Source organism: Equus asinus, chromosome 17 (assembly GCF_041296235.1).
Source record: "Equus asinus isolate D_3611 breed Donkey chromosome 17, EquAss-T2T_v2, whole genome shotgun sequence".
Taxonomy (NCBI): domain Eukaryota; kingdom Metazoa; phylum Chordata; class Mammalia; order Perissodactyla; family Equidae; genus Equus; species Equus asinus.
Genome location: NC_091806.1, coordinates 11,845,926 through 12,411,928, shown reverse-complemented (window position 1 = coordinate 12,411,928; position 566,003 = coordinate 11,845,926). Strand labels below are relative to the sequence as shown.

Below are 566,003 nucleotides of genomic sequence, written 5' to 3'. Positions count from 1 at the left end.
GTTCCCTTCTGTACCTCAAAGGCCACATGCCCAAACGGAATTATTCTGTTATCTTTTCCTTAAACCAGAGCCTCTCTCTGTGGTCTCTCTCTCCCTTTTTTTTTTTTTCCTTTTTCTCCCCAAAGCCCCCCGGTACATAGTTGTATATTCTTAGTTGTGGGTCCTTCTAGTTGTGACATGTGGAACGCCACCTCAGCATGGTTTGATGAGCAGTGCCATGTCCACGCCCAGGATTTGAACCAACGAAACACTGGGCCGGCTGCAGCGGAGCGCGCGAACTGAACCACTCGGCCACAGGGCCAGCCCCTCTGTGGTCTCTGTCTTGATAAACAGTACCACCATCATCACTACCATGCTTATAACCCCAGCGTCACTCGAGTTCCCCAGCCCTGCACCTGCACATCCAGGCAGAGGCCACATCCTATTGACTCTACCTCCTAAGTAAATCCGTAAACTCTCCGCCCCCTTGATTCAGGTTGTCATTGTTCTCCTGAACTGTTAGATCTGGTCTCCCAGCCTTCAGTCTTGAGGATCCTGACCTTCTTTGATAGAGCAGCCAAGAAGAGCCCATTAGGAGGCAAGTCTGATCACGTTGGTCCCCTTGCAGGGTGCCCTTGCCTCTCTTCTGCAGGACAGTCCATCTCTGGTATGGCCCTGCTGCCCCCTCAGCCTCCAACTCCGAATTCCCGCTGTTCCCTGTGAATCCGGAACACAACTGCCTCTCCCCGCTCCCTCCACGCCTCGCCCCCGTTACTCTGCAAACACCTGTCATCATTCAAGACTCAGCTCTGTTAGAAGTCAATTATGTCTCAGTTGAAAAAAAGACAGCTCCAGTGGTAGCCTGCTGTGCGAACTGGTCTTGATGCTGTTTCCAGGCAGAACTCACCCATCCGTCCTTTGCCTCCTACACATTTCTACGTCAGCACCTGAAACACTGTGTGCACCAACTGGTTTCCAAGAGACTCAATCAGAGGGCAGATATTTCTTGACATAAACAAGATGCCCAGATGAAGGGCAGCTCCAGGACTGGCTAATTTGTTCAGCAGTTCATTGGCAGCATCCAAGATCCCGGCCTCAGCGCCTTCCGGCTCTGCACTTTCGGTGCCAACTTGGCCCAACTTTGTTGGCTGCACGGCTGTCGCGGATCCAGGCAAACCACCAGATCTGACGACACCCAGTGAAAGAGAACATCTGTCTTGCATGTCTTTTTTTTTTTTATAACCTTTTTATTCTGGTTTTGAATAGTATATTTTAAATATTCTGAATAATTTTAGATTTACAGAAAAGTTGCAAAGATAGAGTTCCCATATACCCCTCACTCAGTTTCAGTTTCCCCTGTAAGGTTACCATCTTACATGACTGTGGCACATTTGTTAAAACTAAGCAAACCTTGGTACATTGCTATGACTTCACCTCCAGACTTTATTTGGATTTCACCAGTTTTCCTTTAGTGTCCTTTTTCTCTCCCAGGATCCAAGTCAGAACATGAATTTCACTGTCATATCTCCTTAGTCTCATCTGGTCTGTGACCCTTTCTCAGCCTTTGCTTATTTTTCATGACTTCGACAGTTTTAAGGAGTACCGATTAGGGAGTTTGTAGACTGTTCCTCAGATTGGGTTTGTCAGATGTTTTTCTCGTGATTTGACTGGGGTGATGCGTGTTTGGAAAGAATACGACAGGGGTGAAGTGCCCTTCTCCTCACCTTATATCAGGGCCACTTGCAGTCCACATGACATCACCAATGATAAAAAAATTTTTTACCTTTTATTACGGTAAAAACAATATAGGCTTATCATAGAAAATTAGAGAACCAGTTAAGCAAAAATAAGGAAATAAAAACAATATTCCCATCACCCAGAGATGATCATAGCTAACATTTTAATTTTTAATCTTTCCAGATCTTTTTCTCTTTAAAAAAAATGTATTTTGGGCCAGCCCAGTGGCGCAGCAGTTAAGTGCACGCGTTCCACTTCTTGGTGTCCCGGGCTTCACCAGTTACTCAAAAAAAAAACGTTTTTTTTGCCAAAATGAGATCATACTGTAAATGCTATTTTATAACCCGCTTTAATGAACGGTCTTCATCTTTCATGTTTGTTTTCATTTTTGACTTATGTAAATAGACTATCTATTCAAAACATAATATTAAATTTTAAAAAGAAAGTATAATTCAATCAATCTTCCCAATATAAAAAAAAATCTGGGGGCCGGCCCAGTGGCGCAGCGGTTAAGTGCACACGTTCCACTTCAGCGGTCCCAGGGTTCGCCAGTTCAGATCCTGGGTGCAGACATGGCTCCGCTTGGCACGCCATGCTGTGGTAGGCGTCCCACATACAAAGTAGAGGAAGATGGGCACGGATGTTAGCTCAGGGCCAGTCTTCCTCAGCAAAAAGAGCAGAATTGGCAGCAGATGTTAGCTCAGGGCTAATCTTCCTAAAAAAAAAAAAATCTGTATATTCAAAGATCACACATTGTCTCAGAAAAATTAATGACAAAAAAAAACTACACTAAGACATGCCTTAGTAAAGTTATTGAAATTCAAGGTGAAATTAAGGCTTCCAGGCAAAAAGATAAACAATTTTAATATGCATACATTGAAGGAATATATGTTCTGTGATCCTTTTTCGAAAAATATACTAGAAAAACTTTAGTCAACCAAGAGATGAATGGAGACAACCAGACCAAAAGGACTCATAGAGAATATGAAAGCCATTTTATTTTATTTGAGGCCTGGGGCTTTTTAAAATGTGAAAATTTATTATTATAGAATGGAATGAAAATATTATAAACCTAGAAATGCATAAATTTTATTATAATAGTTGAGAAAAAAGGAGGAGTCAAGATGAAAAGTAGAGGGACCATGCCAATTTCATAAAAAGAAATGAAAAGCTGATAAATCAAGTAATAGAAGTATAAGTATATTTAAAGATATAAATGCAAACACTATGGAATACAATGCTGTGGCTACTATGTGTAGATACTATGGAATACAAGAATACAATTACATGGAACCTGGAAGGTGGGAAGACAATGGAGATGGGGGCAGGAAAGAATTGAATATAAATTTACTTCAATATTGCTCAGAGTAGGGAGTCAATAGATACTGTCTAATAAAGACAGAACAAGGTATAGTATATAAAGTTGTGCTTACAAAAATAACTACTATATCTAAAATAGAAGTCTTCCAAATATACCCATACACTCATGAAGAAAATAGTTCATATAGTAAAAGTTTATTTTTAAGCTATCAACAAAAAGCTATTTCAAAAGTTTTAATCACGTTTTAAAAAATGTTGAGGCCAGCCCTGTGGTCAAGTGGTTAAGTTCATGCGCTCCACTTCAGCGGCCCAGGGTTTCACCGGTTTGGATCCTTGGTGTGGACATGGCACCACTCATCAAGCCACGCTGGGGCAGCATCCCACATAGCACAACCAGAAGGACCCACTAGAATATACAACTATGTACTGGAGGGCTTTGGAGAGAAGAAGAAGAAAAAAAGTTATAAAAATGTTTGTAAAGTATAATAGCAGAACTATGACCAAATATATTTGTCATAGCAAGAAAAAGAAATTGGCTAAATTCATCTATTAAAAGAAAATAGATTTTCCGATTGAATCACAAAATAAAACATACCAATTATATGACATAAACAAGAGACACATCTCAAACAGTAACTAAGAAAGGTTGAAAATGAAAGAAAGGGCACAGGAGCACTAGGAAAATGCAAAAGGGAACCACAGTCTAAATATTAGATAAGACAGAATTCAAAGTCAAAACTGTAGGGGAGGAAGACAATTCCTTTACCCACTCTAGGTCCTTCTGGCTGACCTAAGAATTAAAGTGACACGAGCCAGAATAACAAGAGAAAGTCAAACAAAGCTTCATAACACGTATACATGGAAGAAACCCAGGAAACTGGGTAACACGGCCACATGGCCAAAGCTCTTAGTTTACATATCTTCAGCTAAAGACAAGGAGGATGTTGGGGGTAGTGATTTGGGATTTTAGAGAAGAGGAAGACAATTTACATGGAGATGGAAATGCAGATGTTTCTTAAACAAGTTTTTCTGGCTAAAAAATGGGTTTGTTGGTGCCTTTTTATTACACCTATTTTACATTATACTATAGCTATGTTATGGTATTAGCTCCATCCTGGAACAGGCCTCCTTTCTTTCTTTCTTTCTTTTTTTTTTTTTTTGTAAGAAAGATTGGCCCTGTTCTAACATCTGATGTCAATCTTCCTCTATTTTGTATATAGGACACTGCCACAGCATGGCTTGATGAGCAGTGTATAGGTCTGCACCCAGGATCCAAACCCACAAACCCTGGGCTGCCCAAAGTGCACAAAGTTAACCACTATGCCACTGGGCTGGCCCGTGAAACAGGCCTTCTATGTTAAATTCTTTTAGGCAGTTTGAGGGAAGGTCAAATGTTCTTCTGAGTCTTCTGAGACATTATTGTCTTTAGCTTGAAATAATTTGCATACCAGAGTGGTACCCCTTGGGGCAGCCTGACCTGAACCCCATCAGATCCCTCCTCTGAAACTTCTCTGGAAGTTTCACGTATCAAAAGCTGAGCAGGTAGATTGTTCCATCTCACTGAACATATTTCTTAGTTCTGATAATAGGTCAGTCCAGTTAAATTCATTTTAGAAGGTGGTGATGCAGATGTGCTCCCAAAGTTAGGCCTATATTGTGGAAGCAAACAATCAGGTATTTAATAAGAAGCATTTCCATGGAAACAAAAAGAAAAACAAGGTTAATGGTTGGAGCAAATTATAAAGCAGTTTTTGAGCCCAGGGGGCAACCAGTCAAGAAGATTTTTAGACATCAGGGTTGAAGCATCTTTTGCAGCTTGAAATGTTTCTGATGATGTCATTGAGTTTTCAGGTATCCTTTTGAGTGGCTTACATAGCAACACACCTGCTATCATGGTGATCTTTACAAAGTTTATAAGAAGTTATCCAGCTTCAGTTTGCAGGGCTTTAGGAGTAAGGGTGTTTTCAATTCTCAATGATTTCAAATAAAAATGATGGAAAAGGAATTGAAAACGTTAGTTTGGAGATTTGTAGTTAGATATTTCAGGAGACCAGAAGAATTCAGGATCCAGTCCAGTTTACAGGTAGAAAACAAAAACCTCAAAGACAATTAACAGAACTAGGATCTAATATCCACAAATCTGTACTATAGTTTCTACTGAGACATAATTTCTCTCTCTAAAATCACCCTCCTTTTTACCAAAGATAGCCAAATTAAGATTGGTTTGTAAAATAAGTCTAGTTTCAATAAATTTGGCCAAATTATTTACATAGGTGCAGCAAGAACAGCAATCAATCATAATGGCTTCTTTAAACCTGCTTTGCTGGAACTTTTTTATAAGGAATCTCAGATTGAACTTTAAAGGCCTCTCAAAGCCAGGAAAGCCAAGGCAAGGACTTTGTCCTCAGACTTTGCCTGCAATACCTACAGGCTTGAGTGAAGTTCTCTCTTCTTTTGAGGTTTCCCAAAATATTGGGGTTCCTTTGCACCTGCCAGATAAGTGGCCTTCTTTACATACGCAGTAAGGATGCTGGGAACCCTGTAAACAAGGTACCAGGCCAATATTTCTGGGTGGCTTTATTTCATAAAGTCCAACCTTTGTTTTTCAAAAGCTGTCTCGTCATATCTGAGTCTATGTATGTTTCTCTCAAATATGACATTCCAGTCAAAGCTTTGGTAATATAACCAATATTTCCAATTGTGTCCTGTTATAAGAAGAACAGATTTTTAAAAAAAATTTTTTTGAGGAAGATTAGGCCTGAGCTAACATCTGCTGCCAATCCTCCTCTTTATTTTTGCTGAGGAAGACTGGCCTTGGGCTAACACCCATGCCCATCTTTCTCTACTTTATATGTGGGACGCCTAGCACAGCACGGCATACCAAGTGGTGCCATGTCCGCACCCTGGATCTGAACCGGTGAACCCCAGGCTGCCAAACTGGAATGTGCAAACTTAACTGCTGTGCCACCAGCTGGCCCCAGGAGAACAGATTCTAACTGAACTTATGCACATAACTATATTGCCCTGAAAATAACAATACTTACTCACTAAGAGTTTCCAAATTCTGGAGGGATCAGTTAGGGAGAAAAAAGACAAATGTTTCAATTCTGTTTATAAAAGTATAATTTACCAAATTTCTATAAGTCATAGCTTAAGAGAAAAGAGAAAAACATTTCCTTAAATCTGAAAAAAACAAAACATTAAAAAAATCAGCAACATTTCAAATGAAAAGTCATAAGATTTATAATCATCTTCATCAGTTCTTCCAGTCTCATATATACCAACTCTTTTTTTGTTAAAGATTGGCACCTGAGCTAACATCTGTTGCCAATCTTCTTTTCGTTTTTTTTTTCTTCTCCTCAAAACCCCCCAGTACATTGTTGTGTATTCTAGTTATAGGTCCTTCTGGCTCTGCTATGTGGGATGCCACCTCAGCATGGCTTGATGAGCAGTGCCAGGTCCACACCCAGGATCTTAAGTGGTGAAACCCTGGGCCACTGAAGTGGAGCACATGAACCTAACCACTCAGCCATGGGGCCAGCCCCCATATAATCAACTTTTGATCTTGCTCTTTTCTTAGCAGTTTCATGAAGTCATCAGTTTCTCCATTAGAGTTCTGTAGTTTCTTACCCAATTCCGTTTTACAATCTGAAACTTTATCAGAAAGCTGCATTCCAGAGTAAATGTCAAAGTCCTTTCCGTGAATCTCTCTGAAAATGAAATATATTTTCAAAAGCATCAGAATAAAACAATAACTGTCTGTAAATGACAAAAGGCTTAAAAATGACAATTAATAAAGAACCTTGCTTATTTCTGTGACATTCAACCCTTTAAGATAATGACTAGAATTATGACTGACAACCAGGACAGATTAGAATTTTTGGAATGTTGTATAATTTTTATTTATTTATTTATTTTTTAAAGATTGGCCTCTGAGCTAACAACTGTTGCCAATCTTCTTTGTTTTTCCCCTGCTTCCTCTCCCCAAATCCCACCAGCACACAGTTGTACATTCTAGTTGTGGGTCCCTCCAGTTGTGGCATGTGGGATGCCACCTCAGCATGGCCTGGTGAGCAGTGCCATGTCCGTACCTAGCATCTGAACTGGCAAAACTCTGGGCTGCTGAAGTAGAGTGTGTGAACTTAACCACTCGGCCATGGGGCAGGCCCCTGGAATGTTATATAATTTTTAAAACATTTACATCAATAACATTTACCCACACAATATCATAGGTCCCTAAGAAACAACGTTTAGTTATCACCTTAACCATGGTAACAATTAAAGAATTTTAGGTCAATGTAGAGAATAGCTGTAAGAAGAACCTTAATACCTGTGGTTAAAGACCTTATAAATACAATATAAATTTACTTTGATAAAACACAAAATCCCTACCCTTCTGGTAGACTACTCAAAGAAAAAAAATCTTTCATAATCTCTTTACCAAAAGCAGACTAAAAGTTTAAGAAAATTATCCTTTATTTTATTTATTTATTTTTTTTTTGGAGGAAGATTAGCCTTGAGCCACCAGGCTGGTCCTCGAAAATTATCCTTTTAAGAGACAGGGAAAAAAATAAATTCTAATTTTGCATTAGCTTGCTTTTGATATTAAAACTTATTTACTGGGGCTGGCCTGGTGGTGCAGCAGTTAACTTCACATGTTCCACTTCAGTGGCCCAGGGTTCGCCAGTTCAGATCCCGGGTGCGGACATGGCACCACTTGTCAAGCCATGCTGTAGTAGGCATCCCACATATAAAGTAGAGGAAGATGGGTATGGATGTTAGCTCAGTGCTAGTCTTCCTCAGCAAAAAGAGGCAGATTGGTGGCAGATGTTAGCTCAGGGCTAATCTCCCCCCCAAAAAAACTTATTTACTTAATTAAATTCATTTTAATTTTAGCCAACTTGACCATGCACAAAACTTTAAAAATAAATTTTTTTCACAAACTTTCTATAACTTTCTTTTACATTTAGATTTTTGTCCCTTGCTTTCTTTCTTCCCTTCTAATAGTTTAGGACAAATTTATCTTTCTTAACAAAACAAACAAAAATATTTTCATTCTTTATACCTTCTTTATTGAAAAAATACATCTTACTTTCCTTGAATAATAATGTTTTTCTTATTAATTTCCCATAGCTTTAATCACCTATTAGGATTTTTGACCCTTATAAACCCTAATTTTTATGTAAAAAGTAAGAAGTAAGCAATTACAAACTGTCTTTTATGTTAGCATTCTGTGGCTTGACAAATTTACAGATACTTTTTATAATTTTTAGAAATGTGTTATTTATAGTACAATCTTTTAATAAAACACAAGACATTGGGCCAACAGACCCAAACACTTTTTAGTTTCTCTGTAATAAGACAAAAGTAGGTAAATTTATATTTAGTAATTAATGTCTAATTTTATCTTATTTAGAAATAATGTAGATATTCAATGAATTTTCCATCATTTAATCGAGCAAAACTTCAAAGTTTCAAGTTACTAAAGAGAGTTTGGAAGTTATTATATATGTGTCATAAAATATAATTATTGTTAAAAGTTTAAACTCTTATCTTATTTACATCTAAATTATTTGTTCCTGACAATTATCTTTAGATTATCTAAGAAAACTTCATGAGATATTAGAAAAATCAGCTATCATTTTAAGTTGTTATGCTGACAAATTTGTGACAGGGATACCATGAGCTTATTTAACTAGTAAACCCAGACTGCATGTCTGCATCATACCCATTGTTGATAATGTTAAGGACATGTCCATTTTCATCAAATCAACAATCTTAAATAAGCTTTAATTTACCAAAGATTATTTCATATCATGTTAATTTGAAAGACGTTTGGGTTAATTCCTATTACATTTAGAAATAATGTAAGCACTTACTTTATAAGCCAATTAAACAGAGCTCTTAATTTTTGGCCATACTCTCTGGAGGTGAAATATCACACATACGTAACACACATATAGACACACATACACAAAGACTTTATAGCTATTGTTTTAAAACTTTAGGACAATGTGCCACAGCTCTAAAAGTCTGCACAAAGCATTTAAGAAAGGACCTTCTTTTCTAAATGTACAATTTAACTTTAGACCAATTTACCTTGAAGGGTGGGGAGGTTTTATTGTCTTTTTTACTAGCACCCAATATTAGTCTCTAGTTCTTATCTCATACTTGGAGCCAAATTAATACCTAGTTTTTATCTCATACTGTGTGGGCTCAGGCAGCCCTACTGACCTCCCTTTTGTAAGTTTAATTACCATTGTCCAAAGGGCAGATTTATACGCTGTCTTACAATCAGGCAGGGGAAACCTTCCCCAGTGAGTCACAATGTTTATCCCCACAATACAATCTACAATATAATCATGCAAAAACAGAGGCAATCACTACACATAAAGCCCCTAAATATATCAATTTTCTACAAAATTTCATCTGATTTTCATCAACTCATACCTCTAATCACAGCTTTCATTAGGACTTTATCAATAGGTCATGGTCTTATAATTTTGGACAGGGGTAACATTCCCAGTCAGATATTTTAAAACATAGTCAGACAAAGTTGATATAACCTCTTTATATAAAATTAGCTCAAAGATTTCAACCTTTATAATTTTATCAATATTTATACTTTTACATTTTCTCAATTTAATTGTAGCCCGAGTTAGGGTGTTAAGCTAGTCATTATTTTTTTTTATTTCCTTTTTTTTTTGAAGATTGGCCCTAAGCTAACATCTGTTGCCAATCTTCCTCTTTTTTTTTTCTCCCCAAAGCCCCAAGTACACAGTTGTACATCCTAGTTCTAGGTCCTTCCAGTTGTGCTGTGTGGGACATCACCTCAACATGGCTTGATGAGCCATCTAGGTCCATGCCCAGGATCTGAACCGGTGAACCCTGGGCCACCAAAGCAGAGTACACAAACTTAACCACTCAGCCACAGGGCCAGATCTCTATTTCCTTTTTTAATTTGGCCTTTTCATAGGTATCAATAAAACAATTAGGATGAGAGCTCTCATAATATTTGTTTTTCCAATTTAGAAGTTTTTCCAATTTAATTAATTAATTAATTAATTATTTTCCTTTTTATCCCCAAAGCCCCCCAGTACATAGTTGTATATTCTTCGTTGTGGGTCCTTCTAGTTGTGGCATGTGGGATGCTGCCTCAGCGTGATTTGATGAGCAGTGCCATGTCCGCGCCCAGGATTCGAACCAATGAAACACTGGGCCACCTGCAGCAGAGTGCGCGAATTTAACCACTCTGCCATGGGGCCAGCCCCAAGTTTTTCTGATTTAAATGATCTATCATCTGGCCACATCGATGAGTAGGACCTTAACAGTGACTCATACCAATAAGCTTAACCATGGATGCAAGAGGCATCCCCAAAAGAGATCCAGAAAGTTCATTCCCAAAAATAGTCTAAGAAAGCAAAGGCCATCATTGCACAATAAGCGACAAAGGTTGAGATGACAAAGGCCCCTAATGAAAGCAATTGGGGCCCCTTATGATAAACTCCCCTGAGAGCCGACATAGCAGGACAAAGAGAGTGCATCTCAGAACGCCAGTCTACTTGACTGACCACCAAGATGCATGCTGGTACATGCATCCTCTGGATGGTGGAGACTAGAAAGGTCACAAAGCCAAGCTCTCAAGACAGAACAAGACAAAAGAGAAAACCTCATCTGATATGCACATTGTCAGCTTTAGCTAAGCCTTGGATCTCTTGGAGCCAGACTAATACCTAGGAGGGAGGTGCCATGAGGTTGGGGATCATGTGTGCTTTACAGAGTACCTTGTCATTGCACAGACATATTCTTGAAGTTGACAGGGGGATCTGTGTCATCCACCCCATTCCATGACCAACTCATCCTTTCATGGGAGACTTCTTGAGGTGGCGAGCACCCTAATGGCTCTTAACTGCTCCACCCACAACCACCAAATTTGCAGCTTTTTGGCTTCCAAGATGACCCTTGGCAACAGCTTTCACCTCAGCATATTCCCAAACAGGGTTATAGAGATTCCTGTGTCTATGACAAATGACAAAAAAGAAAAGGACAAGGAGAAACAGTGACTATCTCTGGGAGGAAAAGGATCAATAATCAATGAGTACTCAAACCAAATCCTAGAGTCGTTGACTCCAAGAATCTAGCTTCACCAATATTTTCACCTGCTAATCTAAACCAAGAAAATGAAAAAAACTAACCACTCTTGCTTCCACTGGACCTTGCAGGCAGAGATCCAGGAGACTGACGTGGTAAGAACTCTTACCTCCTGCCGGCTCTTGTCAGGGGTCCAGGATCTCTCAGCTGAAGTAGGCCAGGAGCGAGCAGAGTCCAGTCAGTGAAATGTTATCCCATCCAAGTCGCCGAACTGTAGGGGAGGAAGACAATTACTTTACCCACACTAGGTCCTTCTGGCTGACCTAAGAATTAAAGTGACATGAGACAGAATAACAAGAGAAAATCAAACAAAGCTTTCTAACATGTATACATGGGAGAAACCCAGGAAACTGGGTAACACGGCCACATGGCCAAAGAGCTTAGTTTAAATATATTCAGCTAAAGACAAGGAGGATGTTGGGGGTAGTGATTTGGGATTTTAGAGAAGAGGAAGACAATTTACATGGAGATGGGAATGCAAATGTTTGTTAACAAGTTTTACTGCACCAAAAATGGGCTCGTTGGTGCCTTTCTATCACACCTATTTTACATCATACTGTAGCTATCTTATGGTGTTAGCTCCTTTCTGGAACAGACCTTCCACGTTAAATTCTTTTAGGTAGATTAGGGGAAGGTCAAACGTTCTTCGTGAGTCTTCTGAGGCTTTATTGTCTTCAGCTCGAAATAATTCACATACCAGGGTGGTGCATCTTGAGGTGGCCTGCCCTGAATCCAATCAAAAGCATTTAACAAGACAAACTATCTAAAAGGGTATAATATAGAAGGAAGCTCTAACAGTCACAAAGTCTGTATACCAAATAACGTATCAACATTCATAAAGAGAAGACTAGGAAATGCAAGGAGAATTAGACAGATAGACATTAATATTGGAGATTTTATTTCACTTTTCTTTGATCAAGTGAACAAAAACTAAGTTAAGACACACACACACACAACACACACAAAACCCCACTAAAACCTGAAAAATAAAATGCATGTCCTTTACAAACACTCATGGAACATTCACAAAAATCACTCATATATTTAGTCACAAAGCAAATTAATAAATTTATAAGTAAAACTCCAAAAAAGTAGATAGAAAAGACAACATTCTCTGAACAAAAACCAATAAAACTAGTAAGGAATAATATTATCTGGGAAGTAAAAACAGAAACTGCCAGTGAGAAATCAAAAAGCTCTCTCAAACACATCTTTGGTCAAAGAAGAAATCAAAACCAAAATTGCTGACTGCTGAAGAACGTATGAAAATCTATGAGCTAAAGCAGTGCTGAGATGGAAATTCATACTCAAATACAGTAATGAACAAGAAAGGGTAACAATGGATGAAGTAAGCATTCTTTGTAGACAGAATTCTAAAGGGCTCCCCAGGAGTCCCATCTTCTGGTTACTTAATCGAACACTAATCTACATACTACTATGAAAGGATTTTGCAGATAGAATTAAGGTTACTAATCAGCTGACTTTAAAATAGATAGATTATTCTGGATTATCCAGGTACGCCCGGTGTCATCACATAACCTCTTAAAAGCAGAACGAAGGCAGAAGAGTTCATGAGAGAGGTGGGGTAGAAGAAGAAGCAAAAGACATTAGGAGAAGAGGAGGGCAGAGATATCTGACGCATGAGAAAGGCTTGACCCATCATGGCCGGCTTTGAAGACGGAGGAGGGGGCCTTGAGTCAGAGCATATTACCTGCCTCAGGAAGCTGAGAACAAGCCCTGGCCAACAGCCAGCAAGGAAGCGGGAACCTCAGTCCTATAACCACCCAGAACTAAACGTGAATTCTGCCAACAAGGAATTCCGCCTTGTGGAACCCAGAGTTGAGAAATCAGCCAAGCCTACTGGACTTCTGACCTTCAGAACTGTGAGATAATAAATTTGTGTTGTTTTAAGCCACTAAGTTTGTGGCAATTTGTTATGGCAGCAACAGAAAATGAATACAGCATTTAACTTAAGAAGTTAGAAACAACTCAACCAAATAAAGTCAAGGAAAGCAGATACAAGGAATTAATAGAGTTAGGGATGGAAAATGATTAATTAGGAGACAAACAAAAAGTAGTCAATACATCTGAGAGCTAGTTGAACTGTAATGAGTCCTGCATAACCTGGCAGGGAGTCCAAAGTGTTTCCTCAATTTCGTGAGCCTCTACTGGGCCAATGGCCAAGGATGGGCAAGGCAGTAAAGGACAAAACGCATATTCTTAAACAAGAAAATCTTTTATACAACAGGCAAGCTTAGCCACTTTTGTAATTGCTAAAGTATAATAAGCCCAAGTAGGAGATGAGTGCAGAAGCATTTTCTTTCTTTGCTGCAAGAAGAATTCTAAGTGCCATTTACTCTCTGCTGCTACATGGTCTCTGTCTTTCTGAGCTGGGAGTATGGGCTCCAATGCTGTCAGGTTGATCTGCTTAACTGTCTTCTTTCTAGCTTTTCTATCTTCTACATTAAAACTTTTGTTTTTATCTGCCAGCCTCAAGAGCTTTCATTTGTTCTCACTGAAATTGTCCAACAGCATACTGATCATTTTGGGGGAAAAAAGCAATGAAAGAGTCAAAATGTTGGCTAATCTAATTTGACAAGATCTACCACTCATTTGTGATAAAAACTCTAAATAAAATGGGTATAGAAGGAAAGTATCTCAACATGATTAAGGGCATATATGACAAACCCACAGCCAACATCATATTCAGTGGGGAAAAACTGAAAGCCATCCCTCTGAGAACAGGAACAAGACAAGGGTGCCCACTCTCATCACTCCTATTCAACATAGTACTAGAGGTTTTGGCCAGAGCAATTAGGCAAGAAAAAGGAATAAAAGGAATCCAAATTGGAAAGGAAGAAGTGAAACTCTCACTGTTTGCAGATGACATGATTCTATATACAGAAAACCCTAAGGAATCCATCAGAAAACTATTAGAAATAATCAGTAACTACAGCAAAGTTGCAGGGTACAAAATCAACTCACATGACTTGCATTTCAGGGCCAGCCTGGTGGTGTAGCAATTAAGATTGCACACTCCACTTCGGTGGCCCAGGGTTCACCAGTTCAGATCCCAGGCACAGACCTACACACTGCTTATCAAGCCATGCTGTGGCAGACATCCCACATATAAAATAGAGGGAGATAGGGGCCGGTCTTGTGCCCAGGTGGTTAAGTTCACAGGCTCCACTTCACCAGCCCAGGGTTTCACCAGTTCGGATCCTGGGCACAGACCTAGCACTGCTCACCAAGCCATGCTGAGGCAACCTCCCACATAGCATTACCAGAAGGGCCTACAACTAGAATATACAACTATGTACTGGGGGACTTTGGGGAGAAGAAAAAAATTTTTTTTTAAAGATTCTATTTTTTTCCTTTTTCTCCCCAAAGTCCCCAGGTACATAGTTGTACATTCTTAGTTGTGGGTCCTTCTAGTTGTGGCATGTGGGACGCCACCTCAGCGTAGCTCAATGGGTGGTGCCATGTGCACGCCCAGGATTTGAACCGACAAAACACTGGGCCGCCTGCAACAGAGCACACGAAATTAACCACTCGGCCACGGGGCCGGCCCTGAGAAGAAAAAATTTTAAAAATAAAAAATAAAATAGAGGAAGATTGGCACAGATGTTAGCTCAGGGCTAATCTTCCTCAAAAAATAAAAAAAACAATAGAGAAATACAACGGATTATAAGAGAATACTATGAAAAACTATATGCCAATAAAACAGATAATCTAGAGGAAATGGACAAATTCTTAGACTTTTACAACCTCCCAAAGCTGAATCAAGAAAAAACAAGGGCCGGCTCTGTGGCCGAGTGGTTAAGTCCGCGCGCTCCGCTGCGGCAGCCCAGGGTTCGCATCCTGGGCGAGGACATGGCACCGATCGTTAGGCCACGTTGAGGCAGCGTCCCACATCCCACAACTAGAAGGACGTGCAACTAAGATATACAACTGTGTACGGGGGGAGGGGGGCAGTTTGGGGAGATAAAGCAGGAAAAACAAAAAAGAAGAAGAAACAAACAATCTGAATAGACCAATCACAAGGAAAGAAATTGAAACAGGAATCAAAAGCGTCCCAAAGAATAAAACCCCAGGACCAGATGGCTTTCCTGGGGAATTCTACCAAACTTTCACAGAAGATTTAACACCTATCCTTCTCAAGCTATTCCAAAAAATTAGGGAAGATGGAACACTTCCTAACACATTCTACGAGGCCAACATCACGCTGATACCAAAACCTGACAAGGACACCACGAAAAAGCAGAACTACAGGCCAATATCGCTGATGAACATAGGCGCAAAAATCCTCAACAAAATTTTGGCAACCCGAATGCAGCAATACATCAAAAGGACCATACATCATGATCAAGTGGGATTCATACCAGGGACACAGGGATGGTTCAACATCCACAAATCAATCAATGTGATACACCACATCAACAAACTGAGGAATAAAAATCACAGGATCATCTCAATAGATGCAGAGAAAGCATTTGACAAGATCCAATAGCCATTTATGATAAAAACTCTTAACAAACTTGGGATAGAAGGAAATTACCTCAACGTAATAAAGGCCATATATGACAAACCCATAGCCAACATCATATTCAATGGGCAAAAACTGAATGCCATCCCCCTGAGAACAAGAACAAGACAAGGATGTCCACTATTACCACTCTTATTCAACATAGTACTGGAGGTTTTGGCCAGAGCAATTAGGCAAGAGAAAGGAATAGAAGGAATCCAAATAGGGAGTGAAGAAGTGAAACTCTCTGTTTGTAGATGACATAATCTTATACATAGAACACCCCAAAGAATCCATCAGAAAACTAATAGAAATAATTAACAACTACAGTAAAGTTACAGGGTACAAAATCAACTTACAAAAATCAGTTGCTTTTCTATACTCTAATAACAAACTTACAGAAAGAGAACTCAAGAATACAATTCCATTTGCAATCGCAACTTAAAGAATAAAGTACCTAGGAAGAAATTTAACCAAGGAGGTGAAGGACTTATACAAAGAAAACTAGAAGACATTACTGAAAGAAATTGATAAAAACATAAACAGATGTAAAGAGATTCCATACACATGGATTGGAAGAATAAACATAGTTAAAATGTCCATACTACCCAAAGCAATCCACATATTCAGTGCAATTCCAATCAGAATCCCAATGACATTATTCATGGAAATAGAGCAAAGAATCCTAAAATTCATATGGGGCAAGCAAAGACCCCGAATTGCTAAGGCAATCTTGAGATAAAAGAATAAAGCTCAAAGTATCACAATCTCTGACTTCAAAATGTACTACAAAGCCATAGTGATCAAAACAGCATGGTACTGGTACAAAAACAAACACACACATCAATGGAACAGAACTGAAAGCCCAGAAATAAAAGCACATGTACACAGACAGCTAATCTCCAACAAAGGTGCCAAGAACATACAATGGAGAAAAGACAGTCTCTTCAATACTTCAATATATGGTATTGGGAAAACTGGACAACCACATGCAAAAGAATGAAGGTAGACCATTATCTCACACCATACACAAAAATAGACTCAAAATAGATCAAAGACTTGAAAACAAGTCCTGAAACTATAAAACTCCTGGAAATTAATATAGGTAGTACACTCTTTGATATCAAACTAAAAATTATCTTTTTGAATACCATGTCTTCTCAGACAAGGGAAACAAAAGAAAAAATAAACAAGTGGGAGTTCATCAGACTAAAGAGCTTCTGCAAGGCAAAAGAAATTAGAGTCAAAATGAAGAGACCACCCACCAATTGGAAGAAAATATTTGCAAATCATATATCTGACAAGGGGTTAATCTCCATAATATATAAGGACCTCACAAGTGAACAATAAAAAACAACGTGATCAAAAAATGGGCAGAGGATATGAACAGACATTTTTCCAAAGAAGATATACAGCTGGCCAACAGGCTCATGCAAAGATGTTCAACATCACTAATCATCAGGGAAATGGAAATCAAAACTATACTAAGATACCACCTTACACCTGTTAAAATGGCTATAATCACACAGACTAAAAATAGCAAATGTTGGAGAGGTGGTGGAGAAAAGGGAACCCTCATACACTACTGGTGAGAATGCAAACTGGTGCAGTCACTATGGAAAACAGTATGGAGATTCCTCAAAAAGCTAAAAATAGAACTACCATACGACCCAACTGTCCCATTACTGGGTGTCTACCCAAACAATTTGAAACCAACAATCCAAAGTATAACACATGAATCCCTATGTTCACTGCAGCACTATTCATAATAGCCAAGACATGGAAACAATCCAAGTGCCCATCGACAGATGATTTGATAAAGATGTGGTATATGTATATACGATAGAATACTACTCAGCTGTAAAAAAGACATATTCATCCCATTTGCAATAACGTGGAAGGACCTGGAGGGAATTATGCTCAAAGAAATAAGCCAGACTGAGAAAGACAAACACAAGATGATTTCTCTCATGTGTGAAATATGAACATACACATGGACAAAGAAAACAGTTCAGTCGTTACCTGTGGAAGGGAGGTGGAGGGTGGGCACAGGGGGTGCAGGGGAGCACTTGTGTGGTGACAGACAAGAAATAATGTACAGCTGAAATCTCACATCGATGTAAACTTTTATGCACTCAATTAAAAAAAAGAAAGAAAGAAAAAAAATCAGTTGCAGTTCTATACACTAACAACAAACTAGCAGAAAGAGAACTCAAGAATACAATCTCATTTACAACTGCAACAAAAAGAATAAAATGTCTACAAATAAACTTAACCAAAGAGGTGAAAGACCTACACACTGAAAACTATAAAACATTATTGAAAGAAATTGAAGAAGACATGAAGAAATCGAAAGATATTCTGTGCTCATGGGTTAGAAGAATAAACGTAGTTAAAATGTCCATACTTCCTAAAGCAATCCACAGATTCAATGCAATCCCCATCAGAATCCTAATGACATTCTTCACAGAAATAGAACAAAGAATCCTAAAATTCATGTGGAACAACCAAAGACCTTGAAGAGCCAAAGCAACCCTGGGAAAAAAGAACAAAGCTGGAGACATCACAAGTCCTGACTTCAAAATATGCTACAAAGCTATGGTAATCAAAATAGCATGGTACTGGTACAAAACAGGCACACAGATCAATGGGACAGAATTGAAAGCCCAGAAACAAAACCACATATCTACGCACAGCTAATCTTCGACAAAGGAGCCAAGAACATACAATAGAGAAAGGAAAGTCTCTTCACTAAATGGTGTTGGGAAAAGAGGACAGCCACATGCAAAAGAATGAAAGTAGACCATTATCTTTTGCCATGCACAAAACTTAACTCAAAATGGATTAACAACTTGAATGTACGACCTGAAACAATAAAACTCCTAGAAGGAAATATAGGCAATGCACTCTTTGACATTGGGCTTAGCAGTATGTTTTCAAATACCATGCCTACTAGGGCAAGGGAAACAAAAGAAAAAATTAATAACTCAGACTACATCAGACTGAAAAGCATCTGCAAGGCAAAGGAAACCATGAACAAAACGAAAAGATAACTCACCAATTGGGAGAAAATATTTGCAAATCATATATCCAATAAGGGGTTAATTTCTTTTTTTTTTTAAGATTTTTTATTTTTTTCCTTTTTCTCCCCAAAGCCCCCCGGCACATAGTTGTATATTCTTCGTTGTGGTCCTTCTAGTTGTGGCATGTGGGATGCCGCCCCAGCGTGGCCTGACGAGCAGAGCCATGTCCACGCCAAGGATCAAACCAACGAAACACTGGGCTGCCTGCAGCGGAGCGCGCAAACCCAACCACTCGGCCACGGCACCAGCCCCAATTTCTAAGATATATAAAGAACTCATACAACTCAACAACAAAGAAACAACCTGATCAAAAAACCAGAAGAGAATATGAATGGACATTTTTCCAAAGAAGATATACAGCTGGCCAACAGACACATGAAACGATATTCAACATCACTAATTATTAGGGAAATGTGAACCAAAACTACAATGAGATATCACCTTACACCGGTCAGAATGGCTATGATTACCAGGACAAAAAACAATAAATGTTGGAGAGGATGTGGAGGAAAGGGAACCCTCGTACACTGCCGGTGGGAATGCAAACTGGTGCAGCTAGGATGGAAAACAGTGTGGAAATTTCTCAAAATATTAAAAATAGAAATACCATACAATCCAGCTATCTCACTACTGGGTATTTATCCAAAGAACTTGAAATCAATGATCCAAAGAGATTTATGCATGCCTATGGTCATTGCAGCGTTATTCACAATAGCCAAGAGATGGAAGCAACCCAAGTGCCCATCAACTGATGACTGGTAAAGAAGATGTGGTGTATACATACAATGGAATACTGCTCAGCCAGAAAAAAAAGACAAAATTTAAAGGGTGAAGTGGTGCACCTACAACATGACTAACAATAATGTACAACTGAAATTTCACAAGGTTGTAAACTATCATAATCTTAATAAAAAGAAAAAAAAAGAAAAAATTGTCCCATTTCCAACAACATAGATGGACCTCCAGGGAATGATGTTAAGTGAAATAAGCCAGACAGAGAAAGAAAAATACTTCATGATTTCACTCATATGTGGAAGATAAACAAACACATGGATAAAGAGAAGAGATTAGTGGTTACCAGAGGGGAAGGGAGTTAGGGGGTGGGCAAAAGGGGTAAAAGGGCACATATGTATGGTGACAGATGAAAACTAGACTACTGGTGGTGAGCACCATGCAGTCTGTACAGAAACTGACAAATAATAATGTACATACACTTGAAATTACACCATGTTATAAACCATTATGATCTCAATAAAATTACCGAAAAAAAATGTTGGCTAATTTAATCAGGAAAAAAGGGAGAAGATACAAATGCTCAAAATAAGCAATGATTAATGAGAAATACCAGATTCAGCATGTATAAAAAAGAATCCTAAGAGACTACTTTGCGGGGCTGGTCCCGTGGCCGAGTGGTTGGGTTCACGTGCTCTGCTTCGGCGGCCCAGGGTTTTGGATCCTGGGCATGGACATGGCACCGCTCATCGGGCCATGCTGGGGACGGCATCCCACATGCCACAGCTGGAAGGACCCACAACAAAAAAATATACAACTATGTACCAGGGGCTTTGGGGAGAAAAAGGAAAAATAAAATGTTTAAAAAAAAAAAGGAGGCTATTTTGCTTAGTTCTGTGAATTGAATTCGAAAATTTGGATCAAATAAACAATTTCTAGATAAAGTCAATTATCAAAAGACATGGAAAATTGAGACAAATTGCCTTCAAAGAAATAGGGAATGTTGTCAAAAAGCAAACCCTTAAAAAAGCACCAGTTTCACAGGGTTATTCTACCAAAACTTTAAGAGACTGTTGCAATGCTATGTGAATTCTTCTAGAGGATTCAAAAGGAAGAATAGGGGGCTGGCCCAGTGGCATAATGGTTAAGTTTGCATGCTCTACTTCGGCGGCCCAAGGTTTGCAAGTTTGGATCCTGGGCACAGACCTAGCACCGCTTGTCAAGACATGCTGTGGCAGCGTCCCACATAAACTAGAGGAAGATGGGCACAGATGTCAGCTCAGTGACAATCTTCCTCAAGCAAAAAGAGGAAGACTGGCAGCAGATGTTATCTCAGGGCCAATCTTCCTCACAAAAAATTAAGTTAAATTAAAAAATAAAAATAGAAAATTAATTGTATAATACTTTGGAAGGTGATAAAGGCTAAGGAGAAAAATAAAGTGAGGAGGGGGACTAGGCAGTGCCAGGTTGGTCTTGAAATTTATCACAATGAGCCAGTGAGGAGGGTTTATTCACCCCAACTTCAGCACAAAGAGCTTAAATGATTTGCCCAAGGTCATTGTCAACTTGCAAGCAGCAGAAGCAGAATTAAAAACTGGGAAAAAAGTTACTGGACCTTTGATCTCTCTCTTGGGTCAGACTGCCTCCCAGCCCAGGAGTCTTCTAACTGGCAAATCCACTCATCTTCCTCTGGATTTCATTATTATTATTGGCCTCTTGGTAGCTTTTGACATTACTGAACATCCTTCTTTTTCCAACCTTTCTCTTGACTTCAGTGACACTATGCTGTTCTAGTTGCTGCCCTCCCCAATGAGTTCTGCCTTTTTTGATTTTTCTTGTTCCTCTCACCACTTGAATACGGATCACCAAATACAACCCGTCTTATGGTCACCATATTGAACTATATCAGGGATCACCATTCATTCAGACAATAGTCTTTGTGAATGGCCCCCTTTGGAGTTGTGCAGTGTACAGCTTGGGCAGCTGTATATAGCAGCCCTAGACATTTTGCACTTCTCTTAATCTATGCTACTGACTTCAGTTCCCTCTCTGCAGATTCTCCCCAAAACTTCACGAGCAGCTTTTACCCTGCACCATTGGAGAATATGCTGGAGCAACCTGCGTTCATCACCCAACCACCCACCCTTGCAAGAGGCTCTGTACCTCTCAGTGCCCACAGGCATCAGTGGGGCAGAGATAGTGGATATTCTTGGCACCACCAGTGTACAAATCCACGAATAAAGAGTCCCCTTGCTCAAGGTCTCTATGGTTACACACCAGACATTGTCTGGTTAGACACTGTTGTTAGACATCAATTGTATTGATGTCTAAAAAATTTCTGGTTTTATTTAGAATCAACTTGTAAGTTTCCTATAACTCCAAAAGCTATAATTTGGTATTATATTTTTGTGTGCCAAGCTGGGTGGGCATATTATTTCATCCAATCTTCACAACAGCCGTGTGAAGTAGACATTACTCTGCTCATCTGCCTAAGGCTCAAAGCAGATCTGCCCAAGGTCACCCAGTTAATAACCGATAGAGGTGGAATCTGGACCAGGTCCATAGGACTTCAAAACCCGCGCTCCTTCCGGCTCCGTAAACTGCCTCCGGGTATCACCCAACACTGTGCTGAGTACAGGCCAATATTAATTAAAACTAACATTTGTCTTCAATATAGACTTTTTCAAAAAATCTTATTCTGTGCAGTTTCACTTAATGCTCAATAATAACCCTGAGAATTAGGGAGTAGTGTTAGATTTAGATACAAAAAGAAAATAGAACATAAAATGAATCATTTGGATACAAAGGAGAACCAGGATCCCTATACAAGTCTTCTCTTGGTACTTCGCTCTCCATGCCCGCTCTGCCACACCAAGTGTTGTTTGATACAGAACATGTGAGCTGGGGGCTGAAGGGGTAAGGACAAAGCCTTTTTCTTTTTGCCTCTGACAAATAAAAATGGCAAGTAATAGGATATATTGGAGTATATGAGGAAGCCATTTGGTGTAAACCTAATTCGGCCTGACCCTGTCTTCCAAAAGGGCCTGACCGAGGCTGTCGAGCATGCATTGTTTATCTGCTTTAGATATTCCCTATGGTGAGAACAAAAGCCCTTGAGATAAAGGTGCAACTTCCCTCCCCCTCCCAACCTTGGCACTTCCTTAAGGATTGAGCATCTTTCCTTAGGCTAGGAACTGATTGCTGCGCTCACCTGTGACCACCCAGCTCAAGACAACAGAACTGCTTCCTGCTGCGCCCTCTGAGATAGCAGACCCACTACCTGCTGTGTCCATGAAGCGCTGTGCCAACAGGGCAATCTTGTGACTATTGAGGGAGGGACATTTCAATCATATGTGAAACAGCCTGTTTGGGGGTATATAACCACTCTGTATACCTCACTTCCTTGGTGCCCTTTCTTCCTTCAGGAAGAAAGGCCCCGGGCCATGGTCCTCAGATTTTAGCTCAGAATAAACTCTCCCAAATTTTCATTTATAGATTGGTTATGGATTATTTTCATTGACACCTCTAATAGCCTGTAGCCTGGTGGGCACTCCAGTAATAATTCTTTCATGCAATAAATATTTATTGAGCATCTAGTATGTGCCAGGCACTGAATATACAGCAATGAACTAAGGCTGTCCTGGTTCCTGAACTCATGGGGCTTACATTCCACTGGAGGAAACAAAAAGTAAATTTCAGACATCTATAAGTGCTACAGGACGATGTGGTAGGAAATAGGGGGAGGTAAATTTAGATAGAGGTCAGAGAAGGCATTTCTGAGAAGGTAACATTAATTGAATGCATGCATGAATCAGACATCCAGTTTTTGTTAGTCGTTAGATTGTTTACAGTTCTGACAAACATCCTTTAGATCTTGCTGGTGCCCAAAGGGCAAGTGCAGAGGCAAGGCATAACGAAGAAGCTTTTTCAATTCTTTTTATTCCTCTGACCTTGCCTTTGCTGTCACGGTTACACCCCCCATTGTCACGCCCATCCTTCTTCCGGGAGCTTCCAGGCTGCGCAAGCGCAAGAGAAACCGCCGCGCCTAGCGGAGGGCGTGGAGCCTACGACAAGGCGCATGCGCTCCCGGCCCGTAAGCCCCGCCCCGCCGTCTGCGCCCGCTCGCGAGCGCCTGCCGTTTCTCGGGGCGGGGCGGTGGGCGGGGACGGGGCGGGGAGGAGCGCGCCGGTGCGTGCGTGCGCGCGCGCCGCGGGCGGGTCAGTGAAGCCGGCGGCCCTGGCACGTGATCCGGGACCGGCTCGGTCGCTTGGTGGCTCCTTCTGTCTGTCCGTCCGCGGGTGCCATCATGGCGGACGCGGCCAGTCAGGTGCTCCTGGGCTCCGGTCTCACCATCTTGTCCCAGCCGCTCATGTACGTGAAGGTGCTCATCCAGGTATGAGTCGTCGCCGTTCCCCGCCCCGCCTGGCGCCCCGTTCGGTCGCCGCTGCCCACGGCGCCTGGGGATCGGCTCCAGCCTTCCCGGGCCTTCGGTTTCCCGAGATGCCGCTCCTCTGCTGCCCCGTCCTTCCCCGCAGGGCCCGCTTTCCCCGCCCGCGGCCCGTCCACAGCCCGTGGGCCTCCCCGAGCTGTCGCCTCCCCGCCAGGCGCTGCGGCCCGTTCCTGTCCCCGCAGCCAACTGCCGCCCTGCCCTGCGGCTCCTCTCAACTTTGTTTTTTCTTCCCTGAGGTTGATCCTGGCCGGTCTCCACCAGGGGCTTCCCCACCTGCCCCTTCGCCCCGCTGAAATTAGCGTTCACCTCTCCTCCCCCGCCTCAGACGCAAGACATGAAATCTGTTGAAGACAAATTTGAAATTAGAGGGGAGCCAACATTTTAATGGCTATTTTTCTTTTTTTTGCTGATACTGCCGCTCTTCTGTTCCGAGATTTTAGCACCAGATACCCAGATAAACACAAGGAGCTCATTCAGCAGTGGTGATGAAGTGGTCGCTGAGTCCAATTTCGGAAGGATCCGCTGAGCGCTCTCCAGCAGCAGCTCATGACAGTGAAAATCACATCTGTCTGAGCCGGGAGTCAGCTCAGCTGAAAGAGTTTTAGCGAGTTTCAGCACATATATTAGTTTCTCATCTACTGTGAAATAATTCTTAAGTGGTGTTTTATATTCACAGGCAAGTAGGCCAGGTTTTAGGTAATGATAGACTATTAGTATTTTCAGTTGTCTTTCTAAATTTCCCTGTGATGGGCAGGTCATTCATTTTTTAAACCTTTGTTGAGAGTTGACATAATTACCTCATGCGTTGTGCCAAGGACAGGAGCAGTTTTTAGAAGCCCTGTCCTCACCATCTACCTTAACTGTCAAAAATACGTAAGACGCTAGGGGAGGCTGCCTTTCCTTCTTTTTTTTTTTTTTGAGGAAGATTAGCTCTCAGCTAACTACTGCCAATCCTTCTCTTTTTTTTGCTGAGGAAGACTGGCCCTGAGCTAACATCCATGCCCATCTTCCTCTCCTTTATACATGGAATGCCTACCACAGCATGGCTTTTGCCGAGCAGAGCCATGTCTGCACCCGGGATCTGAACTGGCGAACCCCCATGCCACCAGAAGTGGAACGTAGTAACTTGACCGCTGTGCCACTGGGCCGGCCCAAGGCCGTATTTCTTATTCTTGACTTAATGCTAATCCACATTATGTGTTGGTGAGTTGACTGGTGTGGATTCAGATTCTATATGTAAAAGGCTATCGCAAAATGTTATTTGAACCAAGAATAAAGACTTTGATTGAAATGGAGTATTTCAATGGATGTCTAAAACAGAACTGGCATGTTTGTAGCTAGATAGGGTCTGAGTTGACAGCATTTTGCAGTAAATCATGAACCCATTACTCAGTTCTCCAGGAGCCCCAGTTTTCTAGTGACATTCAGAGCTCATGCCTCAAAAACTTGAATATCCTGAATCCTGATTATACAACATCTATGTGTTGCCAAGTGTCTCAGGGGTTTTGGTGAAATTCCCAAATACTCAGATTTAAAAATAGTTGCACGATAACACTTCCGGGGAGCTCAGTCAGGAGTTACTTCATTGAACGAGTTAAGAATCACATCAATAGAGCGTCAAAACCATGTCCTACAGCATTCATTCTCTCAAGAGTATCCCTTTAGCATTGAAAATCCTGAATATATTGTAGAAATAAAATGATAATCATTAACTCTAAAATGGCCTTCACTAGGTTGTGAATGACAGTCTGCCTGTTTGACTTGGACTTCGCTTGTAATTATTTCCCAAGTGAATTATCCAGCTGTATCTGCATTTGCCCTTTGAGTGTTTTGTTTATCTAACCACACATGAAGTTGATGCTGGCTTCGCCATCTCATTTTATCCAAATATAAAAAAATGCACTAGGTTTTCCTTAGAAAATATTTTTGGACCTCCTCAGTAAACTGCAGCTTTCCTAACACAAAACTTCCTTATTTTATTTTCAGTTCTATATTAGTCTGTCTTAGCTACGTGGCTTACTTTGTAGAATTTGAACCAAAAGGAAACTTGGAGTTTGTTGAAACCAGTCTTATCAATTGACAGAATAAAAAACTGATGAGGGTGGTACTTCATAATTGCCTTGGAAAACATACACTACATTTTAACTAGTGTTAAAAATTATAACTCTCATTTTGTTCTTTATTCAAGACCTTGCAGCCAAGGCAATCCTGGGAATATCGCTTAGAACTGATGCATCCTCTTGTTTTTAAAGGTGGGATATGAGCCTCTTCCTCCAACAATAGGACGAAATATTTTTGGGCGGCAAGTATGTCAGCTTCCTGGTCTCTTTTGTTACGGTAAGTGTCTTTGATTTATTTGGAAATAGGTGACATTGAGGACTGTTTATAGGCAGGACTTACTGAAAGAAAATATGTAGAAAGCGTGTTCCCTTGAAATTTCTATGTAACCGTTTCTTTCAAGTAGAATTTAAATCTCTGACTTGTGTTCCCAGCCCAGCACATCGCGAGCATCGACGGGAAGCGTGGGTTGTTCACAGGCTTAACACCAAGACTGTGTTCAGGAGTCCTTGGAACTGTGGTCCATGGGAAAGTTTTACAGGTAAGAAGAGAATCAGGTAATTTTCTCGTAGATTTCGATTACCTCTTATGCGCAGTTAGTTCCACTGATGAAGGGCAATTTCGAAGATATACTTATAACCATGGCCTTTCTTTCTCTTGAAAAACATTAATCTAAATACCCGTTCTTAATGCTTCCTGAGTTTGTAGAAAACGAAGTAATTGGTTTTGACCTGTACAACCTTCTTCCTCTGAACCATTCTGAGCAGAAATTAGACACTCTTACTTGATTTCCTGTAGCTCGTTTTATTTCTTTGAAAGAGGAAGGAAACTGATTAAAACATGCATATTTCTTAAGTTCTTTTCCTCTTATTTCTAGTAAAATCTTTTCTGTTACAAACTTATTTTTTTAAAAAAACTTAAGGAGATAAATATAAAAGTCAGGACTGTGGGGAGAGGGAGCGAAGGAGGGACCATGCATGGGGTTCTGGGTAATGGATGTGATTTTCCTTCACCTGGATCGTGGCTATTTGCTTCTTAATTGTTTATTACATTGTACATTTGTATTTTGTGCAGTGTTTCTGTACGTGTGTTATATTGCATAAATTTGAAAGTTTTTTTTAAAAAAACCTCACCAGAGGGGCTGGCCCGGTGGCCGAGTGGTTAAGTTCGTGCGCTCTGCTGCAGGCGGCCCAGTGTTTCGTTGGTTCGAATCCTGGGTGCGGACATGGCACTGCTCATCAAACCACGCTGAGGCAGCGTCCCACATGCCAGAACTAGAAGGACCCACAACTAAGAATATACAACTATGTACTGGGGGGCTTTGGGGAGAAAAAGGAAAAAAAATAAAATCTTTAAAAAAAAAAAAAATCCTCACCAGAGTGTACATGACCTGCAGGATAATGGTTAGCTTTGGGGAAGAGGAGAAAAGATGAGGGGTGGAACTTTAGCTATATCTGTGGCATTCTATTTTAAGAAAGCAAACGATCTTAAGAAAAGGGCAAAATGTTGACATCTCTTTAACCTCATTGGTAGATATATGATTGAATTATTTTCGTAATTTTTCTCTCTGTCTGAGATGCTTCATAAAATGTTTTTAAAAACATCAAAGTTACAGTTCGTTCTTCCTACTGGTCCCTTTGTTTTGCCAGCTTCTTTTAACTTCATATACTAAAGCTTATAATTTTGATTTTGCTGGTTTCTCTGTTGCGTCAGTTACAACGTAGGTCACACAGAATTGTCTTTTGCTGTATTTATAAAGATGTTATGAATATAAATTCTGTACCATTTAGAACAGTTCACGGGAAGGTTGTTCAGCGTAAGTATGGATGAGAATATGAAACTGACGGGTTTTCTAGTTCATTATTCTGCCTCCTACTGGCAGCAAGGGTATGCCATACTCTCTGCTGTAACTCTCAAAAAATTTAGCGGGTATGCTAACCAAATCTATATAATAATTTCAACCTGTATAATGGATCAGGTGTGCTAAATTCCAAATGTTTGCTAGCTGCTTATTTAAATAGTATTGGGTACAACTCTCCGTGTACTTTTTTAGGCTTCAGCGTTGCCCGTGATTCTAATTATCTGATGAGTAAATCATGATTTTTGTTAAACAATTTCATGATCGAATTGATTTTAAATTCTCCTCAGCCTTTGTTGGTTTGAATTGGAGAGGAAGCTATTTCACCCTTCAGTCGTTTTGTTATCCTTTCCACTTATTCTTGTTGTCATGCCTGTGGACTGAATACAGACGGACCATTTCTGGTGGCCCATGGTCAGTGATGGAGTCTTAATGGGCTGATGTTTTTGTGGCTTGATTACTACTCTTTCTTTTCCAGCCACACCCTACTCTGGGCTCAGAGAAAGTGTTGAGGTTTCCTAAGTGAGATTTACATATAGGAAGGCAGCTGTCATCTAGTCAAAGAGGTTTATGTTTAGACTTTGAGCAAAAGTGAATTACCACTTAAGACCAAGTTCCTTTAGGTAACGGAAAAGTAAGACAAACTTGAGGTAACCAGGTACCCTGAATTGTGTTTCACATGTAGCTAAATGAAATATAACAGAGGATCAGCACTATACTTAGTATCAAAAGCAGCTTATACAGTCAAGAAGAAAGACAAATTCAGGATTGATGAAACTGTTAGCCTTTATAAGAAAGAGTTCTGTATATCTAAGCAAGAATTAAATAGAAATCGTGTTCAGAATAATTTAGAAGAGGCAGGTAGAAAATTTTATTAGTAGAGTAAAAAGCAAAGTCTAGAAATGAGTGAGAATTTTGAAAGATACCTGAAACTATTAGAATTAATTCTAGCCAAAGACTTGGAATTTGACTGAAAAACATTTTGCTTAATCTTGATGTTTGTTCTCTTGCCCCTGATTTTTTTAAAAATATAATTCTTTTTACAAAAGAAAATGTTGTCTATTTTTTTAATCTGGTGTGGCGAGGAGGTCAGTTGTCTGATTCTTTTGTTTCACCTAGTCCATCTTCTGTTTCTGAAATAGACCACAAGTAATATTTCCTCTTCTGAGCTCTGCCGGTATGCATGTTCTCTTCCCTAAAAGAGAAAAAAATCTCTCTTGCTTCTTTTAGAAAAAGATAGAAAGGAAAAATGAGACGATTTCAGCTGTTGAGACTCAGCACCAACTCTGTTCTTTTGTACAGTGAAGAAAAGTCTTGCCCTAATTTGGTTTTGGTCTGGCTTTTTCCATAGCCTTAGTCATGGGCTGTGTTTTTACCAATTTATTTTCTGTTAGATGTGTATGTTCAGCAAATAATGTTCTTGAACTTTTGTTTTCTTTTTTCTTCTTTTAGGTAAGAATTTTATGAGCACTTGCTTGTTCCTCTAGCTGACCAATTTGTTAAACTTAGCAACGTGATCATGTTAGATACACATTTCTAGTTGATTAATGAGAAATAGAAGTTAATTGGAGATTTGCAGCAAAAAAAAAAAAAATCAACTATTTTACTTTCTACCAATACAGTTTTCATTTTATGTCCTCTCTCAATGACACTGTGAGAGCCCTGACCATCCTTTCTTTTCTCTTCCTTTGTAGCATTACCAGGAGTGTGACAAGGTTGAGGTATGTTGGAGCCGATTTGCGTGCATGGGCCCATTTCCCTTGCAAGTCGTTGTTGCTCTCTGGTCCTCTTTAGGAGAAGGGACAAGCGCTCGGTTTCCCTTTCGTCTAAGTGTGTGTTGCATACAGGGTGGCGACCAGTTCGAACAGTTCTGTTTAAAACCATCAAGATATCTGTCTTCTTTCACTTTGACTTCCAGGAGTTAGGACCTGGAAATGTACAGAAAGAAGTGTCGTGTTCCTTTGACCGAGTTATCAAGGAGGTAAGAGATGCTTTCTGTCCTACGGTATTTCCCTAAGTCAGAGTGTGTACACTTGTAGATGCATGATCACCAGGCCCGTATGTTCAGTGTCTGTTCCAAATGAAATTAAACCTTCAGTTTAATTTGGGCTTTATTACATGGATAATACAAAAAAGGGAGGAAGACGGCACTGCTTGCCGTTTGGAATGGGGCATTTCAAGGAAACTAATTTTGCCCACTCATTTCATCTTTAGAATTGAAGTGGTTTCTACGGAAAGTCTTCTAATAGAGTTGAAAACTTCTAGCACAAAAGTGTTAAATAGTGGCCAGGCCCTTTGTGTGTTGGCTCTTAAATATCCAGAAATGCTTTCACAGCGTTATTCTGACTTCAGAATGTTCCTCCACGCCCGTTTCCCAGCCCCATCTTCTGCCACTGGAGTTTGTTTCATGCCGGACTTGATATTTATGGCGTTCAGAACTCCTCTTTTATTTCTTAGCTGTACGTTGTCTGATTGTCTTTGGTGAGGTCGCAGTTTTCCAGTAAATGCTGCCTTCTAACATACAGCTTCCAAAACAAACCTTACTGCGGCTCTAGGTGTCAGATGAATCAACTTTGTTTTCTGTAAATTTTCGTGAAGTGAGTTTATTTAAAAGTAGTAGACATACATGTATTAATACGCATTGTGTATTATCTTGACTTTAGTTAGCCCATCCTGTCCCACAGAATCTTTTCAGAACTATCATTGGCGGAGGGGTGAGGAATGTCTTAACTAAGTGACTGAAGATAATGTTTAAATGCAAAAATGAATGACAGACCTGCTATAGTTACACCCTCCCTCCAAGTATTGTAATTTAATTTTCTTTGCTACCTCTTTACAGAGTCCTGGACAAGAAAGATAGACTAGGATAAATAGAACAGCTCTAGATACTGCACAATTAGAGAGTTGTGGTTGAAAAACCAATCAGAGTTGTTCTCTTCTCCCTGAGATGTAGGTACAGATTAAATAGAGCCTGACATTTGTCTAGCGTAGATATCAGAGTCTCTGAAATCACTCACAATGAGAGAACAACTTAATCATCTAAATACAGGCCTCGAAGTTTTGTTCCAGCTCGGTTACTATCGGCTGGTGACCCTCCCTGTTTCTTTGCTTTTGTTTTTCTTATCTGTAAAATTGAGATGATATCAGAAATCCGCTTTGCAGAGAAATTTTGAGAAATAACTATAACAGAGCAGTGAAATCCATGAGTGAGAGGTATGATCAATGACAGTGTGTTATACTGTATCCCATTCAAGCCAGCCCTCCTGACTCCAGGGCCGGAGGGCAGTGTCGCTCACTTTCTCATTCTACTGTATCCACCCATGGTACTTCCCAGGAATTCGAGTGTCATTTGTTTAGATTTCAAGTGTGTGTTGATTGTTTCTAGACCACTCGAGAGATGATGGCTCGGTCTGCTGCTACCCTCATCACACATCCCTTCCATGGTATGTTTGCAGTTGATAACTGAAGTCTGATTTCTTACCTTTCTTCTATAACATGATCTCTCCTAACGGCTTAGATAGGCTGACATGGGACTTCACTAAAGTGCCTTGCATGCATGTTTTTTGTTTGCTTCCTTGTTCTGGCTTTTATCCTATTAATCCAGATAGCAAAGTGTCTTTAGGTGGAAAAAACTTTTTTTGTTTTTTCAAAGCTATTGAAATTTATCTGAACATAATCTTGAAAATCTTTTCTCTATTCTGCAGTGATCACTCTGAGGTCAATGGTACAATTCATTGGCAGAGAATCCAAGTACTGGTAAGTCTTTTCGTTTTCATATATTCACAGATATCTGTTGAAGCCAAAGTATTAGGGAAATTAGTACTTTACATTTTTATGATGGCTTAGAGTTTACAGAACAGATATATCTTATATCATTTGCATAAAAACCAGTGAAATAGAAGCAAATGGCACAGGCGGGTTTAGGAGCCTACCCAGGATCTCAGAGTAAGTTGCAGGCACACCGAAGCCAAAATTCACGCTGACTCCATGTGACTGCACCCTTTAGTAGCAATATCTCCATTTCTATCTCCAAATTCAGCTGTCTTTGCAGAGTGAGGGGGGTAGAAAAGAGGGAGGGGAGGGGTGTAAATTTGACCTTGTCAAAAGGGATAATTGAACTTTTTTTTAATATGCCTCCAAAATAATGTATTTTACCTTTCCTGCTTCTGCACCTAGTGGACTTTGTGACTCCATAGTAACCATCTATCGGGAAGAGGGCATCCTAGGATTTTTTGCGTGAGTAAATTTTGATTTATGTGATTTTTGTGCGTATAGAAAGCTTTAATGAAAATAAGGCCGTGATTCTTTGTGTAATCCCTGGAGAAAATGTGCTCTCTGGGTTTATTTCATGTTGAGCTCTTTTTGGGTCCCTTTGGCTAAAATCTCTTGTAAAGATCCAACACTTTTGCTTCTGAACATGTAAAACATTTGAAATGCGGGTTTTGTTTGTTTCTTTAACAAATAAATTCATTCCAAGTTTCTATCCTTATAGTAAGTTCCCGGTTATGTGCAGTTGATAAAATGAGGAAAATTAATTTTTGAAAAGTAGAAAAATCATCCTATATATATCTTCCTTATCCTGAGAGAATGTTTTTGCAAGGTTGTATGCATTCCCGTAAATTTACTTCGGAAGAACTTAGACTACTACCCTCATTCTTCTATTAACAGCTAAAACTGCATTAACAACTAAATAGTCCTTTTAAATTTTCAATGTTTCTGCATAATTGATCTTATTTGAGTCTCATCAATACTCCGGGAGATAGGCAGGACAGCTATTATTCTCATTTTAGAGATTTTTTTTTAAAAAACTGATGCCCCAGGAAGTTCGTTTGCTGCCAGTCACAGAGCTGGTAAGTGACGGAAGTGGCATTTGAAGGCTGGTCTTCAGTCGGTGGGATCATGTTGGTCCCCTACTCCGGGCTGCCTCACCTAGGTCACCCAGGCCCTGGAAATGTGTTTTTGATGTCTCTCACCTATATCTATGTTTGGGCAATTCTCATTTTGTGTTTTTTCTCATCTTTTGCCCTGCCAAATTTGAATATCAAGTCGTTTAGCTAAAACCATATTTACGTTTCTTCTCCGAAGTAGGCAAATTTTTGGCCTCCCTGCTTATAGTTATTAATATTTGTAAAGTGAGCCATTGGCCATAGCTTAGAGGGGTGTAGCTGACCTGCATTTCAAAAATGGGAATGAAAGTCGGTAGAGATTAGCCTCAAGTACGATTAACTAGAATGAACTGGTTATGAGGGCTAGAATCAGTATTCGATATCTTTTCAGTTCTCTAGAATGTTTTGAAATCTCTAATTCTTTGAGAAGTGTTTGTACTGAGTGCATTATCTTTCTGTTGATCACGTTTCCTGGTTTTTCTTATTTTTGTTGTTTCTCCACGTAGGGGTCTTATTCCTCGCCTCCTAGGTGACATCATTTCTTTGTGGCTGTGTAACTCGCTGGCCTACCTCGTCAATACCTACGCACTGGACAGCGGGGTAGGTTGGGACCGTGATGGGATGTGCCGGTGCTGACTTTATTCTCTTCACCCGACAGCTGGGTTAGCTTTCAAGCAAGGTGGCAGTTTCTCGGGTGCCAGACTCATCGTTATATAGCTAAACATTACCAGGCACGTTTTCAGAGGCTAATGGGATGCCCTATACTGTGTACCATAGAGAGATGCACCTCAAAAGTCCCGAGGGTGTGGCAGAGCAAGCCCAAGCGATCCAGCCCTGTCTCTGTGCTGCAAGGAGTTCATGTCTCTATTGACACCCAATTTCAGAGGACACCGTGGAGCAGCACAGTTTCGTAGTGTATTCAGGGTGTTTCGTCCCATCTGAAGTGTTCAAGGGACTCTATATTAGGCTTTCTAGAAACCTTAGCCTGGGAGGTCTTGAGAATGAGCCATCCCTAGAGGTGGTGTTTTCCCCGCCTCAGCAGTTGTGGCCCGTTTGCACACGGGCAGCTCTATAGCCTGGTGGAAACAGAACACCCCTGGGGTTGGCACCTGTTGAGTATAGAGACCCATCTTCTCCAAAGCATCTGGTGCATCTAGGTGTGTGCAGAGGTAGTGACTGGTCCCTCGGCTGTACGGTATATGTCATTTCCAGGCATTGTATTTCTAGGACATGGTAAAAGCTTAGCATTCTCATTTTCTTTTGTTTTTGAAGTCTTGAGGCTGTTACCTTTGTTCCTAAGCCATCTTGGTCTAATATGAATTTGTCTGTTACTGTTGAATCAAGTTGATCATTTTGACCACCTTTTTATGTTCATAATCAGTATTTTATGTTTTCATCCTTGAAATTAATTTTCAAGCTGTCAAAGAAAGTAATAATTTAGAGAATATATTGATATGGTTGGGGACGATGAACTGAAAATATCAGCCTAATTTTCTTACTCATTCTTGTTTTAGGTTTCCACCATGAATGAAATGAAGAGTTATTCCCAAGCTGTCACAGGAGTGAGTTTTTTAAATCCTCTTACCCTTCTAGGAAGAGTTGTCTTTTGCTTTGTTTTAAATTTGGCCTGTGCCGTCACTATGTTAAAGCACCCAGATTGGTTCCTTTACCCTTGCAGGAAGGTCTCTCAAATTTGTTACTGTTCGTCAGAGGTCAGGATAACCCAGGGGCTATCCTGTAACAGTCGTAACAAGCCCACATGGTTTGGTGCTGTTCAGCTTTCCGACGGGGTGTGTGGGTATTTCTCCTCCCCGCTCTGCCTCTGATTCTCAGGCCTGCGTCTCGGTGCATCTTGCTGACCCTACGCTGGAGAACTTCACCTCTTTAATCATTGTGGAGTCTTCCAGTAGCTGACTTCTAAAGTAGTTGCCATTGCCTTTGGAAGGAGGCTCATGTTTTCTTCTTTTCTTCAGGAGTGTTCTGAAATGCCTCATTGCATGCAATTGTTTACTTTTAAATAACATAGTTCAGTTTTATTTAATGACTCAGTCACAGAATAAGAGAAGTCTTCTGGCCTTTTGTTAAAATGTCAGATGAAGTGGTATGTTAAGGGGAGGCAGCATCTCCAGGCTCAAAAATATGAAATTTAGGGGCTGACCCTGTGGCACAGAGGTTAAGTGCACACGTTCTGCTTCAGCGGCCCGGGGTTCGCTGGTTCAGATCCCGGGTGCGGACATGGCACCGCTTGGCAAGCCATGCTGTGGTAGGTGTCCCACATATAAAGCAGAGGAAGATGGGCATGGATGTTAGCTCAGGGCCAATCTCCCTCAGCAAAAAGAGGAGGATTGGTAGCAGTTGTTAGCTCAGGGCTGATCTTCCTCAAAAACAAAAAATATATGAAATTTAATCTTTCCTGGGATATTAAGAAAACAAAACCACTGTTAGAATATTTGACCACAGTGTCACTAGGTTTTGTTTTCTTAATAAGAGAATAAAGAAGACTAGAAATTACCTAATAACTTAGCTATGTTTTTACCATTTTACAGTTTTTTGCCAGTATGTTGACCTATCCCTTTGTGCTTGTCTCTAATCTTATGGCTGTCAACAACTGTGGGTAAGTGCCTTACATTTCTTATTCTAGTAGTTGGCTGCCTGTATGCCTGACAGGCAGAGCAGTCGTGGTAGAAATTTGGGGAAGAAAAGTACAGTTGATATTATTGCGAAATTTCCTGATTTTTTTTCTCTATATGCCCCAATGTACCAACAGCATCAATTTATATACCTAATATCCTTTTAGAAATAGAGAAGGGCATAAATAGCATTTCTCAACTACTTGTAGATAACCTGCACTTACCAGTAGTATAGATCCTATGCTCAAAAGAGTGGGATATTTATGAAATTATTCTGTTTGAAATCGTTATCCTTTTTTTATAGAAGTAACAAGAGGTTTGTCAGGTATTGAATGACAACCTCTGCCTGTTTTTGCTGGGGGCTTCTTAGAAAAAATGAGTTTTCAAGAAGGAAAAGGAGGAAATTTGGTCCAAACCTTTCACTGTACTGGTTGGGAAGTGTGGGTGGTGTGGCAGACACCATCGATTTCCAACTTGTACATGCCGAGTGGCTCTGCCAAAGTTGGACAGAAGTTTTGCCTCTTGATTTAATTCAAAACTCTGTTTGAATCCAGTACCTGACACAGGATGCTCTTAGGCATGTGACTGTTTTCCAGCAGGATACTGAATAGATAGCTGTGTGGAATTTGGCGCACAGTTAGCATATTCCGTATCGTGTCACATGCTGTTTCTGTTGTGATCTGTAGAGCAGCTGCCACAGGTTAGTCCAGGGCATGCTTGAAGGATGCGGTACATGTGTTATTATTCCTGACAGTTTTTAGAGAGGAAGTGATTGTGGTTATACCTGCCTAAGAGCGTGTAGTCACTACTGTTGATATCCATTATATTTAGGTTCTTTTGAACACCACTTAGTTTTTAAACCCCCTTTCGCTGCTCTTTAATCATGTAATTGCTGTGTGTTCTAAAATTTTGTTTGTCCACAAATTAAAAACCTAGATGTTTTAGAAAATATGTAACTGATTGAAGTTTCTCTTTATTGGTTCAAAACCTAAATATAAGGGAGGGAAATCCTTTTTGGATGCTTGCTTTTTCCCCTGCTCCATTATAATTTGTTTCATTAGAACTAAAATTGCCTCTAGGGAACCTTCTGGATAAGAGAATATTTTGACAAAGATTTACTGAACTCTTGCGACAATGTTTTGTAAGTAGTAACTTGAATAGGGAATCTTGTTTCCTATTTCAGGCTTGCCGGCGGATCCCCTCCTTACTCCCCAATATACACTTCTTGGCTAGATTGCTGGTGCCTGCTACAGAAAGAGGTACTTTTCTCTCATTCTGTCTCCCTTCCTCACTCCCTCCCTGTCTCTTGCTCCCTTTCTTTCTCTTCCCTCTTCCTCTCTGTCTCTCTCTCTCTCCCCCTGCCCCCATATTTTGTTTTGTTTTGTTTTTGTTTGTTTTCTTAATGTCTCTGGAATCCCCCGTCAGCTCTTGTAGCTTACCCTTTAGCTCCCAGTCAGTGTACCCTTTACAGTGTTCCAGATGTCACTCTGGCATAGGCGTAAATTGTGCTGTTAGACATCATCACGAGGGGTAACAAAGAAGGGGGATTCCCAAGATGTGATCTAGAAGCCATGTGAGTGATCACATTCAGATTACAAATAGGGTCCAGATAGACAGTTATCCTGGTTGTTAAGATGATGGCCTTGATAACTCCTCAGAACCTCCTTATGTGTTCAGGTGTTTTCCTACACTATAGTATAGAGGAAACTGAGAAAGAAGTTGTTTATTGATGACGTTATTTGTCACAATGATGTTGATAGAGCTGGTGTCCTACTGCTAGAGTCTTGTTTAGTGGATGATTTTGTCCAGCCTCCAATTTATTGTTTGTTATTGCTTTGAGGTATGTCATCTGCAACCAAAAATTCTTGATTAATCTAGGCGAAGTTTTATTAGGAACCAAAATAATGGATGGGCTGTGTGCTAAATTTGATGCAGGATCACTTAAAATGGCCATCAGTTTAAAGCTGTTTTGAGTAGGCAGCCCTTTTTAAAGGGTGTAGAAGAATTGTATGGAGCAGCTCTTTGTTGCATTATGTTACTGCACTAGCGATCCATACGGGAAAGGCCTTTGTGCCCAGTGCTCAGGCTTCTGCGGCCTGAACTCCAAATGAAAAGGCCTGAGTGCTGCTGTGGTTGCTTTTGCCCAACAAACCCCTCTGCAAATCCAGGCGAGGACACTGAAATGATTTGGGTACAGACCTAACATTTTGGGTTTCATTCTGAGTCTTGCACTCTCTATTGGACATCTCCCATTGCGGTCCGCATTTAAAAGGAAAGATGGCCCTCCCCCTATTTTCTGACTAAGCCCCTGCTATAGGAAGAAAGTGGATAGGAAATGTATTAGGGTATCAGACACCGTACCGAGCAAACGAGTGGTCCTCTAAGAGCTTAGCCAACAGCAGATGTTGGTTGGGCTTTTACTGTATATCAGGCGGCATGCTGAGAGCTGTCCGTGTGTCGGCTCATGTAACCCCCAAAATAACCGGGTGAGGATGGGTGCCGTTCTGCATCATCCACTTCACCTCTGAAGACGCTGGGACTTGGAACAAACAACGCTGATTACGTAACCCAAGGTCACACAGCCTGTGTCTGGGAGAGCGGGGCTTGTGTGCACGCTGTCTGACTTCAGAGTCTCCTCAGTTAAGCTCCCAACATGATTACTTTAATTGTAAGATTTTGTAAGTATTCCCTAGAGACCTGACCGTTCCATTAAAAAATAAATAAAAATTAGCACTTAGTGAATGTTAGGACTGTTCTCAGCGCTTTGTATATATTGAATCATTTGATAACTCAGCTAGCAAGTGGCAGAGCCAGAATCCAAACTGGGCATTCTGTCTAAATAAGAAATTCTTGAGCCAGCCCAGTGGCGCAGCAGTGAAGTGTGCATGTTCCGCTTCGGCGGCTTGGGGTTCGCCGGTTTGGATCCCGGGTGCGGACATGGCACCTCTTGGCAAGCCATGCTGTGGTAGGTGTCCCACATATCAAGTAGAGGAAGGTGAGCACGGATGTTAGCTCAGGGCCAGTCTTCCTCAGCAAAAAGAGGAGGATTGGCAGCAGATGTTAGCTCAGGGCTAATCTTCCTCAAAAAAAAAAAAAGAAAGAAAGAAATTCTTGCCTTATCCATGAGGCATAATTATAGTCTGTTAGTTCCTCAAGAGCTTAGCCTGAGTCGAGAGTACAAATTGCTACTCTGTAGTGATGGTCCCACTTTCGTCTTGGTCCTTTTAGTCTTGTCTCCTGGAAACATGTCCACTTGGTTCTCTGCTGATTTGGACCGGCTGACCTCGTCTTCACACTAGACTTTACTTGTGTTTATTTTATTTTTTTTCCAGGGAAATATGAGCCGAGGAAATAGCTTGTTTTTCCGGAAGGTCCCCTTTGGGAAGACTTATTGTTGTGACCTGAGAATGTTAATTTGAAGATGTGGGGCAGGGACAGTGACATTTCTATAGTCCCAGATGCACAGAATTATGGGAGAGAATGTTGATTTCTATACAGTGTGGTGCGCTTTTTTAATAATCACTTAATCTTGGGAAAATGGAGGTGTTTGGTGTCTGCCTTTTTTGTTCTTTTTTTCCCAGCACAACATAATTTACCGGTGATATTCTCCCTTTAATTATTCTGAAGTGGGACATTTTTGCTCCAGACTCTTTATTTTACTTAAACAGAAAAAAAAAGTTGCGTTTTCCTAAAGGTACAGGCAGGTTGTCATGTGATTTGAGTCTCACCTTAAGGCTTTGTAAAATGAAAGGTACAATCCCAAGAAGAAAGAGAAATAATTCAGCAAAACTTTAGAAAATTCATAAGACAAACCATATAGGAGGTTATAAATTACCTTTTCTTTAGGAAACGCTAAAAGCAGCAGCATCCAGCAGAATCTGCCTCCCATTGTGTGCTTCTAAGCACATTTGATTCACCCTGTTTCTCATACTTCAAAAAAGAACAAAACACTGCAAAATTACCCTAGAAAATCTCTACATGAGGCATCCACACCTTCAGTCTATTATTTCGAAATAATAAATGGTCACCAGCAACAACAAAAGAGGAGAATTAAGCAAGATTTGGAAAGGAAGTGTAATAAACAGCTTTTTTTCCTTAAGACAGTCTTGTCATAATATGAAAAGCAAATACTGCAGCAGTAGCCCCCTTATCTGAGCTAAGTCTTTCCAGGCCCTAAATGACAGCATTATGCAATTCCAACTGTATATAATCTCTGTTCTTCAGTTTTTTTCTGTTTTTTCCTTTTTATTGTTGTTGCAGAAGGTGAGTAGTTTGTTTTTCATTCCTAATCACACCCTTGGAAAGTATATTTATAATTTCCTATCCGGTGATGCGACTTAAAGTCCACAGGGTTCTTAGGGCATTGGCCACCTCGCATGTCATACCCTCAGGCATGTAAACACCATTTGTAGGAGGGAAAAAAGTCACTTTAGGAGGAAATAACATTCAGCTCAAGCATAATGCTCCTATTTACTCAGGCCTTCTAAAAGCAGGTTAAAATGCTTGAAATGAGAAAGCATATGGTTTCACTTATTTAAATAATCCACTGGGATGTTGCCAAATGAGTAAGCACTTAATTTGCTTCTTCTCAGACTTCTCCATCAAAGCAGCAGCACCCACAATATGAGAGTGAGCATGCAGGGGTCCCCTTCCTCCCCCAGGGTTTACGAATACAGCCTGGAGCTCGGGAGGAGCTCACCTTGAAATGTCTTTGATGTCTCTTTGTCTCAAAAAGTAATGTAAATTTTATATTCTATTCAATATTATCTGCATTTGTTTTAAGATAAAAATGTTTTACATTACTCACTTTTTCCCCAAAAAAAATCTTCAAGTAAAGATGATCTAGGAAAATGTGCCATGTTTATTATCCTGTGGCTTCTGTGCTCAAACCCGCCTGCTTGTTCCTAGTTGAGAAGCTTCTCTCACTGTGAGAACCGCTCTACCAGCAGAGGGCACCAAACCTCCGGTTTTGCCTGTGCAAGTTGGGCTGCTGAAAAGTCTCGCCCAGGGCCTGGGATTGTTCCAAGTACTAGTCCAGTCGGCCAGTCTAACTCCATCCAAGCTGTAGGTCCAGTAATGTCCTATACCCGTGGTCCTCCATAAAATTTTCTAAGCTGTTAACATAATCAAAAGTCTGAAGTTTATCCAGGGGCTAGTCATTGTGAAAGGTACTCTTAAGATACACATGCAGGAAATAGTGAACTGACTCATTATGTGTATAAATAATATATACTTAGTAAGGATTACCCAGTAAGCTGCACCTGTGAAAGTGGGCAGGCAGTTTGCCCTGGCAGTGCTGTGCTACGCTGCCGGGAAATACTCCCCCAAGGGAGTGGGATGGTCACTGAAGCCTTGATTGAAGAAAAGAACTTGGGGTTTCCAGAAACTTTGGGGATGGTTGTAAAAATGCTAGGGTATAAAAGCAACCTTAGGATGAAAGAAACTTTAAGCATAAGCCCTATATCGCAGCTTCTTACTGTTACCCGGACACCCCTCGGCTTTGCTGTAATTTCTAATCTAGAATATCCTTTCCGTCTCCCCACTGAACTTTTTCTATATAGTAAGATTCAGTTCTGACGCCAGCTCTTTGTGAAGTCTCTCATAGTCATTCTACCCGGGTGAGGTCTTTGCCTTGAAACTCCCCCTCCCCGAGGCTCATAACTACAGGACAACTACATCCAACACCAACTTCAAGGTTCACACAGCAGTGGCATTCCTTCTCTCTGATTTGAAAATCTGTGGAAAAAATGATATTTAGCCCTTCAAAACAGACCCGCTAACGCATCAGCCTCACTGGGTTTTAGAGAAAAACTAGCTGGTCAAGTAGCAGTACATGAAGTCGGTCAGTTTAAGGTGCTGTGGCAGGTGAGGGAGGAGGAAGAGCGGACAGGCTGGGAGGACGAGCGTCCAGCCCGTCGTGTTAAGTTTTAATTCTCCTAATCTTTGGTAGAGTTGGTACTCCCACTTTACAAATAAAGAAAATGAGACTTAGATTATGCAGCTCCTTCAAAACTATATTTTAAAGTTTGAGACCTGGATTCAAACCTGAGTCTTTCGAATGCCAAGGCATGTTTACTGCCTCCTGGATGCAGTGAAATGCTAAGAAACAAGTAGCCAGTGAACCAAATGAGAATTCATCCATCTGAGGAAAAAGGCCCTGCATTTTAATCAAAGCAGTGAACCGAAGAACAGGCCTCCCACAGAGGAGAGTCAAATGGTCTTAAATCAGGAAAGACGTAGTCCTTGCCTCTGCAGAATAATAAATCGGTGAAACCACTGAAAATAGAAATGATCGCCGTCACTTTTCTAGACTATTACGATGGGCTATGCAGATGGAAAGCTAAGTTATTGTACAGTAAGGATTTATTCCTGCGAGTACGGTCAGTTGGATTTGGACTCCTGCTACATTTGGAGGACGTTTCTTGAAAGCGATTTACGTGTCAGCTCCTCTGATGGATTCTTCTAGAACATCTTTGCAGATTGGATAGGTTCATTTGGGCTGCCTCCCCAGTGCTATAGTAATTTCTATCTTTGGGTTTTTTCTTTTCTTAAATCTAGGCAAGGATATGTGTTTTATCTCCTTGGCAGAGACTTTTAGGCTTCCTAAGGATGTCATGTGATGTCTCCTTTTATTTTTTTCCCCCTCTGTTGATCTGTCATCTTATTGTCTCTTCAGAATTCAGAAAGTCAGAACCTTGCAGTCATTTTTTTCTTAGGAGGGAGAGTTGCAAATGAAAGGTTCTTTTGCCACCAATCACAGGATAACTTATTTTCAGGAGAATATCTTTGATGGTTACAGGGATTAATTTTCTAAAGCATCTGAGAGTGTTTTCCTTCCAACCAGCTTTGTCCATATGAATCAGCTTCCTCATCTATTTGCTGCCTGAAGAGGTGTCTTGGGGAGGCCCCCTAGCAGTGCATGAGTTAGTCTCCCACACACACTGTACTAGTTTGCCATAATTCTCTGGTCACGAGACGAAATCTCAAAAAACCCATTTTGCATTGGTCTTAGAAATGGATTCCTCTGTAATCCAGGCCCCAAATCTCCTGTCTGGGATCAATTAGGCAGATTTTGTTTTAAAACCACAGTTGTTCTGGAAGCAACTTACTGCAACCCTGAAAAAGAATGTTTTCAAGTAGATTCAGATCAGTACCACACACCAAATATGGTTGGAGAACAGTGCTTTAGAGAGTGACGGGAAAGGGAGAGAAGCAGGAAGATGCTACTCAGGACTCGCCAGCTTCCTGAGAGGGAGCGCAAGGAATGAAGCCCCCTCCCCAAGTCTCCAAGACGCGGTGAGTGAGAGTTTTCTAGCACCAACCTCTGCCTCACCAAGGCAGCCAGAAGAATGGACTTCTCTGGTAATGCCACATTTCCATGGAAAATCTATTAGGTATTGCAGTCTATTTCCACACCGAGTAGCGTGAGGAGCCAGAGGTTAGATCAGGACAAGAGACAGAATTGTGCCTACTTGCTTTCTGTCCCGCCTGGGTCCCTGCCCTCCTGGCATCGAAAAGACTGGTGAGAATGTCCTGGCTGGAAACGAAAAAAGAGGGTGAAAACGGAGACGGTGGAGCTGCATGTCGCTCAGGCTGCTCACTTCCCACTGGAATTCAGTATCATGCCTTTCCTCCCTGTGGGGCCCACGTTTAGAGCTTCAAAATGCAGCCCTCAGTTATTGGGTAGCCTGTGCTGTCCTGGGCCGGGGCAGTGGAGGATGCAGAGGTGTCTGGTCAATCTCTCCATGTCCTTGTGACGTTCACTGTGCTTTGGAGGAGAGGAACCGTATGAGAAGAACATGAAGACGAGGAATGTTGGGAGGATCAGACGGAGCCACGTGTAAAACCGCAAAGCCTGCTTCTCGCAAAGGGTGCTCTCTCAATCTCAGAAACCCTCGCTGGGATGGCCGTTGTACCTGGCAGTAGATGCCCAGAGGAGTTGAAACCAGGCACCATGGGATCCACAGAAGAGAAAAGTCGCATCCAGTTGGGGGAACTCCAGGAAGCATTCATGAAAGTAGCATTTTAGTTGGGTTTTGGTTTTGGGGGTTTTGCTGAGGAAGGTTCGCCCTGAGCTAACATCGGTGCCAGTCTTCCTCTGTTTTGCATGTGGGTTGCCACCACAGCGTAGCCACCCATGAGTGGTGTAGGTCTGCACCTGGAACCGAACTCAGGCCGCCAAAGCAGAGCACACCGAACTTAACCACTTGGCCTCGGGGCCAGCCCCGCAAGTTGGTTTTTTAAGGATAGTGAGATGCTGGGTGGTAGGATGGCAGAATGGGAGCGATTTCCAGCTCTGTCACTTAGCAGCCACACAACCGTGGGCAAGTTACTTGATCGTTCTAAGCTTCAGGCTCTTCCTCTGTAAAATGAGAATACTCCTCCTCTCATCAGAGTATTAAATTTAGTACAGTATCTGACACAGTAAATGTTTGGTATGTGGTAGCTATTGTTATTTAAGAATTAGAAGGGAGTGGGGCCGGCCCGGTGGCACAGCAATTAAGTTCGCATGTTCTGCTTTGGCGGCCCGGGGTTTGCCGGTTCGGATCCCGGGTGCGGCCATGGCACCGCTTGGTAAGCCATGCTGTGGTAGGCGTCCCACATATAAAGTAGAGGAAGATGGGCATGGATGTTAACTCAGGGCCAGTCTTCCTCAGCAAAAAGAGGAGGATTGGCCGCAGATGTTAGCTCAGGGCTAATCTTTCTCAAAAAAAAAAATAATAATAATTAGAAGGGAGGGAATTCTTTGCAACTATAGACATAATGGGCAAGTCATGGAGTTAGTAAAGATTGAAGAGTTGAGGGCAAATGGAGTTGCATCTCTGACAGTCCTAACCTTTCTTCAAAGCTGTATTTCTGCCTTATATAATGAGCACCCAGAACAGTAACTAACACGCACTACTCAAATGTTTTGTGGGATGAGTGGATATCCTTCAGGATCCTCAAATTGAATTACAGCTCAGCCCCTCTCCCCAAGCCGCAGTGGTACCTGCATTCTCAACTTTTTTTTTTTTTTTTTTTTAAAGATTTTATTTTTTCCTTTTTCTCCCCAAAGCCCCCCGGTACATAGTTGTGTATTCTTCGTTGTGGGTTCTTCTAGTTGTGGCATGTGGGACGCTGCCTCAGCGTGGTTTGATGAGCAGTGCCATGTCCGCGCCCAGGATTCGAACCAACGAAACACTGGGCCGCCTGCAGCGGAGCGCGCGAACTTAACCGCTCGGCCACGGGGCCAGCCCCATGCATTCTCAACTTTATTAAACACTTTATTATCTCCCTGTTTCCCAAACTAAAAACCCAGGAGATGACTATGAGGCCTCTCTACCCCCTCCCTCTACTTCCGAGAAGTCACTGCTAGATTCTCAGAAATGCCTCTTGAATTCGTCATCTCCTCTCTGTCCCCCTGTGTTGGTGCATCATCTCTGCTCAGCTGTCACAGCAGCCTTCTATCTTGTCTCCTGCCACCATCTCAGGACAGTAGGCAGTCGATACAGCTGGAGCTGTACGATATGACCAGGTTATGGAGGACGCCTACAACTTTTCTATGCCTACACAGGCTTCCAGCAAGGGATAAAATACTTCTTTCTGACCCAAGTTTCTTAAGATTTCTTGCCCTAGCATCCTTAAATCCTTACACCCTGAGCCCAAGCCATACAGTCCCAATTCTCCTCCTACAGCCTTCTCTGCTCTGCACATTTGTACCTCGCTAGCAGCTGCTCTCTGTGTCTGTTATCTTCCGCTGAAGCCTTGTGCGGGAGGAGCCAAGCTGAAATACAAGGATATTTATAAATAGAAAGTGGGTGTAAAGTTCTGCACTCGCAAATGTTTTAACCAAGGCTAATTCCATCTCTCCTCCATTTGAGCTTTGACATTCCTGCCCACCTCCTCATCCATCTCTTCCCAAAGCCTGTGAGTACAGCCCTCTCCTTGGTCAAGGCCACAGTAAAACTGGAAACCATGGTGGCTAAGAGATGTGACCTGGAAAGAAGTTTGGGAAATAGAAATGGATTCAACATCTATAGACAAAGGTACAGAGTAAAAGCTATTGAGATAACATAAATGTGCTTGCCACTTCTTAATAGGATATTTATTAGTGGCCTACCACATGTCCTGCCCATATTATCCATTAGCTCCAACCTATGAAACAGCCACATAAGCAAAATATTACCCCCATTTTACTGATAGAAAAGTGAAACTCAGAAGGGTTAACTGATTTTCCTAAGACTGGTAAATGACAGAGCCAGGATTCAGACCTGGGTCTGCAAGTCTGGGGCATTTCTGATAATAAGCATGCACATCTATTGAGTTCTATTTTTCTGCATAAAAATAGGGGAACACATTTAAACAAGGAGTTAAACTAAAACTTGATGAGAGGGAACGCATGATCTGGTAACAAAGGGTCAACGTTGTATATTATGGTTGCATACTCAGAAGCCCAACAAACTGTCTTAGTTAAGAAAAGGAATTTATTGGCTCAAGTACCAGCAATGGCCAGTGGTTAATCCGGTGATTCAGACAAAAGCATCAGGACTCCCGTTCTCCTCATCCCTTGGGTCCACCCGCCTCTGCCTGGCTTCCCTCTCAGACAGGCTCACTCCATGTGGCAACAAGATGCCAAATGGCAGCTCCACTCACATAGGCTTCTTAGAGCTTGTAAATTCCAGAGAACGAGCCAATATCTCTTAGGGAAGCTCCAGCAAAAATCCCCTGGACAACACTGGCTTGAAACACACGTCCATCTGTAAACCATCTGGTGTCTGGAGTACTCTACCTCTGCTGGCCAGACGTGAGTCACAGGCCCAGCCTGAAGGGTCGGGATGCAGGGTCAGCTCCACGGGGTCAGCTCCATGGGAACCATATGCATTGGGCTGGAGGGGCGTGGGCTCATCGAAGGAAGGTCCGTTGGGCAAAGACATTTACTGCAACCTGTCCAAAAGAAACAGCTTGAGTAGGAAGAGAAAGAAAGCAACACAGTTCACGAAGAACAAGTTCTGAAAATCCATGAACTGGTGATGAGCACAGGGATTGATGGGTATTAAAACCTGTGCACAGGTATGTACATATGTTATGTACATATATGATGCACCCCATCAAGCAGATAATGTTCCCATTTTTCAAGTGAGAAAAATTGAAGCTCAGAGAGTTCAACAACTTCCCAGTAAGAGGCAGAGCTGGAACTCAGACCTGGATATGTTTCACTCCAAATCCTGCATGCCTTACACTGCAGCGCACTGCCAATCGGGGAGGAGCCAGACACGGGGAGTCTTTGGGTGAGACTGAAAAATGAGCGCTTGGAAGCCATGTCCCTGGGGGAGTACACTTCCTACTGCCCAGCCATGCTCTGAGGGCAGCATGGCACCAAGCTGGGAGCCAGCTCCTGCTCTGGCAGCCACAGTCTTACCCAGCTCCTAGCTGAGCAGCTGAGAAATTCTTCACGTGCATCAGTTCAGTGACAGTTTCCTCTCTCAGTAGAATGAAATAGCGACCAGGAAGCTTCTCCCCCAACCTTAATTCTGACCGTGGGAAAGCATTGCCTGGTGCTATCGGTGTCATAGGAACCACAGGAGAAAGTTGAAGCGAGAAGGAAGGGCTTGTTGGGCATGGAATGGGTGGGTGAATGAATAAATAGTCCTAGAAAATAATTTGAAACAATTAGAGAAGAGTTATGCTCCCACGTTTAGAGAGACTTACATGGGAATGTGGTACAAGAGGGATAGAAAGCTACCAAATAGAAAAGTCGGACAGCCCATCTTCAGAAAATCCCTGAGCACAAAGAAGAGAGACAGCTAAAGAAAGCATTGTGGCTCTAGAGAGAGCTCTCTGACAGGCTCGCAAATTAAAAGGCAGAGGATAAGAGATGGAAGGAAGGGTGAAGGCCTTGATAAATTGAGACTTGGGAAAAGTGCGGACGAGAAAAGACATCAATGGTTCTGTTCCGAGCAAGAGGAATACAGAGAGGGTAGGGTTTCCCCTGGAGATGAAGGTGTCAGGTTACCAGTTGTCAGAAAGCGGAATACTCAACCCCGATTGTCTTCATTCTCTCGGGGGGGGGGGGGGGGGGGGGGGGGGGGGGGCGGGGGAGCGTTTCTAAACTGGGATGAATAAAGCAAAACAGGGCTTAGAGGAAATTGAAACCCCAAACAGAAGAGATGATAGGAGGAGAAAACTTGAGCACCTAGCCATTTAAAATGACTTGCAAATCCCAAGGTGTGGAAAAACCCTTGCAGATTTAAGATCCTGGAACCTTTGCCAGTGTAGCTGAGAAAGCCATGGAGGAAAGGGAAGGCACCACAGTGCCCCGATGGCTGCACATGTCCTGACTGTTCAGAAAAGAGGAGAAGGTAGGTTCTGGAAACTCTAGGTGGGTACATTTCAGGCATTTGCTCCCAAATTTATTCTAGAATATGATAGTAAGCTGTGGGTTTGAGAACACCTAGAAAAAGAATTGGTACCTTCACTAATAACAAGATCCAGTAAACAATAATAACACTAACAATAATTTATTATTTATTTGGAAGGCCGCTAGGAAAATTCCTTGGCGTAGTGTACTTGTTTCCAGTTAGACATCAAATACCTCCTGATCGAGGAGACAATAGGAAAACTGTGCTCCCAGAAATCGCCCAGCTGGGTGGATTTATATCCCGTTTAACCACGGTACCCCTTCCCCCGAGTTGGTTATTCACTTCATGCAAATCTGGGGAGAAGTCTTAAATTCCATGCTTCTAGACTCTGCATTTGGTCGGCTCAGCAGTTATCAGTCTGCCACACTCACCATTTTTGCTGATGGCACCACTATTGGGAGGAAAAGCTCATATTTGGATGTCAGAATCAAGATTCTAAACAATTTTGAAACAGTGGGCTGAAACCAGCACGATGAATTTAAAAGAAGTGGAAAGACCTGCATTTAGATTTTTTTTTTAATCAGCTGCACAAGCGCAGGATGAAAGAAGTTTGGCTTGACAGTGGTGTGCGCCTGAAAGAGGCTGAGGGCTTTCGGCAGGCCGCAGGTTGAATAGAAGCCAGTAGGAATGGAGCAGCTGCTTCACAAGATAGTGGTTCTCCCGCCCCTTTTTATTTTAGGTGCAAAAGGGTGAAACAGTGAAAAGTGTGTCTCTCCCATAACGATTCCTCTTCCCAGGAGGAAAGCGCCTCCTGCTAACGATTTCTGGTAGATCCTCAGAGGTATTCTAGGCACATAAAAGCAAATGCATACTTTCTCTTTGTACATACATGGTAGCTTGCTGTATACCTTGCTTTTTTCACTTACCAGTGAATCTTAGAGATTATTTTAAATCAGCATATGAAATGATTCCCCATTCTTTTGTAAAGGGTGCAGAGTATTCTAGAGATTATTTTAAAGCAGTCTGTGAAATGATTCCTCATTCTTTTACTGTAAAGGGTACACATTCTACTGTGTATATGTATCAGAATTTATTTAATGGTCCTCTGTCGCTGGACATGTAGATTGTTTCCAGTATTCTGCTATTAAAAACAATGCTGCAATGGATAACTTGTCATTTTGCTATGACAAACAATGCTGCAGTGAATAATGTCATTTCATGCATGTGGACATGTATCTGAAGAACAGCTTTTCAAGAAGTGGAACCACTGAGCTAAACGGCTCACACGTTTTTTAGTTTGGTAGCTATTGCCCAATTGCCCAGCTGTGCCAATTTACTTCCCACTATGGAATGTATGGACGGATGGATGGATATATGGATCCAATGTATGGATGTTTGTTTTTCCACCTCCTCACCAATAGAGTGTATTATGAATCTATTGATCTTTGACAACCTGAGAGGTAAAAAAAAAAAAAAAATGGCATCTTACTGTAATTTTCTTATTCTAATAGTTATTTGTATTTTCTTTTTTATTAAGTGTTTATATCCTTTACCCATTTTTCTACTGAGTTGTCTTTTTCTTAGAGCTCTTTATATATTAAAGAAATTTGCTCTTTGTGATATGAGTTACAAATATGTTTTCCAGTTTCTAGTTTGTCTTTTGATTTTGTTCCTGGCAGTTTCGCAATATAAATATGTTTTCCTTTTAACACATTTAAATGTATTTATATTAAATATATTTTACATTCACTTTTACATTAAATTTCACGGCTGGCCCCGTGGCCGAGTGGTTAAGTTCACGTGCTCCGCTGCAGGCGGCCCAGTGTTTCGTTGGTTTGAATCCTGGGCGCAGACATGGCACTGCTCGTCAAGCCACGCTGAGGCAGCGTCCCACATGCCACAACTAGAAGGACCCACAATGAAGAATATACAGCTATGTACCGGGGGGGCTTTGGGGAGAAAAAGGAAAAAAAAAAAATCTTAAAAAGTAAATAAATAAATAAATATGTGATCCATTTGGAATTTGTTTTGGTAGCAGGGATGATATATGGATCCAACTTAATTTTTTTCCAGATGGCTAGTCATTCCCATACAATTTATTAAATCGTATCTTTTCTCCTCTCATTTAAAATCCCACTTCTATAATATTCTAATTCCAGTATGTATTTGAGTCTAAAACTGGATTTTGTATTGTTCCATTGATCTACTACTTTTGACACATTTGAAAAAAATTATAGTTTTCATTGGTATTTTAAATTGTTTTCAAATGAAAGCAATATTTGTTGTAGAAAGTTTGGGAAATAGAAAAAATTATAGAGAGAAAATAAATAGCATCCCTGAACCTACTATAAGTAACTAAATATTTTGGTGTTTATCCATCCAATCTTTTCCTATGTAATTATATTTTTTATTCAATTGAGATGATACTGTGTAAATCTAATTTTCCATTCCGCAAATCTACTGTGAGCCAATTGCCCAAAGTGGAACTCGTCATCGTCTTACCAAGACTACATCCACTCCCCTCTCACCATCCTCCCAGACACCCAGCGCAAGATGGGGTCACCTTCGCCTCCTCCAGCTCCTTCACTCCCTCTCTCATTCTAGTCCCCGGGTCCTCCATATTTTCCCTCCATGGACTCCCAGACCGTGGATTGTGAGATCCTCTCAGTGTACAGATGAAGAAACCAAGACCCAGAGAGGGGGATATAACTTGTAAGAGTTAGTGCTTTCAACTGCAAGAAACAGAGGGCTCAACTCCAAATGGCTCAACCAAGAAGTGGATGTATCGTCTCCCATAACGAGAGGTCCATAGGTAGGCTAAATCCAGGGTGGGTTAACCCAGTGGCTCAGTGATACCATCAAGGACCCTGATCCTTGCCTTCTGTCCTTTCTGCCATCCCCCGTGTATTGGCTTTTGTCCTTGCACTTTTCCCCAACATGGTTGCAAGATGGTGACTGTGGCTCCATGGATCAGCTCACATAATATTACATAAAGGCCCGAAGAAAGCATGCCTCTTCCTAGTTCCATATTGCCCAAAACAGGAAGTGAGGGTAGTTGGGAAATGTAGGAGGGTGTTCTTTCTTTTTTTTTTCCTCTGCTTTATCTCCCCAAACTGGCCCCACCCCCCCCCCCGTACACAGTTGTATATCCTAGTTGCACGTCATTCTAGTTATGGGATGTGGGACGCCGCCTCAACGTGGCCTGACGAGAGGTGCCATGTCCGTGCCCAGGATCCGAACCCTGGGCCGCTGCAGTGTAGTGCGTGAACTGAACCACTTGGCCACGGAGCCAGCCCGAGGAGGGTGTTCTTGATTGTCACAGTGATTGAGGGACACGACTGGCGTCTAGGGCACAGGGCCCAGAGATGCTAGATGCCCTGGAATGTTTAGGATATTTAAGTGAAACATTACCTCGCATTCCTCACAACATTCCTGTAGGTGAAAAAACCAGAACCCAGGTCTATTTTTACACACAAAACAAACTATTTTTTGCATGGTTTTAACGTACACTGAACTTTCCAGGAATGTCACTTCGCTGTAAATTGAGGAAGGACTTTGTTTGTTGTGTTTGGAACTTCACCGAGATTCGTTCATTGAATTTAAACGTCAAGGCTCCTAGCGGTATCGCGGCTCCGGCTGGCACATCCTCGTATCAACCTGTGTTTGTAGCTATTGCACTTGTGGTGTTTCTAGAAATAATAAGCATCCAACTTCTCTATTTGATTATTTCTTCTGGTGTAGCAATGCCCAAGTATTCACATATTGAAAAACAGATTATTTCGTTAAAATCACTTGCCTTTTATTTCTCCTTTATGTCACACTTAGAGCATTATATTGACTTTTTGAAATTACGTGTCAGTAGATCCCATTCTGTATGAATTTCATTTCAGTATAGGAAAGGGGGGCAATACAAAATACTTGTTATGAAAGAAGTTAACTGAGACAGGATCGCGATCCATCGGCTTCCAGAATAAAGTCTAGACAGCTCAACTTGGCACTTGAAATCCTTCATGATTTCTGGACCTGTCTCCTGGCAACATCCCTGGATTTCGTACTTCAGCTGTACCAAAATTATTATTCATTTTCCAAACACACCGAGCCATAGCAGTCAGCAGCACATACTGAGTGCTTACCATACACCAGGCTCTGGGCTACGTGCTTTGCATCACGTATGTCTTTCAGTGCGTGTGACAAGCCAGTGAGACATAGATACTTTTATTATCCCCATTTTACAGGTGGGGAAACTGAGGTCACACAGTTAGTGATGGAGCTGGCATTCAAACCGAAGCAGTCAGATGTCAATCACTGCTCTTCACCTTGACTCTGTATTGCCTCCTGGGGGGGAGGGGTGGGTAGCTCCATGCCCTGCTCCCTGCCCCTTTCTCCCGGTGTGCGTCCCATCTGTTGTTGTCTGTCAGAGTCCACTGCAGCCCTCACAACTTAGTTTAGGTGTCATTTCATTCATTAATCCTTGCTGGATCCCTCCACTTAGAATTCAGTTCTTTTCCTGATCTTCCCTTTGCACTTGACCTATCGTTTTTATTATGGCTCCTCTTTAGAAAACTTTAGAAAACTAAGGTGGCCATGATAAATTGCTAAATGCCGTTCAGGCCCTGTCCCCTTCCCTCATCCTCCAACGGTCACTCAGCTGGGTTGTGGATTACGTTTACAACCCAGCTCTCGCTCCCAATCACTCAAGACTCCTCACCCACTGGCTGGCTGGCACTGCCCCGGGGGAAACACAAGCCAAGTGATTCAACTCCCCGCACACGCACCATTCAGAATCAAAGCGCAGTGCCGGTCATCAAAGGACACTCTTCATTGTCAGAAACAGGGATCAGAATGCCACAGGGGCCACAGGGATTCCCTCCCTTACCCACCTGGGCAGGACATATCCCTCCTTTCTTCTCTGCCTTCCTCTTTTCCAGGGACTGTCACTCCCTGAGGCTCCTGTAGGCCATGGAGACCTAACCATTATCTCCGGTTAGGGCTGCTGCCACCACTGTTTCAGCTCATGGAAGACCCGTCTCTTCCCAGCCTCCTCCAGTTGAAAAGCTGATGTTTGCCCCCAAGGGTGTGCCAATCATGGTCAGGCATACAGGATTGGGGTCTGCTGACAGTCCGGGGTTATTCGTGCCTCCAGTCTCCTCTGCCCACATGGCCAAGGAGAACTTGCACCAACAGCTCAGGGAATGAGCCTGGGTTTGGGGAGAAAATCGGCAACTGGCCTGCATCTGCACCCCAGATTTGACCAGCTCCTGTTCCCCCAGGCTTCCCACAATGCATTGCGGCAGTAACCCAAAAGTTACTAGTTTAGAGCAATGATCATTTCTATCCCTTGCAAGTCTGTAAGTGAACTGGGTTCAGCTGGGTGATTCTCATTCAGGGATCCTCATACAGTCGCAATCGGACAGCGGCTGGCCCCGGAGTCATTGTGAAGGTTTCCTCACTCATACTGCAGGCAGTTGATGCTGGACCCTCAGCTGGGGTCAGGGCCAGCTTCATGGGCATGCAACTTGAGCAGCTGCACAAGGCCTCAAACTTAGAAGGGCCCTATGCTTGGTTTAATGCTCTGTTGTCACCATTTAAATTCTTAATTTTTGAACAAGAGGCCCCACATTTTCATTTTGCACTGGACCTTGCAAATTAGGTAGCTGGTCCTGACTGGGACTGTGGGCCACCACATCTACACATGGCCTTTCCATGTGGCCTGGGCTTTCTCACATCATGATGGCTGGGGTCCACGTGTGAGTTTCAAGAGAGCAGGCAAGGGGCCAGCCCCATGGCCGAGTGGTTAAGTTCACACGCTCTGCTTCAGCGGCCCAGGGTTTCGCCAGTTCGGATCCTGGGCACGGACATGGCACCGCTCATCAAGCCATGCTGAGGCAGCATTCCACACGCCACAACTAGAAGGACCCACAACTAAAAATACACAACTATGTACTAGGGGGATTTGGGGAGAAAAAGGAAAAAATAAAATCTTTAAAGAAAAAAAAAAAGAGCAAGTGAGACATAATCAGTATCACCTTTTATGACCCAACCTAAGCCCTCCTCTTAGAGGGGAGCGGCAAGGTCACAGTGTAGGAAGAGCATGTGGGATGGGCAATCCTGTCACAGCTGACTTTGGAAAATGCAGTTTGCCACATCTGGTCATGAACAAGTCATCTTCCCTTCCCTGGCCTCAACCTCCCCATCTGCAGAAGGGGCATGGGGGTTCAGGTCCCCAAGGGCCAAGGGAGAGTTGAGGTCTGATCCTCACAGACGCTCCCAGCTCCCCACTCCTGGGTCATGTAGCAGGTACTCAGAGGAATTGTAACCTGGGGTGATGGTGCCAGGAGCCCAACCCGGGAGCTCTAAACATCTACTCCCCTGGAGGGGTGAAATCTCCCAGGAAGGCAGGGGTTCCGCCCCAGACATCTGTTTCTCCTGCCGGCATCTCTGCTTGGCTAATGATTTCTCCTCTTTCATTTCTCCCCGGGGCATGTTGTCGTCTTTCTCATTAACTTCCCCTCAAGGTCACTCCCAGCAAGGTCCCCAGACTCTGAGCTCTGCTAATTCCCCTGTTATCCACCAGCAAACCAGGAAGCTAATTAAATTGTGAGTTTGTGCACACACTCTTTTGTCAATCTCTGAATCTCTCTTCTCAGTCTCTCTGTCATCTGTCTCTTCCCTTTCTTCTCCTTTATTACTAGCCCTGCGTAGTTGAGATTCATCGGGACACTATTTTCTCGCACATCTCCCTGCCTCTCCACTCTTCTTCTGGGTCCCATCTTTCACTGTGCAGCCAGAGTAATCTTCTTAAAATACAGTTCTGAGCACTCTCCCCTCTGCTGCAGGATAAACCAAGCTCCTTAGCTCAGCATGTGAGCTTCACACACTTTACCTGCCATAACTTCCCTTCACAAACCCTTCTGTGTCGTCCAGGCCACCTCCACGCCTTTGTTCATGCTTTTACCTGTGACTGGATCCCATCCCCTCACTCCTCCGTCTATGTCAAATCCTCAGCATTATTTACAAGTAGCCTGCTCTAACACCTTCCCTGATCCCCCCAGGTGGAATTTCTCTGTCTCTAGCTCTCATAGACTTTTGCAGCTCTCTCCTGGCACTGATCTCTTTCCATTTATTGTGGTGCTTTGTATCCACATCCAGCCACTCCCACTAAATGATTAGCTCCATTAGGGCAGGGTCTCTAGGTCTTATTCATCTCAGCTTCCTCCTGAGCACCTACTTAACACTGTGTCTTAGAACACTTCATTGTCTCCTGGACCAAGATGGCAACTGGGGCTCCAGCCTTCAGGTATACATTCCAGGAAGAGGAAAAAGAAGAGAGAGGGCAAAAAGAGTGGGCCCCTCTGATGAGTCAGTCCCTTTAAAGCACATTCTCTCCCAATAATTTCCGCTTACATCTTGTTGACTGTGCCTAACTGCAGGATCAACTGGGTACACTGCCTCCCTTCAAACTCAAGAGCTCATGCCTCCTTTTACAGATGAAAAAATGGCCTAGAAAGGATCCGAGAATTAGGGGAGCTGCAGAGCATAGTGGCAAAGGACCAGGTTTGAATCCAGCCCCTGCATTAACCTCTTTCTTCCTCATTTATAAAACTGAGTTAATGATGCCTACTTCAGGGGATGTTAAGAAAGTTAAATAAGGTAATGGATGTGAGAAAGCACTTAGCACAGTTTGAGACACAGTTATCGTTCATTGTCTTAGTTTGGGTTCCCCCCAAAAGCAGACCTTGAGACAAAGATTTGAGTGCAAGTCGTTTATTTAGGAGGTGATCCCAAGAAGCAGTGGGAGGGAGTGGGGAAATGAGAAAGGAGGGGAGGAAAGCAGGTAAAGCATCCAGATCTGAGCAGGTTTAAAATTACTGTTGTGTCGTGGTAGCTGCACAAAATGGGAGCAGGCAGGAATGCCGACGTCGCCGACGGCTCTTTTCTCTGAACCCTGGGCCACCTCCTCCTAACTCGCCGCCCCAGCCTGCCCTAGACACCCGCCAACTCATGGCATCCTCTTTCTCCATATCCCTTTCCCAGTGGCCTCCACCCTGTCCCAGTCCCCTGAAGCAAACCCTACTGTCATCTGCCTCCGCCACTGTTTCCACGCCCCACTCTGACTTCTCTGGTGGAACGTTTTGTGGACCCAGGGAAAGTGTCAAATGGCTTTCAGCCAGAGCCAGGCCCCCACTGGGCTTTAACTGTCCTGCCTGGAGTCTTGCTTTCTTCCCTCCCCTCCCACCTTCAGAAGGCACCTTCAAGATGGCAGCCCTGCCCTCTGGTTCAGAATAGGACAAAGCCCTAAGAAGGGCTGTGGCTGCCACAGGTCAGCTTCCTGCTTCCCCAGCCCTCCTGCTACATCCCTGTGTGGTGCGTCCCACCCTCACCCCGCCTCATGCACTCCCCATAGGCCTTTTCAGGCTGGTGAAGGAGACAGTCGTGGTCGGATAGGGCTAGACAGGTGCTCCATCCTATGCCCCCAAACACCCCATGCCCAGCCTGAAATGCCTCCATTCATTCCTTCCCATTAAGGCACATATTCATTCATTCATGTCAGCATTCACCTAGCACCCTGAAGAAAACTTAATGGGCCAGTCATCATTGTGCAGACCTGTAGGAGGACTAACCTGTATTAGGTTAACCAGGGTCACGTAAATTTTGAAAGTTCCAGAAGGAGCGCTCCAGAGGGATTTCACAGGGCACTGGGCTTCTCAGGGGCCGCACAGAGGGTGTGTGGCAGAGTCCAGACTAGAGACCAGGCCTCCTGAGTCAACCAGGGGCAGACGGAGGGTACCAGTGCTGGCAGCTGAGTGTGGGGTTCTTCAAAAGCCATCCACTCTGTTATCTGCTTAGTGCCAGGCAGGCTGACACCTCCAGCTGTCATGAGAACAGCAGCCCTGAGGAAGGGAGTCCCAGAGCCCCGCTCAGTGGGGTCCAAGCCCAGAGCGGAGGCCATGGGAAGGGCCTATGGTGAGTGCTGAGGTGGGAAGATGGCTGCACCCAGCCCTGATGTCCTGCTGGCTCCTGCTACCCCAGCCCCAGCTAGGCAGGGCATCAGTGTCCCTCCGCAAACAGGCCCTTGGCGCTCTCCCGTTGCCCTCTCAACCTCTCCCTTCTTACAGGCACTGCAGAAGCAGTATGACCAGCCAAAACTCAACTCTGCCCCAAGGACTCCCCTCCTTTCTTACCCCCTCCCCAGGGGGCCCAGGCTGACCCTCTGATGTCTGGGGGCTTTGCCTTCCTCCTTCCTTGCTAACCAACTATAGGCGTTTTCAGATCTGGAGGTGAGGAAGAAAAATTAGGCCGCTTTAAGCCCTTCCTTTACTGGTGACATTGACCCATTTATCCTTCTCTTCCCTCAGCCCCCTCCCCCAATGCCACTCAGCCTGGACATCTGTCCCAGCCAAAATCTCACCTTCCATTGTCCTTGCGGCCCAGAGGCTAGTCCAGCCTTTGCTCCAGTCTCGTCTCCTCAAACCAGGGAGGAGGCTGCTCTGCAGGGTGCCCTGGGCCATCCCCAGTTTGGCCTCTGCCTCAGGCCTCAGTTTCCCCGTCTGCTAACTTGGATTAATGAATCCTGCTCTCTAGACCAAGAGGACGAAGCTCTGGGGGGGGGGTGGTCACGGACGAGGAAGGGCCCCGTGCTGGGCGCAGCCTGCGCAGGGGCCTCCCGCGTTTGGTGCCCCTAGGCCCTGCGGCTCAGCTCCCCCTCCTCTCCTCGGCGCGCCCTCCCTCTCCCCCTCCCCGCCTCTCCCCTGCCTCTCCTCCCGCCGGTCAGCTCGCTGCTCTCAAGTCGTCCTTTTTGCCTCGCGCCTCCTGCCCCGCGCCCACCCCGGGGTGCCCGCCTTGGCTCCGGAGGACCGGCCGAGCCCCCGCCGCCCCCGCCAGGCCGGGCCGCCGCAGCGCGGGCGGACAGTGCGCAGCCCCGGCGCCCGAGCGCGGAGCTGGATCGCGGGATCGGAGCGAACCGGGCGGACCCCCGCCCGCAGCCAGGTGAGGGCAGCTCGGCGGCTGGGGGAGCCGAGGGTTCTGGTTTATCGGGAGCGGGGGCGGGGGATGGCGCGGGGGCTTCGGGTCCTTTTTCCCTGAAAGGAGGACCTGGGAGCTTTTTTTCATGAAAGAGGCTCCAGGGCTTTTACTCCGGAGGGATGGATGAAGGAAGGTCTGGGGAGAGAGGGTTTGGGGTAGCCCTTTCTGAGGGATTCTTTTTTCCATGAGAAAGGATTAATTGGCTTCTTCTGTCAAAGGGGGATTTATCTTCTTGGGAGCGTGAGGGGCTTTCAAGGTAGGTGGGGACGGGGGTTCTGGCGGGGCTTGAGGGAGGGGGGAATCGGGGAGGGGTCTTGGCGGGGAGGGGGCATCTGAGATGCCCTTAGCCTGACATCGCTTCACCTCCCCCGTCGGTTCCGGGGCTCTGGGTCAGCCCAGCTCTCTCTGTCCCAGTTTTTTCTCTTTGAGGATGACTATTTTGAGCCCCACTTGGACAGAGCCAGGAACAGCCATTTCCTTCCCTGGAACTCTGATGCCCACCTGACACCCTCCCACCTCTGCCCTGCTCAGGGAGGGGTTTGGGGAGGGATGGGGACCTAGGGATCTAGAAAATGGGTAGTGGTTGGTGAAACGGAGGCTGGGTACAGACACAGAGGAGGACCCTCTGAGACTAGCAGGGTGCACAGGGGGCAGGGGGATTGCTGGGGTAGGGTGCTCCTGGGGCAGGACCTGCTAGGAAGGCAGTGGGTGAGGAAGAGATGAGACATCCCCATACTCTCAGAAGGCAAAATGCTCGAGTTTTTATTTGGTTTTGCTTGCTTTCTCCTTCACCCTGGATCCTAAGAGTCATTCCACTTGTCTCCTCTATTTTTGCAAAAAGGGAAACTGAGGCAGAGAACATGTTGGCTGGAAATATCTATGTCTAGGAGGAAAAAGTGGTGGAGAGGAAGGCACGCTGAATTTGGAGCCCAAAGACCTTGGTTGAAGGCTTGCCTCAGTGCTCCATGGGTGACCTTGGGCCCAAAGGCTCCCCTTGTTGGGCCTTGGCTTTCTCATCTATGCAATGGGAGAGGGCCCATCAGTCTCTCAGGTTTGCTATGAGAACAGATGTGTCCAGGGTTCTGTAAAAGGAATGCACTCAGTACTCCTGAGGTACACTTTCTCCACGGCAGACGGGCCCCCTTCCTCCCTACACCCTCACCAAGGGTATCGGCTAGTCCATGGGGCGCCTTTCTAAGAACTAGAAAAGGTACCGCCTCTGGAGGGAGAGAGTGTTCAGCTGGGCTAGGCACTTGGGTCTTTAGTATGAGAATTAGAAAAAGCCACACTTTTCCCCAGGTGTGGCAGCTCCACACAGCTGGGCAAGCAGAACATGGGCTAGATTCCAGGACCCACCTCCCCCAGGTGAACATCCTTGTTGTGTAGGTCACGTCTGCACAGCTGCACCTGGCAACACTTCCCAGCAGGCCCCAGTGTCTCTAAGAGACACAAAGCTACACACACTCCCTGTAGAAGCCCCCATCCTAGGCTGTTGCCAACTCATTTTCTTTTCCGCTTTGTCTGCACTTCAGGGCCTTTGGGTATTCAAGCCTTAAAGCCTATGCCCTACCAGGAAGCAGGAGTTCCCTAATGCCTTATGTCAAGAACTTGATCAGATCGTTCTTCTCAAGGCCAAGGGCAGAAGCATCTGCACACCTGGGCAGCACTGCCATTCATAAACCCTGTTCACACCTGTTAACTCAGAGCATCCTCGCAGTAAACTGGAGAGGCAGGTCTCCTCTCCATGTACACAGAGGAAGCCATGCCCAGAGTAGCTAAGGAAATTGCCTAAGGTTTCACAGCATGTAAGTGGTAAAGCCAAAACCCAAACTCAGGTCTGTTCTCTCCCCTTCCCCGCTACTGAGGAACAAAGCTGCTGACCTCATGGTCTAGCCAAAACCCTGCTGGGGCTGTTGCCCTCCCTCTCTATCTCCAGCAGCCCCTGACTCCCTGCTTCCCCTCAGAGAGCAGCCCCCAAGCCCAGAGGAGGGAGTCACTTTCTCTTACTCTGATTTAAGGGGCAGGGGAGAGAGCTACCTTCAAGCCCAACTGTTCTGGCCTCTTTAGTGCAAGAAGGACCCCTGGGGAGTCCAGAGGTTCAGTGTGGGAGCTGACCCTTGAAGGGGTCAGAGGCCAGGAAAGGGGTCAGGGAGCAGCTATTTCCTTTCCTGCCCAGATGGAGGCTGAAACAGTGGCCATGATGGAGGGCATCAGAAAGAGCCAGCGCCTGAGTGAGAGGCAGGCCAAGGACCACAGAATAGCCACAGGAAAATGCAGCAACCCGGTGGCTGAAGGAAACTCAGAGACCCCCTGACCACTCCCTGTGTTCCCGGGGCCCCTGGGTGCCAAGGGAAAAGGGATGGGGTAAACCCAGCCCCTTCAATCAAAGCATTTCTGCTTGTGTCTGTGGTATAGGTGCGCGCGCTTTCACTTAACGGGTTCGATGCTTACCAAAAAAAAAAAAAAAAAAAGTCATGGGCCTAATGTAATGGTTCCCAAAGTGTGATCCCTGGACTAGCAGCATCTGCGTTAAGGGGGAACTTGTTAGAAATGCAAATTCTCAGGCCTCATCCTAGTCCTACTCAATGGGGACTCTGGGGAGGAGGCCCAACGACATGTATTTTAACAAGCCCTCCCGGTGACGCTGGCCCGCTGAAGGTTGAGACCCACTGACCTAGTTCAAGTGTGTAGGAAACAGTGTCGGAATTGTGGCTCAAGGGCAGGGCTGTGAAGAGAACCCATCTCCCAGTCCGGGGCTCGGGGCATTTGGAGGTGACCCTGCCCAACTCTCCTCTCCCCCACTGCCGCCCCCCTCCCAGGCGCCATGCTGCCGCTCCTGCTGGCCCTGCTGGGCCCGGCCGCCTGCTGGGCCCTGGGCCCGGCCCCGGGCTCAGCGGAGCTGCGCTCAGCCTTCTCGGCCGCACGCACCACCCCGCTGGAGGGCACGGCGGAGATGGCGGTGACCTTCGACAAGGTGTACGTGAACATCGGGGGCGACTTCGACGCGGCCACCGGCCAGTTCCGCTGCCGCGTGCCCGGCGCCTACTTCTTCTCCTTCACGGCGGGCAAGGCGCCGCACAAGAGCCTGTCGGTGATGCTCGTGCGCAACCGCGACGAGGTGCAGGCGCTGGCCTTCGACGAGCAGCGGCGGCCCGGCGCGCGGCGCGCCGCCAGCCAGAGCGCCATGCTGCAGCTCGACTACGGCGACACGGTGTGGCTCCGCCTGCACGGCGCCCAGCAGTACGCGCTCGGCGCGCCCGGCGCCACCTTCAGCGGCTACCTGGTGTACGCCGACGCCGACGCGCCTGCGCGCGGCACGCCCGCGCCCCCCGAGCCGCGCTCGGCCTTCTCGGCGGCGCGCACGCGCAGCCTGGTGGGCTCGGACGCGGGCCCCGGGCCGCGCCACCGGCCGCTCGCCTTCGACACGGAGCTCGTCAACATCGGCGGCGACTTCGACGCGGCGGCCGGCGTGTTCCGCTGCCGCCTGCCGGGCGCCTACTTCTTCTCCTTCACGCTGGGCAAGCTGCCGCGCAAGACGCTGTCGGTGAAGCTGATGAAGAACCGGGACGAGGTGCAGGCCATGATTTACGACGACGGCGCGTCGCGGCGCCGCGAGATGCAGAGCCAGAGCGTGATGCTGGCGCTGCAGCGCGGCGACGCCGTCTGGCTGCTGAGCCACGACCACGACGGCTACGGCGCCTACAGCAACCACGGCAAGTACATCACCTTCTCCGGCTTCCTGGTGTACCCCGAGCTCGCCCCCGCCGGCGCGCCGGGCCTCGGGCCCCCCGAGCTCTGAGCCCCGGCCCGGGAGGAGCCGGGGCGTGCATGCCCAGCCAGGGCCGCGGCCTGAGCGCCCGCCGGCGCAGCTGCACCCTGCTAATAAAGTGGGCCTGCGGGGCGCCTCTGTGCCCGGGGGTCCTGCCCTGTGTCTTGACTGCGACGCTTTTGTCTGGGGGCGGCGCGGGAAGGCGCTGACTACTGCAGGCGCGGGGTGGGGGTCAGGGGTCAGAGGGCAGGATTCCATCAGGCCCTGGGAGGACCAGGAGGTGGGGATTTGTACCCTACTCTCCTAACCCATTGTGGGCCTCCCCTTCATGTCCCGTTCTAATCAGTCCCCTCTGTCTAACTCCTCATTGAGCTGCGACGTCACTCTTACGGTCTGGCTCATTCCTTTTTGTGACAACGAGCAGCAACCTGCTACCTCTCTGGGGGCTTGGGGTTCAAGGAAACAGCACGTTCCTCTTCCACAGGGCGTGCGAGTGGGATGAGCAGTTGACACCTGGTTGCCCGACTCCCGCCCTCCCAGGATAGGGAGGGTGATTTGCTCAGGGCAAGGGTTAAACAGCTTCCTCTGACACAGAAAGACACAGGCTCCAGGAGGCCAGAACAGAACATTTTATGGGACAGCTACACAGGAGCAGGGCTACGCCAGCCAGCCTCAGCTTGTCTCTCTCAATCTCCTCCCAGGCTCACTCTCTCCTCTGAAGTGTTCATCTGAGCCTGTTGAGATGGACCAAAAAAACATTTCCTCCACCTTCTTCCCTCCACTCCTCCAACAGATTGAACTAAAATCCATTTTGTTATTCTAGCCCAAATGGGGAACTTGGAGGCTCAGGGACCCCAGAGCATTGGTTGGGCTTAAAAAGAGTATCTAAATTAGTACTGGGTGCTGAGCACTTAAAAGGTCCTGTAGAGTCCACGGGACCACTCATGGACTGCCACGTGGGGGAGTTGGAGGGTCTGACCTGGCCTTACTTGGGGGCAGCTTCCCTTTCAGCATCTCTTAAACACGCTTCTCAACTCTGACCCCAACACACACACACACACACACACACATACTGCCTGCAAGTCCTGCCTTTAGCTCTGTGCCTGCTGCCTGGGACCCAGAGTCTGGGTTCTTAGCCTGTCAGGGCCCAGGGAAGAAGATGGGAGAGAGGTAAGCTGGGATCCAGGGTACAAGCCACGCCCAGAGGCCTGAGCACAGTGGGATGAAGCAGGTGCCAGATGGAAGTCTCTGCCCAGGATGGGTCTAGCTGGGGGAGGGTCAGGGGAAGGGGTCAAGGATCAAGGCCCAGGGCCCCAGAGAAGGGGGCTGGCCCTGGGGGCAGAAGCCCTTGCACAGGTCCCAGAGTGTTTCCTGTGCCAGGAGGGCGAAGACCTGGGCCCAGCGAGCCCTCTCCTCAGCCTCTCTAGCCTTGTGGAGCCGGTAGACACAGGACAGGCCTGTGAGGAGCAGATGTTCAAAGTCCCAAGGGCTAAGAGGAGGCCCCTTCCGCAGGTTCTGGAACTGCTGCAGCTGCTGCTGGGCACCTTCCACGTCACTGGGCACGTGGCGCTGCAGGAGGAACGTGAGTCGGCGGCCTGGACGTGTAGATGCCAGTTCCTCGTCCTGGATGTACAGCTGCCCCATGACATCCAGCTCCAGCCCAGCCCAGAGCAGCTGCAAGGGGAGCCATGTAAGGGGTGGGCTGGGGCCTACGGGCAGGGCAGGGAGCTAGAGTGGGCCAGCGGGGCATAAGCAGGCAGTAGGACCCATGCTGGGTTGCCCCTCCTCCCCCAGCAGAGCCAGCTTGAGACATCCCCCTTCCCAACCCTGAGCTTAGGGACCTCTGAACACTCCCACCCCCATGTCCCAGGCTGGAGGAAAGACCTCAAACATCACTTCCGGGGCCTCTGGCTCCTGCAGGCCACCTCCCACGCTGGCGCTGTTCATGGGCTGCCCTGGGGCAGCAGAGAGGAGTCAGGCCGCTGCCAAGCTCCACCTTGAACACCTCGGCCTCCTAGAAGTGTCCCTCAGCTGCCTGGGAGGGGCGCCTAGAGATTGTTCTATCTACAAAAGAGCAGGAATGCCATCCCGTTCCCCCTCCCCCTACACACACGTGCACATTGACATTCACCCTCCCAAGCACAGGTCTTGTGATCCCAAAATCATCATCCCACACCCAGATACCACCTCGGCAAATGTCCAGCACTCCTCCTCGAACTTCTGCAGTTCCCTTGGCCAAGAGCTCCAGGCCAGTGGGTCACAAGACACTTCACTTCCCATTTCCCCTCCCTACAACCATCTGGGGACAGTGTGACCTAAAACAGTGCCAATGACCCTTCCCAAAAGGTCGAGGACCCCTTTGGGAAGAACCTACCCTTTGCTTGCTCCTCAGTAGTGATCATGTGCAAGGCAGAGGCCAGGCAAGGCAGGATGTCTGTTGCAGCTCCTTCATCCCCCACCCTGGGGTGCTGCCTAGCCCTTGGAATGCTTGTCCCAAACCCAGGGCGAGTCAAGGGGTCCTGCTTTGCACATCATCCAGAATAAGCCCAGGGCCCAACTCTGTCCAGGGCCAGCAGTGAGGGCACCTAGGGCTGTCTCCCTTTGCTTCACCTGGACCTTTCTGGTTCTGGGGGTGGGGCCCACACCATTACCCGCCTCTAGCACTGGTACCCACCATGCCCACAGTTCCTAGGCCCTGCTAGGCTCAGATAGAAGCAACTGTGACTGCTGTCAGCTGGGAGGCTTTCTTGGCTCCCATCCACCCCACCCTGAAGCCCCGGTACCTGCATAGTGCTGGGTTGTGGTCACCCCTGGGAGGAGGTAGATGGCTACCATTAGCCAAGCCAGGAATTGCATTGTCCCAGCCATGCCCCAACACGTCCTCTGAGTCTTACTCTCCCTACGGCTCTCTGCTGCCGTGTCCGCCTGCCACACACAGCTCCGACTTTCCACTGCAGGCTGCTCTCTGGCGTTCCCTGCTTTTGGTGTCAGTGTTCACTGCTGAACAGGGAGGGGCTGGCTTTGGCTTCCAGGGGCTCTTTCCATCCCATGGAAATGTGGAATCTTTGATTGTTGGCAGTAGGAGCCTCGCTCCCTGCTTGTCAGGCCCTCAGCCTGTTCCTGCCCAGATGGGTGGGATGTTTAGTTAATAAAAAAAAGGTGTTCGGTAGCAAATAGCTCTAGCCTGGCCCTCCCAAGAGGTAGGAAAGAGCCCAGGCAGTAATGCTACTTTACTATCTGTCCTCACCCACAAAACATCCTTTAGCTGAGCCCAGCCCCTGACACCCAGTCCAGCCTAGTCCAGCCCAGCCCAGCCCAGCCTCCAGGGACCCCCTCAGCAGCCAAGAGCATCAGCTGCAAAGCCTAGCCCTCCAAATGCAGGGCGGGCTGGCTGGGCGGCCCCACAGATAGGCAGAGGCCAGCGCTTCCACCTCCAGCACTCAGCCACCAGCTGAACAGACCCCCAACCAGCTTGGGTAAGGAGTCCTGTCCCCTGGAAGACAGATCTGCAGCTCCTGAGTGTCTCTTACCCTTGCCCTGGGACCTTTGCTTGCTTACAACATTCTCAGCTCAGGTCAGAGTCCAGGAAGATTCCCTTAGCTCAAGTGCAATGGGCTGTCAGGTTGCGGGAGCAGGATACAGGGTTCAAGACTCAAAAATGAGCTGTGTTGGGGCCAGCCCGGTGGTGTGGTAGTTAAGTTTGGCACGCTCTGCCTTGCTGGCCCAAGGTTTGCGGGTTCAGATCCTGGGTGCAGACCTATACCACTCATCAGCTATGCTGTGGTGGCGACCCACAGGTAAAATAGAGCAAGATTGGTACAGATCTTAACTCGGCAAGTCTTCCTCACCACACACACACACACACACACACACACACAAAAGAGCTGTGGCTCTTTCTGTTGGCTCATGGAACCCTGTGCATGTTTGGAGGGATGAGGGTGGGTGGGTGTTTCCCTGGTTCCACCCAGGCCCCTGGATCTGTCAGCTGCCACGAGACAGTCTGCTGTGATGAAGGGCTTTCTCTAGCAGTTGAGGCACCTCCAGATCTCAGGAGAGACCATGCCACACCCATCCTGAGCACTATGGACCATAAGAACTTTCAATTTCAGCTCCAGAATCCTTCTTAGAAGTACATCCAGGTCTGCAGGTCACCAAGTCTGCAACTGCACTGTTTAGTCCCATGAAAAGAGACTCCTGGTTGGTAGTCTGTCTAAGGGAGCAGGGAAAACCCCTACTTGCATCTCTCTCCTGAGTCAGCTTCACGTCTGCCCATGATACGCACACAGGAAGTGGTGAGTCTAAGTAGGATTTTATTTACATGGACACTCAATTATGGATAAGGCGCTACATTTCTAGGATCCACATGCCTTCCCTGGAGCTACTTGGTTTCAGGTTTCTTGTCCCCGGCTTCAAGTTTGAGACTCTCGGGGGGCTGGCGATAGGCAGGGAAAGCCTCCCACGGGCTGTTCAGGTCAAACTTGCGGAACTCTTGGGCCAGCTCCACCGGCTCAGCCACCACCCGCTTCACCTCATCGTCGTAGCGTAGCTGCAGAAGAAAAGGCACACTTCAGCACTGAGGAAGGCCCTATTAGGGCCACTAAGGAGTCCACTTTCCCACAGCCCTGGGTAACTTCTTGACTCCTGTCCCAGCCTGTCAATAAGTCTCCATCCACATCTGTGTGACCCATCAAGTCACTCCCAACCACAGTCCAAACTGGCCTCCACCTCATGCCCTGCTACCACCAGTCAAGCTGCCCTGCCCACCATCCCCACATCATGAGCTTTGAGCCCCTTTTCTAGCAGAACTGACTTTGCTCACTCATCCCCATGCTCTTATAAGGTCGTGGTAAGCATCTGCCCAGGACTTGGTAAGCAAGTCAGTGGCTGAAAAGAGTAAATCTAAACTGGCAAGCACTCAAGTTCAGGCCCTGTGGCCTTGGCATTATCACTGTCAAGATGCAAGGCAGTGAATTTGGCATGGCTTTTCTTGTTATTGGAGGGTCAGCTGGATAAGGTAAGGACAAACAGGTGGTAGCAACAGGACCATGCTCAACACTAAGAAAACAGGAGCACTTGGGCACTGAAGAGAAGGGCTGGATGGCCACTATCTCAACATTCCCGAAAAGTTACTTTGCTACAAAGTCACGTGTGTATGTATACAACAGACCATCTTCCTGCTAACAACCAACTTGCAGCACGTGGGCAGTAAAGGAAAGCCCTGAGATTCTTTACAAGGCCCTTCTAGTCATGTCACTGGTTCTGCCTCGCGCCTTTCTCAAGGGCTCAACATTTAGTGTCTTCCCTGTCAGCTGCCTTCTCAGAGAGCCAGGGCAGGATAAAATGATACTCCACTTTCAGATCTTGGGGAGATGCTAAGTGTGTCCTAAAATGACCACTACAATAATGCTTAACGTCAACTGGGCATTTACAGTACACCAGCCTTTACACATCCATCATTTAGCTCAGCACAAATCTATTAGTTAAGTACTATTGTTGTTCTCATTTTGCAGATGAGAAAACTGTGTCCTGGAGAAATTAAGTAACTTGCCCTAGATTACAAAACTGGAGCTGAGATTTGAATCCAGAGTCAATGCTCCTAAACCACCACAATCCACAGACCATATTTCCTGCCATGCCCAGGGTCCCCTAAGTTCCCTCCCAGTCCCGCCCCCCCCCCCCCCCCCCCCCCCCGCCGAGGCTGCCACCCCAGTTCCAAGGCTCCTACCTCAACGTAGCCAGACAGGGGGAAGTCTTTCCGGAATGGGTGTCCCTCGAAGCCATAGTCTGTCAGGATCCTTCTTAGGTCAGGGTGGTTAGCAAAGAAAACTCCAAACATGTCCCAGATCTGGAAAAAGGAGGTCCTCAGGCGACCAGTCCATGATGGCCGACACTGGGTTGAGGGGCTGCACTGCATCCAGGGGTTTTAGTCACCTCCACGACTCTGGCCCAGAGGCACGGTCCACACATCCCGTAACTCACCTCCCTCTCATACCAGTTGGCGGCCTTGTGCACAGAGACAGCGGACTCGATGGGCGTCAGCTCATCTGTGTAGGTCTTCACACGGATCCGGCAGTTGAAGCGCAGAGAGAGCAGGTTGTAAACAATCTAGGGAGAAGCGAGGGAGCTGGAGGACCAAGATGGCCACAGGCTGAGGGGTCTGGGGTGGGAGTCCCTGAGGGGGAGCATCAATGATGAGGATACAGGGTGAGTTAGGGTTCCACCCTGTGAACCTGCCTTCTGTCCCAAAGCTCAAAACTGCAAGATCCTCCTATACTTAACAACTACTTACAAAGGCCTAAGCCACGCTGCAGCTCAGCATGTCACATGCTTGTCTTTGTTCAGCCTACTCCCTTTGTCTGGGATGTCTCCTGACCCTCACCTCCCCCAGCCCCAATCCTCACGGGGCTAATTCCTGGTCTCCTGGTCTTCCATTAAGATTCAGCACAAACATTCTCTCTTCCTTCAAAGCCTCCCAGCCTGGGCTAAGCGCCCCTCCTGTGCTCTGTCAGCATCTCTCTAACATCCCCAGCATTACATTCCCCAGTAAGCTGTTCATGTGTCCTTCTCCCTTACTAGTGTGGGAGGCTTCTGAAGGGCAGATATTGGATGTTACTTCTCTCTCAGTCCCAGGACCTGGCAAACAGTGTGCGATGAGTAAATATCAGCACCTAAATGTACTGTGTGCTAGCACTCTACCTGTACTATCTCGTCTGCTCACAACCACCCTATGAGGCAGGGACAATTACACACTTACTTTGCAGGTAAGAAGGCTAAAACTCAGAAAAATTAAATAAAATGTTTGAAGTCACACAGCCTGTTAGTGGCAGGGCCAGGATTCTAACGCGAGGTCTGCCTGATTCTAAGGCCCTGGTTTAACTGCCGTGTTGTATTATTTGACCCGAATTGAAACGAAGGAAGCTATGGTTCTCATTGGGAGCTGTCACTCCAAGACTGTTCCGTCCCCTGTCCTTTACTCCCCAAACCTTCTCAAATCTCCTGACTGACCTCAAAACGGTTCTGCCGGGTGGGGATGTCCACTGCCGTCAAGTCAGCCAGGGATTTGAACTGTGCGTTGCTGTGATCCCTGAGGAAAGTCAGCACTGGGATGACCCCGTCGGGATGGATACAGATCTCTAGCTCACTGAAGCAGGACACCTGCAGAGGTGGAATGGGAGGGGAGAGAGAATAAAGAGCCACCGAGGGAGCAGCTAACTTCAGCTGGATTCTCCTGGTTTAAGGCAGAGAAAGAAGCCCAAGTGGGGATGGAGGGGTCTGTGGTTTCTTTGACGCCAGGCTGCCCACTCCCACAAGCCCTGAGAACACGGTTCTTTCTGGACCCAGACCAGACAGCAGCAGTGAATCTTACCTGAACTTGTTGGACATACTTGGGCAGGATTTCAGCCACATACTCTCCAAAAGCCGAGAGCTGCTTGTGGGCCACGTCATTCCGCGGTCTGACAGTGGCTGGAAGGAGAAGGCATATTTAACGAAGGAGTGGAGAAGACAGCATCCAGCCCAGCATCTAGTCTCTCGAGCTTATAAAGGGTGTTGTCTCCCAGCACGGATCCCTGCAGAACCTTGAGAAAGGTGGGGGTGGAGGATTCCTCTTCCAGGGAATAGGAAGTGAGGCAAACGTAGGGAAAATACCACCCACACAATCCAAAAGACTCTTCTCATTACTGCAGCTGAGCCATTTGCCTCTTCTCAAAACTAGTCCATGGTTCTTGCTTCACGATGCCTGTATTTCTGCTAAAGCCACATGTCTCAGCTCTCTACCAGACTAGGAGCTCTTGAAGGGTCTGAGCTCTTGAACTAGGAGCTCTTGAACGTCTGCTTCTCTGTATCTCCTTAGCACCTGGCTCATAGCAGCTTCTCAAGCTATGAGAGCCCCCACAGATTATGTGGTTGAAACCGGTTTTTTGGGGTTTTTTTTTTTTTTTGCATAGTTGAGGGAACTAAGGCCCAGAAAGGGGGGAAATGCCAGGTCTCCTGACTCCCAGTCAGCTCATGTTGACTGTAACATATCTCCATACACTCATTCATGCGACCCTAAATCACTAGGCACCCACACCTCATAGACTGCAGACCAACAGTTAAGTGTTCCCTGCCTCTGACAGCAGGCAGGCCTGCTCTGTCACTCACTGGTGCTGTGACCCTGGGCAAGCTACTTCTCTGGACTGTTTCCTGATTTTTAGTATGAAGATGTGAAAATTAATAAAGGAAACAACTTAAAATGGACTCAGCAAGCCCTGTAGGGAACGTTTATGAACCACCGCTCCTTGCTGTCTGCAGATCCCAAACAGGAAGAGGGGCACCTGGCATCTCTGACAAGAAGCTTACTTTGCTACTCTCGCAGAAGGCAGACTTTCTCCTGGCCCAGCAACAAGCTCGGTGAATGAGAAACCGTCACCACCCTGCACTCTCAGCTTTCCTCCAATGGACTTTCCTTCAAAGCAGCCCCTCCCCATTTCCTTCTTTTTCTCTATACAGCTCCTCTCCTTTGGTTTGCCCAACTTGACTTGCCTATGGTTCAGCCAGAGTCTGGCTATTCCGAATTGCAATTCCTCTGCCATTCCCAAATAAACCTTGCTGGCAGAAGAACTGGCTGTTTTATTTTAAGATCGACAAAGAGCATAACGCTATCTACCTCATAAGATTGTTGGGAGGACTACATAAGATCCTTCACTAAAACGCTTAGCAAGTTGCCTGGCACACAATAATCACTCAATTAACGTGAGCTACTATTCTAACAGCGCTCTGACGCCCAAAGGTTATGTTTACTGCTTTCAAAGAGCGGACCGTTTAATCAAAGAAAAAGGGAACTTGGAAATGGACATGGGTCAAGCAGGGACGTAACAGAAAGACTTAGGGCATAGGGAAGGCCCGATCCGGCCTGCAGAGTGAGGATCACCGCAGTCAGGTCTCCAAGGGCAGGCAGAGATTTGCCAGGAGGACGCAGGGAAGGGCATCCCAGAGCAAGAACAAACATTGGAGGAAGGGAGCAAAGCATCCCCCGCCTGGAATCCCGACAAGGGCCCGGCCCGCACATACTCACGGCGCGTGTCAGCTGCAGCGCTTTCCGTCCTCACTGGCAGCAACAGCACCGAGGGTCGCCTGGCCGCTGCACGGGGAGACAAAAGGCACAGGAGCACAGGGTGAGGCCTGAGGGGCTCCCTGCGCTGGGCGCACCGCTGCTGCTGCCCCAGGCCTCAGCCGGCTGCCCCCTGCTCACCCCTGGCCAGCGCCACGGTCCCCACGAGCCCCCGCCACCAGCCCCTAGCCGCCGCCGCCGCCATGTTCTCCGGACGCAGACCAGGCAGCCGAAGCAAGACCCACAGGACACGGAGCCCCAAGGGCACGGACCGGAAGCGGAAGGGTGCATCCGATCTTCTTCCGGGCAGACGCGGGGCCGGAAGCAGAGGTTCCGGGTTCCGGGCTTCGGAATGAAAGGAGGGAACGCAGGTGAGAAAGCGAAGCAGACAGGTGGGGAAACCGTGAGGTGAGCGTGGCCCTAGCTTGGTGTGGCAAAGGCTGGAGAGAAGGCGAGGATCCTGAACGGGTGAGAGGAGGGGAAGGGGCGAGGGTTCTGGGTTACACATTCCACACCCCTCCCCCGCTACCTGAGCTGAGCTTTTGACGAGGGCCGGCGGGCAGGGGGGTGGGGGGGCGAGAAGAACGGTTTCCCTGGCGACCGTTTCCCAGGCGACTCTTGGTGGGGCGGAGACACTGCACAGGGCAATGGCCCTCCTCGTCCCCCGGGCTGGAGGCGGCTGGTTTGTGTCGAGTTCTGGGACGGAGCCTTGGGGAGTGATTAGGGCGAGCGGGGGAGAAGCTCAGAAAAGAGCAAATGTGGTCTGACCCGTGTCCCAAGCCAAGCCTCATACTGGAAAGTCTGGACTCCGTGGGGCAGGGAGGGGGGACGGGGGGCTGGATACAGGACATGGGGAGCATTTTTGTCTGATTCTGCTGCCCCGAGCCTCACTAGTTTTATGCCCAGTAGTTGTTTGGTTAGTAAGGCTTATTTGGCAGGCTTTTAAGGTCACAGGCTTCCTCCAGCGCCTTGCTTTCATGTGTTGACCTAAATACCAACCTTTTGTTACATCATGGAAAGGAATATTCCATGTTTTCTCGGGGAAACGTCCACAGTAGGAAATTTTATTGATTTTATTAGGGCTGGGGTGCCACTGCAGGAGAATGAACCCAGCTTTGGTCAAAGAGGAGTATCAGAGATGTTCTTGGCAGAGCCAGGACTAGGGCCAATCTGGACCCACTTTGCTCTCACCTTTCCCTTCTCCCTCCCTGAATTGGACAGTTGGATTCATAGACTGTGGCTGTGGATTCCCCAAGTTACGCAGGGTGGTGTTGCTTTGCAGACAGCTGGCAGAGACAGAAGCTGGCCACCATGGAATCACCAGAGGAGCCTGGAGCATCTATGGATGAGAACTACTTTGTGAACTACACTTTCAAAGATCGGTCACACTCAGGGCGTGTGGCTCAGGGGATCATGAAACTGTGCCTGGAGGAAGAGCTCTTTGCTGATGTCACCATCTCAGTGGAGGGCCGGGAGTTTCAACTCCACCGGCTGGTCCTCTCAGCTCAGAGCTGCTTCTTCCGGTCCATGTTCACTTCCAACCTGAAGGAGGCCCACAATCGGGTGATTGTGCTGCAGGATGTTAGCGAGTCTGTTTTCCAGCTTCTGGTTGATTATATCTACCATGGGACTGTGAAACTTCGAGCTGATGAGCTGCAGGAAATCTATGAGGTGTCAGACATGTATCAGCTGACATCTCTCTTTGAGGAATGTTCTCGGTTTTTGGCCCGCACAGTGCAGGTGGGGAACTGCCTTCAGGTGATGTGGCTGGCAGATCGGCACAGTGATCCTGAGCTCTACACTGCTGCCAAGCACTGTGCCAAGGCCCACCTGGCACAGCTGCAGAGCACAGAAGAATTTCTCCACTTGCCCCACCGTCTACTCACTGATATCATCTCGGGTAAGTTGAGGGAGGGACACCTCACACTCAGCTACTTGGGTATGATGTTCAGTGAATGTTCTCGTTCAGGAGAAAGGTACCCTCAGGCTTCCCGGTGTTAGTTTCCATTATTCCTGGTAGGAATTTAGATACCTTCTGAGAGAGATTGAGTGGAGATTTAGTGTAGCTGCTCTCAGAGACAGAGGAAGAAGCCAGGAAAACAAAAGCAGCAGCACTTGACACAAAAGGTAGTGAGGAGCTATTAGTATTTATACTCTAATCTCCTGTGCATAAGTATTCTCGGTCCTGCACTTTACATGTACCCATGGGACTAGTAACCTAAGTCAGTTGACGATGAGTCAGGATAGCTAAAACACTTTTATTTAAGTGATGCGCCAACTTGAGGCAACAATCCTGACCCTGCAAATGAGGTATAACCATATTTCAGGTGTGAGGTCTGCAGCCTAGTAGATTGCTTCCATAGCAGATGGGAGCATATCAAGGCATCCATTTGGATTAAAAGAAAGAAGGCCATTTTAGGTTAATTTCTCATACACATACATACATGGTGGTAGTCTAACAAAGCGGTTCACGTCTTTAAAGCCCCTGGCTCTAAATTTCCCTTTCAAAGTGTCGGATTGCCATTGACCATGCCTTTCCTCTGGCTCTTACAGATGGAGTTCCATGTTCCCAAAACCCAACAGAGGCAATAGAAGCCTGGATCAATTTTAATAAAGAGGAAAGAGAGACTTTCTCAGAGTCCCTCAGGACTAGCTTGAAGGTAAGGCAGGTTTCTCTAGGGTTGGGACGCTATGATATCCATGCATTCCAGCCGTCAGTTGGCCTGGCCTGTTTGATGGCTGGTGAATAAGTCGTCTCTGGCTTGAAGTTGCTAAGAGCTGGGGAGGAGGATGTGTGCGTGAGCCCAGAAGCCACCAGCCTCGGAGCTCCAAAGCTCCTTGGGAGAACTGCTTTTGTCCTGCAGTAACAATCCTAAGCACTGTTTGTCTGAAGCACCAGCTCATGATAGTTCTAAAAAAGCTGGAAGGATGAGTCCAGCAGATTTTCTGCCCCAGCATAAAATGCCTGAACAAAAGTGACTGGAGGAGAGTCAGGATGACACACAGTAACTAAGGGGAGTAAGTTAGAGCAAGATACAAGTGTGTGGTCTAGGACTTCAAGGATATGTGTCTCAGCTGAGCCTTAGCCTAGAACTGATAGATATCATTTATAATTTTAATTTTGCCAATAGGAAATTGGGGAGAATGTGCACATTTACCTGATCGGGAAAGAGTCATCTCGTACCCACTCGTTGGCTGTGTCCTTGCACTGTGCGGAAGATGACTCCATCAGTGTAAGTGGCCAAAACAGCTTGTGCCACCAGATCACTGCAGCCTGCAAGCATGGTGGAGACTTGTATGTGGTGGGAGGGTCCATCCCACGGCGTATGTGGAAGTGCAACAATGCCACCGTGGACTGGGAGTGGTGTGCACCTTTGCCCCGGGACCGGCTCCAGCACACCCTCGTGTCTGTGCCCGGGAAAGATGCCATATATTCACTGGGTGGCAAGACACTGCAGGATACCCTCTCCAATGCAGTTATCTATTACCGGGTAGGTGATAACGTTTGGACAGAGACAACCCAGCTAGAGGTGGCTGTGTCAGGGGCCGCTGGTGCCAACCTCAACGGGATCATCTATTTACTAGGGGGGGAGGAGAATGACCTGGACTTCTTTACCAAACCTTCCCGACTCATCCAGTGCTTTGACACAGAGACAGACAAGTGCCACGTGAAGCCCTACGTGCTGCCCTTCGCAGGCCGCATGCACGCAGCTGTGCACAAGGATCTGGTGTTCATCGTGGCTGAAGGGGACTCCCTGGTGTGCTACAATCCCCTGCTAGACAGCTTTACCCGGCTTTGCCTTCCTGAGGCTTGGAGCTCTGCCCCATCCCTCTGGAAGATCGCCAGCTGTAACGGGAGCATCTATGTTTTCCGGGACCGATATAAAAAGGGGGATGCCAACACCTACAAGCTTGACCCTGCCACTTCAGCTGTAACTGTCACCAGAGGCATTAAGGTGCTGCTTACCAATTTGCAGTTTGTGTTGGCCTAAGACTGTGAGAGGGGTGAGCAGCTGACTTTTGTCCTCCCCTTTTCCAGCACCTACCCATCCAAACTTGAAGTCCCCAAGGTCCCAACTCAGAATACTATGTTATTTCTTGGCACATGTTAGCAAGGCAGCACCTCAACTTCCCCTGAACCCACAGGGTGTTCCGTTTGGGGCTTTTTAGACTCAGCTGGCTGCTTGAATGGAGAGTAGGCCAGCCTGTTCCCTGCTCTCCCCTGGTAATCCTGTGCCCCACTACAGATTGCTTAGAGCAAGCCTCTTCTCAGATCTTAGGCACAGTCTCCCCTCCTTACCTGATCACTGTTAAGTAGAAGCACCCCTGATCCCAGGACAGAAGAAAAGATGCCCAGTCTTCCTTTTTTTCTATAGCCTGCAAAGTGGCTAGTTGGTAATTTTTCCACAAAGAATTAGGTGTTAGTTTTCCTTCAGGATTTAGTTGGGAGAATCGACTAAGCTGAAGGTGTCCTTCACCAGCAAGAGTCAGCTCTAGAATTCAGGACGTTCCGTCTATTGTTTTCTCATCTATCTGTCAGGAAATGTATACTTTGGTTTTATTTTTGGCTTACTCCAAGGGGTAAGCCAGAAAGAAGCAGAAAGGATTATTTCTGATTAATAGCAGAAACTTTTTTCAAACTCAAATATATAAGCTCCCTACTCTTTTAACAGCTCTAAGCTAAGTCAAGAGCTAGGAACTGTTCATACAAATAAAAGTTTTTGAAGGGATATGTGTGTCTGTTTTGAATTCTAAAGGGGTGACTTCCTAAGGGAAACTAATTACATAGCCACCTGTTTCTGAGTCAGTCACAATACTGAGTGAATCTCATACTTCCTTTTCTACACACAGGATCACTGCTCCAAAAGTGAGGAGAGCCTCATGGGGCCAGTGAATTGGGCTTCTGCTAATGGCAAAAAACAAGAGCTGAGTATTTCTCCCCTCTTTTCGTAGTGTTAAATGTCTCTGAGTTATGGTGCTAAATATCATCAGGCATGATGTTAAGTGCACGGTAGTTTCTTTGACCCTATTCACAAAAATACCCTCATCCCTGTCCCATATCCCCATACTCCATGAACAGAAGTCACACTAAATCTTTCTAGCCGTACAACAGTGTTATTTCAGGAAAATGAAACAAGACAAAGGGAGCAAATGATCCATTACTTAGCACATTTCTGTTATGTCAAGTCGGGGCTTAAGTCCCCTTGATCCTGTGAAACCTGTTCATTCTGTAGCAAGCAGGGTTGTCCTGAGTTCCTTCGAATCCACATCTCCACGTACTTCATGTCTGTGAGGTGTGATGAGCCTCATCCTTTGCTGCCCCTTCAGTGATCTCCTTGTGGAACTCTTTGAGAACTTCAAACTGGCCAGGTCTGATGTAGATGTGTGACCGGATCTTGGTGATGGCTCTTACAGCCTCCTCTGGACTCCACTTGTGCACCTGAAGTCCAGGGTTGGGAGATGAGCAGAGAAAGAAAGGAGCAGGTATGGAGGGGTCCTTGACCTAACAACAGGTGCTAAAGGGCTCCCAGAATTACATTTCTTAAAAAACTCCATCTGGGGGGATTTAGAAGCCATGCCCCATATATGATAAATGGGGGAGCACTTTAACCCCTCAGCCAGCCAGTTCCACAGTATCAGGCAACAGGCCCGGGGACAAGTCAGTCTGTATCTAATTCTTGCTTTGTCAAACCCTGGGAAAAGAAGGCTGAACACATGAAGCTGAGGTCCTAAATTCAAGCCTGCCTGGGCCTACTAGATGCCCTGAGAGGAAGTGTTGGTTACAAGAGTTTCCTGAAAGAGTATACAGTGGATGTTTTTATACAACTTGTCACCATGGCTAGAAAAACAGGAGGGTTATCTTTGTGTCCTAAGGATAGTTATTGGTTTCATACTCAAAAGAACCAAGAAAATGGAGATTTCTAGCCTGCTGGTTCAATTCTCACTCAGCCGAAAATATCTTCCTGAGACCCTGTTTCCAGCAGAGCCCTAATAACCAAAGCTTTAGTATTGTTAAATCATATATCCACCAGTCCGGGTAACACAAACAAGGCCAGGCTGGTTATGTCCATTTCCTTTTTCCTTAAACTATCCACATGACTTAGGAAATGCTCTGAAGGGGCCAGACAGGTACCAAAAATTAGTCCAGCTGGAGCGTGTAACAGGGAATGACGGACTAGAGAGTATTTGCTTCTAAAGATGTTTAAAAGCATCCCATCTGCCCATCATGACAAATTGATAGGAAAATTCCATTGCAACCTCTGTTTCTAGAAGCCAGTGTCCAGAACTTGACCCTGAAATACGTGAAGAAACCTGAGTAGTATAGAGCTGTAAGTGATCAGCACTATTTACTAGATTTCCTGACACGCAATTTATAACAAGTATTTCTAGCCTTTTGCTGGTGTTTACATCCTTTGCAACTCCATTTTTTTGAGTGCCTCCTGTAGGTCAGTGCCTGACATACTTTCTTATTCAAGCTTCATAACACATTTAGTTTGAGGAAACTGAACGGCAGAGAGAGGAAACCACTTTTGCCCAAGGCCACACAACCGGCAAGCGGCAAAGCCAGAAGTCAGCTTATCTGCAAAGCTCAAGCGCTTTCCACCTCCCGGCAGCCTGAAACTGGGGACATGGCTCCTCCCAGCAAGGCCCGCCAGCAGACCAAGCTGCCGAAGATTCTGGAGATGTGCTGTGAATGGGACCCGAAGACCTTTCCTACCTGAATCAGATATGCTGCCACCATAGTGGCACTTCTGGAGCGCCCAGCCTTACAATGCACGTAGACGGACTGGCCCAGCGACTGGTATTTGAGAGCAAACCGGACTCCTTTCCGGAGGTTAACCAAGGTTGGGATTCCAGTCATGTCTACTGTGCTGAGCCGCAGCTGCTCAACTCCTACTTTCTTCCACTCCTGGAACCAGGTCCACCAACATAAAAAAGAGAATGAGAAAAGCCTGATGTGAGTGGTATGCAGATGGGCTCCCAAGACGGAGCGAAGCAACAGGACGCTTCAGGCTTTACTACAACTTGAATAAACTGTTTACCGTTTTCTGAACAAGAAACTTCTTACAGAAAAGAAATGTCTTTAAGATGGCTCAGCTACATGGTTGGTCTTCCACCAAACAGCTGTGCTGCCGAGGTAGAATTATGTCCGAGATTTAAAGTGTTCTTAGGGGCGGGCCCACTGGCGCAGCAGTTAAGTTCGCACTCTCCGCTTCAGTGGCCCAGGGTTCGCCGCTTGGGATCCCGGTCCCGACCTACACACTGCTCATCAAGCCACGCTGTGGCAGGCGTCACACATATGAAGTAGAGGAAGATGGGCATGGATGTTAGCTCAGTGCCAGTCTTCCTCAGCAAAAAGAGGAGGATTGGCAGCAGATGTTAGCTCAGGGCTAATCTTCCTCAAAAAAATAAAAAATAAAATACAAAACGTAAGTGTTCTTTTTCTTTTTTAAAGATTTTATTTTTCTCCTTTTTCTCCCCAAAGCCCCCCGGTACATAGTTGTATATTTCGTTGTGGGTCCTTCTAGTTGTGGCATGTGGGACGCTGCCTCAGCGTGGTCTGATGAGCAGTGCCATGTCCGCGCCCAGGATTCGAACCAATGAAACACTGGGCCGCCTGCAGCGGAGCGCGCGAACTTAACCACTCGGCCACGGGGCCAGCCCCAATAAGTAAGTGTTCTTAAAGTACACTTTGGTATTTGAATCTTTAGCTGCAAAATATTAGTTGTATAAAATTCATCTGGGGCCAGCCCCGTGGCCGAGTGGTTAAGTTCATGCGCTCTGCTTCGGCGGCCCAGGGTTTTGTGGGTTCGAATCCTGGGTGCGGACAGGGCACCGCTCATCAAGCCATGCTAAGGTGGCGTCCCACATGCCACAACTAGAAGGACCCACAACTAAAAATATACAACTGTGTACCAGGGGGCTTTGGAGAGAAAAACGAAAAATAAAAAATAAAATCTTTAAAATTCATCTACAAAAGTTGTGTAATTGTTTTTGCATAATCTTGGGACCTATGCAGTGATGCAGCTGCAAGCTTGGGCTACCATATTTTGCAAGAGCTTTCTTTTCCTCTATCCAAGGTCTCCTCTTTTTTATCACTTTTTTTTTTTGAGAGGTAGAAAATAAAGTTATCCTTTTTTTTTAAAGATTTTATTTTTTCTTTTTCTCCCCAAAGCCCCCCAGTACATAGTTGCATATTTTTAGTTGTGGGTCCTAGTTGTGGCATGTGGGATGCCACCTCAGCATGGCTTGATGAGCGGTGCCATGTCCACACCCAGGATCCGAACCAGCGAAACCCTGGGCCGCCGAAGGGAAGCGTGCGAACTTAACCACTCAGCCACGGGGCTGGCCCCAAAGTTATTCTTTTATTTTTTTTGTTTCTGTTTTTTTTTTTCCTTTTTCTCCCCAAAGCCCCCAGGTACATAGTTATATATTCTTAGTTGTGGGTCCTTCTAGTTGTGGTATGTGGGACACTGCCTCAGCGTGGCTCAATGAGCGGTGCCATGTCCGTGCCCAGGATTCAAACCAACGAAACCCTGGGCCGCCTGCATCGGAGCGCACGAGCTAAACCACTCAGCCATGGGGCTGGCCCCCTGTTTTTATTTTTTTAATTATTATTTTTGTCTTTTTCGTTCTCCCCAAAGCCCGAGTACATAGTTGAATATCCTAGTTACAAGTCCTTCTAGTTGTGGCATGTGGGACGCTGCCCCAGCATGGCTTAATGAGCAGTGCTAGGTCTGCACTCAGGATCCAAACTGGGGAAACCCTGGGCCTCCAAAGCGTAGTGCGCGAACTTAACCACTCAGCCACGGCCCCTAAAGTTATCATTTTTAAAATTAAAACAACGCACCTACCTTTGTTAGTGCAATACTATCACTTAAGAAGGAGAAGAAAAGAATAAGAAGAGAAAGGCCTCTGGTAAATGGGTAACATTTTGCTGTAAGACTTCAGATGGGTTCCAGCTACTCTTAGTATTAATCTCTTTAGCTGGAACCAGAGATTTTATGACTCTCAAGGTCAATATTTTATACTGCTCATGAAATTAACAAAAAGCAGCAGTTTTGCAGCACCTGGCTTATGCATCAATTACACCAGAAACACCAGGGGAGCTTGCTAAATATACTCAGATTCCTAGGCTCCACCCTAAAGTTCCCGAGTCAGAATCTGTGGGGCTTGTACCTAGGAATCTGCTATTTTTAACAAGACTGCCAGATCATTCTTAGGCATATTAAAATGTGGAACCACTGCCTTGGAGATTTCTTGTCTCTAGGCTAGTGGGATAACATAGCCCCATGGGACCAATGTCAGTGCCTCACACCCAGAGACCAAGCGCTTTGTGAGTCCTCTTACTCCACAGGGCTGACCACACTAAGGAATACTTACCATTTTGCCTAGTAACTTCCTGAGGCCTTGTGGCAAAGTGCTTTGGGACATCCAAAGAACTGTTATCCACTCCTTAAAAATGTGTGCCATCACGAATCAATGTATTTTAAATTTTTAAATGTGTCGCAAATATTTTTAAGATTCCCAAAAATCTACTGATTGAAATAACAGCATCTTCATCAGGCTATATCAGTAAACAAGAAAGATAACTGTGTAGTGTTAATAGATAGACAATATAAAGACAGGGCAATGTCTAATAACCATTGTGGAGAGCTCCACAAGCAAGCATTCACATTTCATGAAAATTATGTTTTAGGCCTGAACTTTATATGACAGTGCTTATAAGTTCCACTATATCCCTAACATATGAATAAAAATTCCCTCATATCAGAGCCAAATGAACCCCATGCAGTTTTTCAACGGGTCGTTTTATGATAAATTTACTGGGGAGGGGGAGTGGGGGAGGGGAGCTTTTCTTACAGTTTATAGGGCCTTCATCTTGAACGCCCCAAGCAGTGCCTGATCCATACTTAGTGCTCAGTAAGTGTTGAATGAATGAAATCAGCAAGCCTTTCAATTTTGGTTACCGATTTAAGTTACCGAAACTAAGAATACCTTTGTGCACAAAGGAGTCATCAAGACTTTGTCAACTCTACTTTTAAACGCCTCTCACATCAGTTTCTACCTCCAGCCGCAGCCATTTAAGCTTGGAGGACCAGATCCCCCTCCTGAGGAAGCACACAAGCCCGGACACCTGTCTCTAGGGCACGGTCACCTGCTGCGCCCCCTCCCGCCCAACCTCCTCCGGTTCAGCCGAGCCCTGGGCGGCGGGGGCGAGCCCCGGCCCCTCACCTTGGCGGAGTTGCACAGGAACCTCGTCTCATACTCCTCGTTCATGGTGATCACCCCGCGCACGTTCTCGTCCTGGACCAGCTGCCGAGGCAAAGAGGGGGCTCAGAAAGGGCCGCCGGGCCGGGCCGGCGCTCTCCCGGCTCCCAGGCCCGGCCCGCTCACCCGGCGCGTCATGCTCCGCAGCGGCAGCGCGCCCAGCAGCACGGTGGCGTCGATGCGGTGGTACCAGTCGCGGTGCGCGCGGCCCGGCATCTTCTCGAGAAACACGGTGTACAGCAGCGTCGGGTAGAAGAGCACCCGGGCCAGGCCAGCCTCCAGGAACGCGCCGGCCGCCATCCTGCGCCCCCGGAGCTGGCGGAGCGGCGACCTGTCCGCCCCGGAGTTCGCGGCCCGCGGCCACGAGGAGAACCCGGACGGCGGCGAGCGCTGCGAGGTGGCGGCGGCGTCCGGCGCGGACGCCGAGACCTGGGGCCCTGCCCCCCCGCACGCCGCGGGACGGTCTGGGGCCCCCCCCCGGCGGGGACCATGGCTCAGGAGGAGGGGCCGCCGGCCTCGGGGGAGGGACCAGGGATTCCTAGGCGCGAAACTGAGTCCCCGCCGAGGGAGGGCGCGTCTTAGGTCAGAGGCCTGTGACTTAAGGCGTGTCCAACTGTGGCCCCTGCCTGTGGCCGGCGACCCCCCCCCCGAGGGAGGGGGCTGCGACCCCAAATGAGGGGGGCTCTGACCCCTGCGTGTGGAAATGACCTAGGCCGAGGGAGGCGGGGCCCTGTCCCTGGCCGGTGGGCCTGTGACACTCTTCAACCCCCGACCAAAGGGAGGGGCCTGTGATCCCAGGTGAGGATGTGACCCCATCAAAGAGACAAGACCAGGAAGAGACTCTGGTAGGGGTAGCCCTGAGCGGAGAGTGGAAGGGGCTTTGCTCTTTTAAGTAGAGGGGCTACCTTGGTCGAGAGGGGCTGGTCCTGGGCAAACAGGGGACCTGGGTCTATATGGCCCTTGCCACAGCCCCATCCGCCTGAATTCATGGCTCGCTCCTGACCAAGCCACAGTGTATATACTTATTGTGACAAATAAATAAATATAATATCTATAATATATTGTGAAAATATATCATTAAGAAAAATATTATAAGTTTAAATATAAAACCCACAACCTACAGGAAGTAAGAGGAATGGTTGTAATACTGGTTATTTGCATTTAAGCCTCTGAAACATGCATCTGGTGCTCTTAAGAAAGGTTTCTTTTCTCCTTATAAAAGTAATACATACTCAGAACAACTGGAAAATCCAGGAAAGTAGAATATACTTTACTCACCCATAACCTTACTACCTCAAATACATTGATTTATTTCCTCCAATTTTTTTCGTTTCTGCTTTATCTCCCCAAACCCTGCCCCCCGCCCCCCACATAGTTGTATATCTTAGTTGCAGGTCCTTCTAGTTGTGGGATCCTCCAATTTTCTATGTGTACCATTTTAAAAAATGTTTATAACAGCTTTATTGATATAATTCACATACCATAGAATTCACCCATTTCCAGCATACAGTTCAATGGTTTTTAGTATTCACAGAGTTGTGCAACCATCACCACGATTGATTTTAGAACATTTTCATCATCCACCCCTCCAAAAAAACCCCATACTCATTAGTAGTCACTCCCTATTTCCTCCCAGCCCCCCAGCCCTAGACAACCACTAATTTACTTTCTGTTTCTGTGGATTTGCCTGTTCTGGATATTTCAAAGAAATGTAATCATACAATATTGTCTTTGTGTCTGACTTCTTTTACTTAGCATGTTTTCAAGGTTCATCCATGTAGCATGTATCAGTATTGTATTTCTTTTTTTGCCAAATAATATTCCACTGTGCGGATATACCACGTTTTATTTCTCCACTTATCAATTGATGGAAATTTGGGTTGTTTCCACTTTTTGGCTCTTTTGAATAATGCTGATGTGGACATTCATATACACGTTTTTGTGTGGACATATCTTTTCATTCCTCTTGGATATCTGCCAAAGAGTGGAATTATGGGGTCATAGGGTGACACTATGTGGTCTGTGTGTACCATTTTAAAAAATCATTGTAATCATGTCAATCAAATTTTGTATCGCAATTTGTGATACAAAAAATGTTGTGCTATAAGCACTTTTGATATTTTTATATTGCCTTTATCATTTATAATGAACCTAATTACTACACCATGATGTGACCATTTTCCTGTTATTAGACATTCAGGATATTTCCAAATTTTCGTTATTATAAAATATTTCCAGCATGAAAATTTTTTGGTATATTTACTTATTTTCAGTGTTTAGAATTACTACATTAGGATGGGTTCCTAAAAGTGAAATTACTGTGTCAAAGGCTCATTTACAATTTTTGCTTTATGGAAAGTATATAACCTGAAAATTTCCATCCTTACCCCCAAACCCACTCTTCAGAAATACAGATTTTTACACACATATTGTTCCAACATTTTGTGATGAACATTTTCATAATAAAATAAATGAAAACTGAATAAATTGAACAGGAAAAACCCATATAGCCACCATCTAAATTCTACAATTAACATTTTATTGTATGTTTTATCACATTCACCCATTAATCCATCCTATTTTTGATACATTTAAAATATACATATTTTATAAAAATGCACTCATCCTGTATTCACTGTTCTGTAATCTGCTTTTTTCTCTCAACAATATAAGTATTATGCCATGTCAGTATAGACAGGTGTACATTTATTTTTTTAAGAGTTACATAGTATTCCAATGTATGGATTTCAATTCAATTCAAAAATATTTATTGAGTGGCCTGTGTAGTCCAGACGATATTCCAGCACTTGGAACATGTCAGTGAACAGTATCGACGAAGACCTCTGCCCTCTCTTGCCTTTTCTGTATGAACTGTATTTCAGGATAACCAATATCCGAGGTTGGTGAGGAAAAGTTCTTCTTTACAGCAGATTTCCTATTAATAAATCTGGAAGGAATAATAAAATTAGAAACTCAGTATTTTGCATTCCAGCTAATAAATGTGGAAGGAATGATAGAATTAGAAACTCTGCATTTTGCAATCCTTAGTGAAATAATTGATCCAGTCAATGGTCGGTCATTAATGGATAAAAGCATTCGATGAAACACTGATAGGAAACCTTACCATAGAAAGATCAGGCTGAGGCCACCGGAAACAATGATTAATTTCCAAATTGCTAAAAACAGGACAACCTGACATGATAGGCCTCCAGATGTGATGCAGTGTGATGCACCAAACTCAGAAAAGTCAAATCTGAATTTAACCAGGCCTCAAGAGCTCACGTTCATTCACAGGAAATATAGGAGACAGAGGGATAAGTTACATGTCATCATGGGGGAGCAACAGACAAATCCAGACTGTGGGACATTCTACAGAAACAACTGACTCAGTTTATGCAACAAGTCAAAAGCAGGGAAAAAAAAAAGAATGGGAGAGCAGCTGCCTCAGACCAGGAGTCCTAGAGGCGTGACAATCCGAAGTAACATGCAAACCATTTGGATCCTGATTCAAATGAATCAGCTATTCAAAGTCATTTTTTGAAACAATTGGAGACATTTGATTATGGATTGAAATAATTCTAAAGAATTATTGTTAATTTTGTTAGTGTGGTCATGGCATTGTTGCTATGTAAGGAAATGTAATATAAATTTACTTGTGCTTACTATAAAGTATGCAGACATAAATGACATGTGGAATTTGCCTCAAAATACTGTACCAAGAAAAAAAGACAGATTAGACAAATACGGCAAAATATTAATCATTGTTGAATCTGACTAATGTTCTACGGGGATTCATTATGCCCATCTGCCTTCTTTTTAAAAGATATTTTCGTAATAAAAATTAAAAATAATATGGTTTCTCCCACATGAATATATGATTAATAAAAATGGTAAATACAGCAGTCTTTTATGACTTTTTCATTAAAGATTCAACTACATTGTTTTGTGTAGATATTGTTCAGTAATTTTTGCTGCTCTCTAATAATCTATTACATGTTATATCATCATTTATTTACCCAGTCTTCTGTGGTGGAAATTTAGATTCGTTCCTGTTTTTATCAATTAAGATTTTATGCAGTCAAATCTTTTATTGTTATTCCCCTCACCTCTGGTTTTACTTTGTAGTTTCTGATTATAATAGTAACAGATGCGGGGCCTGCCTGGTGGCTCAGCGGTTAAGTGCACACGTTCTGCTTCGGTGGCCCAGGGTTCGCCAATTCGGATGCCGGGTGTGGACATGGCACTGCTTGGCAAAAGCCATGCTATGGTAGGTGTCCCACATATAAAATAGAGGAAGATGGGCACGGATGTTAGCTCAGGGCCAGTCTTCCTCAGCAAAAAGAGGAGGATTGGTAGCAGTTAGTTCAGGGCTAATCTCCGCCCCCCCCAAAAAAAGTTACAGAAGCTTGTTGTAAAAAATGCAAGTACTTCAAAATTATATAGTGTAAAAAGTGAAGGTCTCTTATAATCTTACCTCCAGAGATAATCGCTATCAGAATTAGGGGCATATTCCCCTAGGGGTTTTTTTCTTTTAGAGACTGTTAATTATCCATCAAAATTCTTTATCTACTTCTTCTATAGTATCTGAGCAGCCATATGCTCAATGTTCCTTATAGTTAGAGGTGACATAGGACTCAGTTATCTCCAATGGAATGTAAGTGGAAGTGATGTGTGAAGACATCAGAGGACCAGAGGACCTGGTTCATAATCCTCCATGAATCTCCTCCATACTCTTTTTCTCTTCTGTGGGCTGGAATGGTGATGAGGATAGCTGGATTCATCCGAGCAGAAACGAGTTACAGATGGCAGAGTCCCCATTAATCAGGGTCACTAAATAATCACTTAGAGTACAGGCTACCTCTCTTCGTCCTCCCACTAACTAGGAACATCTACCCTATTCTGTTAAGGGAGAGAGAACTAAACTTCCATTTTATTTCAGCTAATTATTTTTTTTAAAATTTTTTCTCCTTCTTTCCCCCAAAGCCCCCCAGTACATAGTTGCATATTTTAGTTGTGGGTCCTTCTAGTTGTGGCATGTGGGATGCCGCCTCAGCATGGCTTGATGAGTGGTGCTGGGCCGCACCCAGGATCCGAACCCACAAAACCCTGGGCCGCCGAAGTGGAGCGCGCGAACTTAACCACTCAGCCACAAGTCAGCCCCTCAGCTAATTATTTTAGGTCTGATTGTTATATTAGTTTTAACCTATCCTAACTCATATATGTGCATTAGTCAGTTGCGATGTGAGGCCCAACTTTTTTGTGTGTGTAAAACATACATACTATAAAATATGCCATCCTAGCCGTTTTAAGTGTACCGTTAGTTCATTGGCATGAAGTACATTCACATAGTTGTTAAACCATCACCGTCAAGCATCTCCAGAACTTTTTTCACCTTTGTAAACTGAAATTCTGTACCCATTAAACAAACAACTTCCCAGCCTCCCCTCCCTGAAGCCGTTCTCCTTTCCACCTCGATGACCTTGACCACTCTAGGTACCTCGTATAAGTGGAATCATACAGTATTTGTCCTTTTGTGACTTACTTTATTTAGCATTAAGTTCTCAAGTTTCATTCATGTTGCAGCAGGGGTCAGAACTTCCTTCCTTTTTAATGCTGAATAATATTCCATTGTATGTATATACCACGTTGTGTTTACCCATTCATCGACTGATGAACACTTGAGCTGTGAAACTCAACTCTTTGTTAGCCTAGGCAAAAGGATGATCTACTGACTTATATAACATGCCTCGGGAAGGGCAAGCGGGCAGATGACGACAGACGCCAGGGGAGCCGGGGATTCAAATGCTGCCAGAACGTTTTTGTCTCTCACCATTCCTTCCTACGCCCAAGTCTCGCCACATTTCCCTCCTACAAGGGACTACATCTCTTCTCTTAGTTGTTAACAAGGAAGAATTGACATGTATACACATATATATGTATCTGTCTTTTTCTTAAAAGCAACAGTGAGAATTTTTTAACTTGCTTTTTGACACTTAACCATGTATTTTGAGCATCTTTCCATGTATATATATATATTTTTTTTAAATTATATATATATTTTCCTAATAGCTTTCGATATGCTAACAAGTAATTGTACCATCATTTCTTCAACTATTTCCCTATTGATGGATAGAGAACCCAACTAGGTAACTTCTATTTTTTGCTTGTTTTTTTTTTACCAATAACAAATATAGTCAGTTCCATAAGGGCAGAGACCTTGTCTGTCTTATTCATGCCTATAGCCGCATTGTCTAGCCCAGTGCCTGACATAGTTGGCATTCAGTAAGTACTAGTTGCTGAATCAAAGAATGGTGTGGAAAATGCCCTTGTACATGCTTCGCCCACTTGTGCTTCTGAAGGAAACATTTCTAGAAATACAATTGCTATATTAAAGGATATGAGCATCTTTTTAAGAGGGTCATGGAAAATTTTTTATAGCTTTGTTGAGTATAATTGACATACACTAAACTATCCATATTTAAAGTATACACTTTAATACATTTTGACATATGTGTATACTTGTGAAACGATCACCACAATGAAGATAATGGAACATATCCATCACCCCCAAAAGTTTTCTCATGCCCCTTTGTAACCCCTTCCTGCCCCACCTCTTTCCTCCCACACCCCACCACCCCTAGCAACCGCCAATTTACTATAGATTAATTAGCATTTTCTAAAATTTTATTTATTTATTTTTTAAGATTTTTTTCTCCCAAAGCCCCCTGGTACATAGTTGCGTATTTGTAGTCGTGGGTCCTTCTAATTGTGGCATGTGGGATGCCACCTCAGCATGGCTTGATGAGCGGTGCCATGTCCGTGCCCAGGATTAGAAGTGGCAAAACCCTGTGCCCCCGAAGCAGAGTACGTGAACTTAACCACTCGACCATGGGAGCAGCCCCTAAAAAGTTATTTATTTAGTTAGTTAGTTATTTTTGAGGAAGATTAGCCCTGAGCTAACATCTGCTGCCAATCCTCTCCTTTTTTTTTTTTTTCGCTTAGGAAGATTGGCCCTGAGCTAACATCTGTGCTCATCTTCCTCTACTTTATGTGTGGGATGCCTGCCACAGCATGGCTTGATGAGCAATGTGTAGGTCTGTGTCCAGGATCTGAACTGGCAAACCCCAGGCCGCCAAAGCAGAGCACGCAGACTTAACCACTGCACTACCAGGCCAGCCCCTAGAATTTTATATACAAGATGTGAATATTTTTCACTTTAATGACTATTATTAAATTTCCCTCCAATATGGCTATATCTGTATTCATTGAGAGTACCTGTTTCTCACAACTTTATCAACCTTCAATATTTAATTTCCCAATCTGACGGTAAAAAAAAAAAAAAACAAAAAAAAACCCACCTTGTTTTAATTTGAATATCTTTAAGTATTTGTGAGCTGAGATTGACCATCTTAAGTTAATTGGGCATTCATATTCTTCCTATGAATTTCATGTTCATTTCCTTTGCCCATTTGTCTAACGGGTTGTTTGCTGTTATTCTTCCTGGCTACAGACAGTGCACAAACTCTGAGTGTCCAGCTTGATAAATTTTACATATCTAGACACTCCTGCGACTAGCACCCAGACTAAGACAGAAAACATTCCAATACTCCCAAAAGCTCCCTCGTGCTCCCCCTGGTCAAAAGTCAATCCCTTCTCCCTCACAAAAGTAACCTTGATTCTGACTTTTCTTACAATTTTTGCCTGTTCTCAGACTTAATTAAATAGGCTTATGCAATATATGCTGTTTTTCTTCTAGCTTGTTTTGCTCAATATTGTGTCTGTGCAATTCTTCCATGTTGTTACATGTAGTAGCAATTTGTTCCTTTTCATTGCTATCCAAGTAGTCCATTATAAGTATGTTCCATAATTTATCTACCATTTCCAGTTTAGGCTATTATTATTATTTTTTTTTTGAGGAAGATTAGCCCTGAGCTAACATCTGCTGCCAATCCTCCTCTTTTTGCTGAGGAAGACTGGCCCTGAGCTAACATCCATGCCCATCTTGCTCTACTTTATATGTGGGATGCCTACCACAGCATGGTGTGCCAAGCGGTGCCATGTCCGCACCGGGGATCTGAACCAGTGAACCCCAGGCCGCTGAGAAACGGAACGTGTACACTTAACTGCTGCACCATGGGGCCGGCCCCATAGGCTACTATTAATAAAAGTGCTACAAACCATTCTTTCGGTGGAAATAAGTACTCATTTCTATTGGGAACAGAATTGCCACATCATAGGGTATCAGTCCATTTAGTTGTTTGTCGTTAGTGCATATGAAGTCTTCCTAAGTGGGTGTATCAATTTTCATTCCTACCAACAAGTTCAAAAAAAAGGCTCAACTTCAAATCTTGGTATAGAAAAGATGGTCTTTTAAAATGTGATGGATCGCGTGGATATCCACATGAAAGAAAAAGAAAAGAAATTTGACCCCTCTCTCATACCAGACACAAAAATTAGAGATGGATCATAGATCTAAATGTGAAAGATTAAAACAATAAAGGAGAAAATTTTCAAGACCTGGGTAAACAAAGATTTCCTAAATAGAACTCAGAAATGACCAACCATAAAATAAGGACCAATAAATAGGACCTTATTAAAATTAAAAATGTTTGTTCATCAAACTACTAAGAGGGTAAAGGCAAGCCAAAGACTGGGAGAAGATATATACATAATCTGACAAGGAACCTGTATTCAAAAATATATAAAGAACTCCTGCAAAGCAAAAAAAAAGAGAGAGAGAGAGAGAGAAAGAGAAAGGCTTGAGCAGGTAATTCATAAAATATCCAAAGGGTCAATAAGCCTTAAATATGTAAAGTTTCTCAACATCATTAGCCATGAAGGAAACAAAAATTTAAACCAAAATAAAGTACCACTACACTCCTACCGGAATGACTCAAATTAAAAGGACTGATAATACCAAGTGGTGGTGAGGATGCAGAGCACTATTAATATTTTAATAAATATTCTCTCTGGTTTTGTTTCTCTTTCTCTCAAGAAACACACTCTCTAACAAAGGTGGGATCATATTGTACCTGTTAAATTGTTACCTGCTTTATTCACTAAGCATGTATTATGAACATTTGCCCACAATTAAATATTTTTCTGTATCATTATTTGAAAATTATATATAATATTCTAGGTTCTAGGTATACCATACTTTTTTTTTTTAAAGATTGGCACCTGAGCTAACAACTGTCGCCAATCTTTTTTTTTTCTTTCTGGTTTCTCTCCCCAAATTCCCTTGGTACATAGTTGCATATCCTAGTTGCAGGTCCTTCTAGTTGTGGCATTATACCATACTTCTTTTTTAGGGAAAGAGCTAACATCCGTTGCCAATCTTCCTCTTTTTTTTTCCTCTCCAAAGCCCCGGTGCGTGGTTGTATATCCTAGTTATAAGTACTTCTAGTTATTCTCTGTGAGCCACCACCACAGCATGGCAACTGACAGATGCGTGGTCTGGTTCTGTAACCAGGAAGCGAACCCAGGCCACGGAATTGGTGAAATGGCCAGACATTGACCACTACGCCATCAGGGCCGGCTCTACCATACTTTTTTTCATCAACCTCTTTTTGTATCTAATTTTATGCTGTTTCAACACTGGTATGATCCATATACATCAGTACATCTCTGCACTTATCCATGATTATTTCCTTAAGATAAGTTCCTAGAAAGGTATGTAAAATTTCAAATTCTCCAGACAGACTATCTGAATTTTACTCCCACCAGCACTTGGAGAGGCTGTGTTTCCCTGCATTCTTGTTAACATTGGCTCTGTTTAAAAATAAGTCTTCATAATTTGGAAAGCAAAAAATGAAACAGGAAGCTTCTCATACTTGTTTACATCTTACATCAGGCTTTTACTGTTTAGTATTTTATCTATGCTTTGAGGCCCTTCGAAGTCATAAGAGCCCATTCGTGTTCTTCATATAATTGCTCTTCCTTCCAGTTGGGGCTAATGGCTTGCGGCCTTCCTTGGTCACTAGAAGCAAGGGATACTAGTACCCTGCGAGGAGTGGCAGCCCCTCTCTGCCCATGGGAGCCCTAATTCAAGGGGCAGAGAAAATAGGGAAAAGTTTCTGGTTGTCCTTCAAGAAATATCTGTTGAGCCAGACACTGTGCAAAGCACTGGACAGACAAGAGAATAACCAGACAGGGGTGTTCCCTGCTTGCATTTAGCTCAAGGAAGCTTCTGAAGGCTAAGCAATTCATTCTCTTTTCTCATTCTCAGCACCTAACATGCCTATTCATTAATTCAACAATATTTATTGATGGGGGGATGGGATCAAGGGGGTCACAAGGCACAGACTTTCAGTTCTAAGATAAACAAGTACTAGGGATGTAATGTACAGCACGATGACTGCTGTGTGGTGTATTTACAAGTTGTTAAGAGAGAAGATCCTGAGAGTTCTCATCACAAGGAGAAAAACCACTTTTTTCTTTTTCTTTTTTTGTATTTATATGAGACGATGTTAATTAAACTTATTGTGGTAATCATTTCACAATATACGGAAGTCAAATTAAAAAAATTATATTTATTGAGGACCTACTATGGGTTAGGCATTATTCTAGGCCCTGAGGATATAAAACAGACAAAATCTCTATCCTCATAGAGTTTACCTTCTGGTGGGAAAGACTACAAATAAAATAAGTAAAGTATGAAGTACAAAATACATTATGCTAGGTGGTGATAAGTGTTTTGGATAAAAACAAAGCGGGAAAGGGGAATTGGAAGCATGAGTGTATGTATGTGTAATTTTAAATAGAGTGGTCAGGAAAGGCCCAACTGAGAAGGTGACATTTGAGTAAAGACCAGAAGGAGATGAGGAAGCCAGCCACATACGTATCTGGAAGCTTCTATGGCATACAAAAGAATGAGGCAGATTCTCTGTTTAAAAAGTTTCCACAACCTATGGCAGCTGAGAGACAAATATAAAATTAATTGTGGTAATGTAGGTGACAACATTCTATAAGCTATAATGATCTATAAAAATAGGATGTTTTCAGTAAATTACACATGAAACTATTAACAAGAACAGGATCATATATCAACATTATAAATGTATATAAAATGATAAACTATGCAGTACAATTAGGGAAGATGATAGTGTACAATTTAGGGGTTAATTGTTCTGATCTATATGGGACCAGAAAAACTGTGGTTAGTTTTTTTTCCCCCCAAGGGGGAAAGAAGTGCTTCCAACACATGGGAAAACCCTTGAGGCTTCTGCTTGGGAGTCCACTTATTTTTCTGCGGCAAGGGAGGGTATAATCAGTATTTGTGGGTATAAGAATTATTTGCTCTGGGAAGCCAGATGATGTTACAGAGAAATCATTTGCAAACCCATGAGTTATTTGCATGTTGCTGGGGCCAAAAGTTCCCAGAACTAAGTTTTTTTCCTCTGTCTGCATTTCACTGTCCCACAAAGTGTAGAACCTGCCCAATAAACGACGTTGGCCTATTTAAAAAACAAACAAACTACTATACTGTTTGCATTCCACCTGGATGCTGAGATTCCTGAGTCGCTCTGAAGGAGGTCTTTAGGGACCTAACCTGGGTTGTTTAAAATTTTTTTTTTGTGGGAGAAGCAGGGCTGGGCAAGCAGTTCTTAACCCTTATGAGCTCCCTAAGCATTGCAGGGATTTTTGCAAGGTTGTGCGTTCACACAGCGCATCGTCCTACCAGAAAGCACTCCCTTAACTCTGAAAGCTGGCAATGCACCCACATTCGGCGTTTCAGCAAAGAAGGAAGAAGGCCTAGATCCTGTTGCTTGTCTGCTGGGGCAGAAAGGAGGGTGTGTCATGTGCCCAGCGCTAGCCAAGCACCATCGCATTCACTCCTTCATTCATTCCTCAAATATTTTATTATGCGCATATTCCGTGCCAAGCAGAGGTCCTTGAGCACGAGGTCATTCAGAACTCCCGTGGCTGCGCTCCGCAGGGCCCAGAACTTCAGATTTGCAGACTGAGCTCTTCCCACCCTTCCCTCCAGTGGAGCGCCGAGACAAAGAGAGGCGCCCCTGCCGCTCCCTGGGCTGAGGGTTCCGCCCGCCGCCCCGGGGGCTTCGGCGCGGCTGCTTCTCCACTCCCCAGCCCGAGGGGGCGCTGCAGCGCCGCGCGCTCCGCCCGCCCCTGCGCGGCGCTCCGCTCCACTCGGCGCTGCGGGCGGCCCCGCGGTGGTACGTTCCCCCTCGCCGCCTCCCCCTCCTCCTCGGCCCTCCCCGCCGGTGGTAGGTGCCGGAAGTGCCGCCATTTTGGGGTGTTCTGCTCTGGCGGCAGCGGCGGCGGCGGCGGCGGTGGGACGCGAAGGCTCCCCCGGGACTCGGCCTCAGCAGCGAGGCGGCGGCGGCGGCTGCGGAGGCGCAGGCAGCAGCTGAGGCAGCGGCGGGCTCAGGTGCAGCCGCTGGTGAGTGCGGCGGCCGCGGGATAACGGGCCGCGGGCGGACGGGCGGGCGGGAGCGAGGGAGGGAAGGGAGGCAGGAGGGAGGCGCCGCGGGGCGGGTCCGGTCCGGGCGGCCGCGGGTCACAGGGCCCTCCGGGCGCGGCCGCTCCCCATTCCCCGCGCCCCCGGGGCAGCTCCGCGACCTCCTCCCTCGTGTCGGGGTCCCCCGCTCTCCGGGTCCCGCCGCGCTCGCCCGGCGCGTGCCCCCGCGCCCCGGGAGACCCGCCCTCCTCGTGGCCTTGCCCCCTCTGCCCGCGCCCTTTGCCTTCTGTCTCCGGGCCCAGAGGGCTTCGTTTCCTGCCCCGGGGTAGCTCCGTGCCAGACCCAGCCTGCCCTCCCCGGACACCCCTTCCCTGCTCCTGTCGCCCCACGTGTTTCCAGCGCCCACCCCGGGGGGCGCCCAGGACCCCCGCTTCTGGAGGGCAGCGCTTCCCCGCGGGAGCCTCGAGAGCCCCCCGTCCCTCGCCCCAGATCCGCTCTGGCCTTGGCTCGCCCTCCCCCCGCATCAGGTGCTCACCCAGTCGTGGCCTAGTAGCTGGGCTGGAAACTCGCCCCGAGAGCACATTGACGAGCTCTCTTCGCAGGGGACCTGGCTTTGCCTTGAAAGCCGGTGGTTTCTCGGTTGTGGTCCTTGGGACAGGATGTTGTTTTAATTCTCTGAGATGATTGCACAGGCTCCAAGGAGCTTCTCGTTGGTTTAGGCTCATCCCCATAGTTGAGGGGAAGGTGGTGAGATTTAGGTCGGAGCCTGTTTAAGCAAAATGGAATCTTTTTTCTCATCAGCGGAGTTAATCCTGTGCTGTTATTACCCTGGAGTAGAAAGGCTGTCCAACAGTTTTAAGTAGCGAGACTGCTTCGTAGTGTCTGCAGCGTAAAGAGGTTACAGATACCCGATGAATCCTTTATAGGAGCTTCACCTTTTAAAGGTCTTTTCGCCGCCTTTGATTCTCTGGATTGGAGCGGCTTTCATTGCATTCTTTCCCCTTTTCCTCAAGTGTCGGGTGGGCTCTTTTTCCACCAGTGTGGCATCCCTCCGAGTGCTATGCAAGTTTGTTTCTCCTTAAATCTTTTGTGAGGGAGAAGGCGTCTCCACTTAGAATCACCCAGGGTTCTTTCTGTTTTAACATTAATGTGTCCCCCTTGGAAGATCGTGGCGTTACCACGGCGTGCATCAAGTCTTGCTAGAGCTCCCCCCCCCCCCCATGCCGGGTTTTATGTTCTCCTGGCTTTACTTACGGTGTGTGGTTTCTGCTCCTGAGTTAGCCAGGACTGAAGCATTGCTGTTGGTAAAGCAAAGCTGGAGCTTTCAGCTGTTGCTTTAACCAGGGTTTATGGTTCCCCCAGTGGTTCTTTCCTCTCCACTGTCCACCACCTGTTTCCATTAAGAATGGCGCTCGGCCCAGAGCATCGGTCTCAACTTCTCTCCAACCATTCATTCTTGCCCATGGGGCTTTCTGCTCCTACGACAGTATCTAGACTTAAAACCCATTAGCAGGTGGCGCTGTTGGAGATAGACTTATCTTTTCCAGCCCCTTTTCTGGTGAGGAAAACTGAGGGCCCCCAGAGGTTAAGTGACTTACTTGCCCAAGGGTACATACCAAGTGCTCCTAAAGCAGTCTCAAAACAGACTTTTTTTTTTTTTTTTTAACAATTCTATGAATTCTATTGCAAAGTGCCCTTTAAGGGGTGAGGAAATGGAAAGAGCCCTAGGCTTGAAGTTCAAAGGCCTGGATTGTAATCCTTGCTCTGTCGGTTACTAGCTATACTACCGTGGCTGAGTCACTCAACCGTTCTGAGCCTCAGTTCCTTCTCACCTGCGAAATGGAGGGAGTAGTGTCTGTCTTACATGGTGCTAATTCAGCTTCAGTGTAGTAACTTGTGACAATGCTGGTGGTAGAGGAGGCAGACGGTGAAATCTGGAGCCAGAAGGATGTTTATTTTCCTAAAGATTTCCACTTATTTTTCTTGTTACAGAAGTTACAGATTCATTATAAAAAATACAGATAAACCAGAAAGGAGGAAACTCACCCTCAGTCCCACCACTCAGAGGTGATTGTTAATCTTTGATCTTTATCATCCTTTTTATATGCTACAGAAATGTTTATTATTTTATGTTTTTAAGATTTAATGATATATAGTAGGCACAGTTTAAAGACCACGTTTTAAATGGTGCCGTATCTTTTATTTTTTTTTTGAGGAAGATTAGCCCTGAGTTAACTATTGCCAATCTTCCTCTTTTGCTGAGGAAGACTGGCCCTGAGCTGACATCCATCCCCATCTTCCTCTACTTTATATATAGGACACCTACCACAGCATGGCTTTTGCCAAGCAGTGGCATGTCTGCACCTGGGGTCCGAACCGGCAAACCCCGGGCCACCGAGAGGCAGAACACGTGCTGCGCTACCGGCCGGCCCTGGTGCCGTATTTTTAATAGCTCCAGCACATATGAAGTAGGCTAGTGGATATCCAGGCACGGGAGCAGAGAAGTTGCCCTTTTAAATTTATGCTGGGCTGCAAGAAGAGGAGGAAAGGAAGGGCAGAGATCTAATGTTTATTGTGTGTCTACTGTGGTATTTTCTTTAAAAGAGGTTTGGGCTCTGCTACTAAATGTAGAGCGTGAGTCCTGAATTCCATGTTCCTTCCTGTGACTACCACTGCAGCTTCTTTAACTTAATTTTCCTGTGAGGCTGGACGTAATAAGGAAGTGGGAGGTTAGAAGGTGGTGGGGCCTTGGAAAGGGAAAGAGAAGAGCTGTCACCTGAAGGCCAGGGTGAAGAAGTTGGAGGAAGTAGGAGCCTAGACTCCTCTCCTCTCTGCTCAAGGCTTTGGGTACTTCCAGCAAATTGCTCTGTTTTCTTTAAACCTGTGAATGATAGGATTTGTTAAGCTGTTTCCTCTGCCTTTTTTTTTTTTTAACAGCTTCATTGAGATTAATTCACATGCTATACTATTCATTGGTTTTTGGTGTATTACGTTATTAATTTAAAAAATTGTAAAATATATGTTACAAAATTTGCCATTTTAACCAATTTTTTATATTTGCATTTTTTTAACGTGGTGAAAACACAACATAAAGTTTACCATCTTAACTATTTTTGGGGTCTGCAGTTCTGTAGCATTAAGTGCATTCCCATTATTGGGAAACAGATCTCCAGAACTTTTTCATCTTGCAAATCTGAAACTTTATACATTAAACAACTCCCCTTTTCTCCCCATCCTAGCTTCTGGTAACCACCATTCTGCCTTCTGTTTCTGTGAATTTGGCTACTTTCAGATACCTCATATAAGTGGAGTTAGACAGTATTTGGCTTTTTGTGACTGGCTTATTTCACTTACCATAATATCTTTAAGGTTCATCCATGTTGTAGCATGTGATTGGATTTCCTGTTTTTAAAGGCTGAGTTATATTCTGTTGTGTGTGTCTACCACGTTTATCTGTTCATCTGTTGACGGACATGAGTTGTTTCTACCTTTTGGCCGTTGTGATTAGTGCTGCTATGAACATGGGTGTGCAGATATCTCTTTGAGAACCTTCTTTCAGTTCTTTTCCATAATACACAGAAATGGGATTGCTGGATTATATGGTAGTTCTCGTTTTAATTTTTTGAGAAACCTCCATACTGTTTTCCGTAGTGGTTATACCAGTTTACACACCCACCAATAGTGCTCAAGAGTTCCAGTCTCCACATCCTCACCAACATTCGTTATTTTCTTTTTTTTTCCTCCAATTTAAATAGTAGCTATCCTAATGGGTGTGAGGTGATATCTCATTGTGATTTTGATGTGCATTTCTCTGATTAATGATGTTGAACCTCTTTTCATATGCTTGGCCATTTGTATATTATATTTGCAGAAATGTCTATTTGAGTCCTTTGCCCATTTTTTAAATCAGTTTATTAGACTTTTTTGTTGAGTTATATAGTTCTTTATATATTCTCAATGTTAAGCCTTTATCAGATATATGATTTGCAGATACTTTCTCCCTTGCCTTTTCACTCTGTTGATTGTGTCCTTTGATAACACAGAAGTTTTCAAGTTTGATGTAGTCCTGTTTGTCTGTTTTTGCTTTCATTGTTTGTGCTTTTGGTGTCTTATCCAAGAAATCACTGCCAAGTCCAGTGCCATGAAGCTTATGCCCTATGTTTTCTTCTAGGCGTTTTATAGTTTTAGGTTTAGGTCATTTTAACCATTTTTAAGAGTATAATTCATTGACTATTAAGTACATTCACAGTGTTGTGCAATCATCACCACTATTTATTTCCATAATGTTTTCTTCACCTGAAACAGAAACTCGAACCATTAAGCAATAGCTCCCCATTCTCCCTCCTCTCAGCCACTAATGACCTCTAGTCTACTTTCTGTCTCTGTGAATTTGCTTATTCTAGATAGTTGATATAACTGGAACCATGCAATATTTGCCCTTTTGTGTCTGTCTTCTTTCACTTAGCATGATGTTTTCAAGATTCCTCCATGTTGTTGCATATATCAGGATTTCATTCCTTTTTGAGGCGGAATTCCTCTGTTTTTTTGAGGCCAGGGATGTCTTTTTCATCTTGATATCTTGCCCTTTCTTGGAACTCCACAAAGGATGTTGAATTGATTAGAATTCATGCTTTTCATGTGGATTGCCAATCACAGAGGTATGTCCGCTGATATGCTCAAATCTCTTGAAAATTCCAACATATCAGTGTGCATAAAAGTGTATAGCAGTAATCCAAATAACAGTTAATAGCATCGTTTCTAATTTCTAATCTGATTATATTTTCCAATCTTTGAAGGTACAGCATTTTCAAAACATGGTTTGTATATGGAAAAAGTGTCACATGAGGAGAATGAGAATAGGCAAATTTCCGCTTTGCTTTATAACTAACTATAATATATGAGTGGTTTTTGTTAGAGAAGGTAGACTGATCTCCAGGTATTCCATATTGTGTAGAGAGAAGTTTATAAACCTGGTATTTCATGGCCTGGTTAGAATAAATGATACTTTCAGGGTAAGAGCATTTCGAAGGTAATCATAGGCCTCCCAGTTTGTTTCAGTATGAACAAAGCTATTCAGATTATTCTCATGCATGAAAGGCTTTCTTCTTAAGAGGAGCTGCTGCTCCCTTTTTTGGAGGTTCATAACTGGTTTTGATCTGCTTGATTGTCTCGTTTTCCTCTTCTTCCTTTTTGGACATAGTCTCCCACTCCATTTTCCTTCTCTCTAGTAATAAAGGGCATTTGGTATTAATCCTTGGGGCATGGGATGAACTGGAAGTTTTATTCAGCCAACCCTGTTGTCCCAAAGAGGTATTACAGCCCTCACAGTCCTTAACACATGGGACTTTATGTTAGTGTCAGGGAGGAGAGATATATACCTTTTTTTCCAAAAAACATGAACCATTCTTTTGTTCAGAACTATTCCTTGATTTTTGATTATTTTTGGTAATAGAAATAGAATGTATCATGGAAGTTGAAGTATTTCAGAAATATAGTTTGAACCAGAAATTGACTTTCTATGTAGCCTTTTTGAGTGGAATTTCTAACAAATGTCAGAGTTGATTGCTATTAATATAATTGTGTATTTACCTGCGCACTCCTTCCTTAGAGGTACTGTGGCATGATGAAATGGTCAAAGGGCAAGTAAAATACAAACAAGAAATTTTTAGCAAAACCTGGAGAATTAGTCTTCCTACAGTTGACAGTTAATTCCTTGGTTTTTGAGTCCTTAAAATGGAAACTTGTGATTTGAAAGAAGGATCTGACTTGAATGGCGTTTATAAGCATAGCCTGGAAGGAATAGGTGTGACAGCTCTGGCTAATGAGCTTAAAATTTGGGACCATCACTAAGTGACCTAAACATTTCTGGGTCTGTTTTCTGATCTTTAAAATGGAGATACCAACATGGAATGGTAATTTGAGAATTAATTGAGATAACTTATGCTAGGCACTGAACAGTGCTTGGTACAGTGTTGATAATGCTATTTCCTTTTTTCATCTGTAAAAATGGGCAAGCAGTATTACTTAACTCATGGATCAGTAATGCAGTTAAGCCAAATAAAATGACACAGTTAAAATGCCTAGCAGTGCGGTACCTAGACAGGCAGTGACTACTAAGTCAGTGTTCCTTTCATTTCCCCTTTGGGGTGTATTTTGTTTTGCATTTTCCTTTTTCTGTTGTATGCTCATGCTTAAGGTATGAGATGGTGTCCTAAAGTCCAATTTGGGCATCTGTAATGTTTTGCTACGCAGGGCATTCTTCCCCATAGAACTTTTGAGCTCCTTGTTTCCTCTGGAATGCTTGGGTAATATGGTTTCCTAGACTCATCCTCACTGTCTTTGCTTCACGTGAGAGTCTGTTGTTTGGAGTCTTTTACATTCGTAGAAAACTGAAAAATGCAGATTAGTATGTTATTGGATTTGTAATAGGAGTGGAGGAAGGGGAGGGAGGGCGCTAATATTTAGAGTTATAATGTAGCTGAATGAGTTAGATTTAACTATTTGCTTTATAAACTGTTTTGTATCAAGAATCCTTATCTGAGCTTTGTAATTTGTTAAAGACGGTTTTCTTGATGAGATCTTTGTAATTGTAACTTTGCCTTTGTCATGAAATTGACTGTTAGAATCTCCTTAAAGTAGGGGTTTCCTTACAGAATTAATGAGAACTGTTCTGTAGTTATTTTTTAACCTCCGCTATACTATGGAGGCCATGGGCATATAGTTGTTTATTTTAAACTTCTTTGAGTTCTAGACCTGGAAAATTTTTAAGGAATATTTTGTATCCATCATAAACCTCCATATTGACTTACCATATTCTTTCTGCTAAGGAAATCTTTAATTCTCCTAAAAACTTTATCTCATAGGCTAGAAGGATAAATACCAACATTTTCTCTGGGCATTGGGACATGAGTGGTTTTTTGTTCTTCATACTTACCATTGTTTTTAAATTTTTATACAGAGAACATGAATTTCGTGAATATGAAAAGTTACATTAAAGTTAGGCTTTTTTCCTCAAGGGATAAGAAAGGTTAGTTAGAGGAGACTGAGTATAATGTATTTCATCATCTTGAATGATTTAAAGCTTTTTAACTCTTAGAGCTTTGTGCAGTTCTGATGTGACCCTCAATCAGCTCACCTTTCCCCCACTTTACAAGAAACGGACTCACTTTCAGAACAGCTTTTGGATTGTAATACTGTGATGTTTCTCTTCCTCACTTAGAAAGTATGGCAGCAAACATAGAGAGGAATGGTGGTTCTGAGTTTAGAGCTGCGGTGCCATCTGATGGGTCTCACTTAGTTGATTTTAATATGCCTTTTGGGATCTGTTCGTAGGTGCAGAGTGTGGCTTTAGAAAGAACTGTCCGCTAACTTTCTGACCTGCATGGACGGCCAACTCTTCTTTTTACAGCAGTGTTCAGCTTTGACAAGATGAAGCTGAATATCACTTTTTCGCCATGTTGAAACTCCCTTAAAACTTTATTTTCGAGTTAGGAGATGTCTTTAGTTTGGGGATTATGCAAAATGAAGTCTTTTGGTTCCAAAGCTGTTTAATTTTATAGTGTTATACTTTTAATTTTGAAAGGTCAGTAGTTTTCATTTACATAACATTGCTACTCTTCAGCAAAAGAAGCATTAAATTAGAGTCTGTCACCACTTTCTCATTGTTCTTTTACCTTTTTGTTTCCTGTGAGATTGAAGCAAACTCTTGCAGAGTCTGTGGGAATGTGTGATATTTTGGTGATAATGTTGGGTAACTAATAGTCTATTGTGAGTAGACTATCTTTTTTAACGCAATTATTTGGACATCTGTTAAGTTTTTGCTGCTTTCTGTTCTGTACAGATAATTTACTGTAGGCTCTTCTCAGTTTCTTTGTGCTTGTAGCTTTTGTGTGTGGGAAACAGTCGTCTTTTCTGCTCTGATCCCCTCCCCTCACACTACCGTCACATAGCTTGGCTAGTGTTTCTTTCTCTCCTGCATGTATTCTGTCTGCATGATGCTGCTAACTTACCTTGCCAGGTTGGGTGGGATACTACCAGTGAGCAACACTGGTGCCATCCTGTTGGCTGCCTGCTGTCTGAGTGAGAGTCTTAGGGGGTCCAGGGAGTGAAAGGAAGTCAGGGTGGTGGTGACAAGCAACTTGCACATGTATAACTGAGATTCATCAGCTAGCTCGTTATTACTGTACGTTGAAGCAGTACTGCTTTGGGGTCATAGTCATTTTAAACCTTACAGCAGGCTTTCAACAAGGATATCTCGCTGGAAGCTGTTTAGGTGGTAAATGATTATTTATTCCTTCAGTCCGTATTTCTTAGATGGCTAGAGCAGGAGGAGCAGGCTTCACTTTTGTGTTCTTCAGCCCTTCCCAGCTCGTGGTTCAGTTTCTGTTTGTCATATAGTGCACAGCTGACCTTCATCATGAAGCTTTTCTTGTTCATTCCAGTACTTTATCATAGGATATTATTTAGTATTTTATTGATGAGACATATTTTTCATTTCAGCAAGTTTTTTTTTTTTTTGAGGAAGATTAGCTAACTGCTGCCAATCCTCCTCTTTTTGCTGAGGAAGACTGGCCCTGAGCTCACATCTGTGCCCATCTTCCTCTACTTTATATGTGGGATGCCTACCACAGCATGATTTGCCAAGTGGTGCCATGTCCGCACCCGGGATCTGAACTGGCGAATCCCAGGCCACCGAAGTGGAATGTGGGCACTTAACTGCTGTGCCAACGGCCTGCCCCAAGATTTTAAGCTTTTTGAGGATGGAGACTGCCTTTTGCTTAATGTAGTACATATCTTTTGAGGAGTCAGACACAGTCCCTACCCTAATTATACTCTGTGACTTATCCTTCTTGTAACAGTTGATTGATCCGGGATTGGACACTAACCCAAGCTGGGCAAATCAGTTTCTTCTCGGAATTGGAGATTGGAACTGAGAATCGCGTCTTTAGGGAACAAACAGTGTATCTGAATTCAGAGAACTTAAAACATATAAACTCAGATGCTGCGGCGCAGCCAAGTTCAGGCTCCTACATGTGGAAGCAGCAAAGGCCTAGTCTGCAGGGAGGGAGAATTGAGTAGATTCATCCAGAAGGAAGCATAGATGAAAAGTGCAGCTCTGGAGAGAGAGGTGGACATCCACCTGCAGAAGAGCAGCCTGGGTGCATAAAGGCTTTCCAGGTGTGGCCCTGTTGTACTTTTTTTTTTTTTAAAGACTTTATTTTTTTTATTTTCTCCCAAAGCCCCCAGTACATAGTTGTGCATTTTTTAGTTGTGGGTCCTTCCAGCTGTGGCATGTGGGATGCCACCTCAGCGTGGTTTGATGAGCGGTGCCATGTCTGCGCCCAGCATTCGAACTGGTGAAACTCTGGGCCACTGAAGCAGAGCGTGCAAACCTGACCACTCGGCCACCGGGCCGATCCCCCTGTTGTACTTTCTGCCTTTGAGTTTCCTGAGATACTCCAGTATCCTTTCAATTAATTCCGTTTTTTGCTTAAGCTAGTTTGAAGGAGATTTCTCTTAATTACAACCAGGAGGGCTTTGAAAAAGACACAGAGTACAGAGCTCTGCCTAGTATTTCCTAAATTCATTTGAATTTTACAGTAGTCGACTGAGGATCCTGGCTCTTTGGAAGATTGCCCTTTTTCCCTTAACAACCTCCCCACCCCCACCCAGCCTTAGGCTGTGGGGGTCTTGGCTCCTTTGTCCATAGTGTAGACATTCACCTATATTGTTGCTTTTGGTGTGTAGAGTGCTTTTCTCTGGTGCTTTGCCAGATCAAGATTGAGGTTTTATTTTGTTTTTTACAAGTTTTTAATGATTATTTGCTTATAACTAGTTCTTTTAGAGATGTAAGACATAATAAAATAATAGTGCTGTTTCAGATAGGAAACTTAAAGTGAGCTGTCATTTTTAAAGCATTTTTTGTGAGGCATTTGGATTAAGTCCTTTCTTCATTTCTAGTTAAGTAACACGTTTGTTAAGTAACACACTGATTGTTTAAAAAAAAAAGTTAATGGACTTGAGTGGAACACAATAATGTGGGTTGAACAGCAGTTGAGACTTTAAACAAAGGGTAATGGTGAGTGGCTCTGTGCCCAGTTGATGAAGTCTGTCTGGTCCCGGCTCAGTTAGTAACTTCATGAATGATCTGTAATAGGAGCATCACAGTGGTGTTTTTCTCTCTGAGAAATGTTAATGAGGGAGTGAGGGAAGCTTTGAGAAAGACAGTTTAATGCTTCTAATTTGGTTTTTTTCTTCCTGTGATCGTTTGGTTTCTGTTAAGTTGAAAGACTTTATTCCAGAGAAATAAAGAGAAATTTCCTATAATATTAATGAGCAAGAATTAAAAAGAGACGAGAGCCAGCTTTGAAATGTGGATTTGTATGCAACTAGAAAGGAATAGATTTGCAGGATGGGAAAAGCTGGAAGCCGTTATTTGATGTTGGAGGCCAAATTCTTGCAAGTATGTACCTAAGCCGTGTCATGCCTTCCTGTGGTGTGTGCGGAGCACTGAAGCGAGTGCCGTGCAGAGAGGACATCTTGCAGTCCGCAGCACTTCCTTGTGTGGGGCCCTTCCACAAAGTGATGCTCCATAAATCTTTGTTTGATCGAATGGCACTTTAGTTTTATGTTTTGAGACAGTTCAATACTAAGGACTAGTAATAGGAAAAAACTTTTAAAATGGAAGTTCCGTGAATTTCTTGTTTGTTCAAATCATTGTTTTTTGAAGATAATCAGTACTTGAAAACTCCAAAGGGTTTTCGGAAAAAAAACGTAAGCAGCTTTCCATAGAAAGACGTTAAGTTGGCTAAGATTTGTACTATAAAAGCTTTTGTGTAGCTCTGATCTTGAAACCTCATATTGTATATTGCCTGGACAAAATGAGAAGGCTCCTGGACAACCCTGATTCTAGCTCTGTTCTCTGTAGCTCCAGAGAATAAGAAAAGGAAAATTTGATACTGCTGGCAGTCTATGTTCTCCTGCTTTTCTGGGCCAAGACATGCATTTAAAAATGAAATCAAGGAAACTGTAAACCAGCAGTAAAAATGCATAAAGCACCCAGGAGTTTGCCTCCTCTCACGCCCTGTGGCCTTAGTCTCTCCTTTCTGTCTTTAGACTGTCTGATATTAAGCTAATGTGGCAAAACTGTGCTCTGGGCTTCTCCTTCACATTTCCTCCTCAGGTTTATGGGAACTAATCATAGAAAGACACCATGTTTGTTATGTATTTGTTGTTTTTGTATGCTGTTTCTGTCTAATAACCTCTGGATACATTTACAAGTGCAAAAAATATACTCGCAGACTTCTTTACTAAACTAATTTGGGTTATAGATTGTGGTGATGCTATTGGGAAGTTATTTAAAAATAACCCTTTGGACCTGCTCCAGGAAAGCTTAGGTGAGTAAATATATCAGAATCAAATAGGATATTTCTATGGAATACCTTGATGCCTGTTGTTTACTTTTAGCTGACTATATCGTGTCTCCTTCGATCCATTTTGTTTTTTTCTTTAGGCTTATGGAATTTGAGATTGCTGTTTTACTCTTTTCTTTCTTTCTTTCTTTCTTTCTTTTTTTGGTGAGGAAGATTGGCCCTGAGCTAACATCTGTGCCAGTCTTCCTCTATTTTGTCTGTGGTATGCCACCATAGCATGGCTTGATGAGCAGTGTGCAGATCTGAACCTGTGAACCCTGGGCCAACGAAATGGAGCTCGTAAACTTAATCACTACACCACCAGCCGGCCCCCTCTGTTTTTCTTTTATAATATGCTTGTGAATTTGGTTTCAACACATTTTATCTTAGTGGCATTTATCTTTTCAATAATTAAGTATTAGTTTGAAGTCAGTCAAAGACTTATGAGCACAGGGACACTCTTGAGCTTTGTTCCAGGTACCTTCTAGCTCTCAAGTTATTGTGGATCAGGCCTAGGATAGCTGAACTTCTAGATTATTATTATGAAATCAAGTGCTATTTTTATTTATTCATGTTCATTTGACTGGTGTAACTTTGCTCTGGGCTAAGTGAGACCTAGAGAAAGACTCCACTCTGTTCCGGGAAGCCTACAACTTAGAAAAATGTTTTCTTTTGAATTCTGACTGCTCCACTTCTCTGAACAAACCAGATCCATGGATGGGACTTAGAAATGATCTGTTTTCTTAAGATATCTTCTAACAGAATGGGTCTCGGGGGAGCTGAGTGGCAGCACACATTTAGCTGGGAGTTGTAGTCATCTCCCTGAATATATCCCCTTTGTCCACACGCAGCAATTTTGGAGGCAGACTTGGAATTTACACGTACAGTCCTCTGTTCTGGTCCACTTTGATTTATTTTATAGTCAGTTCTATTTATTATATTTTGTGTGTCTGATATATTTCTAACAATCTTATAGGGAAGCTGAAGTTTCTTGAGTAGAAACTTGCTTTGGAGAACTTTGAAGTCTTGATAGGAAAAATACTAAATAATATAATTTATGAAATGTGATGATTTGGAAAGAAATGGCAGCATACATAGGTCACTGAAACTTCATAGACTTTGTATTTATTTGTTTTCATGAATAGGGAGGGGAAAGATTAAGACTTGAATATGTTTAACTCTTCTTTTGCAGGAGAGAGTCACTAAAACAGTTGTTAATATTTCTTCAGAATTCTATATGACGTGGTAATATTTCTTGAAGGCAGTTTGCCGAAGAAGAATTCGATTAGGCTTTCTGAGTTGCCAGATCCAGCCCATCAAAAAAATGCTGTGACCAAAAAAAAAAAAGCAAGCCTGCTAGATCCACCCCCAGGAATCCCAGTGGGTCCCCATGGTAACAACCTCCTTGCTTACAACTTGTCACTGTGTAACTGTCACTGGGGTTCAAAGAAAAGCCAGTATATCAAGAACTGTGTGGCATTAACTACTCCTTGATAAAATGCTGTTGCACATTTGCAACAAGCCAGAAATAGAAAGTTAAAGGTTTTAATTTCTGTTTCATTAATTAGATACTTAAAACAGCTGCCTAATTATGGTAAGGTGCAGCAGTGGGAAGGTGGTGGGTGGCAGTGGCAGGCCTAGGAGGAAGCCATAGGCTCAGAGTGTTAGAATCTGAGATTTTTCTTCTGTAATCCTTTCATTTTGCAGATGAGGAAAGTGAAATGCCTTACTTAAGTTCACATAGAAGCAGAAGCAGGATTCTAGCCCAGGCTTGTCATTTTCTAGCACACTTTTCTGCTGTCTCCACCCACATGTTGGATTTACCACGCCTCTACTTTTCATAAATGAAGTCTCAGTTTCTGAGGTCAGGAAAGGACCTTAGAGGTCACGCAGGGGAACTTTGTACCCAGTGAAGGAGTCCTTCTACAGCAGCCTGGGCAGGCGGCTTCGCCGCTTCCCTCTGCCTTCAGGTGGGGATTACTTATCTAGTTAGCAAAAGCCCCACTGCCTGAGTTCAGAGAGAAGAGAGTTTTACATGGATTTCCCATTTTAAAGCTATATGCTTTGTTTTTCTCCCCTTACAAAATAGCAATTGAAAATCAGACCCCAATGTTTTTCATTAGCCTGTTTATCTCCATTTAAGTCATCCTTGTCAGTCATGACAAGACAGTAATTTGTTAAAAGAATTATGTCATACCTAAACCCTAGAGCTTTGAAAAGATAATGCCCTATTTAGAACAAGCTAGTCCTCTAAGAGGTGGGAGGGAAGAGATGATAAATGCTGTATTCAGCTTAAAGTACTTTAAAGAGTGTTTAATGGATGAGATGACTGTGAGGTAAAGAGTATCAAAAGAGGCCTCAAAATAGTTTAAAAGCCAAACAGGCAAGTGGTTTTGTATTTTTTGTAGTGTGCGTGCGAATGCTTTTGTCGTTGTTTAGAGTAGGTTCATTTACACAAAAGTGCGCTTTCAGTTCAAAGCCAAGATTATTTTGGTGAGTATTAATTACATATACCAAAAAAGGGATTTTTAGATCCATTGTTGGGATGGCCCTGTCGCTCAGTATGCCAGTCCTTTCATGCCCTTGTCAGTAAGTGCTTCACTCTCCTTGCCCTTCTCCCCTTTCCACACTGCTTGAAAGGTAGTAATAGTAGACATGTAAGATTATTAGCTTGAGATTTTTTTATGCCTCTTGAGCAAAGCACAAATGCATATTTTCTAATAAGATATACAGAAATGTTTTCAGCTTCTTATAATAGAGATTTTTTTTCCTCGAAGAACTTACCATACCTAAAAATGGAGAATTTGGCTCCAATATTAATTTTTCTTTTTGTCTTACCAGAAAATTAAAGTGAAAATGCTGTTGGCAGGCTTTTGCTGTCTTGACTTCAACACAGTAGAGAATGCTATAATGAAAATGTGGCTGAGTTTTTAATATTCTGGAATTTCATGACCACCAGCACTTCTTGTTGTGCAGCCAAGGTAATTAAGGTAATCAAATATTGTAGTCATTAGCAGGTGTGGCCTGGCTCTGAAAGAAATCTCTAATCCTAGCTTCATCCACAGTGCTATTTATTTTTTATATTTATTTATAAAACGTTTATTTTTTAGTTGTTATTCTGCCTCTTAATTTGACTAGTGAACTTTTGCATAAAAGTTCATTGTACAGAGTTTTCCTTGATAAGAAAGTCTGCCAGATTACATCGTAATGAAAGAAACTAGAAATTAGACTTCGCATTGACAGTGGGGGAAGAGAGAGACAGACAGACAGAGGTGGGGAAGGAGGGAGAGAGAGACGGTTGCTTCCTTACCATTTTGTAGACAAGGAACCTTGAGGTCAGGAACCTCAGTGAGGATAGTAACTTATTTGTGGCATCCAGCTTTCAAGTGGTAGGACAGGGCTGAGCTACCAGTCCATGGTCCAAATGCTGTGCTGTTTTCCTGTACTTTTCTTGCTTATTGAGGCCCAGTCTTGTAACAATAATGAAATAATTTATTTTTGTGACTGTTCCCTTTCATATGGTAGTACAATTTTTAGCTATTAATCAGTAATGTAAATTCAGTGATTCATTCTAGAAGTTCTGATCTTTGAGAGAATTAGGAAAATAGGCATATCTGTTTAACTGCCCTGATTAAGATATTGTTTGTGCACCTTACCTAAACTGTTTACGTGTTTTTTTATTGAAAAGTAGGAGTAATTTAACCCTAAAAGACGTGGCATGGAAATGTGGTTTTAAGGTACGTAGCATTCATAGCATCTTCAAGGCTTTCAGAAGAAATGCATGAATTATAATGGAGTTCCTGTGGGCGGACAGGTGGAGGTATCCTTCCCATGGGTCATTTAGTAGATGATAAAACTGAATGTTACATCTTTGTTTGGTCCCCTGGTGAGACATGACATAAATGACTGCTGTCTCCGTCTCCATGTCCCCCTGCCCCCCTTCTTAAAGTCTGGTCCCCCTCTCTCAACTCCCATGCCCCACAGTCATCCTTTCGGCTTTGATACTGCTTCTTAATTCTAAACAGCCATGTTCTATGAACTCCTAGAAAAGAGAGAAAGAACGCCAACCTCTCCAGGCTGCCTTGCAGTCAGTGTCACATTTACCAAATGGTCTGCTCTGTGACCATGCCCTCTTTCGACTGGGCCTGCATTAAAGTGTGTCCCAAATGCTATCTTGATATATGTCCTCACTAGCAATCTTGTTTTTTAAGCCTCCATTTACAGGTTGATTCACAGTGGGGGAGAGCCATGTTCAGAAACTTCTTCTGATAGCCTGAATTTTCTTGTCTTTCATCTCTTTGCTTCTATTTATGTTCTTTGTACCTCTTCCTTGAGCTTGCACCTTCTGCAAAGTTGACTCTATTATATCATCTTTGGGGCTGCAAAAAAAAAGTTGGAAGATTTTAAAGTTAAAGCTCCCAGAATAATGTTGTCGCCCACATTGCACATATGTCACATTTTCAGTTTACTAGTTAAGCCTCTAAATATGCGCTTTATATCCAGTATGTGCCGTGTGATGACTTAGGTTGCCATGAGAACCTAAAAATTTTAAGCTTAAGTGGTTCGGTAACAGACACATTTTTTTCTTTTATTGTCTTAGAGGAAGGTGAGTTTTTTGTTTTATTTAATATACTTCTTATAAATTGAGATAATAGGGAGTGGCCATTCTCATGTGTCACCTCTTGCTAACAGGATGGCTAACTTCTTTGTTTGCCTCTTATCAGTCCCCTTCATTCCAGTCTTCCATGCTCTAGTTTTTTCCCTCTGTACCTGTCTCCTGTTACTTTCTTTGCCACAGGATAGAGTTAGAAGTAGGAAACTGGAAGCTTTACCTTGTTTAAAAAGTGCACTTGGTAAGAGAGGAACTATCTAGTGGGGTATCCCCAAGCACACCTAAGGAATTCTGGTCTCATGGTAGCCCTCTGAGATGAGCTGTAGTGGTAAAATTTGCTTGAAAACCTTGTTTAGAAAAGCTTCTTGATGTTAGTCTGTCATCTAAAAACAATTCCGGTTCAGTTTGAATTGGAATTCATTATTTTGAGTATTTTCCTGAACAGGGTGACTTGTTTGTTCTTGACTGCGTTTAGTTATGAAGATTCCCTTTTTGAACCAGGAAGTACAAGAGGAGATGACAGGATGTTAGAGATGGAACAAACTATTTATTGTTTAGTCTTGGCTTCTTAAACCTATTTTGGATCATGGACTCCCCTTTGAAAATCTGCTAAAAACCTGTGGACCCATTTCCCTATAAATATAAATAAATAAGTACATAAATACATTTTACATGTATATGTAAAATTTTGCACACAACCTAAGGGAGTTTGCCAGAATCCATGAATTCTCTAGGTCTGTGGACCCTAGATATGGATTCCTGATCTGGTCCAGTACCATTTTTCCCTTGAGGAAATGGGAAATGGGAAAGACATGAGTTGCCAAAGGCCATACTTTAGGTATTTATAAGCATTTTGCTTTTGAGGTTATACTTTAATCCTTCATGTATACAATTGTGGTCTTTTGTGTTGTGTTCTTTATTTTTACTTAGTTGCCCTCACATAAGTAATCTTACTAAAGTACGTATTAGGTAATTAAAGCTGTGATCTCACCCAAAAAGTACATATTAATACATGATAAACTGCTGTTTGGGAAATCAAAATTGCTATAACAAGGCTGCTCAGAAAAATATATAAGCCACTATACAAAGGTAAGAGGTTTTTAATAAAATGTCGAACAGTTGCATGTCTGTCTTTTGTGGAACATGAAAATGCCTCTTCTGCTGGAATCCTGTTGTGTCTGGTACAGTCGTGTGCCACATCATGATGTGTTTCACTCAGTGACAGATCACGTATACCTGAGTGGTCCAGTAAGATTAGTACCATATAGCCTAGGTGTAGGCTATACCACCTAGGTTTGTGTAGGTACACTCTGATGTTCCTACAGAGAAAATCACCTGACGACACATCCCCGTTGTGAAGCGACACATGACTGTATATCCTACGGTGTGGACAAGGCTCTGCCTTGCACTGGGAGATTTAGGTAGTGGGATTGAGAGCTTGTTTGCCATCATTTAGTATCCTTTGCTCATCATTATTGCATTACCTATACGGGGCAAAGAGAAAATTTCAAAATGTCAGGTAGTTAATTTGCTGATAAAATATATTAAAGTAAGTAAGTATGCTGGACTGGTTATATCTTAGGAATTAGAAGGATTTTCTTCTAAGTTTTAGGGAAAGTGTGTTGCTAGGAGGTTACCTAGTATATCGGTGTATTTATGCTGTATAAGTTTAGAGTTGTGTAAAGATATACACCAGGCAGTTCCCTGATGGAATGGAGCTGGGCAGTGCTCTTTTCTCTGGAGCTCTCCTTCATGAGCAGATGACTTAGCAGTGTTTGTAATCAAGGATCTCAGAGTATATCAGCATCAGCATTTCTAGTCCTACCATTTTGTTTCCCTACAGCAGGTGTTTTTTTCCTTTCTTTTCATGGTGGTGTAAAATTTCCTCAAAAGGCTAGGCAGAGATTTCTGAGATGGAAGAACGTTTTGCCAAAAGTGTTATGTGAGAGCTGTTAGAGTGGATGCTGAGTTATGGTCTGAATTCATTTTTATCTTTCTTTAGAATATATTTTCTCTAAAGTGGGCAAAAACTATAATTTTGCTTCCGTAAGCAGTGTGGTATTAATCTCATACTAGTGTGAAACATTTTAGGTTTAAATTACTTTATATTTTTAAATTGTAGACTCAAAGAATTTCAGAAGTGGAGAGTGACCTCAGAAATCTTGTGTCCTCACATTTAAGATAATTGCAGGAGCCCTTAGTGAGAGTGCTGGTAGGTGGGACCCATGGAAGACCTAATTCTGTCTGTCCTCAGCCTCTCGTAATTTGCATGGCATTTGTAGTTTGTACCTCATCCTTTAGCAGTAGTCATATACTATCAGCCTTTATTATCTCATGTGTTAATCTTTTCCAAGAACTAGATTGTAAGTATTGGAGGTCAGTGATAGTATGGCTTATGTTTATGCTGCAGTCCCTACAATTCTGAGTAAGTACGTAGACAGTGCGCAGTGAGTACTCATTGGATTCATTAAGAGCTGAAGTACAGAATCATTTGAGCCAATCAACCTTGCATTCCTTATCTTTGGAGAGTTCACTCTAGCCAGAAATTAAACTTTTCATGTTCTTCACATTGAGGTGAATTTGAATGAATTGTTCTAAACAAAGTAATTTTTGGAACTTAAATACTTGGCCTCTGATTATGTAAGCCAGCATCCTGGGAAATACATTTTAAAAATTATACCAGTTTATTTTAACTTGTGCCAACTAGAAAAAAGAGAGAGATCTCAAAACATAGTCTGAGAGTTGGAATGAGACCTTCATTCTGAAAACAGCAAAGGGCCAGTGAAGGTTAGGATTGTTCACACAAATGGGGAATAATGTTTTTTGAGTGTTAAATTCCATAATTTAAATGATGTTAGCCTCATGGCTACTGGTGATCTGGTATTATCTGACCTAGTGAAGTTCTCACCCTGTCTTTTCTGTTCCCCGTAGATGAGGGATTCTTGGTGTGAGTGACTGAAATTATTGGGAAGTTCCTTGACTGAAATAGAATCTCTGAAACTTTTCTTCAAGTACCAACCTTTGTGTTTCTGTTTTTTTGCTGCAGAATGCATGTGTGTGAGATAATTGGGCTTTCACTAATGGTCCCGTTTCAGCAGCCATGTATGGGTAAAGCTGTTTAGGCGCCTGCTCCTCCCTCTCTGAGCACGGAGCAGGATCTGTTCTGCAGAAGCTGCTGTTCCACGTTTCCACTTTCTCTATTTGTACAGCAGCAGCAGGAGCAGCCCACTAGCAAGGCCGTGTGGCTGCCCTGTGCCCCCAGACTGGCTCAGGCCTGCTCGGGGTGCAGCCAGGGCCCACTCTGTGTTCTTACGTGGGTCCATCTGTCTGTCTGTGTGCATTTCTGTGGAGGTCTGAGGTTTTCAAGTTAAAGAGGTCACCTGTTTGTCTTTTTTGTTTTGTTTTGTCAATTATAAATTGTAGAGAAAGTTTCAGAATCTCAGGGATGGGGTGAGGAGGCAAGATTTATATTATTTTAACAAAATATGTTTTAAGAATAGGATCCCAGACTGGCAAATGTGTCACAAATGGTTTTTAGGTTCTTTTAGAAATGTATCTTATTAAAGTAGTAGTCTTTTTTCTCCTGTGTTTTTTCTGGTCACGAAGATCAGTCCTAGGGTTGGAAATGAGTTGTTTTCCTGGCACACGTTTCCCGATGTAAGATTTTATTAAGAAGACTGAGACACTTCTACCCCTTTAATGATTTCCTACACTTCTTTTTGGGAGAGGGTGCAGTAGGGGTTAGCCACTTGACTTGGCGTTGGCTGGGAACAGAACTGTGGGAAATGCCCTGTTGCTTTGGGCTTTGCAACCCATGCTGTTTGCGCTGATTCAGAGTGCTTTGTAGAGTTTGGCCTTACAGAAGGCTTGTAATGCTTCTTGGTGTCATGTCTATTTAAGGAATAGTAGGGGACATGACATGTAGACTGATTTCAGGCTATTTCCAAAGAGTATTGGGTTTGTTACTATATTTTTAAAGGACACTTTGTTGGTTTGTTAGGAGATATTCTAATTAGAAATGAATTCCTCACTCTTGATGAACTTAAGTCTAAGTTCAAGTTTGTTTCTTTGTATTACACTCCCCTATACTCCCCTCCCCCATCCTCCTGAGTCACAAGCATGCAGAGTTGGGAATAGAACTTGTCAGCTGAGTAGGGATGAGACAGTTCTCTGCACATATTTGTAACTGGCTGGTGAGGAGAGAAAAGGGCTTGAAGTGCTGGAGAAACACCTTCACTGAGGCGGCTTCTTACTATGGCTGTGTTGTATGGTTGGAGACTCCTATGCGACCATTTGCTGATGTGTTCTGGCTCTGAGTCACTTAGAAATCTGTTCTGTGACTTGTCCATTGTTGGCTTTGGTGTATGTGTTTGTTTAGGGCCTAGGACCTGGTGCTGAGTCCTAGGATGGGTCCTGCATACTTAATGACTTTGTAAAATTCTGTGAGTGTGGCATTAAATTGGCTTCACCTTCTCCTTCTTGGCAACTCTTAGTGCCCATCTCGTTTCACCATCCTTCTAATGTTTTCCCATTTTTACTGCAAATCACTATACGCCCTCTGTAGGGGCTGTCATGGGAGACTAAAATCGGTGGCAGCTCTTTGATTTTATAGCTCAGCCTTAGTAAAGGACACTGGCTAGCACATCTCTGTTCCAGCTTCCCTTTTGTTCTTGATCTTTTTAAAAAAATTATAATTTCCTTGGTCTCACTTTATTAGTTTATATTTTTTCCTTGTATGCATTGTGAAAGCTTCCACAAATCCTTTTTGGTATGGTGAGGGTAATAAATCAATGTTTGTAAGTAAGTAAGTGCTCTTAGAACGAGTGGTTCAGTATGTCATAGTGAAGGTTACACTTAACGCTGACGGGCCCAGTTGGAGGTTGAAGATCTGTCAGCCAGTTAGTGCTTTCTTATCTACTCCTCTTCCCCTCCTTCTAATAGGAGGTATTTCTGAATAATCTTAGGAACTCCATTTGGAAGAGATATAATCATCTTGTCAAAGAATAAAACTTTTTGGGACTCATCCTCTCCCACCATAGGCACCAACCATAGTGCCTGGAATAATAATGATAGCGAATGTTTATTGAGCACTTTCTGTGTGCCAGGCACTGTTCTAAAGGCTTTAGGTATATAAATCCTTTAGTTCTCAGAAACATCATGAAAGGTAGATTACTGTAACCATTTTCCAGATGAGGGAACAGGTATAAAGAAGTTAAACAATTTGGCCAAAGTTACCTGGCTAGTAAGCAGCAAAACTGGGATTAGGAAGGGGTGTGACTCCATAGTCGGAGTGCAGGGTATATTGTAGGCTTACAGTAAGTATTTGTCTCTTAATTTTATTAACTCATGCAGAATATTATTTGGGATTATTGAATCATGAATCATCTGAGTTTCATTATAGAATTTTCTTATAAAAATGACTGTGACTGGCTTTGCAGGTCACTGTCAACTAATTCATTTATTGATGATCAAGAGCTGCAGAGCAAATAGCAAGTCCATGGAGCATCCCCCACATTACCAGTTTATCTCTGCTGGTGTCAGACTGTTTACTGAAGATACTGAAAGCAGAGTTAGTTTTAGTTTCTTTAACCCTTGTTCCCTGCACTACACGTCAGGAGATGCCTTCACAGGGAGAGCAGGGGAAGGAAGGATCAGCAAGTTTTGCCTATTCCGTTAACTCTGATCTTTGTGAGTGTAACAGGATAACAGGGAGATCTGCTCAAAAGAAATGATGATGGGAGAATTGTTGGTAGGCTGAGTGATTTCAGTGGAAGGTAGCAAAAATGTTATTCTGTCTTAGACAATGTAATTGAATAGTGCAAAAGTTTGATTTAGACAGGAAAATAAGAATCAGCTCTCCTGAGATGTTTTAGTCTCTCTCAAATTGATGGCACGTTTTCCCTGGCATATGTTTTCCTTTGGATGTATGCTGTCCTGTGTATTTTCATTCTAGTGTAAGTTATGTCTTCTGAACGAGACTGTAAACTCATTGAGGACAGGCATCGGGCCTTCTTTGTGCCCTCTCTAGTTCTGGGTGTATAGTGGGTGTTCTCGACATGCATTTTTGATTGATAGAGCTCCCATTTTATAAAAAGCTTGTTTTTGTAAAAATGAAATCAAAGCACTGACAAGTTTAATTTTGTGGAACAGTGGGATTTTTTTTTTAAGGAGTGATTTGAAGGAGGTGACAGAGATCATATAAATGGGTATTTAAATGTGAGAAGCGCTTTTAGGAGCACAATTCGAGAGTGATGAAGGCATGATAATTGAAGTCACTTTTTTAAAAAAGTGACAATATTAAAGTGATATTTAGAATGTGCATCCTTTGGGATGAATCAGGCTATGCCAAACGTACTCCCTGATTGACTGAGCAAAGGTGTAATATTTGTCCTTTCTGGCATATAACCTATCTCAGGAAGCATCTCCACAGAAAGAAGATTTTTCTGGTTTTGTAGGATGACGACATTAAGAACAGAGAGAGATTGAATAAAGTTTCCTGCTTTTCAACAGAACAGGATAAACCTCCTGAGACAAGACCATATGGAAGCATCCTGCTTGAGTGCCCATGTGTTTGGGGTGAGGTTGGGGCAGATGGTACAGGCAGGGTTCTTGGCTGCTTGGTCAAGGGTTTTGGAGATAGAAGTTAGATGCTAGGTGCTGTGTAAGGGCTGCTGTATGTTGTGTGTGCTGGGCATGCCTGCCTAAGAGGTGGAGTGAGCTCAGTGAAAGGATATTGATATGTTCACTAGCGTGGGGGTAAGATAAGGGAAGAGGTGGGGAGATGCTGACTTGGAATGATACCTGCAATTCAATCTTAACCTCCCTCTGAGATTAGGGAGAGGGAGACAGGATAGGGTGTGAGAATCGAGAGTCCAGACCCCTGGCCTCTTCTGTTCCCTAGAGCCTTCAAGTAAGATGTTGCAGGACGGTAGAATTTTTCTATTTAAGCTTGAAGCTGTTTTGATTCCTTTTTGAGATACTAGGCCAAAAGCTGTATTTATAGAACTTGTTTTGACATATTATCTCACCCTGTCCCTTGCCTTCCTTACTGGGATCCAGCTAATGTTGCACTCTGCCTGGCAAGAAAGGTTGATTGAAGAAAATGTACACATAGACATACAGCTGAGCGATTGAAAATAGCTCCAGACTTTGTAAATAGGCCAGCCATAAGGTTTGCAGGCCAAGCTGCATGAACATCAGTTGAGTTGCTCAGATAATTTCCAGTGGTGTAATATAATTACCCAGCTCACATGTGGTTCACCTGGACAATGGCTGTTTCCATAGAAAACTTTCTGGCAAAGCAGGAAAAAAAATACAAAAACAAAGTGCTTGTTTTGGAATAGAGCATGAGTTGGGATTTTTCTTTACTTTGTTCCTCATAGTTTCAAGAATTTTCTTTAAAAATATTTCTGTAGGGGCTGGCCCAGTGGCGCAGTGGTTAAGTTCGCATGTTCTGCTTTGGCAGCTCAGGGTTCACCGGTTTGGATCCTGGGTGTAGACCTCCTAGGTGCACTGCTCCTCATGCCATGCTGTGGCAGCATCCCACATATAAAAAAGTAGAGGAAGATAGGCATGGATGTTAGCCCAGGGCCAGTCTTCCTCAGCAAAAAAGAGGAAGATTGGCAGCAGATCTTAGCTAAGGGCTAATCTTCCTCAAAAAAAAAAGAAAGAAAAATTTCTGTATTTGGGGTGTGCCCAGTGGCATAGTGGTTAAGTTTGTGTGCTCTGCTTCAGCATCCTGGGGTTCACAGGTTTGGATCCTGGGCGCACACCTATGCACCACTCATCAATCATGCTGTAGTGGCATCTCACATACAAAATAGAGGAAAATTGGCAACAGATGTTAGCTAAAGACCAATCTTCCTCACCAAAAAAACAGTAATAAAATAAAATCCTGTAAAATAGGTAACATATCCATATGTAAACAATTTAGCCAGCATTCTACCTCTGAAAGCTTGTTAGCAGTTTTTTCTTTATCCTACCAGAGATATTCTGTTTATATACAAGCCATGCATAATTCCTTATTATATAAAGATATCCTCCTGATCAAGTCCTTAATAGTGCATTGGAACTGCCTTCTTCTCTTTAGTAGCTGCTGAGTGTTCTGTTGTATTGCTATACTTTATTTCACCAGCACCCAACTGATTGGCATATATGTTTCCAGTTTTTGCTATTATAAACAGTGTTCTTGGAATGCCCCTTTGCATACTTTGTCTGAAGGCTGTATTTCTAGAACTGGGATTGCTAGATTCAAAGGGTTTGTGTAGTTTTTCATATTGATGAGATACTTAAGATTTTTTTTATATTTTGCAAGTCATATTATCCATTGAAGAATACTATTAGTGGACAGAAAGATCTTAATGAAGTGGCAGTCAGACTACCACCCCAAACAGTTACTGGAATGAACATTTGACCTGAAATGGAAGCTTTAAGAAACTTTCTTGAGATAAGCTTAATTATCAAACCTAGCAACCATTATTGCTGGAGAAGAGGTGGGTTGCCTGGAGTAGGCAGGAGCAGCCCCTCCTTTTTTTTATTTTTAGGGATTTTAGTGATGGTAGCTTAATCTGCAGGTCAGATTTATCTCTTTTACTCTCAAAATTTAGTTTCAGCCATTTATGATCTTTACCAATTAGAAAAACATCTGTGGTCCATGCCTCATTCAGTCCTTGTCTCTTAAAACTACTCACATGGATATCGTGAGACCATTTAGTCGTCAGCATTAGCCTGTAAATTCCAGGTAATTGTTACATCTAAAGTTTAATAATCACCTCAGAAAATAACAGCAAAGTAATATTTTGAGTCCCCCCCCCCCAAAAAAAAAAGCGTTTTACAACTGACTTATTTTACCAATAGAGTGCTGTGACTCCAGAAAGTACAAGTCTCCCTGGCTGGTTGTGGAACCTGGGCCACTTAATTCATTCTCTTCACTTTAGTTCCCTCATCTGAAAAATGGGAGTGAAAATGCTGAAGAATCTCCTTTGAGCACTCAGAAAAATAATTATAAAGTCATTTCCAGGTAGTTATGTATTATAGAAATGACGACTCTTCAGAGACATCAAGATTATAAGGTAATTTTAAAAGTAACTCTGACAGTGTTTTAGAAAAAAATTAGTCACATTCTGCCTACATGGTCCTAACATATGGTGCAGCCCTGATGAGCTGCACAAGTGGGCTGAAATCAAAATGCAGTTGGAGAGAGGAGCAGGAGTGACTCACTGCACGCGCCAGATTTGGCCTTATGGCAGGGCAGTGAGACTACGGCGGAACTGGTGGTCTTAGAACTTGCCAACTTTGAGCAAGTGATATGTGCATATTATGGGAAAGTAGAACGACTGAGCCCTCGAGTTTGGATTTAGGTGTTTTGTCCGGTGTCTCAGTCCCTGTAATAACTAAGCCCCTTCTGTGTCTTTAGAGACCCCACTTCTTTCACACAGTGATGAACCTTTGCTGCCTCTGACTTCTGTGCGTAGTTCCCTGTGTCTCTGAAGGTGGAAGCCACTAGGCAGATATTTAACATTGATATGCCTGGAACATTGGGTTCAAACTAGAAAGATACATAGAAGAGTTAGCAATTCTGCCCAGAGAAAGCTGCATATTAGCTTAGCTACCATATGTAAATTGCTACTGCTGTATCCAGCAATTTGTTGCCCGGTACTGACAGTGCTGCCAAGGAAACAGGAGGAGCTAAAGACAGAGTGAGATTCCTACCCCCCAAAAATACAGAGCTGTATGGGGAGGAGAGAGGGAAGACTTAATGGGGATTTGAGAATTACTTTGAGAATGTCGGCATTTTGGGAGGAAGTAGGAAAAGAGATTTTTAAAAAGGTATTTTGCATTCCCTGCCTGCCTTACCTGAGTACCTCCAAAATGGGATGCCTCTCATATGTGCGATGACCTCTTATTTAGGTGCATGTGTAGTCATACAGAAAGATCATATAACTAAACAGGAGAACAAAGAGCCCAGCTCACTCACTCCCAGTCACTTTACCACTTCTTTGTAGCAGTTTCAGAGGATCTAGTAATTACATTGACCTTGTGAAGTAGGTGTTATATTTATTGGTTGTGACATATAGGTAAGGATGCTATTGGCAAAATCAGGCTTTAGGCCAATTCTGACTCTGGTTCTTAAATATGGGGTGCTCACAAGAAAATGTTTATAATTGTTAAGTGAAAAAAGTAGGTTATGTGATAGTATATACAGTACAATATTTAATTGATGATAAATGTGTGTATTTGAGTGTATGTGCATCTTAATGCATGCATAGAAAAGGGCCTTGTAGGAAATAAACCAAAATTGGTTTTATCTAAAAATGAATAAATAGATAAAATTTTTAATTGAGGTAGAAAAATTAAAGTGAGGGCATTGCGAGCAGTCTAAAAGGTAACAGACATTTTTAAAAAGAGCACAACCTTCCCAGGTCATTTCTGTTATAATATTTATAATTATTGCTGCTCTGTAAATGTCTGGACATTTCCCCCTACCTTCAGATGATAAGGTTTACGAATTTTAAATCCTGTATTCCATCAATTCAAGGATGCACACATTCGTTACCATTGATACAATCTTTTATAATTCCTTTATTTGTGGTAACCTATTAGATTTTAAAGATAGAAAAATTATTTAAAAACTATTCATCTCAAGGCTGGATGTAAAATCAGTGATTTATCTATTGTTTTGAATTATCCAGGCCTGTTTTCCTATTTTCCAGGAGACACCTGGGGTTACCCTGCGGGCCGCAAGAGAGGAACAGGTGGGGCCTGCCCTGCCCTCCTCTGTCTTCAACCTGAACAGCTTCACCTTTATGTTGAGGGAGAAAACACCTTCTGCTTTTAAGAACATTTGAAAACCTCTAATATGGATAGTTGTGCAGTTCTTCATTAGCTCTCTGCTTTATATCTAAAAAAATTTTCAGGGTATTGGGGGCGCTTAAGTAACAATTGTTACTAAGAGCGAGTCTTGCCAGTGAGGCCAAGGTCATGGGTTCAGGCCTTATATAAGTCGTTGAGCATTACCGTGCCTGCTAGGAGCTCCTCTATCTGGAGTTTGTGATTCAATGCATACTATGTTAGAGCTGCTGATGGTGAGTGAGTCAGGGGCCATCTTTCTGGGAAGGAGGATATTTTGTCATTTATTCAACATACAGGCTCCAATGGCCAGCAGAAGACCCTGAGAAATAAAAAAGGTTCATTACCTTGCCTTGCACTAAGGAGGGCGAGTGGGAGATCTGAGAGTTTTTGTTTTTTAAGTTTTATTTTTCCTTTTTCTCCCCAAAGCCCCCCGGTACATAGTTGTATATTTTTAGTTGTGGGTCCTTCTAGTTGTGGCATGTGGGATGCCGCCTCAGCATGGTTTGATGAGCGGTGCCATGTCTGCACCCAGGGTCAGAACCAGTGAAACCCTGGGCCGCCGAAGCAGAGTGCGAACTTAACCCTTGGCCACGGGGCCAGCTCCAAGATCTGAGAGCTTTTATGTCAGTCCTGAGAGGTGATGCTGTTCATTTGCTCTTGTATTCTTGAAACATGTCAAGATCATATATAAGTTCCAAGATATCCTCCAGAACCTAATATAAAAATCATCCCTGATTATCTTCCCTCAGAGAAATTGTGGGATAGGCAGTTTGCCTTTTAGAGTCCCCTGTACCATTGACTTGTTAAGTACAACTTTAAAATTTTACAAGAGGTCATATTTTGCACATTTTAACATATCACAAACAGATAATACTGCTTGTTTCTTCAAAGGCAGCTTACCCTTCATCCTTTTCTCTTCTTGCCCTCCACCCCACCCTACTCACCTTTTTGGTGCTCCTTTTCCCCCTTGACTCTTCTCACCCCTCTTTGGAACTACCTTTTTGCAACCCCCCCCCCCCCACACACACACACACGGTGGTTGAGAAAGATGAAGATAATGTTAATAGAAGCAGCCTTCTCTGGAACTTCAGGGAAGTACAGGGCAGACGTAGCTCAGGCTTCCCCACAGCTTACGCGTTTTGTTTGGTTCCCCGCAGAAATGAAAGGTGTAAAATACTCAGACCTGAAGCTTTTAGTTTCCATTCACCTTTCCTCTCTCCCCAGAGCATTTCTGTTTTCTTACAGACTAGGCAATAGAATGTCGAAAAAGCAAAACTGGGAAGATAAAGCTTTTAAAGAAAATACATTTTTTTTTTTTTTTGAGGAAGATTAGCCCTGAGCTAACTACTGCCAATCCTCCTCTTTTGCTGAGGAAGACTGGCCCTGAGCTAACATCCGTGCCCATCTTCCTCTTCTTTATACGTGGGTCGCCTACCACAGCATGGCTTTGCCAAGCGGTGCCATGTCCGCACCCAGGATCTGAACCGGCAAACCCTGGGCCACCAAGAAGTGGAACGTGGGCACTTAACCGCTGCGCCACCGGGCAGGCCCCAGAAAATACCTTCTTGTATTAGGCTTCCCACTGTCCTCCTTCAAGTGACAAGGGCCTATGTGGAGGAAGACAGTGTTGATCCTTTTTTTCTGTGTTTGAGTTTTCCTTTAAAAAGTCTTTGAGTGACTTAGGAGTAGGGTGATTAATATCCTGATTATGTGGGTTTTGTTTGTTGGTTTGTTTTAAGACTTCATTTTTCTCTTTCTCTTGGCTGGGCAGTTAGGGTGTTCCTCAGCTCCCGTAGGGCTGCGGTGTTCTCTGGAACCTAGATATGTGTCCCTCACCCCTTCGTACACTGGCCCTTCTTAACAACCCCAGGCCTTCCTTTGCTCTCTGTATCCTGGAGATTCCTCAACTAGCGTGCAGTCTGAGTCTGGTCTCACAGGGTCACACGACAGCAGTGTTTCTCAACTGTTCCATGCAACATTGTGGGAAGGAGACATGACTCCCTGGTCTTTTCTTTGCCCTTTACGTCTTCCAGAATAAAACTAACAAGTAGAGATTTAACTTGTCTCTATCTTCCAAGGTAGTAACTACTCCAGAGCCCTCTGAAGACACACTGTCTTAATAAAAGTTTGTATCTCCTAGATGATGGTCACGTTTCTCGAGAGGCACACACCATGGGTTCTGGGGTTAGAATCCCTCCCGCAGATTATTTTAGCACATAAATCCTTAGAGTAGTCCCCACCTTAAGTGGTGATGATAATACAAGATTGAATGAGATAGTGTGAACGAAATAAATGTAACTACCTTTCCTCTTAATAACTTTTTTTTCTTTTTTTGCTGGGGAAGATTCTCTCTGAGCTGACATCTATGCCCATCTTCCTCTATTTTATATGTGGGATGCCTGCCACAGCATAGCTTGATAAGTGGTGCACACGTCCACACCTGGGATCCGAACCGGTGAACCCCAGGCTGCTGAAGTGGAACACATGAACATAACCACTATGCCACCAGGCCAGCCCCCCAATTTTCCTCTTTTTGCTTGAGGAAGATTCGCCCTGAGCTAATGTCTGTGCCAATCTTCCTCCATTTTGTATGTGAGCTGCTGCCACAGCATGGTCACCGCCGAGTGATGTAGGTTTGTGCTGAGACTGGGTCACCAAAGTGGAGTGCACCGAGCTCAATCTCTAGGCCACAGGCCAGCCTGCTCCTCTTAATAATTTTTGATGTTGTAGGCAGGTCCAGGTAGATGCTTTTAGAAGTTTTTTGTTGTTAGAATAGACTTTGCCTTTGGAAGCATCACTGCTTCATTAGCAAAATTGGAAACCAGTTAGGTCCATATGAAAAGTCAAATTAACTACTTAAGCACATATTTTATGCCAGTCAAGAAACATCTTTGTCTTCAGGTTGGGTAGGTAGAGTGTAGAGTCTCATAGTTAGTTCTGGATCTGGCTTTGTCTTTCAGAATTCTTCTTATACTTTCCAACGTAGACGTCGTCCTTGGTGACTTTCAGCAGTTCTCTGTCTGTGATCAGGACCAGACGGAAGTACAGCTGGCAGGAGTTGTACATGAAGTTTGGAGGAATTTGGGCAGCTTTGTAGAATCCATCGTTACTTGCAGGATTGTTCGATAATGTTTAAAAATAAAACAAATTGGTTTTGTGGTTCCTCTGTCTGCTTTTACCTTCAATTAACTCCCCCGTCTTTTGATTTTTTTTGGTTTCAGTGGTTCACCACTACCCTAGGGCTGCTGAGATGCATTTACACAGGCAGGAACTGGGTTGCATTTGAAGAGGTTTATGCCTGGCACCTACCTATTCAGGAAGGTTGCTTTGAGGAAAGTGTGGCCTTTCCATATTAATAACACCGTCCTTAATTGCTGAAAGAATTTCATAGCCTTTAACTTTATTGTAGTTTCCCATCCAAAAGCAGATGGTAAGAATGATTGTTTTGGTGACCTAGGTGAACTAAATTCAACCTCATAAATCCTATCATTGTTTTGCTATTTGTTGTACATTTTGGGGCAAACCTCTTCTAAGCCTTTAGTACTTTAGTTCCCCATCTTTTAAGTTGATGGTGTTTTAAAATTAGCTTTGAAATATTAAATGTAATTTATCTTTAATATACTGTGTAGTGGGGCCGGCTCCGTGGCCGAGTGGTTAAGTTTGCGCGCTCCGCTGCAGCGGCCGAGGGTTCGGATCCTGGGCGCGGACATGGCACTGCTCATGGGGCTACGTTGAGGCAGCGTCCCACATCCCACAACTGGAAGGACCTGCAACTAGGATACACAAGTGTGTACAGGTGGGGTTTAGGGAGATAAAGCAGAAAAAAAAAAAGATTGGCATCAGTTGTTAGCCCAGGTACCAATCCTTAAACAAAAAACAACAACAAAAGATATTGTGTAGTTTAAAAATGGGAGACGAGGCCAGCCCCATTGCCAAGTGGTTAAGTTCACGCACTCCACTTTGGTGGCCCAGGGTTTCACTGCTTCGGATCCTGGGTGCAGTCCTAGCACCGCTCATCAAGCCATGCTGAGGCGGCGTCCCACATAACACAATCGGAGGGACCTACAGCTAGAATATACCACTGTGAACTCGGAGGCTTTGGGGAGAAGAAGAAGAAGAAAAAACAATGGGAGAGGGAGGTTTGGTTTGGTTTTGTTTTTGATATCTTCAGCCATGGTGACAAAGGGGGCTTTTCTTTGGAAAGAGCTGCATATCTGGAATTATGAGAAGTGTAGGCATGGCCCACTTATTTTTCTTTCCTTGGTTTTTTAGAGTGAAGACGTAGTCCAGAGAGGGAGGTGTAAAGCTACAGGTATGGGCTCACTGCTGGATGGGTGTGCTCCCTGGCCATCTTAACCTTCTTGCATGAGGCCTGACGTGCAGATAGGAAAAAATTGCCTTCAGAAAGGTGATGGGTTTTTTCCTACATTGTGGGATATAATTTCCCATTCCTAGGAAGCTGGAAATACTTTCTTGCTGTTAACCAACTCTCCTTAGCTATTTCCCAAGGCAGGCTTATCTCCCACTTGAGCTAGCTGCTGCCCGGTTCTAATGGGTGGGGGTGGGGATGGGGGAGGAGAGAAAGTGAGAGAAAGTTGGGAGCACTAGTCTACACACAGCAGCTACCCAGCTCAGTTTCCTTCCCCATTCCACTTCGTAGCTGGAAGATCCCAAGTAAACTAGCCCAAGGATGAGGACAGAACTTAGTGGATTCCACACAGATAATATTACTCTCCTGGAACCAGAATTTTCTCGACATACTGATTTTTTTAATCAGCACTGGAGTGTAAATAAAGAATTACACTTAACTTCCACAACTAGTTTGAGATCTGAAAAAAAGACTTGATTTGAAGGGTGGTCACGGTTTGACAGGACAGTCTGTTAGCTCAGGTTTCATCCCAGAAACTCCAAGGGGGGCTCTGAGCTTACACTTTTGCTGACAGCAGTAAGCACAGAAGAGAGTCTTTCTGCTGGTCTGATCTTTGACACTGATTGGGAGAGGAGATAGTAGTGATTAAGGATAGGAGGAGGGAATGGGAAACTTTCTAGATTTCAGGAAAGGTTTTGCTTCCTTTCACCTGTGTCACATCCTCTCAGTAACCTTATATGATAATCTTACAGGCAGACCAGTTTGCATACAACAATCACTAAACTTAGTGCTTTTTATCGTATAGTGATTTTTTGTGTGTGTGAGGAAGATTGGCCTTGAGCTAACATCTGTTGCCAATCTTCCTCCTATTGCTTGAGGAAAATTGTCACTGAGCTAACATCTGTGCCCATCTTCCTCTCTTTTATGTGGGATGTCATGAGAGCATAGCTTGATGAGTGGTGCTAGGTCCGCGCCCAGGATCCGAACCTGTGAACCCCGGGCCACTGAAGCCGAGTTCGCGAACTTAACTGCTATGCCACTGGGCCAGCCCCAGAAGTACTCAATTTTTGAAGTAAAATTCAAGTCCATAACGTTTTAAGCTAAAATTTTGTGTTATTCTCTGATTGGTTGTTTTCAAGTGGTATCAAGTGATATTCTTTTCTACATCCCTTATATCATCTAACTGCTAGAAGCTCTGGGGGAAAAAATACCCAGTTCGCTTAACTGTCTGAGGTTATGACCTTTCGCTAGATTTTTGCGCTTTTCCTTATATAGACGTATGGTGTTTTTTGTTTTGTTTTTCTTTTAAAGATTGGCGCCTGAGCTAACATCTGTTGCCAATCTTTTTTTTCTTCCTTCTTCTCCCAAAAGCCCCTTGGTACATAGTTGTATTTTTTAGTTGTGGGTCCTTCTAGTTGTGGCATGTGGGATGCCGCCTCAGCATGGCTTGATGAGCGGTGCCATGTCCATGCCCAGGATCCGAACTGGTAAAACCCCAGGCCACTGAAGCGGAGTGCATGAACTTAACCACTCGGCCATGGGGCCAGCCCCTCATGGTGATTTTTAATGACATAAGTTCTCTTATATAAATTAGTAGCAGGCTCTAACTTCCTCTATGCTCATATAGCCAGACTTCACACTTTTGCCCTCTGCAGCACATTTAGATTATTGAGGTGGAAGGGTAAGGTCCCTTCACCTGTCATTGAGCTCCCTCATTACAGCAGTCAGGGTAAGGCAACCTGAAGTTTGCACTAGCCCCCTGGGCTTTCCTGCTCCACTATGCTTTTCTTGGCTCTTCCACTCTTTAGACAAAACAAATGCTGTGATTTCTAGCATTTCTCTCTTCTAATCCAGTTTTTAAACAGTTTATTCCATTCTGACACTCTAAATGCGGGGTGTGCTATTTTGAGGGTTTCCCTTATTTACTGATCATTTTTAGTGATTTGGGTTCTTAATGTTACAACAGGCTGATTGCCCCTACCCTCACATAATCACTCTTTGAATTGTTGCCCTTAGAAAAGAAGTAAAGAATATTCAAGGCAAAGAAAACTGAGACAGACAGACAACCAGGAAAAGACAGGAAACCATGAATATAAATTCATAGTTAGAGGACAGGTGGTGAAAAGGGACTGAGGGAAAGTTAAGGCCTTCTTTTGCAGCGGTCCCATAGTTAGAACCCTGTCTGCCGTTTCTTTATTGCTAATGCATCCTTGGTGGGAAAAGCCTTGAATGTTTTTCTGATTAAGAAATTTAAAAACAAGTCATGGGCAGGGGCTGGCCCCGTGGCCGAGTGGTTAAGTTTGTGCGCTCCGCTGCAGGCGGCCCAGTGTTTCGTCGGTTCGAATCCTGGGCGCGGACATGGCACTGCTCGTCAGACCATGCTGAGGCAGCGTCCCACATGCCACAACTAGAGGAACCCACAACGAAGAATACACAACTATGTACCGGGGGGCTTTGGGGAGAAAAAGGAAAAAAATAAAATCTTAAAAAAAAAAAACAAGTCATGGGCAGTTTTCTGTGAATAACTTTTAATTCTACTTTTTCGTTTCTCCTTAATATCTGCATTTTTGTATTCCCATAATTGTTTTTATCGTCACTTAGCTTGGTAACCTTTTTCTAAAATTGAGTGACTTGTGATTAATTTCTGTGTTTTCTTTTCCCACAAGCATGTTGAATTTAATTATACTGAGATAACTCTTGTGACCTGCCTAAAGAGAAGTGCCCTCCTTCATGTCATAACCTTTCCATCTTATCGATTTTTAAAGCCATGTTGCCTTACAAGTTGTAAAATGAATTTTACTTATTTTTTTCTTTTTTTGAGGAAGATTAGTTCTGAGCTACCATCTGCTGCCAATCCTCCTCTTTATGCTGGCCCTGAGGTAACATCTGTGCCCATCTTCCTCTCCTTTATATGTGGGATGCCTGCCACAGCATGGCTTGCCAAGCAGTGTATAGGTCCACACCCGGGACCCGAACCAGAGAACCCTGGGCTGCTGAAGCGGAATGTCTGAACTTAACCGCTGCACAACCAGGCCAGCCCCGTAAAATGGATTTTAAAATGTTACTCTAAATCAGTGCTTCCCAACCTTTAGCTTGATAAACTTTACTGTGAGGAGTACACATCTTTTCATACGCTGAGCAGTGCCTGGCTGCTTAGTAAAGACTCCCACATTTAAACTCTCGTTAACAGATGTGGTTCTGATTAGAGGTGTAGTGTATTTTTAGTGACTTAGTAGAAACATAATAACCAGTGGAGTTCCTTTGAACTTGTTGATTCTTTTATAAAGGAATCTTTGAACTAAAAATCTAATTTGGTTGTTAATTGACCTCACAAATTTACTCCCTGGTCCAGGTAACTTTCTGTAGGAAGAGGCATGTGATCAACTCGAGTGGACATAGGAGAAACTAGGACAAACCTACCCAGTAACTTAACCAACCCCAGCTTAGGTTACCGTCTTCTGCCTGTCTAGTAGTCAGGGCTCGGTGAGCTGTGCCCTGTGTGCCAGTTGCACAGCCTCCTCTCGCTTGCAGCCTGCTTTTGCTTCCTCCTTTCGTAGTGTGGAAGAGAACTCCTGCCACTTCTGTCTCTCAAGTAGTAGATGAAATGAGCCAGAGTCTCTGACAAAATAGAAGAACAGTTAGCTGCTATTATACTTCTAAATTTTGGATGGTTGTGTCTGGATTTTGGACAGAAGACATGGTTTCTACCTTCCTCAGTCAAATGCAGACAGGTGCCAGCCATCGTTACACAGACTACAACATCTAGGCCTATTCTGTGACATGGTGCCTTTCATTATTTTCTTAAAAGTAACTATATGCATTTAGGAGTTCATTCGTTTACCTCTTTACAGGCTGGACATAACTTGTTTTTTTCAAAGTTCCCTGTGTTGTGAACTGAGCTTGAGTGCAGCAAAATCTTTGAGGTAAGGCAACCCTCATGGTAAAAATGGAAAGAGGGCCTGTGAAATTTGGGCGCCTGCAGAGATACAGTTTTAGCGTCACTGCCTAAATATTGAAATGCCACCATTTGTTGTTTGGAGGGATGTGGAGCTAAATGGAGCACAGGAGCGCACATCTGCCTTGACTGCTAAGTATATCCATCTCTACTGCTCACCCACAGTAGACTTTTCGTGTGTGCGCTCAGTCTCGATTTTAGCAACAGTTTAAAGGAGGGCAGAGGATGCAGAGACTTCGTCTGCGTTCCTGTGTCCTTCCTGACACGTTGGAGTGTTTGTCCCTGGTGGGCCCTGGTCCTGTCTCATTATTACTCACTTTGGTGGCTTTTGTTTTTTTCTTTGTCTTTCATTTCTTTAGAAAGATCAAATGCTGAAAAGACTATTTCTTGCTACCCTATAAAGAGGCAGAATATTACTATTCCATCTTTTTTTTTCTGGCAAAAAAAGATTGTTAGTAAAGAAGTTTGTGCCTTGTGTCACCTAATGAATGTGTCACCAAAGCAGCACTTTTTAAAGTCCTTCATTAGATCTCACACGTTGCTCTCAACACCATCAAGTGAGCAAGGTGGGTCCAGTGCTAGTGGTAGTATGTGAGCAGGATGTTTCTGGTGGCCAGTTCTTCCGCTCCTGACCCCTGGCCTGCTTCTGATGCCTGAACTGCTCCTCCTTAGGCATCTATTCTGAGGTTAGTTTGGACCCAAGCACTGTGCTCACTGCTGCCTTTGGCACATGGAAACTAAGTTCAGACCAAGGCCAGCAACCCAGTTCTTTCCAAAAACATTGTCAGACCCTGTGAAGTGAGCTTTTTTGCTTCAGGTGGTTTCAGGCTTTGGGGGCCCTCACAAACTGATTTGCAGGGAGGAGTTTGGAAGATGTGAAACAAGTTTGTGTCTCTTCTGCTCTGTTAGCCACTGCTATCTTCATGGATCTGACACTATTTATCTGACAGTGCACTTAGTACTGCTTCGCCAGGGAAAATCACACAAAACAAGCCTGGCGCATCAGCACTTTCATTGTGTGCCGGGCTGAGCCTCCCTTCACATGGTTACATCCCCCTTTTAATCCAGTACTCCCTTTCCCTTCCCCAGTCCTGCCTGTTTCTGTGGCACTTATTGCTGGTTTCCCTGAGCTCCTGTTTCCACTTTGTGTTTTTTGTGGAGCCCAGGAAGCTAAAGCTGTGTGTATTTGTGGATCAGACAAGTGCAGCAAGTTAATATCATTGGCTTCTGAAGGGGAGAGTGAGGTGATGGCTGCGTTTAAGTTGGATTTCCTTCCAGAAATGATGGTGGATCATTGCTCTTTGAATTCCAGTCCCGTGTAAGTATTTTCATCTAATTTTTATCATAAGCAGAAGAATTGGGTTGTTTTCTTTGCTATTTGATGAAACTGATCCCTTTCCTTAAAAGAGGGAAGAAAAAATTGGGTGAGGAAGTCCGAGTCCACACTGCTGTTATATTCTATTGTAGTCTGATTTTATCCCATTACTGCTGATTTCCTCAGAGCTATCACTAAGTTCTGTACATAAGGGTGCATTTGATATATGATCAGCAACATCAGCTCAAGAGTGCTGGCTCCAGTCCCTTCAAGCTGTAGTGTTTTCCCATATGATAGAGTCCAGAGTATTTTGTTTTAACCGTAGCTTTATTGCTTTGGGTTGGGTATGCAATTTCAGGTCATCTTTGGGTAAGTTATTTATTTATTTACATTCAGTGATCGAATTTTTAGATCCTGTCACAGAGGCGCCTGGTAGCTAGGGTGTATTCAGTAGTGTGTGCAGAATGCTGTATTGACATGTAAACTATAATTCTGGACCTTGATTTTCTTCCCCAGTCTAATTGAAAATGCAACAGTATGTGATTTCGGGGACATCAGATACCTGCCTCCCCCCAAAAATGCAAAACTGGATCAGTCTTGCTTGGTAGTTTGCCCAGATAAATTTTGAACATGAGAATGAGAAACTCCATCAGTTTGTACCACTGTTCAATAAGTGACAACACCATTGTACACAGCTAAAATGCTAACCTGGTTCCGAGCTGTAGCCAGAGAACACATATCTTAACTCCTGATTTCAGTTTCTTTAACCAGGCTTCAAAGTATCTTGGAACGTCAAGTAAATGAGCCTTAGGTTATTCAAAGCCAAGAATATTAGATGATAGAATACTCCCCTAGATAGCATGTGGTAGTGCAGATCTTTGAGTTTAGGCCTCCGTGTGCAAATCAGTCTACCCTGGGATTAGGTGTAATAGGTGTGGATAATAGCAGATTCTGAGCAGTTCTTTGTGGAATAGTGTGGGGGGGGCCTCAAAGTTAGCTGGCTTGCTCATTTCAAATGAATCCCATGCCTTCTCTGTAGTCTCCAAAATGATGGTAGTTTAGATGTGTCTTTTTATGAGAGTAGATGACAGATGAAATCACAATGAATGCCATCTTGAAGACTTAGTACATAATGAAAATCTTCCCAAGTACCAGATATGTAACTCCTAGAAATAGGATTTTGTGGCTCGGATTATCTTTCATTGTAGCACTTTCTCTCTCTGCTGTGCCACTGCCTAGTATTCAGCCCTTGGACACAGAAGTTTTCCTCAGCCTGTTTTCTCGTCTTTTAAGAGTGGAGTCTGGACCATGGACCACTGCAAGAAAGTCACCTGGAACATATAAATGCAGATTCCCTGGGCCCATGCCCAGATATTCTTATGCTAGAATAGGGCCTAAGAATCTGTATTTTAACAACATTCCATGTGGGTTTTTTCATGCACACTAAAGTTGAGAACGAATGGACTGAATACAGGTCATTCTGAGTAGAGCTAATCAGAGAGTAGACTATTACATAATATTTTCCCAAGTACATTGAGTTTGTTTTAGTCATCCATCTTGACAAAAGCTTTGCGAAGTTAATTGGGCATGGGCTATTGGCCCTATTTTACAGATGAGAAATTCAGTTTAGAGAAGCTATAACTGACTTGTCTGAGGACACTTGGTGTCAACTTTGGGCCTAAAATGTAAGTTTAATGACATTCTCTTCTTGTTTTTGCCCACTAGACCAGGCTGGCTCAGGTGTCATTGAGCAGTTACCCATCAACTCTCTCATTATTGCAAGTCCTTGGATCCACTCCCCAAGGGCACCATACTGCAAAACACCACAGAGTTGGGAAGAAGAAAGTTCTTGAGAATGGTGTGTGCTTGTGATCTCTTTCTTGGATTCTCAGCCTTTTTCACTGATAGGATTTTAGCAGGAGGCTTCACATCAGTGGTTTCCTCTCTGAAGTGATACTGCCTGGGAATGTGGTCTAGCAATGTACCTTATGTCCAGATTTCTTTACTGGAGAGAATTGGTGGAGGAGCTGTGGAAGGGCCAGGGGGCCTGAGCCCTGGTTCCTCTTCTTACTTGTGACCGTTGTCCCTGATTCCAGTCTGACACCCTTCAGCTTCCACTGGTTCCTCTTAGTGTGTTTGCAGCCTAGTACATGAGTGTTCTCCAAAAGTCATATCTCAGGCGTTTTTCTCTCAGCTTTCCCATTGCTTAAGGAGGCTGTGATGTGCTTCTCTGATTCTCAGATCTCTATATCTATCCCCTATTGTCCTCCGAGCTCTATAACTTTGTTCTAAGTACTTCCCGTTGGATACCTCCATCTGGAGGCTTCCTCGCGTAAAAACAGTTCCCGAGATTGTCTGTTCTAGAACCCGGGAGTGATCAGGAACTTCTTCCTTTTCCTTGTCTCCTTTATCACGTGATCCCCAAGGCCTAGTGACCCTGCTCCCCCCAGTTTCTCAGCATTGCCTGAGACTGGGCCCTGACCTGAGGAGCTAGTTGTGCAAGAGCCTCCTGGTCTCTACGTTTCCTCACTGTATCTCATCCGCGAGTTTATTGCCAGATGTCTTCTAAAGACAAATCTGATCACTCCCTTGTTTAAAAATCTTGGAATACAGTCCAAGCCTGCCAGTATAACATCGAAGCCCTTCGCTGGGTCCCTCTAGCTTCTCTCTCTATTCCCATTGATTTCCTACTATTATCCCTTTTTTCCCTAATCTTTTAAAATGTTTTTATACTCTCCCCTAACCCTCTCAAGTCTTTTTTCTGCGTCTCTCATGTTACCTCACTCTTCTCTCCCTTCTGAGTCCTTGCATTTCCTTCTTGGCCCTTAGGCTTTCCTTTCTCCATGCTGTGTAGCGCTTCTCCCAGCTGCTTAGTCCACTTGGCGTAAATTTCTGCCCTCTCTCCCCTCCTCCCACTTTGTCACAGAACCTGCATACCTCTGTGAAAGCATGTGTAGGGGATTATAGTGTGTCCTTCCACTTGTTCAGTGCTGGTGCCTCCAGGGCAGGTGTTGCTGAGTCCACTTGTATAGCCCCTATAGTGTGTAGTATCTGTCACATAGTAGGTGCTTGGGCAATACGGTTGAGTGAGTGACAAGTCCTGTGAGGTTTTTTTTTATATATATAATTAGATTCAATTACTGAGATTTAAGATCTCTCCATACACTATCTTCGTTCCTCAGGGAAGACGGCTGAAAACCTTCACATGCAGGTTGCTAGCTGTTTTCTTGTTGAATGGTGACTTAAAAACCTTTATTGTGGGGCCAGCCTGGTGGCGCAGCGGTTAAGTTCGCACGTTCTGCTTCAGCGGCCCGGGGTTCGCTGGTTCGGATCCTGGGTGCAGACATGGAACCGCTTGGCAAGCCATGCTGTGGTAGGTGTCCCACATACAAAGTACAGGAAGATGGGCAGGGATGTTAGCTCAGGGCCAGTCTTCCTCAGCAAAAAGAGCAGGATTGGCAGCGGATGTTAGCTCAGGGCTAATCTTCCTCAAAAAAACAAAAACAAAAACCTTTATTGATAGCTTTTTCTGAGTACCTAACACCCCACCTAAAGGAAGATTTCCCTTAATCCAAATGAAAATTACTTCCTTCTAGCATAGACTCACCCTGTCTTGTTCTCACTAAAGAACAGCTGTTAAATAACTCAGGCCAGTGTTTCTTGGTCCTTTTTATTTTGATGTCCTTCTGTGCCCGTTTTTCCACAGCACAGTATGTGAGCCAGAGGAAGCTGGTCGGGGTGGGTGGTAGCTGGAGATTGGGATGCAACAAATATTTATGCCTGCTGCGGGGGTGGAGGGATGGGTAAGTATCTGAGATTTTCCTGTTTGTATAATGAACAAATGGAGGTCAATAGATAATGAGAAGGGGAGAGGGAAAAAAAATGAGTAAGGAAAGGTTTCAGAAATGACGTTTTTTTGGTGAGGAAGACTAGCCCTGAGCTAACATCTCTTGCCAATCTTCCTCGTTTTTTTTTTCCCTCCCGAAAGCCCCAGTACACAGTTGTATATCCTAGTTGCAGATCCTTCTAGTTCCTCCAAATGGGATGCCTCCACCGCATGGCTTGATGAGTGGTGCATAGGTCTGCGCCCAGAATCCTAACCGGCACACCCTGGGTCGCCAAAGCAGAGAGTGCAAGCTTGACTATTCAGCAATGGGGCTGGCCCCTGGAAATGATCTCTTTTTTTTGAGGAAGATTAGCCCTGACCTAACTGCTGCTGCCAATCCTCCTCTTCTTGCCGAGGAAGACTAGCCCTGAGCTAACATCTGTGCCCATCTTCCTCTGCTTTATATGTGGGACACCTACAACAGCATGGCTTGCCAAGCGGTGCCATGTCCGCACCTGGGATCCAAACCGGCAAACCCCGGGCCGCCGAAGCAGAACGTGCGCACTTCACCACTGCACCACTGGACTGGCCCTGGAAATGATCTTTAAACAGATGTGAAGGTAGTATTTGCCAGCCTATTTGGCTGCAAGGAACAGATACCTACTCAAGCTAACATATATGAAAGAGTTTTCCTGTAAGATCACATGCGGCCTGGACTGTCATGTAGTGAGGGACTCCAAGCTGGGAGAGCTGGAAAGTCCATCTCTCTGATGTAGGACACATGTTCTACTCGCCCTGCATGTGCTGCTGTCGCTTCTGCTCTTCATCTGCCTTACAACTTTGGTTGCAGCATGGCTTTGCCTTGCCACTGCCCTTCCAGCCTGTCTTCTCACTCTTCTTTCTCCAATTGAACTGTAATTCACTTAACACAAAGTTTACCCTTTTAAAGTACATAATTCAGTGATTTTTACTATATCCACAAAGTTGTGCAACTATCAACACTGTCTAATTCCAGAATGTTTCATCACCCCAAAAAAAAACCCTGTACCCATTAGCAATCATTCCCTCCCCTCCCCCAATCCCTATTTCTAGGCAACCACTAAGCTACTTCCTGTCTCTACATATTTGCTTATTCCATACATTCATATAAATGGAATCACACAATATGTAGCCTTTTGTGATTGGCTCCTTTCACTTAGCATAATATTTTCAAGTTTCATCTATGTTGTAGCATGACTGCTGTTATCTCTTGCCACTGCCCTTTCATCTTGTCAGCTTATACTAACTCTACTTTCACCTTTCCACTTCTGACTTCACCCCTAACTGCCTGTTTCTGTTAAGTAGTTCCAGATTCTGTAGAGCAGTGCTATGCAACAGAACTTTCTGTGATGATAAAATATTCTACATCTCTTCTGTTGCATGCGGTAGCCACTAGTCACATATGGCTAGTACAACCGGAGAGCTCGATTTTTAAAATTAAATTTAAATAGCCACATATGGTTAGTGGCTATTGGTTTTGCTCAGTGCAGCTCTAGGGGAATTTGTTTGGCCAGGCCTGTTTTTCTGTTTTGAGCATAGGTCATGGTCTTAGGTTTCTAAGAGGTCAGCCAGTGGATCAGCTTGTAGGGTTAAGATCCACAGATCCACCCCCTGGTCTAGTCAGCTGGGCCTTGGGGATGGGAAAGAAGGGAGACAGAACATCTACTCTGTCTTTTCAGCTGGGCCTGGGGCTGTAAAGTTTTGAGGGAGAGAAAGCTAGGGGGAAGAGAAGAGAGGGTTTAAGACTTTTGAACAAATGTATGCTTTGAAAGTAAGCTCTTTGATTTCCTTCCCCGTCTCTCTTCCAAATCGGTTCTCTGTTTTGTTTTCTTTATGGTGCGTCCCATCGAGAATCAAGATAGACAAGGTAGCCTCTCATCTTGATTTTCCATAGTTTCTCATTCTTAATGATTTGCCAGTTGCTGCCAGAAGCAGAAATATAAAAAAGAGGTGGGTCGGTGCCATGCCTGTCTTCTAAAACACTTGGGGCCTTCTCATGTCCCTTCCCTCACCACTGTAGGCCCTGCTTTCCTCTCTCCATCCTACTCCCAGGTCAGTACTTCTGCAGAAGATGAGGATTTCCACAGACTTGCCTCTTAGGCTTGAGAGGGACAGGATAACTTCTCTAGGGGACTGCTGACTTCCTTGGTTCTTGAGTGGATGTAATAAATATACATAACTCCTCTGTCATATCATTGACTCTGAGCAGCTCTCTGTCAATGGGAAGGTCAGGCACACATTTGAGAATGTATTTAGTGATCTTTACAGTAAATGCCATACTTGGATGATGTGGACTCCTTGCCATTTTACAGTGGGAGTCTTGTCCCCAGGTGATTTCTATGCAGTGGTTACTTGTAACTAATGACAGTATGCATACTGGAAGTATGTGTGGAAGGCTGAGGATGGAAGAGCATTGTTGCTCATCTCTTCAGACACAGTAACAGTTGATGAGAAAGTTTGTAATTGCATATTACGTATATGTGGGTGTATATATGATTGCTTCTCTCTTCTTTGTCTCTAGCTGATAGTGCCATTTTTATTTCTGTGTCTTCATGTGCTCCGAAGAAATACCCCATGTTTTCCTTCTTCACCGGTGTATACCACACCTGACACAGTACCTAGCCTGTATAAGTCAGTGCCCAATATTTATTGGAGGAAAGAATAAGTCAGTGCATAACTTCAATTGCATGATGTCCACAGCATCTTGAGCCTGGCCTGATAAGTTCTTATGCTCTGGAAGTGCTTCTCAAACTGGTGAAGGACCACGTCCCACCCCCCATCACCCAACTTGTAAAGTATGATAAAAACAATTTGGTAGAAAAAAAATAATAAGATGTAAGCTTGCATTTTGTGTATATTTTTATTATTATTAGATTGAGCATATATAAAATTAGTCGGTCCAGTTGCTGTAAGAGTTCCTGAAGGGTTAAGTTTGAAGATTGCCTCTGGTCATTGGGCGCTTTGAATAGCACTGCTCTGGGTGATTCTTCTGGCTACTGAATTGGTATACACAGGGATAAAGGGTAGTTCATGAAGTAGGTGGACATGAAGAAATGGAGGGTTTGGAGAGTAAATAGAGGAAGGAAGGGCATTTGTCTGGAATGCTGAGTCTCCGCTGAACTTTTGGATAAACCATAATCCACGTATATTGACTGTGTTTATGGTTTTGCACTCAGCAGTGATGTAGAAAACTTAGAAACTGTACACAGATACAGAAGGAAGCGACAAATGGAGAACAGTTGCCTCTAGTGTAATACAAATCAATAAACCCCTGCCTCATTTCAGAAGTAGCTGTCAGCTTCCTTATCATTAAAACATATTCTGAGCACCATTTGAGTTCTACGTTAACCCTCCTTAGAATAGAAATATGATTAAAGATTAACAACGTTTCAGTAAGATGATATTAAAACTAGTAGTTAAAGTTGTTGGGAGTGATACCCATTGTTTCACTAGTCACAGGGCTTTTTTTAATATCATGATAGCATGATTTCTGTTGGAACATTGGGATTAGGCTTCTAAAAGCAACTGCATTATATTTTTGCAACCATTTGTCACACATGGCTTTTCCTTTGTTGGTTGGTTTGTTTTTTTTTTTTTTTTTGGAAGATTAGCCCTGCCAGTCCTCCTCTTTTTTCTGAGGAAGACTGGCCCTGAGCTAACATCCATGCCCATCTTCCTCTGCTTTATATGTAGGACGCCTATCACAGCATGGCATGCCAAGTGGTGCCATGTCTGCACCCGGGATCCGAACCGGCGAACCTTGGGCTGCCGAAGCAGAACGTGCGCCCTGTCACACATGGTTTTAAATTACTAAAGGAAGACCAATAAAATAATGCATTCCAAAACACTTAAAAGGAAGAAAAAAAGGCAGGTTGATCCTGTGACAGTCATTCATTGGAGATAATAGCTGCTCTTTAATTTGTGAGCCCTCATTTATATATATATTTGGGGGGATGGGGAAGATTGGCCTTGAGCCAACATCTGTACCAGTCTTCCTCTTATTTTGTATGTGGGACGCCACCCATGGCATGGCTTGATGAGCATTGTGTAGGTCCGTGCCCAGGGTCCGGACCCATGAACCCCTGGCTGCTGAAGCAGAGCACACCAGCTTAACCACTATGCCACCAAGCCGACCCTGTGAGCCCTCTTTGTGCACAGCATTCGTTTGTTATCAGGGTTAGTTGCTTAAATAGGGGGAATTGCTGAGAATAAGAAATTCCTCCCATCCCACATCTGAGTACTTACTTTGAACCAGGCACTAAACCAGGTGTGGCTATAAGAATGAATAGGAAAGAAAACAGTTTCTGCCTTTAAAGAACTCTCAGTCTAGTCAAGAGGTAGATACAACCATATTGTGCTGAAAGGTGGTAAATACTATAATGAAGGGGGAAATTTAGCATAGAGTCCTGATGAAACTGACTAGTTAACCTGGAGGAGCGTGGAGAACCATCACAGACATAGCAACAAGAGTTGGTCTGTATGCCATTTTTTTATAGCTTTTGATATTTAGTTAGTGCTACATTCAGCAGAGGTGATGTGAGAATAGCCCCTGTGGGTGTTTCGTTGCAAGAGATTTAGGAATTAAAAAACAAAAGTTGAACTACTTTCATAGATTCAGCATTCTTAAAGATTTTCAAGTACTATTCAGAAGATAGAATGGTGGAAAACCTTGTTTTTCCTTTAAACAAAACTAGCATTCTATTTAGGATTGAATATTAGAACTTGGCAAATTTGAATATGATGATGTGATTTCTGGATTAAGCAAACGCTGAGTGAAAATAATCAGGCTAGCTATTTGGAATTTAAGTTGTTCCTGGTTTAGATAAATGCTAAGAGGAAGAACTTGGAACAGTGATAGAGACGAAGGACTTTGATTCATTCTGGGTAGAAGCATTTGTGCCTGTAGTGCAGGACTTCCCCTAGGTTCTTGGCGATGGCGGGGGTATGGAGGAAAGTGTTAAAGTAAGATGGTTACACGTTTGGTGTGATGGCATTGGAGGAATTCATGGGCGGTATGATTGCAGTTGGTAAGGGAATCAGCTGATAAGAGTCTTGGAGAAATAGCAGTAAACTGGATGACTTAGAAACAAAAACCCCTAGAATGATGGCATTATTCTCTACGTTTATATAACAGTCGTTTGTGGAAGTTTGAGAGACAAAGCTTTATTTTGGTCTGGGGACCTTACTCAAGAGCAACAGTATTACACATGAGAAAGCAACATTCAAAGGCCAACATTCTAGTGAGTTCTTAGCTTAGGCCTTGGAAATCAGGTGCTTCTGTTCTAACATCTGCTGAAAGAAAACTTTCCACTCATCATTCTGTACATTGAGAGTCCTGAATCTTAATCCGTAATCAGTAGTCCTTTGTGATTTTATGGACATTAAAACAGTGACTGTGCTTAAAAATTATTGAAACTTAACTTTAGGAACTTTACCTCTAAAGTTCTTCTGATGATTCTTGTACTAGACAAGGAATGAGTGACACTCTGTTCCTTAGTTAAAACCCAGGATATCCTGAATGGTGTTTTTAGTTTGGGATATAATGGGAGGGGTGGCTATGGTGAGCGAGGACCAGGCAACTCTGGTAAATTGAATGGAAGTAGTGAAAGGAAGTAGAATTTTTTTCTGACTTTTTCAGAAAGTAGTTGAGATCTTTAATGGAAAAAACTCACTCTGGAAAGCAATATGAATACATAATATAAGTTTTACTTTATTTTGTGTAGCTCAAAGAAAATGAACGGCACCCTGGACCACCCAGACCAACCAGATCTTGATGCTATCAAGATGTTTGTGGGCCAGGTTCCGAGGACCTGGTCTGAGAAGGACTTGAGGGAACTCTTTGAACAGTATGGTGCTGTCTATGAAATCAATGTCCTAAGGGATAGGAGCCAAAACCCTCCTCAGAGCAAAGGTAAGGGCTTTGAGTTTTATATGTAATTTCTGTCACGTGCATGCTGTCTGTCATTGCCAGAATTCTCCTATGGTCATACAGCGGGGGGAAAAAATCTGTTCTTTTTCAGTAGCCGTGTCTTCCAGCCCAAACAGATTTAATGGCTTAAAAATAAAAAGTTAAGGTGACATCATGAGGATAATTTGTAAATTGGATCTTGGGCATTCCTTTATGAGAACTCTAAATTCAAGAGAGAGACTCACGTGAGTGTCTCATTTGATCTTTGTAATAGAATGACAAAAATAAAGTCGAAGTAAACCAACCACATAGGGTTTTCTTTAGTGTTTTGGCTAAGGTGAGCTGAAGGAGAACGACTGTCTGCGTACCCATGGATTTCTGTCAGCGTTACAGAGGCCTTGCAGGATGGCTTAGCAACAAGGGGGGACTTGTTTCTAGGTGACCTGTTTGTTGTATCTACAAAATGAATGGGAGCAGAAAGGCTGAGCTGCTTCCAGAAATACCCAGCAGAGTGCAAGTTTTATTGGACTGATGGTGGATAAGGCATTCACTTTGCCCCTACACACACAGACATAGACATACTCTTATTTTTCCAAATGCCGAATTTCAGAGTAATTTTCTGTGAAAGCTGTTCTACACTGCAAATGTGAGCAAGCCTTATGGTCATGTTTGAAACCACCTTAATCTAGAAGCAGAGGAATTATTTTTCTCTTTGTGGCATAGTTAGCCAAAAATATGAAGTATTGTAGTTTCTGAAGATGACTGGCGATGTAACATGCAGTAATTTAAGATCTTAATTGCAGAGTGATTTTGAAAGAGATCTGTATTGCATCTCCCGGGACTATGGGCGCAAGATTTACAAGACTCACGTCCCACCTCCTGTGCCCAGTAAAGATACAAGCACAGAATCTGCAGATCTCCTCAGTCACTGTCGTGGGCTGTTAGAAGCTTAATTAGGGGGCCGGCGCCATGGCCGAGTGGTTAAGTTCTCGTGCTCTGCTTCGGCGGCCCAGGGTTTCACCGGTTCGGATCCTGGGCGTGGATATGGCGCCACTGATCAGTCCATGCTGAGGCGGCATCCCACATGCCACAACTAGAAGGACCCACCACTAAAAATACACAGCTATGTACTGGGGGGATTTGGGAGAAAAAGGAAAAAATCTTTTTTGTTTTTTTTTAAGATTTTATCTTTTTTTTTCTCCCCAAAGCCCCCTAGTACATAGTTGTATATTCTTCGTTGTGGGTCCTCCTAGTTGTGGCATGTGAGACACTGCCTCAGCGTGGCTAGATGAGCAGTGCCATGTCTGCGCCCAGGATTCGAACCAACGAAACACTGGGCCGCCTGTAGCTGAGCGCATGAACTTAACCACTCGGCCACAGGGCCAGCCCTGGAAAAGGAAAAAATCTTTAAAAAAAAAAAAGCAGCAGCAGCAGCTTAATTATATTTGATGAGAACCTGGAGTCCAAAAAAAGATATTAAGAGGTTTTGCTTGTAAGTCATTCTGTAATTTAATAAATGATAATTATGTTTGAGGCATATGGCATAAATTGGCTACAGTGTAAGGTGTGGTTTATCCTGAGGAAGAAAGTTCCGGTAGACTGGAAGCTGCAAGAGTGCAAGCCCCTGTCTGTCTTGTCTGTAGCTGAGACTTCTTCCCCAGCACGCTACCTGGTGCTCCAAGTAGGGTGGGTTGAGTGGCATGGTACTGTGACCTTTGCAAGGGAAATCATCTTTCCCAGAGAAGTTATAGGACCAGCTACGAAAAGAATTTTAATAGAACTGGGAGACTATAACAAAGAAAATGCATAGAAAATAATGTGGGATTTTCTGCTAGATTCTCTCTCTCTTTTTTGGGGGGGGGGGGTGGGACTAACTTTAATAAGCCCAGCCCTCTCTTTTAAGTATATATGTGGAGGAGGGAGTGCACCGTAGGAATTATCTGCTTTCAAAAGACTGGTTTGATGTCATGAAATCTTGTTTATTGCAGGGTGCTGTTTTGTTACATTTTACACCCGCAAAGCTGCATTAGAAGCCCAGAATGCTCTTCACAACATGAAGGTCCTCCCAGGGGTAAGAAAGCTCCTACTAGTAAGTGGAACTGTGGTGGTTTTGACACCTGGGACATACTTAGGCATTTCAGGCACACACTGAAAACCATTTTGGGGACAGATGACTGCCACGGGAATTGACGTAAAGGAAGACGTAAAGGAAACATTTCAAAGAAGATAGGCTGAAAATAGCTGTCTCTCAGCCAAGAGGATTTTGCCTTCTTGACTCACATTCTGTCTATTTTGACATTTTGGCGGGGAAGGATGATGAGGCAGACGCGAATTCAGAGAGAGCTCTTGAGGCGCTAGTTTTGGTATTTCCTTTATAGCCCTCATTTATATTTCTGAATGCTTTCAATGTGTATGATGATAATATTCGTGTGTTTTCCTTTTTAGATGCATCATCCTATACAAATGAAACCTGCTGACAGTGAGAAGAACAATGGTAAGCAAGCATGTGAAACTCTCCCCTCATAAAGTTTCTTTCTAGTTTGCTGTTCTCGTGGCATCTGGATTGTGTTGTGCTCTAAGTAATCTTTTTTCTTTTATTAAGATGTAATTGACATATTAGTTCCAGATGTACAACATAATGATTCAGTGTTTGTATATATTGCAAAATGCTCACCACGGTAAGTCTAAACACCCATCACCATACGTAGTTAAAAAGAATTTTTTTTTCTTGAGATGAGAACTTTTAAGATCTACTTTCTTAGCCACTTTCAAAGATGCAAAACAGTGTTCTTAACTGTAGTTAATAACACCACGCTGTACCTTAAATTCCCATGACTTATTTATTTTGTAACTGGACGTTTGTACCTTTTGACCCGCTTCACCTGTTTTGCCTACTCCCTACTCCTGCCTCTGGCTACCACCAGTCTGTTTTCTTTATGGATGAGCTCGTATTTTTTTTTTTTTTTTTTAAGATTCTACATATAGGTGAGATCATATAGTATTTGTCTTTCTCTGGCTGACTTATTTCACTTAGCATAATGCCCTCAAGGTCCATCCATGTTGTCACAGCTGGCAAGATTTCATTCTTTTTATGGCTGAATAATATACTCTATTTTATGTAAACCACATTTTTTCTTTTTTTTTTTTTTTTTAAGATTTTATATTTTTCCTTTTTGTCCCCAAAGTCCCCCAGTACACAGTTGTATATTTTTAGTTGTAGGTCCTTCTGGTTGTGGCATGTGGGATGCCACCTCAGCATGGCCTGATGAGCGGTGCTATGTCCGTGCCCAGGATCCAAACCCATGAAACCCTGGGCCGCCGAAGTGGAGCGCGCAAACTTAACTGCTCGGCCACGGGGTTAACCCCCAAATCACATTTTCTGTATCCATTCACCCATCAGTGGACACTTAGGTTGTTTCTGTGTCTTGGCTGTTGTAAATAGTGCTGCAGTGAACATAGGGGTACATATATCTTTTCAAGTTAGTGTTTTCATCTTCTTCAGATAGATACCCAGGAGTGGAATTGCTAGATCATACGGTAGTTCAGTTTTTAATTTTTTGAAGACAGTGGCTGCATCATATATTTCCACCAGCAGTACACAAGGGTTCTTCCTTCTCCTCATCCTCACCAACATATGTTATTTCTTGTCTTTTTGGTAATAGCCATCCTAACAGGTGTGAGGTGATAGCTTACTGTGGTTTTGATTTGCATTTCCCTGATGATTGGTGATGTTGAGCATCTTTTCATGTACCTGTTGCCCATCTGTATGTGTTCTTTGGAAAAGTGTCTATTCAGATCCCTCTGCCCATTTTTTTTTTATTAAGATTATGATAGATTACAGCCTTGTGAGATTTCAGTTGTACATTATTGTTAGTCTTGTTGTGGGTACACCACTTCCCCCTTTGTGCCCTCCCCCCACCCCCCCTTTTCCCTGGTAACCACCGATCAGTTCTCCTTGTCTGTATGTTATCTTCCACCTATGAATGGAGTCATATAGAGTTCATCTTTCTCTGTCTGGCTCATTTAGCTTAACCTAATACCCTCGAGGTCCATCCATGTTGCTGCGAATGGACCAATTTTGTCCTTTTTTATGCCTGAGTAGTATTCCATTGTGTATGTATACCATATCTTCTTTATCCAGTTATCAGTTTCTGGGCATGTAGGTTGGTTCCACGTCTTGGCTATTGTAAATAATGCTGCGATGAACATAGTCTCTGCCCATTTTTTAATCGAATTGCTTTTTTTTCCTATTGAGTTGTATGAGTTCTTTATATATTTTGGATATTAACTCCTTATCAAGTATATGATTTACACATATTTTCTTCCATTCAGTAAGTTGCCTTCTCATGTTGTTGGTGGTTTTCTTTGCTGTGCAGAAGCTTTTTAGTTGGATGTAGTCCCACTTGTTTATTTTTGCTTTTGTTGCCTTTGCTTTCGGTGTCAAATCCAAAAAAATGATTGCCAAGACCCACAACAAGGAGCTTACTGCCTATGTTTTCTTCTAGTTTTATGGTTTCAGGTTTTACGTTCAAATCTTTAATCCATTTTGAGTTAATTTTTGTGTATTGTATAAGATAGTGGTCCAGTGCTCTAAGTAATCTGTCATCTAAATTGTTTGTTTTTTTCTTTAAGATAAGTATGGTAAATGAGTTAAATAGAGTTTCTAGGGAAACATTATAAGGACATTTTAGAGTGAACTGAAATGTCTTTTATCAGTATAATTTCTTTCTTTCTTTCTTCTTTGTTTTTTGTTTTTTGTTTTTTTGTTTTTGCCGAGGAAGATTTACCCCGAGCTAACATCTGTTACCAGTCTTCCTCTGTTTTGTATGTGAGCCAGCATCACAGCATGGCCACTGATAGACAAGTGGTGTAGGTCTGCCCCCAGGATCCAAACCCAGGCCGCTGAAGCAGAGTACACTGAACTTAACCACCAGGCCACCGGGGCTGGCTCTATCAGTATATATTTCTTAGGGACAGGAGTAAGGGGAGAAAATGAACAAATTAGAAAGGTGAACTTAGTCCTAAGAGAATAATCAGAAAAGGAAAGTGAACAGTTATGCTCACTGAAAGGTGTCTTCTGTTTGTCTTGTCATATTGAGTGTGAAAACTCGTTCTCCTTAGTATTGGTAGTGAAAACACACATTACTGAGTGCTAGGCAAGTTGCTCAGTACTTTGCATTTAATACCTACAGCTGCCTTTGAGATAAACCTGATTATCCCTATTAATCAGATGAGTAGATAGGCATAGAATGGTTAAGTAACTTTCACAAGATCACAAAGCCACTATATTTCATCTAAATACTTCCAATTATAATTTTAAGATACCACTGATTATGAGGAGGTGGTGAATTATGAAAAAAATGAATATCTTAGAATCCCTGAAATATGATATAAAGGCATAGAGCCAGTATTCAAACCCAGAGTCTGTGCTACACTACCTCTCATAGTAATCATGTTCAAACCTTCTGTGTTTTACTCTCTTAGCAGTGGAAGACAGGAAGCTGTTTATTGGTATGATTTCCAAGAAGTGCACTGAAAATGACATCCGAGTCATGTTCTCTTCATTTGGACAGATTGAAGAATGCCGGATATTACGGGGACCTGATGGCCTGAGCCGAGGTGGGTACATCTTTAGCCTTTAAAGATACTTGTCTTAATTTGGGAGACTCTTTTAATTGGACCAGTGGAAACCAGTGATCCCTACCCTAACGTGGTCCTGTCATGATGGAGAGGGTGGCCTTGGTGTTGTATATCTAGGTCCCGTTTCAGTTCTTACCAGTTGATCCCTTTAATATTCTCCCAACCCCCCAAGGGGTCTACATTCTACACTTCTGTGTCATGTATTAAAATTCTCTCCTTTTGTGCTTGGAGAGGTTCTTGCTACCAAAATGGAAACACTTCCTTCTCAAGAGGAACTAGAGATATGATTCCCCTTTCTCCCTCAAGCACCTTCTTTCCTGTCGTTGCTTCCCTGGTTTTCCATTAATGCCCGGATCACCCTGTTGTAACATACCTGTCTCCTCTACTAGATCGTGAACCCCTAAAGCAGGAAGAATGTCTCTATCACTAGCATGGTCTTTGGCACATAGTGGGTGCGCAGCAAATGTCTGTCAGATAAATAAGTAAGCAAATGAGTGAATGAGTTATTGGCCCTTCTCCCACCAGGTTGTGCATTTGTGACTTTTACTACAAGAGCCATGGCACAGACAGCTATCAAGGCAATGCACCAAGCACAGACCATGGAGGTATGGAGCAGATGAGTGAGAAGGGGACTTCCTTAACCTCAGAGCGCAAAGACAGTTGGCCATCAAAAGCCAACAACATAGACAGCATCTGATTGCCCTGAAAGTTAAGCAGGCCCAAGATCTTAAAGTTGAAAATGGATGTTTTCTTTAAAATTAACATATTGGGAAGTAGTTACCCTTTTTTTTTTTTTTTTTTTTTTTGAGGAAGATTAGCCCTGAGCTAACTGCTGCCAATCCTCCTCTTTTTATTGAGGAAGACTGGCCCTGAGCTAATATCCGTGCCCATCTTCCTCTACTTTATATGTGGGATGCCTACCACAGCATGGCTTTTTGCCAATTGGTGCCATGTCTGCACCTGGGATCCGGACTGGCGAACCCCGGGCCACCGAAGCGGAACATGCCCACTTAACCGCTGCGCCACCAGGCTGGCCCCAGTAGTTACCCTTTTAAATTGTCTTTTGCCGCTTGTCTGTCAGGAAGAGAATCATTTGGCAGTGAATGAAGTTAGAATGAGTTCTGCCTGTTAACTCTGAAGGATTTTTCCTTCACCCAAAAGGAGGAATTTGATCCTTTGGTTTTGGTGTTTTCCTAGGGTTGCTCATCCCCTATGGTGGTGAAATTTGCTGATACACAGAAGGACAAAGAACAGAAGAGAATGGCCCAGCAGCTCCAGCAGCAGATGCAGCAAATCAGCGCAGCATCTGTGTGGGGAAACCTTGCTGGTCTAAATACTCTTGGACCCCAGTATTTAGCAGTGAGTCTTTGTGGTTGGCTTTCTGCAGACTGTGCAAGCTCCCAGCTGTTTCTTCTTCGCTGTCCCTAGCTAGCAGACACAATGACATTTACATTTTAACATATCAAAATTTTACATAAAAATTCAAGCAATGCGATATTCTTCAAATCATGTTAGTCTCTCTCTGTCTCTTTCTCTGTTTCCCTGGTCACACATCTTTGGTTATATCTTGAGGTTTCTGCTACAATCAAAGTGAAATCCTGATTTAGAAATTTAGAAACATCTCGCGTGTCCCTGACTCCAAGAATATTCTTGAGGGAATCTGAACTACCAAATATCTTTCTCTATATCTTTCTAATAGATGTAGAGGGTATCGTTAAAATCCTCATTGAGTCTTCCCCGAAGAGTACGATAAACATTTCTTGTCACTGACTGAGAGATCAAGAGATTAACATGGACATTATTAAATGAGTATTACAGGTGTCTATTTGAGCTCACATCGTGAATAGATTTCCTTTAATTTGATCTCTCTTGTTGAGTTTAAGTCATATAGTCCAAAAGAGGGGCAGGTTCCAATTTGTTATTTAGATTTACTAGGTCTGTAATATATGTTACAGGGGATTATCACTGCTTTACCCCTTAAAAGAATTGCAGACAGCACAAGACACTTCGAACTGACTCATCTGTGAATCGGAAAGAACAGGTCATCTTTGAAGCTACCAGTGAAGGAAAAGAAATGGTGAAACCACTAGATTTGAATGGATAGTCCAAAATTATACACATAGGAATAATTATAATCTTTCACTCGTCATCCTTTAAAATGTTACTCCATATAGAAACAGAAGAAAGGCAATGATTTCTGTCCCTCAGTACTGAGGTTTGGCTACTTTGATGCCTGCTGGTATCCATATTTCTAAAATCTTAGAAAAATCCCAGTTTCCTAGCAAGTATTTCTCTAAAGTCAGAAAATCTAGGTGGTTGGTGTATTTCAACAGATTAAATTGTTTCTTAGTGCTAGAACATTGCTTATAAGTACAGAAAATTCAGAGAGATTTTAGTCTGCTACCAAAATGATAATACTTTGAAAATAATCTCCATGATATTCATTTGCCTTTCTTAGAGGGTTTTGAAGCCCTTTGTAGAGAATGCTCCCCGTTTTGTTGTCACTGTCACATCCAGCAAGCACATGATGGTGTATGTGGGGAGTTAGGGTCTCTCTGTTTCAGTTAGACGTCATTCCCGCCCTAAGAGCTGTTCTCATTTAGGGAGGAAATGAAAGTGCCAGGTACAGTGTGCACAGCCTACCAGTTGGGACTGAACACATTGCCCAGAGATTTAAGAGGACAAAAATGAAGACATGTGGGTGCTAATGGCCTGTGTAAGTGATAGTATATCATCGTTAATTATGAAGTTCTTTCTGAAATGTGTGGACTTGAACCTGATCTCTTGTGCTAGAGTAGTGGTTCTTAATCTTTGTGGGGTTGTGGACCCCTTTGAGAAGCTGGTAAAAATTGTGGGTATGTGCGTTTTTCATTCTACTTCTGGAGGTTTGCGGACCTCCTGAAATCCATATGGACTAAGGGGATTCATCAGGACAGAGGAACCAGGCCGGATGTTTATGGGAATGGGCAGCAGGCTGAATAGAGGATCCAGAAACAAGAAAACTACTTAGCCCTAAAGAACAGTGCTTGGGTTTGAATGGAGCAAGGGTTTTCAGCAGGTTGGTTTAGATGAAGGCTGCGGTTTGCTAAGATACAGAGTAAGGTCATGGAGATCCATAAGCTTGTGGACAGGTCGTCTTGTTTTATTCTGTGGGACAGCTATTGAAGAAGAATGTACACTAAACTGATATGGACTGATCCATCAATCATTTGGTCATCTGCTACAGTGAAGACCACTGTGGAGGGGATGAGATAAATGGGGCTGGCTGGATGTGTAGCATCAGACACTGATCTAGTCATCGGTCCGTTGTGGCCAATAAAGGATGACTCCAAGAAATACCCTGAAATGGTCAGATTTGATAGTTAAAATAGTTGTGTGGAGTAGAAATTGGGTATCCAGGTGGAAACAATCTGCAGAATAAGATGTGTGGACCTGCCTAAGGAGAACTTGAGAGAGAGGAACCAGAAAGGCAGTCATGCACATGCAGACACTCATCACAGTGGCCTGCATAGCTGCTTGGGTTGAGCTTAGTTCCCTGCTCTCCTTTTGTCTTGTGCTGTGCTGTATTCTGTTGCCCAGACTTGAGCTTGGCTCAGTACTGAACAAACATAGCTAGGGCTAGGGCCTTAGCTGTGTTGTATTGTCCTGTGCTGTCATAAGCTTCCTGTTTCTCTTGTGTTGGCTTGGGTTCTTGTCTTCAACTTTCTTCTCTCTGGGGGCCTCTGCACTCTCGCTTTGCTGTGCTGTAGAGTTATCCCAGATGCAGAACCAGCCCTCACTCTCACTCTTGTTCTGTTTTTTGGTGTAATGTCTAGCTTTATTTGCAGCTCCTTCAGCAGACTGCCTCCTCTGGGAACCTCAACACCCTGAGCAGCCTCCACCCAATGGGAGGTAAGTGTCTCACTGCTGCGGAGGAGCAGCAGCAACTGAGCCAACAGACCCAGCTGATAACAGGCTGAGAGTTTTGCACCATTTGTGCAGAAAAAAAATTTTTTTCCATTCATTACATAAGCGTGACATAAGGTGAACATCCCAGGCTCAACTGCCTTGCCTCTAGAAAGTAGCCCTATTAGTTGTTGATGCCAGATTGCTCTGGGGTTGTCTGCTGCTTCCCACCCCTGTGTGTCTCTGTTGAGGAAGAGGATGGAAAAGAGCTTTTAGCATCTGCGGACTTTCTTAGGCCATTTTGATAAGGAGACAATTTCATGAACTCTTTACTTCCACAATAAGGTGACTTTTCCAGTGACTCTGTGAAGAAAATCCTAAGATGGCTTCTGTGCAAATGACTTACCCTGAAGCCACTAGAACCCAGGCAGTTAGTTTACCTCTGTCTATTATATGTGTTATTTCTTGGGTGAATTACCTTTTATTATTGTTAATATACCTGGGAAACTTAATTGACAGATACCTGAGATTATAACAAAATGGGGCTCCGCAGGCAAACGTGAAGCAGTGACCATGAGAAAAGTTATGAGGTAGGGAGGTGGGCACTCGCAGGGCTGTCTGCCCCGCCCTTCCGCAGCGCAGTGAGGCTAGGCAAGTGCATTTGAGAGACGGGTAGTCATAGGGGAACTACGTTTTGCTGTTTGAAAACGTTTGATAGTGGTTCCATTTGTCCCAGGGACTTAGAGTTTGCTATGGTTTTGGAAAGTTGCTAGATTGTTTGTCTGTGTTGTAGTTTTTTATTCTCGTTAACACCCCCCCCGCCCCCAGTCTGCCTTTCCATCATCTGGTGAATGGTTTGCAACACGTCAGTGCTGTCTAAATTTCTTGCTCTCCTTTTAGCTGTGTTGCCTAGGTTCTGTTCTGCTTAGAAGTCTTTTCCTGTTTTTTCTCTTGTGATGATTATTTGCTTGCTATTCAAGTGGTGGTTTTTTCTTTATTCTTTCTTGTATTGCTGTTCTCACGTGTGTTCTCCCCTGTTGTTCCTCCCTTGGCCTTCTGGACCTCTGCTACATTTTCTTCTTGTTCATGTCATTGCAAGGAGAAAATCCCCTGGAAAGTATGAGTGGGGGCTTGGTTGCAGTCCCCATTCTGTGCCACAGGTTTTGGCCTTGTCATTCTTTTGGACACCTGGCCCCATGGTAGACCACAGACCTACCCCTTTTTCCTCGTTTCCTAATTGCCCATCCCTTTATTAATGCTCACTTGGGGTGGCGTGCTGTTGGATTAGATATCTCTTCTCTGAGGAAGTGGTATCAAGTTTCTTGATGAGCTGAGTGATATCTGAATCTCTTTGGAGCCTTGTAGTGATACTTGTAAGGCTTATCTAGAACAGTTCCTCTTTAGGACCTGCCTTCTGCCGTGTGTGCTGTCATTGCTGGAGTGGATGCGAGGCACCCTTATCTCCTGGCTGATCTCTCGCTTTGGATGTTACAGGGTTAAATGCAATGCAGTTACAGAATTTGGCTGCACTAGCTGCTGCAGCTAGCGCAGCTCAGAACACACCAAGTGGTACCAATGCTCTCACTACATCCAGCAGTCCCCTCAGCGTACTCACCAGTTCAGGTAAGCCTGTAACAGGGCCAGTGTGCCCTTGTGCCTTGGTCAGAATCCCAAGAGAGGGGTATGTCATTCTGGAGAGTAGTTAACATCTATTTCCAAAGGGATCAGATTATGAACAATACCTCTTCAAATGCCATCTTCTGATTTAAGAGAAATCTCATAGTTTTTAGTTTGTTGCAACCATCATTTGACTCCATGTCCTGGAGGGACAGTTATCAGAATCACTAACTGAAAATCTTTACAAGGAGAGTACTTGAGTAGTGTCACTCTTGTGCTTTGGCTCCTGTTGACGTGAGAAGGCAAGTGTTGGCTTGAGTTTAACTCGTGGATTTCTGATAGCAGGGTCCTCACCAAGCTCCAGCAGCAGCAGCTCTGTGAACCCCATCGCCTCTCTTGGAGCCCTGCAGACATTAGCTGGAGCAACAGCAGGTCTCAATGTCAGCTCTTTGGCAGGTGAGGGGCAGCCCTGGATGTCATCAGGCCATTCTTTGTGCAGGAAGCACATTTTAAGCAACCCTGGTAGGGGCACTGTTAGAGTGATTGGGGTAGCCCAGTGAAGTGAGAAATAACCGTGGGATTTTGAGTCAGACCTGAGTTAAATGCCATCTCTGCCCATTAACTAGCTGTAACTTTGACCCACCTTTCTAAGGTCATTTCCTCATCTGTGAAGTGGGAATAGAGTACTTTGAGGGTTCTTAAGGAGTTACATGAGAACATAGGTAAAGTGCTGAGCACCTTGCTTAGTACAGTATAAAAAGTTAGCTGCTATTTTGATGATAGGATTTACCCACGTCTTGTCATAGACCACGTGCACCTCTTTTAGTCCCCAATCCCAGGACTCTTCTTTTACCACATTCTAGCTTTGTGTGAGAAAGTGGCAGAAAAGCCAAAGAGGAAATGAGGCAAGCCATGTGTAAGTGGTATCAGTGCTTGCGCAAGTTGGAAGAAGGTGATGGGGAGAGCCACACCTGGGGGTGGCGGTTTTTTAATGTTCCTGTTAGCAGCAAGGCCTGGTGATTTTCCTGGGCTCAGGGAGAAGCTGAGAGGGAGATGAAAGGGAGAACTTCGGAGTTTGTCTTTGGAATCGATTGACTCTTTCCAATCTGTTAATCCTGCTCTTTGCCCCAACCAAGGGATGGCTGCTTTAAATGGTGGCCTGGGCAGCAGTGGCCTTTCCAACGGCACTGGGAGCACCATGGAGGCCCTCACGCAGGCCTACTCTGGGATCCAGCAATATGCTGCGGCGGCACTCCCCACTCTGTACAACCAGAATCTGTTGACACAGCAGAGTATTGGTGCTGCTGGAAGCCAGAAGGAAGGTGAGTGCAAAGGGAGAGCGGAGTGAGGATGGGGTGCTACTCTCTTTGCCCCATAGCTGAAAGGCAGGGCAAGGGCCAGGAGAACCATTTAGGTGGGTCAGACCAACACTTTTCTTTGGCGCTGTCAAGGGTAGACTGAGAAACCCTGTAAAGTGATCTGCTTTTGCCATGTTTTCTGGATGTGGCCCCGATCAGAACCTCTGTACACCCTCCTGGGATGGGGCTGCAGTTTTTAGACGAAGCACACTGACCTTATTGTGTCTGACACCATTTGGCCTCTGCTTTTGTGAGGCGGTCTTCTCCATGGGTTATGCATCTGTCAGAGGATATCTTCCGTCTCGGTGTCCCTTTTAGCCACATCATTTGGCATTTTTCTCACTTTCCGATCTGCTTTTCCTAATCAAGGACAAACTGAAGGCTGATGGGATAGAAAGAGTTATGGCCCCTGGGTTGATGGAGTGGGAAGTATGTGCTTTGACATAAATGGTATTCAATTCAGGAGAGGCTTTCTGGGCAGAAGGAGGCCTGAAGGTGGTTTGTACGAATAGAAAGTCCGGCTGACACCTCTGTGCTCATGTTTGACTGGGTTTTTGTAACCAGGAGCTGGCAAGCTTTAAGCACTAGTGTAGGGAAGAGATGAATGTCTCCTCTTGCCGTGGCAGCAAGGAGTCCCCGTCTCTTGCATCCTCACCTGGTCTGAATCAGACGCTTATGTCCCCCAGGATGTAGTAGTGGGGGAACTGATGGAACTATGGAGACAGACAAGAAACCAGTCAAAGCATGAGGTGTTCTAAATAATGCTCTGAAGAATGATCCCAGAAAGAGGGACAGGGAATGCCAGAGGGACAGCGTTTTATATGGAATGGTCAGAGAAGGTCTAAGTTGACGTTTCAGCAGAGACCTGAAGGAAGTAAGGAAGCAATCCATGCATTTATCTAGAGGAAGAAGAGTAATGGGGCAGAGGACCAGCAAGTGCAAAGACCCTGAGGCAGCAGTGTTCTGTAAGGTGTTTGACAACAGCAGGGAGGCCAGGGTGGCTGGAGAATGGCTAGACTGCAATTGTAATAAAACTATTCTTTGGTTAGAAAATTGAGTGTAAGTGGTTGGAAGAGGAAAGCATGTTCCTTTTTTGAGCTCAGTGTTAATCGTAAGCACACTTTTTAATATAATTTCTTTTTACTGAGGCACAGTTTACATATGGTGAAATTCACCCTTTTGGAATATAGCTCTTCAGTCATGTAACCACCGTCAGAGATGTGGAGCATTTCCATCACTTTCAGAAATTCCCTCATGTCCCTTTCTAGTCATTCCCTGCCCGCACTTCCTGCCTCTGGCAACTGCCAATCTCTTTGCTGTCCCTATAGTTTTCCAGGCACAATTTTCATTTTATTTTACTTTTTTTCTGAGGAAGGTTCGCCCTGAACTAACATCCACTGCCAGTCTTCCTGTTTTTTATGTGAGCTGCCGCCACAGCGTAGCCACTGAGAGACGGGTGATATAGGTCTGTGCCTGGGAACTGAAGCTGGGCCGCCAAAGTGGAGCACGTGAACTTCCCACAGTGCCACCAGGCCAGCCCCCAGGTCTTCCCCAGAATTTATTGTCCCATCACACCCTTCTCCCACAAGGTCAAATTCTAACATCCCTCCGTGAGATGGAGCATGGCTAAATAGGAGGGAAGGAATCGCTTTCAGTGATTGCCCTTCACATCCCTGCTTTATATTTGTGTTTGGCGAATCTCTTTGTTGGGATGCTGACAGTTTTAACACAGGTGGAAATGAGAGACCATTGGTGGGGTGGGGCGTGGGGCAGGTTAGTGTGCTTGACACTGATACTATTTCAATCGATGGATATTTTGAAGGTCCAGAGGGAGCCAACCTGTTCATCTACCACCTGCCCCAGGAGTTTGGAGATCAGGACCTGCTGCAGATGTTTATGCCCTTTGGGAATGTCGTGTCTGCCAAGGTTTTTATAGACAAGCAGACAAACCTGAGCAAGTGTTTTGGTATGTTGGCTTCTCTTCTGGTGTCGGGGATTGAAGTATTTTTACCACTAAGAAAGGAGGAGAAGGGGCTGATAGAAAGAACTGGGTTTGAGTTTGGGTAATTTTTTAAGTCAGCCTTGGGCAGATTACGTGACCTCTTTGGGAGCCTCAGCGTTTTCATTTCTGTAGTAGGAATGACAATGTCTACCCACGGTGTCGTTCCAGAGGTAAAAATAACGTATGGAAAATGGCTTGGCCAGAAAACTTTAAAGTACCATGCAGATGTCAAGTGATACTGTTAGGAACTTAATTTATTTCATGTGATAGAATTTCCAGAATTCTTGTCCTGCTGAGAAAAACTGGGATTTGAGGCTAAGCCCATAAGGTAGCTCTTGCATAAGGAGGACTGAGACTCTCTTTGCCTTGTCACGTGGCTCACCTCGGTGTCTGCTTGGACACACAGGTTTTGTAAGTTACGACAATCCTGTTTCGGCTCAAGCTGCCATCCAGTCCATGAACGGCTTTCAGATTGGCATGAAGCGGCTTAAAGTGCAGCTCAAACGTTCGAAGAATGACAGCAAGCCCTACTGAGCGTGCTCCCCTCTGAGACTGGAGTGAGAGGGTCTTCTGGTAAGTGAGGGAGGAGCACCCTTAATGTTTCGAAGCCCTAAGGCTGTGTGTTGACAGCCCTGGACCCTGATCCCTGCCACTCTCGCAGGCACAGCTTGCCCTGAAGACCCGGCTACTGCCTTCTGTGGGAGTTGCGCTTCGTACAGAGGACGAGTTTGTGCTTTGGTTTCCAGTGTTTTACTTTGGAGTTTAGGTGCCATATCCTGAGTTTTTTTCTTTATTTAAAGTTTGCTGTGTTTGTAACCAGTGTGTGTTGAGAAGGACCAACATCAAACCACCCTGGGGGAGGAGGGGAATGCAGAAACATTTAAAAAAATCAGAACTTGCCCCGAACTACCCCAACAGAGAGGACTGAGTGAAACCAAAAACGGACCCCCAGAATCTCTCGCATGTTAGAGTGGGTGAGATGAGAACTGACGTCCAGGAGCTGTGGGGGCGGCACGGGTGGAGGTGGCTTTGGAGAAGAGTGAGAGTGGCTTGACCCCAGCAGCCCTGGGACCTGAAGGCTGAAGCTCCTCTGCGGCTCCAGTCTCTGGAAATACTGAGTTCTTGCCACCTATTTTCCAGATTCTTGTCCAAGATTTCTGCCCCTCTTTCCCAAGAAGGGGCTAATAATTCTCTGGAAATAAAGCACCTGTTAAATAAGCCTGATATTTGCAAAAAGCAAGGGGGAGACATCACCCTTTCCCAGCTTTCCCAGCCAGCCATTGGTGTTGGATTGGCACTGCCTGGCTGGTGGCTTTTAGGAAGCAGCAGCTGGTCAAAGAGGTCATTTTTATTTTATTTCAACACCGAATGATTAGACCATGGCCCCTTTCTAACAGGTCCCTTTAAAGAAGGCCTCTAGGGAAGGCACTGCTCGGTTTCCTTCCTTGTAGTTGACCACAGCAGGGAATGTCCCTTCCATCCCAGGCCACAGTTTTCTCATGAGGGTAGATCTAAGAAGGGCTTATAGTGTGTAGCTGAAGGGGGCACCTCCTGAGCAAAGTGATCAAAAGCCATCGAGTTGGAGGAGCAGGAGCCTGCTTCGTGGTGTACCTGAACCAGAAGTTCCCTTCAAGCCAGAGTGCTGCATTTGCCAGTGCCTGGCACTTGGTACTTAGAAGGATTGAGAAATCCATGCTTGCCTCCTTGGTTGAGGGGTCCCAGACATGGTATTCCCACCGAGGCAGGCCCCTCTTCTAGCCACTCCAGCCCATCTGCTCTTGGGAACAGAGGAGACAGCAGGACGTTTACAGCCTCCACATGGATTTAGTGTTCATTTACCTCAGTATTACCGTGTTCATTTTTGTCCTCGTGCTTACAGTGAGCTGCCTGCTGCCTTGCACAGGTCCCACTCCAGCTCTTGCCTGTGACCCACACAGTCTGGGCTCTGCCTCTGCTCCAAGAAACACTGTGGGGGTGGAGAGCCAGAAGGGACATGCTGTTGAGAATGTGCACCTGGGCAGAGGAAGCCCTGTTAGGATGTGACTCTCAGCCAAGGCCAGGGACTGGGTCCTTGGGATCTTAAACCTCACAAACATCAGTCCTGACCCCTCGCAGCAGAGAGGAGATTTGAAGGGGTTGGTTTGCTATTAAGTCGGATGGGGGCTCTCTCCTTGTCATGCTGTCCATTTGGGTGACAGACAGGGATTGACCGTCTTGCTGTTGTACAGGTAGTTGGTGGTGTTGGATTATCCCATTGAAGCTGGGACAGCTGTTCCCTTCTCATAGTGATAATTTGGGTCTGTTGTCCTCTAAGAAACGTGAAACATACTTCTTAAGCTGAACCACGTAAACTTGAATTCCGCGCACTGGGAGAAATGTGTCCTGTGTTTCAAGGATAAAACTGTTCCAAAGGCTTCCAGGGTCATGATGGGATTTTTTAAATAAACGCAAAAAATAAAAATAAAAAAGAAAAAAGAAAACAAAAAAAGAAAAAAATGCTAGGTTGGGGAGGCGCTGTTCTGAATCCCAACCGGCTGGAACCAAGAATGTCGTTTCTATTTTTATAGAAGTTTTATACAGCTCCGGGGTGGAGAATATTTATTACCTAAATTATATCTCTGGAAAAGGCCAGGATTTTGTAGAATCCAGAATGTGATTGTTGTACACACAGGGTGCTGTGTATGATTGAAACTACTGACTTTCTGTGGCCCGTTTGCAGCCCAGCTAATCTGCCGGAGGGGAAGGAGTTAATGCTGTGAATTGGCAGAGGAGAGAGCTGTGCTCCCCAGGTGCTGCCGGTGCTGGGATCGCTAGCCTTCTGTTCTGTCTTCCTCCTTGGCCATCATGGGGTTTTCCAAAGCTCAGAACTCCTTTCTGCCCTTTCTCTCCCTCCTCCCCCATTTCACTATTATTTGTCCACAGATTTGTCCTGGGCTCTGGGACCTTATGAAACCCCTTTCCGAATGACATGAAAGGCAGAGGTGCAGTCAACCCGCCTTTGATACAAGACCCCGAGGTTTCGTACCTGCTTGTGCGTTCTCTTTTCTAAAAAGAGCATATGCCGCAGCAGGGCCCTGGGCTGCCACAGCGGCCAGCTGGTGAGACCAGGCATTTCTCTCTGTTCTCTTCTCCCCTGCCCGGTGAGTGAGCACAGCAGCACTGCCCTTGAGCACAGTTCTCTCCCCAGGCCAAAGATGGTGTTGTGAAGAAGCTGCTCCCCCACGAGTCTCACGGTGTGAAAGGGTTCAGCTTGGAGCGTGGAGACTCGCAGTCAAGTCTTAAGCAATCCTTTTCTGTTGTGTGGGGGTTTCACTTACGTAAATGTGTTTTCTGCTGTAGTTTTGTTTCTTACTTGGGTTTCATCATGAAATCGATTTGCCTTGAATGCAGCCAGACACTGTCTCCTGGGTCCCACATGAGTGGCCAGGGCCTGCGTGGAAGCTAAGAGCTTGGATTTCTGGGAACAAAGGACTGTCCCCGTAGGATGGAGGAGAAATCCTGGCCCTCTCCCCTAAAGTAACAGCCCCCGCCCCCAGCACCCTTTCTGTTCTCCCTGGGTCTTGACCAGGGAGTGGGGGAGAGGCTGAGGCTCTGCTCCACCAGAGACCTTCTCAGAGGTGTCTGGCGCTTCAGGGGAAATCCAAGCCTTAGGTTCCCTCTGTCTCTGGCAGTTGGATGTTTTCTTGGTGTCCTCCATGTCCTTTTTGACTTTTCCCTGTGTCCATTGTTAGCATGTGCAAAAGTTCCCTGTCATTCCCCAGCCCCTGCCCTGCCGCCTCCTCGTCTCAGGGCTGCACACAGTGAGTGTTCCTGTTCTCTCTCTTCGTTTGGATGTATTGCTCTGTGTAACTCAGTGGGTCTCCCTCTTTCTGGTTTGTTTTTTTTTCTAGATTCCTGCCGTTTGTTCATCGTTGTGCCTAAAGCATGTCGATGTGGCGTCAAGTACATCGTCCAAATCCCTGTCTCTTCAGCTTCTCTGATGCTTGAACTCTCACCTTTGACCTTGTGTTGACCTTTGATGCTGACGTGTATTTTTATTATGTTTGTTTCTTTCTTTGTTTTTTCTTTTTTCTTTCCTTTTTTTTTCTTTTGTGCTGCCAAATTGGTTTTGCTAGAACGACTGCTGAAGGGGAAATATTTAAACTTGCATTTGAATATAAAAAAATCTATTTTTCTAGAACTTCATAAGATAACCACTTGATTTTGTGATTCCAATTCTTTGTAATTGTCTTCAGAGCAGCCCTACTAGCACATACCGCGTGGTGTTTGTATTTCTGTGAACACACAGCCAGTCCGTTTCTAGGCTTTGTTTCTCTGTGTGCTTAGTTTTAAAGACAACTTTGAAGTAAACAATGAAATAAAAGATGTCACTAAAACCTTTGAGGCTCCTGAGCACATTTTGCTGATACAGTTTGTGGGGCTTGAGGAAGCCGCATGTGTTCTTGTTTTTGTTTTTCTGAGTTCTCGACTGCAGAAAACACCTGAACCCCTTTTCTTTTTTGACCGCAGGCTGCAGCTTGGGCCCCAGCCAGCCCTTTTCCTTTGTCTTTTGTGGTTCCTCCCTGTAGCGACCCTGCGGGGAGACGTCACCTCCCTCTGGCCGCTTACCCTCGCCCATCTCCATGCTTGTTCCTACAGTCTCCACAGCAAAATGTGATGCTTTGATTTTTTTGTTTTTGTTTTTGTATTGTTTTTGTGTTTTTGTTTTGAATTTTTTCCTTTCTTACTAAGATTATGCCCAGAAAAAACAAGTTTTGCATGTTTCCTGCTGTTTCTTCACACCTCCGTATATATCACCTTCACCTCTCTGTTTTCTATAGTTTGTGCAAAAACTGACCGATTTAAAAGGGTTTCAAAGAAGCTGTTTTAAATTGTTGTGGGGTTGATTATTTTTTTCAAGATTGTATTGTTTTATTTTGAAGTGGCAACTTTCTCCTCTATTGCCCTTAGAGCGTTTGCCTGTGCACTTAGACTGTCGCCTCATGTGGCCTCCAGGCCTCAGTGGGGCCTCCAGGAGGCTGGCTGCTCTGCTCAGAGATGGGTGGGAAGCGGGCCCGGATAGGCACGAGGAGCAGAGATAGACCCCAGAAGGTGGCTGCGGGTAGGCAGGAGGCTTAGCGCGGTAGGGCTAGGGAGCATCCCTCGGCCAGAAGGGGGTGCTCGGAACCCTCGGAGGAGGCCATCTGTGCACTAAGTGGCAACAGACCTGCCAGCGCTTTTCCTAGGTGACAAGCACAATACTACAGTCTGCACACTGTTTACAGCCCTGGGCACCACCCACCCCACACTGGCTCTTCACCGCAGCTCTGCTCTTGCTTAGCTAGTGGGGTGGAGGTGAGGGCGGGATTTGTTTTTTTAAATTGGGTGAAGAGCCGAATAGCTACTGTCCCTGGGTGCCAGGCAAGCCAGTTCCTTGGTTCCCTGAGGGGAACTTGCTCTCCTCTCTTGTGGCACCATCAGCCTCAGGGTCTTAGGAACTTGAGTAAGAATGTGAATGGTGGAGGGAGAGGCCAGAGGAGGTGAGAGGTCACGGGATGGATCTGTGGAGGTAAGAGGTTGCAGAGGAGGACTTTGTGATAGTCCCCACCCAGACCTGAGCTGCCGGTGGGTGGGAGAGCTGGGAAGTAGGATTGTCCAGGGAAGGGTGGAGAGGGGTAGCTGCGGGACTTGGGGGAGGGGGGCGGGGAAGGTAGAAGCACTGTTAGCATCATCCATGCTGGGGTGATGAAGGAAGGGCTCCTGGCAGAGTTTCTGCTCTGAGACCCGGCAGCTTGCCTAGTATTATACCCAAGGCCACTCTTCCTAGGAGGAAAGGGCGGCCACGTGGAGGCCCAGTGTGTGGGAGGCTGCTTAGTTTCCTGGAAGGGGTGATGGGATGGGAAGAGGCCAGGAACCCCAGCCTGAGCGGACTGCCGTGCACCCCACAGTCTGACTGCACAGAGCCGCCTCTGTGGGCAGAAGGCGCTGAGGCTCCCCTTCCTGTGTATTCAGAATCCGTGTTTGCCAATACATTTTGCTTTCAATTCCAAGAGGAGCTCTGGGAAAACCTGTGGATAAAACCAAATGCCAAACGTTGGACGTTGTTTCCTTTTCTCTCTCTGATTGTTTTAATTGTTCTGTGGTGGTTTTAATGGATTTGAGACCCTGGAGCGGCAGCTGCCTTTCTGATTTCCAGCTGCTTTTTGTGAATAATTTAAAAAGAAAAAAAAAAAAGAAACTTTACATTTTGGAGACAAACCTGTGTGAGTTTTTTATTGGTACAAACGTTGTATTTAACACTAGGGGTTTTGTACAGTTTTTTGCCTTTTCTACTAGAAAACAATGTAAAGTGATTTCACAATGTGAAGAGAAAAAAAATTGCCACTATGACCAAACGCACAGTCTGTTCTGCAGCAACAACGGGATTCAATCAACTCAAAAGTCGTGATTCAGCCGTAGAAATGCTTTTCCTTTACCTTGTTTGAGCTTTTCTTTCTTTCCTGTTTTGATTTGCAAAAGAAAATGTCTTTTTTGTGTGAACTTGTGTTGTACTATGTAGAAAATTATGGATTTTACTTTAATGGTTTAAAAAAAAAAAAAGGCAAGAAGAGCCTTTGTCGCTTTTCTGACCTGATCACAGAGTTTGTGTAGTGGATTAAAAAAGAAAACAATTGTTACAAGTTTGGAGCAAGGGAGTATGTGTTTAAAAGGAATCTCCTTCCTTTTTTTGTGTGTTTTTCCTTTTGTCCCAATGGGGAACCTAAATCTGTTTTAATTGCACAGACACACGGACAAAAAGTCATTTTGTATCTGCCAAGTGTGGTACCTTCCTTTGTTTATTTGCTATTAAACTGTTTGAGAAGAACTGATGTTGTCTTCAGAGTTATTGATTGTTGGGGTGGGCGGTGGGACCTTGGGGCTGGTGGGGTTGGCGGCATTTCTGAAGAAGGGGTGGGTGCCCTGGTCAGGTGTCATTTGATGTGCCTGTTGGTGTGCACCTGGACCCAGCAGAGGCTCCTTCAGAACACAGTTTCCCCCGGGAAACTGCCCTCCCCATCGTCCTCTGACCCTCTGCAGCATCTCTGCCCATATGGAAGCACCTTAAGACTTTCTGGGCAGCTTTAAAGATTTTTATTGTATTTTTTTCCTTTTTCTCCCCAATGCCCCCCGGTACATAGTTGTATATTCTTAGTTGTGGGTCCTTCTAGCCGTGGCATGTGGGACGCTGTCTCAGCATCGCTTGATGAGTGGTGCCATGTCCGCGCCCAGGATCTGACCCAGCGAAACCCTGGGCCGCCGAAGCAGAGTGAGCGAACTTGCCCGCTCGGCCACACGCCGGCCCCTGGGCAGCTGTAATTGTGCTGCTTCTGTTTCCAGTGGTGGCTGCCACACGGCAGGATGGGCTCAGACCTGTGAGTGCAAGTCCCTGCCCTGGGCTGCAGAGGTCCTGTGCCCGGGGAGGCAGCCGACCGGCCCGGAGCCCCAGAGCGTGGGCCTCTTCCTCTCCAGGCCTGCAACGCGCCGGCGTAAAGTGATTCAGCTCCTTTCCTCCTCATTCTGGCCTCAGAACTGGGTCACAGCAGGGCGTTTCTAAGATGCCCTGGGTTTGCTAGTCGGTAATTCCAGATCACTCCCCAGGTGAGTGGGGTCGTACACCTGGGCCTCCTCAGACCTCTGCAAGCTGCAGGCTCGGCCGCTGGGCCGGGAGGCTTAGGCCCCCTGGCCAAAGCGTGAGCTTGTCTGCTCCTTACCTGCTCCTTGGCTGCTGCTGCCGTCCCCTCTGCTCCGGGAGGCCAGCCCTTGGGAAGCAGGTGCCTGTGTGGAGGGTGCAGCCAGCACAGGCCTGTGGGTGGGCCTGGCCTCAACCTTCTCATCACAGCCCCTCTATGTGGGATGTGTCTGGAGTAGCATTTCTCAGTGGGGGGTGCACTGAGTACCAGCCCAGGAAACGTTCTGTGAAGTAAGGGTTCGCAGCACAAATAAATTTGGGGATGTTCCTTCCTCATTTGTATGCATTAAAAATGTTTAATTAAAAATCAGAAATTTGTATTAATATGTAGTAATTATCCTAGCTAATGTTCATTGACTGTTTATCAAAATCCGAGTGCTGTGGGAAACATCTGATACACGTTCTGTGTTCCAGTCTTTATACCATCCCTGGGAGGGAGCTACTGTCCCCGTCCCCATTTTGCAAATGAGCAGACTGAGTTGCCTGCTAGAGAGAGGTGCACACTGAGAATCAGCCCAGCTCTGCCTGACTCCTGAGCCCTTGCTCTCAACCACCTGAGGAGAAACACCTCGGTAAAAGCAGATCGGCTTGCCTCGGCTGCCCTGTGCAGCCTCATGGGACACGACTGCACGCTGTCCTCTAGGCTCTGGGGCAGGGAAGCTGGGGCCCCTACAGCTCTCGTGGCACCTGCGGGTCGTCAGCCATTGCAGCTTTGCCCCGCTGAGAGCGCCTGTCTGTCGGAGGGCTGCACTCGTAACTCAGGGCTCCGAAGAGCTGGTCAGCTTGCCCTCTGAGGGGCCACTTCCAGGGAGGACTGGAGGGCCTCCTAAGCGTCACTCCTGCCACACAGTTGTTCCTGCATCTGGGGCCACCTCGACTAGCCTTTCCCTGATGTTGGTTTCAGTTCTTGTCATTGTGGTAAAACACATTTAACATAAAATTTTCTGTTTTAATCGTTTTCAGATGGACAGTTCAGTGGCAGTATTACGTTCACGGTGTTGCACAGTCATCAACCCCGAATGTTGTAAATCAGCTTGAAATGCACCTTCTTCAACTTCATCTCCTTCTCACCATTAATATTTGTGAAATCACAAATGTGATATCCTAATGATGTGTTTTAAAATACACATTACGCTACGTACCCATCAATATACATGTAAACTGTCCGCTGGGTGCCTTCTCAGAGAGGTGTGCGCTTCACACTGGGAAATGGGGCCAGGATGGAGATCCAGCTTCCTCCTCCATGTTCCAGATAGAACTTGATGTAAAAATAGAATGTTAAGTACAACTCGGGCATCTTCCAATTTAATATCATACTTAAAGGCTATTGTTTCTCTTTAAAATTTATAAAAGCAGGAATATCCCAAAAGTACTATTTTTTAAAAGATGTATGTTTGTGCATCTTTATAATCATATAGCTGTCTTAATTCAACAGTATTCTTTGTAAAAACCCACATGCAATCACCTTTTGTTTTTGAATAGATTCCTCAGCACCTCATTTTTGCCACACTCCTGGTTTCTGGCTTACCGCAGAGGCAGCCTCTGCACCGACTTTCTGGGTCAGCACACAGCTTCCCTGACTCCCTGGGACCTTACATCCTGTGCTCACCTGAGCATCACAGTTTCTGATGAAGAAAAGCTGTTGGGAAGGAAATGAAAGACGAGGTTTGTCCCTTCACCTCTGAGAATGTCAGACTAACGTCTGATGACATTGCCCTTCCGGGAGGGATCCTTGATGGCTTTGGCCTCCACCTTCTGCCTTTCTCCAGCATTTTCCTTCTCTCTCAGGAGTCCTGTCCAGCCCTCACCATCTGGCATTTAATTTCTTTTGCATACATTGACTTTCTCTTTACTGGTAAAGGCTCCAGCTGTAGGGAGGGCTTCTGTTTTTTTAAATCTGAGAGTCTTGGAGTGGGAAATCGAACACATTTCAACTGGGAAGGGCCATTCAGACACCCCGGTAGCCAAGTCTACGAGACATCATCCCTGCCTCCATCCCTACCCTCCCTGCGGGGGTCCCACTGACCTGAGGCCTCCTGAGGTTTTGGTGTTTAACTACTGGATTGAGGTATAGTTCCCATTCTATGCAATCCACCCACTTAAAGCAGGGAAGCCATTGGGTTTTAGCACTGTGCAACCATCACCCCAACCTGATTTTAGAACATTCTCATCACCCCGAAAGAAAGCCCGTAACCCTTAGCAGTCACTCTCCTTCCCCAGTCTCCCCCATTCCCAGCCTCTGGCAACCGCTACTGTTTCTGCTGTCTAGATTTGCCTGTTGCAGACGTGTCATATAAATGCAATCATGCAATATATATGCCTTTTGTGTCTGCCTTTCATTTAGCCTCCCTCTGGGTATGTTCGCTCTCCTTTCCTCCCCCTGTTTGAAAACCACGCACAGCTCTAGCCTTGTACCACCTGCTCCTGCCACTCCCGGTCCTGCTGAGTTTGTCTCCTCGCAGTCCAGCCATGCTTCTGCAGCGCCCTGGCTCCCTCACTTGCCCCAGCTCCTCCTGTCTACCTGCTGCGTCATCAGCCTCACCTGAATCTGGCAATGTAGCCCTGCCTGCATTGCCCAGTATGCTTGCCCTCTAAGCACTGTGGCTATTTAATTACAAAGTGTCATTCAGCAGTTTCACCATGAAGCCACGTATTGCTAGTGGCGACGCTATTGGACAGTGCAGGACATAGAACATTTCCGTCATCGTGGTCAATCATGGGGGTCAGGACTGTTCTAGACAGTTACTTTACTTTTAAGAAAACAAAATAACTACCGTTTATGAATTGTAGCTACTGTACTAGTCCAGCCTGCAACCGGCAGCTGAGGGAGTTAGAAACTGAGGCACAGAGCAGGTGTAATTCCTCTCTGTCGCGTGGCTGTAAGCAGGAGAGCTGGGTTTTAACCCAGGTCACCCTGACTCCAAAGTCTCCAGAGCATGTTCCTTTGGGAGCGTCTGTGGTGGACCCTGGATGCCCTGGTGGAAATTCCGCTGCTAGAATGGAGCTTCGTGAAGGCAGGGGACACGTGTGACTTCTTCCTCACTGGAGCCCCAGGGGCCATCAGATGATGAGTATTCAGGAAACGTTTAGTGAGTGAGTAAATGAACAAATAAATTGACAATTGCTTTTGTCCAAGAGCTTCCTGGTGTACCCTCCCCCCCGCCCCCCGCCAGCTACATTAGAGTTTTATTTAGATATTTCCATGTACTCCAGAAGAAAGGGAATAACATCTTCGCACCTAGTTTCTAGATTGCTAGCTACCAGCCACAGCCAGCCCTGGTGATCTAGTGGTAAAGATCCAGCGCTCTCAGCACTGCAGCCCAGGTTTGCTTCCCCGTTAGGGAACCATACACCTGTCCGTCAGTTGTCAGACTGTCAGGCTGCGTGTTGCTGTGATGCTGAAGGCTCTGCCACCAGGATTTCAAATACCAGCAGGGTCACCCGTGGTGGACAGACTTCAGTGGAGCTTCTAGACTAAGACAGACTAGGAAAAAGGACCTGGCCACCCACATCTGAAAAAATTGGCCACAAAAACCCTGTGAACAGCCTCGAGGCCTTGTCTCATACAGCACTGGAAGGTGAGAGGATGGCACAAAAAGAGCGGCAGGGTTCCACGCTGCTGTACCTGGCGTCACTAGGAGTTGGAATCCACTCAGCGGCAGTGACGACAAAGCTACCGGCCAGTACCCAAATTCTCAGCCGTCTCTCGGTGGCCTTGAAATAGAAATGAAAGGCAAGTCCCTTAGAGCCACTTCACAGAAAGCTGCTAACACAATTGATTTCCTAGGCAGCTCACTAGGGGTCCTGCCCCTCGAGGAAGCTGGTGCCAGCACCTGCTTGGCAGGGCCCTGTGCTGCGGGAGAGTCCCTTTGGCTGTCAGGAAGGCCCCTGAGGGAGGGGAACCTACCTGTGGCCTTCCAGCCCTGAGAATGCCACTGACCCCATCATCCCTAGAGTGGAGTGTGCCCAGAGCCTGACGCCTGTATGACACAATGACCTTTTTCAAGGGTTTGAGTTCTTTGGGGTTTTTTTTTTAACGCAAAACATTCATAGTTAGAGAAGAGGCTTAGAGTGTGGTAGGAAAAACCTGTGTTTAAGAGTCTCCTAATGGTTATAATACCAACCATGTGATCTTGGGCAAGTGGCTTGGTTCTCTCAGCCTCAGATTCCTCATCTGCCGAAGGGAAATGAAAGCTCCCACCCCGCAGAGCTGGGAGATCTTGCCTCAAACGCTTGGCCCGGTGCCGCCCCTGGCAAGTGCTCCTTCACGTTGCTAACAACCCTAAGTACCTCAAAGTTAAAAGGGAGCGTTTCCTCATCCCACGGCCCATTGATAACTGTTAAACAGATGGGGTGAGGATGCTTCCAGAATTTTCCTCTCTATATACAAAAATATGTACATATGTAATTTTTGTTAATAAAAATGAGAGCATGGCATAATGCACAGGACGTTCTGTAGCTTGCAGTTTTTCAGTTACGATGTCGCGGCACCCTTCCATCTGCGTGTGTACACCGGTATCTACAACTTTCGGTTTTAGAGGCTATGTAGCATTTCATGGTTTCTCAACCACTCTCCTATTGGACACAGCTTATTTCTAGTTTTTTCACTGTTATAAACAGTAAGTGCCAATTCAAGGCAGATTCAGGAGGTCCTGTAGAGGGGCGTTAGGTCAATGTCTTGTTTTCAAAGCAAGTTATTTTATCGTCTCATTTGGTTTTCACAAGAAACCTTACCCGAGAGGTGTTACCCCCTTTGCAAATGAGGAAAATGAATTTGTCGAGAGGGACAGACTTCCTAATTATCCTGCTAATGGTGGCAGAGGGGGCCTGGGACTATCCCCTTGGTTATATTTTTCATGCTTCTGGAGCAGGGGCTGCCAATTCAGGGGCCTGCAGGGGCCAGGCATGTGAGGAGATCAATCTAAATGACAAGAGACACTTGGCTTCAGTGTCAAGGCGAGAATAGGGAGCAGTAGGGGCTGTTTGCAAAGGAGACATTCTCGGTCTCTCAGGGCCAGACACCAACCACTTGAATGGTTGACATGCAGAATCTCCAGCCCTGGGTTGCCTGAGCTCCCATTCACCAAGAGAAGCAGGAAATGCAGATTTTTGTATAAATCTCCCAGATAACAAATAGAGCCAGCCAACTCAGAAATCTGCCGCCCTCGCCTGCCAGATTGTGACCCCTGCTTCAGACCCAAACTTCGTTTTCTGCTTGTGATTATAAAACAAGGATCTAAGATGTAAGGCTCGTAGCTGGTGCCTGACATGGCAGGCCCTTGGTGAAGGCCCCCGGGCCCCCACTGTCCTACCACCCTGTGAGGTTAAGTGGCCCATAAAAGACCATTTCACTTTGTGGCTTGTCCTCCCCACTTCAGGGGCCGTTTGTCCGCCGTCATTGCTGGGCTCGGGTGAGCACGCTCGACCCTGTCTACCCTCTCCTTAGCCTGCCTTGTCCACGTGTTTCCTGCCCACCCAGGCCAGAGCCTTGGGTAACGTGCCCGGTGAGCTTGTTGGGTGTCAGGTAAAGGTCACTGTGATTCCTGAAAACTGTGTCCGGTTCTGCTCCGCTATCTCGCCTCTGCTCCTCTAGGAGTGGGACCCCTGGTCACACTGCCTGGGGTCCCCTCCTGCTCTGTCTCTGGGTGGCAGTGTGGTCTTGGGCAGGTCCCTTTACCTCTCGGTGCCTCCGTGTCCTTCCCTGTAAACTAGAAGAAATGCTGTTAGGTGACCTCCTTCGGTCGGGCGCCTCTTACTTGCCAGCAGCTGTGCAGGTGCTCGTGGTACAAAGAGACCGTAGCCCCGGCCCTAAAGTGACATGAGCTTGCCCTGACTGTGTGCCGTCACCGGCAAAGAGCTGGCTCTGGGGCAGAGGAAGGCTTTCTCCTGTCAATGTCTTCAAGTTTTGAGATCTTGTGAGTTCCCGGGACCCAGAAGGCTGTGGTCCCGACTCACTTGGGACGCAGACGCGGGCTGCCCGTCTCCTTTCCCTCCTGCTGAAGACTCAGGCAGACTGGTGTCTGGACCCCTGAGCGGGAGAGAGCGTGCCGGCTCTTCAGCACTTCCCTGCGGGCCCAGCTTCCTCACCGTCTGGACTTTCACTTCAGCCCAGGACCCACCTTCCCAGGGGAGAGGAAGATCCAGCCGACTCTCCTGGGCCAGTGACTCCCCCACCCTCCCCACTCTCCCAGCTTCCTGTGGTCCTGGTTCAAGAACACTTCCCCTGGCGAGTCCAGTGGCCTTGTCTCGTCCCACGAGCCTACTTCCACACCCCTTCCACCTCTGCTGAGCCGTGACGCTGGGGCCTGGACCCCCTCGCTGGCTATGCACCCCCCAGATGGCCCCTCTCTGGACCTGTTTAACTCACACTGAACAGGAGTCATCTCTGCCTGGGCTCAGTTTCCCCAGGAAGGGGCAGGACATGGCAGATGGGCTGCCTCCAGCAGTGGCTTTAAATTTCACAATAAGACTTTCATTGCTCCCCTTTTTTCCCATTCATTCAACATATTTATTGAGTGGCCGCTGTGCCAGGCCTTGCTCTGGGGATGCCTCAGTGATGAATGGGACAAAGTCTCGGCCCACACATTTGAGTGGAGGAAGCAGATATGAAGCAAATAATCTCTCTAATGAATATAAAATTATAGAGATAAATCTTGTATCAGAATGGAATATAATTCTCGATGAGAGTATAATAAGCTGATTCACCCCATCTAGGACTCAACTAAGAATGTCAAGGGAGGGAGGAGGAAAGGGATGGTGCAAAGGCCCTGGGGCAAACAGGTGGGCAGTTCCTCAAAAGCCGAATGTGGAGTTACCATACGACCCAGCAATTCCACTCCTAGGTATGTTCCCAAGAAAAATAAAAACATGTCCACATGAAAACTTGTACATTAATATTTATAGTATCATCATTCATAATAGCCACAAAGTGAAACAACCCAAATGTCCACCAACTAGTGAATGAATAAGCGAAACGGTATTTCCGTGCAATGAAAATAGCCATAAAAAGGAATGGAGTATGGAATCATGCTATAATGTGGGTGAATCATGAAAACGTTATGGTAAGTGGAAGAAGCCAGGGACAAAATGCCACATATTTTATGATTTCATTTGTATGAAATGTCCAGAATAGACAAATCCACAGAAAGTCGATTGTGGTTGCTGGCTGTATGCGTCAGCTCGGGCTGCCATAACAGAGTACCACAGACTGGGTGGCTTAAGCAATAGAAATTTATTTTTTCACAGTTCTGGAGGCCAGAAGTCAGAGGTCAAGGTGTTGGAAGGCGTGGTTTCTTGTGAGGCCTCTCCCCTTGGCTTGTAGACGGCGTCTCCTTCCTGCGTCTTCACATGGTCTTCCCTCTGTGTGTCTGTCCTAATCTCCTAAAACTGGATTCAGGCCCACTCCAGGGACCTCATTTTTCTTCTTTAAAGATGGTATCTCCAAATGAGTCACATTCTGAGGTTCTGGGGGCTAAGACTTCAAGAGATGAATCGGGGGGGCCCTCAATTCAGCCCGTAACCCAGGAGGAATGGGGAGTGACTGCTAATCAGTACAGGGCTTCTTTCGAGGTGATGAAAATGTTCTGGAATTAGTGGTCATCAATGCTCAAATATGTGAAGGCACTAGAAATCGCTGTCCACTCTGAAAGGATGATCTTTGCCCCGGGACAAGGAGGAGCCTGGTTTGCAGAGAGGGAGAAGTACGGGGTGAGACCAGCTGGTGGGGTTGGCAGGGGCCCTGTTACGAGGGCCTCTCTCTCAACCCCAGGATCCCAGAACTTCAAATATCTGCTTCCTGCATAAGACTTTGCCCCTCTCCACACGTCAGGCCTTGACATTATTCGGGACACTTCCAAACTGGGATTTAGGATTGGAATTGGGACACTTTTTAAACCTTCAAGGGCCAACTTCTGTCCCTGGTGGGCAGTTCGCCGAGGAGCAGACGGACTCAGCGCGGGATAACCTCTGGCTCATCACCACAATGTTTCCTGTGTGCCAGGCGCTGTCCTAAATCCTTGTCCACTCGTAAGTCATTTAGTTCTCCTACCAATCCAGTGAGGTGGGTACCATTACTGTCTTGCCCAGGGTCACACTGCCCATACAGCCAAGCGGTGGAGTCAGAATCTGAACCCGCAGCCTGGCTCCAATGTCCACGCCGTTACCCCCTGCACTCTGTTGCCTCATAACAACCCTGTGAGTTAGAGTTTATTAGCCTGTTGTTATCCTAATTTTTACAGATGAGTAAACTGAGGCCCAGGGAGGTGAGTGACTTAGCTTGGGTCATGCTGTGAGTTTGGATGAGATGTTGGGAATGGCGTGGGCACGTGCACTGATAAGTGAGCTCTGCGCCGGGTGAATCACAGGAACAAGACCTGGGGGAAGAGTGGGTCTGGGCGGGGGAAGGTTGTGACGGGAGAGGCACCGCTCAGGCTGGGCTCCTGCCCCAGCCTCCCTGATGCCTGTGTACCCAGCCTCGTCCCTGCTCCTTCCAGCTCTCAGCCCATCCCGGGAGGCGGCTCCTTGGCAAGGCTGCAGAGAGGGCCTGCCCTGCCAGGGGGTCAGGATCGGTGTCAGAGGTGCCAAAGAGACACCGAGGGGGTGCCCAGGGGGCAGGGTGCCTGCACCCCTGGGAAGCCACCTCCCAGCCTGGGGATTTGTATGGCAGAGGCCTGCGTGACCTTGTGGCTGACATTCCTCAGCGGCCACGTGGCCCCAACTGGCAGGGACAGCTGCGGACAGGGGCCGAACCAGCTTTGTTCCCAGGGTGGCGCCCGCTCTCCATCCAGGCCCTGCTCGGCTCCTTCCCAGAGCTGCTATCCTTGGCGGGGCTCAGTGGGCCGCTGGCACCGTGGGTCCCCCCGCTATGAGTACCTAGAGACACGGAGCCACCAGGGTCTCTCTGTGTGAGGTGCAGGGCTCGAAGGATGGGGCAGGACCAGACAAAGCAGCAGATCGAGAAGGGGCTCCAGCTGTACCAGTCTAACCAGACAGAGAAGGCGCTGCAGGTGTGGATAAAGGTGCTGGAGAAGAGCTCGGACCTCGTGGGGCGCTTTCGCGTGCTGGGCTGCCTGGTCACGGCCCACTCGGAGATGGGCCGCTACAAGGAGATGCTGAAGGTGGGGACACCCGGCGGCAGACACGGGAGCGTGGGGCCAGGCTGGAATTCTCTCAGGCTTCCCGGCCCCCCTCCCGCCTCCTGAGGCTCCACTGTGTCTCCCAAGCTGGTGGCCAGGGACTCTGAGTCCACTTCTGAGGCCTTGGGTCCTAGATGCTGGGTCTTGGCTTCGGATTTGGGCCTGTAGCCTTGAGCTTCAGTGCCTGAGGCTCTGAGACTGAGGTCCTCAGCCACAGAGTTCGGAGGGGCTCAAGGCCGGCTCTCGGAGTCTAGGTTCCAGCCTTCCTTTTGGGGGTTCCGAGTCTGAGCCTGGGGTGCGCCAGCTCCAGGTTTAAGGCTGGGGGTAGGTGGATGATGGAGACAGCAGATCTAGGCTCGGGGTGGACAGGTGAGCGATGGGTCCGAGCCTGGGAGATGGATGGAAGCTCCCAGCTGAAGCTTCTAGTCTATGGATGGGGAGGAGAGGATGCATTTGAGGCTGGAGGTGGAAGCTCAGGGTCTGAGGCCCAGATGGAGGGTTGGAGGCTCGGATCCGAGGCTCAGAGTGCAGGCTGACAGCCACCCGCTCCCCACCCCGGTGGGCAGTTTGCTGTAGTGCAGATCGACACGGCCCGGGAGCTGGAGGACGCCAACTTCCTCCTGGAGAGCTATCTGAACCTGGCACGCAGCAACGAGAAGCTGTGCGAGTTCCACAAGACCATCTCCTACTGCAAGACCTGCCTCGGCCTGCCTGGCACCAGGGCGGGCGCCCAGCTCGGAGGCCAGGTCAGCCTGAGCATGGGCAATGCCTTCCTGGGCCTCAGCCTCTTCCAGAAGGCCCTGGAGAGCTTCGAGAAAGCCCTGCGCTATGCCCACAACAACGACGACACCATGCTCGAGTGCCGCGTCTGCTGCAGCCTGGGCAGCTTCTATGCCCAGGTCAAGGTGAGCCCGGGCCCCAGGGGCGGGGGTGGAGGGCTCAGCTCCCCGAGAGCCTCTCTCGAGCCACCCTCCCTGTTGTGTTACTTCGTTCAGTCCTCCATTCAGGCAGGGACGAGGCGGACAAGAGTCTGAGAGGGAAAAGACGAATTAGCCGGGAAGGGCAGAGCCAGAATTCAAACCTTGATCTGTCTGATTTCCTAGGGGAATAGGAGGCTCCTGTGTGAGGACAGGCAGTGAACCTGCCCTGCTGTGGGTTTGCTGTGTGATCTTGGACACGTCACCTGTCCTCTCTGAACCTTGCTAGGTATATCTATAAAATGAGGGAGAATAGGACCCACCTTACAGCATGGTTGAAAGGATTCAGTCATCCTCTATTTATTGAGCATCTACTAGATCCCAGGCACTGTTGGCCTGGGGTGCAATCAGTGAAAACAATAGCAAAGTCCCTGGCCTCAGAAGGCTTGCATTCTACTTGGGGGAGAATGACAAATAAACACAATCAGTAAGTCAATTATAGAGCGTGCTAGAAAGTGCTTAGGAGAAAGGGAAGCAATTAAAGAGGGTAGGAGGTGCTGAGGATAGGGTGTTGCAATTTCAAACAGGGTGGTCGGAAGGCCTCCTACAGGTGATGTCTGAGGACTTGAAGGAGATGGGAAGGTGAGCCATGCAGAAATCTAACAACAGAGCAAAAAAGAGGGAACAGCTAAAACAAAGCTCTGCCCTGGGGGGAGCACAGCTGGCACGTTCCAAGAAGGATGGAGGCCAGCATGGCTGCAGCAGGTGCATGAGAAGAGGTGGGGGGGATCAGAGAGGTAGGGGGAGGGGGGAAGGCAGACTGTGAACGAACGGATGGGGCCAGTGACCGCAGGCCTCTGGTCCTGAGCACCCGTTCTCTTTCCCCCTAGGCATCCAGGCTGCGCTTGGCCCATGGGGGATGTTAATGCCTGGCACATAGTAGATGCTTAATAAATCCTGGGGCCAATGAGTGTGTTGATGCTGATGGATCAGGGCTGGGGTGTGAGGAAGTGAGTCGTCCGGGATGACACTGAGGATTATTTTTCAGCAACTAGATGTATGGAGAAGACGTTAGTGAGATGCGATAGGATTGGAGAGGGGTAGGGGCGTTTTAAAACCTTTTTTATTTTTATAAAGAAAATTAATAACCATCAGGAAAGTAGAGAGAATAATCTAATGAATCCCCATATCCCCCCCACTTAGATTTAACCATTCTTAATATTTTGCTATATTTGACTTAAATATTTTTAACTGGAGTGTTGTGATGTAAAATTATAGACATCAGGATATTTTACCCCAAAGTAAATTAGTATGCAACTCTGGGAGAACAAAAAAAGGGGACATTTTCTTATATAAGGACACTTTCTTACATAATCGCAACATGAGCAATTATCTCTTAAATTTCTCTGCTTATCCTGAAAATATGCCTTTACCCTCTGCTTGTTTGAATTGGAACACAAACAAGAGTCACACATTGCAGTGGTTATTATGTCTCTTAAGTCCCTCTCAATAGAAAATCCCTACCCTGCTCTTTATTTTCCATGATTTATTGAAGAAGCCAGAGTAATTGCCTTCTAGAATGTTCCGTCGCATTGTCTCACTGCTTCCTCGAGCAATCACGTAACTTGTTCCCTTATCTCCTTTACTTCCTATGAGCTGGAACTTAAATAATGACTTGGTAAGACTGAGGTCACACATTTTTGGGAAGAATACTGTATAAGTGATGCTGTATTCTTCATATGACGTCACATCGGATAGTTGAGGGAGGGGCAACCTGGTGCCTCCGTCTTAGGGTTTGCATTTTTCCTTTCACTACCAGCAGGTTAATTTGTGGGGGGACACTTTGGCACCCTGTGAATCTGCAGTTCTGCAACGTTTTCTCTTAGGGTTTCAGCATCCGTGGTGTTTGTGGCCTAAATCAATTCTTTTGTTTCAATTCTAATGAAATGGCGATTTCCACTTTCTAGCATTCCTTCTACAATTATCAACTTGGATTTTTCTATAAGGAAGAACTTTCCCTCATCAGCTGGGGCCGGTTGCTTATTCTGAAACACAGGTCCTAAAAGAAAGGCAGAATAAATATTTTCTCCTTCCCTTAATTACCCCTTTTCAGAAGAAGGCGTTGATGTAATAACTGCCTTCAGTGGCCACACTGGTTTGTTTTGCCTTCTCTTTTTGGAGTATCATTATGAAATCGTGGATTTTTTTATATTTAGTGTTTTTCAGTTAATCGCAATCATTCTTCGTTTTGATGCTTATATTATCTTCACTTTAGCCCGTGAAATTCCCTTTGATATGGTTCCTGTGTCCTTTTCTTTTTGATTTTTTTTTTTTAAAGATTTTATTTTTCCTTTTTCTCCCCAAAGCCCCCCGGTACATAGTTGTATATTCTTCGTTGTGGGTCCTTCTAGTTGTGGCATGTGGGACGCTGCCTCAGCGTGGTTTGATGAGCAGTGCCATGTCCGCGCCCAGGATTCGAACCAATGAAACACTGGGCCGCCTGCAGCGGAGCGCGCGAACTTAACCACTAGGCCACGGGGCCAGCACCGTTTCTTTTTAATTTTTAATTTATTTTTATTTATTTCTTTAGGAAGATCAGCCCTGAGCTAACATCTGCTACCAATCCTCCTCTTTTTGCTGAGGAAGACTGGCCCTGAGCTAACATCCGTGCCCATCTTCCTCTGCTTTATATGTGGGACGCCTACCACAGCATGGCATGCCAAGCAGTGCCATGTCCTCACCCAGGATCTGAACCTGCGAACCCCAGGCCGCCAAAGCGGAATGTGCGCACTTAACTGATGAGCCACCGGGCGGGCTTCCTGTGTCCTTTTGACAAGACTTCATTTAGTCCTTGAAAACTTTCTTGTTTTCTGGCACAATAAACTCTCCCAGGGTCACTTTGTATATTCCCTGCCCCAGACCTAGAATCAGCCATTTCTCCGGGTTCTTTATAGTGGGAAATGGTATTTAAAGACCAAATGCTGTGGGCCGGCCCCTGGTGGCCGAGTGGTTAAGTTCTCACGCTCCACTTCCGGCGGTCCAGGGTTCGGATCCTGGGCGCTGACATGGCACCGCTGGTTAGGCCATGTTGAGGCAGCGTCCCACATCCCACAGCTAGAAGGACCCACAATTAAAATATACAACTATGTACTGGGGGGCTTTGAGGAGAAAAAAAAAAAAGCAGGAAAAAAAGAAGATTGGCAACAGTTGTTAGCTCAGGTGCCAATCTTTAAAAAAAAATAAAAAATAAAAAAATAAAGACCAAATGCCAGCTCTCAGGGTGCTCATGGCCACTGGGTTGTCATTGCTTCTTTTTTTTTTATTTTATTATTTTTAATATTGGCACCTGTGCTAACATCTGTTGCCAATCTTTTTTTTTCTTCTTCTTCTTCTTCTCCTCAAAGCCCCCTGGTACATAGCTGTATATTTTTAGTTGTGGGTCCTTCTACTTGTGGCATGTGGGATGCCGCCTCAGCATGGCTTGACCACTCGGCCATGGGGCCAGCCCCTGTCATTGCTTCCAAATCTTTTCAGTTACCAGGACAACTGAAGTTTCTATTGCTATTTCCAATTCAAATAGAATGTGTCAGGATTTTCCTTAATTTATTTTAAACCTGATTCTCTTTTCTCTTAGACTGAAAATCTTGGTTTCTAACAACATAATTAAATATTTACTTTATCCTACAAAATAAAATACTTTCAAAAGACAACACCAATATTTCTCAAAGAGACTTCTGAAGGAAGTTTAAGATATTTTTGCCATTCTTTGTCTTTATAATATATTCCACTATGGATAAACTGTCCAAGTATATGCTCTAGGGTCATTTGAAATAATTATTTTTTTCTGTGTGATTATATGAACACAATATATTATATTATTGAATAATATTATATTAATTTACATTATATTATAATATTACATATAACAATATATTATAATATAACATAGTTTATTATAATATATAATAAATATATAATAAATAATTGTTATAATTAATTACAATATAATATTAATATAATGATATGCAGTTAGGGTCACTTATTTCCTTTTTTTTTTTTTAAGATTTTATTTTTCCTTTTTCTCCCCAAAGCCCGCTGGTACACAGTTGTATATTTTTGGTTGTGGGTCCTTCTAGTTGTGGCATGTGGGACACCACCTCAGCATGGCTTGATGAGCAGTGCCATGTCCGTGCCCAGGATTTGAACCGGCGAAACCCTGGGCCACAGAAGTGGAGTGTGTGAACTTAACCACTTGGCCATGGGGCCGGCCCCACCATTTTCTATTTTTAAAGTTTTTAAATTTTAATTTAAATTTTTAAACCTGTAAAATGTTTACATGGCTTCAAATTAAAAAATACATAACAAATGGGCCAGCCTGGTGGCACAGTGGTTAAGTTTGCACACTCTGCTTTGGCAGCCTAGGGTTCGAGAGTTCAGATCCTGGGTGTGAATCTACACACTGCTCATCAAGCCATGCTGTGGCAGCGTCTCACATTCAAAAATAGAGGTGTTAGCTCAGAGCCAATCTTCCTCACCAAAAAAAAAAAAAAAATTACATAACAAAGTATGTTACAAACCGTGTTTTCTGGGGTTACTGAGAGTTCTCTTTTGGTCATATTAGCTCAGGGATGCTTGTTAGATATGAAGTGGAAGATCAGATAGGTTTTCTATGAGAAAGAACAGAGAAATGGGACTGTGGCTGAAGGGCGTATGTGATCTAAAGGTTTTTGATTTTTGTTTTTATTTTTTAAACGAGGTGAGAAATGTGGAGGGGACTGATTCAGGAGACAGAGATGGGGAATTGGGAGTGGGGAGATTTGTTCAGAGCCCCCGTGGAGGGCTCACATTTGAGAGGAGCAGGGAGCCCTCCGCCAGAGTATCAGGGGGAGGTGGGGTGGGGACAGATCTGCGGGACCGATGGGTGAGATGGATAAAGAAGCTCCTCTCTGATCTTCTTCTGTCTCCGCAATGGCGTGGAAGACGAGGTCGTCGGCTCATCATGGGCAGGTAGAGAAGGCATTTGGAGGTTTGAGGAGATAGAAAGGCTGAGAGAATGATTTAATTGCCTCAGAGTCTGCCCTGATGTTCTGAGCTGACTGTACCGGCAATCAGTTCCTGAGCCTTCACTAAGCAGCTGCTGCTGGGGGCCAGGGGGCAAACTCTAGTTTGCGGGGTGCACTGACATCCCGCCTCTCTGTGTGTCTCTGAAGCTGAGGGGCCCCACTGGGACTGACTGAGAAGAGACGCCAGCTGTCTTGCTTTCTCATTCATTCATTCAACAGATATTTACTGTGTATCTACTAAGTGCCAGCACTGTACTAGGCTCTTGGGATACTCGGCAAACCAGATGAAAATCCCCGTGTCCACGGAGCCCACACTGTTGCACTGGCTGTTCCCTCTGCCTGGATCACTCTCTCCCTGGATACCCAGAGGGGGACTGTGGGCCCCTGGCTGCTGGAGAAGGCAGGCCCTGGAGCCCTCGACTTAGGGGCAGCTTCTGCCACTCACAGTGCCCTCCCATCCCGCCCCCTCCCTGTGTCCCCTGCAGGACTACGAGAAAGCTCTCTTCTTCCCCTGCAAGGCCGCGGAGCTCGTCAATGACTACGGCAAAGGCTGGAGCCTCAAGTACCGGGCCATGAGCCAGTACCACATGGCCGTGGCCTATCGCCTGCTGGGCCACCTGGGCAGTGCCATGGAGTGTTGCGAGGTGGGGCAGCAGGGAAGGGGGCAGGTGGAAGGTGGCGGTGTGGGCCAGGCTCTGGGACCTGGGGCAGCAGGGGCTCCTCTTCCCAGTCAGCCCACTGAGGGCCCCAAGGCTTGCCCCGGCCCAGCCCCTCTATAGCTGAGCCTCTGACGGCTGCATCTGTTCTGCCCTCCCCACTGCACCAAACCTCACTCCCTTCCAGTCCATTCTCAGGGGAGGGGGCTTCCCTCTGCACCCCCTTGCACCATCTGTGGGGCACTTTAATAGGAAGAGAGCAACTCTCTGGAGTTCCACTGACCAGGGTTCAAATCCCAGCTTTGCCACATACGAGCCAGGCGACCTTGACCAAGTCACTTCTGCTCTCTGAGCTTCAGTTTCCACTTCATTGGGCACTGTGAGGCCTCAGTGCTTCAGTGCCTGGGGCCCAAGCACCATGAGAAGCGTATCGGGCTCTGAGGCTGTTGGTGATCCCAGGCCTGCCCGTCAGAGGGGCCCACTGGGGGAGGGCGCCTCAGTGGTGGGGGCAGACGAGCGGGCCTGCGTGACCGGCCTCCCTCGCAGGAGTCTATGAAGATTGCACTGCAGCACGGGGACCGGCCACTACAGGCCCTCTGCCTGCTCTGCTTTGCTGACATCCACCGGAGCCGTGGGGACCTGGAGGTGAGGTCACTGAGAGGCGGGGTGGGGGTGTGTGCAGGCCGGGCCCAGCCTGACTCCACCCCCGACCTGGCTGTGCAGACGGCCTTCCCCAGGTACGACTCCGCCATGAGCATCATGACCGAGATCGGAAACCGCCTGGGGCAGGTGCAGGTGCTGCTGGGTGTGGCCAAATGCTGGGTGGCCAGGAAGGCACTGGACAAGGTGAGGGGGGCCCTTGCCTACAGCCCCAGCTCTCCCCAGGGCTCCCATGTGGGGCCTGGAGTTCAGCCAACAATCTGTGGGTGAGAACTCTGTCAGACCTTTGTCTAACATCAGCCTCATCCCAATCCCGTGAGACCAGAACATTCCAAGTCATTTTCCAGGCTCAGAGAAGGCCCAGGACTTGCCCAGTCACACAGCTAGTAAAGGACCAGAGCTGGGGTTTGAACTCAGGATGCTCTAACTGCTTCCTGGGATTTCACAACACCCCGCGACACAAGAATAGTCTTCCCAGTCTGTATCTGAGTAAACTGAGGCAGGAGGTAACTTGCCCTCACAGCTCTTGGGACTGTGCCCCAGTCTCCCTGCTACCTTTACTCACAGGGCAGCTGCCCAGCCCCGTCACCCTCCCCAGACCCGCCCCCACTCCCCACCCCTTCCTTTCCTATGAGCCAAGGCCTTTATCAGACAGCTCTGCCCTGTGCTCGCCTTCCAGGCTCTGGATGCCATCGAGAGAGCCCAGGACCTGGCCGAGGAGGTGGGGAACAAGGTCAGACCTGATTCTGTCTTGTGAGTCTGGAGTCAAGATCCAAGGGTGGGGTCTCGGGTTGGGGAGACAGCCCCACTGGGCCCGCTCAGGCCCTGAGCCCTTCGTGATCTCCAGGAGCCGCCCCAGCCATCCCCAGCACACAGCTGTTTCTCTCCCACCCACAGAGCACTTCGGAGGGCAGGGCAAGAGATCCATAGCTCAAAGGATATCAGAGTTCCTCAGGGGCTTCATGAATGCTCCCAACAGTGGCCTCCACTCCCTGAGAGCTGGGCACCACAGGGCTCTCCAGGGACCGCTTCCGGTCCTCAGTATCTCCCTACAAGGCGGGTCCAGGGAGCCCCACTTTGCAGATGACGAAAGCGAGGCTCAAAGAGGCACTCGAGGTCCCACACATGGAAACTGGTCTGTCTTAACTCCAAAGATATACACCTCTCCAAATTTAATAATCATATCCAAACTTTAAGTGTTGAAAATAGATTCAGTGTTTCTCAAAGTCTTCTGGAAGATGTGCGTTTCTCTGGTATCAGGTGCACAGTCCAACTAAAATGCCAAACAGATGTGCCTTTGGCTGGATTCTAGCCACTTGGGTTCACCAAGTATCTTGGGCTGATCAGAAATGCTAAGCGGTTGTGTGCATTTAATTACCAAAAACAGGAAAGCAAATTAATTCTTAGGGAGTCAACACAGCAAGTTTGGTCAATAAAATTCCTCAAAATCGTGGGGTCCCCAGCTGGTTCTAGGGGTAAGGACCACTTGCCTCCCCCACCCCCTCATTCTGCATGGAGGGAAACCAAGGCCCAGAGAGGGCAGGATGTTTTTCCTAGGTCCACCAGCAAGGCAGGAACACGGCCAGCCCTGGACCCCATGTGTGCTGATTGCCCGGTGGCCCTGCGGAGACAGGAGGGAAGTGGGACAGCTGCTCACAGCACTGACTTGGTCTGTCCCCACGGGCCCAGCTGAGCCAGCTCAAGCTGCACTGCCTGAGCGAGAGCATCTACCGCAGCAAGGGGCTGCAGCGGGAGCTGCGTGCGCACGTCGTGCGCTTCCACGAGTGCGTGGAGGAGAGCGAGCTCTACTGCGGCCTGTGCGGCGAGTCCATAGGCGAGAGGAATAGCCGGCTGCAGGCCCTGCCCTGCTCCCACATCTTCCACCTCCGGTGAGGGGGCTCCCCGCTGCGGGCAGGGAGCACACGGGGCCTCTTGGGGGCACCCTAGGGCCCAATCACACTAGTCACGCTAACAGCAGACACTTGGCGCTTTGTGCGTCCCAAGCGCATCCTAAGAGCTTCCCGTGTAGAGGAAGCCAGTCTTCTTCTTCTCCCCAAAGAGAGTTCAGAGAGGCCTCTCAAGGGTCTTGGGGTTCAGACGCCCAGGGCCAGGCCTGCCTCCATCCCCACCTCCTGACTCCCCGCCCAGGCTCTGCCCTGGAAGCCCCCTGGGCAGAGTGCGAGGGGCCAGCAGGGGCCTGACCCCCTCCCTTGACGCCTTCCCAGCCCCCACAGAGGGGAGGGGAGGGGAGGAGAGAGGGCCCGGGGAGCAGGACAGGCTCTGTGAGTGGACAGGGCCCTTTGCCTCCTAAGGTGCCTGCAGAACAACGGGACACGGAGCTGCCCCAACTGCCGCCGCTCGTCCATGAAGCCTGGCTTTGTGTGACGCCCTCAGCAGTCTTGGGCTTCGGCCTCGCCTCCCTGCTCCTTCTCCACCGTCACCCTGGAGACCTCTGCCCTCCCTGCCTCGACGACCGTTTACTCCTGGGGCAGCTGCCAGGGACTCCCCGCTGGCGCCCCCCGAGGCCCAGTTGCCCTCTCTCGCCTCTTCGTACTTTGCTCTTTATAGGAAAATAAACCGTTTGTACCTGGTCCCAATGATTCTGACTTTCCCTCCCAAGGTCTGAGGATGGGGGGAGTGTGGGAGCAAGGCTCCTCGCGTGAGCTTCCTCAGACACACACGTCCCTCTGCACATATGTCTGAGTGTCTCCAGCTGCCCTTCCAGGTTCGTGGGGTGCCACAGTGAGCCAGAGACAAACATCCCCGCCTGTGAGGAGCTGCTGACGTGCAGGAGTGGGGAGAAGGATGCGATAAACAGTAAACGTGATAAACAAGCAACGTGGGAAGTTAGAAAGATGCGATGGACTGAATTGGTCCCCCAAATTCATATGTTGGAGCCCTGGCCCCCCCATGTAACTAAGTTAGGAGATGGGGCCCTTAGGGAGGTAATTAAGACTGAAGGAGGTCATTAGGGTGGGGCCCTCATCCGTTAGGACTGGTGGCCCTATAAGAAGAGGAAGAGACACCAGAGAGCTTTCTCTCTCTCTCCGCGCTGCACAGAGAACGGATTGTGTGAGGACACAGCAAGAGGGCAGCCACCCGCAAGCCGGGAAGAGAGGCCTCACCAGAAACCGAATTTTCTGGCACCTTGATCTTGGACTTCCCAGCCACCAGAACTGAGAGGAAATAAATTTCTGTTGTTTAAGCCCCCCAGACTATGGTATTTTTTATGGCAAAAACCAGCAGACTGACACAAAAGCAATAAGTGCTTTGGAACAATAAAGAATAGAGCAGCGTCCCTCTTCCTCATCTTCATCCCCTTCCCTTCTCTTCAGTCCTGAGACCATCAGGTGGGACAAAGCAGGACAGACATCCATGGGGAGGGTTGGCCTGCTGTGGGGTGTTGGAGCCCAAGCAGGTGGGATCTGTCCACACAGGGGAAGCCCCAGTGCGGGGAGGTAGAGGTTGCGTGGAGAGAGAAAGGCGTCCTCACATATGGGTGTCTCATCCTGGAGTGTCAGGGACCAAGTAGGGTGAGAAAGGAGTTCATATGAGGGTGAGGCTTGGTGCTGCGTGTTGGAGCCAAGCAAGGTGAAGAGGATATCCATGCAGATGAGCGGTCTGGGAGCTGGAACATGAACAGGGCAGCCTGGTGCCGTGTGTCAGGGCCAGAGCAGGGTGCTGAGGACACCCTGGAGGAGAAAGGCCTAGCATGCGGAGGTGGGGCCTGAGCAAAGTGAGGCAGGCATCCACATCGTGGTGGTGGGCGTGGCTCAGCCCAGTGCAGAGTGTCAGAGACCAAATCGAGCAAGGAGGGCAGCCTGGCATGGGTCTTTGGGCCTAAGCAGGATGAGGAGGTATGCAAGTTGGGGAAGGTCAGGTGTGTGGTGTCAGAGCTTGAGTAGAGTGAACAGGACATAGAGGAACAAAGATGGAGTAAAGAAGGATCTGTGGGTGAGAGGGAGTGGCAATGAGAAATTGGTTTTGTAGAGAAGATTGAGCAAATGAGTAAATATGTGAAGGGTAATGGGAGCCAGGTCACTATTGAAGAAGAGAGTTACAAATAAGGACAGGGAGAAAATCAGAAGGGACTCCGGGGCCGGCCCAGTGGTGCAGCAGTTAAGTTCGCATATTCTGCTTCTTGGTGGCTCGGGGTTTGCCAGTTCGGATCCCGGGTGCTGACGTGGCACCACTTGGCAAAAAGCCATGCTGTGGTAGGTGTCCCACGTATAAAGTAGAGGATGATGGGCATGGATGTTAGCTCAGGGCCAGTCTTCCTCAGCAAAAAGAGGAGGATTGGCAGTAGATAGCTCAGGGCTAATCTTCCTCAAAAAAAAAAACAAAAGAAGAAGGGACTTTGTGGTGTTGAATTGGAATTGTAGGGATCAGTGTGGATTCATGGATTTCAAAGTAAAAAGCTAAATAGAGAAATAAATATAGTTACAGATGTGTGTGTGTGTGTGCCTGCGTGTGCAGTGGCCTGGGAGTGACATGCCAGTAGCAATGAGTACCTCTAACACTCAGATTGTGGCTTCTAAATACCATGATCCACTAAAAGGAACCAAGGTTCTTTAGAGAAATGGCTGATTCTAGCCCTGGACCAAGGAAAGTACAAGATGAACCTGGAATATCCTGTGTCAGAAAGCAAAGAAAACTGAAAGAATGATGAGAATAACACAAAAGGACACAGGAGCCGGCTCGAACGGACTCCCATTCACTCATTAATAATGATTAAGAATGACTGTCCTCACCAGCTCAGGCTGCCATAACACCATACGACAGACTGCAGGGCTTAAACAGCTGAGATTTATTTTCTCACAGCTTTGGAGACTGAAAGTGCAAGATCGAGACACCAGCAGGGTTGGTGTCTGGTGAGGCCTCTCTCCTTGGGTTGCAGACGGCTGCCTTCTCACTGTGTCCTCACGTGGCCTTTCCTCTGTTCTTTTATGTGGAGAGAGAGAAAAAGAGAGAGATCTCTTCCTCTTCTTATAAGGCCACTGATCGCATCATGAGGGCCCCACCCTCATGACCTCGTCTAACCCTAATTGCCTCCTAAAGGTCCCATCTCCAAAGACTATCTCATTAGGGCTTCGACATAGGAATTTGGGGCCGGGGGTGGGACACAAACTCAGTCCGCAGCAATGATACTAACAGATTTTGTTGGATAAAACAAGAATCCACAGAGGAAGATGGGCACTGATGTTAGCTCAAGGCCAGTCTTCCTCAGCAAAGAGAGGAGGATTGGCAGATGTTAGATCAAGACTGATCTTCCTCAAAAAAAAAAAAAAAAAAAAACAAGAATCCATACTGATGTAAATGAATTAATTAAAAATTTGATGAAGAATGGAATATGTACATAGTTCCAAAGTACTTCCCCCCAAAATACTTATTGGTTTCAAGAGGAAGAGAGAGTGCCTTCACAGTAGAGAGGATGAGCCAGACATCAGATTGATCATGTGGAAGAAGTTAGAGTAATGGGACCAGTGAAGTCAGTGGCTACCTGAACGAGTACAATGAGACCCTCACCATCTCTTCTGTGCTATTCCTGCCAGATGTGAACCACCGGAATGTAAAATCATGAGGAAACACCGGATAAACACAAATTGACAAATAATGTACAAAGTAACTAATCTTCAAAAGTGTCAAGGTCATGAAGGCAAGGAAAGACTGAGAAAGGATTCCAGATTGGAAGAGACTGTAACTAAATACAATGCTTGATTCTGGTCTTGAGTCTGGGCTGGATCCCTTTGCTGTAAAGGACATTATTGGGACAATAGGTGACACTTGAATGGGGTCTGAGGATTAGACGGTCGAAACACGTCGACGTTAACTTCCTGCCATGAAGGTCGTGTTGTGGTTAAGTAGGAGAATGACTTGGTTGTAGGAAATTCCCACCTGAGTATTTGAGATGATGTGATATCTGGTCAGCAGTTTGCTCTCAAATGGTGCAATGAAAAATGTTATTTGTGTTGTATTTGCAACTTTTCTCCGGGTTTAAGATTGTTTTCAAAATAAAAATGTACAATTAAAAAAAGAGTAGAGTAGGGTAAGGAAGCGAGGGCTGGGGCAGGGAGAGGCAGGCTGCAGCTTTAAAGATCTGGTTTTTCCTTTTCCTTCTTCTCACCAAAGACCCCCAGTACATAGTTGTCTAATCTAGTTGTGGGTCCTTCTGGTTGTGCTATGTGGGACGCCACTTCAGCATGGCTTGATGAGCGGTGCCATGTCCGTGCCCAGGATCCGAACCGGTGGAACCCTGGGCTGCTGAACCAGAGCCCGTGAACTTAACCACTTGGCCACCCCTAGGCTGCAGCTTTAAAAGGCTATAAGGGTAGGCCTGGATGAGAGGAGGCATTTGAGCAAAGACTTGAAGGAGGTGAGGGGGTGAACCAAGCAAGTATCCTGGAAAGAGCATTGTAGGAGAAAGGAACGGAGTCCTAGACTGGCCTGGTCACAGAGCAGCAAGGGGGCCTGTAACTGTGAGCAGGGAGGAAAGGGGTGGGAGCCGAGGTGCTGGAGGAATTCTCAGGGCAGGGAGAACACACAGGGCCCCGCGGGCCGTTGCGAGGACTCGTGCTGTGAGTGAGCTGGGCAGCTGCTGCACGGTTGCAAGCAGAGGAGTGACATGACATGACTAGGTTTTAAAAGAATTCCTTTGGCTGCTGTGTTGAGAAGAGACTACACGAGACAACTGGCCTGGATGCTTCAAAAATGTCAGTGTCGTGAAAGACCAAAAAAAGACTGGGAGATTATTCTAGATTAAGGGATGCTAAAGAGACATGACAACGGATCGTGATGTGTGATCGTTGACTTGATACTGGATTTTTTTTTTAAAGGCTAGAAGGGATGTTTGGGGGATACTGAAAAAATTTTCATACGGACTGCATATTAGATATTACTACATCAATCTTAAGTTCCTTAAGTATGACAATATATCATACCATAATGTACTGTAGTTACATATGAGAATGTCTTTGTTCTTAGGACACACCGCTGAAACTTTGACAGGTGAAGTGTCGTGATGTCTGTAACTTACTTTGAAATGGTTCAGAAAAACACATGCGCACAGAACAAAAGGAAATGTGGCAAAATGTGATCAATTGATGAATCTAAGTGAAAGCTATACAGGTATTCATTGTCTATTCTTTCAACTTTTTTATATATTTAATATTTTTCAACTTATCAACTGTAGGAAGTATATTAGGCAGGGTTCTGCAGAGGAACAGAACCAGTAGGAACCACATATATATGTATATATATGCATATATGTAAAGAGATTTCTTATAAGGAATTGGCTCATGCAGTTATGGAGATGGGCAAGTCCCGAGATCTGTAAGGTGAGTCAGCAGGCTGGAAACCCAGGAATACTGATGGTTTAGTTCTAGTCCGAGTCAGAAGGCCTGAGGACCAGGAGAGCTAATGATGTAACTTCTAGTCCAAAAGCTGGCAGGCTCGAGACCCAAGAAGAGCCCATATTTCAGTTCAAGTCCAAAGTCAGGAAAAGATCGATGTCCCAGCTCAAGGCAGTCAGGCATGAGGAGTTCCCTCTGCCTCAGGGGAGGGTGAGCCTTTTTGTTCTATTCAGGCCTTCAACTGATTGGATGAGGCCCACCCACATTGGGGAGGTGGTCTGCTTTACTCAGTCTACTGACTTAAATGTGAATCTCATCTAAAAATGCCCTCACAGAAAGGCACCCAGAATAATGTTTGATGAAATATCTGGGTACCCCATGGCCCAGTCAAATTGACACAAAAAATGAACCATCACAAGAGGTTTAGGGTAGAAGACACTCCTACAGTGAACTAGGTGAGACGTGATGCTGGTTCGAACCAGGGTGATAGACCCTGGGAATGGTGAGAAGTGTCATATTCTGAGGAGACATATATATATATATATATATATTTTTTTTTTTTTTTTGAGGAAGATTAGCCCTGAGCTAACATCTGCTGCCAGTCCTCCTCTTTTTGCTGAGGAAGACTGGCCCTGAGCTAACATCTGTGTCCATCTTCCTCTACTTTATATGTGGGACGCTTACTACAGCATGGCGTGCCAAGCGGTGCCATGTCCACACCCAGAATCCCAACTGGCGAACCCCGGGCCGCTGAAGCAGTACATGCGAACTTAACCACTGCACCACCGGGCTGGCCCCTGAGGATATATATTTTATGTATCTGTAAATATATATATATATAATGTATACCTTTTATATCTTCAAAAATACATTATTTTGGAAAATTTCAAATATATGCAAAATAGAGAGACTAGTACAATGAATCTCCTTCTCAGCCTTAACAATATTCATATTGAGCACCTGGACAATTTTGTTTCATTTATACCTCCCGACCCCCAGCTCTGCACTTCCTCTGGGTTATTTTGATTCAGATCTTATCATTCAGAATTCCGGATATTTGTTCAAGGTAGAATCAGTGGGATTTTATGGTGGATTGGATGTGGTGCACGGAGAGAGAAGTAAACGATGACTTTGTTGACACAAATAATCAAGAATCAATGTATAGATAAGAAAGGTACCATGATATTTATTGAGCCCAGCTGAGGACTAGCCCAGAAGTACAATCCCCATCAGGAAAGAAAGCGTGGTTTACAGCATGGTTTTATACCACTTCAGAACAAAGAACGAGGGCCGGCCCAGTGGCGCAGTGGTTAAGTTCACACGTTCCACTTCTGCAGCCCAGGGTTTGCTGGTTCAGATCCCAGGCATGAACCTATGCACCACTTATCAAGCCCTGCTGTGACAGGCGTCCCACATATAAAGTAAAGGAAGATGGGCACGGATGCTAGCTCAGGGCCAGTCTTCCTCAGCAAAAAGAGGAGGATTGGCAGCAGATTTTAGCTCAGGGCTAATCTTCCTCAACAACAAAAAAAAGAACAAAGAACATACATCAAGTGACAGGAAGACAATTTTTTTCCCTGAAGTCACAAGACGTTTTGCTGCAGTTTAGCACATACACAGCAGGTCCTAAGCTTATCTCCAAAGAAGTACTGGTACTGGTGTCAGAGAAAGGAGCCATTCATCCCTATCTTTTTTTTTTTTCAGGGAAGGACTTGCCCTGAGCTAACATCTGTGGCCAGTCTTCCTCTTTTTCTACCCCCCCAGTCCCAGTGTGTGGTTGTATATCCTAGTTGTAAGTCCTTCTAGTTCTTCTATGTGAGCCACCACCACAGCATGGCTACTGACGGACGGGTGGTGTGGTTCCACAACCGGAAATCTAACCTGGGGCACCAAGCTGTGAGAGCGCCGAATTTTAACCACTAAACCATCAGGGCTGCCTCTACCCCATCTTTAAAGAGTGCCTTCTTTGCTTTGGGAAAACGTTTGAAGCAGATGTACGATGCGTGTTTGGTGGACCATAAGTCTGGCTGCTCGGGGAAAAACAAGTTTTAGGCCGAATCAGATTTAAACCAGAATGGCTTCCCTGTATACCTCAATATGTGAAAACTTATTATTCTTAATATTTTCATCAACTCCAAGGTTTTGATCGGAGCAACCGGAAGAACCCAGAGTAAAGGCGTTTGGTGATTCGTTTCTCTCCCCTCCAGGACAGAGACCTGCTGGGCCTGGCTGGAGGGACTGCTCAGGGACGAGTGGGTGGAGCTTCAGAGAGGAAATCCTCCAGCTTGTGACTTGGGATTTAAGTAATTTTTCATTTGAAAATATTTTTTATGGGCCAGGCACTTTCCTAGGCCCTTGGGGACTCGTGGTAAACAAATCAAATATGTGTGCTCGTGGAGTTTATCATCCAGGGAAGGGTGAGAGAGACACCATCACAGCAGATGTGTCCAGCTGGTGTCCTGGGGGACAAGCACTGGGAGCCATGGGACAAGCAGCAAGAGGACTTGACCTGGTCTTTTCCGGGCAGGGGGGCTTCAGAACTGAGATTTGAAGGCTGTGAAGGAGCTCGCTAATTTACAGTTAGGGCACGGGGTTCTGGGAAGAGCAGAAGCGAAGGCCCAGAGGCAGGGGGGTATTGGTGGGTTAGAGCAACCCAGCACAGTGAGGGAGCCTGTGTGCAGAGTGTGCTGTAGCCACTGTCAGGGGCCAGGCCACAAGGACTTTCGTCTCCATCCTAAGAGCACTGGGAAACCTTCAAGAGGGCTTTGCTTATTGGTTTGTTTTTCGAGGAAATGGGGTAGCATGACCAGATCTGGTTCTGGAAAGAATTCTCTGGCTACACAGTTGAGAACAGGTGCCAAGACAGAGAAACATCTAGTCTTCTGCAATTCTCAAAGCGCTTTCACATCCATCATCCTGCTTAATCCACACCACAACTCCACGTGGTGGGCATGAGGGCCTCTGCATTTCCCACATGGAGAAACTGAGGTTCAGGGAAGAGACCAGACCCGCCCAAGGTCATGTGGCAGAGCTGGGCTCTGCCATCTCTGCACTCAGCCCCTCCCCCAGGAGCCCAGGCTTCTAAGGGGGTTGCTCAGTCCTTCCTGACTCGCTCCTAGCTCCAGCCTCTCCTCATGAAGCGTCCTGGCTCCCACAACCCGCTGCCTCACCCTGCTATAGGCCTGGTCTATGTCTCACCTCCTCTCTAGGGGCCCAGAGGGACCAGAGGCCCCGAGCTGGGTCAAGCTGATTCTCCCTGAGGACACACTCTGCCTCAGGCTCTCCTTTCCCCCTCTGTGACTGTACTTTCTTGATTTGTTGAGCAGCCTGAACTTTCATTAACTGTTCTCCTTTTTCTGCTATCTCCCCTAAGACATCCCTATTCCTTAAAGGAGTAGGCTCCCAGAATAATCAGTCTGTGTCATTGTGGTCTGTCATTCGTTTTCTAAGCCTAGAAAAGCCCTCAAAATGCCTCCTGGGCTAATCTTTCTTCTCCATCCCTTTCAGGAGTCTCCTCTAACATTTCTCCAGGTGGTGGTCCCACAGCTGCCTTCCCTTTTCCAATGATAGAGAGCTCGCTACCTCCTGGGGCAGCCTCTTCCATTTCACAGAGAATTTGGGCTCAAGAATTGGCCGGAAACAGTCTTCTTGAAATCTCTGCTGCTAGAGTCCTAGTTCTTCTATGTTTTGGATGCGCTGAGGCTGAATCTGGCCCTCTTCCTTAACCCCTTTTGGACGTGAAGGAAGCTTCCATCTGGTCTGCTGAGTCTGAGCACCAGACTACTCTTGTCAGAATCTGCTATTGCAACTGAGGATGAAGGAGTTAAAATTTCCCTGGATTAGGGTGAAACTGTGCCTGTACCCAAAAGGTTAACGTGGGAAACAAAATAGCCAGTTTCTGAGCTTGCCTTGCAGAACAGCAGGTGGACCACTGATAGGAGAGGAACTGGCTGGCAGCCCCCCACCTGACTAAGCATCTCGCAGGAGCATGAGAAGCTGAAAGGACTGATGGTAAATTTCAGACATCACAGACTAAAGATCCACTGCATGCAACACAGAACAGACAGTCGCGCCTGCGCAGAGGACTCAGAATTTCGGTGCCCAAGGCCACATGCTCCCCCTCCCCTATCTAAAACCCCAAATTAAAACCCTTGCTTGTAGATTTTCGCGGAGTTCGGGATTACAGCATTAGCTGCCGGTTCTCCTTGCTCAGCGCCTTGCAATAACATTCCTACTTTCTTCCACCGCACCCAGTGTCAGAGATTGGCTTGCCGCGCGATTGTTGAGCGAATGCACTTCAGGTTTGATAACACGATTAAAAAGAAATAGAGCCCTACACTAGTTCAAGGCAGTAAAAACAGATTTTATTCAGTAGTATTGCAACAGAGGAACGAGAATCCAGGATAGAACTGAATTCTATTCTGAATAGAGCAAAGACAGCTGGAGGTTTATACCCAACGAGCAGAGTGAGGGGGTCAGTAGATGGAAAATTACTAAGAGGAGACATCAGGGGAGGGGGATTCTTGCTAAACTAGCCTAACAGGATTCTTGTGAAAGACAGGCCAAGGATATATATATCAAAGGTTGGGGATGAAGAACGTCATCGGATATCAAGGGTCATCAGATATCAAGCGAAGTGATAAACCGAGCTAACAGGATTCTTGCTAAATCTGGAGTAGGCAGGCAGAGGACAGGGCCCAAGGACAAGAACTAGAGGAAAAGGGGGCTCAGAGGAGCCTGTCTAAGGTTTGGTCAAGGAGAGACCGCCACCACTCATTACAGGCCCAGGCTGGAGGTTTTCTACACATACTACTATTTGTTGGGATCTCCAAATGTAGGTCCCAGAACAGGACCCCCTTGGCCCGGATGTGGTGGGACCAGCACAGATAGGACAGCTCCTTCCTCAGCTGGGCTTCTTTACTCCCGTCCGGCAACCCTGAGAAGTGAATCTGGGGTCAGCAGCCCAAGTACTGACACTGACTCACTGAATAACCTTGGGCAAGTCATTTAACCTCTCTGAGCCTCCGCATCCTTATCCAACATTGAGAATGATAATTGAGTCTGTCCACAGGGCAGACTGTTGAGAGGATGGAATAAATGCTTTACTCACTGGGGTGGTTTGTCAGCCTAAGGGAGCAGCTGCAGATGAAATGCCTTCACCTGCATTCCAAGAAAAACACTGTGTTACTGAACCTGAGGTAGGTTCGCTCACCCGTTCACCCAGTGCGCAGCAGGTCCCTCTCTGACACTGGGTATAGCAGAAGAAAGCAGGAATTTAATTGCAAAGTGCTGAGCAAGGAGAACAGGCAGCTAACACTGTAATTCCGAGCTCCTCCAAAACTACAAGCAAGAGGTTTTATTTTATGCGGTAGGATAAGGGGAGCATGTGGCCTTGGGGGCTGAAGTTGTAAGAGTCCTCTGCACAGGCACAACTGTCTTTCATAGTTTTTCATGGGTGGCATGTGCAAATTCGGGGGGCTTCTATGTGTTGCCTATGGGGGATTTTTAGTCTGTGCTGTCTCAAGTTTACGGTTGGTCATTTTTGCTTCTCAATGCTTTTGCGATGCTTAGGCAGAGGGCTGTCAGCAAGCTCCTCTCATATCAGCCGTAGTGCTGCAAACCAAGCTCCGAAACTGTCCTTACTTTGTTTCCCACATTAACCTTGTGGGTACAAGGCAGGGTTTCACCCTAATCCAGGCAAGTTTTAACTCCTCCATCCTCAATTTCAACTGGACAGATTTTCACCAAGTTTACAGGGTATGTGGGATAGTTTGACTTAAAATATAAGCTGTGTGGCTTACATGAAGTTCATTTTCGGGAGGGCCCTAGGCCTCGCCTCAACAGTGATAAGCAGAGACCCTCCAGAGCAGGGGACACAGGTACAACCAATGAGTCTCATAGGGTCCACAGATCTGCCCTGCTCGGTGAGATGAAAAGAAACGATTACAGACGTGAGACACAATGTTTTCAGTTGTAGAGGCTGACTGTCCATTGAGTTCTTCCCACGTGCGCAGTTCTGGGGCGCCTGCTCTGAAGTTAGCAGCAGCAGCGATTTCTCTCTTTGAAACTGGTTAATGGTTCTCTCCAGTGACCCTGGGTGGCCCAGTTTGTACTTTAATAAATAATAACTATAAAAATACAGCCTGAGGTGTCATGCCCTTTGCACACGACTGGTGTATTTTGTTTACTGTTTACGGGAGGCAGAGCCGTTGCGCAAATCCCCTGATTCCTAACTGGGCCAGATTCTGAGGTTGAATCACTCCGAGAGCGCCCTTTCAGGTTCCCGCCAGACTAAGACTACATTTCCCAAGAGCCCGGGCGGCTCCCGTTGTTTCTCCCTCCCCTTCCGGTTATACGCCCAGGCCCCGCCCCGCTGCGCGCGCCCTCCAATAGCGCACCCACCTCTGGCGCCCGGCGTGCTCAAGACGAGGGCGGGAACGTTTCAGGAGCCATGGGGGCGGGGCCTGTGGCCCGAGCTTCGTCTTTTAACTCGGAGAAGCAGATTCGCTGTGGCAAGGCGGCAGCAGCTAATTCGGTCAGGAGTCAGGATTTGGAGAAAGAGGTCTGCCATTAGTTAAGAGCAGCTATTAAGAAGGACAGCATTAATCTGCCGCCACGGCTCCTGCTCAGTCCGATCTTCCGCCTTTTCCTCCAGGAAATGAATCTGCTGCGGACACTCTAGAGTCCAGTGACTCGGCAGGAGAAGATGGCGACCGTGTGGGATGAAGCTGAGGTCCGCGCTGGGAGAGTAGGGGGTCCTGGAGCCGGGACAGCGGGGAGACGCCCTTGGCGGGAGGGGAGGAGGTGGCTGGAGGTCAAAGTCTGGCCTGGTTCTGGCGTCGGGGCCGCTTGGGATGTGGGCAGGGGTCCCGACTCCTTCATTCTGGCTTAATGGGCGGGGAGACTGAGGCTGTGAGTGGGCTCGGAGAACGCGGGCTGCCTGCCCTGAGTTAATGTTTTTTAATTTTTAACAGCAAGATGGCATCGGGGAGGAGGTGCTCAAGATGTCCACGGAAGAGATCATCCAGCGCACGCGGCTGCTGGACAGTGAGATCAAGGTGGGCGCGCAGCCCCTGTGGCGGGCAGTGAAGCCCCCAAGGGCAGGCCCGGCAAGCCCAGCGGCCCTAGGATAGGCATGGGGACTGCAGTTTCCTCCTGGGACCTGGAAAGGAGGAAAGAAAACTCATTAGACGGCCTTTCCCAATGCAGCCTTTAAGTGTTCCTTCTGAGAGTCCTTTTTTTAGGAAATCCTCATCTTATAGATGGGGAAACTGAGGCCCAGAGAGGATTCTACTGTGGGCAAGGACCCAGTTCTCTATTAAGGACCTAAAACTTACTTTGCTTGACTCAAAGTCCCGCTCTTTTCCCTTTACTACAACTGCTTCACCTGGAGGTCCCCAGACCGGCCTCCTGTTTTGACCTCTGCTCCATGTGGTCACAGTCAGGCCCAGCCTTCAGAGAGCCTTAGAGCTGAGTACACTGATGCAGGAGGGAGGGTCCCCTGGGCAGCCGGCCGCACCAGTCACAGGCCCTGGGAGGAGCTGAGCCCAGACTGAGAAGTTGCTGCCACGCACCCTCCCCCCAGATCATGAAGAGTGAAGTGTTGCGAGTCACCCACGAACTCCAGGCCATGAAGGACAAGATCAAAGAGAACAGTGAGAAAATCAAAGTGAACAAGACCCTGCCGTACCTTGTCTCCAACGTCATCGAGGTGTGTGTGTATGTGGAGGGGAAGAGGGGGTCGGCAGGGCCCGGAGACAGCCTGCGGTGGGGCCACTGGGGAGAGAGCGGGTGGAGGTTTGGAGGCCCAAGTTGCATGTTGGAGCTGCACCTCCGAGGGCCTCCTCTCTAAGTGTGCATTTCCAGGGGAATCTAGAGAGCCTGAAAGGGCCTCCGAGGTCTCACATTTCTCCTTTTCTGCTGGTTATTCTTCCTCGGGGGTGGGTGATTTCTGTGCGGAGAAGCAACACCTAAACAGAGATTTTGTCAGTCCGCTGGCTTGTCACCCGCAGCTTTGCTGGGCAGAGGGCTGGGCTGAGGAGTGAGGTAGGAATGGCCAGCCCTGCAAGGGTTGGGGTCTTGTTGGCCGAGGAAGCACTGGGCTCTGGGGAGGTCAGTGGGCCAAGCAGGGCCTCTTAATCTGAGCTTTTTCCCTTCCCAGCTTCTGGATGTTGATCCCAATGACCAAGAGGAAGATGGTGCCAACATTGACCTGGACTCCCAAAGGAAGGGCAAGTGTGCAGTGATCAAAACCTCCACACGACAGGTGAGGCAGCTCAGACCATGGAAGAGCTGAAGAGGGTGAGGCATGGGTGTGCGACAGGACTCGGGAGCCTTGCTGAGGGCAGTAACTGACGCTGCCCCTGGAATCTTCCCTGCAGACCTACTTCCTGCCTGTGATTGGGTTGGTGGATGCTGAAAAGCTGAAGCCGGGAGACTTGGTGGTGAGTGGTGGCCCTGAGCCCAGGCCGGGCTTTGCCACTGAGGTTTCTCCCACTGACTTGCTCAGCCGCTGCCCCCGGCCCAGGTCCTCTTGTCCCTTAATCTCGGCAGAGCAGCCGTGTCTGATCCTGCCGACCTGCTCTTGAAGCTTGTGTTGCCCAGTCCCAGTATTTGCCCTTTCACTCTGCAGCCGCTCATCACCCAGCCAGTTAGGTAGGTCTTGAGCTGGGACAGATCTGAAGGCTTCATGCTCTGTCCCCAGGGTGTGAATAAAGACTCTTATCTGATCCTGGAGACCCTGCCCACAGAATACGACTCGCGGGTGAAGGCCATGGAGGTGGACGAGAGGCCCACAGAGCAATACAGTGACATCGGGGGCCTGGACAAGCAGATTCAGGAGGTGAGGGAGGCATGGGAGCCACCAGCAGCCTCGCCAGCCCTTTGTGCCCCTCTGCTTCATTGACCAGCGCACTTCTCCCCAGTGTACCTCTCATCCTCACAGCATTCTAGGGAGGCAGTGGGGGTGCCGTGAAACAGTTTAGGGAACTGAGATCCCAAAAGATTGAATGACTTGCCCAGAGTCACAGAAGTTTAGGGTCAGAGCCAGGACTGGAACTCAGGCTCCTGGTTCTGGGCCCAGTGTCTTTTCACCATATCCTGCTGTTTCTGGAGAGACCATATAGCCAGTCTTGGTGGGAGTGCGTGTTCTGTCTTCTTGACGTGGGAAAGGGAGAGGTCGCTGTCCCTGAATTGGAGGAGGAAGGTTGCAGGTAGGGGTTGGAGCCATTAAAGGTTGGGCTGTAGGAGCCTGCAGGGCTTCACTCTCCTCACCCAGGATTTCTTCCTGGCAGCTGGTGGAGGCCATTGTCTTGCCAATGAACCACAAGGAGAAGTTTGAGAATTTGGGGATCCAGCCTCCAAAGGGGGTGCTGATGTACGGGCCCCCGGGGACAGGGAAGACGCTGCTGGCTCGGGCCTGTGCTGCACAGACCAAGGTGAGTGCTTTGGGAGGGATGAGGCAGAAATGCGTGGGAGCCGAGCTTCACGAGCTCAGAGGGGCCTCTGGAGGCTTCTGGTGGTGCCTTTGGCCTGACTGTTTCCCGTCCTCCCGACCCCAGGCCACCTTCCTGAAGCTGGCTGGCCCCCAGCTGGTGCAGATGTTCATCGGCGATGGTGCCAAGCTGGTCCGGGACGCCTTTGCCCTGGCCAAGGAGAAAGCTCCGTCCATCATCTTCATCGATGAGCTGGATGCCATTGGCACCAAGCGGTGAGGGGAGCTGGGTGCCGAGGGGATTGTTCTCAATTCCAGCTCGCCCACCCTGTGCCCTCCTTCCCCAGGACGGTGGCAGCTCTAGTCTTGTGGTTCTTCGTAAATTCTCTTCTAACTAGCCTCCCTGCTGCTTCTCTTTTCCTCTGACCATCCGTTCTCCTCACGCCTGCCAGCATGCTTCTTTGAAAACAGAAACCTGGTCGCTTCGCTCACATGCACCCACAGTCCCTTACACAATCCTGGGCCTTCCCATTGCTCCTTGGGATAAATGCTAGGCATGCCATGGCCTGCAAGGCCCTCTCTGTCCCTGTCCCTGCTCCCCTGCAGTCTCATCCCATCCTGCCCCTGCTTCCCCCCCACTCTGGACTCCCTCCTCCACCGTGTCCCCTCGGCTTGCAGGCCCACTCTGGTTCTGTGGTGGGAGAGATTTTGTACCTGCTCTTCCCTCTGGAGTGTGGTTTTTCTTCTCTCTTTTTCTCCATTGGTTGGTTGTCCAGCCAGTGTGTTTTCAGCCTGCAGATCTCAGCCTAAGGGACACTTCCTCAGGGAGGCCTGCCCGGGCTCCCCCTTATGCACCGAGGCTAGGCCAGATCCCTGTGGTTTTAAGCTTTAGCTCAGTTTTTAATGGCACCTTCATCAGGGGCATAGCCCAGGCAGTGGCTGGTTTTGCTGTTTTAGCCTCAGCCCGGCACCTGATCCCAGGAGCCTCTCCAGTCTCTGACACCTTCTCTGTGCCGGTATCTGGGCCGGGGGCCCCAAGTTGAGCAAGACTTTTCCCGCCCTGCTCGGGTTGCGTTGGGCTTCTGGTGGTGGAGGAGGGGAGGGCTCTGCCTGAGTGGTGGCCTTATCAGTGTCCTGGGCCTCCTGTGTGCGCCAGCTTTGACAGTGAGAAGGCTGGGGACCGGGAGGTGCAGAGGACGATGCTGGAGCTTCTGAACCAGCTGGATGGGTTCCAGCCCAACACCCAAGTAAAGGTCAGTATTGTCGCTTCACAGATGAGGAACCCCTGGGCTTAGAGGTCAGGGGACCTTCTCTGTCACCTAGCTAGTGCAGTTACACTTAGAATCGGGGTCTGTCTAGAATATCCCCTGCCGTTTCACCTGGACCCTGGCTGCCTCTCTGCCTGTCTTGGCTGTGACTGTGGCTCATCTGTGAGCCGCATCCTCCGCAGTTCAAGGTGCTGCCTCTCCCCTTGCTTAGGTAATTGCAGCCACTAACAGAGTGGATATCCTGGACCCCGCCCTGCTCCGCTCAGGCCGCCTGGACCGCAAGATTGAGTTCCCGATGCCCAACGAGGAGGCCCGGGCCAGAATCATGCAGATCCACTCGCGGAAGATGAACGTCAGGTGAGCAAGGCCACGAGCAAGGCGCTGAGCCCCAAAGGGGCAGCAGCAGAGCCGTCTCTGGCTCTCCTCTTGGTGCTGCGCTTCCCCAGGCCTCCCTTCCACGTGCCGGTCACACATGCCGTTCCAAGCGCCAGCCTCCGTTTCTCTCCAGGGGCCTGAGCTAGAATCTTGCTGGGGCCCAGGCTCTGATTCTGGGGCTCTGCTCCTTGGAATCCACCCCCCACCCGCGCCTCCCCATGATTGGAAGGCACACAGGCTGGAGGCCCTCAGTTTCCTGGCCTCCCCCACCTCAGCAGATCAGTGCAGTCCAACATGGCCCGGGGAGATCCAGCAGGGGCCAGCTGGACCTGGGTTCAGATCTGTGATCTTCAGCAGGTGGCGTAATCTCGCTAAGCCTAATTTTCTTGTCTGGGACGTGGGGATGACGGCACCAACCTCACGGGGTTGTGGCAGTGTCAGCACAGTGCTTGCACGTGACACCAGCGTGGCAGTAGCTGTGCTGTGCTGACACGTGGCCCGTGCCATTCAGGAGATGGCGAGACAGCCATCTTTTGTGTCCACAACCTCCAGCTCCCCTGCTTCAGGCTGACTCAGTCCCTGGAGTCCCAGGTGCGGATTTCTCGAAGGCTGGAGCTCAAGAGACCCTAGAACTAACCTGGCCTAGCCAGCTTTGACCTCCCTCCTTTCCTCTCCCCACCTGGTACAAGAAGAGAACAAGGCACCGTGGGGAAGGGACTTGCCTGTGGGCACAGGGCGAGTTGCGCTCGGGCTTGATGGGGAGTGCGGGAGGACACCTGCGCCTCCCGAGCCCCCGCCACCCCCACGAGTGGCTGAGCCCCGTGGTGTGTGTCCCCCCCAGTCCTGATGTGAACTATGAGGAGCTGGCCCGCTGCACGGATGACTTCAACGGGGCCCAGTGCAAGGCCGTGTGTGTGGAGGCGGTGAGTGGTGGGGTGAGGTGGGGGGCTGCTTCGTGCCTTCCTGCCCCCTTCCCTGGACAGGACAGGAGTGTCTGTCTGGTGGAGAGTGCTCAGGGGAACAGCGGAGAAGCCGAGGCCTGTGGGAGCCGGGCCAGGGGTGCGGGAGGCGCCCTCGAGCCTGTCTGTCCCGGGTGCAGGGCATGATCGCGCTGCGCAGGGGCGCCACGGAGCTCACCCACGAGGACTACATGGAGGGCATCCTGGAGGTGCAGGCCAAGAAGAAGGCCAACCTGCAGTACTACGCCTAGGGGCTCACCGGCCCAGCCTGCCCCCGGACTCTGGCTGGTGAAAACTCGTAATAAAGATGGTTTCAGGTCCCTGGTATCTGTCTGTCTCGCCTTGCCTGGGCTCTGGGGGGATGAGTTGGGGTGTGTGCGGGCGGCCCCTCCCCAGGTGCTGCTGCCTGGAAACCCAGAACGGGAACCAGTTGTCAGGGTGAGGCCCTCTGGGAGCGATGGGCGCGTGCTGCAGCTGTTGCCTGGGTCTTCTGGCCTCCCCGACACGTCCCTCCAGACCCCTCTCCCCATCCCCCTGCCCCACCTCTGAGTGTTAGAGGTTGTGGCGCTGTGGCTCGAGAATGAAGGGCCTGAACAGAAGCCAGCCTTTCCCTTCTCTGCATTTTGGTGCTCTGGTCCTCGGCCTGCTCCCTGGTGAAGCCAGGCTCCGGGGCTTTGCTCCCTGAAACTCCTCCCCGTTTCCTCACCCCCTAATCTCCTGCTTCTCCACATGTCCCTGTTAGCTCTTTTGGCCCATTTCCTTTAGCTGAAAAATGAGCCTGGAGCAAGATCCCCTCTGAGAGCCCTTCTGGGCCTAACCCTTGGCCGTGCTGTATTCTCTCCCACTCCCGTATTCTGCCATCAGCCCCCTCCCTGGCGGGCCGATAATCCTGTCACGGTTTCTGTCAGGATCTCATCTCACTGGCCCTCCTGTCTACCAGCCTTCCTAGTTGCAGCCCACTGAGTGTGGTTCACCACTTATTGAGGGCCTTCTCTGGGCCATGTGCTGTGTGGGTCTTGTGCACGATGTTATCTGGTTAGCTCAGTAACCGCCAGTGGGGCAGCCTCACTTTGTAGATGCGTTTAAGCACCTGGGCCATGATTGCACCACCTTTGGTTTGTAGCTGGGATTCAAACCCAAGGCTGAGAGGAAAGCCTGTCTGCCCTCCGCGTGCTGCTGCCCCTGAATGGCCTTTCCAGGAACCAGCCCGGGGACTCCTTCAGCTCTCACTTGCCTTCTGGCAAAAGGCCCTACACTACCTCTTTGTCCCCAAGGTGGCCTGTCTGGAGGGCTCAGCTCTGTCTCCTCTGATTCCCTCCGCTAGTCCCACCACTTCCAGGCTGGCCGTCCAAGGTGTGCCCCCATCGTGCTCTCCTTGGTGATCCCGTTGACTCCCCAGTCTCTGCCGAAGGAACCCCCAGCACAGCCTCTGAAGGGCCCTGGTTCTGTCCCCTGCCCCGGGCTCAGCCAGCTTGCCTCCTGCATTCCGGTTCCCTCTTCTAACCAGTCCGGGCATTCCCCTGGTCAGGGCACCTGAGTGAACCTGCAGGCACCACCTTCACTTCCCACCCTGGCTTCCTCCTAAGTGGGCCCCAGCCCCTCCCTCAGAGGGCTGAGTACCACGACCACGTGTGCTACCCAGCAGGGGCTCAGCCAGGAGCTGGCGAGACAGCCCAGGGTCCCTTCCGTGTTCTTAGAGGCCTGGACCCCCAGGTCCTGCGTATGTCACGACGAGGGAAGCAGATCCCTTTTTGCTGGTAAGATACTGAGAGCCAGGCAGCCCCAGCTGAGGATGCCACTGATTTGGGCCTCACAGCCAGGGCACCAGACTCCGTGAGGGGGGCAGGCGTGCTGCTCTCTGCCAACAGGCCACTGAGAGTTGTCCTTGCTGGCTTGGAGAGCAGTGCGACTCCACAGCCCCTTCCGCTTTTTCCTAATAGCACTGCAGGATGGCAGCGCCCCTGGTGCCTGAGGCTGTCTTTACACAGCGCCTTCAGAGGGGAGGGGAGGGGGTGTGGTGCAGAATAAGGATCTCGTATTTTTTCTTTTTAATGAAAAATAATTTCATTGAGGCCAAACCTGGAGATGACTTTAGGGATGGCGCTCCCTTCCTTGGTTAAATTACTCGGGGGGCGGGGCAGGCCAGGAAAAATCCCTTGGCTCACAGGTCTATAAAATCGGGACCCCACCCTTGGGGTGACGTGGGCTGTGATGGCATGGTGCCAGGCTTGTTTTACGGGGAGAGAAAGCTAACGACAGAACAGGCGGGAGAAACAAAATGCCATAGTTCCGAGAAGCACCGCCAGGTAACTTCAGAGAGGAGTGTGAATCAGAAGGGCTGGAAGGAGGGGATGCCCGTGCAGATGCACAGGGTGGCCAGCAGGAGCTGGCCCACACAGCAGCCGGCCTGGCTGGGGCGTGGGGTGCCGAGGAAAGCCCCACTTAGACCGTGGCCTCTGGTGTGCAGTACAGAGCCAGCCAGTTTGCATATAATATTTATTTGCATCTCATCTACAGAACAGGTATTTACAGATACAAATGGAACCACAGCAAAACTGCTGTAAAACCATTCAGACCCCGTTGATGGCCACTTCTCAACGCCCACGGCCAAGCAGCAGGGCTGGAGTCTGGCCGTGGAGTGGGCCAGCTGAGTACCTGGGCGTCAGCCAAGGGAAATAGCTGGGGATTATGGCTTCAGCATTCTCCCAGAGCACATTCCTGAGTGCTGACAACGTGGAGCCCTCACCACCCCCACCTTACCCCCACCGCAGTGGGACAGGAAAAGGGGCCCGAGCAGGGGGAGGCAGCCAGGGCTTGCTCTCCCTACCCCCAGAGCAGCTGCCTGGGCCCTGTGCTGGTACGCGCATCCCTGAGCTGGACTGGGAGGCCTCTCTGGCCCCGGGGCTGCTTGCTGCCCTGCAGGCTGCTGTTTGGCAGCTGGAGGTGGCAAGAGTTGCTGGCGCTGCCAGGGAGCATTCACTGGGGGAACAGGAGCTGGCCCCGGGCAGGCAGCCCTGAAGAAAAGGTCTTTGGAAGCATCTCCCGGCTCCAGGCTGGAGGGGTAGGGCTGTCAGTGCTGAGCGGGGCAGGGGGCTCCACAAGCACCTGCCTGTCCTTTCTTTGGCCTTAGAGCTGGTGAAGGAAGGGCAGAGAAGGCACCCCAGCCTCGGTCCCTGGCTGCCCAGGGCTGGGAGCATGCGCAGAGGGGGTTGCTCCCTCAGGCCAGGGAGCATGAGGCCCCAGCAGGCTCCCCGCAGCCCTGGGCTCCCTGGGCTGCTCTCACTCCTCTTGGGGTCCCGGTGGGAAGAGACCTCTGCTCGGGACCAATGCTGTTCCTCACTGCTCACTCGGGGAGGTGCAAGATGACAGGGTGGGAGGAGAGAAGACCACCGCATGGCTGGGGGTAGGCGCGGGCCTGGGGTCCTGGGCCCAACGCCCAAGGGATCACAGTGTCGGTCTCGCACACACCTCTGGTCACATGGGCACACCGCACACACAAACACACACACGCACATCATCCTCTGGTCGGAGGCTGGCTCACTCACGGGCACGCGCCCTCTCTGCCTCACACACCATCACAGAGTGAATCCAAGTCTCTTATTGCTGCGGGGGGTGGGGCGTCAGGAATGGTTACTCAATGAAGATGGAGAACAGCACCATCACCACGATGCCCGTGCAGAGCAGAAGCACCTGCTGCAGGGAGCGCCTGTGGGAGGGGTGGGGGCTCAGCGGGTGGCACTGCCTGAGGGGGAGAGGGCAGAGGCCAAAAGCTCCTCCCCCATGAGCCCCTAAGGGCTCTGCGAGTGACAGTCCCAGTGGGCCTCTCACCACGGGTCGTCTTCCTCCAAGAGGTCAGGTAGCACGTTCACCAGGGCGATGTAGAGAAAGCCACCAGAGGTGAAGGGCAGGATCCAGGCCACGGTCTCCTCTGCGGTGGGGGGAGGAGGTCCGACTGGCTGGGAGCCCAGGGAAGCCATGTGAACTGCACCCCCTCCCACAGGGTAGACAGGGCAGAACCCGGCCTGGATACCAGGGCAGGGCGGCTGTGCCCTCTGGTGCTGGGCCCTTCTGCTGACCGCCACCTGCCTCCACCACCCACCACGCCCGTACCTACTCCCTTGGGGGACTGCGTACAGATGGCGAAGCAGGCACCCAGCAGGCCCCCCAGTGCCGTCGAGAGCTGCAGCTTGGCTGCGCTCCATCGGTCAAAGCCGGCCCGGAGCAGGATGGCAAAGTCGCCCACCTGAGGGGAGGTCCAGACAATCACTCTGGGTCCCAGTGGGGCCAGACCCCTGAGTGTCTCAGGTATGGACACCAAGCCCCGGCACCAGCCCTGCCGCTGGGACCCCCAGCCCGCATCCCCTTGGCTGGGACCCCAGTCCCGAGGAAGCTGGAGCACAGCTGAGAGGCTGGCTACAGCCTGGTGGGCTGAGCAGCTCCAGGCCCCCAAAGTCCAGCCCCTGAGCCTGCCACTGGTGGGCAGTCCCACCCCAAAGCCCTCCCCCCGGCTCCGTGCCCACCTTACCGATCATGGAAACCTCTGGCACTAACCTCATGGGGGATCTCATGCAGGAGGATGGCCATGGTGGTCAGGAGCCCGATCTGCAGGGAGGGGAGTCGGTGGGGTCTGTGCCGAGGGCCAGGGCACCCACTTGTCCGCTCATTCTACAAAAATTTACTCTGCTCTGAGTGCTCTGGCTGGACACCGTTTGGCGACTAGAAATACAACAGCGAATAAAACAGACAAGGAACCTGCCTTCATGAAGCTAACAGTCTGGAGGGGAGAGGCAAGGATGGAATAAACACACAGAGAACTGTGTGAGCACACAGTGACAGGTGCTGGGCGAAAGGATGAACTGGGTGCCGCAGGACCTGAGTAATGGGGCCCTAATTTAGAGGAGGGGTCAGCAAGCAAAGGCCTCTCTGAGGAATTGCAGGGAGCCGAGGCCTGCAGGACGAGGAGCCAGTGGTTCAGAATGGGAGGAAGAAATTCCAGGCAGATGGAATGGTGTGCGGTGGAGGCCGGGAGGGGAAAGAGCTGGGCCAGACCACTGAGGCCAGAGCGCAGAGGGGAGGAGGGGGAGAAGCATCTAGAAGCAGACAGCGGCTAAGCCTAGAAGCCTGGCAGAGGCATGTGATCCCAACAAGGAGTGTTTGCAGCAAGGAGATCAGACCACGGGCTCAGGACAAAAGAAGGCTGCATCCAGGAGAGCAGCAGGGAGTCCTGGGGGCTTGGAGGAGAGTGTTGGTGGTGGAGGGAGCGAGAAGGAGATAGACTGGAGACCTATTTTGGAGGTAGAGCCAACTGGTCAACACAGGCACCATCATTCCCATCAGCAGTGCCTGGGGCCCACCTGCCCCACCCCTACTCACCTTCTTGCTCACTAGGAAGCTGGCAGCCACAGCCAGCCCGTGAGTGAAGTTATCTATGGTGTTGGCCAGCAAATTGAGATAGCCACTGACCTGGGAGGGGGGCGAGAAAGGCGGGCTGAGCCAGGCTGCAGGGCTGAGCCAGGCTGGCCGCTCGGGCTGGGGTGGCTACAGGAGGGGACGCTGAGCGGGCCACTCACTTTGATGCTTCGGACCATGGCGCTCAGGCCAGGCTCTGCAGCCGGCTGGGCCAGGTAGCGGCCTCCATTGAGAGCAGCAGCAGCAGCGGGGTCTTTGCTGGGGGCCTAGGGCCAGGAGGAGGGAGAGGTGACATTAGACACTCCCGACTCAGCCAGGGTGACACCGAAGGGGACCGGGAGATGGAGAAACAAGAGACAGGGAACACCCCTTTCATCTGGCTTGACTTCTCTGCCGCTCAATCAGCCAGGTGCCCCCAGACTCAACAAACCCTCCTCCTCCCCCGACACTGCTGTCCCCCTCAGTCTATGAGAACAAGCCGCGGCAGGAGCTGATGCTGTCACTCTCCAGATCCTTCCAAATAAGTTGGCCCAGCCTCCCAGAGCTCCCAGGAAAGGGCCAAGAGACCCTCTTTTCAGAGCTCAAGTCAGAACCTGGGTCTCCAAGCCCTGGTGTTACCACAAAACAGAGGCTGATGGGTCCAGGCCCTGGGGTTTGGGGCTCACCTGGCTGGTCCCCTCCTTCTCCTTGCTGTCCAAGAACATCTTCTCCAATACCAGGAAGGTCAGGAAGCCAGCAATGACCCACAGCCCCAGTTGCTGTTGCTGCTGCAGGCTCTGCCCCTCACCACCTGCAGGGGGCAGCACTGACAGGCCAGGCCAAGCCAGGACCATGGAAGGGGGAACCTAATCCAGGCCAGTGACACGGCAGGGGTCCAGAACTGGCTGGGGAAACAGCTGGGCCCCAGAGACTCCCAGAAGGGCTACGGTGCTGGGACCAGGACAAGTTCCCGGCCAGATGCCCAGAACCCCTCTCCAGTCACTGTGGCAGGGCCTAGGCCAACACGGGGCATGGGGGCCCACCCCCTCCCTCCTGCCCTCAGCCTGCGGCCTCACTCACCAGGGCTGGCGCTGCACGTGTAGGCCCACGCCTCAGGCAGCAGGTGGAGAAACACATTGCCCAAGAGGCCTCCCAAGGCAAAGCTGAGCAGCTGCTTCAGGCGCCGGGCCCCCGCTGCAAGGCAGAGAAGCGGGGCCTGGGGGCGGACCCACCAAAGGCCCCGGCCTGACCTCCGCCCCACCCAGCTGACTGGGCTCTTCGTATTGTCCCAACCAGACTCCCAGCCTCCAGAAGGCGGGACCTCGGCTGCTGCCCTTCCTGGGTCCCCCACTCCCAGGCCCAGCAAGGGCCGGGTGCTTGGCAGGGACGCCCCATGACCTGCTGGACAACTGGGGAGGCCACGATGGCTTCATGGTTAAGAGACTGGGCTTGGGAGCTGGACAGGCCCCAGCTTCCCAACCCACCAGCTGGAGACCGTGGGCATATGGCTTCTGGGACTGTTCCCCAGCTGTGAACCGGGGATAACTGGATCTATCTGACAGGGATCTTGAGGGGATTGAGCCACAATACGCACAGCAAGTGCTCATTAAATGGGAATTTTTCTCTTCTCAGCCACTGTTACTCTCACAAAAGTGGCAGAGATCGGGGGACTTTTGAAGACTCGCAGCATCCAGAGTTGGAAGTGCCCTCAGGGGGCTATGCCCAGACCCTTGGCTTCATAGAGAAACTGAGGCCCAGGGGACAGTGGCAGCCTAGTGGTGGGATGGGATTCCAGGAGAAGCTACTGTTTCCAGACTATGTGACTTTGGGCTGGTCAAAGAACCTCTCTGTGCTTGTGCTTCCTCATTTTTAAAATGGGGCTAATACAGGCATACCTCGGAGATATTGCGGGTTCGGTTCCAGACCACCGCAACAAAGCAAACGTCTCAATAAAGTGACTCACATGAATTTCTTAGTTTCCCAGTGCATATAAAAGATATCTACGCTATGCTATTAGGTGTGCAATAACATTATATCTAAAAAGCAATGTACATACTTTAATTAAAATATACACTATGGCTAAAAAATGCTAACCATCCTCTAAGCCTTCAGCGAGTCATCATCTTTCTGCTGGTGGAGCGTATTGTGAAAAATGCAGTACCTGGGAAGCGCAATAAAGCGAGGGATGCCTGGAATCCAAGTCCTCCCTATGTTGACCTTGAAGGGACGCTATTCGAGGGGCTGAGCCGATGCACAGGCATGACAGCGGGGCCCCACGAGGGCTGTGTTCACAGCTGCGGTGCCAGCCCTCAGCCCAGGGCCTGGCACGGCTGTGTGCATAACCATCTGCTGAATGAACAGTTCCTGAGCCTGGAGGGCAGGACAAGCCCCTGCCGCACTCATTGCAAAGATTCCTGGGGCCCCGGTCCAGACCCACTATGTCATCCTCTCGGGCGGGCGGGGGACAGGCACCTGCGTTTTTAGCAGCTCCCCATCTGATCTTGTATTTTTCATTACAACATGTCATTTGTGGATAGACAGCACATGCGCCTGATCCAAAGAGGAGCCAAGGAAAAGCTGTGCCCACGCCAGCGCCCCCTCCCTGAGCCCCTCCCCGGAGGCAGGCCTGCCCCAGCCTCTCGTGTATCCCAGATAAGGCTGACCCAGAGCTCTTGGTTTGAGAGCTCTTTTGCACTCTGAGCAAAGACTGAAGGGAGATGCACTGCTTTGCTCGCTGCTGCATCCCGGTACGCAGCCCGGCACCCAGCCCACGGGCCGCGAGCAGGCTGCCTTTCTCCTGCACCAGGCTGTCTTCCAAATGCTCTACTGATATCAGTTCATTTAATCTTCACAATTATAGCTGTGAGGCAGATCCTATTATTACCCCATTTTTAAGATGGGGAGCCTGAGGCAGCGGGAAGCAACTTGCCCAATGCCACTAGCTGGTAAGTGGCAGAACCCAGGTGGCCTGGCCTCCCTATTTCCAACCAGTATTTCCTATTTCCCTATTTCCAATATCCCTATTTCCAAGCAGTATCTATACTGCTTCTCGGGGAACACTGGCTGACTTTTATTCTTTCAGGATAAATGAACGAACGCATGAATGAATGAACAAACAAATAATCGTGGCGCATCCTGGTCTCACAGGCCCCAGGGGAGAAATTGTATTTCATGCCCGCCTGCCACCTCAGACACTCTGGAATCCGGGACGTGAGAGCCAGCTCTCCTGGGAAGAGCAGGACCACATCTCCAGCCCTGCTGGCTGCCCCTGGGCGCCAGTGGAGGGTCACCCACCTTCTGAGCGCAGCGTGGTCCCCATTTCCAGGGGAATGACGAGCAGTGGGAAGACCCCACTGAGCCCCACCATGAGTGAGCCCAGAAGGGAGCAGATCCAAGTGTCCAGCCTCTCCCCGCTCAGCAGGGCCCCCCAGGACTCGCTTTCCTTGTTATCCAGGCGACAGGCTGCTGCAGCCCCCCGATTCCGGAGGGCCTGCTGGGAACCCCCAGCACCCCCCAGGAGCTCCAGGGCAAGGGCAGTGAGGAAGAGGAGCCTTTGGCCCGCCATGCCACAACCAGGACAGGGACATCCAGACATACCACGTGCTGAAAAACAAAGGCCACTTACGTGAGCTGCCACCCTTGGCCGCACACCTGCTTAGGAAACGTGGCATTTAGCTCTCCCCCGACAACTGGCCACGGCATCTGCCCCCCTGCTTGCCTTGCCCAGGGCCTCTGAGAATCTGAACGGCGGGTACACAGACCAAAGGGGCTCTCTTCCTCCACATCCTACTCCCAAGGACCACACATTTTTTCCTTCTGAGACGGCTCCAGACTGTGTGTCAGCATGTCCGCCTGAGGCTAAACTTTCCTTAATGACAGGATGAGGCGCTGGCTGGGTTCCCCTAAGCCACCGGCAGGCCCAGCCCAGCCGGGTGTCTCTGGCTGCCAGGGGAGGCTTTGCTGCCAAGATGTGCCCCTGTGAGGACACCCCAGGGACTCAGGCCGGCCCTGTCTAGCTTGATGGGGTGACATTAGGAGGTGCAGGTGTGGAAATCAAGTCGCTGAGCTAGGATGGGGTCATCAGGGCTTCTTCCTAGGAAATGAACCCAATGTCCCTGGGGCATGGACAGGCCATGGTACTGAAGAGAAAGGACCCCTCCTTAGGAGCTGCCTCATAACAGATGCGCAGCACACAGGCTTGGAGCTCTGCCATTAACTTGGTGCCCTGCACTGACAGCTGTTTGACTGAGGGCCAGTCCCTGAAGCCCCCTCTCTGAGCCTCGGTTTCCTCCTCTGGAGGATGAAGACAACTCTTGCCTCCCTCACACGGCTAGGAAGATGAGGAGCTTGCTAGAGCTGGTGAACCAGCCTGGCAGGGAAGAGGCGCAGAGGACCCTCCTTCTGCTGGGGGAGGCCTGGAGCTCCAGGCAGCAGGGATGAACGCAGATGGCAGAGCACAGGACCAGGATGTGAATCAACCCAGAGAGAAGTTCAATCTGGAAACTCTGGCATGAGGTTGAAATGTGGTCTGCCCTGCCTCACGCTGGCTGTGACCTTGAGCAGGGACGTCCCTGCCTCAGTTTCCTCATCTGTGCATGGAGGTGGGCGGGACTGGAAAGGATGCTCACGTCTCGGCTCTCCAGGCCTTCACGGGAGACCCCGATGAACCAGCTAGGCTTACTGGGGACCAACAGCAGGAGTGGGCCGGGCCGGACTTGGGGGCCGAGGGGGGTCACGCAGAGGGGAGGGGACCACAGGTCTGGGATAGGGGAAAAGGGGACCGAGGGAGTCAGAGGGGAGAGGGAAAGGAGAAAGCAAGAAGGAAAGCCAGAGCGAGCCGGCCGCGGAGGGTGAGCGCGAGGGGGAGATGGGGACGGACGGGGGGCGACAGGAGGGAAGGACCGCCCGGGGAAGTTGAACTCGGGGCTGGGGCGAGAGGCCCAGGTCCTATTGGGACAAGCCGGGCCGGGGCTGGGGGATCGGCCCCGAGGGTCGGCGGTCACTCACCGTGCGGCGGCAGCGGCGACGCTCCGGGCGGCCCCGGCCATCCAGCTGCTGCGCCGCCCCGCCCCGGCTCGGCCCCGCCCGGCTCGGCCGCCGGCCCCCGGCCCGGAGCCGCCCCCGGCGCGCGGCCACGTCACACGGGGACCTGCCCGGAACCCTCGACGCCGCGCGTCGCGGGGCCTGGCGGAGCGGCGGTCGGGGCGCGCTTCCGCCTCCCGGCCATGGGGGACCCGGGCGGCGGGCGCACTTCCGCTCGGGCCGGCCTCGGGGCGGCGCGGAGGGCCGGGCGGAAGTGGGAGCCCGGCGGGCACCGCGCTCAGCCGGGCTGGGCAGGGCGGAGGCGGCGGCCGCGCAGGGACCGCTAGCGGCCGGGTGGCTGGGCCTGCGGGTCCGGCCGCCGCTTCCCGTCTCGGGCTGCAGTGCCGCCCGCGGCCGCGCGGGGGCGCGCTCGGCTGCCGGACAGCGCCGCCCTGGGCCGAGCCGGGTCGGGGTTCGGGTGGAGCATGGCTGCGGCGCTCCTGCTCTGAGTCAGCCGTGCCTGGCTCCTCCATGAACAAGGGAAAGGGGAAGTGCCTGCCGCAGGGAGGGGCCTAGCCCCGGGAACCTCAGAAGAGGGAATTTTATTCTTACTCATCGAATTATTTTTATGCTTTGGTTTTTCACTGGGAACCTCAGGCCTTTGTCTCCAGGACTTGTAACCCTTTGGGGTCCAATGCATGGGTGACAGTGCTGCTCAGAACTCCAGACCTGGAGGAGGAAGGGCTCTGTGCTTCCCTCACCTCAGACCAGGGCAGCAAACAACAGCATTATTATTATCACGGCAATTTACTGAACGCCTATCACGTGCCATTCACTCTGCTGGCATTATCGCACTGAGTCCTCAGTCTGTCCCATTGAGGTGGGTACTGTTAGCCCGCAATCACACAGTGGCACCGATGGCAGAGCCGGGATTCAAACCTGGATGTCCCTGAACCCAGAGCATGTGATAGCCCCTCACTAATAGGGCAGTGGGAGTCTGGCTCTCGTGTCCACTTTGCATCCTTCTCTAGGAATCAGCCAGAACAGTACGATATTCAGGAAGGGGCACATGGGTATTCACATGGGCAGAGATTGTGAAGGAGTGGGGGTCTCCAAGCCCCTGACCCGCACCTGCCTCCCTGGTAGCTCCCTTCATCTGTCCTGTCTTGCCCTCCAGCACTGGGGCCTCTGAGGGCACGCTCGGTTCTCATGCTGCACCCGGTGCCCTGTTCCACTTCACGCTCCAGTGTCTGCCCTTGCTAGAGCCCCAGCTCCTTCCAGGTGGGATCAGCTTTCCTCTGAAAGGCCCTTGTCTGCCTCGCTCCACCAGAGCCATAGGTCTGCCAGGACGCCTTCCAGTGCCCCATCCTGAGTTCTGAAGTGGAAGACCTGGGGTTGGTTTCTTTGCAAAGGGAGGAAGACACTCAGCACTCAGGGATGCTGCTCTGGGATCTCTAAGATGTCCCTCCCCCTGCTATATGCAAATCACTCATCATATGCAAAGCACTTCACAATATACAAATGATTTCACAATAACACAGTCAGCATTCCTGCCTCTGGGGACTGAGGGCTGCTGGCCACCAGCAAGGGGGTAGGCAAGACTCAGTCAAAAATGCCACTCGCTGCCTTCTCACTGCCCTTTCCTCTCACGTGGCCTAGAATTTTCACGGTCAGACTCCCCAAGGGTTTAAAGCAACAAGCGCATTGCGGGTGTGATGGGACTTGAGAAGATGACCATCAGCAGGGAGGGCCAGGTGGAAAGACGCGGTGGGTGTGTTCCACGCAAGGTACCACATACGGCTGTTAAAAACAGTGAATTAGATCTGCCAGGGGCTTCCAGGTATAGACGAATGAGAAAACAGAGATAGGATAATATTTAAGATGATTCACTATTTTAAAATAATGACAAAAAGGAACCTTGTATATGTACATGTGATTATAGATGCCCATATATATAAGTCCATGTGTAATTGTGAGCAAATAAAAAATACAGAAGATTACACATTAGGGTGAGGACGTGGACTCCATGGTGGGGGGAGGACAAATATAAAAGAAAAATTTAAAAAGACGTTTCAACATATATATGATCACATTTGTGCAATTATGTAAAAATTTATATATATAGGATGGCCTCCTAGCTTGATGGTTAAGACCGCCAGATTCTGGTACCAGACTTCCTGGGGCAAATTAGTTAACTCTCTATGCCTCAGTTTCCTCACCTATAAAATGGATGACTATACTGGATTGTTCTGAGGATTAAAGGAACGAATACACACAAAGCACGTAGAACTATGCCTGGCACATGGGAAGTTCTGCTTAAGGGTTAGATATTATTATTTTTATTATGTGAATGCATGGGTATAAAGAAAGTGTCGCAGGTCGGCCCAGTGGCGCAGCGGTTAAGTTCACAGTTCCACTTCGGCAGCCTGGGGTTCGCTGGTTCGGATCCCGGGTGTGGACACGGCATCACTTGGCAAGCCATGCTGTGGTAGGTGTCCCACATATAAAATAGAGGAAGATGGGCACGGATGTTAGCTCAGGGCCAGTCTTCCTCAGCAAAAAGAGGAGGATTGGCAGCAGATGTTAGCTCAGGGCTAATCTTCCTCAAAAAAATAAAGAAAGAAAATGTTACAACCGTGAAAAGACTAGATAAATTCAAGACACAGGGTGGGGGCCGTCCTTTCTCCTCTCCTTGCTGAGCACAGAGGAGTGTTTTCCATCACATTTATCAGTCGGTTTGGAGGCCTCAGGGACCTCCTGGCTGTCCATGCTGGGCAGACAGGCTTCAGCAGGGCAGGCTGGGCCTGGACACTGCTTGGCTCTGAGTGGCTGGGAGGGGTCTGGGACCAGAGGGCAGACCCATTTCTCTGACTTCACTGGGTTACCCAGGGTCTGACTTTGACACTTTGTTCCCGGCTCTGGTACTTTTACTGGGGGCCTCAGCAACCAGGCCTCAGCCTTTTATTTCCAGAAGGTGGGACTGCCCCTGGGCCTGCTGACTGGGCGGTGGCGGCAAGCCTGGCGTGGCCAGTGCTCTGATGTTCCCCTTCTCCGGCAGGGCAGGGCTAGAGACGGGGGCTGGGGGTGGATATGCGCTGCTTCTGCTTCCAGAGCGTGGCCTTCGAGAGAGTGGGCCTCCTTATTCTCGGGGCTTGCTGTGGGGGTCTGCAGGCAGGCAGCAACCGTAGAAAGGCATCTGAGGCCCAGGGCGGGGAGCAACTTGCCCAAGGTCACAGCTGCAGAGAGGCCTCAGGGGCCCCTCCAAACCAGCCCTGCCCTCCGGACCTCTGCCCCTAACCCTCTCTCCAGTTGTTCCTCCCAGAGCAGCCTTAGCTCCCTCCAGAGATTCTGGGGTGCTTTCTCCCAAGCCTCAGTACTTTCTGTCTGGCCTCTCTGCCTTTCCAACCCTGTTTGTAACCCTCACCCCAGCCCTGGCAGGCCCGGCATGGCCTTCCCCTTCCACCATCTCTGTCAATTGAAATCCAGCCCGTTTACAAGGCCCCCTCTTCCCTGAAGCCTTCTGGGTTTGTCCAGCCTGAAGGCCCTCGGTATTGTGTGTCTTTGGGACCCTTAGCTCTGTCTGCCGTGTACACAGGCCTCTCTCCACCCAATGTGGGCTTCCAGCTCTTGGCTGTACCCTGAAGAAAAGTTTGTCCAAATGAGTTTAGTGTCTCTCTTTCCCCCCTCCTACCTCAGAAGCGCAAATTAGGGTGAAATCCTTGTGTATTAGGCACTGTCATCTGAGCCTCTGCAGGACCCTTTTTTATTTAATTTATGTGTTTAATGATATATGTGCTTACTTGTCACCCCTCCCCCATCCCATTTCCCTGCCTCCTTCTTGGGGAAACCTGAATTTTGCGATGATCAGTCCTTTTCATTTTTTTTTTTTTTTTCAAATAAAGAGTTTTCTGGGGCTGGCCCGGTGGTGCAGAGGTTAAGTTCACACGTTCCACTTTGGAGGCCCAGGGTTCGCTGGTTCGGATCCCGGGTGCGGACATGGCACCACTTGGCAAGCCATGTTGTGGTAGGCGTCCCACATATAAAGTAGAGGAAGATGGGCATGGATGTGAGCTCAGGGCCAGTTTTCCTCAGCATAAAGGGGAGGATTGGCAGCAGATGTTAGCTCAGGGCTAATTTTCCTCAAAAAAGAAAGAGTTTTCTCATATATATAAGTATGCCTGGACAATAGTCTGTTTGATTTGGCTTTTTTTTTAAATAAGGGGAAAAAAGCTGTTTACAGGCTTTTTTACATTATTCAGTGATTTTTACAATTGTTTTCATATAGGCCCTGCATAACAGTTAATAAGTTTACTTCTAGGTATTTCATATTTTTGTGAATATTTTGAACAGGATATTTCCCATTACATTTTGAATGACCTATTGATAGTGTGCAGGAAGGCAAATAATTTTTATTTTATTTTATTTTTGTGAGGAAGATTGGCCCTGAGCTAACATCTGTGCCAATCCTTCTCCACTTTGTATGTGGGACTCTGCCACAGCATGGCTTGGTGACTGGTGTGTATGTCCCCACCCAGGATCCGAACCCGTGAACCCTGGGTCACTGAGGTAGAGCACGCAAACTTAACCACTATGCCACTGGGCTGGCCTCCAGCAAATAGTTTTTATGTATTCCTTTGATACCTGGTAATCCAACTACCTTTTTTCACTGGTTCTCATAATTTCTCAGGATTACTCTTTTTGTTTTTAAAGATTGGCACCTGAGCTAACATCTGTTGCCAATCTTTTTTTTTCTTCTTCTTCTCCCCAAAGCCCCCCAGTACATAGTTGTATATTCTAGTTGTAGGTTCTTCTGGCTCTGCTATGTGGCACACCGTCTCGGCATGGCCTGATGAACGGTGCCATGTCCATGCCCAGGATCCGAACGGCAAAACCCTGGTCTGCCGAAGCGGAGCGCGCTAACTCAACCCCTCGGCCACGAGGCCAGCCCCCTCAGTATTACTCTTGAGTCTTGAGTATACTTTTAAAGTCTCTGGGGTGGGAAATCATGTCATCTCTTAATAACAAAAGTATTAGAAGGAAGGACCCAACATTGTTATTTGTAGAGATTTGGTTTGACTTCGTTTTGAACTTCACAGGAAGGGTAAGTATTCATCTTCTGGGCCTGGATTTTTCACTCAGCAATATGGTACTAAGGTTCATTCAGGATATTGTGTGAAACAGGTTCACCTGCGTGCACTGCTGAATGATGGGCCACTGTTGTGAGCGCATCCACTGTAATTCATTTACCCATTCTCTTCTCACTGGGCATTTGGGTTACTTCTAGATCTTTGCTATGAAGAACGGTGCAGCTTTGAACGTTCTTGTCCGTGTCTCTTGGAGCGCATGCCAAAGTTCCTCTTGATTTTAAGCCTGGAGGGGATTGGCTGTGCCTCAGCTTTATAAGATAAGGCCAGATTGTTTTGCCCGTGGGTGGTTATATCGAGTTGCACTCTGACTAGCAATGCACTGGATGAGTTGCACTCTGACTAGCAATGCACTGGAGATTCCGTGGCTCCACCTCCTTTCCAACACTACGTGCTGTCAAGCTTGTTAATTTGTGCCCTTCAAACGGTGTAAAATAGCCTCGCATTGTGGTCTTCATTTGCATTTCCCTCATCACCAATGACCTCGAGCATCCCTTAGGTGGTCATTGGACAAATGCATTTCCTCTTCTGTAGAAACGCCCGTTCACGTCTTTGATCTATTTCTCTGTTGGATTACTTGTTTCCTGTTTTTTTTTTCCCTATGGATTTGCAAGTCCTTTGTGTATTTTTCACGCTTATCCTTTGCCGGTCGTACGAGGCAGACTCTCCTCCAGTTTGTGGCTTGCTTTTCACTTTCTCTAAGGTGTCTGCACTTCTCTCTTCTCTTCCACACCTGTGCGAGGGACGCCCATCGGCGTTGTTAGTGTGCGTGTGCGTACGTGTGTGGGGTCTCGTGTCTCTCAGAGCCCCGTGTAGACCGACCGCACTGCTCCTCCTGCCCCCTGGGGCTTTAAGGGACCCGGCCCCTCTGCCCTCCCAGCCTGACCCCCAGATTTGGCTGCGGCCGCCCAGTTTGGGGAGCCCCTGTCTGTTTGGGATGGGCACGCTGGGGCAGGGAAGGCCTCACTGCGACGGTGCCCGCCGCCCCAGGAGTTATTTATCACTTCCGGCTCCTCACCTGGGGGGCCGGGCCCCTCTCTGCTCCGCTGGGCAGCAGCTCGCGCGCTCCCTGGGGGCGGCGGGGGAGGGGCGCGCGGGCCTGCCCCTCCGGAGGCGGAGGCGGGGGCCAGGCCTGCGGCGGGGGTTGGGCTGGGGGCGGAAGCTGCCGGAGCAGATAAGGGCCGAGGTCGGGTCTGCGGTGAGACAGTGCGGGACGGCCTCCTCCTCCGCAGGCCTCCGCAGAGCTGCCCCCGCACCCCTTGTCCTGGCGACCCCCTCCCCCCAACCCGGGGCTCGGCATCGTGGGCAGAGACCCCAGGGAGCAGTGGGGGATGGGGCTCCAGCCTGCTCCTTCCGGTCCAAATCTCACTTATCTGGGCTGGAAGATGGGGGCGGGAGTCTCCAGGACCCCCCAGGACTGTTGGGGATGGAACAAGTGCAGGCTGGTGGAAGCCCTCTGAGTCTGCGCGTCTTGGAAAGGATGGGGTTACCATGAGCTCCTCTCATTGCCGCTGCTGTACCCGCCTAACTCTCCAGACTCCATTCCCATTGCCTAGATGGAAGAGTGGGGGTCTTGCCTAAAGCCACAGAGCCAGCAAGCACGAAGCAAGTGGGAAGAGGGATGGAACTCTTTCCACTGCCCCCAAACTGGGGACAGGGGACAGAGCTAGGTTTATGTGGAGCCTGATGCTTATATAATTTGGGGGCCCTCTTTAAGAAAAAGATGACAAAGTCACAAATACAAATCTGCTGAGGCCTCTCCCAGAGCCTTGGAAGGGCCCCAAGCAAGTGAGAAAGTCAAGTCCAGCTTCTCTGTTTCCTGACCCCACGCGACAGGCCCCCTGGAAGGGCTTACATCCCTCTTACAAGAGACAGTCATGCACTAAAGTGGCTCCAGGGTAAGGCGGCCCAAGACACTATGGCAGGGGAACTGTGTAGACGAGGCCCCAGGGCTGCGGGTCCAAACCCTTTGCATGTCCAACCCAACAATAAGGACAATCAGGCATTTGGGGACCGCGCCACAGCTGAGCTGGGCCAATCCTTGCAGTCCCAGCCAGTCATGGTTCAGCTTGCCACTCAGGGCCTCCCCGCTGGCCCTGGGGGGTAGGGAACAATCCCTGGGAGAAAAGGAAGAAGGACCTCCCTGGGGCAGAGTAAGTGCCTGTGACTTAGAGTCCCGTGGGACTGGATTCAAGCCCCTGCAAGGCTGTAGGACCTTGGAAAGACTCCGTCACCTCAGTTTCTTCATCTATAAAATGGGAGCAGTCATCGTACCTACTCATCAGAGCTGTTAGGGTCAAATGAGACCATGCATGAGGAAGAAGCCTGAGCCTTTGGCTTTTAGAAACAAATTTCCCTTCTGTGAATCCTCCAGGCCAGGAAAGGCATTTTCCTCTCCATATTAGGCTCGAGTCACTTCCCCGGGGGGTGGTCGCTCAGTTGCAGAGCTGAAATTTAAAGCCGTCAATGTCTGGCACCAACACCCTGGTTCTAACCGCCAGAGAACGCTGCCCCCTTGGCCTGTGTCCCCAGGGAGTTAAGTGCCGCTGCTAGGTGTGCATGGCCGGGGCACGGAGCCAAAGGGAGCTTTTGATTCATGAGATGGCTCGCCTTCTGGACTTTGTAATCTTTCTGCTCTCATGGGCACCTGGGGCTGGAAGTTTCCACCTCTGACATCCTACAGCCTGGACCAGGAGACTGTGGTGACAGGGACAGAGCAGGGGAGCTGGGAACAGGCCAGGACCACGGGGCTGGGCAGCAGTGACTCCCCAAAAGGCTCAAAGTCTTTTTCTAGATGAAGAGGTGCTGCTTCGCCTCGTGGTTTGCATACGATTTCCACTGGGTTGGCGGCCAGGAGAACTGAGTTCTCATCTCAGAGCTGCCCTTTTGAGGCAGCTGACCTTGCACCAGTCACTCCTCGCCTCCGGGCCTCACTTTCCTCCTCCGTGAAATGGGGATACGAATACTTGCAGCCACGAGGATTACAAGCTGTTGTGTGTGTAGAGGGCCCGGTTTATGAATGCCAGCAGTTGTTAAAGCAGTGTGGCTGTCGGAGGATGGGAGGGGGTGTCTTGTGAGGGTGGGAGGCGTGTGAGCAGCAGTGGGGAGTCCTACCAGTGTAGGAGTTAGGGCCTCCAGGGTCTCTGTCTCAGAGAGGGAGTGCCTCTGAGTAGAGCTGGGAACCCCAGCTCCAGCACTCGCGCAGATCAGGACAGGTTAGAGCAAGGCCAGGGAGTGAACATTCTCAGGCAGGTGAAAGGGAAAGAAAGGAGGAAGTGGGGGCTTCTGGGAGGAGATGGGATTTGTGGCCCCCGTGGGATGCTGGCCACATCGTCACTCTGAGGCCTTATTCCATGACCTCCTTTGTCCCTCATTGGAAACTTTCAAGGTAGGCATTTTCCAGACAGGGAAACTGAGGCTCAGAGAGGTGAGATCTCTTGTCCAGGGTCACACACTACACGTTGTCGGCTCTGTCTGGCTCTGCAGCCTGGACTCCAACAGTCACTGCCGCTTTCTTATCTGCCCGCCAAGGTTGTGAGTGAAGCAGCATGATCTCGGAGGCTCAGAGGGATCCTGGGCCCTGTCACTCTCTCCCGAGAGCCCCGAGCTCCAGGCTGGCAGCCGTCCAGGAAACATCACCGGGACACCCAGGGCCGGGCTGAGGAGAATTTGCTCACACTGAGCAAATTACTAACCTGGAGTAAGGGAGTGAGCGCCCCGTTTCAGGAGAGTTCAAGTAGAGGCATCTTGTGTCTCTTCCAATGCCCCAGGATGGCTGAGGGGTTGTAGGGAGATCTGCTGGGCGTCTGGGGGCATGGCTCATAGTGGCCCCCAAAAGAGCCAAAGTATTTCTGAAATTCCTTATTTTATCTTAAAAATGCATACAGATTTGTAACCTTTGTAATAGGTGGGCTTTTCTCCCCCTTATTAAAAACAAAGTTTCCGTTCTCAGTTTCCACCTGAGTGGACTTTCCGGGAAGATGCTCATGGTGCATCCCGTGGCTGCATACTTCCGGTGCCCGTGCCCTGGACCCCAGGCCCTGAGCCCCTTGGTCTAGCTCGAGCGAGCGCAGGCACAGAGCTGAGGTCCAGGCCCCGCCTGTTCTCAGAGTCTCGGCCTCTCCCCACCTCCGCTCTGTGTTCCTGCCTCTTGTCTCGCCCTCCCATCTCCTCTCACAGACGTTTGTCCATCTCTGCCCCACTGTCCCACTAGGAATTCTCAGGATGTCTCAGCCCTCTCTTCATCCCCTGAGGGTTCTTGTCCAGAGGGGCCCCACACCTTCAGCCCTCTCTGCTGGGCAGCCTGACCGTCCACCTCCACAGACCAGCACACGACTTGGGGAGTTCTGTGCCCATTAGGAGGAAACTGAGGCCCAGAGACGAGAGGTGCCTAGCCCCAGGGTGCACAGTGAGAAGGGGGTCTCTGGGCAGGTGGGGTGCCTAGGCCTGAGGAGAGGGCACCCGATCTGGGCCCCAGCCAGGGAGGCAGGAGGAAGGAGGGAAGGCTGCGGGGCACTGGGGGCTGCTGCCTGGCAGGTCCCTGTGCCCAGGGTAGGGAAGTTTCTTATTTCTCCTGCTTCGACTTCCCCCTTTGATTTATTATAGCCATGAAATGCTCTGCTCTCTTCTCTTTTCCTTGCTGTCCGCGGGGCTGGAGGAGCACAGGCCTCCCCAGGCACCGGGCCTCGGCCTCAGTGGACTGCCAGCTCCTTCGGAGAGTGGAGCCCAGGGGGGCCAGAAATGGGAGGTGAGTCGGGGCAGGCCGGGTGGGATGAGGAGGGGCCCAGGCTCCCAAAGGCTAGCGTGGGCAGGACCCCAGGGGCTGAGAAAGTCTCGGTTAGGAAGGGCTGAGGCTGGGCAGAGGGTGTGGCAGGTGTGGACTTGAGAGCAGCTGGCTCCTTGGGGTAGTGGGGGTGGCAGGCTCTGAGCCAACGGCCTCGGTAAGGCTTGGGGATTGGGCCCTGTCAGAGTCTGAAGGCCAGGCGCAGATGCCAATGACCAGCTCAGAGAGTTGGCTTCTCTGTGACCCCTGACCCCATATTGTGATTTAACCATGGCCAAGGCAGGCCTGGCCCAGGCTCATCTGGGGATGGGGCTGAGAACCCAGAAGAAGGCATGAGGCCCAGACTTCAAGACCCCGGGGCTCCTCAAGGCCATGAGTGGACATCACCCTGCGGCCTAGCCCGGCAGGCGAGGGCTGGCGTCTGTCTGTCTGTCCGGCTCCCCGGCAGCCGGGCGGCCGGAGCGTTCCTGCTGCCGCTGTGCGGTGCCTGTGGTGATGGGGCTGTTGGCGTTTTGCAATGGGCTGGGGGTGGGGAGGCTGCGCACACAGGCTTCCTGTGGTGACTGGGCGCTTCCTGTTTTCTCAGGCGCCGGACTTGCTGCTGCCGATGTGGAAACAGGGGCAGCTGCAGCCCGGGCGGCTCCGGGCTGGGCGCCCCGACCCTGCCCAGAGGGGCCCAAGCGGGCCCGCCACCCCGCGTCCCTACTAGGGCAGAGGATGGCCTGAGTTACCCCCACACCATCCTTCCCATCCCCAACAGCTTCTCCAAGAGGAAGGGACCAGGCGGGGCCTGGCACTCAAGGCCCAGCAGGTGGTCCAGGAGGTCAGAGGTTAGGGGTGAGAGCTGTAGGCCAGGAGTCCGGCCATGCGGCCTCGGGTCCATCCTTCACTCACCGAGTGCCTTTGGCCATCCCTGACCCACTCCAAGCCTTGGTTTCCCCTTTTGTTTAGTGATCTTGGCACCCATGATCTAAAATCTCTCACCTCTTCCTGCCCCAATTCTGACATCCCTTGACTTGTACATCCCAAGAGACTCAGCTTTGGGGACACACTGAGCCTGGAGGTTGGGACCCTCAGAGTGGGTCTGACAGAGAGGGGACCTGGTGAGACTGGGGGGAAGGAAAGAGCATACCAGGCGGGGAATAGACTGGAACAAGGCTTGGAGGCAGGAAGACCAGGACCAAGTCTGGGAGACAGGGTGTCAACGGGACAGTCAGAGAGTGGGAGGTGGCAAGGTTGATCCAGAAGGATTCAAAAGAGGGAGAAAGATTTTTAGGAAACTGTTTATTCCTGCAAACCTTAAGAAAGGGTCTGACAGCCCTCATTTGGAGGGTGGGGGCAGGGCCAGCCCTTCCTGTCCGCCAAGGAGATGGGTGCCCATGTGGTGAGCTGGGGGGGCCTCGCAGGGCCCCGCTCCTTCCCCCGTCTGTCGGGTGTCTGGATTCCACCATGAGGGCCAGGCCTTAGGAATCTGCTCACCCTCTTCGTGAACGTGTTTGTTTTGCTTTTAAGCTGCTATTGCAAGAAGGGGAGGGGAGATGATTTCGCTTCTTGTTGAGTTTGCTGACTGTATCTGACTTCTGGAGAAAGAGTTTCTTTGCGGGAAGGCCAAGCCCCCTGGGAAGTGACCAGTCCTATGACTGAGTTCAGCCACCCCCTTGATCCAGAAGGTTCTCAGATGCCCTCCCCACACGTAGCTCCCCCTGCATCTCAAGGCCTGCCCATCACAGCACGAGGACTGGTTCCAGCCATGGAGGCATGGGGATCCCAAGACCAGAGGCCCAGCCTGAGGGGCCATCTAGCCGGCCTGGCCCCCGCCATCCTGTCCTCTGCCTTGGTGCCCTGGGCCGGCCCAAGTGCTGAGTTGGCGGCCCAGCAGCTGCTTCTGCCCACGGAGGCCCAGTTATAAATAAGCCCAGTGTGGCCAAGTCATCAAGTTCTGTCTCAGCTGCATTACCTCAGTGACCACAGGTTGGGGCTGCCCAGAGCTGGGCCCACCAGAACCTGCCCGCCCAGACCAAAGGCCAGGCCAACTTGATACCTCCTGGGGTCCTCAAATCCAGGGCTTGAGCATCTGCAGCTGCTCAGACCTGGGCCTCCCTGGACACAGGCCTCAGAAGGGGCAGGGCCCATCCCGCCTGCACGGAGCCAGCAGCTATTTACAAACCGAAACCGGGAGAAGTGAAGTAGCTGCGGCCGAAGTGGCTCCAGGCCCCCAGCCCCACAGCCCCCACTCCCACTCCATCCCCGGCAGCCCCATCCCCCTCTCCCCATGGCTTCCTCTTTCCTTCCCCACACAGCTCCCCAGCCTCCCACTGCCCGGCCAGCTCTCTCTGGACAACCGGATGGCACCTCGCAGTGACCCCCAACTCCACAGCCGCCGGCTTGCGGGTCCCCTTCTCCTTTTTGCCCCCAGGACCCCATCAGTCTGGGTTCCCTGGAGCAGCCCCCTCCCACCCAGGCCCAGCCCACCCCAGCCTGCCCAAGGCACATTCCCACAGTTCTCAGTTCCCCTTGGTGTTTGGAAAAGCTCCAACACCAATGGCCGCCCCGGGGCTACCCGGCCCTGCCTTAGGACAGCTTGTCTGGGCGCCCTCAACCTTCACAGGGCCCAGAAGTCGGAGGGCTGCGGTGGGACTTGGGGCACCTGGGGCCTTTGGGGAGCGTGTTTCTGGCAGGAGGCCCCAGCCATCATGCTCTCTGAGTGGGTTTCAGCCCGCTCATCAGGCTGGGGTGGCTCACAGGCCCTCGTGTGGTACAGAACTGAGCTGGGACAGACAGACACTGGGCCCAGACCACAGCACATGCTGCTTTGGAGCTGGCAGATGGGACAGTGCTGCAGCGGGAGACCGCTTCGAGGAGCGACAACAGACGACATCATTAATACTCGTTACTACTGATAGACAAAGTCGGTCACATCGGTGCAGAGGCTCCCAGTTACATGAGTCAGTTCTTTCTGTCCCCAGAGCACGCCTATCCCATTATCTCCATCATAAAGTGGAAACTGAGGCTCAGAGGGGAAGCCACATGTCTGAGGTCACACAGCTAGAGAGTGTCTGGACTGAGATTGGAGATCTCCTGACACTCAAGCCCCTTCTTTCTCCATCTGACTCGGCTCCTTGCTCCATCTTATACCTCAGTCTCCCTCCTGGGACGATAGAAGTTTCCCAGGGCTGTGACAAAGGCAGAAGCAGGGCTGGCCTGAAGCTTGAGGCCTTGGACAGCAGAGTTCTCAGTTGCCATCCCTGGCCAGGCCATCAGTGCCCAGTGCCCCTGTCTTGCCCCGAGGGAAGGGTCTCCCTGCCCCTCCTCCCAAGTCGCAGCTGAGGTAAGAGCTCTGGCCTGAGCCCCGCTCAGCCACAGCCAGCTGGCTGATTTGAAATTAACCTCTCTGAGCCTTAGAATCCTCTTCTGAGAAATTGTCATTTCACAAACACCGAGCAGGTACTCAGTGCCAGCTCTATGCTGGGTGCAAGCTGTCTCTAAAGCTAGGACACGGCCCCTGCCCACAGTCCTGTGGAGAAGGCAGATGAGTTATAAAATCTTGAGACCTCCGAGAGGGAAACTGAGGCTGTGGGACATGCAGAAGAAGTGAGTGCTCCCTGGGGTGGGGAGGGGTGGCACTTGGCATGGACCTTGAAGGACAGGAAAGAGTTCCGCAGCAAAAGCAAGGGGACTGGCTTTCCATGCTGAGTCACACTCCTATGCCTTAGCTCCAGTAGTTCCCACGCCCGAGTATCCTTCCTTCCTCTGGGCCTGGTGAACTCCTACCCATCCGTCAGGGCCCAAGGACACACCATAGCATGACCAGGCTTGGCCTGGCCTGGTGGCTCCTTAGCTCCCTTTTCCCACCCAGCGCCAGAGCAGATCGGGAGGCCAGGCCTCTTTGGTCACAACGCCCTCACCAGCCCCACCCGGGCAGGCGTCTGCTCCCGGGCTCCAGCCCCCGCCGTCCCCTGCTCCGAAAAGCACCGTTTCCCTTTTCTGGGTGACCACACGCCATGCACAGGGAATTTCCATCGCAGCCTGCGGGGCCTCTGATTCACCCAGGCCCCTCATGCAGTTAACTCCTTCTGGGCCCGTGCCTCCTGCTCCTGCACCCCGCACTGCCCCCCAACAAGCCGGGGCCCCCTGGGCAGCCTCGAACTGGCCTTGGGCCCCACATCCTGGAAGCCGAAGGCAGCCTCTCCCTCACTGGCCCCCTCAGGGCCCTCTCGCTCCCCTCCTAGGCAGAGACCCCTGTCCAAGGAGACATGGCACACACCCCGAGCCCGCTCTGGGCTGGGAGCACCAGCGTTGGAGTAAGATCAGCCTGGGTCCCATCCTGATTCCGGCCCCTTCTGCTCTGTGACCTGGAGCAGTGCTCTGCGCCCCACTTCTCATCTGTAAAATGGAGATCCTTCCATCCCACGGCCTTGTTGTGAAGGTTCAACTGCGGGGCCCCTGCTGGCAGCTCAGTAACAAATACTTTTCCCTTCTGCTTCTCAAAGCGCCCCTCTCATCCTATCCTGGGGTCCCCACTCCACACCCGGGCCCCTTTTCTCCCTCTGGCTTCCCTGTCTCAAGAGCTGGTGGCTCAGACGGGGAGGGTGAGAGAGAAGTGTGGGAAGGGTAGAGGAGGGGGAGGTCGCTGTCTCACGGCTCCTCCAGCTTCCCAGCTCCTTGCATTTCTCAGTTTTTCCAAGGAGGCTGTGGAGAGGCCAGGGGTCGGGAACTCTGAGGGGCTGAAGGCTGCAGAGATCCTGAGCTCCCGGGGACAGGGTGAGCCGTCCTCCCTCCCGAGGGATGCTGGGCACACACATCACCCTCAAGCATCATGCCTGCTACCTCATCTAATTCTCACGACCTGCCAGCTGCATCTTATTAGTGCTCCCTTTTGTAGATGAGGACACTGAGGCCCCGAGGAGTGACTTGTCCTCAGCCAGACAGCCAACCAAGGGAAGGGACGGGATTCAAGTCGAGGTCTCCAGAGCCACACTCCTAACCCCCAGAAGGCTCAGTAAGCATGTGTGGAGGCCAATGAGGGAAACATGCACTAATTGAACCCCTGCTGTATACCAGGAAAAGGCTTACAAATCTCTGTCAGTCCTTTGAACAATGCTGGGAGATGGGTCTTGACCCCCCCCCCCACACACACACACACAAAATGGAAGCCTCTGAGCTTTGGCTGGGGGAAGGAATTCGTCCAAAGGCCATCAGGCGAATCACGGGGAAGGGTCCAGGGGTGTTGGGGGCTCTGCAGAGAAGGGGGCCTGGGGGAAGCGGCTCCTGTCCTCAGTGAGCAAGCAGAGGTGGGGGGGTGCTGCCCGTGGTGAGCAGAAGGAAGTCACTGTGGGTGGCGGTGGGTTTGAGGTGCCGGAGGCTGAGTGATGTGGCGGGAGGTGAGCTCCCCGCTGCAGGCCTGGTCAGCAGGAGACGGGCGTGCGGTGGGGTGGCCAGGATTTGGGGCACGGCGGATCTCTGTCCCCTGGCCGCTGGGGCTGGGGAGCAGGGGGCAGGAGCTGGCGCAGAGTGAGAAGAGGGACTCGGGGGGCTGGAGGGCTATCTGGGGAGGCAGCCTGGAGGAGGTGAGCCCTTGAAAGACGGAGCCCTTAGGGTGTGGAAGGGGGTGGCCTGTGAGCAAAGGCCGTGGGAGATTGAGAAAGAGGTTCTGGGAATGTTGAGCAGTATCTTCTGGCTGGAGGTGGGGGTGGGGCGGGTCCGCGTGGGTGGGGGAGCGGGGAGAGGCTGCTCAATTGGGGATGTTGGGGGCTCCTGCACAGGCCTCAGAGATTTAGACTCCAGCCAAGCTTCTTGGGTAGGGAAATACCCACGGGACAAACTCCACATGGGGACAGCGGAAGCACAGGCCCCGGAGCCACTCAGAGCAGCAGTCACCTCTCACCCCACTCCCAGCTGTGTGTCCTCGGGCACGCCCCTCACCACTCTGAGCCTCATCTCCCTCCTCTGTAAAATGGCACTGATCCTCAAACGCCTGCCTCACAGGATTGTGGGAGGGGGGTGAGTTAACACAGGTAGACAGGGGGCTCAACTAATGCCTGCTCCTCTTCCCCTGCTGTTCTCAAGGCCCACAGCACCTGCTGTGGGTACAGCTGGGGTCTCAGGCAAACCCAGGCTCGAGCCTCACCTGTACCAGATTGGCTGAGCCCTGCTGTGCAAGGCATGGACCACTTCTGAGCCTCAGTTTCTCCATCTGTCCCCCGGGGATGATAATGGCACCAACTTCAGATTTGACGAAGAGAGAATGAGCCCTGCCACGGTACCCTGTTTCACCCCAAATCAGAACCAAATCCCACACAGTGCCCCCAAGGCCCTCCCTGCCCCAGCCCTCACCTCTCTTGCCTCACCTCCTGCCCCTGGCTCTGCTCACAGCGCCCCCCTCGCTGCTCCTGGTTTGTGCGTTTGTAGGGGAGGTCCCCTGCCTGGAGCTCCGCTCCCACAGACCTGCTTGGCTCGCTCCCTCACTTGCTGCCACAGTTTGTTCAAGTGTCCCCTTCTCGGTGAGGCCTGTCCTGCCCATCCTCTTTAATAGTGCACGCTGTCCCCGCTGTCCTACTCTGCTCCTGCCTGGGGTCCCCGCCACCCAGCGATATGCTCTCTTTCTTATAGTGATGTTACTCTAACGTGCAGTGAAATGCCCTCAGCTACTAAGCTACCCCCTGTCTTCCCTGCTTGAGGACAAGCCCCATGAGGACAGGCATCTTTGCCCGTTCAGGTCGCCTGGCCCCAAGAGGCCCTGAGTCAACATTTGCTGGATGTCCCAGAGCACGAAGGAGCCAGCCCAGTGCACTGACCCGACTCGAGGAGCTCTGAGGGGCCCAGGCGACCCAGACTGGGGCTCAAGGAGCCTCTCGCAGTGTCTCAACCGTGAGAGGAAGTTGCAAGACAGCCATTTCTGTACACGGGTTCAGCTCTTTTTGGTCAACTTTCCCAGCTCTTGGCCTGAGGCCCGACTTTCCCCACATGCCCCGTCACTCCCCGTGGGGACCGATGGCTGGGAAAGTGGGAGGGGGCGTTCCCTCATTTGAGAGCTCTTCCGGGCTGAGGTTGAGGGTGCGCGAGTGTGGGGGTCGTGTCCCCCTCTGTGCACTCAGGTTCAAGGGTACAGCACCCACATTTCCTGTTGTCTGCGTACCCTGTGATTGCAATAGCACCCAGGCTCCCTCTTCAGCGGCCCAGCCCAGTGCGGGCAAAGGGCTGCCCAGCCCTCCACCAACTACCCCAGGCCTGCCTGGCCTCGCCGTTGCTCTGCAGGGCCCAGCCCTACAGGGTCACCTACTTGTCCAGTGGGCTGGGGAGGCAGCACTGTCATGTGCTGCTGGGAGGAGGGTAAGTGGGTACAACTTTTGTCAAGGGCAGTGTGACTGTCTGTCATCCGTCTCTGTCTATCACTTATCATCTATCTCAAAATTTAAAATGCAGTACACCTAAAACTAATACACTATTGCATGTCAGTGATATCTTAATTAAAAAAATATATGTCTGACATTAAAAGAGGTGAGTCAAAAATTCCTGTGCACTTATGTTATAAAATCTAGATAAATGAGCTGGTCTCTTCTCCAAAGAGTTATGATAGAGATGTCTCATTTTCACTATTACTCATAATTTAAGGACTTTTAATTTCTATTTAAGGTAATTTCAGATACTACTTGTTGGTGTCTAAAGGGAGGTGCACAAGGTTGTATTTGGTTGTGGTAATTTCCTTTTCAGTATCAATCTCTTATTTGTCAAGATGAGCCTTGAAAAATTAAATACAGAAAAAAGAGTTTATCGTATTTTAGTTTCCCTTCAAACATTTACAGTTGTCTTTTGGCATCTGCCGAGGATTTGTTGCAGGACCCCTTTAGATACCAAAATCCACGGATGCTCAAGTCCTTTAGTCGCCCTCCGTATCCGCGGGTTCCGCATCCACGGATCCGACCAACCGCGGATCGTGAGCGTGGTACGTGTAAACACGGTCCGGACCGATCCGCAGTTAGTTGAATCCGCGGGTGCAGAACCTGCGGATACAGCGGACCGGCTGTGCTTCCACAGGACTAGGCTTTTCTCCTACATTGTTTTAATCTAAGGCAAAAGAATACGTTTTGTTCTTCACTGTTGAAGGATGCTTTTTTAGAGACAAACAAATGTAAAAGCATGAGAACCGCTACCTTGAGCCGGCGCTGTAGTCCGTGTAGCCCAGGGAACGTTTAACTCAAGTCTCCTCCCAACTATTCCAGCTACTCCCCTCCAGCTTCCTGCAAAGAAAAAAAAAAAAGCACTGCCCTTTGACCCAGCATTTCAAGTTTGGGGAATTTATCCTAGACATACACTTGCTTATGTGCAAATTACCAAATTTTATCAATTGTAGTATTATTTGTAATAGCAAAAGAGTGGAAACAACCCAAATGTCCGTCAAGAAGAGACTGGTTAAATATTTTGTAATAATGGAATACTATACAGCAACAAAAATGGACCACAGCTGGACACAACAACATGGTGGGAAAAAGAAGCAGGACCCAGAAGAGTAGTTACACTATGATTCTCTTTATGGAAATATTAAAATCTGTTAAGATAAAAAACGAAACTATATTGTTAGGGATGTTTACATAAGTTGTGAAACTATAAAGAAAAACAAAGAAAGAATGACTGAAAAAATTAAGATCGTGTTACTTCTAGAGAGAGGGAGGTGGCTGTTGGGACCTTTGGGAGATGCTTCTGGAGTGCTGGCAATGTTTTATTTTTTGACCTGGATGGTGGTTACGTGTCAGCCTTGTAATTCTTCTTTAAACTCTACATAAATGGTCTGTGCTCTCCTTTGTATGAATGAGACCTCTCATGATTTAAAAATATCATGGTCCATCCAAACAGTGGAATGTTATACCATCTTTAAAAAGCACAAGACAGCTCTATACGCACAGACATGGAATGGATTTAGGGGAGAAAAACCAACCATAGGGAAGTACAATGTGTTTAGTATGCTGCCGTCTGTGTGGAATTAAGAAAAGAATTTATCTGCCTCTATGCTTGTGTCTGCTTAGACTTTTTCTAGAAAAATATGCAAGAATTGGGAACAGGGGAGTAACCTGTGGAAGAGGCACTGGGCAGTTTCCCTTTCTGTACCTTTCGGATTTTGTACCTTGTGCATGTGTTCCCTATTCAAAAAATAAAATAATTAAAAAAATTTTTTGGCCTCTCCTTTCCTGGAGCCCCCAAGATTTTTGGTTTCAAACAAATTTCTTGCTGACAATAATGAGAGCCACAGCCCAGGCGTGAGACACCTGGTGACCTCCAGCAGGTCAGGCACCCTCTCTGGTCCCCGTTTCCTCTGCTGCAGAGAAAGGAGGCCGGGCAGCCCATCTAAGGTCCTGTCACCTCTCAGCCACCTGCTGTCCCGTCTCCTCTCTCTCCTCTGCTTTGTTCTCCTCTTCCACCACCCTCGCCTTGGCTTCTCTTTCTTGGCTCACTTCTCGCTAGTGTCTTCTTTGACTCTTCTAATTTGTTTCTCTTTCCCTTCCTCTCCAATCCTTGCTGCCTTTTGCCCCTCTCTCCCTGCCCTCTCCATGCTTCACTTCTCAGTCTTTCTTCTTGCTTCCTTCCCCCTCACTACGATCCAGCCCTTCCGAGGCTCTTCACGTCCCAACTCTCTACTCTCCAGCTGCATGACCCTGGGCGAGTCCCTGACCTCTGGGGCCTTGGTGTAATAGCTGGTTGTCTTGGTTACATGAGATCACAAGGGTGGAAGCACCCAGCACAGTGCTGGGCACTCAGAAAATAATCCCCCACCCCCTTTGAAAGGAGATGTTAGCCCTGGGGCTGTGGATCCAAGCCTGCTGCTCTGCTCAGCATCACTCAGAATCTGGGTCCCACTATTCCAAAGGCTTTGAAGAACAGCAGGGCCCTGGGGATGTGAGGCCTCGGGAAGAGGAGGAGGGGAAGTGGGAGGAAAGATGGAGAGGATTCGGTGTGTGAATGGACACAGATGCTGGCGCTGCACAGAAAGCGAGAGTCATTCTGCCCGTTTCCAGAGATTTGGGGCCCTGGGTCTTTTCTGGGTTTCCTTACCCAGGCCCCTTGGGCTTGGCCAGACTTGGGACAATGGAATCTCTTTCTTCTCCTGGGGCCCCTTGAGATTTAGACCTCAGGAACACCTAGCCAACTGGGTCTGCTGCTGCATCCACGGAGAAGAGCGCCACATTCCCTGCTCACAGCCAGCAAAGGCTCCACTCACCCCTGGATTTGACCCAGGCTCCTTGGCTTGACACTCAAGACTCTTCGCCTTCGTGTCCTATCTTGCTTCCAGCCTCAAGGATGGTGGCTCACTATCCCCTTGTTCTTTTCCACCTCCTTGCCTTTGCTCAGGCTGGTTCCTCAGTCACACATGCCTTTTTCCTTGCCTGCGTTCCCTCCTGTGACCATACCAAATTAACTCTTCCCCAGTGCACCTAGCACCTCCCTCTCTTGTGCCCCCGCCTCCCCCCAAAACCATACTGTCTGTTTCCATGTCTGTTCTCTCTGTAGCCCTGTGAACTGCTGGAGGCCCAGGCATACCTCGTTCACCTTTCTGCCCCCTTACCAGGCCCAGCACGTGGAAGACCCTCGATAAAAAGTTAGTGAGGGGCCAGCCCTGTGGCCAAGTGGTTAAGTTCATGCGCTCTGCTTCAGCGGCCCAGGTTTACGCCAGTTTGAATCCTGAGCGCATACATGGCACCACTCATCAGGCCATGCTGAGGCAGCATCCCATGTGCCACAACCAGAGGGACCCACAACCAAAAATACATAGCTATGTGCTGGGGGGCTTTGGGGAGAAAAAGGAAAAAAAATAAAATCTTTAAAAACAAAAAAATTAGTGAGGCCAGCCCGGTGGTATAGTGGTTAGGTTCGCTCTCCACTTTGGTGGCCTGGGGTTCGCAGGTTCAGATCCTGGGCGTGGAGCTGCACACTGCTCATCAAGCCATGCTGTGGTGGCATCCCACATACAAAGTAGAGGAAGATTGGCAAGGATGTTAGCTCAGGGACAATCTTCCTCAAGCAAAAAGAGGAGGATTGGCAGCAGACATTAGTTCAGGGCCAATTTTCCTCACACATACACACAAAAAGTTAGTGATTAAATGAATGAATGAGTAGATAAATAAGCATATAAACAAACCAAGCCAAGGCAATAATGAACGCATGAAGGAATGAATGAATATATCAAGCAGGACCTGGTTTTCACAGACTAGACCCACTCCCACACACATCCAGTCAGTGAACTCAGCCTTCTTGATCAGGAAGTGGAGAGCAAGGATGGAACTGATGGCAAGTCAGCCTGCCTCTCCTCCCCTCTTGGGGAGGGGCCTTGGTCAGGTTCCTAGGGAATCCTGAGATTGGTCCCTTTGGAGAGTCCCAAGTGAGCTGCACAAACTCAGTGAAGATGGAAGTGAAGTAGATCTAATGGTGAACCCAGACCTGTGAATGCCTGTGAAGAAGCACTTGGGGCTGGGGTTCCACTGACAGGAAAGAGGCAGGTCTTAGTGGGAAGGGTTAGACTACATAGGGGAGGAAGTGGGATGCTCAAGAGCTGCTTCTCGTGCAGAGCAAACTCACTAGAGATCATTGGATCAAAAAATGTCTCCGTTCAGCCCTCTGCCCTCCAGACTAGATTAGGGGTTCTCCAAAGGCAGGGATCTTGTCCAGTACTTTTCTATTTTCCCAGCAGTCAGCATAGAGCCTGGAACTCAATTAATATTGACAGGATGCATGGATGGGAGGATGGGGGGATGGGTGGGTAGATGGATGGATGGATGGATGGATGGGTGGATGGATGGATAGATGTGTGGGTGAGTGGATTGGGGGGTGGATGAATGGATGGATGAATAGGTGGATGGATGGATGAGTGAATGAATGAATCAATGGATGAATAGATTGATAGCTGGATATAGAGTGGATGAACAGATGGAAATATAGACTGATGGATTAATAACGGATGGATGGATAGATGGACAAGTAGACAAACAGATGGGTGGATAGGTGAATGGACTAACATATAAATGGATGAATGAACGGACAGTTGGACAAATAGACAGAGAAATGAATGTATGACTGGCTTGATGGGTGGATAGATAGATGAACAAATAGATAAACAAATGGATGGGGAAATAGATGAATGATGGACAGATAAGAAATATTTGTAAACCAGGAAGACTAGATTGATATTCAGGCATCGGCAGGGTGTGGGGAAACTGAGAAATGTGGGCTGGGAATAGAGCCCCTAGGGATTTGGAAGAAGCAGTGGTCACTCGGGAAGCTGGAATGGGAGGGTAGAAGAACCCAGGACCCTCCTCTGGTGGAAGGGAAGCTGGACTCAGAGGGAAGGAGAAAGTGGCACTGTGCTGAGGACCCCGCTGCTGAGCCCAGCCCCAGGCCGGGTAGACCCTAGGCACTGGGGGCCCAGGGCCCAGGAAGAGCCAGGCCTGGCAGTCAGCTGGATCAGACCCCTCAGCCAGCCAGGCTGACCCCAGAAAGTGGAGGCCCCAAGAAGCCACCCCTACCAGCTTTTACCCCAAGGAAGTGACTGTTGGCCACGTGGGGGTCTCAAGAGAAGCAGGCATGTGTGGGACTGGGGTTGGAGAGCCTCATCAGGGCCCGGGAGCAGCAAAGGCCCCCAGGTGGTAGAGCTAGCCTTCCTCACTCCCACTCTTCCTCCTTACCCTCACCCCCAAGGCCGCCCCTCACAGTCCCAGCTTCCTCTGGGCAGGGGGCCTGGCCCCCATGGCCTCCCAGGCCAGCGCCTGGAGCACCACCTGCCCCAGCAGGCCAGAGACTTCCTGTAGCGCAAGAGATTTATGCAAACGGGCTGAGGCAGTGATGTCACCCCAAGGGGACTATCTCCCAGTGGCAGGCCCTTCGATAAAATCAGGAACTTGCGCTGGCCCTGCAATGTCAAGGGAGGGGGCTCACCCAGGGCTCCTGTAGCTCAGGGGCAGGCCTGAGCCCTGCGCCCGCCCTGAGACCATCCAGCCCCAGACGGGGCGCCCCATCCCAAGGGGCTCCGCACTGGCCCCCACCAAGGCAGGGGACCTGACCGGCTCGGAGCTCGGCTGGATGTTACAGGCGTGCAAAATGGAAGGGTTTCCCCTCATCCCCCCTGTGAGTACTGGGACTCCTCCACTAGCCCAACCCGCGCCCTTCAGGCACCCGCTAGCCTGCCCACCAGCCCGCCAGCCCACCGGCTGCCCTCCCGGCTCGCTATCAGTGGGAAGTTGGTGTTTCCTCCCTGGAGCTCCTGGCCTGAGACCCAGAGAGGGAGCCATTGGCTTCCTCGGAGCATGCCCCGGCGGGTGGAGGGCTGGGCCCGTGGTGGGGCTGTGATCGGTGGGGCCTGAACGGTTATTTATAGATGGGGCTTGGGTGGCAGGCCGAGCTCCAGGGCAGGGTGCTGGGCGAGGAGAGTGAGGGCGGCAGCAGAGAGGTGGCGGGGAGGAGATGCGGAGACTGGCTGGGGGGAAGGCGGTCCCCAGGACGGTCAAGGCTTGAGGGCAGGAGGCGACAGGCCAGAGTCGTGGCCCCTGGCCTGGGTGCTCTTGGAGACTGAGGTTTCTTTAAGGCTAGGTCCCCAGCGCCCAGGCTGGGGCCTGCCACAGAGGACATGGTTGTTGACCGGAGGGTCTGGGCCTGGAGGCTGCAGGTCCAAGAGCCCGGGGCAGGGGCAGGGCCGGAGTAGGGAGTGGAGCTGAGACGAGGACAGTAGTTAGGGTTGCGGCTAGGAGGGACCAGGCTTGGGACATCCTGGGGCTGAGATTGGGGCTGGGGTAGGACCTGGCTGAGTGTGGGACTGGAGTTAGGGCGACGGCTGAGGCTGAGACAGGGACTGAGGCCAGAGGTGAAGAAGCAGGGGTCTCAGGACTCCAGGGACGGAAGGGCAGCAGGCCAGGCAGACACCCCTCTCCTGCTCTCGGTGACAGTGGCAGCGTTAGGCAAGTGTCAGATCTGGACCCCTGTGAAAGGACTTCTCTCCTTCTCGCCACCCCATCCCCACTCGGCAGGGGTGGCGCGCTCTGAGGGGAGCCGGGAAGGGCTTGGCAGGGCCTGCCCACCTGACTCAGCTTTCCCGGCCTAGAGGCAGCTAGCTCCCTTCCCCCAGTGGCCTTGGAGGCCTAGGATGGCACCCTAGGCCTGGCATCCTGCTGCTGGGCTCATTGCCTGCAAACCCAGGGCTGGGCTCCTGGCCTCCTCACTCGGCCAGACACAGACAGGACTAGCCAGCCTGCCCCTACCTGGCCCTGGGCCACCCTTCCCCAACCTGGGACCAAGAAGGTGAGGGGCAGGCAAGCGGCAATGGAGGTGGTCCCAGGAAGTGCCCCGGGGGCTTGGCCACACTGTCTCTGATCCTTGACCTCTCAATCCCTGAACTCTAGAGAACAAGGCAGGAGGCACGTCTTCTCCGGCCCCCACACCAAACCCCTCAGCCCCTCTCCCCAGCCCAGGGGCTCCTCTGAGTGACTCCTGGACGGTGGGCTCCAAGGCAGCCCTGGCCCCCAACCCAAGCCCTGAGAGCCGGGGTGACTGTTGTGCAATCCTTGGGTACACACGCGGGGGTGGGGAGAGGCCCGATGACTGTTGGGAAGCCTCCGGGTGTGCATGTCCTTGTGCCTGTGCCATTGGGTGGGGAAGGAGGAGGAGGGGAGAAGGAGGATGAGGAGTGGGGGGAGGGGAGGGAAGGAGGGGGAGGGGTGTGAGGAAGGGGAGGAGGGCAGGAAGGAGGCGAAGGGAGAACCCCAGGGAGGGTGCCTGGAGGAGGCTGGAGACTGGAGTGTGAGAGGGTTGGGGCTCCCGCCGTCCCATGGCCCCCAAAGCCTGCCTGGATGGACACTGTCAAATCCATCATTGCGAAGGGCCACTGGTCATTGTGGTGGCCCTGAGCCTGCCTGGGGCCTGGGCACAGGCTGTGAGGAGAGTGGGGGCTGGGGTCAGGGCTGTGGGACACTGTGGCAGGAGGACAAGCATGTGTGCTGAGGATGAGTGTGCGAGCGGAGCATGAGTGACTGTGGAAGGGTCTGAATGTGAGTGTTAATGGCTTGAAGGCGAGTGTTGAATCCTAGTGACTGTGTGTGCCTAGAGGGTGCGTGTGAATGTGAGTGATCCTCAGAGTAAGTGTGAGTGGACGTGTGGGTGTGAGTTCACACATGGGAGTGTGGGCACAAGTGTGTCATAGGGAGTACGGGTACGTTTAGGGACTGTAGGCCTATCAGTGTGGGCGTGGGAGGGTGAGTAGGTGGGGTTGGGACCCAGATACGCAGCATGAGTGTGAGTGTGATTGTGAGGTGGCTGTGGGGAAGGGAAGGGAGGGAGGCCGTGCTCTCCCTCAGCCCTGGTCCTCTTTTGACCTCTGACCTTTAGGGTCCCTGTCACCCCTTTTCTGCAGGAGCCAAGGACCCTGCTCTCCTGGGTCCCCTGCTCCCATCCTGTGCTCTCCCTCCACCCACTCGAGAGACGGCTGCAGGCCTGAGGTAGCCGCTCAGTCTGGGAGGGTGGTAGGGACCCAGCATACCCGGGGCTGCGACGCTGGCTGGGGTGTCCCGGCCACACTCTGAGTGCTGACAGCCTCCTCTCTCAGCAGCCATCAGAAGACCTGGTTCCCTACGACACGGATCTGTACCAACGCCAAACGCATGAGTATTACCCGTATCTCAGCAGTGATGGAGAAAGCCACAGTGGTGAGCCAAGGGCCCCGCCCGCCCCCACTCCCAGCCTGGCCTGGGCCCCGGCCCCTCGTGGGTCTGCAGACACAAAAAGAAGACACACTCCCAGGGCTTCCTGGGAATTCTGCGAATCGGATGAGTTAGTTCTCAGGGAACAGGAATTCACTACCCCAAACTCCCACACTCCCATCCTGCATTTATGGAGCATCTTTGGTGTGCCAAAGTGCGGGATTCACTTCTTCCAAATTTATCTTCTTGTCCAGTCCTTGTGGCCTTTGTACAAAGCAGGTAACTGAGGCTTAGGAGCTGTGTGACTCGCACACGGTCGCACAGCTGGTCAGCGGAGGCGGGGTCTGTCCGCTCCGCTCCGAGTCCGGTGCTCACCTCCCTGCTCCCGTTCCCCTCATCTTTCTCTGTTCTTGTCTCCTCCTTTACCCTAACTCCTCGTTGATGCAGCCGCGCTCCCTGCTGTGTGTGGCTAGCAGAGTTTCTAACGACATTTGGGGCCAGATAGTTCCATGTTAGGGGGGCCTCTTCTGTACAATGTGGGATATTTGGCAGCATCCCTGGCTTCTCACCCCAACATCCCATTACAGGCCAGTAGCGCCACCAATCATGACAACCAAAAATGTTTCCGCGCATTGCCGAATGTCCCCTGGAGGGCAGAACCACCCTATTTGAGGACTGCTAGGCTAAGGGAGAGGCTCTGAGGACCCCCCAGTCAGCAGAGGCTGACGTCCCCAGTTTGCTGCGGGTGGGGGTGAAGATGGGGCCTGGGCCGGGGCATCTTTCTGTCTGGGTCTAACTGCTCCCTCTAAGGCCCAAGCCTTGATCCTGGAGCAGATGCAGGGGAGGGGAGAGAGGCATGCGGTACCTGGGACCTGGGCAAGAGGCTGTGACAGGTCACCCGACGTGGGTCTTGGCATATTGATGTGGACACCCCTCGACCCAAGGCGAGGTGGCCTAGTTAACGGGCCCTCATTGAGGGATTGTCCATGTGGTCTGAGACCTGGGCAGGCCAGACACTGGGGTGTCTGGAGCCCCAGAGGGAGAAGCACGCCAGGTGCCACAGCTGAGGAAGGTTTCACACCTGAAGGCCACAGCTGGGGGGCCAGTCATGCCTGTAGCTCCATTCTGCAGGCACATCCATGGCCGTCTCAACCTGAGAGCCGTGCCCAGGGATGCCACACGCCATGAGTCCTTACTTAGGGCGCTCACGTCTGGTGCCAAACCTCGCGAACAGCTTCACCCAGAACTCACTATTGTAAAGACTGCCTGGAAGCCATGTTTTGGGAGCAGGTGGTGGCTGCGCCTCAAGCCCCCATCTGGGAACACAGAGGCTTCTCTCAGAACCCCAGGGCTAGAAAGGTTTTTGAATATCCTCTTTTTCGTCATTTTAAGCTTATTTGTAAGTCTACAAGAAACGCATCGTCTCTGTGGAAAATCCAGACAATTTCGAGAGACCGTCTCCCTCATCCTCTCTACCCCCAGCTTCTGGCCAGGATGAAGGGCGGGTCCCCAGAGACCCAACTGCGCACCCTTCCACCTATCTGTCCAGGACCCGAGAAGGTCCCTCTGGGCTTAAGGACTGGCGCCCCCTGGTGGTTAATGGCAGCAGGACGGCTCAGCTCCCAGCGAGGCAGGCGCAGCGTGCGGCCCCTCCTCCCCGAGGGATCCTTTCTCCTCTGGGCTGAGCCCCCTCTCGGTTTCACTGGGTTTGGGGGCATTGCTTTTGGGTCTCTTGGAGCCTCAGTTTTCCCTTTTGTATTATGAGGGTGCTGTCCGCGCATCTAGAAGCCAGCTAGGCCTGGGGCTGGCCGATGGAGTGAGCAATCACTTTAGAAAAACTCTGTTTTGCTGGCTCAGTGCCCAGGCAGGTCCCTTATGTCTGGGGTGGGGCTCTAGGAGTGACTCCCGATCGGATGCCTGAGCACCCCGTTTTGGTGACAAAGCCCCAATTCCTTCAGAGACTCCTTCGGGTCCCCATGTGTCCCAGCCCCTCCCCGCCGTCGCTGCAGATCTGGGCGTCCGTGCTGTCCCTTACTAATGCCTGTTGGAAGGTATTGCCTGAAGCGTCAGTGTGGAGACACCCCCACGTTCTCCCATCAGTTCCTGCGTGTCCTCTGGATCTACATTTTTAGATGGCGAAGCTTAGTGAAAAGGCCGTGGGGCCTGACCTGGTCTAGTCCTGGCTCCATCACTCACCGCTGTGCAACTTGGAGCAAGTGAGATCATACTTACCTCAAAGAGTTGTGATTGGAGCCGGCCCGTGGCGCAGAGGTTAAGTGCACACGTTCCGCTTCGAAGGCCCGGGTTCACCAGTTCGGATCCCGGGTGCGGACATGGTGCCGCTTGGCAAGTCATGCTGTGGCAGGCGTCCCACATAGAAAGTGGAGGAAGATGGGCACGGATGTTGGCTCAGGGTCAGTCTTCCTCAGCAAAAAGAGGAGAATTGGCGGCAGATGTTAGCTCAGGGCTAATCTTCCTCAAAAAAAAAAAAGAAAATAAAAAGAGTTGTGATGATTAAGTGAGGCAATGCATGTAATGGATAAGGTATGCACTGAGTACAAGGCCCAGTAAGCTTCCAGGACGCTGTGCATTAGCCTTACTGCAGCCCCTCAGGCAGGGCAGATGAAGCAGCTGGGTGAGTGGGAGAAGCACAGAGGGCTCTGTGACAGAGCAACTGGGTCATTTTCCACTGACTTAGCTGGCAGCCACCCAGGCACCCACCACCTACCCTCCCGTCCACCTACTTACTCTCCCATCCATCCTCTCACCCTCCCATCCACTCACCCTCCCAACCACCCAGCCACCCATCCGTCTACTCACCTTCCCATCCATCCACCCTCCCATCTATTCACTGACTCTCCCATCCATCCACCCTCCCATCTATTCACTGACTCTCCCATCCATCCACCCTCCCATCTATTCACTGACTCTCCCATCCATCCACCCTCCCATCTATTCACTGACTCTCCCATCCATCCATCCTCCCATCCACCCACCCACCCTCCCATTCACCCACCCTCCCAAACACCCACCCTCCCATCCATCTTCTCACCCTCCCATCCACCCAGCCATCCACCTATCCTTCCAACACTTATGGTCCAATCCACTTATCCGCTCATCCCCTCATTTGTCCATCCACCAAATAGCCTCTGATTATATACCATGTACCAGACCCTGCTCTAGACCCTGGAGGGTCCATGATGTGCAAGCCAGACAGGGCCACTGCTCTCATAGAGCTTACATTCCGGTGAGGGAGAGAGACGGCAAACACTCACGAAAGCAGACGTATACTAACGAGTCCTACCGCCGAGTGTCTGTGTGGGGGCTGCTTGAACTGAGTGATCAGGAAGGCCTCTGAGGAGGCGGCAGCTGAGCTGAAATCTGAGTGAAGGGATGAGCCAGGTCCAAATGCAGGCAGCGGCAGGTGTTCTAGGCAGAGAGAGCAGCCAGTGCGAAAGCAGGCCTGGCCTCAGCAGAGGACCAGAGCGGCCAGCAAGCACGGGTGCAGCAGAAGGCGAAGCCACAGAGGTCTGCAGGGGGCAGGTCACAGGGCACCTGAAGGCCAAGACAGGAGTGTGGATTTTGTCCTACAAACAGTGGGAAGTCATTGGAGGGTCTGCGCAGGGAAATGACAGGACCTGAATAACCGTGTGTGTGTGTGTGTGTGTGTGTGTGTGTGTGTGTCTGTTTGGTGAAAATCCAAAGAAAATTTAAATCTTTACGTTTTAATTATTAAAATGACAAATACTGATTGCAGAAAATTTAAAAGTACATCAGCATGTCAGGTAAAGTATTTCCCGGTTCCCAATCTTACTCCCCACCGAGAGCATCTTAGTCTATCCTTGCAGACGTTTTATTCCACGTATATAATCCTGAGTGTTTGTTAATGTATACATACACACGTGCATTGCCCCTTCACCCAGAAGTGGAGCTGCAGTATCGTGCTGGTCTTCAATTTGCTACTTTTGACTTAAACTTATCAGACATCTCTTCACAGCATGATTGCATATCAGAGATATGATAAAGCTATTTTCCAGTCTTTCTATCACAATGCCATCTAAATATACACAGGAAAACGAAATAGAGACTTAGAACATTTTTCGTTCATTCATTCGCAAACACTTTTTTTTTCTTTTCTGGGGGGAAGATTAGCCCTGAGCTAACTGCTGCCAATCCTCCTCTTTTTGCTGAGGAAGACTGGCCCTGAGCTCACATCCGTGCCCATCTTCCTCCACTTTATATGTGGTACGCCTACCACGGCATGGCTTGCCACGTAATGCCTTGTCTGCACCCAGGATCCCAACCGTGCGAACTTAACCACTGTGCCACCAAGCCAGGCCTCACAAACACTTATGGAGCGCCTTCTTTATGCTAGGCAGACATGAATCTTGCTTGATTTTTCAGTTTGAGATATAATCTCTTCACTTGTACGACGAAAGAGGAGACTGACTCTCCAGTCATTCACAACACACACACACACACACTCATACTTCTTATACATACTAAAATAATTATATAGTAACTTTTTCCTGGTTTTATTGATAAAAATGGCATACAACACTGTGTAAGTTCAAGGTGTACATCATAATGACCTGAGACATATGTAGATATGGTGAAAGGAGTTTAGTTAACATCCATCACTTCATATTGTTACACAACATTTTTTTTCCTCGTGATGAGAACTTTTAGGATCTACTCTCTTAGCAACTTTGAAATATACCACACAGCATTGTTAACTGTAGTCACCGTGTTGTACTTTACATGCTCAGGACTTTTATCTTGTAACTGGAAGTTTGTGCCTTTCCACCTTCACCCAGTTCCCCCTGTCCCCACCCTCTGCCTCTGGTCACCACAAATCTGATCTGTTTGTCTATGAGTTTGGGTGTTTTTACGATTCCATATATAAGTGAAATCATACAGTATCTGTCATTCTCTGTGTAATAACTTTTGTTAAATCCGTATCTGAATTTTCCCTTATTATGACGGTGAGACTATTACTCACTGGTGAGCCCCACGGGGTCCCCCCTCATCCCTGTGTGTCTAAGGGGCCGTGTAGCAAGGAGATAGAGTCCTCACTCCAAAAGCAGGCCGCCGGGATTCATTTCCCATCTCCCCATTACTAGCTGGGTTGACTGTGGGCAAGATATTTCACCTCTCTGTGCCTCAGCCTCTTCGTAACGATTCCTACCTCACAGGATTGCTGTAAGGATGGAGTCAGTGACTGTATGTAATGGTTAGGACCAGGCCTGGCGCATAGTGAAGGTTATCTAAAGATTCGTTATTTTTATCACTGTAGTCTCCTAAGAAAGGGTTTGTGGGAGGTAAGCTTTTATTGTGTCTTCGTTTGCCACGTGTCTTTTTTTTCTCCCCAAAGCCCCAGTGTACGGTTGTATATCCTAGTTGAAGATCCTTCTAGTTCTTCTATGTGAGCCACTGCCACAGCATGGCTGCTGACAGACGGGTGGTGTGGTTCTGAGACCGGGAAACCAACCTGGACCTCCAAAGCAGAGAGCACTGAACTTTAACTGCTAGGCCATCAGGGCTGGCTCGTTTACCTCGTGTCTTGATGCTCTGCGCTCACTTCATTAATAGTTATTTGGTCGTGTATAGAAATCCAAGTTGAAAATCATTTTTTCCCCTAGAAATTTGAAAGCACTTTGCGGCTGTCTCCTGGTCACTGGAGTTTTCTCATGAAATCTGATGTCATTCTCTGTCCTCTTTTTTGAGTGCAAGCTGTTTTTGTTTTTGTTTGTTTGTTTTTTTCTGTTTACTGTGTTCGATCTCTCTGAAAGTTTTTAGTATCTTCCCCCAATACTAGTGGTTCCACTGAATAAGCTTTTTAAAAGATTGCTCTGGCTGCTGTGAGGAGAATAGACAGGGAGAAGGCAAGACTAGGAGCAAGGAGGAAGCACAGGTAGGAAACTGTCGAATGGTCCAGGCAGGAGATGACGGTGGCTTGGACAAGCATGGCGGCCATAGAGACAGAAAGGAGGGGATAAATTCGGGATAGATTCTGAAGGTAGGGCTCATCGAATTTGCTGTTTATTATTATTGCTTTTGATTGCGGTAAAATGCACATAATATAAAATGTGCCATCTTAACCCTTTTTAAGCGTATGGTTCAGAGGCATTAAGTACCTTTGCGTTATTGTGCAACCATCACACCATCCTTCTCCAGAGCTCTTTTCATCTTACAAGACTGAAACTCTGTACGCATTAAACACTAACGCCCATTCCCACCCCCCACCCTCGGCCCCTGGCACCCACCATTCTGCCTTCTGTTTCTATGAATTTGACTACACTAGGTACCTCATGTGAAGTGGAATCCTACAGTATTTTTCTTTTTTTGACTAGCTAATTTCACTTAGCATGATGTCCTCAAGGTTCATCCATCTTGCAGCATATGTCAGAATTTCCTTCCTTTTTAAGACTGAATAATATCACCTTGTATGTATATACCATATTTTGTTTATCCATTCATCTGTTGATGGACATGTGGCTTGCTTCTACCTTTTGGCCGTTGTGAATGATGCTGCTGTGAATGTGGGTATGCAAGTATCTCTTTGAGTTCCTGCTTTCAGTTCTTTTGGATATATACCCAGAAGTGGAATTGCTGGGTCATGTGGTAGTTCTATTTTTAATTTTTTGAGGAACCACTATACTGTTTTCCATAGTGGCTGCACCATTTTACATTCCCACCAACAACGCACAAGGCTTCCAATTTTTCCACATCCTCACCAACACTTGTTATTTTGTTTTTTGATAATCGTCACCCTAACGGGTGTGATAGCATTTGCTGTGGTGACGGGATTTGTGAAGGAAATAGAGTTCTAGTGTGTGACTCCTCTCCATCCGTTCATTTTCCCACATGCTTTTCATACCACGGACCCTCCACTAATCTATTCATGCAGCCATCTAATCATCCACTCACTCACCTTTCCAGCTGTCCTTCCTTCCCTCCACCCACCAAACCCTCCATTCATCTCCCACTGACCCATCCATCTAATAAGCACATACTAAGCATCTTTTATATGCCAGGCACATTCCTAGGTGAATAAGACACAAGTCCTGCCAGATTTATCTTTGTAACAAGGGAAATAACTAAAACCTTAACAATTAGGATCCAAAGTACAGTAACAAGTACCATAAGGCCAGGAGCTCTCTATTCTCTGGGCCTTGGTCTCCATATATGAGCAATTTTCAGGAGAGTTGGGCTGCAGGAACTCTCATCCAATGGTCTGCGATTTCCTGAGAAGGTTTTTTTCTCAGCCTTTGCTTTCTTAATTCCTCATCTGCCTTCTCTGTCTTGATCTTACTTCTGCTCCCCTGGGGAGAGCCCTGGCTTCAGGCTGGGGTTTCTGCTCTGAGGAGATAAGGTCAACTGAATGACACCTAAGGCTTGAATTTTTTGTGTGTGGGGTTGTTTTGAATATCATTTTATTTTTGTCCTGGTGACATACAGGTATTAGTGACATCAAAAAACTGAGTAAGAATAGGGATGTGTGGGTAGGACTTTGGTCTCGATTGGGAGCTGGTTTAGAGGGAGGAAATGAGAGATCAAGATGAATGAGTCATTGCTGGCTGGCTGGATGATGGATGGATGGATGAAGGATCAATGACAGATGGATGGATGATGGTTCAGTGATGGATGGATGGATGGAATGACTGATGATGAATAGGTGGACGATAGATGATTGATGGTTGTATGGATGGGTAGATGAATATGGAAGAATGGGTGGATGGATAAATATGCATGGATGGATGAAGAATGGATAATGGTTGGCTGAAGGATGGGTGATGAATGATGGATGAGGGGTGGATGATGGTAGACAGACAAATGGATATGAGCAGTCAGCAAAGTCTTGTTCAATAACGGTCTTGTTCCTCAGAGGTGGTACGGTATAGTGGTAAGAGTTCAGTGCCTGGAGTCAGACACAGGTGGGTTTGGATCCTGACTCTACCAATGACTGCCCTTGGAAAAGAGACTTAATCTCTTTGAGTCATAGTTTCCTCATGGGCAAAAGGGAGATCATACTATAGTGGCCACCTTGTCAGAGCTAAGGTGAGGATTAGATGGGACAATGTGGGTTAAGTACTTAGCACTGTGCCTGGTACATAAAAAACACATTAAAAGTTAATTTTTATTGATTATTTAATCAAATAGCGATTGAGGCCTACTATGTTTTGGGTGCCTAACAGGCTATAGAAAGGAGGGTCCAGCACTATCTCCAGAAATGCAAATGACATCATATTCTTTCGAGGAGCAGAGAGTCAGGCTAAGGGGCATAGATTGCAGGATGGCGTGGATGGCCCATTGAAGGGACCAAAAGAGATAATGCCTTCATGAACAGTCATCCAGAATGAGGTCGAAGAGCCCAGGAACACTGCCCTTTGCTCTGTGAAAGACTCCTTGTATTGTGTTCCTTCAGAGGGCCCCATACTCGGACCGTTTCTGCCTGCCAAACACACAGCACCCAAATCAAGGGTGAAGGCGAGGTTTCCGTTGGGCCTTTTGAAACCTTAATTGTAGCTCAAGACTCTCTGGGGCAGCTCTCAGGGGACCCTGGGGCAGAGTTCCAGAGCTTGAGTGAGCAAAGGAACCTCCTTGGGGTCCTGTTCAATTCCGGATTCTCAGCTTCCCTCTCAGCACTTCTGACTCAGTGGGTCTCTGGTGGGCCCTGAACCTGCAGGCTTTCCCAGCCCCCCAAGCGACTCTGACGAAGGGGTACAGAGATCCATTTTAGGAAATGCTGGCCTCAGGCTGGGACCACCAGTTCATGGGTCTCCTGTGAAGCTAGAACAGAGGAGCGGGAGAGAGAGAACTGTCAGGGGCCCCTCACCCCACCCTGGAGAGCTCTATGACCTCAGGATCCCCCAACCCCAGAAATGGAGTAGGAGTGAGGCTGGGGAGTGATGGGCAGGGCCTATGAGGTGTTCCACAGAGCTCTGGGCGCAGCCGCCTGGGCAGGGGAAGGCAAAAGGGGGAAGGACCAGGAGTGGTCCCGGAGGGTGAATCTGCAGCTTAAGAGGAACCCAGATCCACCTGCCAAATCCGGGAGCCGCAAAGAGCCCCGTCATTAAAGGGCATAACCAACTCTCCCACAGCAAGTAGAGAATTTCTGGATCTTGTGAACTCACTGCAGGTTGAAAGTAAAAGTTAAGCGTTGGGTTTGGTTTTGTTTTCCCTTCGGGTTTAGATAATTTTGTGGAGGAGCGTCAGAGAGAGTTGAGAGGCTAGAATTCCTTCATTTATTTATTCATTCATTCAGGACATGTTTGTTGAGTGACTACTATGTTTAGGTACTTGGAATACGAAGTGAACAAAACCAGTCATTTCCCTCATGGTGCCATGCTGTGGCTCCAACTCCAGCCTCTGGGAGGAAGTGACAGCCAGGGCCCCTAAAACTTTTTCTCTGGGCCACTGACAGAGGCGGCAGGGGAAAGGGGCAGGAGAGGAAATGAACCTATGTTAAAGCATTTGCATTTGCTCAAGTGCTAATCTAGGCTCTTTAGAATAAAATATAATGATGATGACGACGATAGCTAATGTTTATTGAGTCTTACTTTGTGCCAGCTTCTCCTCTAAACCCTCTGCGGGCATTAGCTCATTGAATCCTCCCAACAAAACTATGAGATGGGTGTAATCATTAGCCCCATCCTACAGATGAGGAAACTGAGGCTTCGAGAAGTGGAAGGACGTGGTCAGTGTCACCCGGTGGTAAATGGCAGAGGCAGGATTTGAACCCAGCTCTGCCTGACTCCCAAATCACGTACTTTCCCTTCTCTATGCCATGCAGCCTCTTAGAGGCGAGAGTCTGGATTGTGGGTTCCAGTGATTTCACATGTGGATGGGACCTCAGTAACTACTTAATTGGGTCAGTGACTTTTTAAAAAAAATGATTGTATTGGGATCATATTGGCTTACGACATTGTGTAAATTGTGTACATCACTATATTCCAGTCTCTGTATGGACTGCACCGTGTTCATCACCAACAGTCCAGTTTCCATTTGGCACCATACAGATGTGTCCCTTCACCTCTTTCACCCCGCCCCCACCCCTTCCCCGTTGGTAACGAGTAATCTGTCCTCTTTATCCACGTGTTTGTTTGTTTCTCTTCCACGTGTGAGTGAAATCATATGGTATTAGTCTTTCTCTGTCTGACTTGTTTCGCTCAGCATAATACCCTGGGTCTCTGACTTTTAGACGGGAGTATCAGAGGCTCCGGGAGATAAAATACCTTGTCCAGGGTCACATGGCAAAGCCAGAAAAGAGCAGGATTAAAAAGAGAGTCTTCTGATAACCAGCCCAGAGCCAAAACAACACATGTCACTTCTTAGGTATGTGTGAGTGAGTGGGTGTGTGCTTGTGTGAGACAGAAAAAGAAAGAGGGAGACAGAGAAACACACACACACACACGCACACCCGAAGAGCTGGTGGTGGACCCCTTACAGGCTGGTACAGTTGTCCCAGAGACACTGTGCTGGCTGGGCATCTTGCACACTCCCTCTTTGGGTCACATGAGAAAATCCCCCTTGTCATTTTGTCACCACGTCTTCTTTTGGATCCCAAATTGTACCCAAGAAGTCCTCAGAAATGTGGCAGTTTTTGTTCCTAGAAAAGATGCCCAAAAAAACCATGTCCCAAGACAGGGCTCTCCAGGACATGTGGCTGTTCCCTAAACTCGAATCCACCCCACCACAGACTCTGAAAGCCCCCATGAGGGGCTTTCTGGGAAGGCCCTGGGTCCGGCCACCACACTGGAACGCAGGGGCAGCTGCCCGAGGGCCTGGCCTGGAGGGGCCGCACAAGGTCTGCTGTGTGAGGAATGTCAGCCCTGTGACTTTGCAGTCACACCTTGGCCATGTGACAAGGCCATGTCTGTGTGACTGTCAGCTCAGGAACCACAGGGAGGTTTCAAGGGGAGGGGAAACGAGTCGACATTCCCCAGGGGCCTGCTCCGGGGCTAGGAGCTTTTCCAAATGTGAACTCATTTGTCACCACCGCCAACTAAGATCCCCATTTTACAGGTGAGTCAACTGAGGCCAGGGAGGTCCATGCATGTGCCTGAGGTCACACAGAAAGTAGATGGCAGAGCTGGGATTCAGATTCTGGCTCAGAAGTTGACATCTTTGTGACCCCGTGGGAGGCAGGATTGATGGCTGTGGGGAAGGCAGCCTTTGCTTCAGACCTGGGTGCTGAATCTGCCACCGACGAGGCCTTTGACCATGGCCTTGTCTGTAGCCTCTCCAACCTCCGTGTCATCATCTACAAAATGGGGTCATAAAATAACAAGGTGGCTGGGGAGATGACTAACGGCAACCCGTAGCCCAGCCCGGCTCCTGTGCTGGGAATAGCCCCCTAGGGCCTGGCATGATGGTTTTGAAAATGATGATAACATTTCCCTGCCCTGCCTGGCTGTCCTCCGCAGACCATTACTGGGACTTCCACGCGCCCCACATGCACAGCGAATTCGAGACCTTCGCCGAGAACCACTTCACCGAGCTGCAGAGCGTGCAGCCCCCCCAGCTGCAGCAGCTCTACCGCCACATGGAGCTGGAACAGATGCACGTGCTCGACGCCTCCGGGCAGCCCAGCCACGCCGGCCTTGGCACCCAGGTGCGTGTGGCCGCCCGCCTGTCCTGCAGGAGCCGCGGCCTGCGGTGGGGCCCGCGCTTCACAGGAAGCTGATGCAGGCTCTTACTCAACCCGGCTTCCTGCCCCACAGCGCCAACGGCGGCCGGAGCCCCAACGGCTGCCTCCTGACCCTCCGACTGACCTTGTGACCCCACAGCCCTTATCTCCTCTCACCCCATGATGGACAGAGCCCAGACAATTCCCACCCCCCACTGAGCCGCCCAACCCCAAAGGGGCTTGTCATGGGCCCCCCTGACCCTCACTGGCTGCAGCCCCCATTCACTGGCCCCTCGTGGATCTGCATCCAAGTCACTGAGCACTGACCTCTACTGGCCCCGACTCTCCCCATTGACCTCTTTACTGACCCTCCTCAGCCCCACGAACCCTAATCTCATCCAGTGACTTCTGTTGACCTCTCCCACCCCTCACTGACCTCCACTGCTCATCCTCTCACTGTACCCACTTATTAAAGCCTCTTCATTCCCGACTCCTTGGCCCCCTTCACTCCCACTTCTGACCCCAGGGCCATTGCATGTCCCCACGGCACCTTTGAGAAAAAGGCACCTCTTCCCCTGAACCTGGGGCCCAGCCTAGCAGGACTTCAGCAGCCGCTCATCCCCGTAGCCTGCAGCCTGTGTGTGGTGACCCTGCCTGACCCCTGTAACACGACCGACCTCCAGTTTCCCCAGCCTTCTCCCAGATCTTTCTACCCCTGGCTGACCTCCTCGCCCTCAGCACGTCCTCTTCTCTCCCTCAGCTGACCCCTACCCAGCAGCCCCGAGCTTTGACATCCCTCGCTGACCTCGACCCTCTTTCCCTGCCTTCCCAGGTCCCCTGCCTATCCCGGGTGTACCTCCCGTACCCCTCCCTGTCCCCAGCCCAGCCCAGCTCTGATGAGGAGGAGGCTGAGCGGCAGAGCCCCCCACTGGAGGTGTCTGATGGGGAGACCGATGGCCTGGAGCCGGGGCCTGGCCTCCTGCATGGCGAAACAGGTAGGGGGGCCCAGACCTGGCCCTGGTCATATTTGCACCCCGGGGCCACCCCAGCCGAGGCCAACTGACATAGCAGTCAGGCCACAGAGCTGAGTGTGTGCCTGCATTTGTGGGTGTGTGAACGTTGGCTAAAGTGTCTGTCACACCGGTGGCCGTCTACACCTGCATGTGTGTCTATGAGCACGTGTGTTATGAGAGCACACAGGCCTCTCTGTGACTGAGCGTGGGAGGCTGTGTGTGCCTCTGCCCCTCTCTGTGCTGGGTGTGAGTGGGTGTGGGTGCGTGCGCCAGGCATGCCAGCCCTTCCCCGTGACTCCCTTCCCCCAGGGGGGTCCCACATCCAAGGGAGGTGGGCGTGGGTCCCGGTGTCGGGGCGCTGACCCCCTGGCGCCCACAGGCAGCAAGAAGAAGATCCGCCTGTACCAGTTCCTGCTCGACCTGCTGCGCAGCGGCGACATGAAGGACAGCATCTGGTGGGTGGACAAGGACAAGGGCACCTTCCAGTTCTCGTCCAAGCACAAGGAGGCGCTGGCCCACCGCTGGGGCATCCAGAAGGGCAACCGCAAGAAGATGACCTACCAGAAGATGGCCCGCGCGCTGCGCAACTATGGCAAGACGGGCGAGGTCAAGAAGGTCAAGAAGAAGCTCACCTACCAGTTCAGCGGGGAGGTGCTGGGCCGCGGGGGCCTGGCGGAGCGGCGCCACCCGCCCCACTGAGCCCGGGCTGGCAGCGCCCACCGGGCCCACCAGGCCTCCCCGCTGGCCATAGCATTAACCCCTCGCCCGGCCCGGACACAAGGTGGAAGCTCCTAGGGGCCAGGGGCAGGACTGTGGCGGGCCAGGCCTCCCCTCACCCGCCCACTCCCTCCTCCTTCTGCCCCCTCCCACATGCCCGCCTTGCCTCCCACCAGGACTCCAGCCCCAGAGTGGCTCCAGAAGGTCCGCCGGGCGTCTGACCCCAGCGAAGGGCCAGCCTTGCTTGGTTCAGCTGGGGGTGCTTGCTTGGGAGTTCGAAGTCACCCTAATAGTGTAAATGGAACTCTCCTTTTCGAGCATCTCTCCCTTCCCACACCTTCCTCCGTTAGCTTCCCCAAAGAATCATCTTATTAAACTTATTCTCAATGAGTCCTCCTGCAGCTCCGAGAGTCTGTCTTAAAATTCTTTGTGCACCTCGTCTCGGCTCCTCGTGGGACCTCTCTTTTTCCCACTTGTCCATAGGGCGTTTACTGAGGACCCTCCCCAATGCTAGACGCTGGGGACATGAGGACAGATGGCACAGAGCGTGACCAGGACTTAGAGCTGGCGGAAAAAACGAGTCCTCAGTTATTAGGGGGATAAATCATTAAAAAGCCCTCCATGCCTAATAAATGGGTTTTTTTTAAAGCATCCATGAGGCTTGAACTCATAATCTTTGGATTATGACCTCAGTGCTAATGATAATAATAATGGCAACAGCAGTAGATTTTCTGGCCATTTATTTCATGTCAATCTCGAGAAAAGGTGTCTAGTGTCATCCCATTTTATAGACTGGGAAATTGAGGCTTGTGGAGGTCAAATAATTTGTCCAAGGCCACAGAGCTGGTGGGGGCAGGCGGGATCCAAGTGGACTGCCACGGCAGGGAGCAGCAAACTTCCCGTGTCTGGGAGGGGGTGTGGCTCAGCGTGGGGAGGAGCAGGATGAAGCCCAGAGCTGCAGTGAGCCACAAGGCGTCCCCACAGAGTCCAAGCCAGCAGGAGCTAGACACAGGCGAGCCCCTCGCACGTAGCCCGGTGTCTCATGTTCTCTGGCTTCTAGAAAAGAGGATTTAGGAAGCCTGGAAGCATCTTGCTTCTGACGGTAGCAGAGGCAAGCAGAAGGGGCTCGGCCAGCCTGGGAGCATGGAAACTTCCCAGAGCAGCCCCCTGACCTCCGAGAAGCCAGGTTCTGGGGCCATCAGCATCAGGGCAGGCACCTTGCACACCTCCTTGGTCTGGGGCCTCCGGCTCATGGAAGCCCAACTGTGGCATTCCCTACACAGGCCTTGGAGGCCCGAGAGGGTAAACGGTGCTCAGTCCTCTTTTAAAGAAGGCTCAGGAGCACACGATGCAGTTGAAAAATCGTTAAAACGGCAGAAAAGAATGGATTCTGGTGTTTAAAGGGATGGAAGTTTCAACCACGGGGACAATGCTTACCTATAGAATCCCCCCTCCTCACCATGGGGGACAAATGACCTTTCCTGCTACTGGGTCCTGCTGGGAAGGGGTCAGTGTAGCAATGATGCCCTGATGTGACGAGGGGGGGGGGGGGGGGGGGGTGAAGGGCCGTGAGAGGGGGCAGGGGTCACAGAGGAACAGTGAAGGGGGGTTGAAGAGATTCAGAATGTTCTGGCAGTAATTTTTTTGTGAATCCTGTGACTTTGGGCAGAGCCAGCTCTGTTTCTGGCTTCCACTTTGGGGTGTATTTAGAGATTTACCCCCATGCCGTCACCCATGGGCCCATCCAGTCCTTCCCCTCAGGAGACATCAGCCCCAAGGATTCCCCCTTCTCCACTGGCCCTGGACTAAGCCCACCCAGGACTCCAGAGCGTGAGGCCAGCCCAGGGCCCTGTGAGCTTCAATACTAGGGCCCGGAAAACAACAGATGTTCGTTCAGCCTTCTCTATGCCTGCCAGTATTCTAGCATTTTCGTTAAGAAGCCCACTTTGTACGTGGGACAGTCCTATGCAGTGAGTGCTGACATCTGTCGAGCAGGTACAGGCCCATTTTACAGATGAGGAAAGTAAGGCCCTGAGAGGCTAAGGGGGTGGCAGTGCCAGGACTTGGGGCAGCCTGGCCTCAGGGTCTGTGCGGGTACCCACCACCCACACCACCAGTGAGGAGGAGTTTGGTCCATCCGCCTCAAGCTTATGCGCCTGGCACTCCCATCGCACAATTTGCCTGTCAGAAGGACACACAGACAGGCCTTAGGGTACCTCAGAGGTTCCCCGAGGGCTGTGGGGACAGAAGCCATCATATTGGGCTAGCGGAGGAAGGGACAAAGGCCAGCCAGGAATCACATGGCCCCACCTTCTCCTGGAGAGCCTGGCTCTGGAATTTGCCTATATTTAGCAAGTGGCGGGGGAGGAGGCAGATAAGCAGAGTGGGGAGGGGGAGGGCCCCTTATATAGTGTCGGGGGACGGGTCCCCGCTCAGATCCTCTCTGAGGGGCCTGTGCCTGCTCGGTTCCTGGTGCAACCTCTCGAGATGCCGGAACCAGGGAAAAAGCCAGGTAGCTCCAGGCCCGGGGTAGGGGCTGAATGTGGGGCAGGGAGGGCAGGGGGCTCCACAACTGGGGGGCAGGCCTCGGGGCGAGTTCCTGACGGGGTTGATGAGGATGGGGCCTCTGAGCCCCAAAACAGGAGGACTGACCTCTGGGAGTTTTTTTGGACTCTCTGTTTCTCCTTCCCGTCCTTCTGATGAGAGCGAGGGTAAACCAGGGGCAGGGGCACAGAGGGGAGAGAGCCAATGCTGGAAGCCCCCAGGGCCGTCACCCCCTCTCGGGACTCAGGGGGCCGCCCTCCCTGCCCCACCCCCACCTCCTTCTGCAGCAAGGTTGGGCCTGGGCTTGCCTTTTGGGAAAAGGCTGCTGCAGGCTGGAGCCAGGGTGAGTCCAGACTCGAGCCAGGCTCACGAACGCTGCTGGACAACTCCCCACCCTCCTGAGTCTCAGTTTCCCCATCTATACAAGGAGAGGTTGGGTTGGTTCCTTCCCGCCGTGAGATTCTCTGCACCCCTGTGGCCCCCACGTTGAGGTCATGCAGCCCCTCTGCTCTGGGAGAGGACGGTCAAGAGGCTGCTGGGCCTGGGCCAAGGGCAGAGAAAGTCACAGCCCAGAATCCTGGTCCTGGCCTGTGCTCTCACGGAGGTTGTTCAGGGCAGGGATCCAGCCCCCAGCCCCCTCCCAGGCCGGCTTTATCTCAGTTGCTGATTCTCAGCCTGAAGCCCTTGGAGGACAAATTTAGCCACACCCAAATAGGCACAGTATCCGTCCCTTGCCAGTGGCCCTAGATTGTGGGGGCGGGGGGCTGGGTTTCCCAGGGCAAGGAGGGTGGATATCCAGGGACACACCTAGCAAAACTCTGGTGTGGAGGTTAAGACCACAGCCCTGGGTCTCCTGCCTACCAGCTGTGTGATCTTGAGCAAGTCACTTAACCTCTCTGAGCCTCGGTGTCCTCGTCTGAGAAATGAGCATAATAACCACACCCCATCATGAGGGGATGCAGTCAAGTGTTTATCACCATATTTAATAAGAGGGGCTGCAGAGGTGGGGGGTGTGGGCAAGCCAGGGGCCCCTGCAGCCTCCATTGGCCCCTCAGTCTCAGCCTTCAGCAAGAAGCCACGGTCAGCGGAGGTGGCCGCTGGCAGCCCTGCCGTGTTCGAGGCCGAGACAGAGCGGGCAGGACTGAAGGTGCGCTGGCAGCGGGCGGGCAGTGACATCAGTGCCAGCGACAAGTACGGCCTGGCAGCTGAGGGCACACGGCACACGCTGACAGTGAGGGATGTGGGCCCTGCCGACCAGGGGTCCTACGCAGTCATCGCCGGCTCTTCCAAGGTCAAGTTTGACCTCAAGGTCATAGAGCCAGGTAAGAGCCGCGTCAGCCTTCCCTGAGGTTTGAGCTTCTGGGAACAGGGGCGGCCCCCACCACTCCAACACCCAGCGGGTAGGAGACATCGTCCCACTTTCTTGCTTTCTCTCTGGCTGTGCCCCTGCCAGGAGTGCCCGCGCCCCGTTCTCAGCAGGACCTCTCTGCGGGCCCCTGTGTGGCTCCTTGGCCTCCAGCCCTTTGGAGGTGGGGAAATTCACGGGTGCACCAGGTAGAACCCAGCCCTCCCGCTGGACCCACACACTCGGTGAACTTGGTGGGCTGAGTGCGCTGGCGGGGAAGCCCCAGGAGCTGTGGGTGTGGAGGGGGCCCTGGCCCGGCCTGTGGGGCTGGGCCTGGACCAGAGCTTGGGGGAGGAGGGGAAGGACGGCCTCAGAGCTCAGACCCACCGGGTCTGGCAGGCAGAGGAGAAGGCGAGATGAAGGCTGGAGGATGCTCTGCACACTGTGCCGTGTTTAATGAGCTGCAAGGACTAGGGAGGGACCAGGGACAAGGGGAGGCTCTCTGGTGCGAAGCTGCTCCTCGATGCCCCCCATCCCACCCCATCCCCTGCAGAGAAGACAGAACCTGTGCCAAGCCCTGCCCCCACCCCTGCCGAGGCTCCCGGAGCCCCCAGAGAAGCCCTGGCCTCAGCCACTGAGGCAGAAGGAGGCTCCCCAAGTCCTGAAGGTGAGTGGGGCTGGGCAGGGAGGGGCGAGGCCAGCGGTGGGGGTGTCCCAGGGCAGGTGTCAAAAGCGCATGTTCACAGGGTCAAGCTCAGCAGCCCCTGATGGCCCTGGGGCCCCCGACGATCCTATCGGCCTCTTTGTGATGCGGCCACAGGATGGCGAGGTGACCGTGGGTGAGTGTGGGGTTTCTGCATCCAGGAGGGCGTGGGGAGGGAGGCAGCAGGGCACCCCCAAGCCCAGCCTGTCACCCCTCTCCTGCAGGCGGCAGCATCACCTTCTCAGCCCGTGTGGCCGGGGCCAGCCTCCTGAAACCACCGATGGTCAAGTGGTTCAAGGGCAAGTGGGTGGACCTGAGCAGTAAGGTGGGCCAGCACCTGCAGCTGCACGACAGCTATGACCGGGCCAGCAAGGTGAGGCCTGCAGGGCGTGGGAGCCCGGGGCCCTGGGGAGGCTCGGAGGACTTGCAGGACTGGGGGTGCTCAGAGGGCATGACAGTCTCAAGGGGTATAGTGAGGCTTGGAGGCCCAGGGAGGAAGGAAGGCTGGGGGATATCGTGGAGCATGGGGGGCACCAGCCTGAGGGCAGAAAGCCCCTGGATAGACGGGTATCAGATGTCAGGGTGCCTTCAATGACCGACCAGAACAATTCTTCATTCTACAGATGAAGAAACCAAAGCTTGAGAGGTTGTTGCAGGTCGAAGGTCACTCAGAGCCAGGCTGGGAATCTGGGCTTTGCCTCCCAGCCTCTGCTTCTTTCACTCTGGCACAGTTCTGGCCCAGGCAAGAGGGCCTCAGGCAGGGCAGGACTGACCTATTCAGTTGTGTGGGCTGTGCACTGCACAATAGTGCCTCATCTTAAGTGAATGCCATTTAACTTGGAGCCATCACAGATTTGTATTTTGTCACCACCCTGTGCCAGCAGATGGCAGTCATGTGTCTTGAGTAGGGGCTCCATTTTCTATTTACATACAACTGTATGGATTAACTAAACCCTGAGGGGTGAGAAGGTTGATGGCCATTAGCCACCATTAGGGGTGGAGGGCTTGTCTTCTGTCCCCGTCTCCCCTGACCCCTGACCCCCACAGGTCTACCTGTTTGAGCTGCACATCACAGACGCCCAGGCCACCTTTGCCGGCGGCTACCGCTGTGAGGTGTCCACCAAGGACAAGTTTGACAGCTGCAATTTCAACCTCACCGTCCACGGTGAGGGGGCCCTGCGGTCTGTCCTGGGCTCGGGCCCCCCACGGGTCCTGTCCCCCACGCCTGCCTCCATTTCCCAACACTGAGGAGGATGCCAGTCCTGGCCAGACAGCTGCTGACCACATGCCCAGTGCTGCTCCTGCAGGGGCGTGAAGAATCCCTGGAGGCTTCCGGGGCTGGGCCGGCGGGGCGGGTCTGATGGTCAAGTCCAGATCTTGTCTGGGGTCTTGGTCATCTGGGTGTCCTGGGCTCCTGGCAAAGGTGACCAGGAAAGGCGAGTTGGGAGATGAACCACCTCTAAGCGATTGGGGATGTAACCTGCCCACCTCCCTGGCACCTCAACCCCGGAAAGGCTCAGAATGTGGGGGCCTGGGGCAGACGCCCACTCTCAAGAGGTCGCGGATGGGCAGGCCTGTGATGCGCGGAGATCCCAGGGCAGGACTTCTGGGACGGCCCCCTCTGAAGCCCCCTTCCCTCTCTCGTCCCCCTCTTTGAACTCAGAGGCCATTGGCCCCGGAGACCTGGACCTCCGATCAGCTTTCCGGCGCACGTGAGTGGCCATCTCTCCTCAGGGCCCGGGGAGGCCAGTGCTGGGGTCTGAGGCCCCTTGGGGTCAGGGCTGGGGGGATGTCGGGGGCTCAGGTCTGGGGGTGATGTGGGGGGTCAGGGCTGGGGGGACATGGGGAGCTCAGAGCTGGGGGTGATGTGCGGGGGTCAAGGCTGGGGAGTCACGGTTGGGGGTAATTTGGGAGTTCAGGGCTGGGGGTTGTGGGGGGCAGAGCAGAGGTTGATGGGGCTGGGGGAGAGAAGCTCCCCGGGCAGGTGAGGAACCGGGTCTAACCCCCGCAGGAGCCTGGCTGGAGGTGGTCGGCGGATCAGGTACCCGGCCACCCCCGGCCCTTACCTCCCCTGTACACAGTCCCTGGGGGTCTGAGATGGGCAGGGAGCCCCCATCTGGCTAGAGTCCTTTCCTCTCACTCCACCCACCCACCCCCTCCCTGCTCCCAAGTCCCTTCTAGTCGGCTCCACTAGGAGGTCCCTGACTGGGGGTCCCTCTCCGTAGTGACAGCCACGAGGACGCTGGGACCCTGGACTTCAGCTCGCTGCTGAAGAAGAGGTGAGCCCCTGGGTAGCAGCTCTGGGGGCAGGTGGTGAGGCTGTTTCAAATCCCAGCACTGTGGTTTTTCAGCTGTGTGGCCCTGAGCAAGTCACTGCATCTCTCTGAGCCAGTTTCCTTGTCTGTCAAATGGGGCAATCCCGGTGTTGGAAAGAGTCAGAAGCTCTGCAGACATTGTGTCCTGTAGACCAATATCCTCACAGCGTCCCCCAAGACCAGCCCACACTTGGGTCTGTGATAGCTCACTCAGTAGGCTCCGGGGACCCAGAAGAAGCTGGGAGAGGGCCTCAGAGCCCCAGGCATTGCCCACCCAGCCCAGCCCGACTGACTTGTGTCCTCTCTGTCCTCTCCCTCCCTCTCCTGGATCCTGCCAATGGTCGATGCTGCCGCGGCCCAGAGAGTAAGCATTGGGGTCGGGGGCTAGGGGCTCGGGGGCAGCAGGGCGCCGGCGGGGCCGTGCCCATCCCTGTCACGGGGCGTTGGTGAGAGACGGCGCTGGGATCAGACAGACCTCAGGGAGGACCCCCACTGACGGGGACAAGTCTCCGAGCCTCAGGCTCTCCTGACACCCGCCTGCCAGGCTCTGGAGCCATAAACGAGGCGACGTGCAGGGGCCCATTGGTGCCGTGTCCTGGAGGGGTGGGACAGGGAGGAGGAGGCGAGGGTCTTTGCGGGGAGGTGGCCCACGCTTCTAACGTGTCCACTGCCTTTCTGCCCCACCTCCTCCCCGGAGCAGCAGTTTACGGACCCGGCGGTGAGTGCCCCATGAGGCTCAGCACCCTGTCACTTCTGCCAGGAACACCCCCGGCCCTGACCCCCGTACTGACCTTGAGGCCCCTTGATCCCAGTACGGGCTCCGATCAATGAGTGCTCAAGCCACCCTGCCAGAAGGAAGGGGCAGAGGGCAGGGGTGGCGACCCCTCCTTGGTCCTGGGCCCCTCAAAGCCCCACCCCAGGGGCAGGGATGGGGCTGCAGTCCTGCCCTGGACCCCCTGGATCCCCTGAGGCCTCTTGGCACGGGCTGTGGGATACAGGGACTCGCGGCTGGAGGCCCCAGCCGAGGAGGACGTGTGGGAGATCCTGCGGCAGGCGCCCCCGTCGGAGTACGAGCGCATCGCCTTCCAGCACGGCATCACCGACCTGCGTGGCATGCTCAAGAGGCTCAAGGGCATGAGGCGTGACGAGAAGAAGAGCACAGGTTAGCCCTCCGCTTTGAGCCAGAGGAGAAGCACAGGTTAGACCCTGCCCCTCACATGCACAGAAAAAGAGCAGAGGCCAGTTTAGCCGGGAGACACCCAGGAAAGGAGAAGAGCCCAGGTTAGCCCCCCTCTCATGTGGGGAAACACAGGAGTGCCCAGGTTAGCCCCTTTCCACACTGAAAAAGAGAAAGGCTCAGGCTAGCCCTTTCCCATCAAGGGGTTGACAGAGCGGATGTGAGCCCCTGGAATGTACACCAGGAAAGCGAGGTCCTCATCTGCCCACTTCGTGGGGGGCAGCCAGCAGGAGCAGGAAAACAGGGCTTGCTGTCAAAACAGAGTCCAGAGGTAGAGAAAGTCCATTCTTCCTATTACTGTTCTGCCAAGCTTCTGTCTTCCTGGAATCTCGTAACTGTATCCCTGAGCTGAGCAGGTGGACAGGACCCAAAGGAAGACAGGAGGACAAAGAGAGAGACAAGGAGGTGACAAGCACATAGGACAGACAGAGATAAACAAGCAGTCACAGCAGAGACATGGGGTGGAGGGGGCCAGGGAGGGGCTGGAGGGAGGCCCTGGGCCCTCATGCGGTCGTGGGGTTGGGGTGAGCCTCCTGCGCCTGGGCTGGCCCCGGAGCAGGTGGCGGGTGGCAGGGGCTGAGGGGTGGCCTTCAGCCTTTCAGAAGAAGCTGGAGCCAGCCTACCAGGTGAGCAAGGGCCACAAGATCCGGCTGACCGTGGAGCTGGCCAACCCCGATGCCGAAGTCAAGTGGCTGAAGAACGGACAGGAGATCCAGATGAGCGGCAGGTGCGAGTGGGGCGGCGAGTGGGTGCTGGGAGTGCTGGGGATGTGGAGGGACCTCAGGGACCCTCCACCCCTGTCTCTCTGTCTCTCCCCATTCCTCTCGCCCTCTGGGTCTAATTTCCCATCTTTCTGGTTCTGCCCATCTCTGTTCCTCCCTCTTTTTCTCTCGGTCTCGCTTCCTCCCATCGGGGACGCTCCACTGTCCCCTCCTGTTCACAGCAAGTAAGTCCCAGCTCCTGGAAGGCTTGGGGTGGGGGGTGTTGGGGTCCTGACAGGGGTTTGAGGGGCACCTGGGGCCCAGGAGGTGAGTCCACGGCTCTCCCGCCACTCCCCCACGGCCCCCGTCCAGGTACATCTTTGAGTCCATCGGCGCCAAGCGCACACTGACCATCAGCCAGTGCTCGCTGGCAGACGACGCGGCCTACCAGTGTGTGGTGGGCGGCGAGAAGTGCAGCACCGAGCTCTTTGTCAAAGGTGGGCCTGGGACCCCTGGAGCTTGGGAGCCTGGGACTGGAGTGCCCTAGAAGCGTGCGGCCGTCACACTCTTTCTGCCTTGACAGAGCCCCCCGTGCTGATCACGCGGCCCCTGGAGGACCAGCTGGTGATGGTGGGACAGCGGGTGGAGTTTGAGTGTGAGGTGTCTGAGGAGGGCGCCCAGGTCAAGTGGTGAGTGCCAGGGGCAGGGGGCAAGGGACAGGGCTGGGGGCCTGGGGGCACCCCCAGAGGAGCCCACGGCACTTGCTGCCCGCCCCCTGGCCAGGCTGAAGGACGGGGTGGAGCTGACCCGGGAGGAGACCTTCAAATATCGGTTCAAGAAGGACGGGCAGAGACACCACCTGATCATCAACGAAGCGACACTGGAGGACGCTGGGCACTACGCGCTGCACACCAGCGGCGGCCAGGCGCTGGCCGAGCTCATCGTGCAGGGTGAGGCCCACAGGGAAGGTTGGGGGAGCACACGATGTTTCAGGAACTTGGATCCCCTCAGCCCCAGCCCCCCAGCCACACACGGGAATCAGGCAAACCCAGGATGGAGGCCTGAGTGACCTTGGGCAAGTCACGTTGACACCCTGAGCCTCACCTTTCTCGTCTGTAAAACGGGGATGCCGAGGTGGCCACTGCAGAGGGTGTGGGAGGATCAGATGGGCCTGGTTAGCAACACCCCCCCACACACACTTGAGGTTCCTGGTGTACACTCCACCATCCCATGCACACACGCATCACATCATGCACGCATGCATGCATTGTTTTCGCATGCCCATGTGATCTCCACAGGGATTCATGCCCACACCCACACACACCCTCCCGAGCTCACTGGCTCTGCCCTGCCCCCCAGAGAAAAAGCTGGAGGTGTACCAGAGCATCGCGGACTTGACGGTGGGTGCAAAGGACCAGGCTGTGTTCAAGTGTGAGGTGTCGGACGAGAACGTGCGGGGCGTGTGGCTGAAGAACGGGAAAGAGCTAGTGCCCGACAGCCGCATAAAGGTGTCCCACATCGGGCGGTGAGTGTGCGGGGCTTGGCCCCCACGCAGATGGGGACAGGAGGATGGGACAGGCAGAGACAGATGGAGAGACAGACATCACACAGAGAGACAGAGACACAGACACACAGAGAGACAGAGGGAGAACAGAGATAGACACACAGAGAGACAGACACAGAGGGAGAGAGAGCCACAGACTGAGAGACACACACAGAGAGACAGAGAGAGAAACAGAGAGAGACATACAGAAGGACAGACACGGAGAGGGACACAGACTGAGACAGACATACAGAGAGACAGAATGAGAAACAGAGAGATAGAGACTGAGATAGAGCACACAGAGACACAGAGACAGAGAGCCACAGACTGAGGCAGACACACAGAGAGACAGAGACAGAGATGGACAGACAGAAATGGACAGACAGAGATGGACAGGAAGAAACAGACATGCACACAGAACAGGACAGAGACCGAAATAGAGAGAAAGAAAAAGAGATACATAGAGAGAGACAGAGACAGAGAGATACGGAGAGACAGAAGCATACAGAGAAGGAGAGTTCATCAGAGACAGAGAAGGATGGGGAGAGAGAGACGAAGGAGAAGCAATGAGAGGGACAGGCAGGCGGGGAGCCCCCCGGCCCCCCAGCCCCGACACTCGTGCCCACGGCGGGGCAGGAGGCCATGGGGAGGCCGGCTCCCGCCAGGGGCCCTCACGCTCCCCTACTCTCTTACTCACGCCCTGGGCATCTGGGTTGCCCCGTGCTGGGCCCAAGGTCACAGAGATTAATGAGACCAGCTCCTGCCAGTCTCCAAGGGCCCCGCCAAGGGGACACCTCTACACTGCCGACCTCTGCAAACATGTGAGGGAGCTGGCAATTCAAAAACAGAGAAAGAAAGCATTTAAAACACCACAACACCAGTGAGCCAGGATGGGGCGAGGGGCCCTGGAGCCCTGATTAGGGTGAGGCTAGGGATGTGGGGTCCAAGGGGGTCCCCTGAGCCACCGCTGCCCTGCAGGGTCCACAAACTGACCATTGACGACGTCACGCCTGCGGACGAGGCTGACTACAGCTTTGTGCCCGAGGGCTTTGCCAGCAACCTGTCGGCCAAGCTCCATTTCATGGGTGAGCCGGCGCCCAGGGTAGGGGGGAGACCCTGTCCCTGGCCTTTGCCCTGGAGCCACTTGCTCTTCCTTCTCTCGCAGAGGTGAAGATCGACTTCGTGCCCAGGCAGGGTGAGTCTTGGGGTCCCTGTGTGCCGCCTGCCCGCACCCCACCCTCGTGTGTCTCCCCTCTATTCACACACAGAGGAAAGAGCAAGGACCCTGAAGTGGGGCCCCTGAGACTCAGCCCTAGTTCCACCACTTGTGACCAGGGGCCAACCACAGTCTCTCTGAGCCTCAGTTTTCTCATCTCTAAAGTGGGAATCGTGAGTGCCTCCTCCATGGGGTGGTAAGAAAAACGAGATGGGATGCTGTATGAGCTATCAAATGGCGTCACAGACATGAGATTTTATTATATCTTTTCTGCTTTTAGAAGTCTCTCTCCTGCTTTTAGATTAAACTTGAATCAGGCATTTTAGGATCCTAATTTCAGGAGAGTATCCAGGCTGTGGCAGGCTCTAGGTCAGTGCTTTCCAAACTGAGTTCACTTAATAGGCTGCTCCACTTAAAAAGGGTTCCGTAGTGAAATAAGTTTGGGAAACACCACACACTTGCTCCACCTCTGGTTGATTCAGCAGGTGTGTTGGTACATTAAAGGCTCTGAGAAATCCCATGGTAAAGAAACGTGCTTAACTTTGTTTAAGCCAGGGCTTCCTAGTTTATTTGGCTGTGAAACCTTCTCTTCTTTTTTCTGGCAGGATATTGGTGTTCCTCCAAACACAGTTTGAGAAATGCTACACTAGGCAACTTGGTGTTACAAACCTCCCTGGGAACTTCTGGGGTCATAAGAATGTTCTAGATCTTGATTGGGTGGTGGTTACACAGGCGTATACATTGTCAAAAGTCAAAACTCATTTGAGTATACAAAGCTGTATACTCAAATCTTGTCATTTTATCGTGTGTAAGTTATACCTCAAGAAAATTGCTTTAAAAAACAACCACCAACCAGGAGCACATGCTCCTTCCAGGTTCTCCCTCTTTCATGGGCCTTGGGCCCCTTCTCCTTTCTCTGACCTACGCCATCTCCCCCCAGAACCTCCCAAGATCCACCTGGACTGCCCGGGCCGCGTGCCGGACACCATCGTGGTTGTGGCTGGCAACAAGCTACGCCTGGACGTCCCCATCTCCGGGGACCCTGCTCCCACTGTGATCTGGCAGAAGACCATCACACAGGTGCTGTGGTTCCCTCCTCCACTTCCCCATTTTTAAAATGGGCATGTGGGATCAGATGAGTGCTGGGACCTGCCCCCACACCAGCCCAGCCCACATGGGCACGCCCTACAGCGGGCCACCGACTGGGAGCACAGAGGCTCAGCTGGCCGGGAGGCGGGCGTGGTGGGCGGTAGATGGCCACTGGGCAGGGATCCTCTCCAGGCTGAGTCAGCCCGTCTTCCTCTACTTGCCTCCTGCTCTGTTTCCAGGGGAATAAGGTCCCCGCTGGGCCAGCCCCCGATGCCCCAGGGGATGCAGGCGCCAGTGACGAGTGGGTGTTTGACAAGAAGGTGAGTGAGGGAGAAAGTGGGACGTGGTTTGTTTACCCTCATTTTCTGCCCACACGGTATCCACCCTTGGGCGAGGCAGATGTCCATCTTAAGAAGGTGCCCTATCTAGCCAGGTGTGCTCCCGCCCCAGGCAGGGTCTCCACAGAGCCCTCATGTCTCATGATGTCAGGTACCCTCGACATCGCCAGGAAGCCCTTGAGACTGGGCCACTCCCTGGCCCCCGTGTTCCCGAGCCGACCTTGACTTCGTGCTTCCTCCTTTCCAGGGCCGGGGTTTCCCTGGCACTTTTCAGTAAGAGGAGCGCTTCCTTTCCGCTCCTCCTCCTCCGTGCACCATTGACCCTTCTACCCACATGAAGTCTTGCAGGATCCTCGTGATAGCTCCATGAGGTCGTGTTATTCCCATTTGGCAGATAGGGAAACTGAGGTACAGAGAGGATAGGTGATTGCCTAAAGTTCTATCACAAAGCTGGAGCTGGGGCCTGAGGCCCTTGCCCATGGCAGGTGCTAGATGAAGGGTTTGGGACTAGGTGCTCACATGGGCGCAGTTTCCTCTCAGACTGCATCTCCCCCATGGACCCTGCACTGAGCTCTGTTCCTATCTCAGGGCTATTGGCTGTCACAGAAGCTGCAGAAACCTCTGGGGTCTGACCTGGGCTCTTCCCCCCAACTTCCCCTCCCCTCCAGCTGCTGTGTGAGACCGAGGGCCGGGTCCGAGTGGAGACCACCAAGGACCGCAGCGTCTTCACCCTCGAGGGGGCAGAGAAGGAAGATGAGGGTGTCTACATCGTCACGGTGAAGAACCCTGTGGGTGAAGACCAGGTCAACCTCACAGTCAAGGTCATCGGTGAGGCCAGCCAGGGTCCAGGCAGGGAAGACAGGGGCAATGAGGGTGGGCCCATCCATTAACTCATTTAGTCACTCAATAAACCTTGCGGGGCATGCTCTTGGATCCATGGAGAGGATTAGGGCTGGGACATGGGTGAATATGGGCAGTGGGGAGCCATAAAGACTTGATCACAAGCTGCTGACATGATGAGAACCGCATCCTAGAAATGGCTCTGGGGGTGGTGAGGGAATGAGCAACAACCTTGGCCTGGGCCCGGGCAGGGCTGATGTGGGTCTGCCCCCCACAGATGTGCCGGATGCCCCCGCGGCTCCCAAGATCAGCAACGTGGGCGAGGACTCCTGCACGGTGCAGTGGGAGCCGCCTGCCTATGATGGCGGGCAGCCAATCCTGGGTGAGTCGGGGGCACAGGAGACAGAGCCGAGGGCAGCGGGGGAGGTGGGGTGCCGGACCCCAGACCAGAGCTCCTGCCTCCCCGGTGTCAGGCTACATCCTAGAGCGCAAGAAGAAGAAGAGCTACCGGTGGATGCGGCTGAACTTCGACCTGCTGCGGGAGCTGAGCCTGGAGGCGAAGCGAATGATTGAGGGTGTGGTGTACGAGATGCGCGTCTACGCAGTCAACGCCATCGGCATGTCCAGGCCCAGCCCTGCCTCCCAGCCCTTCATGCCTATCGGTGAGCCTGCCCCGCCTGGCACTGCCCCCATGCCATCCCCACCAGTCAAGGGGCCCCAGTAATAGCAGCTGCTCCGTGGGTGGCCACTACACTAGGCATTCACATCCCTGGTCTTCTTTAATCCACATTCAAGGATTAATCCTCTTCATCTCACAGATGAAGAAAGTGAGGCTCCGAGAGGTTACATGACTTGCTCAAGGTCACCCAGCTGGTACAGGGTGGGGCTGAAACTCACACCACTCTGCCCCTTGGTTCACCTCTCCAGCCTGTTTCCACAACTATCCAATGGGGATCCCGAAATATCAACTTCACAGAACTGTTGTTAGGATGAAATGAGATAACGTGGGCAGAGCACCTGGCAGCCAGCAGGTGCTCAATAAATGTTAAGTGTTGCCTGTCTCCACTCTCTGCAACCAGAGTTTGTCATATGTGGAACAGGGTGAGGGCCATGGGTGCCTGAGGGTCTGAGGGGCATCTCTGTGGATAGGGCCCTGGACCAGGAGAGCGGGTTTGCCGAGCCAGCTCCTTTGTCCCCAAGAGGGCCATCTGGAGTCATCATCCCTCCTTCGAGCCTCAGTTTCCTCATCCATATGATGGGGTTGAGAGGGTAGAACAGCTGCCGAGGGGGTAGCAGGCTCGCAAGGAGGCCTGTCTTACAGGAAGTGTGAGTCTGCGGCAGGGGCAGACACAGGGACGGGGTGGGGGGTGGGGTGGCAGGAAGGCGGTGCCTGTGAGGAGGAGGGTTCAGGCCCCTCTCTTTAGGGACCGACTTCCAGATTGCTCACCTAATCATACAGTGAGAGCCAGGAAATGCCTGTGTTTTAGGCTAGTTTCTCCTTAAATTACATTTATAGCATTACCCGCACCATCCGACAGCAGTGGCTCCTTCTAAGCGTGTTTGTGATCTTTTGGGTACCTTTTCCTATCCAGATCCCTCTTTAGTAACTGCTGTTTGTTTTTAAGCCTGTCTAGAGGCGTGTCTTTTGATGGAGCTGAAATACTTCTTAAAGTGCTTGAAAGCCAGTCGGACGGCAGCTCCTCCGTGCGGCACTGGCAGGCGGCTGGGGGTCTGGGTCATGGTCCCGCAGCGTCCCCGGCTGGGGTGGGCTCCCTCAGACCCCTCTCTGACCTCCCCTCCACCCAGGCCCCCCCAGCGAGCCCACCCACCTGGCGGTGGAGGACGTCTCAGACACCACGGTCTCCCTCAAGTGGCGGCCCCCAGAGCGCGTGGGAGCTGGGGGCCTGGACGGCTACAGTGTGGAGTACTGCCGCAAGGGTGGTAAGCACCCCTGTCCAGCCCGCCCCCCACTGGCCCCTGGCCACGTGCCTGCCATCTGCTAGGCCCCTCTCTGCAGTGGAGGCCCCGACAGCTACCAGAGATGGGGTAGCACGAGGGGTGTGATGTTGATGCTGCCCGTGGCCTCACCTCCCCGCCCCCAGGCTCCGAGTGGGTAGCTGCCCTGCAGGGGCTGACGGAGCACACATCACTGCTGGTGAAGGATCTGCCCACAGGAGCCCGGCTGCTCTTCCGCGTGCGGGCACACAATGTGGCGGGGCCTGGGGCCCCTGTAACCACCAAGGAGCCTGTGACGGTGCAGGAGATTCTGCGTGAGTGCCCCTCGCACAGTCACGAGAGCTGCCACTGACGCCCTGGCCCTTGGGGGCCAGTGGAGGTGGGGACAGTCAGGGAGACCCTACTAGGGGGAGGGGCTAAACGCAGGGTGCGACAGGAGGGGCCGGAGCCATTATCCATGTCCCAGACTCAGGGCAAACGTGCCGAGAGAGCCCTCTCGGCTTTTCCACTCAACCCCCAGTTCTGGAAAAGAGAAAAGGTAGGTCATTATAGCATCGTCTTCGAGCTCTGTTCTATGAGTCTCTCAGCCCCAACAGGTAGGTACTGTCCCTGTGCCCAGGACTGAGCAGTGAGGCCACTCAGGGTCAGCTTGGCCCATCTGGATCCCATTCCTTAATTCCCAACAAACATCAATGGTGTAGTTGGTTCTCAAAGTGGAAGGAGGCAGCAAACTGGGGTGGAAACATCAAGAGGAATAGAGTACAACTGCCTAGATTTGCATCTTGGCCTGTGACTGACTAGCTGTGTGACCTCAAACAAGTTGCTCACCCTCTCTAATGCCTGCCTTTTGTGGCAGTGTGGTGAGGCTCAGGTGGAAGCAGGAGCTTTGCAAACCATTTGGGGCTGGGGTTAGGGTGAGCTAAAGGAGGGGAGGGCCCAGGAGGCAGCATGTGTCTTAGCTGCAGCTCTCTGGGCCCTGCCACAAGAGGGACAGGAGCTGGGTGCTCCTCAGGCCTGGGGCGGTGGTGAGGCCTCGCTGAGCTGCCCACTGTACTCACAGAGCGGCCCCGGCTCCAGCTGCCCAGGCACCTGCGCCAGACCATCCACAGGAGGGTTGGGGAGCCCGTGAACCTCCTGATTCCCTTCCAGGTAGGCCCGGCCCCCTTCCCGGCCCCGGCATGTTGTCTATGCCTAGCTGATGGATGTGTCTCAGAGCTGACCAGGCATGAGGCTGGGGTAGTGGCCGGCCCTCAGGGAGACCCAGGCTTGTGGGTGAGCCGTCCTTCCCTACAGGGCAGGCCCCGGCCTCAGGTGACCTGGACCAAGGAGGGGCAGCCCCTGGCAGGCGAGGAGGTGAGCATCCGCAACAGCCCCACAGACACCATCCTGTTCATCCGGGCCGCACGCCGCACCCACTCGGGCACCTACCAGGTGACGCTACGCATTGAGAACATGGAGGATGAGGCCACGCTGGTCCTGCAGATTGTTGGTACGTGGCACTGGGCCTCCCGCTGGGCCCGCTCACTCCTAGTCCCGGAGCTAGGATGCCAGGGCCCTGGGCCAAGCCTGGGGACCAGCCCAGAGCTTCATCCCTTATGGTCCTGGGCCCCTCCTCTGGGTTGCCCAGGGTCCTGCTGAAGACAGCAGGCCAGGTCCAGGCCGGCAGGCTGAGGGGCCCTGCAGCCCAGCGTCCCCTGCTGTCACTCCGTATCAGGAGGCTGGTGTTCCAACTGGTCTACCTCCTGCAGACAAGCCAAGTCCCCCCCAGGACATCCGGGTCGCTGAGGCGTGGGGTTTCAACGTGGCTCTGGAGTGGAAGCCACCCCAAGATGATGGCAACACAGAGATCTGGGGTTACACAGTCCAGAAAGCGGACAAGAAGACCATGGTGAGCCTGGGGCCCCGGCCCTGCCCTGCCACCGACACCCTCCCCAGGGCCAGGCAGACCTGGGCCTCAGCTGCCCCTCCCTGTCCTTAGGTTGGACCTGCCTCTTATCCTCCTTCTCTGGTCTGGGTCCCTCCACAGTTGAGGTGCAGATACCAGGGGAACCCAGGAGAAGCCCCTGGCAGGGAGTAGGGCCTGGCCCCCAGAGACCCCTCCCTCTCCTCCACACCCCCAGGAGTGGTTCACCGTCTTGGAGCATTACCGCCGCACCCACTGCGTGGTGTCAGAACTCATCATCGGCAACGGCTACTACTTCCGGGTCTTCAGCCATAACATGGTGGGCCCCAGTGACAAAGCCGCCACTACCAAGGAGCCTGTCTTTATCCCTAAAGCAGGTGCTGTACCCTCACTTGCACTCCAGGGGTGGAGCTGGGGCATGGAGGCAGTGCGGGCAGGGAGGGTGGCGCTCTAGGTACAAAGCCCTGTCACCCACAGGCATCACATATGAGTCTCCCAGCTACAAGGCCCTGGACTTCTTGGAGGCCCCAAGCTTCACCCGCCCCCTGGTGAACCGCTCGGTCATCGCCGGCTACAACGCTACCCTCTCCTGTGCTGTCCGGGGTAGCCCCAAGGTAGGCAACTTGGGGCCCGGGTCCAGGCTGACCCAGGAGGCGGGGCTCAGAGGCTCCCACCTGGAGCAGTCTCTCTCCTGCCTGTCTCCTGCTTTCTCTCCCCTCTGGGGGTCAGGGCCAGGTTCCTCTCCCTAAACACGGCCTCAGCCCTCTCCCCTGGCCGCCTGTTAATTCCCAGCCTTGCACGTAGTTTGAGACTCCACTGGGAGCCCCCAAAGTAGAAACACAAACATCCATCTCCCTAGGTTCCGGCCGGGTGCCCTCTCAACCTGAGACGGTCTCGCTCCCTCCCATTACCTGTTTTACAGCCCAACATTTCCTGGTTCAAGAACGGCCTGGACCTGCGAGACGACGCCCGCTTCCGCACGTTCAGCAAACAGGGGGTGCTGACCCTGGAGATCAGAAAGCCCTGCCCCTTTGATGGGGGCATCTATGTTTGCAGGGCCACCAACTTACAAGGCGAGGCACAGTGCGAGTGCCGCCTGGAGGTGCGAGGTGAGGAGCCCACTGGGCCAGGGCCTGGGGTGGAGGAGGAGGCAGGGCATCTGCGGGGACTCTGGCTGAATGAGTAACGACCGTAACGTCCAGACGGGTTCTGGCTTCTGGGCTCTGCTGCCAGAGCTGCTCCCCCAAGCCTTCTAGAAGGCTGGCAGGACACACGTGGCATGGCCTCCTTCTCTCCTGCAGTGCCTCAGTGACTGGGCTGGCTCCCTGGGGATGGCCAGGTATGTACTCCAGACCACCCCGACACCCAGGGCCCCAATCAGAAGCTGAGCCTTGCTTCAGGGCAGCCATCAGGAAACGAGGGAGCAGGCAGCTCTTAGCAAGGTGTCAACCCAATCCACTCACAAGGGAACCTGTGTCACAGGTGCACCCGGATGCCAGCCCGTGTGCCAGGAGCCTGGCAAGAAGCTGGACAGGCCGCCTTCCTGCTGTGGGATGTGTGTGTGCTATGGCAGCGTAGCTATGGGGAGGAGGCCTGGGGGATCTGAGCAGACTCAGCTGTCAGAGCTCCCGCTGGAAGCTCTTGGATCTGTGGGGCAAAAAGGGGGTGGGCTCAGGAAATGGCGGTTGGGGACAGGCCTTCCTGGCCTGCCATGTCTTCTCAGCATGGAAGGGCAATAAAGATCCGTGCAGTCACACAGAACTGACTCTTCTTGTCCAACGCGCTCGTTTGCGTAAGAAGCAGAGGGAAATCGACTTGATCCTCTGAGCAAACTGAAGGCAGGGGTTTTGTCTCCTGGATGAGTTAAATGAGGCCCAGAGTGGAATCCTAAATCATAAAACATTAACACTAGGAGGAACCTGTCTTCCCCACTGCAGACACTCTTCAAATGAGCAAACTGGGGAGCTGCGACGAAGGAAAGCGTATTAGCAACAGAGCCAGAAACCCAAGGCTCGCCCCCAGTCCCTGTGCTCAGTACCATCTCTGTCCTGGCGACCACGGTCACAGCAGCCTGGATGTCTGCGGGGCAACGCCAAACCTCAGTGTGGTTCTGTGCCCCTAAGGCTGGAGTGGCTGCAGTGGGCTACTGTGGGGTCCCAGGGGCATTAAGCATTGGGAGAGAGTGAGCCTGTCCAGCACAAGACACTGGGAAGCAAGAAGACATAGGGGCCAGGGCCCTCCTCTGCTCTTTTCCCCCTTGGGGAGCCTCACTCGGATCACCAGTTTCCCTTCGGGAGGAGGAAGCTGGCAGGTCTCAGGGGTGCCCTGAGAGAGTGTTGAGGGTCCTTCCTACCCAGGGAGCACCAGGTTTTTCCAGAGCATAGAAAAAAATTCCATGAAGGCTAGTCCCAGGGTTGCTTCTTAGAGTTCTATCAGCCCAAGGCACTGCTGGTCAAGAGCGCAGAGCCTGGGGCTCCAGGTCCCCCGGGAGGCCTGCCCGAGTCACCACACGCATAAAGGGCAGGGGGAGCCTCGGTTTTTCCCTCATCACTAAATTTCTCTGTGCTCAGGCGTCAAAGCCCAGGTTGGTGCTCCCTCTAGTGGCCAGTTCCCAGAAGAGCAGCCCCCTGGGGGCCCTCAGGTGCCATAGGGGAGGAAGTCCCCCTCCCACAGCCTCCCTGAGAGCCCAGGAAGTGTCGTGACGAGCTCGCATGGGCATGAGCTCGTCTCCCTGCTTCCTTCAGGCCAGAGGCACCTGTGCAGAGGCCAGGGCCAGCTTTCCTCGGGCCCAGGCCGAGAGGCAGCATCATTCAACGCAAGGCAGCCAGGAGCCCAAGGGGAGTTAGGACATTTATTGCACATTCACGCATCTGTACATTTTCTATAAATAACGTGGAGCTGAAATATTTACAACCATCTCTTGCCCACTGCCAGGGCAACTCTCCCTTCTGGCAGCGAGTGCCAGGAGATGCTGCCTGCAGACACAGACGTGTACACTCAACCTGGCCTGTTCCCATCCCACCAGCTTCCCAGGCATGGCAGCAAGTGGTCCCTGGGACTCTCCTAGCCCTGACCAATGTGTTTTCTCATGCCGAAGGCAAGGCAGACCATAGGGAAATGGCTGCTCAGCAAATGCAGCCCCTCAGTGCAGCCCCACCACAGGGGTGGAGGCCTGGGAGGCAACAGCAAGGCCCGCGGCCCGTGGGCAGGAGCTGCCAGCTTGGGAATTCGTAAGGAAATGGGGGGTGGGGTGGCCCTCACTCTGCTGCCCCTGACTCTCCCTTCCTTTCTCTGGCCATCCCCGCCTCGTCTGGGAGGACAGGCCTCGAGTTTCCCTCACTCCCCAGAGTGGAATGCTCCAGGTGCCCAGTCGTGCACTGGAGTCCACACTGGAGGGTCACAACGCCAAGGACAATGAACCACAACACGAATGTCTCCAGGACACGGAACAGTGGGCTCGCACTGGCCTGTACTGAGTACTCAGATGCCACTGGCCCAGCAGACAGACACACACACACACTCTTGAGCCCTGAGGGGGACAGCAGGCTGGTCCTCTGGGAGCGGAGAGGGAGCAGGTGGGAGAGACTAGCTCAGCCTGTGACAGACACACTAAGACACACCGAGAGAAACACGTAACTGGGAACCAACTGAGCCACGGAGAGGGGCTCGCAGAGAACATTCACGCACCACCCACTTCTCAGTCACAGCAGCATCGTGCACTCGCGAGCAGCGAGAGGTAAGGGGCCTCCCCTGGGCTGGCGCAGCCTCAAGCCCTCTCCATCAGCTGGAGACGGGCCGGGGCGGGGTTCTGAGATCTTCCTCGCTGCTGCGAACTGCTGCCACGTACGAGAAGAGACACAACACAGAGTAGCAGATCTCATGGGCCTACAGAGGAGAGAAAACCAGACAGATCAACGTCACTGAGAGTCCTACCTCCTCACACGCGGAGATCTGCCAAGTGGAAAACTCCTGCCCTAAGACGGGGCACAGGCCTCTGGGCTCAAGAGTTGCAGGCAAGGCCGCGGAGCTGGCCAGTGGGAGAGGGGTTAGTATGTCTCTCTCCCGGGCCTGAAGACCTGTTTCCGCTTCAGTTCAATCTTTGGCATCTAGATAAAATTCGCCTCTCAAACCACTCCTAATCACCCCGTGCTCTCAGAGGGCCCACCCCACTCCTGTTCGAAGGTCCCCAGGGAACCCTGAGCAGACTGGCCTGTCAGGGTTGGGCGACATACTCACCATGGGTGTCTTGTACTTGTGGCTCACCACTTCTTTAATTTCAGGAACTAAAACCGGACGGGCAAGAAACAAAACAGAAAGTTCAAAACCAAGAGCGACAGTGCCATGCTCCCCCAGGCGGCTGCGCCCGGCACCAGGGTCCCCTTCCCCTCTGAGCCTCGCCCAGGGGCTGCAGCAGCTTAGGCCATGACAGCTTCTGTGCAGCCCCTGCTGGAGGAGAGGACACTGCCCCACAGTCCTTAGTCAGACCCCTGAGGCCTGCAGTGGCTCCTGCTCGATGGCTGTGACTCTACCCACGCCTCTGAGAGCCCCGGCAGGGAGCGGGCTGGCTTGTGACCAGCCTGGTCACTGCTCCTGTCCGATGCAGCTGAACAGTGTGGTGGGGCAGTCTCAGATTTGGGGCGAGAGAGAGGGCTGTCTCTAGCCTGTGCCTCACCTGGCTGAGATGCCCAAGAACTCATCCCTGTCACCAGCCCGAAACTCTGGTCATGTTAAACACGGCTCCCTGTCTCCCAGCCCCCAGGGAGGGGCCTGTGGCTGGATGAAGAAGTGGCATGACCCTAGACCCGCCAGCCTTGTAAGCTTCCCTCCCTGAGTGGCAGGAGAGGCCCGGGCCTGCCTGTGTGAGGGAGAGCGTCAGAGGGCTGTGGAGCAGACACGCCGAGCAGAAGAGACAGGCGAGGGAGGTGACAGGGAGCGCCAGGCAAAATACACACGTGTCCACAGCCCGGAATGCAAGACTAAGAGTGACCCCTGTCCCAGCCATGCAGGGGATCTGCCTGGCCAGAGCAAGGAGTAAGGCCCCTGGGCTCAGCCATCCTCACGGCCCCTGGAGATGGGGAGCAGAGGGGCGTGGCATCCCCCTGGAGGCCAGAAAAGGTGGGATGAGAGTTGGCCACACCTTCTTCTGACCCTAGGAGGTAGAATCCGGGGCACCCAGGGTTAAGAGGGAATAAACTCCTCAAAGTACAGCAAGAAGCCCAGATCCTTCTGAGTTGGAAGAGTCCCCCAAATATCTCTCTGGGAGAAGAGACAAGGGGGCACACAGGGCAGAAAACTCAGAACCAGTGAGTCAGCACGAGGGTGGAGGAGGCTGGGAAGGAAGAGGGTGGGGAGAGAAAGGAAAAGACAAATTGGCCATGTGAGCAGCTGGTCTGATTGAAGGGAGCCGGCCCCAGCCATTGTGGGGACCTGGGGAGAGGCAGCACGAGCCGAGGTCACTTTACCTGCTGGAGGACGAAGGTTTTCATAGCAGCAATGAGGGGCACAAAAGAATGAAGCACAAACACAGCAGGAACTCAAAGCCCCAGGGTGAGAACCCCTACACTACTTGTCAGCGCATGGCTGGGGGGAGGTGGCTCCCGGTTCCCAGCTCCAACTGCCCATCTGCCTCTGAGGCCCACTAGACTTCTCTGCCCTGAGAGTGAGTGCGCCTGTTCCGCCACACCCCTCCTCTAGCACAGAGGCTAGGCGGAGACGGTGGCACAGGGTGACTGCATGGAGCTCTGGCTGCTACAGGGACCACAGCAGCGACAGGAGCACAGCAGAGCTTGGGACGGCCCGACTGCTCCGCCCCAGAACTTTCTGACCACTGGCTGGCCAAGCAAGGGGAGGTGGCGCTGGTTCACTGACCGTCTCTAGTGCCATCTCTAAACTCTGACCCGCCTAAGGCCACCTGCTCTTCTGTGACCCATTCCCTAGCAGCCATTGTCTCTCCTTCCTTTCTCTCAGCTCAGGGTTCCCTTTTCTTTCCTGTCACTCCTGCTCCTCCTGGCTCTCTGCAGAGATCCTTCTCTCTGCCTCTCGTCCCTCCTCTGGAGCTCAGAGGTGTTGAGTTACTGCCATGTGAGTCCAGACCTAAGAGCAAAATAGTGTAATTACCAAATTCCTCCAGGACAAAGACGCCTCGAACTGTATTGCACTTTTTAATGTGATTCAGCTCTATGAAAACCTGCAAGAGAGGGAGGGAGGGTGGGGTAAGGCCCAGAGGCTCCCCCACTGCCCCACAAAGCCCACTCTCCCAGCTACAGCCCCACCCACACACAGAAAACCTGCTTCCCAAAGGGAGGACAGAAGAATCCACACACACACAACTCAAAAGCGCTAAGAAGCAAAGATAGCAGAAAGGGCATGTACCTTCCGCTCCTGGCCGGAGGAGAAAGCATGGGAGAGAAATGAAGGCGTTAGTTTTAATGGTCAAACCCAACCCAAAGGCCCCTCTGCTGGCCTGGGCTGCCCGCCCGTCCCTGTGCCCAGGGCAGCGTTGGTAGGACACTGTGCCCCAGGGGTCCCCTCACTCGGCTCATTAGCTCGCTCCCCTTCCATGCATCCTCCTCCGGCGCAGAGGGCTGGCACGGGCGCAAAGCTCCCCTCGGACTGTCCTTGGGTTGGGAGGTGTGGGTCTCTTCCTTGAAACAGGATGCAGGCTCTCCCAAAAAGGATGCGCTAGTAACAGTACCAGCTACCGCTTGGGAGCACCTCCTAGCATTTCTCCAAATACTCTCTGTAATCCCTCCACCTGCCTGGTCCCGTGGATGGCACGACCCTCCTTTTATAGATGAGGGCACAGGATCAGAACGTTTATTTGTCCCTGAATAATAAAGCTGCGTTTCAAATGCAAGTAGGTCCTGACTCCACAGCCCACACTCTTCCCACCAGTTACCCCACACTGTGCAACTCCCCCCGTGGGACCGAGGCTCCCTCCCCCACAGCTGACAGTCAGGCGGCAGAAGGAGGCCCCCCCCCCGAGGCTGTGATTGCACTACCAGACTCTAAGTCAGGGTTTGACCCACTCTCTGCAGGATCTCGCTTCTGGGGCAAAGCCTGAAACTACAAACCAGCTTACACATGCTTTGTCCATTAGACCATGTGGTCAGTGCGAAGGGGCGACACCGAGGGTGGGACCCAGAAGAGGCAGGGCACCCGGTGTTGTCTGACGAGACCTCTTCTTCAGAAGAGAAGGCGGCAGCATCAAATGCAGCCAGAAGCCTGCTCACCAAGAAGGGCCGGCTCCTTCATGCTCCAGAAAAGCACTTAAGTAAAGCCCTCTTGGGGCTGACCCTAAGGTCTTAAATACACTATTTAGTACACTAATATTACTAATAGCTAACACACTATTGAAAACATACTGCCAGGACACCTGGGCAGCTGCTGCCCACCGCCCCAAAGCTGCCTAGCTAGATTCCTGAAAGCAGAACTAAAATGGCCAGAGGAGGAAGGCCCGAGTGCGGATGTTCACAACCCTCTGCGTATCTGCCGCCTGGCTGGGGTGTGGTGCTTCGCACGGTGGGATCTGGCTCAGGGCCTCGAGGGGAGGAACCAGCACACCGGGGAAGGGGTAAGGAAGGCACTTGTGTGAAGAGTCAGAACTGGGAACGGACCTGGGATGATGCGCTGGCCTCAGAAAGGAATTAGCTTAAGGAATGTCCACTGAGAGAAAAAGTAACACTGTGTTAAAAGACCAAGAGAAAAAAAAGTCAGCTCTATGATGGAATCACGAGGGGAGGATGTCTCCTGAAGTGCTCCCCAGCCAAAAGAAGGGGAGCAGGGCCTGTGGAGCAGGGGACGGTGGGACACTCAGAGGAAGGAAAAGAATAGGAAGAAGAATCAGCAGGAGAAAAAGGCAAATAAACACACACACTCCACGTACGACGGACGCGAGCTGCTCACACGCACACAAGCTTCACGCACACCGGAAACACACGAGGAGACGGGCCGGTCTAGATCTCAAAGCAAAACCACCAAGCAAAAGCACACCCTGGGGAGGAGGGAAGGCAGACACTGTGCGGCGAAGGGCCAAGGGAGACGCTCCCACTCACACTGAGCTCAGTCTAACGGACGAGGCGGCCCAGCCGCCATGGCTCCCTCACCTGCCTGGCCTCCCGCAGGCTCCCTGGGGCTCCGGCACGGTGCTCCCAACAGCCCTGTGCCCTCCCCTCTGATCTCTCTCTCTGGGCCAGCTGCTCCGATTCTCCCACTGGCCCCAGACCCTGTCTCATGCTCACTGGGAAAGCACTGGGGACCTGGACACCGATCCTTATGGCCAATGGAAGAACAGGGCTAGGAAGCCCGCGGTGCCACCTGCACCTACCTGGTTGTGCATGAACTTGAGATTGATCCCTTCTAGGGTGACCTGCAGCAAGCCACCCTCACCAGTCTTCATGTCCTGCACGGGGAACTCGCCGCCTAGTTCAGGTCCTGTGGTGACGGAGGAGGCCATCAGCTCAGTGGGGACGTGAGGAAGCCCAGGCCCAGCTCCCTTGCCAGGTCTCTGACACTCAGAAGGACCGACGGACACAAACGGAAGGCCCTGGCTCAGGGGACTGTGCTGTCTCACCGGGTTTGATGCTCTGCTGTCGGGCGGCGGCACGCTCCATGCTGTCCTTCACGCAGTAGTACAGCTCCCGACACTGCGGCACAGGGGAGAGCCATCCTGTCACACAGGCCTTCCTGAGGTCCCACCCTCTGCTCTCGAACGGCTGCTGAAGGCCTGGGCCCATGCCAGGACCTCAGAGACAGCGCCACCCACCCGACACAGCAGCCAGAGGCAAAGTGGGGCTCCAGGCATGGATTTTGGAATTTTAACTTCTCTGCGAGAAACTGAACACTTTGCCCTCAACGTGCACCTCCCCGTGGGTACCTTCTTAGTATAGAATTTGTTGAGCTGGGTCTCAGAGCCGTTTCTGCGCCACAAGCACAACACCTTGGTCTTGGGGCAGTAGGTCATGTTGATGAGCTTCTCGTACCACCAGCGCTCGTACACCGTCCCGATGTTACTGCGCAACACCACGCAGTCGTCGCACACCTGCAGACGCGCACAGAGCAGTCCGCGGTTCCGGTCGGCTTGAATCTCGCCCACCCCAGGCCACTCGACGCTGTCCCCACAGGGAAAGGATGGCCCTGGGGGCACCCCTCCCAGACAGGTTTTCTGTTACGCTCACAGGCTTCCTTAGGTGGAGACACAAAGACTGAACTGCTGGACACAGTGTCCACAAGAAGGTTTGCTGAAAGAAAAGGCGTCACCGGAAGGAGGCTGGGAGCGCGAAGGAGGGCAACTTTTCAGTTCAACCAACGTTTATTACCTCCTCTATGTCCCACACTTAAGAGTATTTAAAGGATAGCTCATGCCTCCGTCTCACAACCTCAGGGATCATCTCTGCTGACAAGCACAGAGGCAGGGGATTACGGCAGACTTAACCAAGGAGAAAAATGGAACCAACGCATTTTCTAATCCTGGCTTGGCTCTATTTTTGCAATTTTTTAAAAAATTAACTACACAAGTGACACATGGGCAATGCTTATTACAAAAAAATTACACAATACAGGATGCTATCAATTAACAGGTAAAGTCCCCCTTCACATCCTCCTCTTGGTCAACACTCTCCCTCCGGTGACGGCTCCATTCTTCCGGCTCCAACTGTTACGGGAGATGTTAAAGCACAATGCTTTAGAGCACAGGTCTAAGGTCAGACCACCTGGGCCCAGACCCCTGCTGTCCCATTACTTCGCTGTGTCACCTTGAGCAAATCAATCTGCATCTACATTCCCTCACGTGTGAGACGAGGACAGTAACAGTAATTACTTCATGGAGTTAGTACAAAGTAAGTTAATGTCCATAAAACTCTGAGAACAAAGGCAGGGGCATAAAAAGTATTCTAGAGTTAGCTGCTATAACGACGAATAATTAGAGAAATACAATAATAATTATTATGACCATGGTGACGGTTCTCACATCTTTCTCCACAGGAGACCCATCTTCCTCAGTTCCTGAACCTCCCTCTCTCCGTATGTGTCACAAGCAGCACCTCGAACTCATCACGTCCAAATCTGAACTCAGCATCTCCTCCCGGGCGGACCCTCCTTCTGAGTCCCCTGTTTGAGTACGTGGTGTCGCCACCCACCCCGCTGCCCACGCCAGAAATGAAGGAGGGATGTAAGACCCCTTCCTTTCCTTCTAACGACACCAGCAGGTCCCGTCCATTCTACCTCAAGTATCCTGGAATACTCTTCCCCTCCCCGACTCCAGCCATTAACTCCTACTCTTCCTTCAAGTCTAAGCTCAAAGATCACTTCTGAGGAGTGGTCCATGACTCCTAGGCTCTCTGCTATGTATTCCCATAACACCTGCCCCCGAACATTTCTCAGTGCTCATCATACTTTATGACACTGTTTGTTTAATTATCTGACTTCCCCAGCGGCTTGTCAGCCCCGTGAGGGCAATGGAAACCAGGTCTCCCTTATTCACTGCTCTAACCCGGACTGAGCAGAGTGCCTGGCAGACATGTGCTCCCTACACGTCAGCTGAATGAGTAAGGCACACACAAGACTATCACACTCAGTCTGCTACCTAAGAACTCACTGGGGTTCTCAAAGCCTTATGAACAAATGTGTGAAAAGAGCAGAGCAGGAACTGGAAACGGGAATTCTCATCCCAATCTGACTGCGGTTTTCTCCACGTGGCAAATGGAGAACACCACTCCACGTCCCATGACCCTTTAAGAACATCGTGTAAAGCAGAGGGACAGCTGTTTAGGAGAACACGTGCTTCCAGGCTAGAGAGATGGTGAGAATAACGTGTCACACTTGCCTATGCTGCTGGTGGAGGTGTGAAGTGGAACAGTCTTTGGGATGGCAATTCAGCAGAATCAATCAAAATTTCCAACATATATAAGCCTGATCCAGAAATTTCACACTAGGAATCTGTTCTATAGAAATTCTCATATGAATGTGAAAAGATAGATATTCAAGGATATTCAATGAGGCATTTAAAAAAAACACACAGTGGGAGGGAATAGTTAAATAAATTATGGTACATCCACATAACACCTAATGGCTAAGCATCCACCTAAAAAACAGAGACAGATTTATATAACACATACACATGGAAAGATGTCTGTGATACATTAAGTGAATAAAAACCAAAATATATAACCATATTTGTAGTTTGATGCCACTTTTGTAAACACTAAAACAAAATTCCATATAATTAAGTGGTATTTATACAAATATGCATTTTTTTTTAAAGATGTCAGCAGTCTTTTTTTTTTGCTGGGGAAGATTCACTCTAAGCTAACATCTGTTGCCAATCTTCCTCCTTTTTTCCTTTTTCATCCCTCAAAGCCCCAGTATATAGTTGTGTATAGCTGTTAAGTTTTTCTCGTTCTTCTATGTGAGCCTCTGTCACAGCATGGTTACTGACACACAAGTGGTGTGGTTCAGCACCCAGGAATGGAACCCGGGCCACCGAAGCGGAGTGTGCAGAACTTTTAACTGCTAGGCCATCAAGGCTGGCTCACAAATATGCATTTTTTAAAATCTGAAAGTATTCACACCAAACTCTTTGATGGTGGTTGCCTCTGAGACATGGCATTGGAAGGAAGTGAAGGGAAACTTTCCCTTTTTACTTTCTTTTGCTTCTATATGGTTTGAAACTTTCACAGCATATACCGTTTTACTTTCGTAATTTTAAAAAAGGCAACAGAGGCCGGCCCCATGGCTGAGTGGTTAAGTTCACACGTTCTGCTTCGGTGGCCCAGGGTTTCGCCAGTTCGGATCCTGGGCACAGACATGGCACCATCAAGCCATGCTGAGGCGGCGTCCCACATGCCACAACTAGAAGGGTTCACAACTAAAAATATAAAACTAGGTACCAGGGGACTTTGGGGAGAAAAAGGAAAAATAAAATCTTAAAAAAAAATTTTTTTTTAATTTAAAAAGGCAATAAAGATGATTTTAAAAGTTCAATTTTAAAATTGCTATCCAGCTGACCATGCAGCCAGCAGGCTGTGCTCTAAGAAAAGCTAAATCAGATAACCTGCCAGCAGCCACTTTGTAACAGTGAGCAGGGTACCCTCTTATGTATGGCAATACTTAAGGGAGAGGCATCTACGAGGTGAGGGAGCCATCCCATACTCCAGGGACTTGCTACGAGGCTCCTCTGCACAGTGGCGAGAGTGAGTCCTATACTTCAAGGAATCTCCAGGAGAGATTTATTTTTCAAAAGGAAAGGGCATGAATCCCCTGCCACCCATACGGTGGTGTAGATGTCCTAAGTTAGCCCTCAGCTCCGAGAGGCACCTAGCCAGATTCTAACACTTCTGGGGTGACATGAAAATGACTCCCTTCTCAGCTACTTCGACATGTACGTTTCTGCTTCAGAGCAGAACTCTCACCCCGTGTTTGATAAACCACCATTTCAAAAAGCTGTGAATGTGAAAATCAAATTCAACTAAACCAAAAGGAAACAGAGTACTTTTCAAAATTATTTAATTCCACTACTTTATATAGGAGTTGTATTTGGCCCCTTCAATTACTTAGAAGAGATCCATTTTAGAATTAATAACACAGAACTGAAGAACACAAGGCCAATTTCCTTTACAATCCTGGGGTACAGGAGGGTTTTTCTAACTACAACTCAAAATCCAGAAGCCATAAAAGAAATGATTGATTAATTCAACTACATAAACGTAAAAAAATTCTGTGTGGCAAAAAAATACCATAAGCAAAATCAGAAGACTAATGAGGAACTTCACAGTAGATGCGTCAGGCTGCCCACATCTGAACCACTGATCACTAGGAGAGAGACGACCACATGAGGCCACAGCGCCACCTAGGAAGCATTCCTGCCAAAACACTGAATCGGAGACTGATCAAACCTCTAGAACGAACCACTAGCTTATAAGAAATACAAGTGATAGAAAAACACGCTAAGCATCACCAAGGAGATGCAATCTGCAAAAAATCTAGAATACGAGATGCTCCATAGGGCAAATTTCTTCAACAAAATAAATGGCAAAGTAGGAATGGGACTATTGTATGTTAAGAGATACTTCAGAGTCATATCAACCAAAATTACACATGCATTTTCCCTTTGATCCAGCCATCCCAGTTCTGGAAATTCTTAGATAAACCTGCACACGTGTGAAATGAAGCAGACGTGGCCTCATTCATTGTAGCACTATCAGCAACAGCAAACATTTGGAAGAAAACCAAGGCTACCACTATACTGCTGGGTTAAATAAGCCATGGGACAGTCACACAGTGGAATACTACGCAGCTGTAAAGAGGCTGACAAAGCTCTTTTGTACTGATACAGAAGCTCCCGAGGACAGGCTTAGTGACAAAAGCAAGGTACAGATCAGTGGCTACTATGTGCTACCTTTCTGTAAGAAAGGAGAAAAATAAGAATTCACGTTCATATTTTATTGTGTTTACGCAAAAAGCCCACTGGAAGATACAAAGGAAACCAATAACAGTGGTTACCTACAGGAGAAAGGTGAGGCGGATGGGAAATGGAGTGGAAGAGGTAAGGAGAGCAAGACTTCCCAGCGTACACCATTTTACGTTGCTCTGACTTAAGGACAGTGTGACTATATCATCTAGTCAATATACATCTAGAAAAGAAACGCTGGGAATCATCTATTATATCCATTTATTTATATTTACTTAAGAGCCTGATAATTTGATGATAAACGGACCATGAAGATGAATGAGATAAACAGGAAAACATTCTGGCATCAGCTCTAGTTCCTAGTGACTCTCAAACGTTCCTCCGGCCCCTAGCGTGACCCAGCACCTACCTCCATGAAAAAGATGTCTCCATTCGTGTCTGTCCCTGCGTGTACCACAAATGTCTGCTTCTTCATGTGCCGGCTGCCACTGGACCGGATAGAGAGATCACGTCCATTCTGAGGAAAGAGAGGTCTTTCAAGGACATCCATACATCCCTCTCACAGAGCGCACTGGGCCAAGAAGTCCCCACTCCGCAATTAAATTTGTATCAGCCTCCTTAGCACAGTGCCATCTGCTGGCCACTGGCCACCACAGAGGTGTTCTCAAACTTTGGTCTCAAGACTCCTATAGCTCTTAAAAACCATTCAGGACCCCCAAGAACTTATTTTTATGTGTTTACCTTTATAGATATTTACCATACTAGAAATTAAAACAAAAAATTTTAAATCTTTATTAATTCATTTAAAAGTAATGAATAATTTGGGGCTGGCCCCGTGGCCGAGTGGTTAAGTTCGCGCGCTCCGCTGCAGGCGGCCCAGTGTTTCGTTGGTTCGAATCCTGGGCGCGGACATGGCACTGCTCATCAAACCACGCTGAGGCAGCGTCCCACATGCCACAACTAGAGGGACTCACAACGAAGAATATACAACTATGTACCGGGGGGCTTTGGGGAGAAAAAGGAAAAAAAAAAAAAATCTTAAAAAAAAAAAAAGTAATGAATAATTCATTAATAATAAACTTATTACATGGTATAAATATTTTTTGTAAAATAACTGTATTTCCTGAAACAAAAAAAATGAGAAGAATGGCACTGTTATAAATTTTTGAAAATCTCTTTAATGTTTGGCTTAATAAAAAATGGCTGGATTCTCATCTCTGCTTCTGCATTCAATCTGCTATGATACGTTGCTCTGGTTGGGGTATGAAAAGAAAATACAGCTTCGCAGATATGTATTTGGAAAAGGGAGAAGTATTTTAATACTCTTTCCAGATAAATACGTACATTCTTCTTTGACACTATACAAAAATTTGAGAAGTAGCAGTTTTTTAAAATTAGCTGCAATGTGGACTCTGAAACACACATCAATGCAATGCACATTTTGTACACTTTACATTAAAATCCATTTGTCTGCCTACAATTTGAGTGGGTCTTTTACCCACATTTGAATTTATAACATCACACATCGGTCATTTGGAAAATACTGGTTCACAGAATTATGCAGCTCTTCCAATGCTGACACATTTCATTACCTAATATCAAAAAATCACATTCCTTAATAGCTTCATCAATCTCGTTAGAAAAGTCTTTAAATATGAGAAAGCTTCGAGCTCAAAATTTTTCCAAAATTTTCATTTTCACTTAAAAGCTTGAATCTCATCATTGGCAACAAATACTGTCAGTTGTCCTTGAAACAACAGGCTCACTTTATTAATTTTGAGAAATGTCTGCCAAATACCTAACTCTGAATAAGCAGTTTGTTAGTCATTCTTTCAAGTAAAAACAATGTCCCACGAACAAAGCTTCCAGTTCATCTTGCAACTCAAACTGTCACAAATTGCTTTTCCTGGAAATAATCACCATATTTTGGCTTGCAACAAAAATGTTTTATGTATATTTTAAAAAGATGTATAATTAGAGTGGAGGATCAGCTGGTTCCCCAGAGGGAAAAAAGGTGGGCATGGGCTGGCCCGGTGGCGCAGTGGTTAAGTTCACACGTCCCACTTCGGCGACCCGGGGTTCACCGGTTCAGATCCCGGGTGTGGACATGGCACCGCTTGGCAAGCTATGCTGTGGCAGGCGTCCCACGTGTAAAACAGAGGAAGATGGGCATGGATGTGAGCTCAAGGCCAGTCTTCCTCAGCAAAAAGAGGAGGATTGGCAGCGGATGTAAGCTCAGGGCTAATATTCCTCAAAAAAAAAGGTGCAACAAAAACAGTAGAAAGCTTGGTGTTCTCTAAGAAGCAGGATAACAGAGAGACAGAGCAAGGCCAACCCCAGGTGTGCTGTCACAGGTTGGGACAGGTGAGGGACTCCAAGAAATAACCAGGAAACACTTCGAGGGGGCTCTGTGTCCAGTGATTAACTAGATGGGAGACTTGGGCCATTAGGATTTGAGTATAAAAACGACATGCTGATTTTCCTTCCAAAACAGGGCCTGGGGTGTTTGATTGACTTGGAACCCTAGAGAAGACACTTGTCACCTAAAACAGAGTAGTATGAACACATGTAACAAAATCCCTACAACACTCTAAAAAAAAAAAAGACATATAATCAACGATCGGATTTAATAAAATTAATGGTTTTAACTGCATCATTGAGGACATTCACTTGTTTTAACCAAGAGTGTGGGAGGTGAGGACCACAGTGGCCACAGCTCAGCCTGGTGCACTGTCTTCACTGTGCTAAGGTGCCAGTGGTTGGACCCACCACTGCTTTTGCACGAGTGCAAATGTCAATCCGGTGAAAAAGGCAAATAACATTTTAATGTTATTATGAAAATAGTTTTCACCCTGTAGATCCTGAGGGGTGCAGAGACCACACACTGAAATGGCTGCATAGGATGGTTTTTGAACAGAGAATCCTGCCACAGGACAGAAAGGCCAATGCCTCACCTAGAGTCAAAGACCACTGCCCTATTTTCATCTGGGAGTGAACTAGGCCGCACAGTGAGACAAGCCAAGAAATGACCTACCGGGAAGCCTCTGCATTAAGGCCACAAGGCCCAAGCCTGGAAGGCTGACAAGTGCAGTGGAAAGGGAGCCTAAGGGACGGCCCAGACATGCTTACCAGGTTTGCCAACTGATCGAGTACTTCATTGATTTGCTGGCTGTACACAAGCCCAATGTGGGATTTTCCCATTAGGCGCCTCACTTTCTTCCGGATGTCATTCTTATTTACCTGGAAAGCCAGAAGAGCATCTTAATAAGGGGTCTGCTCTTCTCTTAACTGAGGTGGAGGGAATGTACAAGTAAGTTTCCCACTATCTGAAAGAGGTGGAATTCTGAAAGACCACAGCAGTGAGTGTGAGAGAAAACATTCACCTGTGTATTCAGCCAACAGTCGGGGAAGAAAAGCCCCGAATCTGTCTGTAGGTGGCTTCTGCAGAAAGGTGGCTCTCAGAGCAGTTCTGCTTCAAGTGGACTGGGGTTGAAGGGGATACTTCCTCCCTATCCCCAACCAATACCATAACATTCACCCTTAAGGGGCCCTAGAAACTCTGGGGCTCCTCAGAATATAATTCAGAAACAATGACTTAGAGAAGCGACATTCTGGACTCAGTGGAGCTGAGACACTTTCCTGGGTCAAGGATCATCACCCTTTTCCAGCCAGAGTTAATGGTACCCCTGGAGTTCAACAGGGCGAACCTTACAACAGAAAATGAAACAAACCAAGTGGGCCGGTAGGGCAGTTACTGCATTTGATCAACTAATTCCTCCACATTGAGAGAGGCTGGGGGAACAGGAGGAGGAGGAACCCAGGGGCTCATTCAAACCAACTCTCTGCCACGAAGCCCAAACTCTTCTGTTTGGTAGCACTTCTTCCACAGCTATGAAAACCAAGTACAACCAAGTCAAACTAGAATTTACCATTATTTTTTTAATAGGTAGCTCCTTTTACATCTATGGAAAATTCTATATGATAAAGGGCTAGTGGTGAAAAGTGAATTCTGGGCATCCTTTCTAAGGTTTTAGAACCTACTACTTAAAAGAATCTATTTTTTTAATTCATTGTCTTTTGTGGGGAGCTCTAGTGGTGTCTTCAAACTACTTCGCAAAGGGAGCCCATTTAAAATTCAAAATAAACGAATGGTATGGAATCATCAATCATCTTTACAACATTCCTCAGCACAACAGCCTGGCAGCTTCAGATAAATGGATCCTGTGTGAGCTGCAGAGGGGCCTCAGACTTTCAATCAGAAAAAGCCCTGGGTAAGACGCTCTGACAGCTTCCCAACTGTGCCAGAATATAGGCAATAGGAACAAGCCTTGCCTTCTAGCATCAGCAGTAGCTGGGCATAAGCAAAATCAACATTACCCTCATCAGCAGCATGTAGGAGATGAGGTTGTGCAAAAGCGTGGCAAGCAAACGATCTTCATCATCCTCTAGGCGCTTCCGGTCATGTTCTCCCAGAGACAGGTACCTAAGCAGGGGACCAGGGACAAGTCAGACCCCAGACAGGAGACCACAGAACTGGGAAGAGGATAAATTTGCATTTTCCCAAGGGTTTTTTCTAAGCTCATACCTGTCTATCATTTCCTGGGGACCCTGGTCCATACCCATCCCTTCTCTCTCCAACATCACAGCATCTAAGAAGGCATCTTCCCAGAACTGCATTTGGTCCCATAAAGTAGAACGCTCTTTGCCTGTGTAGAAGAGAGTTTTTTAGGGGCTCGTATACGTATAAAGAATATAGCTGCCAAACCAAAACAGAGTAAACTCCAAATAAAAGGGAGTCGTTACAAATTCCAGGGCAAAGGAAACACGAGCCTCTCCACCCCAGATCTAACACTCCTGCCACCAGCCCCGGCTGCCTCCGAGTGAGGCCCAGTCCCTCCCGAGGAGGAGGGATGAACACAGCACGCAAAGAAAGGTGGTTACTTATAGAAAAGGTCTCCATAGCAGCATCCTCTAACTGGTCCCACATCGATCCTTTGTCCCTTCCTGCCAATTTGTGGGAATGAAGGACCATGGAAGCAAGAAAGCAAAGAAAGACAGACAGAAAGACAGAGGCTATTGATTAATACGAAAATCCAGTCTCTTCTAGTTTTCACCCACTGCTTGATCCAGACCCAGGAAGTTGCCTGCTTCAGAAATGCCCTCTACCATCAGCACTGAGAGCAGCAAGAAGCCGAGCAGCTCCCTGTTCAGCGCCCCCACTTCCCTGGCCGAGTCCCGCTCTCTTCCGGGCAGGGCCTCCCAGGCTGTGCCTCACCTAGCAGTCCCTCGTAGAGATAGACTCGCTGGCTTACGTCTTCAGCAGAGCGAACCGGGCTGCCCACCAGCTTCTCCTTTACGCTTGGCTTCAAGCTGTGGGCTTTACCCTGCAGAGGAGAGGCGACAGGTCAGCTCCTGAGGTACTGAGGAGTAGGAGCAAAGTAAACCAAGCAGCTCATCAGGACGCTCACACACCAGTCACTGTCGTGAGCAACACACACTCCAGCAACCTGCTTGCCTCAAGGGATCTGACCAGAAGTCACTCTCATAATCCTACTTGCTGTTACTGCCTCCTAAAATATGTGATCAAGTTTGCATTTTGACGTATCTTTACCCTTTAATCTCTGTAAGACTTTTGGCTATTAAAAAAAAAAAAGGCAAATTCTCTGTAGCAGCATGATGCAGTAGAAACAACATTGGGTTCGAAGTCGGACTGAGCCAGGTTCAGCTCTCTGCCTCTTACTAGCTGTGCGACCTTAGGCACGCAACTTACCTTCTCTGAGTCCCATTTTCCTCACCTGCAAAAGGAAGATTATAATATCTACCTCATAGGACTATTACAAGAATTAAATTAGAAAATACATATAAAGCACTCAACAGTGCCTGGCAAATGGTATTTGATAAATGTTAATTTCCTCTTTCCTACCTCTTTCCTCTTAGAAACATCTGCCCCTTAGAAATATCACTAACTTTATCTGCCACTTCTGTGATATTAGACTTTCTATTCATTCAAAAAAGATTTTCAGCTGGGTAAGAGGTAGCTTTCATGCTCATTTCACAACACATGCGACAGCGTAAGCAGAGAAGCAACTGATCAAAGGTTATGAGGCAATGCCTAATTAGTGTCTAAATGCCAGGCCCCTGGCTCAGAGCCCAACGCTCTGCTCAATGAACCATTCTGCCTTAACATAATTTATTTCCTGCTAAAACAGCCTTTTCTGAGCCAAGAAATTTAGGGAACTGCTCTCAGCAACTCAACTGTACAAAGAGCCCTTGCTCACTAGGATAGGACGCGTAAGAATCTGTCCCAGGAAGATGCCAGAAAAGGTGGCACACAGCAGAATGGTTGCTGCAAGACTCTTACTCCATAACATGGCTCGGCGCCTCCAGAAGGGAAGCACACTGAAGGACTGAAAATAGCCTTATGAAAATGGTCCTTTTAGCCCCTGGGAGAGCTAAGGTCCATTAACCTGAATGGCTCTGCTGACTCTCAATTTTATTCCCCCACTTTCCCTCCGGGATGTCACTTGCTCTACTAGAAACACATATACAGAAAGCCCTGGGGGCGGGAATGTTCACCACTGTTAAATAATTGATTCCATTTAAACTTCATCTTCCATTCTCCCCATAGACCAAAGATAAGGACCTAAGGGCTCCCGTAAAGAATATTCATTTTCAACTCTGTCTAACAAAGTGGCAAGTGTATCCGAGAGCTTAACGCTGCCTATAGAGGGGTGTAGACACTGAAAAGCAGTGTGTCTAAAGGCAAGGACCAAAAAGAATTTAATTCCAGCTGATCACTGGCTTATCGTGTGTGACCTGGGGCAAATTCTTTTTTCCCTAAGGCTTTGTGCTCCTCCCCTCTCCCAAGAAACTGGTCACAGCGCTAGAATGAATTGCAAACTTCTTGAGAGCAGGCTTCATGCCTTATTCAGCCCTGTTTCCTTAGTACAAAATGTGGCATTTAGTGCATGACTTAAGAGATGTTTATTAATGGATGAAAACTCCCAAATAACTGTTAGGAATATACGAAAATGAAACGCTATTTCAAGGCGCTATATAAATGGGAAGTGACCAGAATAAAACTCGGCTAGTCCACAGAAATGCGCAGACTGGCAGTAAATAAGGGCTGTAATTGTCCCCACATTGCCACAGAGGTGTTACTTTGTCTATTTTAAACACGGGGGTTATTGCGACACACGATTTGAAGCCCTCATCTGACTGGGCAGGGCAGTATCTCAGCAATGATTCGGGACAGGGTTCTAAAAGCCCCAGATCATGAAGTCAAATGAATCTAAAAAAAGCCTTAAGAAACATTTTCTTTAAAGTCAAATATATAAGGATTATCCATTCCCTACTTCCTCTTTTCCTTCTAACTTTTCATTCTTTTCTAAGCCACCCCCCTCCCATTAAAGAAATGGTCTCTTCTTGGGGCTGGCCCCGTGGCCGAGTGGTTAAGTTCGCGCGCTCCGCTGCAGGCGGCCCAGTGTTTCGTTGGTTCGAATCCTGGGCGCGGACATGGCACTGCTCGTCAGACCACACTGAGGCAGCGTCCCACATGCCACAACTAGAAGAACCCACAACGAAGAATACACAACTATGTACCGGGGGGCTTTGGGGAGAAAAAGGAAAAAATAAAATCTTTAAAAAAAAAAAAAAAAAAGAAATGGTCTCTTCTTATTAGTAAACAGAGCTTACAAAGATGGCGCTGGTGGCCGAGTTGGTCTCAATTTCGCTGTCAGACAAAGTGCCCCGCGAGCCTGCCAAGTGGGCGCTGCCCTCGCCACCTGGCCCATCACCCGCATTGCTGCTCAGGTCGCTGTCTGCTCCAAGGGTCTCTCCAGAACTATTACTCACCTGGAAAGGAAAAGAGGTAGTAGGGGATATTCCCCAGGGAAGGGTCCCAGAAATGCCAAGCTGGAAGACCTCTCTGCTGTCATAAACAAGTATCCAGTTTCAGAGGCGTGTCAGACAGCCTCCGGAAGTACCTTCTTTACAAGATGAGGAGAAGCCCCAGGTGAAACCTCGGGGTCTGATCCCACGAACAAAGACCTATGGCAGACAACCATCTCCACTATGAGAACCAAGCTGACACGAGACTAAGAACAGCCTCCAGAGGACAGAGTGGCCCCTCTTCCAAAGAGGAACCCACACCCCACCCACCAAGATGCCAGTGTGGTGTTCCCCTACCACGGTGCTAACTTCAGAGTCCTGGCTTGAGCTTCGGACCATAACAGCTGGACTCACGCCGATGACGGAGTCTGTATCAGTCCTCTGAAACAAGACACAGGCGCTCAGACACATTAGGGGAGGTGTCCTAGCTACTCTCAGTTTTCCTAATAAATACTCTATCATCTTCTTTCTCCCATCCCCACCCTTCTATTATCATCCCTAGACAGGTCTTGAGAAATTCATTTTTCTCCTGAATATAAACTACATATGACTTACATAATAAGAAAAATAAAAAACATTAAAGAAATACATGCTTATTATAAAAAACACATGAAAGAATAAGGAAATAAAAATAAACCATAAACCTACCATGTACATTAATCACTGTTAAATCTTTAGTATATTTCCTTTCGGTCTTTTCTGTACACCTTTTAAAAATAAACTTGGAATCATTCTGTATATAGGTTTGTAACCATTTTCCCATGTCACTCAATTTTGGAAAATATGTTCGTTAATGGATACCAACACTGTATTACATGGATATATCATACTTATTTCATCATTCCCCTATTATTGGGTATTTATATTGTTTCAAGGCTGTCATTTTGTTTTGCTTTGGTTTGAACAAAGCATTCTGAGATAGCAAATTTAATCCTCACAATTCTCAACAAGGTTGCCACAAACCTGGGAACCAGATGTCAGGCTCACACCACTGTCTGCGCTGATCTGGGACTTTTTCTCCTCCGTCTCACCAAGGTCAAAGATGGGTTTGATTACTTCAGGCCCTGAGTAGGGGAAGATTCTGTTACTCAGTACCCAGAGGCTGGGGGCAGGCTGGTGAAGGGAGGGGGCGAGCACACGGCCTGGACCCAGGCCTGTTCAGCACGTCCCAGTCACCTCTCCAGGCCCCAGCGGAAGAAGTCCCCAGATGCCTTAAGAACCAAGTCGGAAAAATGAGACCTGGTCTCAAGGGGTTCTGCAGCCATCTTCTCAACCTGAGAAAATTCTGAGCAAATTATCCTAAAAAAGAAAGGCTCCACAAACAAAAGTCCAGACCACATTCCACTGCACTCAGAGTCAGAGCTTCAGTGGTGCCTGAAACCATTTAAGGGTCCCCAGGTCACTCAGTGCTCCCCAAACAAAGGCATCTAAAGGAGCTAGAAAAGGACGTGCCCAGTGAGATAAAGAACTACCAGCTGTTTCAATGGACACGGCCTACCCCCACCCTACAACTTCTATATTTGACATAAAACCACCCCCATTTTCCCCACCCACCCACAGTGGTATGGCAGAAAGACAGAATGACAGAAAGCAAGAAAGCGTGCCTAGGCAAGCCACCAGAGAGAGTTGGGCAGCTACAGACTCAACACGGAGGGACAGCAACCATCTCTGCCAACTGTGCCCACAGGCCTTCTAAAGGGTGAGGGAGGTATGAGCCAATGAGGTTCTCCCCACCAACTCTGCAGCAATAGAAAACCAAGTTCTAAGGGACCGTGCTCCGTGGATGCCCTGATTATGCCTGATGGCTACGAGGGGAGGGGGGGAGAAGCAGCCTACAAGCCACATACCTCTGAGTCACATACCACCTACCTGCTTTCATTCCAAATACCCCCCAAGAGCAAATTTGGGGTGGGGCCGGCAAAGGGAGCCTGCCCCTACTGGGCCTGGGGAGTTGGCAGGTATGGGAGACTTGGGAACAGGAAGGGGCATTTGTTCCTTACTCTGTTTTTCCAAAGCTTTTTGCTTTTTCACTTCCTGGTGCTTGTTCCACAATTCTACCCCAGATGCAATGTAAGCAGGAGAGAAAGACAGAGAGAGTCAGAGGCTGGTCAGACAGACGAAATGGAAACCCCCCACCCGAGTTGATTCAGTCTCAGGCGCAGGATTACAAAGCAAGAGATAAAAAGAGATCTTCCTTTGGGGGGGGTTAAAAATCAAGAGAGCTAACGCCTTCCCCCCAACTCATGAACTAAAGACTCCAAATTCCTATCCTAACCTCAGTGTGGCAGTAAAAACCCTACAGGACGTTCGAGCTGGAAGAGCCTTTGATCAAGCTTGGTCACGTCGGCACGAGGAAACTGATCCTACAAAGGCTGGGGCACTTGCTCAAGACCCCGGAACTTAGGATCAGTTTAAACTTCCACCATGCCGTGCTCTCTCTGCCAAATGAGCTGGGCAACTGCAATTTTTAAAGATTCCAGATAAGACAGATGATCACCTCAAGCAGCCAAAGGGTTTGAGAAGCACGAGCACAAATCTGCTTGATTCAGTGGACTGGACAGAGGCCACCCATGCAGGCAGCAGACACCCCCCCGTGTTGCTACCAAAAACCCCAATCCACCCTCAGCATCAGTGCCTGCCCTAGGAAGAGACCCTTCCTGAGCCCGTCGTCTTGGAAAATGCTTCCGGCAGAGGTGACAGAGAACACCAAACAGTCAAGAATAGCATCTTAGGAAGGTTAAAGAAGAAAGAATATCGATCATAGCAATTCCTCTCCCGGAGGAACTTCAGAGTCGATTTCGTCCAATCTCCTCGTCTCCCAGATGAGGAGAGAGAGACCCAAGGGGGAAAGTGATTTGCCTAACGTCGCATTCCTAGCTGGGGGCAGAGACAGGACTAAAACTCCAGATGACCAGAACTGTAGGTTAGTCCTTTTTCTAGAACGTCACATTAGGCAGGAGAAAGGCAGGGTCGACTGCCACTAGGATAATATTCTGCTGGCCAGAGAAGTATAGCTCCCCTAAAAAGGAAACTGGCCCCTCATTACCATTTATGGGAGCATAAAGCCACTGCTAATGCTTGTGGCAAAGAGGCATCAGCTAGAAGCACACCACCCAGGGACCTAGAAGCAGAAAGAGAAAGACACAAGCTAGATGACTCAAGGTCAGGTAGAGAGTGAGTCAAACAGAGGTGACACCCAGAGAGCTCACTAAGGCACTGCCCTAGTGGGAATGGAGAAACACCCAATGTAAGCAAGCTCTTAATCAAGTACAGGAAGGACAGGTTTAAAGAAAAGCTGACTCAGAATTCTACACCTTGGGGTCTAGAACCCAGGGAAATGGGGTTTCTGGACATGCCCCAGAGGAGCAAATTCAAGGGCAGTGTAATGGCTGGTCGGGGAAACTTGGCTTGAGAGACCCAGACGATCATAATTTTATAGCCCAAAGATGCATCCATAAACTTCCTTATAGCTTCCAGAAGCGCATGTGGCCTCTCCACTATGTGAAGAAATCCAGATGCAAATAAAAAGGGACCAGGAGTACAGCTCAGACTCCCTGCACTAAACCTCACTGGGGCCCTCTAATCAAAACTTCCATCCTTCCTCTAAGATGTAGGTGGGGGCAGCTGGCAATGAAGCATAAGGGATAGAGAAGTATAAAGAAATACCATTAGAAATGGACACAAATCTATCTCCCTCTTCAGAAAGCAAAGCATGGGGAAGAGAAAGGATTCTGGATGAATTGAAAGGAGGGAGGGATATTTAAGAAGCCAGGACCCCTCCATCACACCAAACAAGCAATACATACCAATAGAGGCTACAAAATTCTCCTCCTTTAAACTTCTGGTGTCTAGCTCCTTGAGACCCTTTCCTGCAGCACTTGGTGCTCGAGGTCCCAGCTGGGGAACTCTTAGCTGTGCCATAGCCTTGGGGTCCCCCCGCCCAGCCAGGCCAGGATCCTTGCCAACTGGTGTATTTACACTCTCTGTTGGACTTCTCTTCCGCTTGTCTGGTTCTGAGGAAAAGATCAAATATAGGAAAAGGTCAGGGGCCGGCCCCGTGGCAGAGTGGTTAAGTTTGCATGCTCTATTTCAGTGGCCCAGGGTTCACCAGTTTGGATCCTGGGCACGGAGCTATACATAGGTCATCAAGCCATGCTGTGGCAGCGTCCCACATGGAGGAACCAGAACGACTTACAACCAGGACACACAATTATGTACTGGGGCTTTGGGGAGGAAGAAAAAAAAGAGAGGAAAACTGGCAACAGATGTTAGCTCAGGGCCAATCTTAAAAAAAAAAGAGGAAAAGGTCAAAAGAAATAGCGAGCGAGAATCAACGTATGAAAATGAGGCGGGAGAAGTGGAAATACAGGAGGATGTGGAATGGAACAAGTGCAAGGAAAGAAAAGCTGACATCTTCTTTTTCATGACAGAAAAATCCCCAGTCCATATCAACATGCATTAAACAGTGAAATCTCGAGGCCCGAGGGGAAGCGGGTTGGCACTGGAAACTTGTCAAGGGGACAAGCTTACTTTCTTTGGAGACAAGTGAGAGAGTTGTGGACGGCACGCTGCCCAGCTGGTATGATCCCTACCTTTACTATAGTAGTGGGTCTGGGCGATCTCCAGAAGCCCAAACATGCTGGCCATGCCACCCAGACCTGCGTGCGCATAGGACTGCTCCAGGCTGAGTACCGTGCACTTGAGCAGGTCTAACATCCCCTTGTACACCTTTCGACTGATCTCCTGCAACAATGACCCAGGGGTGAGAGTTGGCAAAGTTGCCCTTCGTGTCCAGGTCCCTATTCCCAGTTGATTCCAACTCCCAACCCCAAACACTGACCACATCTGGGATGATGTCCTGCCGGGCATCGTCCTCTGACTGCACCGTGCGGTTCAGCTTGCTCAGCACAAAGACTCGCAGCTGCTCGCTCTCCAGCAGCCGTCGCACCTTTTTCATGTTGAGCCAGCCAACGCCCTGGCCATCCAGCACGCTGTGCACCACCTCCTTCAGGAACTGCTGGTTCTCACTACGGGGTCCACACACCACTTCTGTGGTCATCAGCTTCTTTGCAGAGCATCCCCCCTTTCACCAGACTAGATGCTTGCCTCCAGGGGCAAAACACAAAGCCAAGTCTCCAACTGTCCAAGTGCACTGCAGCCCCCCCGGCACCAGGCAGCCTGGTTTGCCTAAGCGCCCACTGCTGCTGCTGCACTCTCCCTGATGCCGTGAGCTTTACCGCTGCACGGGGACTGACTGAGCCAGAAGGAGAAGTGATAGCAAGAACTGATTTCATCTACTTCTCTCCCACTCTTGAGCATCCCTAAAGTTTGGTACAGGAATTGCTACTTCTATCAGATAACTGTCAAAACAGCTCTGCCATTTATTACCTAGAATTGCTGGATCGACCTTGAGGTGAGGGAGGCTCTCTTTTCACCGTCGGGCTGTGTTTAATGACAGAAGACTTCTGGTCCACTAAGGCCCTCCTATTTCCTATAGCCAGGAAGGTAGGAATGAGAGACGTCACTATCGTAGTCCAACAGCCAGTGTCAGCACAGCCCTGAGTAGCCATGTCCCACACCTGTTCCCCAGAAGGGCTAGGTGAGGGTGGCACCAGGCCATCACATATAGGCAGAAACCAGCCATGGCAACGTGGAGGAAGTGGGGCTGGAGACTCAGGCCACTCTACATGCACCAGCAGCACGCCCCATGGGCAAGCATGGGCGTCACAGGGGACGGGCAAGGCAGGTCACTCGTGTGATGCCGCTTGCTCCATGAGGAGGATGGCCCTCAGGCAGGCACAGAAGATGCTAGGGAAAAAAGATCATGCACAGCTCACGGGCAGGACCCACCTTCACCACTCCCGGGGCCGGCTTCAGTAACAATCTCCATTAGAGTATTTAGCCCAAATACTGGGACACAAAATACACAATTAGTAGGTGCACCACGATACCACAACCCCGAGACCCCTCAACGGAGCTGTAAGTCAGACAACGTGAGCATTCTCCCAAAGCTTAGTGCACATAACCTTGGCTCTCAGGCACCTCAGAGCTGGAAGCCAAGTGACCAGGAGACTACCAAGGCTCTAGGAAAGACCATCCCTAAGACTACGGCCTCTCCAAGCCAGGGGCGGGGAAAATGACACAAGGAGCCTTCAGGTACTAAACAGGCGCATGCACGAAAGAGGGACCACTGGTTGTCATGAAACATCTAGCACAGGGGTCCAGAGGGCCTGCGGGTGTGCAGAGGGAAGAGACCCATCTTGCAGATGCTGTCATGGGAAGGGGGGTGGGGTGTGAGGATGGGAGGTGGATGGGAGCGACAAGTGCAGCAGATGAAGTGAAGCGTCAGCATGCAATGACGGCGTCTCAACGGCTCTCCCCTTTACTGATCACGTGAAAGCCTGTGACGCTAACACCTTTCCATGCCCGACCTACCGAGCCGGAGGTGGATTCACTCTGAGTGCTAGCTAGTTCCCCACGCCACCAGGTATGATGTCCTTTTGCCCATCTCTCCCATGTTCCCATCCCCACCAAACATTTCTCAGGTTTCCGACATTTTTAATCATTGGGAAGAGAGGTCAGTTAAAAAATACATGGAGCTGCTTCTCACTGTGCTTTCTACTGTGATTAAATATTCCAGCACACTATCCAGAGAGAACAAACAAAAGTCAGAATAAATTCAGAAGAGCCCTTCAAACCGTCAGAGATCACAAGTGAAAATCAAATAATCTTAACTGCCCCTAGCAGCCAACCAATACGACCTGGCCCGCTCACGGCCCTATGGTTGACATGAAGCCAAGGAAAGGTTTCTTGACTCTACAAACCCTGCCAGGCTTTGCACAACCATCCCCTGGTGGGCCAGACCATCGGGATGGAGTTCGTCCTAGGGTCACACAGTGGGAACCTGGCAGATGACTGGTGGCAGCTGAGGATCCCTGTGTGAATTACGTAACTCTGATGAAGTTCCCCCAGAAGCAGCAGTAATCCCACAGTTGCCATTGTCCCGAATGATACATCAGGGCCTTCTCTTTAGCTACAAAGAGTTTCCATCTAAAACCCAGCAAGAGCCCATGATGTGCAGTGAAAGCCATGAGAAGCAAGATGAGGGACAACAGCCAGACCAAAGAATTCACCACACACGGGGCTCCAGACAAGCACCCAGAGCCCTGAGTACTCCCTGGAGAACCCCAGGCAGCAGCTGTGCTTGGCAAAAGGAGGGCCGGAGTTACCTTTCAGGCTGGGGAAGGGCGTGGCCTTCTCTCGGGCACCTTTGGTGGGCAGCGTGAGGTTTGAAAGACTGAAGCTTGTGCTGTGGTTCCGATACAGGCTGCCTATCAAGGGGAGAGTGAGAACAGTGAGTGAGGGGGAAACAAATCAAAGCATCATTCTCCAATGACTGTCATATCATCTTCACCTGTCTCCTTTCACACACAATCCCGGTGCCTCTGATCTACCTCACACAGGACAAAGTCTAACTCAGAGCAAATAAAGGGGCCACTGCCAGGATTGCTCAAAACCCGATAACCACCTTCTCTGACTACCTCCCATGACAATAGCCAAGTCTCATCTCCTAGGAACTCAGCATGAAAGCCGGCAAAATGTGCCTCTGGTCTGAAGTTGGCACTGTCCCTCCCCGGCTTCTGAAAAACCCATGACCACAATTATCCCTTATGTTGACTTTCTCTGGGCCTTCGTCTGTCTTCAATCTTTAACTGACACTGCCCCTCATTTCTGGAAACACTGTCTATGCACAAAAGTCAGTCTCGTATAGATTTCAAAGCATGTTCACGAAAGCGTCCTTCCCCAGGCAAAGAAGATATCAGACAGATACCCAAATCAAATTTGACCAGAATATCTCCACAAAATGTATGTACAAGTGTATGATTTTTAATATGACAATTTTTCAGTTGACCAGCTCTTACCTGAAACAGACTGAAACCTCCAGGTATAAAGACAATGACTAATCCTGTCCCTGTTCTTCACTGACCTCCTTGGAAAATACCTTACTCAGTGTCACCCAAACGACCTGAACCGGGACTTGATAATGCCAACCCAACCCAATATCGGCAGTTCTAAGCAGCATCGGCCGTGGCCAGGCCCTGCAGGAGAGAAACCGGGACAGAAGCATGAGGGAGCTGAAGGCACTTACTGGCGAAAGACATGATGCCCCCGAAGCCCTCAGTGCTGTTGTTGGAGACGGTGGAGGTGGGAGAGCTCGCTCGAGAGTCCGACTCTGCGTCTGAGTCGCTTGCCAGTTTCAAGCTGTTGGGCCGCAGCAGCTTTTGAGCCCTTGAATGCACAGTGGCACCTATGAGCCCCAGGCAGGGGTACCTAACCTTGGGCGTGTGGGCCTGATGCTACACTGCCATCACCGCTCCCTTCCCACAATTCCTAAATGCCTGGATCAAAGTGCCACCCTCTGGGGATGGCAGGACCACGAGAGCATTCAGATTTGTCAGACTTTCTGATTAACCCTCGCCCGGGGTCCACTGGAGGAGATCCTTCAGTCACCCATCTAGAAGGAATCCCCAGGCTCTCACCGATTGCCATTGACATGTTGGCTGAATCGGGGAGTGTAACTTTCCCCCTGCTCATCATCATCTTCCTCAGGGGGAAAGCCATATTGGGGCTCGAAGTATGGATTGTCATAGGTTCGCCGGCGCACTGACCCCTCTCCAATTTCTGTCTGACGCCTGTCCACACTCGACTTGCCAATGCTGGGAGGCAGGGTAGTGGGGGGCTTGGAGACGCCTACTGCTGTCTTATCATCCATCTTTGTTGAGTCAGCAGGTTCCTAAAGGCCATATCAAATAAAAAGTAGTCACCCGGTGCCCAGTGACGCCTTCCTGTATTCTCAGTTTGGCAGAGCCAAGCCAGGCCTGTCAGATTCCTATACTAAGGAATGTGTGAGAAAGGATCTCCGTGACATGCCTGTTCTCTGGTCCCAAAAACGATGCAAGGGGGATCTTAGCTAAATCCTGAACAAAGGCCAGTGACCTCCTTCTGGGGTCAAAACTCTATCTCATAGGCCCTAAGCTATAGGACTAATGGAGAGGAAGACGGGAGATTGTGAAGAAAGCAGCAAATTAAATGAGCAGCCTCATCCCAGCTTTCCTAATAGAGGTGAGGCCCACAGCCCACGTAACAGTTCCCATTTACCCACCCCTCCAGCTCCTCACGTACAGAACTGGCTCCACGGATGGGGCTGCTGCCGGCGGTGGGGCTGGAGCTGGAGCGCAGCAGGGGGGTTTCCTGAGAGTGCTCGCTGTCTGGGCCAGGTTCCTCTGCTTCCTTCTGGGTCTGCAGCTCATCAATCTCGACCTCACTGGCATCCCCCAGTGCCGCGTGTGTCAGGGGATCCACGTCTGCCAAAACCCAAGGGAGGCAGGTACTGACCACACCATCCCGGAACCCCAAACCCTGCCCAGAGCTGGCCGTTCTCCCCAAGTGCACTTACTAGGAGTGTCACCATTGATGTCACATTTCATCATTTCACTAACAAAGTCACCAAGGGAGGAGTAAGAAGAGCTTGAGTCGTCATAATCCATACTATCACTGCCGCTGCAGAGTGAAGAGCATAAAAACAAAAATAAAACAGAAAGAAGGGGCAGGGTAAAGAATCAGCAATCAGCATTAGGAAAAATAAAAAGAGGAGAATTCTTAACTCAAGGCCAGGGAACAAGATAAAATAAGGAAATTAACATAAAACCATCAACCAAAATGTAACTCAAGCCTTCAAAGACTGATGTCTAAATCCTCTGAGATTTTGTCATTGCACTAAATAAAGGCTAATGAGAGCCTCTTTACCTTAGAAAACTGATTTGCTGCCACAGGGACTGCTCACCTGTCATCAGTAGGGTCAGAGTCAGAGTCACGCTCCGGTGGCACGCTCAGCGCCTCGGCCAGCTGGGAATTGCTATCATAGACTCGATAATGGATGGGCTGCAGCTGGTGAGCATACCACTTTGGCTTGTCACCAATCAGGGCTGGATCAAACATGTCTACCCAAGGAGAAAAAAGAACAGAGTTAGCAACAAGGGAGAAAAAGCAAGCAAAACATAAAAGGTAGGAGAAAGTCTAAAGCAAAATAGGAATGGAAGGGACAGGCCAGTGACTAGAAAGAGAACCAGTGAAGGCAAGAGCCATCAGGAGCACAAAGGCAGAGGTGGGGCGGAGCTGAGGGTGGGTGGACTCACTGTTGTGAATTCGCTGAAAGGCATAGTTGGTGGGGTTAAGGATCCATTCTCCAAAGTACTCCACAGCCTGAGTCCTGGCCAATTTCTCAGCAAAAGGAGTCTGTCGGGGACGTGAGGCTAGAAAGGAGCCAGCTTGAAAAGCTACCACAGGCCGAGGGAAGAGACGCAGGGTACGTGTGTGCATCTGAAAGCCCTGCAGCACGTTGGGGGAGTTGAAGAAACGGACCATGGCCACTCTGGGGAAGAAGGGGATGGTGAGATAAGCTGAGGTCCACCCCCTGCAGAGTACGGATTCCTACCCTCCAAAGTCTGAGACCACCTCCCCAAGTCATCACTGAACAGCTTCCAACCATCAAGGGGAGAGGTGTCTTAAAGAATGATCAACCTCCTTCTTCACTCAACTCAAGGCCTACAAGGCCTAAGAGTATGACGAACTATTTCTTCTCTTTGCTTTCACTAAGGTGACAGATATAACCAAATGGCACAGGGAAGGAGTCTGCTCCATGGTCAAAGAGCGAGCAGAGACCAGTTTAAGGGCTGGTGATCGTCCAGTCTGCTTGGTCATACCTGGTTGCGACATCCACAGAATCCACATCATTGCCGTAGATGAGTGGGTTGAATTCAGTGGAAGGTGTGGACTGCAGGTCGTTAGAAGGCCTCCCCAAGAGGAGGGGGATTTCCTGGCCCTCATGGAATTTCTCCAGATTGAGGATGGGCTGGGTGTTGAGACTCATGCTGGCGAGGGCCTGCGGAACAAGAGACCCTCACAGAAGGCAAATTCCTGGGCGGCTAGCCAACCTCATCTCCTAGGAAAGAGGCTTTAGCTTTGAAATAAGAATCCAAATATTTTAACCTTTAGAAAATAATTGGAATTATGTAGATCTTCAGCTTAAGCCAAGCTGGCTCAAGGCAACTTGATTAGATCTGAAGTCCAAGGCAACAGTTTTCAAATTTTATTTTAGCCATAAAATCTTGTTTTTCAATTGGAATCTATGTGGAAATACAAACAATTGAAACATGTAAAATGAGAGCTTCTCTGAAGGACATAAGGAACCCGGAGCCTCACAGGATCAGCCCCTAAGAGGCTCCGTGGGGCAGTTTGAAAACCCCTGGTCTAAGACGAGCAGTGCAAATGTTAATGGGCACGGGATTCACCTGGGGATGTGGTTAAAATGCAGATTCTGATTCAGTATGTCTGGCGTGATTCCGCACTTTTAACAAGCCCAGGTGATGCTAACACTGCTGGTCAACGGACCACACTTTGAGAAGCAGGGTTAAGAATACAGGATAAATGAGCCCAAGGATTTTAGCTCCTCCAAACGTTTAAAGTACAGTTCCACATATCAACCTCTCCATCTCATTAGTTGTACTAAAGGAACCATGAAGAATGAAAACACAGCAAAGGAGGACAGCTAGAGAACTTTCTGAACTTGGCAATCTTCACCAGCCTCTGCAGTAAGAAGATACCATATTATATCATCATTGATGAAGCAAGTGAGAGGGATGAGAGAAAACGACCCATTTAAACCCAAACAGCTATCATCTAGAGGCACTGCTAAGGAACCCAGACAACACAGAGATTCCTGAAGACCCTTCACGTGAGAGCAGGGATTCCTGAAAAGAAATACAGAGCCATCTACCGGAGTCCTACGGAACACACACAGCAGGGCAAAGGAATGGGGCCTCGTCGGTGTTACCTTCAGGTACTGTGTTCAGCATGCAGAAGAAGAAGAAAATCAATCAATGAAAAGTGCATTTAAAGGATTACTCAAAGAAAGGAATTTTTGAAGAAAGGGTTCTATAGGGACTTAGTGATCAATTCAAGAAGAAAAATAAAAGGAGCCAGATTGTCTAAGCCAGTAGCTCCCTCCCTACAAGACCGAGAGAACATGCCAAGCCATAAAGAATGGCAGACGCGACAAGAAACAGAAAGAGGAGGGCTGTTTGTACAGCATCATAAGCGCGAGAGGGTGCGGGTGGGAGGCCAAAGATGAATGACGATGAAGCTAAAAAGCCCTTTCCGAGATCCACCCCGCCACCCACAAACGGAAGACACATCTTCCTAAGCCCACCCCGGGCTCAGAGAATCTACTCCACTGGGCTCTGAAAGGAAACTGGCCCTCAGAACAGCTGCCCGCCTACAGCCGTCCCCCAGCAGCCGCTGCTTCTCTTCCCTTTCCTCGTTCTTCACTTACCTGCTTTAAATGTTTCTTCAGCTCTAAGGATTCCGGCTCTGGCAGGACAGGCAGCACTTCTGCATTGGTGGGGGCAATCACCTGCAGCAGAGAAGAGATCAAAGGCATGACCTCAGAATTAACGGCTCAGGAGTTTCTCTTACATAAGGCGCAGTAACAAGAACAGGAAGTTGTATACACAATATTATTAATTATGTGAATACACACATTATATAGAGACATAGAAGACGTACATATATATAGGTATACGATATACATACACACCTGAAAGGAAAAATACCTAAATGGTATTGGTGACTATCTCCAGATAATGGGATTATGGTTTTTATTTACTTCTTTATGCTTATCAGTATTTTCTAAAGTTTTACAATGAACACATACAAGGGCTTCCTACCGAAGTTTGAATGTACTCACACTGCAGAAAGTTCATATACATTGTTTTTTTAAGTCTGCAGTAAAAGAGTCTTACTAGAAACTATATTCCAAGAAAACCATCAGATGATCTACACCATACATAATGGTCCCACAACCACAACCACCCTACTGCTCTTGGAACATGCAAGGAAGCACTTAGTTCTGGCAAAACTAAATCCTGTAATTCTTTGAGTCCTAACCAAGGGCCTATTTAGCCACTAAAGTAAAAGAAGCATTTAAAAAAAAGTTGTTTCAATGAGTCTCACAATAGAAATCACCCACAAACTTAGGAGCTTCCTAGGATAATCTACAAAAACAGAACATAATCCTATTCCAGACCCTCCAATGCCTCAGCCAAGAAGCTCACCCTATTGCTGTCCAGATCCACTAGCCACACATCATCAGGCATTTTGAAGTCCAGTTTGTAGAGGAAGAAGCTGGCAGGGACCCCGATAATGTACGGGGTTGGAGCCAACAGCAGCTGTGGAAAGGACAAAGAAGATAAGAAACAAAAACAAAACTGGGGGCTGGCCTGGTGGCGTAGTGGTTAAGTTTTCACGCTCCACTTTGGCGGCCTGGGGTTCACAGGTTCAAATCTTAGTTGTGGACCTAGCACCACTCATCAAGCCACACTGTGGTGGCATCCCGCATAAAATAGAGGAAGATTGGCACAGATGTTAGCTCAGTGACAATCTTCCTCAAGCAAAAAGAGCAAGATTGGCAACAGATGTTAGCTAAGGGCCAATCTTCCTTGCCAAAAAAAGCCCTACTGTGATCACTTATCAAGTCAGGGTTTTTCTAGATAAGGAAACACAGGTCCACAATCCCTTTTCCAAAACTCTTGAGGGTAGACGTGTTTCAAAATTCAGAATTTTGCAGAGTTTAGAAAAGTAACAGTGCATATTCTGTATGTTATGTAACACCTGCAGGTAGTAGCCAGTAGCCTACAATCATTAACATTAACTGTGATAAATAAAAACCATAAATAGCGTAAGTTTTGCCACCAGATCAGTTCAAGTCAGGCCAGACTATACTGACAAATAAGTTTTGATAAGGGATTGAGGACTACTACTGATTTACAACTTCTTTGGGCATTGAGCCTTCTCCCTCAGAGCTGGATGGAGTTGTAAGAGGAAGGTGACAAAGCCGGAAGACACCTTGAGACTCACCTGTTCTGCCGATGCCATGCAGGTGGGCAGCAGTGGGATAACAGGAAACATATACTCCAAGGGGTATATCATTGCCACAAACGCCATCACAGACATGGAGAGTGCGTTGTAGTCTCGGGACTGTAGCACCACCTGCCACAAGCCATACCGTAAGGATCACTCAATAGCATAAATAAAGGTTAAGAGAAAACAGACTTGATGCTACCATTTAATTTCTGTTTCACTGTGGCTACAGCTCTGGGAGTTTAATTTCCACCATTCTCACTGCCCCATGCCTCATCCTATCTGCCACCTCCCAACCCAAGCAGTGTAGTAACACTCCCTCGAATCACTCCCTTACCTTCCCAGTCCTTGTACCCCCAATTCCAGGACCACTCACTGGAACAGAACTATCGAGACTTCCAGAGAATTAGGTCAGCACAGTGAGGGGTAATTCAACTGAGTGGCAAGCTCTCTGAATATATCCCACATGATACCAGTCCCTTAATTCAACCCCCACCTACTGCGTACCTGCTGTACATCTGGTACTGTGTTATCTCCTGGAGATAAAATGATGAAAAGGATGTACTCCCCGTCCTCAAAGAGTTCACGGCCCAGCCTCTGCCACATTTCAAAGTCCTTTCCCCAGAAAAGTCTAGAAAGCTGGCCCTCTCACCTTGTGCTCTAACAGGATGCAGGTTAGCACCTGAAGACACGCATCCACACCCAGAAGTTCCAAGGGAAGGTGCAGCGGGAAATCCACTAGGGTGAATCGAGAGGGGTCTGGAAGAGCAAAGGTCAGAGCTTGCTGGAGCTCCTGGGGCAGGACCTCAATGTCAACTCGCTTCTGCCCAGAGACGGGTACTGGAGAGCGCAGCAATCGATAGATCCAGGCCTCGATCTCTCGAAGGTCATGCAGAAGGGCACTTGACTTCTCCTCCACTAGCAGTGAGCCAGTAAAGATGCGCCACATGGTGTCTCTGAGGAGCAGACAGCAGGAAACAGACACGTAAGTACCAGGAGCTGATATCCACCTGCGACCCCACGTAACCGTAGAGGATATAATGATGGCAATTGAAAAAGCTCACCCTTTGGCCTCAGCTAGGACCAGAGGGGATACACAAGAGGAAGAACAAATATAAAAGGGATACATAGTAGGACTTACTGTCCTGCCTGCCATGAAATGTCAAATTCCCCAGCATCACTGCAAACACAGCTGCGGTAAGAGGTCTAAGCCTGCAGCAGTCTCCGCTTAGTGGGGACTAACACAATACACCTAAATGGGTCCAAAGGTCTCAGGCTTCAGGGGCAATTTCCTGTGCGCCTCGCAGACCAGTGTCACCCCATCTCTAAACGCTTCCCCTCTCTTCTGAGCCTCTGCAGAAACCGTACCTTTGTATGCCTCGGGGGATGCCCAGTTTCTTGCCCAGCAGTCGCTCGCTGCAGCAGTCCACCAGACGTTTGAGGGTATACAGACACTCCCGGAAGGTGGAGAAGAAGGGGTAGTGGCTGAGCACACACAGGGATGTCAGAGTACTGTTGCGGGAACGGCTCCCCGCCTTGGCCCGGCGTTTGCCCCGAGGGGACTGGTTCACATCGGGGGTGGAGTCGGCACTGGGAGGCTGCAGGGAAGAACCACTCTCCGAGCTCTCGGTGCCAACCTCTTCTGAGGCACATGCGGCACGGGGTCCTTCCTTCCCCCGGGACCCTGCCCCACCATCCCCCTTTTCCTTAGGCATTCGCTTTTGGAAGGAGCGGTAGAAGTTAACGCAGATGCCATAACGCGTGACCCCAGTGTCCTTGTCAGTGAGAGTGAAGACAAAAGAGGTGTCGTCCCGCAGGCTCATGCGCCGCTGCCGCACACTCAGACAGCCCTCTGGCTGGCAGAAGAACACCACGTCCGGGGGCAGGGGGAACCCGGGGTGATCCTCCAGTGGGTATCGCCGCAGCAGTTCAGGAGTCTGGGCCACACTGTCGCTGCTTGGGTGCCTGACGAATATAAAGGCAAAGTCAGCAGCCTGAAGGGACAGGAGGCTCTTTCAAATTTTAACCGCAGTCAAGAAATAAATCCCAAAAGGCAATTTTGGATAAAGTCACTGAACTGCAGGACCTCGGAAAACGTAAGTGTTGCTGGCCACACTTAGCTCGTAGGCTAAATGAAGTCTGCACTGTCATGAAGACACCCATCCCAAATGGAAGGGAAAATGGCAACCATAAAATGATCACTGGCACCTTCAGATGATTAGCACCTTTCAAGGCGTATTAGCTCATGAAAGAGTATTACCGAAAGAGTATACGGGGGTAGAGAAAGAGCACAATGTGCTTTTCCTTTTCACAAAATAAGGAAACTGGGGTATATAGAGTATATTTGCTCAAATCACAAAGATGCTAGTTAAGAGCAGAGTTTCGCTCTGCCTCTGTTCCTTCAGGCCAACACTCTCATTCCATCTGACAGTGTTGTTTTCACTACTGGCATCAAGGTTCCGATCAGGGTAAAATAACACTGGAAGAATGAGACACGCAAAGCAACGTGGAGGTGGGGGAGGGGAATGATTACAGATCTTGTGGCTATCCCAGATGACAAGACAAAAATGAGTCTCTTGTTGGTTACCTGGCCCCCACGATCACTAGATAGTCCAGTAACCGAGGACAGAACTTCTTCTTTTGCACCATGGTTCCAGTTCATCAGTTCATCTCAGAGAAACTTCAAGGCACCAAGCAAGGAGTCAACGTTCCCAGGAGGAATTCTGATATTATCTGAAGATCTAAGCCTAAAAGGAAAAAAGCACTGATAAGATCCATTGCCGTGCTGAGGGAACATCTCTCTCAGCTTCATCCTATCCAAGGGCATAAGTCAGAAGGTCTTCCATTTTGGTACTAAAGATAGGAGAACCTGACACTTTTCCCAGCCTGAAGCTGGGTCTGGGCTTATGAGCTCACAGAGTCAAATGTCAAGAAGTAGGACAAATAATGGCTCACCTCCCCATCCCTACAAACCAGCTCGTTTCCAGCCTCATCCCTGGGGCTGTTTCCGAAAAACAGGCCCAATTAGTCTAAGCTGGACTCAGTCATTATGATAACAAAAATTAAGTCACTTTCAGGACTGCTCCAGGGTGGAAGAGGCTCAAACCAGACTCTCTAATCAGCACTAATCTGCACTCCTAGCACTAGACGGAAACCTAATTCTTCTCTGTTCCAACATCCTGCATTCAGCTTGATGTGAAACTACAATATAGACTATATTTAACTGCACTCAGACAATAAAAACAACTGGCTACTCTACCCCGTGCGATCTCCCATGAAGAATATCTATGCCCCAATTGCTTCATCTAAACCATTTTTCTCCCCCCTTCAAGCAAGAAAGGGGCCCACTGGCTACTGCTACTGGCTCTGCCCTTGGTGCTGAATCACAGTCTTTCTCTATTTTGGTCCCAGGTTGGAATCAGTGATACAATATACACAGATGAGGCCTTGTCCCTCTATATCTTACAGACATTAAGAATTAGATGCAGAAATAAGAGGATTTCTGCAAGAACAGAGAGAGGTGCTCAGAAAAACTTCTAAACCATAGTCCAAAAATTAGGAAAAGCTTACGTGGTCTCAATTATACCTTATTTCCTGTTGGGTCTCCATACACTTCTCTAAATAAAATGTTTCACTCTACTACAAGGCTATTTCCAGTGTTTCGAAGATTCCACCTCTGTGCTCCACACATGGCCACGCTAAGACCTTGTTCACTATACACACAGAGAGAATCTCGTTACACTACATACACACTCCACTCCCTTCTTTGCTGCTGCGTGCACTCCCATACACACAGACACACTCCCTGTATGTTTAAGGCCCTATTTGATTTAGATAATGAGCAGAAGTTCTTTTTTCTCCTCTACTTAATAATAAAAAAGACCTATTTACAACACTTCTCAAATCCTCAAAATACTGCCCCGTCCTTTCTTTTGCTCCCAGTAGAGGACCTGCAGGTAATAGGATTCAGTTTTGTCTCCATAGCGACTCTGGCTCCCAGCACTATTTATAGCACAGCCATAACCCCTCCCCGGCTTGGTGACCGCACAGTGCTAGCAGCTGCTACTCCAGAGTAGGCCAGAGCCCACCACAATTCATTCTCCTTGAATCTGGAGACAACTCTTCCACTGACAGCACCTGCTAATTACTTGGTTATCTTCTCCCCCATCTGTCTTTAGTTTGCACTTTGTCCTAATTCTGGATGTTGATCGGGATATCTCCCTTCCACACAACAAAACCAAGTTCCCAAGCAAGCCACATACTCATTTCTAGGCATCAGCCACAAAGTCCTTGGGTTCTGTCCACTGCTGTGGAGTCATGAGCATCCTGAAGAACGTGGGGCACTGTTACAGAGCTGAGCTCAGTGCCTCCCAAGCAGAATGAGAAGGGGAGGGTAAGAGAGAAATGAAATGGGAGATGGGTAAAAGCATAATTCATTCTATAAACAATTCTGTGGAAAATCCCCAAGGTGAGAGCCAAAGTATCTTAAAATAAAAAAGAATTTACAGGACCAGACCTCAAGGCTAAGCCTTGAAATCTGTTTACATTGAAAATCAGGAGCCCTTTCCTGCCAAAATTCCAAAGGTCACACCTGAAGCATCTTTTACTAATCTATTAGGCATCAGGCTCTACTCTTGGTGGGATCCCAGGCCCTCTCCACTGAGAATTATTTGATAAAACTCAAGTCATTATTCGGCTCTACGGTGCTCATCTCCCTCCAGAGCCACAAGGACCCTGAGATCTTGTGACTATTCTAGACACTAGTGATAGGATAGGTTTTTAGCCACAATGCATATCTCACCAACAGCCACTGCCTTCAGTTATTCAGATTGCAGAGATAACCACGGCTTTTCTTTCCGTTCTCTCTCCCTTCCCCTCCTCATGAAGACTAAGTCCTCTAACACCACCTATAACTCACACTCCGTCTTCACATCCACCCAGGCTCAGCCTCTGCCTCAACCATAGTTCCTAACGTGGAGCCCCTGGTTCCTAGCTCCTATATTCCAAAGGCATCAAGCTCAAAACGCATACCTATCTGTTCAAGTCCTACATCCCCATCCACGCCATCCAGACGCCGATTTAGAATCCACAGACCTTGAAGTTATCTATGTCTCTTCAGCCTACAAATGGCCACTTTCACCAGCCTTTGGGATTCGTCCCTCATTTTGGGCAGGATGTCATAGTAAAACCACAGGAACCGGAGAGCGATATGACATCTTTGCTGACGTGAGCATAACAGGAGGCTCTCTCTCCTCTCCCTCCCCAAGCAGTGACCTTGCAAGCGCATCAGCACAGACTGGTCCAGCGTGGGGAAAAGGGAGCAACGAGGCAGGCCATTGGCAGGGTTGGGGAAGAGGGAATGGCAGGCAAAGGAGGAAGAATTGAGAGATGCACGAGGATGAGGAGGGAAGTAGTTGCAGGAAAGATGAAACGGCGTGTCCCTTCTCCAACAAGCCAATTATGAAACACCCAGTAAAGAAATATTTGTTAAAGAACCAAACGTGGTTAGGGTTGTTAACCAAAAATAAGGCGTGCCAGCCGGCGCGCGCACACACACGCACACGCACATCCACGCGCGCGCGCCAGGTGCTCGTCCGGGCTCGGGCCGGGACTGGACAGCTCTGCCCGCCCCCTCACCTGCTGGACAGTTCTCCCCCGCCCGGAACCAGCGCCGCGCGCCACCCCGGCAGGAAAGGAGCCCGGCCGCCGCGAGGTGCGCCCAGGCCTGCAACCCGCAAGCCCTCCGCGGCCCGGAGCGCCCCTCCTCCTAGTCCCGCCCCTTCCCCACGGCCCCCTCCCGCTCTCGAGCCTCCTCAGAGGCCCCTTCCCCCGGAGTCCCTGTTTCCTCTCACAGTCCTCCTAGGAACCTGGTCCCAAATGCCTGGACCTTCCTACCTCCCGAGCGCCGGGGGGCCGGCCAGGCCCGGCCGGACGTCCCCCCACAGCTGAGCGCCAGTCGCTCCCCGGCGCGGGCGCCGCTCCGAGCGCCCGCCAGTTCCGCGTCTGCACCGGGGGGCGGGGGGGCGCGTACCACTCCGATCGGCGAGGGAGGGGGAGGCGGAGGGGGCGGGGGGCCGTACCATCCACCCCGGGGGGACAGGGCTGCACCAAGCCGAGCGCTGAAGGGTGGAGCCGACCTCGGGAGGAAAGCGGCTACGTACACACCTATCCGTGTGGGAATGGGAACGCGATGGGGAGCGCTGGGCCGGCCCAGCGCCGCTGCGTGCCAAGGGGAGGACCCAAAGGAGTGGCTTTTGTTTAGGTTGCGCAAACAGACTTTAATTCGACATGGTCATAGAGCCCATTTCGACGAAATGTGGGTTAATCTGGAAGCGACTTCTCAAGATGAGCTGCTCCTGAGACTTTCCGACCGTCCCTCCCGCACCTCACCTGCCTCCCCCCGCACGCGGTTTGGAAGTGCCCAACCACTAGGGCTGGAAAGCCAGCCGCCCCGGCGGTGGAGCCTACCAGTTCAGGGGCGGAGGGGGGACTTGAGGCCGGAAGGCGCGGCCGCGGTATCACCTACACGGGGAGCGCTCCAAGGGAAGGGGGCGGGAGCCGTGCCGCGGTGCTCCCTGGGAAATGGAGTCCACTCCTTCTGGGAGGTCAAACCTGAGACAGGGCAGCCTCCATCTGGCCTCAGGGGACTTTTGTACCTGTCCCACAGGGAGTGGGAGCTGAGAAAAGGGCCCCTTTTTCAGATGCCAATGGAAACACTAAGACATTATACGTGTGCGCACGCACGAACACAAGTGCATGGCTGAAGTGTGAGTTCTGAAAAGCCGACACCTGCTCCCGCACAGAAAGACAAGATCCCACTTGGATCATTAAAGGGGGAGGGGGCATCTAAGCCTCAGCATTCCTTCCACCCTCACGGAGGTGCCCCGTCACTGCCAAGGCTGTCACGGTACTTGCCTCCCTCCTGTGCGTGTGGAGGCGGATCTGAAAGGCCGCGGGGCTTCCCTCTTCCGTTGCCTGGCCCCCACCCCCCGTCCAGAAATTGTCTCTCAGTCTGTATTCATTTTGGTCTTCCTGCACAAACAGTGCCAGACCTGTCAGTGAGGCGGCCCTGAGGCATGTATGGCCAAGCCGCAGAGTGACAGCGGAGAACTTCTCTTGGGGCCCTGTGGGGAAATCAGGAAGTGGCTGAGGCAGCATGGGCAGGGCGCTGGAGAACCTGGTGCAAAATGGCCCTCAGGTTCATCCATTTGGTGGGGTCAGTACAGTCTTCATGTGGAGCACAGCTTTGGCAGGACCCCCACTGCCCAGCAGCCATGAAACTCCCAACCCTTTGACTCTCCTTTAATGCCACCTAAGGATCTCCTTTGCCCAGCTCCCAGGAATGTTTGCCCTTCTCAGTCGGCTCCACCTCTAGGAGGCAGCCACAGGGCCTCAGCCATCCAGCCCAGGAAACAAGATATGGGGAAAGAACAGTCATTCGTGCACATCCCAGATCTCAGAGAGCAGCGGCGGAAGCTTTTTGTCCTGCAGGCGCAGTGCGAACACTTGCTCTGAGTGGACGCTGCTCAGTGTCCGGAGGCTCACCAGTTTCATCAGCATCCGTGGGAACATCAGTCGGTCCTGGGGGAAGGAGAGGGACAAGTACAGCCTTTGTCTCTCCCCAGAGAAGGGGGACAAGGGGAGGGGAGTTGTGGGAGAGGCAGAGAATTGTCTGTGCACGATGTACTCGGGAGGGATTCTCGAAGGGAAAGTGTGTCAGGGAATCGGCCTGTGGAGAAGAGGAAAAAGGGCACCATGGGGAGACTCACATGGGGGTGGTGGATGGAGACGTAAGCATGCAGGGCCTCCACATATGTGTGTTGCAGCCTCTCTACCTGGAGCTGGTCCTGCACGTTGGGCCGGTCTATAGGTCACCAACAGAGGTGAGGAGCAGGTCTGGCCAGGGTCTCAGTTCCATATCCCAAATCACAACCGAAATGAGGGACATGCCCCACCCAAGTTCTCCCATCCCAACGTAACACAGCAAGGGCCTCCACTCCCACAATTCCTGCCCTGCGGAGCCCACAGCCCTCCTTGGTGCAAGACTCTTGCTCGTTTTCCCTCTTGCCCCTCCTCCGCACCTGCAGAGAAGATGCTGATGGCAATGAGCAGAGCAAACTCAGCATCATTGAGTTGCAGCTCATTCATGGCTCTGGAGAACTCAAAGATGGGGTTGATGAACTCCACCTGCAGCCCTGGGGAGGAAGAAGAGAGGCTGGGACATATGGCATGAGCAGCAGGGACTTCCTTCTCTCCTCCAACTCCTCAAGGAACTCAATAAGAAGTCTCCAGGGTCTGCCTGGTGCGCACATTCCACTTTGGCGGCCCTGGGTTCGCCGGTTTGGATCCCGGGTGTGGACATGGCACCGCTTAGCATGCCATGCTGTGGTATGCGTCCCACATTTAAAGTAGAGGAAGATGGGCATGGATGTTAACTCAGGGCCAGTCTTCCTCAGCAAAAAGAGGAGGGTTGGCAGCAGATGTTAGCTCGGGGCTAATCTTCCTCAAAAAGAAGTCTCCAGGTTCTGCTGTGTAACCTTGGGCAAGTTTCTTAACCTCTCTAAGCCTCATCTGTGAAATGGGAATCATACCCGAACTTATAAGACTGTCGTGATGGTTAAATGATAAAGCATGCAGAGCACTTAGCATTGTGCCCAGCACATAGGAGGTGCTGAATTAAATGAAAATAAGAATTCTGTTATTCTTATTAGAATTCTTGAGGGCTCCACATTACTAGCAGAAGAAGCAACTCTTATTTTTCTTTATAAAGAAGACTTCCACTGGCAATTGGCCTTACATATTTGACTCCTAGAGATATATTTCATGTTTCACATCCCAGGGGGAACACAGCAATGTGGTTAAAGGTGTAGACTCTGGCACCGGACTGCCCGGGTTTGAGTCCTGGCTCTACCATTTACGAGGCGGTGTGACCTTAGATAAGTTATTTAAGTTCTCTGGGCCTTGGTTTTCCCATCTGGAAAATGGAGACAATAACAGTAACTACCTCACAATGGGTCCTTAGAGTAATGTGTGGTACATACGGTAACTGCCATGTAAGTATTTGTTAAACAGATAATAAATTAAAGAAATAGAGCCAGTCTTCTTGCTGAGGAGACTGAAGTTCGAGAAACCATGACCCAAAGTCACGACATCTAAAGAACACTTCTGCCATACCCTCTGTCGAAGTCTCCCCACCCCACATGCTCCCCCAGGCTTCCTCCGGTTTCTCTCAGCAACCCTCTGCTAACTTTTCCACTCGAGGCCTCTCGATTAGTCACTTCCTGTACTTTCACCCTGACATTTATCAAGTATGTGTTGGTCCACTTAATGGACAAGCCCTGTTTGAGAAAGCCTTTCTTGGTGAGGTGTGGAGCCTCGAGTTGTGCCGAACAGCCCCCTTGGAGAGAGAGGGCAAAGGGGTTCTAAAGCTGGGTTATGCCCCCCAGGAGGGTCTGCTACTGCTGGCTGAATAACACCTCCAGTGTGATCAGGACACGCCCTTCGTCATCCAGCGCATGCAGCATAAGGTCACGGATGCAGGGGGCAAGGAGACCTGAGGAAAGAGAGCCCCTGCCCCTTCTCCCCAAGACCTCACTGACAGAATGAGAAATGACAGGCAAACAGGAGGCATCCAAGCTGCTTATATAAACGGATCTATAAATAGGAACAGATGCAGATAGCACAAGTCCACGAGGGCTGAAGGCACACGCAGACACGAGAACTGGGAAAGCTTCGGAAAGGAGGATGTTGGGAAGCAAGAAAAGGCCATGGTTAAGAAGGACTGGGACAGGGGCTGGCCCGGTGGCACAGCAATTAAGTTCGCACGTTCTGCTTCAGCGGCCCTGGGTTCACGGTTCAGATCCAGGGTGTGGACATGGCACCGCTTGGCAAGCCATGCTGTGGTAGGCGTCCCACATATAAAGTGGAGGAAGATGGGCATGGATGTTAGCTCAGGGCCAGTCTTCCTCAGAAAAAAAGCGGAGGATTGGCAGCAGATGTTAGCTCAGGGCTAATCTTCCTCAAAAAAAAAAAAAAAGAAGGACTGGAATAATAGCCATTTGGGGAAAAGGGGTTTGGTAGAGAAAGGGGGCAGGGCTGGGCTTTGAAAGCTGGAAAAGGTCATTAAATCGCCCCTAATAGGTGCCTATACCTTCGGGAAGCACACCAGGCACTGGAGAAGGCAAGAGGTGCCAACACAGCCTTGCCATGCCCTACAGTTAAGGGAGGCCTTCCTAGAAAGTTCACTGGCTGGCCTGTGTTGGGACAGCAAGAGGCACGTGAACTGACCTGAGTCACCAGAAACCAGAGAAGACCTTATGAGCTCGGCCCTGGAAACCAGGACCGACCAGCCCCGAGAACGGAGTCAGCATGAGCCATATTTTACAGACCCGCTCACTCAGCTCTTAGACTACTCGGGTTCCTGATGAGCCTCAGTTTCAGTCCTTCCAAAACACCCTCGGCCTTCCATCCTTTCCCAATCCTGCTCCCATGACACAAACATTTCCAGCAATTGAATATGAGGAAACAAACACAGCTTAGCCTGCAAGCAAGTATCAGAGAGCAGCAATGTGAACTAATTCTTGGAGAAAATACTCCGGGTACAGGATGGGGACAGAAGCATTTGCTCTTATGCTAACGCTGCCCCATCTGGGCCTGTGTACCGTATTTCAGCTCCAGTTCTACGGCTCATTGGAAAGAGCAACTGAAAAAAGAGTAGGAGGAAATCAGGCCACATAAGCCTTGGAGAGCACGTCTGAGGAAGATTTGTTCATTATTGACTACTAAAAGGCTCAACGAGGTGGCTTTCAAGCTTTTTTTCCTAGCTGTACAATCTTTTCTTCAAGCAAAGAGTTATGCAGAAGCATACTCAATAATGTAGATTTAAATGAAGCTTCTTCTTTGGCTAAAGTCAGAATAAAGGACATTCCCGCGCCTGCTTCTCCTCTAAGGTGACACTTCTGACACTTCCAATGCCCACCTCAGGTGCCTTGGAACATAGTTTGAGAACCACTGACCTAATGCACCAGAGAACAGGTGTCTATTTGCAGCAGTTGAGAGAGGCCTATCAACATTCCAACTTTCTGTCTTGGGAAAACAAGTGGAGCCTTCCCTTCACAGCCAGCCACTCAAACCTTGGACCCGTGGCTCCCTTGTCACTATGGGCCCCATGACAAAAAGCATCTGTCCATTCAACCCAATCCTTTCCTGATCTCTGTTCTCACCTGCTTTAGCGAAGTCTTCCCGGTTGTAACTGAAATCCTTGAGGAAGGTGATACTCTCACTCCCAGGGTTGTACCTCCGAGATGTCTCCAGAAGCATGACCTGCACACAGGTAGCAGACCTCAAATAGGGACTCCGAGAGAAGGCCAAGCCCCTCATCCCTACTTCCTGGTGGACTGGGCTCCCCAGCGGGTCTGCAGGCCCCTCCCACAGACAATCCCGCTCCGGTTCTCCTTGACCCCTCGGCCGGGCCCGCCACCTCGATCGCAGAGGTCTTCAGCAGGGCGATCTGGTCCTCCCGGCTGAGCTGCAGGAAGCCGGGCAGCTGCTTGGCGAAATCGACGATCTCCTGCACGGAGACGATGGCCAGCTCGGTGAAGTGGGCAAAGCGCTGCTGCCGGGCCTCCCGGCTCTGGGGATCTGGTGCCATGGGCCAGGGCTACCCAGAAGGGCAGGGAGGGGAAAAAGCAAACCACTCTGATATCAAGTGGTTATCAAGGAGCCAGCTGGTGCCCTGGGCACAGCCACCTCTCCCCAGGTCCCTCAGGTACCGTGACTCGAAGCTGGTCAGAAAAGGAACGTCTGTTACACTGTTGCTGGGCAGCCACCAGCTTCTCAATCATGCCCAGTTGCTCTGGGCTGAGCTGGGGTAGGACTTGGGGATCCGAGGGCACCCTTGGGGGCACAGATGTGGCCTGAGACTGTTCCTCCTCTTGCCGCTTCAGCTTCTTCAGGCGGATCTGTTCTTCTGACAGGACACCTAAGGACAGACCAGACGTGAGGAGGGGAGAAGAGGGGGAGACAAAGGGTAGTTGGAGTTTTCGGGAAAGCAGAGAGCACTGGGTAAAGGCAAGGAAGAGATTTTAATCCACACTTAGGGCCCATGTTGGAAAAGCCCTGTAGGCTCAGCTGCCTGTTTACCCTCCACCCTGGCGCCCACGTGTGCCCTGTCCCACCAGCCTCTCCCCCGACTCCTGGCCCTAGACACTCACACTCCTCCCGCATGCCGGCCTGGCGGCATTTGCGAAGGCGACACTCCTGGCATTTGCGACGCATGTAGGTGTCCATGGGGCAGTGGCCCCCGCTGTGGCAGATGTAGCGTGCCCCTTTGATGACACTGCGGCGGAAGAACCCCTTGCAGCCCTCACAGCTCAGCACGTTGTAGTGGAAGCCGGAGGCCTTGTCCCCACACACACTGCACAGCTCGTTCCCCAGCATTTTGGGGGCCGGCCCCTTTTTCCGCTTTTGTGGACGTGGCTCTGGATACAGAGAAGAGCCTTAATGTTCTTCTCCAAGGAAAAAGCATGCTGCCCAGTTGGCGACTCAGTGACCTTCATTCCCTTCATTATATGCAGTCTAATCTCTCTATTATAAGAAAGTAGCTCTCATATGCCAAGTGCCATTATGAACTAGGTATTGTCTAAGCCCTTTATATACACTGATCCTTACAACAACCATAAGAGATAGGCACTATTATTCTTTCCATTTTGCAAATAAGGAAACAGGCTCAGAAGGGCCTAAGGTAGGGACAAAATTTACACTCATCCCTCAGGCCTGGTTGACACGAAAACCTTTACACTTAACTGTGATCTTATAAAGAGCCCTGAGGTACCCCTCCCAGATCCAGGGAGCTCCCACCTCCTGAAAATCCAGCACTCCTCACCTGTGGACTCTGGAGGGGCCTCCACCCCCGGGAGCAGGGCTGTGGGCTCTGCTGCCTCCAACCCCACCCCCGAAGTGCCCCCAGAAGACTGGGGCGTGCTGGCTTCCTCCCTGAGGATGCAGTTGCTGCCTCCCAGCGCCTGGCCACTTGCATCTTGGGCATCTGGCTCCCACAGCTCCACTGCAGAGTCTGAGCCCCGAAAGAGAGGCACAAGGGGGTCTCAGGTTCCTCCTTGTCCACTTTCCCAGCATCCTCCTGGGAAACCACAAACTTATCTCCACCCGTAGAGGGCAGCAAAATGTCGGCTCAGGCTTTGAGACACTGGGGTCTGTGTGGGCTCCAGGGCAAGGCACTTGCACCTCAATACCTTAAATGAGGATGTCAACCTTTGTCCCCTTGGGGGGCTGACATGTATCTATTTCAGAGATCAGACAGAACTCTTCAAAGCCAGGGCTGGGTAAGCACTGGACATGCCAGCTTTCCCCAGCAGCAAGCCCAGATTGAGAACGCCTGGCTGGTGTCTGCAATGGCCAGGCACCAGAACCTGGGCAGAGGTGGTCTGGGCAGAACAGCTCTGGACTGCTCTCGGGGGGGTGGGGGGGGGGGGTGCAGAAGGCAGGTAGTGAAGGCGGCTGATTCCTGCGGGAGGAGAGAAGCTAAGGCCTGGGCTCAGGGGAGAGGACTGGAGTGACGAAGCTTACCAGGAGAAACATCAGGCACAGGGGCCTCCAGCCACAAGGACATCTCTTCCCGGAGCCCTGGACATTACCAAGGGACTGTCCTGCAGGAAGGACCCAGGTTACACTCGTCCAGAACTGGGCTCCTTTCTGGCCTCAGCAACCCTCTCCTCGTGATCCTGCCTTTTATCAGTACTAACATGCCAGCTAACATTTACTTGCCTTATATATATATCAGCCTGTGCTAAGGCTTTACACGCCCTCCTTACAATATCCCTATGCGGTCACATCTATTCTTAAACCCAATTTACCGATGAGGAAACTGAGGTTCAAAGAGATTACGTAAACTGCCTATGGCCACAGTCAGGGAGAGGTAGAGCCAAGACTCCAACTCTGGTCTCTCTGACTCATGAAGCCTGAGCTCTCAACCACCATGTCACCTTTTCTCCCCAGGGACCCCTCCAGGCCATGGGGCGATGTGTAGACACATCTGCCCCACTTCTGTCACAGCCCCTTCCCCCTCACTCCAACACTGGGGACAGCCAGAGTTGACCAGGACATGGAATCGACGCTCATTCCAGCCACTGAAACACACTACTTGTTAGACAACCTCGTTCCTGCCACTTTCCAGGGTCCCAGCACAAACCTTTTGCCTCCAAGAGTCACCCCAGTTCACACACAGGACCTCCTCCACCAGCCCCCTGTGAAATTATCCTGGAACCTCAGTAGAATCCTGTCGCTGCCCGAGCTTCCATCACCATCATCATCCTTCACTTCTCCCCAGAGACCCCTTTTCTAAGAGCCATAGGACATCCCCCAACCCCAGACACACACACGGAGCCCCAGGCCAGCGCTGGGAGCAGACCCACCGAATGCCTAGGCCGCCAGACTTCCTGGCTGGGGCAGTCTCTGGAGCCCCCTTGCTGGGAAAGGAGGATGGTGCAGTCCCTTGTCCAGAGGCCTCGGCAGCTGAGGAGCCGGAGCTGAGCAGGAGAGGGGGCCGGAGCCCCAGGGAAGTAATGTGGGAGAAGGCTGAGGGGAGGGGCTGCCAAGGGGTTGGGCCACCCCTCCTTCCTGCCAGGCTGACCGGAGCCGGAGCCAACCGACCAAGCGGAGCCCTGGCCTCCTTGCCCCCGCCCACAGGGCAGCTTCCCCACCACGCTGACTCCTCCCCGGCCGGCCGGCCACCCCCTCAGCCAAGCGCCACCCTGCCCCCTTACCCCCAACCAGGACAGTCACATTTCCCTGCAGACCAGCCCAGTTCCACTTCTCTCCCCTTCCTCTCCTCACCCTGGCGGCTCTTAGCTGCTTTTACAGGACTGCCTCCCAGGCACCCCCATCCCAATCCCAGCAGCCTCCAGAGTTGTTCCCTCCCCTCCATAGACACTTCGCGGAGCAAAGGTCCCAGCACGGCCCGAAATTGCGACACTGAGCCCCAGCCTGCTTTCCCAGCCTCTCCCTCCTCCCCTGCCTCTGGGAATGGGCGAAGCAGCTCTCCCCACTAGCCCCAGGCCTCAGCCAAGCTGGTAGAACTCCAGTGGTGGTGAGAGGCAGGTGCTGGGCCTTCCAGTGAGTCTCTGAATGTGGGTGCCCTGTGGGGGCCACACAGAGGGGAGGAGGCCAGGAGAGAGAGGGGCTGCTAAGAAGCTGGCTACGAGCAATGGCTGGCCCCAGATGGGGTTGGGGTGAAGACTGTAGACTCAGGTGCCAGCCCAGGATGGACCTGGGAAGGCATGCAGTTTCCCTCACCCGGGGAATGGTTCCACCTGTGGTGAGGGAGGGCTCTATCCAGCAGCTACTGAGACTAGAGCCGTAGTCTTCCCGCCCCGTTGCTTGGAACATGAGATCCATCCTTTAAGGTAGCAGCACATTTTATTGATTTCATTTCCCCCGTAGCCCCTGGAGCAGGGCCTGGCATGAAGTAGGCAACGGAGTAGGTACCGTGGTCCTGTTTGTTGAATGAAGAAGTAAACAAGAAGAATATGATCCTTTTCTATCCTAGACTTGTTAGCTCCAGTCAATTTCATCTCAGCCCTGTTGGTTTAGTGTTTGGGCTCTGGGCTCCGATTTTGGGTTCAAATACTGGCCTTGCCTCTGCCTCTTATTACCTGTGTGATCTTGATTAAACAAATTATTTAATGTCTCTGAATCTGTTTCCCTATCTTTAAAATAGGGATAGGGGCTGGCCTGGTGGAGCAGCGGTTAAGTTTGCATATTCCACTTCAGCGGTTCAGATCCCAGGTGTGGACATGGCACAGCTTGGCAAGCCATGCTGTGGCAGGTGTCCCACACCTGTAAAGGAAGATGGGCATGGATGTTAGCTCAGGGCCAGTCTTCTTCAGCAAAAAGAGGAGGATTGGCAGCAGATGTTAGCTCAGGGCTAATCTTCCTCAAAGGAAAAACAAAATTTTTAAATAGGGATAAAAATAATGGTTTTTGCCACATAAGGTTGTCATGAGAATTAAACGATACATCATAGCACAATGTGTGACACGTAGTAAGTGTTCCAGAAGTCGTGGCAGTTATTGCCCTCCGCATCTTTTCAGCTATCAATCTTCCTATCACCTTGGATCTGTACGTTGTCAATCTTCCGAGGGCTTGTTTCCATGCACAAATCCCTCACTACCTCTATTATCCTTAGAGCAGCCCCAGGAGGGAGGGAGGGTACATATCATAAGCTCCATCGTACAGAGAACACTAAGCTCCTGGGAGAGCCTTTTCCAAGACCACACACACTGAGTGGCCAAGCTGGGATCAGAATCCAGATGTCCTCCCTCCAGTCCCTGTGCTCTTTGTTTCTCCTGTGTCAGAGTCTAGGATACTCTCATCTTGTTGCCTCTCAGGTCTGCTGGACCAGTGAAGTGCTGAGAGGGAAGAAGCTGGGGCTGGTGGGCCGCAGTGGGAGAGGCAGGGAGCCCTGGGGATGCTTCGGTCCAGATGTAGGGGGTGAGGAGCTGAGGTTACTGCTGGTTGTTCACCCCCTGCCCCACTCCCAGTTTCCTGCTCACAGGCTCTTCCTGTTTTGCTGTGAACTCCAGTTCCCATGGGCCCCACATGAAAGCACAGAAGGACAAGGGCGCCAGGGCAGGCAGCCAGAGAGATGGAAACAGAGATGAACAGGGCACCAGGGAAGAGGAGAAGAGAGGGAACAGGAAAGAGTGCACAGGGGGCATAGGGGAACAGGATGGGAGAAGACAGGGAAAGCAGAAATAGAAAAGAAGCTTGGTGAAAGATGGGAGGAAGCAGAGGGTGGGGCAGGGGGAACAGGCGGGTCCCAGGGAGCAGAGACGAGAAGACAGCAGGCTGGGTGGTGTTGCAAAATCTGCCCATGTATTCATTTTCACATTTCAGAAAAGCCCCTCTGACATCCCCCATCTCTAAGTTCTGCCTCCAGCTTTGCTGTTGTTCCCTCTCATCACAAGGTCATCCCCTCACAAGGCCCCCACCCTGGTCTGGGCATGCCTGAGTCATGAGCACAAGGCTCTCCATTCCTCTTGCATGTGTTCCTCCCCCAATTTTCACGAGGCCCCGGTTGTCTTGGGAAAGTAGAAACCAGGGACTCCAGCCCCTGGGAAACTGGAACTGTTCTGTCCCAGCACTCACATCATCCATCCAGCTCTCTCCTTCCCCTCTCCCCATCCCCAGCAGCTCCAGCACAGAAGCTGGATGGCACTGAAACACCTGGTTACAAGGAACTTGGGATGTGACATTGGTCTGGGGCCTGATGCCCTATCTTCTGGAGTTGGGAAAAGCCTCTCTCATCCACTCCTGATCCTCGACTTCCTCTCCTTACACTCTAGTCTCCCCACAGCCCAAGGACCACAAAGAAGCCCCATCTGGAGCCGTCTGACCCAGGCTAGAGCCGCTTGCTGAACAAGCAGGTCAGGGCACCGTCTCCCCCAAGCCCGGTAGCCAGCCTCAGCCTCATCTCAAGTAGAGGAGAAGGGAGCTTTACCAGTGCTTTACTGCCAGAGCCACCCCTTCAGGTGACAGCCGCTCAGGAGCCTCCGCCCCATGAAGAGGAGAAGGGAGAGGAAAATGGTGGAAGACCAAAACCTGTTGGCAATGTCTCCACAGAGTTTCTGGAGACCAACCACTGGGACTTCTCCCTCGAGCCCTGTCCAGCAGGCAGGTGATCTGCAGCCAGAATCACACGTCTCACCCTGCCACCGCCACCCCCACCAGCCCACAGGAAGTGTCAGATGCAGCCCTGTGGGGCCTCCCCCATGTGTCCTTGGCTCCTAGAGGAGACAACATGTCTGGAAACACCTTTGGGGATCTTCCAAGTCCCATTTCTGACCCCCAGAAACTCTGGAGGCTTCTCCTTGCAGCAAGGGGCACCTTGAGGCAAAAATAGGAGCATTCACCAGCCCAAGGTCGTGTGCACTACTCGATAACCCCCCAAAAGCACTCAGGTTCCCATAAAGCAGGCCACAAGGTACGGTTCAGAGGGAGGAACTGGGGCAACTGCTTCTTGCTCCCTCCTTCACCCTTCTGGAAAGGTGCAAGATGTGGGGGTCATCCTGCAGGTCACTCAAACAACTTATGCCCAACCTCCCAACCACGAGGTAGAGAAGAACCCAGGAATTCTGAGTTCAGAGACAATACAGACGGCAGAAAGGAAAGAAGAAAAGTAAGATTTACTTAGGCCCTACTACATTATCTTTACATGTATTATTCCATTTATGCTCATATATAACCCTGGGAGACGGTTACTAGCAAGGAGGCAAATATCATCTAGCAGACTCAAAAGTTCAAACTCAAACTAACAGACAAAGAAAACATCTTACTGCATTACACAAAATAGCCTCCTCAGATGGGAAAAGTGGTTAACCCGCTTGAATTTGGGTTCACTTCTGCCAACACGCGGCAGACCTATGGTTCCCAAACCTGGTCTCCTTTTCAGAGATGCTGATTTATTTGGTCTGTGGTAGGCCCACATACCTATTTATCCATCTACAGGGATCCAGTCCCTCTCTCTTTTTTTTTTTTTTTTTTTGCATCTGTAGTTAGGAACCAAGGTGTGGGGACCACAGAATCATCTGGTAGGAGTCGGGGGTCAAGAAACCAGGGCTCAGCTCTTGGTTCTACCATGTGCTCATGGTGTAATTCTCACCCTTCTTGGATTTGTTTCTTGTTATATAAATTGAAATAGCATCTGCTCCATCAAACCCTCCTACTTGAGATACTTGCAGGCACAAAGTATATAGACATACTTGAGCAAGTGGGAAGAAAAGCAAAAGATGAATTTGAGGGATTTTTGTTCTACTTGCCAAAATTTAGTGAGCCCAAGATTTATATTCTGAAATCACCATGATCTGGCCAGTTTGCAAGGAGAGTAAGGGGCACATTAAAACAGAACTCTCAAAAACTCCCACTAATATGCAGTATTTTGCCAAGTAGCCATGCCCATTCAACCCCACCAACATGAAAAGGTTTCCTTTGTTAGAAATCTCTTTACTGAAGGTATTTTGGGGCCACGGAATATGGTTTAGCAATGCAGTTTGCGTAGCCTGCAAGAAACAGCCCATTATAAAGACTATTTGGGAATCAGAAAACTTGAGTTTTAATCCATTCTCCTAAATGGTGTGACCTTGGACAAGTCACTTCCTCTTTCTGGGTTTTTCTTATCTCTAAAGTAAAGGGAATAGGTTGGATCAGGGATTCAGAGATGCTGATTTAGGAAGCCTACGGTAGTCTTTGTGAACTGCCTGGCATTATACGCAAAATTCCACTTATGTATTTTTGTGTCTGTGAACATTTTTCTTGAGGAGAGGGGACGAAATTTTCCTCACATTCATAAAGGGCTTGTTGTTAAATAAGAAGGTTAAGAACTATTTGGCTACCCAGCCTTCAGTTCTCATATTCTATTCATTTCTCCATAACAACTCTGGAAGCAAAGTTTAGATCCTGAGGTATACACAAATAATTGAACCTCGAGTCCTATGGCAAGATAATGACCCTGCTTTCTCCCATACAGTTCTGAACGGGTTTTATTTCCCCAGTGATTTGAGGTAATTTGCTTCTAGTGGACAGATCTGAATGAAAGCATCCCAAGGACCTACGATTTGACCTCCTGGAGCTGTGAGTCACCCCAAGAGCAGTCACAAAGCCCTGAGACCAAACTGGCTCCCCCGGAACCTAACGGTCAACGCCAGGAGGGCCTCTGAGGCTGTAGAAACCCCACCTACTCCCACTTCATGATATACTCCTTCCCTTTACCCCTATACATCCTTCCATTGGTCTGAAATTCCCCCCTTAGGGATTCATTGCTTTGGTTTTGCCAAGTCTGAACATCCTGTGCAACCCAACTCTTTCGGGAAGAGGCATGACTTCTAGATTCTAATTAACTCACACTTGGAACTGGACGAGTGGGAGGGCAAGGAAAGGCCTGGAAGGGGAAGTGAGAGGGCTCCTGAAGCTTCGCTCAGGCCATGAGCAGCAGGCTACACAGGGACCAACCTCAAGGACACACGGAGTCCAAAGGGCTGTTTACACGCTGTGCCCCGCACCCCAAACGAGACCCCTTCCGGGGAACAGAGCCAGGGCCGAGGCTGGAACTCCGCCCGAAGGCAGCGGCGGGGAGAGGGCGCCCTATACTACCCCTCGCGCCAATCCTGCGCCGGGTCGGGCCCGGCAGCACCGGTTTCGAGGGGGCGCCCGCTCTCCCGGCCACGATCCTGCCCAGGGCAGGCGCCACCTCGGGACGGGCTCTCCGCGGGCAGCGGCAAAGCCGAGCTAAGCGCTCTTTCCAGAAACCAGGTCTTCCAGCCCTTTCTGCTGCGCGAGGTCGCGCTGCATTCCCACGCCCCTCTGCCGCGGCCAGATTGCGAACTCCTACATGGATTCGCCCCCTAGATTCCTCCTTCTCCCACCACGCCTGCCCCTCCTCTAGCAAGATGGCGGCGGGCCACTTCCGGCGTGTGTCCTTAAGGGGGCGTCCGGGCGGCTGCCTCAGGTCCCAGCTAGCGGGTTCCAGTCTCTTTGCTGCATAGGCTACAGCGGTGATGGCGGGTAGACCGTTTGGCTGGAGCCGGGCGGGTCTCCTCCAGCTCCTTCTCGGCGTGAACCTGATGGTGATGCCACCCACCCAGGCCCGGAGTCTGCGCTTCGTTACCTTGGTAATGAGAGATGGGGTCGCCAACGGGCTCGCCAGAGCTAGAAGGGCACAGGCCTGCGGGTGGAGGGAGGGGTGGGGCTTGTGGCTGGGGTCGGGGGTCTGGAGGAGGAGGAGCTGGTTTAGGAGGAGACACTGGCCTGCGGGGCTGGGGCCCGGGTTGGGAATTTTTGTGGAGCCCTGGGGTATTTTGGGGGGCGGAGTGTAAGGGGTTCTATATCATGAGATAGATCAGATCAGTCTGCCCTGATCAGTCTGTCCAATGGTTAAGAGACTCATCGCTAAACAAGCCTTTGGTGGTCTTTTTTCCAGTTTCGCCCACCGTTTGCATTGCTTTTATTTCTCTTTTCCTTTCCCACCTGTACCTTTGCCTTTGCTTATGGTCTCCAGTGGCATTGCTTAGCCAAGTTAGAATCTCTGGAACCTGAAAGAAGTTACTGACATCTGGGTTGGGGTCTTTTGCAGTGGGTAGAGTTAAGGCTTCCCAGAGGGAAGGAAGCTTCCCTCCCCATCATGGGGCAGAGGTGGGCTCCGTGTCCCCATTAAGGCGACCCTACTGACCTGTAGGCAAACCATTTTCCTTCCTCAGCTGTACCGACATGGAGACCGCTCGCCAGTGAAGACATATCCCAAAGACCCCTATCAGGAAGACAAATGGCCCCAGGGATTTGGTCAGCTAACCAAGGTGGGTCAGAAGCAAACCTTCCCTCAGGATGAGCTGTAGAACGAGTGACCTCTAGAGCAGGCTACAGACCTTGGGGCCCCACCAAACTCTATTTCCCATGTGAGTGCTCAGTTTGACCAGATGAAAATGGGCACACACAATGCCATGCACAGCCGGCCACTTAATAAATGACTTCTGGGGTCAGACTAACCCACTCCTACTTCCAGCCAGGTGTAAACTTGGGAAGCCACAGTGCCTAAGCCCTGTGGGACCTAACAAGCCATCTGTTCCCTCTGCACCCTCCTAACCCTTGGGTTGCCCACAGGACGGGATGCTACAGCACTGGGAGCTGGGCCAGGCTCTACGGCAGCGCTACGATGGCTTTCTCAACACCTCTTACCACCGGCAAGAGGTAAGGCTGGGAGCTCAAGAGGCAAGGGAAATGGGCTCTGCTGTCCTCACCCCGGGAGCCTAAGGGTGAGTCTGGGTGCTCTGACTTCCCTCCGTGCGTTTTGGTTATAACTGCAGGACAAGACATCCAGGAGCTTCTAAAACAGAGCCAAGAGGCTGAGTTGCCCCTGCTTGGCTGAGAAGAGGCAAAACTGGTCAAGCATCCAAGCTCAGACTTTAGGGATGCCTGGCAAAGTCGTTTCTGACGCTTGTGAAATAACTCGGATTTTCCATCCAAGACATTTATTAATACCTGCGAAAGGCCAACCCCTGTGCTAGCACTTTGTAGACAGTGGTGCACCACACAGATGGGATCTCTGTCTTTGTGGAGCTTAAGAATGTAGCGGGGGTGACCCATGACAAACCACACAGGGCCAGGCGATAAAGGTAGCAGGGAAGATATACGTAGAGAGGGCATGTCAGGGAAGACTGGCAAGTGTGCTGGCTCCTTGAGGCTATCTCCCCACCCCAGGGATGGGAATAGCTGTTCCTCTGGTTACTGCTGTCAGCCACGGCTGTCTCAAGAGTCTCTAGATGTTGTTATTGTTCCCTTGAGGGCCACTCTGTCCTGATCGTCCCTTCCCCACAGTGTCCTCCCTTTTCACAAGCAATTCTCTCTGTTCCCTATCTGGCTTCCTATCCCTGGTCTCGAAGCTGGTTTATAAAGGGGGGTGCCGTTGGCGACAGTTTCTGCCCTCAAGGACCCTGGTCTAGATAGGGAGACAGATGTTATAAAACCAGCCTTACTAAGCACTTTGGACTGGGAGGGGCATCTGAACTAGAGCCATCCGCACGGTTCTTCACAGAGTGGTGAGCGTGAGCCCCCAGCGGAGCGTTTGGGCCTTTGCTGGGAAGAAGGACGGAGAGGGGCCAGATGAGTGCTGTTTACAGTTTGCTGGATAACCCTCAAGAACAGGTTCTCCCCCCGGGGCCCCGCCGACGGGCCCAAGCTCCCCTGCCCCACCCCCCAGCGAGACTCGTCTTGTCGTCTCTGCAGGTTTACGTGCGAAGCACAGACTTTGACCGCACTCTCATGAGTGCTGAGGCCAATCTGGCTGGACTCTTCCCTCCCGAAGGGATGCAGCGCTTCAACCCAAACATCTCTTGGCAGCCCATCCCCGTCCACACAGTGCCCGTTGCCGAGGACAGGGTAAGAGTGGCCAGCCCCTCCTTGAAGGCGGTGAGAGGAACAACCCTGGCCATGGGCCTGCTGGGCCGACTCCTCCTCTGCCTCTGCTTCCCCCCTTCCGCCTGCAGCTGCTGAAGTTCCCGTTGGGCCCATGTCCCCGTTATGAGCAGCTGCAGAACGAGACCCGGCAGACGCCAGAGTATCAGAATGAGAGTATTCGGAATGCAGTGAGTGGGGCTGAGGTGGAGGCCATCACACTGTCCTTCCTTTCCCCCAGGGCAGCACTGATGCCCTGACCCGTTTCTCATAGCAATTTCTCGATATGGTGGCCAACGAGACAGGGCTTACAGACATGACCCTGGAGACCGTCTGGAATGTCTATGACACGCTCTTCTGTGAGGTGAGCCCGCTTCGGGTCCCCGGCGTGACTTCTCACACCTCAGCAGGCCCAGGTGACCAGGACCAGTAGAACACAATGCCTGGAGACCATTCCCACCGAGGAGGTCCAGGCAGGCTTCTTGTGAAACAAGGGAACTTCCTTCATGGGTGAAAAAGAACCCCAGAGTGGGAAATAGTTTATTAATGTCAGCAGTTCCTGCTCCTCTCCACCCAGAGCTCTCGTGGTGTCCGACGCCACTCCGCTGAGTCACGCTTTTTTGTGCCTGAGCCTCCTTTCCCGTGCCCTGCAGCCTCGAGTGTCCGCCCCATCTCCTGGTTCCAGTCCCTCTGCTCTACCTCTCCTGTCCTCTCCCTCCCCTCACACACGCAGGCACCTTCCCACTGGGGCAGAGCGCTGTCCCCAGAGAGGTCCCCGGGGAGCTAACCTGCCCACTGTGATGCACAGCAAACACACGGGCTGGTCCTGCCGCCCTGGGCCTCACCCCAAACCATGCAGCGTCTGAGGCGGCTAAAGGACTTCAGCTTCCGCTTCCTCTTCGGGATCCACGAGCAGGCAGAGAAGGCCCGGCTTCAGGGGGGTGAGTGACGAGAGCAGCATGTCACTCCCCTCCCCAGGACTCTAGAGCATTAAAAATCTGCCGTTGGGAGCTTCTCACACACTTACTTCTCTTCCTGTAATGTTTTCTGCTCTTTCAAAACCAGATTGTGCTGCTTTTCTGCCATTCATATTCTTGAGTTTCACCCATGTCAGAAGACCCTCCTTCCCTTTAAATGAATAACTCCCTCCAGAGAACCCCTGGGAGCCACTTTGACAGAAGGCTCAGAGCAATACACCTGCTAGTTTCCTAATCTGAGCACCCAGGGGAGTGCCAGCTGTCAAAGCTTTCTGATGTCTCAGTAGTTTTCAGAGTCTGCACATGGCACAGTTCCCCTGGCCTCGAGCCACCATCTTGTGTGCTCTGAGCAATCTTAAGTTTATGTTTGTTCCAAGCTAGTAACTCTTCACAGGCAGGGTCTAGTGGCTCATTTATAAACGGCCAGGTTTCTACATCTGTGTTGAAATACGGATAGATTTCATGTCTTACCTTGCTCCCCTCTGTGCATGTGAAAGTGCTTAGAGAGCAGGAGGTGCTGTAGAGTTTCCCCATGGTCCCCGTGAACCTAAGGAGTCCCCTGTGCTGGTGACCAGACAGCCCCGGGACTAGCAGAGGGTGAGAGGGCCACAGATGGGTCTGCCAACAGTGATGGCTGGAGCTCCTGACCCTGAGGACTGTTCTCCTTCAGGAGTCCTGCTGGCTCAGATACGGAAGAACCTGACCCTCATGGCAACCGCCTCCCAGCTCCCTAAGCTGCTGGTTTACTCCGCGGTAAGCTCCCATAGTCCCTAGCGTGCTCATGTCAAGCAAGGGGCTCGATTTCTCTATTTAGTGCCTGGGGTGCAGGGGAGCAGTGCTGATGGGCAGCCCCTCTCCCTTACAGCACGACACCACCCTCGTTGCTCTGCAAATGGCACTGGATGTCTACAATGGTGAACAAGCCCCCTACGCCTCCTGCCACATATTTGAACTGTACCAGGAAGACAATGGGTGAGTGGACCTACCAGCTGCCCTCGGGAGGGGCACTCGCATGGTGGCTGTGGGCAGCCCGAGGACTCTGTTACAGGCTTGCTGAGCGGCCCCCATCTTGTTTCCTGTCAACCCGCAGTAATTTCTCAGTGGAGATGTACTTTCGGAATGAGAGTAACAAGGCCCCCTGGCCGCTGAGCCTGCCTGGCTGCCCTCAGCGCTGCCCGCTGCAGGACTTTCTTCACCTCACAGAGCCTGTCGTGCCCAAGGACTGGCAGCAGGAGTGCAAGCTGGCAAGCGGGCCTGCAGACACAGGTGAGCTGCTGCCTGCCTCTGTGCTAGTCATGTCTGAGCACAACTGTAGCGTCCTCTGCACAGGTCTTGAGAGCTGGCACACACTTCCAGCCATCTCCACATGCCCCTGGACAGTTCACCTTCCCACCCTGAGCGCATCTTACACCTCCCTACCCTTCACCCTCAGGTGATGCCCTCACTTCCTATCACTGAGAAAGTAAAAGCAACCAGGAGAGAATTGTCTCCTTCTCCCACCACCAGATCTTGCGGCTTACTTGCTGGTATAAGCTGCTGGTGAAGGCCAACCTTATACTCTGGGTCCATCTCTTCTCACCTCCACCAGGACCTCCGTGCTTCCTCTCTACTGGATCAGTCCCATTTCAAAAGCCTAACAGAAAGCTCTTAAGCCCACATCTTTCTCCAGCTGCCACTCCGTTTCTGTTCCCATGGAATCCTTCCAAGAGTTGCCTAGACTCTGGTTTTGCTTCCTCACCGCCCATTCTCTGGGCCTCACACTAGATGGTTTTATGTCACCTTTCACTCATTGAAACCACTCTCGTCAAGGACCAATGACCAGTTCTTATCAGCTTCTCACCTCTCAGCAGCATTACATAATTGGGCCCTCCTCCCTTAAACACTTCCTTGGCTTCTCTGATTTCCCTCCTGAATTACAGGCAGCTTCCTTATTGGCTTCTCCTCTGAACAGTGGATGGCCTAGGGCTCATCTCGGCCCTTTCCCCATCGGTGCCCACTCCCACGGCGATCTCATCCAACCTCAGGGCTTCATATATCATCTCCACGCTAAGTTCCATCTGTGTGACTAGCAGATTCCTGACCTCTTCTCTGAGCTAGACTCACACATCCAGCTGCCGACTTGGTCTCCACATGGATGTCAACTAGGGCATCTCAAAGTTGCTATGTCTAAAACCAAACGCTCTTCCTCCCAAATCTGCTCTTCCTCCAGGCTTCCCCATCTTATTAAATGCCACGTTAATCACCCAGTTGCATAGTATAACCCTAGGAGTTACCTGAATACCCGCTTTCTCACACCCCACATCCAACCCACTAGCAGATCCTCTCAGCTCAATCTTTAAAATACATGCTCTTGCTCCCTTGTTCAATCTACCAGTCTCTTGCCTGACCTACTGAAAACCTTCCTAATGTTCCGATTCTCTTCTTGTCCCTGCCAGTCTCTCAGCACAGCAGAGTGTTTTTAAAAACATAAGTCAGTTGCATCATCCCCTTCTCGGGATCTTCCAGGGGCTTCCCATCACATTTGGAAGAGATTCTGAGTTCTTCACTGTGGCCTTCCGGGCCCGTCTTGGTCTGGTCCTCCACCCTCACCTCCTGCTTGCCCCTCACGCACTCTGCTCTAGCGATACTGACTTTCTTCTGATGGAAGAACATGCCAAGCCTATTCCCACATCAGGGCCTTTGGCATGTGCTTCCTGTCTACAGCCCCCAACCCCAGGACACTCTGCTCTCAGATCTTTCTGTCTCTCACTCTGGGACTCCAGGTCTCTGTTCAAATTGTCACTTCCTCAGTGACACCTGCCCTGACTGACCTACCTCTCCATCCTTTCCCCCTTATCTTTGTTTTTCTTTACGGTATTTGCCCTTGCCCATCATTCCTGCCATTTGCTTGTTTACTGACTCTCCTCCTGGAATGTAAAATCCCTGAGGGCAGAGCCTGTGTCTTGGCCACCCAGGTACATCCCCATTGTGAGAAGAGCACCTGGCGTATTGTAGGCACCCAAATGTCTGTTGAATGAACGCTGACATGACCTTTCTCTCCCTCTCTCCGTGTTCAGAGGTGATCGTGGCTTTGGCTGTCTGTGGCTCCATCCTCTTCCTTCTCATAGTGCTCCTCCTCACCGTCCTCTTCCGGATGCAGGCCCAGCCTCCTGGCTACCGCCACGTTGCAGATGGGGAGGATCACGCCTGACAACCACTCAGCCCCCTTCCCTCTGCCTCCTAGGGGAGGTGGGCTGGGCCCTTGCTCCTGACTGCTGCTGCTCCCCAGCCCATGGACAGGAAACCTTGGGTTGGGCCTCCCTGTGATGACCCCAACCTAATGAACAAGTGGAACTCGGCTTGGCCCATGGACCTGTCACTCAGCATTTACACGCCTGATGTTTACCAAGTATTGTGTTGGACACTGGCTTTCTCCAAACAGGATTTGCTTCCTCCATGTTCCCTAAGGACCTGAAATGTAGACAGGTATTCAAGTTTCACTCAGGACCTGGTATAAAAAAATGAAGGAGTGGGTACTTGATCTGCCCTGCGCCTCCAGCCAGCCCTGCTCTCTTTCTTCCAGCCTGGAATCTTTGGCAAATGGCTCAGAGGACACAGTCTTGCCTCTCAGTACTTATTTTAGTGGGAAAAACTGCACAACATTGGGGGTACAAACATTGGCCACCAAGGAACCAGATCACCCAGTAGCCAGCCAACCCAGTTTTCCTTCATCTGGCTGAAGTAACCATTAGAGCCAGAAACAATGCTTCAGGCAGCTTTGTCAGCCCTGCAGCTTGAGCAGGTCGGAAGGCTGTTTGGACTTGGGAGGGGGTGGGAAGAGGTGGGTGGGGAGTGAACTGTGGTACAGAGTCATGAAACTGTCCCTCGCAGCTGGGCTGGGGTCTCCAGGGATCTGAGGTAAACGCAGGTTGTGAGCTGGACAGCTCTTGACTGTGGCCCAGAATAGGACTGACGCAGCTTCCAGAGAATGAAAGTTTTGGATGCTTAGTATGTTTTCTGTGCCTTTTCTTCACTTGGGGGACCCAAGGAGCCCTCTGACCAGGTCGGTGCTGGAAGATCCACTCAGAAGCTCAGTTGGGTATTCTTTTATTGCCATGTCAACAGTGAACACACATCGGAAACCACTACCTGATCGCTCTGCCACTGCACGTCAGAAAGGAAAAAAGTAGCTTGGCTTTAGGTTAGATACAGCAGAGACCTCTGGAGCAGCTGGGTCGCCAACTCTAGAGAAGTTTCTGGAGCTGAGTCCAGAACAGAAACATGCCAGTGTCCCAGTCCCATAGTGTCCCATGCCACAGTGCCCCTGCTCCAACCCTAAGACTTGGATACCTTTGCCCTTTAACACACAGCCGCCTCTTCTTGCAGGACTTGTTCTCGTGTGGCTCCAAGCCCTGCTTGGCCCACACCTTCATTAATGTCTCTCACTTCCGCATCCCAGCTTCCTCCTGGCTCCAAATGAGAATGTGATAACCTAGGAGGAGTGAGACCAGTCTTACTCGAACCTTCTGTTACCAGTCTCTGAGAGCTTGGGGCTGGCCCAGGGAACCTAAGACTGGGTAAGGAAATACCAGGAAACTAGACAGCAGCCAGGCATTGCCATGACCAAGACAAAGCAAAAGGCTCTGGAGGGCTTGGGCCAAAGAGACCACTATCTCGCGGTTATTTTCTTTACTGACTGCTACTCTAGGATGAAGGTGGCAGAGCGGCAGGGCTAGGCTGAGGTTAGCCTGCACTGAACCCTGAGGAGTAGGGTCGGGCTTGGCCAGTCTGAGATATAACCTACTTCACTCACCCATCACAGAGGCCAGCGTGTCCCCAATGGGATTGAACTCATTGAGCTGCAGAGACAAGGGGATAAGATGAGGCGGGGTGAAGCTATCGGCAGAGATAAAGCAGGGTACCCAAGCACTAATTTCCGGTCATTTTTGGTCAGTCAAGTAGGTTGAATCCCTGCTTCCTCCCATTATTTGAGGTCCCAAGCCTCACCGAAATGATACCAGAAGATTCTGGGTCATAGAGCTGATGCATCATCTTCCCTGAGCTTCCATCAAACACATCGATCGTCCTTAATTCATAGGGGGTACAACTTTTGAAATTAGGATCTGGGTATCGGCCCACGACAATGAGGTTGTACCGAGGATGCCAGGTTGCCTAGGAGATGGAGAGGCTGGTCATGAGAGTAAATGCAGAAGGCTACCAAGAGGGACATCAAAAGTATTCTTTGCCACTGACAATTGTGAATACAATTGCCAATAACTTTAATAATGGAAATAAGACGTACATGAAATTACAAGAATGGTTTTCAATTGTGTGTACATCTACCACTGCAAATTTTAAATGCCCAGCTGGCCTTCCTGGCCCTTAGGACACCTATGGGCCTTCTCTCTCTTCTGTATTCTAAGATCATATCAACTGATGAATGTGTTAACATCAGCCTCACCCAGACATTAACCAAAGAGGTAAGCCTACAACAAAGCAAAAAGCCTCTGGTAACCAAAACTGAACAGGACATAGGTTCCAAAGGAAGCCCACTGCTAACCCTCCTCCATCCACATGAATAAGAAGAGTATGACATGACTAGTGGCTAAGAAGGGGGAGGAAACCTCTGTCCCCCAGATTACCCTGCTGAAAACAAATCTGGCAGTTAATGGAATGTCAGAATTGGATGGGATTTTCCTAAGAAAGCTCAAGAAGTTTTGAAGGAGGACGGACATGGTTAGCAGGAAGGAAGAAGTGGTATGTGCAATGGTTTGGAAATAAGTCACCCACATGTCACGCCTGGGAAGCCGTAAGCTGGCCTGGCTGGACACGAAGTGGGGGATGAGGACAGATGGGTCAACGGGAACACCAACTGGTGCAGGACCCTTGATGTTATTAAGAGCCTGGAGGTGATCTATGTGCCGGCCACTCTGACACTCACCATTTACTGAGTACTTACCAGACGCTAGGCGTGGCGCCACGTGCTTTAAGAATACTGATTCATCCTCCCAACAGCCCTGTCAGTTAGATACTATTATTCCCTTTTTATAGATGAGGAAACTGAAATCCAAAATTTAAGTCATTTGCCCAAAGATTCTAACCCAGGGGTTTCTGCCTACCTGAAAACAGCGCTCCCACCAGTATGCTATATGACCAAAGAAATACAGGCGTGAAACCTGGCGATGGCTGTGGTTCTGGGAAAGAATACAAACTAGGAGAGCAGAACTGGGGAAGGAGACAGCACGGGGGGATTGGGCAGGAAGGAATCGCAAGACTTGAAGATTGTAAGGCAAGGGGACTGAGGCGAGAGAAGGCTAAGGTTAGCGTGTGGATCAGCTACACACAGTTCAGGTGAGAGCGGAACAGAGGATTGCGATCTCAGAGAATGCCCGGTGAGGAGATGGGGCTGGGCTGAAATAGCTCAAGATAGAAATAGCTTATCAGAAGGACACAAAGCAAACCCAGCCAGATGGGATTGCCGAAGTGGGACAAAAGGAGCAGAAGAGCCGGGGGATAAGAGAGTGCTTTGTGTCAGGGCAGGAAGAGATCTGGGATTAAAGGCTTCTGTGTCTGCCCTCTCCCCACCGACTGTCCCACGATCACGCTCTTCCTTCCATCACTCACCTTGATGGGCGTCAGGTGCTGGAAGTGGCGGTGAGGGTGTGGGATCAGGTTCAGGGGGCAGTCCCACTGGGAGGCAGAGTAAACCCGGATCTCGCTCTTCTGGTCAGTGGTCAGGAGCTGGGCTCCATCGGGACTGAAACAAGCTGGCAAAGTGAAAAGCCCCTGAGCTGAAGAAACCACAGCCCCCTGGGGTCCCGGCCCCTCGCAGGCCTTCTCTTGCAGGGCACACCCCCTCCCACTCCTCTCCATAGGGGTGGAAGGAAGGCGGTGAATCTGGGCTGTGAACAAAAACATTCTAGATACTCAGCAGCTGATGGAGGCAGCTCGAGTCAGAAAGGTCCCAAAACATCAGCTTGGCTGATGCTATCAGGGGTCAAGGCGTGACCCAGTGGCTTCTACACTTGGAGGGAAAACCCTAGAAGCGGTCAGGTGGGCAGCCTGCAGGAAGGACGAAGTCTGGTATATCACACCTGCGTTGACAGGATGCCTGTGCGGCAGCGAGTAGAGGAAGCTGGATTTCCCTCTAACCTGGCGCAGGTCCCAGATTTTCACTGTTTGATCTACGGAGGCTGTGGCCAGGAACCAGTCACAGCACGGGTTCAGGGCCACATGGGTCACTTTCTTTTTGTGCATTCTCAGATTCCAAAGCTGCAGAGAAGAGCTCGGTTCAAGGTGGGGCACAGAACCGAGGCTGGGGGTATGGGAGGGAAAGGGAGGGTCAGGGATGCAGAGAACGCACCTCCTTGCCGTCCATGTTCAGCAGGATCACATGGCCCACGTTGTCTCCTGTGACCACCATTCGGCTTTTGGCAGACACATCCAGGCTGCAAAACCAGAAGCTGGAGGGAAAGACTGTGCTGTAAGATCTTGGGGACAGAGGCAAGGTCCATTTATGCACTGTTGCAGCTCCAGCGTCTAACACAGAGTAGCCATTCAGTCAGTATTTGTTGAATGAATGAATAACTGTCTTGCCATGGACTCCCAGCGAGGAACACTCAGCATGTCTTCCCACCCAGACAGAGCGGATGGGGGTGATGGGGCTCAGAAATTTGTCCAGTTACTGCTGGGCCCAGGTTCCTCGGCTAGTAAGAGTCCCTGAAGCAGCCACGCCTCGGAGCCACACGGCAAGTCCCCACACTAGCCACAACCCTACCGCCCGGGTTCCGAGAAGGATTCTTTATTGCTCCCTCCCTTCACTCTCCACTCGTGAGCCAAAGAAGATGACACACCAAACAGGGACTGCCCAGTTTTGTTCCTCAGAGCCGGCTAGAAAGGAACTTCTGCCCCCTTCTGAGCATTTAGGGGAAAAAGCACATGCAACCCAGAAAATCTGTCTTGCTCTTTTGGCCCTCAGACGACTGAGGACCAAGGCACTGGGTTGGGGGTGCTTCAGGGGTCCAGATACCCAGCCAGGAGAGCTCGGACTCATTTTTTCTCTCAAACCCTCAAATCCTTGCTACACTGCCTTTTGTATCCCCTACAAATGTCTCTAAGAGGGAGGGTTTCTTGTGGAAGGGTAACTTGGAGCTGAATCTGTCCAGTCACCTGTCCTGACTGCGGGAGGTGTCTTACGCTATGGGCAGCCCAGGATGACATGCGGTGTTAGCCGCCCACACCCTCAGGCCCTTAGGGAGCAGTCAGTTGTGTCTCTGGCTAGAGATCAAAGTGACAAGTATTTTGCAGTTTCTCCAGCCGCTTGGTCCTGGGGAGCCCAAGGTGCTTTGTGATTCTATCCATTCAAGCTTCCATCAAGAAGCTGGTGGGGTCCTTACAGCCCTGCAAATGTAGGGGATGAAATCTGAAGTTCTTGGTTCCTGCTCCAGGCTCTAGGCGGCTTTCTAGGCCAACGCCACGCTGACTTGTCTAGTGAGCATCCAGGTCTAATCTGATATAGGAATGATGTACAGAAGAGCATCAGCCCTACCCTCGCTGAGATGAGCTGAGGCTCCAGAAGCCCTCCCCGAAGCAGTAACCCGCCTGGACCAGAGTAAGAGGAGCTAAAGAAAGAGTGTGAGAAAAGAGAGGGAAGGTGGAAAGTGGCTAACACCTTTCCTTTCCTCCCTGTGCCAAGTCTGAGTAAAAGAAAGGGGACCTGGATGCTCTCACCAGAACTGCACTGAGAGCCTGGAAGCCCTTTCCCCTCCTAGTTAAACTACTCACTTGCAGGTGTCATAGCTGGAAAAAACTCGGAGAGTGTTGCCTTTAAAGTCTTGCAGCCTAGTTGTTCCCTCCATTGAGGAGGTGAAAAACTGGTCGGTATTGAGAGGGTTAAACTTCAGCCCAGTGATGCTCCCTCCAGCTCCAATCTAACACGAGGAAGAGAAAAGCCAGTGAGTGATGAGGCCCAGGAAGAGGATGAGGCCTGGGTACGCATACTCTGCCCCAAGAGAAGAGCCAGGCAGGCAGCACTTGGGCCAGGCCAGCTTAGACACCTAGACATTAGGATGCTCTCCATGGTGCCCTGTATTTCTTAAGTTTTAGTTTTATTTTTTAAATAAATAGACAGTAAATTTGGTTGTTTTTGGTATACAGTTCTATGAATTTTAACATATGCGTAGATTTGAATAAACACCACCATATCAGTATGCAAAACAGTTCTGTTCTCCCACTGTAGTCCCACCCTGCCTCCAACCTTCTCCCCGATCTGGTCTCCATCACCATGGTTTTGCCTTTTAGAGACTGTCATATAAACGAATCATATGGTGTGCAACCTTCTGAAACTGCCTTCCTTCGTTTCCCTAAGCATAAAGCCCCGAGATTCATCCAAGTTGCTGTGTTTGTAGAGCTCGTCCCATTTTATCGCCGAGAAGTAGTCCCTGTGTGGATATCCCATGGTTTACCGCACAGCCCTCTTTTTAGAAGAGCTTCAGCTCACATCAGTGGCTGGGTTAGGAGGGCAGGAGTCAGATCTGAGCTCCTCCCTATTTCTTCCAGACATCCCAGACAATGATGATGAAGACAGTCATGATAACACCGACAGCGTTAACTTTCTTTAGTGCTGCCTATGTAGCCGGCACTGGTTTGAGAACTTGGCGTCCCCGAGAGCTCCCGTTCCACTGCTTCCTTGTCCTGCTGCTAGCGCAGCCTCGCAGACCCCTACAAGGCCTCTTCCACGACATTCACTTAACTCACTCAACAGAATAACTGGCACTCTCCATTCCCTCTCTAATACGTTCTAACTGACACCTTTCGTCGGCCAAATCCTTGCTGCCAGTAAAAGAATCTGCTCCAAGGGTTAGTTGTGTTTGTTCTTAAACCCGTATAAGCCAGTTGTATGTTTCATTATAATTATGTAATCTAATTAGACATATAATTTAATTACATGTAATTTATTAAACAATTAAACACTTAAACTTTAAACATTTAATTAAATGTAATTCAATGAAACCGATGAAATACATGCAAAAAGAAAGACCAGAGTTATTTCTATGAAAGCCAAGTTGAATGCTTTGGAAAAACCAGATAAAAATGAGTTGCTAAAAATAATAGTTGTCAAATTAAGCATGAGTAAGATACTTATAAATGATTAAGGTGAGAAATAATAAAAATTGTAAAAGAATCTACAATAAGATGGCTTCACAAATATCTTTAAAATTATGTCTCCACTTTAAGGAAATGGAAATGAGATCGTATAAAGAATACATTAAGGGTGTGGTTTATGTCAGACCAGGTGAACCCTAATCAGGGGACCCTTACTCCAAGGAAAGGACTGGCCCTTGGTCAAAGCATTAGTGATAAACACGTATATAAGCATTTCAAGTTAAATTGCACGAGTGTTCCTCTAACAAGTGTGGACTAAGTGGTTATGACCAACTCTTACACTGAGAAGGATGAACAAAACCTGGGCAAAATACGAAAAAGAAATATATTGAGATTTCCAGTCTTGGTGGGTTAGCTTGTTAGGCCAACCTACTGTCGAGAACAACTAGAAAAGGAAGATAAAATATATGTCTTTAGAGAAAGGTTTCTGAAGTCACCGGAGCGCTACTGAGGCATCAAGAATTTGAAGACCAAGGTCCTAGAGAGGAGAGAAGCAGAAAGGTAAGCCCGACCGTGGGAAGCTGCTTATCCTCTGGAGGCATATGCAGGATAGACAGCTGTGGCTGAGGAGCAGAGAAGAGAACTGCACAGAAGCGGAGCAGAAAGTGGTGGCGTAAAGGCTGAGAAGACGAGCAGAGGTTTTGTCAGTCTCATAGGTCACGGGGGCAAAGGCTGGAGTTCACACCTACCGAGGAGGAGAGACATTGGGAAAATCCAGCTTTTAGTCAGCATCCCTGACACCCTAGAAATAAGAGCAGACTAGAAACAGACCATCCCTCACAAAGATCGAAGTCCAGATTCCAATAATTTCAATCTCTGACCAGATTAAGATGATCTGCTTTCAGCCTACCTACCTGCCAAGGGAAAAAAATTCATTCTCTCTGAGGGAAAATAATACCGCTCAGAACTTTAAATTATTGCTACAAGTTTTCACATACAATATTTGACATTGAATCTAAAATTATCCAGCAAATTGGTAGGCGAGACCAAATAACCAATAATTCAGAGAAGAAAACAACAGTTGAGGGACACTCACAAGAGATCGAGATATGGGGGCTATTAAACACAGGCTTTAAAATAATTGTAATTAACATACTTTAAAAGTAGACCCAGGGGCTGGCCCTATGGCTGAGTGGTTCAGTTCACGTGCTCCGCTTCGGTGGCCCAGGGTCTCGCCGGTTCAGATCCTGGGCGCAGACATGGCACCACTTACCAGGCCATGCTGAGGTGGCGTCCCACATGCCACAACTAGAAGGACCCACAACTAGAGTATATAGCTATGTACCAGTGGGCTTTGGGGAGAAAAAGGAAAAATAAAATCTTTAAAAAAAAGAAAAAATAGACCTAATTAGGTGGCCAATCTGATGGTAGAGTGGTTAGGTTCGCATGCTCCACTTCAGCAGCCCAGGGTTCATGGGTTCGGTCCCCGCACGTTGATCTACACACCACTCGTCAAGCCATGCTGTGGTGGCATCCCACATGCAGAGTAGAGGAAGACTGGCACAGATGTTAGCTCAGCAACAATCTTTCTCAAGCAAAAAGAGGAAGATTGGCAACAGATGTTAGCGCAGGGCTAGCGATTGGCCCTGCGCTAACATCTGTTGCCAATCTTCCTCACACAAAAAAACAGACATAATTAAAAAATGGACGAAGGATTTACATAGACATTTCTCCAAAAAAAAGATACACAAATGGCCAGTAGGACATGAAAAGATGCTCAACACCATTAGTCATTAAGGAAATGCAAATCAAAACCACAAGAAGTCACTGTTTCACACCCACTAGGATGGCTGTAATCAAGAAGATGGAGGGCCGGCCCCGTGGCCGAGTGGTTAAGTTCGCGCGCTCTGCTGTGGCGGCCCAGGGTTTCACTGGTTCAGATCCTGGGCGTGGATATGGCACTGCTTGTCAGGCCACATTCAGGCAGCATCCCACATGCCACAACCAGAAGGACCTGCAACTAAGATATACAACTATGTACCGGGGGGATTTGGGGAGAAAAAGCAGATTGAAAAAAAAAAGATTGGCCACAGTTGTTAGCTCAGGTGCCAATCTTAAGAGGAAAAAAAAAAAAAAGATGGACAGTATCAAGTGTTGGCAAGACAACCTATAGAATGGAGAAAAATATTTGCAAACTATATATCTGATAACAGGGTAATATCCAGAGTATATAAAGAACTCCTAAAACTCAACAACAACAAAACAAATAACCCAATTAAAAAAATGGGCAGAGGGCCTGAATAGACATTTCTCCAAAGAAGACAGACAGATGGCCAACAGGTATATGAAAGGCTGCTCAACATCAGGGATAATCATCAGGGAAATGCAAATCAAAACCACAATGAGGTATCACTCACACCTGTTAGAATGGCTATTATCAAAATGACAAAAGATAAGTGTTGGCAGGAATGTGAAGAAAGAGGAACCCTTTGTGTTGGTGGGAATGTAAACTGGTACAGCCATTAGGGAAAACAGCATGGAGGTTCCTCCAAAAATTTAAAATAGAACTATCATATGATCCAGTCATCCCACTTCTACGTACATAGCCAAAAGAAATGAAATCAGTATCTCAAAGAGATAGCTGCACTCTCATGTTCATTGCAGACTTATTCACAACAGCCAAGATATGCAAACAAGCCAAGTGTCTGTCAACTGATGAACGAATAAAGAAAACGTGGCATATATATACAATGGAATATTATTTAGCCTTCAAAAACAAGGAAATCCTGTCATTTGCAACAAGATGGATGAACCTGGAGGATATTATGCTAAGTAAAATAAGCCAGACACAGAAAGACAAATAGTGCATGCTCTCACTTATATCTGGAATCTAAAAAAAGTCAAACTCATAAAAGCAGAGAGCAGAATGGTGGTTGCCAAGGGGTGGGGGCTGGGGGTATTGGGAGATGTTGGTCAAAGGATACAAAGTTTCCATTATGGAGAATGAATAAGTTCTGGAGATCTAATGTTGGGCATGGTGACTACAGTTAATAACACTGTGTTGCATATTTGAAATTTGCTAAGAGAGTAGATCTTCCATGTTTTCAGCACCCACACACAAAAGGTGACGAGATGGGTGTTAATTAGCTTGATTATGGTAATCATTTTGCAATATATACGTGTATCAAAACATCATGTTACACACCTTAAATATGTACAATTTTTGTCAATTATACCTCAATAAAGCTGGAAAAAACCCCGTAAGTGTTGGTAAAGATGCAGACAGAGTGAAGCCCTCCTACGTTGCCGGCGGGAATGTAAAAGGTGCAAGCGCTTTGGAAAGCAGTTGGCCAGTTGCTCAATTAAACATAAAGTTACTATACGACCCAGCAATTCCACTTCTCCATATATATCCAAGAGAAATGAATATTTACGTTCATGTAAAAACTTGTATACAAATGCTCATAGCAGCATTATTCATAATCAAAGAAGAAAGGCTAAAATCAGTGACAAACATCCATCTCAAGAAGTTGTAAAACAGGAAACTAAAGCCAAAGAAAGTAGAAGAAAAAATGAAGAACAGAAATTAACGATGGGGCCGGCCGGGTGGCGCAGCGGTTAAGTGTGCTCATTTCGCTTTGGCAGCCTGGGGTCGGCCGGTTCGGATCCCGGGTGTGGACATGGCACCGCTTGTCAAGCCATGCTGTGGTAGGCATCCCACATATAAAGTAGAGGAAGATGGGCACGGATCTTAGCTCAGGGCCAGTCTTCCTCAGGAAAAGGAGGAGGATTGGCAGCAGCAGTTAGCTCAGGGCTAATCTTCCTCCCCCACCCCCCAAAAAAAAAAGAAATTAATGAAAAGAAAACACATAAACTGTGAGAAGAATCAACAAAGCCAAAAGTTGGTTCCATGAAAAGACTCATAAAATCGGTAAATCCCTGGTGGGACAGACTGAACAAATGTGAAGGCACAAATACCCACTAATGGATGGAAAAAAGGGACATCAATATAAATCTTCGACATTTTAAAAGATAATGAGAGGATATCATAAAATCTTATGTCAATAAATTTGAAAATTTAGATGAAACAGGCAAATTCCCAGAAAAATACAAACTTGCCAAACCGATGTAAGATGAAAGAGAAAATCTGAATAGTCTGACTTCTATAAGAGACTGAATTCACAGATGAAAACTTTCCTGCAAAATAAATTCCAGATCCTGAGGGCTTCACTGGTGAATATACTAAATATTTAAGGAAGAAATAATATCAATGTTTTAAAAAAATTGGTTTCCAAACTATCTCAAACTCATAGACAAGTTGCAAGAATAGAACAAAGCACTGTTCTCCTGGAACCATTTGATAATAAACCGCCAACATGATGTTCCGTTACCCTCAAATGCTTTACTGTGTGTTTCCTACAAAGAACATCCCCCTACACAACCACCATAAGACCATCAAAACTTAAAGTAGTTAAGTATCTACAGTAGTTCAAACTTAGAAATGGAAAGTAGAACTGTGGTTGCCAAGGGCTGGGGGAGGGGGAAATGGGGAATTGTTATTCAATGGACACACAGTTTCAGTTTTACAAGATGAAAAAGTTCTAGAGATCTGTTGTACAACAATGTGAATACAGTTAACACCACTGAACAGTACACTTAAAAATGGTTAAGATGGGGCCGGCCCAGCGCCACAGCGGTTAAGTGTGCACGTTCCGCTTCTCGGTGGCCCAGGGTTCGCCGGTTCGGATCCTGGGTGCGGACATGGCACCACTTGACAAAAGCCATGCTGTGGCAGGCATCCCACATATAAAGTAGAGGTAGATGGGCATGGATGTTAGCTCAGGGCCAGTCTTCCTCAGCAAAAAGAGGAAGATTGGCAGTAGTTAGCTCAGGGCTGATCTTCCTCAAAAAAAAAAAAAAGGTTAAGATGGTAAATTTTATGTTATGTGCTTTTACCACAATTTCTTTAAAAACTAGTATCACTTGCCTGAGATATAATTATAAAGATTAAAAAGTGGGAAAAAAAGAAAATTTAAATGAAAAAATGGAATATAACTAATAAACCAAACCAAACAAACAAAAACCCATCAGTGTAGTTTACCACAGAATAAAGGGGAAAAGTCAAATGCCGACCTCAATAGATACAAAAAAGAATTTGATGAAATTCAATTATCATTCATGGTAAGAACTTCTGGCAAACTAGGACTAAATAGGGAAACTTACTTAATCTGATAAAATATATTTAAAAACAAACAAGCTCCTAGGTATATAACCAAAAGAACTGAAAACAGGTATTCAAGCAAAAACTTGTACATCAACATTCACAGCAGCTGAATTCACAATAGCAACAACCCAAATTTCCATCAACAGATGAATGGATAAATAAAATGTGGTGTATCCATACAATGGAATACTATTCAGCTATAAAAAGGAATGAAGTTCTGATACAGGCTACAACATGAAGGGACCTTGAAAACATTATACTAAGTGAAAGAACCCAGACACACAAGGACAAATATTGCATGATTCCATTTATATGAGATACATAGAATAGTCAAATTCAGATCGAAAGCAGATCAGTGGGGCTGGGGGGAGGGGTGACAGGAAGTCCTTGTGTAATGGGTACAGAGTTTTACTTGAGGATGATGAAAAAGTTCTGGAGATGGATGGTGGTGATGGTTGCACGACAACATGAATGTACTTACCACCACTGAACTGTACACTTAAAAATGGTTAAAATGGTAAATTTTAAGTTACGTATATTTCACCACAATAAAAAGTAGCAGAGGGGCTGGCCCAGTGGTGTAGCGGTTAAGTTCATGCGCTCTGCTTCAGTGGCCTGGGGTTCGCTGGTTTGAATCCTGGGCACGGACCTACACACCACTCATCAAGCCACGCTGGGGCGGCATCCCACATAGAAGAACTAGAAGGACCTACAACCAGGATATGCAACTATGTACTGGGGCTTTGGGGAGAAGAAAAAAGCAGAAATCATACTTAATGATATAATATAAAAGCCTTCTATGATCAAGAACAAGACAAGGATGTCTGCTACAGCCAAGATTCAACAATGTACTAGAGGTCTTTGCCAATGAAATAAGGCAAAAAAGAAGTATGGGTAAAGGAAGAAATCAAACTCTCATTATTTGTAGATGAGTAGATTGTGTAAGAGAAAATTTTAAATCCTCAGATAAACTATTAAAATTACTAAGTGTGGATTTCTGCTTCCAACCATGATGGAGTATCAGAAATCAGATACAGCCTTCTGCCTTAAACAACTAAGAAACTGGACAAAACACATGAATTAAGTTTTCAGACACTGGACGACAGGCAGCACAAGACAGGAGGGAAAGAAATGAGGTAGGCTGCAATTGCCCAGCTTACTGCCTGGAAACAGTATCCAGGAAGCAGCACAGGGAGGGGGGACCCAACAGCCTAGCAGTCTCCTGAGTTGAGGAGACCCATGGCAAGAATTTGCAGGGCAAAAGCCTGGGGAGGAGGGAGACACATAGAAAGAGCATTCGGGAGATTTTCAGAGGGTTCCCCTCAAGCCTTTGGGTAAGTATTAATGTGTAAATGTGTACGAGGAAACGCCCCAAGGCTGGGGAGAGAAATACCAGAAATGAGAAGGAGAAGTCCTCAGAACAGTCTGTAATCTCCCCAGCCAGAATGAGAAGATTCTTAACACACAGATCATCGCATAGAGTCCTCAGAAGGGTATTGCCTCAGGGTAAGACCAATTTACAGCTAGACAACAGGCTGCCTTGGACCTACGCTAACTGTGGTAGACTAAACAACGGTCCCCCAAGATAGCCATGCCTTATCCATGGAACCTGTGAACATTCCCCTAGACAACAAGAGGGACTTTGCATATATGGTTCAATTAAGATCTTGAGATGGAGAGACTATCCTGGATTATCTGAGTGGGTCTGATACAAACAAAATGGTCCTTATAAGAGGAATACAGGACGTATCAAGAGTCAGAAGAGAAGGTGATGTGATGAGGGAAGCAGAAATTGGAGAGGCGCACCTTGAAGATGGAAGAAGGAGCCACAGCCAAGGAATTCAGGTGGCCACAAGAAGCTGAAAAAAGCAGGGAAACGGATTCTCCCCTCAGAACCTCCAGAAGGAACCAGCCCTGCCAACCCCATGACCAGAGTCCAATGAAAATGATTTCAGCCTTCGGACCTCCAGAACTGTAAGAGAATAAAATGGCGCTGCTTTAAGACACTAAGTCTCTGGTAATTTGTTGTAGAGGCAACAGGACACTAATACACTAACTCTATGAACAAAGCTTAAAAGCAAGCCTTGGAGTTATCAAACTGATTACAAGTAACTTAACTGCATCCCAGAACAAAGCCAACAATATTTAGAAGAATACAAAATCCAACATCCAACAATGTAAAATTCACAATGTCTGGCATCCAACGAGAAATTACCAGGCATGCAAAGAAGTAGAAAATATGATTGATAATCAGAAAAAACATCAATCAATAGAAACAGACTCAGAAGTGACACATGATAGAATTAGCAAAGACATTAAAATGACTATTATGAACATACTCTCCATGTTTAAGAAAGTGGAGAAGATAATGAACATGAAGAGAGAAATGGAAGATATTAAAAAAAGACCCAAATTAAATTTCTAGAGATGATATACAGTATCTGAAATGAAAAATACATTGGATGGGATTAACAGCAGATTAGACATTACAGGAGTAAAGATCAATATACTTGAGACACAGGAATAGAAGCTATGCAAAATGAAAGAGAGAGAGTGGGGAAAAGATTAAAAAAAAATGAACAGCACAGGGCCGGACCAGTGGCGCAGCAGTCAAGTGCGCACACTCCACTTCTGGCAGCCTGGGGTTCGCTGGTTCGGATCCCGGGTGCGGACATGGCACCACTTGGCACACCATGCTGTGGTAGGCATTCCGCATATAAAGTGGAGGAAGATGGGCACAGATGTTAGCTCTGGGCCAGCCTTCTTCAGCAAAAAGAGGAGGATTGGCAGCAGTTAGCTCAGTGCTAATCTTCCTCAAAAAAAAAAAAGAACAGCACTTCAGTGACCTATAGGCTAATACTCAGTAGCCTAACATATATGTAATTGGAGTCCCAGAAAACAAGGGGATGGGGAGGACTACCTGCAGTCCTGAATAATGGCCAAAACGTTTCCAAATTTGACGACAACTATGAACCGAAAGACCCAAGATGCTCAATGAACCCAAAGCAGAAGAAACACATAGAAAAAACACACCAAGCAAATCATAATCATTTTTAAAAGTAGCCAGATGAAAAAAAGAAAAATCACATAAAGAGGAACATAAGAATGACAGCAGACTTTGCATCAGAAATCATCTTTAAAGTACTAAAAGTGGGGGCCGGCCCAGTGGTGCAGGGGTTAAGTTTGCACGTTCTGCTTTGGCAGCCCGGGGTTCACCAGTTCAGATCCCGGGTGCGGACATGGCACCACTTGGCAAGCCATGCTGTGGCAGGTGTCCCATGAATAAAGTAGAGGAAGATGGGCATGGATGTTAGCTCAGGGCCAGTCTTCCTCAGCAAAAAGAGGAAGATTGGCAGCAGACGTTAGCTCAGGGCTAATCTTCCTCAAAAAAAAGAAAAACTAATAAAAAAAATAAAGTACTAAAAGGAAAAAAAAAACTGTGAACCTAGAATTCTACACCCAGCTAAATCATCTTTCCGAAAAAAGGCAAAATAAAGACTTTTTCAAAATACAAAAGGAAATGCATCACCAACCAACCTATATTATAAGAATGGTCAAAGAAATTTCTTCAGGCAGAAGGAAAATGTTACCAAAAGGAAATCCAGATTATACAAAGGAATGAAAAGCACTGGAAATGGCAAATATGTGGGTAAATACTAAAGTATGTTTTTCTCTTTAAAAAATATCTTTAAAAGACACACACTCTACATCCTAGCCATCCACAACTAGGTGTTTACTCAAGAAAGATGAAAACATACATCCACTCAAAGACTTGTACATCAATGTTCATAGGAGCCTTATTTGCAATAGCCAAAAATAACCGGAAAAAATCCAAATGTCCTTCAGCGGGTGAACAGATAAATAAATTGTGGTATACTGATATACTGGAACACTACGCAAAGAAAAACAAACTATTGATACACACAAAAACGTAGATGAGTCTCAAATAATTACACTGAGTAAAAGCCAGGGGAAAAAAAAGAGTATTTATTGTATCGCCCCATATATACAAAAGCTAGAGAACGCAAATTAATCAGTAGGGACAGAAGGTAGATCAAGAGGTCTCAGGGTACAGGACAGAGGGTAGAAAGGGATGGACTATTAAGGGGCATGAGGAAACTTTGGGGTGATGAATATATTCATTATTTGAATTGTGGTGATGGTTTCACAGTTGTATACATATGTCAAAACTCATCAAATTGTACACTTTAAACGTGCAGTTTGTCATTTATCAATTATATCTCAATAAAGATTTAACAGAAAACAAAGATAATTGACCACATAAAGCAAAAATATTAATGTATTGTGGGGTTTATAATATGTGTAGAAGTAAAACATAGGAAAGGAGAGAGGGAAGAAAATGAAAGGAAATATAGAGTTGGAAGATTCCTACAATACCACTTACAAGGAAGTGGTATATTTGAAGGGACACTCTGATGAGTTAAAGACATATATCGCAAACCCAAGAGAAAACACTAAAAGAGAGAAAAAGGAAGAAAAGTATAACTAATAATCCAATAGTGGAGATAAAATGGAATCAGAATAAGTATGCAACCAAAAAGAAGGCAAGAAAAAAAGGAAAATGGGACAAAGAGATGGGACAAATAGAAATAGCAAGATGATAAAAGATTTAAACTCAATCGTATTTATAATCATATTAAATGTAAATGTCCAAATGCTCCAATTAAAAGGCATACATTAGGGGCCGGCCCTGTGGCCGAGTGGTTAAGTTTGCACGCTCCGCTGCAACAGCCCAGGGTTTCGCCAGTTCGGATCCTGGGTGCGGACACGGCACCGCTCATCAGGCCATGCTGAGGTGGCATCCCACATGCCACGACTAGAAGGACCCACAACTAGAAATACACAACTATGTACGGGGGAGCTTTGAGAGAAAAAGGAAAAATAAAATCTTTTAAAAAAAAAGGCATAAGGCATAGATTATAAGGTTGGATTTTTTTTAAAAATGCTGTCTACAGGAAACCCATTTTATATACAAATACACAAATAGGTTAACATAAAAGGATGGAAAAAGATATACCATACAAACACTAATCATAAGACAGCTAGATATCAAACAAAGACTTCAGAAAAAGAAATATTACCAGGGATAAAGGGAGATACCTCACAATGACAAAGGGGTCAGATCATCAAAAGGACATAATTCTAAATGTGTAAGAACCTACTACAGAGTTTCTGAATGCTTTAAGCAAAAAACTAAAGGAAAATAGGCAGATCCACAATTTTGTAGTTGGAGATTCCAATATTCCTCTCTCAATAAGTGATAAAAGACAGAAAATCAATAAGGACACAGGACATTTGAATAACACTATCAATCAGCTTCACCTAATTGACATTTAGAGAATAATCCATCCCAAAACAGCAGAATACACATTCTTTTCAAACACACGTGGGATGTTCACTAAGACAGTCCATATGCTCGGCCATAAAACAAGCTTAAAATGGAAAAGGACTGGATGTTTCCTGTTCATAACAGAATTGAACTAGAAATCAACAATACAGAGATATCTCAACAATCCCCAAATATTTGGAAATGAAACAATATACTTCAGAATAACCCACTGGTCACAGAAGAAATGATAAGGAATTTGGAAAATAATTTGAACTGAACGAAAACAAAAACACAACAAAATCTATGTGATACAGTTAAAGAAACACTTGGAGAGAAATTTATAGCATTGAATGGTTATATAAGAAAAAAGGTCTCAAATAAACATTCTAAATTTCCATCTTAAGAAACAAGAAAAAGAGCAAATTAAATCCAAAGTAAGCATAGGAAAGAAAACAAAAGAAGAAAAATCAATGAAAAAGAAAACAGAAAAAAAAATAGAGAAAATCAATGAAACTAAAAGCTGGTTCTTTGAAAATATCATTAAATTTGATAAACCTCTAGCAAGACTGATCAGGAACCAAAAAAAAGAGAAGACACACATTGCCACCATCCAACTTGCAAACATGAGCGTCACAGGGCCACTCCACCCCACGGGCGCGGGAGGAAGGCCCCAGGTCCGTCTTTTACGGGGCTGTTGCGCAGGGAAGCCAGATCTTCCCGCGGCTCCGCCTGGGCCTGTCGTGGTCCTGGGGAGTAGCCCTTTGGGGCGGGATCCTCGACATCACTACAGATCCTACAGACATTTAAAGGAGGCTAAGGGAATACTATGAACAGCTTTATGCCACTAAATTCAATAATTTAGGTAAAATGGACAAATTACTTGAAAGACAAACTACCAAGCTCATTAAAGAAGAAATACATAACCTAAACTGCCCTATATCTATTAAAGAAATTGAATATATAGTTAAGAACCTTCCAAAAAAGAAAACTCCAGGCCCAGATGGGGTGAATCCTATGAAAAATTTAAGGCAGAAATAGCCCTAATGCTACACAAATTATCCCAGAAAATACAAGAGGAGGGAACATTTCCAGACACTTTTTATGAGGTCTTCATTACCCTGATACCAAAACCAAAGGCACTACAAAAAAAGGAAATTACAGGATGTTTTTAAGTGGTCATCACTCAGTACGATATGAGTAAACTAGAATATCTGATATAGGGGCTGGCCCCGTGGCCGAGTGGTTAAATTTGAGCGCTCTGCTTCAGCGGCCCAGGGTTTCACCGGTTCGGATCCTAAGCACAGACATGGCACCACTCATCAGGCCATGCTGAGGCGGCGTCCCACATGCCACAACTAGAAGGACCCACAACTAAAATGTACAACTATGTGCTAGGGGGATTTGGGGAGAAAAAGCCAGAAAAAAAAAGTTATGATTGGCAACGGTTGTTAGCGCAGGTGCCAATCTTTAAAAAAAAAAAAAAAGAATATCTGATATGATTAGTAAAACGCAACAGATTCTAGGATAGTCTATTTACATAATAATTCAAGTAGAAGCACAGGTGTATGTAACAGTGTAAACACACACAGAAAGATGCCCCAAATGGGACTTCAGGTAACATCTACTCTGCTCTTTACACTTTTCTCTGTATTGTTTAAGTTTCTTATGATAAGCACAGATCATTTTTATAATGAGAATAAAATAAAGGTATCTTCATTTTGAAAATGTAATACATGTTCCCTCGCCAAGAGCCTGAAAGATGTAAAGATCAGAGCCAAGGTCAGATGACTCAAGAAGTGACAAAACGAGGCACTGCTGCTCCCCTCGTCACCGGTCTCAAATCAACCTTGGCTGTCAGTATCTGGGAGTAAAAAACAGACAGTGCTCCAGACCACCTCACCCTCCTTCTGCTCCAAGCTAGCTTCCTGCCAGTCACAAAGTTCAACTGCCCAGAACGATCTCCACAACGGGGTGAGAAACTTCACTCCAGGGGCTGGCCCAGTGGCGCCAGGTTAAGTTTGCACATTCCGCTTCTCGGCGGCCCAGAGTTCGCCAGTTCGGATCCCGGGTGCGGACATGGCACTGCTTGGCAAGCCATGCTGTGGTAGGCGTCCCACATATAAAGTAGAGGAAGATGGGCATGGATGTTAGCTCAGGGCCAGTCTTCCTCAGCAAAAAAGAAAAAAGAAAGAAACTTTACTCCAATGCATGTTATAATAAAGGGCAATGGAAACCAAAAGCAGCCTCCCCAGGCACAAGTTCAAAGCAGCTGTCCTTTTGGTCAGGGGGCTCTTCCCCTAGGACACCCGTAGGCTACTTCTTAAATCTCTCTATTACTATCTCCTCCTAGATTGCTAGAAAAAACAAATCTCCTGCCTGAGCTCTGGATAGATTTCAATGTAAAGCTGCTCCTCCTGGCGGTCGCCTGTCTCACCAGCTGGGCACGAAGCCCACCGAGCTCTGGCCACAGCACTCCGCTGGCTGCCTTTCTTCTGGTTCCAGGCACTTGTTTTCTTGAACACTCATCTCATATCTTGAGTCCTAATCTCCGAGCCTGTCTGAACTGGCCTTTTCTGATGGGCTGCTCTCCAAATTCTCCACTTAAGAGAACTCATCCTGGGAACACCCTTGGCCTCTTCTACCTCTAAAGCAGAGACGGACAGTGAGCTGAAGCGGAATCCAGCGTACAGATGTTTTGTTTAGCTGCAGAGCATGCTTAATCTTATTTCGTTCCCAACATTACAAATCAAGATATTTTAAATTGACATCCTTGTGCGCTGTTGTAAAATGGTGCAGCCTCCACGGGAAAACAGTATGGTGGTTCCTCAAAATATTAAAAATAGCTACCATATGACCCAGTAATTCCACTTCTGGGTATATACCCAAAAGAACTGAAAGCAGGGACTCAAAGAGATATATACCTGTGTTAATATGAGCATTATTCCCAATAGCCAAAAGGTGGAAGCAACCCAAGTGTCCAACAACAGAGGAATGGATAAGCAAAATGTGGTATACACATACAGTGGAATATTATTCAGCCTTGAAAAGGAAGGAAATTCTGACACATGCTACAACATGGATAAACCTTGAGGACATTATGCTAAGTGAAATAAGCCAGTCACAAAAGAACAAATACTGTACAATTCCACTTAGATACCTAGAGTAGTCAAAATCAGAGAGACAGAAAGTACAATGGCTGCCAGGGCATTATTCACAATAGCCAAGACTTGGAAGCAACCTAGGTGCCCATCAAGGGATGAACGGATAAAGAAGACGTGGTATATATACACGATGGAATACTACTCAGCCATAAGAAACAGTGAAATCTGGCCAACTTGTGACAGCCTGCACAGACCTTAAGGGTATTATGCCAAGCAAAGTAAGGCAGAGGGAGAAAGTCAAATACCATATGATCTCACGCATAAGTAGAAGATAAAAACAACAAATAAACACATAGAGACAGAGACTGGATTGGTGGTTACCAGAGGAGAAAAGGGGAGGGAAGAGGGCAAAAGGGGTGATTAAGCACATGTGTGATGATGGATGGTAATCAGTCTTTGGCTGGTGAACATGATGCAACCTACACAGAAATTGAAATATACAATGATGTGCACCTGAAATTGATACAATGTTATAAACCAATGTTACCGCAATAAAAAATGAAAAAAATAAAAGAATGGCTGCCAGGGGCTGAGTTGGGGAAGAAACTGGGAGTTAGTATTTAATGGGTAAAGAGTTTCACTTTTGCAAGATGAGAAAGTTCTGGAGATTGGTTACACAAGAAAGTGAATGTATGTAATGCCACTGAACTATACACTTAAAAATGGTTAAGATGGTAAATTTTGTTATGTGTATTTCATCACAATTTTAAAAAATCAGAAGATTTCATGTAAAAATTCAGGATTTCAGGCTTCACTTGAAAAGAATCAGATCTCATACCACAGGACCTAGATTCCTGCATATCAATCCTCTCCAGTTTACCACCGACCCCACCCCCTACATGATTCTTTTCTTTTATCTGTTTGGCTTCTTTTGGCAGGCGAGTTTGTGGCTCTAAACCCAGAGCATCACTTTTCACAGTAGAGTCATGCGCCACATAACGACATTTCGGTCAGTGACGGACTACGTATATGACGGTGGTCCCATAAGATTAGCACCACGTATCCTAGGCGTGTAGTAGGCTATACCACCTAGGTTTGTATAAGTACACTCCATGATGTTTGCACAATGACGAAATCGCCTAACGATGCATTTCTCAGAATGCATCCCCGTCATTAAGTGAAGCGTGACTGCACAGCCCTCCAAGATCAGCCCCCGGCTGGGCAAGCTAAGGGTCTTCTCCTTGGTGAAGGAGTCAACACCCTCACCCCTCAGGAACTGATGATAAACACTAGCACAATTAAGACCAGCCCTAAAAAGCTCTATGCCAAACCTTGCCCCAAACACACTCTCCTTTTCCCCTTTTCTTTCCACTTGTCTAAATAGTGTTCTCCCTCACTCCTCACTCATCCATGAAGCCTTCTCTATCAACTCGAATTCGCAAGACGTTCTTCCTTCTCTTGCGTTCTGTAGCATTTCACAACTGTACTGCTAGTTATCTCGTATGTATACATCCCATCTACCCAGTAACACTTCAAGCCCCTCATTCATTCAGCAAATAGAAAGCAGCTACTCCAGGCCATTGTTCTAGGCAGTAGAGGTACAGTGGTGAACCAGAAAGCCAAAGTCCCTACCATCACAGAGCTTACTTTCCAGTGGACAAAGATATACAAATAAGTAAAACATTCTAGATATTGATAAACATTGCAAGGGAAGAGAAGCAGGTAATGAGATAGAGACTGACTGGGTGGGGTGGGGGCTACTGTAGGCAGAGTGATCAGTGAAAATCTTTTGGAAGAAGTCTCTTGAGCTCAGACATGACTGGTAAGAGGGAGCCAGCCATGAGAAAAGACAGAGCAATCCAAAGGGAACAGCAAGTGCAAAGACTCAGTTTCAGGAACAGAAATAGCTAGTATGGCTAAAGCATAGGAAGTGAGGAAAGACAGTGGCACAAGGATCAAGGTCAAGGACGTAAGAAGGGGCTTAGATTCTATTCCACGTGGTGACTTACTGGAGGATGATCAATGTTTTACACTTTCTAATGTATTAAGGGCAGGCATTCAATAAAAATTTGAGTCTCCTAACCATTTACTTGTTTGAAAATACCCACGGTTACTTTCGATCCTAATCCTCTCTTTGTTACTGGATGGCTTTTCATTCCTTCAACAAACCCTTCCGCAGCACGATCGTCTGGCACAGGGAACTGCTCACCCCTTTAAGGAAGGTGGGTTTGTCCTTTACGCCAAAGTTCCAGAGCATGATATCTCCCCCTTTGGAACCCACAGCCAGGGTGCTGGGGTGAGCTGGGTGCCACGCCAAGGATGTGGCCCTCCTGTCAAAGGGGGCAGCCTTTTGGAATATCCGGTAAGAAGCCAGAGAGCGCAAAAAGGACTGCTGGAGACCCTGACACAGAGAGAAGAGAATTAAGATGAATTAGAATCCAAGTCCTGGGTAAACTGCCAATCTCCGCCTCCTGCGTAGAGGAGCCCTCGGGCCAAGTCCTCCCACCAAAGGAAAACTAACTGCCTGGTTCTGTGCATGAAAATATTTACAAAGTACATGCACTAATCTTGGAACGGAAGGAGGAGAGTACATTCCAGCTGGGACCTTTACAGCACAGGACTTCTACCTGGCCAAGTGGCCAGGAGGCCAGTCACCAAGGTGGGGGTGATCTGACCACTCTGACAACCGACCGAACCAACCTAGCATCCAATTCTGGAGCATCCAATAGTAAAAGGCACCAGGCAAACCCTTGCGGACTTCAGCCAGGAAACGCCTCACCTGCTGTAGGGATGACCAGGAAGCTTTGCCCAGCTTCTGCTGGTGCAGGGCCCTGATGATGCTGCTGCACAGTGGCGGGACCTGCAGGCTAGCCAACTCCGCCCAAAGGCAGCCTGAGTCAAGTCTTCTGCTGGAACCTGCCAAGCAGAACAAACACATTTTCCTCTCCAATCTCACTCAAGAAAGGTTTTTCTGCTGAAATCCCAGAAAGCAAGCCTGTTGCTTCATTCAACATAGCCCACCTCTCTCATCACCTCCCTTTCCATGGCCGGCTCAGTCTCACCCAGCACGAGAAAAAAACAGTCAGTGGGGATGCAGCCTCTTCCCAAAAACACTCCCCGAAATACTCATTTTGAAGTGAAATTAAATACGATCTTGCAGGGTTCCTGAGAAATGAGTCAAAGAAACACACAAAGTAGACTACAGAACTCTTCCCAGTTTGGGCTGGAAAACTCATGATCGGGTTGGGTGACAATTTTAAAATCACATAAAATGCACAATAAAAAGATTTTTAGGACAGCACAGTAGAAGTGACTGTTTGGAAAAAGCAGTGTCTTTAAATCCTATATTAAAAAAATGTAGAGGTGACTGGTTGGTGGCCCCAAGTCCAATCTGTTCTCCTGAAAACCAGCAGGAACCACAGGACCTGGCACGCCTCAATTAACCAAGCTACTTTTGGGGGAGGCAGATGCACCTAGAATAGGAATAAAGCAAGTCTGGATTACCAACATGTATTTGAGGGTCTGCTCTATGAATCCAGCCTCTTGACAACCAAGTCTTCCTTCTCATGGACAAAAACCCACTTCATCAACGACCCCCTGCTCCGGTCTTTTGAGTTCCTCACCCTCCTTACAGCCCCAGGTTCAAGCCCGGACAAATCCCAGAGACGGAGTTTTCGAAGGAAGGAAGGAAGGAAATTGAGGGCTCCCACAGCTGAAACCAACGACATACAGCTAACAAGCGTGACTATCGAAATTCAGCGCATACACACCACTAGGCACGGGAGGGTTATTTTAAGTGGTCCTCAGTGTGTAAAAATCCCGGAACAAACAGGGAATTTGCAAAGTCCGTTGTGTCTGTTGTAATGGAGCTCATCTGCCTCTTCCCATCACCTGAGGGGGGGAAGCCCAAGCTCTATGGTGTCAAAGGACCTGCAGACAAAATGCATAGCCTGAGGCGTCCATCACTCGGGACAGCTTGAGGAATTTAGAAGCACCCATCCCCCACTCAGCCTCCTGCGTGAGAACCCCACATGGCAGCATTATGAAAGCAGCAGGCGCAGGCAGTACCGGGGCCCTTCGCACAGAGCTTCTTGGCCTCGGGCTCCAGCTCCCTGGGGCTCCTGCTCCTCTTGCTCTTGGGGCGCACAACCATCTCGGGGGTCTTCTGGGTTTCTGGACGTTTCCTGGGAGCCATCGCGTCCTCCGTGCGAAGGGGTACTATGCTCTATGCCGAGATCATGGAGGGAGGATTGAGACGCCTCTGGGGAGAAACAAGGCGGGGACCAGAGAACCCGCTGAGCCACAGGTAGGCCAACTAAGCCAACTTCCCGCCAAACAGGCTCACCGGGAAGGCGGGGGCGCGCGCGGAGAGACGGGAAGTGTGCGAGGGGAGGGGCTCACCCGCTCCCTGGAGAAATGATCTGCCGCCTACGTGTTGGGCTCGAGCGGGTCCAAGTCAGCTGACCTGCCAGAAAGAAAGATGGCCGCCAGCGCCAGGGCACCCAACCTGAAGCCGCTGCAGCTGAGGCGCTGCCAGGCCTCTGCGGGGCCTCTGGAGACCGGGTGCCAATCAAGGCTTCGGCTCCGCCTTCTCTACCTTCCAATTGGCCGCCACGCCCGCTCGGGCTTTGTGATTGGCTAATCCAATACAGTTCGAGAGAGGCGGCTCTGGAGAAAGCTCGCCGCCTCTCGTCGGCCAGCTTTACCCTCGGTGTCAAGTAGTGTTAATCTCTCTCCAGCTCCGTCGAATCTCAGCTGTTCTGTAGAGAGTGGTTGAAATGCGCACCTTTTTAAGGTTTCACCAAACCTGCTGACTGTCTGCCTAGGGAGCAGCCTGGAGCAGTGATGGGCTGGAGGCGTGTGGCTAGCCGACCGGGCTGAGGTCCTGTGCCCTGACTTCAGTCAAAGGCTAAGGCAGCCAGCCTCCTGAGTGGCCCGACAGGGAACAGTTCGGATGCACCCCACTTTCTGCGACGAGCCAGGCAGGAGCTGGGATTGGTTGGGGACTGCTGGTCCTTTCCACCCGCTAAGCCCAGTACCAGGCGCTTTGGGAGCGTGAGAGGAGACAAAAATGCCTAAATGATAGATCCTGCACTCAAGGACCTTCAGACAGATGGGGTGGAAGACAGTTACAAAGATAACTCTTGGAAAGAAATGAATGCTCCAAAACTAAAATTGGAAAATGCTTCCTTGATGGGAAGATGGGCTCAGAGTGTTAGAAAGGGCAGCCACCAGCGGGAAAGCCCAGTTGGTGGGTTCTCCCCTGCTGGCCTGTAGCTGTGTTTTCAGGGCTGTGTTACAGAAGCAAGCTGGCCTCGTTCCTCAGACCGGCCAATAGTTTCACCTCAGCAGCGTGCTCAGTTCTGGGGGATCTCGAAGGACAAGAAAGGACTTTGCCTCTAAAAGATTTACAATGTACTGAGAAGAGAATAAATGCATGTGAAACAAGTCAAACAATTCGAGAGAGAACACAGTTGAGTACCAAACTGTGGTATACCAACCAAGACTTTTAGATGCATTCAGAAAAGATAATCCAGTGGAGAAAGAAGTGTTTAAGAAAGCCTCACAGGGAGGATGGGATTTCTTGGAGTTGCCCGGGGGAGGGAGAGTATCCTAGGAGGAGAAACAGCTTGATACAAGGAATGGGTGTGGGTTATGAGAAAGAAAAAAGCAGCCCGTGGCATTTGGCAGCTGGGCTGGTACTATTAGCTAGGCCCTGATGTTCCGTCGAAGTAAACAATTTCACAGAATATCAACCCCAGACAAGGGCATTCTGTGACCGTGATAGATCAACAAAAACATGATCAGTCATGTCTGAACACGGGCAAAAGTATGAACATTGTCCAGACCACAAAAAAGACCAAGCATCTCCCTATTATTTTGACTAATATGAATGACTGCAGATTCTTTGCCAATCATAGCTTTGGCTTTAGCTTCATTCCTCCCACCTTATAGATAAGATATATTGATACCCAATTATAGAATTACCTCCTTTTCCTGGCAGCTTCCCATCCAGAACAAAGCCCCACTTCTTATCCAGATCCTCTAACACAAGCCAATCCTGTCAGTTCTTTCTAATACCTTCTTACAGAGATGTCCACTGTTGCCGGTGGCAGGCATCCTCTGTTGCAATGAGCAAGAGACCCAAAGTTCAGCTACAGGAGTGTCCCTGATGGTGTTGGCTTTGGAGCATTGACATTTATGAGTAGGGTAGGAGGCAGCCTGAAGAGGAGAAAATTGCTCACATTGAGGATCTGTGCAAAGTGACAGAGATCAGATAAAGGAGGGTGTTGAACCGCAGGCAGAATTCAAATTTCCTTCACTCTCCTGACATTTACCAAAAACTTACTCGGTTCCTGGCATCATTCCAGTCAAAGGGAATGCTGAAATGAAAAAATGCTCGTTGCATTATGGAGTGTGCCTTTTAATAGACAAGTAAACTACAGCTACAGTTGAGTGTAATAAGCTTAGTGAGAAGGGAAGCACTGAGTTCTGGTGGGCCAGGGGGCATAAGAAAAGGACACTTTCACTCAGCTTGGAATGGGTTAACAAAGGGACAAGTGTTCGGGAAGTCTTCCCCAAGAAGGTGACACTTACGCTGAATCTTGAGAGATTGTGGGAGGGGAGTCGGGGGGGGAGCATTCCAGGCAAAGAGCAGGAAATGGCAAGGCAGGGTGGCAATAATTAGCCATGATGGATTCAAGAGCAAAGGACATGTTCTGCTTCATGCCAGGCTTCTCCAGAATCCGTTTTTAGGATTGGGGAGTTTTCCGTGATGGAGTCACAAAACCAGGTGTGAGCAGTGGAAACCCGCCTTCGTTTCAAGTTGTGCTTTGGGGCATCCTTACCTTCAGTTTTGGTTTGTTTCACCAGCAAATGGCTGCCTAGGGACCTGATGTCATCCATTCCCATCTGATGAGCCATCAGGTGCAGGTGGACAAAAGCATTTAATACATATTTTTTGATGCTGCTAATCTGAAAATGAGGTGAAGGCACAGCATAGCTCCGGCGTCATGCCATGGAGAGGCTGTGCGGTGAAACCCTGTTTAGAGGTGTTTGGGTTCTATCTATGACACTACTTTTGACGTAAGGCATCACAAGGCAGTTCATTCAAAAGCTGCTGATGAAGCAGATCAAGGTCTCGTGTTCACACTGTGCTGGGCAGACCATGAGCATGACCCTAAATAATGCCACTTTCTTTGATCTGCAAAACAATATGTGGCTTAGGTGTTTTCTGGAACAAATAATATAGTACAGTGGAAAGAGCATTGTTCTTAGACTGTGGGTTCATCATGTCCCTTCTCTGTGCCTAAGTTGCCTCGTCATAAAATGAAGGGAAGAGACTAGGTGGTTGCTCAGATCCCTTCCAGGTTTGTTTTTTTTTTTTTGAGGAAGGTTAGCCCTGAGCTAACTACTGCCAATCCTCCTCTTTTTGCTGAGGAAGACTGGCCCTGAGCTAACATCCGTGCCCATTTTCCTCTACTTTATACGTGGGACGCCTACCACGGCATGGCTTTTGCCAAGCGGTGCCGTGTCCGCACCCAGGATCTGAACTGGCGAACCCTGGGCCGCCAAGAAGCAGAACGTGTGAACTTAACCATTGTGCCACCTGGCCGGGCCCCCCCCTTCCGGTTTTAAAATCTGTGATTCTGTGACTTGCTCTTAAAGCCGCAGAAACCAGTGACTGCTTTCAACTCTGGCCTCCTCGTGGGAAGTTTCCATCTAGTAGAAAGCATTTTCCTGGTGCAGGCTCGTACATGATTCCGATTCTGATCAAGTTGTCTATGGATCCAAACGCTCTGCTGAGTCTGCAAAACCACTCATAATCCACTTGGATGGTGTGCGGGCTTCCCACACACACTGACTGCATCCCGTGGTTTGCAAATGACAGCCTCAAGGATTCTGCAGCGCTTGCAAAGAGCTGAAGTTTCAATTTCTCCTAAAGGATTGGAAACAGACTGAATGCAGCATCCAGAGTCCTTGATGCTTGGCGTCTCCAGTACATATTTAAATGCCCAAGTATGAGTAAATTCATAATAATGCTAAACGAATTCATGATTCCTACCCTCTGGGAATAGTATCCATTTTCCAAAATACAATTTGGGGTAGCTTTGGAAGTATCACACAGCTGTGTAAATACAATCCCCCCCCAGTCTTTGCTTTGGGGGATGAGGCACCATCCACAGACTAAATCAATATCCTGTCATGAAATACCATAGGTACAGGATGCCAGGAAGCTTCTCCAGGCAGCCAGATTTGCAGGGCAATTGCCAGAGTCCTGAAATCATATATGCGAAAGTGTTTTGCAAACTGTAAAGCGTTCTACAAATAGAAGTTGTTATGTAATCTCCTGGCAATATGGTATTTACTGATAAGTTCTGATAAAGGTGTTGACAGAGCTCTTTGCTGTTCTCAAGTTCTCTGCAGTCAGACAGCCATCATGGAAAGAGCGGGACCCAAGGATCAGAAACCAGGGGTTTGGTTCCGGCAGTGCCTTCTACTCATCTGACATCAGAGGTCTCTTCCAAGGACTGCAGAAATCCCAAGTGGCGGAAATAAAAATGCTTCTCTCTGTGTTAGCCAAGCTATTTCCCTGTGAGTGGAGGAGTCAGAAGCTAGCTGGGACCTGGACGATTGCATTTACCTCCCTTCACATTCCACTCTTCCCGCTCCCCTCTCCACTGCCCTGCTTCGGCTCCAGTCCCTACTGTGACATTGTAACTCCAGGAGTGTGTGACAAAAAACTCACCCAAGGAACTTCAGCGAAGTTTCTCCCTGTAGAGGACGGCAGTGGGCTGCCTGGGTAACTGTGTGCTTATGGGCGAAGCCAATGGCCTGGGGGCGGGGGGAGGTATCTGTACACATCCACACACGTCCTGCCCAACACTCCCAGCTCTGAATGGGCATCCTCGCAGACGTGTTTACTGTCCATTCCGCTTTGTGCTGGGCTATCCCTGTGTCACAAGGCCCCGGAATCTGAGAGTTTTGTCATAATTATAGGCAGTCTAGAAGACAAAGCCACATTTGTGTTGGCAGCATTTAGGCTGCAGATCCATTCTGCAAGGAGACACATTTGTGAAACTGGATGAAGAAAAACTCTGAAAGACAGCCTGCTGTTTAAGTTCAAGAAATTATTTTACTAGATTTCCAAGGCTAAGAGCCGTGGCTGCCTCTAGCTCGGTGTGGAGGGTTGAATGGTGGTCCCTGAAAAGATATGCCCACATCCCCAGCCCCAGAACCTGAATGTTACTTTATTTAGAAAAAGGATCTTTGTAGATGCAGTTAAGGATTTTCTTTTTAAAGGTTGGCACCTGAGCTAACATCTGTTGCCAATCTTTTTTAATTTCTTCTCCCTGAAGCCCCCCCCAGTATATCGTTGTATATTCTAGCTGTAAGTCCTTCTGGTTGTGCTACGTGGGATGCTGTCTCAGCATGGCTTGATGAGCAGTGCCATGTCTGCACCCAAGATCCGAACCAGGGAAACCCTGGGCCACCAAAGTGGAGCGTATGAACTTAACCACTGGGCCACAGGGCCAGCCCCTAGTTAAGGATTTTAAGATGAGATCATCCTGGATTATCCAAGTAGGTCCTAAATCCAGTGGCAAGTGTCCTTATAAGAGTGAGGCAGGGCCAGCCCCAGTGGCCTAGTGGTTAAGTTCCTAGTGGTTAAGCGCATTCCGTTTTGGTGGCCTGGGTTCAGTTGCCGGGCACGAACCTATACCACTTGTCTGTCAGTGGCCACGCTGTTGTGGTGGCACAGATACAAAAAGAAGAAGATTGGCAACAGATGTTAGCTCAGGGTGACTCTTCCTCAGCAAAAAAAAAAAAAAAAAAAGCAGAAGGAGATAAGACATAGATACAGAGAGACAGACACATAGAGAAGATGATGTGAAGACAGAGGCAGAGACTGGAGCATTACCGCTAGAAGCCAAGGGATGCCAAAGATTCCCAGATTGCCAGGAGCCACCAGAAGCTAGGAGAAGGGCTGGAAAGATTCTCCCCCACAGCCTGAGGGGGGAGTGTGGCCTTGCCAACACTTTGATTTTGGATTTTTGGCCTCCGGAAGTGGAAGAGAAGAAATTTCTGTTGTTTTAACTCCCAGTCTGTGGTAACGCACCCAGTCTCTGCCATGCGGGCCCAGCATTACCAGGCAGGAACATCACTCATGGGGGCTGGGGGCAGGGAGCCCTCACATTCCCACTTCCTGGCTGTGTCCTTGAGTAAATCTTAGTGCCTCTCTAAGTCTGTCTCCTCCTTTGTAAACTGGGAAGAATGTCCTACTGGAGAGGGTTGTTTCAAGGCTCAGGTGACAAGGTGCCGAGCGGAGAGCCTGTGAGAGCACTGACACTCCATACACGTGGTATGCTCCCCTGCTCCCCCTTACCCACCTCAGTCCTGCCTCACCCCAGGCCCAGAGCTCCCATTTGCAGGAGGTGGAGTTCCATGGTTTCTCTCCCTTCCCCTGGGTCTCCTGCTCATGGGCGAAGTCCAGAATAGTGCCCGGCCCCGGCTTTGTGACGTCTCATCAGCATCTCAAACCTAACGTGTCCAAGAGTGAAGTCTTGATCTTCTCTTCTCGTCCTGCCCCTTCCACATTTCCCCCGATCTCAGTAAATGGCACTTCAAGCAAAAAACCAGGGAGTCATTTTCACTTCATTTGTTTTTGTTTTTTAACTTTTCATTTTGAAATAATTTTAGACTTACAGAGTTGCAAGCAGATTACAAAGAATTTCAATATGCTCTTCCCTAACTCCCCAAATGTCACATTTTGAGTAAAGGGCTTGAGAGTAAATATTTTAAGCTTTGCGGGCCATACAATCTCCATTGCAACTAATCAAACCTGCCGTCGCTGTGGGAAAGCAGCCACAGACAATTTGTAAACAAATGAGCATGGCTGTGTTCCCATAAAACTTTATTTATAGACATTGAAATGTGAATTTCCTGTAACTTTCACGTATCTCAAAATATTCTTCTTCTTTTGCTTTTTTGTCAACCATTTAAAAATGTAAAAGCCATTCTTAGCCATCAGCCTTCCAGACCACATTGTTGATCTTCTGCTCTAATCCGTTCCTCACACGACATCCAGAAAGCCCTGCAGGTCTCTCCTCTGCTTAAATTCAGCACTCAGAATAAAATGGAGCCTGCAGGGTCTGGGGGCTGCCCACCTCTCCTACCTCACCCTAGACCTCTCACCCCTCATTCGCCTGCCCCCTCTACCCTCCTTTCCCGGAAGGTCAAGTTCTCATTTCAGGGCCTCTGCACACATCAGACCTTCCACCTGGAATGCTCCCTCCTAGGTTCCCTCATCACTCAGCTAATTTCCTTTGGTCTTTTGGGCCTTTTTTTTTTTTTTTTGGTGAGCAAAATTGGCCCTGAGCAAATATCTATTGCCAATCATCCTCTTTTTTTCTCGAGGAAGATTGTCGCTGAGCCAACATCTGTGCCAGTGTTCCTCTATTTTCTATGTGGGATGCCACCACAGTGTGGCTTGATGAGCGATGTGTAGGTCTGTGCCTGGTATGTGAACCTGTGAACCCTGGGCCGCCAACGCGGAGCGTGCGAGCTTAACTACTACACCCCTAGGCCAGTCCCTTTTGGGCATTTTTGGGTAGGCAAGCTTCAACTTCCTGAGACAGTCTTCTCTGACCCTCCCCCAATTGAAATTATGCTCCTCCAATTATTTCTCTCATAGCCTACATATTTTTTCCTTTAAAACACTTGTCACAATTGGTAATATATTCAAACCTTTATTAGATTTTAGTGGAAAACTCCATGAAGTCAGGAACCCTGTCTGGTTTGTGTGCACAGTGGACCAGGCACCCGCCATGGTGTCTGGCATAGTGGGTGTTCCCTGAAAGTCAGCTACTCTGATGAGTCCTCCAGCAGCACTCCTCTGTCACCAATACAGAGGCCCCCCCCGCCCCCCCCCATGGACTTCGGGAAGCGCCCGCATGAACCAGGGCAGCCTTCCTGAGCAGAACCCTCCCCCGACCTACCGAGCTGAAATGTGGACTATGCAGTGGCAACTCTGGTATCTTCCAAAGAATCTGCCCGGGGCAAATTCCTGACCCTGGAAAAGCTTTCTCTATCCGCCCCACTCTGAAACCTGCTACGCATGTTCTGCATTTTCGCTCTAATGCCATCCATCTGATGCTCTTCCTACATTCTAACCCAGAAACTGCTTCCCCCGCTGAGGTTAACCCCTCTCCCTAACTCAGACCAGTTTTTCCACCTGGGATTTCTTGAGATCTTAAAAACATAGCTGTTGAATCAGAATACTTTACTCAGCGGCCCGTCAGGAATGCTGGGGCAATGTCCAGAGGCCGCGGAGAAAGACACAGCAGCCTGCGGAGGAGACAAACCCTGCCTGCTCTAATCTACCCTCTGCAGGGAGCCAGAGTTATCTTTTAAAAGGATAAATCTAATCTAGTCCCTCGCATTCACTCTTCTCACTGCCTCCAGGAGAGAGTCCAAACTCCTTAGCCCACCTTGCAAACCTTCACCTTTCGGTTCCAGCCCATCTTTCCAGCCTCATCTTCCATCTGCTTCCACCCCATCCTGAACTCAATATTCCAGATACTCTAGACCGGAACTATCCAATACAGTTCCCACTACCCGCATGTGGCTGTTAATTTTTTAATTAATTAAAATAAATTAAAAATTCAGTTCCTCAGTCACACTAGCCGCATTTCAAGTGCTCAAAAGCCACATACACCTAGTGGCTACCGTATGGGACAGTGCAGCTACAGAATACTTCCATCATCGAAGAAAATTCTATCAGACAGCACTGTTTTAGACAATGAGACCCACTCACCATCTTTTAAAAAACTTTAGACAATTTACACATAAGTACGTTCTCTATAATTTTCTACCATTACAAAACTCTACTTTACCAATTCTACACCTCTCCCGAGAGATAATCACCAGAATCAGTTGGGTGTGTATTCACTCTCTCTGAATATTTTGTGTGGCCTGCACTTTGCTTTTTTCATTCAACAGTGTCTTGCAGGTCTTCACATAAGAACACATCTCCGTCTACCTTGTGCTTTTCTTTTTTTTAACATTTTATTTTTCCTTTTTCCTTCCCAAAGCCCCCCCCGGTAAATAGTTGCATATTTTTAGTTGTGGGTCCTTCTAGCTGTGGCATGTGGGATGCCGCCTCAGCATGGCCTGACGAGCAGTGCCATGTCCGTGCCCAGGATCCGAACTGGCGAAAGCCTGGACCACCAAAGTGGAGTGCACGAACTTAACCATCCGGCCACGGGGCTGGCCCCTACCTCGTGCTTTAATGTTGTAGAGTAATCCATAGCATGATGAACTTTAGGTTATTCAACCATGGCCCTCTTGACGGACATTTGTTTCCAGTTTTCCCTTATTGCAAACAATACTATTTGCAACCTTCTTCGTACCTTTTTCTGCACTGGGACGCATGTTTGTCTAGGATGGATACCAAGAAGTGGAATTGCTGGGTCACTAAGTCATATGCTAACATCTCTGGGGCTTGGCACACCCTGGTGCTCCTGCCAAGAATGGCTCTCCACATGACTCATTCCTGCTCATCAAGACCAATCAAGTGTCATCGCCTGGTGAAGGGTGGTCTCTCAGCCTCTGTTTTCCCCTAATACCTCATAGCCACATTGTATCCTGTACGCTTAGGGCTCTGCCTTAGTTATCTTTGTATTCCCAACACCCAGCGTAGGGCTTACCATCGAGCAAAAATCCAAATGTTTTCTTGACTGGATGAATGAATGCATAAGTAAATAAACAAACGAAGGCACAGTGGTTAGGACATTCCAGAAGCTCAAGGTGAGTGAGTCTGTGAGTGTTGTGAGCTTGGGATTTGGATCTGTCTGCCACCTGGTGCCCCGGGCCAAGCCGCCTCTCTAGGTTTCTGTCTATCCAGTTCTTTGACCTCGGGCATCTCATCCTGAACTCTGATCGAGTTGGGTACCGTACCGCACTGACAGAGCCTTGTGAGTGTGTACGGGCTCTGGCTGTAGAGCATAGAAATTGGCTTTCCAAGAGCAGCCCTGTCTCCTTTCACCTTTGAAGCAGCTCAGTATGCTCTGGGTTTTCGTTTATTTTTCCTCCCTCCAGTAACTTAGGGGCAATTAAGATCAGCTGCTATCTGCTTCCGGCTTTGAACCCAAAGGAAGCCAGATGTTTCCACTCGGTATCCCCTTCTCCTTGTGGTCTGATGAGCAGCCCTGTTCTCTGAGTCTCTTCATGGCCTGCTTCCCCAGGTCCCAGAGCCTGGCTCGCAGCCTTTACTTTTAATGGGGTTTTAATAGGTGCCTCCTGTAATTAATTTCATTCTTGTGTTTTCACACTTTCTGTCAAGGTGCCTAAAGGCCCCCAGGCACTAGGTGGGATGTTAACTGATTTTAAATAATGTAAAACACTGTGGCTGTCATTAGACATTACCCCACCACTTCTCATTTGCAGCTGTTTAGCAATCATTCATTAGCTGGGGAACAAGGCTCATTTGGGAGGTCAGCCGGGCCACCTGTCATGTTTCATAGAGGTAGATACAGAGACATAGAGAAAAAGGACTTGTCCAAGCCCCAACAAAGAGTGGGTGTTGAAACTGGTTCCGGAAACCGTCTCCTGCTGGGTACACACCCTGTGAACGCCACCGCAAGGATCCACTACGCAGGGATGATTCGCGCGCGTCTTGGGTGCCCACGGGCAGTTTCACCCTCCCACTAGGACCGCGGAGCATGTCAGCCCGCAGCAGCTAATATTATCACCTGAAATTACCCCCATTCATTCTCTTCAGGCCCCTTTTTCATTTTATGAGCGGATTTAGCTGCCTAAACAACGCGTCCGTGACTTCTCCCGGATTTAGAAACAACCCAATTTTGCTATTTTTAAAGCTGGCGTTTCAAAATCCGCGCACAAGTACTCACACTCCTCAGGGAGTTGGGGGTGGATGTAGGGGGTGGGAACGAAGAGTACGTGCTGGAGAGAAAGCAGCGTGGCCCTTGGCCTCCCAGAGCGCCGCGGCATCCCCCTGGGGGCGCACTCCCCGGAGCGCGAGGGGGGCTCTCCAAACCGGAGCGAATTTGCGCCATCTGGACCCTCGGAGCGCTCTGTGCGTCGGACCCAGCCGACCTGCGCCGCCTCTCGCCTCTCGTGCCAGGCGGAGGGCACGGCCGCTGGGTCACCCGGCCCAGGAGCGAGCGGGAGGGGCGGGGAAGCCGAGCAGGTGGCGATTAGGTCAGCCTAGGAACATTCTTGGACCGCTCCAGTGGATATAAATAACACACTGGCAGGCTCCGAAAAATCCCTGGGGTGGGGGTAAGGGGATGAATGAGAAGGGATTTATGAAGGGTGGGGTGGGATCTTGGCAATCTGGAAAAATCTACTAAAGCTGGTGACTGACAAAGCGGGTGGTGGGGAGAAAAGATTTAAGAATGAATCGTGGGACAAAAGCTGGGAATAACACGGGGGGGTGGAGCTCGTGGCTTTTTGCCCCACCCCCCCACCGCATGTCTGACCCAGTCCTCAGAAAGCGCCCCCAGATTGGAAGGCAGGGCTCGGCAGAGAGAGGGCACGGCTTTGGAGTGCGGGTCCTGCCCGACTACAAATCTTGTGCAAGCTGCTGAAGGTCTCCGAGCCTCAGTTTCCGCATCTGTACAATGGGAATCCTAATGCTTACAAAGGGGTGGTAGTGAGCCTCGCCGGAGCTACCTTCTAAGAAAGCTGTGCTCAGCAAAAACATATAGGGCAGTGTAGCCCCCGAAGCGGCCCCCCAAGGGGTGCCCGTGCAGGCCCGATCCCTTCCAGCTTCCACCGGTCTCCCAGGCTCTGCAAAGGCCGGGGAGGGGCAAAGCCGAAATCTGACTCCTTCTAGCGGCGCGGCGCCACCCTTGGGAGTCGGCCCTGGCGCTTCTCAGGCGAGAGCCGAGACCCCACGGCCTGCGCCCCGGGAGCCGCCGGTGGCCGCGATGCCTGCGGTCCCTGCGCCCTCGCCGCCCGCCGGTGGGGTTGGGGCCGCGGTGGCGAGGAGAGGGCGGGGCGGGGGGCCGGGCTTCCCGGGGGAGGGCCCGGCGCGCTCCGGGAGGCGGTGGCCCCGGCCCGGGAACGGCAGGACTCGGGCCGGAGCGTGGCCGGACCCCCGCCCGCCAAGGCGCGCAGGGAGGACGCGGTGAGTGCTGCCCCGGGGCGGGGGGGACCGCGGGGAAGGGGCGGCAAGACCCGTGGCTGGAGCGCGCCCTCTCCTCCTCCCGCTCCTGAAGTTTGCGACGGGACCGACTCCCGCCCCGGGAGCCCCCGGCCACCCCGCTCTGCGCGAGGTCGGGAAGAGCTGCAGCCGAGCCGAGGGGGCGTCTCCTGTACGGCGCCGCGCACCCCGCAATTTCCCAGGCCGGCCGGGGGCAGGGGGACTTCGGGGCTGGAGAGCCACCCCAGCTCCTGGGGCGCCTCAAAGGCCCCAAGCCGCCTTGGGGCCCCAGAAGAGGCCTCGCTCCCCGGCGATCTCTTGCCCTGTGCAAAGAGCCCCAGTTCCTGGGGCGCTGCCCCGGGCCACCATCGGCAGTCCCCGGCCGGCCTGGCCCAGGCAGGGTGCACCCCCTCCCCTCAGCGGTGATCGGCTGGCCCCACCCCCGCCGAGACCAAGTTCAACAAGTTTGGCCAAGAAGTCCTAGAGCCTCCATGGCTAGGCCTGGCCCGGCCGCTCCGCGTGGGCTCCACGGCCGAGCTGGGCAGCGCCGGGCCGGCAAGCGGGGCCGGTCGAAGGGCGCCGTCCATGAGGGCTGAGGCCCCAGACGGGCAGCCCCTGGCCTCCGAGGTTTGGTGTGCGTCATCGGGGAGCAGGCACCTCAGCCGGCAGGTCGGGTTTCCAAAAGTGCCCCTTTGTTATGACCCTCCCTGGCCCTGCCTCCTCCCCTTCCCCCGCGCCACCCCTTCCCCCAGCCTCGGCCGCCCTGGCTGCTGGTTCCAGCCGCTCTAGCCTAGGTGCCCCTCTCTGGACCAGTCCCCTGCCCCCTCCTGTGCCTTCAAAGCCCAAGCTGCGGGCCGACGGGGAGGGGCTGCTGGGAGAAGAGGCCCCTGGGCGCAGCCTGTGACTCAGGACCGAGGATGGGCAGGGCAGGATGGCAATGCTCCCTCCCAGGGGCATGCCCCCAGCTTCTGGGAAGGATGGGGGCTAGTGTGGGCGTCGATACCTACCAGCTTCAGGTGGGGAGAGTGGTTCTTCCCTGAACCCCGGGACTCCCTACCTTGGCCCAGGCAGCTATGAGGAGACCGTGCCAAACCCCAGTGGACTCCTTAGGGCCCCGTAGGTGCTGGCTCTCTGGGCTGGAGCATTCATTATCTGCTTTCTGAGCTCCTGCTTGTGGCGGAGTGTGTTCTGGGGACCGATCTGGGTCTCTGCTGAAGTCAGGAAGCCCAGGGTGCTGGCCCTCCTCATCAGGGGCCCAGGCACAAGGCCACCCCCACAGCTCGATCAAGCCCGGGCTCTGGGGCCTGGCTGTGCCTGGGGCTTGGGCTTGTGTTTGCTCTGGGAGGCCGGAGGGAGCAGTGCCAGCCCTGCACACACAGCCCGCTCTGTTCTGGGGCCAGAGAGAGGGAAGGGTGGGGGGCAGCTCTCCCGGGAGCCGGAGCATGGAGCTGGAGCAGGCAGGGGGCCCAGGCCCCTGGATGCCTGACTGGGACAGCTCCAAAGGGCCTGTGATTTACAGCTGCAGCTCTGTTTCTCTCCATCTGGTTGGCAGTCCTTTCTGGGCAAATGAGAAGCAAGGTGAAGCACTGAGGGCCCTGGTGGGGCCAGCTGCTCTGCCCTCTCCTGCTTGTGCCCGGCCACCTCCATTGCAGGCCCGAGCTCTCCCTCCTGTTGGCTCAGGGGTGGAAGCTCCCTCAGGCTGAGCTTGCTCACAGCTGCCGTAGCCAGGGGGTTTCCTGGTCTTCAGGTGAATGTCACTTGTTTTTTCATTCAACTACTAACTCCAGTGTCTGGAGAAACGCAAACTGGACCCCCAGGAAGTCTCTGTCAATGCCTGGGGACCGTTCCTGTCCTGTCAGTCACAACCCAGTGGGATATATACCCTGACTGAGGGGTCACAAGGGGCTGTGGGAATGAGGATGGAGGAATGGGGGGTGACCGTGGAGAAGATGCCTCAATTTGAGTTTTGAAGGATGGGTAGAGGTCTGTGATGGAGCTCTGCTTTAGGAGCAGTGGACACAGACTCTGTCCTCCTGGGCCTGACAGTGTCCCTTGGGCTTGCTCAGAGAGGAAGCGATTTCCTTCTAGGGGCTTGAGTCCATGCTAGGGACAGCTGAGACCCTGCCTGGAGGCAGAGGGGAGCGGCCACATGCCTCTGTGTCCTCTAGCCCCTGGGTGGTGGCTCTGCGGTTGGAATCTGCCTTGCTCTTCTCTGCGATTCTGGAGAACACTCTTGTAACTGGCCGATCACCTGTCTGACTCCCCCATGCTGCCCTGGAGTCTGGGCTTTGTGAGGGCGGGGCTGGGTTGCTCATTACCCACAGAGCCCAATGGGACCTCAGTGGATGCCGTGGGACAGGATGAGTGTCTCCTTGTCACTCTTGGGCCCATCACATACTTGGTCAATGCTGGGTTGGGTCTTACCTCAGCCCTAGCACAGAAGCAGACCAGGAGGCGGGATTTCCATCTTTAGAGGGAGCTGAGGCTCCCTTGGGAGAGGACAGTAAAATGCACTTGCTCAAGCTTCTTGGCCAAGGGAAGACTCAGGCCTCCTGGCTTCCAGTCTGCTCTTCCCAGCACAGGGAGCTCTGGGGTGTGGCTGGGTGCAGGCTGACTTGGCCTGGTCTGGTAGAGGGTCGCCTTGTTGTTGAAGGAAAGGCCACAGGGCCCAGGCTTGGGCAGGCATCCTCTTCTCTCATCTGCAGTTGGGGGAGTGGGGCCCTCTGCCCACCACCCACCCCCGCCTGCCATCTAATCCCCAGCTGGATCGTGTGACCCGCCTGGCATTCTCCTGGCTGGAATCTGGCTCTTCTGACAGCAGTTGCTATATCGGGGGAGCTGGGCACCGCCCTGGCCTCACCAGGCCCCCGCCCTCACCCCCTCCTTTGCTCTTGTCAGCTTCAAGCAGACTCACAGTGGCAGCTCTGAGAGGTGGACGGCCAGGTCCCTGAACTGATCTGTAGGCCCCCAGGTATGTGGGGTGAAGTGGAGGGGAAGGGCAGACCCCGGTGAGAGGAGGAGCTTGGAAACTGCCATGCTCGCCCCTCTCCTGGCCCTTCCTGGGGACTTCCAGACCTCTGCCTGCTAAGTCATAGCTCTGACGTTTAGTTCCTTGGGTGGTGGGGACGGTAGTGCGGGCAAAGCCCAGGGGTAGGAGAGGGTCTTTTCCTGTCCCCCAAAGCGTCTGTTGGCTTCCCTGCTTACCCCTCTGCCCTTCCCAGGCCCAATCCGCCACCATTCCGTGCTGCGGGGACACCATGGCACCAGAGGAAGACGCTGGAGGGGAGGCCCTGGAAGGCAGTTTCTGGGAGGTGAGCAGCTGGGTCCCTGCTTTGGGGGTGGCTCTGAAGTGCCCACCCCACTCTGGGAACAGCCACCTGTCCAGAGGAGGAGCCTCGCTGTCAGCCCCAGGCCTCAAGGGAGCTTCTCCCGGGTGACACCATCTTTCTTGTGTATGTCCCAGGCTGGCAACTACAGGCGCACGGTGCAGCGGGTGGAGGATGGGCATCGGCTATGCGGGGACCTGGTCAGCTGCTTCCAGGAGCGTGCCCGCATCGAGAAGGCCTATGCCCAGCAGCTGGCCGACTGGGCCCGCAAGTGGAGGGGTGCCGTGGAGAAGGGTGAGCCCGCGCTTGGGTCTAGCCAGGAGCAGAGAGCCACCGGGGGTGGGAGGACCAGGCACAGCAGTTTCTTTTTGCACATCTGGTCGCCTTCCCTTTAAAGAGAGAAGATCCTCCTGGTTATTCTCATCGCCATCCTGTTAGAGTTTGCAAAGTATGGTCATGAGTTATTTTGGTATTTCTAACAACGCTTTGATGGTGATGGTCCTGTTCTACCCATTCTCTAGAGGAGAATCCGGAAGTTCAGAGAGGCTAAGTGACTGGTCTGAAGTCACACAGCTAGGAAGAGCTGAAGCCCAGTCCTTTTGACTCGGGCACTTGGGATCTTTCCAACCTAACAAGCTGCCTTCCTGGAGGGCAGACACTGGCTCTTCCCCTGGAGGCAACAGAGTGTAGTGGTTTATGCCGTTGACCTGGGTTCGAATCTCAGATCCACTTGTAGCTGTAATGCTTTGGGTAATTCACTTCACTTCTCTGGGTCTCCGTTTCTTCGCTTGTGAAATGTTGATCATGACACTGTCTTCACAGTGGGGGATAAGGAGGATCCAGTGAGATCTCGTATGTTAGGGCACAGAGTCGGTGTTCAATCGGTAGGAGCTGACATCGTCCCCCCTCTGTGCCTGGCACCCAGAGCAGCACCCACTGAGGGGGGGAGCTTGTTTCCAGGGGCATCCCTGGCCTGCCCCCAGCCCCGTGCCTCCCTGCAGGCCCTCAGTATGGCACGCTGGAGAAGGCCTGGCACGCCTTCTTCACTGCGGCCGAGCGGCTGAGCGTGTTGCACCTCGAGGTTCGGGAGAAGCTGCAGGGGCAGGACAGTGAGCGGGTGCGCGCCTGGCAGCGGGGTGCCTTCCACCGGCCTGTGCTGGGTGGCTTCCGAGAGAGCCGGGCTGCCGAGGATGGCTTCCGCAAGGCCCAGAAGCCCTGGCTAAAGAGGCTGAAGGAGGTGAGCCTGGGAGAGATGGGCCTCAGAGGCAGGCCCCTTCCTGGGGCTGCAGGGGGCTGCAGCGGGCCAGGGTGTGGTGTGCAGGGTCCAGAGTTGTCCCCATGTGTGCCAGGTTGAGGCCTCCAAGAAGAGCTACCACGCAGCCCGGAAGGAGGAGAAGACTGCCCAGACTCGGGAGAGTCACGCGAAGGCGGACAGTGCCGTCTCCCAGGAGCAGCTGCGCAAGCTGCAGGAGCGTGTGGAACGCTGCACCAAGGAGGCCGAGAAGGTACAGGCTGCAGGACTGGCCAGCCCAGCTCAGGGCTCCTGAGGGCCTTTTCCAGTCCCCAGCACTCTTTTTTTTTTTTTTGGTGAGGAACATTGGCCCTGAGCTAACATCTGTTGCTGATTTTCCCTTTTGCTTGAGGAAGACTGTCGCTGAGCTCACATCTGTGCCAATCTTCCTCTATTTTATGTGGGAGGCTGCCGCAGCGGTGCTAGGTCCTTGCCTGGGATCCGAACTTGCAAACCCCAGGCCACCGAAGCAGAGCACATGAACTTAACCACTACACTACCGGGCTGCTCCAGCACTCTTATTACTCTAATCCCCACCTGCCACGCTCTCTCCACCTTATCCAGGAACCTGAGCAAACATGATGCTTTACCCGAGGAAAGAAATGGTGCCATTTCAGGCATTGGGATAATTTTAGCAGTTGACACCTTCCCAGCTCCTTTCCTTTCACGGTGTACCACCTGCGACGAGTTCTCTCGTTGCCTGCTTGGCCAGAGCGCCCTTTCCTCCAGCTCTGCGTTTCTAAATCCTCCCGTCCTCTGAGTTGCTGGTCCGTTTCCGCCTCCTCCCTGAAGCCTTTTCTGATTTCTCCCCACAGGTGGACTTCATCTCACTCTCCACTCATCAGACTTTTTTTTTTTTAAAGATTTTATTTTTCCTTTTTCTCCCCAAAGCCCCCCAGTACATAGTTGTATATTTTTAGTTGTGAGTCCTTCATAGTTGTGGCATGTGGGATGCCACCTCAGCGTGGCCTGATGAGCAGTGCCATGTCCACACCCAGGATCTGAACTAGTGAAACCCTGGGCCGCTGAAGCAGAGTGTGCGAACTTAACCACTCGGCCACAGGGCCGGCCCCCTAAACTCATCAGACTCACATTATATTTTTTAATTTTTATTTTATTTTTTACCTTTTTTTTTGAGGAAGATTAGCCCTGAGCTAACATGTGCCACCAATCCTCCTCTTTTTGCTGAGGAAGACTGGCCCTGAGCTCACATCCATGCTCATCTTCCTCTACTTTATATCTGCTTTATATGTGGGACGCCTGCATGGCTTCCAAGCGGTGCCATGTCCGCACCCGGGATCCAAACCGGCGAACCCCGGGCTGCTGAAGTGGAACGTGCATACTTAACTGCTGTGCCACCCGGCTGGCCCCTCATCAGACTCTTAAAGCTGCTGTGTCCGAATGTCACTCCCCTTATTAGGCTGCTGGGGTCCTTGGGGGCAGGAGCCCGGTTTTAGGACGACTTGCCCCTGGTGCCTAGCTCAAGGTCAAGCCCACGGTGGTTCCCAGGAAATACTAGTGGAGTCCTGAGCGGAAGAAGGTCTTGTCCTCACCAGGCCTCCTCCTCGCCCACTCAGGTGAAAACCCAGTATGAGCAGACGTTGGCAGAGCTGCATCGCTACACCCCGCGCTACATGGAGGACATGGAGCAGGCCTTCGAGAGCTGCCAGGCCGCTGAGCGCCAGCGGCTTCTCTTCTTCAAGGATATGCTGCTCACCTTCCATCAGCACCTCGACCTCTCCAGCAGCGAGAAGTATGGCCTGCAGAGTGGGCATGGAGGTGGGGGGTGACGCTGGGGGGTCATCCTCCATCTTTCCTGGGTTCTGGCTGGGCTGAATGAGATTGAGGGGTGCAGGGGCCCAGGGCTTCCCATCCTGAGGGTTGTGCCTTGGGCCACAGGTTCCAAGAACTCCACCGTGACCTGCATCAGAGCATTGAGGCAGCCAGTGACGAAGAGGATCTGCGCTGGTGGCGTAGCACGCATGGGCCGGGGATGGCCATGAACTGGCCGCAGTTTGAGGTACGTGTTCCTAGCTGGCTGGGGCTGGGAGGGGGGTGGGCTCCCACTGGGCTCAGCCTGGACTCAGGAGGGAGGCTAGGCTAGGGCTTGGGATCAGGTGAGTGAAGGCCGTCTGGATGACCCTGGCTGCCACCACTGCCTGCAGCCCAGCCTGACCCTAAGCACTGTTCCCACAGGAGTGGTCCTTGGACACACAGAGGACAATCAGCCGGAAGGAGAAGGGTGGCCGGAGCCCTGATGAAGTTACTCTGACTAGCATCGTGGCCACAAGAGATGGCGCTGTGCCCCCATCCCAGTCCCTGGGGTCCCCAGGGTGAGAGCCAGGAGCCTGGCTGTGGGAAGGAAACAGCTCTGCCCCCTGGCCTCCTTTCTGCTATCTCCTCCCCTTCATTCCTGTCACACCTGAAGTGGGTTGAAAATTTGGGCCAGAGACCTTAGGACCCACTTAGCAGTTGTAATGATACCAGTTTTCATGGTGGTTTAGACTTTCCAGGTGTTTCCCACGTTCCCTCTCATCTACTGCTCGTGTGAGCGCTGTGTGGCAGGAAGTACACCTGAGCCCACAGGCATGCATGGCAGAGTCAGACTAGAATCTTCCAGTTCTTCCCCACCTGCCGTCTCCCGGGGTTCCTCCAGGGGGTCAGCCCTTGGCCCTGAGTCCTAGGCCCAGTCGCTCAAGGTGTTCCTTGTGCCTTGAGCCTGCTGCCTGTCTCCCCCTCCAGTGGTGGGCAGGAGGAGGAGTGGTCAGATGAGGAGAGCTCCCGGAAGGCTGCCACTGGGGTGCGGGTGCGGGCGCTCTACGACTACGCTGGCCAGGAAGCTGATGAGCTGAGCTTCCGAGCAGGTACCGTGGCACCCCTTTCCTGTTCCTTCCCAGACTCCAGCCCGCCCACCCCCTTTATTAGCCTGAACAGGGATGTGAAAGAGGGAAGCCAGATACCGCTTCTCACGGGCCAGTTCTCTGACTCTTAAGGCTGCTCTGGGTCCAGTCCTCGGGCATCAGAGTCAGAGCGTCTGCCTCTCAAAGTCACCGGCTGGGGCCTGAGCGCTGCCTTCAGGGTCTGGGCTGGAGTGGCTTGCTGACTTTGACCTCCCTCTGCTTGAGCCACGCCTCTTCTCCTAGCTCGCCTCCCATACTATCCCCTGTCCCTCAGTCCTTGACCCAATTGCAGGAACAGGGGCCAGGCCAGGGCGATTGGCAGTGACCAATTCCCCTTCCCCCAGGGGAGGAGCTGCTGAAGATGAGCGAGGAAGACGAGCAGGGCTGGTGCCAAGGCCAGTTACAGAGTGGCCGTATTGGCCTGTATCCTGCCAATTACGTGGAGTGTGTGGGGGCCTGACCTGCCCTCACAGCCCTTCAGCCACGTTTTTCCACCCTGAGTCAGAGCCCAGCTTCTTCTGGACAGCCGGACCTGAGGGCCCTGAACCATCGTGCTGCTGCTGCCCCTCTGTCCCCCAGGAGGGAGGAAGTCCTGGGACCCAGGGAGGGGAGGGGCCTGCGTCTAGGAAGGGACTGGTAGGGAAGAGCCAACAGAGTCTAGGCTGAGGGGAGATCAGGAGGTGACAGAAGGGCTCAGGGGTGCCTGAGCCTCCCCAGGAGCCTTTGGGTCTCCCCAGGAGCCATGGACGCAGTTCCTGGTCTCTTGTGTTTTGGGGCTCCTAGGGGGGGCTTGGGGTGAGTGTAGTTCTGGACTAGCAACATCCTCTTGTGGCTTGTTCTAGTGTGTATTAAACTTGGGGGGAAAAAAGCGCCGTCAGGCTTGTGTGCGTCTTTTTTGATACTCCACCCATACCAGCCTCCAGAGGGCATCTGGAGAGAGGCACCGAGCGAGGGGAGGTCCCTGGGCCTAGAGTTATGCGGGCGGGGGTTGGGCAAGGTTTGCCGGCTTGTACCTGCCCTGCAACTTCAGGACCCTAAACTGGGGGGAAGGGACTCGAGATCAGGCTTGGCGTAAACCGGCCAAGGCTGGAGGCTGGGTGCCGAGTTCTGAGCTGGGCGGGAACCCGGGGAGCCTGCCTTCCCGTTCAGGTCGGTGGGACCATGAGTGCTTGGTAGGACTGTTAATCATTACTCATCCACCGGGAACCGGCTCCAGCTCAAGCCCGAGTCCCCGATGTCGCAGCCCGCGCCTCCTGGGAGATGGCTCCCCCTTCTGGGGTTAGCAGGGCGTTCGGGCAGCGCTCCGGCGAGGTTTGGACCAGCCCGCGAGCCGTCGCTCCGCGCCGGCTGCGGGTTGGCTCCGCCCTGGCTGCGGATTGGCCCCGGCCTGGTGCAGCGTTGATTCGGGCGACCAATGCAGAGCCGAGGCTGCTGACGTCACTGTTGCCCCGCTGGCCGCTCATTGGTGCAGATCGGACAGATTCCCCCACCCCTCGGCTGGCAAGGGCACTGCTGAGACCAACCAGGTTACTTCGCCTTCCCGGGCGCGGATTGGCCCGTGACGGGACCTGTTGGTCGCACTGGTGTCTGGGAAGGAGAGAAAATGGCGACGGAGCCGAGCAAGACCGAAATCCAGACTCTTTTTAAAAGGCTTCGCGCAATTCCGACCAACAAGGTGCGGGAACGGGAGGCGCGCGGGGTGTGCGCCGGCCGAGAGGGTCTCTCCGGGGCCTGGCCCTCCCGGGGCCTGAGGGAGGGAGAGCGGCGGACGCGGGCTGCTTTCCTGGGGTGTCAGCACCCGGCCTCGGCTCGGGGCCCCTGACCGTCGCTCCTCTCCTCCTCCGCCTAGGCCTGCTTTGACTGTGGCGCCAAGAATCCGAGCTGGGCCAGCATCACGTACGGCGTTTTCCTGTGCATTGACTGCTCTGGGGTGCACCGCTCCCTGGGCGTCCATCTCAGCTTCATCAGGTGGGGGCCCCGTGCGGCTGCTGGGCTGCCCCCGGCCGGCCGGGGCTGTGTGCTCAGCACGGGAGAGCGGCTGCCTCGGCTGGGACCGCCCTGAATTCGGCATGCGAAACCTCCCGGCCCGGGGTCTGCGGCCGCCCGCGGGAGGGAACCGCCTGTGCGAGCCCCTTGCCACAGGGGCGGTTCGTCTCCGCGCCTGGGTTAAAACTCCCTTTTTTCTTGGCGGTCAAACTCGACACTCCAAGCGTTAGTTTCGGGGAAAACTTAGTTGCATTGACCTTGTTGTTGCTGATACATCCGTCGATACGTCGGAAGCGAGACTGGCTGTCGTTAATGGGGAAGCCAAGTCCAAGCTTGAGCGCCTGAGAATTCGACCTCCTTTCGGATCTGGGAAATAATTAGTACCCTTTTGAGTAGATGAGTGGACAGCAAAGCTTTCATAGACAGGGTCGAGTGGAGGGGTGGTGGCTGATTAATGTTTCCTGGGCGCCTATTGCAGCCCGAGGCCAAATGACAGGTGTGGGTCTGCCAGGGACGCGTCCCCTGGTATCCGCTGGTGGGTGACACGCAGCCCTTGCAGGTCCACAGAGTTGGATTCCAACTGGAGCTGGTTCCAGCTGAGGTGTATGCAGGTCGGCGGGAACGCCAATGCGGTAAGGCTCCTTACCAGCCTCCGGCCCCCATTTTCCGCCTGGGCACTAACTTTACAGTGACTTCCGGGGAGGCCCTCTCAGTTTCTCTGTTCACAGGGTTCTCTGGTCTATATCAACACTGCGCTTCTCTCTAAACTTGGAAATTGGTCGTTGTTCTTCTCAAAGGGGCTTCAGATTAAGGCTAAACGAGACACATGTTCTCGGGGAAAGGCCAAGGGAGTTGGGGCCTCCACAGTCCTCCAGGTCTTCAGGCCTGGATGAAGGATGGGCACAGTGGGGACGGCGTGCTGTGCTCAGGCGGGGTCCAGTGAGGGCTGGGTTCAGCCAGCCAGCTCAGAGGGTGGGAAGCTGCGTTCTTCACAGGAATTTCTGAGGAGCTTTACTTCTGTGAAAAACTGGTATCAGTAGAGCGTATCATCCTGTCTGCATACTGACCGGGCTATTATAAGGGGGTGCTTCTTTTGCTCTGGGGAGATCACCTGGAGCTTGCTCGTCTCTCCTCTTGGCTCTCCAGACAGCTTTCTTCCGCCAACATGGATGCACAGCGAGTGATGCCAACACCAAATATAACAGCCGAGCCGCCCAGATGTACCGGGAAAAGATCCGGCAGCTGGGGAGCGCGGCCCTGGCTAGGCATGGCACTGATGTAGGTGCCTGTTCCCTGGGCTGGGTAGCGGGGTGGGTGGGAATCTTCAGAGCCCTGGGTTTCAAGGCTGTCTTCTCCCTCCCAGCTTTGGATAGACAATATGACTAGTGCTTCCGGTCACTCCCCAGAGAAGAAGGACTCTGATTTCTTCACAGAACACACTCAGGTGAGTGCCCACAGGAATGTTGCCCACTGTCGTTCCTGACAGGTGGGTTACTTACCGAGGCCGAGGCCTTCTGTGGTGTGGATTCCATTCGCCTTGGTGTGATACCTCAGACGGCATGTCTGGGGTCCACAGCTGGGTAGGTGCAGGCGTTTCCTTCTCTCATGAGTGGGGCTGCAATGTGGCCCTCCTTAGGAATGGACCCTATAAACCGGGGTGTTAGGGAGAAGGAGAAGTTTCGTGAAGGCTCAAGAGGTGTCAGGAATGCCAAACAACTTTTCCTGGGTTTTTCTCCTATAAGAAGGGCGCTGTGTTTGGGGACAATGAAAGGATCCCCTCCCCAGCAACCCAGCCCTGCGAGGCTCCCCGCTGCTGGCACTGGGGGCTGTAGGCAGACTCTCTGTCTCACTGCCTGCTCCTCCACTTAGCCACCATCCTGGAAAGGCCAAGTCATTTAACCTGTCAAAACCTCAGCCTCTAAAGTGGAGATGTATCTACCTCGTTGAGTTTGTTGTGATAATTAAACGTGTTTATGTGTGAAAAGCCCTGTGACTTGTGTCTGGCACACGGTATGTGCCCAGTAGCGGTTAGTTGTTAGTAAACTAGGGGAATGGGCTCTGGCTCTAAGTAGATAGTGGAGGTAGCTGCTAGTTTCCTGCTTTTTTCTTCCATGGTGAATAGCAACTATAATTTTACTCACTAATCTCTAGTCTCCTTTCCTCATGGGCTTGGAGTAGGGCTTTGTTTCCACACGGTACTTGTAGGGGCTCGTGCTCCTTGCCACCAGGAGTGACTCACTGAGGCTTCTGTGATCTGGCCTCCTTTTCAGCCCCCTGCCTGGAATGCACCAGCCACTGACCCAGCAGAGACCCAGCAGCCAGCCCCGGCAGAGAGCAGTGGCCTGGCACGTGAGTTCTTCCTGGATTCCAACCAAGTGCCCTGGTCCTCAGGGCTGGGAAGGGGACACCTGGCCATGGGAATAGGAGCGGGACATCTCCTCTATCTCTGGGGGGGCTGGGATTCTTTTCAATCCCTTGGAGGAGGTGGTAGGCATTCCTTTTATCTTTCGGTGGCCTCAGGAAGCTGAGGAAAGCAAGTGCCCCTACTCTTGTTCCATCATTTCTTTTGAGGGGAGGTCAGAGGAGGCTTTGAACTCTACATCTAATTCCCACCATTGTGTCCACAGAGCCGGAGCACGGCCCCAACACGGATCTGCTTGGCACCTCACCCAAAGCCTCTCTGGGTCAGTATGCCTGCTGGCAGGTGAGGGGTGTCTGGGAGAGGGTGGACCTCAAGGACTGTTTTTAGATCTGCTGCTGCCTGGTCAGTGGACTGAGGCCCCAGGAGACCGAGCATCTGACCTTTCTGGAGTGGGGACTGGCGTTGAATTCGTGGCTGCAACGTCAACTGCCAGGACGTTAGAGCCAGGCCCTTTGAATTGGTGAACCTGGGTGCGGTGGTGCAAGGCCTGGGGTCTGCCTCCAGGGGTGGGGCTGGGCCTAGCCAAAGGGTGGTGAGGCCAGCATGAGACTGGACACCTCACCCTGGGGTCTGAGGCAGGATTGGCCTGTGTGGTCCATTTCATGAGATGGAGGGACAGCTCTGAGCTGTTCGTGGCTGGAGGTGACGTTGCCCTTTCTCAGCCAGTCCCTGTCCTGTCTTTCAGGTCTTTTCTACTCTTAGTGTCCTTCAGACTTGCTTCAGGGTGAACAATCCATTTGTTGACTTTCGTTTGTTCTGATAACTCTTGGGGGTTGGGGCAGGAAGCCAGCAGAATGACTGTCGAACTGAGCCCATGAGAAGGCTGGCATGGCTTGGTCTAAAGTGGGGCTCTGTAGAGGCCTCTGAGATAACTTGGGCCTCTGGGCTTAGGAGCTATATGGAGGCTCTGGCCTGGGCCCCTTGTTAGCCACAAGTCTGTTTCTCTCCAGAGTCCATGTATCTGTCACCTAAAGGGGCCCTTCCTGCCAGAGGTAATCAACAGCCGCTTGGGGAGCCCAGGCTCTTGCACGCCAGCTCCCTGCTTTAGGAGCTGAGGCTGGTGTTTGGCATCTGCTCCCTGCCTGGCAGTCTTCCTGTTGGTTCAGGGACTTTGACCGTCTGGCGCGTCAGGTCTAGGTTCTCAGTCTGTTGGGAGTCAGTAGCCTCCCCTGACCTTGTCTGACTTGGACTGTCCCTGATGCCATCGGTTGGAACTGGTGGTGGCAGCTTTGCCTTCCCCTGCTTGAAGCTGTTCTTCTTAGAAGTTCTTGCCAAGAAGCTGCATGGTGTGGATTGAGCTGCTGCCTCTGACCTCCCTTTGTCTTCACTCGTGCCCCGCCCTCTTTCTCACACAGAACTGAAAACCTCCCTCATTGGCAAGAAGAAGCCAGCAGCAGCTAAGAAAGGGGTAGGTGGGAGAGGCAGGATGGTAGAGTGGTTGGGAGCTGAAGTCCCACTGCCGGCACTCACCCCTCGACCCTACCGCTTCCTGGCTCTCTGACTTTGACGGAGGTACTTAACTTCTCCGAGCTTACCTCTGAAGGGCCGTCAAGATACCTGTCTTCAAGGGACTCCTGGGAGCAGTCAGTGAGATCGTGTGCATTGAGTGCTCGGCACGTACTGCGCCTGGTCAGCGTTAGCTGCTGTCCTCAGGCCCTGAGGCCTCTGCTGGGGTTGTGTGGGCCACGTCATGCCCTCCAGCAGGAGCGCTGTCCTCCCTCGACCATGCTCACTGGGTGCCTGTTTTTTACCCTCAACTTTAAGAAGAACCCCTTTCCTTGTGGGTGTGGTTAGAGTACCCATACCTGGGAGGGGATGGAGGACATTGTGGTTGGCAAGGCCTCTGTCATGTGCTTCTCCTCCCAGCTGGGTGCTAAGAAAGGCCTCGGGGCCCAGAAGGTGAGCAGCCAGAGCTTCAGCGAGATTGAACGACAGGCCCAGGTGGCAGAGAAACTCCGTGAGCAGCAGGTGGCTGATGCCAAGAAGCAGGCCGAGGAGTCCATGTGAGTGTTTGCCGGAGGGGCCCCGGCTCATGAGGGGTTGGGTGGGCAGGTAGGACAGGTCAGACTGGGTGCCGGCTCTGACACGTTTGTTCCCTCCAAGGGTTGCCTCCATGCGTCTAGCCTACCAGGAGCTGCAAATTGACCGGAAGAAGGAGGAGAAGAAGCTACAGAATCTGGAAGGGAAGAAGCGAGAGCAGGCAGAGAGGCTGGGCATGGGCTTGGTATCCCGAAGGTGAGGCTCAGCTCCGGGGTGTGGCCGGGCAGTGCCATTGTCTTTTGGGAACCATTGCAGGTTCTGCCCAGCAGTTTGGGGTTGCAGGCTGAGGCTTCCTCTGAGGCTGAATAGATGGCTTTGCTTGTTGTCTTAAAGTGCCCGGTACAGTGCTTGGCACATAGGAGGTCTGTGCTCCCTAAGTATTTGTTGAGTGAGTGAAACATAGGATCAGGTGCCTTTCAGTATATCTAAGAGACCAGGGAGGTGCTTCCTCAGGGGGGTGCTGACGGCGCTTGGAGTCCTGTGACAGGTTGTCATTTCTCCTGACCTCCCTGAGAATTGCAGGGCTTTTAGCATCCCTAATCCCTGTCCGCTAAATGCCATTTGTGCTGCCAGACACGGTAACGCTTGGAAATACCCCCAGGCATTCAAACGTCCTTTGGTTGGGTGGTATCCTTCCTGTTTCAGGACCATTTTCTTAAAAAACCACAAACGGGCTGCAAACCAGTTGTTGTGTACATTTTGTTAGCTCTACCCCAAGTTAACTTCTAGAGATTTTTGATCTCTCTCAAAAATTGGCATATCTGACAGTGCCAGGCCCAGCAGTCCTGGCTACCGTTAGCTTGTGCTGAGTGGCACACTCTTCCATTGGTGTTATGTACTTAAACACGACAGTCCTGTGCAGGAGGTGGTGTTACTCCTTTCCAAAGATGAGAAAATTGAGACTCGGCAATTAAGCAACTTGTCTGAAGCCCGCAAATCTAGTAACTGGCACAACTAGGTCTTGAATGTAGAACTATTTGATTCCAAATTCAGTATGTTTGGCCATTAATCCCTGCTTCTCTGGAAGAAGATGAGGCTGGGTCTTTCTACATGATCTTTCAGACCATGTGCCCGTTGGATTTAGGTTCTTCCCTTTCAGTCTGTGTACTACTTGTAACCCTCAGCTAATTGAACATGAAACATAATATTTCAATCCCAAAAAGGATGTTAGGTCTCCTTTCCGTCCCTGTTTTGGTCCCAGGAATTACTGGGTTAAAGGGTATGAACAATTTTTCAGCTGTTTTTTTCTTTTTTGTAGTGCAGTAGAATCTTTTACTTAAATGCAGCCCACCCTATTTAAAGCTCTGTTGCAAAATACTCACTCCTTGGGGTTCTGGCAGCTAAAAGCTATAGATATTTTTAAATGTATTTATTTAAATAAAATTAGTCCTTAAAATGCCCCTGTGGAGCAAGATACTGGAGGAAAGAGAGGCCTCGAGAGGTGGTCCTGTGGGCCCAACTCAAGGCCTCTTCTCATTGGGAACCAGACAGCAGATACAGGCCTTAGTGCAGAAAACCAGGCTCTGTGCTTTTTTTTTTTTTTTTAAGTGGGGGAATGGGGTAATTAAGAACCTACCCTTTGATGTCGTTAGCCTCCTTTCCCTGGTTGTGGGCATTTTTCGTCTTCCTTTCTGTGTGTATGTAGCCATCTTCGTGAAGGATGTGGCTCATAGGGCAGCAAGGCCGGCAGTTGTTTTCCAGGACAGAGCACCACCACTGGGTGCACGTTACTGTTAAACTTATAGCAGGCAAACGGTCATTTGCCAGGGAAACACTACTTTGAGAAAACAAAGCTGATGTGCAGACACTTGAGGGCGCGCTCTCCAGTTCAGCACAGTTGTCAGCGCTCCCTGCTGGGTCTGGCCCAGCCTTGGGCATGGGTGGGGGTGGAAGGCTCTGGGTGGCGCCCAGAGAAGGAGAAGCCAGGTCTATGTCAATAGCTGGGCATCTTCTCCTGTGTGGTGACACTAACGCTCACCGGCGCTCCTGTGGCCTGGCTGTGCTTTCCTCCATAGCTCTGTCTCCCACTCGGTGCTGTCTGAAATGCAGGTGATCGAGCAGGAAACCCCGGTGACTGCAAAGTCCTCCCGCTCGCAGCTGGATTTGTTTGACGATGTTGGTACTTTTGCCTCTGGACCCCCAAAGTAAGGTCATTGTTGGGGTGCACACTTTGGCTACCACGTTCCTCGTCAAGCTTCTCTGAGCCAGTGTACTGTCTCCCTAGGTACAAGGACAACCCCTTTTCCTTGGGGGAAAGTTTTGGTTCCCGCTGGGATACAGATGCCTCCTGGGGTATGGACAGGATGGAGGAGAAGGAGCCAGAAGTGACCATCTCAAGCATCCGGCCTATCTCAGAAAGGTGGAGTGGTCTAGGGCAGCACTGTCCAGTAGAACTTTCTGTGATGCTGGAAATGTTCTGGATCTGCACTGTCCCATGTGGTAGCCACTAAGTATGTGGCTCCTGAGCCCTTAAACTAGCTAGTGCAACCAAGGAACTGAATTGTTAATGTCATTTTAATAAATTTAAATAGCCACGTGTTGCTAGTGGCTGCCGGATTAGACAGCACAGGGATCGGGCTTTGGCTCAGCTGTGCTTCCTCAGCACAGAAGGCCTAGGAGCTGCTTTTGCTCGAGGTCCATTTCTCTGGCAGGAGGGGCCTGATTTTATGTCAGTTCTGACCTCCTAAGGGATATGGGTCTCTGGCTCCTATTTTATTTATTTTTTAAAAAGCTTGTTTCACGTTAATCTGGGCAATGTGTAATTGATAGGTTATTTGCAGATAATCCATTTGTAAAATGAGGACTTAAGTAATGACTTCACAGGGTTGTTCTAAGGATTAAATTAATGAAACTATAAAACACACCTAGCCCAGTGTCTGTGCATATCAGTGCCAGGTAAGAGTGAACATATGCCTTTTCATCCACACTGGGTTGCTTTTGAGAGTAAAAGGGGGTACTATTAATTACACCAGGAGAGTAGGTATAAACCCACGCAAACCGAGACATGTGGTCACCCTAACGTTAGGCCAGTCATAACTAGGAATAGAGTAGCAGGAGTGATATCATCACGTCCTGGACCTTGGTGAGGCGGTAGTGGTTTGGGGCAGAAGTCTAGGCCCCTCCAAACCGTATTTCCACACTGCCTAGTGGAGGTGACAGAGCTCTCTACCTCGGCTACACTGTGGAGAAGGGAGGGGCCTCATCCAGGGGAGAGGGCCCCTGAGTCCCAGAGCCATAGTCAGATGGGGCCACTGGTGGTTTTTTTTGGCCTCAGATAGTAATGGGAAGGGTCAGAGATGTCCCACGTCTACCCTGCAGAGTCACAAACCGGAGGGAAGCAGAAAGCCGGAGCTCAGGCCTCGAGTCCAGTGAGGCGCGTCAGAAATTTGCAGGAGCCAAAGCCATCTCATCTGACATGTTCTTTGGGCGGGAGGTGGATGCCGAGGTAAGCAGAGTTGTCCACCCTGAGCCTGGAAGCCGCAGGCAGAAGCAGGAGCTTCCTCCCTGCTGCTCCGCTGGGCTGCAGCACCAGGGTGTCCGGGCCTGTGTGAGTTCTTGGGTCATGGGCCACAAGATCCCACCCTTGCCTTTTCTTCATCCCAGTATGAAGCCAGGTCTCGGCTACAGCAGCTCTCAGGCAGCAGCGCCATCAGCTCTTCAGACCTTTTTGGAGACGTGGATGGAGCTCATGGAGCAGGTAGGGCCCCAGTGGTGTGGCTGACACCAGGCAAGGCCTGTGAGCAGAGCTGGAAGGCCCTGTGGAGTGGGAAGGGCTCCCTGCAGGGCTGTGGGTCAGCCCTCCCCTTGCTTTGACAGGTAGCGTATCTCTGGGGAACGTGCTCCCCACGGCTGACATTGCCCAGTTTAAGCAGGGTGTCAAGTCTGTGGCTGGGAAGATGGCTGTGCTGGCCAATGGTGTGATGAATTCTTTACAGGTGAGGCTGGGGCTGCTTGCCCTGGGGTGGGAGGGCCTTAGGAGCAGTGCTTGGAGGTTGGCCTTCTCCACCTCATCCAGACACTGCTGTGGGGAGCCCCTCAGCCTGAGAGCATGTACTTTCCTGGAGGGGCAGCTTTCTTCCTCTGAGCTTGGCACCAGGGCGGGCCTCTCCCTAGGATGATGCCACGTCTGCACTGATTTTCCCCTAGTCTGTCACCTGTACTGCTCTTTCTCCTCCCTCCCCAGTTTCGGTGATTCAGGCGGGGCTTCCCCCTTGGGATCTGGCCACAACCCCTTTCCTAGGTCACAATAAAACAGGAAACAGTCTGCCATGGTGAGACTGGTGCCGGATTCCCCGCCCGAGTACCCCAGTACCGTGGGCTGTGTTGCGGGGAGGGTGCACATGCTGGGAAGCTGCTGCGACTTAGAGACTGACTTTGTGGTTTTCTCCCCCATCCCTAGGATCGCTATGGTTCCTACTGATCCAGGCTTCATGGCTTAGGCCTATGGTGGTGACAGCAGCAAAACCCCATGACTCCCAGCCCAGGGATGCTTGCCCTGTGGAAGCTGGGGAGGCATTATTACTTTGTATGTGTGGTGTGTGAGTGGGGTGGCCTTTGAGGATCTTGGGTGAGGGGAACCGGCGGTACCAGCCCTCGACCTCTGCCTGTAGATGGAGCCCTTTATTCACCGCCCCCCGCCTCACTGTGTGCTAGATTATTGTCCTTTCAGTTCTGCCCCCACAGCTGCTGCTCACTTGTCCTGCCACACTGGGAGTGAGGGGTGGGCATTCCTCAGGATAGCTTATTCTGAGTCCAGCCCTTCCCCAAGTAGGGAAGGTCAAAAGTGCAAGGCTTTTTTGCCAGCTCTAGGATCCTTCCAGATCATCGGGGGGTTTGGGCCCCATTCTCTGGAACCAGTGGGGGCGTCTAGAAAGAGTTCTGCTGTAGACCAGCCCCCAGGGGAGGGAGGCTCTGGACTTGCTGCTGCTGTTGCTGCTCCAGTGGCCTCTTCTGGGCACCAGGAGAGGGCAGGGGAGGGGAAGGGCCTTACTAAGGGTAGAAACTTGATGTGGCACCTAAAGGTTTCATTTGGGACCAGCCTGGAGGCCCAAGTGATCTTCTGTCTCATCACCCCTTTTTACAGTGATCACTTGGAGGATTACTTCTCCTCCTGGGTGTCCGGAGTCCTTCCATACCATCCATTGTGGACCGCAGGACCCTCTGTCCCTTCTTCCCCTGCTTGGTGGGTCTCATCTGCCCTGTGCCCTGCTCTGGATGCTGTGAGCGTAATGCTGGCCAAGGAAGCAGAGGACATGAGGGACAGAAGCAGGCTCCTGGGGCTCAGCTTTCTTCCTCTGCATCATCCTGGGCTTAGAGGGTCCTGGACAGCACCCACCAGTGAGAGTTTGAGGCGCCTACAGAGCTGCAGGCCTGCCCCCGGCCGCTGGGCCATGCACTGTGTCATCCTTGGTGCCATCTTTCCCTGCCGTGCTGGCAGTCTGGGCTCAGCCCACCCCCTGTGGGTTGATGGTTGGGCTCCCAAGCAACACAAACCACTCTTCCCCCAACCCCCTCCCCCAAAGGGACGTGACTTTCTTTCTGGACTGTTTGTATTGAAACAAAGTGGTGTCAAATAAAGCCCCGATGGGGCCCTGGGCCCCTGTTGGTCTGAGTGAAGTAGTGTCCTCTCTGGATCCTGCCTCCCTGCCCAGTGCAGGCCCCTCGCCTCACTCTCTGGGCTCCCACCGATACGGGGAGGGTGTCGGTGCCGAAGCTGAGGGCACTCTCTCCAGGGCCTCCAACTTGTCTCTTCTGTGAAAGCCAAAGGTGCCTGGCTCCTGGGCCCTGTGCTGCCGCGAGGTCCGGTGCAGCCTCGACCTCACCACCCTGTTGCACGCGGAGGAAAGAGCTGGTGTTAGTTGGCCCTTTAACATCCTCTGAGCCACGTGGCTGCGGCAGGTGAGCACCCTCAGCAGCCCTGCACCTCATCCCGGCAGTGGGTGTGACTGGGGGCGTGTTTCTCAGTGGGGTTTAAAAACAACGAAAATGTTCAGACCTTAACGGAACGCTCTTAAATCCATGAAGAAAGGACGTGTCTATGTATAAACCCCTGGCCTGGCAACCCGTTTCTCCTCTAGGGGCTCCTGGAACATCTCTGCCGCCTAGGGTCCGAGGACCCCTGTAGGAGTACAGTTGTAAGCCACTGGTCTGGGGAGTGGATGATTAGAAAGGACAGGTAGAGCCATGGGGCTCTAAGCCAGTGACCTCTGAAGTGCGGTCTGGGACTTGCAGCTGTGGAATGTCTGGAGTGCGCATAGTCCAGATTTCTGTGCCCCATCCCAAACTGGAGCTTCTTGGCATTGTAAACAAGCTCCCCAGGTGATTCTGATGCAAGCCAGGAGTTTGGAACCGCTCTCCATCAGCTGGAGGCTGGAGATGATTGTGGGTCCAGAGAGTTCGCCACATAGCCTGGAGCTTCAGTAGGACTGGAACTTCCAGTCGTGGCCTAACCCTGCAGGGCATTGGGACCCACTTCCTATTACTATCCAGGCGGGCGGGGCCCAGCAGGGAGGAGCCCAGGTGAACGTGTGCGCCTGGTGATGGTGATCTCCTGCTTCCGAGGAGGCAGCCTGCTCTGCTGGGTGGGTTTTACTTCCTGGAGGACCCCTGCCTAATTCAAGGAAGTTGAAGACCACCTGTCCTTACCTTCGTCCAGTCTTGGCTGGAAGCTGGTACTCCTCAGGCCTGTCTTGTTCACACCTGCATCCCCACTGCCCTGATCCCGAGCAGGTGCTTGGCAAATGTTTGGGGAAACTGGCTGGAGGGCTGGCCTTAAAAGTTATGGGAACCTTGATCCCTCTGAGCTTGTCTTCTGAAGGCCCGTTCCAGCTGTGAGCACCATTGCTTTGCAAGGCTGCTATCCTGTACAGCAGGTAAGCCTCTCTTGGCTCATTATCTGAGGCAGGTCTCCAGGCTTGGGTGGGCTTCTGGTCCCCACCTCCCAGTCCTGCCAGAAAAGCTGGGACTCGGCTCCAAAACCCCAAACCTGCCCCTTCCCTTCGCCCATCCTCAGTCTGGTGGCCTTAGACTCACCGCTTCCCAGACACAAGGGACTTTATTCATTTCATGTGTTTAACTGTTAGACACAGAGGAGACTTGAAGCAGATTTTGAAAGTGAAATTGTCTTCGTGCCCACCCTTCATCCTATCATGGCTAGTGGCTTTTCCTCCAGCAGAAGGCCACCGTGGTTATCCCCTCCCAGTACCTGCATCACTGGCAGCACCTTTGATCATGCAAGGCCCTGCATGCTTATTCATGGTCTCCCCCTTCCTGGAGTTGCTGTGGGGACATGACCCTTATGCGGGGACTGTCAGCAAAAGGCAAAGGCCAAGTCACCTTCCCGGTGGCCTCAGCTCAGTCTGCTGTGAGCTTGGGGCCTGAGTAAAGCGCAAAGGCGACAGAGCCAGGGAGAGAGGGCTGTGAACTTTCTAGGTTCACTGCTTGGTTTGGTTGATCGTCAGAACCCCTCTGGCAGGTCTGTGGGCTGGGGCCGTTATTTGGCCTTTCCACCAGCAGAGGGCAGCATGGCACAGGCGTGGGAGAGGAGGCGGGGTGGGAGTCCCAAGGGCTGGGCGGGAGGAGGGTACAGGGCGTTGCAGACAGCACCCGTCAGACTCCTCAAGTCTCGGACTCGTCTGTCTCTTCAGTGGAGCCATCACTCTCTGCATCCACTTTGCGGGCGTGATGGAGAGGTCTCCACGGGGAGCCAACCCGGGGAGGGGTCCGGGAAGGCAGGCAGCTGGCCTCTGAACTGGCAGTGACCGAGTTGACCAGGCCTGGGACTTGGGCCAGCCTGAAGGAGGGAAGAAGCCCAGAGGGCAGCGAGATGCCTCCTGTCCAGAGACCAGGGCCTCCACGCTCACTCTTGCATTTGGATGACACCGTGAGCTGTATTCCCAAAGGACTCAGAGAGAGGCTACCTCAGGCTCTGCTGGCCCCAACCCTTCCCTGATGGATAGGGGGTGTTATGGACAAGTGCTCTGTGACCCATGATGGGCAGTGCCATGTCCACCTGAGGTTTGGCCCCAACAAGGGGGCAGCATCTTCCCACCTGACACTTACAGCCGTTCCAACTCCTCATCCATGGCCGGATCGTGCATCAGGTCCCCTTTGTCAGGCAAAGCTCCTAGGAGATAATTGGGGGCACAAAATTTAATCTGAGGGTCCTTCAGCCAGGTTCCAGTTAGCCCCATTCACAGCAGATGGCTCCATGCGCCTCACCTTCCTGGCTGCCTATTTTGCTGACCCTGGGAAGGCTGATCTAAAAGATCTGGGGAAGAGCTCTTAAGAGAAGTTTAAGAGGACCGCTGTGGGGGCGGGAAGTCTTGGGTACTTCTGGATAAATGTAGTGAACCCCGCTGCCTACCTCCCCGACTTGGGGCAGAGACCACAGTTATGAGATATCTCCAAACGTCAAGGTCTCTGCACAAACAGGGCAATCCCCTTCCAAGACTAGATGGTCGGTTGTGAGCTGGTGCTGGGGGTTTAGTCCTTCCTTGAGAAACCAGGTACTGGGCTGAAAAGGATCCAAAGAGAGAGGATATGGCCCAGGCTAACCCCAAAGACCAGAAATTATTTAGCTTTGTGCCCCCAAATTAGGGTGACCCCACTTTGGAGACAGAATGGTCAAAAAGGCTGCCTCAGCTCCTCTAGGGAGGGTCCCAAGGGCGAGAAGAAAAGGCTGGTCAGGATCAGACCAAACTCTTCTGCGTGGCCAGAAGCTGCCAGGAGGGGGAGCTGTCCCGTCTCTGCTCTGCCACAAATCTCTGAGCTGTTTCCTCAGCGACAAACTAAGGGAAGTGATTCTTTGATCCTGGGAAAAGGTAAGAGGAGAGAGTCTTGCATGCTCCCTGGAGCTGTGAGCAGTGGGAGGGAAGGCGAAGCTGAAGTTTGCAGACAGAAAGATTCTCACTGGCAAACTGTTGAGGGAGAAGAGCTTACTGGTGGTCAGAACCTAGATCTGGCACGTAGTAATGCTGGTCTCCAGAAAGCCTCAATCTTAAAATTACCCATGTGGCTCTAGTTCAATTTAGGACTTTTCCAGAGCTTTTTCAGGTGCCTCCTGGCCCGTTTTGCTCTAAGTTAGTGGTTTTCAAACTATGTTCCATGAAACTCTCTCATTTAGTGTGTGTGGGGGTGCCTTGAGGACTAAGGGAACAGGACAACCCCTCTTCAGAACGGGTGGACAACTGGCTGCACCCAGGTCTGTCCGGATCTTTATTTCATACACTGGAGACGCAGGTGAGGGCAGAGACGATATGCTGCTTTCTGTCTGCCACTCCACCCAGCATTAGCGCTCCGCAAAAGTGGCTGAATGTGTGATTGTTCTCTTTAAAGAATAAGTGACGCAGGAGGTTAGTCCAGGCTGTGATCCAGTTAGTGGTTCCTTTTCCTTCCTAGCAGCCGATTGGTGGAAAGGAAGGGAGGGCGGTCAGTTACCTACGAACGCGACAGAAAACCTAAGCAAATCCTACCTGCTGCTCCCTTACCCTTGACTTCTGACTCCTATTTGCCTCCTTTCTACTCCTTGTGCAGCCTTGGCTACCAACGTCACTTAGTTGAGGGGTCCCCAGACCTGTGCATGTCCCAAGCACTGGTTCAGAATAACCAGGCTGCCAAGTGGCATCCTGCCTGGAAGGGCCCTCAGTCCGTCCTGCTGGGGTTTGCACTCCCATGGACCCCAGAGTACCCCCAGCAGGCTCTACCGTGTGGGATCTGAAGCATCTAGCCCAGTGCCCGGCCTACTGTGGCTGGTATTTAAAGAATGTGGACTGGCCTTCCCTGGACCCCGTTCCCTCAACTGGCAGAAGGCAGGGGAATGCTGTATGTCTCTTCTCCGAGACTCAGGGACCCGGGATCCCAAACACACCTGGGTACTCTTGAGGAGAGAGAGAAATAAGGACCCCTCAAGCTCTGGCGGATGGTGGCCTGGTGGCTCGTCCCCTAGGAGAGCAGCAGGTGTGGGAGGGGGAGGAGCGGGGTGGGTGGAGAAGGCCAACCAGTGAGAATGAAATGAGGGACAGGAACAACGGCCAGGGCAGGCCTCTTCCTCTTTTTTTGCTCCCTTTCAGATTAATCAGGTCTTTTTTCCAGCTGAGGAAAAAGGCCTCTCCAGACACACCTTTGCTCTGTTTACCAATGGATTCAGGTCTCTTTGACACATAATCTCCAGAGCCACTGGGTAAACAGCCCTGTGTCTGCCCAGCCTGCAGGCCCCGCCCCAAAGCGGCACTGGGGATTCTCTGGGGAGGGGCTGGGCACGCCTCCGCCTCCGAGAGGCGGCTGCATGTCCGGGCAGGGCCTCGGCGGGGATGCCGTCCCTTATGTCCCTTATCATGGAGTGTGAGACGCTTAAGAGGGCACAGTCCTGTGCACACTCCAGCTCCCCAGGCCTGAGTCTGGCCTTGAGAAGTCAAGGCAGGGATGGTCCCCATGGCACCATGTCTGCCGACCCAGGCCAGCTCCTGCATGCCTTTGTCTCGTGGGGGCAGGAGAGGCTGGCACAGCTAGTTCTTGCTTACCTAGGGCTTGGTTGATGCCATGATGCTTTGAGAGAGCCACAAGGAATCCATAGAAGGTCAGTCTCTGAACGTTGCTAAGGACCTCTTTTACCAGTGCTGGGGGTGGGCAGCTAGAAGGGAGAACACAGATGCCAGATTCAAAGACTAGCAAGTCTGAGTGCCAACTTCTCATCCATACTTCAGGCTTAGGAGATGCCCAGAGCCAAGACAGAGGGGCCTCCTGCCTTGGGGGCCCTAAGACCCTGGGGCAGCATGGCAGACCTCCAGGAGCAAGGCCCCGACTGTAGACACAAAGGGCTGGCATGTTCACCAACTGGTGCCTTCACTAGGGGGGAGGGGAAGGATGGGGAAATGGCAATAGGTGACAGCCTCTTCTTGGAAGAGACCAAAACTGGCTTCTCTGACCAGAAGGGGACTTTGTGCCACACAGGACAGCTTAACCCTCCCTTTCTGTAAAGTGAGTTCTTTGTACAGTGAATGTTTTTTCCTTCTCTCTAAAAAGTCAAGGCCCGTCAATCTCCTGGCATGAAGAAGGGGCCACGCTGGTCATCTACCACTGGTCTTGCCCAAGTGGAAGTAATCCTCCCCACATGAGCCACCTGGGCAGCTTTTCAGTCCACAGCCTGGTCTGCGGGCACATGGCACTGCCCTAATTTGTACTATGACCGTCACGGGCCCTAGGAGGCCGGGACCAATCACAACATCCCTGGGGCTGAGGTGGGGTCCGCAGGCCCACTTCTCACCTGTACTTGTGTCGGTCACACAGGTTCTCCAGGCACTGGTAGAAGAGCGACGCCTCCACTCCCTCCAGCATGCTGGCCTCGCCCAAGGCCGGCCGCTGGCGGTGCTGCCCGCTGGATGACGTGGGCACAATCACTGTATTGGGGTTCCTGCCTGACAGCAGGTCCTGATAGATGGCAGCCACGCTCTCCAGGAACTCTGGGTACCATGGGTGGAGGGGGCACAGGTCAGGCAGGGGGGACATACTTCGTCCCTTCACTGTGTCCTCCCCTCTCTGTTACCTCAGCTCCACACCAACCCAGGAGCAGGAGCCCTCGACTTTGTGTGACCAACACACTCCTGAGAGGTGACACTAATGTGTGTTTCAGCTCACAGGCCCCCTCCTCTGCAGATGCTCCTAGAGTAGGTGAGATCCCCGTTCCCCACTTTCACAGCACCCTGTACTTCGTGGCACTTATCCGACGACGTGTTTTCCATGTAATTATTTATTTACTCTGTCTTCCTGCTGGGATGGAAGATCCTTGTACAAAGGCAGGGATGAGCCTTGGTCGCCTTCCTGCCCAGCACCTAGCACTGCTACAAGTATTTTTTGAAAGAGTGAACGTGTGCCCACTCCCACAGGAAGCCCCATCTTGTGAGGCCACCTGCATCTCTGACTCAAGAGAGCATGCTGGAATATCAGCATGGAAGAGAAAGCCTGCAAGCTGCTAATTTATTAAAGCTTTGAGGTTGTTTTCCGATTCTAGTCATCGAGCCCTTGTCAGGAAGCCACTGCTGACCAATGCACGCTGCTGTGCGGTAGCGATGCTTGGGGCCCAGCGCTGTGCCCGTCCTGGGAGTGCTGCAAGGAGAGGGCCCGGAGGCAGTGAGGGGAAACGGTTCCCCCAAACCTGGCTGCTCCTTCTCTAGGCCCGGGAGCTTCAGAGAAATGGGAATAGATGCTGGAGCTGCGAAGAGCAGGTGGCCAGACCCTAAGCTCCGGCCCCTGCCTGACCAGGCCCTTGGGCTGCCATCAAGGAAACAGAATGTGGCGCCTGAATGAGGTCAGGGCTGGCTGGAGGGTTGGCAGGAAGGCCATGTCCAGGCTCCAAGGACAGCCTTCTGTTTACTGGAAGAGCCCGTTTTAAACAAGTTTGTTTATGGACATGGTCAGCAATTTCCAAACCCAACATTCCATTTGATGTCGCTGTGTGTGAGCTGATGTGGATTTGTATTTATTCAGCTATTTTTATTCCACCTGATTCCAGAAGGGCTTTCAGGGCACAGCTGGTGTGAATTGGGGAGCAGGGGGAGTGTGAGATAGGACTGGAGTGTGCTTATTAAAAGCCGTGCGCGTGGGAAAATGTGTGCCCACATGAGTCAGGGGTGGGGAGAGACCAGCAGAGCGGCCGAGAGCACTGGCTGTGGAGTGAACCCTCCGCTGCAGTCTGGGCTTCGCTACTGACTAGCTCCTTACCTGCGAAGCTTCTCTCAGCAGACCGTCTCTCAGGCTTGCTGTAAGGATTGGAGTGCTTAGTGCTATGCATGGGACATGGTAAGTTTTCGATACACAGTGAATTCATCGTGTGTTGTTACAGTAGCGTGTAATGCAGTTGTTGTTATTTTCATTGTTATTTAAAATGACTTATTGCGCTGCTGCCTGGAAGCGCTGTGGTTTTCTGTGTCTTGAGGAGGCTGAGGGAGCAGGCTCTGCAGACTGGATCTTGGGACCACCAGCGAGAACTGGACATCCTGTTAGTGACCGCGGTGAAGCACACCACCCAAGGAAGGGGAGAGAGAAATGTGTGTGCCAGGCACACAGATGGAAAGGGCAGCAGGGCAGGAGAGGGGGGCGTGGTCCCAACAGGAGCCACAAGGGGCCCTGGAAGAGTCTTACCTGAGTAGTAAAACTGGATCTGGAAGGCGAAAAGGAAATCTGAAAAAGACATCAGGCAGTCCATGGCATCGTCCATGAGCACAATCCTGAGGGGGAAGCAGAGAAAATGTGAGACAATGTGTGTGTGTGTATGAGAGAGAGGACGAGCACGCAAGGGAGCCGTTCCTGGGGCTCCAGTCTCCCTTGGGGCAGCAAGACATTTGGGAGAGGGCTCCCAAAAGCGAGCTCCTCCCAGTCACCCCACTTCTCCTCCATCAATTGGGCTCTGCCACCAAACTGAACAGACCACACTCCCGGGGCAGGCCCTCAGTTCAGTCTCTGTGGCACCAGCTAGTAGATGGAGCATGGGGAGGGCAGCAACCGGGGGAGAAGAGGCTGCAATTGTAATGCAGCCAAGATTTCTTTTCATATACTTAAGCAGTAAATCCTTTCATCCTGCAGTGAGGACCATTTAGTTCAGAATAAATACAGCTGATCAGAAAAGGCAAAAAGAACAGCCAAGAGGTTTAAAGGGGTCTTGGCAAGTGGTACTGAGATTTAATAAGCTACCAAGGGCCGGAACAGCTACAGCCTGCTCCATCCCGGGACACAGAAGGGAAGCGGGAAGAGGGGACAGAGCTACTGGGGACTCTGCACTTGAGAGGGTCAAAGTGCACACCCCGTCTTGTGACGCCATGGTGGCCACTGCTCCTCCTGGCTGTCCGCTGTCACAAGTTGACCACCTCCTGGTCTTTCCTCTCTCTAGTCCCTCCCACTGCGCACCCACCTCACAGGAAGAAAACCATGTGACCACTAAAGGGATCAGACCCAGCCATATTCCTACTCTGCTCGGGGCCTCATCGGAGAGAGGACAGGAAGGGAAGGAAATTAGCGCTTGCTGGGCTCCATCCATGTGCCAGGCAGGGTGCCAAACTCATCGAATGGAGGGGGGCTGGGCCCCTCATCTGTTTCTGACTGGGTCTTTCGGGCTTTATCTTTCCTTTTATAAAAATTGTTTTATTTTGCTGTCTTGTGTATTTGTCTAAACCTCTCTCCACCTCCTGTGTTGGATGGTCCCCCAAATGGAAGCTGGATTAGCTCCAGACAGAGCCAGCACTGCTCGCCTCTGGGAAGGCTTTAGAGAGGATGTGATATGAGTGGTGCCCTTGGGATAGTGCAAGGCAGCTGGCCCTGGACTCAGATCTCCCGAAGAGAGAAAAGCGTTCCTAGATTTGGTCTTTAGTTGTAGTAATAACAATAGAAACAGGTACCATTTACCGAGTACTTACTTCATGGCAGGCAATGTGCAAGGTATTTCACCTACATTAATTACATTTTATCCCACGACAATCCTACAAGGTCGGTCTTGTTCTTATTCCCATTTTACAGGTGAAGAGACTGAGTCTCGACTCCACAGGCGATGTGCTTTCTGTTAGCTCACACCGCCTCTTTTAAAATAAAGTTACAGAAAGTAAACACTAACATGTTATTTCTTAGTTTCTGTGGCTAATTTATCTCTTTTCTTCTCACCTGTCTTAGGGTCTTAACTGTTTCTCATGTATCTCTTGGGGAAGAGAAAACCTGCCTCAACTGCCAGACTTCAACATTAAAATTCCGACTGGGAAAAAAGTCAAGACCAGAGGGTGGGGAGAACAATGCTGCCGAAGGCCACAGGAGGGCGCCCTGGTTCTTCCATCGATGGCTCGAGGGACCGAGAGCTGAGCCAGAGGCAGAGTGGTTATCCTCCTCATAAGCTGAGAGCCCAGGCAGGCAGAAAGGAAGAGAGAGTGAGCAGAGCCCAGATTCTGCTATCTGGACTGAGAGGGACAGGCGAGAGAGGTGGAGAGAGGGCAGGTAGGGCGGACACCCAACCTTCGGAGGAAGAGCTGGCTCCCTCAGGCGCGCTCAGGAGGAAGAGCCACCAGCACCCAAAGGTGTTCCTTCCCAGGTTCAGCAGAGAAGGAGAAGGCCCCAGAGGAGAGAAGCCAGTGCCCTTTCCTCCCTGCCCTGCTCCCAGGACAGCCAGGACCTCGAAGGGCCTCAAGGTAATGAGTACAGAGGGCGCCGGCTGCAGAACACAAGCAGGACACCAGGGAGGGGAGCCAGAGCCTTTGATGACGTTACTTGGCTCCTGTTTCTCATCAGCCTGGACCAGTGCTCCTGTTTACAGCACTTACCTCCATTTACTATTTCTTTATCTGTTTATTCATTTATATTGCAATATAATACCGTAAAATCCACCCTTTAAGAGGGTACAGTGTTTTTAGCATATTCATGGAGTTGTGCAACCATCACCACTGTCTAATTCCACAAGTTGTAATTCTTGCTAATCAGCGTGCTTCTGAGACAGGCCCCGCCACACCAGGGCTTCGAAGCCAGCTGCCATAACCATCCTCCTCCCTCAGCCACAGATAGGACAGGAGCTGCAAACAGGACCTGCCCTTCCAGCTCAGAGCCAGCCTGCGGCTTTCTGTCAGGGGCCGCGCTTGACTGTGAACCTGAGCACCCTCTCTGGAGATGGGCAGCTGGGGGAGATGAGAGCACAGCCGTCGGAGGGCAGGAGACCCCCCCAGAGCAAGCGGAGCAGTCTCTGTGGGAGCTGAGCCCTGCGTGTGCTCCGGTCCTGACCTCTCTCCTTGGGGAGCTGAAACTCACACAGGTCGGGAGGGACCAGTAGGACACTTGGGAGTGGCAGACAGCACAGGGGCTTTCTTGCTGAGGGACACGTGGCTGGATCCCAGCAGCACGGGTGCAAAAGGCTGAGGGGTTTTCTGGAATGCAGGCAGGGAGACTGGCTGCCATGAAAGCCAACTGGCTCTGGGCTTTCCTGAACAGCGACAGCACCCGCTACTCTGCTCAGCCAGGGACCCGGGAGTCCTCCTGACATCCCGGAGATTCCCTGCCGCCTCAGTCACCGGGCCATCGATCCTATCCCCAACACTTCTCTTGAATCCGTCTACTTCTTTCCGCTCCACAGCCGCCCTCTGACGCCCACCTCCACCTTTTCCTGGGCTCCTGGATGACCTCCCATCCGGTCTCCCAGCCGCCTTGCCTCCTTCGAATTGAGTATCCATACTGCAGTCAGAAAGATGTTCCTTAAAGTGTGAATTTGACCATGTTGCAACTCTGTTTAAAACCCTTCACGGGCTTCCCTGGGCCTCAGCAGGATCCCCCGTCCTAAGCCTGGCTGCGAGCCCACATGACCCACCTCTGCCTCCCCTGACCTCTCTCCACTCGGTGAAGGCCACAGGCAGCACCCTCACTGCGTTCGACAACGCAGATCCTTCAGGAGTCCCCGATGCTCCCTGCTTCCTCGTGCCCTTCAGACAAGCCAGGCCGTCCCTCTACCTAGAGTGCCCCTGCCCTGCATGCCCCCTCCTCACCTTCCTGATGCCTGCTCGCTCTTCAGGTTGCAGCCTACGCAGCACCTCTTTGGGAAGCCCGCCCCGCTGCTGACGAGGGGAGGCCTCCCTGCTACTGGCTTCGTCTGCGACCTCCTCACATGCCTCATGTCTGTCTTTGCCCCAGGACTTTAAGATCCACCAGGTGACACGTGTCTCTCTGCCTGTTGCTTGACTCCAAGGGCCAGCACGGTGCAGGGCACACAGTAGGCACTCAGGAAATATGTGTTGAATGAAGGAAAGCATGAACAAATGAGTAAGAGAGGCCACAGGACCCTTTTCTTTTCCCCTGGCCAGGTGACATCTGAACACTATGTGAACAGATTGGCAGTCCCTTTAAGAGGAATAAGCTAGAGTCATAGAGCGCCGGAGAGTCTGCAGACCACGACAGCAGACAAATGGCTGCACTGAGATCCTGTAGCTTAGAAGGGAAGACCAAGGAGGAAGTGAGGGCTGAACCCCGAGCCCCGAAGGAGAGCCCAGGGATCTAGAGTCTGGCTCTAAAAGACCTTTCCAAGCTGCCCAGCTCTGGGATGATGGCTGCTCTGTGAAGGAGTGAGCTGCTTGTTGCTGGAGATATTCAAGCAGAAGCCGGAAGGCTCGGACTTCCGCTAAGTATGAAAGCCTCTTCTAGTTCTGACAGTGTTTCCCAAGGGCAGACAGAACTAACAGCTCTTCCTGTGAGTGCTGGCTCTGGGGGAAACGTCTGCTGGTCGGAGGCCTGTGGCTGCAGAAAAGGCTGAAGGCCTTACAAAAGGGTGCTTTCGGAAACATCACGTGCTGCGCCGTCCATCCCCAGGCTAACGCTCTCACCCTGAACGCTCTGGGTCTCTGGTGCTGGACTCCTGGCAGACTGTGGGTAAGACAGGCAGGAGGCTGCAGGTCTGTCTTTGCATCTGGCGACAGGGACAACCCCAGGCTGTAGGCCCTACATCCCACAGACAGCTCCTTCACCCTGAACTCAAACTTGTCACCACCCCCAGAGGCTCAAGAAGGACTCTCTTGGAGACGAGGTCATGCACATGTGCTGTTTTCCAGTTCATGGCAGTTGGCTCAACACCCCTTCCTGCCAGAGGCCTTCGGCTAACGTGCCAGCTGCTTCTGACACCTGGAGGAGCTGGGCCGCCCCTGCTCTGAAGTGGAGCCAACAGGGAGCTGTTGCCAGCCGGAGTCTGTGCGGATCTATTGGACCATGGAGGGATCCTTGCAGGCCATGCCTCAGAGCTAGAGAGAGGAACTCTGGGGGGAGTAAAGGCAGCTCAGTTCAGGCTGGCTCCGAGCAGGACCACGTGAAGGGTGGAGACCAGCGCAGGCGACTGGAATGAAGAAAGAGCACTTGGCAGCGTCCGAGCTAGTCCCGAGGGGGCTGGCCCCCTCTCCCTCCCTTGCTGACTTCCAACAGCTGGGATGGGCTGGCTGGCCGAGAGTCAAGTGGGTGCCAAGGAAGCAGCAGCTTCCAGCCTGAACGTACTGACTTGCCAACCTCCTATTCACCCCTAAGGGTCAGTCCCCTCTGTCTGGTGGCGTGAGCTGCACCCGTGTCCCTACAGCTCTGGGTTAGCAGCCCTGGGATCAAGTCCCCGATCTGCCACTCACAGGCCCAGTGAGCTTTTCTGGGGCAAGTCGCCTTTTCTCTGAGCTTCACTTTCCTCATCTGTAAAGAGGGGACAGTCACAGTTCCTACTCCACAGTATTCTCGTGAAGAGTCAGTATGACGATGTACCATGTCTAGGGTATACTAAACGTGCAAAGTAAGTGTTAGTTGCTATCAATAAGTGTATTCTAGCTGGTTGAAGGTGCTGGAAGAACTCAAAATAGCAAATAAAAATATAGCTCAGAGGAAGTAAGGGCTGCCAGCACCCAGCCAGGCAGAAGCTCTCAGGCGGAAGCCAGATATCTTGTTTCGAGTCTACTTTTGGGGGAAGCCAGCCCTCCGCCAGGGCCAGACAGAAGAGCCACTTGCCATGACTGCACTTCTTTGGGGGGTCATGTGACGACGGGCTTTCATGGGTCCAGTTGAGGTGTGTCCCCAAGTCGGCTGGGCTCCCCATGAGCCTCGCAGGCTGTTTTCAGGTCAGCGCCGTGAGAGAGTGGAACTACACTCTGGTGGCCTCCTGCAGGTGGGAGAGGCTGCTGTCAGCGTTCCCTGGGACTCTTCCCCAGGGCTGCCCCTCTTCCGGACTGTGCTGGAGGCATCCTCGTGCTGCGCAAGCTGCCACAAGTCTGGGCGCTCAAAGCAGCATGGGATGCTCAGGTCCTGGCTCTCCCCCGGCTCCACCCTGCACCTCCAGGGTACCCCAAGCCCCACCTGCCCAGTAGTGCTTAAGAAGCTGGATCCACAGAGTGTGGGTAGTAACAACAACAACATGGTTCCCGCTCGTTAGGGCCTTACTCTGTCAGCACCATACATCCATCGTTTCATTTTCTTCTCATAGTAATCCTGCGAGGTAAGCTCAGGGAATCTCTTTACTGAGAGGACAGAGGTCCAGAGAGATTAAGAAACTTGACCACGGTTACAGGCAGAAGCGAAAGAGCTGTAATTCAAACACAGGTCTCTCTGACTCTACTCACAGTGCCTACCGCACCTGCAGCTGCGCCTGGTAAGGAAAGTGGACTCTCCGCTCTCTGGTGCGGTGACACCTCCCTGCTGGTGGCACTGCCCCTTCTCCCACACTTGTTTGTTGTCAGTGTAGGACATCTGCCCCCAGGAGGGCTGGGAGCGTAGGCCCCAAAGCCGCTTCTGCTCTGAAGAGGGCTTGAACGCTCGCCCAGCCATTTGAACCCCATTATCCTGGCCCTCCAAGAAGCTGTACAGCCGGGGGACTGTTCCACCTTCTCAGGATAAATACCCAAATCCAGTGCATGGCCTGTGAGGCTCTCCTTTCCTCTCCCAGCCCCCACACTCCTTAAACTCCAGGCCCACGGGCTTCTCAAAGTTTCTGCAGGTCATCCCTGGTGAAAGCCTGGCTTCTTTTCCAGGCTGCTCACTTTCCCTCCATGGCTCTTCCCTCTCACTGCTCCCTACCTAAATCCTACCCATCCTTTTTGTTTTAAACGCAACATTTAAAACTTCAGAAAATTACACAGGATAACGTAACAAACACCTGTGTGCTCACTAGCGAATTTCATCAAACCTTAATATTTGGCCATCCTCGCTTCAGTTTTTAAAAGCTTTGTAAAATACTACACTTACTGTTCAAGCCGCGTGGGCACCGCTCCCTCATCCCATTCATCTACCTTCTTCCGTAGAGAGCACCGCTGAAACTTGGCGGCTTAGCGTTCACTGACTGACACGTGGGGGTTGGCATCCCGCTGCATGGTTTATACTAAGTAACTAATGCAAATGCCTACATTCTTAAAACATTAGCTTTGCTTTGCTTGTTTTCAAATTCTCTAGGTATCATTCTGTAACTTGGTATTTTGAGATTTATCAGTGTCAATGCATATATCCCCCTCTATTCACTGTCGCTGCTGTGTGGATCGCCACTGTATGAAGACACCACTCTTTCCTTTCTTCTGCAGAAAGACAGGCAGATTGTTCCAGTGGTGACTTAAGAAACGACGCCGCGTGTTCCTTAGAACCAGCATACCTCTGAACTTGGAGATTTGCCCAAATTGCTTCAAAGTGATTGTACCATTTTACACTCCCATCAGCATCAGAGTTTTGCATTTCACACTTAGGTCTGTATCTATGTGAAACTGACTTCTGAATACGGTATGAAGCAGGGATCTCATTTATTTTTCCTATGTGGATAACCAACTGCCCAGCCACTGCTTACGGAACCCTCCCTTTCCCACTGCTCTGCAGCACTGCCCTTTCACATATCACGTTTTCATAAATGTGTGGGTTTGTTCCGCCTGCCTAGCAGGATCCACTTGTCCCTCCTTCCTCTGGTACCATACTGTCGTCATTGTGATGGCCTTATGATAAGGCTAGAGAGCTGAGAGGGAAAGTTCATCTCTTACTAATCCTTTAGGTCCAAACGCAGCATCTCTTCCCCCTAGAAAAGCCCTCCATGCCTCCCCTGGTTAGGCCGGGCCTGCTGTTTACACGTTCCTGCAGCACTTGGCGCTTCATCGATTCCAAGTCTGCTGCTATATCAGTCTGTAAGTTCCTCGAGGGCTAGAACATCTGTTTTGCTCGCTGCCACAGCCCCTGCACAAGCACAATGACTGGCACATAACATGCACTCAATAAATGTTTGGTGAATAAAAGGGCAAAGAAAGGACAGTCTGTTTCGGTGAAAGACCTTTTGGGGCAACAGTGATCCTGTGAGATGGCAAGGCAGATCTGGGGAGGATATCCACACAGAAGGACACTGCAGGGGAGAGGCACTCGGAAAGAAAGACATCACGAAAGCATGACGCCGTCTCCTTCAGTGTGCGGCACGAGGTCTGGCAGATGGTAGACACTCAGCGACCATTTGGAAAATGAATACAGGAAGGAAGCATCACTCCCCATTCACTAACTGTAATTTTTAAAAAGAGGTAATCTTTTTTGAGGGCCATGTGACAGGTATTTTACAAGCATTATCTCATTAAATCCTAACAACAACTCTGTGAGACGGGCATTATTATTTTCATTTTACAGATGAAGAAACTGAGGCTTAGAGAAGTTGCTCAATGTCACAAGCCAGTAAGCGAAGAAACTGGGATTTGAATCCAGGGCTGTCTGGCTCCAGCCCCTGAGTCCTTCACCATTGGGCTCTCCTGCCTTCGTGACACAGGGACCAGCTGAAAAGTGACATTATTAAATGGGGGGAGCTGCTATGTCTAAAACTATATTCCTTAGGAGTTTACATGCTTTCAAAGCACTATATGTATTCAGCACAGACCATGATAGAAGAGCTTTTCCTATTAAACATATATTACTCACTAGGGAATCTGGTCTTTAGTAAGGCAGGAGCGAGTTAAACAGTGTTTCAGATGACAAGAGAGAGAAGGAAATACAATTCCTTTTAATACAATCAACTCTGAAATGCCAGAATGAGACTGGCCTGCAACGCTCTAAACGAGCAGTTCTCAGAGTGGCCCAGACCATCAGCATCACCTGGGAATTTTTTAGGACGGTGAGTTTGTGAGCCCCACCTCAGACCCACTGAACTCTGGGGATGCGCCTGGGCCATGGCGGTTTAACAAGCCCTGCAGGTGATTCTGATGCACGCTCAGGTTTGACAACTGTGGCTTGAAGTCTTCACCCTGGGAACACAGAGCTTCCTGGCCCCAGGCCGTGGGCCTTGAAGGGGTTACAGGTGTGATGGTCCCCTTGGCCCAGCCGGGAGGAGGCCAGAGCCCGCGGGCTAATCACAGGCAGCCTTGTCTTTACCCTACTTAGTGTTACATATTATCTTCTGAGTGTTGTGAAGTGAAAAAACGGCCAGAAAGCACTACCTTAGGGAAGTCAGGAACTTCTCATTTATCTTTTTAAAATTTGGTAATAATAATAACGCCAACATTATTTTAACAGCAAGAAACTATGATTTATTGAATGTCTACAACATGCTAAGCAATTTACAGTTTTCTCTGTTGAAATCTTACAACCACCTCATGAGCCAGTTACTATTATTACCCCCATTTTACAGACAGAGAAACAAGGGCTTAGAGAAGTGAAGAGAGATCCGCAAGGTCATCCAGTTAATAGGGCCCAGGTGGCATGTACACCCGGGTCTTTCTAACCCTATGATACACGTGCTCTTATAGGCCAAGGTCAATGCTACTATTACCAACACTGAAAGTTCACTCTGTGCCAGACATTATTTTAAGTGCATGACATACTTCTTCAATTATTACAACTATTATCATTCCCATTTTATAAATGAGGAAACTGAGGCTCAAAGAAATTAAATAACTTCCCTAAGGGCACAAGCTGACAAATTGTGGAACCAGGATTTGAACTCAAGAAGTCTGGCTCTTGCAGCCACTATGGAAAACAGTATGGAAGTTCCTCAAAAAATTAAAAATAGAACTACCAAGTGATCCGGCAATACTACTTATGGGAATTTATCTGAAGAAAATGAAAACACTAACTCAAAAAGATATGTGCACTCGCACGTTCACTGCAGCATTATTTACAAGAAGCAAGAAATGGAAACAACCTAAGTGTCCATCGGTGGATGAATGGATAAAAAAATGTGGGATGCCGACACACACACAATGAAATACTATTCAGCCACAAAAAGGGAGGAAATCCTGCCGTTTCAAGAACTTGGATGGACCTTGAGGGCATTATGCTAAGTGAAAGTTGCTAAGAGAGTAGATCTTAAATGTCATCATTACAAGGGGCCAGGCTGGTGGCACAGCAGTTAAGTGCGCATGTTCCGCTTGGTGGCCCAGGGTTCGCAGTTTGGATCCCAGGTGCGGACATGGCACCGCTTGTCAGGCCATGCTGTGGCAGGCATCCCACAAATAAAGTAGAGGAAGATGGGCATGGATGTTAGCTCAGGGCCAGTCTTCCTCAGCAAAAAGAAGAGGATTGGCGGCAGCTGTTAGCTCAGGGTTCATCTTCCTCAAAAAATAAAATAAAATAAAATAAAATAAATACAAGTTACCACCACAAGAAAAAATTTTGAAACTATATATGGTGATGGATGTTAACTAGACTTACTGTGGTGACCCTTTGGCAACATACACAAATACACAAATATCGAATCATTGTTTACACTTGAAACTAATAGAAAGCTATACGTCAATTATACCTCAATAAAAAATAATTAATTAAAAAAAGCAGTTTGGCTCCAGTTGCATGCTCTCAACCATCAGGAAAGCCTCCCAGGCCGTGGAGGACGGAGACAGAGACGCTGTGGTGATCGTTTAGGGATGCAATGACGTAAGGCCTCCCACTGCGGCAGGAACGTGTGAGGTGGACAGGATGTCTGGCTGGGCGCTGTCACGGAGTCTGTTTGCTCTTTCCTTTCCTGTGTTTCCAGCTCACACCTGCCGCCCCAGGGCCTGGCCACGGTGCTTGCAGCACATAAGTCAAGCGCGTGTGGAGACGCCATGGCCCTGAACAGGCTCTGGTGTACAGCTGCCTGTGGATTACATTCTTTTGCACACACATCATCACACACTGGCGCCTCCTTCTGCAGCCTGTCCCCAGACCTCGGGGCCCTGAATAAAGAGGGCCCATCAGGAAGACGGGAGAGGGCAGTGCCTCTTCTGGCAGTAGAAACAGCCTTGGAGGCCTGACCACCCCCAGTGGCCATTCTGGTCAGAAGCCTGGGCTTGTGTCGGGGGAGGTTGGGATCCTGACCTCCAGGACAAAATGAGAATAGCTTCAACGATCAGAGTGCACTTTTTGGGACATATGCGATTCTTCTCCACACACGCCAGCTGGAGGGGAGTGGGGAAAGAATGGCATCGGGAGGCAGAGCTGACACCGAAGCTTGATGCTCGTACACAGGGAGAAAACAACTCCCCCTGGTTCTGAATTCATCTCTGATTGCAGCCAGCATCCTGAGGATTACTCCAGGCCTGCTGTTTATACTTGCATTCCCATAATTCCCTCACACTGCTGTTGACAGGGACGGGCTACAACGCTTTTCCTCCTCAGACTGAAGGTCCGAAGTTTCTAGCAAACAGTAGCCCTCTTGGCGAGGAGTGGGTAAGCTTCGGGCCACAGCTAGGGAAATAGCACTCCCGAAGCCCCTCCGTATCAATAAGTGTAAGAATCTGTGGATTTTAGACAATTCTATTACTTCTGCCCTAATTTTGCTGTGCTTATGTCTATCAGATTGTTTGGAAGGGTCTTGGGGATGGGTGGGGCAAATGCAAGCAGGGTTGAAAAGCATACAGAAGGCTCACCCTCATAAAGTGGCCACCTACCTCTCAGCAACGAGAAAGGAGGACAGGAGTCCAGAGAAGGCTGGAGTGATAGAAACCAAGGACACATGTCACAGAGTGGTGGTAGGCAGTGACCAGTACCCAAGTGATCCTCTTCTCAACCAAATGTCAAGCCCCCTGGGGGGCAGGAACCATATCTGTATTCCCAGTGTGCAGACTAGCTCCTGGCACAAAATCGGCGCTCAAGAAATATTCGATGCTACAACTTGGAAAAACCTTGAGAACATCATGCTAAGTGAAAGAAACCAGTCACAAAGGACCACATACTATATGTAGCCCATTTATTTTAAATGTCTAGAACAGGCAAATTTACAGAAGCAGAAAGTAGAGTAGTGGTAGCCCAGGGCTGGGAGGATGGGGATTGGGGAGTGATGGCTAAGGGGTGCAGGATTTCTTTTGGGGATAATTAAAATGCTCTAACATTGATTGTGGTCATGGATGTGAATATACTGCGAATATATCAAAAGCCGTTGAATTTTATGCTTTGGATGAGTTAGATGGTATGTGAATTTTATTCCAAAAACCTCTTTAAAAAGAAATATTTGATGAATATATAAACGAATGGACAAATGAATACAGGATATAGTTGCTGACTTCTGTTCTTCGAGTTACTTAGGACCATGGACTATAAGAACCATGTCAAACAGCAGACAAGGAATATTCATTCATCTATTCACTGACTCGGGGCATCTTCACGGACTGTCCAACACGTACCTTAGGTCCTATGCTAAGCTACAGCGATCCCGCAGCAAACGAGGCTGGGACAGACCCTGCCTGCCCTCACGGAGCACACACCCTCACTCTTATGGTTCCTTTTCTTTAGGAAATCTCTAGGAATTCTCTAGTTAGAGATCACAGCTGAGTTCTGTTATTCAGCTATGTAGAAATTGTAGCTGATTTTTATTATTCAGTGTTATCTTAAATCTTTAAGGATGCTGAGTCGCCCTCCCCCCAATTTTGGGGCTGAATCTTCCTTAAAATGATCTGTCCCCAAAGGGGAATTGTCATTGGAAATCTGAAGATAACTCCACTTGGCTGCTTTTAAATTACAGGCGATAACCTCCCACACTTTTTTTTCAACTAAGGAAAAAAGATCTTCATCTCTTTTAGATAGCAGGTAAGTTAAAATTATAAAACCTGAACGGCAGCTTTTACCAGGGGCCACTGGAAAAGGTAAGTATCCACTGAACAACGAAGGGGAAAAAATCTACAAGATTTTGGGTGTGTGATCACTAAACAGGTTGTGCGCGTGATCGGCAAAATTAGTTCATGAGCTGTGACGTGCAAACAGCCTGCGCCAGTGTGGGGCCGGTGCCGGCTGCGGGCAGCACTGGATTGCCCAGCTCTCCAGGCCGCGGGGAGCTGGTCGGCCCCTTCGAGGAGTCAGGCGGTTCTTGGTGCGGTGTGGCCAACGCAGCTTTGGTAGCAGTGGGCCAAACCACCAAGCAGAAATGAGGTGACGACACAGGGAGGCGGCAATGCAAAGTGCTTACGAGCCACAGCTCTGGAGTCGGGTGGCCCTGGGTTCCAGTCACACCTCTGCTCCTGACGAGCTACCAGTAAGTGTAGGCAAGATACTTAACCTCTTTGAGCCTCAGTTTCCTCTTTTTTTTTTTTCCTTTTTTAAAACGAGATATATCAGTTTCCTCCTCAGTAAGATGGGAAGTAACAGTTTTCATAAGGATGAAGTGAGATGATTAAGGTAAATGAATTATAATGCAACCATGAAGGGAAATGCACTCATTATGATGTAGGGAAGCTGGCCATTTAAAAAATTAGCATTAAGACTATTTTTTTAGATCAGTTTCGGTTTCACAGAGAAACTGAGAGGAAGGTACAGAGATTTCCCACATACCCCCTGCTCCCACACATGCACAGCCTCCCCCACTAGCAACACCCTCCACCAGAGCGGGACATGTGTTACGACCAACGCACCCACATCGACACACCATCGCCAAAGTCCATAGTTTACATTACGGTTCACTCTTGGTGTTGTGCATTCCACGGGTTGGGACAAATGTTTAACACCATGCATCCATCATGTATGGTAGAACACAGAGTATTTTCCTAACAATCCTCTGTTCTGGCATGTTTCAGAAAGCAAGATTTTTGCTATACTTCCATTTGCTTCCTTACCTCAGCTTTTGTGTTAAATAAACAAAAGTTAACTGAGGCATAGTCCAAATATCTCATTTGGTTAAAAAATGTGAATGACAGTGAAACCAAACAGAGAAATTAGGGGGTTCTAAGTATTTCTGCTGAGTCTTCCTGGTTCTGGACTAATCTTGAAAACCTCGTTTCAGCATAAATAATACAAGGTATCCTCCCCTCCACTGGGCTTTCTCACCTTCATGCCTTGCCGCTCTCCCACCTCAACCCCCTTCATCACAAGTTGCTGCCAACTCTTGCCCCTTCTTTTCTCAGAATATCCTCTAGCGCTTTCTCTGTGCGTGTGTGTGCGTGTGCGTGTGTGCATGTGTGTGTGTGTGTTTGCCTTTTCATCTCACCACCCCCCAACTCCATCTGCAGACCCTAAGGCTCCCCACAGAAACCACGAGCCATTGCTTGGCTTCCCTTTGGAAATATAGAAAGTGAGTATTACGTTTTTGGGCAAATCCCAGTTAGACCCCTCTCCAAATGCCAGTTTCCTCCCTAATGGTTTCATCCTTCCCTTATGGTTTGCTGGTTTGCTCGTAGACATTCTGGGTTTCTCTAAGAAGCTCTTTCCCACAGAGGCCGAGCTGGCCTCCAGGGCCCAGGAGACGTACCTGGCTGCTTTCTGTGTGAGCTCCAGCGGGAAATCCGGGCACAGTAATTGCAGCAAACAGTGATATTCCTTCATGGTCAGCAAATCTGAAGTGGAAATGGAGAGGAACACATTAGGTCTGCATGTGACACCCTCGCTCTCTTTTTGGTCATTTCACAGGTTTCAGACCCAGTCTCAGGAGAGCTGCCCTTTTAAAGGTGAGTCAGGGTTAAGGGTGTGCCAGCCACTAACCTCCTGGGGTGCGATTTTTTTTTTTTGGAGGAAGATTAGCCCTGAGCTAACTACTACCAATCTTCCTCTTTTTTGCTGAGGAAGACTGGCCCTGAGCCAACACCCATGCCCATCTTCCTCTACTTTATATGTGGGACGTCTACCACAGCATGGCTTTTGCCAAGCGGTGCCATGTCTGCACCCGGGATCCGAATTGGTGAACCCTGGGCCGCCGAGAAGCGGAATGTGTGAACTTAACCGCTGCGCCACCGGACTGGCCCCCGTGGGGTGCGATTTTAAGATCAATATTTCTACAAAGCTTTTCCTGAGTGGCAGGCACCCAGCCACAACATTTTGGCCAAAGGAGCTTTGCTGGTTTGAAAAATGGTCGGGTGAGAAGAGGGAGCAAGGCGGGTGCCTTTATCAGCCTTCTGAGTTTGGTTTTCCTTGTGTATAAAAATTTGCAAGAATGAGTCCTTTCAAAGCTGGTTAAATCTGCTGAAATTCTCTGGCATGGTAACATTCACCACAACAAGCCCGACAACCATCCGCAGAATATCTGGAATCGGTACTAAGGCTAACTCAGGCTTGCGATGTATGAAGGAGAAGAATACAGCATAGCAACCCACAGACGTTATTACTCTGTCTTCCAGTGTTGTGCAGGCTGGCTTCGTTGGGATGCCTGCACACAAATCTGGTCATCCTATTATAAGAGGCCCTGACAAAGACCCAAGACGTACAATCCAGGCAGCCAGTGACTCCTGGGGCACAGAAGCAGCGCTTGGGAGAGCTGAGCCAGTACGAGGCTCTGCGGCCCAGCATATCAGCCAGAGAGGCAAATCTCGGAGCGCTCCATAGGATCCCAAGGGACAGGACATACACTGATGCTTCAAATTGGTTTGTCACTGCATGTACTAAAGCCAAAAGATTGTAGCTCAGCCAGGCAGCAGCAGTCCGCAAGTATTCCACACCGAAGCATTTCAAATATGGAAGGACAAGCTAACGGTGAAGAAGAGCAAGCTACCCAGGAGCCGCCCTAACTGGGAGAATGCGTGAGAGAAGGGAATCCAGAGGGCATGGCCACATTGGGGGAAGGAGGATGATGATCACAGGCGCTTGGTTTCTTAGGGCCTAAGTTAGCCCAAGCCACAGGAATCCAGCTCTCCTGCCCCTGCTAGTTCGGTTGATGCTTCTCCAAGACAAAAACCCCAAATCCCCAGGGACAGGCCTGGGTTCCTACTACTTTTTCATCAAAGCTCAATTCAAGGTGGGGGCACAGAGTTAGACTAACCACACCGTCAAAGTCAGGGACACTAAAGGAACAGACTGAGCGTCAATGTAGGTCAAAGGATCAAGATGGCTTTTGTGGCCTCCGTCTTGGCCACAATGGGGTGTGCACTTTCCTCTCCTCACTCGCTTGACCTCGGGCACAGCTTGGTAGGAGGTTTTGTTCTTCAAGGGAAGGAGTGACAGCCACTCCTGGCCTCAGATTGGGGGTGAGGGACAGGAAAGGCAAAGGGAAGGGAGGAGAGCCACTGAATCTAACATGTTCCCATTTTATTCCCCCTCCAGAACTCCCTGTAGAGAGAGGAGGGATTTCTGGCAGGAAGTAAATAAAGGAAAGTTCTTTCTTTGGATCGTCAGTGCTTTTCTAGGCTAAATTTTGGTGGATGTACCGGATACCATTCTTACGGGAGTCAAAGGGTTTCACAGGAATTCACATTTATCTCCAAAATTACCTACAAGATATCCTTGGGAAGATAAACAGGGTGAAGGAAAATGAGAGGCTGAGAGAGAGAGATGGCTGTGTAACCCTCACATTTAATCAAGAAAGACAAGGCTGGGAATCAGTCTGCCTCCTGGTTTCCAGACCCTCGGCTCCCTTTAGGTTCTTGACGATAGTCTAACTCATGTACTTTAACACTTGCTTCCCAAAGACAGACAAATGACTTACAAAAATCATTCTGTGCTTCTCTCGTGCAACAAGAGGCTCTCGGAAATACTCAATACACCAGAAAAACAGCAGGCATCCTGTCCACCACTTCTGGAACCTGACTTTCCCAAATGTAAAGTGAGGAAGATAGTCAGATAAGAAATGAATGGAAGTGCAGGCAAATAAACAACTTTTGCCACCTTAATTGTGGAAGACAGCAGTTCCACTTTTATTAAAGTAGTGGCTGGATGACATCGAGGCCAGATGATTTCAGGGGAAAGGCATCTGCCACTTGGACACATTCCTTGCTTGTACAGTGGGTATTTGGGAAAATGGTGAGCGGTAAGACTTGTACCAAAATCAGAACACTGATGCACAAATGGGAGCTGTCCCCTTCCTGTCCCACAGGCTAGAGTTCAAACCTTGGCTCTGTAATTTACCAGGTATGCAACCTTGGGTAAATTGCTCAATTTCTCTAAGTCTCAGTCTCTCATCTGTAAAACGGGAATGATGACTGAAGTTGAAGTCAAGATTTTAAAAGATGATGCCTGTAAAATGCTTGGCAGAATGTCTAGCACAGAGTAACACTAAACAATGGGGGCTATTCTGGTTTTGTTTTTAAATCCTGGGGACAAAGAGAGAAGAGAGGAGAAAGGTGTTCCTTGCCGAGTTTAAATGCTTAAACACCTAGGAGCATTTTGCCTTGGAAATTCTGTCACGTTGCCTGAGCCAAACCTGTTTTTGAATACTCTTCTGCAGTATTCATTCCTTTAATGGTACCATGTGCCTCCTCGGTTCCAGGCGCAGCGTTACAGCGGTGAACAAGCCGGCGGTCTCCCCAGCTCCCAGGGCTCACACTCAGGAATCCGTTAACTCTGAATGCTCCTGTCTACGTGGGGCCCCTTGGCTCTTAGAGCTCTCCGAGACCTCAAAGGCCCTTCCAGGCAGCCCTTTGTACGTCAGGAATAACAGTTAAGGAGACTGAACAGTCACCGAGCTCTGTGCCCAGGGCTTGCATTAGCTCGCTTAGCATTCACAACAACCTGATGAAGTAGACTCCATTACTCCCAGTCCCACTTAGATAAGGACGTGGAGGCTTAGAGGGAGGAAATAATCTGGGGAGTGAGGACAGAAGGGTCCAGAGCCTGAGGGAGAGGAAGGGGACTTGGCTTCCCGGAGCAAGAACCCAGGCTGGGAGGGAAAGAAGGCGGGCAGACGGCTGATGGGTCTAATAACGATCATGCTAACAGCTAACATTCACTGGGCGCTGACTCCGGGCCAGGCACTCTTCTTCCAAGGGGTTGACATGTGTCACCTCATCTAATCTTCACCATGGTTCTCCCCATTTCACAGACCCCCAAACTCAGGTTGTGCACACTGAAGAGGTCGATCTGGAATTCAAACCCCAGTCTGGCTCCAAAGTTTGTCCAGCTACCCTTTCAGCACCTTGATCTTATCAGCCATAATGTGTGAAGGCTTAAGAGCTTGTTTTCCCCTCCAAAGAAACTGCAGGAACTAAATAGCTCCAGGTGAACTGGATCAAGGAGACAACTCAAGTGAATTGGGATTTTTTTCAGGTAAGAAATTGAGTCTGAAAGGTTCTAATTACTGTCAACAGGAAGCACTGGGCTCCAGCACCACAGCCTGTGCTGGGCCGGAGGCCACGGGAGGGTGGGGATGAGGACACCTGTGCTGCGGCTCCACCACCATTTCTCCTCCCTGCGCACCTGCCCGCAGCCCTGCGCCCTGGCAAGCGCAGGGAAGGGAGGCGGTGTACACCAGCAGATGCCTCCTCTAAAGGAACCCCCATAATTAGGAAAGCTCCAGCCAGCAGGTCCTGAAAGTTCAAAGGCAAAGACATGAGAAGGCTTTGGGACAAGATCAAAATCAGAACGCTCTCCACAAAGCGGCGCTTCTCTTTTTGTGGGTGGTCAGAGTTGTTAAACTTTCTTACTCCAAACATTGCAATGGTTGCATCGACTGTGTGCCTGGCTCTGGGCCGGAGGTTTTTACACCCTTGATTCTATCATCTCCAGAGGCAGCACAGTGTAGCACTGGGCTAGTGGCACGGACTGTAGAGTCAGACTGCCTGGGTCCAAATCCGAGCTTGGCCACTGATTTCGAATTACTTGATCTTTAAGCTCTTGACGCCTCAGTTGCTCCATCTATAAAATAGGGATAAGAGGGGCCGGCCCAGTGGCGTAGTGGTTAAGTTCACGTGCTCTGCTTTAGCGGCCCAGGGTTTGCAGGTTCAGATCCTGGGCGTGGACCTAGCGCTGCTCGTCAAGCCATGCTGTGGCAGCATGCCACATAAAATAGAGGAATACTGGCACAGATGTTAGCTCAGCGACAGTCTTCCTCAAGCCAAAAGAGGAAGACTGGCAACAGATGTTAGCCGAGGGCTAATCTACCTCACAAAAATAAAAATAAAAATAAATAAAACAGGGATAATGAGAGTACCAACATCATATAGTTGTTGTGAGTTAAGGTGAAGTACTTAGAAAAACGGCCCATCAATGGCCCTGTTAGTATTGGCTGTTATTATTTTCGAAATAAAGAAACTAGGGTTTCTTTAAGGTTGATTACTTTCTTTAGCAAGCAGAGCTGGGAGGAGGAGGCGGAGGGAGGACTACGATTTAGACCTAAGGCTGCCGAGCTCCAGGCTCTCCTCTAGCAGGTGGGGTCCAGCGGGTTTGCGGAGGAGTGGACTCCCGATGGTGGGACTGCTCACGCCAGGGGACTGACACACTCTGTATCTAAGTTAGACAGACAGATATCCTCGGGCGGCCACATGAAACGGGCAGGGTAGTGGGACAGGCCCACTGTGTTAGTGCAGAGCCCAGACTTTGCAGTCGGATGACCTGGCTTCAAAACCTGGCTCCACCACTTACCACCAGTACGACTCGGACAAGCTGTTCAACTTCTTTGAACCTTGGTTTACTTATCTTAAAAATGTGACTAACCACAGTACCTACCCAGTGGGACTGTTGTAAAAATCAAATGAGGTCATTTATACATAAGGCATTTTTCTGAAAAATTAGCAAAGTGCTCAATAAATGTAGTATTATTTTATAATTAGTAACTGATTAAAACTTGAAGTCCCGAAACTGAGAAATCTTTGGACTTAACTAAAGCCTTCGGCACAATGCCTGACACATAGCAGTAAATATTTGTTGAAGAAACGAATGTGTAAAAACATGCATCGCATAGTGACCCAGATGGAAATCTGGAGGAACAAAGGTCTGGTCACCGTGTGAACACAGAGATGGGGAGCGTCCAGGCACAGGAGGATGTCTACCAAGTTCGAGGGGCATGAGGAGATGCCAGGAGCTGTAAGGTGCTGAAAATGGAAACTGTCCTGTTTGGAAGGTACCATAACTCTCAGCAAACACAAAACATCACGGCAGGTGCACACATTTCATGGGCTGGCTGACTCCTAGCACCTCATCCAGTGTGCAATTTAATCAGCTTGAATATTTATTTTCATAAAACTGTATCACTTATTTTACCTTGAAGGTCAGAAGTAGTCTAGGGTTTACCTCCTAGTAATAATTCACTTTACCACTGTTACAGCTCTTGTAGTTTTCAAGATAAGCAGCCCTGACTCAAAATATTGTTGTGTTAGAGATCTCCACTCTGATCCTAGGGAGTGATAGAAGGGGTTATTTTGGCTGAGAAAATTAATCTAGCCAGAACTTACTGATGCCCACTATACGCAAGGACTAACTCGCTCTCACTTCCTCTTTTCTTGGAAAAAAAGGATGCAGATCTCCTCTCGTCTTTTCCCCATCTGGCCTGCCTTCTTGCTCTGGAAATTCCTGCCTCTGAAGCTCTGTGGGGCAGCTCAGTCATCTCTACAAACTCCTCGCAGACCACCATGTGTGCCCACAACATTTGCTCAGAAGAACTGTGGCAGAATGTGGTTGTAGACTCAGATGCTACAGACGGAGAGCATCCCTCCAGAGGGAGAGAGCAGAGGGAGAGAGAAGAGGGAGAGAGAAGAGCTCTTCCTGGGAAATGGTGCCTTTTCCAGGGTCACTAAAGGAGATCAGAGGAGGAGCACCAGACAGAAGGAATGAGGGTCATATCTTTGTCCTTTACTCAGAGAAAGCCTTCCCCAGAGCCTGAATCAAGGGGTTTTTAGCTCCAAAAGTATGGGGGATGTAATGGGGTTCAGTGTGGATTCATTTGTGTGAGTGCCCACATGCTGATGGCTGGGTGAGCCAGTGCTGGGACAAGAGCTGGAGATAATGAAATGCTACCAAGCCGTGGGGAATCCCAGAGGACTGAACAACCTCTAGTTGGCTGGCTGCATGATCTCAATACGAACCACCACAGAAGCCAGAGAACACCGCAGCCCATGAGTGGACTCTCCAATTTTCAGCTGCAATTATTTTTATGTTCTCTTATGCAGGGCTTGTGAAGGCTCTAAATGATACACACCCTCAGCCGGGCTGCTCTGCCAAGAGATGCTCGGAAGGACGTGGACAGTTCGGGGCACGACCATACCACCCCTTCCAATCCCCGGGGCACTGAGGCTTTGGTACCAGTCCACAGCTGAGTAAATACTCCTCAGCGCTTCTCTGCACGGAAGGAGCGGGCAGGGAGGGACAGTGGGGGCAGGGAGAGGAAGGCGGCAAGACATCCGACAGCTTCACTCCCCATGCAGCCCTTGGTACTGCACGTCACAGGAAGATTCTAACATCCCAGGGCTATGTTCCTGTCAAGCAAAGCCCCAGAAGAAGAGTGGGCTGTGTTCTTACATTTTATCTTCTTTGACAGCACTGTTGTTTCATATTATAAAATGGAAGGAAATGATAGTTTACTGAGAGGGAAATAATTTTACGGAAGGAATGAGAAGCAGTGGCTTCCAATGACACCTGTGGGGTAAAGTCCTTGGGCCATTATTAACACTATCCTTTGCCAACTCACTACTCCCCAGGGCACATTTAGTGTGTTCAAAAAGGGGCAGAAAGCAAGACTCTTTAGTTTTATATTTTATTATGACTAAGCCCAACATCAAGTGACTGTTTCTATTTGACCAGTATGTATGTTCTAGGCAAAGTATTAAATCAGACACAGTAACAATTTCACGGCAATTTTTAGAATGAACAAAAGCAACTCCCCAAGAGCTGTGTATATTATACAAGGATTTAAAGAACTGTGAGCATTTCTAATGAGGGTCTGAAATTCTTCCCCCAGGATCACGAATGGCACATGACAGCAATCTGATTAGGTTTTAGGCTAACCATCCCTGCTCACCACTGTGGGAGTGAACCACAGGCCTGACCTGCTGTGATAAGAAGCCCCTATACCTGGTCAGACCCTTGGGGTGTGGCCCTCTCTGTCCATCATGATGGGGCCCTTGAGAGTTGGAGGACCAAGACAACGCTTGGTTCTGGGGGAGGTCACTGTCTTAGCTTTGATGACATGAAACATAACAGGCTGCACATGCCCAGGGTTGGCAGCCATATGGCCTTGTGGAAGGAGGCACCAGTGCCAGGAGAAAAGAAGCCCCTCTCCAGTAGCCGCAGGGCTAGCTGCTCTGGCACGGGCACAGTCTCCGGAGGGTTTATTGAGGAAACGGGAGGCCACTTTGAACACCAAAACGTGGAGCAGGATCTTGGCACCGTAAACTCCCAAAGGGCCCGGCAGCCCATCTTGGAAGGTATTCCAAGCCCGGCATTTGCACCGCCATTCATTTCCATCCAGAGACCAGCTCGTCCAGCTCCACCCCGTGCTGCTACTTCACTGTTTCGTCAGGAAATAGGAGGACAGCGCGTGCCTTCTGAAACAGACCTCAGAGTCAAGGTGTCAGTGTCACCCGGGAGGAAGCGGGTGCTGTCACAAACTCCTGTGAGCACGCTTGTTTTTAATTGAAGAGAGGTGGCTAACAGGCACAAGAGCTAAGGTGGAGAAGGAACTTCAGGCCCTCCTCACGGTCACTGAGGCAAGGGGGACATTCTGCCCTTCAGTGGTGGTATAGCCGGAGTGCCTCACTCAACCTTTGAAAAAGAGGCAGCATTTTTAATTTCATACATGGGTTTTTACGGCCAGAATGAGGGTTCTCATGTCGTTTTGGAGGGGGGGAAAGTCTGTTCTACCAGAGACACGTCATGATATAGAGAAAAGAACTTGATCTGAGTTCTGCAAAGAACTAACTACACTATTCTGGGCACACCTTTTGTGGGCCTCCAGTTTCTCACCTGTACAATAAGGACTGTGGTATACGAGGGTTGAAAAAAATTTAAGCAGATACACTTTTTCCAATGGAAATCTTATAATGAAACTTAAAGTACAACATAGGTAAAAACAAAGTGTTTCTTACCCAACTTTCTCTCAGTAGCCCTCGCCCAGGCTAGAGGGGCCGGGACGAGGTGGCTGAGAGAGAAGGTCTGAGGTCTGCTTTCAAACTAGGGCCCTATAGAGACAGCGTAAAAACCCTTGGCCCTAAGCCCTATGTGCATCTTACATGGTGCACGGTTAAGACGGCAGGCTCCTGAATCAGCTGACCAGGATCCAAACCCTGGTTCTTCAGCTAACGAGCCATGTGACATTCAGCAAGCCAGTTAGAAATGAAAGTGAAGACTAATACTAATCCTAACGATTATAATAGTATGAATAACGATAATGCTAATCATGAAGAGTTTCTGAGAGAATTAAAAGAGAGGATTAAAAAACAGAGACAGTAAATTTAAAGGGCTAGCATATGGCACAAGGTGAGCACTCAGTAACCAGGAGTTGCCCTGGTTATTACTCTCCTGCATTTGAGGCGCACAGGTGGGATGGCACCTGCGTAACAAAAGGTACACTTCATCCAAGGTCTCCAGCTCCAGCCAGTAGGTGGCTGAAACAATCTTATTCCTTATCTCATGATTATTGCGTCTTGCCTTTGTTCTTATTGATGAGTGAATAACAGACTTCCTGCCTGAGGCCAGGTGCACACTTCTTTCCTTGATAGTCAACGCACTGCCAAGGCTCTATCATCTCATTATTAAAAGTGCTATGAGTCATATTTGTAGAGAGACTGTATAATTATGCAAACCCCATTTTCAGATGCATTGTCACTTTGGATCCCCATAAGAACCTTGTAGGGCAGAGAGAGGATAATGGTATTATTCCCATTTTTATAGACAAGGAAAATGAACCCCAGCAAGAGACAAAAATCGCCAAGTAAATGGTGGAGCCAGGATCAAATCAAGCCCTCTCATTCCAGGGCAGGGTCTCTTTCTACTACAAGGCTGGTTCCCTATGATGTCCTTTTCTTTCTTGCTGTATGGTCCCTGGAAACCTGGGAACTCAGCCTGCTTTTATTTCTTCTATGGTTGAAAAACACCTAGAACAGTGAATTCCATAACAAAAATAATAAATATTTTAAGCCATTGTAAGCCTGTCTCTGCAATTTTAAGAGGACTAGACACAGGTTAGCAAAAGGGTTTTTTTTTTTTTTTTTGGTGAGGAAGATTGACCCCGAGCTAACATCTGTTGCCAATCTTCCTCTTTTTGCTTGAGGAAGATTGTCATGGAGCTAACATCTGTGCCAGTCTTCCTCTATTCTGTATGTGGGATGCTGCCGAAGCATGGCTTGATGAGCGGTGTGTAGGTCCACACCCAAGATCCGAACCCATGAAGCCCAGGGCACCGAAGCAGAGCGTGCAAAATTAACCACTACACCACTGGGCTGGCCCCCAAGAGAAAAGTATATTTAACGTACATAAAAGATACTTCCAACTACATTTTTCCTTTCTAATTTAAAACCAGGTTGATAGCTGGGATGGAATTTTATAAGCTATCCGCAAAACTATCTGATGAGGACTTCCTGAGAAAGCTAGCCACAGAAAACAAAGACCAATAAAAGTTATTTCTCTGGGCTTTCCACTGTCCAAAGTAGCCATAGAGTAAATAAGAAGTGGAACAGATTATGCATGTGATTTGCTTAAAATGCATTTTCCTGCTTTTCTAAATAAATATAAAAAGAAGCAGTGGCTTACAGTGTTACTCACTGAGGGTGAGTTGAACCAAAACAGACTAAAAATAAAAAAACAATCTAAGTTCCCCGGTTCTCGATGATTGTGTGAGTAGGGGAAGCTGTCGCCAGCATGTAGGCGTGTTTACAAAGACCACAGCCTGTTCTCTCGTCAGAATCCACTAACTTCCACCAATGATGATGGATTTATGGCTACCCATCTACTAAAAAAATAGACCTAAGAAACAAAACGGCAGGAACCAGAAAGAGGGTTGGGTATAAACACACACATCTCTTCAGAGGAATCCACCTTTGTCTTTCCTGCTCTTTTCTGTCTTTTGTGGGCATATATAATGTGCTGTATCTATAATTATATGTATATGTGTGGGTAAGAGAAAGAGGCAGCTAGAGACAGAGAGTGTCTGACTTTTTTGGGACTGCTTGGGAAAGGAAATTGATGTTAGCAGTTACTGTTCTTTAAAGCCTCAGCTTTGTTTTTCAAAGTACGGTTTTCCCGGTAAAAGCTTCTTTGCCTGTAATGTGAGTGAATCACTCATCTTATTTTAATAAAAATGTGAATCAAATGACAGTGGCTCTCCATCCTGGGAAATGACACAATGGTGAGGCTTTCTGAGCCCTGATTCTTCTCTTTCCACGAGACTGGCAGGCACACAAAAAGAAAGGAAAAAGTGGCATCAAAGGACAAACCCACCCAATTTCTTTTTTGCACAAGTATTCTACGAGACAAAGTCTGGTCTTACTCATTACGGTTTGAAGAAGGTACCTGGTTTCAACTGGGCACCAACTCTTTATGCCTCAGTTTCTTCCTCTGTCACGCCTCATCTAAATGACCAGGGTCAACTAGACTAAGTTAAATATATTTGAAAGTATGTAAGATTGTGTACCCTTTTGACCTTTTACATTTTGTCACATATAAATTAAGATTTATACATTTAAAAATTAAGAAAACAGAAGTATGAGCCAGGGGAAGACATCAAAGAGTCTTAAAAAGCAAGACTGTTCCGAACTATAAAAAACGTACAAACTGGTTGTCTCAAGAATCCTCAGGGTTCTATTTGGGTCTAACAGGCTAGGATTCCTTACTGTAATTCTCTGTGGTTGAGGCAGTAGCATAAAGAACAGGTAGGGCGTAATTTGAAGCCGGGTGGCACATACCTTGCTAGAAGAGTAGGAATGCTAGGAAAGCCATGTGCTAGCTTTCTAGTGCAGCACAGATAATATAAGAACATGAGACCTGGAGTCAGACAGGCCTGGGTTCATTTCCTAGCTACGTGGCATGGGCAAGACTCTCTGAGCCCTGGTTTTCTCATCTGTAAAATGGGATCCTACCTCCTTCTTCTCAGAGTCTACACAATGGGGGCCCCTGCTATTGCCCTAGCCACATCCTCTTCTACGCACCCCTTGCTCAGACCATTCCAGCCACAGTGGATTTGCTGTTCCTTGAATATGTCAAGCACGCTCTTGTCTCAGGCTATTGTACCTGCCGTTCCCTTGGCCCCTAGACACCTGCATGGCTCTTCCCCCCGTCAGGCCTCTGCTCAAATGCCGCTGAACCAGTAAGGCCCCTCCTGGCCAGAGTATTTGAAACAGCAACTCTCCCCCTCCCCCTTGTCTCATTTTCCTGCTTTATTTTTCTCCATGGTACTTGTCACTGTATGTTTTGTAACTGTTTTACCTGTCTCCCTACTAGAATGTACGCTCCAAGAGGGCAAAGATCTGACTCTTTTATTTGTGGTTGGTTCTGAATAAACACTTGTTAGAGGAGCAGAACAGCTGTAATCACCGAGGGAGACAACGCCTGTGAGAACCTAGCACTCACTGTCTGAGCCAGAAGGTGACTGGCAGACAGGTTTTGTTTGGCTTGAACTGCATTTTAAAGAAATTTTTCAGATATCTTTTTTTAAAAAACAATCAGAAGACCTGGCAATACGGGGCCACTGCTCCTACACGGCCACAATCAGCTGGCGCTGAGGCTGAGGATGCCCTGGATGGTTTGCCGTGGTCCCCGCTGCATTCTACTGAATAACACCTGTGCTTCCTACAGGACCTGTCTGGCCGCTGCAGGCATCTGAATTTTCAAGCCCAGATGCAGAATTTCTCTCTGGAAGCATTTACAAGAGAGATTTAATTCATCTGATGAAATGAGTTTAAGATGAAAAGAAACAAACTAGGTGAGCTCGTGATATTAAGGGGAGAGAGCAAAATAAAAATTGTTGTATGCAGTCTGATTCCATCTTTGCTTCAAAAGGAAAAAAAGGATATAAATTTGCATAGGAAAAAGAATGCACCAAAGTATTAATAAAGGTGGTTAACTCCGGGTTTGGGGATTATGGATGACATGTTTTTTTTGCAATCAGAACAAAATTTATTTCATAAAAAGCCACACAGATTTATGGTATGAAAATTACACCTCAATAAAGCTGTGAAAGCAAGCAAGCGGGTCAGCGAGCCACCCAGAGAAACTGTCAGCTCCACACCTTCTTTCGGAACCCTGTTTCCACGTCCCGCATTCTTGTGGCTCCTCTCCCCCCTCGAAGTCACCCTGTCTTATCCACGATAAAAACAGGGTGCAAAGCTGATCATTATCTTCCATAATCCTTTATACGTTTCTGGGTCTTATTTTAATGCCCCTGGGTCCTTCCTTATACACGCTCACAGTTCAGGCTCACGGGGGGCGCAGTAAGGTTATGTGTCCTTTCACATGAGGGTGGAGTGGGAGGAAAAACAGCTGTCAAGTCAGGGCTAAAACCGATTCGGTACAATACTAATCAGATTTCTTTTTTCTAATCTTTAACTATATTTACTGACAGTTTTCCTTTCTTTCCACAGCCTAAGATAATTTTCTGTTTCCTTCTGGGAACAGTACGACTAAGCAGAAGAGAAGACTCAGAGACTTGGACCCCTGCCTTGGCTCCGCTGGACTACTGCACTGGAGCAAGCTGCTCACTCTTCAGGCCTTAGTTTCTTCATCTGAAAATGGAGCCAACAACCAATTACCCACTTGTGAGCAAAAGTCCAGATCTATGATCCTGGATTCCCAAGGCTCTTCTAAGTCGTGGAGCCACAAAATGGACTAACCGCAACGCTGAGAACAATGAGATGATTTTTTTCAGGTGTCTGTACTCTACACAATAATACCTAACATATTTAAAACTTAATAGGCAATCTCAAATTTCTAAATGCCCATAAGTCTCTAAGTAGGCAAAAGAGACGTCACCAAGTTCACACACGCAAGTTTATGTGGTGAATTTACAGGCTGCTAAGATACGCTCTGATTATACACGGTTTTAATAAGCTTGGTCATCTAGTTTCTAGGCCCACTACAGATTAGACAAAGTAAACTGGGAGAGGAAAAGGCACTATGAAAGGCAGGTGCAAGGACAGCAGCGGGAAAGTAAGTCTTAACAGCATGGTAGAAACAGAGAAGCAGGAAAGAAAAGTATTTAAAACACAATCCAGATGCGTTCAGGGTACACTTCAACAAGCTCTGAAGGCAACAGTGTTTTCCAGAATAATAAAATAATTTATGTTCATAAAGATGATACTTAGTTGCCAAGATAAGTTCCATTATATTTAAGAATGCAAGGAAGGGGATTATACGGATACACTTATTTTGAAAAGATTTCCACGTAAAATTATATTAGAAAAAATTGGTACCCAAACTTTAACGATAAAACAGTAGCCTGTACAGCTCTTCTGAGTTTTTCTCTATTTACTGTCTCTAAGCCATTTATTGGTCACTTTTATACACCGCCGCCCGGTGTTGGTCATCTGTTCGTAAGCGACCTTCCTGAGTGCTGTAGACCCATTACCACACATAATCCCCCATCACAGTCCTACTGGGTAAATATTGTTGTTCTCCTTCTGCTCGCAGACACAGGGAGGTTCAGCCATTTGCCCAGTTACATAACTAGCGGGCAGCACATTCAGGCTTTGAACTATGGGTCAGCCTGAATCCAAAGCATGTGCTTTTAAGTATTCCACGATTAACTGACGGTCTAATCACGGTACATGCGTGTGTTTGGTCCATCCCACCAACGGCCGAGCTTTGAGAGTAAGGACTCCATCTCACTTGCTTTTCCACGCCACAGGGACCAGTTCATAGAAGGCACTCAAACAACGTTCAATGGCCTTTATCTCTATGCCTCCCTGTGTGGATCCCAAATCCTTAAAGGCAACGTAGTACATCTCAATGTATCTCCAAGCATGGTTCACGGATCATCTGTAGCCCAGACCTACAGAATCAAAGCAGGATCCTCAGGGTCAGAGCGTGGGAACCCGCAGTTAAACCAACAGCTCAGGTGACGCTCACGTATACTAAAGTTTGAGAATTATCAATCTAGTGCTCGAAAGCACATTCTTTCGAGTTAGCCAATCCTGGGTTTAGACCCCAGCTCCCCTACCTACTGGCTGAACGATCTGGGGCAAGTCGGTTACCGAAATTCTTTGCGCTTCAATTCCACCATCTTTAAAATGGGGATAACCTATCTCACAGGGTTTCTGAAGGGACAAAGTTGACTCCTTCACCAAGAATTACGGAGCATGTACTATGAGCCAGCTATGGTTCTTCAGGTGCTTAGGGTACATGAGGGAATAGAGAAGCTCCTCGCCCTCGTGGAGCTTACCTGATATTGGAGAAGACAGATAATAAATGATAAACAAAATAAACAAGTAAACTACACAGTAATTTAATGATAAGTATAATGGAAAAAAATAGATTAGAGCAAGTCAGACAGGGAGAGTGAGGAGGTAATGGGGGTTCAGTTTTACAGAGTGGAGTCCAGGTAGGTTTCGTGGAGAAGGTAACAACTAAGCAAAGATTTTAAAGAGGATAAGAAGTAACATAGGCAGAAATCTGAGGGAAGAGCATTCCAGGCAGAGGGAACAGCCACTGCAAAGGCCTTAAGAGGGGAGTGTGCCTATTGGGTAAGAGGAACAGCATAGAAGCCAGTGTAACTGGAGCCAAGAGAAGGAGAAGGAAAGGAATAAGGGATGAAGTTAGAGAACTAACTGGGGCCACTTCATGTACGGCCTTTAGGCCTACAAGCAAGGATTAAATGAGATAGTTATGTTAAGTGCTTAGAACCCAAATGGTACACAACAAACATTTAACGGGTGGGATCTGCATCTGTATTTACATTAGTATCTTCTGATCCCTAAGCAGCGCTAGTCTGGAAGGTCAGGCTACAGGGATGAGAGCACCTTTTATGTACTTTGGTGGGGTTATAAAGTCCTTCGACATTTCCAAAAGTACAGAAATCAAATAGATCAAAGGCCTGGGTGATCTCCAGCAGCAAGAGGAGATGGTTAATTCTCCGCAGGTGCTCAGAAAACTGAACTAACAGAGACACGCAAAGTCAACAGAGCTTCAATAAAAGACAGGGAAAGAGTGGGGTGTGGATGGGGTGGGCTTGGCTAAAGGCTGAAACCAACAGAAGAGCCGTTAGCAACGTCAGAGAAAAAGCAGTGGAGCGTGGAAGCGTCCCCTACAGCAGTTGAAACACATTCTGATATCAATGAGACCACAAAGTCATGAGAATAATGACTACAAACGGCCGGGGAGTAAGCCAGGGAGCCCAGCAACATGAATGCACTTGTATGGGGGAAGAAACAAATTAAGAGATTCAGGCAAAACTATTCCCTTTCCTGGTGGCGTCTCTTTAATCTTTAATCTCCCTCTCTTGACACCAGGCACTGATCTTGCCCCAACAAGACAAAGGATCACTTCTCAGAAGATAATACCGTTCATCTGGGCGAAGGGCTTCCGAGGAGACGAGTGCCGTGTGTCTGCCAGGCTAAAAGGAAGAGTTCTCTCAGTCATCCTGTCTCACAACTGGGCAGGTCAGGGCCACGACACACCCACCCACCCGCCATGGCTCTCACAAGGCAAAGAGCTGCAGGGCCCCTGAACTACGGAGACGAACGTGGTCTCTTTGGGAAGCAGGCAAAAATGTAACCAAGGCAGGATGAAGGTACCCAGGCTGGCCTTTAAACTGCTTTCAGCTGTTGTGCCAGTTCCTTCTGGCACTTGCCGTAGGGAAGGCAAAGCCAGGTCCTGTCCAGTGGACATCTGGAAGTGGGCATCTTTTGTGGCCTCAATTATGCCTGCTTGGCAAGGAAGAGTGTGGTACTTGGTCTCCGTGACCCTGACTTAACCTGCTCCATAGGCAGCAGTTTAGTCTCAGTCAGAAGAAATGACAAGCAACACAGTCTATGCGATCTTCGACTCGATACAGTCAATTTGCAATTAAAACCATTATGAAAAACCTTGCATTTTTATTCCATTCCTCAAACTATCTGTCCTGTCTCTCTTTGCCATCTCCTGACAGTAACATAGAAATATACATATAAATTATATATATATATTTGCTTTGTGAGTTCTTACATTCCTACCTATTTATTCAGTTAAGTGTCAACTGTGTTCCAGGGCCTATGCTAGGTTCTGCGGAAACAGCAACGGATAGGACAGACAAAAATCCCTATTTTCATGGAAGTTACATTCTAGTATGTGCGTGTGGGTGGAGAGATAGTCAATAAACAAGCAGACAAGTAAACAAAATACTTGTAGAAAGTGATAAGGGCAATGACATAAGTAAAACCAGGTGGTGTGACATGGAGTGACCAAGGGTGGGACATTAGATGCGGTGGTCGAGGTAACCTCTTTGAGAAGGTGTCATTTGAGCTGAGACCTAACCAGATGAGAAGGAGCCAGGCGTGCAGTCTGGGGAAAGAGGGAGCAGCAAATCCAAAGACTGGGAGATGGGAACAAGGCAGCAAGAGTTTTGCTTCCCACTTTTCTATTCTGCACACAAATGCTACTTCTCTGTCTTCGGCATGTTACAATCTGTTAAAGAAATTGCTCTATGAGGCCTGGGAAAGGAATGATATTGAACGAAACAGAATTCCAAGGCTTGTCGATTACTGGAGACACATATTGGCATTGGGGGAGAGTGGGAGCATAAGCGGGTACTCTGATCCCAGAGGAAAGCTAAGGCAAGGGCTGTAGAAACTGCTTTTTTTCTCTTTGTTGCCGCATTTCACTACCATGGTTAATTGGCAAAGCAGTCCACGTGAATGAGCGCAGGATGTCCAAATCACAGCACTGTTTCACACATCATCATTTCAAGTCACCAACCGACAGGATTTAGCACTCCGTGTCTGGCAGCAACCAGCAGTGAAGCAGAGAGAATTCCACTGGATTATCCAAAGCATCTGACCCACAAATGAGGAGTGAGGAAAACATTTTTAAAAAACAACTCCTGAATAGTATAGTGAGCCAATTCGACATTGACCAGAAACACAAATATCTGGCCGCCTCTGAGGCAAAAGGTCAATTTCTTGTGCTTGTCCTTGATCTTTAGGATCCAAGTTCTCGATCTGTGCTCAGTCCCTCATTTCCCTCGCCAAAGGGGTGGATGTGAAGCAGAGATGGGCAGGATGGGTAGCTCTAGGGCAACCCAGACTCCAGAGGAGCATTACAGCTGGAGTGGATGAGTGCAGGGCCAGCGGGAGAGGAAGAGGGTACCGTCAGACACACAGGGCGTGTCCTCTAAGATAAAGTTTTGACAGACTGGCTTTCAGCTGAAGAAGCTGATATCTGCAGCCAGATCTTTATCTCTGGCAAGCCCACCACAGACCCCAGGTTTGGGATGAGAGAATAGAATGAAGGAAAGAAGCCAATTTGCATCCAAGAAGAAGTGGATAGTACTGAACAGCCCCTGCCTTGTGGATTTCTGAATTTCTAATTCTCCTAATCAAGTCCTGAGACCCCCCAAGCCTCATCCTCTCCTCCAAGCCCTTCTCACACAGCTGTTAGGTAAGATTTACTAGATGGAATGTGTTTGCAAAATCTGTTTTGTTCATTGGAACATGTTTATCTAGAAAGAAAGAAAAAAAACCTGTCCCTTCGCACTATTTACTTTTTGGTGACTGCCTTCTGGGATTTGGAACTGGATAAACAGATGGACTTCATGGAAGGAAGCAGGCAGAACGCCAGGGTGTGTATATATATCTTGGTCTCAGTGTATATATGGCAAATAGTCCTCATCCACACAGCTGTGCCGGTCTTGGAGAGAAGTGAGGGGACAGGATCTGCTGCATGAGAGGACTCTCATTGCTCCAAGGTGCACCTCCCTGGGGGAACCTTGGGCTACAGGATGCCAGATGGTTTCTAGAGTTATAACCCCAGATACATGACCCCAATTTCATTTTCTGGCCTCTGGCTGTGGTAACTAAGGGTTGTGCCAGATTCAAAACTATTGCTTATTATCTGTACTGGGTTCATCTGATATATATGGGCGCCCGTAACGTGCTGAGTGTCTGTACTGTCTATATTGATTACTGAGCTTCAAGCCCCTTTGCAATATGCTGGATGCCTCTGCATTAAAGGTGCACCCATGAGGGGTGTGGTCGTGGTATGCGTGTGTGTGTGTGCACATACAAGTTGTTGAAGACCTGAAATACAATATTCTACAGGCCACAGGGAAATACAAGACTTCCCTGCCAGAGGGAACAGGGTCCAGTGACCACTCACGTGACAGCGTGCTGCTCCCGAAAGGGAGCTGGGAGGGGAGTGGAGAAGCAGTTCCCCTCCTCAGATTTTGACCTTCTCCAATATAGATCTCTACTGCGGCGGGGGGGGGGGGGGGGGGGGGGGGAGTAACTATTGCATAATTCAATATATTTCAATTCCAAGGTTTGAAGAAACGTCATTACATTTCAGGGGACTCTTCTAATAGCAAAAACAATCTTCATCTGCTTCACGGACTAGGGTTCAGGTGGACGTCTTCTTCCCTCCTGGACAAACTCCTGTAAACAGCCGTGAAAATACAGATGATGACACAGCCCAAAAGAGAACTGGTGCCAATGAGGGCCGACAAAAACAAAGCCAAAAAAATCCCCAAAACCCCAAACAAAAACCCCCCTGAGATAGAGTGGACTGCATTCAATAGGTTCTGGTAGTTCAAAGACAAGAACACAAAATAATTAAGACTCTCAGAGACCAAGGTGTTGTCGGTAACAGGACCTCATAAGGACCAGACAAAAGCTTCCGTTCCTAACAAAGGCTCTGCAGACCTCTCTACCACAGCGAGCCGTGAGCGTGAGGGATGCTGCCCAGGAAATGAAAGGACTCACTCGTTCCTCTTCAGTGAGCAGGGCCCGGGAGGAGGGTTCCAGGGCGCTTTCACAAACACTCTTTAATAATACCATCCAGAGCCTTTGATTCAAGGAACATGCTGAAGAATAAACAGCCTATTAATCTGAGTTTTCTGGTGTGCCTGAGTATACAAAGCGGCAATGAACTAACCCCTCGGCTCTCGCAGACATCCTGACTGCACACCATCCGCTGCGCCACTGCCCAGCTCAGCTCCTCCTCTCCACCACCGCATGCAATTTGTCTCTGGAAAAGCTTCAGAGTTTGGGAGCCCTGATGGTTTCAACTAAGGATGCCCAGGCCAAACCCAGGGTGCAAGGTACTGGGAACAGCGCATCCTTGTCTGGCCATAAGCAGCATAACCATGTGACTTCAGGCTCAGATGAGAACTGTGTGGTAGTGTGACTGGGTGAGGAGACAAAGTCATCAGTCTGCCTCTTTCTGAGCCAGGCTGACAGCCACAGGCCTGGGAAAGGAAGGCCCAGTTTCAATTGCTTCCCGTCTTGGTTACCTTGGTGGCAGGAAGGGCTCCTGCATGAGTGGGCTTTGGGTGTTATTCTGTGGAAACATTCCTGGGCGTTTTGCCTAAATAAAAATTACCAAGTAAGGTCCCTCAGTTCTTAAGGAGGACAGGAGAAGAAAGATAAGTCGCTGTTTCACTCTCAGATCCTTTCACTATTTGTTCTTGAAAAACCATCAGGGGTAGCTTTTGTGATAACAACCATTTGATGAAGTATTGGGTTCTCCTTCCCACCTCCAAGGCAATCATAGATAAAGAAGCTAATAGTATGAACATTAAGTAATAAACCAGGGTTCAATTGTTGAAACGGGGTAATTGAGGCTAGGATCATAGGCTCGCATCAGCCATGGCAGCCAGGCGGCTTCTTTGTGTTCCACAGTCACTGACCTCAAGCAAGGTGTGTGTTTAATCATAAAAGGAACTGGCCTGATGAGATGGATAAATCAGTATCACTCTACCCAACACACCCACACACACACACACACACAAGCTCAAAGCACATATCCCACTGACCAAATTTATATACAAAGGAAAACAGATTTAGTGAAAGAGTCCCTTTCCAGAAATAATTTCAAAGTGGTGCTTTGATTTAAAAAAAATTCATTCTGAAGTCCTGTGATTCTACTTCCAGAGAACGACTTTGTGTTTGGTCACTTAACTAGAGAAGAAAAGGCACGCATCTCACAAAAGAGGGGGAACAGCATAAAAGCTCACATCCTGTAGGTGACTGATCCCGAGGTGCCACAGAGGGCAGTGGCTAGGAGCGTGGCCATGCAGTCGCACAGATCTAGACCTGTCATTGCTTCACGTGTGGTCTTAGACGTGCTACACAAAATGAGCCAGCTCCCATTTCCTCACCTGTCAGACAGGAATTGCCCTCACGGGGTTAGTGTGAGGGTTATATAATATATCAAAAATGTTTAGTACAGGGGCCGGCCCGGTGGTGCAGTGGTTAAGTGAGCACAGTTCTGCTTTGGTGGCCCGGGGTTCGCCGGTTCGGATCCTGGGTGCGGACATGGCACTGCTTGGCAAGCCATGCTGTGGTAGGCGTCCCACATATAAAGTAGAGGAAGATGGGCACGGATGTGAGCTCAGGGCCAGTCTTCCTCAGCAAAAAGAGGACGATTAGTGGCAGATGTTAGCTCAGGGCTAATCTTCCTCAAAAAAAAAAAAAGTTTAGTGCAGTGCCTGGGACACCATAAGTGCTTAATAAATGATAGGTGTACTTACTACTCTTTGAATCTCCTAAATATAGGCACAGGAATCAAACAAGCCTCTGTGGAGGGACCTAATCGGTAGCTGTCACATGAGCTACAGGAAATGGGAGTTTCCTCATCTCTGTGTTAGGCTGAGCCTAGAAGGTCTCCAGATCTTCCCTCAGGACATTGGAAACAAGAGTTTGAGTTCCATGGTGTTACTGATGAAAGGGCAATGAGAGATCAAATCCTAGTACTCTGGGGACCTCGTTTTTCACTTGGGAACTGCGGATTGACCTGGAGTTCTCCCACCCGAGTCTGGCTTAGCAGAGGCAGCCTTCTTCCTCTAGGCTTCCACCTGTTGAGATAAACAGATGTAATCTGAACACAAGAGGGGCCTTGAAAGCACAGATCTGGTATCAGATGGTCTTTCTCTGCAGCATTCCTGGGGTTGTAAAATGACAAACATTCCAACAGGCTGAATCTAACCCTCCCTGCCCTGTAACTGGGGGCCTTATACAACTGCTTCTTGTCATTAGAGCCATCGGTACCTCGCTCCAGGGCGGTGAGGTGGACTTCATTAATATTGATGAGCTGCGGCTCGTTAACCTCATTCGATGTTTATTTACAACCATTCTTCTCATATGCTAATGAGTGACACTGGGCTCTTCAGATAGAAAGGAGAGAACTGGAGCCTCTCTGCCAGCATCTCCTTGGCAAACTCCTGTCCCTTGAAACAGAAGTTTGTGCAGAGGGAATGATGCCAAACGGAGGGAATGCAGCAGAGAGGACAAAATGATGTGAAAAGAATGTCTGCAATGTGACGGGAGAGAGAGAGAAGGCCAGCTGCTGGGGCCACAGTGTGACTGAGGTTTGGTTACACCCACCCAGTGGGTAACAGAGAGTAGCCGAGGGGTGGGATCTGAGGGACTAGGAATGGGACAATATGTTAGATTTTGGAATTGGGGGGTGGAGATGAGTGGGCCCTATGAGTGTCATGAGGCTTGAAGGCCTCTCTCCAATTCATTTCATTTTCTTCTATGATCTTAAGAAATCAATAAAAAGGGATTGTGGTAGATTTCCATAAGGCAGTTAAATGCCCACAGCAACTAATGCTTAGCAAATGCTTGGCTTGGAGAAAGAGTATTCATCATCCAGAGCATCACTGTGAAACGGGTAAGCAGGGAGGAATAATAACTGTTTCTCTTTCCTCCAAGTTATGGTTATGTATATCAAAGAACAGGATGATTAAGCAAGGAAGAGTCAGAGACCGGGGGAAAATATTTTTTAAAAATGTGGCCATTCTATTGTCACAGGGCTTCTTCCAAATTTCATAGTATGTAGCAAGCCAGTTTGGGGTCATGCCATCCATTCAAAATGTCTGAAAGAACTACAGAAGACATATAAGGAGGACGAAAGGAAAATATTTTAGATATACAAATGTTTATTAATAGCAACAGCAACATCAAAATTTAAAATTTCTTCAATACTTAAATGCCAATTCCCACTGTATTTCTTGTCTTAGCTGCTTTGCACTTTACATTATTAGCATGTAGACAATTATTCTCTTCTGCCTGTGGGGTCCACGCCCGCTCCCTCCTCCCAACCTGGGGTTCTCTATGAAGTACTTTGAAGATCATTCCAACCCTTGACGTGTCTTTCTGTAAGGCTAAAGAGGCAGGAGAAAAAACGAACCTCTTACCTTGAAGGTTTAACCACATTTATTTAAGTATAAAGTATTGGTTCTAATGGGTAGATTTTACATTTGAGTTGTCTGTCTGAGATCATCATCCCTTAGGGTATGAATTTCATCTCTTTCAAGTTTTCTATGAACTCAGTTCCTGTTGGACTGAAGGAATCAACACTAACTTGCATTTGAGCTGACAATCTTCAGCTTGCCTATACTTGGGGTCAAACACGTCTGGAAGAGCAATTGACAACGACACGCTTGTTCCAGACTAGAGCAGCGTTTCTCAACTTTTTTTTTTTTCGTTATCGCCACCCCTTAGCCCTAATTTTAGGCATTTTTTCCAAGTGCCCATCCGCCCATGAAATTTTAATACCATAGGGATACTGTATCTTTTTCTTCGTTGTTCTGGAGGGCCACAAATAATTGTAATATCTAATATTTTTTACCTTCTAAAGAACCAATATTTACCCTCTTGGGGCAATATTGCTCCTATTGAGAATGCCTGTTCTCGAGACTTTTTTTATTTATATCATCTGATTTAATGTGTTCCCAGACCGAACCTCGCATTCTCCCAAAGTGAAGCATCAAATACAATTATACCTCTGTTCTGATTAAAAAAAAGAAGAAAGAATTAGAGAAAGGAAAAAGACAGAAAGAAAAAAGAACATCTTTGTGCCTATCTAGTGATGGTTCGTCCCAAGAAGAGATCAAAATCCTTTTTTCACACTGGACCTGATCTATCCACAGAATAAATGATGTACTTTTTGGCAGTGGATTAGCTTTTTACAATAGCTCTATTTGAGTGCTGGAAGAGGTTAACAGATCGTCAGGTCCCTTAGGGACCCCCAAATAGTTCACTCTCCTCAAGTCAAGAATATAATCCCTTGTAAGAGAATTAATTTCTTATCTCATTAAATTTCTCCCAAACTCCAGAGGAAGATAGTGATTAGCATTGCTATTCCCCTTTGACAAGCAGAGAAAGGATGACATTGAGAGCTCAGGTAGTTTAATTTAGGTCACAGGGACTGATGTTTCTTCATATAAATATCTTATCTGTCATACAAGGTCATTCTGAGGATTTCTAGACTTTATGTCTTCTGGTTCCTACTTTAATCTGGGATTATGGTACCCTGCTAGAGAAAAGTTTATAAAGGTGGTTCTGCCTCTGCCAACTCCTTTTCTCTACCTAACAGCAGAAAAGCAAAAGGCGCTAACAGCTAAGGACTGACTGATAAGGAGGATGAGAACTCAGGCTATTGTCCTAAAGGTTACTCTTTTACAAGCAAATAGCTTAGTTAGCATAGAACACCATATAGCGAGGTACACAAGTGTTTTCTTTTCTAAGATGAATACCACCATCTTTGTAGGGTTCAGATGAGAGGTATTAAATTATGATGTGCTCCTCAGAAGATGCAATGACCCAAATCAAGACCTCCCACAAATAGTCTTCAAGTAATGTAAGAAACTCATATTTTATTTAGCAGTCATGGAAACTGACTACATCTTAGAACTATCTATACTTGAGATTCACCATAAGTGACACTGGCTCAACACAAGGGAAGCCATATTGTAGAAAAGAAACCATACTGTAACTTTGAATGACCTCTGATTAACTAATCTGACATGCTCTGTAGATTTTATGGACCCTCCTAGCTGTTATAAGTTGCTAACTTTGTTCGTCTGAGTTCCTTAGGAATGTGATGACCCCCAGGCAGAGAGTCTGTGCTGACGGCCATAATCAGCGACAACTGAAAGATCAGGATATAGGCCGTTGCTCCGCTCTCTGATGCACATCCAGTAAAACAAGACTATTAGGAACTGAGACCAGATGTCTGCCCCCACCTGGAGATCAGATGGAGGCTCCACTGGGATTAGGTCTATTTTTCAGGGACTGTTAAAATTCAGGTTGTCTATACTTATCCTTCTGGTTGGACACTTGATTATAAAATGTGCTTGTTAGATGTTTTAGATGTTGAGCAAGATGCAAAATTCTAATAATACAAAAATGTCAACATGAAGTTGGGAACAAGAGAATATTTCCAAATGAGTGCTAAACAGTTTCATTCCTCTAACTCAGATCTACGCCCCAATTCAGCAGGAAGTAGCTAGATCCATCGTAGTCCCAAATCCCTCAAGAATGAGGAATGACCAAAGAATAGAAGGGATTGAAACTGGCAGAGAGTTAGCCATTGATGATTAATGAGCTAGGAAATGAAGGTTTTTTTCCTTTTTGCAATTACTGACTATAGCTTTTAGCTGTTTAACCCACCCATTGTCAACTGTGCTGTTTAGGCAATATGTCCTCTGACTCCCACTAGGTTCCTACAGATAACATCTCCCTGGAGCCTGGGTAACCATGGTAACGGGTGAGTGAGCTGTTTTTCAGCAATTAGAACTCCTTGTCCACTTCAGGCCTGTTGAGACCACCAAATCATCAACTGGGCCAGCGCAGATGTCCAATAGTTGACCTTTTGATATCAAGAGGCTAAAAACTCCACCCTCAGATCATGCTAATGCCACCATTTTCTGAACATGGGTCCTATGAAAAGGCATGAAATCTGACTATGCTTGCACAGATCATCAATTACCTCACCTCTCCTCACCTCCAATCACCTCTCTCCACATTTCAGACCACCTTGCCCCCTATCCCATAAATATCCCTGAGTCTCTATTTTCAGGGAAGTGGATTTGAGACTCATGCTCTTGCTTCCTCACATGGCTGCCTTGTGAGTAAACCCTCTCTCTGCTGCAATCTCGTCATCTTGGTGTTTGGCTTTCCGGGCAGTGGGCAAAAACGAGCCTGGCACAGTAACATACGTGAGTGGGAATTAGAGGCTGGCAAACCAAATAAAAATACCATTTAAAAGGGCTCTTCTCTGTAAACCAGCCCCGGTTCATTTAATTCTCCCAATTAAATCAGTGTTAAAATTCCCTCAGAACAAAATATAACTCATTTGTTCTAAAGTGACTTCAAGAGATAACTTGTCCATCTCATGTCTTCAAGTAGATCAATCCATTCCTCATAACCAGACTCCGTTCTACTAAAAACAAAACGAAGAACTTTGGAAGGATACTCTGCAATACTGCTTAGAAACCCAGTATGACAGTGAACAAGATCATCTCTAATAAATTTGCCCTCATGTGTGACCTCAGTCTTTCCACTGCAATAGAAGTTTGTTTCCTTTTTGTTTGAAGAGATGGAGCTGAGCTAATGATGGGTTAAAGGCTTTAACTTTAATTCAGAATGCCTAGAGCCAAAAGACACACCCTAAATCAAGCAAACATATTAAGGCGAAGATCAAAGTATAGACCAGCTTCTGATACAGAAATGTTATGCTAGCGGCTTCTTTTGCTGTAAACTGGGAAAAAATTTGAGAGAGGGGAAAAAAACCCTTCACATATTGCCTCAGAGAAAATGAAACCATAACTATTCTGGACTAAAATAGAAACTAGACGATATAAGGTATGGAAATCTAAAAAATAACTTCTGTTACACAAGAGGTATTTAAATGAAAAACCATTTCCTACTGGACGCCATAACATAGGAGCAAATGGGGGGAGCGGTGGCAAAACCTTTAGAGTCTTGGACATCAGAGCAAAGGAACTAAAGTGAAAATACTCCAACCACCACCTTAAGTGAAGAGAGAAAGAGAGCTCCACCAAAACCCCATTCATACTGGTTGCAGCAGCTGTCAATGAATTGGCAAGGGCGGTGAGCAGAAATGAGCATCACTGTGCTCCAATCTCGATTTGTTAATTTCAGCAGAATTTGTCTGTCTTGTCCTACCAATATAACTAGTTAAAGGAACAATCCGACATTCAGGAAAAGGCCAATCTTCTTCGTTGGCAGGTGACCAAAGAAAACACATTCTCCAACAAGCAGTATAATAAGGCAATAAAAACAAGACTGTACTTATCAAACATATTTATCTGAAGTGCTCAAAACATTTGCTAACATTATATCCAGTTCCCACTTCCCCTTCACCAACTTCCCCACAGCTGTGGGAGGAAAAGCAGGCTTTTTGTAGGAGAGATGTCTCCCCTGCACACTGATGTAAGCCTGAAGAACACAACTTTACGAAAAGAACCTCCCTAAGAGGGTGTGAGTGGGGACTCCTAGGATTCTCCAGGGTGCCAGATGCTCCAAGCACGCAGTAAAGGCTTTGCTCCACCACTTCAAAGGCAGTGCAGTAAAGGTCCTCTTGGCAGCCATGGATGCTGCCAAGAAGAGCAATTCTTCATTTGGCCCAGGGACCAAAGGGGAGAGTTCAGAAAGAAGAGTTAGAAGGCATTTTCTCGTCCAGATGTAAGTAAAGAAACAGACGCACTGACTCACTAATCCTTTTTTCTAGAGGTGGTATTACTATCCTGGTTTTATGCTGAGTGAACAGTGGTATGGAAAGTCAACTCTTTAAGATAAATAATTCTTTCAAAGTCAAAAACTAGTTCTGGGACAAAGAGGATTATAGAATTCAGGGGTCAGCTTTAAACAGTGATAGATGTAGATTATCAGAAGAGCCCTTAGAGGTTTGAGAGTTAGAAGCCAGGGGCCGGCCCCGTGGCCGAGTGGTCAAGTTCTCGCTCTCCTCGGCAGGCCAGAGTTTCTCCGGTTCCCATCCTGGGCGCCGACATGGCACTGCTCATCAAGCCATGCTGGGGCAGCATCCCACGTGCCACAACTAGAAGGACCCACAACTAAAAATATACAACTATGTACTGGGGGGGCTTTGGGGAGAAAAAGGAAAAAATAAAATCTTAAAAAAATAAAAGAATTAGAAGCCAGAACTTTTTTTAAATGTAGAACAGGAGTGGGTGGGGAGACCTGTTAGTCCAATGGTTTACCGCGATACAGTGGTCCAACCTCAGGGGCACAGCTATCGAAAACAACTGTACAATGTGAGGTGGAAGTAAGTAACAGGTAGTACGATTCCATAGTTTTGCACAAAATGTATAATTAGGTGCTGTCACACTGTATTACTGATGGGTCTGACTTATACTGTGAGGCAGTGAGGGTGGTGAGTATGTCACGATAGTCGGCCTTAAAAGTTTGAGGAACATGGTTTAAAACAAAATAATCACTTCCTTTGTTCTACATTCCAAGTGGTGGGCCTTTCCTGGGCCTCTGGCACAGATGTCTGAAGTCCTGCTCTAGACAAGATGAAGAGACTTTCTCCCCAGAGTAGCACACTGGGCACTGAAGAAGTTCCCTGCTCCTCTGGGACATCTAGAAGAAGCCAAGAGGGCTACAGTCAAGTATTAAATCTTGTGGACAGGATGATTTGAAGTTTCAAATTTGTGATGATTTGAGGTATATGCCTTTTATAAAAAGAGACTAAAAAGTCCTAATTCCTCTGCTTTTAAACTTCGGAACCATTTTATTTTATTTTTTCTTAAAGTATGCTTTTTGGTCAGGAAGACTGGCCCTGAGCTAACACCTGTTGCCAATCTTCCCCCTTTTTCCCTCCCCAAAGCCCCAGTGCACAGCTGCATATCCCAGTTGTAGGTCATTCTCGTTCCTCTACGTGGGACGCCGCCACAGCACGGCTTGATGAGTGCTGCGTAGGTCTGTGCCCAGGATCCGAACGGGCAAACCCCGGGCTGCCAAAATGGAGCGCACAAACTTAACCATTTGGCTACAGGGCCGGCCTCCTGGAAACATTTTAATAGTAATCTTCTCCTTATTTTTTTCTCCTGGGCCTTGATTTTGAAGAAAAAGCTTAGAATGATATAATTGAGAAGAGATTTTTTAAAAAGATGCTAATTGATATTTATGAGAAAATCAGATTGAATATTACCAACTAGTCAGTAACCATTTTGAATGAACAGATTTTATAATGAACATATAGGTCGTGATAAAAATAATTAGCATAAAAGGAATGCCTATGATTCCATGAAACCAAAGTTTATGCAGTCATACTCCACATAAGGACGTTTTGGTCAACAACGGACCGCCAGACGATGGTGGTCCCATAAGTTTGGAGCCATACACCTAGGTGTGTAGCAGACTATACTCTCTAGGTTTGTGTAAGTGCACTCTGATGTTCACCCAATGAACGACGCACTTCTCAGAATGTATCCCCGTCGTTCAGTGACGCATAGCTGTAAATACAATTTTCTATTGCTTGAGGTAAATCCAGTAAATCCAAATGTGACCCTGGCTTGTCACGTCAAGGCACCCAATCAATATTTGCTCTCCTTCACCCAGACTCATGCCTCCAGGCGAGAAAGCAATTAAACTTTCCTTAAAAATCAATTGTCCACTTTTATGAGGTACCTTGAATAGGGAAATCCATAGAGACAAAAAGTAGAATACAGGTTACCAGGGACTGGTGGTGGGGTTGGGAGAAATGGGGAGTTATTTAAAGGGTACAGAGTTTCAGTTTGGGAGGACGAAAACGTTCTGGAAATGGAGGGTGGTGATAGTTGTACAACATTGTGAAGGTCTTAATGCCACTGAATTGAACACTGACAAATGGTTCATTTGAGAAATTTATTATGTATACTTTACCATAATAAAAAAAATGATCTGCCTTGTTTTAAAAAATATCCAGAGAAAGAGTTCTTCAATCATTCCTTTACAATAATGTGGCCTAGGCGGTTCCCTGAATTTGTCTGTTCATCAGAATCATTTGGGGCTCTTATTAAAGTTACGGATCCCCTGGCCAAACCCTAGACTGACTATTTGGGAAGTAGTAGGCCCGAAGGAACGATCGTGAAGAGATGGCTGGCTCCCGTCTGTACTGGGGCACAGTGGTGCTAATTCCGGAAGCTTACTAACCCTTAGACTTCTTCTCCTGTCCTGTGTTTTCTTTTGTTTTTCAATTTTTTTTATTGTGGTATAAAACATATAGCAAAAAATTTACCATCTTAACTATCTTTAAGAGTATGGTTCAGTGGTGTTAAGGAGATTCACATTGTTGTGCAACCATCACACCATCTACCTCCAGAGCTCTTTTCATCTTGCAAAACTGAAACGCTACACCCATTAAACCATAACAACCACCATTCTCCTTTCTGTCTCTATGACTCTGACAACTCTAAGTACCTCATATAAGTGGACTCATCCAGTATTTGTCTTTTTTGTGATTGGCTTATTTCACTCAGCATGATGTCTTCAAGGTTCATCCATGTTGTAGCATGTGTCAGAATTTCTTTCCTTTTTAAGGTTGAATAATATTCCATTGTGTATATATATACCACAGTTTGCTTACCCATTGATCTGACGACTGACAGACATTTGGGTTGCTTCCACATTTTAGCTATTGTGATAATGCTGCTATGAACATGGGTGTACAAATATCTCTTTGAGACCCTGTTTTTGAGGATGTATACTCAGAAGTGGAATTGCTGGATTACATGATAATTTTATTTCTCTGAGGGGCCACCGTACCGTATTCCACATTGGCTGTACCATTTTACATTCCCACCAACAGTGCACAAGGGTTCTAGTTTCTCTACATCCTTGCCAACACTTTTTTTGTTTCTTTTTTTATAGTAGCCATCCTAATGGGTGTGAAGTATATCTCATCGTAGTTTTGATTTGCATTTCCCTAATGATTAGTGACGTTACACATTTTTTCATTTCATTCATGGCTTATTGGTCATTTGTATATCTTCTTTGGAGAAATGTCTATTCAAGTCCTTTGCCCATTTTGAATCAGGTGTTTTTTTGGTGGTGGATGTCCTGGTGTTTTAATAGTTGTCAGACTTAATTTACATAAAGAAGGATCTGGTTTGAGCCTCTGACACAGACATCGTTCTTGAGGGATAGCATGCTGTTGTTCAATTAAGTTTAAACAGTTATTTAGAGCCCTCTGTGTCCCAGGCACTGGGCTAGGAGCTAGGATTATAAAACTGAATAAGGCGTGGTCTCTGAGCCCAAAGAGCTTAAAGTCTAATGGGGAAGGCAGACAACGGATTTCAAGACATGTTGAAAGCGTAATGACAGGAGCTTAGGAACTCACAGGGCAGGGTTTGGCCCACTTGGTGGGTTGAGGTAAAGGACTGCCGAGGGAAGGTGTTCTCAAGAAGCTGCTACCTGAGCTGAGCACTGAAGTGGGGGTTACACGCAGAGCCTCAACAAGGGCACCGTGATGGGAACTAACACGTGAGAGGAGGGAACGACCAGCACTGGAGTTCAGTCTAACTGAAGGGTACATTTTTTTTTTAAAGATTTTTTAATTTTTTTCCTTTTTCTCCCCAAAGCCCCCCAGTACATAGTTGTATATTCTTCGTTGTGGGTCCTTCTAGTTGTGGCATGTGGGACGCTGCCTCAGTGTGGCTTGATGAGCAGTGCCATGTCCGCGCCCAGGATTCGAACCAACGAAACATTGGGCCACCTGCAGCGGAGCGCGCGGACCTAACCACTAGGCCACGGGGCCAGCCCCTGAAGAGTCGATTTTAAGGCAAGGAGTTGCTGGAAGTGAGGCTGAAGAGGGCGGTCAGACAAAGCCTTGTGTGCTTCATTTTACAGATGACAGGGGCACTTTGAGTAAAAGTAAAAAAGGGGGGGGGTTTAAGTAAAAGAAGAAAAGCAGCACAGTCAGATTTTCTTCGAACATAGATCACTGGATTCTACAGGGAGCAAAATGGATGGGAGAGACCGCAAAGTTCGAGTAAGAATTGGGGTAATGCTAAGAGTAATCAAGAGGAAAGGTCATGCATTCAAGAACTATTTTGAAGGTAAGATTAGTGGGACTGTTTAGCTGACCGTATGTGCAGGGTGAGGGGAAGGAGAAGTCTAGAACGGTACAGTATAACTCTGGGAACTGACAGGGGGAACCCCAGAGGAGAGGCAGATTCAAGGGTGAGGGTGAGCAGTTCTGCTTCCGACATGTTGAAAATGAGGGGGCTGCCAGACACACCTGTGGAGATGTATGAGGCTCACAGGCCACTGGATGTATGAGTCCGGTGCTCAGGGGGCTTCCAGGACAGAAATACAGAGTTAGAAGTCATTTGCCTAAGGTAATAGGGAAAGTCAAAAGAGACAAAACTGCTCAGTAACTCTGTGTAGTGAGAAAAGTAATGAGTCAAGTAAGGAACCCTGGGAAATACCACCATTTAAGACGAGAACAGGAGAAAAGTAACTTGTGAAGGACACTGAGGAGGACTGGTCAGAGAGGTAGGGAGAAAGAAGTAGTCAAAAGGGCATAGGTTTGAAGCCAAATAGAATCATTTTAGAATCTCTTTTCCACTACTTATTGAGATTTTATTTTATTTTATTTTAAAAATTTTCTCCTCAAAGCCCCCGGGTACATAGTTGTATATTTTTAGCTGTGGGTCCTTCTTCTAGTTGTGGCATGTGGGATGCCGCCTCAGCATAGCTTGATGAGCGGTGCCATGTCCATGCCCAGGATCCGAACCGGCGAAACCCTGGGGCACCAAAGTGGAGTGCGTGACCTTAACCACTCGGCCACGGGGCCGGCTCCTCCACTACTTACTGCATGGCCTTGAGCAAATTCGGTGTGAGTCTCAGTCTTCTCTATAATACAGAGATAATAATACCTTGCAGATTGTGATGAGGATTAAATGTGACACTGTATGAATTATGCCCACCTCATTGCAGGCACTCACCAAATGTTATTTCTTTTTCTTGCTAGTCTGGCCCTTTATGTTTCTCTCTCCGTTAGTAACAGGAAGTAGGGTATCCTTAGTCGTTATGTAGTTTTTAGCTTAACAAAGGGTCAAATTGGAGATGGCTCGCCTCTGCCAATCTATAGTTACTTTAAACTAAAGCCGTAAAGATGCAAAAAAATTCAGGTTTGCAATGGTCCTCTTGATGTCCATGTAACTACTGCTCTTCTGCTGTGTTATTTCTGTTTCTCCATATCACTAGTCCTTGGGAGCCGCTCTATAATGAATAAAATGGGCAAATAGTAACATATTTGAAAAGGGCTAGGAATTCATAGCTGTTAGAGGTGATACCAGGTTCATTTTTGGCTCAAGGAAGCTATGGGAATTTTGTATATGACAGGTGGTAAAAAGGTGCTAGAATGCCCAAGAACACTAAAATTAGAAAAGAAAAAATCCTGCATGACTCAAAGATCAGTTTGGTAGAGCTTTTCTTTCTATTGGAAGCTAAAACATATATTACATCACCCTGGCAGGGCTGCTTTTAATGATCTGTAAGCTTCAATGAAGCAAGTACCATTTAAGGCTTTGGAGGGACAGAAAAAAGGGTGTTTCAAGTCCCTCAAACAATTTACTGCTCCAGTATTTCTAAGAATCCTGTGAGTATTTTTCCTTTTGACTAGAGAGCAAAGGAAAACAGAAATCTGTGGAAACTGGAGTTGAACAAGAGAACGAGATTCATAGATGAAATCCTGCCTAACACGGGCAACTGAAACAAGACTCATGCCCTAGGTCCTCTAAACAGTGGACTGGGCTCAGTCCCTCTTTTCCCCTCAGTGGCTCTCAAGTGTCACAGGTGGCTCTTCAGGCTGAACTAAACAATTACAGGAAAGTTCTCTCAGGAAAGAGATGCGATGATTACTGCACTTTGCTTGGTCATGCCATTCTAGGCCATTTCCCCTCAGAAATTTATTTCTCTAATTGCAGTGATGAGCTGAAAAGAAGCAATTTTAAGTCAATCAATAAAATAATAATATCTCCAAATGACACAATAGTTTTATTTCTGTGAAAATTACCTTCCCTTATTCCAAAATGAAACTGTGAATATCTCTCTACTGCTATTTCATGGTTAAAAAAGATGATATTCAAGAATCTATAAAACAATGCCTGGTATACAGTAGGCTCAATAAATACTTGTTGAATGAAAGATTGAAGAAAGAGAGCAGAATAATCACCTTCTCCTATGGCCTATGTTCTTTTTGTGTCAACCTAAGCCTGATTCAGCATCTTGACAGTCGCATCACCTTGTTGCCCAATAGTCAATTTAAGTCTTTTCTAGTTTACTGTTATGGTGCATGTTATCATGTCTCTTTTTCTTTTCTCTTCTTTTCGTTTTTTTTTTTTGAGGAAGATTAGCCCTGAGCTAACATCTGCCAGTCCTCCTCTTTTCGCTAAGGAAGCCTGGCCCTGAGCTAACATCCGTGTCCATCTTCCTCTACTTTCTATCTGGGACGCCTACCACAGCATGGTGTGCCAAGCAGTGCCATGTCCACACCCGGGATCCAAACTGGTGAACCCCAGACCGCCAAGAAGCACAACGTGCGAATTTAACCACGGTGCCACCGGGCCGGTCCCATATGTCTCTTTTTCTTGACCAACTTTTTCAGTTGGGTGTTTTTTAAACTCAATTTTTATTTATATTTATTGTATTTATATTTCCCCGTTTGATTTGTAAAACGAGCCTGGAACACACAGGTGAGAGTTACACACAAACAACAGATTAGATTCTCAGCCCCCTGGGCAACCTCTAAATCACCTTTCATGACGCTCATTATACTTGTATTACTTAATTCATTCACTCATCTGTTTATTCAACGAATATTTACTAAGCCTTAATATGTGCCAGGCAGCATTCTCAATGCTGAGGATACAGCAATGAACAAAAAAGATCAACATCCCTGCCTGTGGAGGTTATATTCGAGTGCGGAGAGGGTCAGGCAAAACACAAGAAAAACATGCCATGAAAAACAACCCAGCAGAGGGTCTGTACCAGGTTAAAAGAAGCTAAAGAGACATTATCAAGCACAACGGGTAAACTTTGATTTGATCCTGGGTCAAAAAAGCAAACAGCTGTTAAATATATTTGAGAACAACTGGGGAAATTGCAATTTGCACTGGATGTTAGGTGACGTTATGGAATTATTGTTCATTTTCTTAAATGTGATAATGACATTGGGGTTTTGCTGAATAGGAGAATGTTCTTACTCCTAGGAGATGAAGTTTGTAGGGGTAAGGTGTCACGAGTCCTGTAACTTAGTTTCAAACGATCCATCACCTACCTACCTGTTATGCACAAATGTAACAAACTGGTGGCATTTGATGAATCCAGGGGAAGGGCATACAGGCGCCTTTACATGACTCTCATAACGTTCTTGTAGGTTTGAAATGTTTTTAAAATAAAGAGTGAGGAGAATGGAGGAAATCTACTGCATTTCTAGTCAGAGATGTGGGTCATGATTAATCGGTCTGACTCCTATTATTTGACATTTTCCTATAAATGTGTTGCTCCCTCATCTCGAAAGTTAAACGCTTAGCAACACCGGCCCCATCACTTTCCCTTTTCCACGGCGGCTGTAGGAAAGGCTGGGATATGGGATAGCCACAGGATAGGAGATTCTCTGAAAATAAAACACCTTTGTTAAGACTTTGTGAAACTAACATCGGTTAAGTGGAGGATGGGGTGCCAGATGCTGAGTCTCAGTTCAACAACAGACGGTAAGAGAAATTGAAATAGAGACATTTATTACTGATAGTTCCCGGAGGAGGCACAAACCACACCAGGAGAGGCTACCTGGGGAGATCAAGGCACAGTGTAGACAAAGAGAGTGATAGGACTTGGGGTAACATGCCTTTATTAGGGTCCATGGGTGGAGTGCTTTGGGGTTTCCAGGCTGAGAGCAGAAGTGAACTCAATTCAAACAAAAAGCGTGGGGCTTTGGTGAGCTCCGTGGGGGTTTATCTATGGGGTGCCCAAGGGGAAGAGCCTGGGAGGTAGGGGAGACTGTCGATCACAGGGCTCTTGGGAAAGTCATATCAGGAGCTCATATTTGCTTGTGACCCTGTGGGCTGTTACACAGGGCATGTGCTGCAGGTGGGGGCTAGGGTCAGTTTAAGGTTACTGCAGGCAGTTTGGCCAAACGAAATGGATGGATGACAAGGTAGCAATACTCTGGAGTAGCTTAGCTAAACTCTTGACGCTCTTCCTTAGATTTGATCTGAAACAATGCTTTCACATACATGTTATTTACACACTTTACAGTTGAACTCGGGAAAGTAACAAAATAATTACAAAGTGCAGGAAAAATACAAGGACAAAGTATGAAGCAAATAAGCCACTAATCCAGGGTATGTCTTAGATTCCGATGGCTGCTGTAACAAATTACCACACACCGGGTGGCTTGAAACAACTGAAATTCACTCTCTTTCCGTTTGGAGGCAGTAAGTCCAAGGTGAGTCCTACAGGGCTAACATCAGGGTGTCAGCAGGGCTGGCTCCTTCCGGAGTTTCTAAGGGAGAATCTGTTTCCTTGCCTTTTCCGTCTTCTACAGGCTGTCCTCACTCCTTGGCTTGTGGCCCTGCATCACATCACGGCCCCCCAACCCACCTGTTTCCGGTTTTTACATTGCCTTTTCCTCTTCTGTCATCAAGTCTCCGTCAGTCTGCTCCTTATAAGGACACTTGTGATCACATTTACGCTCCACCTGGAGAATCCAGGATAACCTCCCCTGATAATTTAATCACATTTGCAAAGTTCTTGCTGCCACAGAAGATAACATTCACAGGTTCTGGGGATTAGGACCTGGATATCTTTGGGGAGCCTACCCCAGGGTGAGAGGAAACAAAGGGTCACATGAATAAGTAAGAAATAAAGGAGGGGATCCTCAGCCATTCTTTGAAAATAAGTTAGAAGGTACGATATCGTTCCTCCTCAGAGAGAATATTCCGCATCACCATAAAACACTTAGACTGAGACAGTCAACCTGGATGGAGGTACTTAGACCTCAGTTTGATTCTGGGCTCTGCCACTTACTACAGGAACAATGTCGGGCAAATTATTTAACTTCTCTGCCTCCGTTTCCTCATCTTTAAAATGGAGTTAATAATAATAGCCAAATTGTGGTTAAGAAGATTCAGTACTATGACACATGTAAAGATTAAACACAGTTCCTGACACCTGGTCAGTACTCATTAAATGACAACTATTATAATAATTACTTTATTATTCACAGAACAGGCTGTGCAACCTGCATGAGGATGAGTCAGTAGGTGGTATTCCCTGAGGCCTCTAGTGACCCCTTTGTCACCGTGCATTCTATATAAGACAATAAGTAAAGCTCATTTGAGGGTCAAAACGTTTTGTTTTAAGCATATTTGAGAGAACTATCCCTAAACTGTATCACAAACTTCCTTGGCATACTAAAAAGACGATAGTGAACATGAGTTCCTTTTTGCCTGTTAACTCTGGTTCAACATTATGCATATTGCTTGCTTATTGCCCTGAACCATAATAGAGAGATACTCTCAAAGAACAAAAAGATTAAAAAAGCCATTTATTTGTCCCCTACACGATAAATGACTTTAAAATACTGGGGTTTTTTTTATTGAGTTAATGATAGGTTACAATCTTGTGTGATTTCAGTTGTACGCTAACGTTTGTCATTCGTGTTGTAGGTGCACCATTTCACCCTTTGTGCCCACCCCCCACCCCACCTTTCCCCTGGTAGCCACTAATCTGTTCTCTTTGTCCACATTTTTAAATTCCTCATATGAGTGGAGTCATACAGAGATTATCCTTCTCTAACTGGCTTATTTCACTTAACATAATTCCCTCAAGGTCCATCCATGTTATTGCAGATGGAATGATTTTGTTCTGTTTTGCAGCTGAGTAGTATTCCATTGTATATATGTACCACATCTTCTTTATCCATTCGTCTGTTGCTGGGCACTTAGGTTGCTTCCATGTCTTGGCTATTGTAAATAATGCTGCAATGAACATTGGGGTGCATAGGACTTTAGGGATTGCTGACTTCAAGCTCTTTGGATAGATACCCAGTAGTGGAATGGCTGGATCGTATGGTAGTTCTATTTTTAATTTTTTGAAGACTCTCCATACTGTTTTCCATAGTGGCTGCACTAGTTTGCATTCCCACCAGCAGTGTATGAGGGTTCCATTCTCTCCACAACCTCGCCAACATTTGTTACTATTAGATTTAGATATTTTTGTCATTCTAATGGGTGTAAGGTGATATCTTAGTGTAGTTTTGATTTGCATTTCCCTGATGATCAGCGATGATGAGCATCTTTTCATGTGCCTATTGGCCATCTGTATATCTTCTTTGGAGAAATGTCTGTTCATGTCTCCAGCCCATTTTTTTTTTTTTATTAATGTTATGATGGATTACAAGCTTGTGAGATTTCAGTTGTACATTTTTGTTAGTCATGTTGTGGGTACACCACTTCCCCCTCCGTACCCTCCCCCCACCCCCCCTTTTCCCTGGTAACCACCGATCAGATCTCCTTCTCAATATACTAATTTCCACCTATGAGTGGAGTCATATAGAGTTCGTCTTTCTCTGACTGACTTATTTCGCTTAACATAATGCCCTCGAGGTCCATCCACATTGTTGTGAATGGGCCAATTTCGTCTTTTTTTTATGGCTGAGTAGTATTCCATTGTGTATATATACCACATCTTCTTTATCCAATCATCAGTTTCTGGGCATGTAGGCTGGTTCCACGTCTTGGCTATTGTAAATAATGCTGCGATGAACATAGGGGTGCAACGGACTCTTGAGATATCTGATATCAGGTTCTTAGGATAGATACCCAGTAATGGGATGGCTGGGTCATAGGGTATTTCTATTTTTAACTTTTTGAGAAATCTCCATACTGTTTTCCATAGTGGCTGTACCAGTTTGCATTCCCACCAACAGTGTATGAGGGTTCCTCTTTCTCCACAACCTCTCCAACATTTGTCGTTCTTGGTTTTGGATGTTTTTGCCAATCTAACGGGGGTAAGGTGATATCTTAGTGTAGTTTTGATTTGCATTTCCCTGATGATTAGCGATGATGAACATCTTTTCATGTGTCTATTGGCCATATTCATATCTTCTTTTGAGAAATGTCTGTTCATGTCCTCTGCCCATTTTTTGATCGGGTTGTTTGTTTTTTTGTTGTTAAGCAGTGTGAGTTCTTTGTATATTATGGAGATTAACCCTTTGTCAGATAAGTGGCTTGTAAATATTTTTTCCCAATTAGTGAGCTGTTTTTTTGTTTCAATTCTTTTTTCCCTTGCCTTGAAGAAGCTCTTTAGTCTGATGAAGTCCCATTTGTTTATTCTTTCTATTGTTTCCCTCAACTGAGGAGTTACAGTGTCCGAAAAGATTCTTTTGAAACTGATGTCAAAGAGTGTACTGCCTATATTCTCTTCCAAAAGACTTATTGTCTCAGGCCTAATCTTTAGGTCTTTGATCCATTTTGAGTTTATTTTGGTGTGTGGTGAAAAAGAATGGTCAATTTTCAATCTTTTGCATGTGGCTGTCCAGTTTTCCCAGCACCATTTGTTGAAGAGACTTTCTTTTCTCCATTGTAGGCCCTCTGCTCCTTTGTCGAAGATTAGCTGTCCATAGATGTGTGGTTTTATCTCTGGGCTTTCAATTCTGTTCCATTGATCTGTGGACCTGTTTTTGTACCAGTACCATGCTGTTTTGATCACTGTAGCTTTGTAGTATGTTTTAAAATCGGGGATTGTGATTCCGCCGGCTTTGTTTTTCTTGCTCAGGATTGCTTTAGCAATTCGTGGTCTTTTGTTCCCCCATATGAATTTTAGGATTGTTTGTTCAATTTCTGTGAAGAATGTTCTTGGGATTCTGATTGGGATAGCATTGAATCTGTATATTGCTTTAGGTAGTATGGACATTTTAACTATGTTTATTCTTCCAATCCATGTGCAAGGAATGTTTTTCCATCTCTTTATGTCATCGCCTATTTCTTTCAAGAAAGTCTTGTAGTTTTCATTGTATAGATCCTTCACTTCCTTGGTTAAGTTTATCCCAAGGTATTTTATTCTTTTCGTTGCGATTGTGAATGGGATAGAGTTCTTGAGTTCTTTTTCTGTTAGTTTATTGTTAGTGTATAGAAATGCTACTGATTTATGCACGTTAATTTTATACCCTGCTACTTTGCTGTAGTTGTTGATTATTTCTAATAGTTTTTCTGTGGATTCTTTGGGGTTTTCTATGTATAAGATCATGTCGTCTGCAAACAACGCGAGTTTTACTTCTTCGTTACCTATTTGGATTCCTTTTATTTTTTTTTCCTGCCGAATTGCTCTGGCCAGCACCTCCAGTACTATGTTGAATAGGAGTCCAGTCTTCTGTTTCTGGCACTGGCTAGCTGCTGTTGTTGCTGCATCGAAGCTCGAATATTCACTGGCATCGGCTGTTTGTTCTTCAGCATATTAGTAAAGCGCTCATTTAGAGACATCTTGGTGGTGCTTTTTAGCACAACTTTCGGCGCTGACTGTGCAGCCATCTTCAAATCCCGAGAATCTCCCAGCCATCTCAAAGCCCTGTCGACACCGCCAACTCCGCTTGAACCACTTTCCTTTCCGTCCCACCAAACGCCAAGCTCTCGCCCGGCGCCGGACGGGGTCTCCAGCCCATTTTTTGATCAGATTGTTTGATTTTTTGTTGTTGAGTTGTGAAAGTTCTTTATATATTATGGATATTAAGCCTTTGTCAGATATATGACTTGCAAATATTTTTTCCCAGTTATAAAATACTGTTTGTTTTTAATACAGATTTTCTCTTCACTGTTTGGATCTCTAGTGGCTCACTTTTCTGACAACATGTATCACAACTGTCAGTGTGTGGCTAAGGCTAGCAACACTTTAGACATGTCCTCACCACTTTCTGTCTGCCGCTGCTGACCTGATCGGTATTTGAGGGTTATGCACTTATAAGTGAAGAGGCCCCTATGAAACTCTCGGGAGACTTCCTGCCATGCCTACAAAGACACATGTGAACTCTGCAAACACTGGCTCCTCAGGGACCATTTTTATTTACTTTCAAATCGGTGACTATGTTCTGAACATCTTAGAAGTGTGATTGCTCTGTTCGTGAGACACTAGGGAGAGTTCAACCATGTCAGACACTAGCCTGAGGATCTGGCTAATGTTTAATGCAAATCAAAACACCAGTAAATTAACCAGTTTAAGGTGTGACAATATCTTCAATTTAATGATTTTATCTTACCAAAATTGCCTAGTAAATTACTCTGTCCACCTGGGATTTGAGAGTTCTCATGTTTTTGTTTACAATGAACATCCGACGATCCTTGAGGCTAATGATGGACATTATGTAATCATATGTATGCAAATGTATACACAAACAGAGGAAATCTAGATCACCCAGTGATTTGGCCATATTTATTCTTCTCAATTTTTACTGTCAACATTAACTCTCCTGCTTAACTGAGCCCTTTGTTGATAGAACACTTTTTGTTTGTTGGTTTACTTCTCTCCCAAAATTACTCCTTGCCCTCAGGGAAGGTGTGTGAACTAGCAAGTCTTATCTTTGCTGTAGACTGGGGCCTCTCTGTCAGTCTTAGCTGTGGCCCATTTTTAAATGGAAAGGAGAGCAGGACACTCAGACGAGCTGGTATATTACACAGTTAAAATTCGATGAATTCTCAGATGAGCAATACACACATTTAAGTATAGGCATAAAACTCTTAACAAAATCAATGTTTGGATTAATTGTCATTCAAATTATCCATGTCACTGGTATTTGCAGGCTGACTATATGTTTTAGATATACCTATTAAGTGTTACTGAAATTTATTTATTTATTTTGAGGAACATTAGCCCTGAGCTAACATCTGCTGCCAATCCTCCTCTTTTAGCTGAGGAAGACTGGCCCTGAGCTAACGTCCGTGCCCATCTTCCTCTACTTTCTATGTGGGACGCCTGCCACAGCATGGCTTGCCAAGTAGTGCCATGTCCACACCCAGGGTTCGAACCAGTGAACCCCGGGCCGCCGATGCAGAACGTGCAAACTTTATTTTGATTAGTACTGTTCTCAATACAATATCTGCAGTACAAAAATAGTTCATAATTTTAGTTTACAAAATAGATGTAATGAATATAGTGATATAAGGTGCTTCTTTCTTTGTATTTTCCAAGAATCTGAAAAAAACCATGAGTTTTTCTCATCCTACCCACTATGGCTTTATAGCAAGGACAGATGTGTTAGGTGTATATTAACAACTGCCATTTATGGAGCACCTACCGTGTGCCAAGCACTGTATAGAGTACTTTTTGTATTGTGATGGTTTTAAGAAATGTCTACAAAATTCTATGATACCCCCCTCCCTTCAATATGTGGATCCTAATTCCCTTCCCCTTTAGTATGGGCTAAACTTAGTGATTTGCTTCTAATGAACAGAATAAAAAGAAAGTGACAGTACGTGACTTCAGAGACTAGGTCACAAAAGGCACTGTGGCTTCCTGCTTGCGGGCTTTCTCTCTGAGATCACTTGTTCTGCAGAGGCTACTACTACCTTATCACGAGGAACGTGTGGTGAAGAACTGAGGCCTCCTGCCAACAGCGATGTGAGTGAGCTTAGAAGCAGATCTTCCAGTCCCACTCAAGCCTTCGGATGACTGCAGCCCCAACCCAAACCTTGATCTCCACCTTGGGACGGACCGAGAGCCCGACTACCCAAGTAAGCTGCTCTGGACTCCTGACTCTCAGAAACTGTGCAATAATAAATGTTTATTGTTTTAAGCCCCCAAGTTTTGTAGTAATTTATTACATGGCAATAGATAATGAATACACATATATTAATTTTTTTTTCTCATAACCACCATGGAATAAGTGGTATTATCTCCACATGAATTAGGAAACAAAGGCTCTAGTAGTTAAGAAAAGGCCACACAGCTAGTGGTAGACCCATGACACCCAGCCCATATTCTTTGCACTATATTATACTATCTCTTTTCAGGTCTTATTTCTTTTAGCCAGCTTATTAGCTCTCTCTCCCAACTTTGAGTAGCTTGCTATCAAGGCTCTTTTGCAAATAATGGATTAGGAAAAAAAAGATCATCTAAGGACATAATACAGAATTATACTTCTAGAGACTTCCCTTCAGCATGACATGAACCCATTAATTAGCACAATTTTGGTATGATTGTTCAATCAGTTATATATCACCCAGCCTATATTCTTTCTGCTTGTTCACAAGGATATCACGGAGATGCTGTCAAGGTCTTGTTGAAGTCCAATTAAAGTAAACAAATATAATAAATATAGTTAGATTAGATGCAGCATTCTCCCAATTTACCAGTCAAGCAATCCCTTCAAAAGGAAAATAAGGGACTAAGTTTGCATTGACTATTTCACTTCCTCCCCCTTCAGCATTATTGCCATCACCATCATTCATCATTGTCACTCCCTTCACAATTTTCCCTGATTTCAATAAAGGAGCACTTTACACACATTATTTGATTTAAACCTCAGGACTACTCTCTGAAGTAGGTGCTCTTATTATTTCTATTTTACCACTAAGGAAATTTGGCTTCTAGAAATTAAATAACTTGCCCAATGTCATTTTACTAAGGAGTGAAAGAGCTGGGGTTGAAATTAGGCCTCTTTACCCATCAAACCTGGGCCCTTGCCCTTTTCCTTTTTCCTCTCCTTGCCCCTTCCGTCCTCTCCTCTTCCCCCGTCACCACCCGCCCCTTCTTCTTCAATAAATTCCAGTAGGCTTACAGTGATCACAACTTCCTTTTCTGAACATCTACAATTTATCCTTTTTAATAAATAGTTGAAGAATATCACCCACGATGGATATCAAGGTCACCAGCTTTCAGTATGCTGAAATGACCTTCTGACTCCATTCTTTGGGAACTCCTGCTCTCCACTCTCCTACGCCCTGCCTCCAACATGCACACTTTCCAGTTTCTCCAAAACTGCGGGCAGTGGTTCAGCCAGCTTATCTACTAGGCCTCAGTACCCTGGAATGTAAATTAGGCCTAGAAACTTGAGCTCATTTACAGCAGTTACGTGATCTCTTACAAGATCTCAGCTATGTTTGATTTCATTCCCTGGAACCAGTGTTTATTTTCTCCTTTCCCGTCCAAAGAGCAGGCCTTTGCCTCAGAAGACTCAATCCAAAAGGAGGAGAAGGCTCTGCTCCTTTCTTTCATTCACTAATGTTACACCGTCCACCTAGGCCTCACTGTCCTCTTTGCTCTGATAGAATTTTTTTTAAAGGAAGACTTTTTATATTGTCTTCCTTCAGTATTTTGCCACAACTCTCAGTTTTCTTAGTCTCTTATTTCCCCTTTAATTTAATACAAGTCAGAAAATACTCATTTATATACACTGTGAACCCGGTACTTGGCTAGATGCTAGGAATACAGCAGTGAGCAAGAGGGATAATGTTCTCATAGAGCTTACAGTCTAATGAAGAAGACAGAATTTAAGGAAATAATTATATGTATGACAAATGTTAGGGAAAGAGCTTATAAGAAGCATATTAAATCTAATTTAAAAGTTCAGAAAAGTCTTCCTAGAAAAAGAGACATTTAAAAAAGAAATACTACCAGCCTTATATAAACTCTTTCAGAAAACACAGGGATATACTTCCCAACTCATTTTGTGAGGCCAGCATAATCCTGACACTCAAACCAGACAAAGATATTAAAAGAAAAGAAACTGCAGCCTAAAACACCTCATGCAGATAGATGCGAAAATCATTAACAAAATATTATTAAAAAGAATCCAAAGATATGTAAAAATGATAATAAATCATGACTAAGATGGATTTATCCATATTAACAGCATAAAGGGGAAAATTACGTCATCTCAATAGATGCAGAAAAACAATGTTAAAAATTGAATACCACCTCATGACAAAAATTCTCAGCAAACTAAGAATAAACGTAAATTCCTCAACTTAATAAAGGGCATCCATGAGAAAGACTGAAAACTTTCCTGCCATGACTGGGAACAAGGCAAGGATATCAGCTCTCACCACTTCTATTTAACATTGTGATGAGGTCCTACTCTGTGCAATAAAGAAAGAAAAAGAAACCCCACAGAGATTAGAAAGGAAGTAAAACTGCCTCTATTTGCATATGCCATCATTTTGTATGTGGAAAATTCCAAGGAATCTACAAAGAAACTAAGAGAACTAATTAATGAATTAAGCAAAGTCACAGGGTACGAGAGGAATATATGAAAAGCAATTATATTTCTATATTCTTGCAATAAAAAGTTGGTAAAAAAATTTTTTAAATAATACTATTTGCAACAGTAGCACAAAATATAATATATTTAGGGGTAAATTTGATAAATTGTATAAGATCTATATATTAAACACTATAAAGCATTGCTGAGAAAAATTAAAGAAGACCTAAGGAAAAATGTACTATGTTCATGGATTAGAAGATTCAATATTGTAAAGATGACAATTCTCCCTACATTGATCTACAGATTCTTCAATCTCAAATTCTTGTTAGGCTTTTTTGTAGAAACTGACAAGTTTATTCTAAAAGTGAAATAGAAATGCAAAGGAGCTCTAATGATCAAAACAATCTTGAAAAAGCAAAAGCTTCAGGCATACTCTACCTTACTCTAAAGCTAAACTGATCAAGATTAGCAATGGAACAGAGTAGAGAATCCAGAAATTCACCCACACATATATAGTCAATTGATTTTTTTTTTCCACACAGGAACCAAAACAATTAAGTGGGAAAAGTACAATCTTTTCAACAAATGGTGCTGGACCAAACAACTAGCTATCCATATGGAAGAAAAAAAAGAGCCTTGACCTAATCTCAAACAACCCACAAAAACTAATTCAAGATGGGTTATAGACCTAGACATAAAAGCTAAATTTCTAATGCTTTTAGAAGAAAATCCAGGGTAATAGTATCATAAACTTAGGTATGCAAAGATTTTTTTAGACTAGACCCAGAAGGCACTAACTAAAAGAAGAAATTGAAAAAGTGAACTTTAAAAACTTCTGCTCAATAAAAGACACCATTAAAGAAAGAAATAAGCCAAAGAATGGGAGAAATATTTGCAATACACGCATCTGACTTGCAACCAGTATAAAGAACTCCTACTGCTCAATAATTAGAACAAAGAACCCACTAAAAAATGGGCAAATAACCCACTAAAAAAATGGCATCACAAAGGAAATTGCCCAATAAGCAATAAAAAAGTATTCAAGATCATTAATCATCAGGGAAATGTAAATTAAAACCACAATGAGATACCACTTCACAGCCACTAGAAAAGCTAAAATTAAAAAGACAGTGCTCGCTTTGGCAGCACATATATTAAAATTAGTACAATACAGAGGTTAGCATGGCCCCTGCACAAGGATGACATGCAAACTTGTGAAGTGTGCCATATTTTTAAAAATAACCTTATTGTTGTAATCATTTCACAACATATACATATAGCAAATCATCATATGGTACACCTTAAACTTACACAATGTTATATGCTTATTATATCTCAATAAAACTGGGGGAGAAAAGAAGACTGGCAACACCAAATGTTAACAAGGATGTATAACAACTGGAATTTCCAGACATTGCTGGTAGGAATGTAAAACAGCACAACCCTTTGAAAAACAGTTTGTCAGCAACTCCACCATTAGATATTTACCCAAGAGAAATAAAAACACATATCCACAAAATTCAGCATTCTTTCATGATAAAAACTCTGAGAAAATGGGTATATAAGGAACATACCTCAACAAAATAAAGGCCATACATGAGAAGCCCACAGCTAACATCATACTCAATTGTCAAAGGTTGAAAGTTCTCCCCCTAAGATCAGAAACAAGACAGGGTGCCCACTCTCACCACTTGTATTCAACACAGTACTGGAAGCCCCAGCCAGAGCAATTAGGCAAGAAAAAGAAATAGGCGGCACCTGAATCAGAAAGGAAGAAGTAAAATTGTCTCTGTTTGCAGATGATATGATCTTATATACAGAAAATCCTAAAAACTCTACCAAAAAACTGTTAGAACTAACAAATGAATTCACTAGAGTGAAATCAACATAAAAAAATCAGTTGAATTTTTATACACTAATAACAAACTATCTGAAAAAGAAATTTTAAAAAATTCCACTTACAATAGCATTGAAAGCAATAAAATATTTAGGAATAAACTTAACCAAGCAGGTGAAAGATCTATACATTGAAAACTACAAGACTTTGATGAAAGAAACGGAAGAAGACACAAACAAATGGAAAGATATCTATGTTCACAGATTAGAAGAATTAATATTGTTAAAATGTTCATACTACGCAACGCCATCTATAGATTCAATGAAATCCCTATTAAAATTACAATGGCATTTTTCACAGAAATAGAAAAACCAACCCTAAAATCCATATGAAACCACAAAAGACCCTGAATAGCCAAAGCAATTCTGAGAAAGAAGAACAAATCAGGAGGCATCACATTTCCTAATTTCAAACCATATTACAAAGCTATAGTAATCAAAAGAATGTGGTACTGCCATAAAAACAGACACACAGACCAATGAAACAGAATAGAGAGCCCAGAAATAAACACACGCATACACAGTCAATGAATATTTGACAAAGGAGCCAAGAATACACAATGGAGAAAGGATAGTCTCTTCAATAAATAGTGCTGGGAAAACTGGATATTCACAAGCAAAAGAAAGAAATTGGACCTCTGCCTTATACCACTCACAAAAATTAATTTGAAATGGATTAAAGACTTAAATGTAAGACCTGAAACCACAAAACTCGTAGAAGAAAACACAGGGAAAAAAGCTCCTTGGCATTGGTCTTGGCAACAAATCTTTGGATATGACAACAAAAGCTCAAGCAACAAAAGCAAAGATAAATAAGCAGGACTACGTCAAACTAGAAAGCTTCTACAGAGCAAAAGAAACAATCAATAAAATGAAAAGGCAACCTACACACTGGTAGAAAATATCTGCAAACCATATATCTGAGAAGGGGTTAATAGCCAAAATACATAAGGAACTCATAGAACTCAATAGCAACAAAACAAATACTCCAATTAGAAAATGGGCAGAGGATCTAAATAGATATTTTTCCAAAGAAGACATATTAATGGCTAACAGGGACACGAAAAGATGGTCAACATCACTAATTATCAGGGAAATACAAATCAAAACCACAATGAGTTATCACCTCACACCTGTAAAAAATGGGTACCATAAAAAAGACAAGAGGTAAGTGTTGGCAAGGATGTGGGGAGAAGGGAACCCCTGTGTTGGTGGGAATGTAAATTGGTATAGCTATTATTTATAACAGTATTGAGTTCCTTACAAAATTAAAAATAGAATTACTATATGATCCAGCAATCCCACTTCTAAGTATATATCTGTAGAAAATGAAATCACTACCTCTAAGAGATATCTGTACTCCCATGTTCATTACAGCATTATTCACAATAGTCAAGACATGAAAACAGGGGGCCAGCCCCGTAGCCGAGTGGTTAGGTTCACAGGCTCTGCTTCAGCAGCCCAGGGTTTGCAGGTTTGGATCCTGGACATGGACCTATGCACCGCTCATCAAGCCATGATGTGGCGTCATCCCACATAGAAAAAATAGAATGACCTGCAACTAGGATATACAACTATGTACTGGGGCTTTGGGGAGAGGAAAAAAAAAAAAGAGAGGAAGATTGGCGACAGATGTTAGCTCAGGGCCAATCTTCCTCACCAAAAAACATAAAAAAAAGGACATGAAAACAACCTAGGTGTCTGTTGACAGAGGAATGGATAAAGAAAATGTGGTATATGTGTCTAATGGGATATCATGTAGCTGTAAATAGAAGGAAATCCTACTTTTTGCAAGAACATGGATGGACCTTGATAGCATTACACTAAGTGAAATAACTCAGAGAAAGACAAATACTATATGATCTCAATTATATGTGAAATCTAAAAAAGCCAAATTCACAGACAGAGATTAGATTAGGGGGTCGGAATATGGAGATGTTGGTCAGAGGGCACAAACTTCTAGTTAGAAGATGAATAAATTCTGAGGATGGAATGTACAGCATGTTGACTATAGTTAACAATACTGTATTATATACTTGAAAGTTGCTAAGAGAGTAAATCTTATATGTTCTCACCACCATCAAAAATAAAAAAAGGCAATTATGTGAGGTGATGGAAGTGTTAACTAACCTGATTGTGGTAATCATTTAGCAATACATACATGTATCAAATCATCACGTTGTACACCTTATCATGTCGTACACCTTAAATTTACACAATGTTAACATGTCAATCATATCGCAGTAAAGCTGGGAAAAAATATGTACACAACAAGACTTATAGATAAATGTTCTTAGAAGTTTTACTCATAGTAGCCAAAAACTGTACACAACCCACATGTCCATTAACAGATGAACAAAACCCAAATTGTGCTATATTCATACAATGGAATTACTCAGCAATAAAAAGGAACAAAGTGCTGATACACACCACAATGTGGATGAACATTTCTCCAGAGAAAACATACAAATGGCCCATGGACACATGAAAATATGCTCAACATCAGCAGTCATCAGGGAAACATAAATCAAAAGCATAGTGAGACACCACTTCACACCCATTAGGATGCTTGTAATAGAAAGGCAGATAATATCAAGCGTTGGGAAGAATGTGGATAAACTGAAACCCTCATTCCTTGCTGGTGAGAATGTAAAATAGCTCAGCCACTTTGCAAAATAGCCAGGCTGTTCCTCAAAAAGTTACACATAGAATTACCATATGACCCAGCACTCCACTCCTAGGTATATACTCAAGAGAAATGAAAACACATGTTCACATAAAAATGTGAATGCAAATCTTCATAGCAGCATTATTCACAATAGCAAAAAAGTAGAAATAATCCAAATGTCTATGAATGGATGAGTGGATAAACAAAATGTGGTATATCCATACAATGGAATATTATTTGGCCATAAAAAAGGAATAAAGTATGTATATGGTACATGCTACAACATGGATGAACCTTGAAAACATTATTTTAAGTGAAAGAAACCAGACACAGAAGCCCATGTATTACATGATTCCGTCTATATGAAATGTCCAGAATAGGCAAATCCAGAGAGACAGAAAGTAGATTAGTGATTGCCTAGAGCTGCAAGGGGATGGGTGGGGGAAAAAGGGAGCTACAGCTAATGAGTATGGGGCTTTTTTGGGGGGGGGGGTTGATGAAAATATTCTAAAATTGATTGTGGTGATGTTTGCACAACTCTGACTATACTAAAAAGCACTGAACTGGACACTTTATGTGAATTGGATGGCATGTGCATCATACCGCAATCAAGTTATTATTAAAAAGTCTTTAAGCACCATTTATATACTCCTTTGCTGTGAACCATCTATTCATTTTGTTCATTCAATTTTCTACTGAGTTTTTAATATTTTTATTATTACTTTGGGGAACTCTGTATGTAAGGAAATTAGTCCTTCATCTGTGAAATAAGTTGCAAATATTTCTCCATTTGTTGTTAGCCTTTTGTCCTTATTTATACAATTTTTTTTGGTCAAACAGATTTTTCATCCTTTTTATCTAATGAAATACATTAATCTTTTCTTTTATGGCTTCCAGGTTTTTTGTCAGTCATACTTAAAAAGGCTATTCTCTGTGTGAGATTTTAAAAATATTTTCCTGTGGTTTCTTTGAGTAAGTTTATGGTTTCATTTTTTACATTGAAATTTTTGACCCATCTGGAATTTATTCTCATGTAAGGTGTGAGGAAGGAATCTAACTTTTGTTTTTAAAGATGGCTACCAGTTGTGCTCGTTGATTTAAAATGCCCTCCGTTCCCCAATATAGGTTAATTCCATTTTTACATTTGGGTCAATTTCTGGGCTTTTTATTCTGGTCCTTTGATTTTTACGTATCTATTTATGTGCGAATAATGAAAGATTGTAGAGCACGGTGATGAAGAGCACGTACACTGGAGCCAGAGTACCTGAGTTTAAATTCAGCCTCTGCCACTCATTGGCTCTGTGAGTTTGAGCAAGTTAATCTCAACGGGATGTTGTGAAGATTAAACAAGTTGTTATACCTCAAGTGCTTAGAACCGTGCCTGGCACATAGGAAGTGTTTTGCGTTAGCTATTATGATTAGAATTATTATAGCTTTATAACAGATTCTAATACCTGGCAGAGCTAGTACCCCATTATTTCTTTCCTTTCTCAGGATAATCTTGTTTATTCTAGTCTATTGAGTTTTTCTGTATAAGCTTTGCAATCAGCTTGTCTCAACAAAATAAGCAAACAAAATAAAATCCTGTTGGTATTTTTTACTGAGATCATGCTAATTACAGATTAAGTTAGGGAGCACTGGCAGTTTTATGATTTTTAAGTATTACTTTCTAAGAATATAGTATGCATTTCCATATGTCCAAGTTTTCTTTTGGGTTCTTCATTAGAGTTTTAAAGCTTTCTTGAGAGGGTTTTTGCATATTCTTGTTAGGTTTATTCCTAGGTATTTTATCTTCTTTTGCTGTTTATAAAAAGGGACTTTTCTTCTTGTTTGAATATATAAAGGCTATTACTTTTTAAAATAAATGATTGGTTTTAGTATATTGTGTCCAACCACCTTACTGAATTTTCATAATGTTTATAACACATTTCAGTTTGATTATCTTGCTCTTTCCAGGTAAGTAATTACGTTACCTGCAAATAATGTAATTTTTCCTTCTTTAAAATTTTTATGTCTCTTAATTCTTTCTCCTGCCTAATAGTATTGACTGGTATCTTTGGAAAAATGTAAATAATAGTAGCAAAGAGTAAATAGTGAAATTGTTTTTATATCTAGAACTCTTATCTCATATTTCTTCTTTCTGAGAGATGAATGTAACATGAAGGTAAACCAAAGATTTAAAATTTGAAAAGAATTTCAGATATATATATAAAGATATATATGCGAAATATACAGAAAAAAAGCTTGTATGCTTAAAAAACCAGGTTATACAAATGTGTATTCAGCATAATCTCTACTATATAAAAATAACAAGGCATAAACAACATTAGATCAAGGAGAGATGGCTCAGGAGAAACCAAACCTGCTGATTTGGACTTCTAGTCTCCAGACTGAGAAAATAATTTTCTCTTGTTTAAGCCAAAAAAAAAAAAAAACCCTAGAAAGAATTAGCAAGTATATTAATGGCAAGTGCTGTCAGTGGTGGGTTTATAGGTGATTATTTTCCTGCTTCATTATACTGTTCCATACTGCAACATTTCTACAATAAGCAAGTGTTTCTTTAATGATCAGAAAAACATAAACAGGAAAAAAATTAGGCAAGTATACTGCTTTTTGGCTGAATGCGCCTTGGAGCTTATGTCTTGACGTTTGAAATCCCTATCGCCCTGCCCTCCTGACTCAGGCCAGTTTGCGATCTGCATCGAGAATGCTTTATCTGTTTCTTCCATCTGGCTAGGTAGTCCACAGGGTAATCCCACAGTGACGTCACTTCTCTTCTGCCCTTCTTTCATCTGAGTCCAGATGTTCTCCAACACGCTCCCACCCTCAGATTTGGGTCCAGATATGCGCGCAGCTATAGATCTTTTTGATACCAAACTGCTTCGCTTCCCTAAGTCTCTTAAGTATATTTCTTTGTCGTTGCCCATGATTCTCCCCACAAGACTTCTGAATGACCCACAGATGGAAGTATCTTACTAGCAAACCTGCTCTCTGGTACTCCGGAGCATTAACTCTCCTTGAACAAGCATTTTTCTAAAGTTTTTGAATCCTGGGATATCTCCTAAGATGCTCCATGGAAACCTCTCCCTAGCCAAAATGATGACTGATGGAACTTTTGGAGATAGAGCGTTCTTGGAGGAAGTCCAGAAACCATATTGACTAGCTTTATTACAAATCCATACTATCTAACCTCAACTGGACGCTCACGGCTACTGGGTAATCCTTTTAGTCATCTCCCTTTAACTTTGTATTGCATTCCTTGTAGCAGCTGCCCCAGACATTTTCCGTTCTCAACTTTCTAAACTAACCCTCTGCCCCAACCCCCAACTCTAAGCAGATAGCCCATTTTATTGAGAAGATTGAAGCCAACTGAATTTTGTGGTTTTTTGTTTTTTTGTTTTTTTTTTGAGGAAGATTAGCCCTGAGCTACCTACTGCCAGTCTTCCTCTTTTTTGATGAGGAAGCCTGGCCCTGAGCTAACATCCGTGCCCATCTTCCTCTACTTTCTATGTGGGATGCCTACCACAGCATGGCGTGCCAAGCGGTGCCATGTCCGCACCCGGGATCCAAACCGGTGAACGCCGGGCCGCCGAGAAGCGAACGTGTGCACTTAACTACTCCGCCACCGGGCCGGCCCCGCCAACTGAGTTTTTAATCCTTCAGTTTTCTTCCTCTATACCTTAATATTTCTCTGCATCTTCACTTATCCTCACCTCTTCCTTCCCTTTCTCAGAGAAAGAAATCTTTCCCTTCTCTTACTCAGATTAGCCTCTCCATCTGTGCTGGAGTCCATGTTGTCTCAGCTTCTCTGGGACCTTTCTCAGAGAAAGAAATCTTTCCCTTCTCTTACTCAGATTAGCCTCTCCATCTGTGCTGGAGTCCATGTTGTCTCAGCTTCTCTGGGACCTTTCTCAGAGAAAGAAATCTTTCCCTTCTCTTACTCAGATTAGCCTCTCCATCTGTGCTGGAGTCCATGTTGTCTCAGCTTCTCTGGGACCTTTCTCAGAGAAAGAAATCTTTCCCTTCTCTTACTCAGATTAGCCTCTCCATCTGTGCTGGAGTCCATGTTGTCTCAGCTTCTCTGGGACCTTTCTCAGAGAAAGAAATCTTTCCCTTCTCTTACTCAGATTAGCCTCTCCGTCTGTGCTGGAGTCCATGTTGTCTCAGCTTCTCTGGGACCTTGCCCCATCAATCACGCCCTTAGACTTGCATCTTCAGTCTTCCTTCTCCATTAACTCCTTGCCGTCTACCCACACGTTTAAGTGGCCCCTTAAACTAAAAAATCTTTCATAGACTAGTCACTGAAGCTGCTTTCTTCTCCCTTTGTTTTTCAAAGCCGAATTTCTCAGGACAGTGTGCTATATTCATGATCTCCTCTTTCCTACCATCCATTCATTCACTCGCTAGTCCTTCAATGTTGCTTCCATCACTCAACTGAAACGTTCTCTTGAAAGTTATGAATGATGTCCCAATCACCACAGATTCAGAAGACCTGTTCTTAGTTCCCCACCTGTAACAAATGATGCTGTTGCCCATCCTTTCCCTGAAGCTCTCCTTTGGCTTCTGTAATGTCATCTTGTGCTATTTCTCTTCCTACATTCTGATTGTTTCTTCCCTGATTTTTCTTCCTTCTCTCACCTTTAAATATAAGCACTCTCCAAAGTCCTGCCCTTATCCCTCTCTCTTGCTATGCTTTCATTCCTCAATGATCTCATCCATTCACATGATTTAACTACTGACTGTATTTTCACTTCCAATCTCTGTATCAGTCTTGAATCTCTGCTAGACAAGTTCATTTGAGAGATTCACTGGCTTTTCAAATTCAATCGACTCCCAACCAAACTACAGTAACAACTCTTCTAACCGACTCCACTCAATTCACTGTCTTTTGTTTTTCACTTTGCATTTTTAAATAATATGCTTATGCTGCTACTTCTTGATTTTTAAATTTTAGACACTATCTTTGGACTCTTAGTTGAAGATGATAAAGTATCTTTTTTACCACCCACACACACTTCCCACCCCTGCATCTTTCCAATATAGATATAGTACTAATTTTAGCTTAAAATATTCAATATTTACATTTTTATGACAACATAAATATTATTCACAGCCAAGCCACAGGTATATTGTTTCACATTTTCTTCCTTACACAACCTTTTGTTTTTCTTGGAATAATTACCTCTTTCTCAGTCTGCTTAGTGTTTCTAAATATTCATTACTACTTCTTCAACTGACGCCTTAATCTCTAATTCTCCAACTGAATGTAATCTAACACAACAGTTTTATCAGTTCTGTTTTTAAATTTCCTTGCAGACATTTCTCCTGGAGCTGTCTGTCCTGCTGCTCCACTCTGAACTGGTTGCTTTCTAGCTCTCCTGCACAAATGGTTGTCCTGGACTGTCCTTATCATCCTAAGAATTCTCCTCACCTCTCTCCTGTGTTAGATCTCTTGTTCTAGATCCCATAAGTTCATCTTCTTAGATTTATCCCCATTTTTTGTGAAACATGTCCTCCAGTAGTTTCATGAGGAAAGCCGTCTGGGAGTTAAAATTTGTAAGCTCTTACCCATCTGAAAATCTATATTCTATTCTCATAGTTCATTCATAGTTTGGTTTGGTACAGAATTCTAGGTTGGAAATAATTGTCCCTTAGAAGTCTGAAAACTTTGCTGTATTGTTTTTGGGCTTCCAGTATGGCTGTTGAGAAGCCTGATGACATTCTAGCTCCTCTATTCTCTCTTTCTGGAAATCCAATTGTTTAGATGTTATACTCCTGGACTGGGCCTCTAATTTTCTTCTATTTTTTTCTCTTATTTTCTATTTCATTGCCTCTTCTGGGCAATTTCCTCAACTTTACCTTTCAACCCTTCTACTGAATTTTTTATTTCTGCTATTAAATTTTTAATAACAAAGAGCACTCTTTCTTGTTCTTTTTTATAACAGGATAGTCTTATTTACTGGATCCAATATCTCCTCTTGTTTACCTGAGGATGTTAATGACAGCTTTCTTAAAGTTTTCTTCTGCTCCTTGTATTGTCACTGCTTCTTCAAAGTTCCCCACCCCGCCGCCGACCCTGTTTGTTTTGTCTTGGCTTCTGGCTATCATGTCAGATACTTCCCCCAAATGTCTGGTGATCCTTGAATATGTCCATTCATATTTAGAATGAGATACTAAAAAGCTGGTTATCTGAATGGATGGAGCTTGTTGACACTGAGCTTCACTGTAGAATGAATACGTTGAAACCTGGTCACTTCACTGTAGAACTCCTAAATGTCAGATCTCCAGGGACTTTTTCTAGGGCTACTTTAGTTTCTCCAGAAAATATTCCAGATTCATGCTTTGGGGGGTAACCATTTGGCCGTCAGCTCTCTGAGACTAAGGAAGGGAAGGGATAGGAAGGGATGGGAAGAGAAGGGATAGGATGGGAAGGGAAAGGATAGGAAGGGATGGGAAGGGAAGGGAAGGGAAGGGAAGGGAAGGGAAGGGAAGAGGGTGTCAGCATTCAGCATATGGACAGTGGCTTACTCTGTTTTCACCAGGCATCCTACCTCTGCACCAAGCCTGGTAATCTTGAGTCAAGAGTTCCTTCAGTTTATTTCTCCAATCTTCTGCTGGATGGAGAAGGGCAGTGACCTTGATGCTTGATGTTGGGGACAGGATGTGGGGATCTACCTGCTCCTTATAAAGACTTTCAATGAATCCTCTTGTTTTTAGCTCTCTTCTCACTACTGATTTCAGAGTACCTGACACCTCCAATTCTTGAAACCCTTTAGATCTCTGTGACACAAACACCTTTCTCTTTTGTAAGTAGTCTGTCATCAGCTTTCTCTGCAAAACCAGCTCCTAATTATCCATCTCCTGTCCACCTTCTAAAATTTGGTTGACATCTATCATTTACTGTCATCTCTTTTTTTTTTCTTTTGCTGCTTTATCTCCCCAAACCCCCCTGTACACAGTTGTATATCTTAGTGTCATCTCTTCTTTTTTTCTCTTTGTCCTGTTGGCTCTATATCGTTTCCTCTTATAATTTTAGTGCATTCTACAGAGAGAGCAAATAAACTCATACATTTGACCTGACACTTTCTACCAGTGCTCTATAACTATTTATTTGTATGTTCATTTTCTCTCTGACTAGACTACGAGCTTCTTAAAAACAGAACTATATCCTCCTTATCCTTTTAGTCTCAGCACCTAGAATGATACCTGGCACAGAGAACATACTCAACAGAGATCGCTGAATGAGTGAATAGATGAATGAATGCGTTTTCTGCATACCTTTCATCACTAGCACAGAGCTTTGAACACTAAAAGCACTTAATAAATACATGAATTCAAGAAGAAAAGCTTTACGGTTGACATTTTGTATTTAAAATTTCAAATATATGATTCTCAGAAAAACTTGTTTGCGTAAGTATAGTTTACTCAGCTAAAGTATTTAGGGTGTGCACTACGGATTTAATGTAGTCACGTTAACCAAGTAAGTACTGAAAGTGGATCCTGACTCCATTGTTTGAAAAGTCTCAATCTTAATGTCTTTTTTTAATGTACAATTTTTGTTTGGTTTTGGCTCCCATCCTTCACATCCCACTTTTTGATTTTTTAACAGAAGAAAGGTATAGGTACATATTAATCACAAATTAAAAGACCAATACAAAAAGCCACTGGCTGAATTCAGAACAAGTTTATGGACAGAGATGACAGGACTACAGAGCACATGTCCTACAGTCTTCCGTCCTTAATACACTAAAATAATGGAATGTTCACAGCATTCATAGTTTTTTGGCTTTTTTAAAAAGATTTATTCATTTATTCACTAATTTTTTTTTTTTTTATTTTTGGTGAGGAAGATAGTTGCTGAGCTAACATCTGTGCCAATCTCCTTCCATTTTCTTTTTTTTAAAGATTTTATTTTTCCTTTTTCTCCCAAAGCCCCCTGGAACATAGCCGGGTAGTTTTAGTTGTGGGTCCTTCTAGTGTGGGACGCCACCTCAGCGTGGCTTGATGAGCAGTGCCATGTCCACACCTAGGATTCGAATTGGTGAAACCCTGGGCCACCAGAGCAGAGCGCACGAACTTAACCACTCAGACACTGGGCCGGCCCCTCCTTCCATTTTCTATGTGGTATGCCACCACAACATGGTATGATGAGCAGTGTGTAGGTCCATGCCCGGGATCTGAACCTGCAAACTCCAGGCCACCAAAGCAGAGTGTGTGAACTTCACCACAATGGCACTGGGCCAGCCCCATCCATCATAGTTTTATTACACTTTATAGGGTCAATATTCAGAATAATTATATCTATTTTTCTGCTTTTAAAATGCTCACGTAGGGGCCAGCCCAGTGGTACAGCGGTTAAGTGTGCACATTCCGCTTTGGCAGCCTGGGGGTCGCTGGTTCGGATCCTGGGTGTGGACATGGCACTACTTGGCAAGCCATGCTGTGGTAGGCGTCCCACATATAAAGTAGAGAAAAATGGGCACGGATGTGAGCTCAGGGCCAGTCTTCCTCAGCCAAAAGAGGAGGATTGGCAGTAGATGTTAGCTCAGGGCTAATCTTTCCCCCCCCCCCCAAAAAAAAGAATAAAATGCTCAAGTATACTAAAATATAGTTTGCAATATATCAAAATAAAGATACCTTATGAAATAAACCTAGCAATAAAGCAAACTTCTCTACCACAAATCATATTTGCTTATTACTCTAAATAACTGTTTTCCTCCCTGTCTTTTCAAAACCATTGTTACCATCACTTCAGGGCTCAAACTGCCTGAAATGCCCTCTCCCTTCCTCCTAGTCCAATTCTGCCCTTCCTTCAAGGTCCAGCCGGAGCCTCCTCTCGCCAACGGAAGCTTCCGCGTGCCCTCTCCTCTTCCTGGCGGCCCACAGCACTTCTTCGAACCATGTCTATGACACCTGCTTACACTACACTATACTTTCCCATCTCGATTGTAAGCATCCTGGTGGCCAGGCCACAGCCTTCTCTTCTATACCTCAGAACTCCTACTACCACTGCAGACACACAGCAGATGCTCAAACAATATTACCTTTTTTTTTCAAATTAAAATAGCTTTATTTTTACTGTGATTATAGAAATGTTACATGATCATTATAAAAAAACTCAAACAATATAGAAAAATGTGAAGAAAAAAGTAAATTCCCAGCACTGAGAGAAAACCACCAATAACACTTTGGTAAACCTCTTTCCAAACATTTTTGTATGCATATAAACATGTAGACACAAAAATATACAATTTTATATAAATAGTATTATACCATCATGCTGTTCTGCAACTTGAGACAATAAATGCAGATTTTAAGCATCTGCCTAGAATTTTATCACTTCCTTGTCCATCATTGCTTCCTGAATTAATTTTATTTTAAAAGCAGAAATGTGATTCCAAGGAATTATTGGGCAATTAGCACAACAAATAAGGTTTTGAACACTGGACTTATATATTTTTCAGACTCTTTTTATATATTTTTCAGATTCTTTTGTCATCAGACTCACTGTGATTACAACATGATTAAATTCATTTATTTGTTCACATTTTTTTTTACGATTCAGCTAGCTTTTTTTTTTAAAGATTGGCACCCAAGCTAACATCTGCTGCCAATCTTCTTTGTTTTTTCCTTCTTCTTCTTCTCCCCAAAGCCCCCCAGTACATAGTTGTATATTCTAGTTGTAGCTCCCTCTGGTTCTGCTATGTGAGACCCGCCTCAGCATGGCTTGATGAGCAGTGCCATGTCCGTGCCCAGAATCTGAACTGGCGAAACCCTGGGCTGCCAAAGTGAAGTGCGCAAACTTAACCACTCGGCTACGGGGCTGGCCCCTTATTTGTTCAAATATTTTGAAAGATACTGGTCACCTGGTAAACATTTTCGCGGACTACCCATTAATCCTCATATGTTTCAATCAGTTAATACATTACATTCCTCCTGTAAGTGACCAAGGTGGTGATAAACACTCTCCGGTATGAGTTTCATTTCACTGTACAGCCTCTTTGCACTAAAATACTATAAATGATGGTGGTGATGGAAGAGCCTACTTTGTATAGTTTGCGCATGTAAAATCCATCAATATTGAGTTTTTGAGAAATGATAATTTAAAGCTCTAGAGGTCCTTTTTGGTCCTACGTATCTAGAAAAACAGCATGCAACCCACAAAGTTCCTTCCCATCAATCTCCACGCTGATGAGAATTTCCAGAACTGTTTTTTAAATCAGGGCAAGGGGAAAAGAACAGGGCAGGGAATCCTTGGCTCCAACAGCCGGCTTCAAAGAATTCAGTGTGCTGGGAACAGCAGCCAACTGGGTGCGACTGACTGCACCCTTGCACCAAAGCCAGAGAACATAGATGAAGGGCGAGGAAATTAGGGAGATTCTTGAAGTGACTTCCCAGGAGGAATCTCAGACCAGCCACACCCAGTCCCTTCATCTTAGTAAATAATTCAGCAGAACTGCAAAAGGGCTTAGCTGGGTCCCTGCAGGAGCCTCTCCCACGGAGTGGGTGATTTCTTCCTTATTGCTGCTACATGCAACTTCCCAGACTCGCGCTCGCCTGCAGGGGAAGCGTGTGCTCTCCCCAAGTCATGACATGTTTATCAGGGGATGAACAAACAAACAGCAAATAGCTCTTGGAGGATTTTCCCTACTTCCCGGCAGCAGAAGGAGAGCAGCTGTTGTACTGTTAAACTGGGGATTTGGCCATTTTAAGACAGTTTTTAAAGTTTCTAGCAGAAACTCTGCTTTCTGTCTATATCTGATGGTTAAGTTGAAATCTGAATTGCTCCTTGAAAGCTGAACTTATTGGAAGTAGACTATAAATCAGCATGGCCCATCCAGTCATCCAGCAGACGTTCATTAGCTTGTTCAGCCAGCATTTACTGAGCACCTACGGCAAGCAGAGGCACTGAATGGGGAATTCAGAGAGAAAATACGCTCTCTGCCCTCAAGACAGCTAACAATGACACTTATCACAAGGACACAAGCAACTGGCATAAACCGTTATCTCATTTCGCTTTCACAACATTGAAGTAGTATACTCCCCATTTTACAGATGAGAAACTAAGGCCTGGAAAAAGTGACTGGACCGTGGTCACCCAGCTATATCCAATAAAAAGGCCACCTGAACCCAGGGCCACCTAACTCTGAAGTCTTTCTCTTTAGGGCTTCACATGGAGCTTGATATTACAAATTTACCATCTAGATGAGGAGGCAGGAAAGACATAAAAACGGATTTATTCTTCTTAACCCCATGCTATATCTTATGGAACAGATTATGTGTTTGCGAATAACTACCTACAAGGTCTGAGACAGTCAGTGTCATAAGAGGTCACCTTTGGATGGAGGGAGGGAGGGCAAGGAGGGGAGGAAGCGGGAATCGTGAGGACTTTGAGAAGATGTATTACTTGAGCTGGGTCTACTTGAGGGTGGGCAGGAACGTGACAGACACTCGAGAAAGTTCTTCCACGCAGAGAGAAAAATAAAAACAAAGGTGCGTAAGGAGCAAAGCTTAGGGAGTATCTGGGGGAAAGTGAGTGTCTTTGTGTGGTGAGAGTGTAGGCTATGGGCAGGAGAGTAGTGGTTGGAAAGGATGAGGTTAGATCATGAGTGGCCTAAAATGTAAGGGAGAGGAGTTCATATTTCAAACGTAGGCGATACAGAACCATTGATGTTCTAAGCAGGGGTGACGACCCCGGGGCTGTGCTTTAAAGAATTATATTTACAAAAGACCTTTTTTCTTTATAGGAAAGTATTTATTTGGAATGAGAAAAGAAATGACAATACATTATAGGTGTCACAAACATCATGAAATTCAGAATAATATTATTAACTGCCTGATATCCCGCTACAATACTTTTCTCCTACATTTTTGATGGCATATTCTTTGACCACTTCAGCATATGACAATGATTACGTATTTTTTTTTTATAAAAGATCTTGCAGTAATTCTCAAGCTTCAATATGTATCAGAATCACCTACAGAGCTTTTAAAATGCGTGGGCCCCACAAAAAGTTCCAGAGCAACAGGAACGCTCATAAACTGCAGCTCAATGTGGAAAATCGTACCACTGCTTTGGATACCTGGGACTACGCGCTAAGGCTGGACATGCACGTTCCCAGCAATTCCGCTCCTAGCTACACGCCTAACAGAAATCTATATCCCAAGAGACACGTAAAAGCACGTTTATAGCCACATTGTTTGTACTAGCCCCAAACTGCAAACAACCCAAATGCCACCTACTTAGAATGGATAAATAAGCTGTGCTTTATACATAAAGTGAAATTCTGGACAACAATGAAAAAGAACAAACTGTAGCAAAAGCCAACAACAAATTAGAAATAAAATGTTGAGCAAAAGAAGCCAGACATGCAAGAGCGCGTGCTCTGTGATTCTAGCTACGTGAAGTTCAAAATCAGGCACATCTAGTGTATGGTGAGAAAAGTTAGATGAGTGGTTGCCCTAGAGAGGATTACTCACTGGAAGGGGGACTGGGAGAGGCGTCTGGGCTGCTGGTGATGTTCTCTCTCTTTATCTGAATGAGTATCACATGAGTATGTTTACTTTGTAGAAATCCATTGAGCTGTACATTTATTATTTTGCACATGTCTCTACATATGTTATGCTACAATAAGAAAAGATTTTACTTAAAACGTTTCCAAAAAGAAAAAAAAATGCATAGGCCCCAACCCAAAAGCTTCTGATTCAATCGGTGGGATGGGGCCTGGGCATCGGTATTTTTTAAAAGCTCCCTAAATGAAGTTGATATGCAACCAGGGTTGAAAAGTGCTGATGTGGAGCAAGGACTGGAGCGAAGGGAAAAAGTTAAGAAGTTATTCAACGTTTACCAAACTTGAGCGATAATAAGAATCACCTGGAATGCTTGTTAAAAAAGAAATTCCCAGGTCCCTCCCTGCCGACTCTGATTCAGTAGGCTGGAGATGGGATCAAGGAATCTGTCTTTTTGACAACCTCTCCGAGGTGTTTAATTAGGGTTCTAAATTAGGGTCAGGTGGTGGCAGTTGGCGTGCAGAGCAGGTTACATCAAGCAAAATAAAACTGGAAAAGATTAAATTTTCAACACTACTTATACTTGCTTTTATATACTTCCAGCTTAAAATCCACCAAAACAACCAAATTTGAGTATAGTTTATTACATTTACATCTTTAACCTAAGGTGATTTTATTTTGACTCATAGCGTGTAAACCTTAATTCAGTCATTTACTTTTCGTTTCTAACAGAACCACGAAAGCAAGGGATTTCAAAGCCTAAGAGACACCATTCCATTTCCTGGTGGATCTACTTTAGAGAACGGATTTAATAACATCTCATGGTAAAGTCTCACTTCAGCCTGACTTTTAAAAAACTCTTGGTTGTATTTTCAAAGGACTTCCAAATTCTGCTTATGTCCCTCAAAGCACGAAATATGTAGTAAAGCAAGTACTATATCTCCCTCCATAATAAGACTCATGATTTTTAAATTTTAAACAAAAGATGGAATAACTATTTTTTTCTCTCGAGGACAGGTCAAACGGAACTTAAAGGGAAAGAACTTGTAGCTACCTTTCCTCCAGCTGTAAAGCAATGAAAGAAGATATAAAATCACAGACAATTGCAATATGTTCTTATGCTTTAACTACTTAGATTACATTTGGGGCTAGAAAATTATACATTGCTCTCAGAGACTAAGTGACATAAAATATACTTATGTTCATTTAGCATCAGGAGAAGAGCACCTGATGTCAACTGCAAGCGCACGTGACTGAGAGTCAGCAGACGTGACTTCACCGACGGGCTGGGAGACCCCGGGCCTCGACTTTCTATCTGTACCATGGAGGAACGGGTGAAATACCTAAGTAGTTTTCAAACTAGATGCCTAGAATTTTTCAGAGGCATTTGTAAGGTCCTACAGATGTTTAATTTTAATACTTTTCTTCTTAAAAGCATATCTTTATTTAAAATCTATAAGAAAAACAATGCACACGAAATATGTCACAGAGTGAATTTTAATATAGAGACACTCCCAACCTGTGCTCTCAGGTTACCTCGTTGTGGAGCTTCTCCTGCTCCATAAATGTATATATTCGAACATGTAAATGTGTTTTAAATGTGATTAGAAAGACTTTATCTGCTCTGGTCTTTTCCTTTTCTTTTCGATCCAGGCCTATATTGGCATAAAGGCTGAGACTACATGAAATCTTTAAACTCCACTGGGTGCGAGTACAGATGTTAGCAAGCTCTCCTTTTACCTGTTTCTACAGAATGTGGTTATGGAACCAAACAAAGTAGATTTATTACTCTACAAAATGCTTGATGATTATAAAATACAAGTCTTTAACTGTTAGGATACTAACAACTAAAGTGGTGAAAATGTAGTCGTTTTTGTACTGAGAGTGGAAAAGCAAGCAATGGCAGAAAAAAGTTGTGTGGTAGTGGATCATATAAAAGACATGGCCTTAAAATGTCATCAGATGTGGTGCAGGTAAGCACTAGCAGTTAAAATTATGCAATCATTTTTCCAAACACTATTAGATAATATTACAAACTAATAGAAACTATCAATTTTATTAGAATGAGGCTATTTATTTATTTACTTATTTTTATTTTTTTGTGAGGAAGATTGGCCCTGAGCTAACGTCCGTGCCAATCTTCCTCTGTTTTATGTAGGATGCCGCCAGTGTGGCTTGCGCTCAGGATCCGAACCTGTGAACCCTGGGCTGCTGAAGCAGAGCGCATGAACTTAACCACTATGCCATGGGGCCAGCCCCCTAGACTGAGGCTTTTAAACTGCAGACCTTTCAGAGTTATCTGCAGAGATATCAGTAGTGATATCAGAATTTACTCTTTTATACATATATGTATATCTCCTTATAAATTTTTTGACATAAGGCAGTTGTCAGAATAGTAAAATAAAATAAGAAATTATTATTTCTACCTCAAGTAAATCCATTAAATATAGGTTTATCAACTTGGAAATTTTACTGATATTTTAGAAAAACCGAATAGCTCAATTTAGGTTTCTAACACTGACATACTTACGACCTCAGATAAAATGTTAGTGATAAATCAAAACAGGATTTGGACTCAACAGACAAAACAAAATGAATTTTTCTGTGTTGGAACTGCGAGTAAAACGATGGCCTCTTCTTAGTCCTCTTGGGCTGCCACGACAAAATCCCACAGACTGGGGGCATAAACAAGAACATTTATTTTCTCGCAGTTCTGGAGCTGGAAGTCCAAGATCAGGGGCCAGCAGGATCAGTGTTTGCTGAAGAACCTCTCCTTGGTCTCAGAAAGCTGCCTTCTCACCGTGTCCTCACGTGGCAGAGAAAGGGGCAGGCTCTCTGCTGTCTCTTCTCATAAGAAGACTAATCCTATTGGATCAAGGCACCACCCTTATGACCTCATTTAACCTTAATTACATCCGTAGAGGCCCAACCTCCAAATACGGTCACATTGGGGGCTAGAGGCTTCAACATATGCATTTTGGGGGACACAATCAATGCATAGCAACCTCTGAGGCATCTGATCCTTTTAAGAAACAGCTGCAAGGAACAGCTCACAGATGTTGTTAGAAGTGCGTTTATTTTTCTCCAAACAACAAAGTTTTTAAACTAGCTGAGAAAATCATTCATTGATTTCACCAAAGTGCTTACTCACCAGTCAGGAATGTGAACAATTGTCAGGCATGTGAATAACTCAGCTTTGACACAAAAATTTACTATCACTCCTTTTTAAAATATTCAGATCAGTACAACTAAAAAGCAAAATTGACTGGATGTCAAAGTGTTAAAAACAAATCTATTAGTACTTGCAGCTACTTATCTGTGTGAATCACAATTTTTTTGGCAGGCCTTTATCTTAAAATCAAATACTGGAAAGCTTTCCCCTAACATCAGGAACAAGACAAGGGTGCCTGCTTTTGCCACTTCTACTCAACATAGCACGTGAAGTTCTAACCAGAGCAATTAGGCAAGGAAAAGAAATAAAAGACATCCAAATTGGAAAGGAAATGGTAAAACTATCTCAGTTTGAAGATGACATGATCTTCTATGTAGAAAACCCTAAAAATTACACACACACACAAACTGTTACTGCTAATAAACAAATTCTGCAAAGATGCAAGATATAAAATCAACATACAAAAATCAATTACATTTCTATAAACTAGCAATGAATAATGTGAAAGGAAACTAAGAAACACAGTTCCATTTATAATAGCATGAAAAGAACAAAATACTTAGAGATAAATCTAACCAAGGAGGTGAAAGAACTTGCTTACTGAAAACTACAAAATACTGCTGAAGAAATTAAAGACCTAATTAAATGGAAAGATAGCCCGTGTTCATGGACAGGAAGACTTACATTGTTAAGATGTCAATACTACCCAAAGCAATCTGCAGATTCAACACAATCCCTATCAAAGTTCCAACAGCCTTTTTCACAGAAATGGAATAGCTGATCCTCACATTTATAAGGAATTGCAAGGGGGCCTGAATAGCCAGGACAATGTTGAAAAAGAACAATAAAGTTGGAGGACTCAAACTTCTCAACTTTGAAACAATACAAAGCCACAGTAATTAAAACGGTATGGAACTGGCACAAAGACAGACATACAGGGGCCGGCCCGGTGGCATAGTGGTTAAGTTTGTGCGCTCCACTTTGGCGGCCCAAGGTTCACAGGTTTGGATCCCAGATGCAGACCTATACACATCAAGCCATGCTGTGGTGGCACCCCATATACAAAATAGAGGAAGACTGGCAAAGATGTTGGCTCAGGGATAATCTTCCTCACCAAAAAAAAAAAAAAAAAAAAAAACCCAAACAAAAAACCAGACATATAGACTACAGGAATAGAATAGAGAGCCCAGAAATAAACCCTCACATGTATGGTCAATTGATTTTCACCAAGGGTCCCAAGGGTACTATTCATTGGGGAAAGGTCTGGACAACAAGTGGTGCTGGGAAAACAGGATATCCACATGCAAAAGAAGAAAGGTGGACCCTTACCTTACAGCTTATACAAAAATTAACTCAAAATGGATCCAAGACCTAAACTTAAGAGCTAAAACTATAAAACTCTTAGAAGAAAAGAATGTCATGAAGACATTGGATTTGGCAATGATTTCATAGATATGACACTAAAAGCAACAGGGAACAAAAGAAAAAAATAGATAAATTGGACTTCATCAAAATTAAGACCTTTTGTGCATCAAAGGATACTATCAAGGAAGTGAGAAGACAACCTATGGAATGAGAGAAAATATTTGCAAATCATATATCTGATAAGGGATTCCTATCCACAATATACAAAGGACTCACAAAACTCAACAACAGGAAAACAAACAACAAAAAAACAACTCAGTTCAACAAAGGGCAAAGAACTTAGACATTTCTTCAAAGAAGATACAAAAATGGCAATAAGGGTATAAGAAGACGTCCAACATTATTAGTCATTAGGGAAGTGCAAATCAAAACCACAATGAGGGCTCAGCTCCGTGGCCAAGGGGTTAAGTTCGCGCGCTCCGCTTCAGCCACCCAGGGTTTCACTGGTTCGGATCCTGGGCGCGCACATGGCACTGACCATCAGGCCACGCTAAGATGGTGTCCCACATACCACAACTAGAAGGACCCACAACTAAAATACACAACTATGTACTGGGGAGATTTGGGGAGAAAAAGCAGGAAAAAAAAAAAGATTGTTAACAACTGTTGTTAGCTCAGGTGCCAATCTTTAAAAAAAAAAATACCCACAATGAGATACCATTTCACACACATTTGGATGCCTACTAACAAAACCACAGGTAATAGCAAGTATTGGTAAGGATCTGGAGAAATTGAAACCCTGTGAATTGTTGGTGAGAAGGTAAAATGGTATAGCCACTGTGGAAAATAGTATGCAATTCCTTAAAAAGTTAAACATAGAATTATCATATAATCCAGCAATTCAGCGACTCAAACAGATACTTGTACACCCATGTCCATAGCACTGTTATTCACAATAGCCAAATGGTAGAAACAACCCAAGCGTCCATCGACAGATGAATGGATAAACAAAATATGATATATAAACACTGTGGAATATTACTCAGGAATGAATGAAACTCTGATACACGCTACAACATGGATAAACTGTGAAAACATCATGCTTAGTGAAATAAGACACAAAAGGACAAATATTGTATGATTCCATTTACATGAGGTACATAAACTAGTCAAATACATAAAGACATAAAGTAAAACAGTGGTTATTAGGGGCTGGAGGAGGCAGAAATGGGGAGTTATTTTTTATTGGGTAAAATGTTGCAGTGTAGGAAGATGAAAAAGTTAGGGAGATGGATGGTGGTGATGGCTGCAGAAATGTAGTTAATGCCACTGAACTGTGTACTTAAAAATGATTAAAATGGTAAATTTTATGTTATTTATATTTTACCACCAAAAAAAGATTTCTCAATTTAAAAGGTGGTTAGAATGGTAATTTTATGTTACGTATATTTTACCATAATAAAAAGAAATACATATATATTTAAAAAACCCCTAGACCTAGTTTCAAGACAAGATGACTTCTAAGGTCCTTTCTAATTCTAAAATTTTTTGAGACATCATGATGACAAGGAGAAAAGAGAAAGAGAATCTAGTTGAGGAATAAGCTTCTGATTCCTTGTTCTGAATTAAGTGTGTAACCCTACCTTTCAAGTGATTATAAACGGACCAAGAAGTTCCAGCGATGGCAGCAAACTCACATGCCTTCGGAGGCCAGGCAGGAAACGTAAGCAGGTGATGCAAGGCAGCTGGGGCTGGTGGTACATCTGAGGCCACACGACCGCTCTGAAGGGAGCAGCTGCACCTCCGCCCGGCCGGACTGTCTCCCTGTTGGAATGTGGACATGGGACTGGAATGGAATGGATTTTCCATTCTTTAAGTGAGACTGAATCGAGATTTTTATATTAAATGTTGGTATTTAATTAAAAAAAATTTTTTTAACACTGCAGCCAAAGAAAACATATCTGCAGGCCAAGGCACGTGAAGTCATCTGACCTCTGGCTTGGGATCTCTTTCACAGCATGACGGCTGGACCTAGCACACAAAAGAAGGGAAGGAGGTGCTACAAGAGATCCTCACCAACGCTTCAAGTCTGCAGACAGAGCAGGATCTAAATCTCTCCAATTCTTGTTTGGAAGCAGCCGTGGGTACTGGATATTATTTTAATTAGGTGTCATTTCATACAGCATAGTTCTGAATGGGCCAGTTTTTATCGGAGACTCTGACCACGAAGTTTAGTGTCTTGCATACAGTAGATGGTCAATAAGTGGTAGCTATTATTATTTTAAATCAAGACTCCTACACAATATTGAAAATTTAGTGTAAAGCAGATTTTGAAAACCAACCCTACCCTCTATAATAAAAGAGAGCATACTATAATCCATTCAATAATCTATCTTCTGTATAGTGATTGTAAAATGGTGGGTCTTCATATTAAATAACAAAAAAGAAGCTTTTTAGGTTTGTTAGGTGCCAGGAATATAATTATTGGCAAAATAAACAAAGTTCTTGCCCTCATAAAGCTTACAATTTAATAAGGAATACAGGCACTGAGTAAAGTGTCATCCCAAAAATATTTAGTCAGAAACTGTAATAAATGATATGACTAAAAATTATAGGATAATTTGAAAAAGAATAATGAAGGCATCTAATTCAGATGAGGAAGGGAGTCACAGAGAAGGCCCTTTAAGGAGCTGACCTTTAAACTAAGACCTAAAAGGACAGAGAGCGGTTACAACCTAAGGGTATTATGTACAGCGGGTGAGGAGGGTTGCGTGGGAGAGGAGGTGGTGACAAAAGCACTCCAGAAATGCTTGTGTGACGTGTGACAGCCCCAAATAACCGAAATAGAAGAAAGGGGAACGTAAATAGAGGGAAAGATTAAAGTTTCTGGAGGTAGTGAGGTGAAAGATTTGGGGGGACATCAGATAGCAACGTTCTCCCTGAGGAAAAGATTCTGAAGAAGGAAGGAAAAATGAAAAAGGAGGGAAAATTAGGAACTGAGAAGAAATAAGGAAAATGGGAGACAGGAAACAGGAACTAGAGGTTGAAGAAATTGTTTATGGGTCACACGAGGTTTCTGGGGAAAATGAGGAGAGGGGAAGCGCAGCGGGGAGCAGGTGAAGATGGACGGCTGGAGGAAACCACAGGAGGGAAGAGATTACATGGAGGGAGTTTTGTTTGTTTGTTTAAAAAATTACAAAGGCAACAAATGCTCTCTAATATTTCAAACAAGACAGCCACCCCACTCCTGAAGTAAGCACTGTTAACCCTCACAGAGAGGTTTTTAGGGGTGAGGATGAGGGTTAGTGACAAGCAAAATCAAGCGGAAGCTTGAGGCAATTACACAGAGAAGTCAGACCAAAAGCTTAATCTCAGCCTACATTGTCTGCATTTTCCCTGGAGATCACTTCACCCACCGTAACTTTAGCTGTTTTAGAAAAAAGCAAGTTTTTACCATATGATCATACAGATCCAGTGCAATTCTCTGATTCCTGGAATGTTAGCTCCTTTCATAAAAGCAGGGACTTTTTTCCAAATCTCTGATTATCAGACCACAAACTCCATGTGAGCAGGAAGTTCTGTCTGCTCCACTCACTGCTTTATCACTAGCAATCGAATACATAAATGTTTGTTGAGTGAATGAATATACCTACGCTATGAAGACAAAACCACCATGAATTCAGAGTAAAACACAATAGGTGAAGGAAAAAAAGCTAGGGAGGGATGAAATTGGCAATACTTTAGATCCTGGCATTCATTCTCGACTCTCCTCTCCGACACGCCACACCCAATTGATCAGCAAGTCCTGTCAAACCAACTCCTTAAATAGCTCTTCATCTCCATGCCACTTCCTGTTCTACTGTAAACAGCTCTAACACAGGTCTCTGTCTTCGGTCTTACTACCTGCCTTCCATTCTATTTTCCAAGCTTCTGCCAGTGTCATATGTGACAATACCACACAAACTGATAAGGTCCTTCTGATTGACCACTGACATTTCCTGCTTATGTGCTAAGCACCAGCCACAAGGAACTTCTCACCCTTTCCCAAAGGAACCGTGTTGCTTCACGCTATCATACTTTCCAAAATCTTGTTTGTTCTTTTTAAAATGTACTCCTTATTTGTTTAACAGCTTTCTACTACTCCAAGATCCATCCCAACTGTCTTTACTCCTTTATAGCCTTCCTCAACTTCTGCAGGACGAACGATTTCCTCCTCTGTACCATCACTGAATCTTACATACGGCTCTAATAATCATTTATATCCTACGGAAACTATTTCTAGACTACTCTATTTCTTCTCCAGGAATGTGACCTCCTGGGGGCAAGTATTGTCATTTACTTATTTGTATTTTAAGCATCTCATATACTAGCTATGGAGAATGCATTGAAAAAATAATATTGTCTCTCGTTAGCTTTCTGCCTTCTTCGGCATTGGTTTTTTCACTTACTAGGTGTGTGAACCAGAACAAGTTAGTTAACTTTCTCAATTTCAGTTTCATTTTCTGTGCAAAGGAGATATAATAGTATCTACCTAATACATTGGATTGCTGTGAAGAAAAATGAGATAATCTACACAGGAAGCACTTAATAAATGCTAATTGCTATTATTAACATTATTTTCATTTCTGATTTTTTTTTATATCTAGAAATTCCATTGGGATCTTTTTTTTGCTGTTGCTGAGGAAGATTAGCTGAGCTAACATCTATTGCCAATCTTCCTCTTTTTTTGCTTGAGGAAGATTAGCCCTGAGCTAACATTTGTGGCAGTCTTCCTCTATTTTATATGTGGGACGCTGCCACAGCATGGCTGATGAGTGGAGTAGGTCCACGCCTAGAATCCAAACCTGAGATCCTGGGCAGCCAAAGTGTAGTGCACTTAACCACTAGGCCATGAGGGCAGCCCCCCTGGATCTTTTTAACATCTCCCCTTAATCTCCTAATCATATTCACGTTTTTCTTTACATACTTAAGCATATCTATATGATTTAAAATAATTGTTTAAAGGTCCTTGTTAGCTAATTCTGTCATCTCAGTCATTTCTGGGTCTGTGTTTCTATTGATTGATTTTTCTCCTGGTTATGGGTCACATCTTCCTGCTTCTTTTAACGTCCGGTAATTTTTAATTGGATGCCAGACTTTAGAATTTTATGTTGTTGAGTGCTAGATTTTATTGAATTTCTTTAAGGAGTATTGAATTTTGTTCTGTTATACAGTTAAATTACTTGCAGATCAGTTTAATCCTTTCTGCTTCCAAGTTGCTGAGGACTCTATCCCACGCCCATGCCCTGTGTATTCTGGGGCTTCTCCACTCCAGATGGTGGAAGTGGGAACTACCCCCAGCCCTGTGTACACTCCAGGAATTGCTTGGCCTGCTGCTTTCTGGTGGTTCTTTTCCCAGTCCACACATGTGCAGAGTTTGAAGCTACGGCCTCAAATATCCCCTTGTAGCTCTCTGAAGCTCACTGGGCAACGCCCTCCTCGCTGTGCCCAGCCCTGCAAATTCTGGCCACTTGGCCTCCCTAGAGCCCAGTCTCTGCCTCCTCAACTCAGGAAGACTCCTGGGCTCTGTGACAGTCTCCCTTCCTGTACTGCCTCTTGGCAAGTGCCTCTCAGGGACCACAGTCCCACACTGACTGTTGTCCAATGTCTGAAACGGTTGTTTCAGATTCTTTATCTGATTTTCCAGTTGTTTATGGCAGGAGCACAATTCCTTCATGGGCAGAAGAAGAAGTACCTATCATGATTTTATTAAATGAAATATATATATTCACTGATAAAAGCACAAAGCTCAAAATTCTATTCTAATAAACTGGACAAAAAACTCTTTTGAACTAATATCCCTAAACAGAAGTGAAGATTCCTTCAAAGCAATTACAATCTTTGCCAGACTTGGAAAATTCAGATTAACCTTTCTACATTGAAAGAAATACCAAAGTGAGAAGTTGACTTTTAAAGGTTTAATTATATATATATATGTTTTTTTTTTTTTTAAGATTGGCACCTGAGCTAACAACTGTTGCCAATCTTTTTTTTTTCCCTGCTTTTTCCTCCCCAAATTCCCCCAGTGCATAGTTGTATATTTTGAGTTGTGGGTCCCTCTAGTTGTGGCACGTGGGATGCCGCCTCAGCACGGCCTAATGAGTGGTGCCATGTCCGCGCCCAGGATCCAAACCAGTGGAACCCTGGGCCGCGGAAGCAGAGCGCGCGAACTTAACCACTTGGCCACGGGGCCGGCCCGGCTTGTTATATTTGAATAGATCTTTTTTGCTTCTACAAGTCTAAAGTTGCCTAGATAGCAAGAGGTCCACAACAGTCTTTATGAGGTTATTTGAAATTTAGACAAAGGAAAATTAGCATCATTCAATACTCAGTCCTGCAGAAATGACATTGCATCTCTGTACTTGGTAAAAACTGGGATCAAATGTTTCTGGCCAGAAGGGATCAGGTCCTTAGTTTTCTACAGGTGGCTTCAGTTTTAGACGTGCTCTTCTTTTGCTACCTCCCAGAAGAGTCGGTTTCCTCCTGATAATGCTAACTGTGGACATGATGTTCTAAGGACGTCATTTGCAGGAGAACGATACAGTAGCAGCTCCACTGAGTAGGAGTCTGGTACTTGGGATTCTAATTGAAAAAATGGGGCTTAATAAATCCTTTGTTTTGGAAGCCTGCCTCTGAGTGTTTTTGCTCATTCTGGATTAAAATTGGGGACTGACACATTCTGGGACTGAAAGATGTTCTAAAGTTTCCTGGAAGAAACTGAGAATATATAAAAACTATTTAACCAAAGATTTTCGGATCACCTAGACACAAATGTTGTATTCGGTCTTTAAGAAATCAAAGGCTGTCTGATTAAGAAGCATGACAATAAACATCTAGCGTAAAATCCAGGTCTTGTTTATGGCACAGGAGACACAGGGAGAACTTGGAGCTGCCTCCTCTCAGCAGCTGGATGAACCACTGGCAGCTGCTGTAAGAAAGATAAAGAAACCCACATCTGCTTAGTCCAAATGCTATATGGATCCCTCGTGATAGAAAATAAATTCCTGAAGAGGCCCCTCTTCTAAATCAAGAAGGGAATTAAGGATATCTAAAGAATGTTTTCCATAGTTATCTCCACGTGCTAGTTCACAGAAACCAGCTCTAGCTGTATATGCCATTCTTCAATATAGTGAGTATTTAATAAATATTTGCTGACTGATTAAGAGACTGGGAAAGGACTGGGAAAGACAGCTTCTGATGAAATAGTACAAACCACTTATATATCCATAGCTCCCAGTTTTGTTTATGTAGAGACCAAAGGGTTAGTTTTTCTGAGGTAATTCACTTAAAATTGAGTCCACATTGATTTCTGCCCACTAGAACGTATATTCCGTAACGGAGATGATGCTATTCTCAGCACACTAAGTACTTCTTGCATGACAGTATAATTGAGATGGATGACCTCTAGAGTTACATGTCACAGAAGCTGTGATTGGAACAGTAGAAACAGCACATTAGCATATCAGTAAATCTGCGTTCTATTTCCAGTTTGGTTACTAATCCACCGCACAATCCTTCTGCAAGTCACACGATTTCATTATTTACAAACTGGGCGCAATAATACCTACCCTACCTATTTCTGAGGCTAGTGGAAATGATCTAAGATACTAGGTAGAAGGAGTTCTAGAAAAAGTTTCAGGACCTATATACAAAGTAGCAGTGGCATCCTTTAGAGCAGGGTGGGGGATGTCGTAAAGTCAACGAAAGCAGGGGATTTACCTGCTCACTTACTGTGACTCCAGCGCCAGGCACATGGTAAGGCTACAGGAAATATTTGTTGAGTGAATGAGGCTACAGGAAATATTTGTTGAATGAATGAGGCAACAGGTTAGGCCTTCTTCTACTTTAAGTTAGGATCACTAGAGAACACTATTAGTTAGAAATCACTATAGTCTTAAAGGTATTCAATACTTATTCGGAAAAACATAATATGAAGGTAGGAAAGAGAACAGGCCCTTGAAAACAGACGTGAACAAAGATTTTGATGCAGAGGTTCTAAATCTGAAAGTTTCAGAGCAATTTCACCTATTTTAATATTCTGAATGTAACAATCGAGTGCCATTTGTAAAAAGAAGCTCTCAGACGGTATCTTTTGCCCTTTACCTCACCAACATAAAGACTCAATTAAGACATTTTCAATGTTTTTCTTAATATTTTCCTCGGAATATAATCATAAGATGTCAAACCAAATATGCAAATATAAAAGGGACTCGCATTTTCCAGTTCAACAGCTTTTCTCTCAAGGATTTTAGGGTGAAACGCAAATCTTACTTTAGTAATTTTTATTGTGCTTCCCAAAGTCTGTATTTCTAGAACCTGAGTATTTCCTGCTGCTTAATGAAGCTTCTTCACTGTGTCACAAAGACATTTCAACTTTTCAAAAACTTAACATATCACATCATTCACATTAGCCAAAGGATGGACGCCAGCCACCAAGGATCCATTGACAGATGGATAAACAAAATGTATACACATACAATGGAATGTTATTCAGCCTCTAAAAGGAAGGAAATTCTGACACGTCACAATGTGAATGAACTCTGAGGATATGATGTTAAGTGAAATTAGTGATTTACAAAAGGATAAATATTATATGACTCCATTCATGTGAGGCACCTTGGATAGTCTAATTCCTAGAGCCAAAGCACAGTGGCGGTTACCAAGGACTGGGAAGGGGGTTGGAGACAGTGTTTAATGGATACAGAGTTTCAGTTTGGGAAGATGAAAAGGTTCTGGAGATGGATGGTGGCGATGGTTTCAGAGCAGTGTGAGCGTACGTAACACTGCAGAACTGTACACTTACCTGGAAATTGATCACTGGTCTTCTCACTCACCTCAGAGGCGGAACCCAATCAGCACATCCTGTGGCTGCTGTCTCTGAAAGCGCCCCGTCCGCCTCCACGGATCCTGCCTTAGTGCTGACTCTCGCTCTCTCTCCTCAGCTGCTGAGATTCTCCTGACTACGCTCCTAGCTTCCAGTCTCGCCCTCGAAGCCATTTCCACACTGCCTTTAGAATGATCTTTCTAGAACTCAGATATCATCACACCAGTTCTCAGGAGAACCTTCTCTACCCCACTCTCTCCCCTTTCTCTAGAGTAGTACTCCCTTCCCACCCCCCACTCAGGAGCTTCCTTCTTTGTATTCACAGCATTCCTTCAGTTGGGTGGATGGCATTTTAATATTTGCCAAGAGCAAAGGCTCTGGAGCCAGACTGCCTGGGTACGAATCTGGCCTCAGCATTTACCATGGAATCTGTCAAGTTATTGAACTCCTCTGATCCTCAGTTTCATTGGTTATAAAATGGGGACTATAGTATCAACCATAGAGAAATGTTGTGAAGATTGAATGAATTACTACACGTAAAATGCTCACAGCTACACTTGGCTCTTAGTAAGTATCATTAGTGACAGTGATGGTAGTAGCAGTGTTGGTGGTATCTCTGACACATGATGGATAGCACCTTAAAAGTAAGGTGTTCTGGGGCCGGCTGGTGGCAGAGCAGTTAAGTTTGTGCGCTCTGCTTCAGCGGCCCAAGTTCACCAGTTAGGATCCCAGGTGGGGACCTATGCACCAGTTATCAAGCCATGCTGTGGCAGGCGTCCCACATATAGAGTAGAGGAAGATGGACACAGGTGTTAGCTCAGGGCCAATCTTCCTCAAAAAAAAAAGGGTAAGGTGTTCTGAGAGCCTTGAATAGCACGCACTCAAGCAGTATTTATAGGAACAAAAGAAAGACAGAAGTTTGGAAGGAAGAAAGGAAGGCAAGAAAAGAATTTGTGAAGACTTACCACCATTTTTGCCCACAGTTCGGAAGCATCTCCAGAAGGCCCGTAAGAAGGATGCCCTATTGTGAGGGGTGGCTTGGATGAAGCTGAATTCCCGAAAGAGAACGTGAGTTCCCTGACATACACTGTTAAAACTGCAAAGAGAAAAATCAAGAAATCATCATTAGATGGATAGTTCTGGAAAGCTGGAATCAGAATGAAATATCAAGGCCAGATAGAACCGTTGCCAAAAAGGGGGAAAATCTTTTTTCTCCAACAAAACTCTGAACTATAGATTAGACAAAACTCTGAACTGTGAGGAAGTCCCTTCACAGAACCACATCCCTCTGAGTCCAGTTGGAGTCCACTTCCTCTCGGAGCTTCCCACCTCCCACATGTACACTGAGGAAGTTTAAAGCAGCCACTGGAGCATCCATCCAGAGGGAAATCCTCCAGTCTTCAACTGGATGACTCTGGCACTCATATGTTTTTGGAGAATACTTCTCCCCCTATCTCTTTTGGAATTCTGTTTCCTTAAAGACATTCTTTCTATACTCTCTGACCTTTACCAGCTGCCATAGAACAATATCGCTTACAGGGCCGTAAGTGAGTTGTCAGTTCCAGTTTGGGGTGGGGGGAGGGTATTGAATACCTCTTTGACAAGAACCTCAGAGGCAAATCCATGTGCCAAAGGATACACAAGGTTCCAGACAGAACACTAAAGGCAAAGAGAAGGAGGGTAGAAAGTGGCCCCTGAATCAGAGTATGAAGCAAAGCCCCAGGGCCCAAGTGAGTCATTGTTTAAGCTGGGCCGGGGAAGGGGAAAAAAATATACTCCATTGCCTTTGGGTTCTTCTGCCAAAGAAATAAAGGCTGTAGAGCCAGGCGTAATCTAAAAATGGAAATTCCACCAAAGAATAGGCAATTCTCCAGTAATCGTCACTACCAAAGGCAGACTTCAGGTTCGAGAAAATTCCTAAATTCCCTGACAAGTAAATCATGAGTGGAAAATGTGTTAGACAGAGGCAGAAATTAAACTGAAGATGGCAAGCAATAGAGGGACAGTGGTAATTCCAAATGCCACTTTTCATTTGTTGACCGCTTAAAGGGGAAAAAATCTGAATCTCTGAATTAAACAGGAAAAAATTTCAGGAGCCACCTATTCCATTTTCCTTGTCCCTGACCAAGTTCATGGGGAAGTGTCTAAACTGTCGTTGATAGAGTATGTTATCACTTTGGGTAAAATTAGCCTCTTCCTGTTAATATTAACAACACTATATGAAAAAGCAAATTACACATTCTTCCCTCCATGGAAAACTAGTGTGGAAATCTACTTCTAAGACACTGTGAGGGAGTATGAGAACAACATCTGGCAAAGGATTAGGTTAGAAGAGAGATTTTTAACAAGCAATGAAAAGTGTTCGCCTAACCATGCAGTTTGCGGCGATGCTGTTGTTTTGAGCAAAGGAAAATGAAAAATAAAGCAAATGAACTGTTACAGGTAAATGGAGGAGGCCACATTGCTAGCAAATGAAGTCTAAAATGATAATATTCTAGCCTAAATTTATGAAGCCATACAGCAAAGAATTAGTTCCAAAGTGTGCTTCATACTCCCCAAGGGAAAAAAGCTGGTGCCTAGGTCACGGTCTACACTGTAAAAGAACTAATACCAGTGAAATTATATCCTTACTGTAGCTTTTTAAAAATATCTTTTTTTCAATGACAATAATTTACGCATTGAAGGATCTGGGTGGGCCTCACTGTACAGATAGTAAGGATTTACACAAGAATTTACAAAATACAAATTTTATAAAACAAATTAATACAATGTCATATTCATATCCCAGTGAATATAAAGTGATTTATAATTGTATTTAGACCACTGCCTTTAGATAACCCATACCAATAAAATTCACATTCAATTAAAAGTAAAGATAATTAGAAATGTTTGATTAGGGTGGCAGCTGGTCAGTATGGAGAGCATAATCACTGTACTTAAAGAGTTAACAGGTGATCTTAACACAATCAGTGAAAACTCTTTTAGATAAGATGGCCACAACGAAAATCAGAAAACACAATATTGCTCAAAGCTTTACGGTTTCTCTTCAACCTGAAATATCTTTTTCCTATCTCTATCTGTTAAAATTCTATCCAATCCTGGGGCCAGCCCTGTGGCTGAGTGGTTAAGTTCACGTGCTCCACTTCAGCAACCCAGGGTTTCCCTGGTTCAGATCCTGGGTGCAGACCCAGCACCGCTCATCAGGCCACGCTGAGGCGGTGTCCCACACAGCACAACCAGAAGGACCCACAACTAGAACATACAACTATGTACTGGGGCCTTTAGGGAGAGGAAGAAGAAGAAGAAGATTGGCAACAGATGTTAGCTCAGGTGCCAATCTTTAAAAAAAAATCTATCCAATCTTTCAGGACCATCTCAAACACCACGTTTTGCACAGTCTTTTTCTGATTCCACCCTGACGCCCAGGTCCCATCACATCTCACTTACAACTCTCCAATGGCGCTGGTACTCACAATTTGCTGCCTTGTTCTAAAGTTACTGGACTCATTTCCCCCACCAGACTGTAAGTTATATGGAGTAAGCACTTACGTTGTACTCATCTTTGCCTCTATCCCATTACCTAACACACAGGACACACTCCTCCATAAATAGCTGTGGTGGTTGATTCAGAAAGACAAGAAAAAACAGACAAGTAACACCAGGTGGAAAGTACGTATGAGGATTTATACTTGCGCTAGCCACACTGGAAATACTGAAAGTCTACATCCTATAAACTCTTTAAACGTCCAGGACTTTGGTCTGATAGTAGCATTGTAACACTGCAGTACCAGCTTTGTTCTCATTACTATTTGCCTGGTAAATCTTTCTCTACGCTTTTCATTTCAATCTTTCTGGGTCATTTTATTTTAGGTATTTCTCTTATGAGTAGTATATAGCTGGATTTTGTTTTTATCCAATCCTACATTCTCTGTATTTTAATAAGTGAGTTTTTGATATATTTGGTTAAGTCCTGCCATGTTATTTTGTTTTTTTTTATGAACTATTCTTCTTCTTTAATTTTTTCTTCTCTTTTCCTACTTTTTATTGTGTTAGTAAAGTTTTTTTAAAAATTACTTTCTCCACCCTCTGTTAGTTTGGAAGCTATGACAGAATCTGTAATATTTTAGTATTCCTCTTAAAAATTTAACATACATATTTAGTTACAGATTTTTTAAAATGTTAATTACTCATTATCTTTATTACTCTCCAAAACAAGGCAAGGAACAAAGCACACTTTAAGTAACTTATTAGCATTCTTCTTATCTTCTGATATTATTGTCTAGAATTTGATTTCTACCTTTTTTTAATAAAAATTTTTTTATTGTGGTAAAATATATGTAACATAATACTTATCACTTTAACCATTCATGATATTTATCATTTTAACCATAACATATACATCATTTTAACCATTCTAAGTGTACAATTCAGTGGCATTAAATACATTCACAATCTTGTGTAACCATCATCACTATCTAAACCCCAAAATTTCCCATCATCCCCAATAAAAACTCTGTATTCATTAAAAAATAACTCCCCCTTCCACCTTCCTCCCACACTCTGGTAACCTCTATTCCACTTTCTCTCTCTATGAATTTGCTTATTCTAGATACCTCATGTAAGTGGAATCATACAACATTTGTCCTTCTGTGTCTGGCTTATTTCACTAAGCATAACATTTTCAAGGTCCATCCATGTTGTGGCATATATCAAATTTCATTCTTTTTCAAGGCTGAATAGTATTCCATTATATATGTACGCATTTGGTTTATCCATTCATCTGCCTATGAACACTTGGGTTGTTTCCACCTTTTGGCTACTGTGAACAATGTGGCTATGAACAAGGGTGGACAAATATCTGTTCAAATCCTTGCTTTCAATTCTTTTGGATATGTACCTAGCAGTGGAATTGCTGTGCCTTATAGTAGTTCTATGTTTAACCTTTTGAGAAACCACAAAACTGTTTTCCACAGTGGCTGTGCCATTTTACATTCTCAAGGAGAATGCACAAGGGTTCCAATTTCTCCATATTCTCACCAAAGCTTGTAATTTTCTTCTTCTTCTTTTTTTTTAATAGCCCTCCTAGTAGGTGTGAAGTGGTATCTCATTGTGGTTTTGACTTGCATTTCCCTAATGATTAATGATGTTAAGTATCTTTTCATGTGCTACCAGCCATTTGTATATCTTCTTTGCAGAAATGTCTATTTAAGTCCTTTGCTCTTTTTTGAACTGAGTTGTTTTTCTGTTGTGGAGTTGCAGGAGTTCTTTACATACTCTGGATATGAATCCCTTATCAGATATATGATTTGCAAATATTTTCTCCATTCTATAGGTTGTCTTCTCACTTTGTTGATAGTATCCTTTGATGCACAAAAGGTCTGAATTTATCTATTTTTTCTTTTGTTCTCTGTTGCTTTTGGTGTCATATCCATGAAATCACTGCCAAATCCAACGTCATGAAGCAGTGGATTATTTTTTTCTAAGAGTTTTATAGCTTTGGCTCTTAAGTTTAGGTCTTTGATGCATCTTGAGTTAATTTTTATATAAGGTGTAAGGTAAGGATCCAACTTCCTTCTTTTGAATGCGCATATCCAGTTTTCCCAGAACCACTTGCTGAAAAGACTCATTGAACAGTTCTTTCACCCATGAATGGTACCCTTGCCACCTTTGTTGAAAATCAATCGACTAGACACGTGAGAGTTTATTTCTGGGCTCTCGATTGTATTCCAGTAGTCTCCGTGTCTGTCTTTATGCCAGCAGCACACTGTTTTAATTACTGTGGCCTTATATCAAGTTTCAAACTTGGGAAGTTTGAGTCCTCCAACTTCATCCATCCATCTTTTTCAAGATTGACCTCGCTATTCGGGGCCCCTTAAAATTAAATATGCATTTGAAGATCAGCTGTTCCATTTCAGAGAAAAAGGCTGCTGGAATTCTGATAGGAATTGTAATGAATCTGTAGATTGCCTCTGGGTAGTATCGCCATCTTAACAATGTTAAGTCCTCCTATCCATGGACATGGGATGTCTTTCCATTTATTTAGGTCTTCTTTAATTTTATTCAGCAGTTTTGCAGTTTTCAGTGTGCAAGACTTTCACCTCCTTGGCTAGGTTTATTCCCAAGTACTTAATTCTTTTAGATGCTATTGTAAATGGAATTACTTTCCTTATTTCCTTTTTGAGTGTTGATTGCTAGCGTAGAAAAGCACAACTGATTTTTGTGCACTGACTTTGTATGCTACATCTTTGCTGATCTGTCTATTAGCTCTACTAGCTTTTCTGTGGAATCTCTATACATAGGATACGTCATCTGCAAACAGAGATAATTTTACTTCTTCCTTTCCAATTTGGATGTCTTTAATTTCTTTTGACTCTACCTTTAAATGTAAAAAATATTTATTACTTTTTTTTTTCTGCTTTATCTCCCCACATCCCCCCAGTACATAGCTGTATATCCTAGTTGCATGTCCTTCTAGTTGTGGCATGTGGAACGCCACCTGAACGTGGCCGGATGAGCGGTGCCATGTCCGCGCCCAGGATCCGAACTGGTGAAACCCAAGGCAGCCTCAGAGGAGCGTGCGTGTGAGAACTTAACCACTTGGCTTGCCCCATTTATTACTCTTTAAAATGAATAGTTAATTAAGTTTACCAACATTTCATGTCAATTTTCATGCTCACTACTGTTTTTTGCATTTTGTTCCTTCTCTCTTGGTTCAATTACTTTCTTGCTAAAGTACAGCCTTTAAGAAAGGCTGATTTCATGGGGCTGGCTCAGTGCTGTAGTGGTTAAGTTCGTGCACTCCACTTTGGCAGCCTGAGGTTCATGGGTTTGGATCCTGGGCGTGCACTTATGCACTGCTCATCAAGCCATGCTGTGGCAGCGTCCCACATACAAAATAGAGGAAGACTGGCACAGATGTTAACTTAGGGACAATCTTCCTCAAGTAGAAAGACGAAGATTGGCAACAGATCTTAGTTCAGGGACAATCTTCCTCACAAAAAAAAAAGAAAGAAAGAAAGGCTGATTTCACAAAATATTCGTATGTCAAGTCATTAAGCTGTACACCTTAAACTTATACAGAGTTGTTTTGTATGTCAATTGTTTCTCAATAAAACTGGGGGAGAAAAGCTGAAAATTGTTCAAGAAAAAAAGAAAGAAAGAAAGAAAGGTCTACAATTACTTATCTGAAATCCTTGGGACTTCTATATTTTGAAATTGTCAAATTTTTTGATTTTGTACAAGCATTATGTTGCACAAACCAGATGTGATATAACATCTCCAGTGGGGGTGGGGTAGCAGCCCACAGTCAAGCATATTAAAATTTCCACAGTGAAATGTATACTCACACTAAGTAGGATAAAGAAAGACCAAAATTGGCCTCGTAAACTAGTTTAGGTAAAGTTTGCCCCCAGATGAGTTTGCTGAAAACTTACCAAAAAACAACTTCAGTTCTCTAAGCTTTTTTGGTTTCCAAATTGTGAATTTCTGAATACTCTAGACCTGTCCTTTTTACAAAAGCCTGTGAGTGGTAAATGCTCTTGATTTTCATCTGCCTGAAAATATCTTTATTTTGCCCTCTGGAATGATGGTTTAACCAAATGAGGAATTCTGGGTTGTTATTTATCTTCCCTCAGCACTTTAGAGATACTACTCCATTGTCATCTGGCACCTTGCATTGTCAAGATGCCAACTATCAAACTCCCGCCATTCTTTTTTTTTTTTTAGGAAGATTAGCCCTGAGCTAACTGCTGCCAATCCTCCTCTTTTGCTAAGGAAGATTGCCCTGAGCTAACATCCGTGCCTATCTTCCTCTACTTTGTACGTGGGATGCCTACCACAGCATGGCTTATTGCCAAGCGGTGCCATGTCCGCACCCAGGATCCGAACCAGCGAACCCAGGGCCTCCAAGAAGTTGAACGTGTGAACTTAACTGCTGGGCCACTGGGCCGGCACTATGCTTTTCCTTCTGCATCTCCTTTAGATACACATTGTAGCCTCTCACTGTCTCTTACCTGTTATTTCATAGTTTTCATGTTTATCTTCAAACATTTAGTGTTATCTTCCAAATTGTGAATTCTCTATTCTAATATGTCTGGTCTAGAGTTTATTCTCTGGGTTGAGCTTTTTAAATTTCAGTAACTTTTTTATTTCTAGAACTTTTAATTGGTCCTCTAAGATATACACATGGTTTGGTTTCATTCTGCCTGTTTCTGTTTCCAAATTTTTGTTCTCTTTTTTCATAACTACTATTCCTTCTTTTATCTCCCTGAGGATCCTAAACTTGATTTCAAAGTCAATTTAAAATAATTAATTAGTTTTATTTTCTCTTGAGTAAATTTACATTTTGATTGTGGGGTTTCTTGGCTGTCTTCTTAGCATTGGTTCCCCATGTATTTTGGAATTTCAGCATGCGCACTCATCTCAGCAGGAGATATTCGCTCTCTCCATTTGTCTACTCCTCACTCTCTCCTGGGGACAGGTCCTAGTCCAGAGCCCGGTCTTATATTAAATGACCTAAGGCTCCATTCCTGATGATATCGGGGATATCACTGAACCTCTGAGCAGCTTGGACCACTATGTCCTGGTTGCAAGGCTGTCTGCTTCCTCTCATACTCCCGGGTTTTATATGGGCCATTTCCCAGGTGGCAATCACAACTTTGGTGAATCTTCTTTAAAGGGGTCGGGGTAGAAGAGGCTGGCTCCAGTCTCCTGTCCTATGTCTGACACTTTTAGTTTCTACTGTTCCATGAGAAATGAGCTCTCAGTTACCTATGCTTGTTTCTGAGACCTGTAGTTTTAGCCCAATTAGCACTGTGGTTTTCTTAAGTTCCTGGTCCATAGATGAATTTATATTGATTTTACACATGGCTATGTCCTTTGAATTTTCTCTTAGAAAATTTTATGTATCATTACCATATGTTTGGAATAGATAGAGGACCAAATCACAAACACTGCAAGCCATTATGAGCACAAATCCTAAACAAACTTTCTATGTGCATAAAAATGTACACTCTCGTTAATTTTTCACTGTATTTAACTAAACTAAAATGTTCTTTAATAGTCATCAATCTTACCTCTAAAATCAAACAAAAAAATTCCTAGAAATATCTTAAAGCCATATAGAAGTATACTATATGCCTACCCCAAACAGATTTCTGCAAAACCAGTAGGCAAATTTCATTGAGCAAATTCTTTCATTCTTTAAGTTATTGGGGTTTTTCTCTTGAGATTTCACATTTTTTAAATTTTCAAATAATTTTAAATTTACACAAAATTACAAGAATAGCACAAAGAATTCTCAAAGAACCTTTACATAGATGACTCGAATGTGAATATTTTACGACATTCGAACGCTCTCTTTCTCTCTCAATCTCTCTCTATTCCCTCTCTCTGTCATACCCACACATATAGCCATATCTAGATATTTATATATATATACAGATTATATTTCAGAACTATTTAAGAGTAACTCACAGACATGAAAAATAAGGAAGTCTCATATATACCACAGTATAATGATCAAAATCAGGAAATTAAAATTGATACAACACTATTATCTAATCTACAGACCTTATTAAGATTTCACAAATTGTCCCAATAATGCTCCCCTTACAGGAAAAGAGAATTCAAGATGATACATTGCATTCGGTTGTCATGACTCTCTAGTTTCCTTTAATCTGAAACAGTTCCTGAGTCTTTGTATTTCATGACATTGACATTTTTAAAGATTACAGGTTACTTTGCAGAATGTACTTCAATTTGAGTTTGTCTGATGTTTCCTCCTGATTAAATTCAGGTTATGCCCTTTTGGTAAGATTATCGCACGAGCAAGGCTGAGTTCTCAGTGCACTGCATCAGGAGACACTTGCTGTTGACTAATTACTGGTGATGTTAACTTTGATCATTTGGTTAAAGTGGTGTCTGCCAGGTTTACCCACTGTACAGTTATCCTTTGTAATTAATAAGTATCTTGTGCGAAGATACTTTGACGCTGTATTGTGGAAATATACTGTTACTCTTCAAATTTTCATTTACTACTTTCAGCATCTATTGATAATTCTTGCCAGAAGCAATAACAATTATGATGGTTTTGCCAAATGGCCATTTTCCCTCTAATTGCATCATTTTATCCACATTTACAAGTTGACTTTCTACAATAAAGAGCAGATATCTGTATATATTTTTATTTCCCCTTCTTTCTTACATAAAATGTAGCATCATAAAGATATTCTTTTGTCCAATTCATAGGGATCTGATTATTTCTTTTTAAGTTGTCATGAATAAGAAGCTCAAGACATCTCTCTTTGGATCCTCTGGCCACAAGAGAACCAGAGACATCAAAATGAAAATTTCTTTATGAATTATGTATTTTTTACCTTAAAAAGTATAAATAAATTTAATAAAATGAAATGATCTGAGTACAAATGTCTCTTAAATTGATTTTAACAAGAAAATAAAATAAATTCCATAGTTTTCCCATTTTACTAGCTTAATATTTAACTAATTCTAGAGTGACATATCAAGAAAATGCAACAGGAATTGTGTTTAAATTAATGATTTTATAATCAGATATTTTTTAACATGTTAAGTAGTGTGAGGTTTTGACACAATTTCATTTTCTCATTTAACAACAAAGGCTGTTTATAAAGGAAAAGTCATACAAAATTCTATATGTTCTATGTTTTTTCCTGAAAAACTAAAGACATAAGTTCTAAGAATTTGCTTATGATGTCACTTCCACATAAACATCTTAATTTTGGATATTAAAAAGAAAAAAGTCAGAATTGATTTAAATCACTTTGGTGAAGTGGCCAGTAACTCATAGACTACCAAGCAAAGAATTAAATATAAATGTAATCAGAGTAGATCTATATACACAGCCATTCACGTTCCACATATAGAAATAATAAAGAGCAAAGGACCAAATTAAAACATTCCAGCTCGTTTTCAATGTGCCAAGAGGCAAAAGTTCAAAGCTCCTACAATACTCTGTATCTTCCACGTATTCCTTGCTCTTACTCAAAGTGAGAATGGCCAATGAGCCTTGACCTACACAGGTAGATTGGATTCTAGCAGTTCAGAGTCTTCTTAAGCCATTCTCTTATTTCCTTTTTTCTTTCTAAAATCAGGCCAGCTCATTAGAGTATTATATCTTCTATTAGAATTGGGATCGTCTTCTGCTGTGTTGAGATGAGCTTTATTTGCAAAGACTCCTAGACAGATGTACCAAAGGAGCGAAATATGAGAACACATCATACACAATTATGCAGCACAAACTGGCCACACTAAGGGGCTAAAAACCGAAGACAAATCACCCTCCGAAAAAGAAAAAGATTAAAGATCCAAAACATCTTAGAAAGAATCATGATTTAAAGTAAACCTTTTGTTGCTTCTAGGAACAAAAGGAAGGAAAAAAGCTATTCCATCTAAGAGGGATAGAAAAGAAGACTCTGTGGCACATGTCCCACGAACGGATCGGCAAGGTTGGCAGACTGGAGTTTTGTTCTGCAAAAAGTCACCAAAGCCTAAAGATATATTCCTGTGGCGTGATTTGGTTCCCTGAACCAAGAGTCCCTGGATTTGTTCTTTCTTTCCTTGGGAAAGGCAGATGAAACCTAAAGCCCTTAAATGTGTTCTTCCCATTGCCTCCTGCTACAGAATTGGCGATGCTAACTTGCTGAGAGAAATCAGCAGAGCGTGTCAGTTTGGTCTATGTTGCAGAACCCCAAGCAGGTTAGACAACACACTTGAGCAGAAGTGGCCTCACCTCGATTTCTTTCTTATACCGCAGCGCTACAGAGAAGTTTGTGCACAAAGGTTTAATGCAGAATTTCTAAGAACTTCTAACTCTCTGGGCTGTTGTCATCTACTGTTCAAACAAACAACGCGCCTATTACAGGATACAGTATGTGAACAACATGAACCTGTACCCAAGGAGAAATCTGATGAAGTTTGGCTTTAACATATGATACGTCTGGAATAAGGTTCTGCCCAAAGAACGCATCAGGTGACTCAATTGCAGGTTCTCTGTTGGCCAGGAAGAAATAAGTGTAAGCAGTATAGAAAAGAGGAGTTGACCACACTGCAGGTGGCTGCTCACAATCCTCTTCATCTTCTCATCCCCAGTATTGGCTAAATTAGAAGTAGAATATCCAAGATCTTCGGCTTCTAAAGAAATCCCAAATTCAGGAAGAAATCCAACAGGGACTAATCAATCTTCAGTCCCTGTCTAGGGATAGGTGAACCAATCTGTGAGAACTGGGCGGCCATGGTGGTGGACGGGATTTGTAATTTCTGTAACAGGAAAACAACTAAATCAGAAGCTTATCTGTTCACTCTAATGCCTTAAGCATTGGCGTTTCATACCAAGTTTTTTTTCTGCCCGAGTGAGTAATGCCCAGTAGCAGAGCTGGTTTTCAGACTACGACATCAGTAAGATGTCAATGCTGAGTTTTCTTTCCTTGGTTACTTCCCCAAGTGCTCTTCTGTCACCAAACCCCAGAATCTTAAAGCAGTGGAATAGAGCACTTGGGCTGATGCTAAGGGGAAAGGAGAGTGTTTCCAGATAAGGTGACCACCATGCAAATTCTTCTGAGGAAGGCTAAGCAAAGGACTTAGTTCTCACGGGCTCCTTCTCTGAAAGTAAAGTGCTCTTCTTTGGATCTTTGTTTATAATTCAGTTGGGCCCCCTGCCAGAGTTAAAAAATGTTTCAAACTCCCTTTCCAAGCCTTCCAACTTCAAAACTTACTGCTGAAGGCCTGGCATGCTATGGTAAACTCCCAATTGCATATCAGCTCCTTACTCACCGAGCATCAGTCGAGAAACAAGATGATTCACTGATATCTGCTTACCCCTTGCAGTTTTAAGTGTGAAGGAACTCTTAGAAGGTTGTCTATTCCATGCCAATAGAAACAGGCAAATACATGCACCTCAGGACGGGAAATCAATGCACAGAGCACTGGGATAAGGTTACTACCTACAGACTCCTTATGGCACGTTAGAAACTTAGATTATGAAAAGACAATGCCGCAATCTAGAAAATGCTTTTCATTCACTATTAAAAAACAGGACACAAAATTGTGTGTACATTATAATTTTAACTACATTAAGGTAGGTCTGCACAAGGAAAATGATTAAAATTTAAAAGATAATTGTAGTAGGGTTGTTGGCTTATAATTGAGTTCTTCCTCTGTCTTCCAAATATTCTGCAATGTTATTATATGTTAAACTTTTGTAATAAAAATTTCTTTTAAACAACAGTTACTATAAATCTCAAGTTTGTCTCATTCCTACAAGGCCTCTAAACAGAGGTCTTAATGATGGAGCTTCCAAGAGCTGGCCTAATTTCCCTTGAAGTCCAGAGTAATCACGTTTTCACGGCCTCTCCGGGGAGACATCCCTCAGCCTTACAGGAGAAGTTCCTGGACAGAGAATGTTCCTCTTTAGAACGTTGCAGTATTTCTGTTAGATCTCGCCTCCTGCTATGTGTTACACCTCACTTTCTTTCTTTGTGGTCTCCAAACCTGTTATCTATTATGTATTTCTTTCTCTTCAGCTCTTTCAACCGCCGTATCTTTTTTGTCAACTGGCTCCCGTCTGTCCTATTTTCTTCTGCTTGTGAAGCTGAATTTAGTTTTGTGGGTAAGGCTCCCTTCAGTCATCTGCAAACAGATCCTGCCATTCCTTCCCACAATGTGACTCCTCTCTACCTCCAGACCTCAAAACAACTTGCGTCTGTTTTACTGCCAGACCACATATCATATTCTCATCTAATTTCTCGTCAGTTTTCTTCTTTAGCTTTTTCAACTTGGTACTAATTTCCTTCCAGGTTTTTTCCACCCATTGCACATCTGTGCTTTGTACAGCACTAAAAAGCACTTTAAGGTAAATTCTATTTTATTTTCTGCCTTCAGCTATAGCTTTTAGGTCCTTTCATGTCATCCTTTTATTCTCACGAGGATCCCCAAAATGTTCCCATTAGTATCACCTGCAGATGTCGTTGAAAAGCCAACACTGTTTTCACGGGTCCTGTAAATGTTACAGATTCCTTCCTTGTACCACCCCATTGAAGAGCTGGAGGTGTTACATCAACTCTCTTGGTTCAAAGTCCAGCAAGTAATTCTCAAACCACCATCCTTTGTTCTTGTTCAAGATGATATGAATTAGGTTGGGAAAAAAAAAGATTCAAACAAAAGCTTTAGTCATAGACCAAGCCTTCTTGGACTTGATCATAATTCAAAATGATGATAAAATTGAAGGGGGGCTAGGGTGCAGGATCCGTTCTTTTAGAGCCTCACACACCAGCCTTGCAGCTGCTGACTCCATTCTCTTCCTTGTGACTATCATCTTATCACGTCTTGTGTCCTGTTACTGCCATTATTTCCAGAGTCATCTTCTTTTTGTTATTTTTTGTTTTATCTCCAAAGCTGGTTTTACTTTTGTAGAAAACAAATGCAGTTTCTTTCAGTAGCCATGTATACTTGTCTTTTAAAGCTCCAGATAAATCCATGGATATTTTTATAGTACTCATTTTCCTGACTTTAGTTGAAAGCTGTTTTGTGTTGTTTTATCTTTCCAAGTTGAAGTCCATTCTTCCCAATTTTTTTCATTGGTTAGGAACTCCTAAAATAAGAGAGCTCTAGGCACGCATGATTAAAGTAGTCTTAAGGATCCAGTAGCCTATGACAGACAAAGATCAGCTTCGCCCTGATACCTTTTTAAAAATCCCTTCAGATTTTCTTATTAACTCATCAGATTTCAAGATCACTCCGATTTGTTTTCTTATTTCCAACAGACAGTTTTATTTCTAAAGACATATGAGGAAAAAACTCTAGATAGTAGGCAGGATCTTACGCCAACTTCTTGAAATTAGATGAGAATCTAACGTGTTCTTTGGTTAAAGACCTCAGAGAAAGAGGTGCCACGATTCTAAAGATCCTGGGATAGCTGTTCCAGTAAGTCTTAAAAGAAGACCATAAAAACTTAACAAGGGGCTTCCCTGTTCCCTGAACACCTGGTTGTCAGGTGAAGTCTTGAATTCATTCACACAAACTTTCTCTGTGACATAAACCTTCTTAATACTGATTTATTTCAGAACATGAGCATTCTCTAATTCTCTGTGTGGTGCCATTTAACCAACTCCCACTCTCCTAAGGGCCAAAGGACATTTCTCAGTATTCTTTTGTGATTGACTGAAAATCACAAAGTAGCTATAGAGAGAGAATGTAATGAAAATCTGTACTGAAAACTCACTTTCCCTGCCAAACTTTTAAAGATTTACTTTAAGTAAGCAATGATTTAAAAAAAGAAAGAAAAAAGAGGGACACAAACAATAACTTGAACATAAACTTGTATCTTAGAAAGTAAGATATTGGTAGAATTACCATATGATCCAGCAATTCCACTTCTGGGTTTATAGTCAAAAGAAATAAAAGTAGGGACTTAGATATTTGTACACTCATGTTCACGGCAGTACTATTCACAGAAGCCAAAAGGGGGAAGCAACCAAAGTGTTCAACAATGGATGAATGGATAAACAAAATGTGATATACGCATACAATGAAATATTATTCAGTCTCAAAAAAGGAGGGAAATTCTACATACATGCCACAACATGGATGAACCTTGAAGACATTATGTTAAGTGAAATAAGACAGTCACAAAATGACAAAGATTGTATGATTCCACTTATATGAGGTACCTAGTGTAGTCAAGTTCATAGAAAGAGAAAGTAGACATGGTGGTTATCCGGGGTTGGGGGAGGAGGGAATGGGGAGATAATATTTAGTGGGGACAGAGTTTCAGTTTGGGAAGATGAAAAAGTTCTGGAGATGGATGGTGGTGATGGTTTCAGAACAAATATGAATGTACTTAACGCACAGAAGTGTGCACTTGAAAATGGTTAAAACAGGGGCTGGCCCGGTGGCGCAGCAGTTAAATGCACACGTTCTGCTTAGGCGGCCCGGGGTTTGCTGGTTCAGATCCCGGGTGTGGACATGGCACCGCTTGGCAAGCCATGCTGTGGTAGGCGTCCCACATATAAAGTAGAGGAAGATGGGCATGGATGTTAGCTCAGGGCCAGTTTTCCTCAGCAAAAAGAGGAGGATTGTCAGCAGATGTTAGCTCAGGCCTAATCTTCCTCAAGAAAAAAAAAGGGTTAAAACGTTAAACTTTATGTTATGTACATTTTACAACAATAAAAATTAAAGAAAGATATTGGTGTCAAATACCCGTATGTATATTTATAGAATTGCCTGATGGAATGAGAAATTGGAAATTACAACCAAAACATTTCTTAGAGTGGTTCTTGAAGTAAGAATGACTACAGCCTTGCTACCTAAAGCATGGCCCAAGGACAGCAGCATTGGTATCACTTAGAAGCCTGTCAGAGATCAGAATCTCAGACCCCACCCCAGACCTACTAAATCTGATTCTGTGTTTTAACAAGACTCCCAGGTGATTCACATGCACAGAAAACTTTCAGAAGCACTAGTCTGGGGCAATTCTTATCACTTCCTAGCTGTGTGACCTTGGGCCAAGTACTTAACCACTTTGTGCCACAATTATTATCTGTAAAATGATGACAGGAATGCTTACTGCAAAAGGTTGCCAGAGATTAAACGTGATAATACTGCATGTTGTATAATCTCTGGCACATTCAGTGACTACTAGCTGTTGTTATTACTTTGCTGGGGAGAAAATCTATCAAAGTTGATTCCAGGGACTTTTCCAAAAATAGTAGACTTAAGAAGTCAATATTTTTCAGAGGATAAGAATGGTGCCTGGCTTTAAGAGATAATTGTAAAAAAGGATATATGGGAGATAATAGTTTGGGCAAAGTACAGAGAAATGGAAACACTTTCTTCAGAAGACCCAATATGGCATGTAGAGTAGAGGCGTCAAATTCATTCACAATGGGGAAATATTTTTCTTGTTAAAGTATGGGAGGATGAGACTAATACTATTTACAAAATATAAATAAAGTGGAAGTAGCATTTAATAAGACAATGTCACATTTTTAAGCCATTTTCCGGGGCCAAGTGGTATGTTTCTCACATGTCTGAAATCCCCATAAGGGATAGAACCTTTCAGCTGAAATATCAAAAATGTATTTGACTTATGTGATAAAGGACCAACTATTTGGCTGAGGGAGCAAAGTGGAAGAGAGTGAAATATTGACAAGGGGAGGTGACAAAAAGGATAGCTACACAGGCGCCCAGGAACTGCTGGCACCTGGACCACAACTCTCAGAAGATGCTATTGAGTTCCTAACCTAATTTCTCTGGCAGGAGATCTTTCCTTGTCCCAGAAAAGGCTTTTGGAGACAGAGAGGATTAAAAAAATAATATTGCTAAGAAGTGAGGTTGCTGGGCTTGCACTTTACTATCCGGAATCCCTTTATCTCTCTTGAGAGCCCCCCAGATCTCTTTTATTCTAGGTCAGTAATTTAACACTCTCAGCTCTCAATTCAAAGCCTGTAATGACCTTGCTGTGCTGAATTATTAGCCCAGGATATAGAAAGAGAGAGAGAGGGAGGGAAAAAAACCCTAAAAATAACAGAGGCCTTTTGATCAGAGCACCAAACTCCAGTTCGCTGTAACTCAAGCTCCTCATTCTTATATGGCAGGAATTAAGGACTCCCCCTGCCAGGCAGGACCCTATTAAAAGACGATAGCTGTTTGAAAAGGGTAAGCAAGTTGATATGGATATAATAGGCCACATATGGGGGCCCCTTTCTACTCTGAAATAAAGCTCCTTCTTAAGAGTTGTGAGCTGGGAAATCCAGTATTCAGCAAGGCAGGAGGAGGAGGCACCACAGAAGACAGCGGGTGGCCATGCAGAAATGCTTGAAGGTGCTTCAGAAAAAAGGGAGGAGGGCTTCGGGGACCCTTCGGAGACGAGCATCAATCACCGAGGATAGAGGCTTTCAGAATGGCCAAGTGCTCTTCGGTCCCTAAGAGGTTTTCAGGGCCAATGATGACAAAGATTTGGTTGGAACCAATATAGTGGTTAGTTTCTCTAAAGGGTTAACAACAACAAAACAAGCAGCAAAGCAGTGAGCTCTTGCCAGGAATGATGCAGCTGGCAAAAAGTAATCCTTTCTGCCTTGTTTCAAACAACCTAACATATTAACACCCTAAACTCCTGATGAATACCATCTAGTGCCACTGAATGTTCTTAATGTTATCTCTAGGATGGGATGAAAAAAAAGATTCCCGCAAAACAGAGACAGTAGACCCCAAAGAAATCCCCTCTTGCCTACAAAGGACACCCCTCCTTGGATACAGAGAGGTAACCACAGGACACAGGACTTCATACTCTACTTACTAACCCATTTTGCTTGTCTATCACCCAAACACTGCCCATTAGCGCATGATGCTTTTGGAGGATCCTAAATCCAAGAGAATTTCCCAACCACTGTTTTAGCTATCTCTAAGACCTTATTAGTACATTACAAAACAAAGAATGATTTAAGAGTGATTCAAGGTATTTAAAGACATTAATCTAGTTGTTTATGACTAACTTCTGAATTCCTAAATTCCTAAGCAAAAATATCATAAAGAGATTTTTCTTTCCTCCAGGACCCTTTGCTAATAATTGCCAAATGAACAGCTCTCCAGTTCTCGTTCACTGTAATTAATGGGCTAGCTTGTTGGAATTCACAACTAAAGAAAAAACACAAGGGATCTCTCACACTTGCTTATTCCAAAGAATGGTCAACAGGGCACAAAACTGATCTTTAGCAAATTAAAGCGTTTTGCTGATTAAAGAGAAAATCTGGATTCCTAAGAAAAAAAATTTGCATCACCACTAGGCTAAAGACTCCAAAATAAACATATTATTTTTACAAAAAGTTATTAGAGACAATTGTTTCCATAAAACATTGCAATTCTAAACTGCTCTCCAGTTTAGAGACTCTGTCTTGTTTCAGATGGGGTCATCATGTAAGAAGGGAGCAATGGAGAGCACCAAACGTCATGCTCATTCCCCAATTCATGCCTCACCATATGGTGACCATATTTGCAGAAGTCCAAATTGGGACATACAGTCTAAAAAGTTTCTATTTGGTGTGTAGGCCACTTCCAGGTGTGAGAAACAGCCTAAAGATTGGGTAGGTTTAAATGCCATATTAATTGAAATATATTAAATGTCATATTATTTAATAAATCTTAAAAGATATACAGCTTATATAATCTGAAAAATAAAATTCATTATACAGAACAGCATGTGTAGTATGATACCACTTATATAAAACTATATATCCATGGGTATATATGTAAGTAAACAAGATGTTTGAAAGGACAGAGAAAATGGAGGGAGGGAAGAAAATTTCTCGGAACTGAAGGACATGAGCTCTCAGATTGAAAGGATCCTTCAAAGTCTAGCACAATGAATGAATATAGATGTACAGCAAGGCACATCACTGTAAAAAATCAGACTCCGCCTTTTATTGGGGCTGTGGCATGATCACTTTGTAGGAGAGCATTTAGGATAGGAGATATTGGTGCAGCTATCTTTGGACAATACAATCTGCCACATTTGCCCTCTGGCCACAACAATTTACATTCCTCCTGAATGCAAATACACCCTGCCCTTCCAGACCCCCAAAGTCTAACTCCATTTTTCAGCATCAACTTACACTCCAGGATCTTGTCATATAAACCAAGTCCAAGTCCAGATGGAGTTCCTCAAGTGCAATTTCTTGGGTACAGCTCCTCAAGGATGGTTCCTCATTCGGACCACTTGTAAACTAGAGACAAGTTATATGCCCCCACACACCCAGTACGTACGTACAATGGTGATACAAGGACAGGATAACCACAATAGAATTCCATTCAAAAAGAGGGAGAACCGGAAGCAATACAGAATCATTGATCCATTGCAGTTCTGGACTCCACCCAGGCACACGTCTTATTTCCTTGATTGGGTCCCAGTATCTCTCCTGGGTAATGATTTTCCATGGCTTTTGACTATACTCTAGGCTTTGGTTCCATCTTCTGAATCAAACTTTGATTTCCATACAACATAGCCTCTGTTTGCAGCTGAGTAGGTCTCTCAGCTTGCTTCCTGCCATACAAGTCTGGGGGTCCAAAGACCACTTTTTATTTTATATTATCTATATCCTCTTTAGTCCAAGCTGGTGGTGCTTCCAACAACACAATTCTCTTAGAAACATGATAGTTCTTCTATTAACTTTATTGGGGTTTACTCCATTAGACAAAAGCTATACCCAAATCTCTTTGAGACAGGCCCTTCTCTATTTGGGGTCCCTATGAGGTTGCTGACGACCAACATCCTTAAGGTCCTTAGGCCTTTTGTCTATCTGAAAGTCTGCAAGACTCCACCTTGAAATCTTTCTGAGGTCTTAGCAAAGGGTTCATCTTTGCCCTAAGACCACATTTCCCGCACAGCACTCTGGATTTATCTTTGTCCTGAGGCACTGTCTTACTTTGAGTACTTTTTGCTTTTTGGAAAGATTGTCTTGAGCTCTCTCTATTTCCTCTAAATTCTACTCGAAAACAAAATAATTCATTCTTTAGTCCATCTCTCTCACATTTTACTGTAGGCAGCTAGAAAGACAGGCAACCTAGAAATCTCCACAGCTAAATCATCGCTTTCATTAGGTATATTCCTTATTTTTCACATTACCCTTATTTCACATTCCTTATTTTTCACATGACAGTATTGCCAAACTTTGTCATTACATAACAAGGGTCCTCTTATCTGCTGCTTCCAATAACATTTTCCTCACTCTTTTTTTTTTTTTTTGCTTTCTTTAAAAAAATTGAGTTCGTAATAGATTACATTGTGAAGTTTCAGTTGTACATTATTTCTTGTCTGTCACCACATAAGTGCTCCCCTTCACCCCCTGTGCCCACCCACCCCCCATCTCCCTTCCCCTGGTAACCACTGAAATGTTTTCTTTGTCCATGCGTTTGTTTCTATTCCACGTATGAATGAAATCGTATGGTGTTTGTCTTTCTCAGTCCGGCTTATTTTGCTTAGCATAACACCCTCCAGGTCCCATCCATGTTGTTGCAAATGGGACAATTTTGTCTTTTTTCTGGCTGAGTAGTATTCCATTGTATTTATATATATACCACATCTTCTTTATCCAATCATTGGTCGATGGGCACTTGGATTGTTTCCATGTCTTGGCTATTGTGAATAGTGCTGGGATGAACATAGGGGTGCATATGTTACTTTGGATTGTTGATTTCAAGTCGTTTGGGTAGATACCCAGTAGTGGGATAGCTGGGTCATATGGTAGTTCTATTTTTAGTTTTTTGAGGAATCTCCATACTGTTTTCCACAGCGGGTGCACGAGTTTGCACTCCCTCCAGCAGTGTATGAGGGTTCCTTTTTCTCCACACCCTCTCCAACATTTGTTACTTTTAGTCTTAGTGACTATAGCCATTTTAACTGATGTAAGGTGGTATATTAGTGGAGTTTTAATTTGCATTTCCCTGATGATTAGTGATGGTGAACATCTGTTCATGTGTGTATTGGCCATCTGTATATCTTCTTTGGAAAAATGTCTGTTCATCTCCTCTGCCCATTTTTTGATCGGGCTGTTTGTCTCTTGTTGTTCAGTTCTGTGAGTTCCTTATATATTATGGAGATTAACCCTTTTTTGGATATGTGATTTGAAAATACTTTCTCCAAGTTGGTGGGCTGTCTTTTTGTTTTGATCCTGTTTTCCTTTGCCTTGCAGAAGCTCTTTAGTCTGATGAAGTCTCACTAGTTTATTTTTTCTTTTGTTTCCCTTGTCTGAGAAGACATGGTATTCGAAAAGATCCTTTTAAGTTTGATGTCAAAGAGTGTACTACCTATATTATCTTCCAGGAGTTTTATGGTTTCAGGATCTATCTTCAAGTCTTTGATCCATTTTGAGTTTATTTTTATGTGTGGCGTCCTCACTCTCTTTTAAGCCTTAATCGATAGTCCCCTTGAGGCCCATCAGACTTCCACTAACAGTCTTCTCAGGGCCTTTCCAGTTTTTGCCTGCTGCCTGGTCTCAAAGCCAATGACACACGTTTTAGATTTTTGTTCACTGCAGCGCCTCACTCCCAGGAACATATTTTGTTCCAATCATCTACTGCTGCATAACAAACCACACCAAACTTAGCGGCATGAAAACCAACAATTTTATTATGCTCATGGATTCAATAGGTCAGGAATTATAGAGTCCAGCAAAAATGGCTTGTCCCTACTCCATGATGTCTGGGCCCCGAATTGAGAAGACTTGAATACCTGGGGTTGACTCAAATGGTTGGAGATGGAATCATCTGGAGCTTCTTACTCAAGTGTTGGGCACCTAGAGTGGGAGGATCTGAGGCCAGGCTTGCAGCAGGGCTTCTTATGGCGTGGCAGCTGGTTAGCAAGAGAGGCTGTCCTGAGAGAGAATGTCTGAAAAGTGAGTTCCCAGAGACCAACACAGAATCCCAGGCATATAGAGAGTCTATAAGAAATATTTCCTGAATTGAATGATTTCAGTCAATGGCACCAACATCCTACCTAGACACATAAGGTAGGAAAATCCCATGCCCACCTATCTTTCTAACCCCTCACCTACATACCTTCCTGAGCCCCATCACCGCATTGCTATAGACTGAATGCTTATGTCCCCCTCAAAATTCATATGGTGAAACCCAATCCCCAACGTGGTAGTATTTGGAGGTAGCGCCTTTGGGAGGTAATTAGCTTATGAGGGTGGAGATTCATAAGAGATTCCTGTCCTTATAAAAGAGGCCCAGGGGAGGTCCCTTGCCTCTTCCGCCATGTGAGGATACAGCGAAGAGATAGCCATCTAAGAACTAGGAACTGGGGCTTTAACACACAAGGAATCTGCCAGAGCCTTGATCTTAACCTTCTAACCTCTAGAACTGTGAGAAATAAATTCCCCTTGTTTATAAGCCACCTAGTCTATAATAGTTTGGCATAGTAGCTCGAACAGACAAATGTACTGACTATAGACCTCTTGTCAATCTCTGAACCAAACCTCTGTGCCTTTGCTCAGGCTGTTCCCTGGACTAGATGCCCTCCTTGCCCAGTTCCCATTCTCTATTCTTCGTCTCCTGCAGGCAACTTGAAGGACTACCTCTTCACCTCCAAATTCAAGTCAGAATAAATCTCTCGTTCCACTTATCCCAAGACATGTTGCCTGAATTCTCCCTGGCACTTAGTTAACAGCACCATCGTACTTATGCTTACGTCTCATGTTCTCCTTGAGTTCACAAGTACCTTGAGTTCATCTGGCTTATTCATCTTCTATCCTTCACTAGTGTTTATCTTCTATCCTCACTGGTGTCTATTAGGTTATGAGCACAAATTACATCCATGACCATTGTAGAATAATAGTGTGTTTTTGGTAAACTGCCATTATTTCTGCCAGTGAGTTCCTTGAGGACCATGTCTGACACAGTAACCGGCACACAGTAGGTGCTTAATCAACAGTTACTGAATTTTCAAAATTAAAAGAAGACCGGCAGTGAATTTATTTCTTAGCCTTTACAAGGTACTTTCACTTGGCCTTTCTACTTATCTCAACATAATTGCGCCTTTCCTCCACAGACTGGCCCTATCCGAATTACATTCCTTGTTTGTCCTCCACCGGTCAAGTCAGGCTCCGTTATGACCCCTTTGCAGCAGATAATATTTTCTACTTCTGCTAATATAATGATGTTCCACTGGAATGAAAGTTCCAAAATCCTGCCTCATACAATAAAGGTAGACTAGGTAATTTAGACTAAACTTCCTGGCTGAGAAAAACTGGACAATTATTAACAGCATCTGTTTGAAGTCATCAGAGAACCACCAAGGCACTTGAGGAATGACAAGGCCAAGGTATGAGAGGAGAATAAAACCCAAAGAGGTAAGCCCAGCATTTAGTGCCACTTTTCCCCATAGGCAGGAATTCTAAACAGAAGGGTCCATGGATTGAATTCAAGGGATCCACACACTTGGATAAGAAAAAATCACAGGGGCCGGCCCAGTGGCATAGTGGTTAAGTTCGCGCGCTCCACTTCGGCGGCCCAGGGTTCGCAGGTTCAGATCCCGGGTGCAGACCTGGCACTGCTCATCAACACATGCTGTGGTGGCATCCCACACAAAAAGAGGAAGACTGGCACAGATGTCAGCTCAGCAAAAATCTTCCTCAAGCAAAAAGAGGAAGATTGGCAACAGATGTTAGCTCAGGTCCAATCTTCCTCACAAAAACAAGAAAAAATTACACCTTTATTTTTACTAACTTCTAACTGGAATTTAGTATTTCCTTCAATTATGAATGCAAATATAGTAGAGTTAGCAGTACCTGTGGTTTTGTCAACAATAGAAATCTCAGATGTTTTCGTATCACATTAAAGTTGTACCAGATATCTCACATTATCATTTACACTCATCATCATTTAAAAAATAAGGTATAATTGTACCCACTAGTAGTTCCAGGGGCCCCTGCCAGTCCTGAAAGGCAGCTGACAGACTGAGCAGGTAGTAGTTTTGAATTAATGTTAAGTTCCTGAGTTTACAAACGACTCTTGAGGATTGGTGGTCAAAAAAAGTGGAGCTCAGGACCCACGAAGGCTGAGGAGAGAGATTCTGGTAAATCCCTAAGGCTCTGGTGGGCACACTGAAAATCCCTATCTGGAAATAGAGCCGCCCTCCCTGACACTTAAGCCTAGCTTCAAATGAGTTCAACCCCTGATTGGATTGAAGTAATCCAGGATTGCTAGTGTTCAGGCCACCTGCCAGAAGCCAACATAAATCCTCTCTAAAGAAAGACAATGTCATTTTGGCCTCATATTATCTCTATAATTTTTCATATACAATGTACAATACTCAACTAAAGGGAAAAAACCTATACTACAAAATAAGACGATGGAGTAAAAACCCAAGAGTAGAATAGATAATAGACACAGACCCACAGGGAATCTAGATGATGAATTATGGACTTTTTAATAACCAAGCTTTACTATGTTCAAGTAAATGAAAGATAAGATCTAGTAAAGAAACCATAAAAAAAGAACAGAATGATAATTCTTGAACTAAAAAATACAATAACTGGAAAAGGCTACATACTGTATGATTCCAACTATATGACACTGTGGAAAAGGCAAAACTACGGTAAAAAGATTAGTGCCTGCTAGGGGCTGGGGTCAGGGGGAAAGGATAAACAGACAAAGCATGGAAGATTTTTAGAGCAGTGAAAACACTCTGTATGATACTATAGCGATGGATATACGTCACTATACATCTGTCTAAACCCATGGAAGGTACAACACCAAGACTGAACCCCAAGGTAAACCACCCTTTGGGTGATTATCATGTGTCAGTGTAGGCTCATCATTTGTGACAAATGTACCACTCTGATGGGGGATGCTGGTAATGAGACAGGCTATGCATTTTGGGGGGCACTGAGTATATGGGAAATTTCTACCTTCCTCTCAATTTTGCTGTGAACTTAAAACTGCTCTGAAAAAATAAAGTCTTTAAAAAACAAACCAAAAAAGCATATTTAAACTACCTAAGTTTTCATATTTAAACTACCTAAGGTTTTTATTCTATATGAATAAACTATAGAAAGTAAAGCTAATTAAAACTCTCTTTGTGTCTGGGAATAAAAATAAGGAAGAATGAAGATGCACTGTGGGGGCAAGACTAAGAGAAGGACAAGAGACACTGGTAAACAAATCCTAAGGTTTCTTCAAGCTAACTTTCAATCATTCATAGTTTCCCCAGCTGGCAATTTCCTTTTTTTCTTCTTTTGTCTTTGAAAGAGTGATTGGGTCTGGCCCCGTGGCCAAGTGGTTAAGTTTGTGTGCTCCACTTTGGCGGCCCAGTGTTTCGCAGGTTTGGATCCTGGGCACGGACATGGTATCGCTCATCAAGCCAGGCTGAGGTGGCATCCCACATGCCAAAACTAGAAGGACCCACAACTAAAACTAAACAACTATGTACTGGAGGGCTTTGGGGAGAAAAAGGAAAAATAAAATCTTTAAAAAAAAAAAGAGAATGATTAAAAGTTCCATGGATAAGATTTTAAAAAGTAAGAAAATAAAACAATATTTGAAATTAAGAACTCAGTAGATGGTTTAACAGCAAATTAGATATAAATGAAAAAAGAATTAATGAACTGGAAAATAAGTCAGAAAAAATATCCAAAAGAAGCATAAAAGACAAAATAATGAAAAATGCAGAAAAGTGCATGAGATAGAGGATACCATGAAAACGTCTAAAGTTTGTGTAATTGGAATTCTAGAAGGAGTGAAGATAGTGGAACAGAAGCAAATTTGAAAAGCCAAAAATTGAGAACTTTTCAAAACTAATAAAAGACATCAAGTTACATGTTTGAGAAGCACTAAGAACCCCAAATAATTTAAATATACAGAAAAGCAAACCTAAGCACGTTATACTAAAACTACCAAAAACCAAAGATCGAGAAGAAATACCCAAAAGGTAGCCAGCAATAAAAGACAGATGAGGGGCTCGCCCCGTGGATGAGTGGTTAAGTTCGGACACTCTGCTTCAGCGGCCCGCGGTTCCCTGGTTTGGATCCTGGTTGTAGGCTTACGCCCCACTCATCAAGCCACGCTGTGGAGGCATCCCACATGGAAGAACTAGAACGACCTGCAACTAGGACATGAACTACGTACTGGGGCTCTGGGGAGAAGAAGGGAAAGAAGGGGAAGACTGGGAACAGATGTCAGCTCAGCACCAATCTAAAAAAAAAGATGATTTTCAAAGGTATAAGAATAAGACTGATAGCTGACTTCTCAACAGAAACAGTAGAAACCGTAAGATAACGGAGTGGTATCTCCAAAGTGCTAAAAGAAAATGACTGCCAACCTAGAATTTATACCAGAAAAAACTGCCCTTCAAAAGTGAAGCTGAGGGGCTGGCCCTGTGGCTGAGTGGTTAAGTTCGTGCCTCTGCTGCAGGCGTCCCAGTGTTTTGTCGGTTCGAATCCTGGGCACGGACATGGCACTGCTCATCAAACCACGCTGAGGCAGCATCCCACATGCCACAACTAGAAGGACCCACAACGAAGAATATACAACTATGTACCGGGGGACTTTGGGGAGAAAAAGGAAAAATAAAATCTTAAAAAAAAAAAAAGTGAAGCTGAAAATTCAAATAAGGTCTATAGTTAATAGTTTTCAATTAATGTTAAGTTCCTGATTTTCATAATTACACTATGGTAATAGAAGATGTTAACATTAGTGGAAACTGGGGGAAAGGGATATGGGAACTCCGTATTATTTTTGCAACTTTTTTCTAAGTCTAAAGTTATTACAAAAGAAAAAAAAGGTGAAATAAAGATAGTTTCAGAATGAAAACTCATTTCAGAATGGAAGCTCCATGAAGGTTGGGATTTCTTGTCTGTTTTGTTCACTGCTGTATCCCTTAGTGTCCAGAACACTGACTAACCCAAAGGCACCCAGTAAATATTTGTCGAATGAAAGAACAACAGTAGCAGTGGTTATCACTTATCCAACACTTAGCATATCTTAGGTAGAATACCAAGCACTTTACATGCATTATCTTTACATTCATTATCCTTCCAATACCCATATAACATAGAATTTTATATTTCCTATGAGTCTCCCTATTTTATACATGAGGCTAAGCAACCTGCCCAAGGTCACATACTACTAAGCGGCAGGCCCTCAAACACAGCTCTGACTCCACAGTCTGTGTTCTTAACCACTAGGCTACAGTGCCTTCATGTCACACAAAAATACTTTTCCTTTCTTTTTTGCTTATTCAAAATTTCCAGGTTAATATCGGTCAGTGTTCTCCAGAGAAACAGAACAATAGTATATAGAGATACATATAAGAGAAGATTTAGTTTATGTGATTATGGAACTGACTCAGGTGATTATGGAGGCCAAGAAGTCCCACGTTTTGCCTCTGCAATCTGGAGAACCAGGAAACTTGGTGGTGTCATTCAATCCAAGTCTGAAGGCCTGAGAACCGGGGGGCGGGGGGGGCAATGGTGGAAGTTGTGGTCCGAGTTGGAAGGCCTGAGAACCACGAGCTCTGATGTCCAACGTCCAAGAGCAGAGGAAATGGATGTCTCAGCTCAAAGAGAGCAAATTCACCCTTGGTCACCTTTTGTTCTATTCAGGCCTTCAACGGACTGGATGATGCCCAGGTGCATTGGTGAGGGTAATCTTCTTTATTCCGTCTACTGATTCAAATGCTAACCTCTTCCGAAAACACCCTCACTTGTTAATCAACAAGCATTATATCCTCAACTCGAATACCTCCCCGTATAGGCAAGTGGTCACATCTCATATTCCTATCGATACAGGCCACATTTGAAGCTCTATAATGATACTCGATATTTTGGTAAAGGGATAAAGAAAATATTTAGTCAGAAAAACTATGCAAGGAACAGTGTTTTAAGATGCTTTAGAGATCAGGCTTGTATGGTTTAAGATGTTAAACATCAAATATGACTCAGTAAAACACTACCTTAAAAAGGTGGTTTTTACATCAAATTTTCTATGATATCTTCTTTCCTTACGGCAAGTTAGTGGATACTCAGGGCAATTTGGAGAGAGCATACAGTTCTCTTGGTTAAACCCCCTCGAGAGGGCATGTATACTGCAGAGAAGGTGAAGCATGAGAGCGCGCAGAGGAACAGCTATCCCTCCGCATGTCAACTGCAGCTTGTGTGGTGTAAATATACTCTCCCTGCCTGGAACCGCCTGCGTAACATTCTCTCTTCGGGCTCTGTGGTTTCTCAATACATTCCAACTGTTCGGAGGCTGGAGCTTGGCTCAGCAAGCACAGATAAACAGCTTCCTGGAGCAGGCTGCCAGTGTGAGGAGCAATGACCTCAGCAGAGAACGTCTGCTTTTCATTACCCTGAGCACATCACTGCACTGCTAGAGCTAAGAGGAGGAACAGTACAAGTTGGATAGAGTTGACCGGCTCAGGTCTCCGTTACACCTCGAATTTTTTAATCTTGGCAGCTGGAGGAAAGAGGGTATAAACAGGAAGTGAGGAAATGGCTTATAGGTAGACAAAAAAATAGGAAAGCTTTCTTAGGCTATTCTCTGAATGAACTAAATGATGAGTGAAGTAGCTAACACTAAATGGGTAATAGTCACGCAGGAAATCATCAAATGTCTTTAATCTTCAAAAAAGTACACAAAATGCAGGGTAAGCAAAAAGCGTTACAGAAAACACAAGAGAGACTAAAAGAGACTTCAAGATCTTCAACTCTGGGGCTGGCCTGGTGGCGCAGTGGTTAAGTTCCCACGTTCCGCTTCTCGGTGGCCCGGGGTTCGCTGGTTTGGATCCTGGGTGCGGACATGGCACCGTTTGGCAAAAGCCATGCTGTGGTAGGCGTCCCACATATAAAGTAGAGGAAGATGGGCACGGACGTCAGCTCAGGGCCAGTCTTCCTCAGCAAAAAGAGGAGGACCGGCAGTAGTTAGTTCAGGGCTAATCTTCCTAAAAGAAACAGATCTTCAACTCTGACATCATTTAAAGAAAAAGAAGAGAAAGACTATCACTTTCCAAGACATCCACGAAGTAGGAGAGAAGCCAAACTCCCAGAAAACTGGAGCTAAAGGGGAATGGGACATAATGAAAATGAATTACATACAGCCAGACATTTTACACACGTCATTTCCCTGGATTTGCACAGTAACCCTATGAGACAGGTACTATCATCCCTAGCAAGACCCTGACTTGGAAAAGAAAACCCAAGGACATTAACGAAGACATTTGTTGTTGATGTTATTTTAATGACAAAGGGATGAGTTGAAGGCTGCTTCTATGCCCACTCCGGAACAGCATTACCTCCTGCTGCAGGCCCAGAATTCAACAACCCTGGGTCAGCGTGTCCTAAAATAAATTTACACGCTCAGGACATTTTCTGATAAGACAGTTTCCACTGTGCTGGTCAGAGCTGCATCTGATAGTTGAAGAAAGGAATCACAGTTATGACCTCAGACAGGAAATTGGTTGGACATGACCCCACTTGAGGGATCCTGAGAAACAATTTGTTTCGTGGGGAAGTCACTGACTGTAAAGATGCACCTGCCACGGGGCTGGAAGCTAAGAGGCGGACAAACATCTTAGCAAATCATAGTAACAGAGAGAAGCTTCATCGGACTTTCATTCCACTTTTCTCAGGGAAGAGGAACCTTTGTGTGGCTGCCAAAATCCTCACTGTCCCTCCTCCTTCCCTTCTGCCCCTCCACCCCCATCCCAGTTCATCAAAGGCCTTCTGGTCGAAGGTGCCAGCTTGTGTCATTCTTTCTTGCTCTGGTGCCAGGCCTGTGCAGCCAGTACCACAGCTCTTTTCAAGCTCTGGGCAAATTATGGAAGAAATTAAAAGTACCGATGGATTTCAATTGTTCTATTGTTGAGGAAGTCAAGCTTCTTAACTCCTGAGGAGCTATTTAACATCACTAATGGCACTACTGATACATTAATTCAGATTTGTGTGTGCCTACCTGATTGCCAGACGAGTACTCAAGGAATTATCAGGGTGGCACGTATGAGAAGGAAGACCAGGGCTTGGATTGGACCAAATGAAGATACTTCATATTATTATAGATTAAAATAAATCAGGCAGTTTCTCTGGGGGAATATTTTAGTATGGAGAATTATACCTCAATTTTCTATTAGCTAGCTGTAAAAGCAGCTCCCGTGCAAACAGAACTAATATCACAGTCTTGAGAATACTTCAGCCAAGGATGGCATTCCTTCATTTCCTCTTCTTGAACGGTTTCACAACAGCTAAGTTTCTCTTAACTTGTAGAAGGGAGGGGGTGGGGAAGTAAAGTCTTTCCTGACAGGGAGAATCTGGGCCCAATTATTACTTCCATAACCTTTGACTCCGACTTCTAAATGAGTCAGGGGACCAGTGGGCTGTGAAATGGCTTCCTCAGTTACCAGGTCAAGTGCTGCTGGATGGTTTCCTGTAATCAAAACACGGACTGAAGAAGAGAGATGGATTCTAAGCAAATACGCAGCTGCTTCTATCCTCAATGAGCCCGGATTTTTACATTTCAGGATAGATTTTGGTGACTCTAAACTCGCCCATAGTCTCCCTGCAGTCTTCTTGCTGTAGAATACCTCTGGTCCTAGAGAAAAGAACCAGAATCCTCTACAGATTTCACAAATGACAGCTTAACAGAAGTGCCCGGGCCAATAACAGTGAGGAGAGGATTGCTCTAGCTCAAGGCAAAATCTATTCCTGGCAATTATCTGAGTCTGTGAGAATCCAGATGCTGACAATGAGAAATGGGTAATTTTCTGTTACAATGTGTCAACTCCAGCTGAGAACTGAACTATGGAAAAAAGATGGGTGGGGGGAAGCATTACCCCTTTTGAAGAAGCCTATAATAGGATTAGTCACCATTACTTCACCTCACCACATTTTGGCTCAAGTTAACAACAATAAGTAGGGAAAACATGGAACAGAAGTGGCCCAGAGAAATCTCAGTCCATCCCTCATTCAAAGCGATGAGCTTGGAAATCAGTGAAGGCCTGGTTTGTTCTGATGTGTTTCTTGTTGCTCCAAATCTCTGCTCCTCTGTTACCATGGGCACAAGAAGAACCTCAAACAACATTACTTAAATGCTGGATGGTAGATAATCCTAAAAAATCTGCCAACTTTAGAACTGAGAATTTATACCCTGACTGTTCTAGATTATTTAGGAGAGAACTGGGTCATCTTTTCATAGGGCTTAGAGCACCTGTTTAAAAAAAGAAGTAATAATACATATTTTATAATCATGGATTATTTTCATTAGAGTTACATTTTAAGTGATTTAGGAATATGAACTATTGGAATCTTTTTTCTCCAAGAGTGAATTAGTGAAGTTCACATTTCATGGATTTATTCTAATCAAAACAATAAAAAAGGAAATTTGATGCTGGTTCCTTTTACTACAATAGTATATAAAAAAAGTTTGCAAATTCCCAACTAAACTCTGATAATTAATATGTATCAGAATGGAATTATTAATGTTCCTTTTCTAAAACTGACAAAGATTTCCATCTCCATATTTATACTGTATATTAGATACACATAATTTTTTTTTAAAGATTTTATTTTTTCCTTTTTCTCCCCAAAGCCCCCCAGTACATAGTTGTATATTCTTTGTTGTGGGTCCTTCTAGTTGTGGCATGTGGGACGCCGCCTCAACGTAGTTTGATGAGCGGTGCCATGTCCGCGCCCAGGATTCGAACCAACGAAACACTGGGCCGCCTGCAGCGGAGCGCTCGAACTTAACCACTCGGCCATGGGGCCAGCCCCGAGATACACATAATTTTTATGACTAATTATTTTATTACTTTATTTTTTATTTTATTTTATTTTATTTTAAATACTATTTTTTTCCCCTTTTTCTCCTCAAAGCCCCCAGGTACATAGTTGTATATTCTTAGTTGTGGGTCCTTCTAGTCGTGGCACGTGGGACGCTGCCTCAGCATGGCTCGATGAGTGGTGCCATGTCTGCACCCAGGATTCGAACAGATGAAACCCTGGGCTGCCTGCAGCGGAACGCGCAAACTTAACCACTCAGCCATGGGACCGGCCCCTATTACTTTCATTTATTATATGAGCAGTGCGCAAGGGAGGCCAATTACCTGTAAGACGGCTTTCTATGACCACTGTCTAGTAAGGGTATTCCATTCTGAGTAGCAGCAAATAAAATCAACCAGATTTTCTTTTTTGGACACGGAAAGCCTAGGTAATAAAAGTGGACAAAGAGAAGGTGAGAATCTGAGCAGAGAACTCATTGGCTTTCCAATGGGATGAGCCCTCAAGTGCCATCTCCTCAAAGAGGCCTTCCTGACCGTCCTATATATCACATTACCCTAGTTATTTCCTTGTTATTTATCTTGTTACAGTTATCAGCTGTGTAACCTTGGGAATGTTACTTTTCTGTGCCTGAGTTTCCTAATGTGTAAAATGAAGATAATACTAATACCTCACCTTACAGTATTATAAGAATTAAATGAGATAATAACGTCATATGCTTAGAATGGTGCCTAGCAGATAGCAAGTATTTATTAACTATTAGTTATTGCTGTTATCTGAGTTTACTTCTTTATTGACTATGTCTCTCACTAAACCCCAGGTCCATGAGGGTAATTACCTTATTTGTCTTGTTCACCACTATACCTCCACTGCCTACTACACACATAGGCACACAGTAGGTGCTCAAAAATAATTATGGAATGAATAAATTCACAAATGAATGCTGTCTTATATTCTCACATGTCCTTAAAATAAATCTTCATCAATGAAGGTAATCTGTGCACTTGCAACCAAAACAGTCACCATGAAAACTTCCCCAAGAAGCTAAAATCATCATTTAAAAAAACAAAAACAAGACACTTGAGCATAAGAAAGAGCCCTCCTGGGCCCACCGACCAAGACCACAGAGTCCCATTCTTTCCATATTAGTATGTGGAGGTCAAGCTCCCCACTGCCACAGTGTTGTAACTATCAATTTAGCTTGTGAAGAATGGTTCCCAATTCTGATAGGAATTCTCAGATTTCAGCCTATTTTTCTCTCATCATTATTTTCCAATGTCTTAAAAAACCACATCTCTCATTTTATCTTTACCGCAAGAACCTGGTCACACTCTGCTGTGGTTTCGAAGTTACAGCTACTCTGGCCTTCTTTTCTTGGATGTACTTCTTCAGAGGCCCCGACCTGGTGCTGATACTTGGTCTATCCTTGGAGTGGCACCTCTAAATACTAATTCCGTTTACCTTCCACTGGTTGAAAGACAACATTCAGAGGTAGAAGTTGCATACAACATAAAAGAAAATCCGCTGGGATTTAGTATCCTTCTTTCAAGAGTGTCCAGAGGAATATGATCCGAAGAGCTCACAGTCTCGCAGACATCCACACACAGTACAGCTTTAGCCACTCATGGTTTACCACTGATCTAGATTTGCTGGAACAATCACGGATTTGTTGAAAAACACCAACAACCAAGAAGTGACAGCACAGGTGAAAGGGCAAGCAGACCCACAGAAGAAAATCAGCAGAAAAGCCTTCCAAAAACAATTTTGAAGAGTACTTTCATCACCGTTTAAAGGTAAATCATCCAGCATTAAATGTATGAAAATCTCAAGGTATGAATCTGACACTGAGAGATGGAAGTATACAGTTAACATATTTAAAAAAATCACGTTTCCTATTGTTTAGAGACAGCTCCAATTATATACCCACAAAAGGCCAATACTGAACATTTAAATGGCAATGTACTGAGGTCACCAGACAAAGCTATGTGATAAACTTTGTGGAACATTGTTCATAAGAGAAATTTCAAAGAATTTAGAAATTATATCTACAAGAGACTTCAAAATATTATCTGGTTAGGCCTCCAGCAACATTTAGCAGTGTAGTGACTTGGAGGCAGTAGAGAATAGTAACATTATAACATTCCAGAAGAGGCTTGATTCCTAACTCTGTCACTGATTTTAAGCCTGCGAACTTAAAGAAACTATTTTAACCTTTCTGAGCCCTTAGTTTCCTTATCTTTAAAATAGAGATAATAACAGTACCTACGCTTCAAAGAATTATAGTGGCTGACACGTAGTATGATTTTAATAAAATATTGCTTATTAGAATTTATAATTATTACATTATTATTAGCATGTAAGACTTTATTATACCCATTTCATGGATGAGGCAATTAAAACCCAGGAAATTTCAGAAATTTGCTCAAGATTATAGAGCGAGGACTCATCAGAATAAGGAACTCCTCTTCCCAGCGCAGTGCTCTTTTCATTCCATTATGCTTCTACAATTCAACACAAAACTGAGGTCTGAGAAAGAAGGATTTTCACCAGATAAATAAAATTCACAATCAGAGTAAAATCAGGAGCTTCTACCATTCAGATTCCTTGTCTATCAAATACTACTTCCCATTCCATCATACATCCCCATCTTTCTAATCTTTTTTTTTTTTAAGGATTTTGGAGCTTTGATGCTAGTTCACTTCTCAAAATAACTTGCCTCAGGCCAGTATGGCGTCTTAGAGTTAGAGAAGTGTCAGGTATGTGCTACTCACATACATTATGTAATTTTTAGTTTCCTGAGGACAAGAAACAGCTCACTTGGCAACCAGATTTCTATCAGCACTGCAAAAAATCTTAAGATTTTTTTCAACAGTGTATTGGTAGACAAAAGCTACAGTCAACCGCATTCAATAGCATTTTGAAACAGTTACAAGCCTTAATATTGGCTCTCTAGAGTTCAGTATCAGTTACGATAACCAGTGGGGTTCACTTTTGGAGTGTTACATACATGGTACACAGCTTCATAAATGGCAGAATATAGAGCTTTATCAAAACGAATCAACAAAAAAGAGAGAAAAAAACAAGAGATACTCCTTATTAGTAACAAGATCAAGCATAAAAATAGATAGTATGCAATCACTTAAAATATAGATACAGTTAGAGATTCAACAAACATTTACCTAACATCTAGTATATTTTAGGCATCATGCCAGGCACTGGGAATACACAGATGAAGAAGAAATAATGCCTACCTTCAAGGAACCAGTAAAATAAGGCAAAGACTTATAAAGGAGACGGTGGGGTGCGGGGGGTGGAGAATAAAACGAAAAAAGCCAGGAAGAAGCATTGCCCCCAGAAGAATCATATTTCATCTGGCAAGGAGCCTTAAGAGTGCTGGTACAGATTAAATGGCCGAGAAACTTGACCCCTAGGCTTGTCAGTTCTGTAAAAGCAAGCAAAGCTATTTAATCTCAGGCTTTATTCCCTGCCCACCTCATTTGCTTCAGCCCACACCATGAGAACAAGTAAGATCCCTTTCTCTACTTCATCCCCCTTTAGAAGACAGAGAGAAGGGACCAGCTCTGCTCCTGGAAAGCCTGTTTTTCCTAGGAACTTGAAATTCCAATCCATAATAAATCTCGATTTTATTTGCAAGACCTATAGCTCAGCAAAAGAGCTAGGGAGAGTCAAAAATTCCCCTAACAGCAACCCAAGTTTAGGCCATTAGAGTAGCCATCGGATTTTTAAGGAACCTCTAGAGAACAGAAAAGAAAAAATCTATTTTCAAGGAGGATAGAATTGAGTTCATGATTCGCCTTAAATAGAAGCCTGTAAGAGGCTATTCTTCTTTTCCTAGAATACTCCCAATAAACCAGAAAAAAAGAAAACAGAACCTAAATGATTATATAAATATGTGATGGCATTTTGGCAAGAAAAATAATGTTTTGTATTTCTTTAGCATATCCTTTCATGAAGACCAAGATGTTTTAAACTGATCACCTCATTTAGCCCCAAAACAGTTCTGCCATATTAAAAAGGTAGCCATCATTTTGACTTTTACACACCCCAAGCATACTTTCCAAAGAAGCACGACCCTTCAAAGGTCTTTGAAAGATGACCTGTCTCTAGAAATACTCTGAAACCGTTAAATGATTGACACAACATTCTAGAGAAGGAAAACTGCAGAGGAATATCCTCCTAAGCATTTCCATGAGAAAAGCCAGCCATGGAAAACACAGGCTAAAGGAACACTGGCTAAAGGAAATCAGAGTGAATATTCTGAATGATGGAGAAAGTTCAAAATTCTAAGAGGGTGGGACCTAAAGAACTAGTGCTCAGAGATCAAACAAGCAGCTGCTGGGCTTCTGCAGTTCAGGACCATTCACGAGACTGATCACTGGACAAAACTGGCTGCACCGAAGGCATGTTCCAAAACGTGTCCTGGCAACCCTCAACCAACCTACCAAAACTGAGCATTCACTGCCACTACGTCATCGGCACTGTCCTGCTCTATTTCTCTCGTACCTTGCCTGCTTCCAAGTGCCTCCTTTGGGTTCGCCCTACTGGCAAAGCACTCACATACTTACTATTCAGTGAAGAACCTGGCAATGCCGTATTGGCTAATATCTTCCTTGTTCTCTAGCAGCTGGCACACTGCGTCCTCCATGTACGTGAGGACATGTCGCTGGGCTGCAGGAAAAAAAAGCAAGAAAGACAAAGTGAGAGAGACAAAAAAAGTGTCCTCCCAATCCCAGAAGGAGGCCATGCAAGTCAAGCAAGGCGTCGGCTCTGCCCTGTGAAGTGGACTGGACAGGCCAACCAAGCTGCCACCTCGCTGAGCTATGGTCTCCAAGAGGAGAATGGGAGATGACGCAGAACACGACCTGCTGCCAGCTGATTGGCTGTGAGTGTTAACCTCAACGCTTCACCCTTCATTTCAGGGCTGAGGGTGAGGAGCTTTAGCACCACTGAGCAGATGCACCTGGAAATTCTTTTCTTCCCACCTCCTTCCACCCTCTTCCACTTCTGCATTTCTCAGAAACTTATCCCAGGGAGTAGTGAGTCCATGCCTGAAGCGTAGATGATCTGACTGCAAAGAAAACTCAATTCTTTACTAAAACAAGTCACTGAAGGGCCAGCCCGGTGGCGTAGTGGTTAAGTTCGGCTTCAGAAATCAGAGAGACCCGAGTTCCATTTTCAGCCCTGCCAATTCCGAGCTGCGTGACCTTGAGCAAATTACCCTTCAAGCCTATTTCCTCACTGCAAAAGGTGGCTAATAATACTATTACTATTCGTAATAATAATACTATTAATACCTACATCATAGGGTTATGAGAATTAAATAAGATAATGCATGCAAAACACCACAGTGCCTGGTTTGCTTGATATGTTTTCTTAAAAGCCCATCTCAAAGGGCTACTGGGGTTTTACTTCAGTAAACAACATAGGCTACAGCTTCTAATATGGCAGGTGCTCAACAAATGCTTGTTGCCCTTCCCTGAATTTTGTCTTTAGGTATAACAATGGTATCCTGACGTAGAAACTTCCAATTCCGTGTTTCCATTTACCATCCAAAAATTAAAAAACAAAACAAACAAACTTTCTTCTGGAGCAGTGAGAACAAAAAACCCAAAAGTAATGAATATCTTGCCAAAAAAGCAATGCCATGAAGTTGCTACCAAGATGGACATTTGCCTCTCTCCTAGTTTGATCCCTCAGGAAAATAGGCAGGAATTATCTAAACTTTATAAAAATGCATACTTCAAAAAACTATTCCTGAAGTCTTGGTAGTCTAGTGAAACTTATAAAGGAAATATGTTACTCTACCCAAGCTGTACTCGAGACAGTCTTCATTTGACAACGGTGACCTAGGGTTTCACCACATTTGCACCAGCCTAAACTCCAGTTGAATGACATGTTTACATTCCGTGACTTATTCTATCAATATGAGTGCTCCCCAAAGCTAACAACGATCCACCACTGCAAACATTCTCCAGTCCCCCACCGCCCAAAAAGACGTGAAAACAAAATCAGTGCTTCACCAACAGTTCATCCAACTGGAAAACTACTTCTCTAAGAAACAGCCAAAACTGCAAGTGAGGTTGTGAGATAATCCATGCCAATTTCTGGCACTGACTGTTTCATAATCAAGTATATATTAAATTGGGAAGAAAAGCAGCCAAACGAACATTAAAATCAGCTATCTTTTCACCTCTGTATTCTCCTTCCCTTCTTTGAACCACTTATCCTGACCTCACACGAAGATTCCTTCCCTGGGCCACATGGGCTATGGGACTTAGACCTACCTAAGGCTCGGACAGGATTTTTTTTTTGTTTTTTTGTTTTTTGGATGGTAGAAATGAAAGAGCTCTACTTAGAAGCAAATCCTGCTGCTTCACCTCCCTAGCTTCAGGGACTAAGTCAATCTGAAATCCCTTTAAGGGAGAAATGTTTTCAGAGCAGTTAGAATCAAAGTACTTTGGTCCTACTCAAAAAAAAAAGGAGGAATTTTCTGGAAATCAGACTTTGCACCAAAAAAAGGGGAGGGGAGAAAAAGCAAAATAAAAGACTGTACCTGTTTAACATTCATCTACCAATGATGTTTATTGATGTTTAGAGTTTAATATTACATATAATAATGATAATAACAATAACAGCCACCAATTTGGAACACCTGTGCAACTTATTAAACAACAACATGCCAGATACTGTGCGAATGTTTCACATGCATTATTTTATTTAGTCTTCCTAACAATCCTATGATAGGTATTTTGATTACTTCCATTTTACAAATGGGAGAACCGAGATTTATGGAATTAAAGTAACTTGCTCAAGATCACATAGATTGTAAGAAGAGAAGCCGAGACTTAAATTAAGGTTTGTCTCATACCAAGAACCCACGCTCTTAACAATACCACGCTTTACAATCAGTTTTAGAAGTAAACATGATCTTTATTTTACACAGAGTGCAAAAGCAATGGTGTATGCTGATAGTAAAATCATCTGAGAGATGTGGTCCATTTGTACCTATGTGAACTCATATGTGTATGCGTGTGTGTGTGTGTGTGTGTCCTGTCCCCACCTGCATGGGTGTGCATGCCAATCAGCATTTGTGTGAAGTCAGAACTTGTCCCCGTATTTCAAAGTTTCTTACAAAGAACCACCCCACCACAAGGTATTCACCCCACCCCTTCCTAGTTCACAAAGTGGAAACAGAAAGCCCTGGCGTTCTTTTATCTGTGGGTGAAGGGAAGGAGCTAAGCAGAGCCAGCAGAGGTAGGGAGAAGTTCCTCCCTGCAGAGAATTCCACGTGAGCCAAGTGTGAAGAGCTCTCTAATTGCTGCTCCCTGGTGGTTTCCTTCACCTGCAGCTCTTATCAGTCCAATGTTCCCTCTGTGGTTAAGTGCACAACCCAACCCTGGAAAATCCTTGCCGTTTATCAAACTTCAATGAGACAGAAGTTCAAAGCTCTTGCCTGGCAATAAAACGTGGAGAGTGTCGTTTTCTATTATTTTTTTTAACGCAAAGGAATAGGCTTTAATTTATGTGAATGATTAAAGAATAAAAACTGCACACCTGCACCCCCTGAGGGCCAAGATACCTGGGCAACTTAGCTGCCCTCTTGGAAAAGGAGAATCATTTCAGATGGGCTTTTCCTCTTCTGCTTTGCCGTGATTTCCAAACAAGGGCAGGATTAGTTTAGTAACAGGTACCAATAAGATACACGTTGGGCTCTACTGTTCTGAAATCCACACAAGGCCCAAGTGTCCATGTCTTGCTCAGATGGCACTGCTGTCTGAGATAAGTACTTAAAACTTCAACACGCTGCACTGAAAACTCTAAGTGAAATATAAGTAAACACTGCATGATCTATATGAACCTCGAAGGGGAAGGTGGTTGTGGGTCAGAAACTTCTTGCTTCTGTCGACTCACCTCCTGCTGATCACTTAATCTCTTTGTACCACAGTTTCTCCTGCTGTAAAATGAGCATGATACTAAGAAGGCTATGTCTAATAATAAGCTATCTCTTCAGAAAACATGTACCATATAACAAAAGGTAACACATTAATGATTATATTACCGCTACACACTGATTCTACAGATTAAAACGCCATAGCAGTTTATTGCGACAGTTAAGATCACGGGCTCTAGACTCAGGATGACTTGGATTTGATTTCTAGCTCTGGCACTTATTAACTGTGTGACTTTAAGCCAGTTACCTAATCTCTCTACCCTTTTCTGTAAAACTGAGGAATAGTACCTACTCCCTAAAGTTGTAGTGAGGATTAAATAAAATAATGTATGTAATAATTTTAGCACAGTGCTCGGCACATAGTACATGGAGGATAAATATTAGCTATTCTTTTTATTATCATTGTGATTATTTCAGTTGTTACTACGTACCTCCCCGCCCCGCCCCCCCCAACATTGCAAAACTCACAAGACAATAGAGTTTCAGTGCTAATGAGCACTGAGAGACCAACCTACTATAGCTCCTAACTCACTTATTTAAAGTTCCGCTCATCCAATTAAGGATGTTTGCAGATTATCTACAGGGGTTCCTGGGCTATATAAAACTATACATATAATCATAGACTTAATCATATGCCCATTTTAGCTATAGCCTTTAAACTTGTGGGAAGCACTCACTTATTAACTGCTAATTACTCAAGAGGTCTAATTTATATGGGGAAAGTCCAAAACTCTTTCTTTTTACTCTGTTCCCAAGCATAAATACCATCAAAGTATTAGCTGTTTGTTTTGCAATTAAATGATAAGAGGTCCCACTTGGAAATTTTTGCTTGAGGGGCCTACAATTTCCACCTACATTAGTTGGACTACTCATTCTATTATTATTATTATTTAACACAGAGTCACTATACTAGAATAAACAAGTCTCACTAGAAGAATATTCACATGACTTACTATCTATTGCTGTAGGTGATATTAATAGATACACACAGGAACAGCAGCAGTGTAAGTGAGAAGCAGAGTATGTACATATATTCAACTTGACATCTGACTTTTTCCTCCCTTGCAAGAGTCTTTTTGATACACATTTTGGTCTTTGAAGCCGCTTGAGATTCAGATGCTGGCTGGTACAAATAAAGATTGAATTAAATTAAGACTCCTCTCTGAGATATGAAAAGTAACCTTGCTAACCAACAACCTGTCATGTAAACTGTTTAGAAACTTCAAGTTCAATATCACTTATAAATCACTAACATGATATAGTACTTGATCTTGTGAAGTACAAATAGATAGCCTAATGGTTTACAAGTTAATAGACCTCTACGGGGCCGGCCCCGTGGCCGAGTGGTTAAGTTCGCGCGCTCCACTTTGGCAGCCCAGGGTTTCGTTGGTTCGGATCCTGGGCATGGACATGGCACCGCTCATCAAGCCATGCTGAGGCGGCGTCCCACATGCCACAACTAGAAGGACCCACAACTAAAAAGATACAACTATGTACCGGGGGGCCTTGGGGAGAAAAAGGAAAAATAAAATCTTTAAAAGTTAATAGACTTCTAAAATGAATTACTTACATCCTCCATCTTTACTGATATGTCCTGATCCAGAGATATACTATGTCCCGGTGAAATACTTTATCACCTATACCAAACCACCTTTGATCTTAGACCACACTAGACCAATTTCCTTTGACCAAAGGAGATGGGGAAATGAGGAAAACTAGTGCATTCAATTCTTATACAACCTAATGAGGTAGGTAATAGACTTTTTTCAAGCTCAGAGAGATTAAGGACCCTGCTCAAAGTCTTAATAAATGGTTGAGCTAGGATTCAAACTTACATTTGACACGAAAGCCCATTCCCTTCCACAACAACCCACTAGCTCAAAAACAAAAGCAAAACAAAATAAGAAAAACCCAAAAACCTACAATGTGCCCCATTTTATACATTGTATTGTATTATCTAAAAATTGCTGGCTCGCTATTGTTAATACTAGAAAAGAAGCTTAAACTGGTAAACCACAGAGTTGAAGTATTAGCATGATCTTTAAATGTTAAAAAATGTTTATTTCTAATTACATACGTAAATTATTCTTAAAGATTCAAACAATACAGAAAAAGTTAAAAACCAATCCCAACTCCTGTTGATAACAGCTGTTATCAGTTTGGTATACATACTTTAAGAAATACAGAAATACACAGTTTGTGAGCTTAGTTTTGTTTGGTTTTTAGGTAAATGACATACTTTTCTGCACCTTGCTTTTTTCACTCAATTGCGTCTGGAGATCTTTTATAAAACAGTATGGAAACAATTTATCCTTTTGATAGTTCTCAATGGTAAATATTTCTCTACTGAGAAATATTTAGGTTGTTTCCATATTTTCACTATAGCAAACTGTGCTGTGTTGAACATTCTTGTACATGTGTCCCTGTGCATATGTGCAAGAGTTTTTCTAAGGTAGATACCTGAAAATGGAATTGGCATAACACAGGATGCACACATCTTCATGTTTACTAATACACACAATTGCTTTACAAAGAGCTATTCCAATTTACAGTCCTCCCAGCTGTAAGAATATGTTTCCACCATCCGCAGTCTAAGACGTTGTAATTTTGACAATTTAACAGTTATAAAATAGCTTGTTTTAATTTTCGTTTTCTTAATTACAAATAAAGTTAAGCATAGTTTCATGTTTATTTGTATTTCTTCTTTTGTAAATAATCTGCTGGTATCCCTTGCCCATTTTCCTCTCTTTTTTCTTCTTCCTGATTTGTAGTTTTTTCTAATTCTATATATGTTGTAAATATATACATCTACTTTATAGCTTTTCTTTTCATTTGTTTGTGGTATCTTTCATTGCAGAGAAATTTTAAATGTTGATATAGTCAAAAGTATTTATCTGTGGCTTTTGTGCTTTGTGTCTTGTTCAAACAGGCCTTCTCTACTCCAAGTGTATAAACCTATTATGCTACATTTTGTTCTGGTAAGATCTTTAAGCTAATTATATCCCTTACAAAATTAGGAGTTCACAATTAATACAGTAAGTATAATACCAAAAGAAATTTAAAACTTGCTATAGAGAAAAATAAAGTAAAAGTGTTCACCCCAAATCAGCACTCTCTAAACACTAACTAGCTCTGAATATAACACAGCCACGGATCAAGTTTAACTTTGGGGCCCAGAAAAAATTATAAACGAATCACACCTTGCAGATCAATATCCTGAGAAACATCCTTGATAGAAATGCAGGAGGCCTCCCTCCTTTAACAGCTCTTGATCATTACAGGGTTTGCTTAATGGTAGCTAAACTTATAAATACAGTAATAATGACAGCTAACATTTATGAAGTTCTCTGTGCAAGACAGCATTCTAAACATTTTATGGGTATTAATTCATTTAATTCTCACAACAATCCTATGAGACGGGTACTTTTATTTTATCTCTATTTTATAGACAAAAAAAGAAAGACTCAAACATGTAATTTACCTAAATGTTAAAGGGCTGGTAAGTAGCAGAGACAGGATTTGAATCCAGGCACCTGGTCTGCACTGCTCTGTAAGGCAGCCTTTAGAGAGCTAAGCGGCATGACAGGTATCAAGTGGAATCTTCTAAGAACAAATTTACAAATTAAGGAAAGATCTTTTATATTAACAGTTAATCATGAAACAGACAAAAGTCATACATTGTGTTTGGGCATCCAAACCACGAGAGCACTGTACACCACTAGCCAAACCCAAACACTGAAAGACACGCCAGGGGCGAACAAAGCATCACACAGATGTTAACATCACCTGTGACAACCAGAAAACAAAAGGTGACTAACGATCTTCATGCAATGGAGAGGACAGAAACTGAAGTCTACCGCCCCCAACCAACAGAGGTATTTACAAGTTAACAGCTGTGCAAAGCTGAGTGCCTTGACAAACAGCCTCTAGCCAACCACTAATCCTTCCCTCTTCCCTTCTCCTTCCTAAAACTGGTGATTTTTAAATATTTTTGGGATGTCAATTAAGGCTAAGTACTTAAATCCTATTGTTTCAGTATTTCCAGCCTAAATCCAACAACACAGAATTAGCAGGTTGGAGTCTCGTAATTTCAAGTTTCAGAAGCTACAGAAATCTTTTCTTTCTTTCTTTTTTTTCTGAGGAAGATTAGCCCTGAGCTAACATCTGTTGCCAATCCTCCTCTTTTTTGGTGTGGAAGACTGGCCCTGAGCTAACATCTGGGCCCATCTTCCTCTAATTTATGTGGGATGCCTGCCACAGCATGGCTTGCCAAGTGGTGCATAGGTCCACAACCAGGATTCGAACCGGCAAACTCCGGACTACTAAAGTGGAACGTGTGAACTTAACCACTGTGCCACAGGCTGGCCCCTCTTTTCTTTTTTTAAGGAGGCTTTTACAGAAGTCCAAACTTAAAGCACTCAGCTACCTGACTATAACAAAATGTACTCCCTGAATGTCAGAGAAATCTAAGGTAGCCCTTAAGATTCCCACAGTTACAATCTATGGGACACACGATGAACCCAAGTAATAACTGTCCTGACAATAGCTTTGCAAAAAATAGTTACTCACAGAGCAGTATAGTTATCAAATCAACTCCATAACATTCACAAAACTATTTTCCAAAAAGCACCCCAGGTTAAAAAAAAAAAACCTATCCAGTCTGGCACTACATAACGTTTCAGTCAATGACGGATGGCATGTACACCGGTGGTCCCATAAGATTATAATGGAGCCGAAAAACTCTTATTGCCTAGCGACATCATAGCCTTCGTAATGTCACACAGCTGAAGAAGAGGAAGAGAAAAGGGATCTGCAGGAGAAGAAAAAGAACCACCCCCAAGAAAATTCAGTGAAAGGTTTAGCAGAAGCTTTTGCAGACCTGAACAAGCTCCTTAAAAAGTCTGAAAATGGGGCCGGCCCAGTGGCCCAGCGGTTAAGTTCACACGTTCCGCTTCGGTGGCCGGGGTTCGCTGGTTCAGATCCCAGGTGCGGACATGGCACTGCTTGGCACGCCATGCTGTGGTAGGCGTCCCACATATAAAGTAGAGGAAGATGGGCACGGGTGTTAGCTCAGAGCCAGTCTTCCTCAGCAAAAAGAGGAAGATTGGCAGCAGATGTTAGCTCGGGGCTAATCTTCCTCAAAAAAAAAAAAAGTTTGAAAACATGGATCCCAACACAAAAGGTTTTCATTAATAGAGAGGCATGTTCATGACCCATTATCTCTTATGACCAAATCTATGATGAAAAAAAGAAACAAACCAAGCAAACCACCAGGGACGTATTTCTGAAAAGAGTGACCCCTCCTCAAGAAGAGCCTCAGGCAGGTCCTTCAGGAGGTGTTCCCGAAGGAGACACTGTCATCGTAGGAGAGGGCTTCCCCTGCAGACCTTCCAGTGGGACAAGATGTAGAGGTGGAAGACAGTTATATTGATGATCCTGACTCTGTGTAGGCCTAGGCTAATGTGTGCATTGTGTCTTCATTTTTAACAAAAAAAAGTTTAAAAAGTAAAAAGAAACTTAAAGTTTTTAAAAATAAAAAACTTAGTGCAAGCCCTGTAGCGTTCGTAAGTCTCCAGTGTGTGCACACTGTCCCAGGCCTTCACACTCATTTACCTCTCACTCACTGACTCACCGAGGGCACCTTCCCGGCTGGCAAGCTCCATTCCCGGTAAGTGCACTGTATACAGCTGTACTATTTTTTATCTTTTTTTTTTTTTTCAGTTTTTTGTTTTGTTTATTGGGTGAGGGAGATTGGCCTTGAGCTAACACCTATTGCCAATCTTCCTCTTTTTGCTTGAGGAAGATTGTTGCTGAGCTAACATCTGTGCCCATCTTCCTCTATTTTGTATGTGGGTTACCAGCACAGCATGGCTTGATGAGCGGTGTGTAGGTCTGCACCTGGGTTCTGAACCTGCGAACCCTGGGCCAGTGGAGCGTGCAAACTTAACCACTATGCCACCAGGCCAGCCCTCATTTTTTATGTTTTATGCTATATTTTTATTGTACCTTTTCTATGTTTAGATACACAAATACTTACCATTGTGTTACAACTGCCTACAGTATTCAGTAAGTAACATGCTTACAGGTTTGCAGCCTAGGAGAGTCTGGGTTTGTGTTAAGTACACTCAAGGATGTTTGCACAATGACAAAATCACCTAATGACACATTTCTCGAAAGTATCCCCACTGCTGAATTGACTCATGACTGTAAACTGACAAATGTGGAATAAATCATGTCCCACTCGAAATGTCATGTCAGGCAGGGAAGTATTAAAGTTACAGGGTGAAAATTAATTGTGCTATGTAGTCATCAAAGGTTGTAGCCTTTGGGGCAAACCATGCATTTCCCGATTATCAGAAATTATATTTAGTAATATGCAATTTAGCTGTGAATATACAGATTAACGATATTAATGCAACAAGGTATGAATGCAACAACTTATCAATTACTTGGTATTTTACATTCAGACGATTTCATAAAAATTAGTCAGCACTCACAACTCACATAAGAGTAACAGGATGTCATTTAATCTAACAGCAGAAAGATCCAGTAGAGTTCTAATTTGAGGCAGCTGAAAACTCACAGGCTTAGCGTTTCGCATCCTCCCTCTTCTGGTTGACACTGCTTCTGTCTGAAGGTGGAGCCTCTTTCAAATGAAAATCTCTCGTGTCAAATCCCCACTCAGAACTATGTCTCACCCTGCTTATGGGACGTGGCCGTAATCACGCTCAGTAATCCCTCTGAGTTTCTATTTTTGTTGTGAAGGTAAAGGATGCTATTGTAGATATTTATAGGTGCCCCAGAGCCTAGGCCAAAGTGCACAGAAGTCATATGGGGTGGAGGGACTGGAGCACAGGCTAGACAGAGAGGCCCTAGCTTAGTCTACACAGAAAACTCATGCCAACCCTTAACATATCATCTAAATTAATGGTATAAAACACCAAAGTAGCCTATAAAAATATTTTTTGGATCTATGTACCAGAGCAACATAATTTCTGACTCATCACTCATAGGAACGTTGCGGTGTCCAAGTCTACCTTTCCTGCCAGGCTCAACTCAAATGCCACCTTCTTCATGAAGCTTTCCCTGATTCTCCCAGCCAGAAGCAATCTTCCTTTTCCTGAACTCCCTAAACACCTATTTTAAATATTTCCAATGGCACTTTCTACCTCGACATACAGTTATTTCTGTTATACATGTGTTACCTTCTTTGTGAGATTTCCTACTCCTTAAAGACAGATAGGTACCATGACTCGTTTATCTTTTATCCCCTTTAACACTCGGGACCATTCAATGTCTTCCACATACCAGTCATTCAAATATTTACTGAGTGAATACATAAACTGTGTCACTGTTTACACACTGTGGTGCTACTCTTTATTCAACTCGACCATTTCAGGACTATGCCTCCCAGGTGGGAAACATTAAGCACCAAAACACATTCTGTTACAATATTGGGGTCTTACAGGAAAGCACTTTTGTCCTGTTCTCAACCCCTCTTTCTGTTGCCTTTTTACTGTTCCTTCTCTCTAGTGCAGTGAGAAAGCACTTGTTCCTTCTATTGTTACTAAGAGCCTCATTATGTTCAAGGTAAAGTGAAAAAATGCAGTCAATGCAATTACCAGTTCCTCACAAGTTTGGGGGCTACTTGTCATTTCAACATCCCAGACTGGAATAAAAGAAAGTCTAAATTCCTTTCACTCCTAAGAACTATTTTCTTTTTCTCTTTTTAGACAAAATGGAAGCACACAGCACAGGAAGCAGTCCTCAGTAAGCCACCGTTCATAAACAGCTTTGCTGAGAGCGTAACAAAGCTTCTGTTGTGCTCTTGCATGGCAGGGCCAGTAAGCAGCAGGAGCAGATGAACTCTTTAAGAAACAAAGGTTCTGTCTTCATGCTAATGTTTGCATTAATAAAAAATGAAGGAAAAGATATAGAAAACGCAGGCTAGCTGGACATAATAGGTCTCTAAACGGGAGGTTTTTCACATTTTTCAGGCGGAGTCAGCAGGTCTTTTAAAAACTTTGTCATTCTGAACATTTCACAGACATCACAAGAAAGACATGCAAATAACAGACGCAAATCAAAGGACATCCCGCTGTTCTGCTGGCGCCTCCCTCATCCATGCCTGGTTTGTCATTTTCTGTTAACCCTAGTGCTGGCTGCTGTTCTGTTGAGGAATGGAGTCCCTAGCCCATGTGGCAGTACATGTCCAGCCAGCTGGCCCCTGCGCTCACGACATTACAATGCAAGCCATGTACTACCACTCAGGGACACTCAGGGACACGTGCTGCCAGGCAACAAGTCCATTGGGTGATTCTTACACGCCCAGCTTGCAAATCTGCATGGGAAAGGACCTCTAAACTAACCACTTAATAAGATCTGACCTTCTTGAGTGTGAGCATCACGGAGTAGTTCTCTGAAGATGGACTTACTGACGAGCAGTCTCAAAGTGAAATATACAATAAGGGCCTTAAAATAAATACAGAAAACGTAAAACCTCGGAAGAGGAGAGGTCTACCAAATACCTATTATTGTACTGTGTGCTCAATCTGGGTTTTCTCATCTAATCTTCTCAACCACTATTTAAGGTAGATCCTTCTTATCCCTATTTCACAGCTGAGGAAACTGAGGCTTTGGGAGGTTATTAGCTGGCCCAAGTTCACAGAGCTAACACTGGCAAGCTAAGACTCAAAACCGTCTGGTGGCAAATTCCTCTCCATTCCATTTTCTCACCCTTTCTTCTGTGTCTTTTGTGATAAACCTAGTTTACTCTGAGAACATCACAATGACCATATTCACCCACTGCAGGACCACTGAAGTGTCACTCTTTCTCCATTTTAATCGTTTGGAGTCTTTATCATTCACTTTTAAGAGTAAGAGGCTTTTTTTGTTAGATCATGATAAGAATCTAACTGAAGCTGCAAATGCTTTCTCACAGAAGAATGGATATAATTGAATATGTCGTGTATAACTTTAGAGCATTCAAGAACTTCCTAAGGCTCCGCTATAGCTCCCCTGAGAGTTCAAGCCTATATGTCAAAAAAACCCAAAACCAGAACCCACATCTCTCTTCCCAGGAGTACGTGGTTGGTTTTCTTTCACAATGATGACCCATCAAATCCCTGACCCGAAAACTCCTTGTGCTCCTCAATTTCCATTGAACACACGCTATTCCTCCTCACCAGGACTTGGAAACACTTATGTCCTCCCACAGATCGTCCCGTTGGCCTCTCTTGGTTGTGCTTCACTTGGAATCAGTAGCCAGGCACTTTATGACTATTCTCACCACTGCTCCTGAATTACAGAAGCTTAACGAGTAGAAGGACTTTAAGATCATATCGTTCAACTCCCAACATTTTACAAACAAAGAAATTGAGGTCTTTCCTCATTCTTTTCACTCTTGAATCAGTGATGGAAAGTTCTTGGGCTTGCTCAAATGCAGCCCTAAAGTTCCCCACATTTCCATCTATAACCACATTGCCAAATTTTTTCTCTGTACAAAGCAAGAAAAATAAATCATGGCAATAACTGAATTATTTTCAAATATTTTTTCATATTCCCTGAATGGACCTAACTTTTTTTTTTTGCTGAGGAAGATTCACCATGAACTAACATCTGTTGCCAACCTTCCTCTTTTTGCTTGAGGAAGATTTGCCCTGGGCTAACATCTGTGCCAGTCCTCCTCCATTTTGTATGTGAGCCGCCATCACAGCATGGCCAGTGACAAGTGGTGCAGGTCCATGCCCAGGAACCACACTTAGACCACCAAAGTACAGCATGCTGGACTTAACCACTAGGCCACAGGGCTGCTCCTGGACCTCACTTTTGTGTGTGTACGTGACGAAAATTGGCCCTGAGTTAACATCTGTCGCCAATCTTCCTCTGTTTGCTTGAGGAAGACTGTTGCTGAGCTAACATCGGTGCCAAGCTTCCTCTAGTTTATACGCAGGAGGCCACCACAGCATGGCTTGATGAGTGGTGTGTAAGTCCATGCTCAGGATCCAAACCTGCGTTGGGCCGCTAAAGTGGAGCGTGCAAACTCAAACCACTACACCTCTGGGTGGACCTAACTTTTTAAATGGAATAGTCAAATGATATTATCCAGGCTTCTTTTATCCTACTGATAGTCTTTTCACATCTCTGGTGCCAATTATAATCCAGGAAAATTATAATTAAATTCTTTTTTGTCCTATAATAAATTATAATAGGTAAAATAAAGTGTTAACTTTCTTTAATATAACGGTTGGCTGGAAGATAATCTAAGCACTAATAATCAGATTACTGAATTATGCTGAGCCCTTAATTTGGACACAACCAGAGTAGACAAATTATCACATGCCCTTATGATAAAAGGCAGGAAAAGAGAGTATTCTAGAAAAAATAAAGAAGGTTATTTCAGGAAAAAAAATGACAAAGCTCAACAGTTTTGAAAACCTGGAGAACTAAAATATAATCACATCATATGGATTTAAAAGAGCTGGTGAAATAAAATAAAAGCAGTTATCTAAAGGCTCTTTATTATCTACAGGGGGAAAGGAGTCAATTGGGGCAGGGTGGGAACAATTCCTCTCAGTGTATACCATATAGTTTTTGAACCTGTGAATGTGTTACCTAGTCAAAGCACATATGTAATATATATAATGTATCTAAGCATATATTAATACTGTGCATGTACATCCACATTTTAAGAAGATTACAGGTGGAGACAATGTGGATTCTTCTAAGTGATATAGCAGTATTAACAGGGCATCTATACAGTGAGACTTAGATTTCCTCAGAGATGAGAAAAAGCTAAAGGAAAGGGAACTAAAGACATTTATAGATAAGAGGGTTCAAAATTAAACTAATATACTTCTTGTATTTTCTGGGGCTTTTCCTTTCTCACTTTCCTTTCCTTTTTTGTTTACTTAATATTACATTTTTCAAAATTTAATGGAGTACTTTGTTTTGACATTATAAATATTTCTTTATACTACAAACATTGCTGAGTAGAAATATAGGCCCCTAGGATTTTTGTTCTGCCTGCCCAAATCACTTTGCTGTCTCCCTATGGAGACATAGGCACTTTGATGCCTTCCCTAACTCCTCCGCTTTCCAGTGAGCTCCTTTTCTTCCTGAACCCCTATTACTTCCTACACAGCACTGGATTGCATGCTGACTTCACGTGTTCTACTTATTCACCTGTTAGTATCCTCCACTAAATTACCGTACAGCCCTTTAAAGACATCCCTTTATTTGTTTAATAATTATTTAATGCCTAAGCACGGTCCTTGTCCTCGAGGAGCTTACCATCTACTGGAGAAGCAGACATACAAATTAATAATAACAATACAGTATAATTGTTATAAAGGAAGTCTGTAAAAAGTGTACAGAGAAAGAGTACCTATGTCTGCCTGGGAGAAAGAGTTTCAAAGAGGGCAAGCCCCAGTGGCCTAATGGTTAAATTCAGTGCACTCCGTTATGATGGCCCAGCTTTGGTTCCTGGGCACAAACCTATACCACTTGTCCGTCAGTGGTCATGAGGTGGTGGCGGCTCACATACAAAAAAGTGGAAGATTAGCAGTGGATGTTAGCTTAGGGTGAATCTTCCTCAGTGGAAAAAACAAAGAGAGAGAGAGAGTTTCAAAGGAGGAGGAGCATTTAAGCTGAGAAAGGATGTGAAAGAATTTGCCAGGTGAACAAGTGGAGGGAGGATATTCAATACAGACATATCAGCACGTGCAGAAGCATGAAGATATGAAAAGCATGGTCAATCTGGAAAGCTAAAAACAGTTCTGTATTGCTAAGAGATAAGGCTGGACAGTATTATCATCATAAAGGGTGTTATAATAAGCACAGATTTCAGGAAACCACTGAAGGATCGTGAGCAAGAGTGACAATCAGATTACTATTTCTGAAAGAATGCTCTGGAAGCATTGTGGAAGGACTAGAGGGAGAAAGATCAGAGGTACAGATACAAGTAAAGCAATTGTTGAAACAGTCCAGGCCAAAGATAATAAAGGCCTGAATTAGGGAGGTAGCAATGGGAATGACAAAACAAAAGAGGGAGAATCGACGGAAGTTGGTAATTGATTAGATCTGAGAGGTAAACCATGGGAGGGAATTTAGGATGATTTCTGGGTTCCTTTCTTGGGCATTTGGGAATATGATGGCTCCATTCACTAAGACCAAATGCGGGAGGAAGAGTCTGTATTACATCCCTTAAGTATCTTTCACAGTATCAAGCATACGGCTGAGCATACACAGTCACCTCATTCTGTTGGCCAACTGGCTGTCTTGAAAAAAGACCACAGAGCCTTTTGCTTAACGACTTCAACTGGTCACTCTCCTAAAGTTGGCATCAATCACCACGCATTGACACCAGGAAAGAATTCCTGGGCACAGGATTACTGAAGTGGACTAATTTATCCAGGAAACAAAATGAAATAGGCAGTGCACATGTGAATGAGGGGGGCGGTGTGCATGTGCTGGAGAGGGGAAGGAAGGGGGTTTATAACAGAAAAAATCCACGTATTTATATAATGCTGCGGCAAAGACCATTAGCTGCCAACCCCAGCAACCCCTTCCTCCTTAGAAACACACTCCAACTTTTACCTGGGCTCATTGCCACTGACATAAAGAGTATATTTCTCAGCTTCTTTTGCAGCTAGACTTCAGTCATATGATTAAGCTACAAAATACAAGCACAATATTGTGTGGGTCTTCTAAAAAGTACTTAAAGAGAAATGATTCAGCTGAAAGATGTCCCTTATTTTCCCAGAGGATAATAGCTTCTTTAGTCCTCATGGATTCATGGATCATGAAGTAAAGACAGAATCTATGGTTAGGATGTTGGAGCAAAAATATAGACGTCTGGGTCCCTGATTACATCTCGGAGCACACCACACCAGCCGTGGGCTGTCTATCTTCAGACTTCTTTTCCACAAAAGAGACATAATATTCTAACTTGTTTAAACCATGTTATTTTAGGTTTTCGTTGTTACCCAGACAAACCTAATATTAACATAAAGTATCTATATATCTTCCCGAAAGTATAAATGAAAGGATCAAACTAATGTACCAATCAGAATGCTCATTGGCCTATTCATCGACCTAGGTTAGTGCATGCTAGGATAGGACAGTGTTTGCAGACACCATCCGAGCATCTGAAGTGATGTATGCCATCCTCAGTGCCACCACTGTAAACAGGGTAAGGCCTCAATGACTTCATAACTTGAACAATGACACTTGTAGCGCCCCTAAAAGTTCACTAGTTTCCCAAACATTATCTCACTGAACCTTGCAACCCACCTCGGAGTCAGATAAGGCTAGGGTTATTATCTCCATTTTATAAATGAGGAAACTGCCCAAGGTCATACAGCTTCTAAGTGGTAGGGCAAAAATTTGAACTTAATCCCATGAACGTAAATATTTTCCAGTGAATCACAGAATTAGGATAATTCTTAGAGAAATTCAGAAAGTTTAAAATGACCATGATTAGTACTAATTAATTGATAGAAACATAAATATCATGATTGCGAAACAGACCACAAACAAACATCTTGGTATTTCATTGAACTTACATAAAGACTAAAATTAATTTTTCCACTTACTGAGGAAACATTCTGTTCAGTTTGAGAACTGATGACGGCACCATTTCCTTCTCAGAGCCTGCACTTTGCCCTGGAAAGGAAGGTGAGCAACTTGGGGCGGCACATGAACTAAGACGCAGAAGGGAAGAATTCCTCTCTAACGGCCTCTTCTCTTCCGACAAGCTAGGCCAGATTCTGCCCAGTTCTACCTGTTGGGGGTATAACACACCGCTACCATTGCTTCCAGAAATCTCTCTTCACAAAATTACACTGCTCAAAGAATCCGACTCATCAAGGAGAGGTGAACTGACCTTCAGTCCAGCTCTTAAACAGTGAACTGATCCCAGCCCTGCACCGCCATCCGACAGAGAGGCACCCAGGCTCAGCAGCCCAAGCAAGAGGTCTCATATGAGACCTGCTTTCTAATCCTTGTCCTGTAGATGACTCCTTGGGGCATTACGCAAGGTGTTTAAGCCGCAACTTAACTTCCTCATTCGATTATGGGGGAGAAGGATGCTTTATTCTCTAGAACTATTTGAAAGCCTGATTAAGCAAAAGTGAACATTTTGCTTTTATAATGTTTAATGTAAACAGATACAAAGAATGGAATTATTACATTCTCTTCTACTCTGAATTTATACTTTGTCTTTCCAAAACAAAACGACCCAGCAGAAAATGTCATTAATGGACCTAGTTTAAGGAAAATGTTAAACTGAGAAGAATTTGAATGGTGCTAGAGGGAGAAGAAAAAGACCAAAGAAACTTTGGGGCCGGCCCTGTGGCTCAGTGGTTAGGTTCGCGTGCTCTGGTTCGGCAGCCCAGGGTTTCACCAGTTCAGATCCCGGGCGCGGACACCGCACTGTTCATCAAGCCATGCTGAGGCAGCGTCCCACATGCCACAACTAGAAGGTCCTACAGCTAAAAATATACAACTATGTACCAGGGAACTTGGGGGAGAAAAAGGAAAAATAAAATCTTTAAAAAAAAAAAGAACAAAGAAACTTTACTTTCCATTTTATTTCTTAAGATTATAAAAGCATCGAGTTGACAGCACTCTTATTGGGTCATCTAGTTTAATAGTTCTTTAAAATTAGAAGATCAATATTGATATTACATTTTAAAACATTGCTTAAAAACAGGATTCCTTTATCTTAAAATAGCAAGAATTTACATATCTCTATGGTCCCTTCTCATCTTCACTAACATACACATAGGTTTATACTGGAGTTCTACTTTTAAAAAAACTTTTATTCTTGGGGCTGGCCCCGTGGCCGAGTGGTTAAGTTCGCACTCTCCGCTGCAGGCGGCCCAGTGTTTAGTTGGTTCGGATCCTGGGCGCAGACATGGCACAGCTCATCAAACCACGCTGAGGCGGCGTCCCACATGCCACAACTGGAAGGACCCACAACTAAGAATATACAACTATGTACCAGGGGGATTTGGGGAGAAAAAAGGAAAAAAAAAAATCTTAAAAAAAAAAAAAAACTTTTATTCCTACATGCTTTTTCCATATTTATAGAGTCTTCTTAGGAATTATTATTTTTTTTCTCTTTTTTTGAGGAAGGTTAGCCCTGAGCTAACATCTGCTGCCAATCCTCCTCTTTTTGCTGAGGAAGACTGGCCCTGAGCTAACATCCGTGCCCAAATTCCTCTAATTTATATGTGGGATGCCTGCCACAGCATGGCTTGCCAAGTGGTGCCAAGTCCGCACCTGGGATCCAAACTGGTGAACCCGGGGCCACCAAAGCGGAACACGCAAACTTAACCACTGTGCCACCTGGCCGGCCCCTCTTCTTAGGAATTAATATAATGATAGTGATATAATATTCTGCTGTATTCATCTATCTCAGTTTTCTTCTGGATTATTTCCAGTTTTTTATTAAAAATAATGTGGCTATAAACATTTTTACACAAACTATTTTCTCTTTTGAGTTACTTCCTTTAGGATATGTTCCCAGAAGCAGGGCTTTAGGATCAAAGATATGCTCATTTTTATGGCTCTTGTTATGTATTGCCAAACCGCTCTCCAGGAAGACTGTACAAGCTTCAAGAAAAGGAAACCAATTTCTCTGCAGACATCCCAATATAAAGCTTTTTTATTTTAACTAAAGTGTCTTAATTCGCAAAGCTTAAACTATTGGTGAACCTAACTGTTTAGTTATCTTTCTTTAAAATTTAATTGGGAAAGTAACACCTGAATGTAACAGAACAACACAGAAGGGTATAAAGTGAAAAGGGAGGCTTCCTCCCTTGGAAGCTCTCAATTCAATTTCCCAGTGCTCACTGTGAGACTGTCCTACATCCTTCCAGAACTTTTTCGATGTGTGATCAAACATATTTGCCAATGTTCATTAACTTGTGTTTTTTACAAAAATATAGTCACACTGTACATATTCTGTAACTTATTTTTTCACCTAATACTTCACGTCCATCTTTCGGTATTAATGAATCTAACTCATTCTTTTTAACGGCTGCATAGTAACACCTATTCTAGAAATACCATGATTTATTAATCATTCCCCTATGGATGGGCCCGCAGATTGACTGTCATTTCTCACTTTGACAAAGAATATTGCACATGAACACACTCTTGAATCATCTCCTTTGACCCCTTGTCCTGAAGGGGCTTCGTACTGTGATATAAATCTGTACCATTTATTTTCTTTATCTGTCATATGTTAACTTTTATCATATTCATCACAATTTTCCCTATCCTGTCACTTTCATCTTTGTTATTTATCCTACAGAAATTAAAATTTTAAAAATTCTATCCACACAGCCATCTGCCCTCAAATATCTACTCTTGGTTTATGTCATAAAATTATCTCAAGGCAAAGTATACTTTATTATTTTCTCCCAGTTATAAAAATATTTTAACATTTTAATTCAACTAGAATTCACTGCACCATATGGTATGAGGTGTGAATCTAAATTTATTCCTTGTATATTCCTTCCAATTATCTCAACTAATGAATTTTTCACATCATTTTGTTACACTTAGTTTGTCACAGATTAAATGGATATGTACTTTGGCATCTATTTCTGGGATCTCAAGTCTATTTCACTTACTTATTTTTAAGTTAAAAACTAACCAATATACATTTTTAAAAACCTTCTATTTAAGTATAATAATACACAGAGGAGTGTGAATTTGCACTTGTAATCAGCATCCTGGAGAAAGCTCTCAGAGCCTCCCTGGAGCTGTAACCCCCTCGAGGGTAAACACACAGGTTAGCTTTTCTTGTTTTGAGACACAGATGACATCATACAGTACGCAGTCTTGTGTGTCTGGCTTCTGTCATTCAACATTATGTTTGTGAGGTTCATCCACATAGGTCTGAGTAGTTGTTCGTTAGTTCTCATTGCAGCATAATATTCCATTATTGAATATACCACAATTTATTTATCAATTTCCTTGTTGACTGAATTTTGTCAGTTTCCAGTTTGGGTCTATTATGAATGGTATCATTATGAGCATTCTAGTACAAGTCTTTCATTTTTTAAAAAATATTGTCACCTTAGCTAACAACTGTTGTCAATCTTTTTTTCTTCTTCTTCTTCTCAAAGCCCACCACTACAGAGTTGTATATTCTAGTTGTAGGTCCTTCTGGTTGTGGCATGTGTGATGCCGCCTCAGCATGGCTTAATGAACGGTACCATGTCTGCACCCAGGATCCGAACTGGTGAAACTCTGAGCCCCCAAGTAGAGCACACAAACTTAACCACTCACCCACGGGGCCAGCCCCATGAGTCTTCTAGTAAACATATGTCCACATTTCAGGTGGTTCTGTGACTAGAAGCAAATGACTGGGCCATAGGATATAAGTATGTTCAGCTTTAGTACATACTGCCAAAGAGTTTTCAAAATATACCAATTTACACTCCCATAAGCAAGGCAGGAGAAAAAACTTTTACCTTTTACAATTTGTGGTCCTATATTCATCTTTTAAAAAAAATGTTCAGGTCTTACCACAAGACAAGAATATCCAATACTATAAAGAGTAACAGTGGTTCTAGGAGGCATCTTTGTTTTGTTCCTGTTTTTCAAGAAACATAACCCTAATTTTTCTCATAGTTTTAAATAAAATATTTTAACAGAGGTTAGAAGTACTCTATTTTCAGTTTGAGAGTTGATCAAGATTAGATACTTCAGGGGCTGGCCCGGTGGCATAGTGGTTAAGTTCATGCACTCTGCTTCAGTGGCCTTGGGTTCACAGGTTCAGATCCCAGGCATGGACCTAGCACCACTCATCAAGCCAAGCTGTAGTGTCGTCCCACATAAAATAGAGGAAGACTGGCACAGATGTTAGTTCAGTGACAATCTTCCTCAAGCAAAAAGAGGAAGACTGGCAACGGATGTTAGCTCAGGGCCAATCTTCTCTCACACAAAAAAGTGATTAGATACTTCCAAAAAATTAGATACTAATTTCATCAAATGGCTTCTAATATCTATTAATATGCTCCTAAGCATATATCTAGTTATTACTTTTAATAAATAATGTTAGAAATAAAACTAGTCTTGTATTTCTGGGATAGACGTCACACTATTTGTTAGAAATTTATTAAGGGACTTTCACACCTTTGTTTACTGTTTATAAACTGTTTGTATCTTAAAACAGTTTATAGTTTCCTCTGTTAGGATTATTTTTGCCAGATTTGAGGATCAACACAATATTACCTCATTCAATGAACTGAAAAAAATAATAAGATTAGCTAATATTTAAGGAGTTCCTTCAATGTGCCTAGAACAGTTCTAAGAGTTTTATTCATTTAATCCCATGACAGCCTTATTACTACTCTTCATTTTACAAATTGAGAAACTGAGCATGTAGAAGACAAGTAATTTGCTGAAGGTCATGCAGCTATTAAGAAATATCAAATAGCTAAAACAATTTTGAGAAAGACAACAGAGTTGGAGGACTTACTGTACCCGACTCGAGACCTATGACAAAGACAGTAACTAAGACAGTGTGGTGTTAGCACCAAGACAAACAGAGATATTGATGGAGCGGAAGAGAGAAGCTAGAAATATGCACACACATGGATGGTCAATTCATTTTCAACAAAAGTGACAAGGAAATTCATTAAAGATAATCTTTTCAACAAATGGTACAGAACAACTGGATTTTCATAAGCAAAAGAATGGACCTTGGCCCTTGCCTCACACCATTAAAAGAAAATCAACTCAAAAAGGCCACAGACCTCAATGTAAGAGCTAAAACTAACTTCTAGAAGAAAATACAGGAGATGATCTTAGTGAACTTTCATTAGGCAAAAAATTTCCCAAATAGGCCATAAAAAGCATGAACTATTAAAGAAAAAAATTGGTAAATCTGACTTTATCAAAATTAAAAATGTTTGCTCTTCAAAAGACACTATAAAGAAAATGAAAATGCAAGCCACAGACAGGGAGAAAATAACTGGAAATCATATACCCAACAAAGGACTTACATCCAGAATATATAATGAACTCTTCCATTTCAATATCAACAAGACAAGCGTTCCAATTAAAAAATGGGCAAAAGATTTGAACAGATACATCATTGTACACAGATGATAAAAAAAAATACATGAAAAGATGCTCAACATCTAGCCATTAGGGAAATTCTATTCAAAAACATGATGAGAGGGCCAGCCCCAGTGGCGTAGCAGGTAAGTTCACCATGTTCTGCTGCAGCGGCCTGGGTTGAGTTCCTGGGTGTGGACCTACACCACTCTGTTAGCAGCCATGCTGTGCTGGTGGCCCACATACTAAAAAATAGAGGAAGATTGGCACAGATATTAGCTCTGGGTGAATCTTCCTCAGCAAAAATAAATAAATAAATAATTTTAAAACATGATGAGATACCACTATACATCTGCTAGAATGGCTAAGATGCAGAGCAAATGGAACTCTCATCCATTACTAATGGGACACAAAAATGGTTCAGCCACTTTGAAAAACATTTTGGCAGCTTCTTTATTTTTTATTTTTATTTTCTCTAGTTTAAGCTGTAAGGCCATGACTTTTTATTTTATTTTTTGATAATTTTATTGAAATCATAATGGTTTATAACATTGTGTAATTTCAGATGTACATAATTATTTGTCAATTTCTGTACAGACTGCATCATGCTCACCACCAGTAGTCTAGTTTTCATCCGTCACCATAAATATGTGCCTTTTTACCCCTTTTGCCCATCCCTCAGCCCCCTTCCCCTCTGGTAACCACTAATCTGTTCTCTTTATCCATGTATTTGTTTATCTTCCACATATGAGTGAAATCATGCAGTATTTGTCTTTCTCTGTCTGGCTTATTTCACTTAACATCATACCCTCAAGGTCCATCCATGTTGGAGCAAATGGGATGATATGGTCTTTTTATGGCTGAGTAGTATTCCATTGTATACATACACCACGTCTTTACCCATTCATCCATTGATGGTGCTTGGGTTGCTTCCACATCACGGCTATTATGAATAATGCTGCAACGAACATAAGGGTGCATACATCTCTTTGGATGGTTGATTTCAAGTTCTTTGGATAAATATCCAATAGTGGGATAGCTGGATCATATGGTATTTCTATTTTTAATTTTTTGAGAAATATCCATACTGGTTGCACCTGTTTGCACTCCCAACAGCAGGGTATGAGAGTTTCCTTTTCTCCACATCCTCTCCACATTTGTTATTTTTTGTCTTGGTGATTACAGCCATTCTGACAGGTGTAAGGTGATATCTCATTGTAGTTTTGATTTGCATTTCCCTATAATTAGCGATGTTGAACATCTTTTCATGTGCTTGTTGGCCATCAAACAGTCTGGCAGTTTCTTATAAAGTTAAGCATACATTTACTACATGACCCAGCCATTCTATTCCTTCAGGATTTACCCAAGTAAAATGAAAACATAAGTCCATACAAAGACTTGTACACAAACGTTCATATCAAGTTTATTCATAATAACGAAAAATGGAAACACTCCAAATGTTTCTCAACTGGTAAACAAATAAATAAATTGTGACATAGCCATATGTAGTCATGCATCGCATAATGATGTTTCGGTCAGTGACAGGCTGAATATACAATGGTGGTCTCATAAGATTAGTACCATATACCCTAGGTGTGTAGTAGGCTATACCATCTAGGTGTGTGTAAGTACACTCTATGATGTTCACACAATGACAAAATCGCCTAACGACACATTTCTCAGAATGCACGCCTGTTGTTAAGCGACACATGACTGTAATAGAAAATTCAGCAATAAAAGAAACAAATTATTGCATAAACATGCATATGCAACAACATGGATGAATCTCAGAAGCATTATGATAAGTGAAAGAAGCCAGACACACAATTCATAATGTATGATTTCACTTACGACACAAAACTACAGCGACAGAAAGCAGATCAGTAGTCGCCAGGGAGTTGGGGAACAGGTTTGACCACAAAGGAACGTGTATTAGTCACAGTTCTCCAGAGAAACAGAACCAATAAGAAATACATATATATCTTTAAGAAATACATTTTATTTATATCTATATGAGAGAGATTTTGAGAGAAAGAAATTTATTAGGAGGAATTGGCTCCCATGATTATGGAGGCTGAGAAGTCCCGTGATCTGCTGGGGGCGAGCTGAAACCCCACAAAACTGGTAGTTTAGAGACAGTCCCAGTCTGAAAGCCCAAGAACCAGGAGCACTGATGGCGTCAGCGTCAGTCCCAGGGCGGCGGAAGACGGCTCTTCCAGCTGAGCAGTCAGGCTGACAATCTTCCAAATCTTTAAGTTCTGGGTCCTTTTGGCTTAACAATTCTGTCTGCAATTCATTTCTCTCTTCTCGCCTTTTACTATAAGTAGCTAGGAGGAATCAAGCCCCTCCAACATTTTGCTTAGAAATCTCCTCAGCTAAATATCCAGTTTCATTACTTGCATGTTCTACCTTCCACAAAACAGCAGAACATGAACACAATTCAGCCAAGTTTTTCGCCACTTTATAACAAAGACACTTTCCTCCAGTTTCCAATAACGTGTTTCTCATTTCCAGTTAAGACTTCATCAGAATGGCCTTTACTATCCATACTTCCACCAGCATTCTGTTTGTGACTATTTATGCATTCTCTAAGGAGATGGAGGCTTTCTCTCCAGGTCTCCTCTTTTGTTTCCGAGTCCACCAGAATCGCCTTTAATAGTCCCTTCAGAGCAAATCAGCTTTCCCCAAGTATGCACCTCAAAACTCTGCCAGCCTCTGCCCATGACCCAGTTCCAAAGCGGCTTCGCATTTTTAGCTATTTGTTACAGCAGCACCCCACTCCCTGGTAGCAATTTCTGTCTGAGTCAGTTTGAGCTGCTGTAATAAATATCACAGACTGGGTGGCTTAAACAGCAAACATTTGCCTCCCACAGTTCTGGAAGCTGGCAAGTGCAAACTCAAGGTGCTGGCAGCTGTGCTGCCCGCGGAGGGCCTCTTCCCAGTTGCAGATGGCCGCCTTCTTGCTGTGTCCTCACATGGTGAAAAGACATCATCTCTCTTGCATCTCTTCTTATGACGCCATGATGAGGGCTCCACCCTCATCACTTAATTACCTCCCAAAGGCCCCACCTGTAAGCACTATCACACTGAGGACTTCAGCTTCAACATACGAATTCAGGGGCAACGCAAACATTCAGGCAATAGCAGCGCATAAAGAAACTCTTCCAGGGGATGAAAAAGTTCTGTATTATGATCGGGGTGGTGAGGACACGGCTATATACATTCATCCAAGATTATTAAATTTTACCCTTAAAATTAATGATTTTTCTTGTATGTAAATTACATGCCAATAAAGCTGACAGGAAGATCAAAATTTTATGGGGGTTAATAACAAACATTGTAATTTAAGAACCATTTGTTTCTTAAAGTTTAAAAAAATCATGAGTAAATTTGTTTGCTTATCTCTAATTTTATTATTTAATTCTACTTTCTATTTTCTTTAGTTTTCTCCTTTGTTCCTTTTCTACATTATTTAAGTACAGACTTAATGGTATTTTTTTTCAGTTTTTTTTAATTGAGTTGATGATAGGTTACAATCTTGTGAAATTTCAATTGTACATTAATGTTTGTCAGTCGTGTTGTAGGAGCACCGCTTCACCCTTGTGCCCACCCCCCACCCCACCTTTCCCCTGATATCCACTAAACTGTTCTTGGTCCATAGTTTTAAATTCCTCATATGAGTAGAGTCATACACAGATTATCTTTCTCTTGCTGGCTTATTTCACTTAACATAATTCCCTCAAGGTACATCCATGTTATTGCAAATGGAATGATTTTGTTCTGTTTTACAGCTGAGTAGTATTCCATTGTATATATGTACCACATCTTCTTTATCCATTCGTCTGTTGCTGGGCACTTAGGTTGCTTCCACGTCTTGGCTATTGTAAACAGTGCTGCAATGAACATTGGGGTGCACAGGACTTTTGGGATTGCTGACTTCAGGCTCTTTGGATAGATACCCAGTAGTGGGATGGCTGGATCGTATGGTAGTTCTATTTTTAGTTTTTTGAGGAATCTCCATACTGTTTTCCATAGTGGCTGCACCAGTTTGCATTCCCACCAGCAGTGTATGAGGGTTCCTTTTCCTCCGCAACCTCTCCAACATTTGTTGCTATTAGTTTTAGATATTTTTCTCATTCTAACGGGTGTAAGGTGATATCTTAGTGTAGTTTTGATTTGCATTTCCCTGATGATCAGCGATGATGAGCATCTTTTCATGTGCCTATTGGCCATCCGTATATCTTCTTTGGAGAAATGTCTGTTCATGTCTCCAGCCCATTTTTTGATTGGGTTGTTTGATGTTTTGTGATTGAGTTGCGAGAGTTCTTTATATATTATGGATATTAAGCCTTTGTCAGATATATGACTTGCAAATATTTTTTCCCAGTTAGTGGGTTGTTTTTTTGTTTCAATCCTGTTTTCATTTGCCTTGAAGAAGTTCTTTAATCTGATGAAGTCCCATTTGTTTATTCTTTCTATTGTTTCCCTTCTCTGAGAAGGCATGGTGTCGAAAAAGATCCTTTTAATACTGATGTCAAAAAGTGTACTGCCTACGTTTTCTTCTAGAAGCCTTATGGTTTCAGGTCTCACCTTTAGGTCTTTAATCCATTGTGAGTTTATTTTGGTGAATGGTGAAAAAGAATGGTCAATTTTCATTCTTTTACATGTGGCTTTCCAGTTTTCCCAGCACCATTTGTTGAAAAGACTTTCTTTTCTCCATTGTATGCCCTCAGCTCCTTTGTCAAAGATAAGCTGTCCATAGATGTGTGGTTTTATTTCTGGGCTTTCAATTTTGTTCCATTGATCTGTGAACCTGTTTTTGTACCAGTACCATGCTGTTTTGATTACTGTAGCTTTGTAGTTACAGGGATTTGAAGTCAGGGATTTGATGTTTTGAAGTCAGGGATTGTGATGCCTCCCGTTTTGTTCTTTTTTCTCAGGATTGCTTTAGAAATTCGGGGTCTTTTGTTGCCCCATATGAATTTTAGGATTCTTTGTTCTAATTCTGTAAAGAAGGTCATTGGGATTCTGATTGGGATGGCGTTGAATCTGTAGATTGCTTTAGGTAGAACGGACATTTTAACTATGTTTATTCTTCCAATCCATGTACATGGAATGTCTTTCCATCTCCTTATGTCGTCATCCAATTCTCTCAGAAAGGCCTTGTAATTTTCATCATATAGGTTCTTCACTTCCTTAGTTAAATTTACCCCAAGGTATTTTATTCTTTTTGTTGCGATTGTGAATGGTATTGTATTCTTGAGTTCTTTTTCTGTTGGTTCATTACTGGAGTATAGAAATGCTACTGATTTATGCAAATTGATTTTATACCCTGCAACTTTGCTGTAGTTGTTGATTACTTCTAACAGTTTTCCAATGGATTCTTTGGGGTTTTCTATATATAAGATCATGTCATCTGCAAACAGCGAGAGTTTCACTTCTTCCCTCCCTATTTGGATTCCTTTTATTCCTTTTTCTTGCCTGATTGCTCTGGCCAGGACCTTCAGTACTATGTTAAATAAGAGTGGTGATAGAGGGCATCCTTGTCTCGTTCCTGTTTTCAGGGGGATGGGGTTCAGTTTTTGCCCATTGAGTATGATGTTGGCTACGGGTTTGTCATATATGGCCTTTATTATGTTGAGGTAGTTTCCTTCTATGCCCATTTTGTTCAGAGTTTTTATCATAAATGGCTGTTGGATCTTGTCAAATGCCTTCTCTGCATCTATTGAGATGATCATGTGGTTTTTATTCCTCAGTTTGTTGATGTGGTGTATCACGTTGATTGATTTGTGGATGTTGAACCATCCCTGTGTCCCTGGTATGAATCCCACCTCATCCTGATGTATGATTCTTTTGATGAATTGCTGAATTCTGGTTGCCAAAATTTTGTTTAGAATTTTTGCATCTATGTTCATCAGTGATATTGGCCTGTAGTTCTCTTTTTTCGTGGTGTCCTTGTCAGGTTTTGGTATCAGCGTGATGTTGGCCTCATAGAATGTGTTAGGAAGTGTTCCATCTTCCCTAATTTTTTGGAATAGCTTGAAAAGGATAGGTATTAAATCCTCTCTGAAAGTTTGGTAGAATTCCCCAGGAAAGCCATCTGGTCCTGGGGTTTTATTCTTTGGGATGTTTTTGATTGCTGTTTCAATCTCTTTCCTTGTGATTGGTCTGTTCAAATTGTCTGCCTCTTCTTGAGTGAGCTTTGGGAGATTGTAGGAGTCCAGGAATTTATCCATTTCCTCTAGGTTATCCATTCTGTTGGCATATAGTTTTTTGTAGTATTCTCTTATAATCTGTTGTATTTCTGCAGAGTCTGTTGTTATTTCTCCTCGCTCATTTCTGATTTTGTTTATTTGAGCTTTCTCCCTTTTTTTCTTTGTAAGTCTGGCTAGTGGTTTGTCAATTTTATTTATCTTCTCAAAAAACCAGCTCTTTGTCTCATTGATCCTTTCTACTGCCTTTTTCGTTTCAATAGTATTTATTTCTGCTCTGATTTTTATTATTTCTCTCCTTCTGCTGACTTTGGGCTTCATTTGTTCTTTTTTCTCTAGTTCAGTTAGGTGTGCTTTAAGGTTGCTTATTTGGGATTTTTCTTGTTTGTTAAGATGTGCCTGTATTGCGATGAATTTTCCTCTTAATACAGCTTTTGCTGTATCCCATACGAGTTGGTATGGCATGCTATCATTTTCATTTGTTTCCAGGTATTTTTTTACTTCTTCTTTAATTTCTTCAATGATCCATTGCTTGTTCAGTAGTGTGTTGTTTAGTCTCCACATCTTTGTGCCTTTCTCAGCTTTTTTCTTGTAATTAATTTCTAGCCTTATAGCACTATGATCTGAGAAGATGCTTGTTATTATTTCAATTTTTTTAAATTTGTAGAGGCTTGTCTTGTTTCCCAACATATGGTCTATCCTAGAGAATGTTCCATGTGCACTTGAGAAGAATGTGTATTCAGCTCCTTCAGGGTGGAGTGATCTATATATGTCTATTAACAGACTTAATGATATTTTTATTTCTTATTAATTTAGATATTTATAGCAATAAATTTTCCTCTAAGTTTTGCTGTGGTAAACACCTACAGATTTTAACTGTGCTGGAGTTAAAAACTAGTTTATTGTTGGGGCCGGCCTGGGGGTGCAGCGGTTGAGTTTGTGCACTCCACTTTGGTGGCCCGGGGCTCACCGGTTCAGATCCTGCGTGTGGACATAAATACTGCTCATCAAGCCATGCTGTGGTGGTGTCCCACACGCAGAGTGGCAGAAGACTGGCATGGATGTTAGCTCAGGGACAATCTTCCTCAGGCAAAAGGAGGAAGACTGGCAACAGATGTTAGCTCAGTGCCAACCTTCCTCACAAAAAAAAAAGTTTATTTTTATTTCTTGAATTTATTATCTGACACAGTTGTAAAGGAAAGTAAAATAGCCTTGTGATTAGGTACTTTTAAATTATACTTTCATTAACTCTAATTTTATTGCATTGTAGCTTGAAAACAGTATATGTAATTTCTGCCTTTTATTTACCAAAAAACTTTCCTGTACCTTGTATATGATCAATCTTGGCAAAAGATCCATTTTTTTTATTGAGTTAATGATAGGTTACAATCTTGTGAAATTTCAGCTGTACGTTAATGTTTGTCATTCGTGTTGTAGGTGCACCACTTCACCCTTTGTGCCCACCCCCCACCCCACCTTTCCCCTGGTATCCACTAAACTGTTCTTAGCCCACATTTTTAAATTCCTCATATGAGTGGAGTCATACACAGATTATTCTTCTCCAGCTGGCTTATTTCACTTAACATAATTCCCTCAAGGTACATCCATGTTATTGCAAATGGAATGATTTTGTTCTGTTTTGCAGCTGAGTAGTATTCCATTGTATATATGTACCACATCTTCTTTATCCATTCATCTGTTGCTGGGCACTTAGGTTGCTTCCACGTCTTGGCTACTGTAAACAGTGCTGCAATGAACATTGGGGTGCATAGGACTTTTGGGATTGCTGACTTCAAGCTCTTTGGATAAACACCCAGTAGTGGGATGGCTGGATCGTATGGTAGTTCTATTTTTAATTTTTTGAGGAATCTCCATACTGTTTTCCATAGTGGCTGCACCAGTTTGCATTCCCACCAGCAGTGTATGAGGGTTCCTTTTTCTCCACAACCTCTCCAACATTTGTTACTATTAGTTTTAGATATTTTTGTCATTCTAATGGGTGTAAGGTGATATCTTAGTGTAGTTTTGATTTGCATTTCCCTGATGATCAGCAGTGATGAGCATCTTTTCATGTGCCTATTGGCCATCCGTATATCTTCTTTGGAGAAATGTCTGTTCATGTCTCCAGCCCATTTTTTACTCGGGTTGTTTGATTTTCTGTTGTTGAGTTGTGAGAGTTCTTTATATATTATGGATATTAAGCCTTTGTCAGATATATGACTTGCAAATATTTTTTCCTAGTTAGTGGGGTTTTTTTTGTTTCAATCCTGTTTTCATTTGCCTTGAAGAAGCTCTTTAATCTGATGAAGTCCCATTTGTTTATTCTTTCTATTGTTTCCCTTCTCTGAGAAGGCATGGTGTCCAAAAAGATCCTTTTAATACTGATGTCAAAAAGTGTACTGCCTACGTTTTCTTCTAGAAGCCTTATGGTTTCAGGTCTCACCTTTAGGTCTTTGATCCATTTTGAGTTTATTTTGGTGAATGGTGAAAAAGAATGGTCAATTTTCATTCTTTTACATGTGGCTTCTCAGTTTCCCCAGCACCATTTGTTGAAAAGACTTTCTTTTCTCCATTGGAGGCCCTCAGCTCCTTTGTCAAAGATAAGCTGTCCATAGATGTGTGGTTTTATTTCTGGGCTTTCAATTCTGTTCCATTGATCTGTGCACCTGTTTCTGTACCAGTACCATGCTGTTTTGATTACTGTAGCTTTGTAGTATGTTTTGAAGTCAGGGATTGTGATGCCTCCCGTTTTGTTCTTTTTTCTCAGGATTGCTTTAGAAATTCAGGGTCTTTTGTTGCCCCATATGAATTTTAGGATTCTTTGTTCTAATTCTGTAAAGAAGGTCATTGGGATTCTGATTGGGATGGCGTTGAATCTGTAGATTGCTTTAGGCAGAACGGACATTTTAACTATGTTTATTCTTCCAATCCATGTACATGGAATGTCTTTCCATCTCCTTATGTCGTCATCCAATTCTCTCAGAAACGCCTTGTAATTTTCATTATATAGGTCCTTCACTTCCTTAGTTAAATTTACCCCAAGGTATTTTATTCTTTTTGTTGCGATTGTGAATAAGATCCATATTTTTTTAACTCCCAAATTTTCCCATTTAATCCTTTTCCTAAATGTTTTGATTTTTATCTTATTGTTTGTAATGCTCAGATTTATCAAAAGGGATACTAATGGAGGCTGGCCCCATGGCTGAGTGGTTAGAGTTCCACACGCTCTGCTTAGGTGGCCCAGGTTCACGAGTTCAGATCCTGGGCGCAGACCTACTCCACTTATCAGCCACGCTGTGGAGGGATCCCACATACAAAATAGGGGAAGACTGGCACAGATGTTAGCTCAGGGCTAATCTTCCTCAAGCAAAAAAAAAAAACAGGAAGATTGTCAATGAGTGTTAGCTTAGGGCATATCTTCCTCACCAAAAAAAAAGGGGGGGAATACTAATCACACTTTCTTCTTCACAGGTTAGTGAAGACAAATAAACAAAAATTAACTCAAAATGGATTAAAGACTTAATGTAAGACCATGAAACTCCTAGAAGAAAACATACAAATAAAGCTCTTTGACAAGGGCCTTGGTAATGATATTTTGGATATGACACCTAAAGAACAAGGACAAAATCAAAAATAAATAAGTGGGACTACATCAAACTAAAAAGCTTCTGCACAGCAAAAGAAACCATCAACAAAGTGAAAAGACAATCCAGGGAATGGGAAAAAATATTAGCAAACCATATATCTGATAAGGAGTTAATATCCAAAATATATGAAGAACTCATTCAACTCAATAGCAAAAAAGAAATAACCCAATTAAAAAATGGGTAAAGGATCTAAACATTTTTCCAAAGAAGATATACAAAAGGCCAACAGGTACATGAAAAGATCTTCAACATCACTAATCATCAGGGAAATGCAAATTAAAACCACAATGAGATATCACCCCACACCTGTTAGAATAGCCATTATCAAAAAGACAAGAGAGAGCAAACACTGATGTGGATATGGAGAAAAGGAAACCTTCACGCACTGTTGGTAGGACTACAAATTGGTACAGCAACTATGGAAAACAGTGTGGAGGGTGCTCAAAAAATTAAAAACAGGGGCTGGCCCGTGGCCAAGTAGTTAAGCTTGCTCACTCTGCTTCGGTGGTTCAGGATTTGGCCAGTTCAGATTCTGGGCGCGGACCTAGCACCGCTCATCAAGGCATGCTGAGGTGGCGGCCCACATAGCAGACCCAGAAGGAGCTACAACTAGAATATACAACTATGTACTGATGGGTCTTTGGGGAGAAGAAGAAGAAGAAAAAAAAGAAGATTGGCAACTGATGTTGGCTCAGGTGCCAATCTTTATTTAAAAAAAATTAAAAATAGAACCAGCATATGATCCAGCAATTCCACTTCTTGGAATAGATTCAAAAGAAATGAAAACATTAAACTTGAAAAGATATCTGCACCCCTCTGTTTGAAGGAGCATTATTTACAACAGTCATAACATGGAAACAACCTAAGTGCCCATCAATGGATGAGTGGATAAGGAAGTTGTGGTGTATATAGATAATGGAATGTTATTCAGCCATAAAAAATGAGGCAAATTTTTACTATGTAAAAATATTTGCAAATCATATATCTGATAAGAGTCTAGTATCCAGAATATGTAAAGAGCTGTTACAATTCAACGATAAAATGACAAGGGGAAATGTAATCATAGTACACTACATAACTAATATATACATACCATTTCCATAGTAATAATAAACACTGAATATTGACTTAACCAAAAATCACAATTTTATTGGGAGGCTAGGAGGAACGAATGTTAGGGGTTATAAATGGGATAAATACATCAGAAGAAGTCATTAGATAACATCTAAACCTGAAAAACGAAGAAGAGCAGTTTAAGTACACTATTTAAAAATATGCAGCAATACATCAAAGAAATGGTGAAAAAAATTGAAAATGGTCTCCTCTGATGGGTGGGACTTAGAGGTGAGAAGTTTGTGGGGTATGGTACTGCTGGGCTTTGTTAAAACTCTTATAGATCTATTTGACCAATAAAATTCTGTAGCAAATAAAAATAAACAGTAAGTTTAAAAAAAGTTTCTGCTATTTGGATCTTCCCTCTCTTTACCCACTATTTGTGACACTGTGCTTTCCTAAAACAGTTTTTCAACTGTTTCACCTAATTATTACTTTGTAATACATTTGTGGTTTTTTCTTTTACCAATTTACATAATCAACATTGCTCCTGTTAATGTTCTTTGCTGCCTCTTTTCACAGTGGATGTATTTACGTATCCTTACTTCAAATGTCTTAATGCTGCTCCAAATTTTTGTACTTGGATACAAATTTTGTATCCCCAGTCAAGCTTTCTTCTTTCCCACAGCAACTAATATAAACTTTCTTTGCTCTCCTAAGTCTTTTCCTTCTGTTTCCCTAATTCTAAGGAGATAACCTCGATTCTTACTTCAAAGACAAAGAAGAGGTATCCAGGTAAAGAATATCAACTTTCAGCTCCATTTCTAAGCTTAACTCTATCCTTCACCATGCTTACTTTGTGTCTCTGTTGCTCAAACACAATTATTCCTTGCAGAGTTAGGGTTTTTTCTTTTTTTATTGAGATATAATTGACACATAACATTATATTAGTTTCAGGTGTACAACATAATGATGGTATATACAGTCACGCATTGCTTTACAATGAGGATATGTTCTGAGAAACGCGTCGTTAGGCGACTTCGCTGTTCGAACATCAGAGTGTACTCACACAAGCCTACATGGTATAACCTATTACACATCTAGGCTATATGGTACTAATCTTAGGGACCACCATCGTATATCATCGTTGACCAAAATGTCATTATGCAGTGCATGACTATATTTCAAAATGATCATCACAATAAGGCTAGTTAACATCTATCATCACACATAGTTAAAAAAATTTTTTCTTGTGATAAGAACTTTTAAGATTTACCTCTTAGCAACTTTCAAATATCCAATACAGCATTATTAACTATAGTCACCATGCCATAAATTACATTCCAAGGACTTATTTATTGTATAACTGGAAGTTTGTACCTTTTTCCCACCTTCACCCATTGTGACCCCCGCCTCCCGCTCTGGCAACCACCAATCTGTTCTCTGTATCTATGAGTCTGACTTCTTTTTTAGATTCCACATATTATTGAGATCATATGGTATTTGTCTTTCTCTGTCTTATTTCACTTAGCATAACGCCCTCTAGATCCATCCATGTTGTTGAAAATGGCAGCACTTCCTTCTATTTTTTTTTTATTGCTGAATAATATCCTTGGGAGTTGTTTTAAGACCATCTTAGCATCTGATTTCTCGCTTGGGAATTCCTGTTAACGGAGAAAAATCTTCCCCATAAATTCCTTTCAAATATAATAAAATGTATGTCCACGCTAAATGTAACAATGAAAGTGACATCATATTATATCTTATAAATATATAATTAAACACTTATCCATATTTTAGGGTCAATAAGGTTTTTTTTTTAGGTCTCAAATATTTCCAAAGATCCCAAAACAGTTTAAAGATTAGGCACAATGCCAATAGTGCCTAACGGATAAATACGGCCCTAATTTCCACCTCCAAACAACCTCGCACCTCTGCCCCAGATCCCAGAATTCCCTCTCACATCTTCTGAAAACGTATTCCATCAGTTAACCATTCTCTCCTTTCTCTGGATCTTCCCTCTCTCCCTCTACAACGGCTCCCGTTCCTTCAGTGTGGAAACATATTCGAGTCTCTCTCATCTAAAAAATTAAAAACAAGCACAGACTCTCCCTACTCTTGCTATTACCCCCCTCCTTCTCCTGCCCCAACTTCCCCAAACTTCTAGAAACAAATCTAGCCGAGCTATTGTCTCAAGTCCTCCACCCATCCCATTTACTCTTCAATCCAGGAAAATCCGGCATGCTGCCACACTGCTCGACTTGAAACTGCTCACCTGATGCCACCAACAACCTCCTTTGCAGCACTTATCTACTGACCTCTCTGAGGCGACTGGTATCACTGAGCACTCCCTCCAACTTGAAACTCACTCCTCCCCCCAATTCTGCGGCCCACATTTTCCTTGTTCTCCTAAATCTCTTACCAATCACTCCCTAGGAAGACAAATGTCTTTATTTATTGTAAAACTATCTCTCTAGAGACAAGATTTAGGTTCCTACAATGGATCTCTAACTCCCAATCAAAAGAAACTTATTTGGCAGCCAAGTAAATCCCAACACCCAGCAACCAACACAATTATAAAGAACTAAAGCCCTAACATGACATGTGCTCGCTAAGGTGTAGAAAGGGACCACTCTGAGCAGTTGGAAATGTTTACAAAGGACAGAGAAGTGAGACAAGAGAAATGACAGGAGACATAGAGTTAAGAAAAAAAAAAATAATAAAAAGGGAGCAACTGAGCTCCCTGGTAGCAAGAGGGAGAAGAGTGGAGAACAGGGACAAGGGATGAAGCACCCCTGTACTGTGAGAGCAGAAGCAGGAGAGGAACAAACACCCATCCTGCATTGGTGCTCCGCCTATGAACACGGGCAAGCTGTGAGCAATACACCACACCGTGAGCGGGAGAGACAGCTCCACTGTACATACCAGGTATGGCAGATTATTTTCTGCTCCCCCAAAACCTGTGCTCCCATTCTTCTTGCACACACGATTGTTGGGCTGGACTTCAATTCCCAGGCTCCTCTGCAATTAGCAGGGGCCTTATATTAAATTCTCACCTATGGAACGTGAGCACAAGTGATGTTTGCAACCTCTGCCTTACTTGCTTAAAAGGTGTTTACCCTGGACTTACTCCTCCTCCCTTTCCTTTCTACTGGCTGGAAATGGCTCCAACTGAGGCATCCTTGGAAACTATGTGTTTCAAACAGCATGGCTGCCCTGCTAGCCTGAAATCCTGTGCTGGCTTCCTAGAGCAGATCCTGCCTTCCACCTCCTGGACTTAGGTTAAGTTAGAGAGAAATAAAGTTCTCCCTTGGATAAGCCATTGCATTGGTGGGGGGATCTTTTTATAACAGTAGCTCAGACATCACCCTAATTAATACCCTGAGAGATCAGGGGCACAAAATCAGCTAAAGAACAAAACCTCAGTATACCTCAACAGCTTCCTGACCCAGGAGGAAATATCAGTCTGGAGAGAGGGGAACTGTAAGTATAGGGGGAATTTCTTACCAGTGATCAATAGCTATAACATCAAATTTAACTAACATTGGATTGAGTGGCACCTAAACCACTAAATTTGGAATCAGAATAACCAGAGTCAAATCTTAGCTCCACCAACTGCTATCTACACAAACACTGGAAAACTTACTTCAGTTCTCTGAGCCCGTTTCCTAACATCCAGCCTCATGAGTAAATGTCATTAAATATCTACAGCACAATATAATAAATGTCTAAAATAATGATACTATATCCAGAAAATGTTAAATTATGTTCTATACATCATACCAAAGAATCTAGGGGATATGTCATATATTCTGAAGAAATTTCTGTTAAAATATTAAGTTCTGACACTTAAATGCTTACCAAATTGAATAGGAAGGAAGGTCTTTAGAGATAACAGGACCTAAAAGAAAGCAAAGTAGCTAACAATACAGGTTTTAGAGTCAGATAAACCTTATTTAAGTTTCACCACCACCTTTACTAGCTCAGTGACCTTGGGCAAGTTACAGGACCCAAATCTCAGTTTCCTCATGGAAAAGTGGGCATCAGCCTGGTGCTCACCTCACAAAGCTCTTGCGAGGACTGAATGAGACGGCGGTTCATCTCCAGTCCTCCTGGATACAAGAACGACTCTAGCGGGCATACCAACAACATCTATTCGAATACATTTTCCACTTAAGACAGTACGTGGGGGGCTGTACTACTTAGAAGGTGGAATATTATCTCTCTTTAAAAAAAAAGTAAGAAAACTAATCTCTGCCTAATGGTTTAGAATTTAAATGAAACAGTGGTTCCCATTCTGTGTTATCTAACAGAAAATGAAATCCAAATGCTACAACACTTGGAAACAAAACATGAAATTCTGAACTTGTAAAAATACCTAAGGGATCTTTTCTTAGATATTGTTGCCTAAATTTTTACGAAAAATACCAAGAAAAATGGGAGAAGAGATGTCAGTGATAAATCTGTCATTTAAAAATATAAATTATTTTCTGGCGCCCCTTCTCCTCTAAAGATAACCAAAGCTGTTTTTATTACTTGTCTGAGCTTAAGAACTTTCCAGTGAGGGAGCCCAATGTCAGGTCCTTTAACAATAGTTATTTTCTCTTAACTACTAGGAAATACGATAAGAAAAAGTTCACAATGTGAGACAAATCAAGCACTTCTTTTCTTTATAAGCTTGTTTCTCCTTTAGAAATATGAAATCAAAAACAAATATTTACTGGAAGAGCAAAGGTCAAAACAGTCCTTATGTTCAGACATGTCAACAAAGATTAGCACGACTCCAAAAGCTACGCGTAGGCATAACCTTGAAGAGAAAAACGGCAGGGCCCCTCTCCCTGAAGAACTAAGCAATTTTCTTTTCCCTATATATTTACCAGTCTCTACCATGCCAACCCTTGAAGGCAAAACAAAAGATTGACTATACATGTAAGACTTTATAAGTTAACCATGTATCTAAACATCAGGTTTGGTGGTTTATAGTCTAACAAGAAAGACAATCAATTTAAGGTCTCTTTAAATAGTTTACTTTAAGATACTTGACATATATTAATTAATTCATCCTGTCAACCCCCTGTGAGGTAGCTTTTATCAACTCCATTTGTTGGGGAAATTTGATCAAGGGGAATAATAATAATATTTTCTATTTACAAAACACCTTTCTTATAAAGAGCTCCACGTGTTTATCTTCCAATCTGCTAACATTCCTGTGAGGTAGGTGGCACTGTTACCTTTGCCTTTCTTATAGGTGAAATGCTATGGCTCAAGTTGCTTAATGACTTGCTCACATGGTAGCCTGTATCTCATCCACCAACTAGAACATACTGCTTGGGATTAACGCTAGACCATGGAGTCAAGTCTGAACTGCACATAATTCAAGAGTGTCAAGCTTCTAGTTTTCTCTACAGCCATCTTTCAACGCATCACATTCTAAAAAGGATTCAGGTCGTGCTTGTTGTTTAAGCTCACGCGCTTACTGCCTATAAAGCCTATTATCATTTCTCTAAATTGGACTATTAAGTTTTGTCTAGATGCCCGAAAGCTAAATTATTTTTTGTTTACTGTCTGTGCACTAGCATGGTAAATGATGTCATCAGGAATGTACAAAACTCTTAGACAAAGCTGAAGGGCCAATGAAAGCAACTCACTTGGGGAAGAGTGTGTTTCTTCTTCTTCCTTTTTTTTTTGAAGTAGGCATCACACAAAAAGATGACTCATTAAGCCCAAAAGAGTTGACAACGCCATGTAAGGGCCTCTTATGCAGCCTTCCACAAAGAGACCTGAGTGGCAGCCTAAGGCCTCCTCTTCTGTGCATTCTCCTCCAGGCAGAATGTGCATTTGTGTGGCCACATACACAATTATAATCTCCCCTGAAAGGCAATTCCTTCCATATGACAGGCTGAACAGTGGCCTGAGTACTAGCCTCATGTTGCCTGTGCCGTTAACATGCTGAAATACCAGACACATTTAATCTCTCCTTTCTGAAAAACTAAGATGGGACAGAATGAGCGAAGCTGGAAAGAACTTCACACAGAGAGAAAGGAGGCCAGCCCAAGCGCTCCAACTCACTTTCTCATGGGCTCAGCTTCTTTGTGTGTTGCCTACTTACGTGTCAATTTGCAGGACTTTGGGGCATGAGAACCATGGAGCCGAGTGGTTCTGGCAGCCTCTCCATTTGACAAGCAAAGCCAAAGACATGTGGCCTTTGGTACATTTCACATTCAAAAGTGTTATTGTTTCAAACATGCCTATTTTAAAATATATAATTTTCCCGTTTAGCGCATGTTGCATGTAAGTTGGCCACAGGAGGAGTCCTGCCACATGATTTAAAAGAAAAAAAAGGCAATGGGCCCTCATGCAGCCCTGTTCCGGGCAGAGACTGTGTTTACCGGGAGGCGGTGGGGCTATCCCAGGTGAGAGAAGTCTGAATTTAACAAACAACTGACACGAAGGCGAAGGCGTGGGGCACAAGCAGATGTCTGTGTGAGATTACAGAAATTGAAGCTGGTGTTTTCACAATTACCTGTAATCTTAGGGCCAGATAATAGTATTAACAAGACCTTGAGCTACACAATAGGACAGCTGGAAAAAGGCTGGAACTCTCTCTAAAGAATAGTGCTTTTAAAAAGCTAATTCAATGAAGAAAAAGAAAGGGCTCAGAAAGTGCCTTCTCAAACAATATTTACTTTTACTGGGTTCCTGCTAATCAAACAAAACGTAGTCAAAGGCTTTTATGAAAAATACATTTGACGATTTCAGCAGTAATTGCTTTGTTTAAAGAAAGGTGCTTAAGAGAAAACACAGCGAATGGGATCAGTAATTTGGTAAGTTCAGATGTGTTTGGGAAAATCCCTCCTCTCTTTGATAAATCATTAAAATTCTGCTCAGATAAATGTGTTTTGACTTGAAATTCCAATCATAGAATGAGCTATTTCCTCAGGCCCCTGGGGAAGTTGTGCAAGGGCAATCCCAACACAGAGGACCCCGGATTAATTTAGGAGGGTAATTCCAGTCTTAGTGAGGGCATATGACTCTGCGCAGCTATAGGACGGGATCTCACGGAGATGCTCCATAACTGTACAAAACATCCTTCCTTCCTAAAATATCATTAAAAAAATAGATTGAATCTTACTGTTGTGTAACCAAAACTTAGCAACCAAGAAACAAAGCTTAGGTATAATCAGAGTTTAAAACCAGAAGGATCCAAGGCAGACTTTAACCGGTCATCCTTGCTTTCACCCATGCAAGGAGGGGGGAAAAAGCCTAGCGTCTCTCACATGGTAGGAATTCAACAACTATTTGTTGAACTGGATTCCTTTCTCCTGGTTTGTTTGTTTTTTTAAATTTCGCCACTTAAAGCAGACCATTCATTTAGCAATTGGGCACTTAGCTTGGGCCAGGCACTGTGCTAGAATTTGGAGATACTGAAGATAAACCTGCCCTGATGGCTCACATCCTAGTAAGAAACAGACAATAACGGAGCACCCAAGAGATAAACAAGATAGCTGTGATAAGTGCTACGAAGGATACAAACAGGATGATGGAGCAGAGAGAGGCTAACGGATCACTAGTCTCCTGTGATCTATTATTATTACTTCTTAAAACTCCAACTACCTAGTCGGCCTCCTAAAATTCCTCATTTAGCAAACATGGTACTTGTGCAAATATAAGTGAGCCCCAACTTTTGGACAGCATTTGGAGGAAGATTTTAAGATTACTTCAATATGTAAATAAGCAAGGTCGAAAATTCACAGAACTTTTTTTTTAAAGATTGGCACCTGAACTAACATTTGTTGCCAATCTTCGTTTTCTTTCTCCCCAAAGCCCCATACATAGTTGTATATTCTAGTTGTGGGTCCTTCCAGTTGTGCTATGTGAGATGCCAGCTCAGCATGGCCTGATGAGTGGTGCCATGTCCGCACCCAGGATCCGAACCAGCAAAACCCTGGGCCAACAAAGTGGAGGTGTGAACTTAACCACTAGGCCACAGGGCCAGCCCCTACAGAACTATTTGAAAACCCTAGAATAACTCTGAAATCACTTGCAATTTAGTTACGTTGGAGAAATGGAGGTGGGTGAGAGTTGGGAACAACATGCCTTAGAACTCAATTGCTCTTTTCCTCCCCCAAAACAATATTTATTACATTTATTAAAAAGTTTACAGAATCCTTGGAAAGGCGGAACAAACAGAGTCTAGGCTGAACTTCCAAGAACAACTCCCAAAGGCACATCCCAGAACTGGGGCACCAAGGGAACTGCTGCCCCTGCCACGATTGAGAAGCTGTCGATCAAAGTGGCAAAGCCCCAAGACAGTCGAAATGCACACAGTTTGCCTGCTCTATAAGGGCACCTATCACACCGTCACCTTGTGTTATGGTCATTTATAAGCATGTCCCATCTCCCACCCATGGCGTAAGTTTCCTGTGGGGGGGACACTTTATATTCACGCCTTGTTTCATATAGAGAGGGTATTCAGAAAGGAACGAGGAAAGGAACAATTAGGAAGAAAGGAAAGGAAGGAGAAGGAGAGAAGAAAGGAAAGAGATGATGTTGTGAACATGTTCAGAAGTATTTTAAAGTGACCAGTTTTGTATATTACAAACCTAGTTTCCAAAGGTTTAGGAAGTCAGTGTAACATCTATAATATCTTATTTCATTTCCTTTCTGCAACAACCCAAGCACTTTGAAGTCCTAAGAGAATTTCTGCTAACTTAATTGTAAATAGCACTGTTTCCTAGCGTAGGATTGGGCTTGGAAGTTTCACTAATTATATTCAAACGAAAATAAGTTTGCTTAACAGGATTCATCCAAAAGCAAAAAAAAGAAAAAAAATCTGGCAGTAAGACAAGTAAATATCATGTGCTATGATATCAGCAAATGCAAAAAACAAGATTAGTAACACTTAAGAATCTTCCACTTAGAGTCCTATGTCAGACCTTTGCCAAGGCTTGAAGAGACTATATTAACCTCATGGCTGGAAGGGACCCTATCAGTGACTGGGGGATGTTGTCTGCGCCCAGGTACTCCAAAACAGACACCAAAACAGGATTAGACATGCAGGAAATAGACTTGGGGAAAGGCCCATGGGAGAAAAGGGAGGGCGCCGGAGGAGCCTGGGAGAGCTGACAGTCCACAATGCAGGGCTGACCCTTGTAAAGGAAAGACAGAGCGAAAGCGTTAGACTGCTGTGCAGCGGGAGTCCTCAGGCCACAGTCACCATCAGAGGAGTCACACATCTCATAGAAGGGGGTCTGCGCCAGCCAGTCGCTGGCTGGGAACAGCCTGTGGGAAATGTGACCTCACTGTTGGATTCAGAGCGGGGGCTGGGAATCAATTACCCTCCCCTCTCCACATTAGGAGACCTGAGAGGCACATTTTCATGGCTGCTATGGATGTATTACATATTTTTATAAAAGTATAGTAATAATAATAGCAGTTAATATTAAGCACCTACCCAGGTGCTCTAAAAGGAAAGGTATCTTACTCATCTTCGTATATCCTCTTTTCACAAGGTAGACACAATGCAGCAGCCAGGTATGGCTCTAAAAGTTTACATGTATGATCTAAGTACTATTATCACCACATTTTGCAGAAAAGGAAACTAAGGCACAGAGAGGTTAAGTAACTTCTTCAAGGTCACACAGCTACTCAGAATACAAAGATTATCGTCAATAACTCTCCCAAATGGTTTATTTTTAGAAGTTATCTCCCTCATTGCCTGCCTCTGAGAGATGAGTCCAGTGGCAAGAGGGAACTGGAATTTTACTATTCCCTGCTCCATCCTGATTCCTAGGATGCCCCCTCCTGGTAAAAATGTTGAATTAAGCCTTTGGAGTCACCTGAACTTACTCCAGGATCCATGCACAGGTCTAGCAATAGTTGGAGCCTCATTTTTGGAGTTGCTCAACATAGTCACAGCGTGGGTTTACTAGCGTGGACGCTTGAGTCAGACTGCTGGATTAGGATTCTGGCTCCATGACTCACTAAGCAGCAATTCAAAATCTTTGTGCTGCAGTTTCCTCATCTGTGAAACAGATAAAAACGGAAACTATCTTCATATGCATCAGCATACGGAAAGCACTTCAAATGTTACCTAGTACATAGTAAGTGCTGAATAAATCTTAGTTGTTCCTGTTAGCTGCTCACATTTGGGGTAGCCTAAAGTCAAATTATTCAGTTTAACATATATATATCACTAAGTGTCTATACTGTGAAAGGCAGGTGTGTGGTGATGAGTAAGATACACCTCCTGCTCTCAGGAAACTTACCTGCACCTAATGAACTCCGTCCTTAACTGGGACGCAGCGATCACTGCCTTCTGCAGGCAACGGTTTTGCTCTGTTTTTATCTTTTTGGTGGAGAGAAAAAACCAGGCTATGGAATCTGACAAATCTGGGTTTGAATGTCCCCTTTGCTATGTATCATCACTTATGTGACTTTGTACAAATCAACTAGCCTTTCTAAACCTCAGTTTCCTTATCTGCAAAATGAGGACATGATATGAATAACTACTAAATGGGACTAAGAATAATACCTACTTTGTATGGTGGTTGTGAAGATTAAATGAGATAAGGCACAGTGCTAAGCATATATGAAGTGTTCAAAAACTACAGTTTAAAAAAAACTATCCGGGGCCAGCCTGGTGGCACAGCGGTTAAGCTCGCACGATCCACTTCGGCGGCCCAGGGTTCGCCGGTTTGGATCCCAGATGTGGACATGGCACCGCTTGGCACGCCACGCTGTGGTAGGTGTCCCACATATAAAGTAGAGGAAGATGGGCACAGACGTTAGCTCAGGGCCAGTCTTCCTCAGCAAAAAGAGGAGGATTAGCAGCAGATGTTAGCTCATGGCTAATCTTCCTCAAAAAAAAAACTATCCAATTTATCGTGATTGTTCTAAAGACCATCTCTGATTTCCCAGAGTTAGCTATTACGCCAACCCACTGCCAGCCTTAGTGAGAATAAGCAGGTTCCATGGAAACAGAAGAGGCAACTCGGAGCCTGAACGAAAGCATACACCTCACCAAATTAGGTGGGGTAAAAAATAAACCTCACGCCCTCATGCTTATGCTCAGGTCAGCACGTAGGTGCTGTGTTTTGCAAACCTGGGACCAGAACAGGCTGCCCTTCGGTTCCAGAGAGTTCTCCACACCCAACCAGGTATACACAGACACACCTCAGCCTCTGGCAGAAGCTTCCAACAAGTAGCTTTCATAAGGCAGAAAATCTTTCATGGGTCATACACAAAGGGTTCTATACTTCATCTCCTTAGCAGACTCTCCTCTCTCTAATGTCTGTCACTACATTCTGATGACTGCAGGTAGAAACATCATTGAGCTGACTCTGTAATGATGATCTTAAGATCCTAAGCCATTCCAGGCCATGATTACAGGTTGCTAATCCACAAAATCAGCGGGGAAAAGATCAGTTTACCCAATATGATGAAAGACTGTTTCCTTCACTAATAGTCAAAAAGGCAAATATGAGCCCTGGCTACCAGGCAGAGAGGGAAATCTACAGATACTCATTGAATAGGTAGCTCTGTAATTCATACCACAATACTCAAAAGAGGTCTCCAGATGCACCTCCCCAGGGCTGGACAGCTTTGGTTTTTCGGTTTCACTGAATGGCTGAAGCTTTCCTGTCTCTGCAACTTTCCTTTCTCTGTACGTATTTCTTCTCTAGGTCTACACATGCAAGTGACTTAACAATTTGTAAAAAAAAAAAACCAGGGGCCGGCCCCGTGGCCGAGTGGTTAAGTTCGCGCGCTCCGCTGCAGGCGGCCCAGTGTTTCCTTGGTTCGAATCCTGGGCGCGGACATGGCACTGCTCATCAGACCACGCTGAGGCAGCGTCCCACATGCCACAACTAGAAGGACCCACAACGAAGAATATACAACTATGTACCGGGGGGCTTTGGGGAGAAAAAGGAAAAAATAAAATCTTTAAAAAAAAAAAAAAAAAACCAGCGCCGGCCCAGTGGCGCAGCAGTTAAGTGCGCACGTTCCGCTTCTCGGTGGCCCGGGGTTCACCGATTCGGATCCTGGGTTCGTACATGGCACCACTTGGCACACCATGCTGTGGTAGGCGTCCCACGTATAAAGTAGAGGACGATGGGTACAGATGTTAGTTCAGGGCCAGTCTTCCTCAGCAAAAAGAGGAGGATTGGCAGCAGTTAGCTCAGGGCTAATCTTGCTCAAAAAAAAAAAAAAAGAGAGAGAGAAGAACTACTTCATTTAATTATTCTATGGGGGGCGGGTCCATTGGCGTGGTGGTTAAGTTCACACCTCCACTTCGGCAGCCTGGGGTTCATGGGTTCAGATCCTGGGCACAGACCTACACACCACTCATCAAGCCATGCTGTGGCAGCATCCCACATACAAAGTAGAGGAAGACTGGCACAGACGTTAGCTCAGTGACAATCTTCCTCAAGCAAGAAAAGGAAGATTGGCAACAGATGTAAGCTCAGGGCCAATCTTCGTCACCAAAAAAAAAAATATATATATATAGGGAGTGGTTTTAAATGGTAATTAAATTGACACTGAACGCTCTGAAACAGCATGACCAAATTGTATTGGGCAGGGGTTGTTCTTAACTAAAAACAAGAACCACGAGGAAGCCAGTGAGTAGTATGACCCTGCTTAGGGCAGTATGAATGTACAGATGGTGATTATGATAGACAGTTAAGACACTTAAATATGCGACAGAGCCTGAAGGAGCACTTGCCCAGGGTTCACGCATTAGGTGGGTGGTTGAACACTGAAGCTTTTTCAACCAACCTGAGACTTCGATTCTGTTTCTTGATTCATTATCAACATTGCCACTGAATCAGTCTTCCTGAAAAATCCTCTTAGGGAGATACCACCAACTTTACTCACCAAAGCATCAGTTAGTTATTTAGTTTATTTATTTACTTATGAATGAAGATTAGCCTTAAGCTAACATCTGCTGCCAATCTTCCTCTTTTTGCTGAGGAAGACTGGCCCTGAGATAACATCCGTGCCCATCTTCCTCTACTTTATATGTGGGATGCCTACGACAGCACGGCTTTGCCAAGCAGTGCCATGTCCGAACCTGGGATCCAAACCGGTGAACCCCGGGCCAACGAAGTGGAACGTGTGAACTTAACCTCTGCGCCACCGGGTTGGCCCCAGCACCAGTATATTCAATATGCCAAGGCTTTGAGACATAAAATTCAAACAGCAAACACTCAAGGAACTGAACAATAGACTAGGCTTTTCAAATATTTCATAGATTCATTGAGTACTGGGTAAATAAGATAAAACATGTAAAATCCTTAGCAAAAGTCTATGCACTGATATTGCTATTAATCAGATACAAAATTATCTGTGATATAACTAACCACTCTTGGCTGATTAAAGGATGTGGTTATTTAATATCTCTCTCTCCCTCTCTCCCTCTCTCTATATATAATTTAAATATATATTTTAAATGCACACAGCCCTGACCCACCAATTCCACTTTGTGGAACTTATCCTTGCAGATATACTAGTAAAGGAACAAAAATGCGAGTTATTCAGTGCAGTATTTTTAGTAATAGGAAAAGGCTAAAAACAACTTATTGTCTACCAATAGAGAATTGGTTGAATAAATTATTTAAATACTATGTAGCCAAAAAAATTTTAAAAAGAATGAGGAAGGTCTCATTGATACAGAAATTACTCCAAGATATATTAAATGAAAAAAGCGTGCAGTGTATTTTCCCTTCTGTCCATAATAAAACACATTCTGGAAGGATACACAGGAAACCAGTAACAGCGGTTACTGGTAGGGGGCTGAGGATGGATGGGAACTGGGCAGATGGGGGAAAGGAGTGGAAGGAGACTTTTCACTATAAACTTCGTTATATTTTCAATTGTTTCCATATTATCATTTCAAAAATTTAAACTAGCATTGTTTTTCATTAAAAAAATGTGCATAGTGGGGCCGGCCCAGTGGCACAGCGGCTACGTTCACATGCTCCACTTCCGCGGCCCGGGGTTTGCTGGTGCAGATCCCAGGCGCAAACCTATACACTGTTTATCAAGCCATGCTGTGGCAGGCGTCCCACATATAAATAGAGGAAGACGGGCAGGGATGTTAGCTCAGGGCCAACCTTCCTCAGTAAAAAGAGGACTGGCAGAGGATGTTAGCTCAGGGCTAATCTTCCTCAAAAAAAAAAATGTGTATAGTACATCCATACAATTGAATATTACTCAGCAATAAAAAGAAACAAACTATCAAGTGAGGAAAAGACACGGAAGGACCTTAAATGCATATTGCTTAGTGAAAGAAGCCATATGACATTCTAGAAAAGTAAAACTTGAAAGATAGCAAAAAGATGAGTGGTTGCCAAGGGCTGGGGGCAGGGGGAAGGATGAGGAGGTAGAACACAGAGGATTTTTAGGGCAGTGAAACTATTCTGCATGACACTATAACGACAGATACATGACATTATGCATTTGTCAAAACCTATAGAACTACCCAACACAAAGCGCAAACCTGAACGTAAGCTATGGACTTTCGTTAATAATAATCTATCAATACTGGTTCATCAATTGCAACAAAGGTACCACACTAACGCCAGATGTTAGTAAGAGGGGAAACTACTGGAGGAGAGAGGGAGTATATGGGTATGCTCTGTATCTGCTCAACTTTCTGTAACCTTAAAACTGCTCTAAAAAATGAAGTCTATTAATTTTTCAAAATGTGTGTGCATATATGCGTGTGTATATATGTATATGTATACGTGTCTATATACACACACACATCCTTTTTTCATCCAGTAAATGCCTTACACATTGAAGGTGCTAAATAAAGTGGTCAAGAGCTCAAGCTTTGGGGTGGGCAAATTAGGTTCTAAGAGCTCTACCGTCTTCTAGCTGTGTGGCCTTATTTATGCAAGTTACCTCTCCAGCCTCAGTTTCTCTGTCTGCAAAATGCAAGAAAAACACACTATTTCCTCCCGGGGCTGTCGTGAAGATGCAATAAACAATGCATGTCAAATGCTTAGTACAGCGCCTAAGGTAAAAAAGAAACGCTCAAAAATGTTAGTTGCCGCTACAACGGTAAAATGATTATTCACGGAAGGGCTGATTGGGTACTTCAGGTGCCAAGGTGACTCCTCTCCCAGCATATCCAGAACACCCCCAAAGGACCCAAATTCTCATCTCCAACCTATCCCACTTGGAACGCACACGCATTGCCTGAGCTCCATCCAGCCCATCCCCTTCAGACCTTCCTTCCTCCCCAGACGCTGTTTTCCTGCTCGCCGGCCTAACACGTCCAGGCCCCGGAACGCCCCCTCCCTCCCCGCCCCTCCCGACCCCACCCCTCCCGATTCCCACTCAGATCCCGGCCCCGCCTCCTTCCCAGACCCTGGCCTCATTCGTCTGCACTGCTTTTCTTCCCCGAAGCTGAAGGAAGCTCCTACCCAGATACTCGTAGTCCGTTAGGGCTAGGCGCTCCGGACTCAGCATCCTTGGACCGCAGCAGCTTCCAAGCTCCAGCTTCCCAGCTTCCGGAAGCCAGGTCCCGGCTCTCTCCGTTGCCATGGCACCCACGCGGGGGGCGGAGAGGCGGGAGGCGGAGGGGGTGTCACGCAAACACTCTCCGTCTCGCAACGCCAGGCTCGCCACACCAGTTCCGGGAGCGGCCCTTCTAGGACTCCCCTTCTCGAGGAGTTGGTTTTAGAGAAATTTGAGGTGGAGCGTTTTTTTGAATTCCACGGATTTCCCGGTGTTGAAGAATTATTGCCAGCCCTCCATACCCGCGATTTCTGAATTTCCTGACTATTCCTGCTTTATACAGCTG

At 46.8% G+C, this 566,003-nt stretch overlaps 19 protein-coding genes and 1 non-coding gene across 139 annotated transcripts; 12 read left to right on the top strand and 8 right to left on the bottom strand.

Annotated features, from left to right (window-relative positions):
* The first annotated feature begins 23,570 nt into the window (after positions 1–23,570).
* On the top strand, positions 23,571–39,224 carry MTCH2 (mitochondrial carrier 2). Its single transcript, XM_014861363.3, has 13 exons — positions 23,571–23,920; positions 26,230–26,314; positions 26,470–26,576; positions 29,588–29,614; positions 29,812–29,874; positions 31,279–31,336; positions 31,598–31,649; positions 32,070–32,129; positions 33,286–33,379; positions 34,294–34,341; positions 35,326–35,393; positions 36,593–36,668; positions 38,742–39,224. Exons 1-13 carry the CDS (start codon positions 23,834–23,836, stop codon positions 38,826–38,828), a joined length of 912 nt encoding a protein of 303 aa, XP_014716849.1. The 5' UTR covers positions 23,571–23,833; the 3' UTR covers positions 38,829–39,224.
* An 18,377-nt stretch (positions 39,225–57,601) lies between these two features.
* On the top strand, positions 57,602–61,707 carry C1QTNF4 (C1q and TNF related 4). Of its 2 annotated transcripts, none has more exons than XM_044749767.2 (2): positions 57,602–57,734; positions 60,590–61,707. In XM_044749767.2, the coding sequence occupies exon 2, from the start codon at positions 60,595–60,597 to the stop codon at positions 61,567–61,569; it is 975 nt and encodes a 324-aa protein (XP_044605702.2). In that variant the 5' UTR covers positions 57,602–57,734; positions 60,590–60,594; the 3' UTR covers positions 61,570–61,707. The 2 variants fall into 2 exon arrangements, with proteins under 2 accessions (XP_044605702.2, XP_044605704.2); XM_044749769.2 differs by having other exon boundaries at positions 57,733–58,026.
* Positions 61,708–62,153: 446 nt separating this feature from the next.
* FAM180B (family with sequence similarity 180 member B) lies at positions 62,154–64,795 on the bottom strand. Of its 3 annotated transcripts, none has more exons than XM_014861361.3 (3): positions 64,323–64,795; positions 63,424–63,494; positions 62,154–63,213 (listed from the first exon to the last, which is right to left on the bottom strand). In XM_014861361.3, exons 1-3 carry the CDS (start codon positions 64,405–64,407, stop codon positions 62,818–62,820), a joined length of 552 nt encoding a protein of 183 aa, XP_014716847.1. In that variant the 5' UTR covers positions 64,408–64,795; the 3' UTR covers positions 62,154–62,817. The 3 variants fall into 3 exon arrangements, with proteins under 3 accessions (XP_014716847.1, XP_044605707.1, XP_070343809.1); XM_044749772.2 differs by having other exon boundaries at positions 63,424–63,603; positions 64,323–64,461; XM_070487708.1 differs by lacking the exon at positions 63,424–63,494 and having other exon boundaries at positions 64,323–64,494.
* A 1,034-nt stretch (positions 64,796–65,829) lies between these two features.
* NDUFS3 (NADH:ubiquinone oxidoreductase core subunit S3) lies at positions 65,830–70,929 on the bottom strand. The gene is made up of 7 exons (XM_014861359.3): positions 70,772–70,929; positions 70,595–70,660; positions 68,906–69,003; positions 68,545–68,694; positions 67,519–67,644; positions 67,265–67,384; positions 65,830–66,085 (listed from the first exon to the last, which is right to left on the bottom strand). Exons 1-7 carry the CDS (start codon positions 70,833–70,835, stop codon positions 65,918–65,920), a joined length of 792 nt encoding a protein of 263 aa, XP_014716845.2. The 5' UTR covers positions 70,836–70,929; the 3' UTR covers positions 65,830–65,917.
* Positions 70,869–75,360, top strand: KBTBD4 (kelch repeat and BTB domain containing 4). Of its 4 annotated transcripts, none has more exons than XM_014861358.3 (4): positions 70,869–71,001; positions 71,913–72,530; positions 73,184–73,290; positions 73,762–75,360. In XM_014861358.3, exons 1-4 carry the CDS (start codon positions 70,983–70,985, stop codon positions 74,620–74,622), a joined length of 1,605 nt encoding a protein of 534 aa, XP_014716844.1. In that variant the 5' UTR covers positions 70,869–70,982; the 3' UTR covers positions 74,623–75,360. The 4 variants fall into 4 exon arrangements, with proteins under 4 accessions (XP_014716844.1, XP_014716839.1, XP_014716843.1 ...); XM_014861353.3 differs by having other exon boundaries at positions 70,903–71,001; positions 71,852–72,530; XM_014861357.3 differs by having other exon boundaries at positions 70,939–71,098.
* Positions 75,361–75,725: 365 nt separating this feature from the next.
* PTPMT1 (protein tyrosine phosphatase mitochondrial 1) lies at positions 75,726–81,423 on the bottom strand. The gene is made up of 4 exons (XM_014861360.3): positions 81,029–81,423; positions 80,867–80,947; positions 77,349–77,540; positions 75,726–76,070 (listed from the first exon to the last, which is right to left on the bottom strand). The coding sequence occupies exons 1-4, from the start codon at positions 81,200–81,202 to the stop codon at positions 75,912–75,914; spliced, it is 606 nt and encodes a 201-aa protein (XP_014716846.3). The 5' UTR covers positions 81,203–81,423; the 3' UTR covers positions 75,726–75,911.
* An 11,604-nt stretch (positions 81,424–93,027) lies between these two features.
* CELF1 (CUGBP Elav-like family member 1) lies at positions 93,028–163,316 on the top strand. 38 transcript variants are annotated; one of them, XM_070487690.1, is made up of 18 exons: positions 93,167–93,305; positions 124,470–124,509; positions 127,392–127,445; positions 128,418–128,489; positions 129,688–129,839; positions 139,425–139,612; positions 141,598–141,680; positions 142,055–142,103; positions 145,094–145,228; positions 145,775–145,854; positions 146,447–146,608; positions 149,065–149,140; positions 150,629–150,757; positions 151,097–151,207; positions 151,888–152,073; positions 153,932–154,075; positions 154,518–154,684; positions 158,002–160,955. In XM_070487690.1, exons 5-17 carry the CDS (start codon positions 129,769–129,771, stop codon positions 154,643–154,645), a joined length of 1,542 nt encoding a protein of 513 aa, XP_070343791.1. In that variant the 5' UTR covers positions 93,167–93,305; positions 124,470–124,509; positions 127,392–127,445; positions 128,418–128,489; positions 129,688–129,768; the 3' UTR covers positions 154,646–154,684; positions 158,002–160,955. The 38 variants fall into 38 exon arrangements, with proteins under 38 accessions (XP_070343799.1, XP_070343806.1, XP_070343805.1 ...); XM_014861341.3 differs by lacking the exons at positions 124,470–124,509; positions 127,392–127,445; positions 128,418–128,489 and adding exons at positions 95,316–95,390; positions 107,576–107,715 and having other exon boundaries at positions 93,155–93,305; positions 145,097–145,228; XM_070487691.1 differs by lacking the exon at positions 127,392–127,445 and having other exon boundaries at positions 93,156–93,305.
* Positions 163,317–170,506: 7,190 nt separating this feature from the next.
* RAPSN (receptor associated protein of the synapse) lies at positions 170,507–180,840 on the top strand. Its single transcript, XM_014861336.3, has 8 exons — positions 170,507–170,935; positions 171,520–171,858; positions 177,419–177,577; positions 178,136–178,234; positions 178,313–178,435; positions 178,929–178,982; positions 179,939–180,138; positions 180,562–180,840. Exons 1-8 carry the CDS (start codon positions 170,744–170,746, stop codon positions 180,632–180,634), a joined length of 1,239 nt encoding a protein of 412 aa, XP_014716822.1. The 5' UTR covers positions 170,507–170,743; the 3' UTR covers positions 180,635–180,840.
* Positions 180,841–192,020: 11,180 nt separating this feature from the next.
* PSMC3 (proteasome 26S subunit, ATPase 3) lies at positions 192,021–197,958 on the top strand. Its single transcript, XM_014861335.2, has 13 exons — positions 192,021–192,160; positions 192,254–192,331; positions 192,573–192,656; positions 193,184–193,309; positions 193,760–193,864; positions 193,980–194,042; positions 194,303–194,440; positions 194,892–195,035; positions 195,159–195,307; positions 196,188–196,284; positions 196,511–196,656; positions 197,516–197,597; positions 197,774–197,958. The coding sequence occupies exons 2-13, from the start codon at positions 192,305–192,307 to the stop codon at positions 197,882–197,884; spliced, it is 1,272 nt and encodes a 423-aa protein (XP_014716821.1). The 5' UTR covers positions 192,021–192,160; positions 192,254–192,304; the 3' UTR covers positions 197,885–197,958.
* A 2,154-nt stretch (positions 197,959–200,112) lies between these two features.
* On the bottom strand, positions 200,113–208,168 carry SLC39A13 (solute carrier family 39 member 13). Of its 2 annotated transcripts, none has more exons than XM_044750009.2 (10): positions 208,029–208,168; positions 206,316–206,624; positions 204,102–204,215; positions 203,708–203,832; positions 203,204–203,308; positions 203,007–203,096; positions 202,185–202,235; positions 201,744–201,876; positions 201,462–201,561; positions 200,113–201,339 (listed from the first exon to the last, which is right to left on the bottom strand). In XM_044750009.2, the coding sequence occupies exons 2-10, from the start codon at positions 206,614–206,616 to the stop codon at positions 201,264–201,266; spliced, it is 1,095 nt and encodes a 364-aa protein (XP_044605944.1). In that variant the 5' UTR covers positions 206,617–206,624; positions 208,029–208,168; the 3' UTR covers positions 200,113–201,263. The 2 variants fall into 2 exon arrangements, with proteins under 2 accessions (XP_044605944.1, XP_044605946.1); XM_044750011.2 differs by having other exon boundaries at positions 201,748–201,876.
* A 9,616-nt stretch (positions 208,169–217,784) lies between these two features.
* SPI1 (Spi-1 proto-oncogene) lies at positions 217,785–247,401 on the top strand. 4 transcript variants are annotated; one of them, XM_070487651.1, is made up of 5 exons: positions 217,785–217,934; positions 233,548–233,644; positions 245,068–245,255; positions 246,103–246,265; positions 246,663–247,401. In XM_070487651.1, exons 1-5 carry the CDS (start codon positions 217,800–217,802, stop codon positions 246,980–246,982), a joined length of 903 nt encoding a protein of 300 aa, XP_070343752.1. In that variant the 5' UTR covers positions 217,785–217,799; the 3' UTR covers positions 246,983–247,401. The 4 variants fall into 4 exon arrangements, with proteins under 4 accessions (XP_070343752.1, XP_070343751.1, XP_014716816.2 ...); XM_070487650.1 differs by having other exon boundaries at positions 233,545–233,644; XM_014861330.3 differs by lacking the exon at positions 217,785–217,934 and adding an exon at positions 230,566–231,077.
* A 1,988-nt stretch (positions 247,402–249,389) lies between these two features.
* MYBPC3 (myosin binding protein C3) lies at positions 249,390–266,496 on the top strand. The gene is made up of 33 exons (XM_070487649.1): positions 249,390–249,512; positions 250,600–250,866; positions 251,443–251,556; positions 251,636–251,728; positions 251,817–251,965; positions 252,640–252,757; positions 253,256–253,304; positions 253,604–253,633; positions 253,818–253,871; positions 254,605–254,625; positions 254,906–255,069; positions 255,739–255,871; positions 256,218–256,342; positions 256,429–256,534; positions 256,629–256,795; positions 257,205–257,370; positions 258,367–258,473; positions 258,554–258,583; positions 259,545–259,684; positions 259,933–260,013; positions 260,700–260,859; positions 261,149–261,253; positions 261,345–261,533; positions 262,678–262,812; positions 262,974–263,141; positions 263,888–263,976; positions 264,121–264,316; positions 264,576–264,715; positions 264,948–265,107; positions 265,208–265,344; positions 265,653–265,839; positions 266,032–266,069; positions 266,213–266,496. Exons 1-32 carry the CDS (start codon positions 249,488–249,490, stop codon positions 266,040–266,042), a joined length of 3,816 nt encoding a protein of 1,271 aa, XP_070343750.1. The 5' UTR covers positions 249,390–249,487; the 3' UTR covers positions 266,043–266,069; positions 266,213–266,496.
* A 1,066-nt stretch (positions 266,497–267,562) lies between these two features.
* Positions 267,563–306,175, bottom strand: MADD (MAP kinase activating death domain). 50 transcript variants are annotated; one of them, XM_044749671.2, is made up of 36 exons: positions 305,898–306,035; positions 302,590–302,749; positions 301,371–301,967; positions 300,655–300,958; positions 300,000–300,131; positions 299,198–299,311; positions 298,417–298,497; positions 296,789–296,967; positions 296,222–296,457; positions 295,870–296,026; positions 295,483–295,586; positions 295,209–295,390; positions 294,566–294,819; positions 294,175–294,314; positions 293,255–293,356; positions 291,876–291,935; positions 291,414–291,516; positions 290,866–291,052; positions 290,618–290,768; positions 289,832–290,038; positions 288,026–288,079; positions 286,989–287,089; positions 286,323–286,406; positions 285,831–285,989; positions 283,411–283,519; positions 283,077–283,139; positions 282,721–282,841; positions 282,513–282,618; positions 281,265–281,375; positions 278,545–278,652; positions 273,606–273,770; positions 273,303–273,375; positions 273,057–273,163; positions 270,848–270,917; positions 268,967–269,013; positions 267,563–268,615 (listed from the first exon to the last, which is right to left on the bottom strand). In XM_044749671.2, exons 2-36 carry the CDS (start codon positions 302,649–302,651, stop codon positions 268,511–268,513), a joined length of 4,935 nt encoding a protein of 1,644 aa, XP_044605606.2. In that variant the 5' UTR covers positions 302,652–302,749; positions 305,898–306,035; the 3' UTR covers positions 267,563–268,510. The 50 variants fall into 50 exon arrangements, with proteins under 50 accessions (XP_044605606.2, XP_070343715.1, XP_044605608.2 ...); XM_070487614.1 differs by having other exon boundaries at positions 286,326–286,406; XM_044749673.2 differs by having other exon boundaries at positions 286,335–286,406.
* A 79-nt stretch (positions 306,176–306,254) lies between these two features.
* On the bottom strand, positions 306,255–314,942 carry NR1H3 (nuclear receptor subfamily 1 group H member 3). 8 transcript variants are annotated; one of them, XM_014861323.3, is made up of 11 exons: positions 314,853–314,942; positions 314,432–314,545; positions 313,587–313,666; positions 312,886–313,074; positions 312,215–312,481; positions 311,774–311,982; positions 311,482–311,661; positions 311,225–311,324; positions 308,084–308,197; positions 307,772–307,866; positions 306,255–307,583 (listed from the first exon to the last, which is right to left on the bottom strand). In XM_014861323.3, the coding sequence occupies exons 3-11, from the start codon at positions 313,627–313,629 to the stop codon at positions 307,437–307,439; spliced, it is 1,344 nt and encodes a 447-aa protein (XP_014716809.1). In that variant the 5' UTR covers positions 313,630–313,666; positions 314,432–314,545; positions 314,853–314,942; the 3' UTR covers positions 306,255–307,436. The 8 variants fall into 8 exon arrangements, with proteins under 8 accessions (XP_014716809.1, XP_014716811.1, XP_070343737.1 ...); XM_014861325.3 differs by having other exon boundaries at positions 314,783–314,913; XM_070487636.1 differs by lacking the exon at positions 307,772–307,866 and having other exon boundaries at positions 314,853–314,905.
* Positions 314,943–319,935: 4,993 nt separating this feature from the next.
* ACP2 (acid phosphatase 2, lysosomal) lies at positions 319,936–327,922 on the top strand. The gene is made up of 11 exons (XM_014861318.3): positions 319,936–320,683; positions 321,269–321,364; positions 321,669–321,755; positions 322,791–322,943; positions 323,051–323,149; positions 323,233–323,322; positions 323,767–323,899; positions 324,606–324,688; positions 324,801–324,907; positions 325,026–325,201; positions 326,992–327,922. The coding sequence occupies exons 1-11, from the start codon at positions 320,570–320,572 to the stop codon at positions 327,123–327,125; spliced, it is 1,272 nt and encodes a 423-aa protein (XP_014716804.1). The 5' UTR covers positions 319,936–320,569; the 3' UTR covers positions 327,126–327,922.
* Positions 327,923–328,004: 82 nt separating this feature from the next.
* Positions 328,005–365,404, bottom strand: DDB2 (damage specific DNA binding protein 2). 4 transcript variants are annotated; one of them, XM_014861314.3, is made up of 10 exons: positions 351,762–351,892; positions 350,473–350,609; positions 349,903–350,094; positions 332,699–332,844; positions 331,278–331,377; positions 331,009–331,186; positions 330,539–330,681; positions 328,922–329,086; positions 328,728–328,773; positions 328,005–328,406 (listed from the first exon to the last, which is right to left on the bottom strand). In XM_014861314.3, the coding sequence occupies exons 1-10, from the start codon at positions 351,886–351,888 to the stop codon at positions 328,357–328,359; spliced, it is 1,284 nt and encodes a 427-aa protein (XP_014716800.1). In that variant the 5' UTR covers positions 351,889–351,892; the 3' UTR covers positions 328,005–328,356. The 4 variants fall into 4 exon arrangements, with proteins under 4 accessions (XP_014716800.1, XP_070343740.1, XP_070343741.1 ...); XM_070487639.1 differs by lacking the exon at positions 328,728–328,773; XM_070487640.1 differs by lacking the exons at positions 349,903–350,094; positions 350,473–350,609; positions 351,762–351,892 and adding an exon at positions 364,916–365,404.
* On the top strand, positions 363,704–372,247 carry PACSIN3 (protein kinase C and casein kinase substrate in neurons 3). 7 transcript variants are annotated; one of them, XM_070487642.1, is made up of 12 exons: positions 363,738–363,843; positions 365,411–365,605; positions 366,757–366,829; positions 367,080–367,169; positions 367,322–367,478; positions 368,186–368,421; positions 368,534–368,689; positions 370,053–370,228; positions 370,375–370,495; positions 370,672–370,808; positions 371,218–371,339; positions 371,720–372,247. In XM_070487642.1, exons 4-12 carry the CDS (start codon positions 367,116–367,118, stop codon positions 371,833–371,835), a joined length of 1,275 nt encoding a protein of 424 aa, XP_070343743.1. In that variant the 5' UTR covers positions 363,738–363,843; positions 365,411–365,605; positions 366,757–366,829; positions 367,080–367,115; the 3' UTR covers positions 371,836–372,247. The 7 variants fall into 7 exon arrangements, with proteins under 7 accessions (XP_044606257.1, XP_070343743.1, XP_070343745.1 ...); XM_070487644.1 differs by having other exon boundaries at positions 363,776–363,843; positions 366,621–366,829; XM_070487643.1 differs by lacking the exon at positions 363,738–363,843 and adding an exon at positions 364,341–364,527.
* A 63-nt stretch (positions 372,248–372,310) lies between these two features.
* On the top strand, positions 372,311–383,439 carry ARFGAP2 (ARF GTPase activating protein 2). 4 transcript variants are annotated; one of them, XM_044750321.2, is made up of 17 exons: positions 372,894–373,050; positions 373,225–373,343; positions 373,921–373,993; positions 374,508–374,639; positions 374,725–374,805; positions 375,632–375,710; positions 375,989–376,045; positions 376,734–376,775; positions 377,139–377,191; positions 377,650–377,786; positions 377,887–378,018; positions 379,839–379,967; positions 380,048–380,182; positions 381,142–381,268; positions 381,427–381,520; positions 381,640–381,758; positions 382,907–383,439. In XM_044750321.2, the coding sequence occupies exons 1-17, from the start codon at positions 372,979–372,981 to the stop codon at positions 382,907–382,909; spliced, it is 1,584 nt and encodes a 527-aa protein (XP_044606256.1). In that variant the 5' UTR covers positions 372,894–372,978; the 3' UTR covers positions 382,910–383,439. The 4 variants fall into 4 exon arrangements, with proteins under 4 accessions (XP_014716798.1, XP_044606256.1, XP_014716797.1 ...); XM_014861311.3 differs by having other exon boundaries at positions 382,223–383,439; XM_014861312.3 differs by lacking the exon at positions 376,734–376,775 and having other exon boundaries at positions 372,311–373,050; positions 382,223–383,439.
* Positions 383,362–565,783, bottom strand: CSTPP1 (centriolar satellite-associated tubulin polyglutamylase complex regulator 1). 5 transcript variants are annotated; one of them, XM_070487648.1, is made up of 10 exons: positions 565,624–565,764; positions 516,815–516,917; positions 480,903–481,033; positions 472,718–472,898; positions 404,948–405,032; positions 390,961–391,046; positions 389,087–389,282; positions 388,344–388,453; positions 385,885–385,948; positions 383,432–383,649 (listed from the first exon to the last, which is right to left on the bottom strand). In XM_070487648.1, the coding sequence occupies exons 3-10, from the start codon at positions 480,906–480,908 to the stop codon at positions 383,490–383,492; spliced, it is 888 nt and encodes a 295-aa protein (XP_070343749.1). In that variant the 5' UTR covers positions 480,909–481,033; positions 516,815–516,917; positions 565,624–565,764; the 3' UTR covers positions 383,432–383,489. The 5 variants fall into 5 exon arrangements, with proteins under 5 accessions (XP_044606261.2, XP_014716806.3, XP_070343749.1 ...); XM_070487647.1 differs by lacking the exon at positions 383,432–383,649 and adding an exon at positions 384,853–385,615; XM_044750326.2 differs by lacking the exon at positions 472,718–472,898 and having other exon boundaries at positions 383,362–383,649; positions 385,874–385,948; positions 565,624–565,783.
* On the top strand, positions 450,594–450,697 carry LOC123278176 (U6 spliceosomal RNA). The gene has a single exon (XR_006515429.1). It is a non-coding gene; the product is annotated as a U6 spliceosomal RNA (small nuclear RNA).
* Positions 565,784–566,003: the final 220 nt, after the last annotated feature.

Excerpts from the sequence above, each read along its gene's own strand:
- MTCH2 (XM_014861363.3), top strand. The coding sequence starts at position 23,834 with ATGGCGGACGCGGCCAGTCAGGTGCTCCTGGGCTCCGGTCTCACCATC. Across the intron at positions 26,315-26,469 it reads TCCTGGTCTCTTTTGTTACG|CCCAGCACATCGCGAGCATC; the intron begins GTAAGTGTCTTT and ends TTGTGTTCCCAG. Across the intron at positions 31,650-32,069 it reads GGCAGAGAATCCAAGTACTG|TGGACTTTGTGACTCCATAG; the intron begins GTAAGTCTTTTC and ends TTCTGCACCTAG.
- C1QTNF4 (XM_044749767.2), top strand. The coding sequence starts at position 60,595 with ATGCTGCCGCTCCTGCTGGCCCTGCTGGGCCCGGCCGCCTGCTGGGCC.
- FAM180B (XM_014861361.3), bottom strand. The coding sequence starts at position 64,407 with ATGGCTGGGACAATGCAATTCCTGGCTTGGCTAATGGTAGCCATCTAC. Across the intron at positions 63,495-64,322 it reads CACAACCCAGCACTATGCAG|GGCAGCCCATGAACAGCGCC; the intron begins GTACCGGGGCTT and ends CTGCTGCCCCAG. Across the intron at positions 63,214-63,423 it reads CCCCGGAAGTGATGTTTGAG|CTGCTCTGGGCTGGGCTGGA; the intron begins GTCTTTCCTCCA and ends CTCCCCTTGCAG.
- NDUFS3 (XM_014861359.3), bottom strand. The coding sequence starts at position 70,835 with ATGGCGGCGGCGGCGGCTAGGGGCTGGTGGCGGGGGCTCGTGGGGACC. Across the intron at positions 69,004-70,594 it reads CGCTGCAGCTGACACGCGCC|CCACTGTCAGACCGCGGAAT; the intron begins GTGAGTATGTGC and ends TTCTCCTTCCAG. Across the intron at positions 67,385-67,518 it reads CCAACTGGTATGAGAGGGAG|ATCTGGGACATGTTTGGAGT; the intron begins GTGAGTTACGGG and ends TCCTTTTTCCAG.
- KBTBD4 (XM_014861358.3), top strand. Across the intron at positions 72,531-73,183 it reads ACTCACTGATATCATCTCGG|ATGGAGTTCCATGTTCCCAA; the intron begins GTAAGTTGAGGG and ends TGGCTCTTACAG. Across the intron at positions 73,291-73,761 it reads CCCTCAGGACTAGCTTGAAG|GAAATTGGGGAGAATGTGCA; the intron begins GTAAGGCAGGTT and ends TTTTGCCAATAG.
- PTPMT1 (XM_014861360.3), bottom strand. The coding sequence starts at position 81,202 with ATGGCGGCCGGCGCGTTCCTGGAGGCTGGCCTGGCCCGGGTGCTCTTC. Across the intron at positions 80,948-81,028 it reads TGCGGAGCATGACGCGCCGG|CTGGTCCAGGACGAGAACGT; the intron begins GTGAGCGGGCCG and ends TTGCCTCGGCAG. Across the intron at positions 76,071-77,348 it reads TGGCAGCATATCTGATTCAG|GTGCACAAGTGGAGTCCAGA; the intron begins GTAGGAAAGGTC and ends CCTGGACTTCAG.
- CELF1 (XM_070487681.1), top strand. The coding sequence starts at position 107,683 with ATGACCACCAGCACTTCTTGTTGTGCAGCCAAGGTAATTAAG. Across the intron at positions 145,855-146,446 it reads ACCAAGCACAGACCATGGAG|GGTTGCTCATCCCCTATGGT; the intron begins GTATGGAGCAGA and ends GTGTTTTCCTAG. Across the intron at positions 149,141-150,628 it reads CAGCCTCCACCCAATGGGAG|GGTTAAATGCAATGCAGTTA; the intron begins GTAAGTGTCTCA and ends TGGATGTTACAG.
- RAPSN (XM_014861336.3), top strand. The coding sequence starts at position 170,744 with ATGGGGCAGGACCAGACAAAGCAGCAGATCGAGAAGGGGCTCCAGCTG. Across the intron at positions 178,436-178,928 it reads CCAGGAAGGCACTGGACAAG|GCTCTGGATGCCATCGAGAG; the intron begins GTGAGGGGGGCC and ends CTCGCCTTCCAG. Across the intron at positions 180,139-180,561 it reads TCCCACATCTTCCACCTCCG|GTGCCTGCAGAACAACGGGA; the intron begins GTGAGGGGGCTC and ends TTGCCTCCTAAG.
- PSMC3 (XM_014861335.2), top strand. The coding sequence starts at position 192,305 with ATGGCGACCGTGTGGGATGAAGCTGAG. Across the intron at positions 192,657-193,183 it reads TGCTGGACAGTGAGATCAAG|ATCATGAAGAGTGAAGTGTT; the intron begins GTGGGCGCGCAG and ends CCCTCCCCCCAG. Across the intron at positions 194,043-194,302 it reads TGAAGCCGGGAGACTTGGTG|GGTGTGAATAAAGACTCTTA; the intron begins GTGAGTGGTGGC and ends CTCTGTCCCCAG.
- SLC39A13 (XM_044750009.2), bottom strand. The coding sequence starts at position 206,616 with ATGTCTGGATGTCCCTGTCCTGGTTGTGGCATGGCGGGCCAAAGGCTC. Across the intron at positions 204,216-206,315 it reads GACCACGCTGCGCTCAGAAG|CGGGGGCCCGGCGCCTGAAG; the intron begins GTGGGTGACCCT and ends TCTGCCTTGCAG. Across the intron at positions 203,309-203,707 it reads AGAAGGAGGGGACCAGCCAG|GCCCCCAGCAAAGACCCCGC; the intron begins GTGAGCCCCAAA and ends TCCTGGCCCTAG.
- SPI1 (XM_070487650.1), top strand. The coding sequence starts at position 217,800 with ATGCTCTGCTCTCTTCTCTTTTCCTTGCTGTCCGCGGGGCTGGAGGAG. Across the intron at positions 217,935-233,544 it reads AGGGGGGCCAGAAATGGGAG|CAGCCATCAGAAGACCTGGT; the intron begins GTGAGTCGGGGC and ends CTCCTCTCTCAG. Across the intron at positions 245,256-246,102 it reads ACGCCGGCCTTGGCACCCAG|GTCCCCTGCCTATCCCGGGT; the intron begins GTGCGTGTGGCC and ends CTGCCTTCCCAG.
- MYBPC3 (XM_070487649.1), top strand. The coding sequence starts at position 249,488 with ATGCCGGAACCAGGGAAAAAGCCAG. Across the intron at positions 251,557-251,635 it reads AGGCTCCCCAAGTCCTGAAG|GGTCAAGCTCAGCAGCCCCT; the intron begins GTGAGTGGGGCT and ends GCATGTTCACAG. Across the intron at positions 254,626-254,905 it reads AGCAGTTTACGGACCCGGCG|GGACTCGCGGCTGGAGGCCC; the intron begins GTGAGTGCCCCA and ends TGTGGGATACAG.
- MADD (XM_044749671.2), bottom strand. The coding sequence starts at position 302,651 with ATGGTGCAAAAGAAGAAGTTCTGTCCTCGGTTACTGGACTATCTAGTG. Across the intron at positions 287,090-288,025 it reads AAAAGCTTTGGAAAAACAGA|GGCCTGAAGTAATCAAACCC; the intron begins GTAAGGAACAAA and ends TCCCCTACTCAG. Across the intron at positions 283,520-285,830 it reads CGGCCACCAGCGCCATCTTT|GGTAAAGCCCACAGCTTGAA; the intron begins GTAAGCTCTGTT and ends TCTCCTCTGCAG.
- NR1H3 (XM_014861323.3), bottom strand. The coding sequence starts at position 313,629 with ATGTCCTTGTGGCTGGAGGCCCCTGTGCCTGATGTTTCTCCTG. Across the intron at positions 311,983-312,214 it reads GGCCGGCATGCGGGAGGAGT|GTGTCCTGTCAGAAGAACAG; the intron begins GTGAGTGTCTAG and ends GTCTGTCCTTAG. Across the intron at positions 308,198-311,224 it reads GGAAGACTTCGCTAAAGCAG|GGCTGCAGGTGGAGTTCATC; the intron begins GTGAGAACAGAG and ends CTTCCTCCCCAG.
- ACP2 (XM_014861318.3), top strand. The coding sequence starts at position 320,570 with ATGGCGGGTAGACCGTTTGGCTGGAGCCGGGCGGGTCTCCTCCAGCTC. Across the intron at positions 323,323-323,766 it reads ATGACACGCTCTTCTGTGAG|CAAACACACGGGCTGGTCCT; the intron begins GTGAGCCCGCTT and ends TGTGATGCACAG. Across the intron at positions 325,202-326,991 it reads AAGCGGGCCTGCAGACACAG|AGGTGATCGTGGCTTTGGCT; the intron begins GTGAGCTGCTGC and ends CTCCGTGTTCAG.
- DDB2 (XM_014861314.3), bottom strand. The coding sequence starts at position 351,888 with ATGGCTCCCAGGAAACGTCCAGAAACCCAGAAGACCCCCGAGATGGTT. Across the intron at positions 331,187-331,277 it reads TGAACATGGACGGCAAGGAG|CTTTGGAATCTGAGAATGCA; the intron begins GTGCGTTCTCTG and ends TCTTCTCTGCAG. Across the intron at positions 328,774-328,921 it reads AATCTTCTGGTATCATTTCG|CTCAATGAGTTCAATCCCAT; the intron begins GTGAGGCTTGGG and ends TTGTCTCTGCAG.
- PACSIN3 (XM_044750322.2), top strand. The coding sequence starts at position 367,116 with ATGGCACCAGAGGAAGACGCTGGAGGGGAGGCCCTGGAAGGCAGTTTC. Across the intron at positions 370,496-370,671 it reads TGAACTGGCCGCAGTTTGAG|GAGTGGTCCTTGGACACACA; the intron begins GTACGTGTTCCT and ends CTGTTCCCACAG. Across the intron at positions 371,340-371,719 it reads TGAGCTGAGCTTCCGAGCAG|GGGAGGAGCTGCTGAAGATG; the intron begins GTACCGTGGCAC and ends CCCTTCCCCCAG.
- ARFGAP2 (XM_014861311.3), top strand. The coding sequence starts at position 372,979 with ATGGCGACGGAGCCGAGCAAGACCGAAATCCAGACTCTTTTTAAAAGG. Across the intron at positions 373,051-373,224 it reads GCGCAATTCCGACCAACAAG|GCCTGCTTTGACTGTGGCGC; the intron begins GTGCGGGAACGG and ends TCCTCCGCCTAG. Across the intron at positions 380,183-381,141 it reads ATCCGGCCTATCTCAGAAAG|AGTCACAAACCGGAGGGAAG; the intron begins GTGGAGTGGTCT and ends TCTACCCTGCAG.
- CSTPP1 (XM_014861319.3), bottom strand. The coding sequence starts at position 565,744 with ATGGCAACGGAGAGAGCCGGGACCTGGCTTCCGGAAGCTGGGAAGCTG. Across the intron at positions 516,918-565,623 it reads AACGGACTACGAGTATCTGG|CCCAGCGACATGTCCTCACG; the intron begins GTAGGAGCTTCC and ends TTTTTCCTGCAG. Across the intron at positions 391,047-404,947 it reads CTCACACAGAAAGCAGCCAG|GATTGTGCTCATGGACGATG; the intron begins GTACGTCTCCTG and ends CTTCCCCCTCAG.